The sequence below is a fragment of the Equus caballus genome, chromosome 2 (genome assembly GCF_041296265.1).
Source record: "Equus caballus isolate H_3958 breed thoroughbred chromosome 2, TB-T2T, whole genome shotgun sequence".
In the NCBI taxonomy this organism is placed as follows: Eukaryota; Metazoa; Chordata; class Mammalia; order Perissodactyla; family Equidae; genus Equus; species Equus caballus.
In genome coordinates, this window is record NC_091685.1 from 59,461,080 (window position 1) to 60,037,795 (window position 576,716).

General features: G+C 39.2%; 2 protein-coding genes and 4 long non-coding RNA genes across 8 annotated transcripts; 2 read left to right on the plus strand and 4 right to left on the minus strand.

Moving 5' to 3' along the window:
- Positions 1-510: 510 nt before the first annotated feature.
- On the minus strand, positions 511-32,594 carry LOC138921625 (uncharacterized). Of its 2 annotated transcripts, XR_011434363.1 has the most exons (6): positions 32,487-32,575; positions 28,129-28,182; positions 14,286-14,512; positions 13,190-13,329; positions 2,173-2,371; positions 511-1,672 (listed from the first exon to the last, which is right to left on the minus strand). It is a non-coding gene; the product is annotated as an uncharacterized lncRNA (long non-coding RNA). The 2 variants fall into 2 exon arrangements; XR_011434364.1 differs by lacking the exons at positions 13,190-13,329; positions 14,286-14,512; positions 28,129-28,182 and having other exon boundaries at positions 32,487-32,594.
- Positions 32,595-38,829: 6,235 nt separating this feature from the next.
- LOC111772498 (uncharacterized) lies at positions 38,830-75,228 on the plus strand. Of its 2 annotated transcripts, none has more exons than XR_002806388.2 (7): positions 38,830-38,939; positions 40,825-40,998; positions 57,805-57,929; positions 65,578-65,775; positions 65,900-66,052; positions 73,464-73,546; positions 74,862-75,228. It is a non-coding gene; the product is annotated as an uncharacterized lncRNA (long non-coding RNA). The 2 variants fall into 2 exon arrangements; XR_002806389.2 differs by having other exon boundaries at positions 74,867-75,228.
- Positions 75,229-77,617: 2,389 nt separating this feature from the next.
- On the minus strand, positions 77,618-437,824 carry LOC138921627 (uncharacterized). The gene is made up of 3 exons (XR_011434369.1): positions 437,690-437,824; positions 89,762-89,916; positions 77,618-80,722 (listed from the first exon to the last, which is right to left on the minus strand). It is a non-coding gene; the product is annotated as an uncharacterized lncRNA (long non-coding RNA).
- NEFM (neurofilament medium chain) lies at positions 432,421-443,618 on the plus strand. The gene is made up of 3 exons (XM_023636175.2): positions 432,421-439,705; positions 440,438-440,562; positions 441,769-443,618. Exons 1-3 carry the CDS (start codon positions 438,626-438,628, stop codon positions 443,123-443,125), a joined length of 2,562 nt encoding a protein of 853 aa, XP_023491943.1. The 5' UTR covers positions 432,421-438,625; the 3' UTR covers positions 443,126-443,618.
- Positions 443,619-468,365: 24,747 nt separating this feature from the next.
- NEFL (neurofilament light chain) lies at positions 468,366-475,314 on the minus strand. Its single transcript, XM_005607689.4, has 4 exons — positions 471,519-475,314; positions 470,361-470,485; positions 469,628-469,947; positions 468,366-469,022 (listed from the first exon to the last, which is right to left on the minus strand). Exons 1-4 carry the CDS (start codon positions 472,563-472,565, stop codon positions 468,796-468,798), a joined length of 1,719 nt encoding a protein of 572 aa, XP_005607746.1. The 5' UTR covers positions 472,566-475,314; the 3' UTR covers positions 468,366-468,795.
- Positions 475,315-519,303: 43,989 nt separating this feature from the next.
- Positions 519,304-529,195, minus strand: LOC138920046 (uncharacterized). The gene is made up of 4 exons (XR_011430672.1): positions 528,486-529,195; positions 526,843-526,949; positions 520,052-520,187; positions 519,304-519,809 (listed from the first exon to the last, which is right to left on the minus strand). It is a non-coding gene; the product is annotated as an uncharacterized lncRNA (long non-coding RNA).
- Between the last annotated feature and the right edge of the window lie 47,521 nt (positions 529,196-576,716).

Consider the following 576,716-nt stretch of genomic DNA (forward strand, 5'->3'; position numbering starts at 1 on the left):
GTTATGTAGGGAAGTGGCTGTCTCCTGGCCTTGACAGAATCCATTAACATCTTTCTCCAGGAAAAGCTGTAACTGTGAGCTGTATGTAATGGATATTGATTGCTAAGAAAAGATACATATAACTTTAAACCTCAGGGATCTCCAGGGACAAAAGATATAGAAAAGGGGGCCTTCAGGATCATAGGAGTCCTAGCTGGGAAGAAATTGTAGCAGAGCTATCTTAGAGAATCTTAGATAAGTTAATTCAAAAGCCACTGCTTCTTGTTCAAGGATACCAGCTATTTGCTACAAAGAAAACAATTGCAGCGTTTACTGAGTGGTGCTATTTGTCAGGTATTATTCTAAGCGCTTCACATGTATTGTTCCATTTAACTCAAAACAACCCTATGAGTTAATTACTATTATTATCCTCATTTCACAGTCTGAGAAAATCGAGGTCAAAAGTCAAATAATTTGCCAAAAGAGAGATGGTCGATTAAGTACCATATTCAAGATATTAACCCAGAAGTCTAACAACAAAGAGTATGCTTTTAATCACTATCATGCTACCGTTGTGAATATAATTTTGACAGGGAAAAAGCTAAGGCCTCCCCAAACTCAGACATGGGTAAGGAAAATTAACATATCTCACTCCCGTTATCATTTTCCACCCACCAAACTTCCCAGCCTTCACAGCCACAGTAATAGTGATGCGTGGTTTCACACAGCAAGGAAAGAAAAGGGAAGCCAGGCAGCAGTCACTTCCCAATTTAGCTGGACCCTGGTTGAAATGCCGTTGTCCACCGTAGAGCTGTATTTGGGGCTGCACCTGAGACTTGAACACTTTCTGCTGTTCTCCTGGCCACTCCCTAGGGGGCGCTTGTGGTCTTGGAGTCTTTTCTGGGTTTTACAACTACTTCGGGTTTTGAAAATGCTTTCTCGACAGAACAGCGCTCTGCCTGGGTGCTGTTTTAGTACGCTTTAGCATGCCTGGGAACACTGTCTGTTGCTGCCTCTACCAGCTGTGTACGGGGAAGGAAAACCAACAGAATGATTGACACTTGACAGCAGCCGGTGGGCCAGGGGATGGCAGGGGTCAATAAAGGGCAGAACCTTCTGAAGAAGCCTTCTTCCTTCCTTTAATAAAATGAAGAATGACCAGGTGAGTGGTTGCCTTTAACACGTGGGGAAAGAGGGAGGGTCCGTTCTGCACCGTTCAGACTCCAGGCACCTGCCAGACCTTCATACATTTATCATTTGACGCCCCCTGCAAAGCTCTGTGACAAGTATTGTTTTCCAGACAAGGAAAGTAAGGATAGGAGATCCCCAGACACACAGCTGTAAATGGCAAAACAGAAATCTGGACACAGGCCTCAGATCAAAGCTGCCATCTGAATCGTTACCTACTCCGGCTTTGAGGCTGACTTATCACGCACCAATGTGACAACGACATCACAGGGGACCACTGAATAATCCAGGAGTTTATTCTTGGGAAAGGCGACTTTGATCCAAAAAGCGGCTGGCCAGCAAAGAGCAGTGGGTGGGGCCTCCACTTCCTAACCTAGGTTTTGCCGTAAAGCAGCAGGTATCAATTTCATTTTCACGTCTTCTCCAGGTTCTTCAAAGTAATGATAGAGAGCAGAAACTGTTCGAAGGTCTATTGTCATTCCCACAGGACTGAAAAGAGAAATCACTGGAAAGGAAAATATAAATGACTTTAGACAAAGCTTCCAGCATTTAAAATCATTCTCACTCCATCTTTAAACTATTCTTTTCTCCCACATTATCAGCATCAGCCTCTTGATATAAAGGTTTATGTCAGTGAGTCAGGAATGGTGAAATTTTAAAAAATCCTAAAGTCCTGTCTCAGGGGCATGTGTCTTCAGGTCTGCCAGGGAAAGTAGCTGGAGATAATTGGATCTTCTCTGAAGTGTGTCTCATGCTGTCTCTGAAGAAGGACACAGTTTAAGATATCGTCACTTACTGCAGTCTTTAGGCTGGCTGAGGGAAGGAAGAAATAATGTCCTAAGTATCACACCGAGCAAATTTGATGCCTCAATATTGAGGCACTGCCAAGCAATTCAGAAGAAAAATAATCAATTCATTCCATCTTGTTAATGCCTCCTTAGTAGTTTAACAGATTTCTATGCTGAAAATATCACCAGCTGGACACTGTGCTGCTCAATATCTCACCTTCAGAAATGAATTATCAGGCAGAAGCCCAATCTAACGTCATCCTTCTCCCTGGGTTCACAGGATCTTCAAATGAGAGAACATTCACACTCAGAAAGAAGAATGATAAAATTTCAGCACCACACAGCTTCATTTCTTGCATCACAGAACAGCCAAAACTATAATCTTCTTCTCTAGGACCTCAGCCCAAGTGACTCTTCTAAAAGCAAACAAACAAAAAATAGAGACAGACACCAATAATACTTGTAGATTTCAGTGGGGGAAAATGGCATAAAGATAACAAAATAAATATCATTTGATACCATGTAGGTTCTACTTGTTTATTCATTTACTTCTTTAGTCAACAGGCACTCATTGCACACTTGCTGTATTTGAGGTATGGTTCTTGGTACATGAAGATAGACAACTGTATAAAGCTCTGCCTGAAGAAACCCAAGCCTCATGGGAAGTGGAGCAGGCTTCTCAATGGATCAATGTGATGAATGGCACACAGGATGAAGGCATAGATGTGATTGCTCTTGGGAAGGAAGAGGAGACGTATACTGTTTGGTGGAATAGAGAAGGCTTCAGGGAGGCAAGTTTTTATTACAGTCTTAACAAGTCTACAAAGGTTAGCCAAGCAGAGAATTAGCATTCCAGGGAGAATCTGCAAGTCTGCGAACACCAGAGTATGATGGGTCCATTCATAGTGGGTAGTTAGTGTAGCTGAATTAAAAGGTGTATAGCGAAGTATGGTGTGAAGGTAGTTTGAAGGTAGGCTGTATAGGATATTCTATGCTGTGTTTATGATAAAGGCAATCGGACTTCTTAGAGGGGTTTAAGTGAGGGTAACATGGTCAAACTTGTGTTTGAGGGGGAAAAAATGACAGTCATAATGATCGGTGAGTTAGAAAGAGAGTACTGGCCTGTCCAGGTTAGAAGATACCAAACTTCACAGAGCCCAGGGAAGGATGGAAACAGAGAGAAGAGGATGGCTTCGCAAAGGTTTTTTCTTACTGACTGAGAGAGCAGGGATGAGGAGAGGGAAAAGCTGATACTGGCTTCTCAGTTTTGGTTTTGTGCAGGTGAGGCTGCATGGGTTCCTTCAGCAGGAAAGAGAATGGGAGGAGGAGAACCAGGCTAGAGTGGAGGTGATAATGAGTTAAATTTGAAGTACCTTTTAACTGATTCTTGTGTAAATAAGTATAGTGAATTAATATGACAATAGGTGCAAGCTGGGGAAAATTACTCAGAGACGTTTTCCTACAAAAAAGATGACTTAAAAATATCTATTCAGTTTACTCAATTATTATACTAGAAGCTGGCTACCTCCAGCAGAACCCTGGGCCGGGAGCACGGGGTAGAATATAAGACAGGCTCAGCAAGCACTGGTTTAGATTTTTGCAAATGTGTTACTCTTTTTAGGTAATGCAAATAAAGCCTAATGAACTTAGGCAACTAGTGGAAAATAACTGAGATACCGTTAGTTCTGGGAATAGGACCCAATTCTCCTAGCTGCTCATGCAGTACATGGTCCCTGCCCATTCTCAGACTCACTGCTGGATCAGAGGAGACTATAAAGCTACTCCAGAAATTCGCCACCAAACTCCACAGATTCCATGACCCTCCCTGCTAAGCTCAGGGCACAACTGACTCTGAGCACTCAAGGGAGAAGAGGCATTCTGTTTGAGTGACACTTTTCTCCAATTCTATCCAACACAATCATCCTTGTCTCTCTGTCTTGGAACATTAAATCCAATGCAAACATGTAATATCTTTTATTTATTCTATGTCTCCCCTTAAATCTTTGAGCATATGGAATATAATTACAATAACCGTTGCAATATTCCAGTCTCCTCATTCAAATATCTGTGCCTGTTCTGGTTTGGTTTTGATTGAGTATCCTGCCCATTAAGAGTTATACTTTCCTTCTTCTTTATATGCTTGGTCATTGTTGATATGATACCACACATTGTGAATGCAACCCTTGCTGATACTGGGGGTTTCTTGTATTCCTATAAATATTCTTGAACTTTGTTCTGAAAAGCAGTTAGTTATTTGGAAGTAATCTGATCTTTTCAGGTCTTGATTTTAAGATTTGCTAGGCAAGATGAAAGCAGTGTTTAGTCTAGGGCTATTGATTTCTCCCTACTGAGAAATACCGAGTAATCAGCCAAATGTCCCATAAATTATGAGGTATCCAGTCCGGCTAGTGGGAGCAGGCACTATTCCCAGCCTTATGTGTGTTTCACGTGCTTTTCCCTCTGACTTGTGTTATGGGCTGAATCACGTCCCCACAAAGATCTTGTACTCTTAGCCTCCAGAACTGTGAAGAAATAAATTTCTGTTGCTTAAGCCATCCAGTCTGCAGCGTTTGTTAGTGCAGCCCTGGGAAACTAATACAGATTCTGGTACCAGGAAGTGGGATGCTGCTGTAACAAATACCTGAAAATGTGGAAGAGGCTTTGGAGCTGGACGCTGGGGAAAGGCTAGAAGAGTTTTGAGGTGCAGGTAGAAAAGGCAGAAATTGCCTTGAAGAGATGGTTAGTAGAAATATGGACATTAAAGATGATTTTGATGAAGGCTCAGAAAGAAAAAGAGGAGAGTTGTAGAGAAAGTTTCTATTGTCTTAGAGCTATACATATGTCATCACGAACAGAATGTTAGTAGAAATATGAATATTAAAGATGCTTCCTGTGAGGTTCTTAGAGGGAAATGAGGAACATGTTATTGGAAACTAGAGGAAAGATGATCCTTGTTACAAAGTGGGAAAGAACTTGGCTGAATTGTGGTCTAGTGTTTTATAAAAAGTAGAAATTGTAAGTGATGAAATTGGATATTTAGCTGAGGAGATTTCTAAGCAAAGTGTTGAAGGTGCACCCTGGTTTCTCCCTGCTGCTTATAGTAAAATGCGAGAAGAGAGAGAGAAATTAAAGAAGCAACTGATAAGCAAAAAGGAGCTAGAACTTAAAGATTTGGAAATTCTCAGCCTATCCATATTGCAATAAAATGAGAAGGCACGTTCTAGGGAGAACATCAGCCGCGTGGCTAGACAACAATTTGCTAAAGAGATTGTGGGTATGTGACTTATGGATCCAATCAGCCATCTCATCAGGAGCCAGGAATAGAGTTAGGGTTATACCAGCAAACATTCTCCCACCTTGGACTGAAGGGGACAGAGATGGGATGAAATGAAGGGGGCTGTTGGACTCTGGGATTCTACAGGTTGGGCCAGTAGAGCTACCTAGCTATGAACATGTGTTATCCTTCAGGATAAGAGAAGAAAGACCTTGAATTTGGTTCAGAAGTTAACAGGGCTGCTAGTGCCACCACGGGCCCAGAGTGCCCAGGCTGAGGGGTCGGGGTCACCAGCCAGGGTCAAAGGAGCTGGGCTACCACACTCAGACTGCTGGGTCTGAGAAACAGGGCTGCCAACTGGATGGGCCAGAGCATGGAGCCGAAAAGGATTATTGTTGAGCCTTAAAATCTTATGGAATTTTCTCTACTAGATTTCAGACTTAGGTGGAACCCATCACCCCTTTCTTCTTTCCAAGTTCTCCCTTTTAGAGTTGGAATACCTATCCTATGCTGTCCCACTATTGTATTTTGGAAGCAGTTAACTTGTCTGATTTCATAGATTCACAGCTAGAGAGGAATTTTGTGTCAGGATGAATCATACCTGACTCTCACCCATACCTGATTCAGATATTTAGATGAGATTTTGGACTTAGAGTAGATGCTGGAATGAGTTAAAATGTTTGGAGCTGTTTGGATGGGGTCAATGTATTTTGTATGTAAGAGGAACATGAATTTTGTGGGGCCAGAGGGTGGAGTGTTACGGGCTGAATTGTTTCCCAAAAAATTCATCTGTTGAAGTCCCAATCTATAGTACCTCAGAATTTGACTGTATTTGGAGATAAGGCCTCTAAAGAGATAATTAAGTAAAAGGAGGTCAATAGGGTGAGCCCTAATTCAATATGACTGGTGTCCTTAAAAGAATAGGAGATTAGGATACAGAGAGGCATAAAGAAAAGACACAGGGGGAGACTGCCACCTACAAACCAAGGAGAGAGGCCGCAGAAGAAACCAACCCTGCGGACACCTTGATCTTGGACTTCCACCTGCGGAACTGTGAAAAAATAAATTTCTGTTTTTCAAGCCACCCAGTTTGTGGTATTTGTTACAGCAGTCCTAGCAAACTAATACAATTTACTTTTTCCCTCTACCTTAGGTAGTTTCTTCGTATGTACGTGCTGGCGGTGCCCTATTAAATACGCTAGGGAAACTCTCTATCAGTCTGCAGAGTTCCATTTCTGTGATGCTCTCTCCTCCCTAGTAGATCTCTGGTGCAATAGTGCTGCCTGATTCTGCCTGGACCTTGGGTCTGTCTCCCCAACTCAGAGACTCCGCTGAGCTTTGCTGGGTTCCCCTCCTTTCTGCTGCAGCTTGGAAACTCAGGGCAGTGAGTTTGGGAAACCACATAGTTTATCTCCTTTGTTTCCACTTTCTTGGGATCACCATCTTTCATTGTTTGATGTCTTGTGTCTTGAAAACTCTTGTTTCATACATTTTATCTTTTATGTTTTAGTCGTTGTTCCAGGTGAGAGGTTAAATCAGGTCCCTGTTACTCCAGTTAATTCCTGGTTGGATACAAGCAAAGAATGAAGGTGAATTGCAACTTCTCTTTCTGGACTAGAAAGCTGGAAAAATATAACTGGTACAGAATACCAAAAGTTCTGGAAAACATTTTTTAACTTTTAAATTCACTGCTGCATTGATAAGAAAGCAAAGGAAATTCTCAGCATCCAGAAACAATGTGAAACATGAATCCAGAGACAGAAGCTGAATAAAAGCCACTTTAATCACAAGCTCCATTTTTATCTTACAGTAGGGTTCCAATGAATGACATACCATAGTTCAGAAAATTGCAAAGCAGAATTGGAATTAAGCCAGTAGGAGCAAGAATCAGTAGAAAAGTTAACAGGAGATTAAGATTTCTCAAATAGGATCAACGTTGGACTTAACAGATTCAAAACATTAAAATGAGTACACTGATATTTAAAGAGTTAAAAGCTGAACAGAAAAAAATGGAAATAAGAAACAAAAATAACTTGCAAAATATAAAATAATTAAAATTAAATAATTAAAATCAGAATAATTAAAATTAAAAATACAATGGATGTGTTGAGCAGTGTATTGGATATAACCAAAAAGAGAATTAGTGAGCTTTATCACAGTTCTAAAGAAATTATCCAGGATGTAGTATAGTGAGATATAGTTGGGGAAAAAAAAGAAAGAATAGTTTGAAGATATAGGAGAGAGTAAAAAGATTTAACTTATATCTAACGATAGCCCAAAAATACATGATAGAATAGAGGGATATCATTCATAAAATAATGGCTAAATATTTTCCAGTAGGAGGAAAAGGAAGAGATGGAAAATAAAAGAGAAAACATTTTCAAAACTAGAGCATGTGAATTTCCAGATATAAAGTACCTATCTTAAAAGTTACAGTGAAATTTCAAATCACCATGTTTAAAGAAAAGAACTCAAAACCTCCAGAGAGAGAAAATACAGGTTATAAAGAAAGGAGTAAGAATCAGGGATGGGATTATATTTCTCAATGCAGTATAGGAGGTTAGGAGAAAATGGACCGATGCATTCAAGTGTTGAGAAAAAATGATTTTCAAACTCGAAGTCTAAACTCAGCCAAACTTAACAGTCAAGTATGAAGGCAGAATAGATATTTTCGCTATGCAAGTTCTCAAAATGTTACCTGTTATTCAGCTTCAGGAAGTTAGTAGAAAATATGTTCCCAAATTTGAGAGAACAAAAGGATGAAGCAGACGAAAGATTTGGGAAGCAGGTGATTCAACACAGTAGAAAAGCAAAGGGAATTTCCCAGGTGCGGGTGAGAGGAAGGCCCAGGGTGACTGTTGTGCTGGGGAGTCCTGGGGAGAACCTGCTCAGACCGCAGCAAGAGGACAACAAGCTCCGGAAGAGACGTCTGCAAGAGGAAATAAACAAAAGGACCCGGCTAGCACAAGGTGTCTGCTGTTCTGAGAGGTGGTTTCGAGTTCTTCTGGAGCAGTGGTTCTCAACAAGGGTGATTTTGTTCCTCAGGAAACATTTCATAATGTCTGGAAGCATTTTTTGCTTTTTGCAACTGGATGAAGGTGCTACTGGCATCTAGTGGGATGAAGCCAGTGAGGCAGCTAAACACCCTATAATTCATAGGCCACCCTCCTGCCCTTCACCCATTCCAGCAGAGTTATCGCACCAAAATGTCAATAGTTTCAAGGTTGAATAACCCTGTCTTGGAGAACTTAAAACAAAAATTTTAAATGAGGCTATTTTAACTCCAAGGAAAAAATGTACAAAGAAAGAAATGTAATCACCTATACTAGGCTGTTAAATGTGAGCAATATTTAAAACAATTGTGCTCTGTTTTGGAAAAGTTAGGAAACAGAAGCAGTGAGGGAAAGGAGGTGAAAGAGTGATAAATTTTTATTTTTCTTAGTTGGAAGACAGTAGATAATGCCTAAAACTGACGAATGCACAAATGGAACTATAAGTAACTTGTCTAGAAATATGGAGGTAGCTGGTAGTAGAAATAACTGACAGTGTTGAATGGTTAGTGTTTAATGAATGAGAACCAGGAATAGAAAGCATGGGGCAGAGCCTCCTATTTTTCATTATGAATCTTCAAATAGTATTTCATATTTTAAACTATATGTATTTTTTATGAAAAAAATTTTTAAAGGAAGTAAGGCAGCTATCCATCATAAGACCCAGCAATCTAAGTAATAAATTAGAGTTATAGTTCATATAAATGAGCAAATAACTTAGACAACTTGGATGAAAATTTAATATCTTTATTTTCTGATTGAAACCAGGAGATGCAATTTTTCTGACCTTGACTATAATTTTTTTCCCGTTATTTCACGTTGGTTCCCCCTAGTGGAGAATTAAGGCAGGGCAGGCTCAGGAGAGTGTCCAGGGTTGATTCAGCAAGCACTATGACTGTCCCATCAGGGTCCCTACATGGTGCCAGAAAGATAATGTAAAATTGTGACTGAGAGACTAACTTGAGGCTGATCCAAAGAGGTATGTGCAAAGTGGGTCCTCGAAACTCGATGCTTCCTCTACTTCCTCCAAGAGCCCGCATATTGAAATCAACTGGAATTGGAAAGCAAGACAATTTGGGGAGAATTGGCTGAAATGAGTGGAACAGGAAGTGGTCTGCAATAATTCCAGAGATGGGAGCCCATGTCTGCCACTAGGCTTGTATGAATTCTCCATATACGTTGGCATGTGAGAGTTCATCCATTAAAGAGGCTGGGAATGGAAAAGAACGTCAGACTGTCACGTGAATGGAGGAGTCAAAAATTGAACAAATTCACATGCACACACACCCCAAACACACAAAGTACTAAATTGTGCTCTTATTTTGAAATTCAGTGCACAGCCTCTGTGAGCCACCCAAATAAATGAAATAGAGGAGATCACCAGTCTACAAGTGATCAAAACAAAACAAGTGATCCTGCTTTGCTGCAATGCTGAAACTTCATCTCTGGATGACAGCATCACTGCCAGGAAAGCTGACTGATTGATAAAGCATCCTGTTTTTGACTAAGAAGTCTGGCACTGAAGGCTTGTTTCTTCTGAGTAATGGGTTTCCTTACCTCTTTAAGGAGCACTGCTAATATAGAAGTGTTACAATCAAGTCTTCAATAATAACAAGAGGATTTTTTTAAGTGGCTTACTATTTTAATTAGATGTGGTGATTAGACTGTCTTGCATTACTTTAGTGGTACTTAGAAGATGACAGTGCAATTTTCCTCTTATCACTAAATATTTTTAGTAGTGAATTCAGAGGATGCAAACACGTGTAAGACAAGTCGAGATGGTTTTTAGAAGAGGACTAGCTATGTCACAAAGAAGATTTTAAAATGCACTAAGCTAATGATGTCAATACTTGTGTTCATGTGGTTAAAATCCTTCCCTTTCTCATGCCCAAATTTTCATCTATGCTTATGTTAAGTATATAATTTTTTCCCTTAGTTATAAGATGTACAAAGATTTTCCTTAAGGCAGTTGCATTTTGGCAAGACACTAAACATAGAAGAAACGCAGGTTTTGTTTCGGTTTAGTTAGTTTGTCTATAAAGCCAGTGATAGCCGAGGAAACGTCAGTATTTGCAATGGTAACCAGAATATGGTTGGAAAGGCCAGGACAGGGTCAGCAATACACTCTGCTGCTGCGTGGGTTTGAGTTGGCTTGGGAAGTGCGAATGTAACTGATAAGAAGCACAAAAGGTATTTGAAGTCCTCCTTGTTCTCAAGGCACTTATGTCAGCTTGGTAATAACGACTAATATGTGAAGAAAGAAATCCCATGTTAAGTGGCAAATACTAACTTCAAACAGACAAGGAGCACAGAGTCACTGCCTCACGTGTGAGCATATATGGGTTTGAACCTAAAGGACCTTGTGAAAGACTATCTTTCAGGCTCTGAACTTTGGTCATCGAGGGGAAGAGAAAATAAAGGAAGCAAGGGGATTATTAAATTCTTCCTTATAAATTTACATAATTTATTAGTTAAAATCAGTGGAGATTAATTATTGTAAATTAAAAAGAAATAATGTGTTTTTAAGATAGAAAAATGAGTGATGCCTGATTTGTAGTCTCCATGCTCAGCACAGCAAGTGGCTTGTCTGGGGCCCCAGAGCAGAGTCAGAACCAGAACAAATAATCTTCTTCCACAACAAGGGCGTCACATCCTCACCCTCCGCTCACACAGAAGGTGGGTCGCTAAGTGCATTTTCAGCCCCACTGCCCACCTCTCTCCTAAGTACAAAGCTCCTCAGAGGTCCCAATCCCCCGACGTGGCTCTGGAGAAGAAGCACTGAGGATGACGACACTTGGCCGTCGTTTACGTGAATGTGGCTTAGGTATGGAATATTTAGTATGAGAGGAAAATCCTAGTTTAAAAAAGAAAACTTGGGAGGGCACTAAGCGTACTAAGCAGGAAGGTTTTTACATCCAATTGGTGTGGAATTTTTGGCCTGTCTTCTTTCTCAGTTTTTCATCATTTAACTTTGAATGAGAATAGCCAGTTCCCCTGCTATAACATTGAACTACACAGCAACACTCATTTGTAGAACACGGTAGTAGCTCTGATTTAGACATATAGCATAGCGCTGACTCTCACTTTGGGTGATATTTCTCTTTAATTAAATTTACATAGAAAGTACCAAAATAATTCTCGCTAATTCCTGTTCATGACATCCTAACATCCTTCGTCTTTACCAGTGAGAATATAGACTAGATACAGAAAATGTAACAGTGTTTCTTCCCCAGATTTAGTGTATGAACATTCAGGAATTGAGATTCACAGAAGGCAGTTTATAACAACGCATTTACAGATACTCATTTGCACCTTTTTGTGTCACTGACTAGAAGGTTTATGTGGACAAAATAACCAGAACTAGCTAGTTGCTTTTCTCTCTCTCGTATCTATCTGTCCATCTATCTATCCATCCATGTATCTATCTATCTATCTATCTGGCAACTGACTTTATAAAAATCTAGCTTTCAAAGCCTGTTAAGCTGTCAGCAAATATGTAATTGGCACCTACTATGTGCACAGCCCTTAAAGACAGTATTAAATATTATATGAAAATGTAAAAAGAAAATAGTTCTTAGCCGTCTATTTAGATTGTGAAGACAAGATTTACCGATAAATAATACAAAAGTATTGTATGCCAGTCAAAACTGGGCGACAGGGCACAGAATATAAAATGTTATATAATCCAAACATTCCAGATGTCTCCATAATGTGAGTTCGAAATAGCAGCAGTAAATGAAGTCACCCTGCCTGCAGGCTCTACGTTAACACTGCCTGAGTTAGACTTCTGGGCTCTCACACGTTCTAGGGGAATATCCTTGGGCCATTCCAGGACCTCTTGTGCTCGCTCCCTCAGGAACTTCACTCGTAGATGTTACTGCCACCTCTAAATGTCCTCCCGTCACAGAGGGGCTTCTCAGATGAGTTCAACAAACCGCAGACTCGGCCTCATCACAGCTGTTGGTCCGCGCCGGCTCCTGCTTGCTCGTGTCCGCCGTCTCACCCCTTCTGCGTGCACTGTCCATGCCCCTTCTCCGGATCACTCGGACTTACAATAATAAGACTGCCTCCACTGGGGACTCTCCGTTTGCCCCCCAAATTCCCTGTCTACCCTTTCCCGCCCTTTTTTCTGCCGAAGGATGCAGACTATTATGGGCTGCAGCAGTGAAACGTTATTCCTCCGGCTTCCTTTTGGGTTGTCCAGTAGGAGACAAGAGGCAGGAAGTTAGAGAGAGAGAAGTGCGGCTGGGGTTTTTAGTCCTCTGATCCTTCCACACAGGGGTGTGGGTTGGAAGTCGCTGTGCTTCGCTCCCGAAGTACAGCCTCTCCTACAGCAATAATTCTCTCTCTCCCAGTAATAGTTACGCCCCTCTGCCACTTAGACTAAGGATGGTAGGGGCTAGCTGCTGTGGACAGTCTTGGGATGCTTTACCATTATTTGTGAATCTCCTAAAACCGTCCTCACACCTTTTTACAAAATTGCACATTCTCCTCCCGCTCCTCCTTTCGTTAACACTCATCAATCATCCCCATTTGAACGAGGCGTCTGTGATCTGGCTGGTCCCTGATGGCTATAACGTCAAAACTCTGCTGAGTTTCCTGCAGAGGTAAGGAGAATATCATCCTCTTTCCCCATTAGGTTTCACGTGCAATTTCCTGGGCCCTAAAGTAGATCTGCTTATTTCCACCTAAGTCAAATAGTTACACCAAATCACGTGAAACTCAGTTCCCTACAGTCTTAGGAAGCCGGCAGAAAAAAAAAAAAAAGTATTAAATCATTCTCTCCATCCTTCTCATTAGACCCTGCTCCTATTCACAACACCCCTTCCAGCCATAAAATATGGATACAAAGAGAAATAGCTAATAAGGACAAGAGGAGGGAAGGCTTAGCTTAGAGGGTGTTAACTTACCCAAGCAAAACATTCTCAGCTCCAGTCATAGAAGTATGCTTGGGGGGTCGGGGGAAGGTCAGGTGGAAGTGAGAAACTCGTAATTACAAAGGTTGGACTAATCAGGAAAGCTTTGATGGACAGGATGAGACCAACTTGACCTTGATAGAGAAAAGGAATTTAGGATATGTTAAGGAGCCTAGAGTGCATTTCAAGGAAAGGTAACATTTGTGCAAAGATAACCAGGGGAACAGTAATAGATTGTGGGCAGCTGGTGCTGGGGAGCAAGGAAAGATGGGATTGAATGGATAGATGAAGCCACTTGATGGAAGAGCTTGAAATCTAGGCAGGAATCTTAGATGGAGTCAGCAATATGAAGGAATTCACCGAAAGGAATTCTGTTATGGCAATTTTGGTTACTTTAGCAGGATTTTGGAGCTGTGTTGGTGCTATCCTCCGAACAACCATATTAGACTTTCTGGAAGATGTGGAAACCAATAGCAGCGAAGCCAGTTCTTCCATATTGGCCCATGTGGAAATCTTGAAATCTTTAGTTAAGGGAGTCTCACAGAGAGTTATAGCACTTTGCTTAATCTCTGCTCAGTAGAGGAGAGATGACAGATAAATAGGCCTTGGACTCAGTTCTGCACTTATAAACTGCAAAGCTGTCAAAGTGTCCAGAAACTCACCCAGAAGTAGCTGCCACACAGGAAAGTTCCCCTAATTTCCATTTCTTGAAAAATGAGTCAGTAATAATTCCTTAGGCCCATGTTAAATCTATTATCAAACAAACAAAGGCCATTTGGCATGGACTCCAATTAGATTACAGTCAAAAAGTATTCTATGCCGCTGTTTTGATGATCTAAATGGTCTGCATATGACTTTTTCTTTTTATCTCATAGAGAAAGATAAGAAATACAAAATTAGTGAAGGTAAAAAAAAACATGTTTTTGAATATTTAAGAAGGGCTACGCTCTCTGCTATGTTGTTTGCATTTCCTCATTTAATATCAATCTTATTAAGCCCAGGAGCGTTAAGTAGCTTGTTCAGGATCACACAGAAAAGGTTTTAAATTAGGACCCTCCATCTTCAACAATGCCTTTCATGTGCTACTCACCTAGTATAATTGAACAGAAATTGTTTCAACACACATACGCTCAAGCTGATGGATTTCAGTTTTCTTCCAAGAATTTTCAACAGATGTGCTCCCGAGCTCAGCTCATGATGGTTTACGGCCAGTCTTATCTCTCTGATGTAAATTAAGTCTCTAGTTAAAGGAGATCCACTTTCCTTTCCTGACACTTTCATTGGGTTTCCTTAATTTCTAGTTCCTTCATTCTGTGTCTTTGAAAGAAAATAAGATTTGACGTCATTTATTGATTTTTATTTTCATATATTTTAGCACCCCCTTCATGCAAAACATTTATAAGCACTAAAAGAAAATAAAACTACAATCCCTTAGTCAAGGAGTTTTTTAAAAGGTTAGGGAATGGACAATTGTGACAAGAAATACTACTGATCCTCCAAAATTGTATATATATTGAATATTTTATGTTGAAATTAACCTTGGAAAACATATAAACTTGAAGCAATTAATTATATGTGGTGGAGGATTTGAATGCCAGGTTAAGGAACCTGAAATTTATGTAGGCACTGGAGAGTCCTTTTATAGTTTTGAGCTGAAAAGTCATCTTAGTACCCCTTAAATCTGAGTAGTTTCCAAATACAGCTGTGAGATTACCAATAATTCTAATACATGTAGAATGAAAACATAGACTTTAGAACTGAAAGACACTTTTAGATCACTTTGTTCTACTCTCTCATTCATCGAGGAGAATGTTCAAGCCCAGAGAGGTAAAATTACATCCCTGGGTTTGGTAGGATCTGAATACGGCTTCTTTCTGAACTTAAATTTCTTGGTAGATTGCCATCGAACTGAACGTCTACTTATTTAACTCACAAATCAGTATTTCATAGCATCTTTGTGACCATCGATTCATTATTATGTTAACTGAGTAAACAATTGACTGCCCATGCTATGTTCTGCGCATAATGAGAAAAGAAACTCACAGCCCTGCCCTAGACGAACTGCGTTAATGTGGGGGAAGCTGCAATGCCAAGCAAGAACTTTGTTTACGCATTTGGATTTGCAGTATGTTAGGAGAGAAAAAAATTGTATTTCAGTGTCTTGATACCAAATAGGTTTATCAAAATGTGTGAATTTTACATAAAAACATTCCAAGTGAAATGCCTATTAAATACATATGACTTTGTTATAAAATCCTCAAGGTCTGGAGTAGCTCTATTAATGATGCCACATCTACAGGCAACATTCCTATTTGGAGCAAGGTTATTGAGCTTTACTCCTCAGTGATGAAACCCACTGCTTTGCCAACAGCCAGTGCTGCAAAGACTGCTTAAGCTAAATTCCCATTCAGGAAGTGATAGAGATAGGTTTCTTGCCTGCCCTAAAAGCTTATAGCTCTTCTTTAGCAGCTAGCCTATTTGCTGCAAAACATCTCTCTTTCATGAAGGAATTTCATTTCACAGATTCAAAGAGTGGCTCAAGGCTATAAAGGTCATCGAGCCATTCGTTCATTTTTCAGGTGAGGAAACTGACACCCACAGAGGCTAGGTGACTTGCTGGCTAGCAACCAGATGGAACTAGAGCCCTAAACACCTGGCGCTTCTCCAATATGGCTTCCACTGTACCATGTCGATACCTTCTACAAGGTAATTCCCCCATTACTAATGCACTTACAATGACCCATTATGGAGCAGTTTCAAGAAGAGTTCCATCTATTCATTCAACACTATTCTGGGTCCACACGGATTTTTATTCCAGGCAGAACAGCTAGGATGAAAAAGAATGATGCCAACAGGGTTTCCTCTTCCTTTGTGGTGACTTTACTGGGGTGCACCACTTGTTAGACTGTGCCTTACATTGCACACTGCCCACTCCAGTGGGTTAGCATTTAAAACTTTAGGAAACAGTAAGGTAGACATTTTGCTGGACACTTTGCCTATGTTATCTTATTCAGCCCTCACAGATCTCTGAGGGATGTGAGTGTGTATGTGTACATGTGTGTGTGATTATCTTTATTATGCAGATTAGAAAACTGAGGCTCTGAGAAATAATCTGTCAAGGTTACATGCACTAGTAAGTAGCAACGCTGAAAATAAACTCTGGTCTCTCTGAACTCAAATCCATGCTCTTTATGCTGCACCAGTTTACTCATTGAATGCATCACCTATGCCTCTAAATCAAGCAAAAGCAATATTTTCTTTCATGCAAGGAAATCATGTGTGTATAGTCTGGGTGTCGAATGAACAAAACTATACTTAAATTTATATAGCATTTTGCATTTCCCAAATGTTTTGCATCCTTTTTTATTGCTTGCATGATGAAGAAAATCTTTATGACTGATTTTTGCAAGTCATAGTGGTTTAAAAAAAAAAAGCCAAAAGTAGGGGCCCTGAGCAGTGATGACTCTGGCATTTTATGGCCTCAGAGGCAGAGAAGGATAATGACTTTTGAAGTTCCCTGGGTTTTGTCAATGTCCTAGGTTGATAAACCCATCAATTTCAAGTACAGAATTAGTATAGAATTACCAGGGCCATTGAGAACTATTCTTTAAAATACCAGGTCTCTCTGTTAAAAAGTAAAATGAAAAATATCACAAAGATAGATCTGGGAGCTGCAGAAACTCACGTTTGTGATTTGTGGAAGTCTCATCACCACCCTGAACTGAAATGTCAGTAACTCCAAGCAACCTAATGAACCATCAGCCTTAAGCCACCTAACATTACATAATGCAAGAAAAATCCACTGAGGTGGGGGAGCAGGAGATGGTGCCACCATTTACAACATTTCTATGCAGTGGCCAACACAGTGATTGCTTTCACATCCCTTTCCTCTGGCTATATTGATTGCACTGTGTGAATTTATACAAATGCAGCATAGATGTTAGTCTGGCTTATACTACAGTGACTTCTAATTACAATACCAATTCTCCAGAAACTCTAGCCTCAGCGTTCCCAGAACTGAGTACTTGAGAATGGTATATTTAAGCCAAATCGAGGTGCTGCAAGGTTGAACTGAGATGTGGGAGTTAGTCTCCTCAGCTACCTCCAGCTACAGAAATAGATAGACTGTTGAAGTCTATTTAGATCTTGAGCAGAAAGAAAAACAAGAAATGGAATAGTGATAAAGGAATTTTACGAAGGAATAAATTTTCATGTGGAACATTGAGGCTAAAATCTACTTGGCTACAACTAAAGTCTAAGCCGAGTGCTAGAAAAGTCTGAACTTTCTCCTAGTTGGGCTCTGATTTTTTTGAGTAATCGTAGATATAAAATCTGAACTTGGGCACCTCTTTCCACATCTGTAGTCTGGGGCATTTATCTCTCTACCACACTAACAACATGTATTACTCATATTTATCACATCCAGAGCACAGCAGTATCTAATTCATAGATGGTACTAAAGTTAAGTTTATCGAATATATTAGGATTTGGTCTTAGGCTTGGAAAGTCTGTGCTTGAATCTTATCTACACAACTTACACATGTAAACCTGGTCAAATTCTGTAACCTCTCTGTGCCTTACTTTCCTCAAATGTAAAATATAACAAAAGAACTCACCTCTAAGATTGTTGTCATGATTAAATGAGTTAATATATGGAAAGCAGTTAAGACAGCCTGCACATAGAAAGCATTAGTACATGTCAGCAAATACCGCTATGTTAAAAATAGCTTCCTTAAATCGATAATCCCCTATTTTATTCTCTTCCATAATATTCTATTAAAGATATTTATGAATATTGAAATGCCCAGCGAAGGAAAGGTGAAGGCAATGGTTAATAATCAAAGAGCAAGAATAAACGTCTTCCCTCAGGTTGCTCTCATGTCCTAGAGTACAAACTGGTACTTGAACTTCCGTGTGTGTGCATATGTGTATGTGTATATGGAAAATAGCAAGTTGATTTTAAATATTATTTTGCATCTGGAAATGTAAAAGGCTGGAAATAGCCGAGACAAACTTGAAGAACAAAATGGGAGAAGTTTTACTTCCAGATATTAAGAATTTTATAAAGCCACAGTAATTAAGACAGTGTTAGCAGACATCAAGATTTTTAATGAAGCTGAAATAATTAAGACAATTCTGTAAATATAGAGGGATAAGAACAAAAAGAGTAATATAAAGAAATGGAGAGGGGCTGGCTCCGTGGTGAGTGGTTAAGTTCACACCCTCCACTTTGGTGGCCCAAGGTTCACTGGCTCAGATTCTGGGCACAGACCTACACACAGCTTATCAATCTATGTTGTGGCAGCATCCCCTACAGAATAACTAGAATGACTTACAACTAGGATATACAACTATGTGCTGGGGCTTTGGGGAGAAAGGAGAAAAAGAGGAAGATTGGCAACAGATGTTAGCTCAGGGCCAATCTTCCTCAAGAAAAAATTTAAAAAAAGAAATGGAGGATTCAGAAGCAGATCCACGTATATATTGATGCATGTCAGAGCAATGGGGAAATGGTAGTCTTTCATTAAATGCTGCTGAGCCCTTTGATATCCTTCTGGGAAAAGGTGAATATTGACCCCATTTCATTCCGTATATAAAAATCAATTATAGGTGGATTGCAGACCAAATCTTGAAATAATAGAGAAGATAATGCACAAGACTCTCTATAATACTGAGGGACAGAAAGATGTCTTAAGTAAGACACACACACACATACACACGCCAAAAAAACCATTAATGATAAAGGAAAAGATGGATGAATGGAATAAAATTAGCACTTTTGGTTATCAAAATACACCACTTAATAGGTCAAAGCACAAGCCACAGAGCAGGAGAAGATACAAAACATAAAATTTAAGAGTGCTTGCATATATAAAGTTCTGCTACTTATCAATAAGCGTAAAACAGAAACTCAATAGAGTATTAGGCAAGAATGCTAAACAGGCATTCACAAATGAGGATAACCAAATTACTGAACGAGAACAAACACACGCAAAAGTGCCCGACTTTGTTAGTCATCAGAGAAATACAAACTGCAACCACAAGGAAATGCCGCTTAGCACTCCCAGAATGACTAATGTTAAAATGCTGAGAAAATAAAGTGTTGATGAAGAGGCAGAGCAGCCAGCACTCTCCTACACTGCTGGTGAGAAGATCCATTGGTGTCATCACTTTGGACAACCCTTTGGCAGTATGCAAAGATATATGAGTGTGTATGTGTGCATACATTTTAAGACCCAGAAATAACTCTCCCAAGTTTGCACCCAATAGAAATATATGCATATAGGCATCTAAAGATATGTACGAGCTTGTCAAAGCAGTATTATTTTTAATTTCAAGTCATTGAACAACAATGTGTAAATAAATTGTAGTAGATTCATACAATAGAATACTATACAGAAATGAAAAAATATGATTCACTGCTGCATGTAATATTATAGATGAATTTGTAGGCCTAATTTTGAGTAAAAGAAGTCAAACACAAAAGGTATATAATAGCTGGTTGTGTGCATGTAACGGGCAAAACCAAGTGGGAGTAGTGTTACCCACAGAGCACAGTGAGTGAGAGGGCACATGCGGGTGTCTTCCGGAACGCAGATAGTGTTCTACTGCAATAGCTCTGGGAAAAGACATTTTCACATTTAATATCTGTGAACTTTTCTGAATGTATATTTTGTTTTAATTAAACATTATTAAAACATAAAAATATGGTCCCTGCAAATAAGGCCCCCGCTAAATTTGGGGACTATAGATTTATAAATAATACATGATCTTTCTCTTGTCCATTTATTCATCTTCATTCTAGTAATATTTTCCTGTGGGAAGAGAATGCCAAAATCTATAGCTGTAGATTCTGCAGAATCTGTAGCCCTGACCTTGCTGCTCTCCTGTCAACCAGACTTGATGCAGTGCGATCACTTGGGCACTTCTTCACCTCATCCCACCTTACTCTTCTTTCTGCCTCTAAAATCACTTAACTCCATTCTCTCCTCCCCACCCTGACAGTTCTCATTCTCCTTGACACCCTCATGCCTTTCCCTGGACAATTGCAGCAGCCACTTAATTGGTCTTCATAAAGGCATTTTATACCTGTTATAGATGTATAACCTGTTCAAGACCATAAATATGATGATGCCATTCCTTTGCTCAAAAATGTTAATATTTCTCAATTCTCTACTAAATGAAGTCAAGGCCCCTGAACCTGGCCCTCATAACTGTTCCAAACCACCTCACTTATCACATCCGTTGCTGCTCTGCTTCTCAGATCCTGTGCTCTAACTAGATTGATTTTCTCCACATTTGCTGCGCACTATCTTACTGTGTTTTTTTTTTTTTGATTTGCTCATAATATTCCTTCTGCCAAGAATTTCTTTCCTCTCATCTTCAGAGATCGAAGTCAATGAGTCCTACAATGTCCAATTCAAAGAATTCAAATGCCACCTGTTTCATGAGTTTTTTTCCCTCATTCCTTCCTGATGCAACTTTTCCCACCTTTCAAAGACCATCACTTTATTTTTCTGTCTCTTGTGTGCATCTGTCAATTTTCACCTTACATCAAGGGCCTACTGTGCATAAAAATCCTAATCGTGTAATCAGAAAGCGTGAGTTTGAATCCCACCTTTCCACTCAAAGCTGTGTGATTTGGAGCAAGTTTTTAACTCAAACCTCAATGTCTTCTTTTCTCAAGGTATGGCAGATGCATGGGACTCTCCAGAACTCACCCCAGTATAAACCTTATCTAAAATAAAAGACTTCTAGTCTCTAGGGAGCCATGGGAGCCAAATAAAAGATTCCTTGCTGGAGATCTCTGAGGCTACTCCAAGTTTCGTAAACCTCTCCACGTTTTAAAAATATTTGTGTGAATAGGAGGGCTGCAACCTCCTAGAAGACAGAGTGTAATTGATTTACTCATATTTATTCCCTTAGCACAGGTACAGTGCCTTACACAGTATACTTGCTCAAAAAAGACTTGTTCTTTAAGTAAATCATACAAAAGAACAATATATTGACAGGGTGATATCTTAAATAGAGAGTTAGGTAAGTAAGGAATTTGATGACAACGGCCAAAGATGCTATAATCAATGGTAAAATCAGAATCTAAACCCAAGGGTCATGTCTGAGAGGCTAAAACTGTAATAACTTGATGGTTCATCCAATCAGAGATAAAATTGTGAAAGGAACTCTAGTGATCATCTAGTTCAAGCTCATCATCTCATCAGTGAGTTCCCCCAAGTGCTGAAATGATTTTCCCACTTAATATAGCGAGAAAGCTACAGCTAGCAGCAAGGTTTCCTCTCTTCTCTAGGGATCTCTTCAGCATGTCACATTGCTTACCTCCGGAAGCCCTGTTGCTAGGCAACGATGAGCTCTTTCAACTACTTAAGTTTTAAGTGCATTTTATAAAATTTCTCTGCTTGACAAACTTGAATGATGGTGGGGTTTACTAGCAAGAAAGAACAAGCCTGGAAACGACCAGTCTGTGAGCTTAGGGCAGTTAACCCAACCCACCTCTCCAACTGGAAAATGGGACTGCCCTGCCTGATAGGAATAATGAGCAGGATAATGGCATTACAGCATCAAGCACTCAGAGTCCACACATGCCCCGGGAATGTTGGTTGAAACACTCACACCTCTTCCAAGAGGAGTGAATATTAAACTCCGCATAGCTTTAAAATACAGATTTTACACAAAATTACGTTTTTTGATTATTTGCTTTAACAGAACTTTTACTTGGGAACGTCTGCATTTAATCTGATTTTGATAGCAACTTAAAGCAGTATAAAGGCCTTTCTCTCTCACTGATTTATCATCTTTCCCTGGAAAATGGCCCAAGGAGTCTTTCTGGCCCATTGCTAAACCCTAGTTCTCTTGGTTTCTTTGGCTGCTTGACCAAGGTAGCAAGTGAAACTGAAGCTGACTTCTATAACTGGATTCAGCATTGCTACTCGCATTTCTCTGCAATGCACCACAAAAGCAGAGCTAGTCCTATTCCTGGTAATGTTTTCGTTTCTGTATTTCTTAATGTATAATATATTTCAATTTTAGAACATGGACCACATATTAAAGAGGGTGCAGTCTGTTCTTTAAAGGCTTAAATATGATGAGCCTGCTGTCCTCACGACTCTTTTGCCCCATAAGTAAACCTTGGACACAGTTTAATTCACCAAAAATGTATAATTAGGGGGTGGGGGTGGGTTAAAGATCTTAATCCAACGCTGCCAATGATAATTCACCTGCTAAGTAAGGTGATACAAGAGCTATGAGTATTTTTATACTTAAAAATATTTGAAAATTGCCAAGTGCTATACACATTTTATTGAGTAAATTACATGTAATAAAACATGTTAGAATTACAACTTATAATGATTTACTTTTATGTATCATTTTTCATAATATAAAATATTTTATGGGGCCAGCCCCATGACACAACGGTTAAGTTCGCATTTTCCATTTCGGCGGCGGGGGTTCACCAGTTCAGATCCCGGGTGAGGACCTACACACCACTTGTCCAGCCGTGCTATGGCAGGCGTCCCACATATAAAGTAGAGGAAGATGGGCATGGATGTTAGCCCAGGTCCAGTCTTCCTCAGCAAAAAGAGGAAGATTGGCAGCGGATGTTAACGCAGGGCTAATCTTCCTCAAAAAAAAAATTTATTTTGATGTTCATAGTGACCCCGTGAGGTAGATATCCCTTCGTGGTAGATACTGGCTCCAATTTATACAACTTAAACAGCACTGAGACTCAGGGAAGTAACGTGACTTGCTCAAAAGCATTCTATGGATAAGCTGGAACCTTAACCCAAGACTTATATCTTCAAATCCACTACTTTACTATTACTGATTCTCTTTGTCAAATGCAGTAAATCATATTTACTAAGCTATTTATCACATCCTCTGCTTGGTAGAAAGAAATGATCATTCTAATTGTCTAATACTAATACTAAAAGTAGCTAATAATTTTGGAAGCAATGTTCTATCATTGTAAGCACACTGATTATCCCCTTTTTACTGATGAGAAAACTCAGGCAAAGACAAGTTAAGTAACCTGCCAAATATCCCACACTTAAGAGGAGAAAGCGAGGATTCAAATCTAGGCAAGTTGATGACTCTTAAACACCTCTGTGTTTGATATAACAAGTGTAAGGCAGTAACCTAGAAATAAGGTACACTGGTGACCATGCAAGGTTGATTTGGGGACCCATCCTGAAACCCTGAGTTCATTATCCCAGTATTAAGTCAATGCCAGCTTAAAGCAAATAACTGCTGGGTTTATGAAGGAAGAAGCATTGTGTTGAAACTATGCAGCTAAAGAACATTAGAGTCAAGAACTGGAGATCTGAGAGACACACCTGAAGTTGGTGAGAGAGCAATGAGATGGCTCTTCCACCAACTTGTTGACTGGGACACTTGCCTTCATTCCTGCTCTAAATTATTCCTATATCTTTTTTTCTCCAGTGACATAGTTTAAATACAACATGACAAGTAAGACAATCAAACTCCCAATTTGCCCAGGTCGTTTTGTTTTGCGTCTGTTGATCCAGAGTAATTATTAACAGTACCCTTGTTCACTCTCAAAAGGAACTTGTAGTTTCTGAGCTGTCAAAGTCTTTGATTTAGTGGAAAAATCTACATTTTTTAATAAAATTGATTTGAGTGTTGTTTCGAGTTCCTAGCTGTTTTAGACTGATTAAATTATGGACGTTATTTCTGTCTTTATATATTTAATTTGCAAAATAGGGATGTGTAAATCTTGCATATTTATCATGAGGATTAAGTGATGCCTTTCAGTGAAAGTTTTTTTCACTTTTAGTATCCCTTATTTAATACTGAACTGCATGCTGACAGTTATGTTGCTATATCTTATCCACATATGCTGCTTCTCTTCCAAATCAAAGAAGTCCCTCAGCAGTCATGATCAGATATAAATCATTGTACATCCCAAGCACTCAGCATGCTTCCTTGTAGTTACTTTTTGTGTAATAAATGCTTGTTGATAGTAGATTTGCCTATTAATTGATCTTACTGAAATATTTAAGCATCAATAAGACACAGCAGTATGATGGAATAAACGTTAATGCTGGAAAGTCATTCAGCCCAACCCCTTCATTTAGTAGAAGAGAAAACTGACACCCAAGAAGAACAAATTTTACTCTCTTGGGCATAAGTAAGCCAATTTTGATTGTAAAAATACTTCTTTCATCTTACTAAGGTATCCCTTAGCAAGCAACTATAAAATATATTTTACATATGTATGATGCACTGCAGTTAGAAGTATTTTCTCATGCATTATCTCTTTTTAGTCCTCAAATAAACACTCATTATCTTCATTTTGCACATGAGAAAATAGCACATACGTTATTACGGGATGTATAGTATAGCAGTGGACTTAGAATCAGGCTCTCTAAGTGATTGCAAGTTCCTAAAAGAAACATTGCATTTTATCTTAAGAAGGCACTGACATGGTTTAGGTACAGAAAAAGTCAGTTCTAAGACAAAGTTTACAATCAAATAAATTTACAGAGATCTTTGCAGCCTAGTAAGCTGATATGTACCAGATCTTGGGACTTTTCTAACATGGAGCTGAGAGGGAGAGTAAGACATAGTGGCTAGCCCAAGGCACAAGTCCCAATGCCGTGCCGGAAGTAACTGATCTTGCTACAGAGGCCAGCTGAAGGGATGACCAGGCAGTTCCAAGCACCGTGAAACAGCGAAACAGGCCTCAACTGTGAGTTTTGGAAGTGGTTAGTGCTGAGGAATAGAATCAGGCAGGGAGGTTAAAGTGTGGGAAAATCAAAGGAGGAGGAGCAGGATTCTTGACACTCAGGTAAACTATTGTCTTGATTTTAGGAAATTTCTTTGTTGAAAAAAATTCAAGAACAAGCCCCTAGAGGAGATAGGAGTTATATTTCTCCTATTAACACTCATTACATTTATAGTAATTTCTTTTTAAATATCTTATCATCTCAATATACCGCAAACTCTGTGAAGGTAGAAGAATCTCAGCCTTGTCCCTGTTCTATTCGGTACCCCGCTGGAACACTGTAATTGTTCAATAAATATTTGTTGCAAAAGTAAGTGAACTAACAAGCTACACAGAACAATAGGATCTTAACAATGAGAATAGACAGAATATACAGGGGGAGAAAACCCAATTCAGAAGGGAGATAATGATTCAGGAAGAGAAAGCTCTAACATGGCAATCAAATTGGGGTCCTGTGGGCAGGCTGAAATTCTGGCTGTGGTGTGCCCTCTCTTCCACATACAAGATCCAAGGTCTACCTGGCAGAAAAAGAGACTCCTTGGTACCTTTGAAATTCAGGCTGGGGCATATGACTTAACCCCAAGTCTAACCACAGAGGAGCGTCCACCATTGATAGGCCTTGTTCTTGTAAGGGCTGCCTCAGAGAACACAAGTCTGCTGTCAGTGGGTCAAGTGTTGGAGAGTCACAAAGGGTCTTTGTCCTTGCATTAGGTCATTTTAAATAGAAACTTCTGGTAGACTCTATAAAGTCTACATATTGCCTTTATTCTTTATTGTAATTTGATGGAAAGCCAGGTATTGATTTCTGAAATAAAAGCAAGAAATATTTGGAAAGATTTTGCTCATTCCGTTAACTTTATTAGGACTATAACAAATCAGCCATTTATTAAGACGAGACCATTTGTGTAGAAAAGATGGAATCTTGTATTAAATTTGTTTTTGTCCCATGCTCTGCCTCTCATTAGGCAAGTGCAGTTTATTTAACTATTACTTCTAAAAATTTTTCTGTTTCTAATCTATTATTTTGTTTACCTCTTTGTTTTCAATGTAAATAATTCCACTTAGAAAAGACTATTTGATTGTTTGCTTTGAGGTAAATTAAAGACCTCAGGAAATATCCAAATTATTCAATATGCATTTGGATCTGTTAACAACATTTTCTTCATTTCCCATTTGAATATCTTTTCTATAAACAGTATAAGGTAGCATTTAAGGATAATTCAGGCTCAGCTATGAGTCATGTTGGGATAAGTGCAGTATGAGGTGAAGCTGAGACATGGTCAGATGAAGATCAGTGAAACTAGCTCTAGGATATTAACTCTGCATCCTAGGGCTTAGGCAAGGGTCTGAAGTAGAGTATGTGCTCAGAAAATGAATGAAAAAGTGAATGAATTAACTTGCATGGGTGAATGAATGATCTTGAAGGATGTGTGTGCTAATTGGCTGCCCAGAAATCCAAAGCAATGTCCAAAGAGATGAAGACAAATAGGTTACTATTAGCAGCAATTACATAGAATCAGGTCAAACCTGTGGTTCGTGCCATGAGTCTCCATAGCTTGAGAGGAAAGCAAAGCTCATTCTTGAGGAAAAGCAAGTGCCAGCAACTATGTCCAGGTCCTACTAAAGTGAGCTACGGTTGTTAAGATTCTTAGCTCATCACAGAACTGAAGAGTAGAGCAGGAAGACAAGACACAGTCATTTGGAACAATGGATCCTGGATTCCTTTAATGCTGTTCCTATCCCTTAGGCGTATTCATCATTTTTTCCCCACATACAGAGATTTCTACTCCCCTCTCCAGCACCTAAATCCAACACTAACCCCCAACTTGCCAAAGACAAATGAGTGAGCAGGTATAATCCGTGGAAAACGTTGGATATTTCTGAAGCCACAGGGTGGGGAACAACAGTTTATGATATTCTTTGCTTTTTTTTTTTTTTTCAAGGACTGATATTTTTCTAGCACTCAAATAGAGATGTTATGATTCAGCAAAAAGAAAACTAAGGTTTCTTTTTTTATATTAAATTGTCTATTGATATTGTAATTTGTTTTGAATGGAAATAAGTGGCACTTTCTTCTTTAATCCAACCATATGTTATATGTATATCACACAGAATGTGTTTGGTATCAAGAGTTAGCTCTAACACTGCATTATGTAGGATTTATAAATACAAGGGTTAAAGTATTAGAAATTATCTTAAAGCTACTTGGAAACTGAACAGCCAATGAAACACTCTTTTGATGAGGTAATGCTATTTGCTTGAGCATCACTGGTTGTCTCAAATTCCTGTTTCCAGGAGTTAGAGGACGAGTTTCTCTGCAACCAGAAAGAACTGGATAGTCTCCAATTGCTTATATAAGATATTTTATGATCACTCAATAAAAGCTAGTCCCTCCTCAACTTGCCAATAGCCTCCTCTGAATTATTTCCCAGCAACACTCATACATAACTACACTGCGGGAATTTCTGTTGGTTCCAAAAGAAAACCTGCATAAGAGACTAAGAAATGCAGAGTTAAATGCTCAGTGATTATATTTGTGTGCTATGTTGTAAGGAATACTGCACTACAAGTTAAGACACCTTGTTCTTCATCTCAGCTCCGATACAATCACCTTTGCAACCTTGTGGTACTTGCTACCTCTAGAATTTAGTTTCTTCTTTTCTTTTTTTTGGACTTTGGATTTCAAAGCCGTCAATGATAATAACTGTGCCAATCCGACGTACTTCATAGAGTTTTTGCATGCAAGGACTTCTAATTAAAAACTATACATTCAAGAGTTCTGAAAGATGTAAATGTTACTTCAGTTTCCAGATTTGCCTATCATTTTAAGGAAAGACTACCTTGATGACGTCTTACTTTTGAGGCAATATTAGCACCCTTTATAAGCAAGCACAGAAAGCCTCTTGGCTAGAAGTGGTGCTTCCATATGTTGAAGAATCCCAGGAGCTGAGAAAGCAGCCTGTGCTTTAATCTTAGGGAGAAAGATGCAGGCTTTCTCTGGGTAGAGTTCTATTCAAGCCAAACTGCCTTGAGGCTTAATTATCTAATTAGAATATGGCTCTTATCTTTGTGAAATGTAGATAGGCTGTCTGTGACATTGGGAAAATTAACTTCCATCTTCCAACCACCTGGCTTCAAGGCAAGTAGCTCACTTGACATTGCAGTGTCTCACCTTCTAGGTGTGTGACCGCTGCAGAGGCACATCTGTGACATTGTCTCCTGCTACCTTGGCAAGAAAAAAAAAATGCAACTGATTCTTTTTCTAAGACACAGTGACAATTATAGATCTTTAAAACATTTAACAGCGAAACTTTTGACATCCTCACCGCACAATTTCTACCTTCCAAAATCACCACTCCTCCCATCTTAGTAAATGAAAATCTTATTCTTTATGTTGTTAAGACAAAACACCATGGAGTCGTCCTTGTTTCCTTTTTTCCTTTTCACCCAACTGTGAATCTACCAGCAAATCCTGCAGGCCTATCAAAAAGTATATCCACAATCCACCCTCTTTCATTGCTTTTTTTGCTACACACTGGTCAAAATTGCTGTCACCTTTCCCCTGGATTATTGCAATAACCTCCTAACCACTCTCCTTGCTTACGCCTTTGTTCTCACACAGACTATTGTTCACACAACAATCTGAGTGATTGCTTTTAAAAAGTCAGTCAGTTATGTCACTCCTCTCCTCCAAGGCCTCACTCAAAATAAAAGCCAGAGGTTTTACAATGATTTGGCTCCACCACCACCTGTCTCCCACCCCCTCTGCTCCTTCAATACATCCAGCTCTCCCACCTCAGCTATGCACTGGGTGTCTCCTCTGCCTGGGATGATTTTCCTCCAGCTAACTCCCGCTCTCACTCTCTCCCTTCCTCTCTCTCTCTCTTTAAGTGTGTGTGTCTCTCTGTTTCTCTAGATTTTTCCTCTGTTACTACCTTTTTAGAGGCCTTATCAGATCACTCCATATAAAATAATATCCTCTACACAAATCCCATCTCTTTTACATTGCTATATTTTTCTCCACATTTTTTACCACCATCTGGCAGACTTTATATTTTCTTGTTTATTGTCATTTTCTTGCACGACAAAATAAACTCCATGAGGGCAAGAACTTGGTCTGCATTTTCTTCTGTATTCTCAGCACATAGCAGTAGGTGCTGAAAAAATATTTAAGAAAGTACCCAGGAAAAGTAATATTTTAATATTTGAATTGAGGTAGGCACAAAATATTTTAATATTTAAAGAAACAAAGCATAATTGTGAAGTATTATGGTTGATCCTAGAAATATTGTAATTTATATGTTCCCAGAAGAGACTTCTGGCATTCGATCAGTGTTAGTATCATTGGAATAAGTGTACAGCTGCTTAAGGATATCATATTGATGGGGGAAGTAGCATAAAATGAATGCTTAGAATTACTTAAACATTGGGTGATATTCTTTCTTTAGCATTTTTATCTCATTTAGAGAATCTCAGTGGTCAATATCATTTAGATGCACGTGTTCTTTTGCATTCTTTATAAAACCAGTCCTTCGCTTGTTTAAACATGAACATGTATATGTGCTAACAAGGTATTAAAATTTGATCTACTACCCTGAATATAGACAGTCAAATTCTGACATATGAGTAAGTTACTCTCTGGATATGAGGTAACCATCATGTAGGTTCGGAAGAACATATTTAATTGATCTCAGTCATGTAGAAAAAACAGTGGTCTGGAAGGATCAGCATACATCTCAGAGATCCTCATTTATGTGCAGAGGGTGGCATCCTCATAAGAAACAACATGGCATGTGTTAACGAAAAATTTATTCTGGCACTTGTTAAAATAATAAGGAAGACATTATTCAGGACTATTGAAATAGGTGTCAAGGCTTTGGCAATAGGGGAGAGAGATTGGGCTCAATTCTGAATACAAAAAGACAGCTTGGAATTTATAGTCAATTAGCAGAGTGAAGGGGTTAATGTATGGAAAATTACTATGAAATTTCGTATGGAAATTACTATGAAAATTACTATAAAAGATAGGGAGATTCTTGCTAAACAGACTTAACAGGATTTCTTGCTGAAGACAGGCCAAGGGCTTATACACCAAAGATAGCAGATGAGGAATTTGATCAGATATCAAGGATGATCAATTATCAAGGATGGAGGGATTTTCACTAAAGTGATTTAACAGGATTCTTGCTAAACCTGAACTAGGGAGGCCAAAGACAGGGCCCAAGGATGAGGCCTAGTCAAAAAAAGGGCTCAGAGGAGGTTGACTAAAGTTTGGTCAAGGAGAGTCTTTGTCACATAAAAGGTCATCTCAAGAACCCATCTGAAGTCCCTCTTTTCAAATAACAAGAATTAAATAAGAATTATCCATTTGAATTCAACAACATGCATCCAGGGACCTTGCTCTAGGCACTGTGCTAACATGGAGGAAGTAAATTTGAATATGATTCAATCCTGACTTGGAAGCTTCCGCTCCAAGTGGGGGGAGCAAAGCATAAGTTAATAATTACAATGTAATATAGCAAATGCTTTAATAGAGGGATGAAGAAAGTGCTATGGAAACACAGGATTGGGGAAGTAATTGGTGCTTAACAGGGGAGAAAAGGAAGGCTTCTCAGAGGAAGATTCTTTTGGTTTGAGTCTTGAAAGAAAGGTAGGCATTTACCAGTAAGAAAAAAAAAAGATTGGAGAAGGTCTTTCAAGGCAAAAGCAACAAGACTTAAACAGGTACAGAAATATAAAATATCAAATGTGACAGTTCACTGAGAAATGTAGGAAGAGGCCAGACCCAGCATTGGGAGTCTGGAGGGGAATGGAAATAGCTAAGGCTGGAGGTCACGTGGAGCCAGACTGTGAAGGGCATTGTACTTGAATACTTCTTGTACTTGAGCTTCACCTTTGAAGAGGGGAGGAGAGTGAAAGTCAGACTTGTAGTTTAGAAAGATTTCTCTGACACAAGTTGAAGAGGATGGATTGGAACAGGAACAAATGAAATGCAAAGTAAACTCATTTGGTAGTTTCCAGAGCCTAGCAGAAAACATAATGAAGATCCCAAGGAGGGCTAATGGGACTGGAGAGGGAAGTATAGATTTTAAAGGAGACAAATTTCCCTTAGTAATCCAATGTTAATCATAAGGAAAAAGTAGATCTTAATAATGGCTCCCAGATTTGTGAAGATAGTTGTGGTATTAACAATAGAAGGAGCAAATAAGAAGTACCAGTTTGCTTGTGGGATTTAGTGAGATTGGCTTTGAATGTGTTGAATTTAAGGTGCTCGAGGGCCTTCAAACCTAGAGGTCCAGTATGCAGGTCTGTGTGATCTGTGTGTGGGTTTACAGCACAGGAGGAGGTGGAAGTTGAGACAGCAATTTGAAATCACTGTAGTAGAAATGGGACTCTGAAACACTGGAGAAGGAAAGAGTATACAGGAAGACCACCATGTGAGAAGGCAATTGAAAATGGAGCCCTGGTTACACTAATGCTTAAGAAAAAGCATTGCGAATCCAATAAAAAACATGTTTTATGTTACATAATCCCAACTGTTGTTAAAGAAGGTGTATTATGTTAATGAGAAAAGCCTTGTTTTGAGAGTACATTGATAGGTTTGGATAAGCAAATTTAGGATATGCAAATTTGCTGAATTACTCTGCTAATCAAAGAAGAAGAACTGAAGTTCTGTAGAAAAAAATAGGGGGAAAGAAAACAAAAAAGAAAGCTAGGTGCCTAACAAGATCAGATAAACCCCGCAGGCACATCAGGAGGGAAATGCTGGGAAGGGATTTGAAGTTTTGCGTTTAGCTTTAAGTGCTTGTCCCCAAATGAAAACTTCAGGAAGCCCACCGTTCATTGATCTCTTTATGCCAGTGGATTCACTGGCTTGAGGGATGAGGGTGGTGTCAGTTCTCAAAGAGCTACTCATTTCCACCTTTGCCTGCATGGTACAATGAAAAGACAATGTGTATAATACAAGAGTCCCTAAGAGACTAGGCCACAAGAACTGACCAAAAGAATTGTGTGGAGGGCTCCCTACTGCCCACAGTGATGGATAGTTCCAGTTGACCTTTGTATTATACAGTATAGACATACATAAATGATGCATACAAATAAAGCATATATAATGGATTTAGCTAGCTAGCTATGTGATCTTAGGTATGTTGCCAGTATTTAGCCATACATCAACTCACTTATATATGCCCCCATATTCATATATCAAATTCAAAATGAGCCTCACTGAGATTCTTAACGTAAACCATCATATTTGTCTATATATTTACCTTTCTATATTCACTACCATGCATATATACAAAATGTTGCTTCATTGTTCATACCCAAATAATACAGGAATAGTATATGTACTCTTTTTAAAGCTACATATCAATCTCTGATTTCAGAAAATGGCAATTTTCATTTTATGTGGGTTTTATGATTAGGCAAATCATGCAAAACAGATAATAGAAGGTTTAAAACATTTCCATGTTACAAAAAAGTAAATCAGAAAGGCCTTTCTATAAAAGTCAATACCGCAAAGCAGACCTTATGTGCATTCTGCAGGCAGCCTGGTGTCAAGTTTTCATGTTGCTCTATGAGTCCCAGAGGACGCCCTTACTCATGCTGCAGATACTGCAGAGATGTGGGTGTGGTTTCTGATACAGAAGCTGACTGTCTATGAATATTCATAGACACACTCTAGCTAAAACCCTCTAATGGTTTTCTTGGAACAGTTAAAATAGCAACAGTAAGTTGGAGCTAACCAGAAACAATTAGTTAAGGAATGATGCTAAGTTCTTTGAAAATGAAAGCACTGCATTCCAAAGCCTTCTTCAACACAGAGCAAGTCTCCTCTGAATCAGCCTGCTCTGAGTTACGGGGCGTGAGACTTGAAATGAATTGGTAAGAAACAATAAGCACAATTCAGATAGCTACAAAGCAATAGAATTACATTCTTTCCTAAGACAGTGCCTTTAATTGGGTATTTCTGGATCTCCAGGAAGAGGCCCAAAACTCAGATAGCCTCAAACTTACCTTACGTAGTTTTTATTTTGGCAAAATTGTGCATCTAAAGATATCATTTTTTGCCCTAATCATGAGCCGATCTTTGTACAAACTGTGAAAAATACAAAGCTATATAAAAAAAGCCAAATGCTTTTAATCTCCAAATCCAAAATTATAAACACTGTTAATGCAATAGACATTTATTTATCATAAATTCCTTTATGCAAATTGATCTACCTTTCCATCCATCTACTTATCTGTCTAATCTATCTATGCACACATATGCATAATATTTTTTAATACTTTTTTTAGAGCAGTTATAGATTCATAGAAAAATTGAAGAGAAAGTATAGAGACTTCCCATATATATTCCACTCCCACACATGCATAGTCTTCCCCATTATCCACATCCCATAACAGAGTGGTACATTTGTTAAAACTGATGAACCTACATTGACATCATAATCACCCAAAGTCTATAGTTACATAGGGGTTCACTCTTGGTGTTGTACATTCTATGGGTTTTGACAACTGTGTCCATCATTTTGGTGTCCTACAGAGTACTCTCACTGCCCTAAAAATCCTCTGTGCCTCACCTGTTTATCCTTCCCACGTCCCAACCCCTGGCAACCACTGATCTGTTTATAATGCCTTATTCATAATGTCATATAGTTGGAATCGCATTGTATGTAGACTTTTCAGATTGGCTTCTTTCACTTAGTAATATATATTTAAGCTTCCTCCTTGTCTTTTCATGCTTGATACCTCATTTCTTTTTATACTGAATAATGTTCCATTGTCTGGATGTACCCTTGTTCATTTACTTATTCACCTACTGAAGATCATCTTGGTTGCTTCCAAGTTTTTGGCAATTATGAATAAAGCTGCTATAAACATCTGTGTGCAGGTTTCATATGGACCTAAGTTTCAACTTCTTCAGGTAAATACCAAAAAGTGCGATTGTTGGATCCTATAAGAGTATGTATAGTTTTGTAAGAAACCACTAAACTGTTTTCCAAAGCATGTGTACCATTTTGCATTCCCACCAGCAATGAATGAGAGTCCCGTTTACTCTAGAACCTTGTCAGCATCTGGTGGTGTCAGTGTTCCAGATTTTGGCCATTCTAAGAGATGCATAATGGCATCACATTGTTGTTTTAATTTGCATTTCCCTAATGAGATGTGATCTGCAGCATCTTTCATATGCTTATTTTCCACCTCTACCTCTTCTTTTCTGAGGTGTCTGTTAAGATATTTGGCCCATTTTTAAACTGAGTTGTTTTGTTTTCTTATGGTTGAGTTTTAAGGGTTCTTTGTATATTTTAGATAACAGGCCTTTTTCATATGTGTCTTTTGCAAATATTTTCTCCTAGTCTGTGACTTGTCTTCTTAATCTCTTGACATTATTTATCCCAAAGCAGAAGTTTTTAATTTTAATAAATTCCAGCTTATTAATTATTTCTGTCACGGGTTGAGGCCTTGGTGCTGTATCTAAAAAGTCATCATCATACTCAAGGTCATCTAGGTTTTCTCCTGTGTTACCTTCTAGGAGCCTTGTAGATTTACATTTTACACTTAGATTTGTGATCCACTGTAAGTTAATTTTTTTTTTGCACTCTCATAACGATCTTTATTGCACGTATTTTTAAGTACTTCTCTAAATGCATTATAGAATGTCTATCACATCTATTCTCTGAAATAACACTTATTTTGAGTTAATTTTTATGAAGAGTGTAAGGTCTATGTCCAGATTCATTTTTCTGGAAATGAATGTCTAGTTGTTCCAGTACCTTTTGCTATCTTTGTTCCATTGTGTTGCCTATGCACGCTCCTTTGTCAAAGATCAGTTAACTATATTTATGTAGGTCTATTTCTGGGCTCTCTATTCTGTTCCATTGACCTACTTGTCTATTCTTTTACCAATATCACACTATCCTGATTACTTAGGTTTATAGTAAGACTTGAAGTTGGGTAGTGTCAGTTCTCCAACTTAGTCTTTCTCTTTCAATATTGTGTTGGCTATTCTGGCATAATAGTTTTAAATGTATATTTTATATATTTAAAAACATTAGTATCTTACTATATACTGTTGATAGCGCTTTTCATGTTATATCAAGATTATTTCACCAAATCCTTAGGAATGATCCCCAAATTCCACATTATGGATATACTATCATATATTTAAACAACTTTAATTGTTGGATATTAAGTAGTTTTCAATTTTGCTGTTATAAATAAGAATATAATAAATATTCTTGTACATATATCTTTGTAGACATCTTTGATGATTTCCTATGACTAAAGTTTTTTTTTAGAATTAGCAGGAGAACTTTCACAAAATTTTGGAAAATTTATCAGAATTTTTGCTCATAAATGAACACTTATTTCCCCATATACTTATCACTACTACTAATTATAGTGATCAGGATCATAGTCGTAATAACAAAAACCTTTAATCTGCATTCTTTGATTACTAAGGAAGCCAAATATCCTTTTATGAATATTTTCTCACTTCCTCTCTCCCTGCCTGACTCCTTCTCTCCCTCCTTTCCTTCTTTTTTCCCTTCCCTTCCCTTTCCCTTTTTTCTCTTCCTTCCTTCTTTTTATTTTTCTATATTTTGGTAATGGTCATATTATGTCCTTGGTCATGGCCTTTTAATAGTACTGCAGTCAGTTTTTATAGTATTTAGTTCAGAATTTGAGGATCTATATTCTTAAATAAGTCTCTCTCTATCATCATCAGGTATAGTTTTCAGGAATATGCAAAGTTTTATGTGAATTGGAAATCTTTTCATCTTTTTTTCTTCTAACATGACAAAATTTATTTGTGATTGACATTAGATCATCTTGGAAGTTCAAAGTAAAACTGGATCTTGAATTATCAGTTGGGATGACAACAAAAATTCAGATGTAATTTTTTGACAAAAAAATCCCATTTCTGCTATATCCATGGTCATCTTCTATTTTTTCTTAATCCAATTGAAATCACATTTTTCTGAGACAATTGTACATTTCTTCTTTCAAGATTTCAAGTGAAATAAAATTTATTCTCACAGAGTTCTACATATTAGATTATTTATTTAAAAATCCTTTTGTTTCATTAGTTATATGCTATTTTTCCCCCTAAATATTAGCCCTGAGCTAACATTTCTTGCCAATCTTCCTCTTCTTTTGCTTGAGGAAGATTAGCCCTGAGCTAACATCCATGCCAGTCTTCCTCCACTTGATATGTGAGTCACTGCCACAGCATGGCTGACGAGTGGTGTAGGTCCACGCCCAGGATCCAAACCCACAAACCTGGGGCACCGAAGCAGAGTGTGCCAAACTTAACCACTACACCATGGGGCTAACGCCCATATGCTCTTTTTTATTCATAACTTTGTGGAGTTTTTTCTCTATCTCTTTTGAAAACAGATTATAAAAGTTTACTCTAATTAGTCTTTCCAAAAGACCAATACTTCATTTCCAAGAGAGATGTCATTTATTTAATTTATAAATGGTCTTCGTCTTCTCATTTAAAGTGTTTGCTCTGGAATCCTTCATCTGTCACTTAATGTTGTGTGTACTTTGCCTTAGTATTTTATAAATTATTCTTGATCCAAAATATTCCTTCCATCATTTTACTAATAAAAATTCCATTTCACCTTATTTTAGAAGAGTGTGTATTGAACAACAGAGTTGCTCTTTGCTTTTGTTATCCAGTCTATAGGGATAATCAGAGTACTTATCTTGATTAAATGCTTCATCATAACTTATGTTTGGTCTTTTTTCTTCCATCATGTTTTATCTTTTTTCTATCTTTCACTCTTTGAGCTAAGGTTCCTTATTTTGTTTGGTTTTCTCTAATAATTTTTGGAAGTTATATCTATTTTTTCATTTCATGTGTGGTTAGCTCAAACTTTTCAACTACACTAGAAACTTATTTCTCTAATAATTAGTGTCAGTAGTGGAAAAATATTAACTGTTGTCTATGTAAAAGGAAGAAAAAATATATTTTTCCTATACTTCTTTGCTTTTGGTGCTATTTTCTTGGATTTTAGACCTACTGCATTTGTTACTTAGTTGCTTGCTTGGTATTCTCTTCTTTACTAGATTAGCGTTTCCAAAACTTACCTGATGATAGGAATCACATTGGGCTTTGGCTGCAAATTCAGATTCCTTGGTCCCATCCAAACCTACTGAATCATACTAGCTAAGACTGGGCCTGGGAATTAGTATTTTCAATGTGCACTTGAGGTGCACTTTTGAGTTATTTTTTTACGAAGATATGAGTTTGCTTTCAACTTTTTTATTCAATGGATCCTTTTTTCCACAAATTGCAATTTTGTTCAATTCAAGAGTCTTTTCTTTTCTTTTTTAGGAAGATTAGCCCTGAGCTAACATCTGCTGCCAATCCTCCTCTTTTTGCTGAGGAAGGCTAGCCCTGAGCTAACATCCATGCCCATCTTCCTCTACTTTATATGTGGAATGCCTACCACAGCATGGTTTGCCAAGTGGTGCCATGTCTGCACCCAGGATCTGAACCGGTGAACCCTGGGCCACTGAAGCAGAATGTGCAAACTTAACTGCTGTGCCACTGGGCCGGCCCCTCGAGTATTTCCTATGTTATCTATTTATCTATCGTTACTGCTACCTGTGGTTTTTTTTCATTCTTTGCTGTGAATGCTAATTATCTGTAGAATGCATCCTCAGTCTTTTGTGGAAATTAATAAAAGAAACCTCCACTAAATTGGAGTCTGGATGGCCTAGCATGCACAACTCAAATTGCAGTTCTTTGCTGATCCCAAATAAACCCATTTTTGCTGAAATAACCGGATGTCTATTTGTTAAGATCCCCAACGGGGATCCAGAGAAGACCCCTGATAACTTTAAGGCTGGTGAGCCAACATGGGCAGTACCCACAACAGAGTCCATTGAGCTCGCTGCTTTTCTTGCTGACCCTGGATTTTAGGGTAAGTCTTTCTCCTGGATCTGGGCTTCTGCTCTCTTTGCATTTGGAACATTTCCAGACTCTACTCGGGATCTATTTTGAGACTTTCTTCTTTTCTGGTTTAGGCCTTGTTTTGGCTGCAAGTACTCAGTTGGCACTTTGACCTGACTCTTTGAATCAGGCTATTCCATTGAAACTGGCTGCTCAGCTTTCAGTCAGATTCATCTGGAATCAGACTGTTTCACTGGTTCGTACTGTATCATTCAGCCGACAGCCTGATTCCTTTGGAACTGGGCTGTTCTATCAGAACGGTGCCTGTTTAGCCTCTGGCCTGACTCCTTCAGGATTAGGCTGCTCCCTTAGAATTATGTTGGTATTAAGCCTGCAGGCTGTTTGAGCTGTTCAAGATATTTCAGCTGCAAGCTGTTTAAGCTACTTAAGCTGTTTAGGTTATTTGAAAATTATTCTTTTACTCTAGAGAAGAACTTCTGAGAAATGGGATCCCAGTCATCTAAATGTTCTGAGGGAAACCCTACTTTCCAGATGGACCCTAGGAGGGCTCACTTTTAGGAACTCTGGGCCCCCTACATGTGCATTTTTAATTAAGTGGGCCAAACTGACCAAAAGGACTTTGGAGTCACGACGACCATTGTGAGGAACTTTTGATCTCCCCAAACTAGCTTCCCTTAAAACCAAATTAGAAGACCATGGCTCTAAAATTAAGCAAAACGAGTGGTATATTTATTTTAATTGGTACCCGTACCCTTCTAAATGTGCACAAAACTCTAAATTCACCTCATTAAAATTGCCTCAAGATATCATGTCTAAATTAATTAATACAACTAAAAAACAGAAAAGGGCTTCTGAAGCCTGGTGTTTCCCCGCTTCCTTCTTCTTTGCCTTATCCGCCATCTTGTTTGTCTTCCCAGACTCCTTTGTCTCAGGCTCCGCCCCCTCAGCCATCTTGCGCCCAGGCTCTGCCCCCACATCACTGTTCTCTTTTCCCCTCTGTGAAAACCTGCCTCTTTAAAATCAGACCCTCTGAGTGTTCGAATGTTAAAGCCGTAAGTACTATTTCTATGTTAACTGGAGCAAATAAACAGCTAAAAGGAAAAATTCAAATAGCAATTACCCTAGGCTTCTGATACAAGACAAGTATACCACAAAAGTCCTTTCTGTTTCTGAGGGAACTTGCTTTCTATTCCTGTTGTTTGTTGAAGCTTCTTGGTAAATCACCCATCCTGTTCAAAGAGGGAGAAACATGTGATTCTTGGTGTTTTGGAACAGCTGTTGGAAAACAGGGCCCCTTGTAATTAAAACATTTTAGGACAAAATAGGTTCCACCTGGCTTATGGGCCAGGATCTTGTGCCTTTCTGGAAAAATGGCTGAACTTTTAGATAATTTGGGATTTTAGTGGCCGTCTGGAGGACCTCTGTTTTGAATACGTCCACCTGAAGGGGCATCCTTAAAAGAGGGAATTTCAAACTTCTTGGCAGACAGTGGAATGCGATTTTTGATTGGTACACAGAAGCTTCTAAAAGACAAACTGACTCCAAAAACAGCTCCAAAAGCATCCTTATAGCATGCCAATAAAAACATCTTTAGTAGAAAAACTTGGGCCATCTGAGCAAATGACCTTAACTTAGTCTTTCTGCCAGAAACGGAATCTGGATACAATACTGAATCTTCTTGGTATTAAGAGTTAAGTTTTGCTTATGACCATGTAACTTTCTGTATTTGTCTTTCAAATCTTTTATTGTTACTTTGGTCAAGTAGATATAATGTTATCATTTGTAATTCTAGTTACTATCTAAAAAAGTATGTCACAAAAATAATCAAATTTCTTTGTCAATCGATTCTTTTACTCTGATGCTTTTACAAACGTTTTATCTTCAAAGCGATCTATGGAAAAAACTTTGACAGGTACTCTGGAATACATGCTTTTGATAACTTTAAGATTATAACACTGAACTGAATAAGAATTTCTAAACTCTAATGGAAAATTAATTGCTTTAATGTTTTGTTTTTCAAATGTAAAAGACCCCTTTTTCTCCTCTCCTTTAAGCTATCTATATTTTACAGCAATTTGGTAAAGCAACAAAGACCAAAGACTGAATTTATCTTTTACTCCCTACCTAATCTGTCCAGAATTTGGAAACTCTTAAGTATTACTTTCATGACAATATATGTATTCACATGAATTCGATCATAATCTGTTCTCCTTATAACAGGGTACAATTGGAAATATTGGCTAATATTACCAAAGCTTTGATTAAAATATCATATTTGAGAAAGATATACCTAGACTCAGATATGACCAGAAAACTTTAAGGAATTTCTTGGAAAATTGGCCTAGTACCTTGCTTACAAGCTTCCAGCAAAGCAATCTTAAAAGAAAAAAAAGAAGGGCCAGCCTGGTGGTGCAGCAATTAAGTTCTTGTGCTCCACTTCGGTGGCCTGGGGTTCACCAGTTCAGATTCCAGACGTGTACCTACACAGTGTTTATCACGCCATGCTGTGGCAGGCATTCCAAATATAAAATAGAGGAAGGTGGGCATAGAAGTTAGAGCCAATCTTCCTCAGCAAAAAAAGAGGAGGATTGGTGGCAGATGTTAGCTCAAAAAAGAAAGAGCTTACATGGTCAATCACTATTCTTGCTGCATTTATGTAAATAATCTGGCCAAATTTAGTAGAAGCAAATTAATTTACTATGATTATATTTAATAAAATTGGGGGTAATTGTGGAGAGAGAAATTATGTTTGCACCTTTGTAGAAAATAAATTCTAGCCCTATTAATTGTTTTTAAGGTTTTGTTATATACCTTCAAGCTGGACTGGATTCTAAATTCTTCCAGTTTCCTTAATGTCTGGCGATGACTCTCCAAACTAATGTTTCCCATTTTTAATGCCCTTGAAATCTCCTTGGGAGATTTCAAGGACTATACTAGGTCCTCGTCACTCCCCGGATGGCAGCCAAACTTCAGTGACTCAAGCCTTTGGTACACATCTCACAGCTAAAGAAGGCTCCACCTGACGTATGGTCCTGAACAAAGCTGGAGACATCCAAATCAAATTGACTAGGAAGAGAAGCAGCCACACCTGAGGCAGAAAGCTTTCCCAAGGTGACTGGACCAGGCCTGTATACCCTTTTCTCACTGTTGCTTTTTACTTTATTTTCTCCCTCTCTTTCTTGGTAGAACAATGCTCTCGTCTACATTCCCCAACCTCTTTTAAAAGGGGGAAACCTCTCTGATTGCTAGATTTGCCATCAGAAACCTCAGTATGTCCTAGACAGTAAAGACCCTATAGTTCACTTTATAAGCAATTTCAATGGGCTTCCAAATGCTGTCTGTTTAAATTGTTCCACAGGCCCTTGTTATAGAGTCAAGGTGCTAAGACCACCTAAACTTGTACCTTCTTTCAATTTAATCCAGCTGGGGAGGGAAAATAAGATCTTTTGAATAAGTGTATGAAAAATTCTGTGGGGCCACTTGTGTAACCCCGGCCATCTGTAAATTTCTTGACATATCCATATATTTAGGCAACCTCTCAGTATGTAACATAATATCTGAGCCTTTGTTAGATAATGTTAATGTCTCTGTGACAATGAATAAGTCCATAGATACCCCGACTTATGCAGAAGCCTCATGTACACCCCCTGGTTACACCTTCATATATGGAAGTTTTGGTAATGACCTTTATGCTTGGGCAACTCATTGCCTTGACAGCTGGAGAATACAAGGACAGTGTGTCTTTGCTGTATTCACTGTCCTACTCTCTCTACATAACCAAACAGAGGCCTCTTATTGGTCAGTCCCATTGAACTTCTATAAATGTTTTAAAATGAGAACTTCCAGGAGGTGTGCGTGTTTCTGGGTTTGCCTCCGTGGGAAGAGCTCTCGTCCCTTGGATTGGAGTGAGTACCAATGAACAAGTGATCAGGAATCTCTCCTTCACACCAGAAGAGTTGGCCAATTCCACAGCCAAAGAAATTTCAGCTTAAATGATCACTTAATGATCAAGGTAGTTTTGGATAACTGTATATAGCCCTTGATTATCTACTTGCTGAGCAAGGAGGTGTCTGCGCAGTGGCAAACACCTCCTGTTGAACATGGAACAATGCCTCTTGGGTAGTAGAAAGCCTTGGAGAAATAGAGTTTACATGGCAAGAGCCTGAGAGTTCCCTCTCCTAACTTTCCTTGCTACTCATATGTGACCTAAATGGTTTTCAAACACTATGCACTTTTCTTCCAATGTGGGACACAACAACCAGGAAAGGTCCTAACTGGCACTGAGGGACAAAACCATTATGCACAGAGAGCTGACTCTTGATCAGCAATGCTTTCAGAGAAAGATCTTGATCAAAAAGGGAAAATGTGGAAGTTAATAAAAGAAATCTCAAAATTGGAGTTGGGAAGGCCTTAGGGGGAGCTCTCACACGTCGTCAGTTACTCCAAACAGGAAGAGATGTACACATGCATCTCTGGAAGAAAATGCAGCTACTTTATTCCTGAAGGAAGGTTTCTCTCCCTGCCTGGCAAGAGTCCAGCCAATGAGAAGCCATCAGCACCCTGAACTTACTTTCCTCTAATGAACTTTTGTTTAGAACAGCCCCTCCCTACTCCTCCTTTTGCTCTATAGAAGCAAGCCCCACCCTTTGTCTCTCTGGATTTGCCTGTGGTTCAACATAGCATGCACATCCCAAATTGCAGTTCTTTGCTGATCCCAGATAAGCCCATTTTTTGCTGAAGAAATAACTAGCAATCTATTTGTTTAAAGTCAACACCTTGTATGAAAACTTTCACCTTTTAGCCATTTGAGGATTTTTACTTTTTTAATTAATTTTTTATTGAGGTAAAATTGGTTTATAACATTATATAAATTTCAGGTGTACATTATTATATTTTTATTTCTGTGTAGACTATATCCTGTTCACCACCCAAAATCTAATTGCCATCTGTCACCGTACACACATACCCCTTTACCCGTTTCACTCTTGCCCCTGCCTCCTTCCCCTCTGGTAACCACCAGTCTATTCACTGTCTCTATATGTTTGTTTGTCCTTGTTGTTTTTTGCTTTTCCACATATGAGTGAAATCATATGGTATTTGGCTTTCCCTGGCTGACTTATTTAGCTTACACTAATGCCCTTAAGGTCCATCCATGTTGCCACAAATAGCAAGATTTCTTTTTCTTTATGGCTGAGTAGTATTCCATTGTATGTATATATATATATATATATATATATATATATACCACATCTTCTTTGTCCACTCATCCATTGATGGGCAGTTAGGTTGTTTCCAAGCCTTAGCTATTGTGAATAATGCTGCAATGAACATTAGGGTGCATATATCTTTTCAAATTAGTGTTTTTGTATTCTTTGGATAAATACCTAGAAGCGGAATAGCTGGATCATAGGGTAATTCTATTATTAATGTTTGAGGAATCTCCATACTGTTTTCCACAGTGGCTCTGCCAGTTTACATTCCCACTAGCAATGTATGAGAGTTCCCTTTTCTCCATATCCTCTCCAACACTTGTTACTTCTTATCTTTTTATAGTAGTCATTCTGACAGACATGAGGTGATATCTCGTAGTTCTGATTTGCATTTCCCTAATAATTAGTGATGTTGAACATCTTTTCATGTGCCTGTTGGCCAATCTGTATATCTTCTTTGGAAAAATGTCTGTTCAGATTCTCCTGGGGTAGAGCTTAGTGATAGAGCATTTGACTGCAGATTCTCTGCCCATTTTTTAATTGGATTGTTTGGTTTTTTGTTGTTGAGTTGTATGAGTTCTTTACATATTTTTAATATTAACCCCTTATCAGATATATGACTTGCAAATATCTTCTCCCAATTGTTAGATTGCCTTTTCATTTTGTTGATGGATTTCCTCTGCTGTGCAGAAGGTTTTCAGTTTGATGTAGTCCTATTTGTTTATTTTTCTTTTGTTTCCCTTGCCTGAGAAGACATGATATTCAAGGATACATTTTAGGATTCTTTGTTCTATGTCTGTGAAAAATGTCATTGGTATTTTGATAGGGACTGCAGTGAATCTGTAGACTGCTTTATGAAGTATGAACATTTTAACTGAACGTTTTTACTTTTAATTGAAAAAGTTTTCATCCACCATGGTCCATATTAGTGATTTGGATTTCTGCCATTATAATTTGTTCTCCTGAATCTGATGCAGAGTTTAATTCTTAGTTAACTTCCTTTGTTCTTTGTGACATTTACAATTTTTTAAGAATTTTATGTCAATTTTACTAGAGATGTTTTTATTTTATTTTGCTTGATTTTATTTTATGTATGTCCTGTTTTCTATGCTCAATCATTCTCAAAAATATGTTCTTTCCTTAAGGGCACCTAATAATTGCAAAATCACTCAACTTTGGGCTTTTGTTTAGTTTTTGTTTTGTTTTGTTGGACTATTCCTGGATGATTAAAGCTCTGTCCAAATGGATTTGTCTACAGCAGGGTGAACGAAATCTCTTTGGGTCTTCACTCAGTTTACCTGGGGGCTACTTAACTCCTATTGTTTAATTTAGGGCCTCCTTGTGCAGTGTTTCTCAGACTTTAACATGCATACAAATCACTAGGGATCTTGTTAAATGGCAGATTATGAGTCAGTAGAGTGGGTGGAGCCTCAGATTCTGCTTTCTGATGAGATCTCATGAGGTCGTGAGGTCTGCTACTGCTCACCTAAGGCCCGCACTTTGAGTAGCAGGGTCTTAGTGATCTGCTTTTTAGTGCTTTGGACTTACAGATGTGAAATGGAATCAACTAATACAGTCTTCTGAAGATCCTTCATTAAGTCTAACTCTCGCTTCTCCAAATTGGGAGCATGTATGAGATAATGAAGTCTTTTCTGTGTTTTTGATGGGTGAAAAAAAAGCTTCTGCTATCCTGTTTCTTTCCACTTGTAGGCACTACACCAACAAAGTGGCCTTATGGTGGCCAGCTTTCAAACAAAGCTGATTTATGTTAGCTACTGAGAGCAAGTAGTGTGTTAAGCCTGTGACCTGCCTTTGCCACCAGTTTTTATTGCTCCAGATAAGGAACTGATGGTGAGATTCTCCTGTGGTCTCCTCTGCATATTCCCTGTGGTAGAATATTCTCAGGAGTGAATATTGCTTAACCTTGTGTTCCTTTGAATGCAGTGCCTTTGTGCTCTATGTTGCAGATTCTTTACCTTTTCTGGACTATGGATGACATCTATCTCTGATTAAAGCATTGACGATTAGTTTTCCTCATTGTATTTTGTTGATCATTCCGTTGAGGTCCTGTGGAGGGGAGTAGAAAAACTGAGGAGACAGCCACTAGAGAAACAGATACAACCCTTTGCTCTCTGCATCATCTCATGCAGAAGTCTTACAAATTCTACTGTTTTTATTTTCAACATGCAAAAAACCGTATTGATTTTATGATTATAAAATATTTCTTTATTATAATATTTTCAGACAATAAGTAAATGTACGATGACAAAAGGGACTAAAATTTCCCCTAATCTGACCACAAAGAAGTATCCACTAATAAAATTTTGATGTTTAGATAGCCAGAATTTTTTTCTAAACATACATGGTACAGCTTTTTCATTTAAAAGGAATATTACATATGTTGTTTAATAAACAATTTTTGTAGCTAATAAATATTTGTCAATTTTGTGCCAAGAAATATACCTTTATGGTATCATTTTAAATAACTGAATAATATTTCATGGATGTACTATAATTTAACTGATAGCCTATTATGGGTATTTGGTTTTTTATTTCCAATTTTGCGCTTTATAAACAATACTATGATGAACATCTTTGTACAAGTTATCATGATTTGATATATATTAACAAACTTCCTTCTAAAAATTTTACTAATTTGAAATCTTGACAGCAATGCTAACGTACTCTATTGACTGTTATCCTTTTCATCACTGATCATCTGAGAGACAAAAACCAAAGTTATTTGTTTTTAATTTATATTTTTGTCAATATGTTTTCATATAGTAATTTATTTATTTATGCATTTTTGGTGAGCAAGATTGGTCCTGAACTAACATCTGTTGCCAATATTCCTCCTTTTGCTTGAGAAAGATCGTCCATGAGCTAACATCCATTCCAATCTTCCTCTATTTTTTGTATGTGGGATACCGCCATAGCATGGCTGGATGACCGGTGTGTAGGTCCACACCTGGAATGCGAACTTGCAAACCCCAGGCCACTGAAGCAGAGCATGCAAACCTAACCACTATGCCACGTTGGCCAGCCCCTTCATATAGTAATTTTTTATTTGAGTTTTTTAACTTACCTACTCAAAACTTCTATGCTGTATTCACTCATTTAAAAAATAAAATGAAGCATCTAGTACATGTCAGACACAGTTCTACAACATAGTAACACATTTACTCTGCCATTGAAATACTTATTTTATTAGCTGTAAGAGATTTCATGTATCAAAGATATTGAATCTTTACCTATCATGTAATTTGAGAATAATTTTTCCAATTTGTTTGTCAGTTTTATTTTTAACTTTATCATGATTATTATTTGTTAAAATGGTGATTGTTTTTTCCGGTGTTCAAAATCATCATCATTGTTCTGTAGAGTTTTTCCCATAGTGCCACACTGAGAAATTATAATAGTCCCTTAAAATGTGCTCTTTTACTATTAGGTTCTTTAAATACATTTTTAATCAATTGTGAATTTATTTTGCTATAAGTTGGAAGTGAGGGAACCAACTTTATTTTGTTGAAATTCCTATCCATTTATCCACATATCATTTACTGATTAATCAATCCTTTGCTTTCTGACTTGGAAGGCAATCTCAAAATGTACAGGAGATGTTTATAATCATAATGTTTTATAAAATAAATTTTATAGTGTATATTTACATCTTTCAGAAATGAGAAAAACATGGTTAAGACTAGACATAAACAGTTATATCTTCCCTAATAACTCAGCTTGTTTAATGGCATCCATCCAATAATCTCAGCTCTCTAGAATGCACCCAAGAACCTGGTGGAGGAAAAGAAGTCTCTAAGCATCCACCTACCATAGGACAAAGAGCACACATTAAATTTCAGCTTCTGACTTAGAATCTAGATATTTCCAGCTTAGATTCTAGTCAAGTGGTCTTGATTATACAGTTCCTGATTCACTAAGATTAGAAAGTATGAAGAGCATTAAATCTAGAGGAAAGCCTAGAGAACAGTGAGAAATGGCGCTAAACCCTGACAATAATCAGAAGGAGAGACTCAGAGCAAAATACAGACATGAGAAATAAAGAACACAATAGTTGAAGGTCATTTAATATAGTGTCAAATAATTCTACTCACTTCAAAATGTTATAAAAATTGATTCTCATGCCATTAATGATAAGCCATGATTAAACAATAAATTTTTACATAATATTCAGTATAAAGTGTCAGAAAAATCAAATAGTCCACGTCTTAATTATTTCTATAAACTTACAAATAAACTGCATACGAATACGGGAGGTGGCCCGGTGGCACAGCAGTCAAGTTCACACATTCCAATTTGACAGCCCAGGGTTCACCAGTTCAGACCCTGGGTGCAGACCTACTCACTGCTTCTTAAGCCATTCTGTGGCAGGTGTCCCACATATAAAGTAGAGGAAGATGGTCATGGATATTAGCTAAGGTACAGTATTCCTCAGCAAAAAGAGGAGGATTGGCAGCAGATGTTAGCTCAGGGCTAATCTTCCTAAAAAAAAGAAAAAATTCACATGAATACTAAAGCATCGTGTTTTAGTATCCCAACATATGATTTGTGGAATCTTCAGTAAATGCTTGCTGAGTATTATGAGAATTATTGAAACTTACGTTTGAAAAGCCTACCAAGAAAGTCTGAGATACAGCTGGAGCAGTAGCTTGAATTCCAGTTTTCACATTTAACACTCTATACTTAAGAGTGGGAGCTGAATCCCAAAATGATTATACCTAAGAAACAGACCCAGTCCAGCTGTGGATTAACCTAGGGAAATTCCAAGAGGCTCTGAGAGTTCCCGCTTGGTGCTCAGGACTAGAAGTGAGAGTACAGCCTTGAGCAAAATATTTAGGTTTACACCTATTGCTTCCTATTTCTGTTGAAATGGGCAGGCTAATTAAACTTTCTGTACCTCAATTCTCTCACCTCTAAGATGGGGATAATAGTAGGTTGTTTGAATATTGGTTTAGTACATGAAAATAGCTTAGGACAGTAGGTAGCTGAGAACTCAACAAATGTTAGCTATTATTATTATTATCATGATTATATTGCTTTGTAGCTAAAAATCCGAGGAATCTATCACAATATTGAAGATGAAGATATTTAGCTCATTTAGGAAAGAAGAGTTCCTCAGTGACTAACAAAGAGAGTCTGGTCTTGTAGCACACTCACAATACATTAAAATAATATTCCTAAATAAATATCTAAAAATGTATAGAAAATTTTAAAAAGTAACCATCAACAATATTAAGATAAAGAGACATAAATCTTTATCCAACAAACCTCACCTCTTGGTCTTTCTTTTGAATATTCATGTTCAGGGTTTGTCCTTATTTACTCATATCATGGCTTCTTTCTTCTATAGAATTGTTCCCATCAGTTATATTGCCAGGAGTGAAATTACTGCTGTAAAAGATGTTAACACTTTTATGATTGTGCTACTATAATCATATTGTTTATAACAAATTACACACCACGATTCAGGGCCAGCAAAGCAGAATGTTAAGCTCTAGGGTCCTGGAATCATTTAATTTGGATTCATCGACCATCTCTGCCACCTACAAGCTCTGTGACATGGCACTTGTCACTCAAGTTCCTGGGCATTATTTGCCTTCTCTGTAGCATTCCAGGGATGAAAATACCAACATCATTTGGATGGTGGGAGGATTAAATGAGGAAATGGATTGAAGGTGATCAGAATCATCTCCAGTAGTAGATACTCCAAAAATATGTTATATTTTGGTTAATTTTTGTTCTGAATATGTACCATGTGCTTTGTGTCAAACTCTGTGCCAAGTGTAGGGATACAGGACTTAACAAACATTAAGATATGGTTAAGTGTAGGTGCGTAAGAATGAAAAAAGATATGTGTCAAATTGCTTATAGTTCTGTAAGGAGGCAGGTATATACAATGCTACAACGCAGGAGAGGCAGAAGAACCTAGTCCTGCCCAGTGGAGACTACAGAGGTGACAAATAAGTTGGGGAAGGGCATTCCCCTAAGCAGTGGAGTCAGTCATAGTTTGTGCAAAGGTGTGATGAGCATATTTAGGAGACAGTGAAAATTAAAGTCTGCAGTAGCTAGAAACTGGGCTTTGGGTAGAGATAAGAAGGGTCAGAGTGGGCCCTTGGGTACTGAGACTGACTACATTTCCTCACAATCTCTTCAGCGTTTCCTCAGTTGCTTTCTTAAAGGCAGACAGTGTGCAGGCATTTGGAGTCTGTCTTTAAGCTGTTGTTTCCCCTTAGACTGTGCAGTCTGTTCCTTCAGAAGCTAAAACAAATTACCCGTATTGGCAGATGGCTGAGACTACTGCAGTTAAGACTGTCTGGCATGCCTGCATTTCCAATGAGATGCTCCTGATTTATTTCATCTGCAGTAATTAAACTTGCCTTTCTTTGCAGCGATGACTTAAAAATGTCAGGCGCCCTGGGTCTCATTGAAGATATTTGTTATTGTCACTGTCCGGTTAACCAGGAACAATTTCAGGTACATCTCAACCCCTGCTGTGGCCATTTCAAATTTTCACTTTCAAACCCTAGGAAAGAGCCCCTCAGCGCCAATACTGAGGTGCAGCTCAGAGCCACTCCATTCATTAGAAGCAAAGACTGATAACTCTCATCTCTGTCTTTGTATCCGGACAGAATGATGACTCCATCCTAGGGGGTTCTTGTCAATTCTGTTCCCCAGAGCAGTAACAAGGTGCAGAACTACGTCAAGCTATGGAGAAAAGAACCATTTTGGAATATTGTATGCACCTAAAGGACACAAAATATAGACTTCAATTCAAAAAGATAAACTTAGACACACAAAAAAGAATACAATTGATGTCAAAATTTCACTTAAGAAATCCACAGACATTTGAACTGTGATTTCTATTCCCCCACCTTTGATAACATACTTCGTTATCTCATTGAAGAATCTGCGGGCACGTTAGGAGCGGTGCAGAAAAGACAAAGGAAGCCAAGTGAAAGACACATGCAGTGCAACTACTCTTGGCACAACGTTGCCAGAGCAGATCATCCTTCAGATAAAACTGAAAGGAGTTAGTCAAGTGTGTGAGGAATGTAAGGGAGCCTCCACAAAAACCCAAGAGGACAGGGTTCGGAATGTGACGCACCCCAGCTCTGTAGGGACAGAAGCTCCTGTGCTCAGGACCCTCCCAGACCTAGCCCTGTGTGTCTCTTTATCTGGCTGTTGCTTATAATATCTTTTGTAATAAACCAACAATCTAGTGAGTAAACTAGTTTCCTGAGTTCTGTGAGCCATTCTATCAAATTAATCAAACCCAAGGCAGGGGTCATAGATCTGATTTATAGCTAGTTGGTCAGAAGCACAGGTAATGACTTGGATTTGCGATGGCCTGTGAAGTGGGGGCAGTCTTGTGGGATGAGCCCTTACCCTGTGGAATCTGATGCTGTCTCCAGGTATATAGTGTCAGAATCAAGTTAAATTTGTGGGACACTTGGTCAGTGTCCACAGAGAATTGAGTTAATTTCTTGCTGTGTTAAAGAAAAAACACACATTGGAACCGGTGTTAGAATCATACTAGGTATATGACCTTTGGGGAGGTGGGTGTGGGAGAATGAAAGAGGGACTTTTGATGTGACAACAAGTAAGATTCAGTAAGACTGCAGGGAGAGCATATGGTGGAGGTGGTAGGAGATAAGAACAACAACAATAATACAGACAGCATCTTGGAGTAACAAGGGAGGCACTGAGCTAAGTCTGTTAAATGCTTTATCTTATGAGGTAGAAACTTCATTATGCCAGTTTCGAAAATGAGGGAACCGAGATGCAGAGATTATAAAGGATTAGACAGTCATTCAGCCCAGTAACTTGGCAAAGGCCAAATGATGAAGGGTCTTATATTCCAAGCCAGACTTTGAATTTTCCCCTGAAAACAATGAGGAGATGCGGAAGCATTTTAACTAAAAGAGTGGAATGATCAGATCTGCATTTTATAAAGATATACCTGGAGATGGGGGGGAGGAGGAAAGGAGGAACCATGAGCAGAGGAAAGCAAATTAGGACCAATTAGAAAGCTTTAGCTGATATCAGGGGGCAAATGATGAGGCAGAAGCTGGGCAGCTGGTGAGAAGGGAATAGATTTGAGAGATGTAAACAAACTACAGTGGACCATCATAGGCAACTCAAGAGTTAAAGCAATGAACTAAAGCAGATATTAAAGATGTTTTATTTTTCACTCCCCAAAGGATGATGGGAATCTGCACAATTATACAGGATTTATACCATGGTAAATATTTATTTGGCAGTCTGGAAAATCTGATTAGTGATTAATAAACAGAGTTATTTTAAACTCATGGGCCACAGTCATTAAGAAAAAGAAAATTGCCTCTCTTGTTGCATTATATTTTAATTCCAAGCTGCAAGAGTTATTTAGCAGCCTTTGTTACAAAGCTTATAAACAACAGTTTGAAGAATGGGACAACATAAATAGAGTACCATTCTGACACTGTATGAGTCAGCCTCTCCAAAATAGGACAAAGTTTCCACTGCCCCAGACCGACAGGCGCAGCTGCTAGGGAGGAAGGCCTCGTCTCTATCTTCACCTCTCAGCTTGTGCTTTTAAGTGAAGGAAAGGTTACAAACAGATTTCTATGGGGATTTCAGTTTTAAAAAACCACTTAGCAGCCCCAGGTACAATTCCCTCAATTTCTCTCTCATACGTCCGTGAAAACTGGTCAAGGACAATTTACACTAGTCATGACTTTCCCTCTAAAAGGATAATAAAAGCAGTAGTTACTTACAATCTTCCAGGGAAGGCAGGACAGGAGAAGCACCAGAACTCAAGCCCATTCATCTGGCTCCGAAGCGCCTTCCCGCAATACCCGAGCAAGTGTTAGGGTTCAGGGCATGAAACAAAATGATTCAGTATTTTGCAGAAAGGCCGCCTGGAAGTTAAGTCCCATTTTTTATTTTTTAAATAGTAATCTGTAGATAGATCTATTGCCTGAATTTTATGAATTTATGAATTTTCATAAATCTTGTTCAAAATAAGGCTTCATATTTGGAAGGCTGGATACTTTTTGAGAAATGCAAACTAAACCTTCTTAGAATGGGAAAAGTGATCAAGTTGATACAGATTACCTTGGCTCATTCCCTAAATCTAAAAAGAAGCAAAAAGCCATGAAGTTAGGATATATGCAAGGAGGCCATCACATAGAGTTTTCTGAGCAATTTATTATTTTTAAACATAACATATATACCAAAATGTGCACAGATTGTAAGTGTGTTAAGTCATTGTATTTTCACATTGTTCCCATCCATGTAACCAGTGACCAGTTCAGGAATCAGAACTCAGCCAGCAGTTCCAGTCACTCCTTTCTCCTTTCAGTGATATAATGCACTGACTGTTTCTGTATCCTCAAAATTTGTATGTTGAAGCCCTAATCCCTAATGTGACGGTATTTGGAGATGGGGCTTTTCAAAGGTGACTAGGGTTAGATGAGATCCCAGGGCGGCGTGGGGGTCCCTGATGGGATCAGTGCCCTTCTAAGAAGAGACGTCAGAGAGCTTGCTCTCTCCTCGTATGTGCACAGAGCAGAGGCCACTCGAGCACACAGTGAGATGGCCTCACGTACAAGCCAAGGGAAGAGGCCTCAGAGTGAAACCTACCTTGCTGACACCTTGATCTTAGACTTCCCACCCAGCCTCCAGAATAGAATAAATTTCTTTGTTTAAGCCACCCCAATTTATGGTATTATGTTATGGCAGCCCAGGCAGACTAAGACAACCGGTGACTGCTGTTCTGACTTCTAACAGCATAGATTACTGGTCGTTGGTTTTAGGTTTTATGTAAAGTGGAATTACAGTGTTTGCATTCTTCATGTTTGGCTTCTTTACCTTGATATACTGAGAAGTTCATCCATGTTTGCCAGAATAAGGAAATGCTTTTTCTATGTCCAGTTTGCTGAGACTTTGTTGTTATTGTTGTTTACCATGAATGGTGTTGAATTTTCTCAAATGTTTTACTGCATCTAGATAAAAGATAATGTGATTTCTCCACACGTACCATTTTCCTGCTATATAGAGAATTATTACATTGTTGACTTTCAAATGTTAGCTTACTTTTACATTCCTGGAGTGAGACTAGTTCATTCTTACTTATCTTTTATGTATATTTGGCTGGCCTCACTGTGCTAAACTTTTGTTAAGAATTTTTGTGGCTATGTCCATGAGAAAGACTGCTGTGCAATGTCGTCAGTTTTGGATTCAGGGTTATATTGGCCTCACAAAAAGAAAAGGGAAGTGTTCCCTTTGTTTCTACTCCTTGGAACAATTTTTTAAGATTGGTGTTTTTTCTTAAATATCTGGAAAAGTTCATTGGTAAAGTTATATGAGGATGTTTTGGGGTTTTTTTGTTGTTTTTGTGTTGTGGTGTAGAGAGTACTTAGCAAGAGATTCAATTTTTTTGGTAAATATTAGGCTAAAGACTTTTTTCCTATTACTTTCAGTTTGAGTAGTTTTTTCTTAAGGAATTTATCTATTTTCATCCAAATTATCAAATTTAGTGGCAAAAAGTTGTTCCTACAATCCTCTTATCACTTTAAATTGTGTAGGATCTGTAGTGATGTTCATTCTTTCTATTGGTAATTTCCTGCCCCTTCCTTCCTTCCTTCTTTTCTCCTTCCATCTTTCTTCTTTTCTTCCTTTTTTGTTGATCACTCTTTCTAGGTTTTTATCAATGTTAATTTTTTGAGTCAACTTTTGTCTTTGTTGCTTTTCACCATTGTACGCTTTTCTATTTTATTAGTATCTACTGCTAATTTTCCTTCTATTTTATTTAATTTAGTTCTGCTGGGTTTTTTCCTTTGTTACTAGCTTCTTTCTTTTCTAATATATGCATGTAAAACTAAAAATTTGCCTCTGAGCCCTACTTCAGTGGAATCCCACAAGTTGCTTTCTTTTAAATGTTGTATTTTTGCTATAATTCCCTTCAAAGTATTCTTTAATTTCAGTTGTACTTTCTTCTTTGATCCACAAATTACTTAGTAGCATGCTGTTTAATTGCCAAATGGCTGGAGATTTCAAGTTATCTTTTTATTATTTATTTCTAGCTTAATTCCACTGGGGATCAGACATCATACTCCGAATGATATTAATCCTTTGAGATTTGGTAAAGCTTCCTTCACAATCTAGCATATGATAATTTTAGTAAATGCTTTATGTGCACTTGAAAATAATGTGAATTCCCTTGTGATTGAGTGCAGTATTCTATGTAGGTCAGTAACAACAAGTTTATTGATTGTGTTGTTCAGATCTTCTCTATCCTTATCAAGTTTTATTTAATTGTCCTATAAGCTATAAAGAGAAGTTTGTTAAAGTCTATATCTAACACTTTGGATTTGTTTATTTCTCCTTTAAATTATGTTACTTTGGGGATTTTAAAAATATATTATGAAGACACATGATTGGAGGCATATGGATTTAAAATTTTGATATCATTCTCACAGATTTTCTCCTTTGCCATTATAAACTGTACCTCTTTATTTCCAGCAATATTTCTTTTGTGAAAGTCTGTTTTCTTTAATATTAGCAAATCTTCTGCTTTCTTTTATTTGCATGAAATGTGAGTTTTATTTTAATTCATTTATTTCCTTTATATTTAGTGTGTTTAAATGTATTTATTTAGTTTAGTTACTTATTTAGCTGTGCTTATATCAACGACTTTGCTGTTTGTTTTCTGTTTGTCCCAAATATTTTATTTTCTTTTTTTCTCATTTTTATACCTTATATTTTTCAAATGTGATTTTTATTTCATTTCACCCTGTTAATTTGCTAGTTCTTTTTGTTTTTATTACTTTTTTAGTGGTTACTCCATACATTATGGCAGTCATTCTTGGGTTAGTAAAAGATAGCATAAATATTATTTTTATCACTTCCTAGCCATGCTAGAGCTTATAAGACTTTAACTCCATTTATTCCTCATGCTTTTCATGTTATTTTTTCTCAGAAATTTTAGCTCTACATGTACTGTAAGATCCATCAGATGTTACAGATATCCTTTCCTGCAGTCGCTATGCCTTCACGTTTATCCACTATTTAGTTTTCCCAGCGCTCCTCATTCTTTCATGTGCTTCTGTGTTTTCACTGGAATTATTAATTCTTCCTGTACAACTCTCTTATATTTAAAAAAAATATTGGTCTGCTTGTGATGAATTCCCCCAGTTTTATTCTGAATATGTCTTTATTTTTACCTTTACATTTGAAGGATACATCTGCTGGGTATAGAATTCTAGGTTTGTGTTTCAGCACTTTGATGATACTGTTACATTCTCTGCTGGCTTCCATCGGCTCTGTAGAAAAGTGAGCTGTCAGTTGATCCTTTAAAGCTAACATACTCTTTTTCTCTAACTTCTTTTAAGATTTTCTCTTTCTCTTTGGTTTTCAATAATTTGACCATGATGTGCGTAGAAATTTTTTAATTTATATTTTTCAATCGTGCTTCCCCTGGGCTACCGAAGCCATGGGCTGGTGTTTTTCATCACTTCTGGAAAGTTTTCAGTTATTATCTCTTTAAACTGCTTGTTCTCCATTTTCTTTCCTCTCCCTCTTGAATGCCAATTACATATATGTTATACTATTTGAACATGACCTGTATGTCTCTTATACTCTGTTCTATTGGTTTTTAATCATTTTTCACTCTGTGCTTCATTTTGGATATTTTCTATTGACTATTCTTCCTATTCACTGTTCTGTCTTCTGGTATGTTCAATTTGTTATTAAAATTGCCGATTCGGAGATTGTGTTTTTCAGTTCAATAATGTCCATTGATTTCCTATGTGTATTCCAATTCAATGTTAAAATTCCACATTCTTTTTATTTTTCTTCATTTTTTTCTATTTTCTTGAACACCTTAATCAAATTTATTATAAAGAACTTGTTTGCTAACTCAAGTATCTGGACTCCTTGCTGGTTTGTTTCTAGTGTCTATTTTTTGTGTTAAGGTTTAGCCGTATATCCTATCTCTTCACATGCCTAGTAATTTTTTACTGAATGCCATAATTGGGGTAAAAACTTGTAGATGCTTCAAATTATTTTATCTTCCCCAAGAGAGGGTTCTGCCTTTCCTTTGATAAATAGTTAGATGGAGACTGATCACTTTAATCCAGTTACACACTGCTTTGGGCCAACACTGAGTTACAGTTTAGTGAAAACTCAATCAACTACTTTTGTACCTGTTTTCCTAGGGCATGGCCCTTCAGGGCTTTCAGTTGGGATCATTGTAAGTCTTTGTCTCCTCAGCAATGAAAAACTGCAGGAATTTCTGCTCTGATTTTCAGGGGTTTTCAGCTTAGCTCTTTAGCCTCCCATCCCACACAACACCAGCCCATGGCTTAAGTAACCCAGGGAAAGCATGATTGAAAAATATAAATTAAAAAATTTCTACGCACATCATGGTCAAATTATTGAAAACCAAAGAGAAAGAGAAAATCTTAAAAGAAGTTAGAGAAAAAGAGTATGTTAGCTTTAAAGGATCAACTGACAGCTCACTTTTCTACAGAGCCGATGGAAGCCAGCAGAGAATGTAGCAGTATCATCAAAGTGCTGAAACACAAACCTAGAATTCTATACCCAGCTGTGTTTAAAGTCCCTCAAGTTTCCAGTTTTATCGTTCCAGTTCTGAGTGAATGGCAAAAGCTCTGCTGGTTTCTCTGTGTACGGCAGTGGTCCTGCTTTGGAGGTCAAGCTTGGTTTTTTAGATTATAGCTATACCCAGATCTGCAAGTGCCTCCAGGGAAACGGAAGTCGGAGCTCTGCATCCCTGTCAGCTCACCATTCCTTAGGGTGTTTTCAGTTCTCCTTTCTTGCTTTCAGGTTCCCTGTCCTTAGTAAGTATTTGTTTTCCTTTTTTGGGGGGGCGGGATTAGCCCTGGGCTAACTACTGCCAATCTTCCTCTTTTTGCTGAGGAAGACTGGCCCTGAGCTAACATCCATGCCCATCTTCCTCTACTTTATACATGGGATGCCTACCACAGCATGGCATTTGCCAAGCAGTGCCATGTCCGCACCCGGGATCCGAACTGGCAAACCCCAGGCTGCCAAGAAGTGGAACGTATGAACTTAACTGCTGCACCACCGGGCCAGCCCCAGTATTTGTTTTCTAAGTAGTGGGAGGCTGTGGAAAATTCTACCCAGGTTTTCTGAAATTTGGGCTTAGTTCTTTAATCTCCTATCCTATGCAGATTTGCAGTTTATCAAGTATTGAAGGGAAAATTGGCCATCAGTTTGAGGACTTTCACATCTCTAAATCTGTCACTCAAATCCTTAACTTACTACCATCGCTGCTTATTCTACACCCCAGAAAAAGTTCCCAGCCTGGGCTGAGCCCAGACTCTCAGCCCATGCCCAGAAGCAGATAATTTCTACAGAGAGAGCTAAAAGGCTTGATTTCACCATCTAAAAGTTTTCCTCTCCCTGAAATTTTATTATATGTTCCTAATAGTTCTGTGGTTTCTGGCTCTTATTAAATCTTTTAAAAATTATATTCTGTCTGACTTTTCTAGTTGGGGTCAGTGGGAACATTGATCTGCAATGAAATTCTCCATCCTATTCCAAAGCAGAAATCCTGACTTGGCTTTTTATATAAATAAAATAAATGTCACTCTTTATTTTTTTGCTTCTCCATGGGAGCTACTTTCAGACCTTCTGAATACATTTCCAATGTCTTTCACCCAAGGCTTCTTGACACATAAATGAAGATGGACAAAATAATTTTATTTCAAAGGATAAGAAAATCTATACACCTTAACTTATTTCATCTTCTCCAAAAGTTGCTTGGTGTTTTTTAATCTGCAACCAAAGGTAAGTGAAACCATCAAAACTAGTTTTTCTATAAATGTTAGCTTTTAGACATGTTGGCTTTTAGGTATATATATATTTACGATTTCTGAATAGGCATTTCTTTACTCATAAATTTTAGAGAAGAGTGTTTTCTAATTACCCATCTAAGGGTTGGTAAAATCAAGCTATACACTCATGAGTTTTCTGTCCCTTGTCTCCCCTTCAGTGACATGGGTTGCAGATTAACTCTCTCTTGACCCACACCTCAACTCCAAACATCCCAACATGCCCCTCACCCTCAGTGTTGTTCATAAGGAGTTTGATACTTTTGTGTGTCATAATGTAATTTTAGTTGGGAAATATGTTTGTAGAGGGGGTTGAGACTTTTGAAATACGCAACCATTTGATATCAGCTTGGTGTAATGAGATCTAGAAGTTCTGATACCTCTCCTGCAGAGCAATAGAAATGGTAATGTTACCTTTGTGTAGCATTTTCTGCTTACAAAGTATCGTTACATAATCTCACATTTACATCTCAATAAGCATATAACAAAGTTGTTATTATCCTCATTGGAAAACTGAGAAAACTAAAAATCTGAGAGATTGATTTCCCCAAAGTAAAACAGCTAGAAATGTGCTGAACTGGGGCTCAAATCCAGGTCTTTCAATTACAGATTCCATTCTGTTTCCTTTTACTTCATTGTTTTAGTGAGGATAACTAGCATAGCAAGTATTGTGCTAGGAAAAGGGAAAACAAAATCATATAAAGTCCTGCCCTTATATCTACATAGTCCATGGGAAGACAGACACAGGCTATTACCCACAATTTTCAGGCGATGTAATAAATATCATACTATGCAGATGATGGCATGGGAACTTAGAGAGCTGTATTTAGATGAAAAAGAACAGATTAGTAAAGGCTTATCTGAGGAACAATGACGCTTGAGCTGAGTTTTCAAGTTGCAAAAATTGTGTGAAGAATAAAGGAAAAGTTGGATGAAGAATAAAGGAAGAAGCAATAGTAAATGGAAAGACACACAGGTGCAGATTACAATTGCTCTAATATTCTAAATATAATATTCCACTTGGGGAATGGTTCAGAAAGTAATGATTAACCTATAGGTTATTAAAGATTCTTAGAGCTAGAATTGTTCCCCAGAGTCTGCCTAGCCAATCTACTTGTTAGCAGCCACACGGCATCTTAATGGTACCAGCCAAGAGGGCATTAGTCCACAAAAGAAACCTTTACATCTTCTCTAACAGTATTTTCCATTCGCTAACAACACTTTTTTATTTCTGAATTATTTCGAGAAATAATCTTCAGAACTCATGTACTACCTGTTTCTGCCTTGGGTAAGATTATCCCTAAATCATCATAGTCAAGTGAAAGCACAAAGAATAACATATTAATGTTTCAATTTGTTAAATTTATCACATATTTTACCAACTATTCTTGAAAAGGTCACTGCAGCCGTTGAGGACATCGATTTTTCTCCATGTAGAGCAGGTCATCATAAACTCTCAGCGAAATTTTTGTTATGTTTAATGGACCAAAATTTACAAGATTCTATTTTATCTACTTGCAGATCATTCACTTTCATTTAGTGACAGTTTTCCAATCTGAAAAAAGTATATAAATAAAACAATGTGATTGTCAGTTCTATATTATTGATCCTACTATAAACTGAAATAGTTTGTCTGTCATAAAAATTTTTAATTCTTTATAAAAATGTGTGCTTTTCAAAGATGTCACAAATCTTATTTTATTCTCACATTTTATGATAGATCCTGAGCCACAAGCAGACACTGTGTCTGCCTGGCCCTTGGTCACAAGTGCTGAACCACAATTAAACTCAGTTTCTAATCCAGTGATTTTCCCATTATTCCACACTGTCAGACCACTGGTCTTCCTCTCTTCCTCTCTCTTTTTACCTCTTACTGACTATACCCCAAAAATCTTATTATACCTTGTAAATTCTACAGTGAACAGACTGGAGTTACCTTCCCTGGAGTTTATGCTGTTGATTAGAGTTCCTGAATTCCATAACCAAATGACAAATGACTTTGACTTTAGGGAGCTCTCTCTTTGTGTCAATTACTGAATATTCCCTTTCTGAATCCTAGATTCATTTTTTATCCCTGACACAGAAGTAGGACCTGACCTACTTTCTAAATTTATATTACATTGCACTTTACCCTCGCTTCTAACAACCCAATTTATTTCACTGCTTTGAAGAAAAAAAATGATGTGAACATATTTCTTGGTGAATTTTTAAGTTAAACTCTTATCAAGCCCATTGGTTCAAGATGAGACATGCACAACTACTGAAGAGATAGCAAGAGAAAAAAATAAAACATTTTAGTTTGTCACTTAACTAAAAGGTGAAGTGTATCAAAATAGACCTGGAGGTCAAGCTCATTAAAACCTTACTCCTTATAAGCAAGTTTGGGGAATAATGTTCTAGTAAATTATTTCCTTCTCCTGGTTAAGATATTACAAGATGGAAATTAGAATTAAAACAGTATAAGAAACTAGAGGCTCAATCTGGAAGGATTTAAGAACAAAGAAAAGGGAGAAAAATCTTATAAAAGCTATAATGCAATAAAATTTCCAGAGCTGAGGAAATGAGTTTTCAGATTTAAAAGGACCACTGAGTTACGATGCAATATGTGGAAATCCTGAAAGCTTCCAAGAGAAAGAAAATCACCTGGAGAATATCTGGGATTAGAATGTTTTCAGACCTAATCAACTCTTGTTTCACACAGAGGAATGACATAATCTTATTTATGATTTTGTAAAATGCCTCTGGAGACCGATAAAGATGGATGGAATGAAAGCAGGGAGGCTAGTTAGGAAGCTATCGCAGTCATCCAACCAACACGACGATGACAGTGAGGATGGAGAGTTCTCATAGATCCGAGACAGAACCAACAGGGGTGTGGAAATAAGGAATCTTAGGGGAGTGAGACATTTACCTGTTTCCAGAATCCTGTAGATATTCCCTGTGTAGCCTCAATGTGGCTGAAAGTGGTACCCAGATTGTATCTGCAGATAAGTTTAGTCGAGATTTAGAATTCCTTTCACAACATCAAGTAACCTTTACTTTTCTATCCCTAAATCACATACATGCTCTCTTTTAGGCCAGCATGTCTTTAAGCCAGGGTGGCTTTCCAGCCAGTTCCCTTTTCTCTCCCCACATTGCTCAACAAAACAAGAAAAGAGAAATTACAAAAGTTGGTCATCTAAAACATGGTTCACAGTCTCTCCTCATAGATAACCTAAGTTCTAAATGACATGGTAAGCTAACTAATGTAATAAGAGTAAATACATTAAGTGGTATACAGTGGTATGATAATATTCCTTAGGTGTTTGGAGGGAGGGCTTTGCTGTTAGTAGTCATTGAGGTGGGGATTTAGGCAGAACCTTGAAGTATGGGTGTTTGATGGGTGGAGAGTAGATGAGAGGCATTGCAGAGAGCATAGCATAAATAAAAAGGAAGGCATGATATTTGTGTTTGGTATATAGAAAGTAGAAGAGCCTGGTTGGAGAGGTGTTTAGTACCATCCAAAACAAATAAGAGCATTTTTTGTGTTGGAGTAGTGCCCTCCTTTGACAATTTGGGCATCCACCCACAGGATCTTAGTGCACTTACTCCTAGAGCTAGCCTTGGGTCTGATTACATTAACATGATCAACATAGAAACTATTTGACCCCAGTAATTTTTGAACACTCATTATATTTTATATTCTCATTTTATGGTAGGATGGGGTTGACCGACTCAGATCTCCCTTCGAGAGAACCTGATGAAAGTAGCATAGGTGATTGACAACCTCCAACTGCCACACTTTGAGATACACCTTTATGTTTGCAACAGGATCCAGTTTACCTAGGTTGCTCCTAGCCAATAACTGAGTATCTGAGCAAGTCAAGAGACTTGAATTGGGTTATTCTTACATGTTGGCACAGCCCAAACTTCGCAGAGCTGCACTGAAGTCTGAGGCTCTCCCCATCCAATCTATCCTTCCATCTTTCCTTACACAGGTAGCCAATCAGCACCACAGTTTGTAAGCTGTTCCTGCCTTCACAGGCATTTCCTGCAAATCTCCTCTATATCTACTTCCATCTTGGTGCCTGCTTCTGAGGGGACCAAACTGACACACCTAGACATGTCTCCTTAGGAATTAAGATCAATAATTATTCCTAGCAGAGGTGTGGAGGGTAAAAACCTTTCAAGGAACACTATTCTGAGACAGAAGAATCAATAATTCCTCTCAAGTTTAATTTTCTGTTCCAGGGTTGAAAGGGACTTTAGAGGTCACCTAAGTCAACCCTGCTTTATGATGTGTGACTACTGAAATAGTTTGGTTACCAAAAAATGGTCTCATTCTCCACGCCCTCCCTGTATCCATATCCTTTGCAGTGTAACTGCAGCTCCTCCAAGCAAGAGGTAAAGACTATTTATTCCCCCTCCCCTTGCATGTAGGCTGGCCTCATGACTTGCTTTGGCCCGAGTGAACATGAGGGAAGGGACATTGAGCCAGTTTCAAGCTTAGACCCCAGGAGAACTTGTACACTTCCACTTTTTCTCTTGGTCATCTGCCTCCACAAGAGAACAAGATTAAGACCACCTGCTGGAGGGTGAGAGACCACATGAAACAGAGCTGTGTCAGTCTAGCTGCCCAGGAAAGTTCTCAGAACAGTGAGAAAGCCCAGCTAAGATGAGCATAGCTGTCTAGCTGACCTACAGCTGACCGCAGACATGTGGGAGAGCCTCATGTGAGCCTAGACAAACTGCCAACCTGGCCTGCAGACTCATGAGCAGTAGTAAAAATTTTTTTAGGCCAATGAGTTTTGGAATGGTTTGTTATGCAGCATCATTGTGACAAAGATAACTGATACATGCATCTTCTAAGATCACCTTTTTAAGTGAGCAACCCAGCTTCTGCTTGTATTATACCAGGGACGTGGAGTTAAATAATTGATCAAAGTAGCTAAGGTTTAATTTTGTTCTTTTTCCAAAATTAAAAAACAATTTCAGATAATGTGGCTGTTTCAGTGGACCTCAATAACTTCTCAGTGACGGAGATACCTCTGTACTATATTTCCCCTCCTTCACCATTGTTTTCCAGTTTACTCCAATTCCACGACATTTCCAGTTAAGAAATTAAGGCTGATTTTTTCTTATTCCATTATATCCAGTTCACCTATATATTTAGTACAATTAGAGAATTTGGTCCATGAATTTGGAATATATTTTATTGTATATGTTTCTTAGTATTAAGGATGATTTTTGAGGGAGGGGATTTGTAATTAGTGAAGTTGGTTACTTTTATGGGATTCTATATTTCAATTTTAGAAGTGATTATATGTTGTATCTAAAGTTCTCTGTGGGGTTGTGTATCAGTTAGGAAAGTGTGCAGCTGCAGTCAACAGAAAACCTAATTATAGTGACTTCAACAAATGGGAACTTTTTTCCCTCTCATACAATGAAAAGTCTGCTGTCACTGGAACTAGCTCAGGATCTCAACAATATCAGTCTCAGGGTCTCTGGGATTCTCAAGAACCCAAGGTAAATATCCCAGCTCCAAGGATTTTATTAAGGCAGGAAGAAGAGGTAAAAAGAAAACACACAAAAACCCAAAGTTGTTTGTTCTTTTTCTTAAAAATAAGAAGCCCCCAGAAGATTTTGTTTTGTACAATTGCCTCGAATTGTACCACAGAGCCACCACTGCTGCAGACAAGATGGTAAATTGCAGTTAGTGTTTCCACATTGTGTGGAGGGAGAAGGGGGAGCAGTGGTTGGGAATGGGTATTGGGTTAGCCAACAACAGTGTCTGTTAGAGTATACACAGTAAAGCAAGAAGTAAAATTGGGGAAATAGGTAAGGCATGTTAATCAATACAGGATTTCTGTGTAGACACTCAACATGCACTTGGAAATTTTTGAAAAATGGTAAATATTCTGAGACTTTGCCAAGGCCCCCTAAAATTGCTTGAAGTGATAGTAGGGGTTATCTATATTGTGGATGAGCAACTTTAGCCTGAGAATATAGAGTCAGACCAGAGCTCCAGAGCATGTACACTGGGAATAGCCCATATGCGTTTCCATGTATTCAAACCCAACTTACACCCCCAACCGCTGCCCCAATTCGCCTAGTCATCCTCTTCTTCACTCCCCACATCTATCGATCCCCAAGTGCAAGCAACTCTACCTCCCAAATGTGACTGAAAACACTTTTCCTCTCCCATCTTACCGATCCCATTGTGGTGCAGGCCCTCACTACCCACCTACATTACTACAACAGGAGCCTTAGTCCTTTCTACTAGCATTTTTTGGGGGCATGGGGATCAATACACAATGATCCTGTTGGGTGATATTTCTAAATTCAAATTGAGTATTTTTTCACTAGCTTTCTTAAAAATCCTTTCTCTTGACGGTAAAATCAAGTATCCTTTTTCAAAACTTCAGAGGGCCTTCACTCTCTGGTCTTCCTGACCATCCTCTCCTGACTCCTTCACCTTCCCTAATGCACCCTTTGCCACCAAGTTGCTTCAGTTCCCTGTATACCACAGACATATCATGCACTTTCTCTCACATGTTCTTTCACTATGAATAGCTTTAGTGTCCATTATTCACAAGGCCTACTCCTTTCATGTCCTCTAACTTTCTTCTTAATGGTAACCTCATTTGTCATGTCTTCCCTTTCATGTGCCTCTCTTCGGAGCTTCTAGAGCAACTGTATTCTTATCACACTGGCTTACTATCTCACACTTACTTATCATTGTAATTGTTTGTTTATTCACGTGTATCTCTTTGGCCTTTTAAAATTCATGACCATCTAAGTTTTCGAGGCAATGGAATGAAATGCCAGTGTCACCTATGTGCTAGCGTTGCCCTGCCCTTTACTCTGACACAAAAGTCAGGAGCAGGCTAAGAGCTACAACCTGATTCAGGCTGTGAATCTAGACTATGTCTTTGTGTCTTTACCTGCTTCACTGTCAACATTTAATGTTGTTCCCGATATACTGTGGGTGCATTTATTGGATTGTTGAAAGGAGAAAGGGAGGTCAAGTTTTGGCAAATCTTCCCTTCTTTATGATAAATAGTGCAAACTCCACTCTCTGAAACTCAGCTCAAAATTTTTTGCCTTGGTTAAGCCTCAAAATATTAACTTCCAAGGCAACTCTTTACATCATAAAGGTATAGTAAATCATTTACCTGAATGTGGGTGCTGAATCTCTGTGGAAGATTTGACAGGCCCATGAGCAAGAAGGCAGGTGCTCATTAGGTCGTGAAGAACTAGATGCAACAGGAAATAACAGCTACTTGACTTGTTTCACTTCCACAGGTTTTCCCTGATCCCAGGCTTCTAAACTCTTTCAAATTATTCCCTGCACTTCTTTCTATAATAAGTGTAATCTTTACCTTCTTTAGATTATTTAAATACATAGAAAATCCTTTTGTCCTTAGTTGTGTAAAAGGAAACTTCAGCCTAATACATCCACATTATGAAAAATTCCAAATTAATGACCTTTTGGATTAATGACATTTTACTGAAGCAATATTCCTAATTATGACTCTGGCATTGCTGATGCAGACAGAGCAAACTGAAAAAAGTAATTTAGCTTTCTATCTTGATGCATTAAATTTTTTGAACTCTAAATATAGATTCTTAGGAACTCCTGAAGTTTGGAAGAAGCACCGTGAAAGCCAATTTTTCTCCCAGTAACTTCACGGAAAGAATCTGCAGGAACCCAACCTTGTTTCGAGGACCATCAGTATACCTTAAAGACCAAAGCAGCAACACTTAAGATTTACATATTGACCAAGCATTGGTGATCCAGGATGCTTTTGATAAAAGGAAATGTAAGTTAGTTTTCTTGCTGAATCAGATGAACAAAAAAAAAAATGTGTATTTGATACCTTTCCTATTTAATAGATTTTATATTTTATTTTAGGAAGGCAGGATAAATTGTGGTTTGTCTTTTAGGCAAAAAATACCATTTTATAAATAGTGGTGTTCATCATTCAAGCACTGAGATAACTTAAATCTCTGACAAGTTCCTTGGGCTCAATCCTGAGAAGCAATTCCTCTGGACATGCCTGGACTCTCCCACACAGAGCCTCTCTTCCTGTCTCTCAGGTGAGTTCCAAGCTGGGACCACAATCTTTTAATTTCAGGTACCCAATCTGAAGCAATTATCCCAGATTTCTTGGGGGTGAAAAATTAGTGCTTGATTCAAAGGCTGCAGAAATAGAAGATGTGATTCATTCAGGCACCACTGACAAATGTTATAGCCTTAGATAAATCACTTAACTCATTAGAGCCTCAAATCTCCATCTGTAAAATAAGAAGGTTGGAATAGAAAATATCACTTCATATTTGTATACACTCATCCCTCAGTATCTGTGGGGGTTGGTTCCAGGACCACTTGAGGACACTGAAATCCACAGATACTCAAGTGTCTTATGTAAAATGGCGTATTATTTGCACATAACCTACACACACCCTCTTATAGACTTTAAATCATCTCTAGATTATTTATAATACTAATACAATATAAAAACAATGTCAATAGTTATACTGTATTGTTTAGGGAATAATGGCAAGAAAAAAAAGTCTGTCCATGTTCAGTACAGACACAATCATTGTAGGCCTTTTCATCTGCAGTTGGTTGAATTCCCGGATAGGGAGAATCAACTGTACTATTAAGCAATTTGCAAATCACTTCAAGTGTTTTCTCACTTGGTCTATAACAAAACTTGATGTGAAAGGCTGGGCTTGGGTGAAATTAATATCCATATGTTAACAATGAGGGCTAACAGGGGAAACTAGTTTTCCACATTCACAGCAAGTAACTCACTGGTTTGAGCAAACAACGGCACTCAAGCATGAGTCTTTTGATTCTACTTCTTGCTCTTTTTTTTTGCAATAATAGGCTAGTTTACAAAGTTTTTTTCAGTCCCAACATTTTTTCAATTTTAATTCCTAATGCAGTATGGCTAAAGTCCAGTAATAATATTTTATGAGATTAAATTTATTGTATCTTATCAATTCCACCCAAGTGGTTGAGCTCCTATGCACTAAGCTCTGTGTTAGGTGCTCAGGAAGGCAAAGATGAATAAGACTTGCTTTATTTTACTTCATAACACCATTTTATACCATTACCAAATTATATGAATATATATTTTTATTCAGACCAAAGCTGCCAATCCTGGGTAATTTTATGCTCATTTTATAGAAAAAAAAAAAAAAAAGAAAGAAAGAAAAAGGCAGACTAAGGCAAAGAGCTAAAGAAAGACTCAGAGACAGATGTATTTTATTTTTTCTTTCTTTTTTTTTTTTGGAGGAAGATTAGCCCTGTGCTAACATCTGCCACCAATCCTCCTCTTTTTGCTGAGGAGGATTGGCTCTGAGTTAACATCCGTGCCCACCTTCCTCTATTTTATATGTGGGATGCCTGCCATAGCATGGCTTGATAAAGAGTGCATAGGTCCATGCCCGGGATCCAAACCAGTGAATCCTGGGCTGCTGAAGCAGAGAGTGCGAACTTAACTGCTATGCTGCTGGGCCAGCCCTGAGACAGAAGTATTTTAAAAAGAAGAGAAGAGGTTTTCTTGCAAGAAATGTAAAGAATATCAGATTTTTGCCCAAAGTAATAAATAAATAACCAAATAAATAAATTAACAAATATTTAAAGGAAAGAAAACACACACACACAATCGCTGAGGTTACCAAATTTGCTTTAGTTATTTTTTTTAAAGATTTTTATTTTTCCTTTTACTCCCCAAAGACCCCCTGTTACATAGTTGTGTATTTTTAGTTGTGGGTCCTTCTAGTTGTGCCACGTGGGACGCCGCCTCAGCATGGCCTAGATGAGTAGCGCCATGTCTGTACCCAGGATTTGAACCAGTGAAACCCTGGGCTGCCGAAGCAGAGAGTGCGAACTTAGCCACTCGGCCACAGGGCCAGCCCTTGCTTTAGTTTTTACATGGTAAAGAAATAGAAATTTTCATCATATTAACAAATTTATAGCTAATATAAGCATGGTCAAACTTCAGGATAAAATCATTTTTGTTAGAGAATCCAAGATTTTGGCAAATAATCTTTCAATTATTTGTTGTAGTTCAAAGTCATTAACTTATTTTTTTCAAGTTGGATTAAGTAATTTACTTCTAAAGAATCTTCTTCTGGACAGAAATAGCTTTGGAAATTCTCACTTACTTTGTTGGTTTAGTCTAAAAGTCACATCTATGGTAATGATATAAACTCTACTCATAAAAATATTTCCTGTAGTACCAATAGTCAAGACTATGTGGTGTATTCTTTACTGAATTTTATTAAAAATTTCCTCCTCAAAATTACATTTGGATCTTTAGCTCATATCAGTACCCTTTAGGTATTTGTAAGACAAAAGCAGAGACCAACTGTGAAATAGAAGACTAAATGGCTCTAATTTATTAAATAAATTTTAAATAAACCAGAGGAATAAGACACATTGTGAACAGAGGAAGAAATTTAAGGGTACAGTAGACTTCTCATAGGCAACAAAGCAAGGCAAAAAACAATGGGCCATTATCTTGAAAGTACTAAAAGAAAAAAACCCTGAGCCAGCCCTAATGGTCTAGTGGTTAAAGCTTGGCACTCTCACTGCTTCAGTGGCCCAGGATCATTTCCCGCTTGCAGAACCATACCACCCATTTGTCAGTTGCTGTGCTATGGTGGCAGCTCATATAGAAGAACTAGAAGGACGTACAACCATGCACTGGTGCTTTGAGGAGAAGAAAAAAATAAAACAGGAAGATTGGCAACAGATAATAGCTTAGGGCAAATCCTTCCCTTTCAAAAAAAAAAAAAAGAAAATAACCTGTCAACTTAGAATTCTATACCCAGAGAAAATATCTTTCATGAATGAAACTTAAAGATTTTTCAGACATACAAAAGCTAAAATAATATATCATCAGCAGAGGTACATTAAAATAAAAATGTAATGATGTTCTTCAAGCAGAAAGAAATTTGTATTGGATGGAAATAAAGATCTGCAAAAGGAACGTACAGCACTGGAAAAAGTAATTTCATGTACATAAAATTTCTTCTTATTCATTAAATCTCCTTAAAAATAATTGACTATTTAAGAATGCAGTCATACATTGCTTAAAACTGGGACACATTCTGAGAAATGCACCATTAGGCAATTTCATCATTGTGCAAATGTCATAGAGTGTACTCACTCAAACGTAGATGCTATAGCTTACTGCATACCTAGGCTGTATGGTACTAATCTTATGGGACCACTATTATATATGCAGTCTGTCATTGAACAAAATATCATTATGTGGCACATGACTGTAATAATGTTGTAGAATGGAGTATATGAGATGTGTAAAAGTAAAATGCCTGGAATAATAACACAAAGGCTGGAGAAAGAGAAATGTAAATATAATATTATACTGTTCTCATTTTTAAAGTAAAATGGCATAATACTATTTGAGTATAGACTTGATGAATTAAAGATGTAAATTTAACTGCAAAGCAATCACTAAAATAACATAAAAACTTATAGCTAATAAGCTAATTAAGGTGATAAAGTGGAATCATACAAAATATCAAATCAATGCAGAATCAGAAAAAAGTAAAAAAATGAACACAGAATAAACAAGATAAATAGAAAATAAATAGTAAGACAACAGATGTTAAGCTTTAATATGTCAATAATTACATTAAATATAAATGGTCTAAATTCCAATATTAGGTAGTGGCTGGCAGATAGGTTGAACAAAAAGTGAAAACTATGCTGCCTATAAGAAATGTACTTTAACTATAAAGACCCAAGAAGGTTAAAATTAAAAAAATTAAAAAGGAGTACCATGGAATATTAATTGAACAAAATTTAAGTTGTCACATTTATATCAGAAAAAGTAGATTTCAAAGAAAAGAATATTATCAGGTATAAAGAATGCCATTTCATTTTAATAAATCAGAAAATTTTTTAGGATGAATTAGTCTGAATATTTATACACCTAACAACAGAGCTTCAAGTAAAGAGCTACAAGGAGAAATAGAGAAATCCATTTGTAACCAGAGATTCCATTACTACTCTTTCAATAACAAGGAGATAGACTATAAATAAAGATATGGAAGATTGGAACAGCATTCTCAATCAACTTGATTTGGTTGACACTTTTGGCGCATTTTACTGAATAACATGAGAATACTCATTATTTTCAAGTGCATACAGAACATTTACCAAGATAGACCATATTCTGCACCTTAAAACAGCTCTAAATAAATTTTAAAAGGATTCAAATTGTAGAAAAGTATCTTCTCTGACCACAATAGGATAATAAAAATTATATCTACAAAATCTGCAAGTATGTGGAAACTACATAATAAGCTTCTGAATATCATATAGGTAAAAAAAAAAAATAGGGGGTGGCCAAGTGGTGTCGTGGTTAAGTTTGTGTGCTCTGCTTCAGTGGCCCAGGATTTGCAGGTTTGGATCCCAGGTGCAGACCTACACACCACTCATCAACCCATGCTGTGGCAGCATCCCACATACAAAAAATAGAGGAAGATTGGCAAAGATGTTGGTCAAGGGACAATCTTCCTCGTCAAAAAGAGGAATATTTGCAACAGATGTTAGCTCAAGGCCAATATTTCCAAGAAAAAAATAAAAAGAAGAAAAATATAACCTGAGTAGTCCAATGTCTATGAAAGAAATTGAATTTTTATTTAAAACTCTTGTCATATAGAACACTTCCATATAGCTTCACTGGTGATTTCTAACAAAAATTTCAGGAGTAAATAGTATAAATCCTGCCCAATCTATTCCAGACCATTGATGATGAAGAGATACTTTTAAAATCATTCTATGTATTATCCTTATATCAAAACTAGAAAAAGATACTATAAAAATAGATAACTAAAGACCAATAATATTCATAAATATTGATGCAAAACTTCTAAACAGAAATTTAGCAAATCAGATCCAACTACACACACACATACAAATATAAATACATAGTACATCATGATAATTGGTGTTAACCAAGAAATGCAAAATTAGTTTAATATTTGAAAACCAATCAATGCAATTCACCACATTAGCAGACTACAAAGAAAAACTTTATAGTTATCTCAACAAAAGCAGAAAAATCATTTGACACCATGCAACGTCAGTTCTTTTTTTTTTAAAGATTGGCCACAAGGTAGCATCTATTGCTAATCTTTTTGGTTTTTTTTTCTTCTTCTCCTTAAAGCCCCAAGTACATAGTTGTATATCCTAGTTGTCAGTCCTTCTAGTTTTGCTATGTGGGACACTGCCTCAGCATGGCTTGATGAGCGGTGCTAGGTCTGCACCCAGAATCCTAACCAGCAAAACCCTGGGCCACCAAAGCAGAGCATGCAAACTTAACCACTTGGCCACAAGGCTGGCCCTGAAACATCAATTCTTGATAAAACTACCAGTCAATTAAGAATAAAAGATAAGTCTCCTAACCTGATAAATGGGAACTATGAAACTCTATAGCTAACTTCCTTCTTAATTGTGGAAGCATGAATGCTTTCTCTTTAAGATCAGGAAAATAACAACAATATCCATTCTCACCACTTCTATTCAACATTGTACTGGAGATTTCACAGTGAAATAAACAAGAAAAAGAAATAAAGACATATATATTGGAAAGGAATAAGTAACACTATTTTATTCACAGAAAACATATTTTCAGTGTGGAAAATCCAATGGATTCTATAAAAAAGCAACCAGGACAAATAGGAAAGTTTAACAAGTTAGGTGGAATACAAGATCAATAAACTAACATGACATATTTCAATATGCTGGTAATCAATAATTAGAAATTAAAATTACAAACATATGCCATTTAAATAGGATAAAAGTAGGAAATACTTAAGAAATTTTATAGAAGTTGGCAAACTGATTCTAAGGTTTATATGCAAATGCAAAGCACCTAGAATTGCTAAAACCACTTTGGAAAAGAAGAAAGTTGACTGACTGACACTGCCTGATTTCAAGACAAATAGATCAGTGGAGAAAAATAAGGAGTCCAGAAATAAACTCACACAATATGGGAACAACCGGTTTTCAACGAAAGTACAAAGACAATTTAATAAGAAAGAAAAGACTTTTCAACAAATTGTGGTGGAAAAAAATTGGATATTCTTATGGAAAAACACAATCTTTGATCTATATCCCATACTATACAAAAATTACCTCAAAATATATCACAGCCATAAGTATAAAACCCAAATCTATAAAACTCTAGAACGAAACAGAGAAGAAAACCTTTTGGACCCAGAGATGAGCAAAGATTTCTTAGGTACTACACCAAAAGCATGATCTATAACAGGATGAATTGATAAATTAGATTTCATCAAAATTATAAACTTCTTGGGCTGGCCCAGTGGCATAGTGGTTAAGTTTGCATGCTCCTTATTGTCAGCCCAGAGTTCGCTGGTTCAGATCCCAGGAACAGACCCATGCACCGCTTTTCAAGCCATGCTGTGGCAGGCATCCCACATATAAAGTAGAGGAAGATGGGCATGGATGTTAGCTCAGGGCTAATCTTCCTCACACAAAAAAAATTATAAACTTCTGCTCTTTGAAAGACAATTTGTGAGAGTAAAAGGACACATCACAGATTTGGAGAAAATATTTGCAAATAATATACCTGATAAGGGACTTTTATCTAGATTACTTAAAGAACTATCAAATTCAATAATAAGGAATCAAACAATCCAATTAAAAGATGAGCAGAAGTTTGAACAAACACTTCATGGAAGACAACGTGGAGGAAGAGAAACTTTCACACGCAGCTGGTAGGAATATAAGATGGTATGTGGTAGGCAGAATAATGATTTCTTATGTCCACATCCACATGTTAGTTTACACGGCAAAAGGAATTAAGACTGCAGATGGAGTTAAGGTTGCTAATCAACTAACTTGAGAGGCGGAGATCATCTTGATTATCCAGGACAGGTTTCCTCCTGTGTTTTATTCTAGAGTTTTATAGATTTAGGTTTTACCCTTTGGGCTGTAATGTATCTTGACAATTTTGTATATGGTAAGAGATATGGATCAGAGATCGTTTTCTTCCATAAGGATAGGCAAATTTTCCACCACAATTTGTTGAAAAGACTTTTCCTTCTCCACTAAATTGCCTTGACACTTCTGTTGAAAACCAGTTGCCCCCTTAAGTGTGAGTCTATTTCTGCATTCATTCTTCTCACTGATCTACTTGTCTTAAAGTCAGACACCGTTAGTCAGTCAACCTTATTCTTTATTATGTCTTTTATTCTATTTACTCTCCATTAATTTGCTCTTAGTTTTCTAGATTAGGTGGGCCTAATCTAATCACATGAGTCCTTAGGAACTGAGAACCTTTCCTGGCTGTGGCAGAGAGAAATGTGGCAAGAGAATAAGAGGCAGGAAGACGCACAGTTGTCAGCTATGCAGATGGAAAAAGAATGCCATAAACTAAATAGTGCAGACAGCCTCCAGAAGCTGGAAAAAGCAATAAAATGAATTCTCTCCTAGAGCCTCCCAAAAGGAAAGCAGCCCTCTGACGCAGCGATCTTTAGCCCATGCAGACCTGCATCAGACTTCTGACCTTCCGAGCGGTAAGGAAATGCATTCATGTTGTTTTCAGCTGCTAAGCATGTGGCAATTTGTTCCAGCAGCAACAGAAAACTACCATATGGTACAACTGCTTTGGGAAACACTTTGATATTTTCTTAAAAAGTTACATATACCGACCATATGATTCTTCCCTTCCACACCTAGGTATTTACCCAAAATAAATTTAAGCTCATATCTATACAAAGACTTACACTATAGTGTTTACAGCAACTTTATTTGAAATGACAATAAAACTGGAAACAAAAAAAAGTGTACCAACAGATGAATAGATAAACAAATCTGGTGTACCCATACAACAGGATACTACTTAACAATTTAATAGAATAAACTATTGATCCATGTAACAAGATGGATGAATCTCAGAATAATTATACTAAGTGAAAAAAGAGTCAGAAAAAAATAATACATTCTATATGGTTTCATTTGGATAAATTCTAGGACATACAAACCAGTCTACAGTAACAGATCAGTGGTGGGCACGGGAGAAGTGGCATGGGTAGAGGCAGGTGAGGGAAAGCAAATAAGTATGAGGGAACTTTTGCAGGTGATGGATATGTTCACTAAATTGATTGTGGTGATGGTTTCACAGGTGTATAGGTATGTCAAAGTTTATCAAATTGTATACTTTAATCTGTGTCAGTTGTATCCCAATAGAGCTGTTAAAAGAAAATAAATGCAAAATATCATGGTTACCAGATTTATGCTAGTAAGTTCATAGTAGAAAAAAATGCCATTTTTCACACGTATTTATCCTATTTCCTAAAGGTCATGACTCAGCTTCAGATATCAACATAACAAAAATTCAGGATAAAATTGTTTTTGTTAGAAAGTCCAGGATTCCAGAAAATAATAAGGTTTTATTACCAGAATTACAGAATCAGACAGGATGATCCTGCTAATTTTGTTCTACCTTAGGGCACAGTATTTGTTTTGTTTGCTTGGCTGTGGAATAAGGAGTGCTTTTGACACAGGGCAATGTGCCAGTTTTGGCTTCTTGAGAGCTAAATAATTTGCCCAAAGTCATATATAGTCATAACAAAAGTTGAAAACTGAATCCTAGCCTGTCTGATTCCAAAGCCCTCTCCTCTACTTCCTGCTGCTTTGGATGTTTCCCGCCTGGTTTGCTTGTGACTCTAAAATTGAAGGACAAAGCTACCCCAAGTTATAACAGACTTTAAAGAAATAGAAGCTTTAGAAAGCATGATAAATTGCTTTATTCAAGTTGCTTTATATTCGCTTTCCACATTTTCTACCCTGTCTGTTCTCCTTGTGATAAATCTTTTTTTCTTTTCTAAGTCCAGGATATTTCTGAAGATGGTTCCAGAGAAACTACTGTCTCATGGATTTGGGAGTTTTATATTCCTGCTGCAAATTTCTAGAGCCCTCATGAGTTGAGCACACCGCTGCCGTTCTCTGACTATTCAGAGCTGCCCATCTCTCCCATCCCCTAGCTTTTCCTCAGTGTGCAGATGGACTCTTCTTGTTTCTATCCTTTCTCCATTTCCCACATAGAGGTTGGGGGCTCATTTTCAATTAATTCAAAGAGATTAAGATTCATTTTGTTAACTTGTGAAACTACAGAGATGCCGCTTTGTTGTCCACTAATACTAACGCATTAAAATGAAGCTCAAACGCAATATCATAGTAAAATACCTATCATTTATTGAGCATGTTCTATGTCTTTGTACTATAGCCTTGTTCCATATCCATGTGTTATCTGATATAATCTTCAAAAGTCTTTTAATAGATATTATTATCCTAATTTTACAGGAGAGGAAAATATGGTCCAGAGAAGTAATTTACAAAATTGTTTGCAAAGATGTTTGCCAAATGGCTCAGCTATTAAGTATCAGAATAAAAATTCAATCTCTTTAATGCCTGGCTCCAAAGCCAGGATCTCCTTATGCTGCATAACCTATGAACAAGGACATCAGCATAACCTGTCCTGCACCCAGACTCAGACGTTGATACTCACCCAATGGAAATATTATATCAGTCTCCTACTCAAAAGTTTCCAGTGGCATGTCTGGTTTTTATCCTTATATTACATCTAAATTATTTCATCTGTTTTTAAGGTCCTTTTGTATCTGGGCCAACCTTTGTTTCAATTACAAGAACGACCCAAAGAAGGGCTATCCTGTGTTACCAGTATCAACAGAGCTATTAGTGAACTAGCATTTTTAAACTCCCAGTCACTCTTTGCTAAAACCACAGCACTGTAGGGTTTGCACAGAAATTTGGGGCCGGAGCTAGGAGACTGACCGACCAAGAAAGACTTCATTCTGTGTTTTTTCTTCTTTCCTCTAATGACTAAGATTAGCCTCCACAGAAAATAGATTCACCCAGAACCTTCCTTTCCTTTGAATGAGAATCTTAAAATATCCTTTGAAGAGACTCCTATGCAAGGGGTGGAAGATGGCTATGTCCTATTCCATCTGCCACAGTACAAACCCACATCTCAGGTTAGACAGTGTCAGGACTTCAATAGATCTTGGTGATGCCTAACCTCCAGCAACTGCCCAACTTCATTCTACCTGTTTAAACTTCAAGTCCATGAACTTCTTGTTTCAGCTCTCACATGTAAAGAGCTCAGAGTTTTCAACACCATCCTTACAACCTAAAAAGCTAAACAATCTAAAAAACAATTACTTTCCTTGAACACATCAGAGAACTGAAGACATAGGGCAAACCACCAACCTCCAAATCTGGAAAGACTTGGGTATCCAGAGAGATACAGCAGTTGAGATTTGCTAACAGGAGGAGAAGAAAGTGGAGTCATTAACTGGCAGGAAAATTCACAGTTGATATATTGGTGGAAGTTGGGTGTGGAGGGACCAGCATGAAAATGAGAAACTCCTGGGCCTCAGTCTTGGCGCTGAGGGCATACTTCCTCTCCAGTAACCCAGAAGGTTTTCACAGTGAAGGTCTGAGAAAGAACTACAAAACAGCCAGAAAACAATTAAAAAAATATCAATAGTATGCCCTTACCTATCAAAAATTAGTTTAAATGTAAATGAATTAAGTTCACTTATCAAAGACATTGAGTGAGTGAATGGATAAAAAAACAACACCGACTTAGAATTCTATTCCAGTGAAATTATTCTTTAAAAGCAAAGGGCAAATAGACTTTATCAGACAAATAAAAGTGGACAGACTTTACAGTTAGAAGATCTGCCTACAAAGACTTCAGTGAGAAGAAAAATTATATAGGTCAGAAACTCAGATGCACATAAAGAAAGGAAAAGCATCAGAGAAAGAACAAGTTAAACTAAAAGTTCTAACTTTTTTATTCTTAACTGATCTAAAATATAACTCTATTCAAATCAATAATAGTAAAAAGTGTTGGCTGATGACAGCATATGGATAAATTAAATGAATAACAGCAATGCCAAAAAAGATGAGAAAGAGGAATTAGGAATAGTCTGTTATAGGGCACATGCATTGCAGATGAAGTGGTAGAGTGTTATTTGAAGGTGGATTTAAATTCATTTAAAAATAATTCAAACTTTAAGATAATCATTAATTTTTTAAAAGAGAGGAGATAAAATAAAATCATGTTAAATCCTGATTAAAACTAGAGAAGCCATCAGAGGCCGGCCTGGTGACACAGCAGTTAAATTCATGCGTTCTGCTTTGGCTGCCCAGGGTTTGCCTGTTCTGATCCTGGGTGCAGACATGGCACTGCTTGTCAAGCCATGCCGTGGCAGGCGTCCCATATATAAAGTAGAGGAAGATGGGCACCGATGTTAGCTCAGGGCCAGTCTTCCTTAGCAAAAAGAGGAGGATTGGCAGCAGATGTTAACCCAGGGCTAATCTTCCTCAAAAAAAAAAAAAAAATTAAACAGAAAAAAAAAACTAGAGAAGCCAAAAAAAAGGAAAAAATAATAAGCATGATGAATAGAAAACATTAGAAACATGGTGGAATTAATCTATGTCAATAATCACTTTAAATATAGTCAAAGTAAAATACACCATTTGAAAGATAATCAGAATGGATTTTTAAAAAAAGCTCAACTATGTTGTCTATAAGAAATCCATCTTAAATATAAAACTCCAGATAGGTTAAAAGTAAAGAAATGGAAAAGATACTTGATACTAACACTAATCAAAAGAAAGTTGGAGCAGCTATATTAATCTAATATATTAATTTAATTTATGTTGATTAATTTATTAAGACAAGGTATAGTTTAAAACAAGGAAAATTATTAGTGATAAAAAAAGACATTACATAATGGCTAAGGGGTCAGTTCTCCAATAAGACAATTCTTCAAGAATCCTGAAGTTGTATGACAGAGCACCAAAACACATGATTTAAACACTGAAAGGAGAAATAGATAAACCCATTATTATGGTTGGAGACTTCAACACCCTATTCCCATCAGTAATTAATAGATCAAGCAGGCAGAAAATCAGTAAGGCTGTCGTTGACCTAAACAGCACTATCAATCAACTTGATCTAACTGACATTTATTGAATACTCTACTCAATAACAACAGAATACACATTCTTCTCAAGCTCACATAGAACATTTACCAAGAGAGACCACATTTTGGGTCATAGAATACACTTTAACAAATGTGAAAGAATAGAAATCATACAAAGCATGTTTGCAGATAGCAGTGGATTTAAAACAGAAATCGGTAACAGAGGATAGCTGGAAAATCCTCAGACATTTAGAAATTAAACAACACCTTCTACATAACACATAGACCAAAAAGGGAGTCTCAAGATAAATTTTTAACTATTACCAACTAAATGAAACGAAAATACATGTTATCAAAATTTGTGGGATGCAGCAAAAGCAGTAATTAAGGGAAATTTATAGCACTAAATACATATATTCAAAAACTGAAAGATTTAAAATCAATAACCTAGCTTCCACCTCAGAAAACTAGATATTTAAAAACCAATTTAGGCATAAGAAAAGAGAGGAAAAGACATAATGAAATTAGAACAGAAATCAAGATAAGTTGTTTCAGCATTTGAAAATCAATCAATGTGATCTAACAGGTTAAAAAAGAGAAATCATATAATTACATCCATGGATGGAGAAAAAGTATTTGGCAAGATTTACATCCATTCATGATAAAAATTCTCAGCAAATTAGGAATATAAGGGGACTTCAAATTGATAAGGAACTTCTGCAAAAATTTACAGTTCACATTATATTAAATAGTGACTTACTGGAAGCTTTCCCTCTAACACTGAGAACACTAAAGGATGCCATTTCACCACTCCCATTCAGCATCATATTGACAGTCCTAATTAGTACAATAAGACGGAAAAGGAAATCAAAAGTATTTTGATGGAAAGAAAGAACGAAAATTGGTTTTATTCACAGATATAATTGTCTATGGAGAAAACTCCCAAAGAATGTACCAAAGAGAAACAACAAAAAAACTCCTAGAACTAATAAATTAATACAGCAAGTCACAATTACAAAGTCAATACATAAAAAGTCATGTGCATTTCTATATACCGTCAATGAACAACTGGAATTTGAATTCACAAAACAGCGCCATTTGCAATAGCATACAGACTCCAAAAAAAGTACTGAAGTACAAATCCAATAAAATATATATAGGATCTGTATGCAGAAAACTACAAAACGCTGATGATAGAAATCAAAGATATTCCATGGTCCTGGACTGGGAGACTCAATACTGTGAAATCCAATGTCCAGTTCAAGCCTCACCTCCTCCACAGATCAATCCTGCTCAACTCCCATTGAGGTCCAGCTATTCCATATTCCCACAGCAAAGAGAGATTATTTCTTAAAATTTAGCCTTGATTTATACACCCTCTTGCAACACTGAATTTCTTCTCGTGTTTCATATTACTCTATGAAACCCAAGCTTCTCGAGCATAGAGATGTCTCACATTCATCAGCAAAGATCTGAAACCAAATGTAGACATTTAATACATTTGTGTTGAGGTAATAATTTCAGAACTCAAAACCAAAAAAGTAGAAAATAAAAAATACTGTGAGGGGCCAGTTCCATGGCCTAGTGGTTAAGTTCAGTGCACTCTGCTTTGGCAGCCAGGGTTCGGTTCCTGAGCGTGGACCTACACCACTCATCTGCAGCTGTGCTGTGGCGGCCCACATACAAAATAGACGAAGATTGGCACAGATGTCAGCTCAGGGCAAATCTTCCTCAGAAAAAAAAAATTTTCTAATTTTAAAAACTACTGTAGGATATTTCCAGTATTCACAAGTGTAATAAATCATGCAATAAATACCTTTATACATAATCTTTACATTCATTACTCTTAATTTCCTTATGGAATCCTGAGTAGAGTGTAAATATATTTAAAAAGTCTTTCCTCTTTTATTTATTATTTATTATAAAATAGTCATTCAGAAAGATAGCAACTTCAGATTCATTGAGTATTATATCATTCTTTATCTTTTTCATTTTGATAGGCAAAAGTTCTGTTTTAATTCTTATTTATTTGATTGCTAGTAAAGCTGAATGTTTATTATTGCCTCTTTGTTGCTAATTATTAATTTTCTTTGCTCATTTATTGAGATATATCTTATTTTTAAATTATTGGTTAAAATTCTTCATGTATTAAAGATTTGAAAGTTCTGTTTCTTGCTTTTCTACTTTAGTTTACGTTTTATGTAACAGCTTCTATTGCAGATAAGAAAAGTGTGGAAATTTGTGTATTATATATCTAAATAATAAAATTGTTGTATAAAGGGTACTTGCTTCATTTCTCTCTCTTCTCCATAAAACAACTTGTGCCTGGTGCCTCTTCTGCTATTTCTGAGGAAAGTTTAACTTTTTTTCCTATTTCTTGGCTGTTTCTTCTTGTGTTCCTTTCGGTCCATTATATTTTTGTTGAATTTGATCATATCTTCAAGAGTTTCAAATATATTAGTATAGAATTAATACAGTAGTTTTCCTATTTTTTAAAAATTTACAGCATATTCTGATTATAACTTTTTCTTAAACTATTATGTTTTCTCATTGTTTTGATTATATTCGTCAAAGATTTTTCTGTTCAATAACTTTTTTTGCCCCAAATATTAGTGTAAAATAAAGATCAGAAGCCTACGCTCTGGACTGAGATGACTTTCATTCAGAATGTCGTTTTCATCACTTATTTGCTGTGTGATCTCACTTGACCTCCATTGGCCTCAGTTTCCTTATCTGTATAAAGAGATAAGATAATAGAGTAATTATGAGCATTATTGTGGTAAAGAGTTAACATATACTTAGGCACATAAAAAGGGCTCAATAAATGTTGGCAATTACAAGAACTATAAAGCGTATTTTTCAGTGGAAGCTTTTGGCTGAGATGTGTAAGGAGTACTGCTAATAGGGGAAAGGAGAAATTCTAAATTGGAAGGTTAGAAAGCTTGACAATTTTATAATTTTACCTGCTAACCTGGGCTGAAGTATTGACTACTGCAATGAAAAATGTTCTGACATTTCAGGATTTTTTTAGTTGAGAAAGACGCAGGACTATCTTGACAGTTTTAGCACTGTGGTCCCCAAGGCAAATGGATGCTTCTGCCGTAGAGGAATACCAATGTCAATTTCAATACCAACACCAATGTGTAATTGGGCAAATAAATCATCTCTTGACCTCTGGACCAAACATTAATGAAAGCTTTCAAGGAACCACGTATTCCTGATTGCTTAAGTGGATCTATCATAGCACTGAAGCATGAAAATAGTTTTTATAGTGATCCATATTCTTTTCATTCTCCAAATTGTTGCTTTCCCCTTCACGTTCAACATAAGTTTACCCAATTATCTCATCAATTTGTGCTTCTTATGTATCAGTGTGTGCCTGCTCTTAAAGAAAAAGGGGAAGATTTGCAAAAGTGATTGACGATCTATCAAATTTCTTAGCACCAGGTCAGGCATGGACCCAGAGCTTACATATTGCATGACTCCAGCACAACTCACATGCACTCTCTCTATAGTGCATGGAGTACAATGTACATGCCTGAAACCCTCCCCCAACAATGGCCCCTATCTTACCAATTCCATGACAGAAAAAAAAAATATGTAGTTCTCGTTCCATTCTGCAAAGGAAAAACTGAAACTAAAGATTTTTACAATCTATATCAGAAAATCAGTGAATCTTAGGCTTCCACTTTCAAAATTCTCTTGTTTGAATTCCTGGCTTTGAAAGTTCCATAATGCTTTAACGGTTAAGATATATGTCAATTTTGTAAAAGTTAAGCAGCATTCTGTATTATCCAACTTGACATCCTAGGAAAAATATTTTTATTTGACAAGTACTTTGTTGTTGTGAAAATTTTGGTAATTCTAGATTGGAATAATGTCCCTTCTTCTCTAGATGCTCTAATTCCAAGTCATTCTTCAGTCCCCAATTTCTCCATAAAGCCTCTCTGATCCTACCAGGCCAACTCTTTGAAAACTTATAGAACTTTTTTTTGTATCATTCATTGTCCTTTGAACCACAGAATGTTGTGATTTATCTGGCATTATTTAACTTTCCATATGCTACGTTAAACTCTCCCCTCTTTATGGAGACTCTACCACAGACTAAGATACTTGGCCAATTCTTGGTTAGAAAAGAATTTTTACAATGCAATTGCTCCCTTCAAGGAATGCATAGAATATCATAGACACACAGTATACTGACTAACAGACAGAAAAATAAAAATATACGCTGCATATACTGTAAGTGAGGAATGACAAGATACTGTAGAAATCCCGAAAATGAGCTGTGGCTTCTGCTTGAGGAAGGAGGGAGGAGAAGAGAAGGAGAATTCATAGAGTGGATGGCATTTCTGGAGTTGGATCTTAATAGACAAACTAAGACAGCATGATACATATTGAAAAGGAGGGAAGGACATGCCATGTAAGAACTAATTTGGCTCTATTTGTATTTCTAAGCACTAATAATTTCTAGTTTTATTTGTGCTTTTATATAAATATTTACTTTCTGGTAATTTCAAATTTATTTAGAGAGCTAATGACACTTTGGTAGTAATTTTATATAAGAAAGTTCCTAAGGAATTTTTGGCTTTCCAATATCACTCTAAAGCACCGTGACTCAAGACAAACACAGGTGAGCTATGAGACATAAATCAAATCTAAGAAGCCTGCAGCCTCTGAATATAATTTTGAAGTAAATAAAGATGTTATCATCCACATTGGTGGTTGGGAAAACTGAGGCACCTGGTTAGACATGATTATCCTCCCAACAAAATTCAATTCAAATATCTGTATCTATAATCACCTAATCATGGAAACGCTTTTATTACAGGACATTTCTCTGTTGAAGAAAATGTACTGGGTGACAGCAAGGGTATACACACCACCTACTTTCCTGCCTGCTGTGTTGTTCGCTTGCATAAGCTAGTCAAAGGGCCATGGCAGGATACAATTACCTTCACTTTTCAGCCATTAGATGGCAAAGCTCAACTTCACCACTTCCCAAAAAATCAGTTTTCATAAATTTAACACCAGGAAATGAAGAAGTTTAAAAAATGAAATTCACATAATGTCTGGAGCTGTCCTATCCATAGAATAGGAAGACATTTAAAGTCAATGGCATTCACTGGTAGCATTGATTTAAAGAAGAATCAGTTTCCAAGTGAACCATGGATTTATTCTCTCCAGACTTTCCTTCTGAAAATATGCAAAAGGGAAAAACAGTAGGATGCCAAAATTGATGATTTACACATTTTACATTAGCAATTATATATTTGGCATTAACTCTATCAGAAAAAACTACATTTAGGTTTGGTATAATGCCTTTGCTATTGATGGCCTATAAAATTACATTGAAAAATCAATGCATTAATGTATGTGGGTGACTGTCAGAGAAATGGAGAAGCCATAATCATTTACAATTGCTTTTACATTGTAAATTCTAAATCCATTGTTACAATGTCTATGGTTATAGAAAGATTTTTTTCTATCAGTCTTTGAGTAAGACTTCCCTAACTCAGACATCTTTTTTTTTAATAGATGGCTAAGAGAAAAGGCGCTAGATCTGGATCCATAAATCAGACATCTTTTTTTTTAATAGATGGCTAAGAGAAAAGTCATTAGATCTGGATCCATAAAAGAATTATTTTATTGATTTTTAGAAGTGCGTAGTCATTGGAGAAATCAGTAGTGTTCAAGATATGTAAATATCTTGGCTAAAAATTGTAGAAATGTTTCCTGGCCTTGAGTGAACAGAGTATAAAATTGTTTGAGCTTTTTACTATTCCTCCTATAAACGGAGTTTCATTCAGAAATATGCTGTGTTCAGAAGATTCTGTTTATCTAATGGGTAATGTAAGCTGATTGCATTCTGTCTCTAGAATATTGTTTTCCTGAGTGTCCCATCCATGCACAATAGCAATGAGTTTCCTATGACACAGAGATTACGGAACAGATTGCAAGATTATTTTGTGCTCTTTTCTAATCGGTCCTTGACTTGCAGGAGAATTTTACCTGAGGTTAACTTTCCTTGTAACTTAGTAAGGAGGATGCGATAGGGGACATCTATAGTCTTTACCCAACTCAACAAATGTCTCCCAAAAACATCATGCAGGACCACATTGACTTAGGTCAGTTGGCAATCTACCCCTGTTTCTGATCAGGCCACTTGAATTAGTCAGCTCAGGCTGCCATAGCAAAGAACACAAATTGAGTGACTTAAACAACAGAAATTTATTTTCTAACAAGATCAAGATGTTGGCAGGATCAGTTTCTTCTCAAGTTTCTGCATGGCTTGTAGATGCCTGTCTTCTCACTGTGTCTTCACAGGGTTTTCCCTCTGTATGTATCTGTGCCCAAATTTTCTCTTCTTATTAAGGACATCAGACATTTGGATTAGGACCCATGCTAATTTTAAACTCATTTTAACTTAATTATTTCTTTAAAGACCTTATCTCTAAATACAGCCAAATTCTGAGATAGTGAGGATGTAGGACTTCAGCATATGAATTTGGGGGGAGGATGCAACTCATTCCATAACATCACCCTTAGTTGAGTATGTAGGAAACAGTTTGTAGTTAAGAGGGACAAGGACTGTTCCTCTCTCTCTCTCTCCTTCCCCCTCTCTTTCTCCCCCTCTTTCTCCCCTCATCTTTCTGTCCTGTGCTTTCACTATCAGCAGGTTGGAACATTTTCTGTTTCCCTAAGTAACACATCAAAGTTGACAAGTTTTCTTTCCCTTCATCCATGCCAGCCACCTTGAAGAGAGGCAGTTTCTTGTTCACACTGTGTGCCTGGCATCCAAATAATGACTTTCTTTCCATCATGGTACCTTAGATGATTTTATACAGACTCTTGGGTTCAAGGTTTCCGCAGACAGTGCTCTTTTCATTCTCTATACCCTTTGCCTCCAGGAGGCATTCTCCAGGCCTCTCATTGATCCATTCCTTTGTCCAATGATTAGTCCCTTGATGGAGTATGGAAGTGGCCAGTGAGCACTGCTTTTAGCCTGGAAATCTACATCATACCAATTATCCTTGTCCCCTGGGTAAATTGGTAGTATAGATTTGTGTCCTCTTGCCAGCAGGTATTTCCTCAAGTTTCTTAAACTATGTTTTGGTGGCACCAGGGTGATTCTGCAGGTCCTGGGCCTCATAAAACAGCTGAGGAAAGAGATACCAGTCATGTTTTCTTGCATTCTTCCCAAATTTCATGTTGAGTTGTGTGTAGGCTGGGGAGATGAGCACAGGGATGCCTTTTCGCCAAATGAAGGTAAAGGAGGAAAAGTTAGTCACCAATGTTTAAAAAATAATTTCTGTCTTCTAAGACACTCTTTCTCCCTCCTAGCTTCAAATTGTGAAAATCTAGGAGGACAAATCAAGAATTCAAGCTTTAATATAAGGCAGCACCAAAGTATAGAGTAATCATGGAGGCTCAAAGAACACAAAAGCTTCACCAGAGACTTGATATGTGAATGTTTTCCAGTCAATCTGCCTCAGTTTTCCTTAGTTATAAAAATAATGAATATTTTGAACAAAACCTGCCAGTCATTGGTACTTTGGGTTGAGTTCCTAAGAGAAAAACACATGAAAAATGAGAATGTAAATATTTCCCATTATGCTCTCTTCTTGCGCATTGGCAACTCAGTCAACGCATATATTGAGAACCCAGGAAGAAGCAGTATCACACAATAGAGACACAAGGCAGCAAGACACAGGAAATGGATTCTAGACCTGTTCTTGATAACAACTGTCTATAATTTGGGGCAAGTCACTTAACCTTTAATGCCTCTGTTTCCACATCTATGAAATGATAGATTGGATGAAATCACCTTTTAAAGCAATGAGAAAAATGGGGTATTATCTAAAATAGAGGTAAGAGTGGGGGTAATGGAAGGCCTCTGGGTTCAAACTCACCTACCAAAAGTGCTTTTTTAAATGTAAACTAGGCCTCTGCATTGCAAAAGCAGCATAGTACTGTGGAAAGAAAACCCCCTCCACCATGTAGTCCTTGTAAATTGGGTACAAGTAACCTGGAAGTTGCAAGGTAATTTCTCTGTATTGGCTCTTCATTTCACACACCGATGAAAAACGTGTTTGTACAGAGGACGTTGAAAATAAGGCCAGCCATGATTTCACAGTTAGCACTGTCCAACGGTGCAAATAACCGTGTCATTTGTTAGTTAACCAACCTCAAAGTAATGGTCTTCACTACGCTCATCTCAACCTAGTAGAGGGTTATGGGTCTCAATAATAATGTTTTAAATGGAAGAGAATAAAATAGAAAATATTAGTGTATGTTGCAACAGAAATAATAGGTATTATTTTGCGAAACTGTTCTCAGTTTTATGATATGCATATATATTACATGTGCCTATACAGCAAGTATTTATATATGCAGATATATGTTTAAATATGCATATATAACATATTATGTTTGTATATGTTTATATCAGAATATTGGGTCATGTTGTAAAATTTATTTTTTTCTCAATCAAGGTGAAAAAAGGATGAGTGCCAGTGCTCTAGGGCATCTCAAGTCTCCCCCAGTCTCCCTCCCTGCTACCCCTGCGGGGCAAGAAGAACACTGACATTGTGAAGATTTCTGGATGAAAGAACTGGTAATAGGGAAGAAGCGTTTGTTACAGATTATTCTAACTTCCTTGAAGCACCACTTCTTGACTCTTGCATTTGTGCTCACTCCTGAAGGCTCTGTTAAAATCTTGTTATTTGGGCAAATTAAAATTTCTATCCTAGAAAGAGTGGCCATGGCCTCTTTTGCCTTCTTGGGGGGAAGGTACTATCCTCTGTCTCTTAGAGAATCAGGAATGGAGGATGGAGCAGGGGAACCTACTGAGACCAATTACTGACAATACTCATGGGCATAGGAGGGGGTGGGGCATGGAGCAGTGAAGGGTGGAATGGCTGGAGAATTAAGTTAGAGACAGAGAGAGAAGTTCCCTGTATGTCACGCTAAGAATTTTGGACACGATGTTATGGGAAATTGGGACAAAGGGGTGGGTGTCACAAGAGAAGCCGCAAGAAGTCTTAAGTCAGGAAATGCAGGGACATATTTGCATTCAAGGAAGTTCTCTGGAGGCAATGTAAAAACCCAGAGACAAGTGAGATGATTCCCTTAGCCCACGCAAGAGAACAAAAATAATGAAGGCGTGAACCAGGATACTAGTAGGGAGGATGGAGAAGAGGATGGGGTATTTTCAAGACCTTTTTAAGAGATAGAGGATTTGGCCCCATATTTACAATGTATATTCTCCACTTTCACGTTTTACCACATACTCAAATCACCTAATACTAAAATATTTTTCCAAAATTCTTTTTCCTTTCCGACTGGATTCAGCACTGGTAGGAGCATCATCTGGTCACTCAGAGGAAAAAAGAATTACAATCTTCTTGAGCCCACAGTGTCGTCTGCCCTTTTTCCTTTATTAGTTCCCCAGAAACTCACATCTATATTTTCCTCGTCCTTTCCAAGCAGCCCCCCCCTTTTGCTGAAGACGTCATTACTCAGTGGAGTCTACTGAAATAACTTTTCAACTGGTTTTCTTGCCTTTTCTCATTCTTCTCTCTCCCTTTTTATTCTCTATCTTCAAACTAATCTTTCTATGACTCTACTTTCTTTCTTTCTACACCTCCCTAGTTATAGACTTGCAATGGGTTCCAGTGACAGAGAGAATAAAGTTAAAATGCTTGCCATTCAAACACCATTACAATTGGTTCCCACCTGATCACTCATGCTTTATTTTCCCAACTTTAACAGACATACCACTTTTAATTCACTCAACAAGTAATTTGAACACCTGTGTCCCAAGCACTATTTAGGTTGTAGGTAGGAGTCATGGTAAAGAAACATGGTAAAAATAAATAAATTTGTTTCAAAGCATGGTAGAAAGCCATCAGAGGTTTGGGGTTTTTTGCAAATTATGTTTAATTATGTTCCTTAAACAGAGACTGACATGACCTGCTTCTGCTTTGAGTCTTTAAAGGGTCACTCTGGAGACTGCGTGGAGAATGGGTTATCAGGAAGCCAAATAGAAGCAGAGTGGCTATTATATTATTTGGGAGAAGTTATTGTGACTTGGACTAAGATGGGAACAGTGGAGATTGAGAGAAGTCAGTAGAATCTGGATATTTGAGGAATAGAACTTACAGGACGTGGCTGATGAATTACACACAGGAAAAATGGAAAGAATTAGTCAGTAAGGACTTTAGAGTCAGACATAATTGTCTGACCCTAAACAAACTGTTTAACTTTTCTGAGACTGAATTTCTCTATTAATAAGAATAATAGTATTTTCTTAGACCATATAGAATTGCCCATTTGACTGTTAGGAACCTACAAAAACCATATTTATAGGGTTCAATCTGATATTAAACTCACAGAATTATTGTAAGGAATAAATGGGATAAAATATACAAAGAAGCCAACTTAAGACTGTACTTAGGTGATGCTAATTTCCTTCTCCCCTTCGTTTTCCTTCCTTCCACTTCAGGATTCAAAAAACATCTTTTTATTGTAGTCTTCTTGGATTAACTAGTGCACATTGAACCCTTTACTGTCAGAACTCTCATTTAGAAACCAGATTGTTCTAGTCTAACAATCCTCTGTATCTGCCTTGTTTGCAAACGTGTCCAGACAGGCCAAAGGCTTTCACAATGTCACAGGGTAGGTTAATGACCAACTCAGGCCAAAGTATGGTTTTCTTAACTCTGAGTTTACCACACTGATACTACTTTGCTATATATTTATTAAGTTGCATATTTCATTTCTCCAAATATATTAGAAATTCTTTGAGAGTAAGGCAGTTATCCTATTGTTTGGAATACAACATTGTTGTGCATCTAGTGGATATTCGGTACATATTTTCTGATTTAAGTCAAACTAGATATCATATAGAATGTATACTAATGAAAGAGAAAAGAACACATGGAAAAGAACATAAAGTTTATTGTCAAATCCATGCAAATAAAAAGACTAAATTCTAGAACAGAAGTAAAGAAATTATCAGAATAAAATCGGGTTGACTAGGGAAAGCCTCCTAAAGAGAAAGGTCTTAGGGGGACTACTAATTGTAGTAGTTCTCTTGAGGTCTTAGGGCAGCGTGCTACTTATTAGAAGGACTCCTACAGCAGGGTAGGACAGAGTCAGAAGCAACTGTAAGTAGTCGTTCCAATTCGTAACAGACATCTGTTAGAGCAGATGAAATCTGAAATTACCTGTCCAATTACTTACCGCCAGACCTTAATCAGCAGCATGGAATGGAAGAGGTTTCATATTTTAGTTATGCTCCATTTGTCGGCATGCAACGGTAATTTTTATCAAAGCTGTCTATATTTTTACACACAACCAGTTCAACCAATTTGACCAAACTGACTAATCAAATCAGACAAAATACCCGTAAAACTGATTTGAATTAATGGGTCAATTTTACTTAAAAAGATATGCAACCTTAGTAGAAGCCATTAAGTAACTAGCATGCAAACAGCATGAATAACTTTTCCTTACAATTTCTAAGGAAGCCGAAGAGAAGGATCACAAATACGGGAGTAGATAACAACTGCTCTCGAATTTTACAGTTTCTGAAACATTTCACATTTCCGTATCTCACTTGAGATCCACTGCCCTTATGTAGCTATTATACTTTTCCATTTTGCAGATGAGGAAATTAAAATTCAGAGAAGTTAGGCAATTTTTTCCAAAATCACAGTTCCGATAAATTAGGAAGTCTATTGCACTTACAAATACCATTGCACTTACTTGGCTTGTGGTTTACACATGTTGCTGGATACTGGAATCACCTGGAATCTTGTTGAATTAGGCACCCATGATAACAACACGGAGCTCCCTGGGTTGATGTTGTGGCGGGTGGTATGAGTATTATACATTGAGAAACACCCTATATACCATTTTATCTATTAAAAAAAAGAATAGTGAATTAGAAGAAGTTGGATAAGTACCATGTTTAAGGTGTGCATCTTTTTAGTAAATGAACAAGGAATATTGCATTAGTTTGAGACAATTTCATTCACCACAGAGGCACTAACATGAACATTAGTCTACTTAGAGAAAAATGAAGGTTAGCAAAAATATGGAAGTAGATGTAAATCAGTCACATCACTATGAGCATGCCGTAATTCTTCCTGACTCACAAAAACAAGCAGCGAATATTTCATTACTTTAAAGATACTGAAAGTTCTATCCATCACATATGTGGAACAATTAACCAAGGCTAACACAATTCTAAATATCCTGATTTAGGGGAAAACCAAGGGATCATCAATAGGAAGCCAGCTTTCTGGACTATGGAACATTTTGTCATATTTAACTGGTTTTATGATAAATGGCAAAAGTCAACTGAAGTGGGTAAATAATCAGTCGTTTTACCAAAATCTGATTGTTGCCACATGTACATATGAAATAAATACAAGAAACATGGATTTTCAACACGTTTTTTGGGGGGGGTATTAAGCTGAATATTTTATTTTTTTAATTATTTTGTTGAAGTCATAGCAGGTTATAACATGTGTAAATTTCAAGTGTACATTATTATATTTCCGTTTCTGTATCGACCATACTGTATTCACCACCAACAGTCTAATTTTTATCTGTCACCATACATATGAGCCCCTTTACCCCTTTCACTCTCCCCCTACCGCCTTCCCCCTCTAGTAATCACCAATCTGTTCTCCTGATCTATGTGTTTATCTTCCATATACAAGTAAAGTCACACCGTATTTGTCTTTCTCTGTCTGACTTGTTTCACTTAGCACAATACCCTCAAGGTCCATCCATGTTGTCACAAATGGCATGAATTTGTCTTTTTTATGGCTGAGTAGTCCTGCATTGTGTATATATTTTCACACTTCTTCATCCATTCATCTGTTGATGGGCACTTGGTTTGTTTCCACGTCTTGGCAGCTGTGAACAATACTGTGATGAACATAGCGGTGCATATATCTTTTCGAATTATTGATTTCAAGTTCTTTGGATACCCAGTAGTGGAATAGCTGGGTCATATGGTATTTCTATTGTTAATTTTTTGAGAAATCTCCATACTGTTTTCCAGAGTGGCTGCACCAGTTTGCGTTCGCACCAGCAGTGTATTAGGGTTCTCTTTTCTTTTTTCTTTAAATTATTTATTTATTTATTTATTTATTTTCAGGTGTAAATCATAATATATTTCAAATTCTGTGTAGATTACATCATGTTCACCACCTTAAAACTAATTATAGTCCATCCCCTCACATGTGAGCCTAATCACCCCTTATGCCCTCACCCCTCCCCCCCTTCCCCTCGGGTAACCACCAATCCAATCTCCAATGCTATGTGTTTGTCGTTGTTTTTATCTTCTACTTATGAGTGAGATCATATAGAATTTGACTTTCTCCCTCTGACTTATTTCACTCAGCATAATACCGTCAAGGTCCATCCATGTTGTCACAAATGGCCGGATTTCATCATTTCTTATGGCTGAGTAGTAGTCCATCGTGTATAAATACCACATCTTCTTTATCCATTCGTCCCTTGATCGGCACCTAGGCTGCTTCCAAGTCTTGGCTATTGTGTATAATGCTGCAATGAACATAGGGGTGCAAGTATCTTTATGCCTTTGTGTTTTCAAATTCTTTGGATAAATATAGGGTTCTCTTTTCTCCATATCCTCCTTCAAGATGTTTAAAAAAATTTTAGGGCTGTCCAAGATTGGGATGACCAATTCTACCAGGTTGCCCAGGACTGAGTGGGATCCTGTGGTATAGGACTTTCAGTTTTAAAACCAGAAAGTCGTTGGCAAACCAGGATGAGTTGGTCACCCTATCTGAGATATTTCAAGGCACACTCTTAAAATTCTCAAATATTCAACCAGTTTAAAACTTTAAATGAGGATTTTCCTCATAATTCTTTTCTGGGCACTAGCAGTTGAAATGGAAGTATGTGGTATGAAAACAGCCTAATAACTATGGAAAGTAGTGGTTCCCAAATGAACAGGAATTAGATATTGAGTGATTCAATTGAATTTGATGGATATGTGAAGACTGTCCACTTAGTTCTGTGCTCTGTGCTCGAGGCTGCAGATTTAAAGAGGATCAAGGATCATCCCTGAACCGGAATAATTAACACTATGTAGCATGACTATAAGAAGAAACACATTTTTATAATAATTTCAAGCCACAGATGCACTCAGTGTGCATTGGGGAAAGTACAGAATTGTCCAAAATGAAGGTGGTTCTAACTCAGCAATAAATGTTGCTGGGCAGAGACGAAACATAAAGGTAGTCCCACATACAATGAAAACATGTCTAATGTTGAAATAAACATACAGAAGCATTTTTAATAAGACTGCTTGGTTAAGAGCATCCCTTTTTGATTAGAAACATGCTCCTAGGTAAACTTATCAACTGTCTTTGGGGTAGGTTTTTTGGGGGTTTTTTTGAGAAGTGGTTCTCCACTTATTATAAAATTGTTGACTATCTGATGTAACAAACAGAAAGAAGACATTAAAAAAGCAACAATAACACTACAGAACTACTTCACCTTTATTTTTACCACCTTGGCAATTTAGGAAGCTGCTGTTTCATAAATTCTAAGAAAAGACCATATTTGCAATTGAACAAATTCAATTTGGGATCATATTCTCTTTTCTTATTTAGGCACTGACTAGCTGACATTCATCTTTTTTAAAAAGTTTCGATTTTTTTTCCAACAAAAAAATAGTTATCAATGCCATGTTATAGTTAAGGCTTTTAAAATATGATGAAATGTAGTGAGAATAAATATTTTATAAATAGGAACTGGTATTACTCCTTGGGTTACATTTTTTTCTGTGATGACTTGTGTTTGAGGAAGAGTAAAATAGAATCAGGTTCTGGTTGAGGTTTCTGTACTAGACCACAACAAGATCTCTGCGGGGCTGGCCTGGCTACAAGGAGGCTCCAAGTGGACAAAAGACACTGTGAGCTTTATTGTCTCTCAGACAATAATTAGCATCAAAATTTCCAAAGAAGCTGGCAGAGCAAACTGTTGAGAATCCAGTTAACAAACCCCAGTCGCTTCGTCTAGAGATTCTCTGAGACATATTTCCCAAGAGAGGTATTTACATAGTATAACTTGAGATACTGAGTATGTTTTTCTAAAAGAAGCTTGGCTATAAACAAATTGAACAACCTAGAAGAAATGGATGAATTCCTAGACTCTTACAACCTCCCCAAAATGAATCAGGAAGAAATAGAGAATCTGAATAGACCAATCACAAGTAAAGAAATAGAAGCAAAAACCTTCCCAAAAATAAGAGTCCAGGACCAGATGGCTTCTCTGGAGAATTCTACCAAACATTCAAAGAAGATTTAATACCTATCCTTCTCAAACTATTCCAGAAAATTGAGGAAGATGGAGCACTCCCTAACACATTCTATGAAGCCAACATCACTCTGATCCCCAAACTGGACAAGGACAACACAAAGAAGGAAAACTACAGGCCAATATCACTGATGAATATAGATGCAAAAATCCTCAACAAAATTCTGGTAAACCGAATACAGCAATACATCAAAAAGATTATAAACCACGATCAAGTGGGATTTATACCAGGGACACAGGGATGGTTCAACATCTGCAAGTCAATCAACGTGATACACTACATTAACAAAATGAGAAACAAAAACCACATGATCATCTCAATAGATACAGAGAAAGCATTCCACAAGATCCAACATCCATTTATGATAAAAACCCTCAATAAAATGGGTATAGAAGGAAAGTACCTCAACATAATAAAGGCCATATATGACAAACACACAGCCAACATCATACTCAACGGACAAAAACTGAAAGCTATCCCTCTGAGAACAGGAACAAGACAAGGGTGCCCACTTTCACCACTCCTATTCAACATAGTACTGGAGGTGTTGGCCAGAGCAATTTGGCAGGAAAAAGAAATAAAAGGAATCCAAATAGGCAGTCAAGAAGTAAAACTCTCGCTGTTTGCAGACGACATGATCTTATATATAGAAAACCCCAAAGAATCCATAGGAAAACTATTAGAAACAATCAACAGCTACAGTAAAGTTGCAGGGTATAAAATCAACATACATAAATCAGTAGCATTTCTATATGCTAACAATGAACTAACAGAAAAAGAACTCAAGAACTCAATCCCATTCACAATCATAAAGGAAAAGCATAAAATACCTTGGGATAAATTTATCCAAGGAAGTGAAAGATCTATACAACGAAAACTACAAGACTTTCTTGAAAGAAATTGATGACGACATAAAGAGATGGAAAGACATTCCATGCACATGGATTGGAAGAATAAACATAGTCAACATGTCCATGCTACCTAAACCAATCTACAGATTCAATGCTATCCCAATCAGAATCCCAATGACATTCTTTACAGAAATTGAACAAAGAATCCTAAAATTCATATGGGGCAACAAAAGACCCCGAATTGCTAAAGCAATCCTGAGTAAGAAGAACAAAGCCAGAGGCATCACAATCCCTGACTTCAAAACATACTACAAAGCTACTGTAATCAAAACAGCATGGTACTGGTACAAAAACAGGTGCACAGATCAATGGAATAGAATTGAAAGCCCAGAAATAAAACCACACATCTATGGACAGCTAATCTTCGACAAAGGAGCTGAGGGCCTACAATGCAGAAAAGAAAGTCTCTTCAACAAATGGTGCTGGGAAAACTGGACAGCCACATATAAAAGAATGAAAATTGACCATTCTTTTTCACCATTCACTAAAATAAACTCAAAATGGATCAAAGACCTAAAGATTAGGCCTGAAACAATAAGTCTTCTAGAAGAGAATATAGGCAGTACACTCTTTGATATCAGTTTCAAAAAAATCTTTTTGGACACCATAACTCCTCAGACAAGGGAAACAATAGAAAGAATAAACAAATGGGACTTCATCAGACTAAAGAGCTTCTTCAAGGCAAGGGAAAACAGGATTGAAACAAAAAAACAGCCCACTAATTGGGAAAAAATATTTACAAGTTCCTTATCCAACAAAGGGTTAATCTCCATAATATATAAAGAACACACACAGCTCAACAATAAAACATCAAACAACCCGATCAAAAAATGGGCAGGGGACATGAACAGACATTTCTCCAAAGAAGATATAAGGATGGCCAATAGACACATGAAAAGATGCCCATCATCACTAATCATCAGGGAAATGCAAATCAAAACTACACTAAGATATCACCTTACACCCGTTAGAATGGCAAAAATATCCAAAACCAAGAGTGACAAATGTTGGAGAGGTTGTGGAGAAAAAGGAACCCTCATACACTGTTGGTGGGAGTGCAAACGGGTGCAGCCACTATGGAAAACAGTATGGAGATTTCTCAAAAGGTTAAAAATAGAAATACCTTATGACCCAGCCATCCTGCTACTGGGTATCTATCCTAAGAACCTGAAATCAGCAATCCCAAGAGTCCCATGCATCCCTATGTTCATTGCAGCATTATTTACAATAGCCAAGACATGGAACCAACCTAAGTGCCCAGCAACTGATGATTGGATAAAGAAGATATGGTATATATACACAATGGAATACTACTCAGCCATAAAAAGGACAAAATCGTCCCATTCACATCAACATGGATGGACCTTGAGGGTATTATGTTAACCGAAATAAGCCAGACAGAGAAAGACGAACTCTGTTTGTCCACTCATAGGTAGAAGTTAAAATATAGACAAGGAGAACTGATTGGTGGTTACCAGGGGGAAGGGGGGGTGGGGGGAGGGCACAAAGGGTGAAGTGGTGTACCCACAAGATGACTAACAATAATGTACAACTGAAATTTCTCAAGGTTGTAAACTATCATAATTTTAATAAAAAAAAAGAAGCTTGGCTGTAAAAGGGAGAAGAAAACAATATTTGGAGGATAAATTGGGATCAAAGAAGATTTGTTTATTCTCTTTTTTCTTTAAAGCTTGGATATACTTGAGCAGAAATGAGATCTAGAATAAGAGTAGACGTTGAAAACACACAAGACAGAGAGAAATGATTGAATTGATGTCCCTAAATAGGCTGAAGGAGAAGAACTCTGGAGTTCAGGAATGTTGTAAATAAGAAAAGAATGAGAAGGTAAGTAAGTATGCAGATAAATGGCATGAAGTTAGGACCCTTCCCATGCAATCATTTTTATATTTTATTCTAAAAATGAAGTGTGGCTACACAATAAACTAGTGCAAGAGGATTGAAGAGAGTGAAGAGCGCTTGAAATAGCTCCTGAGATAATTGGAGATAAAGGCAGACTAGGGAAACATGACTGATTGCTAAGCAATGAGGAAGCATTTGAAGTTGTAGACCATGATTTCCTAAAGGCACAGTTAGCATGTTTCAGTGCTGAACAATCACAAACCTATGGACACACAGACAACCTCTCAGTTTGAACCTTGTTAAACGAATACAACAGAAGAAGAACAAGACAAATGAGTTGGTGATTTTTGTACAAACATGTTTCAAGTGATGGGGCAAGAGTTCTAAGTTGAATAGAGTATAAGATAAAGACAGCAAGAGATTAATAGGGAAAAAATGGAGGGTCTAGGAACTATAGAAATAAATATTACAGAAAAAATATTTAGTAAGCATTATTAAGTAGGATAACTAGATGCTATAATATTTAAGCTCAATGTTGAATTTAAGATTTTAAGGTGAATCAGTCAGGGATATAATCAGGACACAATGACTAAGTGGAGTGGCTAATATGGAAGAAATTAAGAATCTACAATAATTAAGGAGTATTTGTGTAGAAGAATATAGGAATGAGAGTAAGAGTTTGGCACTTGTAATGAAGGTGTTACTGAGTAAGAGAAATTCAGGAAGTCAGATGAGCAAGAGTACAAATTAGAACAGCCAACTTGAATAAGGCTCAAGGGTCAGATTAGGGGGAGTAGATGAGGCTCTAATAAAGTTTAATTGGAACGAAGTTTAATTACAGAAGGTATAATGGTCAATTTGAGGAGAAAGGAGAGAAAGGTGCTTCAGCTAGGAAAGAGAACAAAGAGACAATATGTGGGATAAGAGTAAAAAACAGGATAGAAAAGTGGAGCATAGTGACCAAAAATTACTGAAACACTGGGTTTCCAAGGCTAGTATTCCTAAGAATCTTATTTGGATAGACTATTCTGTCAAGAAAAAGTTATCCTAAGGTTAAGATATTATTCATTAGGGCTTGACATCAGTTCTTATCTGCTTCTATGTCCATGCCTGTTTTACAGGGGCTGGAAGTCTAAACACTATTTCTCTGAGTTCCTTGGAGCTTGGGTTCTGAAGGAGAACTAGGTTCCAATAATGAGGTGCACTTCAGGAAGTTGGAAGGCAGAGGGGAGCCAGAGACCATAAACCTTCACCCATGGCAGGAGACAAACAATTTCCCATAGACATCAATGTTTGTAAGTGATGGATCACATATTCCATCACCTAATTACATTATACTGGCAGGGGCAGTAGCTGTAGTGGTAGCATCAACAGTTTTCTGATATCTTGGATCTAAACATTCAGTAATATCCCCTTATTTCTGCTTCTCCAACCCTTCAAATGATTTCGTAAGTATCCAATTCCCTGTATTAAATCCAAGCTGTTTGAAAAAGCTAAAGTGATTTCTATTTCCTATATCCACAGCTAATACAGAAGGCCAGCACGAACAGCCGTCTCCAAGGATCCTCATTATGTATTGAAAACTGAGCAGGTCTTCCTGAAGAAGATGGCTACACCTTCTTTGTAAAGAATCTACTTCAACCTTAATTGTGTTCAAAATGATCTTTTGGCCCAATGAAAGAAATCTGATAATTCCTAAGAATGTTATACAAGTTAGAAATAGCAGCACCTCCTGGTGCTTGAGAACATGAAGGCAGCAGAGAGGACCCAAAGCGTAGTGAGGAGTCAGATTTTTCTTTTTACAGAATCCTAGACCCAAGATAGGGAATTAAGTGGTTTCCAAGACTTTTATAGTGTTATTTTTCTTTTATTCAGTTCAATATTTTTAACTTTTTATTTTGAAAAAATTCCAGATTCATGAAGGGTTGCAAAGAAACGTACAGGGAAACCCTGTGCACCCTCCCCCAGACAAAATTAACTTCTAACACAACTATAGTATAATACCCCAAGCAGGACATTGGTATGATCCATTGACCTTATTCATACTTCGCTAGCTATACATGCATTCATTAGTGTATGTGTGTGTGCCTCTTTGCAACGTTATCATGTGTCCCTTCCTCACTTACACCAAAATCAAAATACTCCACTGTACCATCTTGTAACAAATGCAAGATTTGTTTGTGTACCCCTTTATAACCAGAACTCTCTCCTCCCCCATCCCTAGCCCCTGGCAACTCCCAATCTGTTCTCTTTCTTTATAATTGTATTATCTCACAAATGTTACATACATGGAATCATGTAGGATATGCCATTTTGAAAGTCTTTGCTTAACAAAAATGCAATCTTCCTGAAAACAAACTAACAATATTTTTCACATTTTGCAGTGGAGTATTGTGTAAAGAGGATGATTTTCGGAACAAGAGCTCCAGTTTCTAGACGTAAAAACATCTTGAATAGAAAATGTTTGTCATTTTTAGATAAGGTTTTATTTGAAAGTTCAGGAATGACTTTCAAGTAACTCAACAATTTCTGAAAACAAAAGACTATTGAAATAATTTTTAAAAGAAGGTAATTCCTGTGGGATGCTGCCTCATTTCCTACAGCAAATAACTGTACAGGTCCAATTATAGAGACTTATAAATATGCTATCTCATGTTTTCAATATTCACACTTACAGACCAATGAGTTTCTCCTCGTACTAATACAACCTTAACATTTATAAACCTTGACAGTACTTATTTTGGAAGACAATAGATGCCACCCACCTTGCATTAAAAAAATGGAGTAAACCCAACAGAATTCAGCAAACTTTTCTTCATGTGGGCAAAGTTGAAATTAAAATAGAAACCCTGAGGCGGACACCTGTAACATCCTCTGATTTGATTCGGAGGAAGAGTTCAGAGGAGTACTGCAGTGAATTCAGTTATCGGCAGGGGCATATAAAGGACAGAGGCTCATCTTTAAAACACTTTCTCGCCTGCTGGAGCCCTATATCTTGGGACTGATTGAAAAACTCCCTGGCTACTCCAAACCCAGGAACCTAGAGCCACCTCAGCAACTCAATGCACATTTTCAAATTGAGCGTTTTTCTCTCCAAACAAACAAATGAGCCCATGCTATAAGAAAGAACTTTTGCACCACTTTCAGCTACATAGGACAATTAGGATATACAGGTTAGACGATGAAATATTGTGAATCTTCAAGTGTTTTTATGGTATGTAATGAAAAGAAAAACTTCAGAAGTATTACATGAAATCTAGGATAAATATCCCAGACCAATGTAAGAAGTCCTTAGAACACTTTTCGGCGCTAGGGGTTTGTATTAGTTTTCTAAGGTTGTCAAAACAAAGGGCCACAAACTGAGTGGCTGAAATAGCAGAAATTTATTGTCTCACAGTTCTGGAGTCTAGAAGTGCAAGCTCAAGCTGCCCGCGTGGATTCTTTCTGAGGACCGTGAGGGAGAGATCTGTTCCAACCTCTGTCTCTGGCTTGTAGATGGCCACCTTCAGGTTCACAGGGTGTTCTCCCTGCATGTGTGCCTGGGCCCAAATCCCGCCTTGTATAAGGATGCCAATCATTTTGGATTAGGGGCCACTCTCTCCAGGATAACCTCATCTTAACTAATTATATCTAAAACAACCTTGTTTCAGATTAAATTCACATTCTGAGCTACTGGAGGTTAGGACTTGGACACGTGGATTTTGGAGGGGGAATACAATTCAACCCACATTCCACTTGGGTGAGTGAACCTCACATGCAAGAGAAAAGATGGGTAAACTTCTGGCATAGAGCATCCTGTAAGGAAAGTGATTGAGAATGAATAGTCTTTGTTTTGTGGAGTCTGGTGGACTGGGACGGTCTCAACTGTGGTTTCTCAGCACCGAAGACACCAAGAGTCCCCAAGGAGAACTCTCAGTAAGAGTAGGAGTTGTTACCTGGTTTAACCACTTAGGAAGTTACTGGAAAGAGGGCCTGTTCAGGTAAGTTATGAATCCACTTCAAACCTCTGTGTCCTATTGCAGAGGCATGGCAATGCCTCCATGTGTATATTCAAAGAGCAGAGGTCTTGGGGGACAAAAAGCAGAGTAACTGTAAGCATGCACAATACGGATGAAGTTGTTCTCGCTAAAACATAAGAGAGGGCTGCACAGGGAGCTGGATCAAAAAAATTAATGCAACAGTGGACACGAATTCCTTGAACAGTGCAACTGTGATCAAAACAATGGGATATGAAATTCAAGGCCTACTATTCACTTTGCACCCAGTGTTTCTAAGTAGAAAGTGGCCCCTTTGTCTATAGTCAATCTCCTACATTTCTAGGCAAATCAGAGGGAAAAATGATACAGCTGCAGAGAGTGGTGGCTGTCCTGGAACAGATCCTGGATACCACACCAATTCTGACAGGTCATGTGAATCATGTGAATATTTTCAAACGTGTATTTTTTACTTATATGGCAAAAGTGTGTGAAGAGATTTTATTATTGTTTCAAATATTTTTCTCTCTGTAAGAGGATTATACATCCTCACCATTTTGATATCAGGCTTGGCCATATGACTTGCTTTGGCCAATGAGAGATGAGAGGTAACATGTCACTTTCGAGTAGAAGCTTTGAGTTATCCTCTGGCTCTGCCATTTTTTCCTTGCCTTCTGCTACAGGATCAGAAATGTCCCAGATGGGAGCTGCTCTTTTAATCTGGCCCCAGAATGAAGACAGGACAGAGCTACACGAGAACCAAACCCTGATGAACAAGAATGTGAATGGGGAATACAATTTTGTGTTTAAAGCCAATAAGATTTTGGGGGCTGTGTGTTACACAGCTTAACTTACCCTGTCCCAAATGGGAAGCTTTACCAGTTATAATTCCTTTCCTCCTTTGATAAAGGGGACCTAGGGTTGCTACTAATTTTTTGGAAGATAGTCAGAATTTCAGTACTCATATTCTGAATATTAGGGCTTCTGGTTGCAAACGGCAGAAACACAAAGTGGTTTAAAATATTTTTTAAAGGAATTATTGGTTTACATTACTAAAAAGTCCAGAATTGGTTGTATTCTGGATGTCCACATATGTCTTCAGGACTTTGGAGTTTTCTTCCTAATTCTCAGTTCTGCTTTTTTCTTCACTGGCCCCTTTATCTGTTCTTTCCTCATACTAGCAAGATGGTTTACAGCACATCTTCTCAGCAAGGAAATTCTCTTTGACTCTGACTAGTCAGAATTCAAAACTCCCATTGAATATTAATTTTGATTTCTCTATTTTGTATGTTTTGCTCTTCTTCCAAGACCACAGGGAATTCACTGGTCCCCAACTGGTTAATCATTTGGCTAAAGTGGAGGCTACATTATGTAAGTAAATATGAATTAGGACCCAAACCTGAGTGTGGCACAGGCCAGAGGTTCTGATTTCTTGCAGGAGACTCTTTTTTCCCCAATGACAGCAATTAGATGGCAAACTTCTTTCCATTTCTGTGGGCCAAGGGGAGAAATTTCTCTAGTTCTCATTTAGTTTATGATAGGACAAAACTAGGTACTCCAAACTTTACACAGATGACTCAATATCAGCTCCCCACATTCACAGGGCCTGAAGCCTGGATATTACCTTCTCAGGGGATGTCAGAAGCTCCTGTGGCAGACATTCAAGTCCAGATCAAGTTCATGTACGCCCATGAATTCTTCATCCATAGTTCCCGATTACTGTTCTTAGAGTTCGTCCATCATAGCTGGCTTTGGGAATTTCTCTCTCTTTTTCAATGGCTGTGTATCAAAAGTTATTATATTTGGGGGCTGGCCCCATGGCCGAGTGGTTAAGTTCACGCGCTCCACTGCAGGCGGCCCAGTGTTTCGTTGGTTCGAATCCTGGGCGCGGACATGTCACTGCTCATCAAACCACGCTGAGGCAGCGTCCCACATGCCACAACTAGAAGGACCCACAATGAAGAATACACAACTATGTACCGGGGGGCTTTGGGGAGAAAAAGGAAAAATAAAATCCTTAAAAAAAAGTTATTATATTTTATCTAGTGATGATATATGCTTGATTCAGAAGAAAAGCTTTCACATTAGCTCAGTATGCCAGACTTTTAGTGGCTCATTTATTTGTTTGCACCCTCCAGTAATCTTTGGTCCATGTGAGATTAGATACTGTGCCTACTTTGTTCACTCTAGAACTCAGCACTGAGCTGAGCATATAGAAGGCACTCAATACATATTTCTCGAACGGTGAGAGGCAATAGAACATAGTAGTTAAAAAATTTACCTGAAACCAGGTTGGCTGAGTTCAAACCTTGCTCTGTCACTTACTAACACCAGCTGTGTGAACTTGAACGTAACTCTTAATCTCTCTGTACTCCAGTTTTCTCTTGGGTGCTGGAATAACAATGGCATACCTGCCTTACACGGTCAATGTTGGGATTAAATTAGTTAATACATATAAAGCACCTAGACCAATGCCTGGCATGCAATGAATGCTTAAGGATCACCAACTCTTATTATTTGTATTTTCCTTATCATTAATGAATTTTATTTAGGAGTAGGTGAGCCTTTTGCAAAAGATACATTGTGCAATCAGTTATCACCTCTGCCTATGTGTAGAGCTGGCCATGGGATAAAAATCTCCTTAAAGAATGTTGCTGAAAGAAATAGCTCAGAAGTCAGAGTGGTGTTTGTAAATCAAGTGTGATAAACTACAGTGGCTCGGCAAGTTATTGTTCCCTCACAGCTGTTTTTTCATCCCAGGGATCAAGAGCCAACTGGGGTGAGGTGAGTGGGGGCTAGAGCCAACAAAAGACGAAAACGAGTGTCCTAATGTCTTAGAAACACCTCAGAAAAATTCTAAGAGAAATCCATATTTCCTACCAAGTGTAGAATTCACTCTTAAGAAGCAATCTATTTGTATCAAAATCAAGAATTTTAAAATCTCTCTAGTGAACATATTGGCAGAATCATCTTTCTAGATTGAAAAAAAAAGACATACAACTATAAACCCTGATTTGGAAAAGGTGCTTCAATCCTAAGAACTGCCAAACATTTAAATTCAATAAATTCAATAATTGTCTACTTCCAGCTTAAAAATCTTCCTTCTCTTGTAATATATAAAAATCAAACTGGGGGGAGTCCTACTGCTGAATCTTGCTAATTTAGAAGTGCCATGTTGGAACCATATCTCAAAATAGAAAGAGACCAGGCATGGCACGGTTTACGTATCAAAGCAGCGCTGCTGGGCCTACTGCCAACTCCAGCAGTATAAAAGGTTTACCTTGCACGCAAATGTTTTGGTTCTTTTCAAAACTATTTTTGACTGATTTTAACATATTTAGGGAAATAACTGTTATCATCCTTCCTAGATTATGACAGGGCACTCAAAACTACCTATCCTCTCAGAGGAACCAAAGGCACGGGGGAACAGCAAGCTCTCTATTTCTTCTTTCAACAGGCAGGGAAATCACACAAAAGCAATAAAAATTTCTACAAAATTCATTAAGCTTGTGTCTTTTTTACTTTTAGAGAGTAAACGGCAAAATGAATTAACTTAAAACTATCATCATGGAGGATTTAAGGTTTCGTAAAAAGCATATGGGGGTGGCAAAATCAATGAATAAATTAATATACATAGTACAATCTTCTATTCAATTTAGACAGCTTCATTTAGGAAAATATTGACATAATAATTACTTTGCTTGCTGAATATGATCCTGTAGATAATATTCTTCTCTACAAGTCATTAGTGGAAAAAAATTATCCACATAATGATTGTTTGGAATATATTTAGTGGTTCATCCAATTTAAACATATTAACACACCTACAGATACTATCTTAAAAAGACAATATAATGGGGGGCCGCCCAGTGGCGCAGCAGTTAAGTTCACACATTCCACTTTGGTGGCCCGGGGTTTGCTGGTTCAGATCCCAGGTGCGGACTCGGCAACACTTGGCAAGCCATGCTGTGGCAGGCGTACCACATATAAAGTAGGGGACTATGGGCACAGATGTTAGCTCAGGGCCAGTCTTCCTCAGCAAAAAGAGGAGGATTGGCAGCAGATGTTAACTCAGGGCTGATCTTCCTCAAAAAAATAAAAGAAAGAAAGAAAGAAAGAAAAGAAAAAGATGATATAATGGACAGCACAGAGTTAGATTCGCTTGTCATTACTGACTTTGTTTTTTATTATTAACTACAGAGAATTTACTGGTATAATATTAAATCAAGGCACAAGTTACAAATATATCATAAAGAAATATCACTGAGCAAATATTTTGAATAATATTCAAAAGTTATGTTTTACTGTTAGAATTATACAACTTGAGAAACATAAAATTCTTAGAAATACATTCAAACATCTTGGCTTACAAATTACATTTAAATATGCCTAGGTGGTATGATAAAGCTTTTATATTTTACTGAAAATAGAATGGGTTGGTGAATAGCTTCAAGTGATGTTTTATATGCACATGTATGTAGTTGTATACATTTAGTCATTGGTTCTTGAATGCTTCTGCACAGACCTGCTACTGCTGAACTTAAGATTTCACCACTGTGTATCCTTTCGATATGTGCTCGCAAAAGTCCTTGCCTCAGCTGCCCACTAATGTGCAGGCAGCTTCCCATTGCTGGCTCCGCAGGGGGTGGGCTTCACAGCCAGCCTTGACCTTTGGCAGGAGTTAACAGGGTGCCACAGTAACATAAAAGCTTTCCTTTAATTTTAAACCAGTGAAGAAAGGATAACAACAAAGACAAAAATCCTTCAGTGCTTTTTTTTCTATGTTACACTATAAATTATGCCCTCTCACCCCACGCTTAATGAAGTAAGGCACCCTGGCATTACTTGCTGTTTCATAATCCCTTGGGCATAGACTTCCAAACACATGAGAGAGTAGAAGTGTACGATATGTTCAGATAAAAGCTAGGCGTTCGTGAACTGTGCCGTTAGAGTGAAGGATGTTCTCAGGGAAAGTGGCAAGAAATGTTGGCACAAGGCAGCAAAGACAAGTTGTAGTTAGATTGTAAGGAATACTGTTGCTAGGCTAAGGAGTTTGGACATTACAGTCTATGCAGTAGTCACGGATTGAAGGATTTTCAGCAGAAGAGTAGCTCGATCAGATTTGTATTTTATGTATTTATAAAGATCACTCTAATGGTAGGGTGATCTGTGGGTATATACACCTTTAGCAGACCTTTTGCAATAATCCAGGTGAGGGTTGATAACAGGCTGTGCTAACACAATGGCCATGGAAATATGGAAAAGAGAATGAAACAAGCAATATCAGGGAGGTAGAAGTAATGGGATTTGGTCATTGATTGATACTGGAAGAGAATGCACTATAAAGTCAGACAGACATGGGTGAAAATACAGGTGCTACTTATCATCTGTGACTGCTTGGACATGTCACAAACTCTGTGGCTCAGTTTCCTCATCGGTAAAATAGAGAAAATAACAATACATACCTCATAAGGTTGTTACAAAGACAAAATAAAATAAAGCATACAAAGCACACAGTGCAGTGCCAAGTACAAAGTTAAAAGTCCATAAATTTAGCTTCATATACGATGGTCAAAACCACAAGGGCCACTCTGAAATTTCTGACTGGGCATTCTATCAAGGATGCCATAGACAAGATTAACACATGGGGCATGATGAGAATCCATGATTCAATGGGTGGAAGAAAATATAAGTCCTATGACACAGATAAAACGTATTTTACAAAGCACAGTTTTTTATTGCCTTTAGTATCAAAGAGCTGCAGCAGAATCTCTGGTTGCTGACCTCATCCTGGGCAATCTGTCCTGCTTCCTTTGATTAATTGATCGTTGCACAATTCTGGGAGACAGCATTTGACTCTGCAGCTTTATAGGCAATCCTTTATTTCAATACTGACTGATCACTTTAGGCTCCATTTCCAGACTCAGGTCATGGCCTTGTCAGAGCTCTCCAGCTGCTCCACACCAGGAAGCACTTGGCTCTCCATTAAATGCATCATGTGAAGCCCTAGTAACCATGGTAATAATCCTCAGAAGACACAGCCCATCACCATCCTGACCTTTTGACCATCCATCGTGAAAACCACAATTCCTTCCTGTTTGAATGTTTTAAATTAGACACTCATATGGTCTGCTTTCAGTCAAAAGAAAATATCACGTGCCCATGCCGACAGCTGCGTAATATCAATCAAAGTAAGATCTAATGATAAAATGCTGTTCTAATGTAATCCGGAGCAAAATGCAATCGGTTCTTTATCCCTAAATGGCAGCCAACATTTTTCAATTATTGTATTATTCTCAGGTTTGGGATATCTGCTTACTATTTTAAAAAATTTTCTGCAAGAAGAAAATATTTTCAGTGTTTATGAGGAATATTTAGAAGTAAAGAAAACTTAAGACTGTTATAATTAAAATGAAACCTAACGGATCAAGTTCTTTGCCTAATTTTAAAGAGAAGGAAACTGAAGCACAAAAATAAGACAAATTAATTGTCCAAGACAGCAAGCCTTTGAGGAGCCATGATGAGACTTTCAATCTCTCTCTTAATTTCTCTACAGGCTTTATTCTGCTTCATTCTGCTCCTTGCTAGGTAATGGAGAAGTGGTAAAACTGATTATGCTATCATTTCACAACTAGGTATTTGATATTTTAAAGATCAACAACAACAAAATTGCTCCATCATAATGAGAAGTACAGTCTTTAAAGTCAGACAGACTTGAGGTCAAATCCAGCTTCTGCTACTCTCCCTGAGCCAGTTGACAATCTTTTCTAGTTTTCAGTTTCTTCATTTCCCAAGGGTGACAATAGTTACTTGCTTACAGGGCTGTGAGAATTAATTAAAGCCATTTATATAAAATGAGGTCATTAAGGCAAGTACACAATAAATGTTCATTTCTCTCTTTCTAAGATTCTATACTCAAACCACAGAAATAAACGAACGGCATATTTCTAAAGTTACTATGAATGAATAGAGATATGAGAATAGGTTTGCTTCATTTTTTCCCTTCAGAGAATAATTAGATGATTAAAAAGAATAAAAATGTCATCTCAGGAGTTCTAGCATACATACATATACATAAAGGAGCAAAAAGACAATTAAAATAGCGTTTTTAATTCACATAGTAAATATCATACATCATCCTTTGATCCTTTGAGCATACTTTGAGCATGAGATAATCAAAGTTCACTGAAAACCTTGACATGGAGGAAGTCGAGCCAATGATGGCTATGAATGGACAAGCCAGAGGGTGCACAGGAAAATTACTGAGGAGAATGAAAGTAGAAAGCAAATTTTTGTCCTTGGAAACAACTGTTTCATAAGAATCCAATAAGAGAGGGCTTATAAAGAACACACCTCTCATGTGCAGGGGAGAACAACATTTACAATTCTCACCTGCCAGTGAGGAACAAAAGACAAATATTAACAAGACCAAAAACCAAGATTAAGATATTTACTAATAATAGCTCAAGATGAAATTCCAATTATTATTCAATAGGACAGTTCAAGTTATATTTACAAGAAACTCTACTCAGGACTGTTTAAAACCAATATCTCTTTATAAATAGGATGTAATGAAAAGAAAAAAGTAAGACGACACCTGCTATCCCCTACTAACTGTCTCCAAATTTGGGAACCAATGAAGGCAGAGTACCATCACCATGCCATTCCTTCCCCACAACCTCCACTCTCCTGGTCACTCAAGAATCTTACCACTCTTATTAGAGATATGTTCCACAACAAGAAAGGAGACATATAGAAGAGTGAGCCAACAATATATTCTTTCATATGTCCACTGAGTTTCTACTGTGAGCAGTGGTGCATCAGTAAATATTTAACCATCAACTCTGAAAACAAGGTATGAATATTTGTACACAAATATCAGTTTTTAAATAAATTTAACAGATAGAAGGGTCTGTAGCAGCAATTTACAAATAATAATAAAATGTGTAATATTCTTTATTATAGATTCCATATTGCCAAGTCATTATCACAAGTATATTTCCTTGATTTTTGCTGTATTTCACATCCACAGTCAACCTATGGTTGCAATTAACAAATGGGTATTGTTCTAACACAAATGTTGATTGATGGCTTTGTTTGTGTTAACAAATAAGAGGCAAATGACACAAAGAAGACATATGTCAAAACTTCATTCAGTAGTCAATGACATTAGCAAGATTTTTGCTGAATCATAATAATTTCCAAACACTACAGGAATATTTCCTCAGGTTCCAGTCTTAGTGACAATGTAATGGCTAGAGATAATAAATTTATCATTTTCTGCACTATTAACGTTTTCTCCATCATTTTCAAAAGTCTAGACAATCAACAAAACAATAAATGGTAATGATCGCTGACTTCCATGGTGCAAATATTCCCACCACGACTGATTTTAAGGCATGTATGTATGTCACCGAATGCAGAGATGCATAGTAACACACCATTATATAGTATTTCAACCATACAGATACAATATTCAAAAGTCATCTCAAGACCAAAGAATATAGAAAAGTGTAGTGATTAAGAAGCAATGGGATGTGACTATTTATTACCTCTTCTTTTTACTATAAGTTATTTAGTTGTAAGTTTATATAATTTAACTTCTAACAATAGTTCTGTTTACCAACTGGCTCATAAAATTCCTGAAAATTTAATAACCTGCACTTGCAGACCAGAATGAGCTGGCTCTGGGACAGCACTGAATGTGCAAAACACTGTGTTCCATGTTGGCATGGTCGCTGTTTATATGAAACAAACATTTTTGTAGCAAAGACAAATAGTATAAGAATTACATTATTCATTATCTAGTTACACCACATTTATTCATTAATTTAATCAACAAATATTTATTGAATTTACTGTATACCCGACACTATGAACAGTACTAGGAAGAAGAAACAGAAGGTGCAATGGGGAGGAAGGCAAAGTGTTCATAAAGAAAGAGCATTTTCTCTGAAAGATGAGTAGGGAGTTACAGTGGAGAACATGTGATTTAGAGAGCTTCATAGGAAGGTGTTCTAGGCAAAAAAAAACCAACTTTACATAAGCTCTGAAACGAGAAAAAGAATGTTATGGGATTTAAAAGAAAGCTTCTAGTGCATGGGGGTGAAGAGGAGTATAGCATAAAATAACAGTAAGAAACTAAATCATGCAGAACATTATAGGAAGGGTATCCATACATCTGGGTTTGCCTCAGATTCTCCCCTTTTATTCTTATCACCCTAATTGTTGGGGTAATTATAAACACCACTTCCCTTTCACATCTAAATATGTGCTAATTTAGATGACAAAGTATAAAGCCACCTTAACTATAAACCATGTTATAGGCTCCAGCATGTATCATAAAAGCTTCAAGCAAGGAAAGACTAGAAGGATTTTAGCCATATCTGTGTGCATTAAAGAATAGCTACATCCTACAACTAGAAGGACCTGAAACTAGGATACACAACTGTGTACAGGGGGGGTTTGGGGAGATAAAGCAGGAAAAAAAAAAAAAAAAGAATAGCTACTAGAAAGTGCCAAGAAGCAAAATAGGAGAATCCAGTGAGAGGCGTGGTGGCATGAATAAGTGTGCTGGCAGGTATTTGAGATAATTTAATCTGAGAGATAATGAATAGGCAAGACTTGGTGATTCACTGAATATGGTGAGAGAAAGAAAAGCAGATCTCAAAAATATTCTTGAGTTCTGACTTATGCAGCTAATTAAATGGCTGTGTAATTCCCTGAAATGGGGAATATTAGAGGAATATCACTTCTGGGGGAAGAGAGGAGGAGGTCTGTTTGTATGTCAAATTTGAGATGATTACAAGACATACAAACGGATGTGTCCATAGGTGATTGTATATAGGACCTTAAATGTAGAGGAAATACCGGGGCTAGAAAGGAAAATTAGAAATAGTCATTTAGATGAGAAATGAAACCATGACAGTCACAAAATTTCCTCAGAAAAGGGTAGGAAAAATAAAAAAGAAGTCCTAGGGTGGAGTCTTGAGAAGTCTAGTTTATATGGTAAACTTCAGAATTAAGTAGATATAAATTAGCCTTATCTCTAGAAAAGGAGGATCTTGAAATCCAATAAGTGGATCCTCAGCCACGTGCCATCCATGAAGAAGATAAACACACACAGAAGACACAGCTAGGCAAAGGAATATTTCTTTATGATTTATCAGTGATTTATTCCTAAATCTCTGTTTGAAACCTCTTAAGCTTGATGACTTGAGCTAGGAAACCTTTGCTGGTGCAGACAGGCCTAAACAGACTTGCTTTCTATGGCCCATACGGCTCCTCCTTGGGAAGTGGGCTTCCCCTGAGTAGGAGCCAACCCCAGAGTGGGGGTGGAGGGAGAAAAGGGAAAGAAAGAGAGATAAAGCATGTTCTGTAGACAGACCATACGGAAAACATCCAAAATTGTAATTCTAATGAGTATATCATACTGAGGACTCACCTCATTTAATCTTCACATAAACCCCATAAGGTAGATATTCCCATTTTAAAGATGAAAATCTGATCCACAGGAGAGTAAATATACAGTTACCCAATGTTTAGGTAGCAGAGTCAAGATTTGATCCCAGGCTTGCCTGACTTGAAGGTCTGTATTTGCAATTACTGGTCCCGAAGAAAACTCTAACCCATGGCAAAATTCTCCTCTTGAGCAGTGTAGACAATTAAAAGAAGAAAAAAAACCTGAATGAGTCGGGGAGAATAAATACAAGTTCACCCAGAGGAGAGTGCAACTCACAGCACAGTGCTACAAGGGAAGACAGCGCGGGCAGAAGCGTTCATGCACTAGAGAATCAGTTAATCACACAGGGTGTGTTTCTCCGTGTTGTGCTGTCTGTGCTCCTCCAGGAGGACGCCTGTCCCCTACATGTGACACTGTGTCAGATGGTGTTTCACCAATGGGATAAACGTAGCTCATCCCCATAGACTGTCAACTTTATTTAAATATATCTGAGGGACAATTTAAAAAGTTAACATGGATATGATACATATTGCAATACCAAATTCACAGGAAAGAGAAAAATAGGGAATTTCAAAAAATTGTCTGTTTTTGGGGGGTCTGTTTGGTTTTCTGGATTAAGACTTCCAAGGTTAGTTATTGCCTCTTGTTTGCCACTAGCAACAAAAATTTGACAATAAAAATTTGAGAAAGTCTATGTCAAGAGAAAAAAAATACCATACGATACAGCATATACAATATAATCTCTGATTTCATAAAAATATAAATTTCTACATAACACATGTAGAAAGCTATAGATAAATTTTTTTAAAAACCAATGGCAGAAAAAAAAGACCCAATGCCAATACACCAAAATATTAACGGTAGTTGTCTTTTATTTTGTATGATTACAAGCGTTTATTTTCTTCTTTATGCTTGTCTACATTTACATAATTTTTCTTTATATGTATGTGGCATTTTTAAAATATTTTCTATTTTTGAATGAAGGAAATCTATAGGGACTCACTTCTATTATTAATCACCATAGAAAGATTGATTTCAAATTTAACAAAGTAATAGCATGGCTATATTAAATAATAAAAATTATTAACATGAGATTATCTGAGGCTTCTTGGATTATAAATAGTCTTACTCTGGAATAAATTATTTAACTTTCCTGAAATGGTTGAAGTTTGGGGAGTGGAAAATTATTATTCTGTTTTTTAATTGTGTGGATATACTAAATCCTGCAGCTGGAAACTAAATCTTCTCCCATGTGGCAAATATCTGAGAAATAATACTTGAGTCTCTCTATATCCAAATAGAGGGGCCAAATGTTCCATAGCTTTATTCATTATTCATTGTGCAAAGTCTTTTAACATGTGCTTTGCACCCCTTCTTTTGAGAAGCAACTTTAGTTTTATGTACAGGCCATACTCATAAGTAAACAAAAAAGAATATTTTAACAAGAGTTCTTTAGTGCATTATAGAAATGAGGGCTCTTTTAAGCCTCTGGTCTAAATCTTTGGTCCAGCCAGATTGTGGATTGTTTAACTTCTCCTCTGTGCATTGCATAATGCCTCCAGACATGAATGAGCTGGAGGTGTATGCAGTCCAGGAAGCGATCAGTGTTAGAGGTGGACTGCAATGCAGCCTTGTGAAATACCAGAATGACTTTTTCACAAAACCTCGCTCAGGTAGCCTAATGTTATATCTTTAAATATGAAAATTATATAAACCATCCTTATAAAATGTCTTAAAATATATTTTGAGTGTGGTAGAGATAAAACAATTTTAAGGCTGAGAATCAAGAGTCCAGGATCCTGAGCCCAATTCTATCACCTTACATGACTTTAAAGAAAGTCGTTTGACCTTTGGATATCTCATTCTCATCCTCAACAAAATGAGATTAATAACATTGCTTTTTGCTACCTCACAAGACTGCTGAAAGACTTAAACGACTAGAAACATACTTTGAAAAGGATAAAACTAGGGGAAAAGGGAGAATTCCCCCCTGCCCCTTTCCCTTAAGGTTCTTATGGCTGGTCAAATAATCGGAAAAGCAAGTTAGCAGGAGAAAACAAAGTTTAATAACATGTATACATGGGAGAAATCCAGGAAAAATAAGCAACTCACCACAATGGCCAAAGTTGCCCCCTTAAACACCATCTCAACTAAAGACAAAGGAGGATGTTGGGGGTAGTGATTTGGGACTTCGAAGGGGAGGAAGGCAATTCACATAGAGATGGAAAAGTAAATGTTTGTTAGACAACTGTTTACTGGACCACCTATAGGGAATGTGGCCCAAGAGACAGAATTTCGATAAGACGGGCTTGTTGGTGCCTTTCTTATCACACCTATTTTACATTATACTATAGTTATCTCATGTTGTTAGCTACCTCCTGGATCAGACCTTCTGTCTTAAATTCTTTTAGGCGATTTGGGGGAAGGCCAAATGTTCTTCCTGAGCCTTCTGAGCTTTTATTGTTTTCAGCTTGAAATAATTTGAATACCAGAGTGATGCATCTTGGGGCAGCCTGCCCTGAACCCCATTAAAAGAAAAATGTAAATAGAAGGTAATGTGAGTTTTAAACTTCAAAAGTCACTTATTTGTAGACCAATCTTTTTCATATTTGGGGAAAAAAACTGTTTTTAAAAATGTGATCTGACACATTACATCTCTTAGGAAGAATTAAAACAACAGAATAACTCTTTTATCTTGACAGTGGACACTGACATTTTTTGACTTTCAGACACAGCTGAGTCAAATGGGGTATGTCAACTCTATGATAAACTTCAAAGTAGAAGTTAAACACTTATTGCAATTTTTTCCTATATGAAAATAGGGCTGGACTGTGACTGCTCCCCGTCTATGTAGCCACCTGTCCCCAGACCCAGGGAGAATGACACCATTGTCAATTCCCCAGGGTAGAATTCCAAAACAAATAGACTGGGTTCTATTTGGTGCCATGAGATCAGCCAGTTTCATACTGAGACCTTACTCAGCATTTCTTCCCATGTCTGCTCCCCCCAAAAGTTGTAGATTCCTTGGGAGCAGAGAAAGTGTCTTATTCATTTTTTATCCCTCTTTGTTTTATAATATAAAGCTGTGCAAATTGTAGACATAAATGATAGCTTGTTGAATAAATACCATTTCTATGCCTGTAGCTGTATTGATAACCAGCATTTCTTGAGCGTGTGCTATGTGCTTGGTCTCCAGGCTAAATGAAAAGTCTCACTTAATCTCTAGGGGATGTTACAAGGAAAGTTTAGGACATGCTAAACCCTTAGGAAGTGTTAACTGTGATAAAGATAATGATTTTTCTTATTATTATTCTCTTTTAACAGATGAGAAAACAAAGTTGCAGAAGTGTGAAGTTGACCAAGGTCACATGGCCAGTAAACGGTGAAGCGAAGACTTGAACCCAGACCTATCTGAGGTCAGACCTTGTACTTGGCTATTTTACTCTACTGCTTCTCCATAGGAGACGTGGGTGCGATTACTGAAATGTTGCTCTGGACGAAAGTGTCGTCTTTGTCTATTATTACAAATTTACCTATCCTTCTCTATGGCTTGACAGACCTTTTAAAGAGTCTGTGAATAGTTTGGACTACTCATTGTGTGTCTCCTTAATCAGATCCAATTTCAGACTATTGACTTTTCATTCTGCACCTCTGACATACTGGGCTTCATAATAGTGTTTCAGGATCTCTCACCGCAAGCAGGCTGAATCTCTGTGTGAATAGCAATGGAATAGATATTCCATTGTTCAACTGTAGAGAGTCTCAGACTTTTCTGCTATTTTATGAAATATTTTTGTTTACTTTTATTCTTCACAAAAACAATATTATGCTTACCATAGAGAATTTAGTAATACAGAGAAGTAACAAAGAGAAAAAAAGAATCATCCATTTCACACTATTTACTGCTGTCTACAATTTAGTAGATATCCTTTTCTATATATGATATGCATGTGCATGTGTATAAATATTGTGTGTTAAGTGTATATACATAACCGGACACACAATGGCGTTATATCACACAAACCATACATATTAGGTGAATTCTGTTTTTTAACTTAATATATCTTAAGCCTCTTTCCATTACATAAAATATTCTTTTAAGTTATCATTTAAGTGGTTGCTTAATAATGCCTTGTATAAACATATGTGTTATTTAAGAAACTTTCTATTGTTAAATACTTTATTTTCAATTGTAAACAGCATGCTGCAAGTGTTACCATGCCAGGTTCGTTTTTGCCTGCTGTCCCGGAAAGCCAAATACCAAGACGATGAGATTACAGCAGAGACAGAGTTTAATCACAAGGCAGCCACGTGAGGAAATGAGAGCATGAGTCTCAAATCCACTTCCCCCAAAATAAGGACTCAGGGATATTTATGGGATGGGGGCAAGGTGGTCTGAAATGTGAGATAGGTGATTGGAGGTGAGGAGAGATAAGGTAATTGATAACCTGCGCAAGTGTGGTCGGACTCCACGCCTCTTCATAGGACACATGTTCACAAAATGGTGGTGTGAGCATGATCTGAGGGTGGAGTTTTTAGCTTCTTGACGTCAAAAGGTCGCTTACTGGACATTTGCGCAGGCCCAATTGATGAGTTGGTGGTCTAAACCAGCCTGGAATGGACAAAGGGCTTCTAATTCCTGAAAAAAACAGTTCAAACACCCATTACCATGGTGACCCAGGCTCCGGGGAGACGTTATCTACAGGAGCCTAGTGGGAGTCAAATAGCATATTGCCTAAACAGCACAGTTAACATTGGGTGGGTTAAACAGCTAAAAGCTATAATCAGTAATTGTAAAAAGGAAAAAAACCCTTTAGTTCTTAGCTACTTAATCATCAATGGCTAACCCTTTGCTGGTTTCCCAAGTCTTATCACTGTAGCTGAATACTTATCTACATCATTCATTATTTTCTTAAAATTACTTCTAGATTTTTGCTTTCTCCAAATTTATAGTTTGACACAGAGGGAAAAGACTTTGTTTTAATCTGTAGTTAAAAGAATATACAAAGGCCATATAGCTAACGCGCAGCATGACTGGGATTCTAGCCTCCACTAGGTCTGACCTAAAAGTCCCTACATTTTCCATAGTGCCATGTGGTCTTCTGTCACAGCACACTAGTCAAAAACCCATGTACAATCCACATGCACAAAATGCATAAGGGATTTTTTAAAAAGAGAAATAGGAATGCTTCTCCCAGGGATATTGTAATTTTGATAGTGTGGTCATATTTTGGAATCATCCTTGCATTTAAATTTTTAATTTGCAAAATGCTACAGGGAGCTTGACACACAGTCTCTAAGTTCCAGAGGTCTAACCATAAAGTATATTGGCCTTTCTAATGAGCTCAGCAATTTAAAGGGGAAGAAAAATGCGTTTATTGATTTGGCTCAGCTGTCTCGATTTGGGAGCTGTCCCAGTAATCTCATTACTACGGTATGTATGCTTTTATTCCCTCAGCATCAGAATTAAGTCTATATATAGAGCCAGCAGCTGCATTCTCAGCAAGACCTCAAGGTATCAAATGCACCCAGGAGCTCTCAACTACCCATTTTCATTAACACAAGGCACTGATGATAAATACCTTTTTCTTGACCTACACGTTATTTTCAGTCCATAGATTTTTTTGCTCCTTTATATATCTTTGTCTAAAATCATGCATAACTTCTATGATTTCGAGATTCAGGCCTTATACTCAGATTTTGGCAGAAATTTGAATATATTGAAGCAAAACTTTCTTTTTATCTGACTCTTGAAAACACCAGATTGGCCCTCAGAATATTTCATTAATCTAATACAAAGAGATATATTATATTAGATATTGTATTATATAATTAGATTAGATATATTGCATTAGATATATTACATTAGATTTCTAATATATTGTATTAGATATAAAACAAATCTATTTTATGTCTTAATTATGTTCCTTCCATCACAAAAATTAATTTAAAACTAACTAACTTTTTTTCTCACCAAGAGAACCTCTCTTCAATGCTATTTCTTTACATTTTCCTCTCTGCTGCAAGGAAAAATATGCTTATGTACAGAAATTCTGACTTGCTAGAGTCTCCAATTCACCCTCACTTGCCATATGCAATGCATAAATTTATAATGTGCTAAGCTTCAAGAACAGCTGATGACAAATTTCAGCTTTCCAACCTAGGTTTAATTCCACCTAGACGCTCTGTCCCCTTATATCAGCCCTGTGTGTTGTGAAATGCTTTTATGACTAGCCAAATATCTTCTGCTGCAAAGATTTTAAGGGCTCTTAGGGAAAATGAAAACCTGTATTAATAAGAACTTGAGAAGTGCTAATGAATTGTGTTGGTCTGAACGCCGCTTTTTCTCCCTTATCCTTGAAAGGTCATGGGCTTTCAGAACAGAGGTCTCCCCATGGCCAAATTCTATGACATCAAGTGAAATTTTGGGTTGCAAAGTTACCTTCTTAAATAGTAAGATTAGTCCTTGCATTATTATCATTTGCTTTCTAGTATCCCAAGCAGAAACTATGTTCAATTTATTTCTATTTGCTTGAGGCAAAATCTAACATATTTAATCTCTTGCTACTAAAAATTAGGCAATTTTAAAGGAGGAAGAAAGTACCTGTTTCAACAACCTCATTTTATAGAAAAAACAAAGGGAAGTTAATGCCACACAACCAGGTAATGACAAGCTTCGGCTAAAGTGCAGGTCTCCAATGTACCTTCTAAAATAACACACAGAGACACATGTGACCTTCTTTAATCTCTGAAGCATAAGCAGAAAACCTATTTGCCTGTTTGTATTGTCTTGGTGTCCTAGAAAAAAAGAGCACATTGAGAAGATCAAAATTAGTAGCCCAACAAAGAAATTGTTTTACTTATTTGATTAAAAATCTCTCACTACCTAATGTGCCAAGTCAAATCAAAACTGGGTACCTACCAATCCGAATAAAGATGAAATGAATCAGGCTGAGAATAGCAGGCTAATGAAGTAAATTATAACATAAAAGGAAAGATCCAAAATGATTCTAAACAATAGATCGTCACGAATTTGAGAGTTTAAAGCAAATGATGGAGATGGTGAACAGTTCAATAACTGATCTAAAAAGAAATTTTTAAAGAGTGATAGAGTGATTAGATGGCATCTTGAATAAAAACATCTAAGCCACTTTCTTTCTTAAAATATACTGAGGTGATCAGAGGAATATAAAACTGGGAGAAAATACATATCAGCACTGGAAACTGGAAAATAATGCATCCACATCCCACAAAACATAAAGTCACATTCTGCTAAGTATACAACAAATAGGGATACACTGAGTAGAAACAGAGCCAGAACCAACTGACAACCACTCTCCTCTGTAAAGCAATATAATTTCAAATGTATGCACAAAAGACATGCCAGCAGAACACTGTTGTTCATGCCAGCAGAATCCCAGTTTGCAAGGGCAGAGGTAAGATGCTGATATATGACAAAGCATTCTGAATCAACTGTGCTAGAAAACCCTAGAGAGAGTTTCGCTACAGCAAACTGAAAATGAAGCCTGTGTCCCAGCTCTATTATTTCCTCAGTATGTGACCTCAGGTTAGTTAATTACTCTTCCTGTGACTTTCATTTCCTCAAACGTAAAATAGTGATAATAATGGTATTTATCTCATAGGTTTGTGGAAAGGAGGAGATCAAACAACATGTACAAAGTTTAATCACGGTGATTAGCTTAAAATAAGCATTCAATATGTGACAGCCTCTATTACCAATATCATCATCATTATCATTAGCATCACCGTCATCACCATGATCTTCACCACCAGAAGAGGCAGGGACCTTCCCTTTTTACAGTAGTGCAAGGAAAAAAGCTGGACAAGCTCTCCCAAGTGGAGACAGGACAGAACAGAAAATCAGCTACAGAAAATTTGCTCCTGGTGGTAAGTTTATGAAACAAAGTGTCATGGCAACTAAGTTCCCTATACTATAACTGCACCTCAGCTCCCTCACCTTTTTTCTCAGAATGTTGAAATCAAAGAGCTGGTGATATAAATATGTATGAACCACTCCTTCAACTTAAGATCTGAAACAGGATTCCAAAATCACTCAAATAAGGAGTCTATTTCAGGACAAAAGACCAGACTAGATTTCATCCAATCTAAATATCAAAGAACAAAAACATAAAACTAATATGGAGCCTGTGGTAAGCTAGATGTCCCCCCCCCCATAAAAGATGCCCCCATCATAATTCTCAGAACTTTTGAGTATGTTGTTACCTTACATGGTAAAAGGGAACTTGCAGGTGTGATTAAATTAAGGATCATCGAATGAGAAGAGCATCCTGGATTATCCAGATGAGCTCAATGTAATCATAAGGGTCCTTTTAAGAGGGAGGCAAGACCATTAGTGTTAGGTCAGAGTAAGAGATGTGACAATGGAAGCAAGAGGTTGGAATGGAAATGTGTGGAAACAGTCCTAGCCATGGAAAGCAGGTGGCCTCTAGAAGGTAGAAAAGGCAGGGAAACGGATCTTTTCTCCCAGACCCTCCAAAAGGAACAAGCCCTGCCAACACCTTGTAAGACTAACTTTGAACTTCTGAACTCCAGGACTGTAAGATAATAAATTTGTGCTGTTCTATGCTACAAACTTTGTGGCAACTTATTACAACAGCAACAGGAAACTAAAACAAATCCTTTGAAATTATTCTTCAAGGAAAAAAATGGTTATCATGTAGCATCCTCAAAAAATATATGAGGAACATTCTCAAAAAAAAGGATTAATGAAAAATAAGATGCAAATAAAGAGAATCCTCTCTGTGGTGTAAGGAAAATTCAAGAATACCAGGACATCATGAAAAACATGCAGAAATGAATATTAAACTAAAAAAAAAAAATGGGGGAGAAGGAAAGGATCCAGTAGAATTAAGAAAAAAAAAGGTAATTGCTATGTCTGAATGTTTATGTGCCCTGCAAATTTACATATTGAAATCCTAACACCCAAAGGTGATGGTATTAGAAGGTAGGGCTTTGGCGAGTACTTAAGTCATGAGAGTGGAACGCTCATAAATGGAATTAGTGCTGATAAAAGAGGCTCCAAAGAGATCCTAGCCCCTTCAGCTGTGTAAGGATAAAATGAGAAGTCTGCAGCCCAGAAGAGGGCCCGCATCTGACCATGCTGGCACCCTGATCTTGGACTTCCAGCCCCTAGTACTGCGAGAAATAAATGTTTGCTGTTCATAAGCCAGCCAGTCTATGGTATTTTGTTATAGCAGACCAAATAGATGAAGAGAATAATTGACAATTGTAAAACAGAACTTAAAATGGCACTAGGAACAGTCAAGTGCAGAAGGGACGCTACAGAAAAGAGATCAGTTATACACAACATAAACATAAGCAATGCTCTCAGGATGCAAAATAAAAAGATAAATAGATGAAACTGAAAACGCTAAATGAGGAAAGGTAACAGAGATCTAAAACCATGCTATCCTTCCTAAAGAAAATGACATATCAAAGAAAAGTAACAGGAAAAAACACAGTAGGATAAAATGTCCTTGAACAAAATCTTGGTTGCTTTCAACTAAGATGATATGTTAAAGAATCTTAAACAAAATACTTTGGAAGATCACCATTATAATTAAGCAAAGCAACTTAGCATCACTAATTGAGTGACAGCATGAAATTATGTGCTTCTTGATGAGATGCAATAAAAAGAATATAATGCCATCTAAGAATAATTCTTACAAAAGATATTGCACCTGACTCTAATCAAGCCTTTGGACCTAACTTCCAGTTTACCTGGGAGTATAGGGGAAAGAAAAACCAAGATAAATAATACCACAATCAGATAGATGGAGAATGTAGCCACTCTACAATAGAACTGGTCTCATCACTTAAAAAGTAAATGTCATTAAATTAGGATGGAGAGAACTGTTCTAGAGTACACAGCCATAAAAAGCAACCTTAGTATATAAATGCTAATTGGATTTGGTTTGAAAAGTACAACTATAGAAGTTATTGTGGGACAATTGGAGAAATTTGAAGATGGATCAGGTATAAGATAACATTATGTAAATATTATTAATTTTTAAAGAGAGATAGTTGTATCACAAAAATGTACAAAAGAAGTCCTTTTTTAAAAAAAATATGCATGCAGATGCTCTAGGTGGTAAAGCCTGCAACTTCTTTGAAACGGTTCAGCATATATAGACATACACACACATATTTGCAAATAGGCATGGCAAATGTTAATGTAATTGTTTCTGAGAAGTGAATTTATGGATATCCATTGTACTATTCTTTAACTATCCTGTATACTTAGAAATGAGAGAAAAGCACTGGAAAAGGTAAATGTAAATAAATATCAAATTTACAAAAATAATAAAATAATGCCATTTGAGTTTAAAATATGTCTAATTAAAATGCATGACATTAGTAACACATGGGTAAACACAATTAAAGTGTTCTATGTATCTTAACACTATCAGTGAATTTTTAGAAGTAAAAGTTTGCATAGGATAATAATAAGCCATGAATCAAGTTGTCACCTTTAGGGTAGCCATTGAAAGAATAAACAAATCATTACATGTTAATAGAGGGAAAAAGAATATAAAAAAAAATTGGTTAACCCAAAAGAAGACAAGAAATTAGAAAAATAAAAGTAACAAGGAACAGAAGGGTAAAACAGGAAATAAAAAGTGGATGGAAGATCAAACCCAACTAAATGTACACTAAATGTAAATGGACTAAATACTTTAGGAGGAAGAGTAGGATTAACAGAATGGATCAAGCACAATAACTACAAAAGCAACACAAGCAATTATATTCTTATTAAAAGAGAACACTTCTTAACTTTAAAGGCAAAGAAAATTAAAAATAAATGGATATACATATATCCCTTTCTATTGTTTATATTACATACAACCTTATATAGAAAATTTATATATTTTTTGTTGACATATATGTGTGTAAATGAAAAGATAGTTACTGTACCTACACAAATATCAGACAATGTAGGCTTTAAGGAGAGAAGATTAATGCAAAGAAGGATATTTTGTAATAATAAAAGAATTAAACTACCAGAAGATATCACAATCTAAATTTCTACACACCAAATAACTTAACTTCAAAATACATAAAACAAAAAACAATTGAAATAAGTGGAAAAAGGAGATAAATCCACAGTAATAGTAGCACAACTCTCTTAATAATTGATAGAACAAACAGACAAAAACCCAGTAAGTAGTAAACATATTGAAGATACAAACAACAAAGTTAAAAACCTGACCTAATTGACATATATACAACACTACCAAATAATTAAAGAATTTATATTCTTTTAAAATGTTTACAGAACAGTTACTAAAATTTAATCAATTCTGGGCAATTAAAAAAGGTTAGCAAAGAATCACTTAAAAAAGTAAAGAGCAGTCATCATGGCACAACTGGCTAATGCACCAAGCAGCCAATGGTGGCAGCATCTTCAATTCTCCTACCACCACTCAGACAAAAAGGAGTTAGTTGTCCCTAGCTCCTCAAATCCAAGCTCACTTGGTTTATCAGTGAACTCTCTGCATACTCTTTGAAAGGAAGATGTTAGTTACATTGGATCTGGAAAGCGCAAAGACAGGAGAAAAGTATTATTGCTGGTGGCCTTTCATATCTATTCATACGTTAAAGTGAGAACTCCCTTCACTGCATATTCCTCTTACACCCTAGTAGACAAGGTTATGGCAGAAGATAAAAGCATAATCCACAAGCTTACTGTGCTATTACTGTGCTATTATTAATAACAATACTTCATTAAAAATTTAAAAATTCAGGACAAATAGGAAACCAGATGAGACATTAGGACAACAGTGGAAAACTGGAACTTTCCCAGAAAAACCAGGACATATAGTCACACTAATCTCGCCTCAATCTGAAAGACAGTGGGATTTATTTTCAGCTTGCTTTTTTACCAATATACAGGATGGGATGTGTTGATTGCCTAAATCCCTCTTCCCTCTTTTCAGTTTAACAGCTGGAGGGTAGGATGAGAGGCACAACTCTCAGCTGATTTCTTCTTCTGATTCTTGCTTCTAGTCTCATTATTTTAAGCTAGGGCAGTATATACATATAAAACTAAATTCCTAATACATATTAGTAGAGTGCATTAGTAATTTACTTTTAGGAACTGTATCTCCTAAGATGCTATCAGCCTTTATTGCCATCCTAAATGCAAGTTATTTTCTAGTAAGTTGTTTTCTAGGTTCCCCACATAAATATATTTATTTAAGAAGGAAGAGACAAAGATAATCTGGATGCTCAACAAAGTAGCATCTGTACTGCAGAGGGGCCATTTTCTGGCAGGAACAGACTCTGAGTGTTTGAGTGTGCACGAAATGGGGAGAGAAGTACAGAGGTAGGGAAGTATTTTTATAAATAGTTTTAACGCTCTTCCTTTTGTGTAAATATTTTTTTACCATGCTTCAGTTTGTTCCCAGTTAATTCCGTACAGATTCTTGTAGGTAATTTGTCAGTCTTAAGTTTATATTCTTGTGGGATTTCATATACTTTTACCTTCATAGGTGTTTTAGTGGAAAATTGGAGAAGACTCCCAGAGGCTTATAGCCAGATTCCACTTTAAATTAGAAGTCTCTGAATCAATGATTTATAATCAGGAGACATGAGCAATGTGCAGTAGAGCTGATTAGAACTCATTAAAATACAATTTCCTTAAATATGATGTTTCTGTTTTGCTCTGTTTCTCTCATTGTATTATCACAGGCCATCAGGTATACTAGGAAATAATTCTTGTTTCCAGAATGAAGATTGACATGATTTAACTATAATTCTCCAATACAGAGGTTTACAAACTATTTTGTCATGCACTTTAAGTTCCCCTTCAAGCTCCTCTTCAACCAAGAGAGAATACCTTACATTTCTCAGTATATTTAATTAATTGCAAAAAAAGGAGTTTTAAAATTGCTGATTTAATCAAACGCCCTGGGAAAATGCATAGTAGTTTAACTGTTGTTCCCAAATAAAAAACAGAGGTAGAGTTAGTTCAAGTTTTTTCTCTATTTGTCCATTTCTTCTGAGAATTTTCCTTCATCAACACGAGTCCTACCAAAATTGAACAGGCTCCATTTTACCCACATGGAATACACAGACTTATGCACATATTGACTCTGTTTAGTAAAACCTACACAAATTTAATAAAAATGGATACATTTTTGACACTTTCTGTACTAATAAATTCTATCTTATGAGTCCACCAATGTACAGAACTACTGAAATCTGCTTCTTCTGTGTTGTAAAAGTTGGATCACAAATTGTCCCTCTGGTACTGAATACATTACTGCAGACGCAGCATTCTCTGTGCTCATGTGCGCTAGAACACGTCAAAGTCCATTTGACAGGTGAGAAGTTAGCTGTTAGCTGTCTTTTCTCTTTTATTCACCCATTCAATTTTCTCAAAATATTTTTTAAGATACACTCAAATTATTTTAATAGGTCTTCAGAAGGGTAATGTTAGCTCCTTAATCTGACAGAAGGAGAGAAAATGCAAAAGAGTGACAATAGAGGGTCACATTTTACCCTTTCCCAAAAAGATGTGAAAAGAGACCCAATTGTAGAGACGGACCTAATTTTATTAATTAAACAAAAAAAATACATTTTGTAAGTGATATCATTGGAATCATCAGCAACCTAGTAAATTGTTCTTTCATATATTTTTGTCTGAAGTGGGGAAAAATTTTTGACATTTTTGTTTTTATACGAGTTCTGTAATTAGGCCCACATTTGTTGAGTATTTAATACATGTTAGCAATGTGTGCTGTAAATTGGCATATATGTTGTCTTATTTTGTCCTCATGATCTCTCTGTAAAGTAGGAACTTTACTTTTCCATTTAACAGAGGAAGAAATTTAGACCCAGAGAGCCTTCATTATGAAGGCTCTTGCAAAGGGTCAGTTAGCTGTTGAATTACAGAGCTAGAATCCATTCTTCCAAAGGAGGTCTGATGGTATTAATGTCAGAAACCCATAAATTCCAAAGCAGTTAAAAATAATGATGTCTACAGCTGTCGTCATACTTAATGGTGAGAAACTAGAATCTTTCCCACTAAGGTCAGGAGCAAGGCAAGGAGTCCTAGACGAGATGGACCAATTTCTTGAAAGACGCAAGCTGCCAAGACTCACACAAGAAGAAATAGACAACTTGAATATCCCTATATCTATTAAAGATATTGAGCCAATAATTAATAATCTTCCAAAACAGAAAGGACCAGTTCCGGGTCAGTTCACAGGTGAATTCTATCAAACACGAAGAAATTTTATCAATTCTCTGCAATCTCCTTCAGAGGATAAAAATAGAGGGAATACTTCCTAAATCACTCTATGAGGCCAGCATTACCCTCATACTAACACCAGACAAAGACATTACAAGAAAATAAATCTACAGACCAATAACTCTCATGAATATAGATGCAAAAATCCTCAACCAAACGTTGTTAAATCAAATCTAACAATGTATAAAAAGAATTATACACCACAACCAAGTAGGATTTATCCCAAGTATGCAAGGTTGGTTCAACATTGTAAAATCAATTCATGTACTCCATAACATCAAAAGCCTAAAAAATAAAATCACATAATCATATGAATAGATGCAGAAAAAGCATTTGACAGAGCTCACCAACCATTCGTGACAAAAACTCTCAGAAAACTAGGAGTAGAGAGGAACTTCCTCAATTTGATAAAGACTATCTACAAAAACCCTACAGCTAACATCATATTAATGGTGAGAAACTCAAAGCTTTCCCATTGAGACCAGGCACAAAGCAAGAATATCCCTTCTCATCATTCCTTTTCAACATTCTACTGGAAGTTCTAGCAAATTAAATAAGACAAGAAAAGGAAATAAAAGATATACAGATTAGTTAGAAAGAAATAAAACTGCCATTTTTTATATGAACTAATTGTCTATGTATAAAATCCAAAAGAATTGACAAAAAACTCCTGTAACTAATAAACAATTACAGCAAGGTTGCAGGATATAAGTTTAATGTCCAAAATGCAATCAATTCCCTATATGCAAGCAATGAACAAGCTTAATTTAAAATTAGAAACACAATGTCATTTATATTAGAAAAAAAATTAAATGCTGAGGTATAAAGCTAAGAGAATATGTATAAGATCTATATAAGGAAAACTCCAAAACTCTGATGAATGAAATCAAAGGAGAACTAAAAAACCAGAGAGATATTTTGTGTGCACAGATAGGAAGATTCAATATTGTCAAGATGTCAGTCTTCCCAATTTGATCTATAGATTCAATGCAATTCCAATAAAAATCCCAGAAAATTATTCTGTGGATTTTGACAAGCTGTTTCTAAAGTTTATATGGAGAGGTAAAAGACCCATAATAGCCAAAATAATATGAAGAAAAAGAAAAAGTTGGAGGACTGAAGCTATCTGACTTCAGACTTACTATAAAGCTACAGTATTCAAGACAGTATGGATTTGGTGAAAGAATACACAGATAGAACAATGGAACAGAATAGAGAGCCAAGAAATTAGACCCACACAAATATTCTCAAATGATCTTTGACAAAGGAGCAAAGATAATACAATAAAGCAATGATAATCTTTTCAACAAATCATGTTGAAACGACTGGACTTCCACATGCAAAAAAATTAATCTAGACACAGCCTTTACACCTTTAACAAAAATTAACTCAAAATAGATCATAGAGCTAAATGTAAATGTAAAACTATAAAACACCTAGAAGATAACACAAGAGAAAATCTAGATGACCTTGGGCATGGTGATGACGTTTTAGATAAAACATCAAAGGCACAACCCATGAAGGAGATAATTGATAAGCTGGGCTTCATTAAATTAAAAATATCTGCTCTGTGAAAGAGATGATGTCAAGAGAATGAGAAGATAAGCCACAGACTGGGAGATAATATTTGCAAAAGACGCATCAATGAAAGACTGTTATCTAAAATATATAAAGAACTCTTAAAACTTAGCAACAGGAAAACAAACAATTTAAAAATGGGCCAATGACCTTGACAACAGATATTTCACCAAAGAAGATATGCACACAAAAAATAAACATATGAAAAGATGCTCCAAATCATATGTCATCAGGGAAATGCAAACTGAAACAATGAGACACCACTGCATACCTATTAGCTGTTAGAATGGCCATTATCCAGAACACTGACAGCACCAAACGCTGACAAAGATGTGGAACAACAGGAGCTCTCGTTTATTGCTGCTGGGGATGCAAAATGGTACAGTCACTTTGAGAGACAGTTCAGCAGTTTCTTATAAAATTAAACATACTCTTACTACATAATCCAGCAATCACACTCCTCGATATCTATCCAAAGAAGTCGAAAACTTACGTTAATGCAAAAACCTGCACATGGATGTTTACAATAGCTTTACCTATAATTATCAAAATGTTGAAGGAAGCAAGATGTCCTACAGTTGGTGAACGGATAACCTGTGGTACATCCAGACCATGGAATACTACTGAGTTTTAAAAAGTTATAAAAAGAAATGACTTATCAAGCAAGAAAAGACATGGAGGAAATTTAAATACAAATTCCTAAGTGAACAAAGCCAATCCGAAAAGGCTACACGCTGTATGATTCCAACTATATGGCATTCCTGGAAAGAAAACTATGGAGACAATAAAAAGATCAGCGGTTGCCAGGGGTTTGGGGGTGGGGAGGGATGAATAGGTGCAGCACAGTATGGACTTGGGTGATTATGATGTGTCAGTATGGGGAACTCTATGCATGTGTGGATGGAGGAATACATGGGAAACCTCCGTATCTTCCTCTCAATTTTGCTGTCAACTTAAGATTGCTCTAAAAAAAAGTCTTAAAAAAGAAACCAAGCCATATCAAGCTAGATAGGATTAAAGCGTGATAGACAAGAGAGACATTTAAATGGACAAGCTGAAAATAATTCTTCCAAGATTAAATTTATAAAATGATAGGGTGAAACATGTTAAAGCCACCATTAAATATTTTTTAAAAGTGAGTTTTAAGTCCCCTATGACCACTACAGCTCCATGCTTAAGTCTAATAATATTTCTCCACCTGTAAACGTTATAATTATGGGCTTTATTGTACACTGATTTTTTTTCTACCTTATAATTCTATTCACATTGTTTTATTTTTTTCTGTCTTTAGCAATTTTCACAGATCCAACTAGAGGACTGGAACTCAAGAATCATAAATTTTGCCCTGGCTTCTTTTCTCCAGTGATCCTTTTGTTTTTAAACCTTTCTAATACTCTCTGTAAATATGCCTTTACAAAGATATATTCTCTGACTGGCATGAAACAGGATTTGGTAGACCGGTACTTTTAAAAAGAAACTCTCAGCTGGCAGACTCACATCCATTACTTGGAAGCTGTGTTCTCTTTGGTAGCTTTCTGTCTCCTGCTATAACATAATCCCTGCATGTTCTGCGATTAAGAATTTGGCAGCTGCCTGATTCACATCCATTTTCATGTGTCTTTTCTTCATTTAACTAGCCTACTATTTATCAGTGGCTAATCAAAGCAATACAGATAAATCAGTAAACAGATAGAACTTCTTGCCTTCCAGGAACTTACATTCCAGATGGGAAAACAGACAATAAAAGTTATAACTCAGTAAATTATATAGTAATGAGTGATAAAAAGAATTTTTAAAAAGCAAGAAAAGGTGGTGAAAGTTTAGGTAAAGTATCCAGGAGAGATCTAAATTAGATGACTTAAGTTCTGAAAGAAGGGAGGTATTTGATATTTGAGATAGATTTGAGCTGATCTAATTACATGTTAGCACCCACCTGATGACCAGCATCCACCAGCCAGTGGTTGAAACCAGAACAAGTACCCCAATGAGAATCAAACCCACAACCTTGGCCTCACTTATTTCCTGGGTTAATAGAGCTCACCTGCCTGTAATTCTTAAGGGACTGGCTCCACAGTCCCCTCATCAGCATGTTAAGGTTGTTTTAGTGAGTGGAGTAGGACCAATGAGTGTACATTTGATGAAGCACAAGAGTTTATTTTAGTATTATCTGTTTAACTGTTCATCAACTGCCCCCAACATATCCAACTCTCCCCTAAATGCTACAGCTGAAAGTGTAATGGCGCCAATAAACGTGAGTCAAGATCTTTGTTACTTCACTTTATATACATTATCTGATATAATCCTTACAATTACTCTCTGAGGTCAATATTATTTTCTTTTTACTAATGAGGACACTAAGGTTCAGACAGATTAAGAAACTTCCTTAAGTTAATGTAGCAAGAAAGTAGTCAAGCTAGAATTCATCCACAAATCTATCTTGACTCTAGAGCCTATGCTCTTAAGTGTCATGCTTTGTTCAATAAAGTTGATTGCATTAGACATGGAAGAAACCTTATAATTAATCCTGTCCATACCGAGACCCAGACAGATGGAGTTATTTTTCTAACAACTCACAGAAAGTCAGGGGCAGAGTGTGAACTAGAAATCAGATGTACTCATGCCCTTCCTGGCAATCTTTCTACTGCAATATGAAGAATGATTTATTGCTATAATATAAAGCTCCAGAAAGAATAAATACCTGTCCCCGGACCCATTATTCCTTGGTGGGAATGACCATGACCCTCTGGTGAACATTGTATTCTTTCTTTAAAATCAATGAGAGTTTACCTCCTTTGGAAAGCCATCCTTGACACTTCAAGATATTGTCACTCTCTCCTTCCTCTATGCATCTATTATTGCCTTATCATGTCATCTACATCATATCATAATTTATAAAATCACATGCCTTTATCTCCTTTAAGATTGAGCCTCTCAAGAGCAATCACTACATCTTTCATCTCAGTATCCTCACTGTATCAAAATAGGTTTATAGCAAGCAATAAACATTTCTGGAATTGAAATTTTTTCTATTTCCTTGAGAAAACTGTGATTAATACAGCCTTCTAGGGGCTGGCCCCGTGGCCGAGTGGTTAGGTTCGCGCGCTCCCTGCAGGCGGGCCAGTGTTTCGTTGGTTCGAATCCTGGGCGCGGACATGGCCCTGCTCGTCAGACCACGCTGAGGCAGCGTCCCTCATGCCACAACTGGAGGGACCCACAGCGAGGAGTATACAACTATGTACTGGGGGGCTTTGGGGAGAAAAAGGAAAAAGGTAAAATCTTTAAAAAAAAAAATACAGCCTTCTAAGTTTCATCCAAAAGAATCTAATAGAATCTTAAAATAGAATATTAAATAGACAACTGTATGTGTTCCTTTGAGCAATAAAAACCTAAATATAGAATTATTCTCAATGAAATGCAATTTTTCTTTAAATTATTCTTCATAGGAGCCACCAGTATTCCAAATTTCTTAGGAGACATGCTTTTGCAGTCTTACTCGCTAGCCCTAGTAGTGCACACACACATGGAAATGCGCTTCTAGGCAAAAGCGGCTCAAGTTCTCCTTCTCATTATTGTCCATTCAGGTTTCTTTTCCCCCTGGTACATTGTTAAGTACTGGAAAAAGAACAAGATCTATAGTCAGAAAACTTGAAGTTTCAATCTTTCATTTACTCTCAAAATGAATGTGTGTGCATCTCTCCAACATTTTGAGCCCAGGAAAACGGGGATAATATCTGCTTAGTCTAATTCATGGCCAAGTCATGTAAATCAACTGAGTAATGCTTGTAAAAGTACTTAGTCAACTATTAAGTACTGGGTTAGTCCTGGTTATTATTTGCTCAGATTTTGCTTATTTGCATGGCAACCACAATTCTAATATTAGCATCTGTCTTTTTTGCTACTCCAAAAGACAACAAAAATGCAAATATAAGGGAAATCTCATTTCATCTCAAACTTTAGGGGAAATTCCCAAATTACTTACCTTTTGATAGAATTTTGTCCAAATTAATGATACGGAGAGAAATCATCCACCATGGACAGACATTGGATGAAACAGTAAGCCTTATAATGGTTAAGTTATGAGTAAAAGTACTTGAGCTGCTAGGGTCTTCCTCCAAGGTCCCAGGTCTGTGTCTGTGTTTTGTTATTTTGGTGACTGCTATTGAAGTTTACTGTTTTCTGATACGGGTGTTTGGGGTGGTTAGTTTGGACGCAGTTAATGAGCATGGATGGGGAAGTATTCCTTGATGTCAGCACAAAAAAACTATGGAGACAAGCAGCATTACTAGTGTCTCCCTGTTCATCTCTTTCCTACCCATAACGCAATCAGCATAAAGATTCTTCAATAGATACCTCACAAAGGCTAGCAAGGACAGAGCAAGTGACTCTACACCACTGTTCCTTTTAGAAAGACTGTCTTCAGATCAACAAGGCACTGTTTCTACAAGCAGTCACAAGCACAGTAAATGTCACCATATCGTATCAAAGACTTCCTTGAAATTAAATTAAATGAGATGTAGTCTTTATGCATTTTAGCTACTAATATTGAAATAGAGATGATTTGGATATTTACTTTAGATTTTTTCTAAGGCATTTAAAGCACAGAGCTTTTAAAAAATTATTCAATTTTCCAAATTGCACACCACATTTGTGAAATCACTCCTAATTATGAAGATTGAATTTTAGGCCTCCCATTAGAATACAGAAAAAGCAAATGGATAAATCAGGACAGCAGATAAGAGTTTCATATGCCACTGTGGTTTAAAAAGATAGATATTGCACTTTTTTCTGAATGTCAAGAGAATGGGAATTGCATAGAAAATTCTCCATCTTCAATTCCCCAACCATGGACTTGGGACCATATCGATAAAGTTCATCTTTATTATGACATCTTAATGTACCTTACCCATATTCAGATGACCAAGGGTGACCAGAAAATTAACTCCATATTTCCATGTCACACTTACCCCCACTTTCTCCTCCTCACCCCATGGTTGTGCACTGTCTGTCTTTCCCCAAGTCTCAAACAAGCTTTTGTTTTTGTCTTTATGGAGAAAAGGGTATCGAGAATAGGATCCATCCTACATAAGAAGTTAATGTGAAAGTCAGTATTTCTTTAACCACTGATTAGCGATGGGATCTTATAAAATGTCAAAGGGTATTTGTTCAATGAAAACAAGAATAACTGCAAAGAATTGTCCAATTTAGTAAAAGTGTGTACACATATACTATTGTAATTTTAATTTTTTATTTAATAAAAGGCCTTACTGCTAGAGGGGACAATATTCTTATGAACACCAATGTTTGGAAGTATTTGAAACGCCATGATGAATCACTGTGGCAGCAAGATAAAGAGGAGGAAGTTACCTAGAGAAAAAAGGTGAGAAGGAAGAAGACCAAGGTTTACTTTCATATTTGAGGCCCCTTGAGGGATATAAACAAGAATAGACCTTCTGCTCAGGCAAGAAGGCCAATGTCTTTTAAAAAGACTGAACTATGCACCTGTCACTCCCAGAAACCCAGTGACAGAGTTCCGTAGTCAATTTAATCATATTACAATTAAACACATAGATAGATAGATAATAGATGATCAGTAGATAGGTAGATAGATAGACAGATAGATATAGAGATAGAGATATATAAATGAAGTAAAAACAGCTCTCAATTATGAAGCACCATATAGTTTGTTAGCTCCATTTTAGGTCAAAGACTATGAATGACTTTGCACAGTGGATAATAAAGTGTATTTCCTGGTGGGGTGAATTTTGTGAAATTGTTATGGGTACTGATGGTTGCATGCCTCTCCTTTCATCTTTCTATCTCCAAGGACAGTCAACTTTGTTAAGGAGGACTAGTAAAAATGGAACTTTATGTTTAGTATTATCAGCTAACATTTTCAGAGAGCCTCCTAGGACACGCCATCATGAGCTGTGTTTCATTGTATCTTCACAGGATCCTTGTGAGGTAGGACTTATCCCTTTTCTCTGCCTTATGAGTGAGGAAGGCAAATAATTCACTGAAAAGAAAGTGTTAGAACTGTAGTTTGAACCAAAATCTAACTACTAAACCTTAGGCATCTTTTTAGCAGCACATACTGACCATTTTTTATTCATTTAACTGGGATTTATTAAATTAAGTGTTGCAGAGAAAGTGATATAATCCTAGTTAACTGCATGGACTTTAAAGCCAGAAATCAAGGCTACAATTCCAACTTTTCCATTTACAACCTGTTTAGCCTTGGGGAAGTTACTTATTTTCTCTAAACATTAATTGCATCATCTATAAAATGAGGATTAAAAATATGCCTATTTCAGAAGATTATTTTGATAATTAAAGAAGATATTGCACAAAAAGTACTTAGCTCAGTGCCTAGGTCATAGTAATATTCAGGAAATGGTAGCTGCTCTAATTGTGATAAATATGGCAAGGCCTCTGCCCTCAAGGACTATAGATTTAAGGAGGGAGGATTAGATATGCACCAAGTGACTGTAATAAATAATTGAAAATGACATTGTGAGAGTGGAGAGAAAAGAGTGATAAATTCAGTTTAGTGAGATCATGGACATCATCATGGAGGAGGACACATTTTATTAGGGCCTTAAGGAATTGGCTTATGTAGATTCAGTGACAGGGCATCCCAAGGAGACGCATGAACAAAGCTGAAGGCAGGAAAACACAAACTTGACTGATAAAGAAAGAGAACTGAGATGGCCTCAAACGTATGCTCCATATAGGAGTGCAGTGGGAGACAAGACTAGGAAAATATATTAAAGACCTGAATGTACAGCTAAGGAATCTCTTCTTTATTCAGAATATAATATAGAACCTTTGAAGATTTTTAAGACAGGAGTCACAGGAATGTGATAGAACCATTAAGTAAGATGTAAATGTAAAATGTAGGAAAAATTGAAAAGGAAAAATACAATAATCAGGTAGGCCAACTAAAGAGAATGTATGGAAATCAAAATGAGCAATAATGATGCTTGAGCAAGGTGGTGGGAGGGTGATGCAGACAAAGGACTACCTCTGAGGGTGATAGATACATAAAGTGGACTGGAGTTGGCAAATTGATTGAGCAAAAGGGACAAGGGAGAGGAAAGAAAAAATGACTGAAATTTCAAGTCTGAGGTGAAAAGACAGCAGAGGCATTAAAAAAGAGAGAGAGAGAGAAGAAAGAGGACCAGTTTTGCAGAGCAGATGAAAAGTCCTCTTGTGGACATGCTGCATTGGAAACCAGATAGCTACATAGAAGGGCTGAGAGAGCAGTCAGAACTGTGACTGCAGCTCAAGAGAGACTTAAAATCACGGTGGTAGCTGATCTGAATCTCCACAAGGCTAGGAAGCGAAGTATCCTTTGCTAAATGGAATTGCCGAGGGAGAGAGAGAGAAGCAGCAGGAACAAATGTTACATACAGGGAGGGGAAAAGAATCACAGAAAAGACAAGAAACAAACTAGAATGCTGAAGCATCACAAAGCCAAATAAGAAGAATTTATAAGTAAAAAATGAAAGTCATCAGTGCAAAATGGCACAGTGCAGTCAATGATAAAAATTATTAAAAGACCAATATTAATATTGGAAAACAAGAATTCATTGGCACACACAGTTTGGAAAATACATTGACAGTTTCTCATAATGTTAAACACAGAGACACCATATGAACCAGCAATTCTACCCCTAGGTATCTGAAACAACCCAAATAGACAGCAATTGATGAATGGATAGACAAAATGTGGTATATATCCATACATGAAATATTATTTAGCAATAAAAAGGAATATATACTAATGCATGCTACAATGTGGATAAACCTTGAAAACATTATGTTAAATAAAAGAAGCCAGCCATGAAAGATTATATATTGTATGATTCCATTTATATGAAATGTCCAGAATAGGTAAATCTATAGAGACAAAAAGTATATTAGCATTTGCCTAAGGATGGGGGGACTGAGCAGAATGGGGATGGGCTGCGAATGGGTTTGAGGCATCTTTTTAGATGATGAAATATGCTAAGATTATATCGTTGTGATGACAACAGCTACATAGATACACTAAAACTGCTGAATTTTATAGTTAAATTGGCTGAATTTTATAGTGTATAAATCAAATCTCAATAAATCTTTTAAAAGGAAGGACTTGTTGGTAATGATTGAAGAGCTATTTTTGCAAAGTTGTAAGATTCAAAGGAATAAAAGCATCCAACATGAACCACATTTAAGAATTTGTCAGTGAGGCATGGCCATGAGGTAAATCGAATGAAACTTTAAATATGACTCCAACTAAAACCTTGCCTAGTGTCTCTGTAAATGAAAATCTGGCAATCCATTAATATTTTGCCTGGAGGAGAAAGTGAAAGAAAGGTGGGAGTGTGACTCCAAAAGCTGATATCTATTTTCAACTTACTTAAATTACTTGGACATAACAACACATAGATCTTTGACAGAAGTCTAAGATTTGGATATTAGAACTCAAATATTTTCATTAATCACTGTGAACATCTTGCATGCCATCACCACATCCAGTCACAACATGCAGAATGATCCAGTGGTCCCTTCATCAGACATTAACTGGTCTGTAGTATACAGTGAAGCCACTGAGAGAACAGCCTGCATGATGGTTGCCCCGACTCACCTGGCCGTCTTACTGTGGTGATAACACCAAGGGCATCAACTGGAGGTTATATCACTCGTGTGTGGGATCTTGAGATGTTACCAGGTGTGGTACAACTGGTCGGCACCCTGGGGCATTTGGTTGGGTCTGGTGCTATAGGCACTTAGAGTATTTCCAGAGTCATCACAAGTCAGGAATAATTATGCCAAGCAACAGAAGTCCTACATAGCAGCAAAATATCTCAGAGAAATAGCATAGAACCTACTGGAGAAATAATTTCTGTTTCAAATACCATGTCTTTAGTTCTTAAAATTTGGACGAGTGAATAAAGGGAGTAGATGATAAGTATTCTTATGCATAAATAAGCACATCAGATAATGCATTCTTGTTAAATTCCCTGACTTTAAACCACTTTGACTTACCAAAAAAAGAAAAAGTGATTTAGGCTATTGTTTGCTTCAAAACTGATTAGTGACCCAAACCGATTAATGGTTACAGAAAACCCCACCCTCAGCAGCTTTTCTAAGATGAATTGATGCTCTGAAATTATAGGACATATGCCTCAACACTTCAGAAAGCCTCCCTTCAATCACCCTCAGCCCTCTGCAGGGAAAATAAAACAAATTTTTTGATGGTTAGTAAATAGTTAAACACCATTCTATTTCCAATCCTCTGAGCTGTCTCATTAACATAATGCAATTGAGACACTGCAGCTTCAGGGCCTACATTCCCTACAATTCTAAGATTAAAGTGCTGAGCAGAGCCCTTCAGAACAAAATACATAGGCCAGGCACAGGCTGCAATTTATCAGTTCAAGGCATTGATGATTAATTCAATTTAATGGAATTTTGAGTACCTACTATGTGCCAGACACAAGGCTCATTGTTCTAAAAGATGCAGAGAAATGTCAAACTAGTTCCTCTATTCAAGAAAGTATTAACATAGTGGAGTGGGTTAGATTAAAAAGATAAATAAATTTAATTTTGGGTAATATGAATACTAAAAGAGCACTGAAAGAAAATATATTATAAAATTTTAGAGTAAGAACCCTGTTTGAAAAATCAGGAAAACTTTCAATCAGAAAGTTATCTTCGACATAAGAATAGAATAATAATACCTTTAAGTACTTGTGTGACAAGCATATCACATCTATTTTCTCAGTTAATCCTAGAAATAGCACTCTGAGGTGAGTATGTATGTCTTCATTTTAAAGATGAGAAAACCAAAGTTCCAAGAGATTAATGAATTTCTCCAATTCATGCATAGTCAATAAACAGCAGAACCTGGGTTCAAATCCAAATCTGCCTAATTCCAAAGGTTAACCAGGTCAGTATAATGGCTTTAAAAACAGAGAAGGTTTGTATAAGCAGAACGGGTATTGAAGTTCCTCAGATGTAGAGGATAAAATGGAAAGATGTATGCACAGAAGACCATAGGATTTTGATGGCTTGTCAGTAACACAATTGCATACAAACACAGCAGGAAAGATTAGAGTGCTCAAGAGGGAAAGAGAGCTTCCAATGTCATTTTGTACCTTTGTGGCAAACATTGCAAATCCGCTGGAGACTTCAAAAAGGGAGTGAAATAACCAGAGCTCTAATTATAGAAGATTGCCCAGACAACAGTCTATAGAAGAGATTACATCTCAAACGATAACAATGAACATCCGTGAAGAACACACACCCCCAAACTGAAATCCTTAGTGGTAATTAGAAGCAGATTGCTTATTAGAAACACTGACTATGGGTAACAAGAGGGGAAGTTTGGAAGGTATTTGATACGAAATAATTATTTAGGGTGACCACTAAAAGAATGTTGAGCATTGCATTGAGTGAAACTCTGAGAGATAAGAAGGCATTAAGAAATATTTATAAAATTCTGCTGGACTCACTCTGTTTTGTGGCAATTACCCATACTGGGTTCATGAGAACCAAGTGTTTCTCTGTCCACACAAATATATTTTTCACTCCAAGTGTTGCTTCTTTGTAGAAGGACACAAACATTTTTCTTTCTATAGCTCCATGGACACCTTATACATTCCTCCCAGATTTTAGACCTGTTAATTTTTTTTTTCCTCATTCACTTTCAGATCATTATTCATAATCCATTATTTATTGAACGCCTTCCAAACTAGGCACTCTGCTGGGCCCTGGGGACCAAAAGAAAAATAACAATGGTTACACAGCATGCCAAGTGATGTACACGTGTAAACAAAGTGTGGCAATATGCTGTATTATGGATATATAATTGAAGCATACAAAAACCACTACAAATATTCATCAGGATCTCACTATAACCATTTCAAGTATTTATAACAGAGAAAATTTAATGTAAGTGGTTGGATACTCAGAAGAGTCAGGATCTGGGAAGCTAAAGAGTGAACAACGAGATAACCTGGAGATTATCCACAACAGGCTGCCTCTAACAGTCAGGGATTGGAAAAACAAAGAGAGGAAGTAGTTGTAATGGGTTGAATGGTAGCCCCTAAAACAATATGGCAACATCCTAACACCTCAATCCAGTAAACATTACTTTATTTAGAAAAAGAGTCTTTGCAAATATAATTAAGGATCTTGAGATGAGATTATCCTGGATTACTCGAGTGTACCATAAATCCAATACAATTGTTATTAAAAGAGACAGAAGAGTAGAAGATGCAGATAGAGAAGAGAAGAAGGCCATGTAAGGACAGAGGTAGAGATAAGAGTGATGATTCCACAAGCCAAGGAGCACCTGGAACCACCAGAAGCTGGAAAAGGCAAGGAAGCACTCTCTCCGGGAGCCGTTGGAGAAAGTACGTCCCTTCTGACGCCTTAATTTCAGACTTCTGGCCATCGAAACTGAGAGAGCATAAATTTTTGTTATTTCAAGTCACAAAGTTTGTGGTAATTTGTTATAGCAGCCCCAGAAAACTAATACAGTGATGTTACCAGAGCTGGAGTTCCCCACATGGAGCTGAAACCAAGGCAAGCATGTCCAGAGGGAGTTGGAATTTCAGAGGGGACATAGCCACTGCTAGAAAAGCCACTTGATGCAGAGAGGAAGTGGAAGACCCCGGCTTCTGACCTCTCACCCCCATCTCCTGCCAGCGTCTCTTTGGATAACACCAGCCACAAGTCAGCTGACATCAGAGTCTGGGGAATGCAGCCTGCAAAGCCCAGTCCTCCAATATACAGAGCAGAATGCGGAAGGACGAAGACTGTGTTGAGGGCCACAGGTTCAGAGACAGCACACTGTGGGAGCACACTGGATACGTTAAACTTGGTATATCAGGACGCTTCACAGAGAAGGTGACAGTTAAGCTTAATTGAGATGAATGAATAGAAATTCATCAGGCAGTGGAGGAAAGGCATTCAATGGGAGGGAAAACCATGTACAAAGTCAAATCCAGAATCTATGCAGTCTTCCTTTCCTCCACTTTTGTCCTTCTGGTCTCCGATGTGGAAAACAAACATGGACTGGGCCTAATCACTAGGATAGGCACCAGGTAATTGGTCTGGATTCTAATCTGGGGACTTAGATTTAGGACAGAGAGGGAGCAGGAAATCCCACTGGGGCCTCCAAGCTTAAGTCACACTGGCAAATCAGTTTTAACAGAAAGAGCTGGATTAAGCTCTTTGTTAAGGCTGTGTTAGGTCATAGCCAATCCCTAATAGAGTATTATGAATCCTATTTGGTTTTTCACTTTGTGTGTAAGATATATCTTATACCTTGTGTGTAAAGAACCCCAGTAGAGGTGAGGTGAGGAGTAAGAGTTTCAATCCTCTACAATATTCCCCAAAAGAGAGGTTAATTTTTAGCTCATTTGATTCATTCATATGTAAGTGTTCCACTGTGCAGGATTGAAGTATGATTCTGAAATTCCAAATAAATATCTGCACATGAGATAGAGGGTCTAAAGTCATCAGATAGTAATTTAAAACCTGAGGTTAGATGAGATCCTCTAGGATCTAGCAGACAAGGACTGAGGACAGTGCTCTAGGGACCCTCCCAGGGAGAGGTATACTGCCATTGCTCTTGGGACATTCTACCACCAGGCATCAGACACCTGCCGCCCTGTGGGCTCTCTCACCCTACCTTAGACCTGAGCCAAAGTTAAAAATAGAAGCTTAATTTTAAAATATTAGATAATCCTTTACTATAATACCTACCCGACCAGTTATTGCAATGGATTAGTCAGAAAACGACACTGCAAAGCCATCACAGCTTGGAAACCTTTTTTTAATCTACCAATTCTACCTGGATTTCAGCAAGAGAGATGAAGGGAAAAGGTGCTATTATCTCATTTGATTTATACCTCCTGCAAATATAATTCAACCTTTAAAGCCTCCACTTTTTTATCTCTTGCTTATTTTATCCTTTAAATCCTTGCTCAAACAAAACTGTAGTGATATTTCTTATTTTAGCTCCCTTCTTAAGTAAACTTGAAAGGCTGAAGAAGATCTTACAGTAAAGTTTCTTTTCTTGGGGTCTTGGTAAAAGAGGATGAAAATGCTGGCTTGCCAGCTAAACAGCATTGGATGGTTACAAATGAATGCAGCCCTTCTCAGGGGACAAGGCTGTATCCAGGCAGCGGCTGGCAGCACTACAGCGTTGCACATAAATGAGTGATGCACTGCAGATAAAATGCAAATCACCCTGTCTTCTGGGCAGCAAGCCCGTTCTAGGAAGAAACCTTGTTCTTTACTGGAAGCACATTATCCTCCTTGTCCACAGTCCCCAAATGCCTGTCATTTCTTTAAGAAAATATCAAATAAAGGACTGGCCTCAGTGAAGGAGCCATCATCCTAGAGAGGGGGACTTTGACCTTTCAAACCAGTTATCAGATTCCATTTTCTGAAGACAGAATGGGCTCCAAGGATTTAGATGTGATGGGAAGTTTGGTTCCTCTACTGATTCATTTCAAAAGGCATTTAAAAAATATTTCAAATAAATCTGACTGAGAACATTTACGTCTATTTTGTGGCATTTGGAATGTGGATTGTAGCTTTAAAATCTGGCAGTCTGCAATAACTAAGATCTTAAAGACAGGAAGGATTTCAGAGAGCATTTAGTCTAATGGAATAATCTATCTCAAGCAGGAAGTTTCCTTTGCAACATTACAGCAGGAAATTTCCTTTGCAATAGTCCTGGAAAATTCTGTTTTAACTGTCTGGGGACAGGAAGCCCATCAACTATCAAGAGAGCTCATCTCTTTGATTGAAAGTTCTGATTAACAGAAAGTTCCTCCTGATAGAAAACTGAAATGTACATCACCTATCTTCCCCCACTCTGCCACTCTATTGAATTCTACTTTCTCTCCTACCTGAGAGCTTTTTATATCTTCCAAGAATTCTTCTGATTTTACAGAAGCACAGCATCCATACTTACACACGTATTGTGAAGGATGTGCCACGTTGTAAACTTGAGCAGTACGGTGCCTGCCCTTCAATATTGCTCTTGTTCAATAAATGTTAGTGTCTCTTTAACAACCGTCTCTGAAATTTGAGTTGAACTTGACAGTTTGAGGGGACTCTTATATACTCTCTTAATTAAGTATCTCCACAAAGTTAGGAGGGTGTCATGATCTACACTTCTCAGTTGAGGATGTTTATTCATTCAACAAATATCTATCACATGCCAAATATGTGCCATGCACTGTTCTAGGTATTCAAATTGACACTGAGAGAATAAGACATCTGCTCGAGATCATGAAGCCTCAAGGGGGAAATTCAGGACCTCACATGTGATCTTCTCATATCAAATCCCATAGTCTTTCTGCCACATCACTTATTCTCTCTCTCCAGAGACAGATGAAGACAGGGCTCCCTGGTTCTGGCCAGTGTGGGGTTTAGTAAGAGACAAATGACTCCACCTGTTGGTACGAAGCATCTAGTCAGCTCTCTATGGCCCACTCTGAAATAGGAATTTGCAGTCAACAATCACCACATATGTGAGGGAAAATTCACTATAAATGACAGAAACCAAAACAAACTAATGAAAAAAGCAACAGGAAAGACCCAGAGATAGCACAGGGAGAAGAAACTTTTAAAATCATATTAATAGCTTCAAACAGATGAAAGATATTACATTCATGAAGCAAAACAAAAAAGACTATTAAGAGAACAGCCAAAAAGAGATGTTAAGAATTAAAAATGAAAAAAAAAAAAAGTGAGCTTGAATAGGTCTCCTAGGAAGTAGAACCAAAATATAAAGAGTTGAAAATGGAGAGAAAAGATAAGAAAATTAGGCGACCTTTCCCGAAGGTCCCGCACACACATATAGGAGTCACAGAAAAAGAGGACAGGGAAAGAGAAGGTAAGAAATCATCCATGAGAGAACTTGAGAAAATCTCTCAGAATTGTAGGATGTGAGTTTCCATTGGAAGAGCCCACTTCATGCTCAGCACAGTGGATGAAAATAGACCTACACTAGCACCCCAGGAAAATTCCAGAGCAGCAGAGATTAAGAACAGATTCTAAAACTTCCAAAGAGAAAATTGGTTTCTTGCAAAGGATCAACAATCAGATGGCATCAGGTTACCCGACAGCAACACTGGAAGTCAGAAGACCATGGAACAATGCCTTCAAAAAGAAATTCATTCCAGTGTAGAATTTTATTCAGCCAATATTCAATCAAGTATGAGAGTAGAAAAAAGACATTCTCAGATATTCATATCATGAAACAAAAATTTTGAAAAGTTACAAGACCTGGAAAGTAGGGTGGCCAACATGGAAACTGTTTGCAGCAGTCAAAAAGAGGAACTGGTCCGCATTGGAGCACGTCAAAAAATTCTAGGATATTTATTTTTTTAAATGATGATATTGAAAAATAGCCAGTGAGTCTGAGAATATTGACAGATTTACACCAGTGAGAGAGAGTTCAGGTATAAATTAATGATAAGCATATAAAAACTAATCAAATGGGAAAAGGACAATTGTTAACTCCAGGGAGAACAAAAAAAGTTGATGAGAAAGAAAAAGCAACTACAGTATACACACAGGACTCAGCTGTAAAGTGTGTTTATAATGTGAAGATAAAATGCTTATTTCATCCAGTGGTTCCTAAAGTGTGGTCCCTAAGTCTGTCAGACAGCATCATCAACATCACCTGGAAACTTGTTTGAATTGCAGATTCTCTGGATCCTTCCACACTGAGTCAGAAGGGACCTAGACATCTGTATTTAAACAAGCTGTCAAGGTAATTCTGACGCGCACTAAAATTTAGGAATCATTGGTCTAACCAAAATCACAATATCTCTATTAGAGAGGGTGACAGACTGTTTGCATGTGTGTGATGAGGATGAACAGAGGAGAAACTCAGTAACTCATGCTTAAATCCGGCATTGATAAAATCAGGAACCGCAATCTAAGCATGATATTTAGAGAGACGGAGGCAGAGATGGATGGGAGAGCAGAGGATGCTGTTGTAAGTTTTATCTACGAGTCTTGTAAGACAACTGGGCGCTAAACTATGGTCATATTTCAACTGATAAAAGTAAAAACTAATTATAAAAAGAGCAGTGACCTGCTCAGTCTGACTGATCTGCTGTGCTCAGGCCACTGAAATCAGGACATTTTATGCATCAGAGCACCTGATCCATAAAAGAGACCTTGTGTAAAGATATTAAAGATGTTTAAATTATTTTCATACATATTACTTTAAAATCACTCATATGTCAGAAACCATGAACCTTATTTGCAAAATATTCAATTAAAAATTGGTATCACTTTGCTATTCTATAAGTGAAGTTTTTAATTGAACACCAATCTCAGGAAAAGCATGGCACCATGCCTTTTGTCATTCAGCATGGTAAAATGTGGCAAATTCTGTATCTGTGAGATTAAATGAAATTAAAGAAATGTTATAGGGGTGTGTGTGTGTGTGTGTGTGTGTGTGTGTGTGTAATCTTATTTGATCCTCACAGCCGTCTTTGAAAAGTGGTTATCTCCATTTTAGAAATGAGAAAATCCTGGCATCAAGAAGTTATTGAAATTGTTTAGCATCACACAGCTGGTGGATGTGCCTTCCACGACCGCCTGTTAAACTAGATTTCAATTGTAATTATTTGTATTTCAACTAGTCAGATTGTGCAGCATCTGCAGACAATTACAAAAGGCAGAGGACTCAATCTTTCTGCTCTGAGGGAAGGAGCTCAGCAAATTAAAATGAGCAAGCAGCCCTGTAGTATTCTATGTAATCTTTAACTAACAAAATAATATATTATTCACCAAAATGTCTCAGGCAGTTTACTAGCCAGCAGAGATATCTTCTTTTTCTAAAACGATCAGGTCCAACCCTAGACATATGGACTGAATGAGGAAAAACCTGATTCTTTAACCTTATCTGCTTAAAATTCTGCTTCAGGTTCCTCCTGGCAGCGTGAACTCAGGTCTCCCTGGCTCAGGATGCAAGCCCTCCAGGGCCCGCCTTGTTTCCTGTTTCCTGTCCTCTTTAGCATACAGGCTTGACTCAGTGATGCGACGCGGCCAGGATCAGCCCTGGTTGTAAGAGCCCGCTGACCAGGGCAGCCAGGGAGGTGGTGTAGATGGCTGACTGCCCGAGTTTTCTTTCCTTTATAAACAAATGTCGCTTGAATCCTTTACGTCCTCCTCACACTCAGTCCTCATCCTGGACCTCAACGCAAATGTCATGTTTTCCCCAAGACAAGCAGCCCAGGCCCTGAGTTTGAGACGTTCTTACATCCCCAGCACACAGCGCCCTCGCCTCTGCTCTGCGCCCCACGGCCCCCGTGGCTGCTTCCACTCCAGTTATTTCCATCTGAGTGCTGTGCTTTCTTTTGTCCAGGACACTCCACCCTCAAGCTGACTTATTTCAACCACACGTCCACCCTGAAACCTTTACACTCGGGAATCGGGGGCAGACACACCTAATTTCACAGATGAGCAGGCCTCAGAAATGAGCTAAGCAACGATTCAAAACGATTACTAATGATGATGTAACGATTTCAGAGTAAGACTGAGGATGTGTTGAGGCTGGCTCAAAATAAGGATGTTTTGTCTCTACAGTCCGGGTTTAGTTTGATTTTTTCTATTGATGTGAGAGAGAAATTACAGAATCCCAAAAGACCAACTTGCTAAAACGGTTCACTATCCTTTTATTCCTTCATAAAAGTAGTGTCAAACATTATCTAACTCATTTCCAGCTCTTCTCCCATCTTCTGCATGAAAGGAAAATCCAGGCATTTCCTCAGCCCAGACCCCATAACTGGCTCAGATCACTGGGTGACGGGGCAGAGAGCAGCCTTGCTGACCTGACCTGGCATCCATTCCAGCAGGGCATACATCACACACTGAGCATGGGGGTCAAGTATTCTAACCCCTTCTATTACTTCTCTCATCAAAGAAACATGTCTTCTCAATAGGACAAGTTTTTATTTATTTATTTTTTTTTAAAGATTTTATTTTTTCCTTTTTCTCCCCAAAGCCCCCCGGTACATAGTTGTATATTCTTCATTGTGGGTCCTTCTAGTTGTGGCATGTGAGACGCTGCCTCAGCGTGGTCTGATGAGCAGTGCCATGTCCGCGCCCAGGATTCGAACCAACGAAACACTGGGCCGCCTGCAGCGGAGCGCGCGAACTTAACCACTCAGCCACGGGGCCAGCCCCTTTTATTCTTTACTAAACATTTTGTATTGTGAAATGTAAAATATACAGAAAAATGCATAAAATATAAATGTGTAGTTTAATAAATTGTTGTTAAGTAAATATCCCTAAAATCACCTCCAAGGACAAAAAAAGAGCATTCTTGCATCCCAAAAGCACTCAACACACTTTTTTTAATCAAAACTCTCCCCTGCATCCTGGAATAACCCTGACCTGACCGTTATGGTAATCATCTCCTTGCTTTTTGTTATAGTTTAAAATTTATATACAAACCTCCTAATAATGTAGTTTAGTTTTGCCTATTTTTGACCTTTATATAAGTGGAATTATACAGTATCTATTTTTGGTCTGGCTTCTTTTGCTCATTATTATGTTTTTGAGATTCCTCCACATACTTGTCTAGTGAATATATAACAGACATTCATTCATTTTCATTGGTGTATAGTGTTTCCTTATATAAAATATGAAAATATATCCATTCCTACTAATGAACATGGGTTTTTTTCCTAATTTGGGTCACTATGAATAACATTGCTGAGAATATTTCTATGTGTATTCCAGTTCACTCTAAAAGTCATTAATAGACGTCAAAAAATGAGCAAGTCTGAAGTCAAAGCCAAAAGAGACTTTTAAAAGGGAATTTTCAGATTTTGTACTTTTCTTCTCTTGTTGAAAATGTGCAGTCAATCCTGAAGAGAAATGTGTAGATCCTTATTGCCTTACAAGTCTGTTTGTCCCACCTGCTTTCTGTGAGCTGGAAAAACCTTTTCATTACAAAGTCAGAGAAATTTGGGGTCCTAAAATCTTTTTTCCAAGGGAATCTCAAAACATCTGGGTGCTAGAACTGCTGAGCCACTATGCTTGCCAGTGATGAGACCTAGAGAAAGTGACTTGACTTCGCTAAACTTCAGTTTTCCTTTACGTCAAATTCAAAAGGGAATAGATTATTATTATGCGTAAATTATACTATGCACAAAGCATTTTGCCGTCCCTGTAGCTATCTTATTAAAGCACTTCAAAAACTTTATGATATAGATATTATTATCCACATTTTCTACTTTAAATTTCTATCTCCCAGAGTTGTATTAGTGAATAAATGAAATAATATATGCAAAGTGCTTAGGACAGAGTTGAAATTCCCACGTGTTCATCATAACCGATCTTGCCTCATCACAGTCCATGCGTGTGTTTTTATGTGTCCAGACACTAAATGCATTTTATTCATATCGGGCCAAATCAGTACACCGGAGTTTGTCATCATATTTACTTATATATGAACCCTTTATTTTGATTTGTTTCAGTCTCATGTAAGTGTAGGAACAAGAAGACAACAGGGAGCACAATTAATATAGGATCTAAACTGAGTTTTCACCCAAACTTAGTAACTTTCTTTAAAATATCTTCAGTCTCCTGATTAAAACATAGTGAAAAACTGGAATCCAGATTTTAAAAGTAGCTCTTATTTAAATAAATCTCATGTCCCTGGAAAGTACTGTTTAAAGCTAAGTAGCACACTGGATCTCCATTAGGTTACTAAGAAAAATAAAGGAAGATGTGAAGATTTTGGTGGCTACATTTAAGATCTATCTTCTCTCCATAATTCAAGTTTGGGGCTTTAGCACATTCTTTCACTGTGACAAGAAAGTAAAGCCGAGTTTGCAACCCTAGTTTATAAGGCTTGTCTTGCCACAGATTACGGAGGGAGGTGCTGAGTCTCTTTGAATCCACCTCTTAGAGCAGGACGAGGCTGTCACTGAAAAGGAATGAAATAATTGCAGAGCAGCTTTTGTTCCCTCCCCCATCCCTGCTGGTTCCCAGCTGCCCCTCTGCTTCAGTCTTTTGATAGCCAGCAAGATAATGCATCTTGCTAACAAGATGAAGACACTTTGGGTATCATGGCTGCGAAGTTAGAGGAAAAAGAAGTGTATGAGAGCCATTGTGCATGGAAAATACTTATTGAGCACAAACTGGGTGTAATGCCGTGTGTAAATCAATATTAGCAAGCATGGTTTAACGGTCAAATCATGGAGTTATTGTGTAGACTTTACCTTTACCACTCAGCATTATAGATGACGCATAATTATTGTTTTAAGAAAGAAATTAAGAACATCTATCCTTCAGGTGCCCATCTACCCTCAGTTACTGCAGTTTCTTAAATTTGGTTTACAGTGCTTTTTTTTTTTTTTTTTTTTTTTGCAGTGCAAATTTAGTATCTTGGAGCCAATCCCTTGGGCAGTTATGTCAGAATCTTTAACTCATGTCTGTCTGAAAGACTGATTCCGGAGGGTTCTCTAACATCATGTGATGGGAGGTGAGCGCCTGTATTAGAGACGGGAGCCAAGAGGAGCAGAGGGATAGTGTTCCAGAATCTGAGTAAAAAGAGCATGTCAGGAGAATCAAGCCCCAAACTGCAGCCATTTGCACCTGGCTGCGTACCAAGCCAGTCCTCTAATCATCAATGCAGCTCCCTTTCCAAACCCTGAAATTAAGTACAATACAGTATAATCCCTGGCAAAGGACTTGTCCGCGGCAGCAGTGAGTATAACGTAATGGGGCTGAGTGGACAGTATGGCTGATGTAATCTGTCTCATTGCCTTCTGGCTGCATGGTGATGAAGTCATCCACAGTACTGTTAAGATTGGCTAATGAATTTTACTAAATTCTCGACAATTCATTAATAAAATTGCAAGTATGTGAGTTTCAAGGGAAGTTAACTATGACACCAATGAAATTTGTTTTCTAAACTGAAGTTTCAAAATAATATTCATAACAGCAAGCTAGCTTCAGTTTATCAACATATAGTGTATGTTTTTTGAAACTCCTTGTAGACTCAGAACTCAAATATACCTTCTTCAAGCAAGAAAGACAACAAACAAGGGAAAACAACCCAGGAAACTAGCTGAGCAATTTTAGGAAAATCCGGTCTTCTGTATAGTCAGACCCCAAGCAATTTCAATACTGCAGCTATGAGTCCAGAGACCAAAATATATCACTGCCTTCTAAGGAGCAAGACTTTCCTGAGTTTTAGCCTGAGGCTAAGCAACAACCTCCATAGCAATAGCTGCAATTACTTAAGTACTAGCTTTTTGCCAAGCATTAGATCAGAGGATTCACATGCCTAACAGCTAAGCTTCTCCACAACTTTGCAAGGTAAGTATTGCTATGTCCATTGTATGTCCTCCCAGCTGAAGTCCAGAGAGGTTAAATTACTTATTGAGATCACACAGCTGATAAGTGACAGAATAGTATTGAAAATCAAATTCTGCCTCATTCCAAATCCTATTTTACTTACATTCATTATGCTACTTCAACTTCTCTTACTCTGGAGCACAATTCACTCATTTAGCCCTTCATTCAGAAATTACTCAATGCCTAATATGTATCAGACACTGTTCTAGATGCTAGGATTACAGCAGTGAATGAAACAATGTCTCCACTCACATGGTTCTCACATTCTAGTAATCAGTCTATAAAGAAATATAAAATAGGATACGGGATGAAACTCATGGAATACAACTTTAAACCAGGTAGTCAGGAAAGGCCTCTCCCAAAATATAACATTTATCTGAGTATAGGTAAGGAGAGGGAGCAAAAACGGTAAATATCTGGGGAAGAACTTTCCATGCAAAGGAGAAAGGAAGCACAAACGTCCTGAGGGAGCACTATGCTTCCTAGAGGGAAGGAATGGCAAAGCCAGAACTGCTGGAGTTGAGAAGGCAGGGAAAGAGTGGTAGAAAATGAGAACAGAAGGAGCCCCAGGGGCCAACCTTTTAGGCTCTTATTTACTATGGTGAGGACTGTGGATTTTATTTTAAGTACAATGAGAAGCCATTGCAGAGTTGAAAGTACAGGAATGGAATGATCTTATTTCCCTTTAAAAAGGATTACTTTGGCTGCTGCTAAGGAATAAGCTTGAGGGGTATAGATTAAGAATGAAACCAAGGAGGGGATTTAGGTGGCTGTCTTAGCAGTGAGTCATGATGATGGCAAACTGGATATCAGATATAAGAGAAAGAAATGGCAGGAAAGACCCCAAGGTTTATGGCCTTAGCAACTGGATGGAATGAGGTGGCACTGCTGATACCAAAAGGTGGGAGCAAAAGTAGATTTGATGGGGGGAGGTGTGGAACCAAGAGCTCAGGTTTGAACAGGTTAAACAATAGAAGCCCTCTAGACTTTTATCTGCATATGACAAAAAGTTGAATATAGGAATATGGAGACCAAGGTGACATCAGGGATAGACTTAGCTGTTTTAATGGGACATTTCAGATTATCTCTTTTTATAATCACTTGCTATGAACCATCTCAAATTAATTCAACATATTTCTCTTACTCATTGTTAGATTTATCATTATTAATAATAATTGATACCACATATTAAGTACATGTTATAATTCAGACATACGCATTTAAAATGCATTATCTCCTTCGATTCTTACTACACATCTTAGAAGAAGGTTATATTATTATCTACTTCTAATAAACATGAAAACTGAGGCACAAGGAAAGTTAAAGTACTTTATATATTATTCTCCAGCTAATAAGTGACAGAACCTAGATTAAAATCTAGGACAAAAATAGACTGCCAAATGACATCAACAAAATGGCAGAGCAGGCAGCTCCAAACACTCATCCTTCCACAGAAACTTCAAAAAAAGAGCACACAGTGTAAGAATCATTTTTTCAGAAAACTGGAAAAATAGTCAAAGATTTACAAAACCCAAGTAAACACTGAATGAAGAAAAGGGAAACTTTAAAATGCTCCTGTCATTCAAGGAAATCTCTGTCAAAACACTAGCTGAACCCAAGCAAAAAGAACAGAGACTTTAATGACCACAGATGACAAGTAATACAGTCTTTGCCAAAATACTTTGTAAAAGTCACTAAACAAACAACTGCAGCCTTCAATAATCAAGAAGAGCAAAATCACAGGAAAAGGGAAGTCTGATTTTCAGAGTTATCATACTATAATATTCAAATGTCAAACTTTCAACAACAACAAAATCATAAACCAAACAAAGAAACAGGAAAGTATGGCTCTCTGAAGGAAAAATATTAATTGACAACCATCCCTGGGGAAACCCAGACATTGGGCTTATTAGGCAAAGATTTTAAATAGATTATCTCAAATAGGCAAAAATTGCTGAAAGAAATCACAGACAAATAAGTAAAGAAAAATATGAAAATGATGCATAAACAAAGTGAGAATGTAAATACAAAGATAGAAATATATATATATATATACACATATACATATCCCAAAGCAGAAAAGCATAATAGCTGAAATGAAAGATCCACTACAGGGGTTCAACAGTGGATTGGAGTAGGCAGAAGAAAGAATTAACAAATTTGAAGATGTTCTCCAGCCTGAGGAGCAGAAAGAAAAGAGAATGAAGAAAAGTGAACAAAGCCTAAGGAAACTTTGGAACACCATCAAGTGGAGCAGTATATGCATTTTTGGAGCTCCAGAAGGAGAATAACATGAGCCAATTATATCCAGTCCATAAGAGATTCACTTTAGATCCAAAGACATAGGTAAGCGAAGACTGAAAGAATGAAAAAAATTATTCCATGCAAATACTAACCAAAAGAGAACTGAGGTGGCTATAGTAATAACAAACAAAGTAGGCTTTGAGTAAAACACTATTGAAGACACACAAAAAAGGACATGATATAAAGATAAAAGTGTCAGTTAATCAAGAAGATATAGCAATTATAAACAAATATGCACCAAACAATAGAGCCCTCAAATGTATGAAGCAAACAGTGACAAATGAAAGGAGAAATAGACGGTTCTGCAATAGTAGTTGGATATTTCAAGATTCTACATTAAAAAAAGTAAAAGGGGAGACATTACTACTGATTTTAAGAAATAAAAATAATTATAAGAGAATACTATGAAAAATTGTACACCAACAAATTAGATAGCCTTAATAAAATGGACAAATTCCTAGAAACACACAAATTACCAAAATTGACTCAAGAAGAAATAGAAATTTGAACAGACCCATAAAAAAATAAAGAAATCGAATCAGTAATCAAAAACCTCTCAAGAAAGAAATATCCAAAACCAGATGGCCTAACAGGTAAATTCTAACAAACACGTAAGGAAGAACAAATACCAATCCTTCTCAAACACTTCCAAAATTTTGAAGAGAAGGGGACACTTTCTAACCCATTCTAGGGGGCCATAATTACCCTGATATCAAAGCAAGATAAAGACATCACTAGAAAAGAAAACTACAGACCAACATCACTTATGAATATAAACGCAAAAATTTTCAACAAAATATTACAAAGTTGAACTCTACAGCATATTAAAAGGATTATATCATGACCAAGCAGCTTTTCTCCCAGGAACGTAAGGGTGATTCAGTGTAAGAAAGTCAATCAATATAATATAGTACATTATTGGAACGAAGGGAAAAAACACATGATCTTCTCAACTGATGCAGATAAACATTTGACAAGATCCAACACATTTTTATGATCGAAAAAAACACAGAAAACTAGAAATATAAGGAATTCCTCAACAAGATAAATGGCATTTGTGAAAAACTCACTGCTACCATCATACTCAATGGTGAGAGACTAAAATTTCCCCCTTAAGATCAGTAAAAAGACAAAGATGCCCACTTTTGTCACTCCTATTCAGCATTGTACTGGAAGTTTGAGCAAGAACAATTAGGCTAGAAAAAGAAATAAAATGCATCCAATATGGAAAGAAAGAAGTAAAGGTATCTTTATTCACAGATGACATAATCCTATTATAGAAAATCTTTCTACAAGAAAACTACTAAAGCTAATAAACAAGTTCAGCAAAGTCATGGGGCACAGGAGTAACATACAAAAATTAGTTGTGCTTCTATACATCACCAATGAACAATTAGAAAAATAAAGTAAGAAAGCAATCCCAATTGCAGTAGCATCCAAAAGAATAAAATATCTAGCAATAAATTTAACTGAGGAGATGAAAGCCATGTACGCTGAACACTGCAAAACATTACTGAATGAAATTAAAGAAGGTTTAAATAAATGGAAATACATTCTGTGTTTGTGAATTGGAAGGCTTAACATTGTTAAGTTGTCAATAATACCCCAGGTGATCTACAGATTCAAAGCAAGTTCTATCAAAATTCTTATGGCCTTTTTTCGCAAAATTAGAAAAGTCAATCCTTGTATTTATATAGAATTATAAGGGGCCCTGAAAAGACAAAACAATCTTGAAAAACTAGAAGAAAGTTCTGATTTCAAAACTTACTATGAGGCTATAGTAATTAAAACAATGTGGTGCTGGCATAAGGATAGACATACAGACCAATAGAATAAAATTGAGAATTCAGAAATAAACTCATACATCTATTATCAATTGATTTTCAATAATGGTGCCAAAGCCATTCAATGGGGAAAAAACTTTCTTCGCCAAATGGTGCTGGTACAACTGGATATCCACATGAAAAAGAATGAATTTGGACCCTTACCTCACACTACATACAAAAATTAACTCAGAGTGGACAAATGACCTAAATGTAAGAGCTAAAGCCATAAAACTTAGAGAAAAACATAGGGTAAATCTTCATACCCTTGGATTTGGCAATGGATTTTTAAGTATGACACCAAAAGCACAGGAACAAAAGAGAAGATAGACATACTAGACTTCATCAGAATTTAAAACTTTTCCACATCAAAGGACTTTTTCAAGAAAGTGAAATAACCTATAGAATAGGAAAAAAATGTTTTCACATTGTATAGCTGATAAGGTGTCATATCTAGAATATATAGAGATTCTTACAACTCCATAAGGAAAAGAAAAACAATTCAATTTTAAAAATGGACAAAGGACTTGAACAGACATTTCTCCAAATGGCCAACAAGCACATGAAAAGATGCTCAACATAAATAGTCATTAGAGAATTGCAAGTCCAAACTACTACGAGGTACCACTTTACATCCACTAGGATGTTTATAATCAAGTAAATAGAAAGTAACAAGTGGTGACAAGAATGTGGAGAAATTGAAACCCTTATACATTGCTAGTGAGAATGCAAAATGGTTCAGCCACTGTGGAAAACAGTTTGGTAGTTCCTCAAAAAGTTAAACATAGAATTATCATATGACCCTACAATTCTATTCCTAGATATATACCCAAAATAATTGAAAATATGTACTCAAACAAGTACATGTACACATATATTCATAGCAGCGCTATTCACTAGATAAGTGCATAGAGAAAGAATACAGACTGGTCCTTGACAGGCATTGCGAGGAAGGAGGAATGGGGAGAAACTGATTAATGTGTAAGAAGTGAAGGACTGGTTTGGTTAGAGGTGGTGGTTTCATGATGAATGTACTAAATGTCACTGAATTGTTCACTTTAAAATTGTTAACTTCATGTTATTTGAATTTCACCTCAATAAATTACTAACACAGAAATTTTAAAAAATCTAAGAGCAGACTCCAGAGCACAAACTCTTCTTTTGGGTGAGAAAGATTGGACCTGAGCCAACATCTGTTGCCAATCTTCCTCTTTTTGCTTGAGGAAGATTATCACTGAGCTAACATCTATGCCCACCTTCCTCTCTTTTGTATGTGGGAATTGCCACAGTATAGCTTGATGACTGGTTTGTAGGTCTGCACCCGGGTTCTGAACCCACGAACCCCGGGCCACCAAAGCAGAGCACACAAACTTAAACATTACACCATCAGGCTGGCCCCCAGGGTCACACTCTTAATAATTTTATAGTGATTGCCTGGCAAGTTATAGGCTTGATTTTCCAAGACCAGGTCTCAGCATGCTTTGGTTTTCTTGTTGCTGTCCTCAGATAGTACCTGCATGCTGGCTTCCTAATTAAGGAAGGAAGTCTTCTGATATGCACGGAACATTTTAAATATTAGAAGACTAATGAAGTAAGATATTCAACTGAAGTAAATTAGTATTGATGATAAGAGTTAAATACCTCTCTCATAACTGAAGCCTAGAGTTTCAAATTTAATCAATGAGATTGAGGATTAGCAATATAATTAAATTTACTCAATGAACATTCACCACCCTGTCAATAATTTTTTTGGTCCTTGCTTTCCACCAATTCTTCTCTCTCTTCTGCTTTAAAGCTGTCACTCTAGAGATTGTGCTTACCTTTCCAAACCAAAGTGAAAGAAAGAGGGTCTATCTGTAGAAAATACCTTGCTGTCTAGTTTAAAAATGGAACCTAGTTCACTTGTATCTAACACCATGCCTGCATCAAAGTGGACTGATCCAGGGCAGCTATAAAGAGAAGTGAAGGCTCTGGCATGGACATCCACCCTTGTAGAAATTATAAGATAGTCTTCTGTTGGATAGGCTTCTCAATTTAGACTCACCAAATTCATAGAACCATAGGACCATCATAGTTTGTCTGATTTTCACAAAGCTCTATTCACCAGCTGATTCAACAAATATTTATTGAGAACCTATGGTATGTCAGACACTTCTGGATAACAGCAATAAGGAGAGGCTTTGCCCTCAGAAAGAGCGTATAAAGTAGTAATGATTGCAAAATGTAATAAATGCTGTTAAAAATATTTACTTAAGATGCTATCACAACAGAAAAGAGAGCGCCATAAATTCTGCCTTGGTGGAATGCCATAAAAATCTTTACCAAAACATCGATATTTATTTGAACACAAAACGATGTGTGGATATGTGAAATTAAATTATTAATTTAATAAATTATTAAATGTAATGATAACTAATTATTATTTGCATATATTATATGTATATATAATATATATATATAATCTTTCCTATCATCGGACTCTTTGCAGAGATAAAATCTAAACAGAGACAGAGTGAGTGAAAGATCTTTGTAAATTGTAAAGTTGCCTTCCAGAAAAAGTTAAATAACATTCTGATTTTTCTAATGCCTGACTGAAACAAACTCAACACGTTAAAATTTTCAGAGGAGACACTTATATTTTTCTCCACATGGAGAAGCTCCATTTCAGACTCTTTAATGACAGCTAAGCCAGCTCTCTCATTGTCCCAAGCATGGCTGGCATGAAGGCCTTGGAAATAGCCCTCCCAAGTAGAGATCACACTCTATCATACACATCTAAGATAGAAAAATGAGTCTCTGAAGGAAATTGTCTCTAGATGTCTCTCTAGTGCTCTCTGGTGCTCTCTACACCGCCACCACCACCTCCAGCTTGCATGAGCTTGCATCCTACCCTCACCACTCCATGCCTCCACTACCACTTCCTATCTCTCTCTCTCATTCTCTCCCTCTCCTTTCTCTCTCTCTCTCTCTCTTTCTCTCTCTCTCTCTCTCACACACACGCACACGCACACACACAAAATACACATGCACACAAACAATCTCCTTCTAGTCTTCCTCCCTCATTTACAGGTCATCCCTTTAGGAGAAAAAAATGACCTGACAAAAAAGTAGCAAAAAAGAAAAAAGCCCCTCCCCTTAAGATCCTGCCTATGGATTAAAAGTCATATTTATTCCTCCAGTTTCCATGAAGCCTTTCTTGATTGCTCCAATCTAAGTTGACCTCTCCCATCCTTGAACCCAGGTAGCAGTTACAGTCCATACTCTGCATTTCCACAGAGTGGGACTTCCTCCTCAATAACACTCACATCTATGTTCTTCTGTTTGCTATTGTTCTAACTCTTGAGTGATTTTCATCTGTAAAGTCTTCAACTATAAAATCTCTACCTTGCAGAATACTGTCAAAATTAAAGACAACAAAGTGTTTTTAAAATAAGTATCACATCCATCACACTGAAGGTGCTAAATAAATAGCTCCTCTTCCCTCCCTCTCTTTTGTAAATCTAGTGACCAGAACAGCTCTTGGGTAAAATAGTAAGTGTGTCAATAAATAGCAAAAAGAGGTATTGATTGATTCTACTCACTTCATATGCTGATCTTTTCTATTCCCTTTGGCATTATAGAATTTTTCAAAGCTATGGTGAAAGAACCCAATGCTCTTTATGCTCCTCCCCTCAATTAATTTCCTCTCAACTATTGTCTCGCCTAATTATATAGGGCCTCTTTAGGCCCATCTCCAGTTATTAGATGAGCCAAAGGCTTGTTTGTTTGTGGATTTCGTTTAAATTTTGACTTTAAGAGCTAATTGCTAATGATGTCATTAAAGTAAACAGTTCAGGAAAGCTGCCAATGTGTGTACTATGAATTCATCACTGGTGAAAGCTCTTATTCTGCCAAGCATGCACAGAATGTATAAAATATTCAGAATGGAAGGCGAGTTGCTCACGTAGCAGAAAATATCCCAGCAGATTTGCAGCTAGGCACAGAACAGCAGGCGAATACTTGAGCCCAGAAAACTCTATCGCACAGGCCTAGTATTTCTATTTATGGTAAAAGAGAAGAAGCAGCTCTTGGCTGGGCTTAAAGCATGACCCGAAATCTGGGTACTATGAGAAGCTCGGGGAGCGGATGCGAGTATCTTGCTCACTAACGGGGAAGAGCATAGCCACCACCCTGCAGTCCCTGCATCCCATAAACCTGAGGACTCTGTCCCCAGAGGGAGGGAAGTCAGTTACCCCATCCCACCCCAATCTCAGCCACCACCAGAGCCAGCCATTCTAAGGGTCTCCATGTCCCAAGGACAAGCCATATAGATCACAAGCTTTCCACGACAGAACATTCAGCTAGTGAGTTCCCCCTCTCCAAGTCCTCGTTCCTTGTGACCATTCTCTCCAGAAATGCAGAGCTGGCTACTGAGAGACTCGTGCTTTCAAACACGAAGAGCTATTGTAAAGGTTATGTGTGAGTGGGTGGGGAGGTGTTGGAAACCCACTACTTAGAAGCAACAAACGGAGCTAAACCTCCTGTGAGCTGTGAGTTCTGCAGGACTGGAAAAGCCTCCTTCCCTCAACCTTACAATTCCTTCCTGCCTGAAATTCCTAAAAGTGAAGAACTGAATTTTTTCTTTAATTAGAAATAAAAATCAGAATTGTAGATGCACCTGGGATAGGTGATCCAGTGACTTACATTTGCACCAGAAAGAAATTGCAAGGCCCCTCCCCCGAGACTGTGCACCTCTTCCTACAATCCATAAGTTAATGACACACGTTGATTCCTTGTCTACTAGTCTAATCAGGCTCATTCATTATAACAGGACATAGCTTAGAGCTGCAACAGAAAATGCACAAAGACATAGGCAAATACAGCTTCTAGAAACAACCTTTCCTATTTGTGTTGTAATTTCCACTCTTTTGAGTCTCTAAATTATAAGATGCACAAGATAACAAACAAACAGAAGTGATTTTGAAGATTCTCGTTCAAGGTAAAAAAGGAGCCCACATATTTAACCCTCTCTGCCTCTCAAATCCCATTAATATGATAAAAGGAATGTAGAAAGATATTGAAATCTATACTTGTGTCTAAGAGTAGGGAACAGTGCCATTCATGTGTGCAGAGTTTCAAGGACTTCTGCAGGAAACATTGCTGGCAAGACTAAGGAGAGGGGTCACCTGACCAGCACCTGGCTCACTGCATGAGGGAAAATCCTGCCTGTGAGAGAGTCAGGGAGCCTGAGCAGACCCCGCTAGCCACTAAAGCTGGGCCAGGGCACCGTCAGTGCAGATTAAATCATGACCCAACCACTGTCTCTGAAAAAGCACGTCAGTGCTGACGCCCAGAAAGAACAATGGGCTGTGCTACCCCTCTCAGCTTTCCTCAGGCATGGCCTTGGGCCAAGTATGGGGGTGGGAGGCAGTGAAAGAATCAACCAAGTGACTCTTGGCTGGCAGTGAGAAAATTCAGCCAAATTGCAGGTGAAGAAGAAATAAGGATCAAAATCCATCACTGTCCTATGCACCAGCAATAACCACTTAGAATAGACAATGAAAGGAAAAAAGACCCTGTTTACAATAACAATGCGAATTCTAGCAAATTCAAGATTTAAAGGTAGAAAACTCAGTCTTAAAATTAAAAAATTGTTTATTAAATATTTAATAGCTTTATTATTAAAAAGTCTATTGGAAGAAAATAGAAGTGTTTATCTATGTAATATCTTTTATATAACATTAGTTCCTCCAAAATACGACCCAAAAGTGATATCTTGAAGGAAAACAGCACTCAATTTGAAAACACTTTTTTTTTAAGATTGGCAGCTGAGCTAACATCTGTTGCCAATCTTCTTTTTTTTTTCCCCTTCTTCCTCTTCCCAAAGCCCCCCAGGACATAGGTGTATATTCTAATCGTGAGAGCCTCTAGTTGTGCTATGTGGGATGCCACCCCAGCATGGCCTGACGAGCAGTGTGGTGTCTGCACCCAGGATCCGAACCAGTGAAACTCCTGGCCGCCAAAGCAGAGTGTGCCAACTTAACCACTCAGCCACGGGGTTGGCCCAAAAACAAATACATTTAATACTAAAATATTAAATAAATAAAATGTTCATAAAGAAAGAAATTTAAAAAGTTAAAATTAAAATATTGGGGGATATATTGAAATCTATATGATAAATCTCATATATAAAGAATGCTTGTACATTAAAATGATAAAAATAAAGTTTTTGAAACCTTTGACAAAACACTAATGACCCTCAAATACGTGAATAAGAGGTTTAAACATACCATAAGCAAATAATACTAAAACCATGAAACACAATTTTTTAAAATACCAAACAGACTGCATAAAAATTATAACATCAATGGTAAGAGTCAGAAAAAGGGGCAATGTCATGCCTATGAGAATATATATTGGCATAATTTTACTTTAGCATTCTTTGAATATATGTATATATATAAAATCTTTAAGTGGGCATACCTTTTTTATAGTCCCATGACTAGGGAACGATTCTAATAAAATAAGTACAAATATATCCAAAGTGTAGCCAAGGGATGCCAATTGCAATAGTGTTAAAAATTGCAAAAGACCACACACACAAAAAATGCTAACTGTGAGGTGATGGATGTGTTAATTAACCTGATTATGATAATCATTTTGCAATATATATTCATATCGAATCATCATGTTGTACACACCTTAAACTTACACAACATTATATGTCAAATATCTTTCAATAAAGCTGGAAAAAAATTGAATTTAACAACAAGCAAAACTGCAACAGAATTAGAAATAATCCAAATGTTGAAACTCAGGGACTGATAAAAATCACATAGTTAGATGTAGTCATTAAAAAGTATATGATATTTGACACCAAAAGCAAAGGTAACAAAAGTAAAAATAAGCACGTGGGACTACATCAAACCTAAAAAGCTTCTGCACAGCAAAGGAAACCATGAACAAAATGAAAAGACAACCTACTGAATGGGAGAAAATAATTGCAAGTCAGATATCTGATAAGGAGTTAATATCCAAATTAGCTAAAGAACTCATACAACTCAATAGGAAACAGCAAACAAAATATTTGATTGAAAAAAGGTTAGAGGGGGCCAGCCCTGTGGCCTACTGGTTAAGTTCAGCACACTCGACTTCACTGGCCTGGGTTCGGCTCCCGGGCGCAGACTTACACCATTGGTCAGCAGCCGTGCTGTGGCAGTGACCCACATACAAAATAGCAGGAGATTAGCACAGATGTTGGCTCAGGGCAAATCTTCAAGCAAAAAAAAAAGAAAAAGAAGAAGATTGCCAATAGAAGTTAACTCAGGGTGAATATTCCTCAACAAGGACAACAAAAATGGGCAGATCTGAATAGACTTTTTTCCAAAGAAGACATACAGATGGCCAATAGGTACATGAAAAAGTGCTCAACGTCACTAATTATCAGGGAAATACAAATCAAAACCACAGTTAGATATCACCTTATATCTGTTAGAATGGCTATTATCAAACAGATAAGAAATAACGTGTTGGGGAGGATGTGGAACAAAGGGCACCTGTGTGCACTGTTGGTAGGTGTGTAAATTGGTGCAGCCACTATGGAAAATAGTATGGAAGCTCCTGAAAAAATAAAAAATAGAACTACCACATGATCCAGCAATTCCACTTCTGGTTACTTATTTGAAGGAAATTAAAATACTAACTCAAAAAGATACATGCACCCCCATGTTTATTGCCGTGTTATGTAAAATAGCCAAAATATGGAAAAAAACTAAGAGTCCACTGATGGATGAATGGATAAAGAAAATGTGGTGTATGTATTTGGCCATAAAAAAAGGGAAATCTTGCCATTTGCAACAACATGGATGGAACTAGAGGCATTATCCTAAGTGAAATGTCAGACAGAGACAAGTACCGTATGATCTTACTTACATGTGGAATTTAAAACAAACAAATAGACAAAATGAGCTAAGAGATACAGAGAGCAGATTGGTGGTTGGCAGAGGCAGGGGGTGGGGAGTAGGGGGAACAGGTGAAGGTGGGGAAAAGGTACAAACTTTCAGTTATAAAATAAATAAGCCATGAGGATGAATGCACAGCATGGCGACTATGGTTAATAACACTGTATTGCGTATTTGAAAGCTGTTAAGAGAGTAAATCTTAAAAGTTCTCATCAAAAGAAAAAAATTGTAACTATGTATAGTAATGGATGTTAACTAGACTTATTGTGGTGACAATTTACAAATATATACAAATATTGAAACATCATGTTGTACACCTGAAACTAATATAATGTTATATGTCAATAATATCTCAATAAAAAAGTACTTCTAGGAAGTATATTTTATGATAAAAATGCATATTTAAAAGTTACATGTACAATGTGATTTAATTCAGTTAATGTGCATTTAAAAATCACTCATTTATGGCCTTATAGAACTTGCATGTTAGTGGAAATCTATATATCTAATGACATATTTATTTATAAGACTAGCAATCAAAATGGTAATCGTGATTATCTCAAACTGATTGAATCTGAGTTTCTTATTTTTCTATAATAAATCTGTAAAAATAAAAAAGGTATTTTAAATGACACAAGAAATAATAATAACATGGTCAAATTACTAGTTACTACATAGATTTTTAAATACTAGTGTTTGAATCCAAACATTTGCTTTGAAATAAGCTTCCTTGTATAGTCGTTTCTCAAAAATTTTAAATTTTTTTAAAACTAAAATAATTTTAATTATTAAAATAACAGAACCTGGATCTCTTGGTGTTTTTAAAAATAAATTTTGCTAACATCATTTATAATTTTTTTTAATTTTTGGTGAAGAATATTGACCCTGAGCTAACATGTGCAACCAATCTTCCTCTTTTTGCTTGAGGAAGAGGGGCCCTGAGCTAACATCTGTGCTAATCTTTCTCTATTTTGTATGTGGGACACTGCCACAGTATGGCTTGATGAGCAGTGCGCAGGTCTGTGTCCAGGATCTGAATCCACGAACCCTGGGCTGCCAAAGCACAGCACACGAAGGTGACCACTACAACACCAGGCCCGCCCCTAACATCATCTATAATTTTAAAAAGCGGTTGATAAAAAATAATTGTGGAGAACACAAATTCAAAATTTATTTCACTTTCCTCCAGACACAAATCGTCCTTGTGATTTTAGGTTGCTCAGCTCAACTTTTTAGTATAAATTATACCTTACTAAATTAACCCTAATTACTACAAAAGCATTTATTCAGCATTCCCATTGTGTTTTCAAGAGTAATTGTAAAGTCAAATATACATATTTCATCAAGAAGTTCCCTATTTGGGCAAAGTCAGAAAGTACCATATACAATCGCTGAATTGTTACAAAGAATGCCATTGAAATTAAAACAACTGAGGCCATGTGTTTTACCAAAAAAACTTAAGTATGAGTTATATAAAGCACAAAGTATGTTTCTGAATTATGGGACAAAGTTCTGGCATGGGCACTTTTTTCTACCAACCCGGTTAGTATTATTATTATAGTCTTGCCCTAGACAATCTTTTAAATTAGTGAGGACAGTTGGTATCTTTTCAGGTGTTCACTTAAGTCAAAAACCATGCTTTTAACAAGAGGTCTAAAAAACCCATGAAAAATTCATTAATTTTTATTTCCTGGTTTTCTTATGCTGGTACTTCAACAATTCATATAATAAATCTTATTTGTTCAATATGACTGCACAATATTCCTGGCACAATCTACTTGAACTGAGTAATATTTTTTTTTTTACTATAGGTATAATTTTTTCTTTTGCTTCATTACATGTAAATCAACAAGCTCATTTTAAATTCTCCATCTTAAATATAATTTCTTTCATTATTGTTATCATTTTAGATGTTCAGTCATTCTAGTATAAAATTTCACAATCATATCTACTAAATCTAAAAATTTTCCACTGATATATTTTTTGTAAAAACTGTGCTCTTTGCACCATGAAAACCATCATGATTAAACACATCAAATTATTCTTATAAAACATATTCATACCGAAGTTAAATTGATGTTTGTTGAATATTGTCAATTATTAATGGTTATTCAGGCTTTTATTAGTTCTAGTAATTGCATAAGTGCTTTACTATGTGCATGTGAAATCGGCTCTCTCTCATTGTTTCCAATTTTAAATACTTAAGGACACAGCGTTTTTGCAGATATTCATTTCTATTTTCATATTCACATTCCTGGGGTTTGTTTAGCTCTACTGTAACATCTGTTGTTTCTATCATGATCCCAACATAGAATCATTCTAATGATTGAAGGATTAGATAAGAAAAGATTTTATTCCAGTGTACAAAATATGAGTATTTTTATCAAAGAATGTAAAATAAAATAAATGTGGAAATATAAAATTAAAATTATTTCCATGTTTCTAAAAGTCATTTTTCTAAAATATCCAGAATTATCTATTTAAATTACACAGAAAAAATACAAACTATAATAATGTATATAAATATCTTAAATCAAAACAGTTAAATAAAATATTCTTAAAATTTACTTTTTCAAATTTAGTTAAATCTTGTTAAATATATTTATAAAAATAAAACTATTTGCAAAACTAATTCAGTGTTCATCTACTTGCCATGTTAAAGAATCAACATCATGCTTCAAGCATTTCATGTCTGCACCAACATGTACACAAATTTCAGAGCAATATAAAATTTTCAATGTTGCAAAATATTGCTTAGCCTCCATGTGCAAGTGTTGCATGCTGCACCAACTTATACCTCCAGATTTATGGAACAGACCCAAAGAGGAGCAAGAAAATGAACGATCAGCAGTAGCAGGAAATGGAATTTTGTTATTAAATCTTCTATTGCACACATGCTATCTGAAAAGATGGTTTGACAAGTTGATTGGTCTTTTCTCCTCCCTAAGCCCTGCACTTCACAAGCCCTCCCTGCACACTCAAACAGCGTTCACTTCTGCTGTCAGCAGCAGTAGGACCTACAAATCCTAACAGTGTTCAGACACTAAAGTTTTGTTCTGGATTTTCTAAGGCCTGAATGGTGTTAGTCTTGGGAGTGGATGTTTAGAAGCACAGGGTGTGCTGTGGCAGCGCCAACACTGGATTCCGAATGATAAAGGAGACCAGGTATGGTGCCACTTAAGGATTTATTGTCCATTTATGATATGGGGGCTCCTAAAGGACATGGCCCAGTGCAGGGTTGCTTCTTGCCCGGGTTTATGGGGAGTACTTCCCGTGGTAAGTGAGCAGGAAGCTGAGACACTATCATTTGCCCTTAGCAGATAAAGAAACTGAGCCATAGAAAGATGAAGCATTGTGCCCACGATCACAGATCTAACAAGGGACAGATCTGAGATGTGAATCTAGGCAGTCTTGTTCCAGATCTATGCTCTTAAGTGTTTATACTACCTACAAAAGTATCTGTTCATACTCCAGGCCAATAAAAAGCCAATGCGCTTCCATAGCAGGGCGCTTCCATCACAGTGCGCTTCCATCGCGGTGCCTTCCGTCACAGTGCGCTTCCACCACAGTGTGCTTCCATCCTTTGGAGGTACTTGTTGCACCAACTCTTTACTCTGAAAATTAGTAATTAAAGGGGAAGAGCTATGCACTTAACTTGTTTTTCCCAACAGGAACTGTATTTCACAGTAACCAAATAGCCCTAATCAATGAAGGAAAGTGAATACAAAACAAAATAAATCAAACGAAAGTGCCCTTCCTTATAATCAAATGTTTGTAAATACCTAGTCAAAAGGAGAGACTGTTGCCTAAAACTCAAAGATACTTATTTTTTTCTTTTCTCTTCCTTTTCTTCCTCTTTCTTTTTTTTAAGTTCATTTTTGCCATTCCAAAATATCTCTTTTGCAGATGCTGCATGATATAATAGCAGAGAAATCACTCTAGAGGGAGTCAGTTACTCATTTTCCTCAAGACAAAAAGTACACATGTTGCAAAAAGAAATTAATTTGTGCTAATATCTTAAAACCCTGCCAAAATGTTTCTTACTATCTCCATTAACATTTAAGATCTGGTCCATAATTCAGAGTAATATATTCTAGCTGCATTAATATAAATTTGGTATTGATAGATTCATTGAAATTCTATGAGATTTTTAAAAGATTGCTTCTATATTAATTTGCTAAGGAAAAGCAAGGTACTAAAGTATTACTAGATTAAGCAACATCTGCTACACACAAAGAATGTTCAAAAGGAGAAGAATTCATAGGGGTAGAATTTTTTTCTATAACTTTGGTCAGGTTTTCTGATATTAAAATATTACTGCTCTAATTCCAAGAAAATTCCCATGAGTCAGAAATTGGCAAATTATTATCACAGGGAAAGACTGGTGTCATCCCAACATCAGCATCACTGTCTCTGCATTCCTGGTCCACTGACATAGCATTCTCTCAGTTATGGAAGCTTCTGTCTTATGTGCACTAGTATTCATAGCTTATCTAACTCATTTCTTATGTTTAATAAACTCATGTTAATGACTAAAAATTGTAGAAGAATATTCTTTTGCTGTTGTGTTTGCAATTTAGCCTGGAATTCCTAAATTCACTCAAAGCCATAAGTTTCAAAGAGTGAAATTTCAGACATTGTGGCAAGTTAAAACTGGAAGGCTGAGAAGGGAAGAGTGGCAGGAGCCTTCAGCTTCCTTCAGATCACTCCTCACAGGGCCCTGTCCCACCCACATGTAAGGCAAGCCCGTTCTGCATAGGTATAGAGGACCAAGGAAATCACAAGTTTTATAAACACACTTGCCTCCATACCTCCACTTTTCTTTGAATACTGCGTACATAGCATCATCAATTGTCTGGAAACCTATGGAGTTCTTGAAGATAATGTTACGTAAATAAAGTCAATTGAATTTTTATTTTAAAGGTACTTTCATGGACACCAAGATATTTAAAACAAACACATCATTTATTTAAGGTTTCAAATAGCAATTGCATTCCCTTCTCATGAAGAATGACATCTATTGCCACTAAATAACATTCATAGAATTACAGAATGTTGCACTTGGAAGATTCCTTAAGAGTTGATCGAGTTTACCACATTTTCTCAAATTCTCTCCCAACTTCCACTTTTATTTTTCTGATGAGGAAACTGAGGGTAAAAAGTTGAAAGAAATAATAGAATCCTGATAATTCTGTTCTACCACCAGAAAATGAAAGTGAGAAAAAAAAGTAGACTTGCTGAGGAGAAGAGTTGGGAATGACTTGCTTCAGACGCCTTTCTTAGCATCACAGACTAACCAAAGGACTCAGGAGACCAACCAAGGAAATTAAGGGAGTGATAGGTCAAAACGGAGCATACCAAGCTCAAGCGTTAAAGGTTCCCAGAGGATCAGAGAGAAGTAAGCTATAGGAGCAGGAGAGGATATAGAGCAGAGATTAGGTGATGGCACAGAGGGAGCCCAATATCTGTCACCTGTGTCCCTGTTCCATGCTTCCCGATTCAAACCTTCTGTCTGGGGAGTTCTGGTGACAGAAGAAGATGTTCTCTCAATAAAACTAGAGAAACAGTCAAGCACCTTAGTCAAGGGCTCTAGGATACACCCCAGCTGGAAAGCAGTGTCTCTAGACCACAGCAGGGCTTAAAGAAAGGTTCCCAAACTTGCGTGGTCTCAGGAATTATCAGGTATCCTATTTAAAATACAGATTTCCAGGCCTGTCTCTTGGAGATTCTGATTCAGTAGATTGGAGAGGTGCCAACAGAATCTTGGATTCTAATGATCGGACAGGTTTGCGAATCATGGTGTAATGAAGAGTATGGGCTTTGCCATCCTAGAGGCCTACTTCATGTGCACCTTGAGCAGGGATTTTACCTTTCTGAAACATATCCAAAAAATAGAGATGATAGTGATAGAAGTGAATGTTAAACTGGATCCTCTAAGTAGTTATTAGTTGCGTGCATAGGTATGACCTGCACTCAATAGTTATTAGCATCTCTTTCTTATTTGTGAGTTTCCCAAGCAGTACTTCTAGATTTAAGGTTCAGAGTGCCACAGAAAATTTCCAATTACTTAGACAGAGGACTAGACTGATTCAAAAAGTACAATGTATAAAATGTCTACTGGATGATAAATAAAAATTATCAAGATAAGAGCCCAGATGTCAGCCTGTGTTTGCTGAGCACACCTACGAAAGATGGACAAGAGGTGACCCTAAAAGATGGGTGTATATGCTGAAACATGATGAGCCTATCTTTGCCTCTGGGCTGTGATCTATGTACTCCGTATCTACTTCTGCCTCATTTAATCCTTGACTTTTCTGACTCCACTTGGTGTGACATCCACCATACAGAATTTCTTTTCGGTTGACTTTGGTTTGGTGTTTGGGAGTAATACATTTATTACGCTCTGCTTCTTCCTTGATCCAGGATTCTCTCCAATATGCCCACTTTCTACCACCATCCACAGCTCTCCAGCTTTTCAATTCCAGGCTTTCATCCTAAAAAAAAAAAAAAACCTTCTTTTGAGGGCAATATCAAAGTAACAGATACTAAGAATGGATTGAGCTTTAAAATGGAGGCTACAACATCCATTCATGATAAAACTCTTTAACTAATTACGTATAGAAGGAATGTATCTCAACATAATATAGGCCATATATGATAAGCCCACAGCTAATCTCATACTCAATGGTGAAAGGTTGAAAGCTTTTCCTCTAAGATCAGGAACAAGACAAGGGTGCCTACTCTCACCATTCCTATTCACTATAGTACTAGCAGTCCTTGCCAGTGCAATCAGGCAAGAAAAATAAATAAATAAAAGGCATCAAATTGGAAAGGAAGAAGTAAAATTTTCTCTGTTTTCAGATGATGATTTTATACAGAGAAAATCATAAAGGATCCACAAAAAAAAACTATTAGATCTAACCAAAAAATTTGGGAAAGTTGCAGCATACAAAATTAATATACAAAAATCAGTAGTGTTTCTATACGCTAACAATGAATCACCTGAAAAAGAAATAAAGGAAACAATCCCATTTATAATAGCATCAAAAACAACAAAATATTTAGGAATAACTTAACCGAGGAGGTGAAAGATCTCTACTCTGAAAACTACAAGGCATTGAAGAAATAAATCAAAGAAGACACAAACAAATGGAAAGGCATCCCATGTCATGGATTGGAAGAATTAATATTGTTAAAATGTCCACACTACCAAAAGCCATCTATAGATTTAATGCAATCTCTATCAAGATTCCAATAGCATTTTTTACAGAAGTAGAAACAACAATCCTAAAATTTATGTGGAACCACAAAAGACCCCAAATAGCCAAAGAAATCCTGAGAAAGAAGAACAAAGTGAGAGGCATCACACTTCATGATTTCAAACTATACTATAAAGCCACAGTCATCAAAATAGTATGACACTGGCATAAAAATAGACAAATAGATCAATGGAACAGAATCAAAAGGTCGGAAATAAAGCCAAGCATATACAGTCAACTAAGATTTAACAAGGAAACCAAGAATATTCAATGAAGATAAGATAGTCTCTTCAATAAATGGTGCAGGGAAAATTGGAAATTCACATGTAAAAGAATGAAACTAGATCCCTATCATATTACCACTCACAAAAATTAACTCAAAATGGATTAAAGACTTACATGTAATACATGAAACCATGAAACTCCTAGGCAAAAACACAGGAAAAAGCTCCTTGACGTGGGTCTTGGCAATGATTTTTTGGATATGACACCTAAAGCACAAGCAACAAAATCAAAAATGACCAAGTGGGACTACGTCAAACTAAAAGTCTTCTACATGGCCAAAGAAATGATCAACAAAGTGAAAAGACAACCTACAAAATGGGAAAAAATATTTGCATATCACATATCTCATAAAGGGCAAATATTCAAAATATATAAGGAATCATACAACTCAGCAGAAAAAAAAAAAACCAATTAAAAATGGGCAAAACACCTGAATAGACATTTGTCAAAAGAAGACATACCAAAGGGCAACAAGTACATGAAAAGATGCTCAACATCACTGTCATTAGGAAAATGCAAATCAAAACCATAATGAGATATTACTTCAAGGCTGTGAGAATGGCTGTCATCAAAAATGCAAGCGATATAACAAATGCTGGCATGGATGTGGAGAAATGGGAACACTTGTGAACTATTGGTGGGATTGTAAACTGGTACAGCCACTATGGAAAACAGTATGGAGGATCCTCAAAAAATTAAAAATAGAAATACCATATGATCAGGTAATTCCACTTCTGGAAATATCTCCAAAGGAAACGAAAACACTAACTCAAAAAGATATCTGTATGTTCACAGCAGCATTATTTACAGTAGCCAAGAAATGGAAACAACCTAAATGTCTATCAATGGAAGAATGGATAAAGAAGATGTGGCATATATATATACACAATGGATTATTATTCAGCCATAAAAAATGAGGAAATCCTGCCATTTGTGACAATACAGATAGATGTTGAGGGCATTGTGCTAAGTGAAATAAGTCAGACAGAGGAAAAACATACTGTATGATCTCACTTATATGTGGAACCAAAGAAAACCAAACAAACTCAGAAAAAGAGATCAGATTTGCGTTTACCAGAGATGGGAGGTAGGGGGAGGAGGAATTGGAGGAAGGTGGTCAAAAGGTAAAAACTTCCAGTTACAAGATAAATCAGTACTAGGGATGTATTGGACAGCATGATGACTATAGTCAACACTGCTGTATGGTATATACGAAAGTTGTTAAGAGAGTAAAGGTAGAGCTCTCATCACAAGGAAAAATTTCTTTCTTTTTTTGCCTTCTCTTTTTATTGTATCTATTTATTGTATTTTTATTGTGAGATGATGGATGCTAACTAAACTTATTGCAGTAATAATTTCACAACATAGGTAAATCAAACCATTATGCTGTATGCCTTAAACTTATACAGTGATGTATGTCAATTATATTTCAATAAATCTGGGAAAAAATAAAAATAAACATGATGGCTACATGTGTTGTGAGCTTTCAGCTTCTTCCTCTCAAAAGATATTACATGGGATTCCTCTGGGTACAAAATGATAACTCCAATATAAAATGAGAATTTCTATGAGAGCTAACAAAACATGTACTTACATTTTCACTAAATATAAGTGCATAATATGGGATCTTTTTCCTTGGTCATGTTCTGAAGAAAGCCGGGGGTACGGGGCGGGGGCGGGGGGGGGGGGAGGAATAGGAAAATGAGGGGAAAGAAGAAATCAAAAGGGCACAGAACAAGGAGGGTAGATGAAAGGTTTGAAGACAAAGTCTGCCTCCCAATCTTGTCTTATAGAGCAAACATGGGCTCTTAAGGATCTCTGGGAATTTAGGGATTTATTTTTAGTAAATACCTAGAGGTAAGTATCAAATGAGATTAACAGAGATAGGATATTAGATGTCTGTAGAATATGTCTCCGGGAATGTATCTCCATGGAAGTGACCTCCTGTAAGGAGAGCCTGGAGGATCAATCACGGAGATATTCCAATGCCTTGGGATTGGGCTGCACAGATTTCCAGGATCACTCCCTTCTGCTGTTGCCCAGGGACTGAGAAATGAACGCAACGGAAAACAAGGTGAATCATTGTAGTACAGGCGTGTGTTTCTTAACGACGGGGATACATTCTGAGAAATGTGGCATCAGGTGATTTCATCATTGTGCAAACATCACAGAGTACACTTACACAAACCTAGATGGGATAGCCTCCTACAAACCTAGACTATATGATACTAATCTTATGGAACCACCATCATTTATTCCGTCCATCATTAACCGAAACAGCGTTATGTGCCGCATGACTGTATTTCTATCCACATTTATGTATAAATAGGCGACCATCCCCTTCATTGAGATCAGGGAGGATATGAGCAACTCTGCTCAATTTCATTCTATAGTTACCACGTCTTAGAAAATATTCCTCTTTGAAGCATTTGTTTCTAAAAATCTTTCTCAAATGTAATGGTCTATTTTCTTCAGTTAGCAAATAAAATATAACAAACCCTGATAAAAATCTAAAAGGCAAAGAAGGCCCACATACCCTTTGAAAAGTTAAAAACAAGACTGTCTGATAGGTGAAACTTCCCAAAGAAAATAACAAAAGCTTTTGAGAGAGGTTTTCTCCAGAGGGCTCTAAGTTACAATTTCTTGTATCCTGGTGATTTTCTAGTCATCTACTTTCTCTCCTGTGTCTCTATCTTTTTTCCAATTAGTATTTTCTACTCCCTGTAGGGTTAATATTTAACTTGCTGTTTAACTTGGAGCTGACAATAGTCATAGCCACATTTAGACTGAAAAGAAAAGTATTAGGAAGGAAGCAGAGAAGAGAAGCGAAGGAAGGTATCAAAATATATCAAGTATCTGGTGTGTTTCAGGGATTGCTTAGTGGTTTCTGGGTACTTTCACACATTTTATACTCACAGCCACCTTGTCATATGGGTATTATGGTCTCCATTTGGCAGTTGAGAAAACTGAGACTCAGAGAGACTATAAAGTATCCAAAAAACAGTGAGGGCAAGTGCTGAGATGTGACTTCTAAATCCAAATCCAACTTCTTCCATTTCATCAGATGTGGCTGACTTCTCAAGAAACCACCCCCATCCCCATCTTCCTTTCCAGTAGAACCTCAGTTTTGTCTATGGAATCACTCCTTAGGGAAAATGATCCTATCCCAGCTCAAACATTACTTTAGATGAATCTATGCCAGTTAGGCAAATTCCAGTTCCCTTGCCAATGTTGGTTTTTATGGGCATGTATGTAATCCAATTCTAGCCAATGAGATATTTGAAAAAGTTTGCTAAGAGGTTTCTAGAAAAAAGTCCCATGTTCTTAAAAGGTGAACAAAGATAATATTATTGTTTGATCATATATTGCCATGATGCCCAGAACAGTGGCAACTATATTTTGACCATGAGTCTCAACTCTAAGAACAAAGCTGACACATGAAGGAGGACAAACAGAAGGTGAAAAGAACCTGGGTCCTTAATGATGTCGTTGAGCTACTGAATTGACCAGCCATAAAGCTGCCCTATTCTGTGACTCTTGTAATATTGGATAATAAATGCTCCTTATTTTTGAAAACATTTAAAGCTGGGTTATTTGTTATTTGAAAATTAAAGCATCCTAACTGACATAAGCTGCACTGTGGGAGATACAACAGATGAAGTGCCAATCCAACATGGGGACAGAAAACATCATGTCAGTTTATGGATAATTAAAATTGTATGGAAATGAAGAAGTCATCTATAGAAGTATGTGTATACACACACAATGCTACCGTAGCATCTGAATGACTTTCTAGAGCAAAATATACTTGTTATTACATCATCTCTCTCCTTAAGTCTCAAAGTCTTACAAGGCTTCATTACATTGGCTGCACATTGGGATCACAGGAAAGCTTTAAAAATACCAAGGCCTGGGCCAGCCCCAGAGATTCTGATTTAACTGGTCCTGGATACAACTTGGGCACTGAGAGTTTTGAAAGTTCCCAAGGTGGTTCTAACACACAGGCAAGGTTGAGGATCATTGTTCTATAAAATTCAGCAGAAAAGAAGCAAATGACATTGTTTCAAAATGCTTGGTTTCCCCGGGAGATAACCCAGGCTCAGGTGAATCACACTGTACAGATCTGTATTCCCTTTCCCCACGAATATTTCCGTTTTTCAAGGAGGAGAGAGGAGGGTAGAAGCAGGCTGGAGCCGCAAAAGCAGACTTTTGTCAGAACCGCAGAAGACCAGGGAGTCTTGGAGTTCTGAGAAATGAACTTCTAGGTGGGATATGAGGAGGAGCACTAGCTTAACAGCCAGAACACCTAGGTTCAATTGCTGGTTTCATCAGTTACTTGGCATCTCGGGAAATCGCCAGCTGATTGTGGGCAGCTGTGTCCTCATGGGTAGGACAGGGGTAATAATTCCTCTACTTTCCTCTTGGATGTTATGAGAACCGAATTAAACAGTGCATGTGAGCAAAGCATCACACAGTAAAGGGCAAAGCATCATCCAGGTGTGAAGTGGTGTGCTTTGTAAACGAACAAAAACAATTTTAGTAATTTCCAGATTATCACCCACTGGTTATTCTAGGCTTGACTCACTTTACAATAGCTCAGCTTTTCTCAGTCTTCTCCACTCGTTAGAATCCCTTGGGGAGCTTTTAGGAGTCCCCAGTGCCCAGGCCATACCCTGAGATGTTCTGATTTAAACTGTCTGGGATATGGGCCAGCCGTCAGTACTTTCATTTAAAACTCTGCCATTGTTTCTAACAGGCAATGAACAATCTCCAAACCCAAATGCATCTAAATAGAAGTGTTCTGCTAAGATTTGTTTTCCTTCCTTAGTGTTCAATGAGCCCTCAGCCCTGACCTGCCTGCTGGAGAGGAGTGAGTCAGAGGCTGAGGGCAGCTGCGATCCCCAACGTCCTGCAGAGAACGGCTCAGGGAGGCAGCCCTGTACTCCTTGCTCCCTCTGACTTCAGCTCCTGAGGCAGGAGGCAGCCCTCTCCTCTGAGTGATCATCTCTGATCAACAGTCCTAGAGTCAGCTTGCTGTTTATTCTGGCGCAGCCACAGTTGCCTCTGGCTCAGTTTATTCTTTTCACAGGCTAGGCTGAGGCAGCCCACACCTGGGCCCAACATGATGGATAAATCTGGTTACCAGCTGCAGGTCGTTTAGAGGCCACGCAGCAGCAGGAGAGGGAGGGCGGAAGAGAAAAGAAATCTTTATTTCCCTATGCCCTGCAGTCTTATATACAATTATATCTGATTCCTTAAGAAACCATCCCAGGCTCATCATAAATTCATAGAATTGGAGGAGTAAACAACCTTAAGGACATGCAGGCCAGTTCCTACCAACACAAGCATCTCCTCCAGAAGGCACCTGCAGGGCCTCCCAGCTCCTTGGGCACCACTTCTTCACTTGGCCTTCAGATAGATGGACAGGTCCTGAAAGGACTAGTAACCCAGGAAAGTTTGGGATTGTAGTGTGCTTATTCAGGGAAGATGCATCCTAGAGGACACTGTGGATGGAGAGGGAAGACGCAGACCCTTAACCCCTGCGATCCTGAGAGAGGACTTCCTTAAGTTACAAATTCCTGTGGACCAGCTATTCTTGTTGATACTCAGACACCCTCTCTCTGCCTCCTCAATAGACTTATCAATAGTTTTCTTTTTATTGTTATTATTAATATTCAAATCATTATCTCCCTCACTAGACTATGAAGTGCTAGAAGGTAGACGACATATTTGATTCATGTTAGAATCTCCAAAGAGGCTATTACAGTCATTGGCTCTCAGTAAAAATGTGTGAATTGGTGGACGGTGAATGAATAAATACAGGAGTAAATTAATGGAACGCATCAAATTGTTTTCTCATGCCACTGTGAAAGTGAGAGTTACTTGTAAGACTGAAGTGTTACCTGAGTAGTAGAGGAGTAGGAAGACAGAGGATTTGAATGAGTAAATGAGTTTCAGGAAGTTGTGGCAGCTGTCTTTGGATGAGCAGTCTCGCTGACTCCTGCTCTGACCACATCGTGCCATTTCCTCAACCAACCGATTCGCTGCTCCTTTGCTTAGGCTTCTGAAGAGAATGGATTTTACTCGACACTGGGCTTCTCTCACAGGCATAGACAAGTTTCCTGTTGATGTCCACTGGGATCCAATGCAGGTTCCTAATCGCTCTTCTACTGCAGCCAATATGTTAGCTTCACCCTCAGGGGAGAGCCTTTTTTTGATTATGTTTTGTTTTCTTGCTGTTTTATCTTCCCCCTTTTCACTTGCAGCATCATTTGGCTAGAGTTGACAAGTTCACTTTGAGATGTGGCAATGTTAAGACTGAGTCTGGGAGCAGCTGCTCTGATCTCCAGTGTCACTGCACAGAGGCTGGGAAACTGGTTCCCTGGGGAAAGGGAGAAGTGCATGGAGACACGCTCTCATCCAGAGTTTTCGACTTGGTGGGATTTCCCAGGTAAAGAGCACAGTAAAGCTCCACGCCCAACAGTGGCCTTTCCATATTTCCTATCACTAATTCTTTTTGCAGAGGAAAAAAGTTGTGCCCAGTTTTATTGTAGGGCCACTTTATTTGAAGGGATTGCTTGTTTCGTTGAGTTGCCAAAACAGCAGTGTTTACATCTTAAGGAAGTCTGGTACCACCCTTATTTTTATTTTTTTTAAAGATTGGCACCTGAACTAACAACTGTTGCCAATCTTCTCTTTTTTTTTTTTTTCTGCTTTTTCTCCCCAAATCCTCCCAGTACATAGTTGTATATTTTAGATGTGGGTCCTTCTAGTTGTGGCATGTGGGACGCTGCCTCAGCATGGCCTGATGAGCGGTGCCATGTCCGCCCTCAGAATCCGAACCGGTGAAACACTGGGCAGAGCGCAGGAACTTAACCACTGGGCTATGAGGCCGGCCCCCACCCTTAGTTTTTCCACTCACATTTGTCTAATCAGGAAGCAGATTCTAGTTGTCCTTAGACTAAGATATTTCCCCATGTGTACTTTGTTTCCACTCACCCCCGGTCACAACTTTAGTAGAAACAGGGCGTTTAAAGGAACAAGGCAGAACGATGCAGTTCCAAGGAGAAACACTGATGCAATTCAGAATTAACTAACTACGCTTCAGGCTATTTCTATCTACATATTTCATTTAGTTCTTAAAGAAGTTCTGAGGTAGATATCAGCATATCCAATTGAGAAATGAAAATGCTGAAGCTCAATATGATATCATATTACACATCTATTTTTTTAATAGAGCAAACAAAACAAAATCGTATATGTGGTAAAATCAAAGATATGTATAATGAGAAGCAAACAGGACAATTGTGGTGATTTCTGCTTGATAGTATGTGAATCCTGGTAGATTTATTCTATTCTTTTTTTGGTGAGGTAGCTTGGCCCTGAGCTAATACCTGTTGCCAGGCTTCCTCTTTTTGCTTGAGGAAGATTGTCCCTGAGCTAACATCTGTGCCAATCTTTCTTTATTTTGTATATGGGATGCCACCACAGCATGGCTTGATGAACAGTGCACTGGTCTGCACCCGAGATCCAAACTCTCGAACCTGGGGCCACCAAAGTGGAGCCCTTAGCACAACCAGAGGCACTTACAACCCAAAATATACCAGTAAGTACGGGGGGGGTGGGGGGGCGGGGAGCTTAAAAAAAGAAAAAAAGTGGGAACTTAACCACTATACCACTGGGTATAGTGCCCCATAGATTTATTCTTTTCATTTTCTGCCACCACTTAAATATCTGCCGTGGTCATGTATTAATTTTAAAATTAGTAAACAATATATATTTTAAAGAGAATTAAAAAAAAACTCAGAGGCTACAATTGCTCATGGGTGCACTGTTATTAAGCTTCTAGCCAGGATCTTAGTTTTCCTAATGAAAACTCTCTGCTCTATTCCACCAGGCCTCTGCACATGAGGCGCACTATGAAGGGCACAGACATAGGAAAACACTCCCTGTGGACGTGGCCTGCCTTGAGACTTCTCCACTTTGAGCTCTAGGACCTTGAAGCAGATCTGAGAGAACAAAAGAAAACAAATAGGGAGTAAGAAGTGAGAGAGAAAGCAGTGTATGCATGGGCAGGGTCCAGTGGGAGAGGGCGTTTGGACTCATGGGGGAAATGGACTAAAGCTGTGGCTGTAGTCTCAGAGAGCTGTGTCCCCTTTCACCTTCCTGGAATTTCCTCACATTCTCACCACTAGATTCAGCAGGATCATCATTGTCAGAATTCCAAATCTAAATGATCTTACCTTTCGTCCAGGGTCATTGAGTCACAATGTTGGAATGCATCATTCCAAGTGTAAATTCACTTTCAAAGTATATTATGGAATTAATTCTGAGCTCAGAGATGAGCGTTGTGCTGAAGAGCATTTGAGAGGCACTAACGTCATGTCGGTGGCTCCTGGTCCATTATGGCTGGACATGCCTGACTTTGGTACAGTGTCTGGTTTTCCAAAATTCACTCAACTACATTACCTGGTTTTGTCAGCCTTCCAAAATAAAATTTTGTCAGATGAGGAAATAGAGACCTTGAGAGTCCGGGGGATGTTTTGACTTAATTCAGATCACTCTGCTGTCCAAAAGGATTCAAGATGGCTTAAAATAAAGACACTTTAACAATGTTGCTAGTCAAATAGAAATTTTGAAGTCACAGCCACAAAAAAGAGAAGGAAGAAGATAACTCACCCAGCCAAGCTGATATGCTTGCTGTGAAATACAAATATTACCCTGAGTTTCTCTGCAGCCAGGACAAAAATGTCACCATAGGAAATTAGCTCTTTCTTGGACTGGAGAGCAGTGGGGGGGTGGGGAGAAAAATGCCACTTCCTTAGAGAAGCAGAGCTCTTTTAACCTTGTAGTAAATCTTAAATGGAATTCTTTAAAGAAAACATTGAAAATTGGCAATGATCTTGACAACAGATTTTTATAACAGATTTTACAGTAAATACACAAAAATGAATTTCATATGGTTTTCAGCTACAAATTATTTTTAAGGTTCAAATTATTTTAAAGCTATGGGGACTTATATTTTCTTTACATGGGCTATATAATTAAAGTCTCGAAAAACTCTATGAAGTATTTCTTATCACATTTTCCAAATTAAGAAACGGAGGCTTAAAGTCGTTAAATAGCTCTCCCGACATCACACAGCCAATAGTTGACAGAGTCAGGCTTGAACCCAGCCTGGAAAACTTAAATTCTGAGGATAGGACACTGAAATACAGTTACATAAAGGTAATTTGGCAAACTCTGCAAAATGTAGCCTTCCAATGGTTTGACTTAAGCCAACAATAAAACTTAGATCCGAGGATTGAATGGACGGTATGTCACAAATTGTTTTCTTTAAGAATTATTTCTCTTCATTGGACTTTCGGTAAAATTTAAATAGCCAACAGTTAAAGGTTGTATGCTAGCAAAGTCTGCTGTTTGAGATACCCTAAAAGATTTACCTAAGGTCATAGAGGGGAATTGTGGCCCAGCCAGGTTGAAATCCAGCCCCCTAACTGTTACTAGGTCTCAGATCCGTCTGCATAATCACATCAGTCTCTCCCCATCTCTAGTCACAGTCCTTGAGGTCAAGGGATGTGTACTAGATATTTATATAGACATATCTTAATCTGACATAAAAGAGTCCTCATGGGCCTGGTGCTTCACAGGACACTGAGATGGCTGAAGCCAGAAAGAGGCAACAGCCAAACAGATTATGTAACAACCCCCCCGGACAGTGTGCTGTCCCAGAAGTGAACTGAGGACATTCTCCACAGAAGGGAAGATTCTCAGGCAGATAAATTTCCATAGCCTCAATGTTCTCTATTTTGTTTTCCACACAATGCTTTACACCCCTTAAAACCTTCCATTTAGTCTCAGCAGCATCCGTGAGGTACTAACACTTAATGAACTCAGCTATGACTCATTCCAATAGCTCCCAGAGTAAAAGCTTGGCTGGAAGATGTTAGATGCCTTCCGCAAAGGTAATATTTTCTGAAAAATGAAGAATGTAGGAACATAGTGAACTGAGTTGCACTAACTTGCCATAGGTGGGTACTTGCATAACACCAATACGTGCAGTTCAGTGTAGCAAAGTAGCCTATTATAGGGATTAAAAGTGCACGCTTTGGGTTGGAGCTGGATAACTCTGATGCAAATGCCCACCCTGCCAGTGATGGGGTTTGTAAAGTTGGCATGTATTTCTCCTTTCTGGAGTTCAGTTTTCTCATCTATACAACAGAGATGATAATATCTACATTGTTGAGTTTTTCCGAGTATTCAGTTTACTATTACATATAAAGCCATTAGTAAGTATCTGACAAAGTAAGTGTCTAAAAAATGTTAAGTATAATGATTATAATGTGCAAGGAACTAAGAGCTGAAAGAGTGCAAGATTTATATATAACTTAATTCTCATTCTCAAGGAACGAATTTAAATAAAAGTCAAATGAAAGAGCAATTAGTTCTTAATGGGGCTTTATCAGTTAGTTTTTGCTGTGTAACGAATCATCCCCAGAGTTGAGTAACTTAAAAGAGTAACAATTTTTCAGCACAAATTTTACATAAATTGGCAATGTAAGTTGCACTCAGCTGGGCAGCTCTTTTGGTCTGGGATGAGCTTGACAGATTTCAGCTAGGCTTGCTCACATTTTACAGTCAGCCCCAGGTGGGTTCCCTGGGGCTAGCTAGTTCACCATTGTCTCTCCTGGGACAGTCAGATCTACTGGGACCTTTCCCCCTTTGGTCTCTCATCTTCCAGCACGAAAGCTCAGGTTTGTTCATATAGCAGCAACAGGGTTTCAGGAGCAGCAGAAGAAACCTCAAGGCACAAGAAACTTTCAAGTTGCTGCTTGCATTGTTTGCTACTGTTCCACTGGCCAAAGCAAGCCATAGGCAGTATGGGACAGGACTCTCCAAGCATTTGGACACTGGGAGGTGTTAGCAAGTGGAGTGTTTACTGCAATCCACACACTACAGTGAGGAGCAGAAAATATTTCATGGAGGAAGCAGCACTGAGCTCTAGTTAGGGATTAGCAAAATTTTAAGAAACAAAAATAAGGGGAGTGGTATTCTATGCAAAAATAATGTCACAAACTATGATAGATTGTGATGAACAAGTATAGTGGGAGGTGCACTAATTGAAAATTTTTGAGAAGAAGGAGGAAAGATGTGAGTTCTAATGGTTGCCTCTAGCTCCAAGCTCCTCTTTCAGACAAATAATTTTGGTTTATGGCGTCTCCCCACCCCACATTATCCCTGTTCCACATTCTAGACATAGTACTTAGCCCCTTCCTAGATTTACAGAAAAGTCTCTTTGACAAAAGGCAGAATAGACTTTAATGAAGAATTATGAAGCAGAGGTGGGGGTCTGTCTTGCAGAAATGCAAATAACTTTCATTTGAAAATGAGACACCATTCTCTGAAATATCCTTTAGCTCTTTCACCATGGGAGATATGTCACTGACAAAAATCACCCCATATAGCATCCCAACATCATGGCTCCTCATTCCTGTCTCCCTTCCCACTCTTCCCTCCCCCTAAATGCATCTCAACATGGTTTTCTCCAGGCTCTCCTTCCATAGGCAGCTCTGTCCCTACATTTTCTTGGATAAAAACCATCAGGATTCTCAACACAAATTAACTTCAATTTAGTAGGGTACGCTCTTCTGAGATAGCAGTTGTGTGTTTTTCCTCCTGTTATTAGATCTACTTTTTATTTCATAATTAATATTCTCTTCCTATCAAAAGAAAACTAGCAGTGGTACCAGAGCTACAGAGTCAAAAGAAAAAAAACCACTTACTATAACTGGATCTAACAGTGATGGACAATGAAGAGTATCACTTCCTGATACTTCCCCCTTAGGTATCTACAGTTCCAGTTCTACCATTTCATAAATCAATTCAGAACTTTTTCTTGCGATCTAGTAAGGAATTTAAAAGAGTCTATTGATAACGTATCACGTGTCCTGGGTCAGCTAGAGTTGAATCTAGTCCCTTGGGAACCCATGTGAGTATTCAACGTCAGGTTGCCTGTTAAACTCATATAGCAGAAAGAAAGTCCTTCTAGCTGACCCTTGACCCCAAATCCCAGATGGTAGGACCAGTTGTCTCACTTTATCCTGCACCCCACACACTTCAAATCCATTTGTAATAACCTCCCTGAGTAATGATTAAGACTGTAATCTGAAGACCACGCTCAGACTCAAATTGACTGCAAATCTTGAAATTTGTGTTCAGATTTGGTTAAAAAAACACATAGGAGTTTTAAGCTACAGGAAGCTCAATGTGTGGTATGTGTATGATGTAGTCAACAAAATAAATCAGGATTAAAATGTCACAAGCATGAGTGCCCTACAACAAATTTATATTGCCTGTGGATAGGGCTGATTTTGATTTTTCAAACTACATTATCTCCCCCTAAATATTACTGATACAGTATTTAAGGAGCCACGCATACCAACCCGCACTCCAGTTGTGGGGCGAAAAATGAGACTCAACCATGCACAAGTAGATGGAAAGTGGGAACAAGGGAAATAAGTAAGGAGGAAAATTTCCAGATGCTGCCTGTTGATTGACACTATAGGTGGACATACCTCACCTTATTCTGTGATGGATAAGAAGATATCAAGCAAAACAAATGAAACTTGGAAAAACATAGTACAGAATAATCAGAAGAAAAATGAATTGATATGACTTAGGAAAAAATCAAAATGTCAAAAATGATCTATTATTGATCACTGGAAGAAAAAAAGGGAGACTAAAAAAACTAAAAGGAGAAACAAAAATGAGCTGACATCAGCAAAAATGGCAGAGTAAGGAACTTCGAAAGTCCACCCCTCCATAAGCAATGAAAAATTGGCAAAAACTATCAAAATAAACTTTTTCTAATCTCTAGAAACTAACTAAAAGCTCAAAGCAACCCAAAGCATGCTTCTTCAAAGACGACAACAAAAAACAGCTAAATCTTGGTAAGAACAGTGAGTTTTGTGGCTTTCTAATTTATTCTAATCCCATCCCTCACTCTCCAGCTCAGCAGTAACACTGAAAATAACAGCTCACATTGCTGGTACCTGTAACAAAGGGAGCAGAATGAACCTCATTTGCAAAGATTTGTATTTATGTTTTACCTGTCTGGTGGCACCCTGGAAGACCAGATCAAAAGGCTGGTCTTTATCTTTCCTAACTTGGAACTCACTCAATGCTAAAGCCACTACCTGAAGTGTGTTTGTAGAAAACATTTACAGGCAAACATTTTCATCACTGCTGAAGCAGGCAATGGATAGTACTTGGCAGGGAAACAGACTAACCAAAAGACTGAAGGAAAGGATGGGTGCTTTGGGAAATAAGGGCTTTGAAAAGTCCAATGTATTTCTGGGAATCTTGAAGGCAATGTGCATTCCTGGAGCTGTGTGTGCTTAAGGAAGACCTAGGAAGGCCCTAATCATATACATCTGGCTGACCTTGAGTCTCTGTGCAAGTAGTAAGGCTAAGGCGGAGTTGTAAAATGCCTGGCCACGTGTTGAACACATGTCCAACACACACACAGAGCCTCTGCAAAATTTGGCAATGTTTGGTTCTGGGTTTTAAAGGAAATCCTCTCCAATCATTAGGTGATCACTAAGCCGGTGGAACAGAAACTTCAGTGGCAACACACAACAAAGAATACAAACTTTACAAAATCACTTCAGAAGTCACAAAACAAAAAAACAACTACTACTACAAGCAGCAATAACAGACCCTTGGGGATTTCCAGAGTTGTCCCACTACAATATTCAAAATACCCAGTTTGCAACAGGAAAATTATGAGACATGCAAAGAAACAAAAAGTATGGCCCATACACAAGAAAAAAAAGCAAACAATCGAGTGAAACTGTCCCTGAGAGATCCCACGTTGGAGTTAATAGACAAAGATTTTAAGTCAGATATTTTAAACATATCCAAAGAGCTAAAGGAAACTATGTCTGACGAACTAAAGAAAAGCATGAGAATAATTTCTCACCAAATAGAGAATATCAATAAAGAAATTATTAAATGAAACCAAAGAGTAATTCTGCAGATGAAAAGTACAATAACTTAAGTGAAAGCCCTACTAGAGAGGATGAACTGCACATTTCGGCAGACAGAAGAAAGAATCAGTAAAATTTAAGATAGATCAGTTCAGTCTGAGAAACAGAAAGAAAAAATTAATGAAGAAAATGAACAAGCCAAGAAACTTACAGGATACTATCAAGCGTACCGGAATACATAAAATGGGAGTCTCAGATGAGAGGAGAGATAGAAAGGAATCAAAGAATATTTGAAGAAATTTTAGTCAAAAACAATGGTCAAAAACTTCCAAACTTTGGTGAGAAAACATTAATCTATACATGCAAAATGCTCAAAGAAGTCCAAGTGGGAAAAATCCAAAGAGATCCACATTGAGACACATCATATTCAAAGTGTCAAAAGGCAAAGACAAAGAGAGACTCATGAAAGAAAGGACTAATCATATGCAAGGGATCTTTAATAAGCTAACAACTGATTTTTCTTAAGATACAATGGAGGCCAGAAGGCAGTCAACCAAGAATATTATATCCAGAAAAACTGTCCTTCAAAAATGAAGAAGAAATTAAGACATTGCAGAATTTATAAAAACAGAGAGTTTGTTGTTAGCAAACCTGCTTTATAGTAAATGCTAAAGGAAGTCCTTCAGAGTGAAATAAAAGAAAAGTAGACAGTAACTTGAATCTACACAGAGCAAAGAATACCAAAAGGTATATACATAGACGAATTTTTTGAAAACAGTATTAATGCATCTTTTGTTTATAACTCCTTTTTTCATATCTGATTTAAATGGCAACTGTATAAGCAATAATTATAAATCTTTGCATAAATCAAAAATTATAAATGACAAAAACTGCACAAAGGAATGGGGAAGGATCAGAACTATAAGAGCAAAGGTTTTGTATAGCACTGAAACTGAATTGGTATTATTCTGAACTAAATTGTTATAAATTAAGATGCTAATTGCAATGCCCTAGGCAACCACTAAAAAAAATAATGTATATATAGTGAAAGAAACACAAACTAATATAGTGCACTAGAAAATATCTATTTAACACAAAAGAAGGCAGTAATGGAGGAATTGAGGAAGAAAAGCGATATGACACATAGAAAACAAATACCAAGAAGTAAGTCCACCCTTATCAGTAATTATATTAAATGAAAATGGGTTAAACTCTCGAATTAAAAAGCATCGATTGACAGAATGGATATAGAACCATGATCCAACTATATACTTGCTACAAGAGACTCACTTTAGATTCAAAGATACAAATGAGTTAATGTAAAAGGATGCAAAAAGATATCCCATGCAAGCAGTAACCAAAACAAAACAGAAAAACAACTTTAAAACAAAAAATTTTATGAGACACAAAGAAGGGCATTATATAAGAACAAAAAGTTCAAACCATTGAAAATATATGATAACTATAAATATATATACACCTAACAACAGAGCTCTAAAATACGTGAATCAAATATGATCAAATGAGGGGATAAAGACAGTTCAGCAATAATATTTGGAGACTTCAATACCCCACTTTTAACAATGGACAGAACAACAAAACAGAAGATCAAGGAAATAAAAGACTGAACAACACAATAGCCTGACTAAATCTAGTAGACATCTATTGAACATTCTACCCAATGACAGCAAAACACACATTCTTCTCAAGCGCACATGGAACATTCTCCATGAAACACACAGTTATTTAGGCCACAAAACACATCTCAATAAATTTTAAAAGATTGAAATCGTATAAAGTATATTCTCTGACCATAATGAATGAAATTAAAAATCAATAACCTAGGGAAATTTGGAAATTTCACAAACTTGATGAATTTAAACAACACCCTCCTAAATAAACAATGAGTCAAAAAAGATATCACAACAGAATTAGAAAATACTTGAGATGAACAAAAGCCAAAACACAGCTACAAAAATTTATGGGACTCAGTAAAAGCAGGGCTCACAGGCAATAACTAATAACATTTTTTACACTAAAAAATAATGAAGGCTTCAAATAAATAACCTAAACTTCCACTGTAGAAAAAGAAGAGCAAACTAAACTCAAAACAAGAAAAAGATAGGAATTAATAAAGATTAGAGAGCAGATAAACAAAATAGAGAATTTAAAAAAAAATAGAGAAAATCAACAAAACCAAAAGTTGGTTCTTTGGAAAGATCAACAAAATTGAAAAAGCTTTAGTTACACTGGCCAAGATAAAAAGAAAGAACACTCAAATTACTAAAATTAGGAATAAAAGTGGAGACTCGCCAATTTATCTTACATAAATAGGATTATAAGAGAATACTATAAACAATTGAATGCCAACAAATTAGATAACCCTAATGAAATGGACAAATTCTTAGAATTACACAAACTACCAAAACAGACTCAAGAAGACGTAGATAATATGAATAAACCTATAATAAGTAAATAGATCTAATCACTAATTGAAAACTTCTAACAAAGGAAAGCTCTGGAACAGATGAATTTTATCAAGCTTTTGAAGAAGAATTAACATCAATGTTTCTCAAATTCCTCCCAAAAATAGAAGAGAAGGGAACACTTCCTAACTCATTCTATAACACATCCTAACTCAGTCCTATATTACCCTGACCTCAAAACCAGACAAAGAATCACAAACTACAGATCAATATCCGTTGTGAATACAGATGCGAAAACTTCAAGAAAATGCTAGTAAATAGGATGCAGCCTCATACTAAAATGATTGTACGCCAAGACCAAATGGAATTTATCCCAGAAATAAAACATTGGCTCAGCATATGAAAGTCAATCAAAATAATACACCATGTTAATCAACTTAAGGGGAAAAAACACGTAATATCTCAATAGGAGCTGAAAAAGCATTTGACAAAATCTAACATGCTTTCACGATAAAAAAAATCAATAAACTAGGAATAGAAGGGAACTTTCTCAGTTTAATAAAGGGCATCTATAAAAAAACCCACAGCTAACATCATACTCGATGGTGAAAGAGTAAAAGTTTATCCCCTAATATATGGAACAAAAAAAGAATGCCTGCTTTCCCCACTTCTATTCAACATTTTACTGAAAGTACTAACCAGGGCAATTAAACTAGAAAAGGCAATTAAAAAAATCCAGATTGAGAAAGAAGAAATAAAACTATATTTGCAGATGACATGATCTTATATGTAAAAAATCCTAAAGAATTCAAACAAAAAAACAATAAGGCTAAGTTGAACAAGTTCAGGAAAGTTTCAGGATACAAGATCAACACACACAAATCAATTGTATTTCTATACACTATTAATGCACAATTGAAAAATGAAATTAAGAAAAGAGTTCTGTTTACAATAGCTTAAAAGAATAAACTATTTAGGAATAAATTTAGCCAAGGAGGTGCAAGTTTTCTACACTGAAAACATTGTTGAAACAAATTAAAGAAAGCCTAAATAAATGGAAAGATATCCCATGTACACAGAGTGGAAGGCAATATTATTAAGATGGCAAAATTTCCCACATTGATCCACAGATTCAGTGCAATCCCTATTAAAATTCCTACTGCCTTTTTTACAGAAAAGCTGATCCTAAAATTCATACGGAAATTCAAAGATCCCAAAATAGCCAAAACCATCTTGAAAAAGAAAAATAAAGTTGGAGGACTCACAGTTTCTGATTTCCAAACTTACCACAAAGCTACTGGCATAAGGGTGGACACATAGATCAATGGAATAGAATTGAGAGTCCAGAAATAAACCCATACATAAATACAATCAATTGATTTCAACCAAGTTGCCAAGGCCATTCAATGGGAAAAGAATAACCTCTTCAACAAATGGTGCTGGGGTCACTGGATAGTCACATGAAAAGAATGAATTTGGACTCCTAGCTCAGACAACATACAAAAATTAACTCCAAATGCATCAAAGACCTAAATATAAGAACTAAAACTATAAAACTCTTAGAAGGAAACCTAGCCGTAAATCTTTGTGACCGTGGATTAGGCAATGGTTTCACTATCAAGAAAGTGAGAAGACAATCCACAAAGTGGGAGAAATATTTGCAAATTATATGTGATAAGAGCCTAGTATTCAGAATATATTAAGAACTTTTACAACTCGACTACAGAAAGATGAACAACCCAACTTAAAAATGAGCAAAGGATCTGAATAGGCATTTCTTGAAAGAAAAGATATGTGGCCAATAGGAACTAAAAAGACACTCAATATCGTTAGTAACTAGAAAAAAAATCAAAACCACAACGAGATACCACTTCACACCCACTGGGATGGCTATAAACAATAAGAAGTGTTGACAAGGATGTAGAGAAACTGGAATCTTCACATATTGTTGGTAGGACTGTAAAATGGTGCGGCCACTATGGAAAAGTTTGACAGTCCCTCAAAAAGTTGCATAGAGTTACCATGTGACCCAGCAATTCTACTCCTAGGTATATACCCAAGAGGAATGAAAGCATACATTCATACAAAAACTTGTGCAGGAATGTTCGTAGTAGCATTATCCATTATTCATATTTGGCAAAGACCAGAAACAACACACATGTCTGTAAACTGTCAATGGATAAACGAAATGTGGTATATCCATACAAAGGAATTTTATCTCAATAAAAAAATGAAAACAAGAAATTATGTCCCTGTTGACCTCATGTTGCTTATATTGTCCCTTCTTTCTGCCTACACCACCATAGCCCTGCCTTGTTTGTGTCCAGCCGGATTACTTACGGGACTGAAATATACAGCTCTCTGACAGAGATCACGAGAGGTTCCTCATCCCCACCACCTCACTAGGATTATACGTCTGCTGTCATGTTTTCAGTTTCCTTTCAGGCTTCCCTCATTTCATTTATTGTTCTTTCCAGCTCATCATCCTTCTGTTTGTTTTTGTCTTTACAGCTTTTTCCCTACTTAAAATTTTATCCTCCTTTTGCAGAGTTTTTATCTCTTCCATTGAGATACCAAGGAATTTCCTAAAATTTTCTTCTGCGAGTTTCTGTAACTCGTGTTCAAAGATATCATTTAATATTGTCTGGCACAAAGTATGTGCTAAACATTGGTCAGTAAAATAATATTTTTACAAATTCTTTATTTTTATAATTGTTACAGAAATTAAAAGAGATATAACCCAAGTTTAGAGGTTCCTCAGGAATGACTCAATTATTTGCTGCCATGGAGATTCACTCATGCTCGTTTCCTGCCTTGGTCAATTCCTGAGTCCTGGAGGCAGGTAGAGTTCTGAAACTTCCAAGCTCAGAAAGTTGACCACATCGGGACACCAGAATTTTATCTTACATCAAGTTTACAGGAACTGAAACATAAACCTGAATGCTAATGTATTAACTTACGGTAAGAAACATTATTACAAAAAATTGGATGAGGATAGTAATAGCTAATCTCTAGACACATTATTTAGCACACCCTGAACTAAGAGCCTTACATATATTATGCCATTTAATCCTCACGACAATTCTATGATTATTTAAGTTTAGGAAGATTAAGTAATTTACTCTTCCAAGAGAAAATAAGGGGAAATTTTATTAGAAAATGGTGGTCCTTGAAGAGCTACTAAGCTGCCTCAGTGTCACCCGTATGACTAAAAATACCCAAACTGAACATACCCAGAAAGGAAAAGTGACCTTTATATATAGCCCTTTTTTCTGGGAAATATACATATTCTCTCATTTCAAGAAAAATATCCCAAGGATATGGTGATTATAATCATTTTTATTGAAATTATTCAATTTTCAATATGCCACCAATATTTCTGTGACAAAAATGGTAATCATCCTGGAAATTACTAGAGAAGACCAGATTTAATCTACCTCTATAGGTCTTGACATTCTGAGCTGACAAGGCCAATCTCCTTAATCATGATCCTTCCTACAGCCCTTCTAATGGTAACAGATTCATTACCGACACAATGGCAAGTCAAGGTGACAATAGCAATCTCTCATCTCACTAAGGTAGCTTGCCTTTTTGAAAAACGCTAAAATATTCAAAACTATATAAAAATCGTCTCCTGGAACCCAAAAAGTCTTCCTCTCTGATCTAAGTAAAAGAAAAAAGAAGGAAATAATCCTGCTCCTAAATGCTCCTCGAAAGGCCCAACATAATAGAATGTGAAGCTAGTGAGGTCCTCAGAGCTGTGTCTCTTTGGATAATGGCCTAAACAGATGACCTCTGGGGACTCAGGAGTCCCACAGATACATACATTCATGCTTATGACATTCCTACAAAAATCTGAATATTGAAAATGTGAAAGTTGACTCCCATCATAGTTTTTTCCAGCTTTATTGAGATATACGTAGTTAGTATACAAAAATTGCACATAATTAATGTATATAATCTGGTGAGTTTGGACATATATATGCACTCAGTGTTACCATCACCACAATCCAGATAATAAACATATTCATCACCTCCAAAAATTTCCTTGTGTCTCTCCTTTTTTATTTTTTGTGTTAAGAACACAACATGAGATGTACCCTACTAACAAATTTTTAAATACACAATACCTTGTTTTTAACCATAGGCCCTATGCATGGAAAACTGTATGGAGTTTCAAAAAATTAAAAATAGAACTACCATACAATCCAGCAACACCATTTCTGAGTATATATCCAGACGAATTGAAATCACCATCTTGAAGAAATATCTGCACCCTCACGTTCTTGGCAGCATTATTCACAATAGCCAAGACATGCCAGAAACCTAAATGTCCATTGACAGATGAATGGATAAAGAAAACGTGGTACACACATACAATGAAATATTATTCAGACCTTAAAAAGAAGGAAATCTTGCCATTTGCCACAAGATGGATAGACATGGAGGATACAATGCTAGGTGAAAGGTCAGTCACAGAAGGACAAACACTGCATGGTTCCTCTCATATGGGGCATCTAAAATAGACAAAGCTATAGAAGTAGACAACAGAATAGTGGTTACCAGAGGATAGGGTGAGGGGGAAATGGGGAGTTGTTGCCCAATGGGTGTAAAGATAGAGTTATATAAGATGAGTGAGTTTACCGGATCTGCTATACGACATACTCACATGACACTTTCATGATAAAATCTTCAATACCAGCTTTTACATGTCAATTGACTTCTAGAACGATGACTTAACATTGCATTATTTCCAAGTGCTTTGTTACAGTATCAGGCAGATAATGGCTATATTTATAAAACAAGCTTGAAATAAAACTGGAACTGATTGGGATGCCTGGAAGGGCCTAGCACCTCTATTATATCATATAACCTTTTTTCCATCTGAGTCACGTTTTTAAATCTTACAGCGTTGAGACTTAACTCCTTGTAATTTAAGCTGATCAGGTAGAATTCACTAGGCATAGAAGCATGCATTAATCTATTCTAAATTTTTATTTTGTAAAAACTCTGAGACATTCAGCAATCAATAAAAGTAGAATCAATTATCTTTTTATCTCCTTGCACGTTCAGGAAATGAATCAGCAAGCACCACAGTGAGAGCCCGTGCTGCTTTTTTATGAGTCAACTATGCAAGCAGTAAAACGTCCGAGAGAGTTGTGGGGATTTAAGCTGCCAAACTCTCATTTGAAATGTAGCAAACATATTACAGCAATTAGTATTTGTGTCATATCTCACCATTCCCAGGCATTTTCACATGCAATAGCATATTTAAATCATCACAGAACACCTGAGACAGGTAATTTTGTCTTGAAGAATTCAAGACACAGAAAGATGAAGTGGCTTCATAAAAGACACACAAAGACCTCAGGCAGATTCCTGGTTTCATGCCCAAAGCTATTCCCCATTTTACTGTTTCATGGCCGAATCCATAAAGCTACTATCGAATTTTATCTCCTCCTAATGAAATATGTTCTCACAAATGGTTATCATAAATGCAGGCTCCTTGCAAACATTATCTTTCTTGATGGTTTTTAGTTCTTAGTCGTGCAACTTTGGGTATTCATATTTGGCTGGATATAATTAATTTCCCCAACAAATTATGAAAAGCTATACTTTATAAATGTTGTTGGGCATTTTAAAATCATAAACTTTAGGCAAAGATAACCAAGATTAATTAATTCTCTGAAATATCAATGATCACAAATGCATAAAACCAAATCTCAGTTACTTAGATCATCATGGTATATTTTTTTAATTCTAAAATTATTTCTTCTTTTCTCTGAGCACACATCAGATTACATCATCCTAATCAGGGAATACAAAAAAATGTGACTATTGGCTTAAAAAATATATATAATTAGGATAAAAGACGTAATCTACAAGTCATATGTATAGACAGCTTTTGCTACTCTCTTCCATCATAAAATACAGAGAAAGTAGTTTACAATTGTTAACCCCTAGCATTGCAAACAAATGAACAAACAGAAAAAGCTACTAGCTAGAAATCAATATTTATTTATAGTTTTTTTTATCTTTAATCTGAGGGCGTAAAGTCAAACTAGTGAGCTCAAAAGCTACTCAGACGAGGTTTCCTCTCCAGTCGGTGTGACAATGTTATTCATTTGAAATACATTTGCATTCAATTCTTTTGGTTAATTTTTTTAATTTTATGGTTCTTTTGAATGTGTACAACATTATTATGGCTGCGAGAAGTCAAAACTTTCTAAAACAAAGGTACACTTAGAAAAGTGTCACCCCCTGCTCTCCCTTCCACCCCATTCCCATCCTCACCTGTAAACGGCCAATCTCATCATTTTTTTTATCCTTCCTATGACTTTTTGTAAAATAAACAGATACATGTGTAATTTTATATTTTCCTTTTTTTCTTAACCAAAAGTTGGTGTTTTATAGATCCTTTTCTGCATTTTGTTTCCTGAAAATCACTCTAAATCCAGTCATAGAGATCTTCATTATTCTTGTATAGCAGCTGCAGAGTACGGTAAAGTCCCCCTTATCTGAGCAGTTTACCTCCCAAGACCCCCACTGGATGCCTGAAACTGCAGATAGTACTGAACCCTATATATACTATGTTTTTTCCTGTACGTATGGACCTGTGATAAAGATTAATTTATAAATCAGGCACAGTAAGAGATTAACAATAACTAATAATAAAATAGAACAATTATAACAACATACTGCAATAAAAGTTACGTGAATGTGGTCTCTCTTTCAGTCCAAACCTATTCCTGAATCTGTGTAACCATCCCTCTCTTGCAGTAGATGCTTGGTCTCACTAGTTTCAGGGGATCCTTTGCTACAGTCTTCATATGGGCTCTATGCTTTCTGGCACAACACGTTGCCATCAGTCAGAGCGTGTTTTCTGGTCGTGTCTTCCACCCACAAATTCAATACCCTTTAAATCTTAAATAAGCACTTACCATGGCAGTAACCTTTGCAGTTTGAGATGTGACAGCAAAACTAACACAAATTTCTTTCTCCATCTTCATAGAAATTTCACGGATAGAAGATTGGTTCTAACTGTATATCTTAGCAACCTCAGCACCTGGTGTTTTTTTCTTATGAAGTTGAGAACTTTCGCCTTTTCATTTAAAGGAAACACTCTATGGCTTCTCTTTGGCATATCCAAGTTGCCGACATCACTACTCTTGCGCTTTGGGGCCATTATTTTAAGTAAAATAGGGGTTACTTGAGCATAAGAACTGCGTGCAATACCACGACAGTCAATCTGACAACTGAGAGAGCTACTAAGTGACTAACAGGTGGGTATCATATATAGTGTGGATACCCTGGACAGAGGGATGATTAATGCCCCTGCGTGGGATGGAGCAGGGATGCTGCAAGATTTCATCAAGCTACCCAGAAAAGCTCACAATTTAAAACTTATGAATTGTTTATTTCTGGAACTTTTCATTTAATATTTTTGGACTGTGGTTGACTGCAGGTCACTAACCACGGAAAGTGAAATCGCAGGTAAGGGAGGACTACTGAAGTCTATTGTATAGACAAACTATAGCTTATTCAACTACTCTTCTCTGTATGGCCATTGAAAATGTCCCAATATAAAAATGCTGCAATAAACACCTTCTTGCAAATGTATTTTTACATTGTTGGAGATATAGCTTTAGGATAAACTCCAAGAAATAATATTGCTTGGTCAAAAGGTAAACGCGTATGTAATTTTCTTAAATATTGCCAAATTCCCTTCCATAGGGTTGTACCACTTTGCATTCCCTTCAGCAGTGTAGGAGAGTGCCTAGTTTCCCATATTCTCACAAACAGTGTTTATTAAGTTATTATTTTACATTTCTGGAGATCAGAAGTCCAAAATTGACTTTCACTGGGCTAACATCAAGATGTAAGGGGTGCTGTGCTCCTTCTGGAGGCTCTGGAGGAGAATGCGTGTCTTTGCCTTTTCCACTTCCTGGAGATCTCCTGAATTCCTTGAATCATGCAGGGCCCTCTTCCTTCATCTTCCATGCCAGCACCATCTCATCTCTCTTTCCCTTCTTCTGCCCTCATCTCTCTCTCTGTATAAGTAACTGCGGTTTATTTTTCTCAGAGGTTATTTGAAGTTCACGGTATTCTGTCTCTCCTACCAATGGAAGCTGAAATCATGAGTCATATGTGGTTTCATTATGCTCCTTGTCGAATTTTATGCTTTGGAGGGATTATGTACAGAGAGGTTTGGATTCAGCTGGCTGCAGAGTTGCAGGTTTTATGATAGTTAATGTATGATTTAGGATATTTCTAAAGCCTTTCTGAGGGCTTTGATATTACCACAAATGTATTTTGCAGATGAAAATATCACACATTACCTTTGATCACCAGAGATGTCAGTGAAGAATAAAGTTCAGAAGTATTTTGAAAAATGGAAGGGAAAAGTACTGTTGCAGCCAGGTGGCAAGAACTAGTACCTACGACATGCTACAGGCTAATAAACAAACACCCCACTAGAAGACAAAGCCCCTCGTTAATTATGTTTGTCATTTAGCACCTACTCCCTACAAGCCAGCTTTTATCTGCAGCTGCAATAATCAATAGTGCTTTGTTGCTGGCAAGCATTACTCTTTTATAGCTAGTAAAGAGGAACATACAGCTCTAAAATCTCTCAATATCTATGTTTGAATGTCTCCCTACCGACGCTCTACTCTCCTTATTTGCAAACACTGGTCTTATTCTCTCTGATCACTTTGCAGATGCTTTCTCCTTTCTGGAAAGGGGGTTTCATCATTTCATCTCTTAAGATGAGAAATGGCCAGTGGGCCAAATTTCATTAACCAAAAGGACACACTTTATAAAAGAGTTAAAGAAATTTTAAGCAAGTTGGTTTTTGTAATTTTTTATGAACTGTATTTTTCTAAAGCAATGTGTTAAAATCGAATGACATAAGAGTACACCATAAAAAGGAGGCCTCCATCCAACTTTAAACCCGTACTCTTCAGTTCTCTACTCAAATACAACTCCCTTTATTTTCTTATTTATTCTTTGAAAGTTCATTCTACTGCAAAGACATCTGCACACATTTCCCTCTGTAATACACAAATGGGAGCAAATTACCCTACCAAGTCTTCATCTTTTTTCTTTTACTTAACTATGTACCTTGTGATCTTCCCTTATCAATATACAAATTTGTATCATATATTTTCACAGCTGCATGGTATTACTCTGTATGAATAATCTATGCTTTATTCAAACACTTCCATGTTAATAGATTTATGTAATTAAATTTTTAATCTGAATTCCTATTGTTATGCACATTTATTTAGCACATTTACTTACTGCAAGCCAAGTGTTTTCTTTTCAAGAAGTAATGATAAAGACTTAGAACATAAAATGGGGTCTGGTTAGCAAATAAATAATGGAAACGTAGGGGCAGTTTCTCACATGCAAAGGGCTTAGAAGTTAGCACTCCCATCCTTACAACAAGAAAAGAAGCTGAACAAACAGCAAATCATTGGGTCCACAAGAAACTTGAGGTCATAGGGAAACTGCTACCAGAGACAGGCAAAGAGAACTACAGCAGAGTTTGGTTTACCCTCAGCAGAAGTCACTAGAGCCATAAACTTGTGGGAATACCTAAATGGTAATTTGGCACATTGCTGGTGGCTCGCATGAGAGTTAGAAACTCCGGGGCACTGCAGTATTAGGGGGGCCTCCACACTTCCATGGATTTTACCTCCAGGAGCCTACCAGATTCTCCCAGGTAAGAGCCAAGAAAAATCCCCTTGGCATTTGTGGAATGAGTCCTCTCCGCCACACCTTAATGTGATATTAACAGGACCCCAATATAATAACAGTACATAACAGCTGGAAAAGCTGCAAAACACAGACTCTATTTAAAGAGTCTGCAGGATATACAAAGACAATAGAGGAAACAGAGAGACAAAAAGACAGTAGAGAAACTTGGACTCTCTGGCACCTATTGTTACAGCAAACTTTAAACACAGCTTAACTCCTAGGCAGATGAACACAAAACCTCAGACTAGAGGAAAGTTTATCTCAGCTTCTATAACCCAATGTCTGCCTTCCAAGAAAAAAGTATAAGGTGCTAAAGAAATCGAATCAACAACTAACAAATTTTCAAAAAGAAAAACATTGCCTGAGATGGTTTCACTGGTGAATTCTACCAAACATTTAAGGAAGAAATTATACCAATTCTTCACAAAATAAAAACAGAGGGAATACTGCCTAACTCATTTTATGCATTATGCTAATATGAAAACCAGACAAAACATTAAAAAAAGGGAAAACTATAGGTCAATATCTCTCATGAACATAGATGCAAACATCCTCAAGAAAATAACAGCAAACTGAATCCAACAATGTATAAAAAGAATTATATCCCATGACCAAGTGAGACTTATTCCAAGTATGCAAGACTAGATCAACATTTAAAAATCAATCAATGTAATCAACAAGCTAAAAAGCAAAAATCATATGATCATATCAATTGATGTAGAACAAGCGTTTGACAAAATCCAGCACCCACTCATGATAAAAACTCTCAGGAAACTAGGAATCAGAGGGAATTTCTTCAACCTGATGAAGAACATCTACCAAAAAACCTACATCTAATATCGTACCTAATGGTGAGGGACTGGACACATATCCCCCTAATATTAGCAAAAGGCAAGAATTTCTTCTCTCATCACTCCTATTCAACATCATACTAAAGTGCTAGCTAGTGAAATAAAAGAAAAGGAATACAGATTGGGAAAGAAGAAATAAAACTGTCTTTGTTCACAGCTGACATGACTGTCTATGTAGAAAATCCCATAGAATCATATATATGGCAGATGCTATTGGTGTCCCCTTCTTCGACGACCTCTAAATTCACCTGCAATGGCAGTTGACAGTTCCTGATGAGGATAGCTCGACTCCCCCTCCTGAAAGCTGTTTTCTGGTGCTATGAAAGCTTACACAGCCCTTGCTCCTGGGCAGTGCAAAAATGCCACAAATTTAATGCATCCCAGTGCATCCTCCAACCAACAAGGGACACAAAACAGTGGATAAACACCCAGCTTCCTCAACCCATGGTGGAACAATTTTCAGGCACGTTCTACAGAATTCCTCAGAGGGATTAGTTACCCATTGTCCATGGTGCTACCCCACATATTAGTGACCATTGAGTGAGTTTTTGCCCTTCCTTGTCTTATTTTCTGTACTCTATGACTTTTGTTTTCCGAAATTTTAAACCAAATATACTGGATCATGTGGTAAGCGTATGTTAAACATTATAAGAAACTGCCAAATTGTTTCCCATTGTGATTGTACAACTTTATATCCTCACCAGGTTTGTCTAAGAACCCCACTTGCTCTACATACTTCCCAATAAGACTTGTTATTGTCAGTCTTTTAAATTTTAGTCATTATGATAGATGTGTAGGGTTTCCCTTCTGGTATGGTAGAGTAAGCACCTAACAGTCTGACCGTCCCAGAGATAACTATAAACTCAGGACAGAACACGGACACACAAAAGTGTTACAAGAGGACTCTAGAGAGTGAACAAAAGTGGGAAAGTCTGGAAGGAGTTCAGTCTAGGAAAAAGGGAACAGCATAAGTTGAGTCTCTCAGTTTTTTCCAACTTTCCACAGTCAGAGCATGGCCTAAAACTTGGATAGGAAGTTCACCATATTTCTAACCTGAAGAAACAAGACATGAAACCTGGGGCAACTGTAACCACCAGAATGCAGGGAGAGTAGTGGAGGGGAGAGAACCTGAGAGAGGAATGACCAGATTATTGTATGAACTTTTCCAAGTCTCTGATAGACCCCTGAACCATGCAAATGTGAGGAAGTCGGAAGGGAGCTTGCAGCTAATATCTAAAACTGAACAGAGCTTTGAACAACCTCCCACCATAGGTGATAATGAACTTGCAGTCTGAGTCTAACCAAGTTAACTGCCGACTACACTAAAATATCAACCCTCTTCAGAGGAATATAACAGTATCCAGAGTCTCCACAGTTTCATATTCTTAATGTCCAGGATAAAATCCAAGGAAACTTGACTTAAGTGGACCCAGGAAACTATAACCCATTTTTAAGTGAAAAACAAAGAAACCAACATCAAGAAACCTAGGTGTCAGATTAGTCAGACTAGGCCTTTAAAGCAACCTCTATAATTTTGTTCAATGAAAATACACTTGTAAGGAATGAAAAAACTATACCAACTCTCAGGAGAGAAATATAAAATATACAAAAGAATTAGGTGTAATTTTCCATAACTAAAAAGTAAAATATATGAAATAAATAAAAATTTCAATTGCATAAGCTTAAGAGCAGAATGAAAATGACAAGGGAAAGAGACAGCGAATTTGAAGATCAATCAATAGAAATCATTCAACCTGAAAGAAAGAGAATAAATTGAAATAAAAATAACCTCAGAGACCTGTGAGACATTATTAAAAGGTCTATTACATATAAAATGGGGTTTCTATAAGAAGAAAAGAGAGAGGATGGAATAGTAATAAGCTTGGTAAAATGCATCAATTTATAGATTTGGGGTTAGCACCTTGCAAACTGAATAAAAACCAAAAAAACAAAAAATTGCCTAAGCACATCATAGTCAAAGTGCTGAAAAACAAAGACATAATGAATTCTTAAAAACAGTCAGAGAAGGGCCAGCCTGCCGGTGCAGCAGTTAAGTTCACACATTCTGCTTCGGCGGCTTGCGGTTCGCCGGTTCAGATCCCAGGTACAGACCTACACACCACTTGGCAAGCCATGCTGTGGCAGGTGTCCCACATATAAAGTAGAGGAAGATGGGCATAGATGTTAGCTCAGGGCCAGTCTTCCTCAGCAAAAAAGAGGAGGATTGGTGGTAGCTGTCAGCTCAGGGCTAGTCTTCTGCAAAAAAAAAAAAAAAGAAAAAACAGAGAAAGGGAAATATTACATCCACGAGAATATAAATTCAAAAGGCCATCGACTTCTCATCAGAAACTAAATGGGTGTGTAGTGTTATTTCAGTACAGATTTAATTTGCATTTCTTACTGACTAATGGTATTGAACATATAATTACTTATAGCATCTTCAAAAAAGTAACTATTTTACTTCTTTTTTTCCAATCTTTTTGCTGTTTATTCATTTATTTACTTTGCCTAGGTGAACTAGCTAGGACCTCCAGTAATATGTTGAAAGAAGTGGTGAGAGTGAGCCTTTATTCTGATATGAAGCCCGAGGAATTCAGTCTGCTATAATCTTTGCCTGTCTCTCTGTATGTATATATTTTTCCACTAGCTGCTTTTAAGACTTTTTTCTATTTCTCATTTTCAGCAATTTGATTATAATGTGATGAAGTATGAATTTATGTGTGTGTTTACTTGTTCTGCTTGGGGTTCATGGAGCTTCATAGTTCTTTAGGCTTATAGATTTATTTTTCAGATTTGAAAAATTTCAGGCCATAATTTATTCGAATTTTTTGGGCCCCCCCCCCATTTCTCCTCTCCTTCTTGAATTCCGATTGTATATATAATGGGCTGGTTGATGTTATCCCATGAGTCACCAAAGCTCTGTTCATTTCTTTCAGTCTTTTTGGGTGTGTATGTGTGTGCTTCATTTAACATAGACTCCATTGCAATGTCTTCAAATCTTGTCTTGAATGGTGTCTAATATAATACATACTATAATGTATAATCATTAATTATATAATAATACAACATAGTCTATACTCATTTACAGTAAAATCTTCGTAGCAAATTGTACTTCATAAGAATTTATAAGAACTATTTCAATGTGTTTTATATCTTCTGTTTCTTTCCTTACTGTGATTATGGTTTTCTTTAGATCTTTACACGTACAGAACATATTGATGACAGCTGTTTTAATGTCCTTGTCTGCTAATTTCATTATCTCTATCAATTCTTGGTCTGTTTCTATGGACTTATGCTCCTCCTGGTTATGAGTCGTATTTTCCCTCTTCATATGACTAGAAAAATCTTGATTGGATATTGAATGTAATGAATTCTGTATTATTAACTCCTGGATTTTACTGTATTCCTCAAAGGACAATTGGGCTTTGCCTGTAAAGTAGTTAGGTTATTTACAGATTAGGTTCATCCCTTCAAGGTTTATTTTTAAACTCCTTTAGGGTGGGTCTGGAGTACTTCTTCCTGATGTCAATTTAGCTCCATTTTAATGTGTCATCATTCTGTGATCTCTGCTCAATGCTCAGTGTACTTAATGAGGCCTCCCCACTTCGGCTGGAAGAATTTGAGTGTTTCTTCTGTGAAAATTCTGGGAGTTGTTCACCTTACGGCTTTCCAGCAATTGCTCTTTCTTCAGAAGTTGAGTTCTTGTCTAGCTTCTTGGGGTTTTACTCTATACATGTGCAGAATCTTAACCAAACACCCATGAAGACCCTTATCCACTTTTCTGGAGTTCCTTCTAAGTATTTCTCCCTCATCTTGGGTCCTTTCCCCAGAAATTCCAGCCACTTTGGCATCCCTGAACTTTGAACTCTGTGCTTTCTACTCAATGAGATTGCTATATTCTGTGGGGGGTTCATTGCCTTGAACCATAGTCCAGAAATTTCTTCAAAATTCTTTTTACATACTTTTACTTTGTGATGATACAGCTTACCTCATTTATTTCCCTCATTTCCCTTTTCTCAGAGATCATAATCTTGTGCTGTCTGTTGTCCCATGTCTCAAAACAGTTGTTTTTATAGTAACTCCAGTGTACAGATTGTGTACAGCAGGAGATCAATTTTGTAATAGTTTTGGTCTCTTAAAGACTACAAAGTCACTTTTACTGCTTTTGGTTACATTAGTCTATCTCTTGTTTTTATTAGATCTGATTATGTCTATCTTTAATATATTGAAATGACACAATATTTCTATTCCTCTCAAAGTATTTCAGAAAGATTAAAGACATTGAAATTATAATCATGGCAGATTTTAAAAGGGATACTTTCCCTATATGAATAATAGTAACTTCAAAAATCACGGCCTGACACTTTACACTACCTTAATGTCTATTTTATCTGAACTTATTAGATTCTTAGGCATTCCAGGTAATTTACTTCTTTTTCCATATCCACACATTAGGATTTAAAGCCTAACGTCTATAAGAAGCTTTGCATTTTCTACTTTCTCTATGATCATCCCTCGTCTACACTGCACTCCCACACAGCGGTGCAATCTAGTGGTTTTTAAATATCCTGAGAGTTATTAGCTTCTCCCACCAACTACTTGATTATAGAAATCCATCCACTAAGAATACTGATCTCAGAAATCATTTGGTTTATCTTTTGATGTGGAGAGTTATTTTTGCTGTTTTTCTCCAATATACCAGGAACTGAAGATTCAATTGTAAGCAAAAACAGGGTCCTCATTTTTGTGGAAATTACAATTTAATGCAAAAAAAGCCATAATTATCACACAAGTAAATGTATATTTGGAAATGTTACAATTGTCATAAAGAGAAGAAAAAGTGTGCTAAGAGACAATATAAGAGGGGAAACCCAGTACAGTTTGGGGAACTCAGGGAAATCTCAGTGAAATAACTACTGACATGAAATCTAAAGCCTGAGTAGGAATGACCTAGACACAGGTAGTAGAAGGGAGGTGGAGGAAGAGAGTTGTTCAGGTAAGGGAACATGTGTCAAGGGCCTATGGCTAGAAGGAGCAGGGAACATTCAAACAGTATAAGGAAGGCCAGTAGGGTGACCCCAGACTGTGAGCTTCTCTTGGTGAGATAAGCAGAAACCTGGCAGTTTTTGTTAAGGATGTTAGTCCTTCCCCTAAAAGAACAAGAAAATTATTTCAGAGTTTTAAGCAGGGGGTAATTTGATTAATCTAAGTTATTAAAAGGTTACCATGATTTCAGTATGAGGAAAAGATTTTTAAAAAGTAAGAATGATGGAAAGAACAGGTTAGAATGTTACCGCAGTAGCCTAGACAAGAAATAATGATAACATGAATTTGAGAATTAACAGTGAAAAGAGAAAGCAGTGGATGGATTCAAAAGATGTCAGGAGGGGCCAGCAAGGTGGTGCAGTGGTTAAGTGTGCACATTCTGCTTCAGCGGCCCAGGTTTGCCAGTTCGCATCCCAGGTGCGGACGTGGCACCGCTTAGCATGCCATGCTGTGGTAGGTGTCCCACATATAAAGTAAAGGAAGACGGGCATGGATGTTAGCTCAGGGCCAGTCTTCCTCAGCAAAAAGAGGAGGATTGGCAGCAGTTAGCTCAGGGCTAATCTTCCTTAAAAAAAAAAAAAAGATGTCAGGAGATAAAATCAATAGGGTGTGAGTTATTATTAGATATGAGGATAAAAAAGGAGCAAAGAAGAGACGATGACATCATCTGGGATTAACCAGGTGATGATGTCATCTACTAAGAAAGGAAAAGAAAAACAGGGTTATGATGTCCAGGGAGAAGAATGAGTGAAGATTATAAGTCCAGTTTGGATGTGCTGAGTTGGGGTGCCCTTAATGCATTGAATTGCAGATGCTGGTTAGAGAGCTGGGTATACTGAGATGGAGCTCAGAGAAGAGGTCAACAAAATGTTAATTATGCATGAATTTGCCCACTGACACAATAGAGAGTATGTGGGGCTCACCGCAATGAGCCACCAGATGCTCCACTAGTGAACTATTCTTTGTGCCTGCTGCTGGGAGCTCCATTGGCTGAGAGTCTTTAGCTCTCAGCTACTTCAGGAATTGCTTTATCAGCAAAGATCACCTCACCCAAGGTGAAGCCTATTTCCAAGTTGGCCTTAAACCAATGATTCGTATATGAAGGAATATAAAGGCCAGGGCATCATGGCCCAACCCAGAAAAACTGACAAGCCATTCTAGCTTCAGAGCTCCCCTACTGTTGGCTGAGGTTGTGGTGGAGCCTTTGTGACAGCTCAAATTCCCCTCAACCCAACGCTGCATCCTTCTCCTCCCTTCTACAGGTGTTGACCCCAAGAACGCTCCTTAACAAATACACTCTATGCTAAAACTGGGGAAACCAACCTTAGCCAGAGCGGAAATGGAAAGAGTTCTAGGACTGAGCCTTAATAAGTTCCAAATTTTAGGCCCAGGTAAGGGAAAAAGAACCATAAAGAAGAGAGAGACAATATGACCAGGGAATAGAAGCAGAAGTAAGCAAGAGCGGATGTCCCAGATGCAAATAAGAAGTTAAAGGACCAATTAAAACATGAACTGTAAAGTAATAATACTTACTTGGATTAGAGATATTGATGAGAGTCTTTTCAGAGTAGTGTGGAAAGTCAACTGCAGTGGACTGAGGAGGGAATGGGATGTGCAGAAAAGGAGACAACGGTGAATCTAGACACTTCCACTGAGAAGCATATCTGTGAGTGCAAGGAGTGAAGTAAGACTAGTGGTGAGCGGCAGAGCTCAGGAAACTCATTTCGGTTCTCAAGAGGAAACAGATTTCTGCTTAGTTATTCATAGAGAGGAATACGTTGAAAAGAAGTTAAATTTTTAGAAGTGGTATAGAGAGGGCAATGTAATACGTTGTTATATTTGGAAAGCTTAAAAGATCAAGAAAAATCAATTGAAACAAAGAAGGTAAATATGACAATGGGGCTGGTGGCAGATTTCAATGGAGTGAGGAATGGCAAGAGACCGAGTCAGGACTCTCCAAAGTCAGTGTGTTTTTCAAATGTATATACTAATCATCGGGAGCTTGTTTAAAATGGAGTGTCTAGGATCATTCCCAAAGACTTGGATCCAGTAGTAACGCAGTGGAGACCGGGAATCTGTATTCATAAGGCTCTCAAATGATTCTGGCACAAATGGTCACGGATCACGTGAGGAGCACACTTCGGCACTGGAGGCTCAAGCCCTGAGCACCCAGCGGCTCTCTGACGAAGGAGAAAGAGAAAATGCATGTGTGGAGCTAGGAAATCAAAGCGTCCCAGCCCAGGGTCCCCCTTGGGTAGGGAGTAAGGTTTTCTTAGGAAAATATCCCCCAAGAAAGTAGAAGGCAAAGCCCAGAGGCCTTGAGGAGTAGAAATGGAATAAAATGAAGAGACGAAGAAATAGGTACAGTGACATGCCAGAGAAGTAAACAAGAAAGGGAGGGGGTGTGCGGGGAGAGACAGGGTGACTTCAAGAGGTTAGCACTTCAGGGAAGTGGTGGCCACTGAAAGACTAAGAATGATGGTAGAGAAATCTTGAAGGTCTGAGTTGTTAGTGGATTCTAAGTCCTTTGTTGTGAAAATGCCCTCTGACTCTCCAGAGCTTCTCTGAAACCTGACCTGTTTACAAGCGATGTCATAGTGATTAAAGGAACGAGGAGCTGAGGCGAAGTGTGATCTCCTCTCATGGGTTTCTCCACCGAGCTTCCTGACGTCCAGGGGTCCAGACCATGATTTTCATTAGTAGACAGTGGTCCACAGTACAAGGAAATGCAGTCAAGCAGCCGTTACTCCATGGAACCAACTCAGGCGTCATCGAAAGACAACTTTCCTTTTCCCACTGTTGGAAAACTGATAACTCGATTACATAATTATTCCTCTACACAACAAACATGCACTATAAATCATGTAAATAAGGTATATACTTATATAATGGATTATAAAAGAGAGCAAAAGCATCCATGGTCACTGTCCTCATGGACCTTGCAGTATAGTAAGGAAGTAAAAAGTAGACTGATAATCCTACAAATATAATTATGACTTTTTGAGGTCCTAAGGAGAGGAGATACATGTCATTGTTAGAGTCGTTAATAAGGGAAGATGATCCAATGTGGGAGATGAGATGAATTTTCTAGATAATTAAACTGAGTGTTGAAGGATGAGTAATGAGTACTAGTTAAATGGGGTTAATAATACCTTATCACACTGTCATTAGGAGGATTAACTGAAGCGCTGTATGAAAAGCCTCAGGCCACGGCATATTTCCCTGATTCTAAGATGGTATGAATAAAAAGGCACATTGATTTAACAACAGCTTTGTGAGGGATAAAGAAACATGACCACTTACATGCATACATTTAGTGTAAGATGCTGCTTCGCTCTGAAATGTTCGAAGATTAACCCCCTGAGGACAGAGGCAGAGTATTCTTTAAATTCCAAGCCTAACACAGTGACTATCACGTAGTAGATACTCAACAAACATTTGTGAAATGAATGAATATCTACCCCTCTTCCGGCTCTTTCATCCTTCTTTTCTCTCAGATGCTGTTATCCCATTTCTCTTGTCAGACACACTGATATTTTAAAGATTTATGTATTCCTCCTTTAAAGAATATTTTTCTTTTGAAAGATGCTGTGGGAAAGGTAATGATCACACTTAAGAAATGAATGCATGGGGCTGGCCCGGTGGCACAGCGGTTAAGTGCGCATGTTCTGCTTCTCAGCGGCCCGGGGTTCGCCAGTTCGGATCCCGGGTGCGGACGTGGCACCACTTGGCACACCATGCTGTGGTAGGCATCCCACATATAAAGTAGAGGAAGATGGCATGGATGTTAGCTCAGGGCCAGGCTTCCTCAGCAAAAAGAGGAGGACTGGCAGTACTTAGCTCAGGGTTTATCTTCCTCAAAAAAAAAAAAAAAAAAAGAAAGAAATGAATGTGTAATGATGGAATTTTAAGCATTTCTACTAAAACTGTTTTGAGATGAGGGCCTTCCCAGAGATCTTTGAATCAGAACATGTAAAAAGAAACTTATTTTAAGGCATGATAATTAGAATTTTTTTTAAAAAAATTCATTTAATTAACACAATCATAGTTCATTTTTTAATCTAGTCACTGTCCAATGCAGGTAGACAGGGTACTGCTCTGTTCCACACAGTCATTCAGGGATCTCTTTCCATCTTTCGTGGCTCTGCCCTCTTACGGGTTTTTGTAGCTTCTCTACAGGATGCAGGATGTAGAATGACAGTGTGGAATCTATAATGGAGAGATTTGAGGGACAGACTGGGAAGAGACAGACATCAAGTCTACTCACATTCCATAAGCCAGAACTTGGTTCCATGGCCATATCTAACTACATGTTCATACCAGGACTGCCTTGGAACCAAGACCTAATTTCTGTCCATAAACAAAGCAGAGCTAACTGGCCCACATGAGAATGGATTCTGCAACAGGGTTGTGGGGACAAACTCTAAGGTGGGTCCCATGGCCCCCACCCCATGGTGTTCGCCCATTTGTATAATCCCATCTCCTTGAGTGCAGACAAGACTTGGAGCTGATCAATAAAATAGGACAAAGGTGACAGAATGTCACCCTCACGATCGTGTTACAGTATATAAGAGTCTGTCTTACTAGTAGATTCACTCTCTTTCTCCCTTTCTGGCTTTGAAGAAGAAAGCAGCCTTGTTATGAGAGGGCCTACGGAGAAGACCAAGTGGCAAGGAACTGCTGGTGGCCCCAGGGGCTAAGAGAAGCCTCTGCCTGCCAGCCAGCAAGAAATTGAGGCCCTAAGTCTTCCAGCTACAAAGAAGTGAATTCTGCCAACATGGTTGAGCTGAGAAGCAGATGCTTCCCCGGTTGAGCCTTCAGAGAAAAACACAGTTCAGCTGACACTGTGATCGCAGCTTCATGAGACTGAGCTGAGGACCAAGCTAAGCCGAGCTCACAGAGACTGTGAGATCATAAATGTGTGCTGCTTTAACCTGCTGAGTCTGTGGTCATTTGTTATGTACCAATAGAATATTAATATAGGAATCTCATTTGCTCCCCTGAGTTATGCAGCTACAACATGGGCTGGTAATCCTAATTCTTAAAACCTGACTGTTGATGATGGATTTGAAAATGGACAGCACGCACATCAGCCTGAGTGTCAGTTCTTATTTCCCAATCCTCCAGAAAGGGGCCTCCCTGGATCCACTATGCTAATCATCTTCCCACACTGACAGTGTTTTCTTCTTGCCAGATTTAGTAGATAAACTCTTAGCTTTCTTATCTATGCAGGTACTGAAACACCGCCATACATTGACTTCATGCCTAATTGGATCTTAAATTTATAAACATCATTCCAAACTTGACACAGATGGATCATAGAAAAAGAAGATGGTAAAATAAACAGAAGTAAGCACAACAATTCTAATTCAAATTCCTAAGGAGCAGCACAGCATGGGCCTTGTGGCTGCCAACCCCATAGACCCTGGGCTGCTGGGCTGAGGAGCACTTGGCTCCAATCCCCTCTCCTTGGCCAGAATATCAGGTCCTTGGAGAATAAAGAAATGCTCAGAAGCAGCTCAGAGTAGAGCTTTGAACTGCTGGACTCTTCGGCAGCCCGGAACAACTGACAGATGGAGCAGTTACAGAACCAGGTGGGGAGGCTGAGCTGCAGTCTAGCTGCCCGCCCATCGGCCCATCCTTCTGCTTCTCCGGGTTGGTCCACAGGAACCCAGGCAGCAGCAGGAAATTGACAGGAGGGGAAGTACCCTAGCAATAGCTTCTAAGGCGGCCCACAAAGTGCAGCCAGCATTTGGGAATATGAGCCAACTGTCCCCCTTGCTTTGCAAAAAAAAAATATCACGTACGTCCCCATAATGGAAGAGGAGCTGCCCTGGACTGTGGGGGAGGAGCTGGCCATATGTTGGCTTTATCCTATAGGCAGGATTAAATAAACTTCCCACAGAGGCCCATCAAATCCACATTTCAACCAAATAAAAGGAACCAATACACCTATAACACACCTCTGCTTAGAAAACAAAGAATTTTTGAAGCTAGTCAACACCGTCTCATCTACCTCTATCAACACCATTCCCAGCCTTCATTTGTTTCTCTTCTGCCACTTCTTACCCACCAAAGCGTGAATCCACCTTTCTATTTTTTTCTATACTTTAAACCTCATCCTTTCGTTTTCTCCTCTAGTCACATCTTCAACTTTCAGCAAGTGGAAATCCACACACACGCACCCACACATACCTGCCATTTGAAAATATCTATTCCCAGAATGGAAGGGCAAAATGGAAAGAGTAGAAACACATATTAAAAGTTTAATTTGAGAAAAAAATACCTGCCAATGAAGACAAACTGGGTCTAAAGAACTAAAAATGGTTTCCAGAAAAAAAACCACCCTCATCTGCAAATCAAATCAGCAAATGTTTATTGAGCAACCACTGTATTCGAGACACTGAGCTTGACGTTAAAGAATATATAAATGTGTTAGAACTACAATTTCTCTCCTTAAAAATTTATCATTTGTTTCTGGAACTAAGAAATTAGAATGACACCATAGTATACATTTTAGAGTGGTTTACAATTTATAAACCACTTTCACATTTATAATCTTGATTAATCCTTAGATAAAGCTTGCCTTTTTTTTTTTTCTTTGCTGAGGAAGATTAGCCCTGAGCTAAAATGTGTACCAATCTTCCTCCACTTTATATGTGGGTCGCCACTACAATGTGGCTGATGAGTGGCGTAGGTGTGCGCCCAGGATCCAGGTCTGTGAACCAAGGCTGCGGAAGCAGGGCTCGCCAAACTTAACCACTATGCCATGGCCGGGCCCAAAGCTTGCCTTTTAAATAGATTAATCTTTGTCTTATTAAAAGTGACAAGAAAAAAGTGTGTCTCAGAGATGTGATCTGCTGAAGTTCACCCAGCAAATAAGCGTTTGAGCCGAATCAAACACAGTTCTAACTCCAAATTCAATGCCCTCTTCATTTTATACATCTGCCTCTAAATGAAACGAACTGTAAGTATTGAAGAAGTCCGTGGATGGGAGAGACCACACAGAGGCACTTAAACAAGTCTGGGATAGGGGAATGGGATTCGAGCCCAGCCCTGAGCGTTAGTAGTCCGGGAAGCAGGAAGAGGGAGCTCTGCTTGGAGAAATGTTGAGAGCAAAGGCTTGGAAGCATGAATGAGAATAATATATTTAAGGCCCTGTGAGTATGTTACTGAATGTCACCTCATTTCACACTTATAATTATTTTCCATGTCTATAAAATGAGAAAACATCTTTTCCCTGGGCACATGCCCTATAGGAATATTTTTTCTTCTTTGAGGCGGGGGAGGGGTGTTAGGCAGTAGCCCCTATTTGTGCAGGCAGCAGTGTATGTGGGCTTGCTCCACATTGCCTGAGTTCAGATCTCAGTTCCATCACTAACTAGCTGTGTAGCCTTGCAGGAATTGCCCCCGTTTCCTTATCTATCAAATGGAGATTCTAAGACTACCTAATTCAAACGATTTTTGTGAGCATTAAATGAGTTATCTCCTCGGAAGCACTCATTGAGCAAGTGCTCGATAAATACTGAGTTTGAATCCACCAGAGCATCCTATATTTTCCTGTAACAATGATCGTCAGTCAAACAGTCCAACCCAGAACTATCAAAGCAAAAGACTGAGAACACGCCCCAGGGCCTGCCTCTGGCCAGTTAGACTATTGTTCTAACGACAGCAGAGGCTGAACACCCCCAGCTGTTGTGGATTAGTTACTTAAGAGCCAAATGGATTCTGCACAAGCCAAATTTCATAGATCTAACTAGAAAGCATATCTTTGTGGACCCAAGAGTGTGGAAGATTCATATATGTTGTGTGTGTGTGTTTTTCACAGAAGTCATAAAAACTAATTGAAAATCTTTCTTCAGCAACTGAAGTAGTGTTTTGCTCTTTATTTCGCCTAAACATTTACTATCAATTTTTAAAGAACTAGGTTCTAAACATTTTACTTTTTTGTATTTTGAATACTTCTAATTCATATGTGATTCAACGTTCTATTTTGTCTTGCTTTGGTTTTTGTGGTTTGTCTTCTGAATGTATGAGCAGATGCAGTCCTTGACTTTCATAGATGTTCTCTATTTTTCATGGTTTCTACAAACTGTAACGGTAATAGTGAATATCTTCAAGAATTAAGTAGCACCTCAGATCATTGAAAATTACATTAGATATAAGAGAGCTTCGTAGCCTTTGACACATTCTGCATATTCTAAACACTGAGCTAAAAATCGAGTGATCAGCAGAGAGAAAGAGGAAAGAGGGGATGGGGCATAGATGCAATGAGCATATTCTCTCAACTAAAAATAAAAATAATGAATCTTCCTTATTTGTTAATAAACAAATCAACCTTAGTTTTTTGAAAAGAAAATAATTATCTTTAAAAGTACATTTTTTAAAGATACATATTAGTTCAGTCAATCTTTGAAGCCATGTTTGCTCAGATGAGACATATGACTGACACGGGAAAGGAGGTGCCGGGCTGGGGAGTATAATGCGCAGGATGCCTGCTCTGCACCTGGTACTTTACAGACATGCTCTCAGTTAACAGCCCCACCCACCTGGGACAGAGATCATATTAGTTCTAGTTGTCAGATAATCTTACTGTGGCTCATAAGAAAAGTGATTTCTCCAAAACCCCCATCGAACAGGAAGCAGTATGAAGATTCAAGCCCAAGTGTTACTGAAGATAAAGCCTGTCCATTCCCCCTGTTGCCCGCTGCCTCCCAAGACAAAGGAACATGATAAGCATTCCTGGGAGGGGGCGCACGCTATATGCTCCATGCTCTCAATCTAGTCCTTGCCCACCGCCTACTCTGGCCCTTAAGGCCTCATTCCCAAACACAGCTGACTTTCCCTGTTATTGCCACTATTAAGAGTTACTTCTATCACTACATATGAGGTTAAAGAAAATAGGGAGTATTCTGGAAAATCCTCTACTTAATGATGAGCTCCTGAATAAAGTTCAGATGGTAAAAGGATTTAACATGTATATATGAGCATGTAAACTTGTAGATACAAATCTGAGATCTGTGCAGTTATTTTTTCCCTACTTAATTGAAGGAAAATCTTGAAAGTCACTACTACAAATACAGAAGACACTTATTTTCTTAATCACAGAGCAGTGACACTTATAGGCAATTAAAACTGAAAAACACAAAACCTTACTGAACTCTATAAAAAACATTCATTAGCCAAAGTTTCTATAATTTACTTCCTTCTACTCAATCTGATGGGCAATATTACATTTGCAGACTTTCTGAAACAGAAGAAGAATGCAGGATGGTTGATAATTAGATTTTTTTCACAATTACTTATTTCAGGTAAATTTTAATGCCAACAAAGTAAATAAATCAGTACTTTATTGAAAGAAAAAAACACAAGTGGTTAACAACTGAAAAATTTTAAGGCAAATTTAAACAATGAAGTGTTGTTGTCATTGAGAATGCTGGTAAGATCAAATAGAGCAGTATATGAAAAGTATATGTGATAGAAAGCAGACAGTGTAAAAAACATGTTGATTGATATCAACGTTCCACTCTTCTCGGTGGTATTTTGACATTCAATAATTCTCCAATTCAATGAAGTGAGCCCCCTTTTCAGTGTTTGAAAAAATCTTAGCAGAGTCTGAATTTATATTTGTTTTTGAAAACTCCCTAGACTTTTCTACAATACAAATCTAACAGCAAAGGAGAGTAAGCACTTCTCCCTGGGTGGGAAACAAAAAGAAAAGAGTTAGCCACAAGTTTAAAATGTTCTAAAGCCTCACGGTTTATCTTAAAATTTGTGCCAAATTTTCTTTTTATTGTATATTTATACTTGTTCTAAGATTTTAAAAAGGTCTTATACTTCCCAGTTAAATTCTCTTATGTCATATACACACTCACACTCAGGCACACACACACAAAGTCCAAACATAATTGACAGTCTGGAGGGAAATGACCTATTGACTTTGTGGTTTTAGATACTCCCTGGCCTTCTACTACAGAGTCACAAGGTTAAGAACTGAGATCTTAGCTAATCCTGGGCTGAGATCAAATCCTTCCCCTTCCACCATGCGTCCATTGGCTTAGCGGAACTAATGTGCTTAGCAGAGGATGAAGGATGGTGTCTTGCCTGAAGTTTTGGAAATGTCATCCAGTTCTGACCCCATTCCAGCTTGAGAGAAGGAAAGTCTCAATGCCTACCCAACTCTTGGGCAGTGTGCTATGTTATCTTTGCTAGCCCCAACAGATGCTTGACCACCCCTGACTCTGTGTCCAGGCTGGGTATGAATTCTGGGAGTATGGGAGCAGCACCACAAACTGGGGTTAGTCTTTAACAACATTGCCATGAGAAAGGCTACCTTCTGCTTTAATTCTACAAAATCAGGAGGACAATATCAAGTGTTCATCAGGATCTGCCGAAATAGGAACCTTCATACACTGATGGTGGGAAGGTGTAACAATAGAGACTCTTTAGGAAACAGTCTTGCATTTCCTCAAAATGTTAATCATAGAGCGACCATACGACCCGGCAATTCCGCGCCTAAATATATACCCATTAGAGAAAAAAGCGTATGTCCACACGGAAACCTGGACGTGGATGTTCACAGCAGCATTGTTCATAATAGTCAAAAGGGGCAATAGCCCAAATTATCCATCAAGTGACGAATGAATAAATAAAATGTGATATAACCGTGCAGTGGCATAATACTCAGCAATAAAAAGAAATGCAGTAGTGATACATGCCACCACATGGAGGAATCTTAAAAACATCAGGCTAAGTAAAAGATGCTAAGCATAGCCACCTACTGTGTGATTATACGAAATGTCCGAAACAGACAAACGCATAGAGACAGGCGAGTGGTTGTGAGGGGCAAGAGGAAAGGGAATAGGAAGTGACTGCCATTGGATATGGATTTTTTTCTCAGGGGGATAAAAATGTTCCAAAATTGAGTAGTGGGTGATGGTTGCATAACTATGACTATATAAAAAGTCACTGAATTGTACACTTAAATGGGTGAATTTCATGGGATGTGAATTATAACTCAATAAAGCTGTCATTTTATAATAAACACACGATATCAAGAAAAGGATTTATAATTTTATGGAATAATATTTTGGAATATATTATATGGAATATAGTAATATGGAATATATTGTAACTAAAACCTTAACTCATCAAAAGGCACCATTACAAGAGTAAAAAGCAAGCCACAGAATAGAAGACACTGACAAAACATATAAACTGAAAAGTGACTCATATCCAGAATATATAAGGAATTCTCAGAAATTACAAAAGAAAGGAGGAAAAGGCAACCCAGTAGAAACCTTGGAAAGACTGAAACAGATACGTCATAGAAGACAGCAACTGCGCAATAAACATAATAAAAGCATAATAATGCTTAGCTTCATTAGTCATCGGGAAAGTCAAAATTAAATCCTCAAAGTTTTTCTACTACACACACCCACCAGAATAGCTAAATAAAAAAGACAGAAACATCAAGAGTTTGGTAGGACTCAGAGTAACAAGAATTCTGATACACAGCTGAAGGAACACAAAAATTGTTGAAATCTTCTAGGAAAGCTGTAATCGTCTGCTGAAAGTGAGCATACACACGCACCGTGACAGAGCAATGCCTCTCTCAGGTATGTGCACAACAGAAATTGTACTAGTGTGCGTCCAAGAAGAAGTGTAAGGATTTTAATAACGACACTGTTCATAACAGCCCCAAACTGGAAATAACCCAAAAATCTACCATAAAATGTATAAACAAATTGTGGAACACTCATTTAACGGAACGTAAATGAATGAACCACAACTAAACACAGCAAGCTGGATAATCTCACAAACATAATGTTGAACAAAGAAGCCCATCACCCTGAAGAACACGGTCTATGATTCTACCTGAGGTTCAAAATCAGACAAAACTTAATAGTAACAGAAAACAGGAGAGTGGTTACCTTTCTAGTAATGAGTTGTAACTAGGAGGAGATGCAAGGAGGGCTCCTCAGGTGCTGGGAGGGGCTACTTATTTCTCAAGGTATGTGTTTACTTTGTGAAAATTAATTGGGCTGTATACTCCTGATCTCTGTGCTGTAACATATGGATGTTACACTTTAATAAGACGTTTGCCTTAGGGGCCGGCTACCATGGCGCAGCAGTTAAGTTCACACGTTCTGCTTCAATGGCCTGGGGTTCACCAGTTCAGATCCTGGGCACAGACCCACACACCACTTGGGAAGCCATGCTGTGGCAGGTGTCCATGTATAAAGCAGAGGAAGATGGGCACGGATGTTAGCTCAGGGCCAGGCTTCCTCAGCAAAAAGAGGAGGATTGGCAGCAGATGTTAGCTCAGGACTAATCTTCCTAAAAAAAAAGAAGTTTTCCTTAAAAATTCACACATCAGTAATCAAGTTTGTCATGTATCTCACTTAGAAAGGTATCTGAGATTTTGTCAACACATTTCTAAAGACAGAAATTATTTAGGTCACATTCTCTGAATATTATAATCTAATCTAAACTAATTAATCTGAACTAATATTAAAAATTTTCTAAAACTTAAATCCACCTAAAAATTGAAATTTGCTATTGTGAAATAACTCTTAGATGAAAGTGGAAATTAAATCAGCTTTCACAGAAAATGTAGGAAATGGCATAGAACATTGACATACCAAAACCCATAGAGACGTAACCAAAACTGTACAAATGGTGGGGCCGGCCCCATGGTGTAGTGGTCAGCTTCCACACACTCCACTTATGCACCCAGGTTAGTGGGTTCAGATCCCAGGCACAGTCCTACACCACTCATCAGCCATGTTGTAGCAGCAACCCACATATAAATTGAAGGAAGACTGGCACAGATGTTAGCTCAGGGCTAATCTTCCTCAGGAAAAGAAAAAATTGTTTGCACAGTAAAATTAATGATTTTAACTTATTTCATAATTGTAAAAGGAAAAACAAAGATTAAAAACCAAGCTTTCAGGGCCAGCCCCATGGCATAGTGGTTAAGTTTGTATGCGCCACTTCAGGGCCCAGGGTTCACTGGTTCATAGCCCAGGTGCAGACCCATACACTGCTCATCAAGCCATGCTGTGGTGGCATCCCACATACAAAATAGAGGAAGATTGCACAGATGCTACCTTAGGGACAATCTTCCTCACCAAAGACAAGAAAAAAAACAAAATCAAAGATCTATAAAAAGAATAGTGAAGAAAGCCTAAGGCAGGGCTGCCCATGGCTGAGTGGTTAAGTTTTTGAGGTCCACTTTGGCAGCCCATGGTTTCGCCGGTTCAGATCCTGGGCACAGACCTAGCACCTCTCATCAAGCTATGCTGAGGCAACGTCCCTTATGCCACAACTAGAAGGACCCACAACTGAAATATAGAACTAGTACTGCCTGCCATCTGCTTGGAGTATCATCTTCATCACTTCAATTGAGCCTACATTTTTCTTTAGAGCCAAGTTGTGTTTTCTGGAGGCAGCATATTGCTGGGTCTTGTTTTCTAATCCATCCAGCTACTCTGTGTCTTTTGATTGGAGAATTCAATCTATTTACATTTAGAGTGATTATTGATCTATGAGGGCTTAATACTGACATTTTATCTCTTGTTTTCCAGTTGTTTATATGTCCATTGTTTCTCTTCCTTTGCATTTCTGACTGCCATTTCTTTTTGGTGATTTTCTGTGGTGGTTTTCTCAGTTTTCTCTTTTTTTATGAATTGTGGCTCTGTTCTGATTACTTGGTTAGTGGTTACCATGAGATTTTTATAAAAGATCTCATAGATGAGACAGTCCATTTCTGATAGTGTCTTATCTCCATTAGCCAAAGTAGGTTCCATCCCTTTCCTCTTTGCCTTCTGAGTTATTGTTGTCACAAAGTATTCTGTTTTGTGTTATGAATCTGTGACTAAGTTGAAGTGTTTATAATTACTTTTGATTCTTTCCTTCCCTTTATCTTTTAAGTTATAATTAAGTTTTTGCTACCCTGTTCTGAAAGAGAGCTGCAGTTTTCTGATTTTTTCTGTCTATTTATCTCCTTGCTCAAAGCTTTGTCGACCTTTGTCTTTTTGTTTCAGATATGAGGGCATCCTCAATCATTTCTTGCAGGGAGGTCCAGTGGCAATGGACTCTCTCAACTTTTGTTTATCTGGGAAAGCTTTTATTTCTCCATCGTATCTGAAGGATAGTTTTGCTGGATAGAGTACTCTTGGTTGAAGTTTTTTGTCTTTCAGTATTTTGAAAATATCATTCCATTCTCTCCAAGCCTGTAAGTTTTCCGCCAAGAAATCTGCTGAAAGCCCAATAAGAGTTCCTTTGTAGGTTATTTTCTTCTGCCTTGTCGTCCATAATATTTTTACTTTGTCATTTACTTTTGCCAGTTTTACTATTATATGCCTTAGAGAAGGTCTTTTAACATTGATGTAACTAGGAGTTCTATTGACTTCATGTATTTGTAAGTCTGGTTTCTTTCCCAGGTTTGGGAAGTTCTCAGCTATTATTACTTTGAACAAGCTCTCTACTTCTTTCTCCTTCACTTTTCCCTCTGGAATATCCATAATCCTTATGTTGCTTTTCTTAATTGAGTCAGATATTTCTTGAAGAATTCCTTCATTTTCTTAAAATCTTAGTTCTCTCTCCTCCTCCACCTGAAGCATTTCTATATTTCTATCCTCTAAATGATTAATTCTTTCCTCCATAACAACAGCTCTATTTTTTAAAGATTCTAAATTATTTTTTATCTCATTAATTGTGTTCTTCATATCCAGAATTTCTGCTTCGTTTTTTTTTTTCATGGTTTCCATCTCTTTGGTGAAGTACTCCTTCTTCTCATTAATTTTATTCCTGAGCTCATTTAACTTTCTTCCTGAGTTTTCTTGTAACTTGTTGAGTGTCTTTATGACAGCTATTTTGATTTCTCTGTCATCTGGATTGTAAATGTCTGTGACTTCAGGGTTGGATTCTAGAGACTTGTCATTTTCCTTCCACTCTGAATTGCTGCTGTAGTTTCTGATTGCGTTTGATGAACTAATCCTTTGCAGCCCCATTTGTGGTAGTATCAAGTGTCAGATTCCACCTGCTACTACTGAGAGGAAGCAGGGGTTGCATTTCTGATCCACTCTCATCTGCTTAAAGTTGTGGGGGCACAGTGGATGCCCCCACTGGCCAGCCCCAAATGGGGTCTCAGGGCTGCTGCTGTCTCTTCTTACAGTTGCACTGAGGTGCATTCCCACTTGTGAGGCCACAGCAGTACTATGGGCACTCCTGCCAGCCGAGAAAGCACTCACACACGAGTAGATCTGCCACTGCCTCTTCTTGTAGTGACACCAGCCACTGTGCTTGGTGGGTGTCTCTTCTTCACAGGATTCAAGCCTGGGCCACCCCTCAGGACTGCAGCAGCACAGTGGGCTTTCCCACCAGCTGGGAAAGTGTTCATGCACATGCACTGGGCTGCCAGGGAAGGGTCAGGGAGTGCTCACACATCTCCACTACTTCCCAGAGGCCCAGTCCACTGTCAGATGTATAGCTGCATGGGTCTCTCAAGCATCCTGTGGTGCGGTGTGAGTATCCTCCATTGGTCAATGAATGTCCATTTAGTTGTAGTTCAAAGGGGGAGAGATAAAGGGAACAGCTCACTCCACCATTTTGCTGACATCACTCTATATTGTATTTCTTATAATACTCTCAATAGCCAATGATAAAAATGTATGTCAAAAAAGGAGCAAGTTGTCTTCAAACTAGAAGTCTAAAGCATTACTTGTAACACAATTTTAATTTTTTATATTGAATTTTTATTTTCCACTAGTAAATTACTAGGAATAAAAAAAAATAAACGTTCTTTTTCAAGGCCAAAAATGTTTCTCTAGTAAATAAAACAGGTCACATTTTCAAAATTCCATATTTTTTCTTTTGTATAGATCGCACCTCTCACACATACTATTAAGGGTTTTCTCACTGTCTATGAGAATTAAAGTACAGTTGTCAATTCTAGAAGCTTTTTCCTTAAATTGACTGCCATCTTTTGTTTAATTTTTATCTCTGTGGAAAATAACTTCGTTTCATTCCCTACTTGCAAAAGGAACTTTTCCACCTGAAACCTGTTGGAAATATTAAATAGGTTATATTTCCACCAAAGAAAAGCTTATTACTTATTCACATAGTATTTTCCTCTTGTGTCAAATTGAAGAGTGGCATTAATTGAATGCTCACAAGCATCTTTAAGGCTAAAGAAGGATTAAACTAAAGGCTGAACTTTAGACAGGCTTATGTACGCTGTAATGCACTTCCTGGGACTTAACCCTTTTCACCCATCTGTAAAGGGTATGAGAGGACAGCATTTCTGTCATGAAATAGGGCTAATCAACTTAGTTGAGTTTGTATTTAAGGCATGCTGAATTAATTAAGACGATGTCTGAAACAGTTGTCAGATGTGGTTTTCAACCTGAAGTCAGAGAAGCATCTGCAGCTAAAAGACAGAAAGTCTTTGGATGGTTCTTCCATGAGCAATGTCAAAACCAAGAAGTCTTCACAGAGGATGTATATATACAAATCTACACATTGATTAGTTCAAACTGAAGATAGTTACTCTTAGTAAAAAACAAAAGGATAATTTTATCTTAAGAGGAATACAGTTCTATATGGGGTCTAATGAAAGACGGAAAAGGAAATAATCAAATGCCATCAACAGAAAAAAAAAAGAATTCTGTGACACAGGTTATTTCCCTTTTTGATTTTTTTAGCCAGGGCCTTTAAGCCACATTCAGTGTCCAATCAAATGTTAATACTCTGGCCAATGTACCTATTTTTTTAGAAAATCAGTATCATGCAGTGGCTAAAAATGAGCTCTTGTAATCACACTGTCTGCTCTCAAATCAGAGCTCTGCCACTTACCAGCTATATGACTTTTGAAAATTTATATAGCTGCTCTTTATTACAAAACAGGAGTTGCAGTAACCTACCTTATGGGCTTTTGTGAAGATTCAATACAAAAAGCCCTGTAAAACATTTATTCCCAACACCTGGTACATTATACTCAATATTTTTAATATATTTTATTTTAATAACCTCATTTTATATTTGTCTTTTATTATAAGCTACTTCTAATTTTTAAAATGTTGCATATTAACAACTGACATTCATTGAATATTACTGGACACTAAACACTAGACACTGTTCAAACTCTTTTGTCATCTTGACCACTTCACTACACTGAATCTCCACTAATAAGAAGTTACTTAGTCATGAAAAATAATTTTGTTGGCTGTTAAATTTGGCTCAAATTTCCCTGCAAAAAAAAGGACTCAAAAAGTGAAATCATGTAGTCCGTGTAATTCTCAACATCTGATAGATGGAAGTAATAAAATCTGCCATCTCATAAGTTTGTGGTAAACAACAAAAGACATTATGTACGTAAAAGTGCTTTGGGAATATTATTATTTTCTGCTTGCATATGAACAATAATATTAAAAAGTATGAGTACCAAAGTAATCTTTCTAAGTAAGTAGAGACAACCTAAGTAAACAAAGCTAGAAAAATGAAGTGTTAATGGATTGGATGAGTTTAGCCAAATAAGAAATAAAAAGTTAGGATAGGATATTCCTCAGTCATTGGAAAGACCACCAACACTCCAAAGCAAAATTACAGGAGAATCACTTTCTATTTGACCCACTTTCTATGAACCTGAGACCGAGACACCAATGTTGGTAGATTGCAAATTCTATGTTTGGTGAGAGCGTGAGACTTCCTTGCTCTTGGTTGTATATGCCAGGGACCATTGATGTAATATCTTGAGGCCAAATCACTTCTGCAACAAGTATAACTGCACGGAATTTATATTCATTATTTTTTAGGAGATCATACAAATTGTTTAGCATTCTATCCTTTCTTAATTTTAACAACTTGATGACTCTGGCAGATACATCAGGCACTGATTAATGGCAATGCCTAAGATCTCATTCCAGCAAGCAGCCAGAGAGTAAAAATAGTAATCAGATTTAATCAAGACAGCATTGCATATACCTCATCAATGATTTTATTGATTAAACTCTTATAATAACAATAGCTTACTATGTGCCAGGCACCACTTCTAGATGCTTCATATATGTTCACTACTAACTTTGACAATCATAATCCTATGAAGTAGTTACCATTTTTATCTTTCATTTTATGGTTCAGGAAACCATGGCACAGAGAGATTAAACAACTTTTCCAAATCACACTCCTGTAAGGAGTGGAGCTGAGATTTGAAGCCAGGCAAACTGAATCCAATGTCCACACTCTCCACAACCACTCTCTACTGCCTCATGTGTATTAGGGTATGAGATGCAAAAAGAAAACCAAAACAAACATGAAAATTTAACTTCAAAGTTGCTTCATCAGTCTTCCCAAATTTTGTATCTGATTCCTATGTCCTCTTCATTTATCCACGCGACTAGTTCCTTCTTATGTTTTAAATGCTGCTTTAGTATCAGGTAGAAATAATCACTCTTTCTGCTGTGCTCCCACATAACTTGTACATCACTTTAATTACAGCACTTTCCACAATGGATCATAATTTTGGTTTGCCTCTTTCTCTCCCTACTAAACATAAGCTTCTTTCTTGTAGAAATTATGACTTTCTACTCCTGATGCCGAGTATAGATGAAGGGAGGGGAAAGAAAGGAAGGGAGGGAGGGAAGAAGGAAGGAGAGAGGAAAGAAGGAAGAGAGGAAGAGAGAGAGAGAGGAGGAAGGAAGAAGGAAAGGAGAGGTAGACTCGTTCTTCCTTTTTCCACATTAAAATGGGTTGTTCTTTAACATGCAGAGTATTCAGGAGCCCCCTCCATTTAGATGACTTAGATTGTGAAGAGGCTGATAGAGTGCTGTGAATGTGTCAGCAGTGCAGGAAAATATCTTTTAAACTAAAAAAATGAGAGCTGGAAGGAAGAGGAAGAAGAGAATAAAATAAGGGAAGAAGTAAAGGAAATGAGGATATTTTGAAACTGCTTAGACACAGAAGAGAAAGCCAGCTCCCTCTCTCCTTCCACTCATGTCCGAAAGAGATCCTGAGCTGATTAAACTAGGAACTGGTTCACTTCCAAAAGACTGCATCACTCTCTTTATTAACTTTCATCCTATCTGCAGATTGAGGCATGCAAACACTTCACTTGTTCAAATACCTCATGTTTGGGAGACAGGCTTCAGTTCCAATTAACTTCACCCTTTTGCTGACTACAGCTATGATCCCTCTGCCCTTCACCTGTCTTGCTCTTTCTTTCCCATTTGCAACTTTCACTGCATGATCAACAAAATCATGCAATGTAGCCTTAAATTTCCATTTTCTCTGGAGTCAGAATCATCATCTGTTCTCCAAACAAAAATTCTGGTGACCTCTGTTTCTAAAGATCTTAACCAGTGGCGGGGGGAATTCTTTATCTTCGTCAGCTGCACCACCCTGTAGCTGCCCCACCCAGGATGGTATTTGTGCATCTTTTTAACTTGTTCCTGGTTTCCCTTGTAGCTGTTATTTAAGCAACAGTGTCTACTTTGAGAGTTTTTTCAACTGGGCCAAAAGTTTGTTTAACTTTCCTATAAATGTCATGTCAGTGCCTGAGATGGATTGGTTTGGAGGCATGCAAAGCCATTACCGGGCTGACCCAAGAGACTCCAGTTCCTAGCAAAGAGCCTGTGTCATGGAGCTGGCAATGCGTAGCTTCAGCGTATTTGTAAATAATGAAATTAGGAAAGCTATTTAGGACTGCAGTATCCATTAATCTAATAGTGTTTTTTAAAACCAATCCTCTGGTCTCCCTGGAATAGACAAGCCATATGTACTAATTCAGGATAATTTATTACAGGCTTAAGAAAAAAGCGGGGAGAGGAAGAATATGTTCTCCCTTGTGACATCCCTTGTTTTTATTTTCCTGGTCCATTTTTACTACATGTTTTCCACGTATGATTTTATATTTGTCCTGGTTTAGATGCCTCATAAACTTGACTTTGAAATAAAGTCCAAAGTTTCCCCTTTTTCCACACTTCCCATTAAAATGATGGGTTTAAAAACATGGGTTTTAGATTTAGGCAGCCTGAATTCAAAGGCTGGATGTACCACTAAGTTTCTCAGTGAACTCAATCAAATAACTTAACTTCTCTAAGTCTTGGTTTTCTCATCTGTAAAATGCAGATAGTGTTTACTTTTACAGGTTGTGTGACAACTAAATTAAACAATGAATATGTACAAAATCTCTGGTGTTGGGCACATATGCAACATTCTATAAATGAAAGCTGCTAATAAAGAGCACATGGTTTTCAAGGAATTTTTTTAAACTGTCTCTGTTTTCTCTCTGATTACTGCTTTCACATCTCTGAGGGTCGTTAGAGAGGGGAGAGAAAGGTAGTGGGGTACCAAACATCAGAACATTTTGCTGTTTTCGTGTGCCCAGCCTACAATAATTTATCCCTTCTGGACTGCCCAGGGTGGTTCTCTCCCACAGCTGGTCAACTGAGCTGCACACAAGGAGCCTGGGCTGGGGCAGGGGGAAACTGGTGAGCTGAGGAGCAAGTTAGGCTTTTTCAGGGAGGCTTGTCAATTTCAGGTTGTTACAGAACATTCACCCAAGCTGGGTTAGGGCCATATGCTGGGCCCCAAACACTTTTTTTTGTCCAACTTCATTTTTTGCCCTAATATGAAGTTACCTTAAATGCACGATAATCTTAGTTCTCTAAATTCATTTTCAGCATATTTGGAGCTCTAGAGTTTTCATTAAAATAGTGATAAAAGTTCCCCCCTCCTCCAATACCTATTGCATGTATTTCTTACAACATCAGAAAGTTTCTTTCCTTTAGAACATACTTAACACAGACAGTTGAGGTTGACCCCACCTGGTCTGGCATGCCCTGGGCGGTAAGGTGTTAGGTGTCTGACAAGGGAAGCCTCTAGAAGGATTGTGTCAGTGCCTCTACCTGACTGCAGTCCACTCAGAATTGTGGTTATTTGTGTATCGAATCCTCCGCTGGATAGAAAGTGCCTTGGAAGCAAAGTTTATTTCTAATTTATTTGACTATTCTTCATAGTCTCTTCACAACACCATTTATACAACAAGTACAATGACTGTTTGTGAATGAATTGCAATGACTCAGAACCTGCAAATGATGTCAGCCTGACCAAACTTACCCGCCCGTGTAACTGAGAGGGCACCTTCTGCTTTCCTTAGGGGAAATTGCAGAACTATGAGGTTGCGCTTGTTTCCCCACCTGACTCCTTGACCTCTGCTAAGAGCAAAGGAAAAATTTGATTTGACCTCTCCACTAAGCATTCTAGCACCCAGTGTAGTTGGCTGTATTAATCATGAGCTTTGGGGTCAGACAGGCCAAATTACAAAGGGAGCTCTGTGTGAACTTAGACTAGTGACATAATGATCGATCCTTGGCTTTCTCATCTCGAAAATGAGAATAGCAGTTGTGACTTCAGCACAAATTGATAGTAAGTATTAAATATGCAAAACACATGGACATGAGGGACTCAGTAAATGTGAGTTCACTTCCCTTTAACTTTTTTAGGGATTGGTCCAATAAGTATGGGAAAAAAATATTTGAATTCTTTATCAATCAGAGAATTGCAAAACAAAACAACTCTTTAGGTTTATTATATAATAGCAAATGTTGGCAAGGAGCATTTAGAAAGGAATCTTCTAGACTGCAAGGGAGAGTTTAAACTGGAGCAGCCAATTGGGAAAGCAGTCTGTCCATCCTTGTGAAATTGAGTATGCGTATGTATATGTGAACAGTCAGACATCCCAACCTTGGGTCTATATCCCAGAGACATTCTCATATAAGTTCATGAAGAAACTAAACTGAGGAGAATTATTGCAGTGTTGGTTATCATAGTGGGGAGTTCAAGATGAGCAGACTGCCCATCACTAAATAAAATGCCATGGATGCATCCTGTGGAATTCTGTGCAACTGTAAAGATACAAACTAGATGTATATACAGCAAATATAGCTTATTGTAAGAAAAAGAAACTGACAGTGTTCTTTACGTAAATTGAAGTCACATGAAAAACAACATTAAATATTTTATAAATGTGCATACAAATTCAAGCCCACATATCAAAGACCTTGGAGCATGTGGCAATGGGGAGGAAATGGGAGCAGAGAATTAATGGTAGAGGATAGGAAAGTCTAAAAGGTCCATTATACAGCCCAGTGATAATGACAGTATACCATAAACTGAGGGAAATGACGAATTCCACCCTCTGCTCCTGAAGCCCAAAAAACAAAAATGGAAAAAAATAAGGATAAAAAAAGTGTGCTAATGTGTGTGTGCACATGTGCATACATACATGCACTGATAGATGCATGGAATTTTTTCTGGAAATATACAGAGCTATCTCAATTCTGATTACTTTTGGAGAGAGGATTGGGGCTTAAGCAGGAGAGGGGCAAAGGAGACTTTTCATTTTATACTTTCTGCCTTATGTGTGTATGACATCTATTTGAATAAAGGGTTTCTTTGAAGAAATAACTTCTTCTCTCCACTCCTCCAATATCATCTTCATTTGTTTTCCACGTTGGTATCAGAATCTTTCTAAAATGCTCATGTGATCCTACTAAGTTTCCACTTAAGAGCCTTCCAGTGGCTCTCATTTTCTACAAAAAAAGTCCAAACTCCTGACACAGAACAGAAGGCCCTTTGCAATCAGGTTGATATTTTCTCAACTTCAGCCAGTCTAAGCCTATAAACCCTTTACTTTTGGAAAATTACACTACTCAACTCTTTCCACACTGCCAGGTACGATTACATTCTAAATTTTGGCTCATGCTGTGCTCTCTACACAAAAGGTTATCCCCTGATTTTATGGTCAAATGAATTCCTACATATCCATGAAGGCCCACATCATATTTTTTCTTTTTTGGACTTCTCTCTGGCTCCCTGATTTCCTGACCAGGCATTATTACCTGCTCTCACATCTATTTTCCTGTCACATTTTATACAAGCTTCAACTGAAGTCCAGTCAACTCAGTAACCTGGGGGTATTTGTTGCCGTGTCTGTCTCCCAGCCTGGAATGTGTGGTTGTTTTTCTTGTAAATGTTGAAATGTCAGTATGTCACATAATGTCTGGTGCATACACAGTGGGTGCCATAACTGTTGAATTAAATTAGAAATTGTCTTCTCAGGCTATGCCTTTAAATGAACTGTTAATTCACTGGTCTGAGCCAAGAATAGAAAATAAACAAAGGTTATACCCTAAATTTAAATGTCAAAAGGGTTTAATGAACCTTACAGTTCAGGAAAAAAAAGTGTCCACTCACTTTTCCCTGTTCCTCTCCTCTAAGTACAACTGAAAATCCTGGAAATAATCTAACAGACCATCATAGAAGGACTCTGAATGGTGGAGAGGAAGGCAGACTGGGTGGGGAACTCGGGCCTTGAGAAATGGCATTATAGTGAGTTCCCCAGATTTTTTCTTATCTGCGATTTATCCCAGGCTGGCTGCTGAAGAGGCTTGCAACTCAGAACCTCCAAGAGGCATAAACCAAAAAAAAAAAAAACAAGAAAAATATTTTCTCACTAGCCAAAGGATGAGGAAGAGGGCAAATCAATGAGTTAGAAATCTTTTTGAAAATAATATTCCTATGCTAGCCAAATACCATGAACTACCTGTGTTCCTTGCTGTAAAGCCAACAGAGAGTGTGGTGTCCCATCTCCTATCACCACATGGTGACACCAGGTAGGCCAGGGAAAGTATCTTCCTTCCCTGCTGGTGACGCCAGTAGAGACCGTGCAGAGAATTTGATAGTCTGATATCCCACTACCCACCCAGCAGCAGCAGGTGACCCAGAGCTGCACCCCCTATTCTTCTAGCTTATTAGTGGAGATGGACTGGGAAGTGTGGACTCCCAGCCTTGTCCAGGAGTGTCAGGCACCCATCACCCTCCAAACTAGAGAGTAGGGCTAGGATCTAGAAAAGTGGAGAAAGGGATTCCTAAAACCTGCCTAGGAAGGTCTGACCAAGTCAAACACGAAACTGACCAGAACTGACACACCACAAAGTTTGAGAATTGAACAATAGCATGGAATCCTGCTCAGATTTTCAGAATAGCCTTGGAATGGAAGTGCCTGACATTAAGCTTGTGACTGCCAAAACATCTGTTTCAAAAGACATCCCTCTTAAATAAACACATTGACAGCTACTAGCAAAACAAACAGATAAGAAATTAGGCCACTCCACCCATGAAGTTCCCTCTTCCAGAAAGCCCTGGGTAACCTAGATAACTAACCACTTGAGTGGTCCTGCTTCTCCTTTCTCATGCCCCAATTCCTGCTTTTATGTTTTAAATTAGCAAATAAAGAGTGAATCTGTGAAACCCTGGACACCTCACCTTCAACCCTAGTAAAGGCAGAGCTCCAGTACACTCAGTTTGAAAACTAAAGTGTTTCAAAGGCTCTAAAAACTAAAGTGTTATTGGTATTACAGCCCACAAAGCAGGCCAGGATGTGTCTTCTAAACCTAAACAGGATGCTTTCTGCCAAACTAAAAGATATAAATATCAAGAACCAGGAAAATCACAACTTGGATGAGAAAAGACAATTAACAGACACCAACATTGAGATAACTGAAATGTTGAAACCAACTGCAAGGATTTTTTTTTTTTTTTTTTTTTTTTTTTAAGATTTTTTTTATTTTTTCCTTTTTCTCCCCAAAGCCCCCCGGTACATAGTTGTGTATTCTTCGTTGTGGGTTCTTCTAGTTGTGGCATGTGGGACGCTGCCTCAGCGTGGTCTGATGAGCAGTGCCATGTCCGCACCCAGGATTCGAACCAACGAAACACTGGGCCGCCTGCAGCGGAGCGCACGAACTTAACCACTCGGCCACGGGGCCAGCCCCCCAACTGCAAGGATTTTAAAGTTCCCATTATGAAACTACTTCAACAATAAATTACAGATTCTTATGAAACCAGTGAAAAAGGAGAAAATCTCAAGAAAAAAATAGAAGTTATAAAAAGGAACCAAACAGAAATTAGACATCTGAAAAATACTGAAATAGTTTTTCTTAACATCACTAGATGGAGTCAAAAGTAGGATGGAAATGACAGAGAAAAGATTCATTGAACTTCAGGGCAAATCAATAGAATTTACCCAACTGGAACAACAGAGAGAAGGTCGGTGAAAAAAAGTGAATGGAGCATCAGAGCTTTGTGGGATAATAACAAAAGATTTAACATTTATATCATCAGAGTCCCAGAATGACAGGGGCAAAAGTGTGGAGCTGAAAAATATTTACAGAAATAATAGCTGAAAATTTCCCAAATTTGTGAAAAACCTAAACCTACAAATTGAAGAAATTGAGCAAACCCCAAATGGTATTCGCTCAAAGAAATTCATGCCAAGATACATCATAATCAAACTTCTAATAATTTAAGACAAAGAAAAAATTTTGAAAGCAACTAGAAAGAAAGGACACACATAGGGGACACTTATTTGAATGACAAAGGATTTCTCATCTGAAAACATGATGCCAATAAAAGTGGAACAACATTTTTCAAACGCTGAAAGAAAAGAACAGCTAACTTTGAATTCTATATCCAACAAAACCTTCAGCAGTACAGGGGAAATAAGATACTCTCAGACAAAAGATAGCTGAGAATTTGTTGTCAGCAGGCAAAGAAGAAAGGCTACAGGAAGGAAGTATAGCAGAAGAGACAGAAAGTTGAAAATGAAAAATAATGGAGTGGGTCAAAATAGGGGTACATAAAATAAGCTATCCTTCTCCTCATGAGTTGTTAAAACTATCTTTGACAGCTGAAAAAAACATAATAACCATCCAATGTGGCACTCAGTTATACAGAGGAAATACAGAAGACAGTGTATTTCTTATGTATTTTAAAAATAGAGAGGGTAAAGGTCCCTAAATGAATGAATGAATTCTACACTTGGCTCAAAGTGGTAAAACGTCATTACCTGGAGACAGTGATAAATTACATACGTGTATTGTAATATCTAGAGTAATCACTAAGAAAATTATACAAAGAGATGTATTCAAAAACATGGTAAATAAATCAAAGTAGATTTTTTAAAAAATGTTTAAGAAACCCAAAGGAGGACAAGAAAAGATCAGAGAAATGAGAAAAAGAGGGAACAAACAAAAAACAAATAATAAAATGGCTGACTCGAACCCTAACATATCAACAATTACTTTAACTATAAGTGGTTTAAACATACCAGTTAACAGTCACAGATTGTCAGAGTGGATAAACAAGCGTGACCCAAACATATGCCGTGTACAAGAAACGCAATTCAAACGTGACATAGCAGGTTGGGAGTAAAAGGATGGGACAAGATATAACATGCAAGCATTAAAAGCAGAAGAGTCCATATTAATAACAGATAAAGTGGCCTTTAGAGCAAAGAAAATTACTAGAGACAGAGGGTTATTACATAATAATAAAGGGGTCAATTTCCTTAGCAATCCTAAATGTGTATACACCAAGCAACAAAGCATCAACATACATGAAGCAAACACTGATAAAACTGAAAGGAAAATACTTTGAGGTTGGCTCCTGACTGTTAAGTGATGATCAACTCCTAGAAGGAGGAAAGGAAACCTACAATAATCCCTCACAAGCTTCTCCTTGACACGCAGTCTTCTGTATTAACTGCAAAAATGCACCACAGGGATCTGCCATTTTCCTGCATCAGATAAAAAAGAGTGGTTCCCCGAAATTGGGAGAAGTCTCTTTGTAATGATGGAGAAAATAACCTCTTATGCCAGATCCTAGTATTTTGTAAAGAATTACACTATATTAATATTTAAATAGATGGTTGATCAATGTTGGTTGGTAACTCAAGAGCACTGCCACTTTAAGGAAAAGAAAAAGACATGACCATAGGAGAAATGTTATACACACTTCATTTTTAGTGAGCTGTCAAGCATCTGGGCACTTAGTCCTTTGCCTCAGCCCATGCCCAGATCTTATCTGGCTGCCACTAGGAGCTAGCTATTGAGAAATTATATTCTTCTTGGCCAGTCTCTCTTGGTTTGGCTTTAGACAATAACTTTACTTAATTTATTAGTTGCAGTTTCTACCACTCATATAATCAACACAAACTTCTACTTCTGGCTAAGATGTGATAACAAGGACCAGAATTATCCTGCCACTCAAAACAACCAAAAACATTTTAAGAAGACAAAATCTTTGAAACAACAATTTCAAGACACTATACATCAGACAGCAGAGGATGGTGATCTCTGAGAGATGGGAAACAAATGAGATGAGCCCTATGATTGCCCCAGCTTACTGCCTTGAGAGTCTCCAGGCCACAGTGCAGGAGACAGGGAATCTAGGCAGAATCTCACAGACTCCCTGAGCTGAGGTGTCACACTAAGAGTCTGGGGAGAGCAGGGCAGCTAGAGTTCTCAGGACAGAGCATCAAAGAGGAGACACTACACAGAAAGAACCCCAGAGATCTGCAGAGTCCTACTGGATTATTCATCACTCCAGGGCAAGCATGTGAGGAAGTTACCCAAGGTGGGAGAAAGAATTATTTGAAAGATTAGAGAAAGCAATACCCAGTGGTCATACAGGTCTGGGTATAGTTTCTGTTCTCACCAGACAGACTGGAAAACCCAATCATTCATGGGGCCTTGGGCAGAGTGCCAGAATCATTTTATCTCAGTAATGGGGAATGGTGCTGCTCTGATCCCACCTCAGAAATCTTAAAAGCAAGAATCCCAAGGTTTAAACTGTTTCCAAGTAACCTAACTGCATGCCAAAACAAATGTAAAGAATATTCAGAGTGATACAAAAATATCCAGCACCCAACAAGGGGAAATCTACAGTGTCAGCATCCAAAGACCACCAGTCATGCAAGGAAACAGAAAGTATGACCCATGATGAGATGGCCGAGAATATGACTTCTCCCATCTCACCACATACGCCTCCCTCATAATCATGGCAATTGGCATTTATTGCTATTCAAACTAAATAATTACATTGTAATTTATGAGTTATGAATTCAATTTTGGTTTGGGTTGGTTTTTTATGATTTATGACCTCCTGTTTAGAGTAACAAGATAACAAGATCCCAATAATTCCTCAAGGTCAGTGGTTGCTGTCAATGCAACCTCTACTTCAGCATTTTAAAAATAAATGCAAACACATTTTCCTCCTGATAGATTGAAGGTCAAAGTCTTATTGTTGTCAAATCCTAATCAGAAGATCTCAGCTCTGAGAAGGGAAAATGATGATGTGCTTGAGAGGTTCTGAGACAGCAGCTTGTTGTATTTGAAGAACTCGTGGAGGTAAGCACAAATTGAACAATGGGAGCAGTTGAAATTTGCCTGTGATTATGCTTACCTTGCCCAGCTGTTGAGAATGGCCAAGTGGAAAATCAAAGCTGACTCTGAATTCTGAAGATTGATAATGTCGGTAATCAGATTACCTCCTGCACAAATTGGTTTTTGCTGAAACTAGTTCTCAAGAATATGCAGAAAGGAAATCCCAGGTACTATGCTGGCTCAAAAGTCCTTCGTGACCAGTTAATTTACCTCTTTGATTATGACATAAGATGTCAATTTTTCAATCTTATTCTCTGCATGACCTTGAGCAAGTCATGAAATACCTTTGGGCTTGTGTGAATAGATGCAAAGATGGAATGGAATCTATTTTCCATTAATCTGTCTCAGAGAGAATTAAATAAGATTGTGTGCTCAGAGCTTTCCTTTGCCAGAAAGGCCTTTGACAGATATATAATGCATTATTGTTTTTGGAACCAACCCCAGCCTGCTGCCTTGTAAACAGAGGAGCTCAATCAATACCCTTGGTTGATAAATTGGTTCAGCAAGTGATGTCCATGTGAGAAATCTACAATTGGAAATAGCCCTAATAAAACAGATTCAGCGGAACCAACACTAAGTGTACAAATGTAAATGCCTTCATTCTTCTGAATCAAGTGAGGGACAATGAAGGGACAAAGTAAGGTACAAAGATACAATATATCTAAAATCCAAGTAGTCCCTGCAAAATACGTGAATCCAGTGACATAAAATGCCCAAAGAAACTATCTTTGAGAACTTATGAAGTTCAAAATTCTGCTCATTGGGAAGAATCTAGAACTCCATAAAAGATAGCAGATCCGGGGAACACCTCTGTTAGCTAGCTCTCCCAAACTCGTAGGAATTTCTACCCTCTTGGCATAGGATAGTTTGTTCTAGTAGCTCTGTTTTGTCGAGAAAAACATGATGCAGAATCTTACTAGACTCAAAGTCGGGGAAATTGTTCCAACAAGACACAGTCCTTTTCTCTCTAATGAGTCATAGTTCATTAAGCCCTACACATTAAGGAAGCTAAAGATTTGATCATTTGAAATTTAAAAGTTTGAGAGAGACTTTTAGAAAATTATTGCCTAGGTTGTATTGTTACCCTCACTGGAGTTAGACAAAACTTATTTTGTCACACTGTTATCATGGCTACATTGCACTATTTTAAAAATGGACTACCTGCACACCAAAACCCCCGTGCTCGCCCTCAGCACACCTCTCTGCCATCCTGTATCCCCCTGTCACAATGTTTATGATTGCCTATTGGTATTATTCCTTGGGACATTTTGGAGGTACACATTAATATTTCTCATAATCTAAATTGCATGATTTAGGAGGAATTACATATTGGGAGCTAAAGCAGCAGAAAATCATTTTATTTGATTAACTAAGAATCGTTCTTTATCACTTAACAGATAGGTGCTTGGAAACAATGAGAAGACCCAACTGGAGCGACAGTGGAAAATTATTATGAAGGCTTTGAGCACCTTATCTGAAAAGGACGGGTATTCTAAAATGACATAGGAAAAAAATGAAAGAGTAGAAGCAAATAGACAAATTTCACTTGACTTTTAATCTTTACTAGGACTTAAATGCATTTAATTTGTGTAAATCTAATATGATTTAGAGCACAAGGAACCAGAGAATCACAGGCTGTCTCAACTAGAGTGGATATTTGGAAAAGATTCTGTATCAGAATCTGAGATATATTAGATGAGAAGCCCCTTAGCTAGGAGGGAAGTGTGATTTGACGGTAAAATGTGCTTGCCAGAACCACACAAACATTCTCAGGCTGTCCTCCAAGCCAGAGTAGGCAACGGCTGCAGAAATCCAGAGGACTATTTGAAGGGGGAAGAGATGCTCCTTGCCGAAAACTACTGGAAGCATAAAAGAAGGGGTAGATCCAGAGGCTGACTTTGTAGTGTAGGAGAAAAAGAATGGCGTGATGCCATTCAAGTGGGGAGAAAACTCTCAGACAGCCTGACTTTGATAAATGATTTTAACTGTGATTCAAAAACAACAGGAATGCATTAAGTGAGTGCTGGCAGCATCTAGGGACAAGCAACACCACGCTTGCATTAATCAATCCATCCCCAGTCCCACTGCAGATGTGATTCACAAGATTCATAAGCATCACAGGAAAGCAGTCTAATGCTGTGTAAAGGGCATTCTACTAGAAGTCAGGAGAACCAGGGACTACCTGCAAACATTATTGAGTACCTGCTATTTGCCACACACTATGCTAAGCACATTACCAGCAGTTATTCGTTCAATCCTCCCAGAACCCTCGTGATAGGCAGTGTTGGAGCCAGCTTGTACCAGTTGAGGAAAGCATCTCTTTGCCGTTTGCATCAATTCCCACATCCCCGTTCAGTGATGTCACACTGGTAGCTTGAAATTAGCCCTGGTAGGACTATTTATTTAAGGGCAATCAGCAAGCACAACAATTCTGTATGTTTTTCCCCTTCCAGAGAACTGGGTTGTTAAACATTCACCAGCACACTACTAGTGATAAGTACCATTATTACTCCTTCTTCATGAATAAAGACATGGGCACAGGGATGTTAGGAAACTTCTCCAAAGCCATACCACTGGGTAGTATTGGAGCCTAAACTTAATCTCAAGTCTATTTGGTTCCCAAACTCTTGCCTGTAACCCATATGTGTTCAGAAGATCCCTGGTCCAGTGCCACATCTGATGACTTGGAACCCATCTCCAAATTTTAACTCCAGCCTCTTGCTCAGTGAATTAGATGATTTAAATGGAAAGATCAGTGGTTTTATCCAGTTCCTCCAGCCTACTTGTGTGGCGATCAGTCAAATTAATTCACTCTCCATCATTTAAAACCTTTTGAGAGGGAGAGAGACTCAGTGTTGTTGGTCTCAGTTAAAATTTCTCCAGCATACTATGCATGGTGTGATGTTCACAGTGTCTTCTCTTCTTGGTCAGTATCCTTCTTTTCACCATCCTGTACATGCACCTTTGTGATACTGTGATTTATAAGAAGAAATATATATGTGGGCTTCATTCCCACTCCTGGCACAGAGCTCCTAAAACCTTTGGAACCTCCTAAATGTAGGGAATGATCAAGGTGTCTTTTGTTACATTAATAAGGTGACTTTTGGAAATTCCTAGGTAACCTAAAGATAATGGTTGGTTGTCAAGGGAACAGACCATGTGATTTTTTTGTTGTTAGTGCCCTGGAGCTGACTCCTAGTGACCCTGTTTACAGCAGAGCTGAACTCTGCCTGGTCTTTTTGCACCATCCTCTCATCATCTGCTACTATATCAGACAGTGCCCAACTTCTAACAGCCAATTTTTTGGGAAGTGGGTGGCCAGATCCTGGTCTGTCTTTAGTCTGGAAGCTGTATTACCAAACGAGGTCCATTTTGCCTGCCACACAGTATGCCAATCACCAAGATGAGGAGTTTCGCAGTAGAGAAAGTGTTTATTTGTGAGGCAGCTAAGTGAGGAGATGGGAGACCAAGTCTCAAATCCACCTCCCTGAAAACAGGGATTAGGAATATTTATGGGATAAAGGGGCAGGGTGGTCTGAAGTGTGGGGATAGATGATTGGAGGTAGGGAGAATTGAGGCAATTGATGTTCTACATAAGCATAGTCAAGCTTCATGGCACTTCATAGGATGCATGTTCATAAAATAGTAGCATTAGCTTGATCTGAGGGTGGAGTTTTTGACCCCCCGACATCAAAGGATCACCTATCGGACACTCAAGCAGGCCCATTTGATGGGTCGGAGGTCTCAACTGGCCTGAACTGGACGAGGAGTCAACTCACAGTTTCTGAAAAACAACTTAAGCACCCATTACCATGGTGACCCAAGAGTCAGAGATGTCATCTATAAGGAACCTATTGGGAGTCGATAATATAATGCTTATCTACATAACTTTTAAGAATAATTATTAATGGCTATCTAGCCACCAGTTTCAGCTGCTCCATTGAAACCTGTCCACTAGGGGTTACCCTGGTGGTATTGGAAATACCAGTGGCACAGCTTTCAGCAACACACAGCTGCCACAGTATGATAACTGACCGACAGGTATTTCCCTGACTGGGAAACAAACCCAGGCTGCCACACTGAGAACACCGAAACTTAACCACTAGACCACCAGGGCTAGCTAGACCACCAGGACCACCATGTGATTAGAGGGTTGGAATTTTCAGTCCCACCCCTTGACTTCTGGAAAAGGGAGAGGGGCTAGAGATTGAGCTTAATCACCAATGACCAATGATTTAATCAATTGTGTTTGTTTAATAAAGCCTCCATAAAACCCCAAAAGTACAAGCTTCAGAGAGGTCCCAGGTTGGTGAGCACATGGAGGTGCTGGGAAAGTGACGAGTGACACACTCAGAGAGAGCGTGGAAGCTCCACATCCTTTCTCCAAACCTTGTCTTATGCATCTCTTCCATCTGGCTGTTCCTAAGTTATATCCTTTTATAATAAACTACCAATCTAGTAAGTAAAATGTTTCTCTGAGTTCTGTGAGGAACTTTGGCAAATTAATTGAACCCAAGGATGGTGTCATGGGAACCTCCAATCTATAGCTGATAGTTCAGAAACAAAGGTAACAATCTGGGCTTGCAGTTGAAGTCAGGAATAGGGGGCAGTCTTGTAGGACTGAGCCCTTAACCTGGGGGATCTGATGCTATCTTGAGGTAGATAGTGTCAGAATTGAGTTAACTGCTTTGTGGTGCAGAAAAAGCACATACATTGGAATTGCTGTCAGAATCGGAATCTTTCATCTTTCAGGGCTGGCTCATCTTCTTCTTTGTGAGTCAATATGTATTTTGACTGGGACAGAAGACAGATGTAAGGTAATTTGAGACCTTAGGATATTTTGAGGGACAGGTGTAACCCAAGAAGAAGACCTTAATGGGAGCCATATAATAGTAAAAAGATATAGGATGTTATGGTTTGTATAAGATATTAGTACAGTGCCTTAGTTCAGAGTGGGAGTTTACAAAATGTCTGTGGAATGATTAAATGGTTGAAAGAAAAAACCTAGTGATGGCTAGCCATTAAAAGTCATTCTTTAGATGAAATATTGTAAGGCTAGATATTCTCCAGCTAAGGAAACCACATTTTGCATTCTAAAGCTTTAATCTTATTATAATGGAAAACTTAATGGCCATGAAGGAAAGAAGTGGTATCCTGGAATAACTACCATCTTAATGGAATGCTTGATCTTTCTGTTCCTCCTACCATACTGTGGAGTTTTCCCTAGTTAAGGGGATCTCTACTGAGGACCTAAATGGTGTGACAACAGCTTAACAAAGTCTGCAATACTTCATGAACAAGAAAAGAATACACATATAAACATTTAGAGCCACCATCAGCTATATGCAGTCATTCATAAATGTTCGCCCTTTTCTTATGCATTTGCATATGACACAATCAAATGTCACCATTCCATGCTTCAGTGCTTGGAGCTCAATCCCATGCCTAAGCAAATGAAAGAAGTCTTCAATTCTCAGAAGCTTCACTCTTTTACTGATGTTTTATCCTCTTCCTCCTTTTGCATGAATGTTCTACTTCCCCTGGTCTAACCCAATTTTCTTCTCTATTTTGTCTTGTTAGAACACCATGAGTCCTTGTTTTCCCAGAATGCACCTTTACTCACAAAGTTAACTCAAGTATCTTTACTTTTGACATCATCAGTCCTCTTTTTCTCATTATGCAAGCAATGTATGTTCTTGATAGAAATTTTCAAAACCATGGAGAAGAAAACCAAATAAAATTTAAAAATTATCTGTATCCTCATTACTACAAAAGATTTTCACTATTAATGTTCTACAATATTCTATATTGATGCTACATTGTTGTTTTTTTCCCTAACTCAGTTTGCCTTTAGGTCTAAGATTTGGACCAGTGGTTCTCAACCAGGAGTGATTTTTGCTCTGCTGCTTCCCCCTTCCCCAAACTCAAGGGATATTTGACAATGTCTGGAGATATTTTTGATTCCCACAACTTGGAGAGGGGTGTTACTAGAATCTAATGAGTAGAGACCAAGGATGCTTCTAAACATTCTACAATGCACAGGATAGCCCTCCACAATAAAGAGTTATCTAGCTCAAAATATCAGTAGTGCTAAAATTGAGAAACCTTGGTCTGGACAATGCCTAAAATATTCTAGGGTTTCCCATACCTAATGTATTCTGGTTCCTCTGATGCTCTCAGTCAGTTTTCTAGTTTATTCCTTGTTTGTCTTCCTCTTGTAGCCCAACAAACTATCATTCGTGCATAGAATTGTCAGGCAATTATTGAACACACACTAGTAAATGAAGAACTTGCTTCTTTTCTGTCTCTGCTACAGTCCCGTGTCTCTCTCCAGCTGTGCTTAGAAACTATGTTTTTTCATTTTCCCTCCTTTAGTTGGTTCTCTCCCTGACAACCTTCCTCCCTGCCTCTCTCTTTCTCTTTTACACAAACACACACACTCATTTTTGTACCCAAATGCTTTGAATGGATCTTTTCCATATTTGATTATGGACTTGGTTATTTATTCTTCACATTCTTTGAAGGATTTGATCTTCAAGATGAATTAACAAAACATGGTGCTATCCCTAGAGAAGAAGAGCTTCTCTGTGAAGACTAAGGGGACTAGAGATGCTCCAGAATTGCTGTGGGCACCAGGGATGATGAAGGAGAAGAAGAAGGCACTGAGATTGTCTGCCAGGAAAGTCAAGAGAAGGCTCCTCAGCTCACATAGATCCAGACATGTAGGATGGATCAGAGGGCCATGACAAAAATTACAGATACCTCAATGTCAAAAGGACTTCCCCTTCTCAAATGCGTGAAAGGGACAGGGTCAATAACATCCTGTGATCTCCAAAAACCTGAGCCATTGTGGGACTTTCAGAGACATTGTGCACATTGTAGAATTTACCTTTGGTACAGGCTGTTTCCTGTTAATGAAAAATCCTTCTTGCTTCTTGAATATAAAATGCTTAAAGGAGTGCTGAGTGCTGAGTAGATCTCTGAGTTATGTTGGGTGGATGTTTGAACCAAGAAAACCCCTTCTGTCCTATTCCTCCATTCCTATTACATCCTAGGTATCAAAGGGGTAACTCTTCACCAAGAATTAGATCTTCAATAATAATTTATGAATAAATTGTTAAAACTTGATAGTAATTATCACTAATATTTATAGGATTTTATAGACTGCAAAGCATTTTCACATACTTTATGTTGCTTGCTCCTCACAATCTTGTTAACAATGCAGAGTGCTTGATTTTACACTAGAATTGCCATTCCTCTCACTGCCACTTAGTATTTGGTTTTAGGCAAGCCACTTAGCCTCTTTGGTTTTTCATCTGTCAAATTAGGACAAGTACGCCCTTTTTACCTGGTTCTAGTGAGATTGAAATAAGAAAATGTGTTAGAAATTTCTTGTCAATGATAGAGCATGTTGCAAATACAAGCAATTATTTTGCAGATGGGGAAACAAGCTTGAAAAGATCAGTGACATGTACAACACAAGAGTGAACTCTAAGGTAAACTATGGATTTGGGGTGATTATTGTGTTGTTATGTGTCAAGGTAGGCTCATCAATTGTAACAAATGCACCACTCTGGCCAGCTATGTTGATAAAGGGAGAGGCTGTACACGTGTGAGTACAGGAAGTATATGGGAACTCTCTATACCTTCCTCTTAATTTTGCTGTGAATCTAAAACTGCTTAAAAAAAAAAAAAAAGATTAGTGACTTTTTTAACGTTATACATCTAGTAAGTTCTAAACCCAGGTCTCTGACGTCAGCAGATTCTGACATTAGCATATTCTGATCCCACATTCAGTACTCATTCCACTCATTCTTCTCTTTGCTCACAGTGATCTCAACTCTTATGAACTCCATAATTTACATTCTGCTTAGATTGTAACACACTGCAAGAGTTCCCTGATACAGTGGTGGTCACAAAATCTGTAGGTCCTAAATAAATACTCTGCCTGCTTGAGTGATTACCTGAAACTTAATAGTGAAATAGAACACAAACTTCTACCAGTTTTATAAAGCAATTCCATACTGAGAGGAAGGACTGTATGATAGATATGAAATAGAATTCTAAAATTAGATAATCCCACGTTTAAAACCAGGCTTGGCCATTTATTACTTGTGTGACCTTGAATAAGTTACCAAACTGTGAAAATTTAGTTCCTTACCTGTAAAATGAGATGATGATATTTCATAAAATTACTGACAGAACTGAAAACATATTGTAGAAAAATAACTGTACTCTAGGCCTTGCATATTTTATGCACTCAACAAATGTTCACTTTTCTACTATTTTATGCTAAATTCCTGAACCAATGTCTTTTTTTCTGTGTTATTGAGCTAATTTTATTTCAAGGCAGACAACTTGGGATTATGAAATAAACATCTACTCCTTATACTGAGGACAAAGATTTGCTTAGAAGGCGAGAAGAAGAAGTAAGAGTGGGAAGAAACTCCCCCCTTACATTTGTGGCTCAAAGGGATTTTTTTTGTAAGAAATACAAAATAAAAATTTTTTTATAAAGCATGAAAAAGTCAATTTTCTCCTGCAAGATCCATAAGTGAATAAACAGAATTCCTTCTACCTGTCCTGTTCACTACAGAAATAGAGGATCAGTTACAGCAGGCCCTAATTAAAAACACACTGGCCTCTAAGACAGAAAAGATTTGTCTTGTTCAAAAACCAAGAGACAAATGAAAGTACTTAACTTAGGAATAATTAATGGGGATCATTTAGTTGGCCAGAAGATTTTTGGAAGGAAGATTAGGAGTCTTATTTTTAACTACTAGGGGTAAAAAATAGAAACCGAAAAAATCACACACCTGACTGATCTTAAGTAATTGAAAAGACCCTCTGTTTAATTCCCTTTTGTCACTTATGCCCAAGTGCCTCCACCTCCAAGCCTTCAGGGCAAGGGCAATTTTCTGTTAGAATCCATCTGGGGAAAAAATGCTTTGTTGTTGAATTGTGTCTTGCCTGTCACAGCGTGGGGGCTTGTTTTCATGCCAGGACTCAGCAAACACCAGAAAACACAGTGTATTTTGGAAGAGTTGATACCCCAAGTTATCAAGCTATAAGCTCTTTCCTCTACCAATCTTTGTGCATCATTGAAATAAAGTCAGCCGATGACTCAAAGTAAACTTTTTCAAAGACTCTTTTTCTCATTACTGTCCCTGCTGGGGAGCTCTATTCCTCAGCAACCTGACCTTCTTGTTCAAAGCTTCCAATCAATTCCCTAGCTAAGTGCTGTCTCTCTGGAATTGAGAACACTGTTGGAATCTCAAAGACTGACATTTCTGAACACCTGGGTGAGAAACGCCTAGTGAGATAAGACAGAGAAATAATAGAGTGGGCTCATCAATGTAGTGCAAACCTTTGACATTCACGAGATGGACACAGAATGATTCAAAAGGAATAATAGCTTACTACGTTTGGCCAAGGTTCTTCGTGCCAACCCAATATATTCCTCTTAATGTGATGTGCCCAAATAGGGTGAATCTCTTTCAGTCTCCAAAGATTGTACACTCTTCTGCCTTCATAACCAGAGATAGGCAATCCTCAGTTGTGGTTGCAATTTTTCCTTCTCAAGAGATAAAATCTTCAATGACAAACTAAATTCTTTTGGAGTTTCTCTAAAGTTTATTTCACCAAAGGCCTGAAGGTTGCATGTCTACCTCAAGGACAAAAAAATAGGTCAGGCCTCCAGAAATCCCAATTGCGTGACTATCAAAGGAACCTCCTTGCAAAAACAGTGATGAGAAATTCAAGCCAGACAAACACAAGTGTCAGAAGCAATTCTCTCCTGGCCATGTAGCATGTGGAGTGCTTTATTTCAGAGAAAAGGAAAGCAAGCTTCCACCAACACAAGATAAGAAACCGGGAAAACTGACCATGCAGCAGGAATATTTCCTTCCTGAAGGGAACAGCAGTATACATACTATATATATATATATATATATATATATATATATATATATATATATATACACATATAAAGAGAGAAAGGAAAAGGAGCAATTAATGCAAGCAAAATTCAATGAGCAAAATGGAGTCCAATTAAAAAGAACGCAGAGCAAGGCCGTGGCTACACTTTGAGGCAGCGGCCCTTCTCAGCAGGTAAGACAAGCTTATTTAAAATGGAATAAAAGAAGTTGTGGAAATAACCTAAGTGTCCATTGGTGAAAGAATGGATAAAGAAAATGTGACATATATATACACACAATGGAATATTACCAACATTAAAAAAAGAAGAAAATCCTGTCATTTGCGACAACATGGATGAACCTGGAGGATATTATGCTAAGTGAAATAAGCCAGACACAGAAAGACAAATACTTCATGACATCAGTTATATGTGAAATCTAAAAAAGTCAAACTTTAGAAACAGAGAGTAGAATGATGGTTGCCAGGGGCTGGATGCGATGGAAATGGGGAGATGTTGGTCAAAAGCCACAAACTTTCACTTATGCGAGATGAACAATTTCTGAGGATCTAACGTACAGCATGCTGACCACAGTTAATAACACTGTATTGTAGACTTGAAATTTGCTACGAGAGTAAATATCGTTGTTCTCACTATACACACAAAAAAATGGTAACTATGTGAAGCGATGAATATAGTCATTAGTTTGTGCTAATCATTTCACAATGTATATGTATATCAAAACATCACATTGTATACCTTAAATATATACAATTTTTAATTGTCGAGTATATCTCAATAAAGCTGGAAAAACAATTCGAATTTAAAAAATAAAACCCTTTTAAAAGGCGGGACAAGGAAGCTTATGAAGCAGGATCCAGGCCCCATTAAAGGACCAGTAAACATCAAATAAGAAGGTCACAGCTCTTAGTCAACTCTCAGGGATTCAAAATGAGGCTGCGCTTCCCAAAGGGAACCATGGGGGAGCCAGGCACCAGGGGCTTGAGTTAAGGAACATTCAAGCAAACTAGCCTACACGTGGTGAGAGTAGATTCAGTCAGCTAAGTTTCAGCCTTCCTACGGGCACCAAATTCCAAATTTATTATCAAGTCCATGACACTGGAAATGCCGGGAACTGCGACTGGAAGAATGAAGGGAACACGGCTATCCAGGCTCATTCTAGGTAACGTTTGCTAGAGACCAGTTTCCAATTGCCCCACCAAGCCTGGTTCTCATTGAGCCTGGCTCTGGTTGGCCTGAATTAGCAGCAGCAGAATGCCTTGCATCAATCCTTCTCCTCCTTCTTTCCCTGGGAACCCATCACCATTGTATCATTTGGTGGAGTGTTTTTTTGTTATTTTTCACAATTTAGCTGAAGTTTTCCAGGTAAGACGACAACTAGAGAATCATTTATAACACAAAATACGCTATCTACCTCTCAAAATTGTTGTGAAGATTAAATGTGATGATTCATGGGTGGTTTAGAGCTACGGTGTCTAACAATACTATGTATTCATTATAGTTGTTATAATAACAATCATAATGATAACAATTATTATGAAGAACATGCATCTTTCTCCCTTTCAGCTGATAATTAAAATTCACAAAGGAATATAAAAATACGGAGAATCCAACATCAGCAATGGAGAAATAGATAAAAGTATAATCCAGTAGACAGATATTTCTGCTAGTTGTGCTATAAACAACTAACTCACAAAGTTCATTATGCAGAAAGTGGTACAATGCCTCAGACAGTAATTAGCAAAGATATTACAAACTGTTGTGAATGCCCACTTATTTGAAGGAAAAAAAAAACAAAGGCAAATGAAGACTATGAGAAAAATGGGGAGCTTCCTAATTAATGCCACTTCCACCACTGCTGAACAACAGCACACAAAAGTGATTATTCTGGGCGATCTAAGGAGAAGTCAGCAGGTGGTGAGGCTTTTGATACAGTAGCTCCTAGAAGGAATCCATTCACAGCTACACTACAGCCAGTGATTCTCAAGCCCAGTTGCATGGTAGAACCGTCTAGGATCCTTAAGAATATTGATGCCTGAGTCCTGTTACCCAGAGATTCTGATTTAATTGGTGCGACCAAGTTTGAGAACCATTGACCTGAATTGTAGGCCAAGACAAATTAAAACCTAGAAGCAGGAGGTTGGCTCCTAACTCAACAGCTTCATCATCGCAGAAAAGAAACTACAGTTCATCCAGGATCCTGGCTCCCTCTCCGTTCCCCCGGGCAGCAGGACCACTGGATCAGTGAATGCAGCCCTCCATGGATCAGCCTGGGAGGGGTTTCCAAGAACATGGCCAGGCACCAATCCAAGAACACTGCATCTGGTGGGCAATCAGGCTGTGGGAGAGCTCTCGTGAAAGACAGGTGAACAGGGCAAAGCTGGCAGGGCTCATGGAAAAATATGCATCATAAGTCAAGTGGGAGAATAATACACTCAAGAGGATAAGAAGTAAGTATTTTTGAAAAGAAAAAAGGACATTTTCAACAATATTTTGGGCTGCTAATAAAATTTCAAGAAAATGAGAAATCTGTAATGACGAACAGGAGATAAGAAGCAGAATGAGGTGACAAAAGGGAACTTTTAAAAATTCACTGTATGAAAATGGATAGCATCATTGCTCTGTTTCTCTGCTGTGCTTAAGTATTTGTTTATTAAAGCAAATGTATTAAAATTGACAGGGTTGCACGGAAAAGGTTGTGATCCAAGAGTTATAGCACTCAAAATGATTGATCGAATGTGGAAGCTACAGAAGACATTCTCGGAAATGCAAAACATCAGAAAATATACCACCTGAGGAGCTTTGGGAAAAAAAGCTTTGAAAGGCCTCCAAAACATAGTCCTGCCAGTCCAAAGAGACTCATAATAAGTGGTAACTATAAAATGTGTAAAATTCTAGGCTGTAGCACCATAAATGAGGAAATGGGAGAGGAACAGCTGGCCGGAAATGAAATTGTGCCGTTGTTTTCATATCACATGAGGAAGAACCTGGATACTGTTTGTGTTATTAAGTATGAAAGGAATAGATACATTAAAAATGGGTACCTACTTTCTAAGTTACTAAAAGAACATCGTATAAAACATTGTATCTTTAATGGAATAGTTGGAATCATAAAAAAGTACTAGAAATAGTGACAGAAATAAAATTAAACATATTAATTATGTTATCCTCTTCAATCTCACCGAAACAAAGTCTCTCAGGTGGGATTACAAATATATACATGCTTGTATATGAGAGAAACATCTAAAATAGAGTGACACAGATTTTAAGAGTAAAAGAATGGGTAAGGATATTCCAAGCAGTTAGGAAGAAAATGGAAGCAGGGGTGGAATATTAAGTCAAAGTAGGATTCAAACCCAAAAAGTATTAAAAGGCATAAAGAGTGCAATTATGTTTTTGATATAATCCAAAATGAGACTATATATCAATCGTGGACATTTATACACCAAGTAGCACAGAATCAAATCAAAGCAAAAATTATTAGAAACACATGGAAACAGAGAGGAAACTAAAATAATAGTGGGAGACTTTAACAGAACTTCTAATCAAGTAGGTGCGTGCACATGTGTGTGTGTGTGTGTGTGTGCGTAAAGAGAGAGAGAATAAAAAGGATCTAAATAATATAAGGTTCATTTCCTTTGCCTCTAAACAAAGAACAATATTTAACAATTTTGAGTGACAACACCAGCAACAAAGGGTCAAGATTAACAACACACAGTTAGGAACAGTGGTGGTGACAGGGTAATTGAAGAGGAATACTAGCCCTAGATAAGGTATCTGATATGTTTGTAGTCTAATGAGATCAATGCCACTGAGATGTCTTGGCCTTTCGATTTTCTCTCCAGGTTGGTGGGTACCATGTTTATTTATATCACCACTCTGTTAGCAAAGCTAAAGGACTCTATTTCCTCTCCCTTCTCCCCACTCTTCAGTGTCAGTGTGGCCTTGGAAAATAAGGTCTGAAACTACAATGAAATTCTGTTCACAGCAAACTACTGTACTATTTGTTATGACATTGTTCACTTTTTTCAGTGAGTTTCCAATGAAAACCCTTCTATTACTTTTTTGGAAATATTCATTTCCCTCTATTGATCACCACGTAATTGACTCAAGGATATGCAAGCATTGTCCTATAGCAACAGCATTCAAATTTTGATTAAAAATTTTAAAAATAAAATTTCAGTGACTAGACTTTGTACTAATTGTTTATTTATAACAGACATAATGTTAATAACTGCTTTTACTAATTCTTGGTAATGTTTTAAATTTCAATTTAAGTTTAAATTAAAATAAATTTTAAATAGAAATATATTTTCTTAATAAACAAATTCTTAATGACAACACAAAACTAAGACAATGATACTATTATATAATTTTTTTCAATGAATTCTTGCACAATAAACTATTTAATGTCCTCATCTTCTGTCCCATTTCATCTGATCAACAACACTATGAGACAAATAAGACGGATATAACCCTACTTTCCAGGAAATAGAACAAAGTCCCCTGGAAGCAAATATTTCCTGTAACAGTTAATATCTTGCAGAATCTGGTCTCACTGGCATGAGTTGCACATTTTGTTGGAGTTGGGCAAGTGGCAAGAAAAATAGAAAAGGTGAGGAAACTAAGATTTTTTTAATGCCTGCTCTATGTGAGACACCATTAGTTGGAACAAATAAAGGTACAGTCAACACTGTTATTTAGTGCAGCCAGAGAATGTGGGCTTTAGTTACTCAAACATTCTGATTATAAAAATATCTAAATATTTATCAATTGGCAATCAAGAAGAGTGCAGCCACTGTAAGACAAGTACCGTTTGAACAAAGGGATGGGTTACAAAAATGAAGAATAAAACACCATAATAAAATACTTGCCTACAGAATGATGATTCTGTCGGCAATATACACCATCATCCTAAAAATCTTGATTCCTTATTCCTGATATGAACACCACTTTCGGGTTTAGTTTTACCCCTGGATAAATCATCCAATTCCATTAATGTCCAATCCACCCTATCTGGCTTAACATTTTCATATATCACAGACTTTTTCTATTCAATCCTACTCTATGTTGAATTTTTCTTCTGGTAAATCCACTTGTTTGAGCAGGCTTTGTATGATAGACTGTGTTGTCCGGTATGGCAGCCAGTGGCCTTCCTGAGCTAGTGAGCACTTGAAATGTGGCTAGTCTAAAAGAAGATGTACTGTAAGCGTAAAATATACACTGGATTATGAAGACTCAGTACAAATAAATAACATAAATTATCTCATTAATAACTTTTTATGTAGATCAGATGTTGAGATATTTTTGTATTATTGGGTTAAATATGTTAGTAAATAATTTTTTTTTTTTTGCTTTTTTAAGGTAGCTACTAGAAAATTCTCAATTACATATATGGCTTACATTGCATTTCTACTAGATAGCACTATGATAGATAGTCTTGACTCTTCTTGTAAACGTAACACCACTAAGATAAATTGTAAGCCATATTAGGAATAAACAGCTTTCAAAGAATTAAAGTGTATCAAAATATGTCTAATCCAAAGCATCTACCAAAATAAAATCTGTTTTTGTGATAATTTTGAAGGCACATTAAAATTTTGTCATGGCTCAGCATAATTGCAACATATAATAGTTTATACTAGTAGTGGAAGGGAGTCAGCAGACATGTGAACTCCATGACACATGGAGTACCCTACTCCGAGTTTTTGGTGGCAAGTAACTTGGCTAGTTTCTGGATAATTTGAGCTGGATAGCAAAGGCTATGAGATAGCTTACAAAATCACTACAAGACCTGGATACACAGATTCAAGACTAAATCTCAAAGAACATTATTCCAAAACCAAAAAATGGATACCTTTGCTAGCAAAATGGAAGCTAACTATCAAGCCTGTTACATTACTCATTTCTGAATCAAATTCCCTGAAAGAATGTCTGCTGGGTGGGGTCTAAGTCCATGTCAGTGTCTGAGCGGCCAAGGAGCTGGGAATTTGAGTTTTGAATTGTATGTTGGAGAGTTGCTGTTCAGAGCATGGGAATTTTTGGAAGGGTATTCAAAAGATAATGATCAGCCACAAATATGAAAATCAGCTACTACGTGGAACAAACTTCTTTTCTGGAAGACAAATCTCTTTTGGATATTTGTCATTTTCTCTATAATACAGAACGAACAAAAAATGTTGTCAGTGGGAAAGTAAACTAGTACAACCTCCAGTCCGATACAAAAAACCCACATTTTCAATGGCTCATTTATATGAAGTTCAGGAAAAGGCAGAGCTAATTAATACGGTAAGAGATATCAGGAGGGTGATTGTATATGTCAGGGGAGGATTGACTGGATAGGATAATAAAGGGACTTTCTGGGGTGATGGAATAGTTCTATATTCTGACTGAGGTGATGGTTAGGTTACATCAGTGTATACATTTCTCAAAACTCACCAAATTGTATATTTATGGCCTGTTCATTAGAATGTATGCAAATTTTACTTCAATGAAAAAATGCTTAAATACATAATGAACAGCTTTATAAGTTTTAGCTTAGTTTTCCAGTCCATATAATTCTAGACACAGAGCCTTCCTTAATATACTAACTCCTATGTCCCATGCCTCTGCAGGCCCCCTAAATTTCTAGTACTAGGCAGTAAATGAGATAATCAATAAGTCATGGGAGAAGGAGGTGAATAGAACTTAATAATAAAATAATAAAATACTTAGGAAAAAATTTAGCCAAAACTGTGAAAGATCTATACACTAAAAACAGTAAGATGAAAGAAATTAAAGGCACACATATGAAGAGATAGCCCATGTTCATGGATCAGAGGAATTAATATTGCTAAAATGTCCATACTGCCCAAAGTCATCTATAGATTGAATGCAATCCCTATCAAAATTCCAGTGATATTTTTCACATAAATAGAAAAAATCCTAAAATTCATGTGGAACAACAAAAGATCCCAAAGAGCCAAAAGAATCTTGAGAAAGAACAAAGCTAGAGGCATCACACTTTCTTCTTTCAAACTACACTACAAAGCTATAGTAATCAAAACAGTATGATATTGGCATAAAAGTAGACACATAGACCAGTGGAACAGACCCTGGGGCCCAGAAATGAACCAACACATATACACTCAACTAATACTTGACAAGGGAGGCAAGAATACTCAATGGGAAAAAGATCATTTCTTTAATAAATGGTATTGGGAAAACTGGATAGTCACACAGAAAAGAATGAAACTAGGCTCCTCTCTTACACCACTCAAAAAAATTAACTTGAAATGAATTAAAGACTTCAACATAAGATCTGAAACTGTAAACCTCCTAGAAAAAAACATAGCAAAATACCTCCTTGACAGTGATCTTGGCAATGACTTTTTGGATATGACACCAAAAGCACAAGCAACAAAAGTGAAAACAAACACATGGGACTACATCAAACTAAAAAGCTCTTCACAGCTAAAGAAACAATCAACAAAATGAAAAGGCAACCAACAGAATGAAAGAAAATATTTGCAAATAATATATCTTATAAGGAATTAATATCCAAAATATATAAGGAACACATACAACTCAGTAGCAAAAGAACAAATAGTCCAATTTTAAAAGGGGCAAAGGACTTGAATAGATGTTTTTCCAAAGAAGACATGCAAAAAACCAACAGATACATGAAAAGGTGATCAACATCACTAATCACCAGGGAAGTGCAAATCAAAACCACAGTGAGAAATCACCTCACACCTGTTAGAATGGCTATTATCAAACAGACAAGAAATAACAAGCGTTGCTGAGGATATGGAGAAAACAGAACACTTGTACACTGTTGGTGGGAATGTAAATTGGCACAGCCACTATGGGAAATAATATAAAGTTTCCTCAAAAAATTAAAAATAGAACTACCATATGATCCAGCAATCCCACTTCTGGGTATTTATCCAAAGGAAACAAAAACACTAACTCAAAAAGACATATGCATCCCATGCTTATTGCAGCATTACTTACAATAGCCAAGACATGAAAGCAACCTAAGAGTCCATCAGTGGATGGATGGATAAAGAACTTGTAGCATATACATGCAATGGAAGATTATCCAGCCATAAATAAAGGAAATCTTGCTATTTGTGACAACATTGATGGACCTTGAGCTATTAGGCTAAATGAAATGTCAGACAGAGAAAGAAAAACAACCATACAATGTCACTTATATGGAGACTCTAAAAAAACCAAACTCATAGAAACAGAGAGTAGAGTGGTAGTTTCCAGGGGCCTGGGGTGGGAGAAATGGGAAGATGTTGGTCAAAGAGTACAAACTTTCACTTATATAAATTCTGGGGATTTAATGTACCATACGGTGACTATCGTTAACAATATTATATTGTACACTTGAAAGTTTCTAAAAGAGTAAATCTTTAACGTTCTTACCACAAAAAAGTGGTAATTAGGTGAAGTGACAGATTTGCTAACCCTATTGTGTTAATCATTTCACAATATGTAAGTAAATGAAATCATCATATTATACATCTTAAACTTACACAATGCTATACGTCAATTGTATCTCAACAAAGCTGAAAAAAAGAATGAATGAATGGAGACTCATACATACATGGGCAGCTGTAACAACAGCACCATAACCAAGTCAGAGCCATGAGAATTCTTCTAAATATGTTTACATCCAACCCTCCACGTACATTCTCATGCCATCTGTCTGCCTGGAGTATTTTCTAACTACTCCCTTTGTCGATCCAAATCCTCCAAGAAACAGTCACTTGTGGTTCCAAAATCAAGGAACGAAATATCTAGGAAGTAATTAAAAAAACTCAAGCTCAGCGGCAAGCTCTTCAGCATCCTATGTGCATTTTTTTTTAATAAAACTTTTTAATTTGTTGGTGAGGTGGGAGTGGAACCACAGTATTTTCTGTGGTGTTTGTCTGAAGTAGAGCAGTTGTTATTGAAGAATGCTCTGTCTTGCTAAGCCGCCTCTCTTCTGGTCCTTTGGGTCGAGAACAGGCTTTGGTTGGGCCTTTTTTTGTCTGCATCTGTTGACTTTTCTGGCTTTCTAGTTTCTTCAGCTCCAAGTTTGGGATATATGAGTCAGGAAGGGAACCCAGGCAACTAACCATCATTTCATTCCTTGGGTTGTGAGATCCATCACCTGTCTGCCCTTGTCTCTACACCCTTCCAGGTCTTCTTAAGTTTGTTTTCTATTTAATGTCCAGGATTTTTAGTTGTACTTAGTAGGAGCATTAGGAAAAAGTACTACCCATCTTCCTGACAGCAAAAGTCTCCCTATGTGCATTTTATCACATCTTTTATCACTTTATCACTCTAAATTGCGATTACTTATCAACATCTCCCATATTAAATAATTAATATCATAATACTGTCATGGGACAAATCACCTCACAACTCGGTGATTGAAAACTATATGGCTTTGTTTGCTCATGAGTCTATAAGTTGGTGATTTAAAATGGACGGTTCTTCTGAGATCAGCTGGGCTCATTCACATACCTCACAGGTGACCAGCTGTCAGCGAGGAGGGCTTGGCGCTGTTCACATGTTTTTCATATGCCTCTAGGAGGCTCACCCTGACATATTCTCACACTTGAAGGAAAAGGTGCAACAATGGAAGCAAAAGGGTGCAAATTCTTTTTCAAGCCTTAGGTGCCACATATGTGCTAAAATATCATTGGTCAAAGCAAGTCACATGGTCAAACTCAGAATCAAGGTGCACAGAAATAGACTATCTATTCAATAAGAGGAGCTCAAAATCTCATGACAAACCATACATATACAGATAGGATGAAGAACTGGGGCCAATCATACAATCAGTCTACCACTCTCTCGTCAAAGGATAAGCTCCTTGAAAGCAAAGAGAGATATTCTGTCTCATTCATCCTTATATCCCTACCATCTAAAGTGCTAAAGGCTCAGAGTAAGTGTTCAATAAATGTTAGTATGAAGGAAAGAAGGAAGGAATAGCAGAATTTCAATATACTTGCCAACTATTTGGAGATAGGAAGGCAGACTTCCTGAGTCTCCAGAGTTTGTCTGTAAGTTTGGGTCTTTGGTGTCTAGAAGATGCTAATAATATGCTTCCATCAGAGCCTTTTCCACTTAGCAAATTCTGGCAACAACTTTTTTCAGGTATCTTAACTACCCACTGCAACTTTCCTTGCCTTGTATCCAACTCACTAGCTGAAAGATCTTGTCTGTACCCACAGTGAGCATTAGAGATGTTCAAAAATTTCAAAGCACTCATCATTCATCCCAAACTAACAGGACCTATCTCATTGTATATTAATCTGGTTGCTGGCCTAGAACAGAATAGAGTCTTACTACACTCACTGAGACTTGTCTACTCTGAATTACAGATGGGCCTTGTATCTCCAGGTATCCAATACTTTCTTCTCCCAATCTGGTCTCTTCCACATTGCTCACAGCATACAGAGCATCACTACCTTACAATGACTCTAATACCTCTGGTGGAATCCTCTTTTCAAAGCTCAGCAGAAGCACATACACTTAGGCAATCCCTAGAGATATCCACATGAATCTTTAACTGGAACGATGCAATCTACATAAACCAGCTTTCATGAAATAGACTTATAGATTGAATCCTAAAATTACAGCACTTATTTCTTTTAAGATTGTGTAGACTGAAAATACAATTTCCTCTAAGATGATTGTAAATATTCCCAATGATTGATATATAATATCATTATAAGGGAAACTATGGTATTTCATGATGCTGTCCTATTTTTGAAATCAATGTCACCTGCACCCCTACAAAATATCTCTCAATGCCTATGAAAAAATAATTTGCAATCAATTTTGAAACCTCTAATTTCCTTTCCAAAAATAATGGTATTTGTTAAAAAAAAAATACATAGCAGATTGCGTCAGAGGCAATTTGAAGAAGTTACATCTTGGTTTAAAAAAAATATTCAATTGCTACAAAGAGAAGTGGTCTTGTGTTTATATTTCAAGAAATATTTAGAGTAAAAAAAACTTCACCCCATTGGAAAGAAAATGTGGTGGCTTTCATAATACACAAGGAAAGTGATATGTTTTCTGCCTTCACTCCTATAAAGGGAATAAAATAAATATTAGAAAATGGAGAGAACACAGAAAGATATTCCCTTGTCTTCTCTTTCCAGTTTTATGTCTCTAATCTTAACTATTTCTAGTCCTCTACCCATCTGTTTTACATAATAAGAGTAACTAAAAAAAAATTAACTAAGGGCAAAACTTGAAGTGGTTACAAGGATCCAGTTAGGGAATTCATAATTACTATGAAATAAAAAAATCTATTATACAGCAATGACCTGCAGGGATTTTCATTCATTGACTTATCAATAAATATTTAATGAATAGCTATTATAAGTAAGGCATTCTAGATATAGTGAGAGAACACAAGAATAAATCAGGGTATAAGGAGTTTAGAGTTACCAGAGAAGATGAAACTAGATTGATGATAGACTAGAAAGATAGATAAATAGATAGATAGGAACAGAAAGAGAAAGAGAGACAGAAAGAGGACATATAACAGAAAAGGAAAGAGAAGAAAATGGAAAGTACAAGCTATGGGAGCTCAAGGGAGAAATTTCCAATGGCCACCAGAAGGAAGCTGTGGTTTAGGATCCAGAAGAGATTTAAAAACACAGAGTTTAGGGCCAGCCCTGGTGGCCTAGTGGTTAAGTTCGGCATGCTCCCCTTCAGAGGCCTAGGTTCGATTCCCAGGCATGGACTTACACCAATGGTCTGTTAGCAGCCATGCTGTGGCTGACAGAGGCTCACATTAAAAAATAAAAGAGGAGGACTGGCAACGAATGTTAGCTCAGGGAGGATCTTCCTCAGCAAAAAAAAAAAGACAGTTTAGACATGACGTGATGAGAACTGCTCTTTTAAAAGAGGCTAGATGGAGCTAGAAGGAGCAGAAAAAGAGCAAGAAAATTTGCAAAGCAGGGAAGTGTGGAAATATCTAGGGAAAAGGAAATGGTTCCATTTGGTAGGAGCCCAGAATAGGAGGGAACTGCAAGAACAAGATTAGCAACGTAATTCAAGGAAACTTGCATTCCAGAAATGGAAAATTACACACACAACAACAGTATTAGAAACAAATCTTAGATTAAACAGACATTTTATTTCTCCTGCCTATTAAATTTGTAGTGTAACTAATTCTAAACTTTCTACATAAAATAATTAAGATTGTGAAAACAATCACCAAACAAATACTAGGACATTTTTGAAAATAAGAATATATTCTGCTATATAAATTCTCCAGAGCAACAGAAGATTTTCCTCTAGATATTTAGATGATAAATTGAAATAATTTTCTAATCCCACCAAAAAAACACATATCCCAGGCCAGAGCAAATAACAAAGGCTGAATAGAAAAATAAACACATATGCAATAAAAAGAAGAGAGAAATTAATATTGGTCTGGAAACCAAGAAGCTATCTGAAGAATTTCTGGTTTATGCTGTATTTCACCCTGTTTTGAAAATTGGAAGAAATAATACTGTAGCATCCAAAGCTGTGCAGATATATTTTTAATACAGCTTCATTTGTTTTGCCACCAAAGCCAGAGCAAAGAAACAATAAACTGTTCGGTACAATCCTATTCTCTGGAAGGGTGTGTAAATGGAGCTATAAAAAATACCCTGAAAGCTGATACTTGGCAGCCATTCAAGATCCCTCCATTTCTGAAATTAAATGGCATGGCCTCTCCAAGAACGGGAGATAAGGGTACAATGGAAAGGCTGCTGCATTATTCTTGCAACAATAAGCCAGATGGTTTTAAAAGTCAAATGTTCCAGACGTAAGTCACTGCTATAATGAATTACTTTGGGATCTGCAAAATGGAACCTGAGCTGTCCACACTACTGGGATATGTTCCACTGCACCATCAATCTGAGAGTAAAATACTTACCAGCTCCTTCAACGTTTTACCTTAAAGAAAAATCATGATGGCAAAGGCCCTAACTAGCATGTTTAGAAAAAGCATAATGTAATCCTCAGCATGCACAGGGAGTACAGAATCCCAAATCATGCGTAAGAAAACCTTTCCATTCAAGGAGGTGGGACCTTTAGACCAATAACAGGTGTATACAAAATTAATTCTTCCAAATAAAGTGAAAGTTATGGAAGCAGCACAGTTTTAATGAAGCACAGATTCTAGGACTAAAGTAGATTTAGTGCAGATACGGGGCCTATGAAATCCAGGCAATCCCGAACATCTCATTAAAAGATTCTGATCCTTCCCACTACCATAGCCGTTACCCCGATGCCTCATTCGATGCTCCCATAACTCTAGTGTAGGAGATCCTGAGCTGCCAAAGTTCCTATGGCCCCTTGGGAAACAAAGAGCAATGGCCTTTCCTGTAATATTTTTAGAACTCTGCCAAAGTTGAAAATGGCAAGGGGCTAAGAGATACGGTTCTTAACATTTATGTATTAGTCAGGTTCTCCAGAGGAAAAGAGCCAATAAGACATATAGACGTATAAGAGGAGATTTATTATGGGAATGGCTCATGCGATTATGAAGGCTGAGGTATACTGCGATATGCTATCTGCAAGTTGGAGAACCAGGAAAGCTGATGGTACAATTCAGTCCCAGTCCGAAGGCCTGAGGACCAGGGGAGCTGGTGGTATAACTGCCAGTCCGAGGCTGAAGGCCTGAGAACCCTCCTCCCTCTAGCAAGAGGTAGGGAGCTCCCACTCCAAGACCAGCTCCAGGCCTCTCCACCTGAGAGCCAGGATCAAGAAGAAAAAGTGGAAGAAACTCCTTGCCTCTTCCAATCCATGGCCTACCTTATATCTCGTGCCGCTTTTAGGATAATTGCCACTGGGAATGTCCAGTTCCTTCAGGGAAAAACCCATCACCATCTACAATAGTAGGGTCATGCCCTCATGGCTTTAGAAATCAATCACAAAATAGTAAGACTTGAGAGCATGTTTCTAGGTAGGAATTATTGGCTTATTGCATCTCATTTATGATCAATTATTTATACTCCATTAACTACATTTTAGTCAGATATCTCCCTGAAGGCATGTGAGCTGGCTTTCATATCAGCCATTAGTTTAACAAAGGTCCATCAAGTATCTGTTAGGAAAGAGACCCTCCCTGACATGCTGAGGAATGGGGGTGGAGAACTCCATGAGAAGTGTCCCTGCCCTCAAAACACGCATAATTTCATAGGAAAATAAGACCTGTGCACGGAAAGACGCAGGAAAATAAGGGAGAACATAGTGGGAAGTAAAGGAAAGCATGGGCAAACGGTAACCTTGCAAAGAGGGATAATCGGTCCCCGAAGACGTCACACAAAGCCTTCTAAAGTTAACAGCACCTAGAAAGTCCTTAGGGCTCATCTCTGGTTTTGGATAGATCTGAAAGAAACAAGAAAGCCCGAATTTTTTCTTTTCTTTTTCTCCTTGAAGTTCAAGAAGGGATAGATAACAGGAGGAGGTGTAGGAGAGAAGCTCTGAAAAACCTTCATAAAAAGGCCTTGGACAACTCTCTGTGAACCAGTTGATGCCTCTTCCTTGGCCAAATTTGACTTGAATATGTGGGGGGCATGCAGATTAACTACCCAGTAGAGTTTATGGAAATAGCAGAGTAAAAATTATCTTTTCATTTGCTGTTAGAGTAAATTCCGTCTGATCATCATTGAAGGAGAACAGAGAATTCCTTCAGGACATTTCTCCAGGTCTCCCTTCCATCCTGTTCTCTCCTCTATTCTTTAAATTAACACTAAATAAACATATTTTGAGAGTAATAGGAGACTTTACGAAATCATTCCACTTCAAATGTTTGAACATCTATGATAGAAATGGTTAGTTTTCCATTCCTTGACCTGATTGACCTTGACATATCAAAGTATAGGATAAACACAAGAACTGAAAAGCCTCAGGACTGTAAGGATGATTCTTCCTATCTCCTCCACGGAGCCATCATGCTAAAAGGGATCCTTAGTGATTTGATCTTTCCATGTATGACATACTAACAGCGCTTGGGCATTGTTGTACAAAGGAGCCCTGGACTACAGCTGCGCCCTGTATTTGCTTTACTATTTGCTTGTACAATATCATGCCTCCACAGCTACAATGGAAGCTTCTCGAGGGCTCAATAACTTGCATTTTGTGTTTTCCTCAATATATGGAATGGCACTGAGCAAAATTATGATAAACATTTACTGTGCATATTTTATTGACTTATTAGCTAAAATGTGTACTGACAAGTTGTGGGATTTTTTTAATCAAAATAAGATTTTGGAAGTTTACTTATATTATCCTTTTAAATGTATTTTATCTTAATGGGTGTGATTTTTTTTAGCTCATCACATCATTTGCCTATATTGTTTAGCGACATTACCATTCTTCATCATCTGCTTGTCCCTCTCTTCCTAAATACTTAATGCTTTATGAACTAAAACAACTTTATTTTGGAGAAAAAACATCTTCAGAGTCTATCTGTTTCTGCCCAAATCTTAGTCTCAAAGAACTTAGTCTTTTAGAATACTGCCTTAGTCCATTTGAGCTGCTTTTGAAAAATACCATGGACTGGGTAGCTTAAAACAACAGAAATTTATTTCTCACAGTTCTGGAGGCTTGGGAAGTCCAAGATCAAAATGTCAGCAGATTCTGTGTCTTGGGAGAGCCTGTCTTCTGGTTCATAAATAGTGCCTTCTCTCTCACTGTGTCCTTGGGTGGTGGAAGGGACAAGGGAGCTCTCTAAGACCTCCTTTATAAGGGCACTAATGCCACTCATAAGCACTCTGTCCTCAGGATCTAATCACCTCCTGAAGACCCTCATCTCCTAATACAATCACCTTGAGGAAGAGAATTTCAACATATGAATTTTGAGGGGGGTGGGGGACGTAAACATTCAGGCCATAGCAAATATGAGTAACCACTACCGCTCTTAATTTGCTCATTAGCCTCTTACATAGCATTCTTTCAAAGAGTGCAAACTATAAGCCAACTAATTAATTCTACAAGACTGAGAAAATTAGCGTAAGAATAAGCCTCATTGATAAGCTGTAAGTTTGGGAGTTATCACTTGAATCCTCTGTGTCCATCAAAACATCCTTCTTTCCTTCCAACTTTCTAGCAGCACGAGGAATAAGGGGAAATAATATACAAAGAAAAATCAGAAGCTTGAAGAACTTAACATTTCAAACTATTAGTTTGTTTTCTATTAGTACCCGTAGTGTCCCAACCAGAGAATATAAGGGTAGCCAGCTAACTGGGTGATAGAAATATCAGGAAACAGAAGAAGGTTCAAACCAGTTGGCCAGAATTCCATGGAAACAGAAAAGTTGTCAAGAGCAAGAGCAATGACTGACTCTATCATTGTTCCTATCTGGAAACTTCACAAGACAGAAATGCCTGTTATACTGGAAGGAACCTGGAGAATGGAAGGTTGGTGGAGATATGGAGATGCCATTAGAAAGAGGAAAAAGCCCATAAGAATCCCCTTAGGTCAATTTCTCACTCTAGTTGAAAGCATCAAGAGTAGGCTGAGCATGGGGCGTATACACCTAAGATTACTAAGATCCACCTTGCTCCTCCTTGACTCATTGTGGCAAAGAATTGAAGCCTACCTTCCAAAGACCACTAAAGCACTGACCTTAGATTTTTGTCTATTGATATGGCAGCTCAATGACCTTGCCTACTTTGGAAATACAAAGAAATAGTCATCTTGGGTAGCCATGTATAAGTCAGAATTCAGGATATTTGGATCTTATACATGGCCCTAATTCTGAAAATTAGTAAGATGATGAGTTACTGTATTTCAGTTTGCCCATACAAAACTCGAGGAACGTATTGACACTCTCATCTTTATGCAAGAAGCTGACTCCTTGCATATGAAGACTCATTAGAGCAGAGATTTGATGCACTTTGACTTCAAGAAAAATGATGCCCCATGTGGAAAAGAGTCTCAAATACTCAGCAGAACATCTCTGCTTAGGCCTCTGTCACCAAATTCTAAAGATTCCAGGCCCTATAAAATGAGCCATTAAAAGGAATATGTACCCAAAAAAGGCCATTCTGGGTAAACTTATTTCTATTCATCTCCATGACTTTAAGAGCAATCTGTCAAACACAATTTAACTTCCTGAGGAAACTTCCCAAAAAACCTTTGTTCCCCAAAGCTGTAATATCTTAATTTTACCTTGGCCTCCACTTGCCAAAACCATAAATTGTAGAATATCTCCATTAAAACTAATGCCAAAGTACAAGTCTCTCCTCTGGCCATCATCTGGGAGATGGCTCCTATTCAAGCTCTTATTAGCTATGTGGAAAGAGGAGAATATTTTATGAGGGTCTGGGCAATTAAAAGTCAAAAGAGAAATCATTTCTGAAAGTCCCTGAGCTGATAGTTTTGGCCCTAGCTCTGCTGCGTTGGAAAGCTGAGTGTCCCTGTTCCTACAGTGACAGAACCATCAGCACCAGCGGGCCTGGGAGCAGCTCATCTGCTGATGAAGTCAGCATGAACTAACGTGAAGCCTCAAGGCTGAGACCAACAAAACCTGTTGAGTTTTTTCAGCAAGACGGAGTTAGAGTTTGAGCTTGTCACCTCACATCCTAGGTAGATGATCCCAGGAATGTTTCTTTGAACATGGCCTTGAGATATCATGAAAAACATACAATCACACTGTGGAGAGGGGCCGCAGAGCCCAAATCCAACCCCCTTGTGCTTGAACCTCTGCTAAAACGTGCTGAAAAAGAATGGTCTTGAAGCTTATGCCTGAAGGCCTCCACACCTCCTCACCCCCTCAAAAGCTTAAATACATATTTGTTTGTTTTGGTTTGGTCATGAAGGAGCTTTGTAGGAAGCAAGATACTAGACAGTATGTAGATTTTAGGATTAGGCGAACTGGGGTTTGATTCCTAACCTTAGAATAATTATTTATCTTCACGTTTAACCATTATGACCTTTTATCTTAGAAGTTTGATAATAATTTTAAGTGCCTGAGAGCATTCAGGAAAACACTATTTCTCTCGAATTTGCTCTAACAAAATGCAGGATGGCTTTGCGGGACGAGAACATCTGTACGTGTCCAACAACTAATTTACATAAATCTAGGGTTTTTGAAGTTTGCCCCAGGACATCAAAGATGCTGGCCATGGCCTATTGGAAATATCAAAGTACGAGACAAGACCATTGCACAAGAAGAGGTCAGAAACTTCTCAGGACTACTGCAGATTTTTTCAGGAACAAACTCATTTCTGACAGGTTTCTTCTGTGTCACCCACTGCCACCCGTGCATACAAATACAAATGATCACATATTTTTTGTGGTGGTGAAAGAATCAGAAGGCAACTTGAAAAGATATTGTGGGGTTTGGAGCTTATGAAATCTTTGAGAAGACTTGTCTCAATGTCAGCTGTGGCCTGGTAATTACCTGATTCTCAGATGGGCCTATAAAATCTGCCCTGCGATCCTCCTGGCAAATGCCCTCTGTCTTCATTACGTTAACCCAGCCATGGGTTGGTTCTCTTAACCATGTCTCCACCTCTTAGGGATGTTATGAGGATTTTAATGAGAAAATGTATATAAAAGTAATTACCACTGCTTCAATCATATTAGGTGGTCAATGATTGGTTATTTCTTTTCTTCCAGATGTTGAACTCTAAAGATTATTGTTGAGCAAATTTTAAATTACAATGGCTCTTTATAGTTTGTTATAGATGCAGGTATGTTAAATCTATGCTATTTTGAGTTTATGGACAATTTGACATTTCTACTTATTTCATCATCATAAGAAGCAACAGATATACTCATCATATCCCTAAATCTTACATCATCCCCAAAGTTCACAGCTCAGGAATGGGTTTAGTCTCAACAGTGAGCATCTGGTAGGTTTATATGGTAGAAGGCCTTCAACTGCAAGGAACAGAATATCAAACTCAAAATAGCCTAACACAAGGAAAATTAATGCATATAATAAGAAGTCCTTGGAAAGAATGGTTCCATAATTTTAGAGAGTTGCTGAGCTGATAGTTTTATTATTTCAGCAACTTCATCAAGGGCCCATGTTCTTTCCATCATTCTGTTTAGACGTCCTCAGCATCTCTGCTTTATCCCTAGACTAGCTGCCCTCAGGGCCGCTGGATGGCCTGCACAGTTTGAGGAGTCACATTTAGGAACAAAAACATCTTTTGCTCATACATTTTTAAGGCAAGGAACCCCTCTCAAAAGTTGCCAGCAGACACATCTCTTATCTCTTTGGCCAGGACTGAATCTCGTGAATATCCCTAATCCAATTATCTCCTAGAGACATGGAATTACCATGATAATTTAGATGAATGAGAATGTACCTCATAGTTGGAGATAAAGTCACCTCCCCCAAGCTGCAGCTGCGTGGAGGAAGCAGCTGCACAAACAAACCTGGAGATCTGTAGACTGGAGGAAAGGGGAACAAATAGTGAGCACACAACCAGCAGTGTCCCCTACGCTAGTTCAGAAAAAAGAAGTGTTTTTACTTTTTAAATTTTTGACCAAATGGATTCATTCATATCATCTAAAAAATCAAATCAAGTGGAGAGATTAAAATGAAAAACAAAATTCCTTTGCCCCATGCTTTCCCATCTCTGGTTTTTCTTACAGGGGTAACACTATTTAACCTTTAAAACTATTTGTAAAATTATGTTTCTGACGACTACCTTCAGCCTTTAAATGATAGGTTTTCTTATTATATTTCTTGATTCATTAATTTGAGATATCTGTTGACTTCCTATTCTGACATGAGATTTAATTCGCTTATATCATACCAGGCTTTCTCTTCCCATTCCTGCCAAGATGAGTCTTTCTCACTGTTTTTACTTTTAATTACTGTTGTAACTTTAAATAAACATTCACCATTGTATTTCTTTTTGTAGCGACTATAGATAACATCTCTTGCCCTTTAAACTGTCAAGGTCAATAACACTTGATTCTTTTCTGAGGCTGTAACTGTCTTCTGTGCTTTAGGCTATAGTTTGATTACGAAAGCAGAACATCAGTTAATGACGTTTTGCTTGCTAGTCTTCTGTAGGTGCTGTTCACTGCAGGGCCAAGTAGTTGGTTATGACTGGTTTTGCTTTTTTGTATAGCTTTTTAGATTTTTTTTAAATTTTAAATTGTCTTATTTTCCCATGTTGCTTGCCTTTATTACATTCTTAAGTAGTTCTTTTTACTCAGGATAATATCAAGTCTACGACATGTCATTTTTTTTGCCAGATGTTTGCCTCGTAGAGCCTCTGTTCTGACTTTGTCTGGACAGCCATTCTCCAGGCCTGTTGCAAAGCTGCCATCCTGGGACTCCTGCCCTTCTCACTGCCCTGGATCGCCTTTCCTGGGATTCCATGTCTTCCACATACTTAGATACTCTCCCCATTTTGCTAAAGTAAATCCTCAAGTAATGTCCTAAGGAAGTTTGTCTGGGAAGTAAGCTCCCTTAGTTTTTGTAAATGGCTTTATTCTTCACTCATCCAGATTGAGAGTTTGACTTGGTACAAAAAAAATCTTTGAAAATAATTATCCCTTAAAACTTTGAAAGTGCTTCTCCATTTCCTTTTAGTATCCAGTAGGCAGATGTGAAATTAATATTAGGCTGATTCTCATTCTTTAGTATGCAGCCCAGTAGCACTCTCTGAAAACTTCTAGAATCTTTCCTTTAGTCTGGCACTCTAAAATGTCACGGGGATAGTCTAGGTGTAGGCCTTTGTAATTCATAGTGCTCCACACTCCCCACAAGGCCCTTGCAAGCTGAAGACATTTATACTTGAGCTGTTGAAATTTATCTTTTGTGTTCATTCTATAATTTTCTTTTATCTATTTTCTCTGTATCTCCTGTTAGTCAACTGTTCACTCTGTCTCTCATCTTTTCATTTATCTTTTCTCTCTACCTGTCTTTTTTTTCTGTAGCTAGTAAAATTTCCTATAACTTATATTCCAACTGCATAATTATATATTTTTAATAATGTTTTTAATTCCAAAAAACTAATTCTTATTCTCTAATTTGATAATTTTTCAAGGCTCATTTTCTTAGATGTCTCTGAAAGCACCGAATTATTTTACAGATCACTTCTACACCTCAGTTGAACTAAATAGAGAAATTAAAAAGTAATTTAACAAAAAATAATTAACAGGCAGTAAATTACACTCAAATGGTACAACCAAGTTCTACCACACTCCAGAGGAAGCAAAGATCACTTCCAGCTTCAGTTTTCTAAAGGCTTTTCTCCAAGAGATAAAATTTCAGCTGGACCTCAAAGACAGTGGGGATTTCAACAAGCAGGAAGAAGCAGGGAGTCAACAAAATATGTCCATAGAAAGATGAGAAAACCCAAAGCAGTTTAAAAGGCATCAAGAGATGGATGTGACCTGAATGTGAGCTTCATGAGTAGGAGAGTGGGGAAGAAGGGTAGGAAAGTGCCACAGAGTACTCTAAGTTCCAGGCTTATCTCGAATGGTCATGAGCTTTGATGACAGACTGACTTGAGTCTGGTTTCTAGGCCTACAAAATTAAGCTACATGACCTTGGGCAATTGCTTAACCCCTAAAATCCTCCCTTCCACATTTATAAAATGGGGATAATAGACCTGAATCACTGGTCTGTGAATCCTGACTGCAGATGAAGTGAAGTGATACTTGTAAAACCCCTGAAAGCACAGTACTACTGCATGCTGGCCCCTCCTTCCTGTGACACTTCCTATTAGGTATTCATTTTAATAAGGAATGGGTTGGTGCACATGCTTTCTGATCAAAGTTGGGATCTGACATTACCAGCTAAGAGAAATAGCTAAGACCAGTCACCCACTTTTGGTAGATGAATTTTTAAAATAGGTTAAAAATTCCGTATTAACTAAAAAGGTTTATTCAGCTCAAAGAACATCTTGGCCAACTTCCCGTCTCTCTCTCAAAAGAGGTGAGCAAAGAGCATGAAATTCCATTCCCATTTAATACTCAAATATTAAAAATAAGAAGTATATAATGTAGTAGAAATAATTTGCACAGAAACATTGGAATAGCTGCTAACTAATTAGCTGCATACTTTCTAGATTTCAATTTTTTCATCAGTAGAAGAAAATGAATAAATTTGTTCTACCAAGGTGTCATGAATGTTATGAAAACTAAAATATGGTAATGTAAGTGAAAATGCCTTCAAAAGTTACATGTGCTATATTAAAAACCCACCTGATGCATTGAGTCATAATCTGTGGAGTTAAACATTCACTCAGAGCCATTCTACATATTGGTGTTATACGTAGCCCTCTTTGTACTCTACTTCCAACAATTCATATAGACGTGCTGCCTATAATCTTTTCTTGCATTTCAAAGTAGCTCCAGGCATACGTCTTTGCAATAGGCACTGAATCTCTTTCACATAGTTTCTTTCTGATTAATATTGTTTGCCACTATCAATAGACTGTAGCATAGTATTTGCAGGCTTATAAGCCAGTGAGATCACATGGAAAGCTAGCTGATATAATGAGCAATTCACAGGCTTTAGAATTACGCAGAATGATTATTTTTCTTTTTTTTATGAGGAAGATTCACCCTGAGCTAACATCCATTGCCAATCTTCCTTTTTTTGCCTGAGGAGGATTGTGACTGAGCTAACATCTGTACCAATCTTCCTCTATTTTATGTGGGATGCTACGACAGCATGGCCTGGTGAGTGGTGCTAGGAATCTGAACCCGTGAACCCCAGGCCACTGAAGCAGAGTGTGTGAACTCAACCACTACTCCACTGGCGGCCCCAGGCAGAATGACTTTTCATCTCTGATTTGGAAGCACTTATCAGCTATGTGTCATTGAGTGATTAAACCTCTCTGAACATTTCTGTGTACAGTAGTCCCCCCTTATCCACAGGGAATACATTCCAAGACCCATAGTGGATGCCTGAAACCATGGATCATCCTGAACCCTATATATACTGTATTTTTTCCTATACATACATACCTATGATAAAGTTTAATTTATAAGCTAAGCACAATAAGAGATTAGTAAAAATAGTAATAAAATAGAACAATTATAACAATCTACTGTAATAAAAGTTACCGTAGATGCTAGCAACCTCAGCATATGATTATTTTTCTTTCCTTATTGAGTCTAGAACTTTCACCTTTTCACTTAAAGGAAGCATTTTACAACCTCTCTTTGGCAGCCGAATTGCCAGCGTAACAACTCTTGCTCTTTGGGGTCATTATTAAGTAAAATAAGGGTTACTTGAACACAAGCACTTCAATACCACACAATGGATCTGATAACTGAGACTACTAAGTGACTAACAGGCAGGTAGTGTACACAGCGTGGATACGCTGGACAAAGGGGTGAGTCACATCCCCAGTCGTCAGGACAGAGCCAGACAGCATGAGATTTGATCACGCTACTCAGAACAGTGTGCTATTTAAAATTTATGAGTTTATTTCTGGAATTTTCCATTTAATATTTTTGGACTGTGATTGACCACGGGTAACTAAAAGCATGGAAAGTGAAACCACACATAAGGGGGGAAATTTGTAAAATGGGAAAATATGTTTCTTACAAGCTGTAAAATCTAGCACCTAATGAGTGCTAAACGTTCTATTCCTTCTCTCTTCCTGAGCGTATAAACTGAGAATTCAGTTCTACTTTACATATACTGTTATCAATGATAATTTATAAGTCCTGTGCTGCTGCAAATAATGCTACCCACTAATGTGTGAGGATGCTGATGAACAAGGAAGAAGGAAGAGCACGTTCCTAAAGCAACTCGGAATCGGACTTGGTTGCCCCGGATCTTAGTCCTGTACGTTTTTATATGCTCTTAGCAGTATGTATGCTTTCTGGTATCCAATCCAAAGTCAGCTGGATATAAAACTCAGAACCCAAGCCTGCTGCTAACGTTATCATATCACTTTTTATTTTTATCTCACTAACCACGCCTAAGTTGGATGAAGTAAATGCATTTGAAGTCTAAGTAGGTGTCTATGCTGAATTTTGCACTGAATTTATAAATAGATTAAGCATGAATTTCAATAAGGTTCCATGTACTTTTGCCCTTTCTTCACTGTTTTAGAATTAAGGTTATCTCCTGAATAATGAGGTAATGTCAGGAGAAAACACTTTGCCTTTTACATGATTAAGGTAAAATATCTGGCTCATCATCACAAAAATGATATCATTTTGTCAAATATAAAAAGTGGAAATGGCTTATACAATAAAGTACCATCTAGTGTCTTTGCCAATAACACTAGTTAGATTTCTCCACCAACCAAGTTTTAACCAAATTTTACCTTACCATCATTATTAAAATGATGTTTTGCCATTATATTTATATATAAAATAATAGTTTGCAATATGTTATATAGCAAATAATCCGTCATTTATACATTATGTATACACATAATGAGTACTATTTTCAGCTACAGTAAAGATATCATAAATTTAACCAGCCTATGGAGTCTCACTTCACTTTAATGACCAAGTCATGGTGGTCTAAGCCCCCAGCCTGTTTCACGCAGTGTCGGACCAATTTCATCCTTTCAAAACTGGTTTTTGTTTAAGTTTGTAAGTGGAAATCCTTTTCTCTTATTTAAAATGAAAATGAACCACTGAAGGTCACTGTAATATTTTAGAAGAACTGGAGAGTTTACCACTGGGGACCACTGAAATGTTCCTTAAACCAGTTTCATTGTCCAGAGTCTGGCTCTGAGCTGACGCTCCGCTCTTCAGCAGGCAACTCTGGTTGCACCAGACAACCTTTTGCTCAGACATCACTACATTTCCCAAGGTTGTAGCTATCAAATTGTAAACAAAACCATGTGTAATTTCACCATACATTCAACGCTATGCTGAGCCCATTCTAGACCAGGTCCTTTTCTGAAGTCTTTCTACTGCGAGCTCTTCATCAAACCTTCCAAGTCCTTCCCACGCTCTTATCCACCCCGGCTCTACATCACCTGAAAAGAAGGGCACTAAAATCACCACAACCTCAGCGCCACAAGAGCAGGAAATTATATGCAGGTTTGGAGACACAAAACTAAATTTAGGATAAAATATCCCAGCTATAAATGTAACCTATGAAAATGCGGATCAATTAAAAAGAACACCCGTTTTGCATTACTTTATAGAATACTCATTTTTTCAGGCTGAATCATCAATGTCTGGAGCATTTCACTGGATTCAGGTCTTCTGCAAGAATAAGAGGTGGGAACTTGCTTTTTATTTGCCTAAGTAAAAGGATTCTTTCAAGGGTTGGTTTTGTTCCTCAGATCAGAGGGTCAATCTTCTCCAAAGTTTCCATCTTAGAAGAAATCGCCTAAATATCTTAACTATTTAGGAGGTGGTGGTGGTTGTTGTTTAGATACACATTCCGTCTTCACAACCTGCTGAGTGCCAGTCACAGTGTGCTAAGAATAAATCTGCCCTGATGATTGAAAATGGAGAAACTGAGACCCACAAATGTTAAGTGATTTGTCCTGCCTAATATAATACATTATAGATGGAAATAGAAAGATTATAACTTTATAAAAACTATAGCTTTTACTCCTTTTTTCAAATCCAGTAAGTCTCTGTTTAGTGAGTGAACACATAACCCCTTAAGAATGGTTGACAAAGAAATTGTCAGAAGCAGAATTTTACCTGCTTTATCCCTGTCTTGTAAATCCTCCTCTTTCCTTTTCTGTTTGAAGCTCTCTTGCTTATGCTTCACATATCTTCTCCTCTGTAAAACCTCCACTGAGTACCTCACACCAGCTGTGTGAAGTTTGTGCCTATTCCAGTGACAGTATTTATATTATCGTGCATTACGTGTGAACTCACTGAAGACAGAGGTCTTACATTATTCACTTTTATATTTCCATTGTTTATCACAGTGCCTAATACAATGTTAGCCACCTTGTAGAATGGTAAAGAAGAAATAACAAATGAATAAATATGTGGTGAGAGAATCTTCACGATGACAGAGAAATTGGCTACGTTAATGTCCTTCAAAATATTATGTTCAATATCCTAGAATCACACACACATTTCCATGCCAATGAAGAACATGGGTTGATTCCTCGTTTTCCCCCAAACAATAGCAAAAGTTGAGAAGACTTATCACGAACAGTTATTTAAAAGTTTAAAACAGTAAAATTCACAGCACTTGGTGATTTTGAACAAGGGATAAATAACGTAGGGTAGATTAAGAAGAAATAGCCTTCCAAGCTGTTGCTTATTTTTTCCTGAGAACTTGATTTTAATTCTAGTTCCCTCGAATGGGTTAGAATTGACCTAGAATGTATCCCTTCACTCAGTTTGGTCCTGGGTCCTAGAACCTTATCATGATATCCTTCTACTTTTCCCAAACTGTGGACCCACCTCTAGTTGTCCTTTCTCACTGTGAGATGTATAATATAACTCTCTGAAGCAAGTGAAGTCATACTCATAGTTAGAATATCTGATCACTTTCCTAGCATAAAAAAGAAACGTCAGGAGGGTCTTAGGACCAGCCACCGCAATTAACACCAAAACATCTTCCCCCACAGGTTTGTGAAAAAGACTGAAAATTTCTCTTGAAAGATATATTCTACGGATTTTAAAAAAACATCCATGGTATTATTTGTTAAAATGTAAATAGTCCTGAGACAAGGAACACATTTAGTCGTTGCCAATCATTAACATTGTTAGAGGTTCTCTCTTCCTCCCTCAATTTATGGTTCATTGTCAGCACAGAAGGAGCTGGATTTGGTAAACACTAGTCACCCAGTCTTAGCCTAGGGAGAAGAAAAGAGAGTGATGAGGGAGAGAAGTCCCTGTGCACACAGCAATAGGGGTGATCTTCCTTGGGATAAAATTTGCCCATCAGTAGATGCTTAGAATGAATGCTGGGAGTACCTCTTTTTAAAATTCCTGCACTGTTGTTTACAGACACATAAGTACTAATGTTCCTGTCTTCCAGTTCATCCATCACACATTCTCCTCTCACTTATAAAAATTATTTTAAGTAATATATTACATAGATGTTAAGTTTTGTGTATATACTTCTTTTTTTTGCTAAGGAAGATTACCCCTGAGCTAACATCTGCTGCCAATCTTCCTCTTTTTGTATGTGAGCCACCACCATAGCATAGGCACTGACAGACAAGTGGTGTAGGTCCGCATCTAGGAACCAAACACAGGCTGCCCAAGTAGAGTGTGATGAACTTTTAACCACTAGGCCACCAGTGCTGGCCCTACATGCAATTTTAATGATTTTTTAAATCAGCTATACCATTATGCACTTTCACTAGTAATGCATGAGGGGACCTGTTGTTCCCCATCTTCGCCAACACTTGTTAGTGTCTGTATTTTTAATTTTACATTCTAATGAATGTGCAGTGGTATCTGATTGTGGTTTTAATATACATTTCCCTGATGACTAATGATTTAGACCTTCTTTTCATGTGCTTATTAGTCATTCATATATATTCTTTGGTGAAGAGTCTGTTGTTATTTAGCACTGCATTATTGAGTCATAAGAGTTCTTTATGTATTTCAAATGCAAGTACTTTGTTGGATATATACATTTTGACTATTTCCTCCTAGATTTTGGTTTACCCTTTTATTTTCTTAATTATGTCTTGGGAACTTTAATAAAATACAGTTTATCAAACTTTCTTTATATCATTAATTACTTTTTTGTCTTATATAAGAAATTTTTGCTCTTTTGTCATAAATTAGAGATGTGAGTAAATTCTTTGACATTCCTCTGATCAACAGGCTGAACCTGTATTACCCTCCTCTTGAATCTGTGCTGGCTCTGAGCCGCTTGACCAAGTAAGTAAGGACAGAGGCTCATTCTTTTCCTATACAGATATTAAATTGTTCCATTACCATTTTTGAAAAACCTGTCCATTCCTTCCCACCTATCCCAATTAAATTAAGTTGGTGCTATTGTTGAAAACCAATTGATTGAGAGTGTGTGTGTGTATCTATTTATAGACTCCCTATTTGATTCCATTGATGTGTATGTCTGTGCTTATGCTGATGCCACACTGTCAATTATTGTAATTTTATAGTATGCATAAATGTAAGAAATTATGTCCCATTTTTCAAAATTTTGAAGATTTTTTAGATTTTTACATTTTAATATAAATTGTAGAAAGAGCTTTTGCCTTTCCATAAATAAGCCTGCTGAGATTTTAATTGAGATTGCATTTAAAATTATAGATCAATTTTGGAAGAATGGATATCTTAACAATATTAAGTCTTCCCATTCACGAATAGGATATATAATTCCATATATTGAGGTCAGAAATATTTAATTTCACTCAGAAATACATAGTTCAGCATAACAGTCTTGAATACTTTTCATTCAACTTATTCCTAATTATTTCATACTTTATGCTATTTTAAATAGATTCCAATTGTTTACTACTAATGTATGGGAAAACAATTGATATTTGTGTACTGATCTTGCATTATGCAAACTTATTAAATTCACTTATTAGATCTTTATAATTGTTTTTAGATATCTTACAATTTTCAATGTCAAAAAAATGTCATCTATAGAGACCCAAGTTGACTTGCTCTTTTACAATTTATGTGCCTTTAATTTCTCCTTCTTGCCTTATTCCAACGGCAAAGACCTCTAGCACAACTTTAAATAAAAATCGTGATAAAATAGTGAAAGATATCCTGCCTTGTTGCAGATCTTAAGAGAAAGCATCAAATTTTTCACCATTAAGTATGGTGTCAGCTGAGGGGTTTTCATGGATGCCCTGTTACAGATTGTGGAATATTTTATCTATTTCTAGCTTTCTAAGCATTTTAATCATGAACAGGTATTGAATATTGTCAAATGCTTTATCTGCATCTATTGATGTGTTATGTTTTCTCTCAATTATTCTGTTAGTATGGTGAATTACACTAGCTCGTTTTGGGATGTTAAGCCAAACACATTCCTACAATGAAATCCACTTTGTCATAGTATGCCACGCTTTTTATATATTTCTGGATTCAATTTGCTAATAGTTTGTACATTTTTGATCACTGTTCATAAGAGATATTAATGTGTATTTTTTCAATTACTTTATTTGATTTTGATATCAGATTATTGCTAGCCTCATAAAATTAGTTGAGTAGTTTTCTTCCTCCTTTTGTTTTTGAAATAGTGTATGTAAGATTTGCATTATTTCTTCTGTAAAATATTGCTAGTCTTCACCAGTGAGGTCATCTGGTCTGAAGAACTCTTTATGGGAAGACTTATAATTACAAATTCAGTTTCTTTGATTTAAAAAGGATTACCACACATTTTTAGAAAGGAATTGATACACTGATTCTAAAACGTACTGGAAAAGCAAAGGATATAGGATAGCCAAAATAATTTTGAAAAAGAAGAGCAAAGTTGAAAGACTTGATCTTATTTCAAGATGTGCTATAGAGCCACAGTGTGGTCTTAGTGTAAGAGTAGACAATTCATTCGCAATGGAAGTGATATCACCCCCAAGGGGGTGGAAATTGGTTCTTGGAGGAAAAAATTCTTCTTTTCATGTAAAAAGCACATAGATACATACATAACAGTATGCACATAAATATATACATAATAAACAGTATACACATAAATATATTTCAGATATTAGAAGTCCAGGAGGGAGAGGGGCAATTAGGAGTAAAAATGTCTAGAAATGCTCCTCAAGGGTATGATAATAAAAGAGGTTGAGAGACATTGAAATAGACAATTAGATAAATAGAACAGAAAAGAAAGTCCTGAAACAGACTCACAGCAGTCAACTGAGTTTTAGTCAAGCTACCAATGAGGAAAGTCTTTTTAATAAACAGTGATGTAACAACGGGATATTCATGAGTATTCATAAGAAAAAAAAAAACAAACCTCAACTTCTATCTTACTCCACTCGAAAATACATTCACAATGGCTCATGCTTCAAAATATAAAACCTAGAAACCCAAAACTTCTCTAAGAAAACACTATAGAATATCTACCCAAACTTGGGAAAATAAAAACAAATATTCTTGTAGAGCACAAAACTACTAACCAACAAAAGAATATTAATAAATTAAACACCATCTCCTGGGTCCGGCCCGGTGGCTCAGTGGTTAAGTTCACATGTTCTGCTTCGGTGGCCCAGGGTTCGCCAGTTCGTATCCTGGGTGTGGACCTGGCACCACTTGGCAAGCCATGCTGTGGTAGGCGTCCCACATATAAACTAGAGAAAGATGGGCATGGATGTTAGCTCAGGGCCAGTCTTCCCCAGCAAAAAGAGGAGGATTGGCAGCAGATGTTAGCTCAGGGCTAATCTTCCTCAAAAATAAATAAATTTAAAATATATATATATATCTTCTTTAAACACTCTCTCCTGAAAAGACACTGTTAAGAAAATGAATAAAGAAGCCACAGACTGGGAAAAATGTCTGCAACATACATTTAAAAAAGTGTTAATTATGGTAATTTGCCTCCTTCAAAGAATTTTTCCAATTTCATCTAAATTTCAGATTCATTGGTGTGAAGTAATTCATAATATTCCCTTATTTCTATTTCAATTCCATAGTATATCTAATGATGTTCTCTCACTCATTCCTGGCAATGATAATTTGTATTTTCTCTTCCTTTCTTGATTAGTCTAGCTTGAGGTTTATCAATAAAAATGATATTTTCAAAGAAATGTTGCTTTCATTTATTTTCTTTATTGTTTATTCACTTTCTGTTTCATTGATTTCTGCCCTTATCTTTATTATTTCCTTCCTTCCACTTATTTTGGATTAATTTTGCTCTTCCTTTCTGGGTTCTTAAGATAGAACCTTAGATCATTGTTTTATGACCTTTCCTCTTTTATAATATAAGTTTTTAACTTTCCTCTTAGCATTTTTTAAAAAATTAAATAGACTTTACTTTTTACAACATATTTAGGTTTACAAAAATATGAGCAGAAGATATAAAGTTACAATAGCCCTTCACTTCCCCCCCATTTTCTCCCACTATTAACATCTTCCATTAATGTGGTACATTTGTTAAAACTGATGAGCCAATATTGATATATTATTAGTCATTAAAGTCCATAGTTTACATTAGGGCTCACTCTTATTGTTGTACATTCAATGGGTTTTGACAAATGTGCAATGACATGTATCCACTATCAGAGTATCATAGAGAATAGTTTCCCTGCCCTACAAATCCCCCGTGTTCCACTATTCATCCCTCCCTTCCGTCCTCACTTTCCAAGCCCCTGGTAACCACTGACCTTTTTACTATCTCTATAGTTTTGCCTTTTCCAGAATGACAAATAGTTGTAATGATGTAGTAAGTAGCCTTTTCATATTGGCTTCTTTCACTTGGGAAATTGCATTTACGTTTGTTCCACGTCCTCTGGTGTCTTGATAACATTTCTTTTTATCACTGAATAATATTCCCTTATGTACCAGAGTTTGTTTATCCATTCACCTACTGAAGGATGTGTTGAGTGCTTCCGAGTTTTGGTTATTATGAATAAGCTGCTATAAACATTCATGTACAGGTCTTTGAGTGGACATGAGTTTTTAAATTCCTTTGAATAGATACCAGGGAGCACAATTGCTGGATCATATGGTAGCAGTATGTTTAATTCTCTAAGTACCTACCAAACTGTCTTTCAAAGTGGCTGTACCATCTTGCATTCCCACTGCCGAATGAATGAAAGTTCCTGTTGCTCCACATCCTCACAGCATTTAGTGTTGTCAGTGTTCTGGAGTTTAGCCATTCTAATAGGCATGCAGTGGCATCTCATTGTTTTAATTTGAAATTTCCTAATGACATATTATTATTTGCCATCTAATACCACCTTTGGTAAGATGTCTATTCAAGTCTTTTTGCCCACTTTTTAAAATTGGGTTGGTTTCTTACTGCTGAATTTTAAGAGTTTCTTTTTGTTTATTTTGTATACCAATTTTTTATCAAATATATGTTTTGCAAATATTTTTTTCCCAGTCTGCAGCTTGTCTCATTCTCTTGACATTATCTTTCCCAGAGCAGATGGTTTTAACTTTAATGAAGTCCAACTTACCAATTTTGTTCTTTCGTGGATCACTCTTTTGGTGTTGTATCTAAAAAGGCATCTCCTAACCCAAGATCATCTACAATTTTTTCTGTTACCTTCTAGGAGCTTTTTAGTTTTATGTTTTTACAATTAGAGCAAGGATCCACTTAATTTTTGGGAAAGGTATAAGATCTGTGCCTAGAAACATTTTTTTTTTACATGTGGATTTCCAGTTGTTCCAGCAGCTCTTAGCACTTTTTAAGTGTTTCCCACAAATTTGATGTATGTTTTCATTGTAATTCAGTACAAAATATTTTGTAATATTTTGACCTGTGGGTTATTCTAAAGTTATTTAATTTCCAAATATTTGGAGTTTTTCCAGATATAATTTCATTAATGAATCCCAACTTAATTCTTTTGTAATGAGAGAACATGCTTTATAGGATATCACCTTTTAAAAATTTGTTGACACGTGTTTTATGGGCCACCATATGTTTCATCTTTGTGAATGCTTTAGGTGCACTTGCAAAGGAAATGTACTTTTCTATTGTTGAGTTTAGTATTCTATAAATGTCAATTAGGTTGTGTCTATATAATGGTCAAGTCTCCCTTGGATATGAATTTTCTACCCACTCATTATATCAACTGCTTAAGAGGAGAGGTGAAATCTCCAACTGTAATTGTGGGTTTGTCTATTCTGCTTTCAGCAGTATCAGATTTTGTTTCATTTCTCTGAAGCTCTTATCAGTAACATACACTTTTAGGATCTTTATGTCTTATTGATTGTGATCTTTCTATGCAACAATATTCCTTGTTCTGAAGTCTACATTGTCTGGATTAATATATCCACTCCAACTCTCTTTATATTGCTGTTTGCATGACATATCTTTCCCTAGGCTTTTATTTTTCACTTATTTGTAGAATTATAAACAGGGTTTCTTACAGACAGCCTATTGTTGAGTTTTGCTTTTTTTACTTGGTCTGATAAACTCTGCCTTTTAATTTGCATGTTTAGACCATTTATATTTAATGTAGCTATTTGTGTGGTTGGACTTAAGTCCACCAACTTGCAATTTGTTTTCTATTCATCTCATTTGTTCTTTTTATTTCTTTCCCCACCTCCATTTGGATTAAATTAGTATTTTATTTTTAGTATTCTTTTTTATCTCCTTTACTCGTTTATTATCTATACCACTTTGCTTCTTTTTTAGTGGTTGCTCTAGAGTCTACAACAAGCATCATTAATTTCTCATTGCCTATCTTCAAGTCAATTTACACTGCTTTATATATAAAGTAAAAACATTACAACAAAATACTTTCATTTCCCCTCTCGTCTTTCGTATTATTGCTGTCATACATTTTACTTCTATTTAAGTTAAAATTCTAAAAATGCATTGCTATTATTGTTATTTTAAGCTGTCAATTATATTTTTTAAGTTAAACAATAAAAATATATTTACAATTAATAATATGATCAGCATTTGCATTGGTTGTCATTCTTTTGTGGCGATCTGAGTTGCCACCTGGTTTCACATTCTACCATCCTGAAGAACTTCTTGGAACATTTTTTTGGTGCCAATTTTCTCAACCTTTTGTCTGAAAAAAATGTTTTTATTTTACCTTCATTTTTGAAGGATATTTTCACTTAGTATACAGCTTTAAGTTGACAGTTTTTCTTTTAGCACTTTAAACATAAAGTTCCATTATCTTTGGATTTGCATTTTTTCTGAAAAGAAATTTTTATTGCCCTTATCATTATTACCCAGAATGTAATGTAAAAAAAGTTTCCCTGCCTCCTTCTCAGATTTTTGCTTCATAGCTGGTTTCCACAGTTTGATTATGATGTGCCTTTGCATGGTCTTCTTTGTGTCTATCCTGCTTAGGAGACAGTAAGAGTGACAAACCTGTAGTTTTTCATAACACTTGGGAAAATGTCATCCACTAATTCTTCAAATATTTTCCCTGATTCCTGACCAATTCTTCTCCAAGACTATCATAACATGATTGATGTACAATTTGATATCGTTTCATAGTTCAATGAGTCTCTTTTAATTTTTTCAGCCTTTTATCGTCTCTATGTTTCAGTTTGAGTAATTTTATTGCACTGCCTTCAAATGCTCTGATTTTTTTTCTTTTTCAGTGCCTAATCTGCTGTAAGCCAATCTTGTGAAGTTTTAATTTCAGATGTTGCATTTTTCAAGTCTATAAATATTTTTATACCCTTCTTTTCTCTCCTTATTATGTTTATGTTTTTCTTTAAATCCTTGAACGTTTTTATATTAGCTATTTTAAAGCCCCTTGTCTGCTATTCTCATTTCTAAAATTTCTAAGTCTATTTTGATTGCCTAATTTTTCTCCTGGTTATTGGCCACAATTCTTGCATATCTGGTATCTTTTATTTAGATGCTGGAATTTGTAAATGTTACTTAATTGAGCATCTAGACTTTGGTGTCTCCATTTAAAAAATGTCACTTTTTGTTTGGTCAGGCAGTTAAGGTGCATGTGGGCCTGCTTGACCCATTGAGATTTTTTTTAAGGTTTTTTAGGGTATGCCTAGAATAGCCTTTACAATGAGTTTAACTCCACTACTAAGGCGTGATCCTTCTGAGCCGGCCACAGAATACCTTGAGTGTTCCCTGAAGTATCTCCATTATGGCTCATCAGAACTTGAGCGTACTCTCCCACTTCATGAGGTCATAGAATCTCAGCCTACCTATGCACACCTTAGTGTTCAGCCAAAGTCTCAATAGGATCCTTATACAGATTTCTGGAGATCTTTCTTTGCATAACTCTTACCTCCCCAGTATTCTTTCCCACATATTCTAACTGCCTCAGGCTCCCCAAACTCTAATCTCTGTCTTCTCAACACTGGAATATTACCTTCCTCTACTTGAGTTCTCTTTCCCCACACCACAGTTAGACAGTATTCCTAAGCAGAAAGTCAGGGTGATCTTCGTGTTCAACTTGTTTTTCACTCTTCTATCAAGGGTCTCAGTCTTGTGCTGCACGCTGTCCAATGTCTAAACAGTTCACATATATGCTCAGTTTTCTAGTTTATGACAGGAGGGAAAGACTGATGCAATTATTCCATCATGCTGGAAACTGATTTTTGTGATTTTTAAAAATATCCTTTAATCATTATTTTTTTTAAATTTGCATACAAAGAAGAAATGTGACTCATCTGTAATCTTACTACTTTGATATATCCACTGTCATTATCACATATAGTCTTTTATCTATAAATATGTATAATTTTTACACTATTAAACTTAGACTGTACATACTGTATCTATCTTTTTTCACTAAATTCCACATTTTCTCATGATATTATTCTTCATATCCATGGTTTTTAATCCCTTTATCTTATAACATCATACAAACGTAAGTTCCAGGACATGTGTAATTTGTGGATATTTTTGACCTCAACTATTTTATCGCAAGGTCTCTCCTCTTTCCTCACTTTTATTCTCCTCAAGGAAGATTCAGAAATGAGAAAAAGAAAGTTAATGTCTCTTAGGAGAGTATACTGCTCAAGTCAAAAATACAAATTAAGGCTATATTTTTCTAGCAATGAAGTTTCAAAGGGATAAAATTCAATTGTGAATATTCAACTCTTCAACTGAAAGGGACCATTGCTATTTTCACTCTCTTCTTTGTTTGAAGCCATCTTGGTCCAGGTAGAGCTTCTTCTGAAATGGTAGAAGATCCAGTCTCTCAAGGCAACTAAGTCTCTGTTTTTTCCAAGTAGAATTCATGCCTGGAAAATTTACACAAGACTCTAAATATCTGAAGGAGGTAGCCTCAGTAGATAGTAAGTCTAGAGGCTGTTATTGGGAAGAAAACATTAACTCTCTTTTTTGCTGTCTTGCAGGCTCATTTCATCTGGTGTAGTAAGTATGGCTGTTTGACTCCCTGAAGTGGTGAGGTCTGAAAATACCCGGAGGAAAAGACCGAGAATACTACTTTGCCCTTCTAGGTCATTCAATCTGGCCTGATAAACTACAAGGTTTCTCTATAGTCCCAGACCATCTGAAGCTCAGAGTCAGAGCATTAGCTGAAGTGTAACTTTGCCTTGTCTTGCCATTTTTCTTTTCCTATATGTGGAAATATATTTCTTTCTGGTGTTCTTGGGAAGAAGATGTGATAGAGCCAAGCAGAATTTATTCATTCCTGCATTCCTTATTTTAATAGCAAAGTAATAGCCACACACACACCCCCAGCCTGATCTTAACTTCTTATAGACACTAGTTTTCAAACTTTTATGATTTTAAATTACAATTAACGTATTTATATTGTCTTTGTATGCAACTTTAATTTTTGTGAGAATTGATTCCTGGAAGTTGAACTGCAATGTTAAAAAATATAAACTGAGCATTGCTTACAGTTTTAACGAAAACATCAAATTATCCTACAAGAAAGTTGTACAGATGTATATTCTTATCACTACAAAATGGATCTTTTTTCATATCCTTATCAATATTGTTCAGCATCTTAAAAAAAGCAAAAAAGATGCTTTGCCAAATTCACAGTAAAAAATTATCATATTTTGTTTGTTCTATAGTTTTAATTATTTTTTACACTTACTAGGCATTTGTTCTTTCTGTTGTGAATTGCCAGTTCATGTTTATTGTCTATTTTTTGTATTAGAGTTTTTATCTTCTGTGTCTTCTTCTTAATGATTGTCTGTTTTTCATAATAGTTCCGTTCTTTCTTCCTATTGATTCAGGGTTGGTCGTTTGCCTCTACTTTTACTTATGGAGTAATATCTTTCTTATGCATTAAAGTTTTTCCATCAGCCTATTTTCCAATTATAATTGACTATCAAATCTATTTATGGTTCCATTTCTAACACCTGACTGTTAAATGTCACAAGATCTTAACGCCTAGTGGCAAAGTTAACGTATGATCTAGATATAGTGGTCCTTCAAATCACCTTCTCTCTCCTTTCTTCTTGCAATTTGACACCATCTAACTCAAAATCAAGTTCCCACTTGTATGCAAAGCTCAAGGCCTTGGTAGCCAGATAGGGAGCCTGGCGAACAGAAACATATTAACTTTCCACATCCTGCTTTTGTTTTTTCTTTTCTGTCTATCAAAGTCTACATCCTGTTTTCCCTCTCTAGGTCTGTCAAAGGTAAACCCCCATTGTGGTTCCAGGCATTTCCAGCAAATACCCTGAGGGTGTTTGTCTCTGAGACTACAGATCTTCCTGACTTACAGTGGGGTTACCTCCCAATAAACCCATCATAAGTTGAAACTATCATAAGTTGAAAATGCTTTTAATAGATCTAACCTACTGAACATCATAGCTTAGCCTAGCCTACCTTAAACATGCTCAGAACACTTGCATTAGCCTACGGTTGGGCAAAATCATGTAACACAAAGCCTATTTTATAAGCAAGTGTTTATATCTCATGTAATGTATTGAATTCTGTACTGAGAGTGACAAACAGAATGGTTGTGTGGGGACAGAATGGTTGGATGAGTTGTTTACCCTCGCTATCATGTGTCTGACTGGGGCAGACGCTGTCCAGCATCACGAGAGAGGATCTACTGCATATCACTAGCCTAGGAAAAGATCAAAATTTGAAATACAATTACTACTGAATGCCTATCACTTTCACACCACCATAAAATCAAAAAATTGTAAGTTGAACCATATTAAGTCAGAGACAGCCTGTAATTAATTGAGTGCTTGGCTCAGAAGGATTGAAATGCACATCAAAGGGACTGCCCCGTGGCCAAGTGGTTAAGTTCCTGTGCTCCAAATCGGTGGTCTGGAGTTGGATCCTGGGCTCAGATCTACACACCTCTTATCCAGCCATGCTGTGGTGGCATCCCACATAGAGGAACTGGAACGGCTTGCAACCAGGATATACAACTATGTACTGTGGCTGTAGGAGAAAAAAGGAAAAAAAAGAAAAGGGAAGATTGGCATCAGATGTTGGCTCAGGGCCAATCTTAAAAGAAAAAAAAAGAAAAAAAGAAATGCACATCAACATCCCGATGTGGTAAAGGAGAGAGAAATCTAGGAGTGTGCAGACATAGCAAAGACACCCCAGTCCAGGCCTCCAGGCAGCTGCATAAAGTTTGAAGGCTCTGAGTTTTCCTGCAACTAGGAGTGAAGAATGGCAGGGCACCTGAAGAAGGAGCTTGAGTGCTGAAGATGCCTAGGGCTTCTTTCAGTTTTCTCTAGGCTCTTTATTTTTGTTTCATTTCATTTTGCAAACACAAATGGTAACATCTAACATGCCAAGGTCTCTAAAATGTTATCTTTTAAAATTAGCCTACATAACAACAGGATATTTCCTTTATAGACTGATACCCTAGGAACATACCGTCAAACTTAGGGCCTGATACAATATACAATATTAAACTTATACGACATGTAATATTATGCTAATACTTTTGAGCACATTCGAGCCATCTTCCTCTGAGTATGGAGATAATATCGATCCAAGACATAAGAGTGACAAAGAGATGAACATCAGGAGGGAGAGTAATGAACAAGTACAAGAAGAGATTCACAATAAAAAGGCTTCCAGCCAATGGTAATTTCTCTTTCGTTCAATATCACTAAGCCATTGTCACTGCTACATTTGTAAATGTTTATGTAACTGAATTGACATAAATAATTCAAAGCAGTATTATCTTTGATGTACACACAGATGGATTTTCCTCTGAAGGCACCTTGGATGGTATTTGGGGCATTACTGTCTTAATTAGAGAATGTTTTGAAGCGGTGTTTCTTGTGGGGTGTTTTTTGTTCTTTGTTTTTTTTAAGCAGAATTCTCTAAGGTTCCCTTTATGAGGTGCTGGAAAAGGCTCTCTCAGAGCCAAAATCATTTTAGAGGTAATTCCAGTGCAGAAAGTAAAGATGGATATCCTTATATTTCCAATGGAAAATAAAGCAGGTTCCCCAGAAAGGAAAGTAAACTCAGTCTTTGTGGGGGTGGGAGGGAGGGCAATGACAGGAATCTGTGAAGTGGGAGGAGGAGAGAAGAAGGGAGAGCTGAGACAGTGAAAGAGACAAGGCCATGCTGAGGAAGAGCAAAGCAGGAGGGACATTTAGCCCACACTGTCAAAGAGGAGTCAGCTTCTTCCAAGGCTGCTCCTTTGGAGATTCACTCTCCCATTTATTCTGCAATGACCTTGGAGCTTCTAGACAGAAGAACCCTGCTCGGACTGGTGCTGCAGTCTGTGAGGACCAGGTTTGCCCTGGCCTCAGAATGTGAGGGAACAATTAAATCCATCTGTAGTACATCTGCCCTCAGAATATGAAATAGTATCTCTGCACGTGTCGTCAAATATCCTCCTTAGCCCCTGATCAAAGTCTTGTAAGAACCCAAGAGAGGACAGCCTCTTGGCCTGATTTACCCACGATCCACCCTGAAGGGAAGTGGAGATCCATGACCTCCCCAGTCCCTCCCAGCACTGGGATCCAGTGAAAATGCATCTGCTCATTTCCTCCTCCCAAGTGAATTGCTATGGGCGGCATGCTGCCATTTAATGAAACCGTCTGCAACCCTAAACTTCCCCAGGGAGGCAGCGGAGGAGCAGGAAGCTGGGAAGCAAAGGACGCAGAGTAAAATCGCCTTCAGAGGCGGGAGCGGGTGGGGCGTCTCCCTGGGATTTCAACTCCAGAGCGACCAGTTCCATTGACATTTGCTTGTCTTCTTTATTCTGTACTGTTCCTTTTTAGCTTTTCTCTTCTTATGCAGGAGAGTATGCTATGTGGTTTGAGCTGAGCCATCAATAACCAATCCATAACAACCCCCAACACCCATTAGAATTCTTAAAAGGAAGACGATACAAGAGCAAGCTGGTCTTTAATCACCTTTCTTCTTCCCTCATGAAAAGCTCAAGTTACTAAACAGCTGCAGAGAACTTCTTCCACAAATAACAAATAAACTCGAAGTTCACAGGAATGGACTTTTTCCCAGTGGGCCTATCCGTTCACCTGGCCTTGTGAAGGGCAATGGGCCCAGGCCACCCATTTGGGGGCAACAAATGCACCTTGTCTCTGAGAGCAGAAAATCCCTGCAGAGAGGGCCAAGTGGTTTTTTCAAACCCTATGTCTCTGTGGGCCAGGCTGCTCTAGTTACAAGCTGCTTAATTCCCGCATCAGGTCTCTGCTTTCAGGAAAAAGAAAAAGAAAAAGAAAATCTCGGTACTGTAAATCTAAAAGCTTGTAAAAACTCATCTTGGGATTTGTCTCAGGCAAGGCCCACAGGAACTTCTATCAGGTTGCAGGGGGGCAGACAGTTGGGCACTTAGGAAAAAATCCAACTCGACCTCCTTGTTTCCTGCCAGCAGCAATTCTCAGAATTTTGGATTTCAACCCTCTTGAGGAGGAAATGCCTCCTTTTGGCAAAAGGAACACCACTGAGCACCCCGCGTCTGCATCTACACACAACATCAGGACCATCACCTCCATGACCTGGATAACTCAGCTGAGTGACTTGCAGGCTGATGCTGCTTTTAACGAGAAAAAGAACTTTCTGTATATTTTTTAAAAATTAAACAAGCTATATGAATTATATAGCTTGAATCATTTTTCACTCCTCCCCTAAGAAAGTATGGATATGATTATATTTTAAATATTACTTCCCTAATCGAATAATCAATTTCCTCCACAAGCTCTTCATCAAACCCCAGGAGAAGGAAATCTGAATTGCTGCTGCATTTATGATCAGTCTCGATCACGTGGTGTGTTGCATGGTTGCCTTACAGCTATTTATGGACACAAGACCGTTCCGGTGGTGCCTGAATAACCACTCAGGAGACAGGAAAAAAGACACCAAGCCCCAGAGCCCTCATTTGTCTTGGTCACACTAATGCTAGGTGACTGGATCTGTTCACCCCATCTCTGACAACCTGAAGGATTGAGGGACATAACAGAGAAGCTTAATTCAAGCTTGTCAAGATCTGGGCAGCCGAATTCAAATCTTATCTAAAAGCATCAGAGGTTGAAATGGCATTTACCTTAATCAGGGCTAAAGGTTAATGTACAGACATGGTTAGCTCTATAAGAAAGGACTTTTTCTCTTCTTTCTGGCTATTTGCTATGAAAATAATTCATCTTCAGAAGCCAAGAGGAGATAAATAAAAAGCAAATGTCAGTCTGCTTCCAAAGCATCCATTTTCTGTGCCCAACTGCATGCTGGTGCCCTTCCTGCAGTGTCCTTGGCGGGAGATCACCTGAGAGCTCTCCAAGAGGAGACAGTGCTGACTCAGAGCTCTGCAGTCCTGGCCTCCACTACAGCCTCTCTCTTCCCTCATGTACGCTCCACCCCTATTTGTTTCATCGGATGATGTGAGGCTACCCAGAGCCAACCCAAGGGTGGGAGCCTATCCCATCTTCTCTCTTTTGCAATCCCAAAGGAGTTAAAAATATACATATAAGCTTCTAAAAGGCAAAAGGCAGAGGGAATATCAAGCTACTCCGGTGGATGATTCTCCAGCCCAGAGCAGCCTCAGCCCTTCCTCTGAGTTAGGCACAATGAGGAGGCAATTAGTCCCAGCATCTCTGTGCAAAGGAAAAAATTGCAGGTGTCAACTTTGAGGAAGTATTGGGGTAAAAGGGTTGAATGGCTGGTCTGCAGTACAAACCCCCAGCAGGGAATTTTTTTCTGCTTTCCTGCAGGGGATTTACATCAGAGCCAGCAAGCACAAGGAAAGGGATGAGATGATGAGACAAGGTGTACCAGCTGGTCATTGGTGGGGCGAGGAAACAGTCCCAGCAGAGCTGTGCAATAAGTCAGCAATCTTCCCTGCATCCAGGCAGCAGCACCAGCACCAGCACCGGTGAAATCGAGCTGTGATTACTTAGCTTACTGTTTCATTGTCCCACATCCCTTAAGCAAGTTTTCTTTTTTTAATTACTATGATGACGCGAATCACCATAGAACTCAGGCAAGCACTATCTTTTTGTAGAAGAAGAGACAAAGACGCAGAAGACAAATCATGGTGTTCGGGGGACAGGAGGTCAGTGTTCTAAACGTAGCTCTGCCACCAGCTTTCCACAAAATCAAAGGGAACCACATCACCTCTCTGGGTCTTAATTCTGAGGCAGACATTAGTGCTTGCCACGAGCTGCATCTTTCTCTCCACATACTTCTTGCTGGCAGAACCCCAATTTTGGTTGGCTAGTCAGCCTCCCCTGAGCTAAGGAAGATGATTACTTCCCAGCCCCAGGGGATGAATATCGATTGTGGTACTTTCATTACCCTCCCTGTGATTAGTATAAACATGGATATGTTAAGTAATCTGGCAAATGAGATCTAAGACTGCAGCAGGCCCATGAAGACATTTTCCTCGCTTGTTAAAAGGAACACAGATGGGGACTTGCCCTTCCCTGTATTTGGATCTTCTCTATGAGGACATAATAAATGTTTGGAGCTGTTGCAGAAGTACTGTGACCATGGGGAGAAATGCCATCCATATAGCAGGGAAATGGAAAGCACCTGGGTGTCTGAGCACATAGTTATGCCATGGAACTAACCCTGGAAAGGTAAAATAATTAACCCCTTATTATTAAGCCACTCTCAGTCATGTAGTCTGTAACATGCAGCTAAAATAATCCTCTGAATCCATCAACTTGCTTCCCTCCTTTCAATCACCTCTGCCTTCTCCTGCCCTGACCATCCAGGCAGCAGGGATGAAGCAAGGGAAGGAGGCAATGTGTCAGTCAATGTGCCTACTCTGTTCTTTTTCTGTGCTGGGAAAGAGATGCAAGAAAAAGCCATATAATGCTAAAAGCCTTGCAAAATAAGGCAAAATTGAATAGATGATATATTATGTGAAAAAAGTTGTCAGAAATACAAGAGTTCATTGAAAGGAAATTAGAGTGCCAATCAGGATCAACATGAGACTTTATGAGTTACATTGGAATGGAAGGTCCAGCTTGGGAGTATGTGGGGGAGATAAGCAGCCATCATCAGCACCTCTGACCCACCAGGGGACCAGCCTGAGAACAAGGAGGATGGTGTTGTGGCAAGAAAGGCTTCCAGGGATAATCAGTGCCTGGTCCTACTCAAAGGTATGTTACCACCCACAGAAGACAAAGCTGACTAGGGCTTTCTCAGAAGGACAGGTTTGGAAAGCAGCCTGCAGCAAAGTGTCTGGCTTCTAATCTTACATTCTTTACCCTGGTTGAAATAAGGGCAGTTGATATGGGTTTGGAAGTTGTTTGTGGAACCAGTCTAGGTCTCAGGGGCTCAAAATGACTCCTCAAGCACTTACTTTCTCAACAGCAATCTCCGTCACCCTACTGAGAACCAATGTTCCAGACCAGACACATCTGTGGCCCCCTTAAAAGTTTTTCTAAGTGTAAACTCAGGACTGTATTAGTTTTCAATCACTCCATGACAAATTCCCACAAGCTTAGCAACATAGAACAACATAACAGTATTATCTAACAGTTTCTCTGAGTCAAGAGTCTGGCTATGGCTTAGCTAGACCCTCACCTCCAGGTCTCATAGAGCTGCAAGACGCTGGCCAAGGGAGTTCTTATCTCGAGGCTCAAGTAGGGAAGCAGCCACCGTCCTGCTCACGTGGGTGTTTGGAGCACACAGTTCCCACAGCTGTGGGGTTCATGGCATCTCACTTCTTCAAAGCTAGCCGGAGGAGAGAGAGTCTGCTAGCAAGCCAAAGACTTATATAAAGTAACTTAATCAGGGATCCCCTTTGCCATATTCTATTGGTTAGAAGTAAGTCACAGGTCACACCCACACACAAAAAGAGGGGCTTATGCAAAAGCGTGAACACCAGGAGGCAGAGATCGTGGGGGCCACCACAGAGTTTATCCATCACAGGGATTCAACCTGATAATGCCAAGGAGTTAAAATGGTTGTGTTTTCAAATCCTCCTAGAGTATAGATTGCCCTAATCCTTCCCTCCATCCCCAACTTTCATTAGCCTAGGCAGTCGGGTACAGGAGGTGCGAAGGAGTGTTGATACTATGAGGTTGAGCAGAGTCAGGAACTAAGTGTGAACATGGATTTTAATAGACCAAAGAGTGAAGTTTAAATAGCTCAAAAAAATTGCTTAAACAAAGTATTAAAAGGGGAGCTATAGCCCTTTGATACCAGCATGAGATAGGTTTGCTAACTAGTTAATAGATAAATAGGAGATCATGGGTGTAAGAGGCCTGGTTTGAGGTCTAGAGGTCTCCTTCAAGTGGAAAGTTTCTGCTGAAAATTTTAAAAGAATATAGAGCTATTTTATTAAGAAATGTGAAAATCAGCAGTCAAGTGCTAATCAGTAATTTACCAGATTATTATGCTTAATTAGTTTCATCTGACAGATAAAACCTGTCCTAAAGATCAGATCTTAATAGACATGAGATCTTGACAAGCAAGAAAGACATGAAGACTAAGTATCAGGAGTGGGTGTTGGCATCTCCACCACAGCACTAGATATTGAGGTGGTGGCGGGGGGCGGGGAGGGGGGACTGCTTGGTAATAGATCACTTCCAAAGGCCAAGCCACACAAGACAGCATTGAAGAGGAGACCAAGGATCCAAGAAAATGGAGCAATTACAGGTTTTTCTAAATCAGTAGTTCTGGAGACAGAAATTTCTTTTCCAATTTCTTCCCCTTATTGGAGAATCTCTCCAAAAAAAGAAAATGGGTAAAACTGGATCCTTTCCTAGGTCATGGCTGTCCTTTAGGAGGAATTCAAACACCACGCTCACCTTTCACTCCAACTTTGAGAAGAAGAGATGCAAAGATCTTTTCCTTTAGGCCAAATTTGGACATTTTTAGAGTTACAGCAAAGAGGTTTAAAACCATGATTTGTGCCATAATTGCTTTGTATTCTTAGCTCTTTGGATTTTCTTCTCTCTCCATGCACCCATCTGGCTGGAATGTTCTGTGAAACCACGGCCTACCCTGCTTGGATGGGGTTTCCTACCAAGCAGAGGCCTAACAGTGGGACGCTTCTATTGGCTCTAGCCTAGACTGTAATAAGAAAACAAATTGTTTGGTAGAATTTTACTTGAGCTTAGATTTCTTTCCCTGTTGTCACCATAAAGTGAGACAAAACAAGCTGTGGATCTGGAGGAAATGACCAATGGATCTCCCCAGCCTCCCTCTGGTAAGAGCCTTATACCAGAGATCCAAAAGAAGTCTTTGTAGTTCACAAGTGTTTCGGTCCAACCTGTCAGCCATAGGGAATTTTAGGTGCAAATTTAGCAGTGTCCATTTTCTCTCTGTCTATTCTCCTTATAAAACTGACATGGTAGCAGAAGCTGAATCAACAACCAAAGACAGAAGATACACCCTATCAAGGATGTAAGCACTGTTTTTCCAAGTATTCCTGACTCTTCTCTCGGGCACAGAATGGAATAGCATTCCTTCACCTCTAAGGTCAGGAATGGTCAGGTGGCTGAATTTGAAATGTGAGAGTCACTTCTGTTAGAAGCTGTAAGAGCCAGTGCGTGATTTGTTGTGCTTTTTCCCTCTGGGATGTGTCTGGCATTATTCAAAAAGGTGGCTGCTCTGTCATCCTGGATCCCTGAGTGACTACAATGAACAGAGCCCTGCAGGTCTACAATAGGCATGGAGCATTAGCAAGAAACAAGCCTTCATTGCTTTAGGACACTGAACTTTCTTTTTGTTTGTCTACTTTTGTTTTCACAACAAGACCTAGCTTATCCTGGCAGCTATAGACCCCACTGCCTCTGGTCTCATAAGACTACACAGACAGCGGCAAAGACTTCGTAAGAGTTTTGATCCAGGTCTTGAATTTTCTGTTGGAAATGTGGAATGCTCTAAGTGTCAGCCCATGAAAAATAGGCTGTTGGGCAGTTTGTTGAGCACTGCAGGCTTCTTTGAGCGATAACCAAGATGACTAGGAGGAAAAATTCATCCCTATTTATAGACTGCTTGCTGGAAAATTCCCCCAGGTTTTTATTTTTGAGCTGATATGTGGAAAATGCCTGTTTAGGAAAAAAAAAAAAAAAGAGGAAGAGGAATAAATAGAAAGAGAGGGAGCTTTGGCAGATAGAGGCAAACTCTCATAGGTTATGTACTATGTGCTAGGTATAGGGCAAAGCTTTGCCGATAACATGGACTAGTAAACGAGAAAACCTATTATGAAATTTATATTAAGAAGCCGCCTAATCATGTCATATTTACTTCCCTGAGGCAGTAAAATATAAGCATTTTTGGAGTATCAAATAAATAAGGACATAACAAAATAATACAAAGTATTAGTGACGTCATTCATGCTGCCATTAAATTAGAAATAGGGCGAGAAAGATCTGAAAGAAAAAAGGCCATTCATAAAAAGAGCTGTGAAAAGTAATTGAGATGATAATGCTTGCATGGAAATCTTACTCAAGAGACTTTTAAGTCAAAAGTAAGCAATGACAAGATAAATTTTCTTTTTCTGAGTGGGAATGAGGGCTAGTAAAGGAAATTAAAAATAAAGGAAAATGATATCTTAGTTTTATACGTGTCCAATTCATTTCTGACACACAAAAAAATAAAATAAATTACTGTAAGGAAATTAAATAATATATTCTACCAAGTAACTCAAATAGTAGCCAGGCCCACAAGGAGGCCATATGAAAATGCTGGAACTCTATTGCCATTAGGAAGATAGGAAGAAGTCACCATGCTAGTTGGAGATAGAGAGCTTTGAAACAAGAGAGATAGAGCAGGAAATAGAGATTCTGGCTCCACATAAAATGAAGTCCTTTCATGATCCAAGTGTATGATCACAGAAGTTCCAGGTGATAAAGCTAAAAATCCTCTCAGTGTTCAAAATGCAAGACTGATTCCCTTGGGAATCAGGATAAAATAAGGTATTCAGCTACAAAGTTGACAGAAGGAGGCCCCTCCTAACATGGACCTTCTCTTTATTCTAGATGAACAGAATATGTTGAAAAAGGTTAAGAGAAACACTCAGGAAGCCTAAGTTTCCAGATGCTTCTCCAATATCCCAACTAGATAACCTCCTGGTGTGATTAGGTTCTGCAAGAATCATTTTATACCCAGACCCGTTGGAGGTACTGATATATAAAAGTGGCCCCAAAAAAGAGGCCAGGACAAAAACAACATTGTCAGCAGTCCAGGAGAAAATGTAGCACTGTGGTTAAGAGCATAAATGTCAGCATCAGATAGCCCTAAATCCTGTCCTGGTTCTGACATCTGCTCGCTGCATGACTTCGTGCAAGAGCGTCTCATACTCTCACTTTTCCCGTCTATGAAATGGAGATAATAATAGAATTTGCCTCATAGGGATGACTCTGAAGATTAATCGATAGAATGCTTGTAAAATGTTTAGTTCCTGGCATTCAGTACAAAATCAATATATGTTTGCTATTGTTAGCATTTAAAGTTTTCCCTTTGGGCCTGAGAAATGCCCCAATCTCTTTCCAATATTAGGTCAACAACCCAGTGCAACTGGAGCATTTAACCTGACTGCCTTGTTGACATTCAGCCCAGAAGGTGGAATCCTACTTAGAATGTCTATAGGTTGTTCCAGGACTGATCCAAGCAATGAGTGGCAATTAGGAATTATAAGAGGTAACATCATTAGGACACATAGAATGAAATAGCTCCCTTAGGACAAACTGGAAGTTGCAAAGATTTTGAGCAGCTCCTCAAACCTAGACTGAAGTCAAAGGTCACTCAAAGTTGGTCTAATACTATGGAACACTTATTCTGTAGTTTGGGACCCTGCCTTTCCTTTTGATTGACCTCCTTGAAAAGAAGAAATCAACATCATACCTTTTGATTATCCCAGATTATGAACAAAGGGTTTATATGCCCACAGATAGCTGAGATACAGGCAAGAGGCTATCAGAGCCTTGGAGAGAGAATCAGAAGTGCTCTGTTACTTTCTCGGAACAGAAAGTCGTCACATGAGCCCACATCTGGTAACAGCACAGAAGTGCTTGATAGCACTCGTGCCTTGGGGAAGATCAAGTCTTTGCTCACAGCACACGAGGCTTTTGAAGCGGTTAAGAACTATGAGGAATTTTAATCTCAAATGTTAGCGCTCGACACTGAATCTACAATAGTTTAATTTCCTGATGAACCGTCTTAGCATATTTAAGAATGTGATAGGCAATGATGTTTTCAGGACACTCTGAGTTAAAAATTAAGAAAAATGGAGAATTCTGGCCAAATATAATGCTCCCCAGGAGGGAAAGAACGTAAAAAGTGGAGTGGCATTGACCACAATAAAGCAATGTCTTTGCCTTGGGTGCCATGAGAAGTAAATACGGTAAGCCATATCTTAGAAGGCTAATTATTTATTTTTGTTTCTCTTGGAATTAAGTCATCCTTTACCTCGTTATATTCTGGAAAGTCATTTATAACTGATACAATTAACTTCATTAACTTTGGATGACAATATGACATACATCTCTTTCAGTTTTCCAATTCACGGCTCTAACCATGACGTGGCTTCATTAATCCAAAGTTCAATGTCGAAGACTTGTCCAGAATGGTCCAAAGGAGATTTATGTTGAACGTGTAAGTTGTTGAGAAGAATAATTTTTACTGTCCTGAAATTATGACTAAGGCGAAGAGCCAAGGAAAAAATATGCTAATGAAGACCGCGCCTTTTTTTTTTTTTTTTTTTTTTTTGAGGAACATTAGCCCTGAGCTAACATCTGCTGCCAATCCTCCTCTTTTTGCTGAGGAAGACTGGCCCTGAGCTAACATCCGTGCCCGTCTTCCTCTACTTTATATGTGGGACGCCTGCCACAGCATGGCTTGCCAAGTGGTGCCATGTCCGCACCCGGGATCCTAACGGGCAAACCCCGGGCCACCGAAGAGGAATACGCGCGCTTAGCCTCTGCGCCACCGGGCCGGCCCCTGAGGACCTCACATTTTAAGGTCAAGACCTACCAGCAACTGGACCTAGCCACTTCCTAACAAGGTTTATTGAGAGGCACCAAGACAGAAAGAGCTTCTCACCACTAGCCAAGATAAGAAGACAACATAGGGGAGGGGAGTAGGTTGTCAGCCTTTTGGGGGAGAACATCGCCACTTAAGAGAAGCTATTCCCTTCTCTCTCCATGAGAAGCCAAGGAAGGGAATGTCCTAGAAAATTATTTGAGAAGAGTAGGACTTCTAAAAGAATGGTGACTTGAATTTTCTTTCTTCTCTAAATATTGAATTATCCAGCAACTCTTTCAATACGCCCCTGCACTGCTTAAACAGCTGAAAAGGGAATTGGAGAGAAATGGTATGGATGGGAGAGGGGACTGCAGTGAGGCAGCTTACAAACCTACTGTTTCATGTGAAAAGAACACTAGGGTTTCCTTGGGGTTGAGTGGACACCCAGGAAAGTAACTGGGCTTGAACCCTTTTGCTGGTATTTCACTGGGTAAGGAGACTCCCCCTGCAAGTGCCTGTTTTTGTGGTGATGGGTGGGCTTAGGGGTGGTGGGTATAAGAGGTTGAGCCAGAACCTAATCTCTCACGTCATACAATTGTGTAGAGACCCCAGTGGGCTCTCTGAAGAGCCCTCATATACGCCCCATGAGAGAGCCAGCATCTGAATCCCAGCTCTACTGAAGGTAGGATAGTCTGATAATGTCAGACAGAAAATCAAGCACAACCAGGAAAGAAGAGACCTGAGAATCCCCTCTTCATGATATACTGAGCCCAAATGAGCTACGCCAGATACCTGCATTTGCATGGTTTTCTGGCCAGAGCAGCCATGGATAACACTTGTGCTGTGCTTCCGTTTGTGGGGCTAGGTCACTGATGTTACCTCAGCCATCACCTCAGGTCTAGGAGCTCTGAATACAGTTCCAACTTGTAGATATGGATTGAACCTATTAGGTATCTAGCTTCCCCAGTAACTGCTTACAGAAGCCAGTTGATGCCACCTTGTAGGGTGGGAGAGTTAATATCTCATAGGACATGAATTGATCAATGGAATACAGGGGCTGAGAGGTAACTAGCTGACATATTCTTCCTGCAACATATTGTAAGTATATATGTTTAATATTCCTCATAGTATTCCCCAAAGAAAACTGCAGCCGTTAGTCAGGAAAAGTGTACACTGAAAAAAGTGGAATACCCAGACCTTTTGAAGACTCTAGTATAAGTCCACGCTGCCACATAACAGGGGCCCCAAAATGCCATCATGAGCATTTGGTTATATGCATGAGTGGTATAAAGTTGAGTTTTGTCCTAAGTGTGTCTCATGGTGGCTTCACTGGGTTCATGGTCCCACCTGTGATTTTTTTTCCCCAGTCTCCTAGTGAATAATTGGAATAGATATAGTTAGCTGTTGGAACATTTTAAATTGATTCCCTGATATGAGAAGGAGCGTTATTATGATGCAAAGGACCAAGCTCATGAAGCTCGTGAAAATTCCAGCCAAGAGAATAAATCAGAAGCAATACTGTAGCCCAGGAGGACTTGCCTAAATTAGTGGCACATTCAAAGACTTGAAGGATGTAGTGGTGGCAGTCCCAACATATACACACTTAATTCACACAACCTAACCTCCGCAATGACCAGCTGGATTGTGGCAAATGGTGTGGACTAAGGTAAACCTCAGCAGGAGGAAGATCCAATTGCATCTGCCAAACTGATTCATCACAGTCTCTGACACTTGGTGTGGAGATTTGATCTGGCAGTCTTCCTTCTCCATTCCCCTCAATAGCAGTTTGCTTTCTATTGCAAGCACAACAATATACATTTTCTGTCTTGTCTCAGGGCTATGCTAACTCTCCTGTTATCTGTAATCATTTTGAAAAACATAATGTCACCCATTATATTGATGACATCATTTTAATTGGACCTATGAGCAGGAATTGGCAAGTACACTAACCATCCTAATGAGATATATGTGTGTCAGAGGGCAGAAGATGAACTCCACAAATATTCGGGGGCATGACACATTGGTGAAGTTTTTAAGTTCCAGTAGTACCTTTTTGGATTTGGGACATGGTATATATCACCTTAGGAATATTTTTCTAACACATTCATTGAGTGACATGGAAGTTTGCAAGCTTTGAGTAGGGCCTAGCAAAGGGAGGCTCTGCAGAATGTCCTGTAAATCAGGCAATATAAGCAGATCCAGTGGTGCTAGGGGAATCCGTGATGAGTAAGAATATTCTGTGGAGTATCTAGCAAGTTCCAGTTGAAGAGTTGCAGCACAGATCCCTAGTATTCTGGAGAAAAGGTATGCCGTCTGAAACTCTTCATTTGCACGACAGTTCTTGGCATGCTACTGGTCCCAGGAGAGGGCATACCTGTAACCATGAGGTGCAAAGCGATTGGGTTACAGGAGCTGCCTATTATGGGCATTATTAGATCTACCAAGTCATAAGTTAAGGGACATATAGCAACTATCCATTATAGCACAGAGTAGTATTTCTGGATTGGGCCTGAGCAGATTCAGAAGACAAAAACAAATAATATGAACAAGTGACCTAGACTCCCATGTCACCTACCAATGTTTTACTAATGACTATCCCTCGACTCATACCTTTGGCCTCCTGGGGTTTCCTAAGACCAAATGATGAAGAAGAAAAGAACTTGGCCTAGTCCATAAGATGGGTCCATGAACTGTGTTGGTGCCTGCAGGAAGTGGACTGCTGCTACGTTTCAGCCTCACTCAAGGGTGACCCCAAATAATATTAGTGAAGGGAAATCATCCCAGTGGTCAGAGCTGAAATCAGTATATTTAGTATTTCATGTCATACAGGAGAATAGATGTTCTGAGTTATAGGTACACACGAACCTTGTGGGAAATGGGAGGGAGTGGCAAATGGCTTGTCTAGTTGTTCTGGGTTTTGAAAGGCACCATTTCTTAAGGAAACCAGCCAGCCATCCAATCATTGATAAATTATATTGGACCCCTTTATCTTTGATTTGTCAATGGTTTGTCATTACCATATTCAATAGTTATCCAGATATGAGTCTGCCTTCCCTGAACACAGTACTTATGCCAGCACCATTATCAGTAATTTTTGAGAATGCCACATCTATCACATGACATATCACACAGAATTGCCTCAGACCAAGGAAACTATTTTATAGCAAAGAAAGTGTGACAATGGGCACGTAACCATGGGATTCACTGGTCTGATCACATACTTGATATCGCAGAAGCAGTGGCCTGATAAAAGAGTGGGATGGCCTATTAAAAGCTCAGCTAAGGTGTCTATTCAGGAACAATGCCTTACAGGGCTGGAAACAGGACACATCAACCAGGTTGCAGTATATGTACTACACCAACAGCCAATATATTGGATTGTGTTCCCGATGTCCAGAATAAACAAGTCCAAGAAACAAACGGTGGAAATAAGATTGGTCCCTGTCCCCGTAATTCCAAATAACCTACCTTTGGAGTTCATGCTTCTCTCCTTGCATCCTTAAGCTTTTGTCAGAGGATACAATAAAGGATCTATTGAGCTGGAAGATGCAATTAACACATGGCCACTTTGGGCTCCCCATGCCAGCAGACCATGGAGCAAAGAAAGAAGCTACTGTGGTTCTTAGGCTAATCAATCCTGCTTACCATAAGCAGCTAGGACTGCTGCTACACAATAAGGACAGGGGGGTCACTGGGACATCTTTAGTGCTTCTGTGCCTATTATGGAGGGACATGCCTCAACAGTGGAAAGATAAGTAAGGGGTCAGATTCTTCGGGAATGCAATTCATGTCATCCCACCAAGCCAGCAACTCAGACTACTCAAATTATTATCCAAAAATAAGGGAAATGTATAATGGGTGGTGGAGGAAGGAAATGATGATATCAATTAAAACCCCAGAACCAACTGAGATTGCAGTTTGGTTTACTGATCCTCTTTAAGACTTTTCAAGACTTTGATACTTGCTATCACCTTGAGGCATTGAATCTTTCCTTTCAAGGAGGAATTGAGGGCATCCTGTACTGAGGTAACACCTGGAAACCATAATAGAGTGTGTATCTAAGAGGCACTGGGGAGGAACTGTACCCAACGTATTTTATGCCTCACTTGGGATCCACGTTCCTGCCTTGCTTCCTGGCCAGAATAAACCTAACAACCGCCCATGCAGTGCTGGTCGTCATGGAGCTAGTTCACTGCTGCCACCACCACTACTCCCAGATGGATCTAGGAGCCCTGCGTGGAGTTTCAGTGAGTGAAAAGAGATCGCTGTGCCAGACTGAACTCACAGGGGCTCTGACCTCCTCTGCAGTCACCTAGAGGAGTCAATTGAAACAACCTGGAGTGTGGGGAAGTTGATGTCTATGGAGCAGGTTTGGACCAATGAGAGATGGGCATGGAAGGGAGCTGGCAGAGAAACTGTTCTCTTAGTCCTCCCATATGAACAATCCTGAAATACAATAGTTCATATGACCTTTCTTGAAAACAAGCAATCAGCTACAGGTGTCATAAAGCTGCAGCCAGTTCAATAATGCATCTTCTCACATTTGCTCTCCTTTCTTCTCTGTGTCATTCATCCTTTTCCCTCACTTTTGCTTCCCTGTATCAGACCTCCCAATAAAGTGTTGGTACATAAGCTTCGGCCCTCTTTTCTAGGAAACCTGGACCAAGACAAGAGCAAGCAAGTGATTTCTAACTCCTTCCTCCTTCTCTGTGCTCTCCAACTGGAGGAGCTGATGCAGAAAGAGGAGTGCGTGTAGAGAAGACGCCACGCCTCAGCATCCTGAAGTCAACAGAGTTAGAGACAGGCTTAGCCTGCCTGGGTGAGTTGGGCAGGAATAGGAAGAATTGAGCTTTGAATCAAGTTTGTGGTTGCATTTTCACATGAACAGTACTGAGTCATAAACACTGAATTGAAACGGTTCTAATAATTGAATATGTCTGAAAAAATTTAGAGTCTGGCTAGATGGTATTAAAGAACCTACTACACAGTGGGAAAGGGGATTCCACATAGCACAATGGAGTTCAGTGATTGGGAAAAAAATATAATGTTTACATATAATCAAACTGGATGCTTTGACTAAGGATCACTTCCCCAGGGAGGCACTCACTGATTCATCGGTCTAAATCAATTAGCTGTATGCACTACTATGGCAGTGTCCTTGTACATCCATGATAGCTGCATTACTATATTATTATTCATCTCTAAGGTTATAGTTATTGTTCACTGTTCAACAAATATATAATGAGCACCTCCTATGTGATAGACAATATTCTAGGCACTGATATTCTATTGCTGAATGGAAGTAACATAGTCTCTACTCTTATAGAACATACAGCACAATGAAAGAGATAAATATTAATGAAATAATCGTACTAACATTTACATACTCATAAAATTCTCCAGAAAAGGAGGGAAAATGTAGGTGCATATAGTGGAGGAGTGTGAATAAAAGTAGAGAATCAACGACACCTCTTAGGGAGGCTGAGATCTTAAGCTGAGAATTGAAGGATAAGTGGGAGTTAACTAGAAGTTGGGACAAAAATACTTTCCAAACAAAGGGAATAATATGTGCAAATATCCTATCTTGGAAGCAGGATCAAGTAGATATTTAGTAGATAAGAACGACAGGAGTTGGAGATAACTAATATAGAGGGAGAGGAAGACAGAGTGTGTGGCTTTTGCACTTGCACAGAGATAATGCCTTCTCTGGGCCGGAAGACACTGAAGTAAAACAATTTAGGGAGAAAAATCATGAGTTTGATTCAGATATATTGAAGCTTACAAAGTTTTTCCCTTCAGGTTGAAAATTAGATGCAAATCCATTCATATATTTTAAAACAACTTCATTTATATAATTAATGTGTTTAATTCTGTGCTAAACATAGCATGAAAGAAATTAAGCACAGTTGGAAACTCAAATGGAATGTACTTAATGCCATCTTCTCTGAAAATTCAATTATTTGGGACTTAACCTTTTAATGTCACAAATTCACTCTCGTGTTCTCTCTCTGTCTTCAAGAAATATTTTTGGGCACCTGCTATGCACCTAGTATTGTCCTAGGTGGTGAAAATATAGTGGTAACAGAATCTGTCTTCAAAGAGTTTGTAGTTTTAGAAAGAAAATTTTAAAATAGACAATTACAATATAGTGTTACAAGCACTTCAAATGGGCAAGAAGAGAGTTCTATGGGAGCACAAAATAAGGACCCATAATCCAGCCTTGGAAAGCAGGATCAAGAATGCTTATCGAGAAGTAGCAACATCTAAGCTAAAATCAGAAGGATAGGGAAGAATTAGTGCCATCAAGTGAGAGGCATGGAAAAGGAGAGGTATCCAAACAGAGGGAACTCAGGAGAGAGAGACAGCAAGAGAAGAGAGAGATCATGAATGATGCAAGAAAGTGCAGCTACTTTAACATGACTGAAGAGCAGAGTTGGATAAGAAGCAAGAGCTAAGGCTATGATAGTCCATCTTAAGGTGTTTGGACTTTTTCCTGAGAATCCTTAGAAATAATGAAAAGTTTGAAAGTTGTGATTGCTGACAATATGATCAGATTTACATTTTAGAAAAATTACTCTGGTATCTGCATCAGAGGAAAGCAAAATTGGAAGCAGAGATCAAATGGGATGCTGTTGAAAGATCCAGGTAAGAGAGAAAGTTGGCACGTGCAAATAAAGAGAAGCAGATGGTTTAAGAACAATTTGGAAGATAGAATCAACTGCACTTTTTGATTCATTAGATAGATGGAGAGATAAGGGGGAAAGGTTTTCCAGATAAAAACAGGGGCTCTGGCTTGGGGACTGAATGGGTAGTAGGATCAGCTTCTTGGGAAAAGTCTATGATTTGGGACATGTTGTGTTTTGGATGCCTGAGGAACATTACACAGAGATGTTTAGTTAGCAGTTAGAATTTGTGAGTCTGAAGATCAAGAGGAAAATATAGGGCAAGAGAAAAATTTGGGAACCATCAGCTATAGATAATAATTGGGAGGGGGAGGGGAATGGATGGATCAGGGAGGGTGTGTGGAACATATGCAGGGTGAGAAGAAAAGCAGGCTAGGTTGAAACCCTGGAAAAGCAGGCAACTGAGAGATAGCCAAAGAGTGATGCCTGAAAAGGATATTTAGAAAAAGCGGAGACATTGGACATGCAGGAAAGGACTGAGTCACAAATGTCAAAGAAAGAGACTGTTGAAAAGGAGGGATTGTTAGAGTTAATGTCATCTTTGAAAATTCAATTATTCAGGACTTAACCTTTTAATGTCACAAACTCTCTCTCTTTTCCTCTATCCCTCTCTTCCAGAAATATTTTCTGAGCACCTATTACACACCCAGCATTGTTCTAGGTGGTACAAATATAGTGGCAACAGAGTCTGTCTTCAGGGTTCATAGCTTTGGAAAGAAAATTTTTAAATGGGCAATTATAATATAGTGTTATAAGTGCTTCAAGGGAGGGAAGTAGAGAGTTCTCTGGGAGCACATAATAATGACCCATAGTCTAGCCTTGGAGGGCTGATCAAGAATGCTTATCAGGATGGAGTAATATCTAAGCAAAGGATAGATCAATGAAGGCGAGACCTGAAAAGTGTATATAGGTCTTAGCAACAGGGAGGTATCAGTGACTCTCGCTCGTACAGTGTTCTGACTGAATGAGTGAAATGACATATTGTGGGATTTCCGATATCTGCATAATACCTGATTATTTTTTATTGAGGTAACATTGGTTTATAACAGTGTATAAATTTCATGTGTACATCGCTATATTTCAGCTTCTGTACAGAATACACTGTGTTCACCACCAAAAGCCTGGTTGCCATCCATCACTGTACACATGTGCCCCTTTGCCCTTTTCGTCCTCCCCACACCCTCCTTACCCCCTGATAACCACCAATCTGTTCTCTGTGTCTATGTGTCTGTTTGTTTATCTTCCACATACAAGTGAAATCATGTGTTATTTGTCTTTCTCTGTCTGACTTACTTTGCATAACATAATACCCTCAAGGTCCTTCCATGTTGTTGCAAATGGCAAGATTTAATCTTTTTCTACAGCTGAGTAGTATTTCAATGTGTATGTTTGTCTACCGCATCTTCCTTATCTATCCATCTGTCAATGGGCACTTAGATTGTTGGCTGTTGTGAATAATGCTGCAATGAACATAGGGGTGTATATATCTTTTCAAATTAGCATTTTTGTGTTCTTTGGGTAAATATTCAGAAGTGGAATAGCTGGATCATATGGTAGTTCTATTTTTAATCTTTTGAGGAATCTCCATACTGTTTTCCATAGTGGCTGCATCAGTCTACCTTCCTACGAGCAGTGTACGAGGGTAACAAAAGAAAAAAAATAAACAAATGGGACTACATCAAACTAAAAATCTTCTGCACAACAAAGGAAACCATAAACAAAAAAAAAAGACAACCTACCAAGGGGCTAATATTCAAACTACATAAAGAACTCATACAACTCAATGACAAAAAAAAAAAAACAACCTGATTAAAAAAGGGGCAGAGGATCTAAACAGACGTTTTTCCAAAGAAGACATGCAGATGGCCAACAGGCACGTGAAAAGATGTTCAACATCACTAATCACTAGGGAAATGCAAATCAAAACCACAATGAGATATCATCTCTTTCCCTTCAGAATGGCTATTACTAAAAAGACAAGAAATACATGTTGGAGAGGATGTGGGGAAAAGGGAACCCTCACACAACACCTGATTTTAGAGGAGGTGAGGAGGTCAGGCATTCAAAGCCGTGGATCAAATAAAGAACCACTTCTGCTACTTTACAAGGAGCATGGCCCTGATCCTACTGGCCTGCATACTTCACAAATAGCGATGTTTCTAAAAACTCACGTTTTCTAAGGAGACGTTTTTATTTTTTGTCCACCTCAGCAGTGACTTTATAATCTTCATCATTCCCAGAGACTCTGCTAATCCCCTTCTCTGAAACATGTGTCATTCCTACATAAAAGACTCAAATCCCCAAGATAACCTTTTTGAGGAAAAATCATTCCTGTTTCCTGGGAGGATCCCTTCAGAAAGCACGGCTTAAGTGCTTTTCCTGTTCTTCTGTGGTATTGATTGTTTTGCAGGCAGAACGGGAGACTTTATTTATCTGCTCTCCATCAAGATCAGGCCACAAAGATTAAAATGTTTGCTAAGCTTCCAGAAATAATGCTAATGGTTTGCATTCATCAGGGACACTCCCTAGAGAGTGTAATGACAAGAAAAACGGGGGTCAACACTTCAACATAGCGGCAATGTATTTCCCTACCTTTTCAAGATCTCCTGAGTCATTAGGTCCTTATGCCACTCTTTGCAGCAGCATATATGATGGAAAATTAATAATGCAAAATAAAACCTCAGATTGGCCCAAGTCTCATTATCCAACCTGAGGAAATACAAAGGAAACTGACTCGTAAGTGGCCCTCCAGTCTTACATCCCTGTGATCCATTCATCACAATGTTACCAGAGTTGATTTTATCAAACACAACTGATCTTGCCTTGCTTCAAATCTTTTAATGGCTCTTTAACCTACAGGATAGGGCCGTAGCTCCTCATTGGGGTAATAACAATAACACAACAATAAACAATAACAATAACTAAATGATACATGCCAAGGTTGTTGTGAGCCTGTTAAATATACTACCTCCCTAAACATTTTAAAGAACCTATGATATAAGGTTTATTAGTAACCCCATTATTGGCAAGAAAACTAAAGTATGCAGGAGTTAAGTAATGTCTTCCAAGGTGGAAAGGTATAAGGTGGTAAAGGCAGGACTTGAAACCTGGAGGTGGCTTACAGTCTAGGGCTCTGAACCACTATAGACACTCCCATCACAAGCTCCATCTCTCCAGCGTTTTCTCCCATCATTCTAGTTGCTATGACTCAACTATACAACATTATAACACTACTACTTTTCCCCTAAAAAGTGAGAGTAAAGAAAAAAACAACAGCAATAAATATCATCCTACACTTCCATGCCTCTATGCCTTTCATATGCTATCTTTTCTTACACTAAGGGAAATTCTTCCTTCCTCCCTATGTTCATGAAGTAACCCTAAGTATCCCTCAAGCCTCAAGTTCTCTGATGGCCTTTTTGTTCAACTTCCCACCATCCAGCACCCACCCAGAGTTCTCTCATGTACCCTTATGACAAACTGCTTTGCAATGTAAGGACATATATCAATCTCATTTGACAGGCAGAGCAACCGAGGCTAAAAAAAGTTAACTACTTACCTAAAAGTAGGAAACATGTGGTTGAGTCAAAATTCTATCTCTGGATTTCTAAACCCAAGACCAGAACCTCTTTATCGTTATATTTTGTATAAGCATCCTATCAAAGTCTGAGACAGGTGCATTAAAATCTCCAGCTTCTCTTGTCTGCCATTTGATTTCTTTACATATTTCTACACAGAAAAGATTTACTTTATATATAGTCTGATGACATGTTATCTGAAACACAAAACTTCAAGACTATTTTGACATATTTGTGTAATCGTATTAAAAAAATCCTCTATGTCCCTTTCTTTGAAAATTCTGATATTGATACGGCAACCACTGCAGTTTTTATTACCTTGGGTTTATTTGTCTTTTTACAACTTTTTGTTTTTCACCCCTCTGAGTCAATAAATTTTGGCTATGTCTTATAAATAATATTTTTGAGCCAATCTAAGAATTTATGTGTTATCTTTCTTTCTTTCCACATGTGTCATATATATTTTTGTTAGCATAAAAGAAATATATGTTTATTATAGAAAACTTAGAAAGTATAAAAAGGTATAAATAAATTCATATATTCATAATTCATTATATTCATATAATGTCACCACCAAGATATAATCAGTATATATATTCAACTTTTTCTATACATTTTTTGTTTAATTAAAAATTAACATTTAATATGCATTTATGGTATCTAGGTACTCTGTGAAGGGTTCTATATGAGTTAAATCATTTATAATTCACAGTAGTCATACGAGGCAGATATGATTAATATTTCCATGTTAAAATGAGAAAATAGAAGCAAAGAGAGATTAAGAAATTTCTCTGAAGTAGGCCTTCAATATAAAGCCAAAGCGATCTGATTCCACGGGCCACACGGCCCTTATGCTATAATCGCTCTCCCGACAGACAATTAGAGACAAATTAAGTAGGTAGGTGGGTAGGTAGGTGTGATTTGGGAGTCAGGGGTTAGGATTCCATACACAAAACTGCCTATTGTTTTGTAATGTGCTTTTTCACTTAAAATATATGATAATATCCCTTATTAAATATTCTTCCAAACCATGACTGCATAGTACTGTATTGTACAAACATACCATAATTTATTAATCAATTTACTGTAGTTCAACATATAAAGAAAGTCATTTTCTTTCTTTCTTTCTCTTCTAAGTATAACGGGCTGTTCAAACAAAGGAGACTCGTAGCTTGGTGCGACCAGGTCAAATAATGGTTTCATCAGGGTATGGCTTAGGCAGGCTGATATTCCAAACATTACTGCTGCTTTTGTTTCATTGTTTTGTGTTAGTCTTCTACAATTTAATCACAAGTTATTTTTTCAAGTCCAGCGTCTTTATTTGCTTATTTGTTTGCTTGCTTTGTTTTTGTTTTTTTTAGTTGATGGATCTCTGTTTGAGTGCTCTCACCTGAGAAGCTCATCCAGCCTGGAATCACTGTCCCACTCCCTCCTCCCCCATCCTCCCATTCCCCGGCTTCCATCCCTCAATCCTATGGCTGGCTGTTTGTCTTAAGGATACACACCCCCTGATTCAATAGGCAAGCTCCACGATGAAGCTAGCTAAAAGGCTGGCAGAGGCAGTCACCTCCCAACACAGGTTGAAGACTGACCACATTGGTCTCAACCATCTCTCCATCTATGAGGAATCTACCACTTCCAAAAAGGCTACTCCATCAGGAGAGGTCCCACTCACTCCAAGAACTTCTATTTTCACTCTGTTGTTGATGTTGTTATCTTTTTCACTTTATGTCTACTTCAAGTTATCTATTCACAAAAGAAAAACTCCATCAACATTTTGTGAGCATTAGCTCACCCAATTTCTTTCCTCTCCCCCAATCACAATTCCCATCCCTTTACTTCATTCTTTCGCTTTTCCCTATTTTCCAAACTGTGCCCCTTCCCCATATATTTACACAGACATTTTTTAAAAAATAATATCTAGAATTATTGGACTTTTCTTTAATATAAGCATCTACTCCTCATCTTTGAATGAGGCTAGGTCTAGCCTGTTCTGACATTTATCTCAAAGGAGAGTAGGTAGTTTCTCTCTGGCTCTCCATCTTATTCCTCCAACTTGTATTAGAATTCTCCCATGTCTTTGTCTGGAGGTCAGATGATGTCAGCTTACTCAAATTTTTCTGATCATGACCTAGCAGTATGAGAAAGACAGAGAGGGAACTGATACTGAAGATAGTCCCTGCAGGTAACTTTTGTGTCTGCATGGCTTCCTCTCCATGTTTACTGAAAATATTATACCAGGGAAGTTTTCTGTGTCTGCTTTCTCTTCAATGGAGCCTCCATCTCAGGTACACTCTGTGAGTTGACTGGCATTACTGCCCATCCATCAGGAGAGAGCACTGTTGTGTCCCAGAATGATTCCTACAGCATGGGGATGAGCCCTGGAATATTCTGGAAGAAACTGGGTCAAGAGAAATCTTACCAGTTCTGTTTAGTTTAGCAGCATCACCTAGGACCTCCAAGTGTAGCCATCTCTGGATGCAAAAATTGTTTCACGTGGAGAAATCTCTCTCCCTCTCTCTCTCCCTTTCTACGTCCTTCTCTCCTTTTCCTTCTCCCACACCCTACCCACAATTTCATGCCTTAAGTCTAGTTTAACTTCTTGTGACTTCTCAGCATTTTCCATGGAGGAAGACTGTGAGTTAAGCCTCTGACTTCTTTCATACTTGTTCCATCTACTTGAGAACCAGCACAGACTCTTTGCCTTTTGTGGTAATACATGTCACCCCTTCTTTGTTTACATCACTGATCTTGGTTTTCTTCTATTTTTACAATTCTTTGTTCATTTCAGCCACTTCTGCTGGGAGGGAGGGAGTAGGAGCTGAGTATTTATGCTCCTGCTGCCATCCTGCCCAGAACTCCGGCAGCATGTGCTCCTTTTGATTAATATAATCAATGCCATATTGAGTAAATCCGACTTGACCATTCTGCTGACAGAGACACTCTCGTTTTCCTAACCGTGGTGAAGAAGTTGCTATTTTAAAAGACGACACTACTGACATGTATTATTATTTAATAAGCATATTTGAATTTAATTTAATTGCCCACAACATCACCTCCTCAGAGAGACAGAAACCAAGATCCTCTGAGACAGAATGTTAGTCCAAAGACAATGAAGATTTGATTGGAATAGACCATAGAAGTAGTCCTGAAACTATTTTCCCACCGCCTGGGGAGTAGAAATTTGTCTGTCTCCTTTGAGAGGCTTTGTTCAGACCCACCCACCATGATCACCAAATACCCTTCAGTGGAAACTTGCCCCTTTTCACCAGTCCCATAAATTAGGAAATGTAATTGCCTCTAAGTCCTATTCATCTTCCTGCCGTTCACTCATCCTGACTTTTTACCCTGGGAGAAGCACCTCTTGGAACCAGATGATTATCTCTAAAAACAGAAGGAGATGGTGATCTTTGCCTGATAACAATCCCAAAATGTCAGCACAAACTTCAGAGGTTATTGAGTCCAACTCTCCATCTTACAGATGTTAAAAACGAAGGTGCAAGAGTAAGCGATGTGCAGCTACAAAGCCAGTCAGTGGAAAACAGTGCCCGGAATTCACTGTTTATGACTTACCACTCAGTGCTCTTCTTTCCACGCCATCATTTTAAATTTTTGCAAAGCACACCACACTCACACACATACTCAAAAACAAAAACAAAAGAAATCCCTTCCTCTTGTCAGGAACTGAATGGAGCGTTTACAATGAATGGTGGTTGGGATAAAAAGATTAAAAGGATCCCGGATCTCTCACATACCCAGGAGAATTTTTGTTTCCATCTACAAGAACCCCTACACATTCCTTCTATAATGTAGAGAGAATTAGTAAGATCTTCATATCTTCTTCCTCTCTGGTAAGATATTAAGAAACCTGAGAAGAAGGGTAAGATATTTCATCACTAAATGAGCTGAGGAAAGATCCTGCTAGGCAACAAAGTCTTGGTGGCTTTGAGCACAGAGCATAGAAGGAGCACAAGTCCAGCAGCTTTAGCTTGGGGCTAGGAAGGTTCTCAATGAAAACTTTGTAGCAGGCACTGGGCTCTCTGCCTGGCGGGCTCTGTGCATTTAGAAAACTGAGGAGTCGTCACCTTTTTCCTTACCAGTAAGACAAACCATGCAACCGCTGCCAGGTACAAACATCCGTATAGACTCCCATCTTTATCTGATCCTGCTGGTGTGTTTTCTTGCCGCTGCCACCCTGACCACCACTGAGCATTTTTCTCTTCTATTAGTTCCTAAATCCACTAATTTAACCATGTAACTTTTGTACTTGATCATAACCTTACACCTCTAACACAGTGCTTCTCACACACTGAATGTGCATATGGATCACCTGGTGATCTTGCTGACATGTGGATTCAGATTCAGTGGTCGTGGGGTGGGGTGAGATTCTGCATTTCCATCAAGCTCCCAGATTATTCCAGTGTTGCTGGTCTACGAACCACATTATGAATAGCAAGTCATAGTTTACGTGTCTTAATCTTTTGTCTAACTGGTTTTCATTTTTTTATTCTAAATTCATTTTCTATCCATTATTTTAAAAATTCTCATGCTAATCTTTGGTTCAGAGCTACTTGACATTTAGAAAGCGGGACAGTGTGGAGGGAACCATCTTCTAGAGCAGCACTCCTCAAACTATGTGTGGTGAAGGACTATTTTTCCCCAATCTGTCACAGACGGAAATTTGGTAAAAACAATAAAAACAACTCATTAGAAAAATAAAATAGTAGACATACAAAATGCAAGCCAAAATTTTTGTTATTATATTCAATGAACATAATATTGCCTTGTCAAGTGCTATAAAAGTTTCTAAATGCTTATTCTCGATTTTTGTGGTCATCTCCTTGCATATAGGGAATGAACAGTTCAAGGACCACACTTTAAGAAGCACTGATCTAGATGATAGTGAATCGTTTCTTTCAAATCTCTGTAAATTATAGGTTAATGGAAGTTTTTAAAGAGAATATAAACTGACAACTCCCAATTAGCCTTAATATCACCCTGAACTCCAGAATATATATAAATGTATACAGTCAATTCTCATTATTCATGGTAGTTGTATTCTATAAAGCCACCACAAGCACTGAATTAGTGAATACTGAACCATCGTTCCTAGGGGAAATACAGAGCTAAGTTCCTGTAAGCCTCTGGTCACAGCATTTTAATCAACTGATCAGTACAAAACCTTGTTTTACGTGTGTTTATGATTCCTTATTTAACACATATTGTTGGTTCATTAACATTGAACTCATGACCAACAGTACCGTCACTCACGTCTGAACAAGTTTATCTAACACATGTATTTTCTCCATAAGGCACATCACAGCCTTCTTGTGCTTAGGAACACTAGACAGCTCTTCAGCCGTACACTTGAGAGCCATTTTCAAACAGTAAAATCACCAACCGAAAACACACACATGCAAAAACTGTAGCACTAAATAAACCACAAAAAGGCATTTGTTTACGGTTTGAGAACTGAAACAAGAAGGGAGAGTGTTGCCTTGTTCAAACTCTACCAGGAATGTGCACATTGGGCACCTCAAATTTTGCACTGTTCCATGCATGGCTACAGATGACCATGAAAATAAATGCACTGGGAGTATTAATTTTGGATTTAAAAATAAATTTTAATGAGTAGGCAAATTCAAAAGTACAGAATCCATGAATAATCAAGATTGATTCGTGTGTGTGTGTGCGTTTATGTGTATTATAACTGCTTATTCAATATGTCCCTTTGGATGTTTTAAAGGACTCTCAACTTGACCACGTCCAAAACAAAGTTCTAGTTGTCCTCCACCGCATCTATTTCTCCCGTAGTTTCCCCCATCTTAGTAAATGACAAGTTACTTTTGTCATGACCAAACACCATACAGTTTGTTTTTCTCTCCAAAGTCTGACCACTTCTGACATATGCATCAGGTCCAAGCACCACTATTTCTTGCCTCTTTTGTCGTGATGGGCTTCCCTATAATCTATTCTCAGTTAAGCAGACAGAATGAAGTTTTGAAAATGCATTGCATTACATATTTACAAAAAGAAGTTTTTTTCACATTTTAACATTTCTGGAATCAGGATGAGAATTACAATAGACAAAAAGAAAGCTTTGTGCCATCATTTAAATGACTACTTTTCTTTTTGAATGTTACATAAAATAACGATGGGCCTTAAATTGAAGGTCATGGATGCAGTGAAATACAGTGGGATAAATTATGTCACTTCTCTGCTTGAAACCCTCCAGGGGCTCCCACTTCATTCAGTAAAGTCATGACCGAGAATTTCACTTGGGACCCTACTGGATCCTCCCCGTCTCCCGCTTCTCTGACCTCATTTCCTAACCACTTGCCCACTTGCCCACTCAACTCCCTCCACACTGGCCTTCTTGCTGTTCCTCAAACAAGGCAAGTTTGCTCCTGCTTTGGGGCCTTAGCCCTTGCTCTTCCCACCACGTGTGTGACTTGCAGTTGTTCTCACAGCTTTGTCTTTCCTCAGGTGCCCCCATCTCAGCAAGGTCTTCCCTTACCACCTTGTCCAAAAAGGCAACACTCTCTGATGCTCTTCTCTTTATTTTTCAAGATAGACTTCACTCTAACTGACATAATATCACATTTATTGCTTTCCTTCTCCAACTATAATACAAGCTTTCGAAATTTGAGCTGTGACTTCTAGAGGATTAAGAAAAGGTAGACCTCAAAGACTTAAAACTATACTATTGACTAAGTTTGCAAGCTGTGTGCCTCCCCCGCCCCTCCCATGCTCCTGGGAACCTAGTCTTCAGGAAATGTAGTAAAAGTTAGTGTGTGAAATAAAGAACTGCACCTAAGCCTGCAGAAAGACAGCGCTCTTGGGAATTCCATTTTGACAATGTTCACTTTTCTACACTGGGCTTTCTGTTGCTTGTGTAACAGAACAAAACTCATTAACCTTGGTTATTCACAGCTTTTCTTCACTTTCCACACCGAATAAGATTTCCACAGCGGCCTGTTTTTCATAGTCCTTAGCTTGATGTTTAGAGCCCTGAACAATTTGACTACAAGCTTTCTTTCTGTTCCTCCATTCGGCAGCCTTCTTTAAAGCCATGTGCCCCTCAAACTGGTTCAGTCACTCACCCTTCACCCTTTCCTCCATCTACACTTTTATTGACAATGGCACATCCACAAATAAAGTCCTTCCCCTTACCCCCTTACCCATGCCAAGTTCATCTGTACCCTATCTCTGTAAACATCGCCTCGGACCTTTCCTGCTTAAAGTCAGAGCCATTATGCATCTGAGCCTTGAAAGAAATTATTGCCTGAGAAATTCAGTGACTATTATGTATTGTGACATTGCTTTTATTGTTGTTGTGAATTATTCAAACACTTACTGTTACTTAACTTGCTACATGTTTTCCCTTTTTTCTAACGTCTCAGCACTTAGACAAGCCTTAATGATAGTAGGTTCTCACCAAATGTGCCATGATGTGAAGGCCAGGATAATTGTTTAAAAGATAAGTTGATTGATCAGAATGCTAAACAGAATTAGCATCACATAAATAAATTTTATACTGCCTGATTTTTTACTACTTATTTTGTCTGATGTCTTTAAATTGTTAACTGGAAAAGAGGTTCAAATAAGAGAATTTGATGTCAAGCTTAGACTTCCTCAAAAAATCAACCAGGATAGATGGCATTTGTTCTCAAATTCATACTGTGATTATCAGCTCTTTGCCACTTTGGCATGAAATAGGAAAACAAAGAAATCCCTGCTATGTTATAAAAGATTAAAGGCTTTTTTTGGAGACTAGCTGGCACAGTTGATTTCAGAAATCAAAAACCAAAGAAGTTAAAGTAGATGCCCCTCAAAATATAAAAGATATATTTTTATATTTGCAGTTTCTCAGTACTTATGAAAGAGAATAGTGTCCCTTGGGAATCACTGTGAGTTAACCAAACATAAGTCATATAAGACTAATTGTGTTGCCTATTTATTGGACCTCCAAACTGTAAACCCAGAAAAATTCAATAGGTATAGTAGAAAATGAATTTTTTAAAGCATTAACATATTTCTTTATGATATCTTTGTGGAAAAAATGGAAACATATGCAATACATTGAAGTTTTATCATATGCATAATTAACTTATTGAAACTCAACACTAAGCAAAACAGAAAAGTAAATTTAATAGTGACAGGTGGAGAAGAATACCAATTATCAGAGAGTATACGGCATCCATCCTCATGGTCTCATCATTTACCATATATTTGGCATACATAGTACTGTATGGGATTTTATATACAAAAAAGTGGTACTTTTACATTATTTAAGAACTATTCTAGAATAATTTTGACCATATGTGATTTCTGTACTAACATTACATGAGTGTAAATTGTACTGTAGTTAACAGGTTTGTGTGTTTCTACTAGGAGACAATTTTCTTTACATTTCTCCATGTTGTGAGACTTTTGAGCAATGGCATTTATAGCCAATTTAATAATGATTGTATAAGAAAATATTCCAGGACAGTAAAGCCTCCGTCCTCTCCCTAGTACAGATTTGTTTATATTTCAGGGTAATCAAGGTAATGTCTCTGGAGCGGGTGATGGGCACAGTTGTCAGAAGTCCCTTATAAGATTGGGAGTTTCCTGAACTGAGTTTTCCTCAGGTGCGATACATATCCACTGTGTATAGCTTTTCCAGTTTGGTCCACTCTACAGTGGGAGGCAGGGAGAACGGATGTGAACATAAAGCTCATGCTGCCTGCTGTGTCATGGGTAATAGACCATATAAATCCATTAGGACTCATTGTCTCCTTAACAATCAAATCTCTGGAAATATGGCAAGAATACCTAGCAACTGCCTGCTACTTAGGGACTGCTTCACTACTTGAGAATTTGTAGTTGAACCAAGTACAAAATACTTTATTAATATATCACAGTTAACCAAAGTGCTAGTTTTCATTACTCTGCAGCTGTTTAATAACATTTTAGCAACTACTAGAATTAATATAAAGAAGAAATATTAAAGAGTTTGAGAGTAACAAGACCTGGAAAGGAGAATTAACATTATAGATAATACAATCAAAAAGAACTCAACAGGCCAGAAGAATGATGTAAAATTAACAAGATGAAAATTCATAGAAATATATTTAAAGTCTTAAAATTTAGTTTAAAACATAGCTGTCCAAGGGGCCAGCTTGGTGTCATAGTGTTTAAGTTCACACACTCTGCTACAGTTGTGGCCCAGGGTTAGTGGGTTCAGATCCCAAGTGTGGACATACACACCACTCATCAAGCTATGCTGTGGTGACATCCCACATATAAAATAGGGGAGGATTGGCATGGATGTTAGCTCAGGAACAATCTTCCTCAAGAGAAAAGAGGAAGATTGGCAACAGATGTTGGCACAGGGCCAAACTTCCACACCAAAAACAAAACAAAACAGAACAATCCCATAGCTGCCTAAGAACAGAATAAAAGAAGCTCATATTAGCAATTCATGTGAAGAAAAAAGAAGAGAAAAGTGAAAAATACCCAGGGGACTTACATTTCCAAACATAAGAGAGTAAAATAATCAAGAATTTCCCTCCTGCCAGAAACAATTAGAAAACTGGACAAAACATAGAAAATGACTACTTTCAGACATTGAATAGGCAGTACAGGACTGTGATCCAAAGAAACACAGAAAAACATTTTCTGGCTAAAGTAATGCTTAATGTGGGGCTAAGAGAGGAAAAACAGAGTCCTACAATCTTGCTTAAGATGAGAAATTGGAGTTTGGTGAGGCAGAGGCATATATAGTTGCAAAGGAGAAAGCCTGAAATGAGGGAGTTACATGGAGAAAGAGCTCCAGAAATATGCATATAAGTCCCCTTGAATCTTTGCTTGAAGATCATCCTATGCATGTATAAGATAAAATCCAACAAGGATGGAGCAGAACAACTTTCAAGGAAAGAACTACTACTGGGAAGCTCTAAGACCAACATTTCCAAAGGTCACACAGCACTAACAATGACTTGAGTTCACTCTAGCTGGGATGTAGAGATCTTGTCAAATATACGGGCTATTCAGTAGAGACCCCTAAAGGCTCAACCTGAAAATTAGCTCTCCAATAATGGCTGCTCTAGATCTATTCTAAAAAAGAGGTTAAAAATAAATTTGAAAAGGTTCAAACTAATGCACATGTAATATAACTGCCTATAACAAAATAAAAGGTCAGTGTTCTTTAAAGGTGCACCAAAAAATCCAGCAGTTAACAATGTAAAGTGTACAGCAGCCAATCAAAAATTCTATCCATACAGGAAACAGGTAAAGTGTTCCACTGTCAACAGAAAGAGACCCAGAAATAACATGGATGATGGAATAGGTAGAAGAAGACCTTAAAACAGTAATTATAAATAAATTCCATATACTCAAGGATGTAAAGAAAAACATTAACATTATAAGAAAAAGATGGAAAATGTAGAAAATAACCAAATCAAATTTATATCAATGAAAAATACAAGCTCTAAAATGAAAATACACTGGAATGGATTAACAACCAATTAGACACTATATAAGAAAAGATCAAAGAACTTGAAGACAGAGCAACGGAAACTATCCAAATGGAAGCACAATCAGGAAAAAGACAAAAAATAAAGCCTTGGTGATCTGTGTGTCAATATCAAGTGCTTCCTGTAGGTGGAATTAAAGTTGTAGAAAAGGAGAGAACATAAAAATATTTAAAGAAACAATGGCCAAAAATTTCTTCCAAATTTGATGAAATTGTAAACCTACAGGTCCAAGAAACTCAACACACACTAAACAAAATAAACTCTAAAAATCACATCAGTGAACATCATAATGAAATTGCTAAAAGTCAGTGGTAAAAAGAAAATCTTAAGAGAAGTTAGAGGAAATAAACAGCATGTTATGTACCCAAAAAAATTACAAATAAGAATAACATCAGATATCTTGTCAAAAACTATGTAAACGAGAAGGTAATGAATTATTATCTTTAAAGTACTAAAAAGAGAAACGTTAACCCAGAAAACTGTAAAATGTTGATAAAATTAACTGCCAGCAAATCTACAATACAAGAGATGTTAAACAGAATCCTTCAGGCATAAGGAAAATAACATTAGATGGAAATTTCATCTACACGAAGAAATTAAGAGTGCTGGAAATGGTACATATGCGGACAAATATAAAATTTTTTCCTGATTAATAATTTTATTCAAAACCTGATTAAAGCAAAATAATAACTGTATTGTAGGTTTATACCAAGTTGAAGCAAAATGTATGGCAAACAAGTCACAACATCTTGGCCTGGGGAATTGGAAGGAAGGTGGTAACCTTCCTACACTTACATGACGTGATGTGATATTATTTGAAGGCAGGCTAATAAGTTTAAAATGTATCTAATAGGCCATACAGCAATTATTGAAATCATAACAAAAGAAAGAAGGATATAAAATAAGCCATGATGATAAAATAGTATTTAAAAGTATGCAATTAATCCAAAAGAAGATAGGAAAATAGGCCAAAAATAAACCAAAAAAAGTCACAACTAGAAAAATAGCAAATGATATATTTAATCACAACAAATTTATACTTACATTATGTATAAATGGTCTAAATACTATCATTAAAAAGCAGAGATTATCATACTGAATAAAAATAAAAACAAGGTCCAAATATGCACTATCTTCAAAATAAAGAAAAAGTGAAAAGTCAAACGTGGAAGACTGGGAAAATGTATACTATGCAAATACTAATTAACAAAAAACTGGAACAGATATATGAAAATCAGAAAGAGTAGACTTGAAAAAACAAGAATTATTAGTAGGAATAAAGGGGGCCATTTTTATTTATAAAGAGCCAATTTATCAAGAGGAGATGACAATCCTAATTTCATTTGTATCTGATAACAGAGCTTTAAAATACATGAAACAGAAGCTGATAGAATTAAAAGGGGAAATAGATAATCGCATAATTATGTTTGAAGATTTCAACATTGCTCTCTCAGTAATTATAGAATAAGAATACAGAAAAATAAGTATACAGTGTATAAAATAAGTATGCAACAAGATATAGGAGATTGAACAACAATATTGACACACTTGGTCTAATTGACAATAGAGAAACTCTCAACACATTTTAAAACACTGCAATCAAGTGCTTTAATTAAAGTCTCATTAAGATACGGAATTATGATATACAAAACAAAAAAGTATTTAGAAAATCACCAGATATTTGAAAATTAAGAAATACACTTCTATCTAGAGACCTGCTATGAATATTGTACCTATAATTAACAATACTATATAGGGCACTTAAAACTTTGTTAAGAAGGTAAATTTAATGTTAGTTCTTCTGCCCTCAATAGCAAAAAGAAAGAAAGAAAGAAAAAAGAATATACTTCTAAATAACTCTGAACCAAAAGAGAAATAATAACAAAAATTAGAAAATATAAAACTTAGAAGACTCCTGCTACTGGCCAATTACAGTAATGGAGATGATATTGACCCACCTACCCTAGACAACTAGAAAATTGGAAAATACATATGAAATTATGGTTTAAAAGGATTGGAAAATAGTCACGGCAGGACTGCGACCCCTGAGAGAACGGGAGAAAACACAAGGTGAGCCTTATGATCGTACCAGCTTGAAAGCTGAAGAGAATTTCCAGGCTTTAGCACACAGAGGGAGAACCCAAACAGCCCAGGATTCTCACCAAGCTCAGGAGACAGTTTGGAGCTTGAGCAGGCCAAGGCATCTAGAAACTGTGAGGCAGAGTACCACAGAGGAGCAAGCTGCATGGAGAGAGCGAGCTCTGCAAACCTGCAGGGGGCTCTCCTCAGGCCTTGTCTGTGTGCTGATCTGCACGTGCGTGAGAGGAAACAGCATGACACTGTTGAAACAGCCACCAGAACGAGCAAGCAGAACAGTTCCAGGAGTTCACGCAGGGCGGGGGGACGGTTTGATTTTCCAAAAGCCGGAGTGGAAAGACTGTGTAATGCATAGGATGTCAGGTAGAAGCCTCAGAGTATCGCTTTATCAGGGGTGCTAAATTATCCCTACACTAAAGGCTGCTCTAAACCTGCCCTAACAAAGCTTAAAAGCAGGCCTCAAAAGGTTCAAACTGTTTCCAAGGAGTTTAACTGGGCTGCAGAGGAAAATCAAACACTCTTAAAAGAAACGGTAAAATCTAGCAAGTGATAAAGCAAAATTCACAATGTTCAATAATCAATCAAAAATTCTCAGATATGAAAAAAATAGAAAAATAGAACCCATAACTAGAGAAAATAAAGCTATGGACAATTCCCAAAAATGAAACAGATGATGGAACAAAAGAAAAGCATAGTAAAATAGCCACTATACTATTAAAATCTCAGTAATATTTGTTTGTAGACATAGACAAGATTATTGTAAAATTTATATGGAAAAACGAAGGAACTAGAATGGCTAAAATAATCTTGAAAAAGAAGAATAAAGTGGGAATAATCATTCTACCCAAATTTAAGTCTTACTACATGGCTACATAATCAAGACTGTGTGATCTTTGTAGAGACATAGAGAAAATAAAATAGAATAGAGAATTCAGGCATACACCCACACAAGTACAACCAACTGATTTTGCTAAAGGGGCAAAAAGCAATCCAATAGAGGAAGAATAGTGTTTTCAACAAATTGTGCTAGAGTCATTGAACATACACAGACAAAAATAATGAACATCAATCTAAATTTCAAACTTCATACAAAAATTAACTGAAAGGGGCCGGCCCAGTGGCGCAGCGGTTAAGTCTGCACGTTCTGCTTCTTGGTGGCCCGGGGTTCGCCAGTTCAGATCCTGGGTCGGGACATGGCAGCACTTGTCAAGCCATGCTGTGGCAGGCGTCCCACATATAAAGTAGAGGAAGATGGGCATGTATGTGAGCTCAGGGCCAGTCTTCCTCAGCAAAAAGAGGAGGATTGGCAGCAGATGTTAGCTCAGGGCTAATCTTCCTCAAAAAAAAAATTAACTGAAAATGAATTTAAATGTAAAACATCAAACTATAGAACATTTAGAGGAAAACATAGCAGAAAATCTTTGGGACCTACGGCTTGGTAAAGTGTTCTTAGACATAACACTAAAAGCACAATCCATAAAAGAAAAAATGATCAATAAAACAGACTTCATCCAAATTAACTTTATCTGTGACAAAAACCCTGTTAAGGTAGTGAAAAGAAGGCCCGCCCAGTGGCTCAGTGGTTAGGTGAGCACATTCCACTTCAGCGGCCTGGGGTTTGCTGGTTTGAATCCCGGGTGTGGACATGGCACTGCTTGGCACACCATGCTGTTGTAGGTGTCCCACACATAAAGTAGAGGAAGATGGGCACGGATGTTAGCTCACAGCCAGTCTTCCTCAAAAAACAAAAAAATTAATAATAATAATAACAAAAAAAATAAAATACAAAAACTCCAGCTCTCAAAAAAAGAGTGAAAAGACAAGTTACAGATTTGGAGACAACATTTACAAACCACATTCTGATAATGGATCCATATCTAAATATATTTTTAAAATTCTCAAAACTCAACAGGAAAAAAACAATCAATCCAATTAGAAAATGGGAGAAAGACATAGACATTTCACTGAGGAGAATACACAGAATGGAAAATAAGCACAAGAATAGGTTCAGTATCATTAGCCATTAAGGAAACATAAATTAAGACCACAGAGAGATAGCAGAAAAAAATACATATATTCTCATACATTTCTGTGTTAACAAAAAACGGTAGAGCTACTCTGGAAAACAATTTGAAAGTTTCTTTTAAAAAACTAAACATACACTTACCATGTGATCTGGGAAAATTTACTTTTACACAAAAACTTGTATCCAAATTTTATACCGGCTTTATTTGTATAGCCAAAAACTGGAAACAACCAAAATGCTTTTCAATAGGTGAATAGTTAAACTGTGGTACATCCATCCTATGATATACTGCTCAGCAACAAAAAGGAGTGGACTATTCGTGTATATAACAATTCAGATGGGTCTCGGGCATTTTGCTGAATCAAAAAAAGGCTAATCAAAAATCACACACTGTATGATTCTATTTATATAACAGTCTCAAAATGACGAAATTACAGAACAGATTGGTGGTTGCTGTGGCTTAGGGAAAGCAGGAGGATGGGAATCAAGGTGACTGTAAAGGGAATCTTTCTAGGTCTTGATTGTGGTGGTGGTTACACAGACGTATACACATAATGAAATAGCGCGCACATTGTACCAACGTCAATTTCCTAGTCTTGATATTGTACTAGAGTAACATAAGATGTAATCATTGGAGGAAATTGGGCAAAGAGTACAAAAGACCTCTTGCCACTATTTGTGCAACTAACTATGAATCTATAATTATCTCAAAACAACATGTAGGGGTGTGTTTGTGTACAATTTCATATGTTCAACATAATGCACATAAAATTAAATTCAATGTAATGATCTGGTAAAAAATGTGTATTTTATTTTAAAAATTAATTAATTCCTTGTTTAGTACAAGATGAGTGATCAGGTAAATGAAACTCAAGTTTAAAGGAGGTCAATTCTATCAAAGTTTCTCTCTCACATATAAATAAATTTGGTTAAAAAGAAATAGTAAAAATTTCCTGCATATATTCAAAAGAATAAAAGAAAACATACCTGTAATGAAGAAATAAAAATAAGATATTTTTTAAAGACCCAAAATGAGCTTGTAGAGATTATAGAGAGAGAAAATATATGTATATTCCATATATGTAGAGAATATATATGCTGAATGAGATTAATCACAGATTAGGCATAAAGAGTAGTGAATTTGAAGACAAAGCAATACAAAATATCCAAAACGGAGCACAGAAAGGATTTAAAAACAGAACATCACTATGTTGTGTGACAATATTAAGCAGTCTAACAATTGAAATGAGAGTCACAAAAGGACATGGGGGCTACAAAGTATTTGAAGCTAAGGGCCCAAAAGTTTTCAAATTTCATGAAAACTATAAATCCACAGATCTAACAATCTTCAATAAGCCACTAAGCAAAATAAAGCTAAAGGTAAACATGCAAGACTACCTGATCAACAAATTTCTGAAAATCAGTGATAAAGAGAAAATCTTTAAAGTAAAAGAATGACACACGTACAGAAGAATAAACATAAAACTGACAGTTAACTTCTCATTAAAAACTATTGGAAACAACAAAAGCAAAAATCAACAAATGGGAATACATCAAACTTAAAGGCTCTGCACGGCAAAAGAAACAATAAACGAAATGAAAGCCAACCTACAGAATGGGAGGAAATCATTGCAAACCATATATTGGATAAGGAGTCAATACCCAAAATATATAAAGAACTTATGCAACTCAATAACAAAAAAACAAAACAATCTGATTTAAAAATGGGCAGAGCAACTAAATAGACATTTTTTCATAGAAGATATCCAAATGTCCAACAGGTATATGAAAAGATATTCAACATCACTAATAATCAGGGAAATGCCAATCAAAACCACGAGATATTACTTCACACATGTTAGAATGACCACCATCAAGAAGACAAAAGATAAGTCTTGTTGAGGATGTGGAGAAAAGAGAACCCTTGTACACTATTGGTGGGAATGTAAACTGGTTCAGCCACTATGGAAAATAGTATGGAGGTTTCTTTAAAAATTAAAAATAAATATACCATATGATCCAGCAATTCCACTTCTGGGTATATACCCAAAGGAAATGAAATCAGTATCTTGAAGAGATATCTGCATTCCTATATTCATTGCAGCGTTATTCACAATGGCCAAGATATGGAAACAACCCAAGTGCCCATCAAAGTATGAATGGATAAAGGAATGTGGTATGTATATACAGGCCTACCTTGGAGATATTGCAGGATCAGATCCAGACCACTGCAATAAAGCAAATATCACAGTGAAGCAAGTCACACAAATTTTTTGTTTTCCCAGTGCATATAAAAGTTATGTTTACACTATACTGTCATCTATTAAGTTTGAAACAGCATTATGTCTAAAACAAATGCACATACCTTAATTAAAACATATTTTATTGGAGCTGGCCCTGTGTCATAGTGTTTAAGTTCAGCACATTCTGCTTTGGCAGCCCAGATTCTCAGGTGTGAATCCCAGGCACAGACCTACACTACTCATCAGCCATGCTATGGAGGCAATCCACATATAAAGTAGAGGAAAACTGGCACATATGTTAGCTTAGGGCTAATCTTCCTCAAGAAAAAAAACAAAGAATATTGGCAGCAGAGGTTAGCTCAGGCCTAATCTTTCCTGGCAAAAAAAAAAAAAAACTTTATTGCTAAAACATCTTAGCCATGGGGCCAGCCAGTGGCATGGTGGTTAAGTTTGTATGCTCCACTTCAGTGGCTCAGGTTCACAGGTTCAGATCCCGGATTGGGACCTACACACCACTCATCAAGCCATGCTGTGGTGATGTCCCACACACAAAATAGAGGAAGATTAGTGCAGATATTAGTTCAGGGACAATCTTCCTCAACCCAAGGAATAAGATTGGCAACAGATGTTAGCTCAGGGTGAATCTTCTGCACCAAAAAAGAAAAATACTAGCCATCCTCTGAGCCTTCAGCAGGTCATAATCTTTTTGCTGGTGGAAAGTCTTGTAAAAACTCGATATCTGCAAGCACAATAAAGCGAAGTGCAATAAAACAAGGTATGCCTGTACAGTCGTGCAGCTTACAACAACATTTCCATCAATGACAACCACATTTACAATGGTGGTCCCATAAAAACAGTACCATACAGCCTGGGTGTGTGGTAGGCTACACCATCTAGGTTTGTGTACGTACACTCTATGATGTTTGTACAATGATGAAATTGCCTGACACATTTCTCAAAACATATTCCCGTCATTAAGCAATGAATGACCATACAATGGAATACTATTCAGCCATGAGAAAGAAGGACTTCCCCCCATTTACAACAACATGGATGGATCTTAAAGACATTACGCTCAGTAAGATAAGTCAGACAGAGAAAGACAAATACTGTATGACATCACTTTTATATGTGGAATCTAAAAAAACCAAACTCATAAAAACTGAGAGTAAAATGGTGGTCACCAGGGGATGACAGGAAGGGATAAGAAAGATGTTGTTCAAGGGCACAAACTTGCAACAGGTAAGAAACAACTCCTGGAGATCTAAACGCACAGTATAGTGGATATTGACAACAATATTGTAATATAATCATCAAACTTGCTATGAGACCAGATCTTAATTATTCCAAAAACTGAAAAGAAATGATAATTATGTAACATGATAGAGGTGCTAATTATTGCTGCAATAGCAATCATATGAGAATATATAAATGCATGAAATCAACATGCTGTATACGTTAAATTTACACAATGTTATGTGTCAAATATATTTCAATTAAAAATTATTAAGACAGAAGACAATAGAACGGCATGCTTAAAATGCTATAAGGAAAAAAAACTATTAGAATTAATTCCCTACAAATATATCTTTCAAAACATGAAAGGGATGATTCAACGTAAAAAAATCAATCAATGTAACACACCGCGTTAACAGAATAAAGGGGGAAAAAGCCCACATGATCATCTCAGTTGATGCAGGAAAAGTATTTGACAAAATTTAACACCTTTTTACAATAAAAACATTTGAAAGCTAGGAAAAGAAGGAAACTACTTCAACATGATAAAAGCCACATGTGAAAAACTTACAGATAACATCATATTCAATGGTGAAAGACTGAAAGCTTTTCCTTTAAGATCAGAAACAAGACGACATCGTTTCTTGAAAGATACCTGCTTTCACCATCTATTCAACATAGTATGGAAGGCCAAGCCACAACAAATAGGCAAGAAAAGTAACTAAAAAGCATCTGAATTGGAAAGGAGGAAAAAAATTTCCTCTGTTCACAGATGACATGATCTTTTAAGTAGAAAACCCCAAAGATTTCACAATAAAACTATTAGAACTAATAAACGAATTCAGTGAAGTTTCAAGATACAAAATTAACATGCAAAAATCAGTGGCATTTCTATACATTAACAAGGATCAATCCAAAAATGAAATTAACAAAACAATCCCATTTATAATAGCAGCAAAAAATAAAATTCCTAGAAAAACAATCAACCAAAAAGACAAAAGATTTGTACACTAAAATCTATAAAACATTGTTGAGAGAAATTAAAGACAACATATATAAGAGGAAAAACATCTCATCTTCATAGATTGGAAGACTTCATCGTTAACATATCAATAATATCTAAACAGATGTTTAGATTTAATGCAGTCCCCATCAAAATCCCCACAGTTATTTTGCAAAAATAGAAAAATCCATACTAAAATTCATATTTCTTAGCCTCAGTTTATATAGATTTCTTACTCTTTAATGTTTTTGTGAACTGGGATAAATTTTTAATGCACATAAGCTTAGGCATTTTTGTAAAAAGTTCTGTGATTTGTTTCTTGACCCATATGTAAATATTTAGAGTCTCATTTCTTCTAAACTTATTCGAAGCTGAGTTGTGGGTTTGGGGGTATTGTTTGTCTCTTTCTTCATTTTGGTTGAGGGTGGAGGGAGAGAAGGGATTTTTCACTCTGATAATCCAGATGGAGATATTTTGTGGTTTAAAGCAAATGTCCCATCGAAAGCAATTCAGATATCAACAAAACTGTTTGAGGTTGAAACAAAAAAAAATTCATACTGGAACCTCCAAAATTCATATGGAATCTCAAGGGACTTTGAATAGCCAAAACGATGTTGAGACAGAGTTGGAGAACTCACACTTCCTGATTTCAACATGTATTACAACCCTGTGATAATCAAAACAGTGTGGTATGGGGACAAAGGTGATACTGGCTCAGTGCAAGGTTGACATAAGGGAAGCCATATCGTAGAAAAGAAACCATATTGTAACTTTGAGTGACATCTGATTAGCTGACCTAGCTGGATATTCACCCCCTAGGAGATACACGTGCTCTGTAGGTTTTATGGCCCCTCCCAGCTGTGATAAGTTGATAACTATTGTTTTGAGTTTCTTAGGAATGTGACGACCCCCAGGGAGAGTCTATGCTGATAGCCATCATCAACGACAACTGAAAGATCGTGGTATAGGGCATTGCTCCAGTTTCTCATGCATATCCAGTAAAACAAAAGATTATCAGGAACTAAGCCCAGATGTCTGCCTCACCCGGAGACCAGATGCCTGCCCCACAGGGAGACCAGCCCCCTATATAACTGGTCTGTAGTCTTTGTTCTGTAAGATAGTTCTTTTGGACGTTAGCCATCTGCCCCTTTGCTAGTAAGATTTAATAAAACCCTTTCTCTCCTACCACCTTGCCTCTTAACTATTCATATGTCTCGCAACAGGCAGACAATCCTCCCCTTTGGCAGTAAAAAGAGAAGACATACAGACCAACAGAATAGAATAGAAAGCCCAGAAATAAACCCACACATATATAATCAAATGATTTTGGACAAAGGTGCCAAGACCATTCAGTGAAAAAAGGATAGTCTGATCAACAAATGATGTTGGGAAAATTGGATGTCCACATGCAAAAGAATAAGGTTGGAGTCTTACTTTATTTCACATGCAAAACTTAACTCAGGGGTCGGCCTGGTGGCACAGCAGTTAAGTTCGCATGTTCCGCTTCAGCGGCCCGGGGTGCGCCAGTTTGGATCCCGGGTGCAGACATGGCGCCACTTGGCAAGCCATGCTGTGGTAGGTGTCCCATATATAAAAAATAGAGGAAGATGGGCATGGATGTTAGCTTAGGGCCAGTCTTCCTCAGCAAAAAGAGGAGGATTCACAGCAGTTAGCTCAGGGCTAATCTTCCTCAAAAAAAAAAAAATTAACTCAAATGGATCAAAGATTTAAACATAAGAGCTAAAACTATAAAACATTTAGAAAACATAAGGAAAAAATATTCTTTAGATTTGGCAAAAATACTCTGGTTTCTCTTTAGATTGTATAAATCTTTCACCTTTTGTAATTTATTCCTTTTAGAGTGGGAATGTCTATCCCATGTCTGTCCCATCGTTGTATTTTGTAGGTGTATAACCTGCTGTCTTGTTTCACAGGTTCACAGCTGGAAAGGAATTTTGCCTCAGGATGCAGCATGCCTCAAGTCTCACCTATACCTGATTTAGATGAGATTTAGATGAGATTTTGAACTTAGAGTTGCTGCAGGAATGTGTTAAGTCTTTGGGGTCTGTTGGGATGGAGTGAATGTATTCTGCATGCAAGAAGAACATGAATTTTGGGAAGCCAGAGGCTAGAGTAGTCTGGGCTGAATTTATGCCCCGCCCAAAATTTACATGCTTAAGTCCTAACTCCCAATCCCTCAGAACACGATTAATTTTGGAGCTGGGGTCTTTAAAGAAGTAATTAAGTTGAAATGAGATCATAAGGGCGGGGCCTAATCCAATACGACTGGAGTCCTTGTAAGAAGAGGACATTTGACCACAGACAGGCACAGAGGGAGGAGAGGACCATCTGCAAGCCAAGGAGGGAAGCCTCAGGAAAACCATCCCTGCCAGCACCTGGATCTCAGATTCCAGCCCCCAGAACTATGAGAAAATAAATGTCTGTTGTTTAAGTCCCCCAGTCTGTGGTACTTTGTTATGGCGGCCCTAGAAACTAGTATACCATATGATCTAGCAAATTTACCCATGTTCATAGCAGCATTATTCACAATAGCCAAAAGGTGAAAGCAACTCAAGTGTCCATTGATGGATGAATGGATAAATAAAATGTAGTATATACATAAAATGAAATATCATTCAGCCTTAAAAAGGAAGGAAATGGGAGGCCCAGTGGCATAGTGGTTAACTTCGCACGCTCCACTTCAGTGGCCTGGGGTTCGCGGGTTCAGATCCCAGGTGTGGACCTACACACTGCTCATCAAGCCCTGCTGTGGTGGCATCCCACATGCAAAATGGACGAAGATTGGCACAGTTGTTGTCTCAGGGACAATCTTCTTCAAGCAAAAAGAGGGAGATTGGCAATGGTTGTTAGCTCAGGGAAAATATTCCTCACCAAAAAAAAGGAAGAAAAAAAGGAAGGAAATTTTGACACGTGCTACAACACAGATGAATATTAAAGACATTATCCTAAGTGAAATAAGCCAGTCACAAAAAGACAAATATTGCATCATTCTACTTACCTGAGGTTCCTGGAATTGTCGAATTCATAAAGACAGAAAGCAGAATGGTGGTTGCCAGGACTGGGAAAGGGGAGAATAAGGGTACAGAGTTGCAGCTGTGGAAGAGGAAAAGATCCTGGAAATGGCTAGTGATGAAGAGTGCACATCAACATGGATGTATTAATGCCACAGAACTGTGCGTTAAAAATGGTTAAATTGGTAACTTTTATTTTATGTATATTTTACCACAATAAAAAAGTCAAGGAGAAATAAACACTTTTTCAGACAACTGAAACATGAGAAAATTCATCAGTGGCCTACTTATACTAAAAGAAATATTAAAGAAAGATGGAAAATGTAAAGTAGTAAATAGCACTGAAAAGAATAAATATGTGAATAAGTATAAAAGACATTTTTATCATTTTTAATCTCTGTAAAAGATATTTGACTGTTTAAAGTAAAAAATAATGGCAATGTGTTGTGGAGTTTATAGAATATGCAGAAGTAAAAAGTCTGAAAATAGCTCAAAGAACAGGAGGGAAGAATTGGGTGTATTCTGCTGTACATTTTTTACACCATATGTGAAGTGATATAGTATAACTTAAAAGTAAACCTTAACTTTCAAAAGATACTAAAATTAAATGCTAAAAAATAAAACAAGGTATAGACAATAAAAGAATCATTTTTTTAAAATTCAGTCCAAAAGAAGGAGAGGGAAGGAACAAAGAGCAAATGGGAGAAGCAGACAAGAAATAGCAAGATGATTGTCATTTGCAACAACATGGATGGACCTTGAGGGTATTATGCGAAATGAAATAAGTCAGACAGAGAAAGACAAATACCATGTGATTGCACTTACATGTGGAATCTAAAAAACAAAACATATGAACAAACATAAAACTGAAACAAACTCATAGATACAGAGAACAAACTAGTGGTTGCCAGAGGGGAAATGGGTGAGGGGATGGGTCAAATAGGTGAAGAAGATCAAGAGATAAAAAAGTCCAGCTATAAAATAAATAAGTCACTGGGAGGTAACTTACAGCATAAGGAATATAGTCAATAATATTGTAATAATGTAATAATGTTGTATGGTAACTAGACTTAGTGTGGTTATCAATTTGCAATGTTATAAAATATCGAATCACTATGTTGTACACCTGAAACTAATATGGTATTGTATGCCAATTGTACTGCAATAAAAAAAATAGCAAGATGGTAGATTTAAACTAAAGCATTTTGATAACTATATTAAACACACCTTATTTCAGCTCAGGTTTCCCAAGAAACAGATGCCACAATGGGATTAAATGTGCAAGAGACTTGTTGGGGAACTTGTGAAGTTGCTTGTGAAGGAGCAGGGGACGACAACTGGGGCAGGCTGGGAAAGCCTTTAGATCACAATATAGATCTGACATTTGTGAAAGGAGAGAAAGAAGAAAGGAGAATTGAGTAGAACAAGCCTCAGACCGTTGCACAGTTCTGAGAATGTCATAGCAGGCTAATGGAAGCTCATGAGCAAAGGTTTCTCATCAGAGGCAGGAACATCCCCACTCTGATAACCTCATCATAATGGGCACAGCACAGGGGAAGCATGGTTTCAGTGTGGACGCCATGCTCTATCTGAAGGTATAACTGGAGGTGTTTCTCTAACTATGCTTCCCACAGAAGATTTGCTTGCAGATAGATTGAGCAGCAAATCTCCTTGGCCACCATAGTCCATCTTTGCTCTCCACCCATCATGTCTGTAGACATTTTCCATGGTTCCATTGACCTCTTTTCCTTAGGGAAAACTTAATAAGATAAACTATAGCCCCCACTACTGCAGTTGGTCTTAAGGCCACAGTTGGTACTGATCATCTCCCTTCTCTGTCATGCACTGTAAATTTCCCTACCCTCAGCTAATGCCTCTGCAGGTCTTGGTGTCTTACTTAGTACTGTACACCAAACCTTCATTTCTGAAGGATCTGAGTCCATGGTCATCATACTGTTCTCAGGGGTTGCTGCACATGTTCAGTCATAGTTATAATTTGGAAGGGAGCACTAAGAGGCATCCAAGTGGATCACCTGGGTACTACAAATAGGGGTTCCTCTCTACCCCCATTGTGTAAAGCAGATCTGCCTCGTCCTACTTTCATGGTCAATTACTCCTGCCAATACGATGACTCTTCTTCTCCCTTGCTGGTCCCTATATAAAGGACGTTAAAATGCCCTGGCAGCGTGCATAGTAGATAGTCCAAGAAGAACTTATGTCCCCTAGTAATAGTGTATGCTCTTTGGGGACCAGAATCTTTAACTTTGCAGAGCCCAGAGTTGCAGGGATGGGAAGCATAAACTCTCCCAAAAGGACATTAGATTCCACTCAATTTTTCTGTAAACTTACAACCGTTCAAAAAAATAAAAGTATGTTAATTTTAACAAAGAGAAGATAGGTTATGCCACTCCTCTGCTCTAAACACTACAGTTGCTCCCCATTTCATTCAGGGTCCAAGCCAAAGATTTCTGTAAGGACTCCAAGGCCTCCCTCCATTATCCCTATGATTTCATCTATTACTAACTGCCCTCTCACTATTTCACTCCCAGCAGGCTTCTGGCGAGAGGACCTTTGCACTGGACCTTTCCCATTACCTGGAATGCTCTTCCCTTGGGTATCCCCATCGCTAATTCCCTCATCTCCTTCAAGTCGTTGCTTCAAATCATACATATAACATATAACCCACAAAAAGACAAATAGCCCAATTGAAAGAAAATGGGCACAGGATTTGAATAAACTCTTCACAGAACAGGAAATTCAAATGGTTACTATAAAAGAAAACATGACCAACTCATTAGCAAGCAATGAAGTGAAAATTAGGACCACAATAGAAAACCATTACATATCCATCAGGTTGGCAAAAATTATAGTATCTGACAGTCTCAAGTGTTGGTGAGAAAGTGGAACAATAAGAACTCTCTCGGGAGTGAAAATTGATACAAATACTTTGGAAATAGTTTAGCATTTCTAGTAAAGTTGAAGGTGTGCGTGCCCTATGATGTAGCATTCTACCTCCTAAGCATACGCTCTGGAGCAACTCTAGTACACAGCCAGGAGTTAGGAGCAGGAGCGTTCATGGCAGCATTGTTCAAAGTAGTCCCAAAGTGGAAATGATTCAATGTGCATTGAGACAGAATCAATACAAAAATTGTTAACTATTAATATAATTTCATAATGTACACTCATAAAAATATACAAACTATATATACATCCATTAAGATGGATGAATCTTACAAATATATTATCGAGGGAAAGAAGTAGTCCAAAAAGAAAAACATTGTATAATTCACTTGCGTAAACTTCAAAAACCAACCAAATCAAACTAAAGTCCTTAGAGGGAAGACTCTAGCAGAGATAAGTCCATAGAGACAAGCAAGGACAGACGGCTCTTTTCTTTGGTTGATGTTATGCCTGGTGGGGAAAGATTCTATTCTGACTGTGGAGAGGCATGTGGCAAATTTCTGCTTGGTCTGAGTGGTTCGCGATGTTGCTTTGTAACTGTTTTTTAAACTGTACATATGTTTTACGCACTCTCCTGTACGTAAAAGATATTTCACAAGAAGAAAAACAAACAAATTCCAAAAAGACAAATTGATGATAGATCTAAATCCACAAGCATTAATATGAATGAAAGGAAGATGCAGTCACAAAATTTAAAAAATACCTTGTTTATTTTTTCCTTCACATCTTTCATGGCTTTGGCTTGCACTGAATGCTAATTATCTACTGTTTGTGTTGCTGCCTCTGCATTTTAATAGCTGTTCACTGATCTAGTTTGACCTTCTGCTTAGCAATCTTAAGTAGTCAGCAGGAAGCATTAAATTGCATCAAGACGTAATGCATTATGCAATATTGTAAGAAATAGGTTAAGATGATGCTAGGGCTTGCAAAGCAGCACAATGTAAATGAGACCCTTTGGATACAAGACATGCCTTTAATTGGAGGAGAAATGTCACACAATTGAGTGCACTGGTCTTAGGGGAAAAAAGGCTAAGAACATCTTGCTTCATCCTAGTCCCAGGATTCTGAATTGAAATCCCTTCAATAATTTTCTTACTTTTGTATTTCAGTTCTGAGCAGGGCTGTCACACAATTTGGCAAATTACTTTCAGAAAGACTGTTGCCAAAGTTATTTCCTAATCATGTACGGTAGGATTTTTTGAAAAATAAACTAAGGCAGAGCCAAGATTTGAAAGCAAGTCTCTCTAATTTCAGAAACTTTATCAACTGCCATGTCACATGGTCTCCCTAAAAGGCTCTCAATGATTTTCAGAACCGTTTATTCAATCTCCTTTTGAGGCCATATCCAAGCTTCGTAAATCTGGTCTGGTATGTAACTGTGACGACAGAAGTTGTATGAAATCTTCCCTCGCTAATCAACTCGAAAATAAAATAGAAATGGTTTCAACAATACAGTCAATTTTCTGTTGAGATATTTCTGCAGGTGCAAGTCAAGCAATAAAATATAATGTGATATCATGGAAAGCCCTCCAGATCAGAGTCCAAAGACTTTATAGATTGTGTAAACTTGGGCAAGTCAAGCAATCTTTCTATACATAATTTGTCTAATCTGAAAGATATAATAATATCTTTCAAATCGATCTCACATTGGATGGACTAAATGAGATGGAAGAAATGGAAACGGTTTATAAATTTTAAACCATCCTCCAAATATTTTACTAGTATTACAAAAGCCGAATGGAGAAGATACTCAAAATATCTGCTCTTTAAAGTCCTCAGACATTGTATGCACCTAGTGACAACTCTCTTCCCAGTTACATGCAGTGTCTCACCTCACGAGGTTTAATTGTGTCAGTCCCTTACTCTCCATCTGTAAAATATGTGACTCTACAGAAATCCACTTTATAGGGATGTGACTAGGAAAAGGGATAGAAAGGCAGAATGACACAGAGGACTGGACTAACTTTGGGTTCTTGTCTTCCCCTGTGTGACCTTGAATGTGTAAAACAGATGATCGTTCATGTCCTTTCTGTTCTAAAGCTTAATATAAAGAGTGCATTGAGATAGGAGTCCTGCTGACCATCCAGCCATACAACATATGTTTTGAAGTTTTCTGTAATAACAGTGAGAGCCTGGCTACAACCCAACTCTCACCAGGTCCTCCGGTTTGGGCTCCTTTTCAAGACGAACCCACCAGCATCAGCAGTTGAAGACTACAGCCACAAAAGAAAGTCCTTCCGCATGCAAAGTAAACTGGACCATATGGGGTCTGAGTCCATGACCTTGGCCTCGTTAGCTGTGCTCTAACTAGGTGAGGAAATAGACCCAGATGGTAATGAGATATAGAACACTTTGCAGAAGTCACTCTGTTCTTACATAGATCAGAGACGACTTCCAAAAACTGAATCCTTTGATGACATGTGCTGTTTCACCCCTAGGTACTTAGTCCATGGTTCTACAGAAGTGAAAGTAGGGAGACAGATGGTCAAGCTGGAGGGAAGGAAAAAGAGAACAAACATAAAGGGAGGAAGAAACTGTTAGGATTCTGGCCAATGCCCAGAAATGTGAAATATAATAGAAAGCTTATAAACCTCAAAGCATGAGAAGCTTAAGCACAGATATTGGTTGTTGCAGTACAAAGCTTAGCCATCAAAATGAAATATGTCCCCTTCAAAAGAGCACACTATCATCAGAACAAAATATAGGACACAATTGGATTGGTAAATATTCATGAAATGTCTCCAACCAAGAAATATGCTTTGATGTGAAAGGAAACAATACTGAACCTATGAACACTTAAGAAGAATTCCAAAGTCAGAGGAATCGGGGCAAGGCCTCCGGCTGGCTGGGGATATTTCCAGCAGCGGGGACAGAGCTCCTTCCAACCCTTGTTACTAAGGAAACTTCGGAGCCAGTCTATAAATAGCTCCGTGCCATTAGCCCCATCAGAAATGAGGTTCTTCAGCAACACTGCAGCTCTGCGTAGCTGCTGAAGGAAATTTAATTCTTTCCTATTTTTTTGCAGAAAGCGAAAAAAGAAAAATAAACACCACAGAAAAGAAAATGAAAGAAGGAGTTGATAGATGTATAGCTCAAGACTGCAACGCTTCTTTTTCACAGGAGCGCGCCTACAGCTCCCGCAGCTATGAAAATAAGGCACACGCTGCTCCCAGGGCTCACCTAGGCAGGAGTTCAGTTGTGATACTTTCAGCATTGGCATCTAATGCCTGCTTTTCATGGGTCCATGGAGAAGGGATTAATATGGGAATCTAGTATCTTTCCTTTCGTTGAATAAACTCTAATTCTCTTGCAAAGTTTCTTTCATCCAAAACATTCACATAATAGAATTTTTTTGTAATTTGTCAGTATTCCTATTTTAACAAATTGTAAACTTTCTCTCCTACACCTCACCATTTTTGTCTCCTTTCCCCTATTACTTGTTTCTGTTTTCTTTTGGACTTATTCCCATCAAATAAGTAAGTAATTTGAGAACATTTGTGTATTTCAACAGATGTAAACATCAGTTTGGGAAAAAATGGCTGTAATACAACTTACTGGACATCATTCTAGCAGGTAGTTTTTATCAAAATTGCTGCATTTAGAACCTTCAAGACTAATCTTTGGCAAATACTCGGATTCAGGGAAGCTGATTTCAATATCTGCCCCCTTATCCCCTCTGCCTCTGGAAGTCTCCTACCCGGAAGGTCTGTAACCAAGTCTTGAAACCCACAGGATCAGTTCACCTAAGCCTGTTTAGGGTATCTTGCTCTCTCCTTTCCTCTTTCTCTCCCAAAGTAAATTTCAACTGTTTCCCCAAACTAATCTGTAAATTCAACACAAGCAAGGCCCTTGGGATTGATAAGCAAATTATAAAATTTGTCTGGAGGAGCAAATATGCAAGAATAGCCAACAGAATTTTAAAGACAAAATAATAAGGGAGGGACTTGCCCTACAAATTGTCAAAACATGGTACAAAACTACATTAGTTAAAACAGTACACGAGCGTAGATGAGCAAATCAACGGGACAGAGAAGAAATCCAGATATATGACTGTATATTACATATATAGAGATGTGTATAAATTTAAAATATGAAAAGGTAACATTTTAAATCAGTAGGAAAAGTTAGTGGACAATTGGCTATCTATCTATCAAAATAATAACATTAGAATCCCTACCACGCAGTGTATACAAAATTAAACTCAAATTAAATGATTAAATGATCAAATGCAAAAATAGAAATTAAGAAAATACTATAATAAAATATAGGAGAGTAACTTTGTAAATTTCAAGTGGGATAGAAGAAAAGACTAAGAAAGCCATAAACCCAGAAGCTCCAAAGGAAAACATTAATATATTTGACTAACTAAACTTTCAAGTCATCAATATAGTGAAAGATGCTATAAATCAAGAATAAAAAATAGCCTGAGAGAAAATAGTACAAGATATATAACAAACAAAATGTTAGAATTTATTATATAAATCTTAAAAATCAATAACAAAAAGGCAAATAATCTAGTAGGAAAAATAGACAAAGACTCTAAACCAATAATTTATAGAAGAAAATACAATGACTAATAAGCATATGAAAAGATATTCTGTCTCACTAGAGGTCAGAGAAATGCAAGCTAAAATAAAATGAGAATTTGCTTTTAGCTACCAGAATGATGAAAATTGAAGATGGATAATATCTAGAATTACTGAGATTATGAAGAAAGGGATTTCTCATACACTCCATGTATCCTGGTTAAACTCATCTCTCTGCTTACTCTCTGGCTGCTCATATGCAGCTGGAAAAATCTGGAGAAAAACACACAATCACCCTGAAGGTCTAACTTCAAACTCATAATCACAGATCTCTTACAGGCACACAACATTGTCCAACAATCTTACCACCCTCTCCTAGCACGTTCACTCTCCCATCTTCCAAAAGTATTATTCGCTTTGTGTTCCTCTTTTCTTAAAACTTTGATCTTTCTAAGTGTCCCTTACAGCCACTTCCTTTACAGGTAATCTCGTCTGACATTTCATAAAGAAAAAATAAGCAAGTAGACAGTAATTTCTCATTTTCCCACCACTAAATCAACCAATTTATTTGCATCTATTTCTGTACCATCTTCTTTGCCTTTTGTTACTATGGATAAAGTGTCCCTTGTCCAGTCTGAGGCCAATCTTACATTTGTTCTCTGGATCCCACCTCTTGTGTTTTTTTCAAAGGACTTCAATCATATATTTCTCATCGTGGATTTCTCCCCCTATTGGATCAATTTTATCATTTACAAACTTAATCTAACATTATCCATCTTAACACACATGCACACACACACAGACACTACCATAAACCTATGTCCTCCTCCAGTTAGCACTTCATTTCTTTGTTCCCTTTCCAGCAAAAATTCCACTCCTATGAGTTATCTATTATGCCTTTCTTTACTTCCTCACATCACATTATCTTCTCTACTCTGAGGCACTGGGCTTCCATCACCACCACTTCACCGAAACTATGAAAATTAAAGTAACCACTGAACTCCATGCTGCCAATGACTTTTCCGTCTTCATCTTGTTTGACTTCTCAGCAGCATTCAACAGAGTTGCCTATTAAAACAGTTCCTACTCTTGGATTCTGTCACCCCAAAACTGTTAGAGTTCACTGACCACTGCTGGTTTCTCCTTCTTTGCCTGACATCAACATATTAAATGATTCAAGACTCTGCTCTATGTATCCCACTCTTCTGTCTATATGCTCTTCTTAAAATATCTCTTCTATTTCTGTGTTATTAAATACCATCTAAATGCTGGTGACTTCCCAGTTTGCATCTTCATTCATGACAGTTACTGAACTCTAACTTTGTATGTCTAAGATCCTTCTTTCACTTGCATATGGGAGCATAATAGTCATTACAAAATTAACATAGCCAAAGTAGAATTCTTAATATACCATGCCATATCCAAGGCTATCTTTTATCTTTCCTATTCCAGTAAATGGCACCACTAACCAATCAGTTTCTCAAGCCCAGATTCTAGTAGTTATTCTTTATTTACCCTATTTCATCATATCACAGATTAAATTAATCAGCAAGGCTTGTCACCTTCATCTCTAAAACATGTTCCTAATCCATTTAATTTTTTCACTTCACCGCTAATACCCTTGTCAAGCCACTCTCCTTTCTTAGACGGATTATGATGAATTATTAGTCTCTTCTCTTGTCCATTTGAAATCCATTCTACACAGTGCAGTCAGGTGTCTTTCTAAAACATAAATCAGATCCTTTCTCTCTTTCTCTCTCTCTCTCTCCTTTCCAATCTGCAAATCTTTTATTTCATTCTTTTTTCTTTTGCAACAGCTAGGACTTCCAGCATCATGGTGAAAAGGAGTTACAAGAGGGGATAGCCTTGTCTTGATCCTGATCTAAGAGGGAAAATGTCTAGTCTCTCTTTCAGCATTAAGTATTTCTAAGCAAGAAAGTATCCAGTCTCTCTCCCCACCAGTTTTGATTTTCATTCTTTTAGATCTTCTTAATCAAATTGAAGAAGTTTCCCTCTACTCCTAGTTTGATGAGAGTTTTTATCATCAATGAGTGGTGGAAATTTTGAAATGCTTTATTTTGCGTCATTGATCTTTATTTGCATCATTATCATATTATTTTTCTTCTTCAGCTTTTTAATAAGGTACATTACATTGATTGCTTTTCAAATGTTGGGCTAGCCTTGCATACTTGGAATAAATCCCACTTGGTCAGGGTATGTAATTCTTTTCATGCATTTTGGTTTCAATGTGCTAATAGTTTGATAAAAATTTTTGCATCTATATTCATGAGAGATATTGGTTTGTAGTTTTCCATTGATGTCTTAATGGAATGTCTTAACCTGATTTGGGTATTGACCAAGATAACGCTGTTCTTTTAGGTGTTCCCGTCGCTTCTATTTTCTGGAGGGATTGTAGAGAACTGCTATTGTTTCTTCCTTTAATCTACGGTGGAAATCATCAGTGAAACCATCTGGGCCAAATGCTTTCTTTGTTGAAATATGAATAATTGATTCAGTTCTTTAATAAACATAAGGCTAATGTATAGTATGGCAACTATAGTTATTAATGCTGTATTGTATATTTAAAGTGGCTAAGAGAGTAATCTTAGTTCTCATCACAAGAAAAAAATTTATAACTATGTGTGGTGATGGATATTAACTAGACATTGTAATGATCATTTTGCAATATATACAAATGTTGGATCTTTATGTTGTACATCTGAAACTAACATAATGTTCTATGTCAACTATATCTCAATTTAAATAAATAAACATAAGGCTACTCAGGTTATAAATAAAACTCCTCGTTTGAGTTTTTCAAAGAATTAGTCCACGTTATCTAAGTTATCAAATTTGTGGGCACAGACTTGTGTAATATTTCTTTATTATCCACTTCACGTCCATGGAATCAGTAGCAATGGCCTATATTTCATTTTCCCTATCGGTAATTTGTGTCTTCTCTCTTTTGTTTTTTTTCTTCATTAGCTAGATATAAGTTTATCAATTTTTTGATCTTTATTAAAAACCAGCTTTGATACAGTAGATTTTTGTTAGCATTTTCTTGTTTGCAATTTCATTAGTTTCTACTCTAATTTTTATTTTATTTTTTCTTTTGCTTACTGTGGATATCTTTCTCTAGTTTCCCAAGGTGAAAGATTAGGTCACTGAATTTAGATCTGCCTTCTTTTCTAATATATGCATTTGGTATAATTATTGTAAATTTCTCTCTAAGCATTGCTTTAGCTACATCCTACAAATTTTGATAAGTTGTATTTTTATTTTGCTTTACTAAACTATTTTTAAGTTTATTTTGAAATTTCTTTGGCCCATGGTTATATAAAAATGCGTTGTTTAATTTCCCAGTATTTTGGGAAATTAACGGTATCTTTCTGTTACTGACTTCTAGTTTATTTCCATTGTAGTCTGATGGCCTACTTTGCATGATTTCTATTCTTTTAAATTTGCTATGTTTTAAGGCCAAGAATATGGTCTATCTTGGTGAATCGTCTGTATGAGTTTGAGAACAATGAATATCCTTCCATTATTTTGTAGAGTATTCTAGAAGTGTCAATTAGGTCAATTTTACTGATAGTGCTGTTGAGATTATCTATCTCCTTATTCATTTTCATCCTACTTAATCTATCAATCAGTAACAGAAAAATGCTGAATTCAACAACAAAAATAGTGAATGTGTCTATTTCTCCTTTCATTTCAATCAGTTTGGGCCTCATGTATTTTGACACTGTGATATTAGTTACATAAACACTTAGGATTGGTATGTCTTCTTGGAAAACTGACTCCTTTATCATTATATAATGCCTCTCTACTCCCCTGATAATCTTCCCTGTCCTGAAGTCTACTTCCTCTGAAATTAACGTAGCTACTGCAGCTTTCATTAGCATGCTACATCTTTTTCCACTCTCTTTACTTCAAACTCAGTCTTTATATTTAAAGTGAGTTTCTTGTCAACAACATATAATTGGGTCTTTTTTATCCATTCTATCTCTGTATTTTAATTGGTGTCTTTAGACTATTCACATTTAAAATGACTATTGATATAGCTGGATTAATATCTACCATGTTTGTAACTTTGTTCTATTTATTGCATTTGTTCTTTGCTTCTTTTTCTCTGATCTTTTTTTGACTTCTGTGGTTTTAATTAAGCATTTTATATGATTCCATTTCTTCTCTTAGCATGTCACATATTTCTCTTTTTAGCTTTTTCTAGTGATGCTCTAGAGTTACTAACATAAATTTTTAACTAATCTAAGTCCATGTTTAAATAACATTGCACCACCTCTCATGTAAGTGCACATGTAGGAAGTAATCCAGATTCCTCCTTCCTGTCCCTGGTGAAAATGTCATTCATTTTACTTATCAGTATGATATATTCACCCAATACATTGTTACTCATTTATTTAAACAAACAATTATCTTTTAGATCAATGGAAAATACAAAAAATCAAATATTTTATTCTTCACTTGTGTTGAGTCTACTGAGGAGCCAATCAAAAACTTCCTTCGGTTGTGTTATAGTATTTTTGACCTAACATTTTCTTTTGGTTTTTTTTTAGAGTTTCCATCTGTCTGTTTACATTACCTATTTGTTATTATGTATTGCCTACTTTTACCACTAGAATCTTTAACATATTAATCACTGTTATTTTAAATTTCCTTTCCAATAATTACAACATCTTTATGACTTGAGTATAGTTCCCATGACTCCTTTGTCTCTTGAGACTGGTTTTTTGTTTTTTTCAGTTTTTTGCCTTTGGCATGTATTGTAATTTTCTGTTGAAAGCCAAACTTGATGTATTAGATAATAGGAACTAAGGTAAATAAGACTTTGGTGTGAGGATTTATGTTAAATTGGCTAGGACAATGGCTGTATTTAATGTTTTCCATAACCAGAAGGATCAAGTTTCTCTAATATCCTTATTTTTGTCTCCCTGTTGACTTTGGCCTTCCCTAAGTACTTCTCCTCAAGGAAAATCTATGTCTTGTGGCTCTTTTCACTGTAATTCACTGTAATATTGGAGTTATGTTAGCGTGATGATAAGGTGTGGGACAAGAGAAACATTCTATAATCTTATGATTAAATCTCGGTTTCTTAGGCCTATGTCTCCAGTCTGTGGCCTTTACAAGTAAGTCTCCAATAGTACAGCTTTTATTCCTTCCTGTTCCCCATTCCTTTCCCAGACCACAAGATTTTCTATCTACTTTAAAGCTCTGATCCTTCTTGATTATGTGTTTTTTCCCCCTTAGCTGAGACAAGAATGCCAGAGGGGCTAGAGTGGCAGGAATGCGCTGCCCCAGCTCAGAGAAGGCTCTAGCAAAGCCTCTTCCTCTGGAGAGTAGGCATTTGTTATCAAGAAGATTACTCTTTCCTTCCACTAGCCACAGTTTTGAGGGATCTTTCTCAGATCTTCAGGAGGACAACCTGGTGGGGTTCATGGAGGTGAAGCCTATGAAAGTACAGGAGATCCTCTAAGAATGTTGCCCCCAGTAGTGCCTCTCTCTCATGTTAGTTCACACTCAGCTTCTAGCAATTCATCAAAATAACCACGTAAGTGTCCTACCAGTTTACGGTTGCAGGAGTTTCTGCAGGCAAAAGAGGTGAAGAGAGCAGGGGCCCAGGGGTACTGGAAACAAATATGGCAAACTTCGAATGAAGACTCCTACCATGAGTCATGAAATACTGACAACAGGTCTCAGACCTGATGGATCTGTCTACTAAAACACTGAAAGGAAGAGATGTTGTTATTTGAAATTTTTGTTTGATATAAGTGAAAATTCACAGAAATATTGCAAGAAAGGGTACAAGGCGTACTCATACACAATTTTCTAAATTTATCAATGGTTTACATTTAGGTTGATTCATATATATGTATATACGAATATTATTTTTTCTGAACCATTTGAGAGGAAGTTGAAGACATAGTGATCCTTTACCTCATACTTAAGTATGTATCTCCCAGGAAAAAATATTATCTTACATAACCACATTACAAATTTCAAACTCAGGAGATTTAATATTAATATATTATAAAATACCATTCTGTAGTCCATAGTCCATAATCAAACTTTGCCAATTGCCCCAGTGACAGCATCTAGCTATTTTAGGATTAAACATTGCATTTAGTTATCATGTCTCTTTAATCGCTTTTGGAAGGAAAGGGCTTGAAGTGCATTGCAGTAGTGGCAGGCTTGGGAACTTATTATTTCTGTGGAAGACAAGAGTGACTTGGAATACAGAAGTACTCCCCAGAAGCTTAAAGGTGAAGAAAAAGAGATAATAATAGCTGAAATTATTGACAATCATCAGAATCACTCAAAATGAGAAAACATACCGATTCATAACAGTTATCACTGATTAGAGAAACTGCACGTTGCTATACCAATAGAAGAAGGTGCTTTTGATATAAAAAACCTAGAACACAATGAAACCCCTAAGTCCTGCCTGCATACACCTGTTAAGGCTGATTCTTAAAAATGAAGAAAAAAATGATATAAAAGTACTTACAAAGCCACTACGTAAGAAAATTTTAAGTGAGAATAAAAATATTACAGCTAATGTAAAGTGTCCTCCTAAAAATTAACCGTGAGCAGAGGAAACCCGTAATAAACACTACAACCAAAACACCTTTCAAAAAACATTTGCAAATTAAAAAAAATTCCTTGAGTAAAATATTTAAAATCTCAGAATTGAAATGAATGAGAGAAAGGGTAGAATGAAAAGTGATCATCCAAATAATGAAATGAAGAAAAATTCAAAATCATCATGAAAAATAAAATCAAAGTACAAGGCACCCAATGTTGCGCCCGGAAAAATGGGTTTATTATGGTTGACAGCAAAGTATGTACTAGAAACTATTAGACTTTAAAGATAGATAAAAAATATAGTCTGAGCCCTTAGGTAAAAGACTAAGCTACTTACGAAAGAAATAATATTAGCTTGTTATCGGACAACTTGATAACACCATACAAATCAAGACTAGAGTGCAAAAGCATTTCTAAATGTCAAAGGAAAAAAGTGTGAGGTGGCTTTAAATATAGTTAAATAGTCCTTTAACTATCAAAGTAAAAAGACATACCAAAAAGAATCCCACACTTGACAGGTTTAAGAACTCAGAGAAGATTGTGTTTATAAACTTTCCCAGGGAATCTGCTAGATGACAAGTTTTATTCAACCGAGAGTTTGACTGAGGATATTTTGGCAAAACCACTAATAGCGCATTTTTAATGTGTATAACCGGAAATCTAAGATTGAAACAAAGATGAGGACAAGTGAAAGAAGAGCACTTAACCCTCCTATGTTCCAGCAAAGTGGAAATAATGCAGCTAAACAACGGGAGGACCAGAAAGTGAAGAGTGAAAGCAGCCCATTTATTATTCCTACATTACCAATGGGAATATGCATATATCATCAAAGCTGAAAAGCCAAATAACAGAGGTCCAAGTAAGAAAAAAGGGGTTGATGTCATCATAAGGAAAAGCAAGGAGTAGAACAAACTCAAAGGCTTCCAACATTCAGAAAGAAATCAAAAATAAAAACAAAAAGCAAGGAAATAGACCAGATAGAAGAAAAAATACAGTAAAATGGCATAATGTTGCATGTTAGAAGAAGAGACAATAATAATTTGCTTGTGTTTGCAAAAAGAAGCACAGAAAGGATAAACCAGAAATAAAGAGGAAAAGTTATCTCTAGATGTGAATGAGAATGTCTTGAAGGGGATAGATGTGGGAGTAAGACATTCTAAGTACACGTTTCTATACATTTGTGAATTAATATATTTGTGAATGAAACCTATAAATATTTTATCTACTCAACAAATTAAATCAAGGGGCTGGCCTGGTGGCGCAGCAGTTAAATGCGCACGTTCCATTTCAGTGGCCTGGGATTCGCCAGTTTGGATCCCAGGTGCGGACATGGCACCGCTTGGCAACCCACGCTGTGGCAGGCACCCCACACATAAAGTGGAGGAAGATGGGCACGGATGTTAGCTCAGGGCCAGTCTTCCTCAGCAAAAAGAGGAGGATTGGCAGCAGATGTTAGCTCAGGGCTAATCTTCCTCAAAAAAAAAAAAAGAAAAGAATTTTTAAACACAATATGCTATATAATTTTTAGGGGAAATATCATTACGGCAAAAAAACTCTAAGGAAATCTTGAATTTTATTTGATAGAGTTGGTTTTGATAGTGTATTAGCAGTATGTCAATCCTGAAATTATTTTTGGTGTATATCAGATAAAACAGGTAAGTAAACATATCGGTGTTTTAGGGAACCAAGGTTCCACTGTGATTGGAGAGATACAAAACTATGGAATGAAAATTTTATTTCCAACACACAAAGTAATTGATATTGAACTAACCCTCTCACAATTGAAAAAAAATCATAAAAATGAATAACATACTGAGGCACTTTTTTCAAGCATTGGAAAGTAAGTAATAAAGGACTATTATTCCCGAAAGAAAGGAAACTCATGAAGTAAGCGTCAGAATCTCACTGGCTCTGCCTAGGAACAATTTCTCAACCGAGCCAAAGTGATCTGGAGTCCAAGCAGAGCATGGCAGTCCCACTGGGCAGAGGTCAGAATTCAGGGAAGCTAAGGTGGTCGGGATCTGCAGGGCAAGGCACTAGAAGGGAGGGAGCTGTGTGATGGGACCTGGGAAGTCTGTGTTTGGGGTGCCCATAAATCCTTGGCTGACAGCACAGCTGCTCATGCACAGTGAGCTTATACAAGAGATTTGTCATGAGTGGCTTCTTCATGGTTTTAAACAGAACACAGACAAAGATGAAGCACTTCTGGCAGAATGGAGAGATCTTGTAAACAGTACTTTAAACACCCCAGGATTTCAGCTGAGAGGCCAGAGAGAGCATGCCTAGAATAAGGCCAATCTAGACCTGCCTTTACAAAATGAAAAATCGAGTGCTGACATAGCCATCGAACGACAAATTCTAGAGGGCCTTGGAAAACACCTTGGACATATAATAGATCTGCCCTAATAAAGTGTAAAACCAAGCTTACACAATTTCACGGTGATAAAATCAACAAGTTTCAGAAGAAAATAACAGAATCCAGGTCTCTATAAGGTAACATCAATGATACTCAATTAAAAATTATTAGATATATGAAAATAATTTTAAAATAAACTTTTTAAAAAACAGGAAAATGTAATCCAAGTCAAGGAAAATGCAGTCTAATCTCATGATAGCCCAGATGTTGAATTTATCAGAGAAATATTTTATTTTATTTTACTTTTTTTTTTGAGGAAGATTAGCCCTGAGCTAACTACTGCCAAGCCTCCTCTTTTTGCTGAGGAAGACTGGCCCTGAGCTAACACCCATGCCCATCTTCCTCTACTTTATACATGGGACACCTACCACAGCATGGCTTTTGCCAAGCGGTGCCATGTCCACACCCAGGATCCAAACCAGCGAACCTCAGGCGGCTGAGAAGCAGAACGTGCGAGCTTAACCACTGTACCACCAGGCCAGCCCCTATCAGAGAAATATTTTAAAGCAGGTATTTGAAATAGGCCAACCTTTTTGGAAGCCCATTAGCATTACATTATAAAACTGAATATGTGCAAATTATATGATCCAGCAATTCCACTCCCACCTGTAAACCCAATGCTTGTTCACTAGCAAGAGGAGACAATCAACACTTTTATTGTAGCAGTTATAACAGCAAAACTAGAAAACCACACAAACTTTTGTATGCATCAAAAATTTTTAAATGTTGCAAATTAAAATGAAATGTGCGTAGGGATAATATTTTAAACACTTTACCTAAAGAAGAGTAAAGGCAACAATCAACCCACACCTACACTTATAAGCTATCGCTATGGCACCGGAAGAGGGTCCCATGCCCACAGCTGGACCAGACACAATACTTTCATTGTGTCTGTGGGAAGTAGAGGTGGGTATGCCCCAGAATAGAGACTGCATATCATCTGTGGACATGTAAATGCTGTCTATAGTAAAAGTAAGCTATGAGCATCATTAGCCAAGAAATTTACAAATTAATGCAATGAAAAATAATTTATACAAAAGCAATGTTTAATGATTTATCGGTCTTTTCATATTTACACCTGGGCTGTATAACTTTGCCTAAACATAAGCATTATCTTTGCTAAATCTTCCTTTCCAGGGAAAAGTCTTATGACACTGTGAAATGTCTCAGTAATAGAATAATTTGTTAAAGGAAATGCAGGTTCTGTTATCTGTACTATACCAAGAAATAAGCTAACACAGTGTTACCTGCCAGAGTCTTCAGGAGATTTACATTTATCTTATTTTCAAAGTTATCACATTCTAAGATCCAAATGTCCAGTTTTCAACAAAAAATCAAAAGGCATGCAAAGAAGCAGCAAAGAATGGGCCATTCAAAACTGAATAAATAAATAAACAAATGGAAATTATGCCTGAGAAAAAACAGATGGCAGTCTTCCTAGACAAAGACTTCGTAACAACTGTCTTAAAGATGTTCAAATTGCTAAAGGGAGACATGAACAAAGACAGGAAAATGATGTGTGAACAAAATGAGAACATGAATAAAGAGACAGAAATGATAAAAAAAACTGTTAACCAAGAATCCTATATCCTGATAACTGACTTTCAAAAATGAGGGGGAAATTAAGGCAGTCCCAGATAAACAAAAGCTAAAAATTTTTTTACGATTAGACCTGCCCTGCAAGAAATGCTACAGGGAGTCCTTCCAGTTTAAATAAAGGATGCCAGACAATAACTCAAAGCTGTATGAAGAAATAAAGGCCTCCAGTAAAGGTAAATGCATGAGCAACTATAAAAACTAGTATCATTGTAATTTTGCTCTGTAACTTCACTTTTGATTTTCTAAACAAATGATTTTAAAAAGCAAATGCATAAAAAACTATCACGAATCTATTTTATTGGGCATGCAATGTATAAAGATAAAATCTGTGACATCAATAACAGAAGGGGGAATGGAGCTATAAAAGAGCAGAATTTTTGTATGCTATTGAAGATAAGTTGGTATAAATTCAGATTACATTATTATAACTTTAGGATGTTGTATTAGCCTGCACAGGCTGCCATAATAAAATATCACAGACTGGATGGTTAAATAATGTTAATTTCTCAAGTTCTGGAGACTAGAAGTCCAAGATGAAGGCGCCATCAGGGTTGGTTTCTGGTGGGACCTGTCTTCCTGGCTTGTAGACGGCCACTTTCTCACTGCGTCTTCACATGGCCTCTTTGTGCATGCATATGGTGAGAACAATCTACGGTGCCTCTTTCTCTTCTTATAAGGATATCAGTTCTATCAGATTAGGGCTCCACCTTAATGACCTTATTTAACCTTAATTACCTTCCTAAAGGCCCTATCTCCAAATACAGTTACATTGGGTATTAGGCCTTCAACACGCAAATTTGAGGGGGACATAATTCAGTCCATAACAAATGTTAAATGTAATCCCCATGGTAACCACAGAGAAGATATGTCTGGAATACACACAGAAGAAAATGAGAAGGGAATCAAAAAAAAAAATCAGCTAAATGCAAAAGAAGACAGTAATGGAGAAAATGAGGGACAAAAAATGTTGCAAGGCATATAGACAATAAATAGCAAAATAGCAGAAGTGAGTCCCTCCTTACCACTAATTACATAAATTTAAATAGAGTAAACTTTCCAATCAAAACACAGAGATTGGCAGAATGAAATTTTTTAAATGATCCAACTATACGCTGTCTATGAGAAACTCACTTTAGATCTAAAGACACAAGTAGATTGAAAGTGAAAGGATGAAAAAAGATATTCCACGGAAATAGTACACAAAAGAATTTATGGGTGGCTGTACTAATATCAGACAAAATAAACTTTACATACAAAAAGTTTATAAAAGATAAAGAAGGACATCATATATTAATAAAAGGTGGAATACAGAAAGAAGATATGAAAATTATAAACATTTATTCACCTAAAAACAGATCCTCTTAATATATGAAGAAAAAATTGACAAAATTTAAGGGAGAAATAGACAATTCTCCCACTTTCAATAATGGATAGATTAACCAGATAGAAGATAAATATAGGAACATAAGATAAGGAAAAGGAAGACCTGAACATCACAATAAACCAACTAGACCTAACAGAAATACACAGAAGTCTCCACCAAACAACAGCAGAATACACATCCTTCTCAAGAGTACACAGGACATCCTCCAGGATAGACCTTCTGGTGGGCCACAAAACAAGTCACAATAGATTGTAAAAGATAGATGCCATACAAGGTATCTTCTCCAACCACAATGGGATGAAGTTAGAAATAATAACAGAAGGGAAAAATAAAATTTTACAAAAGTGCAGAAATTAACAACCAATGGATCAAGGAAAAAATCACAAGAGAAATTAGAAAACACTTGGAGAATAATAAAAACAAAAATACAACATACCAACACTTATGGGATGCAGCGAAAGTAATGCTTGAAGGGAAATTCATAGCTGTAAATGACTACACTATTAACAAAAAGATCTCAAATCAATAATCTAACTTTACACCTTAAGGAACTAGAAAAACAAAAGTAAACTAAACACTAAGCTAGCAGAAGGAAGGAAATAATACAGATTAAAGGAGAGAGAAACAAAATAGAGAATTGAAAAACAATAAGGAATAAAATCAAAAGTTATTTCTTTCAAAAAGTCAACAAAATTGGTAAACCATTAGCTAGACACACAAATAAAGAAAGAGAGAAGATGAAAATAACACCCTACTTTACAGAGATAAAAACGATTTTAAGAAACTACTACGAACAATTGTATGACAACAAATTAGATAGCGTAAAGGAAATGGACAAATTCCTTGAAACATGCAAACTACTTAAACTAACGTGAGAAGAAATAGAAAATCTCAACAAACCTGTAGGACTTAAAGGCACTGAATCAGTAATTGAAAATCTCCCCGCAAAAAAGTCCTGAACCAGGGGCCCACCCCATGCCCAAGTGGTTAAGCTCCCCTGTTCCGCTACGGCAGCCCAGAGTTTCACTCGTTTGAATTCTGGGCGCGAACATGGCACCACTCACCAGGCCATGCTGAGGCAGGCGTCCCACATGCCACAACTAGAAAGACCCACAACTAAAAATACGCAACTGCGTACCGGGGGGCTTTTGGAGAAAAAGGAAAAGTAAAGTCTTTAAAAAAAAGTCCTGAACCAGATGGCTTCACCAGTGAATTCCGCCAAACATTTAACCAACTCTAATCCTTCTCAGACTCTTCAAAAAATTAAGAAAGGAACACTTCCTAATGCCATAGAAAAATATGAAGCCAGCATTACTCTGCTGCCAAAGCCAAATAAAGACATTACAAGAAAAGAAAATTACAGACCAATATCCCCTGAGAACATTGATGCAAAAATCCTCAGCAAAATATTAGCAAATCATATCCATCAACATATTAAAAGGATTATTCCACATGACTAAGTGGGATTTTTCCCAAGAATTCGAGAGTAGTTCAACATAAGAAAATCACTCAACATAAATATATCACATTAATAGAATGAAGGGGAAAAGTCACATGAGTATGCCAATTGATGCAAAAAAGGCGTTTGTCAAAATCCAACTCCCTCTCATGATAACTCTCAGAAAACTAGGAATAGAGTGAAAATTCTCAACATGATAAAGAGTGTTTATAAAAAACCCACAGCTAACATCATACTCCACGGTGAAAAACTGAAAACTCTCCTCCTCAGATCAGGAACAAGACAATGATTCCCATTTTCAGTGCTGCTATTCAACATTGTACTGGAAGTTCTAGCCAGAGCTGTTAGACAAGAAAAAGAAATAAAAGGCATCCAAATTAGAAAGGAATAGGTAAATATATCTCTATTCATGGATGACATGATTCTATATGCAGAAAAATCCCAAAGAATTCTCCTAGAGTTAATAATATAATTCAGAAAACTTGTAGGGTACAAGATCAACAGATAAAAATCACTTGTTTCTCTATACCAGCAATGAACATCCAAAAGGGAAATTAAGAAAGCAGATCCATTTAAAATAGCATCAAAAAGAAATACTTAGGAGTAAATCTAACCAAGAAGGTAAAAGACTTGTACACTGAAAACTACAAAGCGTCGCTGAAAGAAATTAAAGACTTAACTAAACAAATGGAAAGGCATTCTGTGTTCATGGATAGGAAAACTTGATATTGTTAAATTGTCAGTACTAACCAAAGTAATCTACAGATTCAAGGGAGTTCCTATCAAAATTCCAACAGCCTTTGTAAGCAATCCTCAAAATCATATGGAATTGCAAGCGATCATGAATCACCAAAACAATCTTGAAAAAGAAGAATTAAGTTGGAGGACTGACACTTCCAGACTTTAAAACTAACTACAAAGCCACAGTAATTAAAACAGTATGGTACATGTATAAGGACAGATATATTAGTGGAGTAGAATAGAAAGTCCAGAAATAAAACTGAGCATACATGATCAATTGATTTTCAACAAGAGTGCCAAGACCATTCAATGGAGAAAGAATAGTCTTTTCAACAAATTCTTCTGGAACAACTGGATACCCACATGCAAAAACATGAAATTGGACTCTTATCTTACACCATGCACAAAAACTTACTCAAAATGGATCAAAAATCTAAATATGAGAGTTAAAATTACAAAATTCTTAGAAGAAATCTTTGGGGGGAATCTTCATGATGTTGGATTTGGCAATGGTTTCCTAGATATGACACCAAAAGCATAGGCAACAAAAGAAAAAATAGATCAATTGGATTTCATCAAAATTAAAAACACTTTTCATCAACGAACATCAATAAAGCAAAAAGACAACCTACTGAAAGGGTGAAAATATTTGCATATCGTATATCTGATAAGAGATTAATATCCAGAGGAAATAAAGAACTCCTAAAACTCAACAACAAAAAACAACATCTCAATTAAAAGTAGACAAAAATTTGAATAGATATGTCTTCAAAGAAGGTGTACGAATTGCCAGTAAGCAAATGAAATGATGTTCCACATCATTGGTCATTAGGGAAAGGCAAATCAAAGCTATGAGATACCCCTTCAGAGCCATTAGGATAGCTATCATCAAAAAAAAACAAAAAAACAACAAGTATGGGTTTAGATAATGTTGAGGATTATACAACATTATGAATGCATGGAATTGTACACCTACAAATGGTTAAAATGATACATATTATGTTAGGTATATTTTACCACAATAGTAAAATTGATTAGAAAGGAAGACACACAGCAGGTTAATGATAATGGTTGCAACCTATTGAAGAAGATGAGAAATTCTGCCAGACGCCATGCTCTTAAAAACCAACGGCAAAGTATTTTACACCAGGACTTCAAAGAAATTCTGGGGTCATCTGGGTTATAGCTCTATTTTTTAGACTGTCACAAATGTAATTGGCTCAATTTGTCTCTACCCAATATTTATAATCTTGGTCCAAGGCAGCCTCATGACGCAAGTCTGACTCCTAGGCTATTTGAGAGATAACAAGAGCAGTGGCCAAAGTAATAAAACTTAAAGGATGTCAATATGTAATATAACAAGGCAATTTTAAACTTGAAGAACTGGCTGTGGCAATCATATTTAGTCTGAACATTTTGCCAGTGATAAGACTGAGGCACAAACAAATTTTCATTATTCATTTAAGGTCAAATAGTTATTTCTATCAGTCCCATCTTTCCTAACTTCTTCTAATTCAGACGCTCCTCTACTTTGCCACACTGATGTAATTTTCGTTTATACACACTGAACACATACAACAGTTTTGAGAGTTAAGCACTGTATGGCCACTTGACAACATAAAATACATAACTTGAAAATGCTGAATGACACTTAAATTAAAATGAATTAAAATTAAACTCCCCTGAATTTCAAAGAACCCAACTCATCCATGAAAGTTACTGGGATGAGAGCAAAGGCTGTTACAGCTATAAGCACTCTATTTCAGGAATTCATCTGACCACTTTCCAGTGATCCCTGACTCCTGCTGCTCCTTGCTCCCAGCTTTCCTGATTAATCAATCCCCTCCCCATTTTGGCTCTAATGGTTACTTACTTAGCCTCTGTGATGGGCAACCAAATATTGGCTTTTACTGCAGCATACCCTTCCCCACTCCACCCACATCCCACAACATGGTTTCGTTATTTGTTTTATATATCCATAGCCCCACACATAAGAGGCAACACATGTTTGGGATACCCAGGACTGATCATCCCTCTTCTAGGGCTTGTCAGAGGTTGCTGAAAATGTCAGAAAAGACGCTAAAGTTCACCTAATTCAAATATATAAACAATGTCCAAATTTACTCTATAATTTCAATAATTAGATAATAGTCCAGCCCTGCCTACCCACTTGCATCTTGTAACTAGACTAGCTATTAAAGAATATTTTCTTATGTTTAAATAAACTGTGTCTCCTTCTGACTTCTATTCCATTGGTTTTTAGTTGTGCCCCTTGGAGTAAAACAGAATTTACCTCTTCCATCTTCCACATGGTATCTTCAAATATTTTTTAAGTTTTTACAAGTCCCCCTCTAAATCTGCTCTTCCCCATTCTGAGATAAGGGGCAATCTAAATTCTTTCAGAAATTTTAAAATGGCTTTTTTGAATCCCTAATGCCCCGTCACTCTCTCAAAACATCATCCAGTTCTTCCATGCCCCTCTTCAAGCGTGATAAGCAGAACCAGAAACAGCCCTCCCCAAGAAGCGCATGCCGCTCATACTGAGAGGGACAGGAGTAAGGTTGCCTGTGTCTCAAATACAGCATCTCAGTCCCATTTCCCCATTCTCCATCTGCATCATTCTGCCTCCAGCATCTTGCTCCATTTACATCCTCCTCTTTTTCCAGAGCCTGCAACACCTTCACTCTCCTAAGTGGTTGCAACTCACCCTACTTGAGAAGAGCTTCTCTTCCTTTCCTGGAACTCCCATGTTCTAGTTTCTGCTCCTTATCTTTTTCTTTGTTGAAGGAAGAGAGTAACTTCAATTCTTCTAGTAAACCTAAGTTGAAAAGCCTTCTCAAGCCTTCTGAGTGCAGTGACTAACTTGCAGTTTACCCATATACAGCTGATAATTGTCTACCACAAGAGGACAAGTATATCATAGCTCCTGAAGGCCACTGAAAGTTCCATTGTCTTTTGATTACTAGCTACACTTTAGGGTTTTTCCAAAACTAGAACCTGCCTGACATGCCCATCCTGACCCTCGTCCACACCTGTCAATCTTGGTTGTATCTTAGAATTACCTGTGGAATTTCTTAAAACAAAAGACAGTCCCTCTCCCAAGGATTCTGATTCAACGTCTTTATTGTTATTGCTGTTGTTGATGTTGGTGTTGTTTTTGAGCTCACAGCTGATTTTTTATCTAAAGCTGGATTTGAGAACGATGCTCAAGGCTCTGATGTCTTGCCCAACCATCTATTAGTCGCATACTATGGGCAAGTTGCTCAAAGAATGTGAGTTTCAGTTTCTCACCTCTGAAATGGAATATAAATAACACTTCTATAGGTTCTTAATATGATGTATGTAAAACATTTAGCACCATATTTGACATAAAATTAATATTTAATTCATGAAAGTCACCTCTCAGCAAATCCTACCATGCAGATAAATGCCTACCTACCCTATCTGGTCTACCTTAAGCACTTCTCCTGCTCAAAGACAGAGTTAAAGGCTCCCAAATCTAGGTACTAGTAGCACCTCATACTCACTCAATTATTATACTTTTCATATAATTGGATTATAAAGACCTGGCAAAGAAATATTCCTCTGAGGATTTTAAGTCAAGCCAGCATTCCTAAAATTTTTAACCCTGACAAATATTTTTAATAACTACTCAAACTTATTTCTCTCTGATTTTTACCAAGAACCCTTAGTAGATTATGTAAAATGATCAACAAAAAATCATTCCCTAAAATATTCTTCCCTTCAGGGACCAAACCGATAGCTGGATGGATGAAGTTCTACTGAAACATAACCTATAAGCTATTTGAAATTATAATTTCTTCTAGGTGATTTTTCTTTTTGTTTCTTTACCAAAAAGACACAAAGAAGAGGGAAAAAAAAAGACTTCTATATTCTAATTGCAAATCCATCACATAAATTATTGGCAGATTCACTTTTGTTGGATGAGCTAATGTAATTTTCAAAACTCCCAACTGAGCTAATGTGATTACACTCAGTTCCCATTAACCAGGGGTCATCCTGGGCCTAGCCCCTGCCCCTGACCTACCACAAGCTGGGGTCGATAATGGAAGAAGGGGTGGCAGCTGCTCAATAATGAAAGCATCTGAATCATCAGATTGTACACGGAAAGGCAAAGCTGTGTTGACACTGCTCTCTCATCATTTCCAGACTGTCCAAAGGAATGCATATAAACATCCCAAAGACAGCAAACCTGTAGTACTAGAGCTAGAAAAACCATAAACTTCAACTCCCCTTTGTACGTGTGAGAAAGTTGGGGCCACAAGACAGGTGAGACCACCTACTTCAGGTGTAGACTGTGGCAAGACCTCTTCCATACTCCCTGCCATTTCAGATGACTTTGTAGCAAAAATGCAGCTGGGCTCAGGAAGGCGGGGGAGGGGGGGGTCATTTGAAAGTGCGCTGTCTGTGAAATATGCTACAAACTTAAAGACGTGTTTCTTCTATCCTACTCCCACCCAAAAAAAGTAAAGAGAATTATAAGCAACTTCGAATTAAGATTTATTTGCAATGATTTTCAAGTGATTAATATGTTTACTTTTTTCTGAAGTACTTACTATGCACTGTGAAATATTGTTGCTTCTTGTGTCACTCAAGAACAGAAAAGTATTCTATGCTACGGAAGTATATTTGCTCCTAAACCAACTTGGGCTATCCGAGTCCCCCTTACCTGGTTCCAAGCTTCCGTGAGTAGAGGAGCTTTGTGTAAAGACGATCTTTACAAAAATGGTTTGCATTAACAGTTTAAACACGCAAAACACTTACCCCCAAGGATATTTTAAATACCTCACTCTGCATACATACCCTATTCATGTCCATTGCTTAGCACTCAGTACACCGAAATAACTTCTCTCACACCTCCCGGCCTCTCTCCCCCTGCCCCTACTCCTCCTTCTCTTCTCTCTCCCTACGTTTCTCCCTCTCCTCATCTGCCCCATGTGTCTTTGTGTGTGTGTTTTTCTATTCTTAGACTAGTGAATATATACCTACCCATAAATCAATCTTATACCTAATTCATGGTGGGCATTACTACAGAAATAAACACAAAATAAATTTAACTGTTAAAACTTGGATGTTGAAAATTGAGTAAAAGTTAATCAAAGACCTATATATTCTTGATGAATTTGTATCCACAAAAATTGACCAAAGAGTATTGGATTTAGAGGAAATGGTTACTACCAATGAAAACCCCCACTGGCAGAAAGCCAGAATGAATAACATTTGATTGAGCAATCAAATATGTCTTAAAACTTAAAATGAAAAGAACTGATCTTGATAAAATTAATTTGATGAAATATAAATGAGAATGGGAAAACTGGAAATGGTGTAACTCCTGTTTTTAAAAAAATCAGCCACAAAATTAAATTGATTGAATACAGTTTACTACAGTCTTAAAAATTTATGTGGCATAATGGTGACCAAAATGTTTGCATTAAAATGGCTAAGTCAAAATGTTCTGTACCCCATGAGTGAATGCAATGACAATAAAGTCTAAGACTTGTCTAATACTAACTCCAAGCTTCTATTACGATAGATAATATTTTTATTTTCAATAAAAATACGTTTTAAAATACTATAAGCATGCTGTCCTCCAGAAACAAGTGCCTACCACCAAATGGAAGATATCAATCAGGACTGAGGTATGCAGGTGGGTCCACAGACTGCAGTATGTCATTTAGCCTTACGAATCTTATACGGGCTTTATAAAGTGAAACATAATTATTCCCCTAAATTGGGGTTGATTTATAAAGTAAGTAGGCTAGTGTCTCAGCATTCTACCTGGCTTTTTGCTGAATTATTGGTCAAAGCAATAACAAAGCTGGAAAAACCTGCATCTATAAGGAGATATAAGGGGACGAGTTTACTGCTACTCCCTTCAGCTGCGGCTGCTATGGAAAACAGCTCAGGCAGATTGACAGTTTATTCATATGGTGAGTGTGTGCATGTATGTGAATGTATGTGTGTATGTGTTTATATTTAAAGACAGGAGAATAGAGAGAGAATATTATGTGTATATACATAAATATACATACACACATATAAGCATTATATATACACACATATATATAAAATGCATAATATATATTACTGACATACACATAGTTCTGTATAAACGTACACACTTTGCCCTGGAAGTCAGCTAGCCATAGGTGATTCTGAGAGAGTGGACTTTCCAGACAGAGATAACAGCAATGTTCCAAGTTCCTTAGGTGAAAAGGCAATCAGCACAGTCAGTGGAGGAAGCTCCAGGTGGTACTGAGTGTCTGGAACATGGGAGACAAAGCTGGTGCTGTCTACATACCTAACTGATCATAATAAGTCTCAAAGAATAACTTGCTGATTATTTTTCCTTCTATTGTTATAAGCTCAAAGCCGAAAATAAAAGCAGCTACTTTATCCTAGGTAAAAATACAATATCGAAAATTTCCTACTCAATTATGCAAAGGATCCAATAGCAATAAAGTGAAAAATAACAGATGGGAAAACATGTGTATGAAGATGAATGGCTTAAGCTGGGGGAGGAAACAACCACCCAGGCAACACTGTCAAGGTCAAGAACTTTGTTTCCAGCTGCCCTTAATCTCTGCCTTTGTTAGGTTTCCTTTTCCTTTGCTTCCCAGCTCCACCTCAGTGCTCTCAGCCTGTTTCCAGGGTCATCTTTGTGTTTCATTTCCAGTTTTACAACTTGAAAGTCGATATTTCATGCTGAAGTATTTAGGAGAGAGGGTACTAATGGCTGCAATTTGCTTTAAAATGCGTCTAAAAAATAAGGTAGATTAACGGTTGGATAAAGAGATGGATAGCTGGATAGATCCGTGACAAAGCCAGTATAGTAAATGTTAACAGTAGCATCTATTGTGGGAGGAAGTGGGAGGAAGAGTGTACATACTTTGCTATGTGTGTGAAACTTTTCCTAATAAAATACTGAAAAAAACTGGGCATATTGGCCCAACTTGGGCCAGCGAGAGCCTCCTCAATTTTGTTCCTGAGTCCTTTCAACATGAATCTAGCGACTTCATTAGCTTGTTTGCTGTTTGTTATGACAAGATGTTCCAGGCTCCTCTTGTTTCTTTCCTGTATCCACCTAGAAACAGACAATTCAGCGGAAACGGCATTTCAATACAACAATCTCGGAGGTAGGGATACTTTGTTGACCGGACCAGACATTGTTTTATGTGCCTTTTCAAAGAACAGAGCAAAGATAGAGATAGGTGGAAAGAAAGAGAGAAAGAGTGAGACAGAGAGATTTTTTCAAGATAAGATGCCCTACGAATTCATACTGATATTTCCTTTTGAAATTAATATTAGAGGGATTTTCCTTACCCTGTCCTATATTACTTCTGTGTTTTCTTTCTTCCATACTGAGAATCTTGGTCCTCAAGGCAGACAACATGATAAAATTAGAATATCCCACAATTCCTCTTTGTTCTATCCCACATTATGCAAACAACAATCTCAGAAAGATGATACTAATATAACCAATTATGATTACTTTAACCAATTAAAAATCTGTGCTTACGCTTTCCCCATTCTTCCCCCACTTTTCTAAAGTTATAATTTATCGACATTATCAGAGTATTTGGCCATTACATACTATACTTTCTCTCTTTTAACCCTTATTTAGTATTATTGCTAAGGGTAACTATATGTATTATGCTCATCGTTAGTCCTAATGTTGACATCTCCCTATTCATTTTTGTCCAGAACCTTCTCCAGTAGATTCCTCAGGAAAAGCTCATGGAAACAATGTTTCTTTAATTCTTGCATGTTAATGACAGTTTGTGTCCTTTATAATTGAAAGTCAAATTTCCCTCAAATCCTTGGCTCATATTTTCTTTCCTTGAATATCTGAAATATATTACTCCATATCCTTCTGGCATAAAGGATTACTGTTGAAAAATGTGATGATAATCTAAATTTCCCTCTTAAATATCACATGTTCTTCTACTTAGATGTCCAAAGGATTTTTTGTTTCTCTTTAAAGTTCAGCAATTTTACTAGAGTAAGTCTTGTGTTGGTCACTTTGGATCTATATTTTCAGGTACGTGGTATGTTCTTTCCATTTGCGTATCAATAAGAAGAAGAAATACAATGGATCGAAGACAATAAAATTACATTTAAAACCAAGAGTTTATAATGGTATAAAAAAATCAATTGGAAAAAAATAATCAGTGGGTCTCCTTTGCAGGAAGACAAGAACCAATTTATTAGCTTAAAAACTGGTAAAGGGAAAGAATCAAGCATTGATCCTGCCTTTTCTGTATGAACACTGGGTAACCAGATAGTAGATAAGAGAAAGATCTATCCTAAAAATATTTTCAGCTAATAAATGAAAACAAAAAGATTGAAGTAGAACATCACCATTTTGCACGACAGCAGTCTTATTTTAGATCCCAAATCTTATGTTGCCCTTGAGGGTGACTGCATATAATTTAATAAATCTGTAGTCGTAAGTTATCTTAAATGATTTGTTATTGATGTGACATAGGTAGGGCAGGACAGCTGTGGATAAAAGAATATCTTGGCTTACTTCGTCAAGGCTGTGCTGTCCAAAATACCTTGCAATCTTTTTGAAGCCTTGTTTAGAGGACAAGTGAATCTACAGGTGGTCATCAACACTACAGGCAACACCAGAGTGTGTCAAACAGACATCCTAAATACGGATTTCCTGGCCTGGTGGTGATGGGGACAGACAAGAGATGACTAAAGTGACATAAACATAAATGTTAACAACATCCACTATGGATGATAAGAGCTAGAATTTCCTGAGAGTTTACTATGTGCAACACTGGACTAAGCTCATTTGATTCTCGCAACAAACCTTTGAGGCACATACTGTTATTTTCCCAGTTTATAAACACCTTGTACATTTCTCCTGGGTTGTAGCCTATCCCTGAACCAGTCACACCTTTAGGAGGATGAGATTTCACTGATTGACTTACGCTGAGACTTACAGGAGTTTGAAAACTTCTCCATTGTCATATTCGTAACAAACTCTGCAATAAAGAAAATAGGCACCAGTTCGGGAAATAAGGGATGTCGGATTTAGGGGGAGCTCCCGTCCACGTGCAACAAAATTTGCAGATGTTGCCAAGGGGTAATTCACAGTCCCCCCTCCTGAGAAACATTTGCAGTGTCCAGAAAGCAGTGAAAAGGGGGAAAAATAAGATCCCTTTCCATACCCCCTGGATTGGAGGGCGATGGGGAGAAGCTTCATAATTTGCCTCATAAACTTGCAGAATCAACTGCATCCAGGATCAACGGTAAGCACTAGTAGAGCGGTTTCAACACCCTGGAGGAGAAGAATATTTCCAAGAGAGAGTCCCCTGCTGGGACTGCCCATAGCCCAGGTCTTTCTGCAAAACCCACACACTACAGAAGATGAGTCACAGCTTTTCGACATAGGATACCATAGAAGAATATTAACTATTTCTATTAGACTAGTGCTGGAAGCCAAAGAGATGTCACTAAGACTAGAACAATATTGGAAGAGAAGAGACCTTTTCTCACTGGAATAAACAGAAATAGCGATGAATAAACAGAATAACAATGAAGCCTGAAAAATAAAAGGAGCAGCAAAAGGGAAAGATAAACACAGCACACAAGGCGGAGAAAGGAAATATTTTTTAAACTTATTTATTCTAGTAAACATCAGTTTTATACTCTCAATGAAAGTAAAGAATAACCAAACATAAAGCAAAAGATAAAAGACAATGTGAAAAACTAACAGACTGGGGCCAGCCCCGTGGCCCAGTGGTTAAGGTCACGCGCTCGACTTCAATGGCCCAGGGTTTTGCTGGTTCAGATCCTGGGCACAGACATGGCACCACCACTCATCAGGCCATGCTGAGGCGGCGTCCCACATGCCACAACTAGAAGGACCCACAACTGAAAATATACAACTATGTACCGGGCAGCTTTGGGGAGAAAAAGGAAAAATAAAATCTTATTAAAAAAACTAAGAAACTGAAATGAAAATTGAGAAGTCATTGTAAGGAAAGAATACAGGGAACTATAATAAGATTTAAGGTGGCACTGGCAGCAATAAAAACAGGATCTATATTCCTTTGTAGACTACAAACTTCCTGCTATGCTCTGAGTGTTTGTGTCCCCCTCAAAATTTATATTCTGAAATCCTGACCCCCAAGGTGATGGTATGAGGAGGTGGGATCTTTGGGAAGTGAGTAAGTCACGAAGGCCTCAACGATTGGGATTAGTGCCCTTATAAAAGAGCCCCCAGGGAGCTAGCTCGTCCTGTCTGCCATGTGCGGTCACAGAAAAAGATGACCATCTTGGAAGCAGGTTCTCATCAGATGCCAAAATCTGCTGGTACCTGGAACTTGGAATTCTCAGCCTTCAGAGCTGTGAGAAATAAATTTCTGTTGTTTATAAGCCACCCAGTTTGTGGTATTTTGTTACAGCAGCCCTAAATGGACTAAAACACAGACTTGAGAAATTCTCCCAAAATGTAGAGAAAAATATAAGTTACGAAAGCAATCAGAAAGAAGAATATAGATTATGTAGAAGAGCTCATAATTTAAGACACGGACAGTGTTTTAGTGAGATCAGAATCAACACCCTTAAAGCAGTAATCAACTGCATGAAAGATATCTTCCTATGCTGATGACCTAACCCTGCAAGCTCACAGGACAGGCCATTGAGAAAAGAATGCTCATCAGAGAAGCTAATATTTAAATTTATGCCAGTGGTTTTTTTTAACTTCAGGGATGAACAAATAATGGTACAAGCATCCAGGCAGCAACAAAGAAAAGAATAGAGCACTGGACTCCCAAATCTCTTTAGCAACTCTAATTGACAAAGAACAAATGCTAATGTCTTTAGAGCAAGAATTCTAAAGGCAGCATCTTTATCACTGACATGGGGAAGCAAGAGAAAGGCACTCAGCTATACAAGTACTCAGAAAATAACCTCTACATAGAATATTTCTGAAAAAAAGAACTATTCTCAAAGTAGTAGAAAAAAGCCAACATAAATAACTAAAAACCAGGAAGTATATATACTATTATAAGGACTGGCAGTAAGCATTGAAAATGGTAAGATGTAGAATAAATCCAAAAATCTCATATAAATGTGTTCCATTGTGCATATCATAAACACTATTTGAAGACAATATTTAACCTTGTGTTAAATAGTTTTAAAGAAAACCATTTTAAAGTAACATTAATAAACTAGTCAAAATTTCCAAATTTTTCTGATGTAAAAAAAAGTGGGAAAAGAAAAAGTGGAATTAGTAAAAGTTTACTAACTGACTTTTGTGATAAAAGAAGGAATTACATTGATATTGCTACAGAAGTATAGTTTACATTATATTTTTCTTTAAAAAGGTAACTACAAAAAAGATAAAGCCACATAAGAAAGGGCTCTTTGAAATTTAAAGTATTGCACCTAAAATAGAAAATTCAGTACAAAGATTGGAAAATAAGGTCAAGGAAATCCTCCAAAACATAAAGTGAACACACAAAGAGATGTAAAATATGAGAGAAAAGTTAAAAGACACAGACAGGCCAAAATCCACTAAGGCAACATATATCTAAAAAGAGGAAACAGAGAATGGAATGGAATAAAATTTTCTAGTACTGAAAAAAGACATAGGATTTAAGGAAGATTGAAAAAAAGACCTTACGAAACTTCAGAACTGCAAAGATGACAAATTATCTTAAAGCTCCAGAAAAAAAAGGAAGAGTTCACCTGCAAAGAAAGCCAGATCCACGTAAGTGTAAGTCCTGAGTCCCGGAAGACAATGGGCGGTGCTCAGAGGGTACTGAAGGAAATCACTTTGAATTTAATGTATTCTATACGCCACACAAGTGACAAGATTAAATAGGAAAGTCACTTCAAATATGAAGCAAACTAAAACGTAGTGTGATTTCAGAATGTGAGGGAATAGTCCATTTTCACCATGACTCCAGGAATCTCCCCCTTCCGTTAAGACAGAGGTCATGTGAAGGACATACAGTTCTAGCACACGACTTGATAAAGCCTTGAATAGATTTAAATATGCAACATGTAATCTATAAATAAATATTCAATACTTAATTTAAATAGTCAAATATAATCTATAATCTAATTCAGTGTGTGTTGGCCTTAAATTTTGTTAAAAGATAAACTGAGGCATTTAAAAAATTTTAAGTTTGCTTGAGCAAAACTTGATTTGAATTGCGCAGCAAAAACTGGATGTGGTTATGGTGTTCACCACACAGGAGCTGGAGGAGAGACTGTTGTTGAGAAGTGGTGGAAGCAAAGCAAGGAAATTATGTAACTGGCTATAGCTTAAGCGGTTGCCTTATTTGGGAAAGGCTGCTTGGCTGTTTGACTGGTTGTCCTTAGGTTTTGACTTCTTAACCTTGAGGCATTTCAGGCTTAGGTTTTGGTTTGCTTACATAGGTTACTAAGGTATTAAAGCCACTTCAGTCTAATGGCCTCCCCTGTTTAATTAATTTAACAGCTTTTATTTTATTTATTTATTTTTTTTTTTGAGGAAGATTAACCCTGAGCTAACATCTGCCACCAATCCTCTTTTTGCTGAGGAAGACTGGCCCTGAGCTAACATCCGTGCTCATCTTCCTCTACTTGTATGTGGGACGCCTGCCACAGCATGGCTTGACAAGCAGTGCATAGGTCCACACCCAGGATCTGAACCAGTGAACCCTGGGCCATGGAAGCAGAACGTGCAAACTTTAACTGCTGCGCCACCAGGCTGGCCCCTAATTAATTTAACAACTTTTAGAACCAAAATGCAGACAAAATATAGAGGAAGTATTTGGGGCTTATTATGGACTGAATTGTTTCCCACCCCTTATTTCATGTATTGAAGCCCTAAGCCCCAGGACCTCAGAATGTGACGGTGTTTGGAGATAGGGCCTTTACAGAGGCAATTAAGGTAAAATGAGGCCATTAGGGAACGTCCTTAACTGATGGATGTCCTTACAAGAAGAGGAAATCTGGACAGAAGAAAGAGACACCAGTACATACACACGACAGGCCGTGTGAGGACCCAGTGAGAGGACTGCTATCTGCAAGCCAAGGAGAGAGGCCACAGAGAAACCAACCCTGCCGACACTTTGATCTTGGACTTGTAGCCAGAACTGTGAGACAATAAACGTATGTTGTTTAAGCACCCCAGTCCGTGGTATTTCGTATGACAGTCCTAACAAACTAACGCCAAGCTTAAAATAGAGGGATATACATTGAACTTACTATAATAAAGAGATGAAACAGATGGAAGGAGAGATGGAGGGTTGACAGTCACTCTAATCCTCTCAGTAGGAAATCAAAGGACACTATCTAAATTTTATAGAACAAGAAATAAAGCTTTAAGTATATTATTTAAGATTACAAAGGAAATCAAGAGAATGATCAAAATAACAACATAATTATCAAAATGTGGGGAGTAGAGGACAAAAAGGAGATGAGAGACACTGTAAGCAGGCTAAATCTTTATTTTTCTGAGCCAAAGTCAATAATCATTGAACATTCAGCAAATATTTATTGAACATCTATGTTGCATCAAGCTCTGTTCTATACTCATTAGATCTATCAGAGAACCACAGCCTGCTTGCCTTCATGGAGCCTCCGTGACAGAGCAGACAGAAGACAGTCAACAGTAGGCTCTTGAAGAAGGAATGGAGTCTGATTCACGGAGCCCTGGAGACAGGAGAGGGTCGCCTCACAGGAGCAGTGAACTGGGTCAAAGCACTCGGCCAGCGTTTGATGATCCTGCCGAGAGCTCAGGTTCTTGAAGTCGGCCTATAGGGTACAGAGCAGACAGGGGCAGGGTGAAGAGAGCATCTGGAGGGACACACAGAAGACATCCATACAACACAATAAGTACATTGTGTAAATTGTCTGAAGATGACATATGCTCTGAGGGAAAGGCGAATGTGGTAGGAGGAATCAGAAACAACAGGGTGTAGGAAGGGGCCTGCAATTTGAAATAGAGGGGCTCAGATACGTCTCATTGAGATCTTATGCAAGCAAATACTTGGAAAAGGTGAGGGGCGTGAGCTTTGTGGATATCTAGTGCAAAAGCATTCCAAGGAGCCAGTGCAGATGTCCCATGATGAGAGCACACCGGAGAACAGAACACGGAGCCTAAAAACGATCATTCGACTTTAGCATATCAGAGAGGGAAGTGTAGGATAAGATTTCATCCATTCAACAGATATTTACAGAGCAGCAATGAAGTGCCCACTATTCTTCTAGGTCGAGGGTCCAAGATAATAATAAGAAACCAAGTACAAGTTCTCTGGAAGCTTACATGCTGAGCGGATAGATGTCAAATAGCCAAGACTTGACGTTTGGACAGGGGAGTGTTATAGATAAAGATGTTGGTGGAGGACTTACGAAATGAGTTGGCAAGGGACAAAAACTCAACTCAAAGTTATGTACGCCAAAAAAGAATTCATTGGTTCATGGAAATTAATAGTTTTTGTGTCCTCCTATACAATCATTAAATAACACTACATGAGTAATTCTTTAGGATTCAGATATTTATGGCTAAGTTATAAATTTAAAATTATGTAGTTATAAATGTCTCAAAATTCTATTGTTCAAGATCAGGAATTACACCATCTTTACCTTCTCCAGCTTACGGTTACTCCCTAATTTGATCTAAGGACAGATGGATTTGTGTTAAAGACTCCCACTGCTCTGGTGCCGTTCTATTTCACCTTGTTTCTGCTTTATGTATTTTGGTGGTGTTATTCGACTTGCAATATTTCAGGAGTTTTAGCTTTCATCAAACAGAACAGAAAGACACATAATAAAAATAGTTTCTTCCTTTATTCTTCCTCGCTAGCAGTTCTGCCTCCTAAAGACAAACATGTTTAACTATTTCTTTCTGTTTTGTTTTGTGTTTGGTTTCTTAACCCAGCCTTCTTTCTAATTGGCAAAAGCCTCGGGCTCGCCCTCCCTCCAAATCTCTGTTATCCCTCTGGCGGGAATCTTCGACCTCAGATCTTCCCTTGGCTGCCTAATCATGGTTTCAGTGTCAGATCATTTCTTCAAAGATGTCTTCTCAGAGCGCTCACTCTGCAACAGCCCCTGCCCGCCTCCTGCCCTCTCTCGTTTTACCTCGGTTTGTTTTCCTTAGAACGCACCAGGATGTAAAGTCGCCTTGTTTATCTCTTGGTAAACAACCCATGATGGCTATGGAGAAGGAAAGTCCTCGGGACCTGAGACGTGGCCCTGACACTAACAGTAGATCAGTCTCATGGTTTCCCCAAGAGTTATCAACTCCTAAGACTATATATTGTACGTTTCTAAGACTAGAACATGGAGAAGTTTATGAGATGGATTTCCAAAGAGTTGGAGAACTGAGAGAAACTGTTCATTGACAATGAAAGAAAGGACAGAATTGCATGTGGAGAAGAGAAGTGTATGGGAAAGATTTGAAAGCCAAGTTGCTACTGATAAGGACATGGGGACAATATAAGGAACTGGGATCAGAATGAGGGCAAGGACACTGAAACTGGAAGTGAAAACCGTGAAGACAGGCTTTTTACAAGAGTGAGCCTAGCTCAAAGAGAAAATGAGGAGGTCAGTGATTTCTTCAAAGCGTTGCACATGTGTATTCACATTTTTGTGAACAGCATTGGAAAGCAGAAAGAATGATAAAATATATATTTTGCCCAAGAGCCAAAGCCCTCATCGGCCTGCCATTCACATGACACAAAATCCTCAGACTTAGGAAGTGTTCAAATTTCATGTAACCTATTCAGTTATAAGATTAATAATTAACGGGAAAGATATTATCTGAATGCACATTTTAAAATGTAACAGATGCTTTAAAAGGGTATTATTTCCTGCACCAAAGATAAAGTCTGACAAAAATTCCTGTCTTAATTGTCACCTTAAAAGTGTAAGGACAGCTGTGCGCACTAGTAAATGGAGTCATCAGTAAAAACAGTTTGCAGTGAGAGCAGAATTCAACAGAGACCAAAAACAAAAAGAAATACAGGAGTGGGATGAGGCACATTTGACATTAATTTATGGCGATGTAACAGAGAATTCTTTTGCAATAACATGAAAAAATAACATTTTTCTTAGAATATAGGTAATTTATGTTCATTATAGGAAAAACAAATGAGAAAAAGAAGGAAATTAGAGTCACAAATAAGCACATGAGATAGCAACTACGCCTATTAACATTTTGATAATTCTCCTCCCACGCACATTTCTGTGGGTGTATGTACCCCAAAGTGCCTTACTATACTTGACTTTTATAGCCTGATTTTCCACATTGTTAAAGATCATGACCATTTTCTGCATTAATTATTCTTCTAAAACATATTTCGTGACTATGGTATTAGATTAAATAGATGTAGCGTGCTTTATTTAAACGGTCTCTATTCTTAAATATTTATAGCGAGTTAACTACTTTTGCTGTTATGTACATTGCTATGAACATGCTCACAGTTCAGTCTGAGGATGTCATTAAGCCAACCTCTCTCAAGCCATATCATGTGGCGGTCTAATGCCCTGAAGTATTCAGTCCAAAAACGGTTCTATTGTCAGATACGTTTAGACAAGAACTTTTTTTTATAGTCTCTTCAAGTTTACAATGCACGTTAGCACATTCAAAATTCTAAGAAATTCTCTTGCTTAAAAGCTTTATTTAAGCCAGCATTTTTCCAAATTGTTTAAATCACAGAAAATCCTTCATATTCATGTTCATACATTAATATGCCTTAAAGATGTATTTCTTAGAATTCTGTTTTCGTTTTTTTAAAGATTGGCACCTGAGCTAACATCTGTTGCCAATCTTCTTTTTTCTTCTTCTCATCCTTCTCCTCCTCCCCAAAGCCCCGCAGTACATAGTTGTATATCCTAGCTGTAGGTCCTTCTGGTTGTGCTATGTGGACGCCGCCTCAGCATGGCCTGACGAGCAGTGCTAGCTCCACGCCCAGGATCCAAACCAGCGAAACCCGGGAAACAGAGTGCGAGAACTTAACCATTCAGCCACAGGGTGGCCCCTCTTGGAATTCTTAAAGTGACATTGCTGGTCAAAGTATAGAACCATTTTAAGGCTCATGATGTCTATTATTAAAGAGTCGTCTAAACAGGGTCTGAAGTGTCAAAGACTGCCTCTTTCTCCAAACTAAAAACAGCAATGAGGACTGTCATTTGTTTGCCTTGGTTATTTGAAAGGTGGCAAATTATAATGTTTTAATTAGCATTTCCTATTTATTAATGAGCTTGACTTTTGTTCCACATTTATTGAAGGTTGTTGACGAAAATAATCCATAACCAATCTATAAATGAAAATTTGCGTGAGTTTATTCTGAGCTTAAATCTTAGGATTATAACCCGGGAGAGTCTTTCCACAAAGGAACAGAGCACTCCAAAGAAGTGGGGGTGCACAGGATGGTTATATACCCTCAAAGAGGGTGTTTCACATATGATTGAAATGTCCCTCCCACAATAGTCACAAGATTGCCCTGTCGGCACAGCACTTGATGGACACAGCAGGTAGTGGGTCTGCTATCTTGGTGGGCGTAGCAGGAGGCAAGTCTATTGTCTCAAGCTGGGCGGTCACAGATGAGCGCAGAAATCAGTTTCTAGCCTAAGGAAAGATATTTAATCCTTAAGGAGACGCCAACATTGGGAGGGAGAGGGAAGTTGCACCTTTATCTCAAGGGCCTTTTGCTCTTGCCAGATGGAATCTCTAAAGCAGATATACAATGCATGCTCAACAGCCTTAGTCAGGCCCTTTTGGAAAGACAAGGTCAGGCCGAATTAGGTTTACACCAAATGGCTGCCTCATATATTCCAATATATCCTATTACTTGCCATTTTTATTTGTCAAGGTGTATATTATTTCTGTTGTGCAAATTGATTATTCATGACCCTTGCCTATCTTTCTATTATGGTGATCATCTTTTGCCTGATTTGCTATAAAGCCTTTGCATATAAGTAATATTGACACTTTTCTTGTTTTATGTATTTCAAATATTGTCTCAGATTATTATTTTTCCATTATGCTTATCGTGTTTTATAATTTGTTATTTCTTTTTTATACAGACAAAACCAGCAAAAATTTTCATGTATGTTTTCTGCTTTACTGTCTTAGTAGAAGGCTTTTCCCACTGAAAATCATATAAACTACTAAACTAATAAAGATTTCAGCAAGGAAACCAGGTACAAGAGCAATATACCACAATCAATATATTTCCTATAAAAAGATCCTATTTACCATAAAAGAAGAAACACTATAAAGTTTCTAGGAATGAATTTTATAAGAAATACACAAGACCTTTATGGAAAATACTATAAAACTTTATTGAAGGGCATAAAAAGAGTCTAGAATAAATGGAGAGATATTATATGCTATTGGATAGGAAGACTCAATATTGTAAAAACATCAAACTTTCCAAATTAATCTATAAAGTTAATTCAATTCTAATAAAAGTCTCAAAAAGATTTTTTAATTCTAAAATTAATATGGAAAATTAAATGTGCAAGAACAGCCATCATTATGAAAAAGAAGAACAAGGAAGGATAATTTGCCCCACCAAATATTAAGATGAATTACAATATTATGGTAGTTAACACATAGGACTAGACAAACAGATCTTTGAAAGAGAATAAAGAGTCCAGAAACAAGTGATATGTATATGGAACATTAGTATATTATAAAAGTGACATTCAAGTTACCAGGGAAGAATTAACTGTTAACTAAGTAGTATTGGTACAAGCGATTACTTAAAAAAATTGTTAGGTTCCCAACTCACGTCATTCACACAAAACAAATAAACTGAAAGAATTAGAGAAAAATATAGAATATGTCTTTTCCTACTAAAATAGGAAAGGTCATCTTAAACAAGGGATAACAAACAGAATTCATAAATTAAAATTGCCAAATTTGGAGACTGGCCTGATGGTATAGTGGTTGAGTTTGTGTGCCCTGCTTCAGTGGCCTGGGGTTCACAGGTTCAGATCGCAGGTGTGGGCCTACACAAGTCTCATCAGCCATGTGGTGGAGGCACCCCACATACAAAATAGAGGAAGATTGTCACAGATGTTAGCTCAGGGCTAATCTTCCTCAAGCAAAAAGAGGAAGATTGGCAACAGATGCTAGCTCAGGGCCAATTTTCCTCACCAAAAAAAAACATATATATATATATATTGCTAAATTTAGCCACATCAAAATTCAAATATCACTGGCAAAAGATTCCATAAGAAAGACGTAAAACACACGAAGTATTTGCAGCAAATGTTACAAAGAAAAGAACAACCAGTGTGACTAATATTATAGACTAGCTCACAGAACTCCACCACAGTCCCTTGGAATGTGCCTTACTGCACTTTAGAGACAGGAAAGCCAAGATCACATTTTCTAGTCTCCTGTACAGTTTGGGTTTGATCTGCAACCTAGCTACCACCAAACATTTACATGTTTACGAGATTTGGAAGAAAAAAGTGAGGCAGAGGTAGGACTGTTTCTTCTGGAAATCTCAGTTGTGGGAGTACTTAGTTTCCCTGGGGTGGTGGTAGCAGAGGTCCCAGTGTCAAGGCCCTAGACTCAAGTAGAGAGCTAGGGTGAGGTGCACCATCCACTTTGCTAGATGGACTGCAGTTAAGATGGGATGATCCAGGAGTCAACCCTTCTGGAGATAGCTTCCTCCTTTTCCTGGAGCCAGCATAGGGATAATGGCTTCCTAAATCCCCAGCTTTCTAACCATTCTTGTATCCTGAACATGGAAGAGGCAACAACTCGCTTAGGTAGCCATTTTTCCAGTGTTGTTCTAGGAATCATTTCTGGAAGCCCTCTGTAAAGGCTGCTCTTCCTCACCCTCCCACAACCTTAAGAGTACCTAGTGCATTAAGTGCCTTTATAATTAAAATAGTTATAGCTGTTTTTGTTGTCTGCAACAAAACTAACCTTAAAAAGAATTTGATACCAGAAAAGATGATAGCCAATGGAATAACAAGGACAGGAATCTGGAATTATCTCCCACCCTTCTCGGGTTGAAGTCTTTGAAGGTTGGATTACAAAGAGTGGCCTAAAAGTAACTTCAGTGATAACCCAAGGTCCCCTGGATTATGGTGCTTGTTGATGTCATGACTTAGACAGACCAAATGTGAGTTGCCATAGCACAGTGAAACAGTTGGTAAGCATATTAGGATGGTAGGGATGGGCCGGCTATTCCTAACTGCACTGAGTAGTTTAAGTAAAATGATAGATTTGGGGGTTTAATGTCCCTCTCAAGACACAATAAGAAAACCAGGCACTTTCTATGATTTCCTTAAAATAAACACTTGCAGCTGCATACAGCTAAAAGCAAACAAAGTACAATTTTGCAGTTGCTGAGTAATAAGATAAGTGGACTTGGCAGCCTCTTTTATGTGATAATTAAGGCTGGATTGGGAAAGAGAGATATTGAGATTTGGAAGGGTGACACTGAGAGGTGGTACCCCAAGCCCAAAGCCCCTCTGCCACCTTCCTTGGCAGCAGAAGTAGCCACTGCTCCTGTCTCATGAGGCTGGCCCTGGCTTGCTTAGAGACCACAAAATAACTTCACCTAGAAGACTTGCCATTTAAGGAGATGATAATTTTTATCATGTCCCACCTCTACCATCTCCATTACTTTTACCTCTGTAATTAAAACTAATCTTCTCCTTCCCTAGGGTTCCAATTACAAAGTCAAACTAGGGAGAAGAAGGCTGATACCCTAAAATGATTATAAAATTCTGAAAATTTATATTGAAAAACAATTCAAGGATTTCATATGGGGATGGATTCTCGATGTTCTAGCTCAGAGATGGAGAAACACAATTTCACCTCAGGAATTTATCATCATAGATGCACTTATCAGAGACTCTAGATTCAATGTTTGGACTTGAGTAGCCAAGAGTAGTCCTAATTGTTTAATTACATTCAGTTGGTTGACTGTAACTTGGAATCAATAGTGGCCCACATTCAACAAATGTGAAATGCCACAAATTATCTCAACATTTAGGAAAATAGGGATGTTGTCGTGGATTTATCATCTATGACTAGCTTACTATCCACTCAAAATGTTCCCCAGGATGGCCCAGGAAACATTCTTTTACCAAGACATTAAAAAACTATCTTGGCAAAGGAAAGGTCAATTCCAGGGCCAGGAGTGAAGATGGGAGCTTCTGCCATTGAAATAGGAATCCCTAATCTCAGTGGAGAAAATGGGATCGCAGAGAAGCAGAAGCTAAGTAGAAGCATTTAATCATGGAGGCAAGATGGGAACCATTGTTAATAACAGAAGAACTAAATAAATTGGTAATAAAAAAATTAACTCACAGGAATCTTTAGCGATGGCTAATTGATCTAAGGGCCCTTAGAACTAAAATAGGTAGTCGTTCTTCAAGGTCTTATTTTATAAATTAAACCAAAAGAACCTTAGGTCAGTTGATCAGAGGCCTATCCTGGATCACAGTAGGGAGTCACAGCCAAAGCCCAATTCTTAAACCTGAGTTAGTTCACAAACCAGAGCATCCTGGATGAAAAGGTATCCTATACCCTTGAAGAAGAGACTTGAAATCTTAAATTAATTACATATTTTAAATCTTCCTCTTAGCCTTCCCCAGAGACATGAACTCAATTGCCCCAGAAACTGCTCTGGGAAAGAGAAACATACAGACCTTGAAGAAATTAACAAACAAAGGTTCTGAGGTATCACTAATCCCTGGGAACCCGAAAGACCGCTGTGATCCACCAGTCATAGTGGGGGCTTTTAGGAATCAGGTGCTAAATGGAGCTTTGACCCTACTCCATCTCATAATGGAATCATTTGAAATTTGGACCCATCTTATTTTTATTTCTCAATGTATTAAGTGCACAGTTGGAATAGATACATTCAAAAATGGTTCAACCAAGCCATAAAAGCAAACATGGCCAGCAACAGTCAATAATGAGGTGGAAAGTGTTTATATAAGATTAATCTTAATCAGGTCCCGAATTTGTATGAAAAGGAGGCTCACACTTTCAGTGTGCTAACTCTTGCCATACTTTTGTTATTCTTCTGAACCCACACCCACAGCCTATTGAGGAGTTTCCTATGACCAGTTGACTGATGAGAAAAAAGATTCAAGCTTTGTTTATAGTTTATGTGATATGTGGTATCAGCCGGAAATAGACTGCTATGGCACCACAGGTAGAGAGACAGTAAAGAAAAGAAAACCTACCACCGGGAAGAACTTCAAGTAGAAGCTATTATGATCTATTTTGCCTGGAAGAACGGAAAACGTCTTGAGATGAGAATCTATACAAATTCACAGGCAGTGTACTTGAAAGGAAAACAATTTGACAACTAGTGATGAGGAGGTCTGGAGAGGAGGCATAGATGGACTTATTGAAATGGGCACAGAGTATGAAGATATTTGTGTCCATGTGAATGCTCCATAGAGAGCCTCTAATGCTAAGAAGGCTCTCAGCAATCAGTTGGACAGGTTGGCATGTCTTGTGGATGTTAGCTATCTTCTTGTCCTTACCTTCAGTGCTTATGAAAAAAGAGATGGTGGTAGCAGGAATGAAGGTCACATATGAAACCAATCACATGCACTTCTCTCCAAGACAAGCCATTCCAAATTACACTCTATCAAGGATAAAAATTTTAGAGTATTTTTAAAAATCACATAGCAAATTATTTTCAAAGGATGCTTTTCCTCTTTTTTGATGCTATTTGCATCCACTTACTTCAAATGTTTTTAATTGGAATTAAAGTTGTTGGGATCTTTTTCTTCATTTTCTCTCTCAAATAGGGGAAAATCTAGATTTATAGCTGACAACAGAGACATTATGTGAATTGGTCTTGTTTTCATTGTCCCGTAATTCACCTTTTATTCAGAACTTTCACCAAATCATCCCTGGAGAGTAAGTGGATGTGCTTCGCCCCAAGGCAAGTTTCTGGTTTCTAGTGGGCTTTACTAGGTGCACCTTTGATAAACTGAGGTAGCATCATCCATAGCCATTGTCTGAGAGTCTGCGGTCAGAACCTAGGAATAACATAATAATTGCTCTTCTGTCTGGTGGACGCCCCAAGGCTGAACCACGGGACAGACAATGGAGACGAGGGTGGGAAGTACCCCTGCATTCGCTCAGATTCTCTCTGTCTCATGATGGTGATCCCAAGTATTTTTTCTAATCCAGTTCCAGCAGCCTTGTATTTTGCGAAGTTATTCTACTACATTTATTTTGAGCACTGTTTGTTTTCATTGCCAGCCATGCCTTTATAAATACTTTGGGTTGAAAAACTAGAAAGATCTGTTGTAGAAACAGCTAAATAGACAATAACTTACGAAAAAAAAAGGTTTATTGCCCAATTTAATAGAGTGCCCAATAAGCCATAGATTTTAAGAATTTTCATTTCCATTGTCTTTTTTTTTTTTTTTCTTAACTGCAGCAACTGCCATTTGGAAGATTTATAAACAGTTTCTGCCATTTAGGATTAAGCTTGTAGTTAGTCCTTGAGACATATTCCCCTGTAAGAAGATGCAACCAGCATGAGGATGTGATTTTTTCAAGAAGATATGAGAGAAATGTTAACCCATTGTTTCAGGGAAGATTTCCCAAAACAGCAAAATAGTGAAAATTTCATATTGGTACATAAATTTCTCTCTTTAATGAAATAAATTGATCGTGTTAGCAGTTTCCCGGTTGATTTATACATTTTTTGGTATGATCTTGTCTGTAAACCTGATTTAGACTGCCTTAGACGTGAAAATTTTGTTTTGTTCTTAAAAGATACATGTGTATCCTTGTCAACGTCATTAGTAACAGGAGCCTGGAGCTAAAACTGAGTCACAACACGAGGGTCATGCAGGACTCTTTCTCTCTCTCAAGCCAGAAAAAAAGAACATGCTAAGTTGCTGGCTGGACAAAAAGTAAACTGTGCTACCTACCTAGACCTCCTTGAGGGGTGGGGTAAGCCAAGCTATTGTGATAATCAGACTGCATCCTATGAGATGGGGTGGAAGTACTCTCAGAGAGGGAATTGATGCTTACTTTGCCAATAAGTGAGGAGGTTGGATCAAAATGGCTTTTATTTATTCATCCAGCAAGTATTTATTGAGTGCCTACTTTACGACAGGCCCTAGTGAGGTGCTGGACCACAGAAGTGAACAAAACAGGAAAATTACTGCTCTTTTAGAGGTATTGTTCTAGCAGAGGAGATCCAAAAGATGAAAATAATAATTGTATAATATGACAGGAGGTGATAGTGCCTTGAAGAAAAAGAAAGCTGAGTAAGAGGGGTAGAGAATGATGGGTGTGAGAGGAATGGGGTGCTGTATTTTAGGGGGTACTAAGGATGGTCCTCTCTGATAAAGCGACCTTTGAGGAGGGACCTGTCAGAATTGTGGAGGACTCGGGCAGCTATGGGGGAAGAGCTCTCCACACAGACAGGAGGCAGCACGTGCTCAGTTGAGCGCTGCAAAGGAGCATTGCTGGGCGTTTTGGTGAACCAGCGACAAGGACAGTAAGCCTGGAACAGAATGAACAGGAGAAGACAGGTAGAAAATGAGACCAGAAAGGTAGCTGAGGGAGATCATGAAGGACAAAATAGGCTGTCCACAGGACTTGAGATTTTACTGTACAGGAAATAGAAAACCTCTGGATGGCTTTGAGCAGAAGACCCAATTGAACACATATACCTAATTCCCTCCACATCCCAAATTCTTAGAGATAAGATAAAATGTATACTTACAAAAATAAGAAAACTATAACACCAGGAAACAAGGAAGAGTGCCATTAGTGAAGCAGAAATTCTGTAAAATTCTAGAAAGATAGAAATCAGACATAGGACCATATCAGCAAAGAAAACTACTGCCACAAACACATGCCAGAGGAAAGTACGGAGATGGGAACAATTGGAGGTGGATGCTCTACCCGCAGAGAGTTAGCAAGCAGGATGTCCCCTACCTGGTTCTGGGCTTGTGCTGAGCAGCTGGCAGCAAATGTGTTGATTTGCTCACCAAAACAGCAGCTAAAATGTGATTGGAAAACCTGGGCAGTGCCCCACCTTAACAGCATATGATGGAAACACAAACCCTTGTATTAGAAAAGCAAGCTATGGGGCCGGCCCAGTGGCACAGCAGTTAAGTGTGCACGTTCCAATTTGGTGGCCCAGGGTTCGCGGGTTTGGATCCCAGGTGCAGACGTGGCACCGCTTGGCAAGCCATGCTGTGGTAAGCGTCCCACATATAAAGTAGAGGAAGATGTGCATGGATGTTAGCTCAGGGCCAGCCTTCCTCAGCTAAAAGAGGAGGATTGGCAGCAGTTAGCTCAGGGCTTATCTTCCTCAAAAAAATAAAATAAGATAAAAAGAAAAGAAAAGCAAGCTACTAATACACTCCACCAGAAGAATCTCTCACCCTTCCCTAACAGTCACTGTAACTAGCAACTTACAATCAAAACTACTTCCTTAAATGGGCAAACAGGTGTCCCAAACACAAAGATGAACAGACATCAAGAAACACCACCATCTTGAGTAAAACCAACCCTGTGAAATAGTGTCAACTGCTTCAACAGCCTGAAGAACCGGATTGAGTAAAAGTTAATAGAGCAGATAAAGTAATATTTTAATAAGCGTGACTGATAACTTCATATTTGGAAGGAAAGCAAACCTATGGGGAAAAAACCTAGAAGAATTTAGAAGATGATTTTCAAACTTAAAAACATGTATAGATGGAAAAAAGAGAAAGAGAGGAGAAAATGTACAGATGGGCTGAATTACATAAAGAGCACAAGTGAAGAATGAATTGGTGAGTTGGATGGTTGAGCTAAGGAATATTCCCAGAGAGAACAAAAACAGCTAAAATAGATTACGTATGAAGAAAAAGTTAAATGATATAGAAGAGAGATGATGTCCCAGCATCCATCTAAATGGAATTCCAAAGAGAAGAATAGAGATGTTGGAGGAGAAGAAATAATTAAATATCTGTTAGAAGAAAATTTCTCAGAGCTAAAGACAAGAATCTTTATTTCAAAAATGTCAGACAATGAATAAAAAAGTATCCTTGCCTCATTATTAAACAGTAATGAAATTTCTAAGCCCAAAAGCTAAAGAGAAAAACCAAAGAAAGGAAAGCAAACAGACAAATTAGCCACTAAGAAGAAAGAAACAGGGGCTGGCGCAGCAGTTAAGTTCGCATGCTGTACTTTGGCGGCCTGGGGTTCACCGGTTCAGGTCCCAAGTGCGGACATGGCACCGCTTGGCAAGCCATGCTGTGGCAGGCGTCCCACATATAAAGTAGAGGAAGATGTGCATGGATGTTAGCTCAGGGCCAGTCTTCCTCAGCAAAAAGAGGAGGATTGGCAGCAGATGTTAGCTCAGAGCTAATCGTTCTCAAATAAAAAAAAAAGAGAGAGAGAGAGAAAGAAGAAAGTAACAGACTATCATGAGGCCCTGCTTGGTAACACTGAATGCCAGAAGACACTGGAGGAATTGTCTTATTACTTAAGGACAATTATATGAGGCTAGAATCTTAGACTCAAACTAGCATTCAAGTGGGAAGGAAAAATAAGGACAATTTCAGATTTCCATGGACTTTAGAAAAGTGACCATTCATAGACCATTCCTAAGGAATTACTTAGGATGTATTCCAGGGAAAACAAAAACAGAAAGAAAAAAAGTCATTGAAAAAAGAGAATAATTTGGACTTAAGAAAAAAATGGTAGCAAATAAACAAATGAAACCTATAGTTAAGTCTAAATAATTATTATATGCAGTGAAAGCATAAGTAATAATATGAACAAAAAATAGCCCTGAGAATAGGTTAATCTTATATAAATAAATCAGACGAGCCTGGAGAAGAAGCAGAGCAGGACTTCAAAGAATGGAAACGTTGGGAGCACTCCCACGTATGGAGATAAGTGTATCCCTTCCAAGTGAAAGCAGGCCTGGAACTACACAGGGGGCCGACCTGCTAAGGAGCTTAGACCTCAGATGTGCACCTGTGGCCTTCGTGTCCACTTATAGTACCTCTGCAGCATATTTCTATTGCCCCGAGCCTTCAGCAAAGGCTTGCTAAAAGTCAGAGTCATGATCTCTCTTATCCTGAGGGCAATTAAGAATTGCATCATGCCCTCTTCACAGCCAAGGGAGAGCGAGAGTGAGAGAGTGAGAGAGCAAGAATGTGAGAGGGACAGACAGAAAGAGAGACAGAGAGAGAAAGAGACAGGGAAGCAGAAGATCAGCCATATTTTGAGCCTCGGAAGCAGCACGTTGGCAAGTTGAGGGGACTAGAAAGAGATGTTTGAGGAGTTTGTTCCAGGGCACACACTGACTTGCAGCAATAACCGGTGCAGGGAGGGGCTAATTAGCAGCAAGTTGGTGGGGGTCATGCTGGAAAAAACGGCACAAAAAGGAAGTCTAACCTACTTTGTGGCCACAGAGTGGTAATGTAGGGGACTTATGGGTTACAGTAAGAAATTTTAGCCTAGTCCCAGCTTAATTATTCAGGAAGCCACAAATGCCACTGAGATCGTAGGATGCTCTCAGAAGAGTGAACCTACCATTTCTGCGCTCTGTGGCTCAATTAGGGACCCCATTACGTCAGGTGAAAGCAGCTTCTCATCGATATGAGGCCGTCAGTGAGACCTCAAGCATCCCTATTTTCTTGAACCACATAAATCTGATTACACACAGACAACATGGGTTACGCCAGACTCTCTGCTTCCCCCTGAAGAAAGGACAGGTTGAAATTCTGCTCAAATAATAATTAGAGGACAAAAGGCTAAAAACTGAAGAAAAGAAGAATCACTGGGCTCTTAAAAATCATCATCTAACCACCTGTTCTTCAGTTGCAGAAATTGAAAATTTTTTCAGAGAATTATAGGGTTCTTTAATTAAAAATTAAAGAGAATTTAATTCTTTAAAAATTAAAGAAATTCAATTCTTTAATTAAAAATTTAAAAGAATTAAAATGCTTTTCCTAAATATTGACAGCTTAAAAAGTAAGAGGCAATAAATAGCAATTATAATTTTTAGATTACACTATTATTAGACATTAAAAAAAGGATATGTAATCCTATGTCACCAAGTAAACAAAAATCAATAGCTTCTCCGATCTGCTCTCTCTTTTGGAGTAACTATTATTTTTTATGATTTTGTTTCATCTCCTTTATTGGATTTTTTAGCCATAAGATTTTGTATAATTATTTAGTGATTGCTCTAAGGATGGCCCTTAACTTGAACACGCCTGATGTATGATGTTATAATGTTTAAACCGTGAATTCTCATTCCCGTCTTTGCACTATTATTGCCATATGTTTTACTTCTCCGTGTGTTAGAAACCCCACAATACATTGTTAGTATTTGTTTGCTCTAAACAGTCAAGTATCTTTCAAATAAATTAAGAAATAAACGAATTCATTCATATTTGTCCACATATTCACCATTTGGTTGCTCTTCTTTTCCTCACGTACGTCTAAAGAGCCTCTGGTGTACTCTTCTTTCATCCTGAAGAGCTTCTCTTAACATTTCCTGTAGTGTAAGCCTGTGGTGACAAATTCTCTCAGCTTTGTTTATCTGAAAAGCAAATTTTTATTTTACCTTCATTTTTTGAAAAAATCTTTGATGAATATAGAATTTAAGGTTGACAGTTTTCATTCCTCTTTCAAGCACTTTAAAAATGTCCTTCCATGGCTTTTGAGCTGCATTATTTCTGATGAGAAGTCAATGGTGATTTTTACCATTGTCCCCCTGTAAGGAAAAGGGCTAAGATTTTTTCTTTTTCCTTGGCTTTCAGATATTTTACTATAACGTACCTTTTTTGTGTGTTTATGCTGCTTAAGGTGGATATTTTTCATTAAATTTGGAAGCTTTTAAGTCATTGTTTTGGGGGGGGTTTGGTTTTTGGTTTTTTTAATTTTATTTATTTATTTTAATTGCAGTAACATTGGGTTATAACCTTATCTAGCTTTCGGATGTACATCATAATATATTTTGAATTCTGTGTAGATTACATCACGTTCACCACCCAAAAACTAATTATAGTCCATCCCGTCACATGTGAGCCTAATCACCTCTTTTGCCCTCCCCCCTTCCCCTATGGTAACCACCAATCCAATCTCCAATGCTATGTGTTTATTTGTCGTTGTTTTTGTCTTCTACTTATGAGTGAGATCATATGGTATTTGACTTTCTCCCTCTGACTTATTTCACTCAGCATAGTACCCTCAAGGTCCATCCATGTTGTCACAAATGGCCGGATTTCATCATTTCTTATGGCTGAGTAGTATTCCATTGTGAATAAATATCACATCTTCTTTATCCATTCATCCCTTGATGGGCACCTAGGTTGCTTCCAAGTCTTGGCTATTGTGTATAATGCTGCAGTGAACATAGGGGTGCAAGTATCTTTATGCCTTTGCATTTTCAAGTTCTTTGGATAAATACCCAGCAGTGGGATAGCTGGATCATATGGTAGATCTATTCTTAATTTTCTGAGGATACTCCATACTGCTTTCCATAGTGGCTACACCAGTTTGAACTCCCACCAGCAGTGTACAAGGATTCCCTTCTCTGCCCATCCTCTCCAACATTTGTTGTTTCCTGTCTTGTTAATTATAGCCATTCTGACCGGAGTAAGGTGATACCTCATTGTAGTTTTGATTTGCATTTCCATGATAGCTAATGATGTTGAGCATCTTTTCATATGCCTGTTGGCCATCCATATATCTTCTTTGGAGAAATTTCTGTTCAGATCCTTTGCCCATTTTTTAATTGGGTTGTTGGGTTTTTTGTTGTTGAGCTGTATGAGTTCTTTGTATATTTTGGATATTAACCCCTTATCTGATATATGGTTTGCAAATATCTTTTCTCCCAATTGTTAGGTTGTCTTTTCGTTTTGTTGATGGTTTCCTTTGCTGTGCAGAAACTTTTTAGTTTGATGTAGTCCCATTTGTTCATTTTTTCTTTTGCTTCCCTTGCCCGGTCAGACATGGTACTTGAAAATATGCCGCTAAGACCGATGTCAAAGAGCGTGCTGCCTATGTTTTCTTCTAGAAATTTCATGGTTTCTGGTCTTACATTCAAGTCTTTAATCCATTTTGAGTTGATTTTTGTGCATGGTGTAAGATAATGATCTACTTTCATTCTTTTGCATGTGGCTGTCCAGTTTTCCCAACTCCATTTATTGAAAAGACTCTCCTTTCTCCATCATATACTCTTGGCTCCCTTGTCAAATATTAGCTGTCCATAAATGAGGGGGTTTACGTCTGGGCTCACGATTTTTTTCCATTGATCTGTGCGTCTGTTTTTGTGCCAGTACCATGCTGTTTTGGTTACTATGGTGTTGTAGTATATTTTGGAATCAGGGAGTGTGATACCTCCAGCTTTGTTCTGTTTTCTCAGGAATCCTTTGGCTATTCGGGGTCTTTTGTTGTTCCACATAAATTTTAGGATTCTTTATTCTATTTCTGTGAAAAATGTTGTTGGAACTTTGATAAGGATTGCATTGAATCTATAGATTGCTTTAGGAAGTAGGGACATTTTAACGATGTTAATTCTTCCAATCCAAGAGCATGGAATATCTTTCCATTACTTTGTGTCTTCTTCGATTTCTTTCAACAATGTTTTGTAGTTTTCGGTGTACAGATCTTTTACCTCTTTGGTTAAGTTTATTCCTAGGTATTTTATTCTTTTTGTTGCAATTGTAAATGGGATTGTATTCTTAATTTCTCTTTCTGCTACTTCGTTGTTAGTGTATAGAAATGCAACTGATTTTTGTACATTGATTTTGTATCCCACGACTTGACTGTATTCCTTTATGGTTTCTAAAAGTTTTTTAGTGGATTCTTTAGGGTTTTCTAGATATAAAATCATATTGTCTGCAAAGAGTGACAGTTTCACTTCTTTTCCAATGTGGATCCCTTTTATTTCTTTTTCTTGCCTGATTGCTCTGGCCAGGACTTCCAATACTAAGTTAAATAAGCATGGTGACAGTGGGCATCCTTGTCTGGTTCCTGTTCTTAAAGGGATAGCTTTCAGTTTTTCCCAGTTGAGAATGATATTTGCTGTGGGTTTGTCATATATTACCTTTATTATGTTGAGGTATTTCCCTTCTATACCCATTTTATTTAGACTTTTTTTTTTATCATAAATGGATGCTGTATCTTGTCAAATGCTTTCTCTGCATCTATTGAGATGATCATGTGATTTTTATTCTTCATTTTGTTAATGTGGTGTATCATGTTCATAGATTTGCAGATGTTGAACCATCCCTGCATCCCTGGAATGAAACCCATTTGATCATGATGTACAATCTTTTTAATGTATTGTTGTATTCGATTTGCTAGTATTTTGTTGAGGATTTTTGCATCGATGTTCATCAGTGATATTGGCCTGTAATTTTCTTTTTTTGTGTTGTCCTTGTCTGGTTTCAGTATCAGGATAATGTTGGCTTCATAGAATGAGTTAGGAAGCCTCCCCTCCTCTTCAATTTTTTGGAAGAGTTTGAGAAGGATAGGTATTAAGTCTTCTTTGAATGTTTGGTAGAATTCACCAGGGAAGCCAGCTGGTCCTGGACGTTTATTTTGGGGGGAGATTTTTGATTGCTGTTTCAATCTCCTTACTGGTGATCGGTCTACTCAAATTTTCTATTTCTTGGTCCAGTTTTGGAAGGTTGTATGTTTCTAAGAATTTATCCATTTCTTCTAGATTATCCAATTTGTTGACGTATAGCTTTTCATAGCATTCTCTTATTATCTTTTGTATTTCTGAGATATCTGTTGTAATCTCTCCTCTTCCATTTCTGATTTTATTTATTTGAGCTTCTCTCTTTTTTCTTGGTGAGTCTAGCTAAGGGCTTGTCAATTTTGTTTATCTTTTCAAAGAACCAGCTCTTGGTTTCATTAGTTTTTTCTATTGTTTTTTTAGTCTCTATATTGTTTATTTCTGCTCTGATTTTTATTATTTCCTTCCTTCTGCTGATTTGGGGCTTTGTTTGTTCTTCTTTTTCCAGTACCTTATTTGTGCTTTTAGATTGTCTATTTGGGATTTTTCTTGTTTGTTGAGGTAGGCTTGAAGTGCTATAAACTTCCCTCTTAGAACTGCTTTTGCTGTATCCCACAGATTTTGGCATGTTGTGTTTTCATTTTCATTTGTCTCCAGGAATTTTTTGATTTCTCCTTTGATTTCTTCATTGACCCAATTGTTGTTCATTATCATTTTGTTTAATCTCCACATTTTTGTGGCTTTTCTGGTTTTCTTCCTGTAGTTGATTTCTAGTTTCATACCTTTGTGGTCAGAAAAGATGCATGGCATTATTTCGATCTTCTTAAATTTATTGAGACTTGTTTTGTGGCCTAATATGTGATCAATCCTGGAGAATGTTCCATGTGCACTTGAAAAGAATGTGTATTCTGTGGGGTTTGGATGGAATGTTCTGTATATATCTACTAAGTCCATCTGGTCTAATGTGTCCTTTAAGGCCAGTGTTTCCTTATTGATCTTCTGTTTGGATGATCTATCCACTGGTGTAAGTGGAGTGTTAAAATCCCCTACTATTATTGTGTTACTGTCTATTTCTCCTTTTATGTCTGTTAATAATTGCTTTATATATTTACGTGCTCCTAAGTTGGGTGCATAGATATTTACAAGAGTTATATTTTCTTATTGGATTGTTCCCTTTATCATTATGTAGTGCCCATGTTTGTCTCTTGTTACAGTTTTTGCTTTAAAGTCTATTTTGTCTGATATAAGTATTGCTACTCCTGCTTTCTTTTCTTTGCCATTTGCATGGAATATCTTTTTCCATCCTTTCACTTTCAGTTTGTGAGTGTCTTTAGGTCTGAAGTGTCTCTTATATGCAGCATATACTTGGGTCCTGTTTTTTTATCCAATTGGCCACCCTATGGCGTTTGATTGGAGCATTTAGTCCATTGACGTTTAAAGTAGCTATTGATAAATATGTATTTATTGCCATTTTGTTACTTTTTTTTCCCTGGGTGTTTTAGTAGCTCTTCTCTGTTCCTGTCTTTTTCTCTTGCTCTCTTCCCTTGTGGTTTGATTGCTATCTTCAGTAATATGTTTGATTTCTTTTGTCTTACTTTTTTTCTTACTTATTATAGGTTTCTGATTTGTGATTACACTGAGGATCCTATGTAATATTCTATGTATATAACAGTCTATATTGACTTGATAGACTCTTTAGCTTGACCTCTTTGTCAAAGCTCTACTTTTTCACTCCCCTCCTCCCACATTATACATTTTTCAAATCATATATAGTCTCTTGTTTAGTGTGTGTCTATCCATTACCCTCTTATCATTGAAATAGGTGATTTTAGTACATTTGTCTTTTAACCTTCCTGTTATCTTCACCGGTAGTTGATCTGCTACCTTCACTATATTTTTACTTTACAAGTGATTTTATTGCCTGGGTTTTTTTGTTGTTTTGTTTTTTGATAATTTTTTTCTCTCTCTGTTTGTGGTCATTGCTTTCCCACTTAAATAAGTCCTTTCAGCATTTCTTGTAGAACTGGTTTCTTGGTAATAAACTGCTTTAATTTTTGCTCCTCTGGGAAGCTCTTTATCTCTCCTTCCATTCTGAATGACAACCTTGATGGATAGAGTATTCTTGGCTGTAGGGTTTTTCCTTTTAGCACGTTAAATATGTCGTGCCATTCCCTTCTCGCCTGTAGGGTCTTGGCTGAGATGTTCGCTGATAGCCTGATGAGCTTCCCTTTATATGTCACTTGTGGCCTTTCTCTTGCTGCTTGTAGGATTCCCTCTTTATCTTTAATTTTGGACATTTTAATTATAATATGTCTTGGTGTGGGCCTCTTTGGGCTTATCTTGTTTGGAGTTCCCTGTGCTTCCTGAACTTGGATGTCTGTTTCCTTCCTCAGGTAGGAAAATTTTCATCTATTATTTCTTCAAATAAATTTTCTGGTCCTTTGTCTCTCTCTTCTCCTGGGACACCTATAATCCGAATGTTAGCATGCTTGATATTGTCCCAGAGTTCCCTTAGACTGTTCTCATTCTGTCTAATTCTTTTTTCTTTTCTCTGTTCTGCTTGGGTGATTTCCTCTAGTCTTTCGTCTAGCTTGCTGATCCATTCTTCTGCATCCTCTACTCTGCTATTGAGTCCCTCTATGAATTTTTCATTTCCAGTATTGTATTCTTCATTTCTGATTGGTTTTGTTTAATATCTTCCAGTTCTTTGCTGATGTGCTCACTGTGTTCATCCAGTCTTCTCCCAATATCTGTGAGCATCCTCAGGATATTTTGTTTGAACTCTTTGTCGAGTAGGTCACTTGTTTCTGTTTCATTTACTTCCTTTTTCTGGAGTTTTGTCCTGTTTCCTTGCTTGGAAAGTATTCCTTTGTTTCCTCATTATGCCTTTTTCTCTGTGCTTATTTCTATGTATTAGGTAAGTTGGCTATGTCTCCTGATCTTAGAGAAGTGGCCTTACGTATGAGATGCCTTTAGAGGCCCAACAGTGTGCTTCCCTCTCATCACCAGTACAGAAGATCCAGGAGCAACCCCTTTGTGGGCTACTTGTGTCCTTCTGCTGTGGCAGGGTTGCTCCCTCTGCAGGTACCCAGGGAGTCTAGTCTTTCCTTCCCTGGCCAGCTGTTTGTAAATCTGGTTTGGGGAGCCTCAGCACATTGGCTACAAAGTCTCTCAGCACACTCTTATTGTAGTTTTCCTCTTAATTGGATTGGTACCCAGTGTAATTGGTTGCTAGGATCAGGGGCTTACAGTTGTGATAGGCCTCAGGCCTATGAGACTGTTGTCAGTTCTCTTAGGAGTGCAGCTGAGTTGGGCTGGCCCTAGGCAGGGGAGCACTCAATTGCTTCAGGCTTTGGAAGGTGGGGCTGATCCTTTTTATGGCTGTTTGTGAAGCACAAGTCTTCTCCCGCTAATAAGCCTCACCCCGCCCCCGACACAGGACAGCACGCGCGCACACACACACACACACACGTCAACACAGTCCTGGTCCATGCAAACTTCTCAAATCCCTGGAGTGTAGCCGGATGCCACACTGCAGAGGTCCCCACCTCTCCACCAATGCCCCCCACAGTTCACCTGGTCCTCACACAGACCCTGCTCCACCCTTGCCTGCCTGTAGAGGATCAAGACACCCAGTCAATGCAGGCTGAAAAGTAGCCTGAGGGCTTGCTGTTGGTGGGCCAGTCCCTAGGGCAAGTTGCCTGCCCTGGCTGAACTGGATTAAATCTGTGCTCTAGTGGGTGTGGCAGACCCCTGGGTTAACAGGCCCAGGGATGAACCTCAATGGCACCCACCGGGGTTTGTGTCAGCACACCTGGACCAGGTCAGAACAATGGCCCCCACCAATGTCTCAGTCTCCGGAGGGGTCCCTCCTCTCACCAAGATGTCCCAGGGCCACCAGGTGAGTCTTGTTTCACCAAAGGACTGTCAGTCTTCTCTCTGGTGATTTTAGTTTCCTGTGTGAGTTTGTGCATGGGCCCTTTAAGACCTGGGTCTTTTTGGCTTTTGGCTGATAGCTTTTCCGGGGGTATCCTCGCTGCAGTTAATAGCCAGCAAAGCCAGACAGTAAGAGCCCCATCTCAGTTGGGCTGAGTCTGACAGATGCTTATAGCAGTATCGGCTCCTGCTCAGGACCTCACTCCTCCAGGGAGGGCTGCGTACCTTAGGGTGGCTCCCGCCTGGCCAGCTGAGAAGCTCCACTACTCCCAAAGGTGGCTTTTTTCCTCTCCAGCAGGAATTTCTGCCTCTTCTGCCTTAGTCAGGACTGTCCCTTGTTGTGGAGGTTCTTTTTACCCAGTTTTCAGTTTTCAATCAGGGGTAATTTTTCCAAAAATAGCTGTAACCTGGTTGTGTTCATGGGAGGAGATGAGTTCAGAGTCTGCTTACACCGCCATCTTGACGAGAGCCTCCTTTAAGTCATTATTTTCTAAGTTTTTGTCTGAATAATCTATCTTCTCTCCTTCTGAGACAAAATTTTGCATGTGTTATTCCGCTTGATGTTGTCTCACTTGATGTTGGTTCAGTTCACTTTAATTTTTAGTATTTTCTCTCTGTACTTCAGATTCTATTATCTATCCTCAAGATCACTGAAATTTTCTTCTGCAGGCTAATCTTCTGACAAGCCCATCAGAAAAATTGTCATTTCAGACATTGTATTTTTTTCAATCCTAAAATCTCTATTTGGTTCTTTTTTATAGTTTTCTTTCTACTGAGATTCCCCACCTCTTCTCTCATTATGTGAATGTTTTCCCATAAATACTTGGACATAATTATAATAGCCGTTTAGAAGTCTCTGTCTAGTAATTCCAATATCGTCGTCTCTGGGTCTGTTTCTATTGACTTACTTTTCTTGATTGTAGGTCACATATTCCCACTTCTTAAAGCACAGATGGAACAAATTGAAAACTTGTAGCAAGATAGTAGACTTAAACCTAACCATATCAATAATTACTTTAAAAATAAGCAGAATAGAAGCACCACTTCAACTTAGAAAGTAGGGAACTGAACAGAATGTCATTCCCTAACAATATAAAGGTCACACAATCTTCAAAATCATATCATTTATTGATCCCATCAGAGAACTGAAATTTGAATGCACCTTTGAATTTCAAATGGTTAGAAGGCCTTTTAAGAAACACCAAAACACAATTGTTTCACCTTTTGTGGAGTACAAAAAGAAGAGGCAGCTACTGCAAAGAAAGTGAGAAGAAAGCTAAAAGTTTAACAAGTACTTGAAGGCCAAATGCAGACTAGCACAGTAGTTATAACTCCTAGGAGCCCCAGATACAAAGGGAGTCATGTTCACTGGCCTGCTCTTTTCCATGGGCTTCTGCAGGGTGCTCACAGGAAAAACAACAGCAGAGTGAGACCACATAAAGCCCCTTATGCACAAACCCAAAACCTCATCCATTTTCTGGATCCATCTCTCATGCAAAAAACCTAAGCCACTATAAGAGCAATAGGAAAGTTTCTCAGAAATAGGACCAGGAAAGATTCCTTGCTTCTGGGGAAAGAGTAGAAGAAAAGCTATCTGCTACTGGGGAATGGATAGGAAACCCTCTTTCCCCAGTCCCAGGCAAAGGTACATCCATCTCCAAGGAAGGGCTGGAAGCAAAAGCCTTCTCCCTTTCGATGGGGGTCATAAAACCCCTGCATCCAAACAGGCCCAAGATCTTACCCTGATACAAAATTAAGGGGTGTTATAATGGGTAAAAGGCAAAAAAAAAAAAAAAAAGTGTGTTTCTTCTCAAGACTGCCACTGCAACATACAAAATGAGAAAGGAGAGGAGGACAGAAATTGGGACAAAGTTCCTAAAGTTCAGGCACACGGGGCCTGTCTAAGAGGATATAGCAGAAGAACAAGGAATGTCCCCTTTCCCTACAATGAAGCTCACATGGAGTAGCAAGTAACTCCAGCCTACTGCAGAGTGAGAGACAACAGCTTGCAGAGAGAGACTCTCCACAACATAGGCACTCTGGACCCTAAAATGTGGGGGTAGAATGGAAAGACTGAGGAAAGCTCTCTGTCATTTTAAGGCCCACACTAAACACAAGGCAGCCCACGATTTGGAGGAATTTCATATCTTAATCCATTGAAGCTGTCATGGTAACAACAAAACCCAAATGAAGGTCAGCTACAGACTCAAGTGACTCAACCACCCAAACTAATGGGCCGACAAAAGAATAGGTATGCCTATTTGGGGTGTACTATTCACCTCAGTCTCTGCTGTCCTTTGATACTCGATATCCAGCACTCAATCAAAAATTATAGGACACATCAAAAAAAGCATATTTATATGACCCATTGTTAAGAGATAAAAAATGTCAACAGATGCAAGCAAATATTAGAATTATCACACAGAATCTTTAAAATAACAATGAATAATGTGCTAAAGTATATAGAAAAATAGGTGGAAATATTCATGAATAAATGGGGAACTACAAAAAAGTTGAAAACTATTTTTTAAAAGAGTAAAATGGAAATGCTAAAAGTTCATCAAAATTATAAAAAATCTGCAGCTAACATCATACTTAATAGTTAAAAACTAAATATTTCTACCTAAAATCAGGAAAAGTGCAAGGATATTTGCTCTTACAGTTGTATTCAATGTTATACTCAAGATCCTAGCTGGTGCATTAAGAGAAGAAAAAGATATATAAGCCATTCGTTGTTAATGCCATCAAGTCGATTCTGACTCCTAGTGACCCTGTGGACAGCAGAGTGAAACCCTGCCTGGTCTTTTTGCACCATCCTCTCCTCTTCCAGCACTGTATCAAACAATGCTTCGCTGCTATTTACAGGTTTTTCATGGCCAGGTGGGTGGCCAGGTCCTTCTTCCTAGTCTGTCTTAGTCCGGAAGCTCCACTGTAACCTGTCCACCATGGATGACCCTGCAAGTATTCGAAATACCAGTGACATAGCTTTCAGCATCACAGCAACACACAGCCACCACACTATGACAACCAACAGACAGGTGCTGTGGTTCCCTGACCAGGAAACAAACCCAGCCGCAGAGTGAGAGTGCCAAATTTCTACCACTAGACCACCAGGGCTGGCTATCTAAGCCAGACAGGTTGGAAAACAAGAAGCGAAACTGGTTTTATTTGCAGACAACATAATTGTGTACGTAGGAAACCATAGGGATGTACAAAATATCTGCTAGAGTTTGTAAGTGAATTTAGTGAGATCATAAAGTCAAGGCTAACATACACAAAAAATCAATTTATTTATAAAACAAGCAAGGAACAATTGGAGAAAGAAATTTCAAAATAATATCATTTGAAGTAGTATTAAAAAACATAAAGTACTTGGACATAAATGTAATAAAAGATACTTAAAACTTCTACACCAAAAACTACATTGCTTTGCTGAGAGAAATTTAAAAGATAGAAGCAAATGGAGAGCTGTGTCTTGTTTAAGGTGTGGAATATTCAATATTGTTAAGATGTCAGTTCTGTCCAGATTTATCTGTAGATTTAACACATTCCCAATAAAAATTCCAGTAGTCTTTTTATAGAAATTGACAAGTTGATTCTAAAATTTATATGGAAAAGCAAAGGTGCTAGAATAGCTAAAGCAATCTTGGAACTGGTTATGTTGGAAGATTTACATTCTCGTATCTAAATATTTATCATAAAGCCACAATAATCACAATAGTGTGGTATCAGCAGAATGCTGACAAATAGATCGAGGGAATAGAAAAGATAGTATAGAAACGTACCCACACTTATAAAGGCGTCAAAACAATTCATTGGGAAAACAAAAGTTTGTTCAGCAAACAGTACTGAAACAACTAGCTATCTACATGATTGAACCTCAGCCCCTACCTAACACCATACACAAGAGTTAATTTTGGATGGATCACAGACCAATGAAAAAGCAAAGCTATAAAGCTTCTATAAGAAAACGAGGGAGAATACCTTCATGACCTTGGGGTAAGCAAAGATTTCTTAGGACATGGAAAGCGCTCATGGTAAAAACATATTTATATATTCAATTTCATCAAAAAACAATAAGAGAATGAATAGGTAAACCACCAACTGAGACATGTCTATCGATACATATATCTGATAAAGGAATTTTATTCAGAATATATTAAAAAATCTTTATACTTAGTAAAAAGACAACCCAACTTTTTAAGTGGACAAAAAACTTGAGCAGACCCTTTCAAAAGAAAGGTATGAAAATGGCAAATAAGCACATGAAAAAGTGCTCAACATCATTAGTCACAAAAAAAAAATCAAATAAAACCATGATGAAATACCACTACAAACTCACTAGAATGGCAAAAATTTAAAAGACTAACCAGAGTTGGTCTGGATGTTGTTAAACGCTGGATGTTCATGAACCAGTGGCAATTGGTTAAATGTTGATAGAGATGTGGAACAACCTGAACTCTCATACTTACATTGCTATTAGGAATGTAAAATGGTACTTTGCAAAACTGTTAGGCAGTTTCTTATAAGACTGAACATATACCTATCCTGTGACTCAGTAATTCCAGTCCTGTATATTTACCCGAAGAACATAAACACAAATGTTCAAAAAATATCTGTATAAGAATACTAATGACAGCTTCATATAAAGCAGCCCAGAACTAGACATAACCAAAATGTCCATCCGTAGGATAAAAAGAAAGAAACTGTGATATATGTATACAATGAAAGAGTATCAAGCAAAAAGAATGAACAGAGTACAAATACTAGCAACAAGATGCTTAAATCTCAAAGAAAAAAAGGATTCAAAAAACAGACACAAAACAGTGGTGTGTTATTCCACTTAAATAAAATTCTAGGACTAGAAAGACTAATCTATGGTAAAAGAAACACAGAACATTGGTAGCCTGTGGGTTTGGAGGGTAGCATGGATTTTTGGTAAGGAGAATGAGGGAAATTTCTGGAATGAGGGAATGTGGGTAAACCATGTGAATGCCTTTGTTTAAATACATCAACCTATTTACTTAAGGTCTGTACTTTTCACTGTAAGTAAATTTTGCCTTAATAAAATAAACCAAAAAAAGTTAAAATAATATGTTTTCTCTTTTTATTCACATCGTTGATTATTCTAAATCATGTGTCGACTCATTTTTTGTCAAATTTGGACATGACCGTCTTGTACAGCTTTTTGCTTTTTCATGCATTTCTCTTTGCCTTTTCTTTCTCTTGCAGACAGAAAAGATATATACCCTCATTGTATCTTTAAGATTGCCTGCATTCTTCAAAATACAAATTATAACAGCACTCACTTTAGTGAATGCATTCATCACAGGACTTTCTGTTCTAAATTCCTTCTATTGTGTTTTGGACCTGCTGCCCAGCCATCAATGTACGATTTCTTTTTATCTCACTACTGGATTAGGCCTCTTTCTTAGACATCATGGCTTCACTTTTTTGATATTTCTTTTTCATTTTTCTGGAATATAATCTCAAGCAATACTTTAGAAATTCTGTAGGAGTTAAACCTTTTAAATCGTTGCATTCTGAAAAACATTTCTATTTTGCTCTTATACTGGATTGATAATTTAGAAATGTATAGAATTCTACCAAAATTATTTTCCTTTAAATCATAAAGATTTTTCCTTAATTTTGACAACCAGTAAAATCTGATTTTCATTCCCATGTAGATAAACTGTTTTTCCTTTTTTTTAAAAGAGATTTCAGATTTTTAACCTTGGCGATTAGAAATTCCACTAGGATCGGTCTACATGTAGGTTGAATTCCAAATTTGAGATTACAGCAAACGCATTTAGAAACCAAAAACTACCAGCCACAGAATCCATCAGACTTTAAGCATCAGAACATAAAGCATTTAATTCAGTAAAATGTATTTGTCTATTTGAACAAAGAGTATTGAAAATCTATCACATTCCAGGAACTGCTTGAGGATCTCGGGATACAAGAGTGAAATAAAAAGTTAAAACTCCCTGCCCTCCCCGCCCCCGAGTTTATATGCTAGTACAGACAGACAATAAATAATAAACACCATTTTACAATGAGTAAATACATAAAATATATAAAATAAGTAAATTTAGAGTATATTAGAAGTCAATAAATGCTATGAAGAATATTGGGGAGAATACGGGACATTGGGAACGTGAAGGATCTGCATGGATGGAAATTGTAAATACGGAGGTTAGCATTACCTCATGGAAAAGGTAATATTTGAGCAAAGACTTGAAGAAGGTAAGGATAGACCTAAGGGAAGTGCATTGCAGGCAGAATGAAGAACTATTGCAAATATCCTAAAACAGCAAAGTACCTGGTATGTTTGAGAAACAGCACAGAAGTCAGAAAGGCTGGAAGAGAGTGAGTAAGAGAGAAAATAATAGGAGATAACACACCTGGAATGTGCGAGAGCAAATCATGTCAGGCCCCTTACAGGACGCTTGGTTCTGCCTGAAACATCCGTAAGACATATGGCCCATGTCACATGTCTGCTAATCACAGAGCTCTTTTTAAGCCTTGAAAAGTTTTTGGAATAAGAGTGATATGATCTGCATTATGTTTTTAAAGAGCCAATCTGATTGATCAATTAATGATAGATACATATATTACACACACACTTCTATCTTTTTCATAAAAAGATATTTCCGATTATTTGTTTCCTTCTCTTTCAGAGTAACGTTCCCCATTTAATATAAATAAAAAGATTTCCGTGATTTACTCAACAAATATTTAATGATTCTAAGTGTGTGGCACTGTTCATGGTGCTGAAGATCCTGGGGAAACAAGTGAAAAGGTTGCCTCTCTTATGGAGAAAATCAAGAAGTAATAAGCCAGTAAATAAACAATAATGTGATTATAATAAATGTCGTGGGAGGAAATGGAAGAGACAGGTGAGGTAGAAAGTGACTTGGTGAGGTAGAAACTCTACTTTAGAGGGAGTGATTGAGGGAAGCCACTCTGAAGAAAAAGCAGTTAAGCTAAGACTTAAGAAGCTGTCCATATAATGGTCAAAGAAAGAGCGGAGGGAGCCACTTGTGCCAAGATCTTAAAGTAAGAAAAGTAAACTTACTCTGGTCAAATATCTCAAAGGTCACAATGTGCTAGATCATATTTGTTCCCGGGAAAATGGAGACTTAGATAGGGGCCAGATCACGTGGTGGCTTCAGCTAGGATGATAGTAACAGAGATGGTGTGGTAGCTTGAGTGCAGAACAGGACTGGGAGAAACCGAGAAAGGGAAGTCTAAGGCCTTTATACTGACTTAGTCACCCACGCCTGTTGTTCCATGTCTGCTGGAGAGAAGATAGCTTTCAAGCCTGTGGAATCTTTAAGCATTTATTTGGTAAATATCTTCGTCTAAGGCATAGTTTGAATTCCATATAGTTGCTTTCATGAGCGCTTAAAGCTCCCTAGAAAAACCCCAGACATAGCAGAATTTTTAAATAAAGCAGCTTCTTTTTTTTGCCTCTGAAACTGGGACACCATGCCCTAGGCTTGTTTGCCAGGTCAGTGGCATCAAAAGTAAAGAGGTGAAAGTGAGTTCATCCTAATGAAAGGAGCCCAGGATAAAAGCAGACTGCAGCAGAGGCTCAATTCATCCAACATCACTGAGGAACAAGCGATGGTGTGTAAACGATGTTTCCAGCTGCCACTGACCTACCCAACCAAAACTTCTCAAAGAAAGTACCTCCTATTTAGGGTAGACTTGTTTAACCATTTTGTTACACAGAGCATGGATTTTAGAGTCAAACTGGTGTGAATGTGAATGCTAGCTGTTCACTATGTATCCATGAGTGAGGCACTCGGCTTCTCCAAACCTCCATTTCCTCACTTACAGGGAAAATAACGTACCTACCTCACGTGTTTGTTGTGAGAATTAAATGAGCTCATTTGTAAAGAATCTGTACATAAAATATCAATAAGGCTCTGTCAAGTTGTAGACGTAATATAAATCACAAGGGTAGGATATAATGCGATTGAGAAATCTTTCTTTAACAGCTGGTATGCCAAAGAAAATCACAGAAAAGCCCCCTACGACTTTCTTGTTTGGAAAATCCACACCCTAATAAGAATAAAGATTGTCTCATTTATTCAAAGCATGGGGGTTGTTGCTGACTCTTTATTAATGGTTTCAAGGAATAAATACACCACTTCTCAGAGAGAAGAGATGCTGGATTTGGGATATTTCCCATGATGAAGATCTCCAACTCTTTTCTTCTCCCTTTTTTTTTTTAAGATTGGCACCTGAGCTAACAACTGTTGCCAGTCTTCTTTTTTTTCCTTTTCTGCTTTTTCTCCCCAAATCCCCCCAGCACGTAGCTGTATATTATTAGTTGTTGGTCCTTCTAGTTGTGGCATGTGGGATGCCGCCTCAACATGGCCTGACGAGCGGTGCCATGTCCGCACCCGGGACCTGAACTGGCAAAACCCCAAGCCGCCAAAGCAGAGTGCACGAACTTAACAACTGGGCCATGGGGCCAAGCCCTCCTTTCTTCTATTTTAATACTTCATACAGTTGAAAAACAATAAAAAGTAATCAAATACTGACATGATCAATGAAACAGAATAAATGATCAGAGAAGCAGCAGAGGTCAGGGAGGTGGGGAGAGTAATAATAGATATATGCTGAGTACAACACATAAGCCATATGCTATGCTGGGTGATTTTAATCCTTCCCTCCATCCTCAAGGAGGATGTTGTTCCTTGTCTGGCAGATGAAGAAATTGTTGCACAGAGGAGTTAGGTAATCGCGGTCACACAGCTGTGAGGAAGCAGAGCCAGGATTTGGATCCAAGTCTGTCTGACTCAAAAGGCCAGGTGCGTTTCACCACATCAGAAGAAAAGAAACAGCCATCCCAGGCAGTTTCGTAGAAGTACAACTGGAAGCCTCAAGAATGGGTGTGATTTAAAAAAGAAGGTGAATGTTAGCTAACTATTTTGTACAATCTTCTTTTTCACTTGGTTACCTGGCCCTTCTATTGTATGTAGTGTGGTCTAGCTAGCATCATCACCCTCTGCCTTCCCCATGATCTCTGCTGCTTAGAGTCACTGAGCAGCTCTGGCCCTGTCCCCACCATGGGGGAGACTCTGAGCACCCGCTCCCTGGAGCATCACCTTCTCTTTCCCTGCACACTCAGTCTTGTCGAGGCCTATCTTCTTGACATTCCTACTCCAAATCCTTTCCTTCTTGGCCGTTCTAATGTCACCACTCAATTCCGATTTACAAACCTATAGCCAGAACAGGGAAGCATGTTTTCATGACATGCAGAAAGGATGGCGGCTTTCCAAAGGAAGCTCTCAGAGAAAAAGCAATGCGAAAGCCCCGGGAAAGCAAAGGATGTTTTCCCTTTGTCAAAAATCCTGAAACATTGATTAACGACATGCTGGGAGCTGCAGTCACCTTGTGACCTCTGAAATACCATAACGTGTTTCATTTAAACTGTGTAGAAACCTTGTTTCTCTCCATGAAAATCCTGAGACGTATTACTACCAACTTTCTCCCTGATAAAAGTTAGAATCATTTTCCAGAAAACCATACCTTTTGTTACTATCACTTGCTCATTTTAAAATTACCAAGGCTCATCTAGAGGAAATTTAATTGGTGCAAGGCCAGCTGGGTGCCTCATTAGACTCATCCATCACAGCTGCATCCAACTAATGCGCTCAGTCACAGCATCATGTTAAAGGAGAAAAAAGAAAGAAAACAAGAACGTAGTGCCTTTTATAAGTTCTACAGATAATTCAATTCAAAACAATGTTATTCTGTTTTATAGGACATATTGAAAACAATAACACCACCTTCTCTCCTAATAAGATCTTGTATTTGAATCATTGCTTTTAATCTTCCAAAGTTCTCTCATGCTCATTACACGATTTTCTGTTCAAAACCACAGAATAGAGGGAAAGTAATACTGCCTCTCTTTTATAGATTAGAAAGGCAAGGCAAGGGGACAGTATGTGATGCCCCTAAGTCCGCAGGGCTGGTTAGTGACAGAGCTAGGCTAGATAATTTAATGTGGCTTCTGAAATTATTTTCTCTCAGACTACTTATTATTCCCATCATTTTCTTCTATTTCTATGAAAGGAACCATTCTGCATTCATTCAACAAATATTTGTTGAGCACCTATTATTTGACGGGTGCAGATCTAGGAGGCAGAAATACATTGGTGAAAAGAGATCATTTCTCTAATCACATGAAGCATACTTTGTAGTGGGGAAAGAAAGACAAAACAAAGTAAATTTTAAAACCAGAAAAAGATCAGATAGTCCTAAGTGGTCTGCCACTGGTGATGTGTTGGCAAGTGACCGGGGACCATTTAGGTGGAGGTGTACCACCATCCTCACAGTTCTGGGTTTGTAACCTCCAGCCCTTCCTCCCATGTAGCTCGCATCCTACCTATTGTCATGTCACACCCTGTCAGTTCCTTTAATAACTCTTGAACGTCTTTCACATGCTTCTCCTCTCCTCCCGTCCCACCATCACTCCCTTCACTCAGACCCTCAGCCTCCACCAGGTGACTCACCGGACCTTGCCCAGCTGGTCCCACTGCCTCTAGCCTCTCCCCTTCCCATACGCCTTTCCCAATCCTACCAAAATGATTTTGCAAAACCCATGAAAAAAACTTTATTCCAGAATTCAAGATTCTATCCAATCAGATCCAATCTTCTCTCCTAAATTTATTTTAAGTGAATAAAACTACTCACTCTTGCGCTTTTCTATTTTTACACTATCATTCATTCCACACCCTCCATTTAAGCTCCCCTCCTTCTCCTAGCCGGTTTATAACGCCTGCCTCTTTTCCAGGGGACACCGGCTTCATTAGCGAATGAGTAAAATAGACGCTGGTGCCTCCCTGTTCTGCTTTTGGCATTCAATTAGACTTTTGCCAGTTAGCATTGCTTTGTCTGTTATATTGCACTCTGCTTCCCTGGGCAAATACGATTTTCCCCTACTCCTCCATTGGCGTATAGGCTCCTCTGGTTCTGTAAGCTTCCTTATCAGCCTCAGTTTGTCAGCTCTAGACCTCTGCTCTTCTGCCTTCCTGTCCCCCAAAGTGAAAACAGTTTACCCCAATACGATCTGCCAGCCGATGGCACTGCCCTCTAGGAGTAAGCCCAGCTCTGAATTCGGACCTTTTCTGAAAACGCTTTGGGATTCCCATAAAACTCAAACAGAGCTCTAGATTCATGTCCTTTCAGAGTCTCCTATGGTAATTTTTCCTTTTAAGGCTCAGCAAAAATGCTTTAAAGACCGCACGAATGAAAGGAGCAGGGAGTGTGATGCATAGTGTCTACAGGAAATCAATGGCTACTAAAAATATCCCACATGAAATACCCTGAATGAAGCATTTCTGGTCTCAGCGGAAGACTTTGGGGAGCTTATGGGGCTTCGGCTGTGAAGTCTCATGGGGTCGGTTCCCAAATTGGAAAGGTACTTTTCTTTCAGGCAATGACATTGCTTAAATTGTGTACTGCAGCTAGTGTTTCAACGTTTTCTCAGACAGGTATATGCTAAGATCTACATAATGCTGTGTTCACAGAAACGTTGATGAAGGAAAACCCCAGAGGAAACCCTTAATGCCAAAATGGTTGCAAAAATGCCAGCACATACTTCAGTGGTTCCAAGTGGCTACTGAATGTAACCAGATGTTGAGAACTCACATGAAGAAAAAGAGTGGAAACTTCTATCACAAACACATATAGGTTTAGGGAGAGTTTACAGTGTCAGGTTGATTCCTCTCCTAATGCTGTCCCTGGTTTTCAGAGTAGGCAAAAGGAGCTGTTGACTGGTGTGACCTCAGAGTCACCAGGCCCTCATTCCTACCTCCACAATCCTTCTGTTTCCCTAATTAACTCTTTCTTTAAGTCTCCACAGTGGCTATTTCAAAACTTGTCTACTCTTGTTAAATTATCTATCCACTTCACTCTCAGCACCCATTTTCCACTTCACTGGGAAAATAGGAGCCTTTAGGCAGGAATGCTCTCAACTGCATGCCTTCCAACTGTAGTTAGTTACCACCAACCGTTTCCACCCTTTCCTTATTCTTGTTTCAGTGCAGGACTTGCCCCGTCTCCTGACTGAAGCTCACCCCTCCACCTGTACTCCAGACCTCATCCCCTCCTTTGGAGACTGTGCTTCATCAAGTATCTCTAAATCTCTCCTTCTGTTGGCTTCTTCCTATCAACATGGGAAAAACATGCTCAGTTTTCACATATTAGAGGTAAAAACAAACCACTCTTCAGCCCCTCTTTGCAATCAAATTGTTTGAAAGAGCTATCTACACTCACTCTCATTTTCACCTTCCATTCATTCCTCATCTCTCTGAAATCTGGCTTCTCCCTACTAACCTATTGAAATTGCTGATGCTAAGTATTGCCCTGGGTCTGACCCTCTTTTCGTTCTGTACATTTTCTTCCAGTGAACTCAAGCAATCTCATTGCTTTGATTACCCATTTGCTGATGACACACAAGTCCCTTGAGTCTCTAATGCAGACCTCCCTTGTGAGCTCCAGACATGTACATCCATCTACTTCCTGGACATGGATGTACCACTTGGTTATGCCACTACCACATGTAAAAACCTGAACTCAGCATCTCCTCTCACTCCTGCCCCAATTTCCCATCAAGCTGGCTATTTTGCCACTTCTTTCATTAAATGGCATCACATCCACACTTACTGCCAAAGCAAGAACACTGAGGATCATCTTTGCCTTCTTTCTTCCTCCCTTACTAACTCCACCACCATCTGCCACCACCAGGTCTTATTGATTCAGCTCCTTAGTTTACGTGGAATCTATCCAAGTAACACAGTATAATACCCAAAGCAGGATCCATAATCAAACACATTAATGTTTATGCAAGAAAATGTAAGAATATACTCAATAAATGGAATATACAAAGATCAACAAAGCAGACCTGCATAATGAGACACGCTAAGGGCTGTTTTTCAGTCTGAAGGCAAATGATAACAGATGGAAATATGGATCGCCACAAAAAAATAAAGAGCATCAAAAGTGTAACATATGATCAAATGGAAGAAATGATTTTCCTGTTCATTTCTTTAAAATATATATGACTCTTTAAAGATATCATCCTGTTGGTTTTATGTCATCTTAATATCATCAATTTATATCCTTTAAAAAATATTTTTAGTCATCATGCTGTACATTACATCCTCTTGTCTTGTATCATCTTAATATCATCATTTGACATCACTTTAATATTATCTCATTGGCTTTATAATACACATAGATTTAATACATATGACAACAACAGCATAAAGGACATGGTGAAAAGGATAAATGGACCTTACAGTACAAGGTCTCTATACTTTACCTGATTTGGTACAATATTAATTCTAAGTAGACTGTGAAAAACTAAGAATTGTGTTTGAATAATCCCCAGAGCTACCACTCAAAATGAGAAGAATGTACAAAGGAAAATAGTTTCAAAGTCGATGCATAGTTTCAAATTACATTCTTATCATTAATAACAAGAATAACAAATACTTATTGGGTGCTTTCTATTTGCCATTATCTTATTCAGTCTTCAGAAAAATCCTGTGAAGCCAACACTATTATTTTTGTCATTTTACAAATGAGTAAAATAAGGCTCTGAGAAATGAAGCAATTTTTCCAAATTTATAACAGGAGTAGTCCCAGAGCTTCAGACTACAGTACATGCTTTTTATAAAATAAATAAAAATATTTACGATTATTTTTCAAATAATGGCAATAGCTAGACATGCGAAAATATTAAACATAAGGTTACAAAAGTCTCCCTTCTACCAAATTCTAGTCCTATTCCCTAAAAGTAGTCCCGTCAATGGTTTCTTATATTGTTCCAGAGAAAGAAAAAGTTATGCAAATACCAAGACATAGATGATTTTTTTAACAAGAAAACACGCGTTCTCTCATATAGATCATTTTTCCACCTAGCAGCTCTTGAAGTCTTGTGCATATATTTCGCTACCTCGTTCTTTTTAGTGGCTGCATCCCTTTCCATTGTATGGATATAACAAAATAGATTAAACAAGTCCACTACTGGTGGAAAATTAGGTTGTTCTCAGTTTTTCTTGGTGTTATACAATACAGCAATTCACATCCTTGCTGTACATTTTCAAATATATATATACAATAAATTCGTAACAGCGGAATTTCTGTTGATTTGAAATGGAGTTCTGGCCCCATGGGTTTCCTCTAGGGAGGGACAGTGGACAAATGGGAAACAATAGCTAGGCAAGCAATTTACATCCCACCCCACTGAGCTTTGCTGATGAGCTGTTCTGAAGCATGTGGCTTAGCTTTCTACTTCTTCTCTTCATCGAAAATAGAAAATAGCAGACTGAGTCCACTTACCCAACCAGCTGGTGGATAAAGCCCCTGGGCCTGTGCTGAGCCACCAGGCCCTGTGCTCTGACCTCTTTAGTTCACGAAGTAGAGCCAAAATGCCAGGCTTTAAGGTCCAAGAACCTCATCCCCACCACAAATACATGATGTTGCCCTGAAAATTCTGTAAGATATTGAAGTACTACCATTTTAGTTGGCATTTTTCTCCACTTCATCACTGATAAGCAAGCAGCAGGGCATACTAAAATTTCCAATGCATTGGTGGCAATGCCCAGCAGAATGGCAGTGTCCACAGGGAGATAGTGGAAGGAATAGCTGCTCCTAGCAAAAGACCTTGTGTCTAGAAGGAAATAAGAAAAGCAGAAGCCGTGTCCCATGAGGTACTGGAATGTACTGCAGTGTCTGACGAGGCTAACAGTAACGTGTGGCCTAATAAGAGACCATGTTCCCTGGCAAGAGACTGTTGTGCCATGGGGGACCACGAGAACAACACTGGGCAAGGGCACGCCCCAGAGGTAACGACAGTGGAGAGAATTGACACCCATGCCCAGCAGAAGTCACAGGGAAGTCCTCCAGAACTGTTCGGACACCTTCAGGGGACACCAATTATTTGGGAGAATGCGGGCTTTCCAAGGCTGTACTGCACAAGCAGTTGGGAGGAAAGGCCCTTGAGATCTGCCTCAAACCTGTTCATGTGACCCAGTTAATAGGATTCCAATGCGAGAAAGTTTCCTATTTAAATATGCTTAACCCAACATTTCACAACTGATCACAGAACCTTTGGTTTTCAAAATACCTATTAACATCCTGTGGGAAAATGTTCTAAGACTTACCAGTTTGGGAAACTGCTGTGGTATTTGACTTTCAACTATGACATTTCCAGCTTGCATCACTTATATTTGCACGCTAGGGCTCCAACATGATCACTTGCTCAGATTATTGAGAGACATCACACACGTGGATAAGCCCCATCCCTGCCTCGTTCATGGGTGTTCCTAAATGACACTTCAGCTATGACACATACGTTAGGGCATCTTTTTTTCCAGAAGGCACTTCAGGGCCTCATGCTGGCTTGTAACTAGGAGACGCACAGCAGACACGCTACAAACCCAGACAAACTTCAGTTCTAGTGTAGACCCTTTTTAGGAGCAAACTGGGCATCCTGCTATCCTGATAATGGAAACCGGGCAGTTGATTGTGATTCTCTTTTTCCTATGGGTTCCAGGGAGTCCAAACCCAAATTTATAGCCCAAATAGGGCACCTATGCTGTCTTTCATGGTTCAGAGTTATGGGTTTTTTTAATGTGATCGTGGATTTCTATTTTTATTTATACTTTCCAGATATTACTTCTTATTTTTTTGCATAGTCTTTCACCGTTTTGTGGCATGTTTTCTCATTGCAACTCTGCAGTAGACCACATGGCCAGGGATCCACAGGACTAGAGGCTTTCTTTCAGTCTATTCATTGCATTCATTCTATTCATGCATCTCTTTAGTCCATAAAATAGATTCAATCTCTTCTCACCTTTTAAGGACTCTGTTTAAGTTATTAAAACTGATTGTTACAAATAGCTACTTCTATATGATATATTCTTCACTCTTTTCTCTAACCCAGAAAAGTAATTACATCATGCAGTTTGTGAATCACATTTGTGCACATGAATGGAGAATGAGAAAAAAAATAACAGCTTTGCCAACTTAGCAGTGTATGTATGCAAAGAATTTCACAAATTACAGTGATTATTCTGAACATCTGATTCCAAAGGGAATCACATCCAAGTAATAGAAATAATTGAAGACAAAAATCCAAGAGCAAATCTTGTTGATTCCAGCATATATACTGAATCTGTCTTAACTCCATCTACATTGCCACCACCCTTGTCCCAACAACCCTGAACACTTGCCTGGACTATGCAATAGCCTCAAAATTGGACCCCTTTCTCTCTTGCGTGTTCTTACAATCTGTTCTCCAGAGAAAATACGGAGTGCATCCTCCAACATAAATTACATCACATCACTCCCCTGCTTGAAACTCCCCAGTGGCTTCCTGCTGCTCTTAGATTAAAATCCAGACTCGTGTCATCAGCTAAAATGCCCCTCAAGAACGTGATCCTGCCTGCTGCTCTAACCAAACCTCATAGTATCCTCTCTGTCTCTCACTCTGTTTGATGTGTTCATCAAGCATAAGAATGACTGCGTGCATTTGTCAAAACCTGTAGAAATGTACGCTAAAAGGGGGAAATTTTCCTGCAAGTAAATTTTACTTCAATTCTAAAAATTAAAATGTTCCTATGAATACCAATAAACAATTGGAATTTTCAATTTTTCAAAGATATTTAAAATAACAACAAAAATTAAAGGCTCCTGCTGGTTGCACCACCCCCCTCCCATATTGATTTTTTTTCTTTTCTTCCTCAGGAAGAGAACTCTGATTTTGCTCAAGGTGACAATATGCCTAGCCGAAAAACTCCATTTTCCAGCCTCCCTTGGATCTAGAGATTGTCAATTACATGTGAGCAAACACTGCTGGGCAGGAGCTCCTAGAAATGCCTTTTTGTCCTTGTGCACTGCCTCCTCCTGCTGCGCGGATCAGACTCTAGCTGAAGCTCCAGAAACCATTTTGGGGTGCACCACGAAAGAAAAGAGCACAGAATTGCAAAGGCCTTAACTTTGACATTTCACGTCATTACAACATGAGAAACTACCTACCTCTGAGCTCCTTTCATTCTTTTATTATAAGAGGTTGAGCCCTAATATGTGTGAGACACTGGAGCAGGGTCTCTTCAGGCAGCTAGGAAATTCCCAACTAATATAGACATCCAAGAACAAATCTAACGAAATAGCGAACCTGTATCTCTGAACTGTGAACTTCACACGTGCTTCTCAGCCCCTCACCTCTTAGGGGCAAAGCATGGCTAGAGCAGGCTGGAGTTAGGTATTTCCCTCCTCCCACAGGGAAGGCCAGCGGGGGTTGGTGTTGGTATTTCCCTCCCCCACCCCGTTCAGTTAGGCTCTGATAATACTTCAACAGGATTAGACTCTGGTTAAATAGTTTCTCCTGAGAACAGACCTTAAAGAACAGAATACTCTAGCATATTTCAAAATGATTCTTTTTCCCCTCCTTGCTGCTGGATTTTTCTCTGATATTTACTGTGAGAACTTGGCAGATCCCCAGGAGATAAAATTCACAAAAGTGTAGGGATCCCCCTGAATGACAGGGTCCCCCTGGAATTTTTAGCTCTCAGACTTGTCCACTCTGAGCCTCCAGCAATTTGTCAATCATAGTTCAGACTTCCTAACCTGGCACCGATTCCCACAATGCTTGTGGGTTTCCTCTCAGGTATGTTGTGATTCTCTGTATTTGCCCATGAATCTCTCCAATTTGGGGGGCAGCAGTTGGCCCTGTGACCTCTCTTCTTTCATGGATCTCAGAAGAGTTGTTGATTTTTCAGTTTGTTCAGCTTTTTACATGTTATGATGGAGTGGTGACTTCCAAGTTCTTACATACTGGATTGTAACTATCTAAAAAACATCTGTGAAATATTTATGGGGAAAATTATGGGTTTCATAAATACAATAAGACTCAAACAAGTGGAGAGATATTCCAAGATTATGAATGAAAAGATGATAGTATGACAATTGAAATCTATAAATTCAATGTAATTCCAATCAAAACCCCAATAAGATTTTTGGTGGAACTTAACAGGACACTTAAATTCATACGAAAAAGCAATGAGCCAAGAAGAGCAGAGACAATATTGAAGAATTATGTTGATGGCACTTGACTAATTAGACATCAGATCCTAACAAAAAGCTATAGTAATTAATAGAGACAAATATATCAACAAATTAGAATAAAGAGTCTAGAAGCAGAATTTTTCTAGCATAGTGGTGACATTATATGATGTGGGGACAAGTGTCTATCCACGTAGAAAAGATACAATGAGATTCCCTTCCTCACACCATACACAGAAACAGATTACAGATTCATTAGAGATCTAAATGTGAAGAAGAAAACTTTAAAACTTCTTTAGGAAAGTATCTTTATGTTCTCTGAATAAGGAATAATTTCTTAGCAATGTCACAAACGCATGACTATAAAGGGAAAGTTTGATTAAAATGGCCACATTAAAACTAGAATGCAAGGCACAATTGTGAGCACCATAAGCAAACTGCAAAGGCAAGCCACAAACTGGGTGAAAAATTATTTAGAGCAGTATGACCTCATGGATATTTTTTAACTTAATGAATGATAATCCGTTATTATAACTATTTAATTTATGGCTCAAATTGCTCCAGATTTTGCCACGAGAACCCTTTTTGTCTTTTGGCTTTTATGTCTTTCAATATGCCCCATCATTTTTGGAGACCTCGTTGCTCTCATTGGAGAATGGTATCTAGAAACTTACATCTGAGCGTTACATGTATGAGTACTATTTTTAACATGAAAACATAGAAGCAATTTAACCATCCTTCAGCTGAATACAAAACAACATATAAAAGATACAAACTGAATCTTCTAGCACCAACCTAGGTTAATCTCACACTATAAAGTTGAGGAAAAAAACTAGTTGCAGAGTGATATGTACAGTATATTATCACTCATTCACATATTTAAGACCCACAAGACAATAGTGTATTTTGTTTATGAGCACATACACATGTAGTGACAGAGACAAAACAGCTTCTGATATCCAGGAGCTGGCCTGGCACTCACAGCTAGGTCATGGTGTTCTCTTATCGAATGCAAGCAATTTCACAGAGCATCGACATCAGACAAAGCCACTCTGTGACCATGGAAGATTAAAACAAAATAAGATTACTCCATAATTATATCTGAACACTAACTAAAGAAGGAACATTGTTCAAACCACAGAAAAGATCAAATATCCCCCAATCATGGCTAATATGATTGCTATGGCCTCTTAACCAGTTCCAATTTTAGTGTTGTTCTAGGCTTCCCTGCTTCTAGATGAGCTTTACTAAGATATCTAATCATAGAATTACCCCCACTTCCTGAAGCAACCAACCCAGAGCAAAGCCTGTTTCACTAAACCCTCCCCAGAGTCACCACACCCAAACCTAAATCCTATACTAAGTTCTTCCTATCACCATCCTACTGAGACACCCCTCGGTTCTCCGTGGTGTGCATTCAACTGCAGATGTGTTTCCAGTGGTCTGTGGAAGGAGGACAGAGAGAGTAGTAAAAGTATTTTTAAAATGAATAGAAATGATGCACCCAAATGTTAGGATAGTACTTTTATCTAAAGAGGGAGAAAAGGAGGAAGGTCTGAATCAGAAACAAGGGACTCTTATGTGTATTTCTATGTTTCATTTCTTTTAAAAGAAAGAAATCTAAAAAGTATATGACGAAATATATGGATCTGTTTATACTTATGGTAGGAACATAGTAACTATTTTATTAGTTTCTCTGTTTCTTTTTTTATTTAGATTGTGGTGAAATATGCATAACCTAAATTTACCATCTTAATCATTTTTAAGTGTACAGTTCAGTGGCAGGAAGTACATGCACACTTTTGGCTACCATCTACCCACAGAACTCTTCATCTTCCAAAACTGAAACCCTTACCTATGAAACAACAATGTCCCATTCCCTCCTACCCCAGCCCCTGGCAACCACCAGTCTACTTTCTGTATCTGTGAATTTGACTAATCTAAGTATCTCATCAAAGTGGAATCATACAGTATTTGTCCTCTCTATTTCTTGATATGATTGAAGTATATCATTATTTCAATAAAGATTTCTGTGAAATAGAGTGAAAACAAAGGTCTCCCCAAATCACACCCTAGAAGAAACCAATTTTAAGGGTTTTTTTAAAAAAAATTTTAAGAGTTTTAATTTAATACATGCCCTTCCAGACTACACATAGAGGGATATGATGGAAGAGGTGCTCCTATTGTCTTTTGCATCTTATCTTTGCACTAATGTTATGACTATCTGTGTGGGTGTGTCTGGCCCACTAGAAGACCCTGTCCTTGATTACGGGGATGGTGCCTTATTTCCCTTTCACTTCCAATGTCAAGTAACACTTCGCTTCCAATGACAGTAACTGTTACATAATAGATGCTTAATAAATGTATATTGAGTAAATGAGTGAACTAACTATTCTCTTAAGACTGCTTTATGTGCTTTGAGACCATTGACTTCAAATTAATGACTTGAAAAACTCTCTTTGAAATATATGATTTGTTCCAAATCATCAGTTTCAAGTCATCCTGTTTATCTTTCTTTGTTGCCTTTACAATAACCTCAGCTATTCTCAAAGCTTCAGTGGCACAGGGAAATTCCTCTTCCCTGCAAAGACAAGCATTCATGCGACTGATCTCTCTTCCCCACAGCCTTATCTCGCCGCATCAACCATTTGAAACTTTAAGTAATTTTCAGGCAGCTGTAATTGAAGAGAGATTATGGCTGTTGAAGTTGTGCCAGTTACCACATTGCCACAGCCGTAACTCAGGCAAAGCACAGACAAGAACAACTTTATGGGAAAAAGGCTAATCATTCACTAACTATTTTAAGGCAATTACTTCCTCCATTCTTCCAAGTCTGCCACTGCTCAGGATGCCAAGTAAAATGAATTTCTCATAATGGAGCACAAACTCAAACCTAGGGGAAAATGTTAAATAAATAAAAGAAAACAAAACAAAACAAAGAAATTAAATTATCTTTAACTAATAAATGTATCAGTAAAAATGAGCCCACTTCTAGTTCAGGTCTGAGATCCAGTAATGCAGACCCCCGAAGGATCATATACTTTGGACGGAGAAGACCTGAGCCCATGTCCCTGTTTTGATGTATGACCACAGACCATTCTTGTAACTTTGTGAACACTCGGCTTCCTCAAGTGGGAGTAATATTATCTACCTTAAAAGGTTGTTACAGGATTAAATGAGAAAAGGTAATGTCAATATTTTTCATATACTGTACCTTCTCTACAAATAAGATTACAGTTTTATTATAAGGATTTATCAACAAAATATCTGAAGGCCAGGAAATGGGAATATCACAGGGTAAAAGTTGAACTCAGATTTCTATATATTTAGGAACATTGATTTCTTTTGTGACAAAGCACTTTCACCTCAGTATTCTTCAGTCAGAAGGAGAAAATGGTGATATTTTAGACCGTGTTTCTATAAATTACAAAATGCCCCCAAACCACCTCCTTGAGCTAACAAGTCTACATTCAGAATTTCAGCTGGGCTCTCAACACTGTTCTACAATCCTCCTACCACATTTCCTTAGTCAACTCATTTTCTCACTCTCCATAGTGATTGTATTAAACTTTTTGCATTCTCTTTAATCAGACCACAACCCCCAAAGCTCTCAATCTCCGGAGATAACCTCACTTCCAACCTCACAGAGAAATGGGAAGCCATCAGAGAGGAGCTCTCAACTTCCCACTACCTGCAACATACAAACATACAGCTGTTCCTCTCTCCTTCTCAGTTCCTATTACAGCCAGCTTCCTTCTTCCTGGTTAAGGTCAAATCCTCTGTCTACATTCTGTAGCCCATTTCCTCAAGAACAATATCCTATCAATTATCTCCTCTCTCGTCTAGGTCTTCTAACTTATTGTCTCTGCTTGGTTCCCCTAGTCATTCAAACATGCCCAATTCTATTTAGGAAAATCCCCAACTTTGTTTCTCTCTTTTCATTACAGCTCTATCTCTTCTCTCCTTTTCTCAGCCACATTTCTGAAAAGAATTGTCTACACTCACTATCTGTATTTCTTCATTTCTCACTCATTCCACAACCCACTGAAACCTTGCCTCTGCTCTCAACAGCCCACCTAACTACTGAGCTAAGGTGGCCAATGACCCCTAGTAGATATTCTCTGGATGTCAGCTCACCTAGCCTCTCAGGAGCACATTATGGAGTTAACCCCTTTGTTCTCTGGTCTTTAGAGATATGTCCTGCTCCTGAGTATCCTCATACATTTCCGAACAGCCTTTTAGTTTTTCCTTCCATGACTCACATTTAAAAGTTGGAGTTTGTTAAGACTCAGTCCTGGGCTGCTTCTCTTCTCCATTCTTTCTCTACACAAAATCTCTACCCTTGCATACTCACCATCTAAATATTGACCAAGTAGGAATGCGCACCTCTAGATCACACCTGTGCATCTGACTTGTCGTCTCCACTTGGTTATCTGCTGCAGGTTGGAGTCTGCAGAGGCACACTGAGATAGAGTTTGCGGTGTAAGATGTTTTCTAGAGATCAAACCCCTGTGAAGGGAAGAACAAGGAGGGAGGACTATTCCAAGGAACAAGTTGAACTGCATTCAGGTTACCCTCGGTCACCTCAGCAGGGGGCTCTGGAAGGAGTAGCCTGCCCATCAGAATGCCCCACTTCATTCATTCACCCAACATGGGCTGCTCCGGCAAGGGCGTGACCTCTAGTGAGGCAGCTCTCCCCGCTCAGGCAGACCCTGAAGCTGCTGGCAGCTGGTGGCTATCTACTGACCACCCTCTCCCCAGCTGGAGAACATGTCTTTCTTTGAAGGGGAATCTTGGTGGACATTTCCTCATCTACAACAATATCTCGCAGACATTTTGACCTTGAAACAAAAATTGGTCTCCTCCCGCCATACCTGTCCCTTTTCCAGTGTGCTGCCTTCTGGAAACAGCACCCCATCCATGCAGCTGCACACGCCAGAAGCCCAGTGGGGATCCTTACACTGCCTTCACCTCATCTGCGCCCCTACCCTAGACCCAGCCCTGTCTCTCCTCAACTACTGAAACAAGCTTCTAAGTGGCATCCCCACATCCTTCTTAGCTCCCTCCAGCCCTTTCTTTATGCTCAGGCAGAGAGAGTGAACTTTTTAAAACATGAATCTACATTACCTCTTAGCTTGGCTTCTCATTGCTTTTAGGATAAAGATCAAAAGTCCTTGAATGAAGTCACAAGGACCTGCATGTTCTGGTCCCTACCTCCCACCGGTCAAGGGACTATCTTCATAGGACATCATTCAGGCCCTAGAAATATGCAGTGTTCCTTCCCGCCTCAGGCCCCTTGCATATGCTGTTTTCTGTTCCTCAAATGGTCTACCCTCTTCCGCACTCAGCCCAGCTGACACCTCCTACCCTTCAGATCTCAGCTTTAATGTCATTTTCTCAGAGAAGCTTCTCTGATTCTCCAGACTCTCTGTGAAACAATATCATATCACTGTAATCATGAGCACGATTGCAGTGGTAACTAAACAGCTAATAGCGTAGTCGATCCTCTTTATTTCTGAATTCTGTACTCACTAAAATTTATTTTTAAGCTAAACATCCACACTCAAAGAGCTTTCATGGTCATTCCTGGACATGCGCAGAGTGGAGAAAAGTTTGTCTCCCTACACGCACTTTCTCACCTGGAGTCAAAGAAGGCAGTGTTTAGTCTTCTTGCTTCATCTCTTATATTGTAAACGTGTCCTTTTCATGGTCTGTTTACTGCCAGATTTTTCACATTTTTGTTCTTTTCATTGATTTTGCCATTTAAAATGGGCCCCAAGTGCAGTGCTAAAGTGCTGTCTAACATTCCTAAGTACACGAAGGCTGGGATGTCCTTAGAGAGAACACAGAGGTGTTAGACAGGATTCACTGAGGCCTGAGTGCTGGTGCTGTTGGCCTTGAGTTCAGTGTTAATGAATCAACAGTATACATTAAAGAAGGTGTTTGTAAACAAACACACAGAAAACTAGGTTATGGATTGATTTTTGACAAAAATGCTGTGACGAGCAGCTGGCAGGAAGCTAACCCTGTATTTCCTCTAGGAGCAATGGTTTGGTACTCGTTCATTCAGTGTGCACAGTGATTTATTGAACAGAACTACCATGAAAAACGAGAATCTACGCAACTGGCTTTTTCTTCTCTCTCTCTCTGCAGAATGTCAACTCCAAAAGGGTGTGAACACTCTGTCCTAATTATAGCTGTATTCTCACTACAGGGCCTTGTACATAGCAGCAACTTGATAAATATTTGTTGATTTGAATGAATGAAAGTAAATAGTATCTTCCAGTAGCAAGGATACGTTATTTTATGACACTTTACAGTAAACCAGACCATGGACCTCTTTGTGACACACAAACTTCACTCGATAAATATTTCTTGCTCTCTTAGAAAATGCTGATTGCTATCATCTGAATGTTTACATCTCCTGAAAATTCATCAGTTGAAAACCTAATGGCCAAGGTGATGGTATTAGGAGATGGAGCCTTGGGAGGTGATTAGGAATTAGTGCTAACCGTGGGATTAGTGGTCTTATAAAAGAGACCCCACAGAGCTCTCCAGCCTCTTCCACCATATGTGGATACAATGAGAAGTCGCTGCCCGGAAGAGGACCCTGACCCAAGCATGCCAGCCTCCTGATCTCAGACTTCCAGCCTCAAGCATGTTGAGAAATAAACGTCTGTTGTTCGTAAGCCCCCTCATCTATGGCATTTTGTTACAGCAGCCAAACAGACTGAGACACTAATGTGTGAATCGAGAAAGAAATATATTGACGTCGAAAGGGTCTAAACCAGGAAAGGGGGGCCTGCATTACAGTCCCACTCTGTGACTACTAACCACCTGGGCAGGAGCCCTCAAATGAGTCTTTGTGTCTTCATCTACAAAATAAAATAGACTCTGAGTCCCCCGCCAGCCTTGAGATTTAAGCTTCACATTATCTTGGTACATCAATTCAGCCCATTTTTCCATTCTGCTACTAGAAGGTGCTTCTCATCTAGTATGTGACCCCAAAAGAGCAGGGACTTTTGAGGTTTTGCTGTGCTGCATCACCAGCATGTAGAAAGTGTCCAGTGCACTGTATCCATTTATAGAATGTATGAATGAATCTGTCTCCTGAGAATCTGGACTTCTAGCTCACCATATTAAACTCAATCCCTTTTACATTTGCAGACACTTTAAGAGCAGCTTGAAAGGTGTGTCTCTATATTCAAATACCAGTTAGCTACATTGTCATTAATAGGAAACTACAGAACAAGGTTTTTCATTACTTAGCTTTTTTCTAAAGGTATAAGACTACATGTTGTCTAATTTGGCCAACACATAAGGGAAAATGCAAAGGTAATTTAACAAGTTATCATCCAGAAATAATAAGTATTAACATTTTAACATATGTTCATATTCTCTTTTCTAGCTTTTTTGGTTTTATTTTCCAATCCATCAGGAATCCGTTTTTGTATTTGCTCAACAAATTCTTTCAAATAGTTAACCAACAACGTTTGTTGAATAATGAAATACACAAATATGAGTTAAACATTCAACATGTACCCAAGTTAATTCGTCACATCCTTCTACCTCTCCAAACACACTCCTCCCCATCCCCATCCTTCCACTGACCCAAGTCAGAACTCTAGAAGGCATCCTCACGTTTCCCAATGCTTTTATTACCACCAATGGGTCTCCAAGGTCCTCTACGAGATCTCCTTAGCAAGCAAAAACCCCAACTGCGGCCCTTCTGTGTCTCTAAACCTGTCTTCCACACTCTCCTGCCTTTCTCTCCACTACCAACTTGGGCCAGATTGAACTACTCTGGTTCCCCGATCGTGCCATGCCCTCCCTGGGCCCCGGCCTCTGCACCTGCTGCTGGCTCATTTCAGAATGCCCTTCCCTATCCCTTCACCTACTTACCTCCTGCTTGCCCCCCAGGCCCCAGCTTAGCTATCATTTCCACCAAGAAAACGTCCTTACCTATCGAGGCTGGGTTAAGAGTCCGTCTTCTTTGCCTTGTTATGACTCTATTATACCACTAATATGATTCCTATTTTCTCAGTTCACACTTAGTGCCATGTCAGACATAAGGAAGTTGCTCAAAAATGTTCACTGGAATGAGTGACTTTCTTTGCTCCACTGATCTGTAATTCTACCTTTACTTAATATGCTGTGCACTGAGATCTATTTCCTGATTCTATTTTGTTTAAGCTATGTCAGCTTATCCTGCACCAGGATCACGTTACTTTAATGTATTATGGTTTTATGATACATTTTAATATCTAATAAGGCACATCCTCCCACACGTCACTCCCATTTTCTCATCTGTTTATCTGTTGGATGATCTTGAGAACTGCATGTTAGATTTTTTTTAACTCTTTATAAACTTCCTTTGGGGTTTTAATGGCATTGCATTAGACCTAGGAGGAAAATTACATCATCTGCAAGTAATACTTTCATCTCTTCCTCTGAAAATTTTATAATTCTCATTTCTGTTACTTGGCTTACTGCACTGGCCAGAACTTCAGGAAATAATAAATATAGTGGTGATCGCAGATATCTCTGGGAATGTCTCTTACTACCTAGATTTTATTAATATTATAGGGTAAAAAAATAAGAAAGACTACTTTAGTACAGTACTATATTAAATAACAAAACTATTTACAGGGAAAAAAACAACAGGAGACTAATCTATCTAAATGGTTTTTTTATCCTAAGGGCTTTGATATTCCCTCAGAAACAGAACATAATAACCTAATGTCCCAAAGTAAATTATCTAAGAGCTGCTCAGCTTCTCATCCTTCTCCAGATTTATCTTTCTTTCCACCATTGACCTGTAGGAAAATTCTGTATGACTCTGATAAGAATGGTCAATATATGGGACGGAGAGGATTTGTGTTGCAGTTTTGCTTTATTTTGTTTTGTTTCCAAGACTGCAGCTTGAAGTTCAATTTGTCCACAGTCCTTCTGGAAAGTTGGAGGCCAATCTTCAATCTTTGCTTTTTTCTTTTTTTTTTGCAGGGAAAGATTTGCCCTGAGCTAACATCTATTACCAATCTTCCTCGTTTGTTTTCTTTCTTTTTTTCTTCCCCAAAGCCCCAGTGCATGGTTGTATATCCTAGCTGTAGGTCCTTCTGGATCTTCTGTGTGAGCCACCACCACAGCATGGCAACTGACAGACGGGTGGGGTGGTTCCATGACCAGGAAAGAAACCTGGGCCACCAAAGCAGTGAGTGCTAAACTTTAACCATGAGACCATCAGGGCTGGCTCAATTTTTGATTTTTAATAACATACAAAGTCAGACTATCATTTGTTGAGCTCTTGGTAAGTGCAAGAGCCATGCTAAATGTTTGCACACATTGTCTCATTTAATATTTTATCAATCAGTGTTCTCCAGAGAACAGAAGTGATAGGATATATCGGATATACGTGTGTATGGAAGATATATATGTGTGTGTGTATAGGATATATATGTGTGTATGTACCCCCCTATGTATAAAATACATCTCCTCATTCATATCCAAAATACACACACACATATGCATATAATAAAGAGATTGATTTTAAGAAATTGTCTTGAGCCAGCCCTGACGGCTTAGTGGTTAAAGTTTAGTGTGCTCTACTTCAGCAGCCCAAGTTCAGTTCCTGGGCATGGAACCACACCACGTGTCTGTCAGTAGCCATGCTGTGGCTCATGTAGAAGAACTGGAAGGACCTACAACTAGAATATACAACTATGTACTGGGGCTTTGGGGAGGAAAAACAAAAAACAAAACATGAAGAGGAAGATTGACAACAGATGTTAGCTCAGGATGAATCTTTCCTAGCAAAAAAAAAGAGCAAAATCTCTGGATAAACATTTAAAAAACAATCAAAGCAATTTAAAAAAAAAAAAGAAGAAGAAGAAATTGGCTTACATGATTGCAGTGAATGGCAAGTCCAAAGTTTGTAGGGCTACTCACTAGGCTGGAAACTCAGGCAGGATTTCTACATTACAGTCTTGAGGCAGAGTTCCTTGTTTAAACTATCTCATTTCTCTCATATTTTACTACAAGCAGCAAGAACAAACCAGACCACATCTTCCACATTTTGTCTGCAAATCTCCTCAGCTAAATATCCAAATTTGTCACTGACAAGTTCTACTTTTCACCCAAGAATAGAACATAATTCAGGTAAGTTCTCTCCACCTTATAACAAGGATCACAGTTCCTCTACCGTCCAATAACGTGTTCCTCATTTTCATCTCAGATCTCATCAGAAGCACTTCAATGTTCATATTTCTAGCAACATCTGTTCATAATGATGTATACACATACATTCTCTAAAATAATAGAAGCTTTCTCCACAGCTTTCCTCTCTTCTTTCCGAGTCCACACTAGAATTTCCTTTATGTCCATATTTATATCAAAAATTCCTTCAAGGCAATCTAGATATTTACTATCAAATGCCTCAGAATTCTTCCAGCCTATACCCATTACCCGATTCCAAAGCCACTTTCACTTTTTGTGTGTATGTGAGGAAGATAGGCCCTGAACTAACATCCATCACCAATCTTCCTCTTTTCGCTTGAGAAAGACTGTCGCTGAGCTAACATTTGTGCCCATCTTCCTCTATCTCGTATGTGGGATGCCACCACAGCATGGCTTGATGAGTACTGTATACGTCCATACCCAGGATCCAAACCTGCGAGCTCCGGGCCACCAAAGCAAAGTGCACACACTTAACCACTATGCCACCGGGCCAGCCCCCACTTTCACATATGTAAGTATTGGTTACAGCAACATCACACTTCCCGGGACCAAAATCTGCATTCATTTCCTCAGGCTGCCTAACAATGTACCTCAAACTGTGTGACTTCGAACAACAAAAATTTATTCTCTCACAATTCCAGAGGCTAAAAGTCCAAAATTAAGGTGTTGGCAGGGCCATGCTCCCTCTGAAACTTTTCAAGGAGAATCCTTCCTTGCCCCTTCCAGCCTCTGATGGCCCCAGGCATTCCCTGGTTTGTGGCAGCATCACTCCAGTCTCTGCCTCCACTTCGCATGGCCGTCTTCTCTCTGTGTCTTCACATGGTGTTCTCCTTGTGTCTGTACATGTGCCCAAATGTCCCTCTTCTTATAAAGATATCAGCCATAATTATATTAGGGCCCACCCTAATGACCTCATCTTAACTTGATTAAATCTTCAAAGGATGTTTTCAAATAAGGTCACATTCATAGGTACTGGGGGTTAAGACGTCAACATATCTTTTTTGAGGGGACACAATTCAACCCATAACAGTTTTGATTCCATCATCAACTTTTGACATAGTATCCTTACTCTCATTTTCAAATGTAGACACTCAGTCTTAAAGAGGCTAAGGAACTTGCACAAAGTCATGCTGTGTGTAAATCATGGAGCTGTGATTCACACCCAGGTTGACTGACTCTAAACCCAGGTTTTACCTTATCACCAAAGAGATTGCTAATACTATGCCTAAAAACATAATCAGAAATACCAGACAATGCTTCTTGATTGAACCTGACACAACTGACCATTCCCTCCTTCCTGAAACAGTCCCCCTAGGCTTTCATGGCAACTCTCCCTCCTGATAGTTCTTATGGCTGCCTCCCTCTCCTGCTTTCCTTGGCTCCAACTCTTCTGTTTGAGCCCTTGTGCAGTAGTGCCCCAGGAATGGGTCCTCTTCTCTATAAGCAATCAATCCCTGGTGCTCTCAGTCCCTGACTTTAAATAACATTGTGATGCCAGTGCCTGGCTCTGACCTCTCCACTAAACCCCACACTTGTATTTCCAGTTGTCAGCTTGAGATCTTCGTTTACATGGCTAATAAGTTTCTCAAATTCAATATGGCAGTACCACTTAAGGTTCTTATTGAAAACAAGCAAAATCTTATGAAGATAATTTAGGCAGATATGGTATTTGAAAGCTGGCAAAATTCCTAGAGAACAAGAGAACCAGATGTGAGGGCTAACACCCAGGGACAACCCCCACATCACACTGCTCAGGACCACCTGCTTACCCGTAAGCCCAGGCACCTGAGCTTAGAGAAGAAGAAGTGAAAATACACATTAGCAAGTTGAGGAAGAAATAAGTCTTTATTACAGTACTCCCTCTATATTAACTAACGTGGTAGTTAGATGCAAGTATTTCCCTAAATTGCATGCTCATCTTCTTCCAGCAGCACTTAATGACTACAGCTGACACATTAAAAGGCAAGTCAACCAACTTGCATATATTTCTATATTTTTCCATAGTCAGCACATTTGAGAATCTGAATGTCTCTTCTCAGGAAGCTGGGGGATGGGTTGATGAAGGAACTTAGAAACCCTAAGAACTCTGCCTCAGAACAATCACCCCTGAATTTCTTACAGAATTGACGTGCAAAATAGCTGCCTGTGAGTTCTCGCTTCTGGATTTTTTATATTTCCTTGGTCTTGGTGCAGTTTTAATTTGCCACTAACCATAATTCTCACTCACTGTCCAGCTCCCTGCCCTGCATGATTTCCCATCCCCACGTGCTCTGGGAATGCAAACTGGAGTAAATAACAGTCTGAGTAAAGAAGCAGGCCTTCAGTGTCGTATCGTGTGTCTGGCAGGAAAGGACATGCCCAGAACTGTGAGTACGCCCCTATTTCCTATTTCAGAGGTGTTCTGTATCATGAATGTGGGACCTGTGCTCAGGATAAGGCACACTCTGTGGGCAGCTGGTGGGGTCTGCTTGGAGAGGGAGGTCAACACTGGAGACAGGGGCCAGTCCCCAGAGAGGTGGCTCTAGGCAAACCGGTAAACAAATCACGAACTTCCACCTGCCATTCTGTATAACTTGCATGTAATAGAGATCACAAATTTAATAAAGAAAGAGGGAGAGTAACATATTTAAAAAATACAAGAACAGAGGAGAAATATTCTTTTCATGTTGCAAGTTACATCCCCTTTTTTCTACCAAAAAAAGCACTAATTGAGATTTGCCATGCCTCCACTGGGAGACCAGTGGCCGTTTTCCTTAGTCATTATATATATTATCATCGACTTCTTTACTGCCCCTGCATTCCAGCTCATGGCAGGTTAGCTCTCCGGTGGAGTCTGGAAATTCAGCCCAGAGCGCAAGCGTCACCTCCCCCTCATTTTGAGTAAGAAGCGCAGCACTGAGAGTTGGAGAAACAATAGAGGTTAGTAGCAGGGAACTCCTCCATCACAGCTAAAATCCTCTCCCCAGAGGTAAAGTTATTAAAGTCTGATGTACTTGACAATTTAAGAAAAAAAAAAGTGATGCTGTTTCTTGAGGCAGGAACAAATCACCACCTCCCACGGTAATGATAGGCTTTTCCCTAGGAGCTGAGAAAGACAGTCAGGGAGAGAAACTCATCAGCAGAGTGGGCGAGAAAAAAATGACTCAGGTATTATATTTTCTGAATTTCGTCAAGAAATGCATCACTCTGCAGATGGATCTGACTTAGCCATGTTGTGGAAAGCCAAACACGGTTTTGGCCCCTCATGTTTCTGGCTCTCATTTATGGAGGACCTGCTGTGTAACAGGTGTGGTCTACATATTAGCTCTAATCCTCACTCACTTCCTTCATATGATATATATTTTCCAGTGTTATTGATAAGTAACCCGCGCTCTGAGAAACTAAGTAATTCTCTTAAGATCATATGATTAGTTAGTGCTCTTCCCACGAAACTAGCTACCCACCTACTGAGACCTATGCTAAAAGGTGGATTAGGTAAGCTAGAACTCAAATCCAAAGAAGCCCAGGACCTCCTCACTAACCTCATTCTCTGCAGGGAGCCGAGGACCTGGAAGACAGGAAAGTTTTACCTTTTACAAGAGATGGACTGTGCAGGAATAGCCTACGGGATAAGAACATGTTAAACAGCGTAGTCCCAGAATGCTATAGCCAGGAATAGTATTTGAGAATAATCACAGAGAATAGAGCCTAAGAATGTCTATACAAATGGGCAGCTATTTATCCAGACCCCATCTAGAAGGCACTTCCTGGAAAAAATAGGCACGGAATCTTCCCATAGCTTCAGTAGTTGACTGTCAACAGGGGAGGCCCACGGTGCTGACAATACATAGATGCCTTTCTGGCTTGTGGTAAGTAACTGGGGGCAGACGTTTCACAGAACATATTGGAAGAAGGAAGCCTCTTTCAAAAGGGAGTGGATACAGACACTATATAAACATCGAACTCCAAGCTATTTCAGACCAGACACTCAGTACTCACTGTAACCATCCCGAGCTCAGAGCAGCAGTAACACAAGAGAATAGGAGCAAGAGGAGGAGTCAACAACACAGACAACAAAGGAGGAGAAGTGTGGTCCAATGAGGCCCTAAATCAGACCGGATTAAGCGTATTCACTAATTAGTTAAAGGTAACTTCTGCTTCTCATATATCCATTTATGTTGTTTGTTATATATTTACTTACATTAAAGGTGACAGCAGAATTAATGGGATATGGCAACTTTTTATACTATGTGAGCGTTTATTCTCAATGAACAACTTCTACCATCTTTAATTGGGGAGTGAGGGACCTCAAGTCAGACAGTTGACTTAACCACTGGTCCTTGCTGTCTTACTGTATTTTATTTTTCTCTTTCATCCCCACCCCTGCTCTCATGGTCTTCCCTCCCTCCTATAGGCACCCACTTTAGTGAATTTGATACATTTTCTTAAATATGTATGTATTGTAAAAAGGTAGTTCTGTCTTTGTATGTATATGTTTAATGTAAAGACGGTATATATCTTGTTCTGCTATTTATGTTTTCTTTTTTGTTTTGTTTTTTTTTTTTACTAAGCACTGTGTGTTTAAGATCTTTGTATGTGGCCATATATATCACTATTTCACTGCCTCTGAGTGCTGCATCATATTCCACAGAATGCATCCTCCTTGACTTGCAATGAAGATTTTTCTAACAAGCAAGATTTTTCTACAGGCAAACTGCGTTCTGCACAGTGTACACTCAGTGAATGAAAGTGTCCCCATTCTGAAATGCATGTAGTGAAGTGTTTAGGAAGACTCATAATAAAGATGTTTCTAAGAAGGTCTGGCAAGTTGTGTTCAACATAGGATTCTTTTAGTGAATGAAAGTTATAAACATACTATGATGCATGTAGTGAGGTGTTTCAGAAGACTTTTAATAAGATGGTTTGTGTGTGTGTGTGTGTGTGTGTGTGTGTGTGTGAGAGAGAGAGAGAGAGACAGAGAGAGAGAGAAAGGTAGATTGGCCCTGAGCTAACATCTGCTTCCAATCTTCCTCTTTTTGCTTCAGGAAGATTGTCACTAAGCTAACACCTGTACTAATCTTCCTCTATTTTTATGTGGGACACTGCCACAGCATGGCTTGGTGAGCGGTGTGTAGGTCAGCACCCAGGATTCAAACCCACAAACCCTGAACTGCCAAAGCGGAGCACATGAACTTAACCACTATGTCACCAGGCCAGCCCTTATAAAGATGTTTTTAACAAGCTCTTGCAAGTTGTGCTCAGCACGGTGTTCCTTCAGTAAATGAAAGTGATACCCATTCTGTAATGCATGTAGTGAAACATTGAAAAAGACTTACAATGAAGAGCTTTCTAAGAGGCTACTTGCAAACTGTGTTCAGCACAGCATTCTTTCAATGAATGGAAGTGATATCCAGTCTGTAATGCATAAAAAAAAAAATGCATCCTCCTCTTTCCACTTAGCCATCCCACTAGTGATGGATAATCAGATTACCCGACTTCCGCAAACATTCTCGTACTGGTGCCCTCCGAACCTGTGAGTTTTTCTGGAGCAAATGCCCGGGAGTGGGATTTTGGATCTTCAGGGGTATGCCTACTTAAGTTCAGAGGGTCCTGCCACAGCACCTTCTAAATGGCTGTATCAGTTTCCATTCCCACTACAATCCTACACTCTCATCAACACTTCGTATTGTGCAATTTGTCCATTTTTGCCTAACTTATATACGTTGAGTAGTATCTCATCATTTCAATTTGCAGTGACCTGATTACTAATGAGGTTGACCATTTCTTCTTATGCTTGTTAGCTGATTCAGATTTGTTCTTCTTTGACTTGCCTGGGCTTCTTTGAATGACCTGTTTTTCTAGAAGATTCTGACTTTTTCTCACTGATTTGTCTGAGTTCCTTTATATTCTAGATATTAACACTTTTTCAATTTTAAACATCGTGAACACCCTTTCCCAGTCTGTCACCTGTCTGTTAACTTATTCTATGGTGTCTCCTGTCATCTTTCTACAGTTCTGAATTTAAAAAAAAAAAAAAAAAAAACACTTTGAAATATCATTACATTTTAGAGCAAGGTGAATCCTGACAATTGTAGTAAGGGTTTGGTGTCCACAGTGAGCAGACTAGATAACTAGTTTAGAGTGTGGTCCTAACTAAATATATTCCTTTCCGGCTGCCATATTTTAGAAGCATTTGGGGACTTCACTTAATTCACTTAATTTATTTTATGGCTGACGCTTGCCTGCCTCCATTTCCCTAAGATGAACTATCCTGAAACCAGAGATAAGTTAAGCCCATAGTTGATTGGCCACCTCATCTGTAAAATTTCTCACTGTCTCATCCAGAAGTGCTAACGCAACAGGGCAGACCCTGGCTCAGGTGGCTCACACTTCTTTTACATATCTTTTATCTTTCATGATGATCACATATTGGAAACCATTGTGCCTACTCTTATTTATCAGTGGAATATGCTTCTTCGCTCAAAAGGTCTTGTTTTGTCAACCTCTGTATGGATGGATGTGTCATAGACTCTTGGCCTCCTAAAATTAAGTTGGCTGCAAAACTCCCACGCATTTCCTCCATCCAACAAAGTCCCCTTACGATATGGGTGGACCGCAGCCCTATGTCTGCATGACACAACATACATACTTTTCCCACCGTATCATGCTACCTTCTCCCATCAAGGCTGACTCGACTCATTCCAGAGAAATGAAATAGCCCCACATCATAGGAACTGCCTTTTGGACCAGCCAATTGTACTTTGAGCAAAAGTATTAGTTATACTAAACCACACAAAACTATTCTTAAAATACCTACAACCATCAATCATCCGCTTAGTAAGGTAACATGCGATGGCTCCACCTGGCCTCTGCATGTTCTGTCATCTTCTACTTCTTTCATCACAGAATGGTGGACTTCGATTTTAAGCTCCATGGTGGAGGCTTAAAGCACTTATGAAACAGTGTATACACCAGCATTCCCCAGACCTTTTACCCTGAGGAAGAAGAAAGCCCTAGGAGCTGGCCTGGCACTCACAGCTAGGCCTCGGTGTTCTCCTGTTAGACATAAACAGTTTCTCAGAACACCAACATCAGACAAGCCCATTCTGGGACAGCGACGGGTAAAGACAAAAACAAGAGCACTCCATAGTCGTGTCTGAAGACAGACAATACGTGAACATTATCCAACCCACAAAATTTTAAACATCCCAACTTGGTCAACTACAGGCATGCTCCTAGTGGCCTTTTGCTGGAGGACATTGCCAATTCCATTAAACTTGCGAAATAACAGATAACACAGTGAAAAAAGCATAGACTTCAGAATTCTGACTCTACTACTTATTAGCTTTATTACCTTGAAAATATTATTTAATTTCACCAAATCTCATATCTTTTCATCCATAAATTAGGATAACTGAGATTACACAAAATGTCTGTCAGAATATACCTCAGAGGGTTTTTATGATCAGGGTTTCCATGGGCAGTCAAGTAGCTTGTGCAGTGCACAACTGCAGAGAACACCATTCACATGGATGGGGAATTGTTCACATAGCAGTCCCAGCTGTAAAATAATGTGTGTCAAGTGCTTGGCGCCATGCAGCTCACATTTTAAAGGCCCAATAAATGATAGCTCTAATCGCTAAACACGCTTAAGTTTGTAACAGAGTGAGCATTGTCCTGGGTATCAGTGTTGCCCTTCTAATTGAGCAAGTGGCTGCCTACATGATGTGATTAAATCAGTAAAGTCAATCCAAAAAAGCTGCCAAGAACACCATCTCCCCTAGATCACGCCTAGTGGACTCTGAAATGCCTAGAATCCCACCAACCCAGACCCTATGGGATAAAAGCCAATGCATTCTCCTTGGAGAGAGCCAGCCACAGGAGTAACAGCAAGGGGGCACCATCTCCGGTTTATAAACCTTTCCCATTTCTGATTTATTTCTTTTGGTCCTCACCATACCTGTTGAGATAAGTATTTAGGGAATATTCTTAAGACACCTATTTTACAGATGGTAAAAATATGTTCAGAGAGGTATAACGACTCATCCAAAAACATACATCAACTACCTGGCAGGAGAAAGATACTAACCTAGATCTTCTGACCCCAAATTCAGTGTTCATTCCAACAACACACACTACCTCCCAATACTAAGAAAATCCAGTTGCAGGTGCCAAGCACCTGAGATGTTGTGGGAAAGCTGGGAGAGGGCCCTTGCTAACGGCAAGGCCTATTGTATTCATCCTGTGTCCTCGGAACAAATGAAGAGGACACTGACACACCAAAGAGGTCACTTTGAGTGTTAGTCTAACATCTGTAACATGGACTAGGTAAGTTGTCTCCCAGCCCTGACACGTGAAGATTTGATGATGCTGTAATGAACAAAACCATGCAAGTTGTATGCTTCCTACCATCACTGATAGAAGCTCCTTTGCTGACATACTTCTTGGATTTCCCAATTATTGGTAAATTTCCTCCAGATTCTATTTCCAAGGGAGGGGGAGAAGAGGGTCAACATAGACAAGGTACTGCCAGAGAAGGTCCAGCACCAAGGACCTGACAGACTTATCTCATTTAATTCTCACAACAACCCTGGGAGGTCAAGGCATATCCCCCATTTAACAGGTAAGGAATTGAGGCTCAGAGACCGTAGGTTACTTAGTCAGCTCTCCAGGTAAGTGGAGGCATCAGAATTTTAACACCAGGCTGTTACTCTTACCTCCAGGTGTTTTCCATTTACCATGCTGCCTGCCAAGTATGCAGAGAAAGTCTAAATATGCTAAGCTGGTCTGGTCTGGAAGGAAGCACAAAAAGATGATGATGTCTCTGTTCTGTTGCATCTTCTTCTAAATGTCTGTTCCAGGGTCATTTTCACTTTCCAGGAGCCTTCAGTGCCACCATTAAAATAATGGCTAGAGATGTGAATTGACAGCAGGCCAGTAGGAAAGGCAATGAGAGACTCTGAGCCGGACCACCCAGCTAAGCTGCTTCTGGATTCCTAACCCTCAGAAATTATGTGAGATAATAAACATTTGTTGTTTTAAGCTGCTAAATTTGGAGCAATTTGTCCTACAGCAATGGATAACTAATACAGGGGGCCTATGGAACATAAGTGATTTGCCCAATGTCACCCTCAGATTAGCAACAAAGTATGGACTAAATGTCAGACCCCTTCACTCCCGGGGAGAGGCTCTTTTTACTTCCCCCAGTTGTCTCAATGCCCTTTCCCCACCCTCCAGAAAACATTTCCACTCATTTGATGTACAAGATCTTCTCTGAGCTGAGGGAAAAGAAGGCTAATGCTGCATAGTATGGTCTAGGTTAAGGGAGAAATGAGATGGGGAGGAGAAAGTGTTTTAAAAAAATGAGAGACATCTTGCTTTACGTTCCTCTCTGACTTGCATTCTCTGAAGTCGAGTCCATTTCTCAAGAGAAAGAACAGATGGAGCATCATTAGAATAATATATTCAAAGACGGAGAAAAGAGGAACCCATGTCTGCAGGTTGTGGGACAAAGGCTGGCCACTAATGAATTTAATTATTCAAAGCAACTTACGACTTGATGGAAGAGCAGCATCCTTAGAAAACCCATCCTCTGATTATATCTCAGTCTCCAGATCCTTGAAATATCGTGTGTCCTTATTGCAGACCCATCAGTCAAGCCTCTATTAGACCTGGAGCTATCCACATTAGGTACAGGTTTAATCTGTCACGGTCTTAAAAAGAATCATTCTATTAGATATTCCATTTGTAAATCATATGATGGAATTTATTTGCAATAGCCAAAGGCAGTTAGATGCAACTAAGATCATATAAAAAGCCTTTGTACGATATCTATTACCAGGAGCTTTTCTTTCTTGTATGCACATTGAGAAATGCAAGCAAATATCTGTCTCTACAAAATGCAGCATTACCATGTGTCCATTTTTTAGAGGAGATGGGTAACTGGGAGTATTTGGACAATATAAATTCGCATCTGTAAAATGTCTGCCTAGAAATTATTGATTTTGCCTTCCCTGAATAGCCTATTAAAGGGGGACATTTTTCTGATGCTTTCCAGGGGCCTGCAGGAAATCATTATTGGTGAGGACTGTTGTTTTATGGGTCTTTGGAATGGCAGCCCTAAATATGAACATGAAATGTGAAAAGGAAGGATGTGATGTGCAGACTCCTGCCTGAGAGCTGGCTTTTATTCATTGCCTGTCCTCTAGTTTATTTCTCCAGGTAATTAGCCCAGGGTGTCATGCTGGGAACTATTCTTTGAATGGCTCCTCCTCCTGCAGGAAATTTTGACAGAGTCAAATGCTGGATTTAATTCCTCTTCATCCGGGCTCCACTCCCATCCTACCCTCTCCACCTCTCCCCACAAGCCTACTTTCTCCTGTCACCAGCTTCTCCCCAGGCTCCCGCTTGCAGGTGTGTAGGCAAAAGCGTGACACATGCTGGGCCTGGGCTGCAGCATGAAAGCTGTCAGGGGGAGACCCATAGCCCAGACCAGAAGAGTCAGGAAAACCTCAGCTGCAGACTTCTCTGCATGGGATAAAGCACTGTGTTCAAAGGTGTAGCATAATCAGAAACAGTTCAGGCACGCTCAGCATACCCTCAGCCATTACAAGGGATTCCCCTGGGACCTTTCCAAACCTTCAAATGTGAAGCACAGTCCTCCTCATGAGAGCCTTGTTGACGAAGCAGAGGAGGATAAAAGCAGCCACACTCTACTGAGCACTTGCTGTGAACGCTCGCTCCCTCAGTCCTTACAACAACTCTGGGAGGTCGGCACTCTTACCCCCAGTTTACCAAAGATGGGTATAATTTGCCCTCAGTCATACGCTTATGAGAGCTGGGCTTCAACTCCAAGTGCAATGGATTCCAAAGCCCGTGCTCTGAGCTGCAGACTGCCTCTGAGGGTCATACTTGATCTGATTTTCTCTTGCTCACAACCAAGTTCGTTTAAGCCTTGAGACCTGCAGGTGAGTTTGAGAGTTGTCTGTTAGTGAGCCCTCTCAGTAAACTTGAGGCACAGCCAGAGGGAACATATTTCACTCAATAATTAATTACATGGCATCTACTCTGTGTCAGGAACTGCGCTGTGGAATGTGCAATGGAATAAAGACCAAGGACACTAGGGCAGTGGGGAGATGGACAATGAACCAATTGTCACAAAAATAAAGGCATAATGCAAATTGGGATAAGGCTTTGGAGGACAAGTATTGAACAGCATGAGGGACTACAATAGGGATGTAATTGACATGAGGGAGCAGAGAGGCCTCTCTGAGGACTGAAGGATGAGCAAGAGTTAGAACTTAACCAGGAAGGGTAGGAGGAAGGGAACAGTGTGCATGAAGGCCCTGAGGATGGCAGGAGATAAAGGCATTTGAAGAACTGAAGGAAGGCCCATGTGGCTGATGCATAATAAGCCGGCAGGAGAATGGCAGTCAGTGCGACTAGGGAAAGAGCAGGGTTCGTCACTTGGGGTCTTATGGGATTCTTGTTATCCTCCTAGGTGAAATAGGAAGCCATTGAAAAGTCCTGGCTCAGGAAAGGCATTGTTAACCTGCGCATTGTTAAAAGCTCAGTGGGACTGCTATAAGGAGTAGGGCAAGAGCTGAGGGCCATTAAGAGGCTATTGCAGCGGTATACAAGAGACCTAGAGATGGGGGTTTGGACCGGGGATAGTGTGGAAATGGAGAGGTCTACACCTAGTTTGTAGGTTCCATGGAAGGAAGGAAAGTGTGTTAGTTTCCTAGGGCAGGCATAACAAATTACCACAGAGCTAGCAGCTTCAAACAACAGCAGAAATTTATTCCTTCACAGTTCTGGAGGCCAGAAGTACAAAATCAAGGTGTTGGCAGGGTTATGCTCCCCTCAAAGGTTCTCGGGAAGGATCTTTCCTCTTCTGAGCTTCTGATGGCTCCCCGCGACCCTTGGCATCCCTCAGTTTGTAGATGCATCTCTGTCTCCATCCTCATGTGACCTTCTTCCCTATGTGTCTCCTCTGTGTCTCTGTGTCCAAGTCTCTCTCCTTTCCCTTAGAAAGACGCCAGTCACTGGATTTAGGGCTAATCCTTTATGACCTCATCTTAACTTGGTTACATCAGTAAGGACACTATTTCCAAAAAAGGGCACATTTACAGGTACTGAGGGTTAGGATCTGAACGTCTCTTTTGGGGGACACAATTCAGCCAATGCAGGGAGTAAAGATGTCAAGTATAACTTCCGAGTTTCTATCAGGAGCAGCTTAGTCAGTGGAGCTGCTCAACTTACTAAAGAGAGAAGGAAAGAGAAGCCGGTTTGGGTCCAGTCTGGGGCATGTGACACATGGAATACTGATGAGTACAGGTGTCAAACTGACAGCTGATATTAAGGTATTAAGCAGAGAAGAAGAGTCTGGGCTAGAGACAAATATTTCAATTCAAGGGAGTCAATGAGATTGTCAAAGAGAGAATATAATAATGCAATATTATCAGCAAAAAATATTTTCAACAAATTTTAGTACCATCAGGAAACATGCTTGTTGAGTAAAAGAAGAAATGTACATTATTATATACACTGTATGTGGCAAATTATGTTTTTTATATAAAATACATGTGAAGATAAATATGCAAACAAGTTCATTTATATGTGTGTGTGTGTGTGTGTGTGTGTATATATATATAAAAGAAGAAAGGAAATTGACGAATACTGACAGTGGCTGTCTGATGGCCACATTTTTTTTCCCTCAGGCTTTGCACAGTTTTTCAAATTTTCTACAACTGAGTACGTAGGGATTTTTAATAAAATTTTTTTTAAAAAAATAAGCTGTATTCAGAAATTTAATGTTGCTGGAATAGGGTGTGCAAAAAGAGAAGACCAAAGAAAAATTAAACTAAATGGTGGTTACTGAGTCTGGTCTAATTTGCCAAACAAAGCAATGTAGTTTTCATCCTATATGCAGCAGGGAATTCTAAAGGCCTGGAAAAATGGAAGTGGAATGATCATACTATGGAATTTAGTTAGCTGTTTTTTATGTCCTCATTATAGAGAAAAAAATAGACCCACAGGAAATTACATATCCACTGTTAACATTTTTTAGTATTTCCTCCCAATACGCTTTTCTGTACCTATTTTGCACAGATTAGATCAAATTTTAAACAGCTTCCTGTTTTAACTTTGCCATAATATGATAAATCTTTCACAGTGAATTTGAAAATCCCTGAAAGCATAATTTTATTGACTCACTGGCTAGACCATGGAGAGAACATTGTTTACTTACCTATTCCTCTATGTTCGAATATGTTTATTTTCATTTTTAATAAATTCTCAATAATGCTGCAATAAACATCTTTGCCTGTATATTTCTATCAGAACACTCATCAAGCAGAAGCATTCGCAGGCGCAGCCCTACATGGCCCTACATGTCAAGACAAAGCTGGAGGCCGCCTTGCCCTTTCTACCCGGGAGCAGGCTCTCCTGGCTCTTGGTGTGCAATAAGGGCATCTGCCCAGTAGAGGGAACTCTGCGTCTTTAAGTCAGTCTCCTTGGCGCTGAGCTAAAACAGCAAACTGGCCAAAATAGCCCTAGAAATGTTTTCATAGCTAGGCATTGCACTTCAGTCCTCCTGCCTCACATTCCAGGCTCCTGGCTCCCCTGTGACTGGCACCGTTCTGCCAACCTAGTCACTAGCCCTTCTGACTCTAGCCAGCTGACCTCAACCTTGACTGCATCTGCAGATGCCAAGACGCTCTCTGAGCCAGCCGCAAGCTCTCAAGTGCCCTGTGCTCGTTCTCTCCGGCAGACACCTGAGCTTTCTGGAACCACAAGTTAACATTCATCTATTTTGCTCACCATTTCATCTTCACTGTCTAGGCAGGCGCCTGGCACATACCTGATATGTAATAAACATCACTGTGTGAGTGATTGAAGCAGATCATACGCCGGAAAGGCTTTGGTAACCAGAGTGACTTGACAGGAACAATAACCTCTCTTGAGTGCCTGAAGTCGAGTTTCCAACAGGATTCTCAGCTGCTCATTCTGCCCCTGACAAAAGGCAGCTTTCCTCTCTGCAGCCTCCTTTCCTCAGCTCTTATGATGGACAACCTACCTGCTTTGAGCACTGGGGCAGTGTGAACAGAGGAGTCAGTCAGCTTGTTGATTAACCGCTGAGGGTACATCATGTTCCCATAACCTGAGAAGTATTTTTGTAATGCAGAAGGCACACAGTGAACAAAATCATCTACAAATCTTTTTTTTAATCCTCCTCTCTGTCTCACTCTTCTCCCCACTGCCTCTACCACATCCTAACAAACAAAGATCTCTCTGACGCACACAGCGGGTGAGGAAGGAGCACACACACCCTCCTGCACCCCTGGCATACTGAGAGCCATTGCTATAGACCAGAGGTTCCACACCCTGGATGCGCATCAAAGTCACCAGGGGAGATTTTTTCAAAATTATGTTGATGCCCAGGCCAAACCTCAAACAAATTCAATCAAAATCTCTCAGAATGAGGCTTGTGGCTGAGGGATTTTATTGTGCAGCCAAGACTGAGATCCACTGTGGCAGACACGTGGAGAAACCAGAGTGAAGGGTCCCCTACCTCCTGTCCACATTCCCTCCAACCTAACGTGGAGTAAAGTGAGATCATAGATACTGCCATGCCTGAGGGCCCAGAAGGCACTGTGAGAACAGCACTGGCCCCTGCTAGGAGAGAGTGGTCTCGGATGCATGACAGGATAAGTCACTGAAGCTCCCTGAGGCTCAGTCTCTTTATGAGCCAGGAGCACTTAACATGGCAGAGCTGGTAAACGGACAGAAGGAAATAAGAAAAGAATTATGTGTAAATTGTAAATGATTATGCAATTGGAAAGGATTGTTATGGGGAAATACCAGATAAATATTTTTAAATAATTTTAAGAGTAACTTTTAAATTAGTTTAGTCCTGAAATTGACTCAATATTTGTCACAGCATCTGTCAGAAGATTCCTATTTTTTAGTGTCTCAAGCCTATTGCCAGGCTCCCAATGTCCTCCCTAATCCCTTTCTTACTACCCGCTGTATTCCCAACTCTGTGACAACAGCCACTGACAATGTCACTGAGAAGGCAGAGTACATCCCACCACTGCTTCATTCAGTTATTTTACATCATCACAAACTCCCCTTATTTTCCTTTAATAACATTTTCTGTTAATAAGGTCCTAAAACTAACTGAAGCTCTTTATTCTAGTAACAGACTTTTAACGGCCCAAAGTAAAGAATCTTTCCTGGTGCCATTTCAGGCATCACCAACAAGCCAGTGAGAGAGCTGTTTCTGAATAAGGATCTGCTCTTGACCTCACAAACCATGCTGTTTGGAGACAGCAGACCACATGCAGAGCCGCCGGCTTAAGAAATCCTGATAGCATAGACTTACCACTGAGCCCACAGGCTGTCTTTGTCTTAAGCAAGTCAACTAGTTTAATTTTGAGATGTGCAATTAACCTAGAAACTAATGATACCAGCACTGCAAATGCTTACATATGTCATACAGGTTTTTATTTCTACATTGTAACTGTTTATAGGCAACTTTTTTGACCCTGAATTTCTTTAGTGTCAGATCATAAAATTATGCAAACTATGGAAGGGTAATGAAAAGACAGAAGACAGCTGACTGTAGTCTGAAATATGAGTGGTAAAGAGACAGCTTAGCATGAATGAAATGAGTCAAGTTGCTGATGATAGCAAAGGGGAGCTCCCTCCTCACATCTATGGTGTAATCCTACAGTAAAGTAAGTAACCTCTCATCTCAACCCCCAAAACTCTCACTCATGCTCTATCTACAAGGAAGAAAGAACCCATGAATGGTTAGAGAATTATCTAAATTGGGCTGGGACGAGCAGAGAAGGTTGAGAGGTGCTTGTTATCAACTATGTTTAGGGTTTGGTCTCCTCATAGTTTGGAGATACTGGTTTTTGTTTGTTTGTTTAATTGGAGGAATGTATTCAGCCAGAGTCATTCAACTTTCCGACGTTGTAATTAAATTGAAGAAAGTAAATCCATTTGGAAAACAGAAAAACACTATCCTTGAAAGCTAATTAAGTCTACTATTAAAATTGAGACATAATGTAGGCATATAAATAAGATCCAACTCAATTTCAAAAATAATCAGCAATAAAATAAAAAATTTCGGTGCTACTGAATAAATTGGCAAGATTTAAATGCAAGTGGTCCTATTTTCCAGTAAGACCCATTTTAGTTAGAGCCATGGTGCAGACATAGTCTGTGTCAAGGGCGTCTCCCTCCTCCGATTAGAATGGAGCCGCTAGAGATCTAGAGACGTCTTACTCACCTTTACACTCTTTACAGCTCCTAGTACACTCGTTCTCTATATAGGCTGCACATTTGAATTTCCTGGAGGATTTTTTAAAATAAAATAAAAACTGGGGCTGTGCCTACAGCCAACGCTGCCTGAAGGACCCAGATGTAGATATTTTTTAAAAGTTTCTCACCTGGCTCTGAGTTTCTAAGAACAAATATTCAGCCATTTCCTCAGCTGACTTTAAGGTAAACAGAGTGCGTGCGGTGGAAGAACGGTGGCTGCGAGGCAGGAAATCTGAATTCTAGTTTGGGCTCAAACACTAACAGGCGAAGTGACTTTTGGAGGCCAGAACTTTGCTGTGCCCCATTTCCTTATCTCTGAAATTATGGGGTTGGACTAAATAATATTTATTAAGATTGCTTCCAGCTCTCAATCTTCATTATTCTATTCAATAAATCAGCCTTTTTACAAATTCAGATTTGTCTTTCCTTAATGAGTCTGACTTTGAACTCCCCAGAGCTGAGACCCGACTTTACTCCAGCCCACATCTGCAGCTCCTACCACAGTACCTGGTGCAGAGCTGATCCAATACACATTTGATGGCTGGAGGGGTTACTATGTATCTGGTATTTATAGCAAAAAAATAAAACAGAAAACCTGGCTCTTCCCCTTGTCTACAAATGAGCAGACTTGTACGTAGTAGGTGAAGGTACTTAGTAGACGGATGTAATTCCATACACTCAACATCTCCTTTCTTTCACCTACCATCTACATGCAGGTCCTCTTCCGCCACATGCTAAACTTTGCGCTCCCCACACTGCAACTCAGAAGACAGACAGAAGTGCTGTATAAAGTAAACAAAACCCCATCTCTGGAATCGGAAGACAGGTATTTGGATGCCTGAATAAGTGTTTTCTAGGTGAGTAACCTTGAACAAGTCATTTGGCTTTTCCATTTTCTCATGTATAAACTGAGATCAGATGACCATGAATTTATTTTTTTTCCTAGTGCCAAGAACCTATAATTTGGGGAATAAGCAAAGCAAAGCTAACCACAGCTTTCTTATCGTCCAAAATTTTAACATCCAGTGGCTAACATTCTATGGAGATCAGAGACATAAATAGAAGCCATGCTAACATCAAGAGGAGTGTGGGGTTTTTTGCCCAACAAACAACAAACTCAGCAAATGTGAAAGAATGTCAAGAAGTCAATTACTCAGGCTCTCTTTTGCAGGAGGAGACAAGAACTTGGCAGCTCATTCGCTGTCCTGGTTGACATTGATGCTGTGGGGTGTGCTGCCTTATACAGAGTGTGCTGGTCCCAAATCTGCCTTGATGCTGAGGAAGTTTTTATTAACTGACAGATGCCTGTAGTGAGGTCCAGGAAGAAATTTTGTCTATAGTAAGACAGGACTAGACCACAGGTTTGGTATGAGAAAAAATGGGAAGTGAAGCATCAAATATGGCACTCTGATTTCAAGCAAAGGTAATTGTGGAAATAATGGTGACATTGACAAATAAAAGTGATAATAACAGATAGCAATAAATACTTAGTTTCAGATATTTGAGTGTTATTGGCCAGCAGACCATCCTAGAGGAGACTTAAGCAGTTGAAGGTCAAGATTAAGTACTGCAAGTTCATCCGTGTCTCTATAAAGATGTAAAAACTCTTTTACAACTTAGTATCTCTAATTCACAGTCTTAAGCCAATAAAAGTAGGTTTTGAACTATTAAAGTGGGTTCCAGAATGTAAGCCAAGCTGTGTCCTCTATAAATCCAGATATACCCAAGTATATGTATATGTTTCTCCTACTTTGGTGCGCCAACTCTCTAACCCCTAGATCGACCAGAAAAGGAGAAGTCCAGATGCATAAGGCTTGTAGTATTCGGGGTTCACTCAAATCAAGTCATTGTTGGGCTTGTTGGGCTCCGGAAATTTCCACATGATCTCCCAGCCTAGTGACCTTGAGGCAAATGGCATAATCCTAGGACAAGGGAAGCAGCGGACAAAAGGCTGTTATCAGAATGAAACTGAGGATAGAAAGCAGTGTGGGTTTGTGGCCAAATTGCACTTGAACTCATCACCCTAGCAGGCACACGGTGGTTCTACCCACCCAGATCAGCACACTGTAGAAGTGAAAGGAAAAATGAGCTCATCGAGAGAGAAAAGGACGTTTTCTGATAAATGAACAAGTGTAGGTAGCAATTCACAAACCAGGTGAAATCCCCATACACTTCTTCCCAGCCCACCCTCATGTCCACCTCTCCCCAGTCACACCCACTCCCACATTTGATGACATCATTTGACCCAGACAGAAGGACTTAGAAAGGGGCCAACGTTCCAACCATATAGGAAGGCACCAGGAAAATAGCATCTCTATTTTATTTCTGCTGTACTAATTCTATAGTACTATCCAGACTGGTGTGACCTGAGGAATCAGCATGAAAAACTGTCTGTTCTGAAAAGAACATGTGTTCCAATTCCAGCTCTTTGGTTTACCAGCTGCAATGAACTTCTTGGAACCTCAGTTTTCTAATCTATAAAATGAGAACGATGCAAACCCTATAGTGTCATTTAGAGGATTAAAACTAATGTACATAATGTACATAGTGCAAGTGACCTTCCTATACGATTGCTCCCGGCTACAGAGTGCTCCACCGGCCATTACTCCGATGTCTGTCTCCACAGTGGTTTCTCCAGAACACAGGCCTGGTCTTATTTGTTTCTGATTTTCCAAAGAAGACCACGGTGTCTGGCACCTTGTGAGTGGAAATGGGATAACAGTTGCTTTGAGCTGTAGGAGGGTTCTATATTTAGCTGCTTTTACATTCTGAGGCAAGCCTCATCGATCATCTGACAATTTTCAGATCTATGCTGGACTATCTCTAGTTCTGCACCCTGAGGCCTGTGGGAAAGGCCCCCAGCTCCTAGCCTAACACTTTAATCATCGTAGGACCCGAATGAATGATAACTGACTAGTTGAACAAATGAATGTGTGAATGAATGAATGAACACATCTCTGTGAGGCAGTTTATGAAGATGAAATCATTTAAGATAAAAATCATTTAAGAAATTATTTGAGTAACAATGTGGCTCAAATTACCAATAACCATGGATTGAGAGGATGATTTTTCTTTATTCCAGTGACCTAATCAGTACCAGGTAAAGAAAGAGTCTAGGGCACTAGAAGAATTGAGGACATTTTTAATTATGAGAACTACTGGTTATCTCAGAACATGGTGAACAATTACAAACAGTGGAACAGGAGGAACAGCACACTAAAGGAAATGATTCCCTTATGAAAGAATTATTATGATAAACTGCGTGGAAAAGAATGGGATAAATAACAAATAACTCATCGTGTTTCTGGACCTTTCATTAGATTCCAGGGAGAAAGGCATCAGTATTTCTGGACTTCTCTACACCGCGATTTTTAATGAGGTATTTAGCATGACCCCAAGAGATTCTCTTGCATTTTTAGTAGCCTTTTATTCATCCACTTAAGAAAATGCTTCATTTTAACTCAGATGTGGACTCTCCTCTTGGTAGGGTTTTTTTAGAGAAAGCTAATTTCCATCTACCTAAGATCATTTTGTTGCACTTATGCCCAGATTCAATTAATCTCTCAAAGAACTTTTCAAGTTCAGCCTCTACCATTTAGTTCCATCAATGGGATCACTACAAATCAGTGGCTAATGAAAAAGGAGAGCCCAGGAATGAATTCCAATCCCCGCTCACTAACACTTCAAAATACTGTTTAATTATTCCCTACCTCACTCTTCCAAGTTGGGGTTAAAATACTTTTACATATGTGGCTCACAAAATCATTGTCACTGACAATGAGTCTGAGGGCTTCCAAATCTCTTTGGAAATATAAAATGTGATATAAATGCTTAATTTAAAAAATGACATGTGACACAGTTGCTATTTTTACTACCTGTCTAACAAGAACCCACACACTTTTTTTTAAATAACTGAGTTAGAAGCCAAGAAGGAGCCCAAGTTAAGATAGTGAACACTGCACTTTGATTTCAGAGATAATGCATGCTTGGACCCATCACAAGTGTCCTTGCCACCCAGGAATGGAGCAGATTCCTTGGAAAAAACACTAGCTTGGAAGGCCTCCCCTCTTAGACCTCCTCTGAAAACAGAGCTTCCAGCTCCCAGCACCTGTCCCCAACAAGTATCATCAAGTCACCACAGGGCTTTTCCTCCCCTTCTCCTCCTCCGTGCAAATCCACTTAAAGGAGATACAATGCATGACTTTAACTGAAGCTCAGCAGCAAGAAAGATGGAAGGGGCAATCGATGAAATTGATGAGGGCCTGTAGTGCCCCGCATGTGGTATATACAGCACCTCAAGGTAAGGATTTTCCTTTGGGATCCAAAAGGTCAAAACTGACTGTTTTCTACATACTGAATAGAGGAGATCAGTGGGGAAAAAAATCTCATTTTTTTCTCCCTTCACTTTCCAGTTTACCACCTGATCACCAAACATTAATTGGCCATTGACTATGTATATAAAATGCTGAAATGCATAACCATCCCTGTCATTGTTCCCAGCTAAAATGTATACAGGTGATGTGGCTGTATGTCGTCTTCATAAATATGGGAGATAAGCAGAAATATGGAGGGGAGCCAGGAGTTCTGCCAGTTGCCATTAGGACAAACCAGACACCTGATATGGCCACAATTCCTGGCTCTTGCCAACTCAGTTTAGATTTTCCTTGACCTATACTCTTGGCTTTAGGAAGGAGTTCCCAAGTGAACAACCAAAACATTAAGAAGACAAAAATCTACATTTAAGCAAACCTAACCAAATTTCCAACCAAAGGGCAAGGAAAAGACAAAGGTCAAAACACTATTTCCTTTGAGTCTAGGCAATCATAACCCTGAATCTCTCTTTTATTTCTTTTAATTCAATTTGTCTATTTACAAAGCACTTACTGTTACTTGCTATTGTTCTATGCGCTGGCAGGAGGTGGGGGAGGGAACGAGGAGGGTAAAGCTGGATTAATGAGAAGTCTTTGCCTTTAATGAGCTGAAAGCCCTACTGGAAGAATAAGATTTATTCGATATGAAACAATAGGAGCCAGGATAATCACTAAATCCTGTGATGCCAACTGCAGTGCTGGGAGAACCTAAAGAAGAGGAGAGAGGAGGCAGTAAAGTTTTCACGAGGAGAAAGAAATGGAGTCGTGGTCCAGCAGACAGGATTTGAGTAGGAGCTGAGTCATGGATGAAACGTTCCGGAAGAACAGAAAGCCGTAACATGAGAATTCTAAGCATGGCCCACCCAATTCATTAAAATCTCACTTTTGGAACCCTCATGTGGTGGACAGCACTTTGCATTGACATTTCCAATCCTAGGTCCGCCACTATGAGCCCTTTGAACTTGGCTAAACTGCAAAGCATCTTCGAGGCTCTATTTTCTTACATGGGATAGTGGTATCTACCCTGTGGATCTACTGAGATAATAAAACATGACGTGTACAGAGCTGGCTCATAGAAGAAAATCCAAATAACATTTATTTACATTCACCTTGGAGCACAGTAACAGTCATGTCTGTAGCAGAGGTTGTTATTTATCCACCAAAATTTATTCTCTCCTTCTTCTACCGAGGTGTAGCCGGGCCTGTGGCTACCTAGCCAGAGACTGCACTGGCCGGCAACCCTGGCAGCTGCTTGATCCGTGTGACTTTCTTCCTGTCAGTGGCCCATAAGAAGTGACATGTGGGGCTGGCCCCATGGCCGAGTGGTTAAGTTTGCGCGCTCCGCTGCAGGCGGCCCAGTGTTTCGTTGGTTCGAATCCTGGGCGCGGACATGGCACTGCTCATCAAACCACGCTGAGGCAGCGTCCCACATACCACAACTAGAAGGACCCACAACGAAGAATATACAACTATGTACCAGAGGGGCTTTGGGGAGAAAAAGGAAAAAATAAAATCTAAAAAAAAAAAAAAAAAAAAAGAAGTGACATGTGCCTCTTCCAGGCCTGGGCTTGAAACGAGCCTATCACTTTTCCTGGCCCTGTGAGTTAGAACGTGGATTTGCCTGAAACTCATTTCCAACCATGCACATGAGGACATTGCTTTGGCAAAGAAACAATTTGCAAAGAACCTAGAACCCCCCCAAAATGACTATGTGGAGCAGAGCAGGCCACCTACCCTCCAGGATCAGTACAGAAAAGAGGAATAAACTTCTTCATTCTTTTAGTCACTCTCATATTGCGTCTCTTATTACATCAGCTTAGCCTTTTCACCTAACTGACGCGAGATCTCATTTATCCTTTGAAAAAGCAGTCTCTTTTAGGTAGACTAGATATTATCCCCATTTGACAGATGAGCAAACTAAAGCCATGGGAAGTCCAAGGTCACCTGACCGGTTATTGCTATCCTGTCACTGATTCCCAGAGTCTTAGTCTTTGCATGTGACAACTTTGTCACTTCTTATTTTGAGGTTGTGAACAGAAGAATCATTTAGATTTAGATGTTGATGAAAGTTTGACAGGGTTGAATATTACATTTCAAATATAGAATCATGGATCTAGATTTTAAATTAAGCTCCACATTGCAAGCGGTTTTCATAATTATTGCTGTTATACATTTGTTGCCACTGTAAAATTTCAAGGAGCAGTGGAAGATGTAATTGCAGCACAGAGTTCTGGGATCCAGGGCAGAAATGTTTGGCATTGGGGGTAATTTACACCCATAATGTAATTAAATAGGAGGCAATCTGCATTTAGATATGCACATTACAGTATTTTTTTCTGATTATAAAAATTAAAAAAAAAAAAGCTCTGGCAAGCACAGGAGGTTTTTGAGTGTTCTGACAATTAATATTTTAGATAAATGACATTGAGAAAGAGGACTTTCTAATCCTTTTCTGGAGCCTTAGCAGTTTGCCAAGAAAATAATAAGCTGTCTGTGAAATATTTTAATATGAAGCACACTGTGATAAATAACTGTTTTTACCCCCACATTATTTTTGCTCAAATGTATTTATAAGTTTTCTCTGATTCTCACCTATTGATAGCATCTGCCTATAAATAAAAGATTTTGAGAGGCATAAACCTAAACACATAAAAAGGATAAGAATCCAAGTGTTATATTAGCAAGGAAATTAGGATTTAGGGTTATTGAAAAAGATTCATTGATTATATCCAATATTGTATTACAGTGAAAAGAGCACCAGACTTGAGACGGAACCCTTTTACACCTGAAAGACCTCAGCCAGGGATCCCAGTTCTCTGTGTCTCAGTCTCTTATTTTAAAAAAAAGAAACGTATAATATCATCTCACTTGGCTGATGTGAATATTAAGTAAGATGTTTAGGAAATGTGCTCAATATACAACAGGAGCTCAAAATACTTGCTAAGTTGTTAAAGCCTAAATATGGAGAAAGGGCTAATCTAATGGTAGCTACCATTTATTGAATACTAGGACCACTCTAAGAGAGGATACTAACGTCACCCCTCCCATACTACAGATGAAGAAGCTGATGACTGGAACGAACTGGTGGCTGTGTCTAAATTCACACGGCTAGGAATTGGTGATAGTAAGATTTGAACTCAGGGATCCAGATTCGCTAGGCTTTGTAGGTAAGTACCAGGCTAGACTACCTCATCCCATAAAGAGGCTTCCTCTCCTGTATCTAAACCGATGCAACTTCTGATTAGTGCTTTGCCAGATACATCATTGGTGGCTCTGAGATAAAAGATTTGATCTGTATTCAAGGCAGAATGCACATTCATAAAGCTAAAAGTTCATTATAAGTCAACAGGTAGCTCCTAAAACTGGTAACAAGAGAGGGAATGGAAACCAAAAATAAAACAAAGTGGAAGCAGTCTGCCCTCTATCATCCATCACTTGTTACCCCCCAACCAGGCAACTTTCTCTTTCTCGTTGTGTTTGTATGCAAGAAACTTTCACGGGGGGAAAGGAGAGGGGTGTCCTGTTGAATACATTCACATACTTGGTCATTTGGGAAAAACATGTGTGTTATCTAGACGTTGAACTATTTGCCTGAAATCAAGCACTCAACAACATTCTGACTGAAGAGGTTTGTGATCATCTTCGTTCTTTTTTACTGCCTAACCTGGTGAGCTAAAGCACATCAATTTCCTTCTCTTACCCAGGGCAAATCCTTGTCTCTCCGACAAGTCTTTGCGCTCTTCCTGGAGAGGTTATGTGCCATACTCGTCTCAAACCTTTCCTAGTACACGGGGAGCGCTACCTCATGCCCGCGCTGCACCAGGCATTCTGGAGGTAAGGTTAGTCACTGTCATAATGATGGTAGCAGCAACTGTCATTTACTGAGAACTGTCAAAGGCACCAAGCGCTTTACATACACTATTTCATGTGATCCTCAAAATCACGTTACAAAGTAGGTACCGTTATTATTGCTGTTTTACAAATGAGGAAAATGAGACTTGGCGTGGGCTGTTTGTCCTATAGAGCGGGAGTAGGGCCTTCCCTACCAGACAAGGAAATTCAACCACCTTCTCCACTTGGTTGCCTCGCAAACACCCCGGATTCAGCATGTACAGTGTAGTCCAGCTTCCCCTAACCCCTAAATGTGCTTCCCCTCCCGTGCTTTATGTTGTGGGGGTTGTGTTAGACTGGCCCCTCAGCAGAAACGGCCACATCTTGCTCCTCGCACCTGTGACTGTTACTTTGCACAGCAAAAGAGACCTTGCAGATGTGATGAACTTAAGGATCCTGTTATGGACTGAGTTTTGTCCCTCCAAAATTCCTATATTAAAGCCCTAGCCCCCAGTACCTCAGAATATGACTGCATTTGGAGATGGGGGCTTTAAATTTGTAATTAAGTTAAAATGGAGTTGTTAGGGTGGGCCCTAACCCAATATGACTGGTGTCCTTATAGGAGGAGAAGATGAGGACACTGAAGAGAGACATCAGACACCAGACATGTGCACACACAGAGGGAAGACCATGTGAGGACACCCAGAGAGGGTGGCATCTACACACCAAGGAGAGAGACTCCAAAGAAACCAAGCCTGCCAACACCTTGATCTCAGACTCCTAAGCTCTAGGACCACAAGAAAATAAATGTCTGCTGTTTAAGCTACCCAGTCTGCGGTCTTTGTTTTGACAGCCCAGGCAAATTAACACAGGTCCTAAAATGGAGAGATTATCTTGGAAGGTGGGGGGCAGGTCGGGGAGGGTGGCAATGTAATCACAAAGTCTTGTAAGAAGACCTCAGGAGGGTGAGAATATGAGGAGAAGGAAATGTGAGATGGAGCAGAGGCCAGAGAGGAGAGAAGGTGTGCGTTGCTGGCTTTGAAAACAGAGGAAGGGGCCGTGTGCCAAGCAGTGCAGACAGCCTCTAGAAGGTGGAAAAGGCAAGGAAATAGCTTTCCTCATATCTATCCCAGAAGGAACATGGCCTGGTCAACCTCTTGATTTTAGTCCAATGAGACTGATTTTAGACTTCTGACCTTCAGAACTGTAAGACTATAAATTTGTATTCTTTTCAGCCACCAAGTTTGTGGCAATTTGTCATAGCAGCCATTGGGAACAAATACAGGGGATTACATCAACATCCACCTGTTTCTCCAAATCCCGTCCTTTCTATTGAAGTCCCTGCCTTTCCTCATCCACCTTTCTGAATTTACACCTTCCTCTAAGCTCATCGCCTAATCTTCAAACTAATTTCCCTGCTTCCAATCCCTTTCGCCCTCCAAATATTCTGCTCCCTTCACTCTATATGATTTTTCTAAAATGTTCTTTAAATGCTTCGCTGCTCCTAATAGCTGTAAGATGGATTCAAAGGGCCTGTCTTGACATAGGAAACATTTCATGGTCTCTCCTCTGCTTCCACCTCCAGCCTGGGCTACGTGTCCCCTATCTTGTCAACCTTGGATATGCCCTCTTTCTATCCCGGGCTACATGTTTCCCTCTCTCCAGCCTAGACTGTGTGTCCTTCTTTCTCCAGCCTGTGCTGTATGACTCCATATTCTCCATCCTGGGCTACATACTCTCCTCTCCAGCTGGGCTACATGCACCCCTCATCCTAGTCACCCGTCATCCTTTGAGGACACTCTGCTTGCCCTCACCTTGATGACTTTTGTTGCTTTTCCCCCTTCCAGACCTAGGCACTTCCTACCATACCTCAAAACTCTTCTAAGGCATCACCTCCTCCAGAAAGCTCTCCCTGGGGCTCTTCTACCCTTATCACCAGTTGGTTGAGTTGCTCACCCTCCACGTTCCTGTGACACTTTGTTTATCTCTAGCATTGCTAGAGACAGCAGCCCCGTGTTCCCCCATGGTAACTTTACCTTCCTGAATCATCCTGTGTTCATCCAAGCTAGGATTCTGTCTTTCATGTAATTCCTCAGTGTTCACCACAGTGCCTGATATTGAAGAGACTAGTGTTGAAAGAAAGTTTTAGGGAAAAAGGTAGAACTTCATTTACTCATTCATGCAACAAATATTGACTGGGCACTCACTATCTAGAAAACACTGTGGGCCACACAAATGTGTCTAAGACTTGGTATCTGCCACTTAGAATTTTAAGTTTAACCAGAGTGTTGAGATGTTATTTTAATGGCCAGCAGGTTGTAGTACCCAAGTAGACCACAAACACTGAGCTTCAGAACTGAGAGGAATGATTTGTACCTCCAAAACACAGACAGGATTTGGAGAAGCGGAAGTTTCCTAGGATCAGGTCATGCGAGTACAAACGAGACTGGCAACTCAGAAGCAGGAGGTTCTCATTAATGTGATGTGGAATCTTCAATAAACACCTCATGACATGAACATGCCCCTTGTTCAAGAAGGCACAGAAGTGCCACTCTTATGAGCTTCCAAGGAGGCATCAAATGTCCAAGGTCTATTGAACATGGCAGAAGAAAAGGACCATGTAGACTAACAGAAGGCAGGAGAAAACACAGCAAATTGTATTAAATGAGTCACGGTGCCTAAGAAAGAACTTTGATCATTAGGCATTCAGTTCCTAATAATTTTATGTAATCCAAATCCCGATTGCTACTGTGACTAATACAGGATACATGTTATTTCTTTTCAAGGTCAAGTTTTGTTCAGGAAAAATGAGAAACAATTCTCTTCCTTGACCCTAGGTGACAAAGCAGAAGCCAAAGCAGATTTATACAAATGAAAATAAGGGTGAGTCAGAGCACTACATCCCATAAATAACAAAAATGGATTAAGGCTGACTTGTCTCCAGGCAACCTGTATAAATACAGTCACATAACCCTGATTTTAGTATATAAAATAGATGATCAAGAGATTCACTTAAAATTATTCATGGCTGTCTCTTTACTGTTTTAATAGATTTTAAAAGCTGCTTCCTTGCCAGTGGTCTCATTGTAAACCTTCCCTGATGAAGACTGCAGGCCAAACTATTTCTTATGCCAAGATTCAAATGGCTATTACTGGATCTCTCAAAAGTAGATTTAGTTTAAAAAGTTTGACATCTACAAAAAAAATTGTGAATACATACTGATTAAAAGATTTTTTTAATTTAAGTGTATGTAAACATATAGCTATATCAGTAAATGAATTATATGACAACAAATTAATGTGTAGTACAGATTAAAATCTCCTAAAAACTAAACCAAAAGTGCATGTAAAAATGAATGATAGATACTAGATAAAATAATAGATAAATGATTAGGGATGTTATCTACAAATCACGGACCAGAATGAATGAGTTAGATGTCCTTCAAACTACAGAGAAAATTAATTTAGAATAAAAAAATAACAAAGACAAGTAATTCAAAGTTTTCACTTTTAACATCTTTAATAAAGTTACAAACCAAGAAATAATGTTCACCTGAGGAAATATTAAAATGTTTTATTTTTATATAAATAGAAAAAAGGCAGCAGAAGAATGCATAGATTATGTCCTGGATGTTTTTAACATGACCTAACAGTTAAACAATTAGCTTTTAAATGAGGTTTTGAAGATGGACTGCACAGCCTTCCAGGTGGCATTACATGGGGTGAGGGTCTTCCTCCCTCCAGAGTCCGATATTCCTAGATTCATATCTCAACTCCACCATTTCCTAGCTGTGTGTGGTACTTAACCTCTCTGTGCTTGCATATGCAATTGCTTTATCTACAAAATGGGGATAATAATAGTGTCACCTCAAAGGGTAGTTGTGATAGTTAAATGAGATAATCCAGTAAATTCTTGACACCCATTAAGCAGTTAACAAATACCAGTTATTGTTATTGATATTACTAATATCTGCCTACTTTTATTTTATTTTTTCTTTCTGATGGAGACTGGATTTGATGCCCCAGTAAAGGAATTTTTTTTATGTTAGCGCTAGTATTAGAAGATCTGAGTTCTGCTCATGGCTCCACGACTTACCAGACGTGTGGCCTTAGACAAATCTCTGAACGAGTTTCACCAACTGTAAAATGGGAACAATAATTTGTGTTCTACCCCTAGTGTCTACCCCTATTGGTCATGCTAGATGAGACAACATAGTTTTGTTTTGTTTTGCTTCTTTTATATAAAGCGTTATTCACATGTAAAGTCTGATGATGGTGATGATGATGATGATGATGATGGCTTTGGGATTCAGGGTACCATTTAAGTGTAAAGGAACACAGTATTAATTACACTAGGCCAGATTACAGGTCACCACTTCTGACTGTCACATCACCGCCTTCAACGTCACAATGACACTCCTCTCAATAAACAAGCAGAGAGAGAGGCAAACAGAAAGAAAGACAGAGAGACAGAAATTAATGCTCAGACACAGTTAGACTTTTCCTGATCCATTATCATTATTATCATATTTTAATTGTTATTTTTATTTTATCATTCTTGATCTAAAGGGCCCTGAAAAAATTTTTTAAAGAGGAAAATGAAAGTCAAATATTTGGCTAGAACCCAGGTCTCCTGGCATACAGTACCGATTTCCTTCCTCTAACATAGCAAATTACATATTCAGATATATTTATTTTACAAAGCAGGGCAGAGAATTACATAAACAGAAAGATTTCATTTATATTTACATCACAGAGAAAAAGCTAGAAGAAAATGCTTAAATTATTGTTTAGCTGCATTTCATAAATTTCTACACTAAGTACATGCTAATTTTAATGAAAAACGTGAGCAAAATGTCTAAAATATATGATGTTCTTGGCAACCTAAGTGAAAAGAGATAGCCATGCTAACGAGCCCATTTTACGAGGATTATGAAAGAATACCATTTTTGAGAATCACTGAGATTGTCAAGAAAGAACCCAGTCGTGGGGCAGTGAGAGTTTAAATTAGGTGGTGCTTCTTTCTGACTCTGTTTTATGTTTCTGAGTTTAGCTCTCTTCAGAAATTTGGTCCAAAGATAATAGATCATTGATCTGCTCTAATTTTACAAAGCTCATTTTAACTAAGAGTTTCTAATAAAAGAATTATGTTTCTTCTTAAGTCAGACTTTGGTAAGCTTGGGATAAAATATGCTATAAATATTACATGGCTGCACTGGTGCAAAGTTATGTGCAATGCAGTGTTTTAAAAATTCAAGTGCATATCATCAAGTTCTGCCACTTAACAGATAAAGCCAATGTGTCCAATTAAAAACATGCTGAAAATGAATACAGCAGTACTGTTTTATTATGCATCTACTGAACTTTATTTTTAGAAACACTTTTAGCAAGGCTATCTTAAATACTTTTTGAAAATTCTAAGTCCTCCTCCTCTGGCTTTCACAGAACTGGTTCCAGTGGTGGGGTGACGGCATTACACAGCAAAAACTCAGCAAGCTATGTTAAAGCCGAAGCTAAATCTTTCCCTCATTAAACATGAACATTTCAGATACAGAACTGATTAAGTTTATATTTAGAACAATGTAAGGATATGAAACGTTTTTAATTTTTTAAATACTTCAATTAACTTTTCATAAAAAGTCATTGGCAGAAATATAAGGCAATATTCAATGAACAGAAATATTTGGCAAGGGAAATAAACGCCATTTCAGAGCTTAGTGTTAGAAAAAGGACACTGTGGTTCAGGTGGACTTGTTTTGATTAAAGACAACAGGGACACGTACGTCCCAATTTTCCTGACAAGAAACAGCCTTTCTCCCCGAAGATATTTTTTTTGCTTTCAAGATCCGAAATCAAAAAGACCAAAAGTCAAAGCTGCTTTCAAAGTTTGACTTCCCAAGGCTCATGTAGAAATAAGTATTACAGTTTTCATTTTCTTTATGTTCCCAGTCCAGGGCACTAGTCCCTAGCTTTCTACAACAATAACCTCTTAAATAATTAGCAAAGGACAATTTATAAATAATCATTCATCATGAGTTCTAGAATCAGATCCCAAGCAAAAGGATCAGGTTCAAGTCATGACAGCACGTTGGGAGAAAGGACAGATCATCTAATCTTAGACAGATTCAGCCTACCAACTTGACAGCAGTGTCTTCCATCCGGAGCATCTTGCTTGCTGCCTGGTTCCCACATCCCATCCTCCTTACATCTTTGTGCATCAAAAAAGTGTTTTTTAAAATGTAAGGAAATATGGAAAGAAGAAAGAAAATGCCCAACTCCTTATCTTTCTAACCTTATTTTTTGACCCAGTGAATAAACCTCTTCTGCAAAGGATATTTTCTCCATTATCACTAGATAAGACCTCGAAATCGCTATCTCAGCTACAAAGTTAACCTTGCACTTTACCCACCGAAGGAACACATGCATGCTCTGTATTCCCCTATGAAGTGATTCAAAACACACTGCAGCTTATGGTACAACAATCCAGAGAGAATTTCATTAAAAATATCTTACATCTAAATGCTATGTGTAACTTCCCTATTTGGAATAAACTATAAAAGTATCATAGCCAAACTCAACAGTGTTGTAAATTCAGATAAATCCTCATGCTTATTTTCTCTCTTGTTAACATTTTCAGAAGATTCCGTAGCCGTCGTGTCATTAGGGTAAAAAATGCAAAACCTTACATTTCTTTCTATGAAAAATATTAGTGTGGTAAATGTTCTCCAAAAGTATGAGACAAAGAGAGAGAAATGAATGCCATAGCTCTTATTTTAAAAGTTTTTATACTAAATTCCCTGACAAGCATAACCTTCAAGTCACCTTCAGAAAGAGCGATTAAAGTGAAAATTCTAATATAAAATAAAACATTCTGCTAAATGTGGAACCAGATCAATCATTTTCAAGTCATAGGAACCTTTTCTCCTTAATAAGACAAGTGTTGTAATTCTCTGGGTTATCCTGCTGTAGCCACACCGAACAATACTTCATGTGACATTGAAGTTACAGATTTAAGCTACAGGCACTAATTAGATTTGGCCTGAGTAATTGGCCGTTATTTTGTTTGTACGCAATGCTTTCCTCCTTCTGTAACCAGCTGGAAGCTTAACAATTTCTGAGCTAGTTTAGATACGAGGCAAAACAGGTTAATTATGAAGTTAGACATGTGTTTCCTCGAAAATGTCTCTCTGCAGAGTCATCTCATTTTCAAAGCCCTGAAGAAAACTAACAGCGGCAGCCTGCCCATTAACCATTCGCTCTCATTGCAGAAAGTGTTTTCAATGTTGTATGCAGGGTGAAACTGCCAAGAGCTTTTATATCTTTTAACAAAAGCAGGAAGCAATAAGTAACTAAGGCATAATTACTACATAATTCGCATTCCGTCCTAGCAGAGGACGTCTTGCCGAGTCCAGTCTGGAGACTGGCAGGACTTTACAGAAGGGCAGAGAATTTTCTTTCTCTTTTCTTTCATTTATCCATCCGAAACCAGCAAATCCTGTTTTTACAGTATTCCCAAGTCAGTCCCCTCACTCTATCACCTGTCTCTCCCAGCAGCTGGAGACAGGGGCTCTCCTTGCCTGAGAGACAACCCATCACTCAGCAAACTAGAACATCCTCCCCCAACACAGCCTGCAATGCTGCAGTTGCACAGTAACGAACCAAAAGTAACTCCCTAACTTAACCCCTTCTATTTTAAAACACAAATGGGCCAAGAGACCTTATAAAAATGAAAATCTCTAGAAACCCAGGCCTTTTCTGATTACTTACTGACTGATATGACCTTGTCATTTAGTCAGACAAGGACTAGAGAAAGCATGCTGTGAAAATATGTAAGTTTAGGGTCTCTACTTTTCACAAGCAGTGGTTTCTTCTCAGCATAGCAAGCATTTCACGTGCATTCACTGTGCCTGTGGCCCCAGCAAACATGGTCATTAGTCCTGCTTTCTGCTCTTCACTTTGTCACGCAGTATTCTGAACTTTTTTACCCTGAATTTCCCCCAACGCACTATGCAAAAAAGAGGGACATTTTAACAGCTAGCAGTGCACCAGACAGCAAGAAGTCTGTGTAGATTCCTTGTTTAAGTAAACATGTTTAAAGATATGGAAAATCTATTCCAAATCAATCATTAAAATCCAAATGGGGAAATACATTTTAAATGGAGGAAAAAATAGCTGGTTTTATTCAAGGTTGTAGTGAATCTGGTTGGCAACTTTTAAATTAATTTTAAATTAATTTACATGCTTTTCAATCATCGCAGCTGCATACAGGGAGTACTGAACAGAAAGATGACAAGGCAACTGTTTGTGTTCAAACTTATCATAAACTATTTTTCCCTGGACTTTTCATCTTAGCAGATTTCAAATTCCCCTTTTCAAGGAATATTTGACCTTCAAATTTCAGGTCCTGTATGTCTTGATTTCCTGCACCCATCATATGTTAGAAAACTCAAACTAAGCTACAAGTATATTATTTGTTACCTAACTTCAATGAATTTTAGTTGTTTTCAAAATCTGCAATCTGTCCATTGTGCCAACCCCGCATTGCAGAGAAATCTTAGCGTGCGATTCCCGCTTGGCTCCTGCAAAGAGAGTCACTACAAACAGGCTTTAACTGCATTTACTCAGAGACAAGAGGGGGAAGGAAACCCCCGCCAACCTGACAGGCAATGCTGGGTGAGAAGCCCGGGGGCAGCTGACGCTCCCGGCTCGCCGGCCTGGGCGCTGTCCTTGGTGCTGCCGGCGCCATAGCAAGCACAAGCGCCTTACCTTCTGCCCCTGCGGAAGCTGCGGACGTCCCCCAAACGTTAAGTAGAATGTAGCGCCATATCCCACTTTTAATACAAATAACTACCCCGGCCCATCCTCTTTGTACCCTTCCCGAAGCCTTCAGGCCGACCGTTGCTCAAAGTCTTTTTGGTTTTTTCTTCTAGGCCCAACTCCTCTGCGCTCAACTCGGGCTGCTTTAAGACAAGGAGTGGGGGAAGGGGAGGGAGGCAAGGGGAGATGAGGATGAGGATGGGGGAAGGGAGGAATATAGGGGGAGGGGAGCAGGGAGAAGAAAAGGCCGGGAGAAAAAGGTCGGGAGGAAGCGGCTCAGAGAGAAGGGCAGAGTGAGTGGGACTAAAGTCTTAAATAGGGAGGGTGAAGAGATGCCAAAAAGAGGAGGAAGTGATTACTCACAGAAGATGGGTAAAGAAAAAAGTAATGGAGAAAGAGCAAAAGAAGAGAAAGCCATGAGGACAAGAGCGCAGAGGGCTAAAAAAAAAAAAAGAAAAAAAAAAAAGGACAAGAGGGCCAGGGGGTCGGGAGAGCTACTAAACAAAGAAAGGGCGTTGGGTGAATACTCGCACCGAAGGTGTAAATGCAATCGGAAGATGAAGAGAAATGGAGAGAGGGGACTTGAGGGGCGACAAGTGGTCTGGGACCGAAAGGAGAGCTGGGGGAGGGGCCGGGGCCAGGGCTGCAAAGTCCGGGGTCCGATGCAGCGTGGGCCCACGTGGAGCGGGCGCTGAATCACTGTAGGCTGTCTTTACCCCCCACCCCCCACCCCATCCTCCCGGCCCGGTGCCCGCAATCCCCGCCTCCTCGGCCGCCGCCTCCACGGGGCGGGGCCCTGGCCCGGGACCAGCCGCCGCGGCTATAAATGGGCTGCGGAGAGGCCAGCAGAACGCTGTGACAGCCACACGCCTCAAAGCCGCCAAGATGAGCTACACGTTGGACTCGCTGGGCAACCCGTCCGCCTACCGGCGGGTAACCGAAACCCGCTCGAGCTTCAGCCGCGTTAGTGGCACCCCGTCCAGCGGCTTCCGCTCTCAGTCGTGGTCCCGCGGCTCACCCAGCACCGTGTCCTCCTCCTACAAGCGCAGCGCGCTTGGCCCGCGCCTCGCCTACAGTTCGGCCATGCTCAGCTCCGCTGAGAGCAGCCTCGACTTCAGCCAGTCCTCGTCCCTGCTCAACGGCGGCTCCGGGCCAGGCGGTGACTACAAGCTCTCCCGCTCCAACGAAAAGGAGCAGCTGCAGGGGCTGAACGACCGCTTCGCGGGCTACATCGAGAAGGTGCACTACCTGGAGCAGCAGAACAAGGAGATCGAGGCGGAGATCCAGGCGCTGCGGCAGAAGCAGGCCTCGCACGCCCAGCTGGGCGACGCGTACGACCAGGAGATCCGCGAGCTGCGCGCCACACTCGAGCTGGTGAATCACGAGAAGGCTCAGGTACAGCTAGACTCGGACCACCTGGAGGAAGACATCCACCGGCTCAAGGAGCGCTTTGAGGAAGAGGCACGGCTGCGCGACGACACCGAGGCGGCCATCCGCGCGCTGCGCAAAGACATCGAGGAAGCGTCGCTGGTCAAGGTGGAGCTGGACAAGAAGGTGCAGTCGCTGCAGGATGAGGTGGCCTTCCTGCGGAGCAATCACGAGGAGGAGGTGGCCGACCTGCTGGCCCAGATCCAGGCGTCACACATCACAGTGGAGCGCAAAGACTACCTGAAGACAGACATCTCGACGGCGCTGAAGGAGATCCGCTCGCAGCTCGAGTGCCACTCCGACCAGAATATGCACCAGGCCGAAGAGTGGTTTAAGTGCCGCTATGCCAAGCTCACCGAAGCGGCCGAGCAAAACAAGGAGGCCATCCGCTCCGCCAAGGAAGAGATCGCCGAGTACCGGCGCCAGCTGCAGTCCAAGAGCATCGAGCTCGAGTCAGTGCGCGGCACTAAGGAGTCCCTGGAGCGGCAGCTCAGCGACATCGAGGAGCGCCACAACCACGACCTCAGCAGCTACCAGGTAAGAACCGCGGCTGCGCGGCCAGCCTGCGCCAGCGCCAGCGCCGCGCGCCCCCGACGCTCAGGCACGCGTCCCGGCGCGCTCTCCGCCGCGCTCCCTGGCGGCCGCTGGTCAGTGCGCGCGCGCGCGCGACGCAGCCCCGAGTCAGACGAGCAAAGCTGCCTCACTCCTCCCCATCCTTTCCACACCCCTCCCCCACCCACCATGCCGAGCTCCTGAGAGCCCTGACCTTTTTCAAAATGTGCTTCTTTTCCTCGGTAGTTCTGTTTTGCACGCTTGTACATTTAAAGTAGGAGGTATACATGCGCGTAGTTGATAAAGCAGCAACTTTAGGATAGCTTGTGCAGAAGGTCATGTATTCTCAAACTTTTCCGGCAGTGATGGAAAGAATTCTCAAAATTGGCCCTGACCCACAAGGTTCAGATGGGAAGAGTCGGGTCAGCCGTGGGATTTCCCAGCGCATGTTTGTTTCCTGCTGAGACGTGTTTTACATCCACTGATCTCAGTGCGCGATGTGCCCCGGAAGTGTCTTACTGTCTTCTTGATCCTGATTATTTGTTTATTTGAGAATTCCTTAGTTGTTTTTTTTTAAGAGGAGAGGGGCTGGGTATCCTCGAGGTTTGCAGAGCTGGAGGGAGTCTGGGGAGGGGAGGAAGAGGGAGAGGGTAGCAAGTGGTTTGCGGAAAAAAGCTGCTGTTTGGAAGGGTGAGCCTGTGACTGTGTCTGTTTCAGGACACCATCCAGCAGTTGGAAAATGAGCTTCGGGGCACAAAGTGGGAAATGGCTCGTCACTTGCGAGAATACCAGGATCTCCTCAACGTCAAGATGGCTCTGGACATCGAGATCGCTGCGTACAGGTTCGGTGCTCGCTGCAGATGTGGCCGAAAAGCTAGCTGCGCTGCAGAACGTTCACTGCTTTTAAGTTAAAGCAGACAGGTTGCAGGAATCTTAAATCAGTGCCTGATTTTCTTTCCTAATTAAAAAGAAATTGTTCTAGAGAATTGTAAATGTGGTTTTACCGCTTTTCATACAGCTTTCAAAGTAAACAGTTGCAATGAAGTTTTGAGGGAGAGCATCGATTAATTTCGGTGCTTATGCTTAAATTTATTTTAGTAAAAAAGGTTTTCCACATGTTTGGATGAAAAACGGAATATTAGTTTTTAATATTTCATCTAGTGGTTTCAGCTTTCCAACTTTATAATGTCAAGGACAAACTCCAGGAGATTCAATTTCTCTGTTTCTCCCTTACAGCTTTCTATTGCCATCATCTGGCTGAGAAGAGATACAGATGCATACATGTGTATTCTATGCTATTTAGACTTATGTCTATGGATCTAGATATACACAGCCAGAGAGAGAGAGAAGAAAAGAGCTTATAGGTCTACTGACTGATATCACCTTGCTGTTGATTAAGTTCATAGGAGAAAATCCTTGGCTAAACAGTTTTTCTAACTACCAATAAGGTCATTATATATAATATTACAAGAATAAATTGCCCTCAGAGCTGTCTCTCCTTTCAGGAAAGCTGAATAATTATATTAAATCGACATTTTATGATTAAAATTGCAGCCCAATTTATAGCTTGATACACTCACATTAGCACCTAGCTATGATATAGCCTAAATTCTGATATATGCTAAATAGTTTTATAAATTTTTTGAAAATTATATTTGCTAAAAGAAATTTAGTATATATCCTGAAAGTCCAAATGCTCAAGAAGGTCACTGAGGGTTTTTAGCTGCTAGGGACCTTTTCAGCATATTCATCTTGCACCAAATGGACTGCTGCAGAGCTGAGATTTGGTGGCTGGGTGTGGCTGGTGGACATTGGGTGTGGTGAGTTACTGCAGGTGGCTGACTGGTGGTCCATGAGAATCTGTCTCTGTCACTGAATATGACACAATATATCACTGAAATGATAACACGTATTCCACTGGCTTGACGGAATCTTTTATTTCTGTGACTCTATTTAGTCAAAGGTATCTACTGCACTACCCATAATGTAACGAAGCTCAGAAGGCCCAATGAGATTTTAATTATGTCTTGTCTTATTTCTCTCCTTAGGAAACTTCTGGAGGGTGAAGAGACCAGATTTAGCACATTTGCAGGAAGCATCACTGGCCCGCTGTATACACACCGACAGCCCTCAGTCACAATATCCAGTAAGATTCAGAAAACCAAGGTAGAGGCTCCCAAGCTAAAGGTCCAGCACAAATTCGTCGAGGAGATCATAGAAGAAACCAAAGTGGAAGATGAAAAATCAGAAATGGAAGAAGCCCTGACAGCCATTGCAGAGGAAATGGCAGTTTCCGTGAAAGAAGAGAAGGGAGAAGAGGCAGAAGAAAAGGAAGAGGAACAAGAAGCAGAAGAAGTTGTAGCTGCCAAAAAGTCTCCCGAGAAAGCTGCTGCGCCTGAACTTAAAGGAGAGGAAGAGGGAGAAAAGGAGGAAGAAGAAGGCCAAGAGGAAGAGGAGGAGGAAGAAGAGGAGGGCGCCAAATCAGACCAAGCGGAAGAAGGAGGATCTGAGAAGGAAGGCTCCAGCGAGAAAGAGGAAGGCGAGCAGGAAGAAGGAGAAACGGAGGCTGAAGTTGAAGTCGAGGAAGCTGAAGCTAAGGATGAAAAGAAAACTGAGGAAAAGGTTGAAGAAGTGGCTCCCAAGGAGGAGCTCGTGGCAGAAGCCAAAGTGGAAAAGCCAGAGAAAGCCAAGTCCCCAGTGCCCAAATCGCCCGTGGAAGAGGCGAAACCAAAAGCAGAAGCTGGAGCCGGGAAAGGTGAACAGAAAGAGGAAGTGGTGGAAGAAAAGAAAGAAGAAGCAAAGGAAGCTCCCAAGGAAGAGAAGGTAGAGAAAAAGGAGGAGAAGCCCAAAGAAGTGCCAGAAAAGAAGAAGGCGGAATCCCCAGTCAAGGAGGAAGTCGTGGAGGAGGTGGTCACCAAATCCGCAAAGGTGAGCTTGGAGAAAGAGGCCAAAGAGGAGGAAAAGCCACAGCAGCAGGAGAAGGAGAAGGAGAAGGAGAAAGTGGAAGAGGGAGGGCGTGAGGAGGAAGCCTTAAAGGAATCCAAGAAGGAAGACATAGCCATAAATGGGGAGGTGGAAGGAAAGGAAGAAGAGCAGGAGACTAAGGAAAAAGGCAGTGGGGGAGAAGAGGAGAAAGGGGTTGTCACCAACGGGCTAGACGTGAGCCCAGTGGATGAAAAGAAGGGGGGTGATAGAAGCGAGGAAAAAGTGGTGGTGACCAAAAAGATAGAAAAAATCACCAGTGAGGGGGTAGATGGTGCTACCAAATACATCACTAAATCTGTAACCGTCACTCAAAAGGTCGAAGAGCATGAAGAGACCTTTGAGGAGAAACTAGTGTCTACTAAAAAGGTAGAGAAGGTCACTTCACACGCCATAGTAAAGGAAGTCACCCAGGGTGACTAATATTTGAGTCCATTGCAAAAGGTTAAGCCATATGACAATTTCAAAATGCATGTGATTGACAGCTTCAAAACAGAACGGGTTCTCCCATGGGGGCTCCAGACATTGTATTTTACTTTGTGCAATATGAGGGGACTGCATGCAAACTCGGAGTGCTCCCTCCTCAGGCTTTGGGGCATTCAAATGCATGATATTGTGTGTACTGGGGGAATTGGCCAATTTCCTAAGCTGTTGGAAGGGGGGCACTCGGGGGGATGTCTTGAAATGTATTATGCAAAGAACCAACTGAGCCAAAAATAATAAATGAAACACAGAACTCTCGTAGCCTTAAGAAAGAAAGCTATATATGAATAATTATGTTTACCTCACTGGTGCATTTAAAATGGACTTTCGTTCATGGGAGAACCTCGTTGACATGCACAGTTTGCAGCCTTTCGTTGATTGATGTTAAATGTCACAGCAGTACTTGCTCAATAAAGGTCATATTGGAAACATAGTCGATTGTTTGGTGTTATGTCATTTCAAAGTGAAAGCGCCACTATCTCACCCTTTCTTTCCCTTGAATAGATTCTTTGGGGGATTATAAGCGACCTGCAAGTCTTCTCACTATTTCCGAGAGTGATTCCTGGGAAACATACTTGCCAAAAAGATTTTCAGGTGTCAAAAGCTTTACTAAGCCCAACATTCATCCCAAAATTTTAAAATTATATTTTTAGAATAAAAGCATCAAATGAAAAGGTAACATTGGTGAGATAGAAGTCTTCGATTTCTAGGTGTTTCAATCCCACACCAGGACTCAGAGAACCTCAAGGTGAGAGGGACAATAAAGGAGGCATAACTTGCTCCTTGGAGTTGGGACTCAAAGGACCTCATGGATTATAACAATGTGTCCAGAAGAAGCAGGACTGAAATCACCAACAGTGATAACAAGAAACATCTGGACTCAGATGCACGGTTCTCGTTTACACACACACACACACTCCCTCACTCACTCACTTACCTACAGCACTGATTCTTGATTTGGTTGACAGAGACTTAGACTTTCAGTGTTTTACTCATTGGGGAAAATAAAGTCAAAAATAAATAAAATACTTCACATAGAAAAAGAAAAACAGGATTCTCTGATATAAGCAATAAGTGTTTTTAAATTCTTTAAATACAGGCCAGATTTTGACCAAGGATATAATACAAATCCCTTTCAAAATGTATCTGCTCTAGATCTTTAAGGCCATTAATAATTATTCACATATTATTTGTTCCAAGTCCACATATTTTTATCAATAGGATCATCCCAATAATAAAATCCTGGATGCTCTTTTTGGTGGCTTTTCAAAATATTCCTATTTTAATTTCTAAATGTAACCAGGAAACTCGTTGCTAATGTTAAGATTTGTAATGATGTTTTTCCAACCTTTAGCCATTTGCCAGTCCTCACCATTTTTGCTATATCTGCATATTGTTTGTACAATTATTTATTTACATTTTTCTTTAAGACAACTCATGTTTTATGTTAAAACATTAATTTTTCCGGAAGCGATAATATCCTTGACACCTAAGGTGAAACAGGATTTTTAATTAGTAAAAACTTTAGTTTTGCAGAATTAAAAAATAAGAAGAGTATATTGGAAGGATACAGGATAATTCTTGGGATAGAAGGATCAGCCCAAGAGGCAGGCGCTGGGGAAGAGCAGCTGGGACGCCTAGGATCCTCCTGCAGTCACAGCGCTAACTGAACTCAAAACTGTGTCTCACTTCATTGGAAGTTCAGAAACAGCACGTGCTTGCCTCTCACCTTGGTCAGCAAAGGAAGGTGCCCTTTGACTGACCCACCAAGTCAGTCCCACCAGGGTTGACAATAATGATGCAGCAGCATTTCCTCAAAGAAAAGTCTGGGAGCTCTTATCCAAAGTGCAAATAGAGGGTAGATCTATATGATGTGCTAGTCGAATTTTTAAAATACTTACTAAATATATAGCCATTATTATAAAAATAGTCATCTGTCTACACTTAAAATCATCTCATTTACCAGTGCTTGCCCCCGAGTCTATCACAGCTTAGAAACCCCTTTTTGTAGCATATACTGTTGAAAATGCCCCAAGGCCAGCACCAGAGACCTGTACCTTCAGCTCCTAACTTTGTTTTCAACCATCTCATTTTCTTTCCTGAGAAGGAATGAATTTAATATTTCCGCAAATTCCGAAAGACCACCATTTTGCCCTTTTTAAAAATAATAGAACGAGGGCCAGCCTGGGGGCATAGTGGTTAAGTTCACGCACCCCACTTCGGCCGCCCAGGGTTCACAGGTTCAGATCCCAGGCATGCCTAGCACGGCTCATCAAGCCTCGCTGTGCAGCGTCCCACATAAAATAGAGGAAGAGAGGCACAAATGTTAGCTCAGTGACAATCTTCCTAAAGCAAAAAGAGGGAGATCAGCAACAGATGTTAGCTCAGGGCCAGTCTTCCTCACCAAAAAAAATGAATTACTAAAACAACATACCTTTGATAAGTCATGCAGACATTTCTAAATGTATCAAATTGCTTGGCTGATTCCTTAACACAACAAATATTTATTATGGAGTAGGGCCTGGGAATATAATGATCTTCTTCTCTGGAATTCACTAATTCTGTTGTCCAGGCCAATTGTAACACTACTATTTAAAGAGAAAGCAATTTGAAATTCATGTTTCCAAATATGCTCAGTGACAGGGAGAGACTATATTTAAAGCTAAGCGTAAACCTCCAAGAGTTTTCAGTGACTACAACCAGTCCCTGGCTACAATGACATTAAGCCATTAAAAAACAGAATTTCTTCTTTTCCAGTAGATTTCCTTAGAGATTCTATTCTGTTTTAAATATTGTAAGAAGTACCAAAGCTAATTAGTTCTCAATTTTCAAACATAAGGAAACTGAGGCACAGAAATTTTTTAAAAACTTTCTCTGGGTCACATAGATGGCAGATAACAGAGCTGGGATTTAGCGCAGTATTCCAACTCCAGAGCACACACTCTTAACCCGTTGCGCCACACTGCCCCTCAACTCCATCCACCGTGGCTGTCTAAATTTATAAGAAAGTTCTGCTGTGTTCCCTTCTTTCTTTCTTTCTAGATTGAATGAAAGAATATAAACCAATACTATGCATCTCTCATTTAATATGCTTATAAATCACTTCACGTTTTAAACAAACGATGCAATAGCGTTGGCTGCATCAGGAGAAGTATAAAACATCAGATAAAAAATAAGTGCCGATTCTTTCTACCACAACAGCTTTCAGCTCACAAAAATGTGGCAAACACTTTTCTCATGGTAACTTTAATATTCAATGGAAAAGGAAAGTGTTATTTCTAGCACACTGCCTTCTATTGCCAGTCAGTGAAGAGACAGTACTAAAACATTGAGATATTCATTTCCACAACAAATAGATTGGTTGTTCCAGTTTGGAGCAAGTTATTTTTTTCCTGGTGGTTTATGTAATTCACCCACAGGGAAACAGGAGCTATTTTTAAGTGAATTATTTTATTGAGTCTACACAAAAGTCATCCACTTCCGGAGCTCCTGCATCCTTTGGCTTGGGCAGAAGCAGTGGATTTGAGTTCAAGTCCCAGGTCTATAGATATAAAACTGTGTTTCTTGGGTCCATTATATTATCCCTCTAAGCCTCTGTTATGGACTAAATGTTTGTGTTCCTCAAATTCATATGTTAAATCATAATGCCCGATGTGATGGTATTTGGAGGTGGGGCCTTTAGCAGGTTCTCAGATTGTGAAGGTGGGGCCCTCATAAACGAGATTAGTGTCCTTATAAAAGAGACCCCCCAGAGAGCTCCCTTGATGCCCCCGCCATGCAAAAACCTTGAGAAGACAGACATCTATGCACCAGAAAGTGGGCTCTCACCAGACACTGAATTACGGTGCCTTGATCTTGGACTTCCAGCCTCCAAAACTGTGAGACATAAATTTCTGTTGTTTATAGGCCACTTAGTATTTTGTTACAGCAGCCCAAACTGACTAAGGCAGCATCCACTTCCTTATCTGTAAAATGGGGGTGCTAACATCCTCTTCAAAAGACTGCTGAGGTCACTAAATGAGATGACATTTGTGGAAGTGACCAGCACTGTTAACAGGCACATAGTACCTGATCAAAACCGTTTGTTGAATGTATTGAATTTTAAATTGGATCAAAGCTATAGGTACAGAATTTATTTAATTTGAAGATAAGAAATTAATTGGAACATTAATTTTCTTATACATGATTTCAATACAGATTGTAATTACAGTGAGTTTACCAGACTAAGTATACAATGTAAATATATATGTACTCATATGCAAATATATTTCTTCATCAGTGGACACCGATAATACATTGTATACGACATTGTAATATATTCATTACCCATAGAGAATTTAGGTGGAAAATAATTGAATTTTTCACTGCAATAAACTATACAAACTACTTAGACACCCAATGATCCATCTACATAATCCTGGGGCTTAAAAATTTCTTGATGTAAATTATTTAAAACAATATTGAGAATAAGAGAGAAAAAGTGTGTGGTAGGCCGATGAAGACAACTTTAAATCTCCAAATCCATATTTATTGCTCTCAACACCATACTGTAAGGCTTTTCGAGTTCCCTTCAATTTCTTATTTGAGGTAATTTGAAGTTATCTTGTCCTCTCTTCAATAAGTTATTAATTTCAGGTAATGGTCCTTAAATCATTGCTGCAGGTCTACCTAGCATTCTTGTCTTAGAAGAGAGCATAGCTGAAAAAAAATTAACAGTTGACTAGATCAAAAGCCATTTTTTCGGTAATATTTAAGGGAAAGATAATCATTCTAAAGACCAAAGCAGGAAGTTTGACCACGTATACAGGCCCCCATGCCTATAGTCTGTTTTGGGTGTGTGTACGGGGAGGTGGGGGAGGAAGAGGGGAAAAGAGCACAGAATCATGGGTCCACGAACTTGAGTGACAATATTGTCTCCAGAGGCAGACACAGGAGATCCCTGATTCTGCATCAAGATCATAGGTTCACAAGTCAGAGGCCAGCTGCAAATATCATAGGCTCCATCTTTTGGCACTCTCACATTCATAGAGAGTAGGCCACGACAGCTAAAAGAGATGCCATTGAAATTAGCCTCCTTGTCTAATTGGTTCTCATCTCTTAAAGGAACCTTGGTGAGCACAGTAAAATTACCAGTTCACATTATGACTTCTGCATATCCTTAATTTTAATTGTCCATTATCTCCTCCAGAAAATGACAGATTGGTTGAAAACAGAGAGTAGTATACAGCACAAAGTGCTTTCTGTGCCTTTGGACTTGGGAAGCTCGGACCTCAGTACAGTCACCAAATCCCTACACCTCCCCTTTCAACTTGGAAAACTCGAGGCTGGTTGGAATCCTGAGATAATACTTTTAAATTTTCCTCAATTTAAATGTTAAAAATTTACTCACAGCCAGCAAGAATAATTCAGCTAAGGGGAACTTTGCACTTGAAACAGCATGTGCTAATATTGGGAAGAATAAAAAGTTAAAAGTTATTAACTTATATCCATGAAAATATTTAATATGTGAATATCTCAAAGAAAAAGAGGAAGCTATCCATCCTCTTCTCCAGATTTCTTTCCAGTCAAGGCTGCCTAGTTGTTTCTGAACTGGACTTCTGAGCAGCCTAAATAAAATTAAAAATGTAAGCATAACAATGAATAACGTCTGAGAAATAGTAGGTGCCTCGTAAACGGTAAATCTCCTTGCCTTTATTATTATTAGTTTAAAAAGTATTAATTAATATAGTGGCATATATTAAATTACTATGTGTATAAGAGATACACACAAAAATTGAATCTACAGCAAACCTTCAAGCAGAAGAGCTAGCTATGTTTACACTAAACTTGACTTAATATTTGCTATTTGGAATCACAGAATCCTACAGGTTGCTTAGCTTCTGATACTGAGCTGATATTGAACTCCCCTTTTTCATGCCTGAAAAGTAGCTGCCTAAATTGAGTATCTACAGTGACAGGAAAGTGACTGTTGTGAGGCGTCCATCAGTCAGCTTTAACTGTTTACAAAGCCTTCTTTCCCCCGTTCCAGTATCCGACCCCCTGTAACTCTTATCCACTGGTGTAAGTTCTGAGGAGTCATAAAAATCCCTACTCCCTTTTCCCCAGAATGGACCCTCAGAGCAGCGCACGCCATGCCCAAATCCAAACACTCATCACAACCATAACAACTGTGAGCTTACTACATACCAGGCCCTTCACCTTAATAAATCAGTGAGCTCTTATAACAAACATCTGTGCAGGAATTATTTTCATTGCAATGTTTTGCAGAAGTTTGGGCATAAGGATTAGAACTTGGGCCTTTCTCTTATCAGACCCTTAACCTTTTCCACTACATATTTTTACAGAAAAAAGAGCAAATATATAGCCTGTATTCATTCTTCTCTGGAATGAGCCATCTACCTGTTGGGCCCAGCCTGCCTTCAGCAGTCCCCGTTATCCATCTTTCAGTTCATGGAGGAATTAATTGACTTTCTGGGAGTCTTACCTTAAAACTCATTGCTGTAGAAGTGGCAGAAACATCACATTCAAGTTCCCCTGGGTTAGACTCTAGGTTCCATTATCTTGTGCCTGAATATGCAACTTTATTTTGCAGGATCCCCTTTACCAAATAAAATGTATTAAGATTCTAACTGTTGCATGAGATCCTCCAAGTCTCTATTTTTCCATTTCTCAGACTCTTAAGAAGGCAATGAGCAAATAAATGAATGTTTTTTCTATTAGTTAGTCACTTATAATACATAACTGGTTCTGCTGAGTACAACAACATGTAACTGCCTATCATCTTTGACCAACAATTTGTTGCTCAGTGATAGCAGCAAGGAAAGTATTTTGATTGAGTTAAAGTCATTAAGTATCAAGTGAAGTTATTTCTATGCATCAGCATTTACACAGGTTTGAGCAGTTCTAATAAAGCATGCCTTGAATGGAACATGTTAGAAATTTGCACAAATTTGTACATGTCACTTCCACATCCCACTCCCTGCAATCGTTACTATCAGAGCTTGAGATGAAATTTCCTTTGCTGGGAATTATTGCCCAGCCTAATAATCATCATGCCCCTGTGAATGTTGTTATCCATGTCTACCCACTGAGTTCATTCCCTTGGCATATTAGAACGAACATTATAAATAGAAGCAAATCATGTGTCCATAACATTTAGAGAGCTGATGCTGATCTCCATTCTCCATCAGCCACCCATGAAACCGCCACCAATGTTTCTAAAGTTATCACTCTCTCATTGGCAATCAGCAAAGTGCTTTGCCTCATATTCTTTGTGAGGGATTTGCTTACAGTTCTCAGGAAGACACATGGATCTCAGGATCTTCCTGAAGAGATGCAAAATACAAAACCCAGGAAGGAAAAGTGAAAAAGATCTTCTCAAGTATCCTCCTCCTCCTTGAATTTGGTGGAAAGAAGTGACTCAATGAAGAGAGAAGAAAAATTTGTCAAAGAATGAGAATAGTTAAAAACATTAAAGACTTGTATCTTGCCCACATTAACATTCTATAATTCCATGTGTTACAAGAAAAGAAAAAATATATATAATTCAGTGCCAAGCTAACACTTCCTTCGGTTCCAGATGTGGCATGTTATTGCATGATACGCTTCATGATCTTGACAAGGAATACCAACATCCATACTGCACTGGTACAGCATCTCTGTCCCTCTTGCTGCTGCATTAGAACAGGCCCAGTAAGCGGAGTGCTTGTTCTCCACAAATGCCCCCAACCTCCATTTGTGATTGCAAAGACTATATCCAAAATGTGACATTGAAAATCACTGAAAACTTGAAACTTCTTCCATTTCCATCCCTTTGAGTGGCATTGGTCAGACAGAGCCTTGGTCTCATATCATTTACTTGGTTCTTCCCCCAAACCTCTGCAGACAACCACAAGAATCCAGGAAGTATAAGATAGCTTTTAAGAACACAGATTTTGGTGTCTGATCAGATGTTGGTTTGAATCTCAGCTCCAAACTTCTTAACTAGTTAGTAAGTCAGGGTCCAGTCAGGAGAAGAAGAAAACAAAAACATTTTAGGAGTTTTAAACAGAATAGATTTAATACAGAGAAATGGCAGTACAAAGTTAAGGAAAAGTTGAGAAGCCAAAAGGAGACAGATTAGTCAGCTCGGGCTGCCATTACAAAATCTCATAGACTGGGTGGCCTGAACAACAGAAATTTATTTTCTCACAGTTCTGGAGGCTGGAAGTCCAAGATGAGGATGTCAGCATGGTCAGGTTCTGGTGAGAGCTCTCTTCCTGGCTTGCAGACAGCCACTTTCTCACTAGGTCCTTACGTGGCGGAAAGAGAGAGCTAACTCTTTTGTGTCTCTTCTCACAAGGGCACTAATTCTATAAGATCAGGGTCCCACACTTATGACTTCATTTAACTTTAATCACTTCCATAAAGGCCCTATCTCCAAATACAGTCACATTGAGGGGTTAGGGTTTCAACATATGAATTTAAGGATGACACAACTCAGTCCATAGCAGGGAACAATGAGGCGACCTAGAAATTAGCAACAGAGGGAAGCCATTACTACCTCTGAGATTGGAGTGTCACAGGAAGTAGATGTTGTTACCAGCACCCAGAAGCCAGCGCCATCTGGTAGGAGAGAGAAACACATCAGCAGGAGCCACCTAATAAGAACTGAGACTATGGAGGGAGGAGCTGTCCAATGGAAGCTGGAGTCAACAAGGAGATACAGCTACTGCCAGACAAGCTGCCTGAAGCAGGGCCAGGATGGCAGAGAGAAATTCTCCGACTCTCCCATCCTCCACTCTTTCACAAGTATCTCCTATTGGCCAATACTACCTGTAAGGTAGTCAGGCAAGGGAGCCTGGGATATGTAGTTCCTTGTCATACACAGTGGAGCAGGGACAAGCTGAGACGTGGAGCAGAGAACAAACTAACAGATGACCGGCACACTCACTGTGTGACCTTGGGCAATTCACTCTACTTTTCTGAACACCAGTTTTCTCATCTGCAAAATGGGGCCAATAAAAGAGTTATTTTGAGGATTAAAAGATTCTTGTGAAGCATTTAGGGCAGTGTAAATTCTCCACCCTACGATAAGAGCTCAATAATGCTGCTTATCATTAGTCAGGGGATGTACGTTTACTTTAGCTCTTCTGTTACCAATGACTCTGAGCAATCAGGAAGCCGTGATCAACAGAACTAGTCTCAGAATCAATAAACCAGAAAAATCCAAATGTTGGTTTGAACCACGCAATCCCTAAAATGAAACCTCTAGGAAGGCTACAATAACTGTAGAGTATCCATCCCACTTCCTTTCTGCTCTCTACTTCTTTTCTCCTTCTTACATACTTCCATTTGAGACTCCTGTCTTCCTCTTCCCCTCTTGTCCAAAAGTTCCAAGATTGTGTACATGTGTGCCTGTGTATGATACTCAGCATCATTAATCATTGACTCAATGGACTGATAATCAATGGATCATTACTCTATTCAGATTTTTCCCCACTTCCAGCCTCAGATGAAGGGAATGCATAGGCTCTCTATAAAGATAATCTCCTTTATGGAATGGCTCACATTACGCAGGATGAGGAATGAGGGTCTTAGTAGACGTCCTTTGGTGGTGAATAACAAATAATGGACAATAGGCGCCTCTCCATATGCCCCCTCAGCATGAACTGCTTGCCAAGAGGAAGGTCATATCACTCTGCCAAGGTCACATCCCTCCCTATAAGGAGGGGTAGTACAGCAAAGATGGCAAATGAAATGGATCTCAACTACTCTATATCACACTCTCTGGAAAAACTGCACATCTCAGACCAAAAGAGGCCCAAGGCAGACTGCCACCAGCAAAGCAGAGGCCCCCAGGGGCAGGCATGGGCTATTCCTCACATGAATCAAGGTGACAGCATCTGATCAGCTTTGGACCTGGAACAATGGTAGTAATTGGATACAAATGCAGAAAGTAATCAGGACACAGCTGAGTCATCAGGGCAGAAGGGCCAGAGTGAGATTCAAAATCCAGTTTATCTGTACTTGCAGGAATCATTTCAGGACTAATGTGCCAGAAAAACCAGAATCTTGTTGGAAGCAATAGTGATCCCTTATTCCAAGCCCCTTTCCTGTACAGTTGGACATGATCACATCCAGTGTAGTCACCCAAGAGACAAATGAGGCCTGACTGAATGTGCCTCGGAAAAGACAGACAGTCAGAAGATCCTTTGGTGTGGAAGAACCACACCAAAGACAGCCGGGCACGAGTCTCTATGGCAACGGTAGCATCCGTCTCCATGGCAATGCCAATAATTAAAACACCTAAAACTCATATAATTAATTCTCTACAGTTTAGAAAGGAGCTTCAGATACATCTTCCTGCTTAGGCCTCACAATGTATAGGACAGATATTGTGATTTCTTTTTTCAATTGGCAGAAACAGAAGCTCAGAGAAGTGATTTGTCTAAGTGAGAGGGAAGTTGTGTATTACTACCACATTTTTCAAAAGGAAAGATATTTTAATTTTTAAATTCTAAGTGTAACAAATATTCATTGTAGAATATTGGTATTGCAGAATATTCACCCATATTCCCACCATCTTAGATAGTTATTATATTTCAGCATATTTTCAACTTTTTTCTATGCACAAATTTGGTATGGCTATGACCATTCTGAGAATATCCTTTAGTAACCCACTTTTTCAGTAACAATATATTATAAATGTTTTCTCATCTTATTTCAAATTCTTCCTCGTGACTAGGTATGACATGAACACTTTTTTTTCATGTCCCACTATACTTCTGCAAGCAGTTCCCTCCTTCCAAGGTCACCGTAATCCATTTATTCCAGTTGATTCAATAGCTTCAAAACCATAATACTACAGCCCAAAACCATTCAGATTTTGAAAATAAACATATTTGGTTGACAATAATAATCTTTATTGAGATTATTATTATTATTACACTTGGCCCATTCTTGAAGACCAAGTTACCAATGCATAATCAAAAGATGTTTATTGAGCACCCAGTTTACGCAAGAGACATATCAGCTCTCGGAGTGAGTGAGCTGATATTTGATTCATCCCACTTAAATCTGAGTCAGCATAAGCAATCTGTGATGAGGCTGTTTTTGATTTAAAAATTGGCATCAGGCAAAATAGATATCAACGGCAAACGTTACAATGTAGGAGACATAGGTTTGAGAAAAAAATTCAAAATAGAAGCAATCCAAAAGACCAACAGAGGATCAGGAGAGGAGGGAATCTTACCAGAACTAAAGAAAGTCAGAAGGAAAAGAACTGATATCGTGGTTTGGTGAAAAAAGCATGACCTAACTAAAAGTCAAAAGGTACACTCATCTCTTGGGTGGCCTTGGGTACATCCCTTCACAGATTATCACAATCCTGAGGCTGGAAGGGACATTATTATCATCATAATTATATTTGCCATACATTTATTAAGTGTCAGGAACCAGGCTAAATGCTTTACACAGATTATCTTGTTTAATTTCATTGTTAGAACCACCCTATGAAATAGAAAGTAGAAATCCCTCCTAACAGATAAGAAAACTGAGGTGAGGAGAAGTTAACTATCCAATGTCACAGAACCAGTAAGTGTCAGAGAAAAGAATCAAACCAGTTCTCTCTGACACGTACTTTCAACCCTACACTGTGATGCTTTCCTTGAAGGACATCTAGTTTAGCCCAACCCCTGTGATCCTCACGTCCATTTTAAAACAATCTGCTAACACCAAAAAACCTCCAGTGATGGAGTCTGCTGTCGACCAACACAGCCCCTTCCATCTTTGAACAGCTCCCAATTCATTAATTCGTTCATTCATTCAACAAGTACTTGTAAGCACAAATATTTTATGGGACAGGCATAGCTCCAGGCCCAGGATATACAGCCTTGAACAAACGAAGTCCCTGCCTTCATGGAGTTTATATTTCTGTAGGAGGAAGAAGGGAAAAAGCAAAAAGAAAATATAAAGGATTCAGAGGGTGACGGTTGCTTTGGAGAAAAAATAAAGTAGTGTAAGAGGTTAGGAATTGCTGAATGTGGACAAAGGAGTTGTTATTTCATACAGGGTAGTCAAAGAAGGCCTCACAAATAAACATAAGAGATATCTAGGAGATATATCCGAGAGAATCCACTCCAGGCAGAAAGAACCGCACACGCAAAGGCTCTAAGGCAAAACCTTGTTTGACATGTTTATGAAATAACAAGAAGGCAGGGTGGTGGGAACAGAATGAGCAAGAGGGAAGCAGGGATCAGAGAGAGGTGGCCCTGATCAAGACGCCCTTATAGGCCACAGTAACTGCAAGGCTTTGGAGGGTTTTGAGCAAAGGAGCAACAGAAGTATATTTTGAAAAAAAATCACTCGGCTGCTATGTTGAGTCTAGATTGCGGGACAGGAGGAGTTGAGGACAAAAGGAGCAGTTAGGAAGCTACTGCAATAATATAGGCAAGAGATTTTGGTGCCCAGAATTAAAATGGCAGCATTGGCAATGGTGAGAAGGGCTAGGCCCCTGGCTATATTTTGAATGTGAAGTCCATGACATCTGCTGATGCAGAATCGTAGACAGTAGGAGAAAAGAGAAATTGAAGGTGACTCCAGAGTGTGCGGCCTGGGAAACCGGAAGGATGGAGTTTCCATCTGTTGATATGGTAATGACTGGGGAAGACTTTAGAAGAGGACAGGTCTAAGAAAGAGATGGGGAAGTAGGACGCTGGCCTTGCCATGGGAAGTTGACTGACCACGAGACATTAAAGCGGAGATGGCATCTCAGGGGAAAGCAATTGCCATAAGGCCCGTGCTCTTCTTCTACTTGCAAAATGTGTAGGATGCATATCGTCCTAGCTCTCAGTGTTGTGAGAAAAGGTGAAAGTGCTCTCAAAAGTAAAACGCACTATCAAATTTTTATAATCATTGAAATTAAAATCTCAACCATGAAGAATGAAAGGAAGGCACAGATGGGGAATTTGTCCCCATATGGATAGTAGGATGGGGACAGAGGAGAAAACAGGCCTGATCACATAGATGTAAAATAAATGTGTTGGCTTTAACAGTGTCACGTGGCCTTGGAGATGATGACACGCATGGGCCTCTTACAATCTCCACATGATTATTTAAGTCTTTCAAAGCAATTTTCTTATTCTGATGCTTCACAATCAAGTAATTCCTGGCCAGAAAGATCTGCTTTTATTTCTCAGGAATTATGATCAGTAATCTAATTGCTCTAAAAGGAAATGGCCAGGGCCGGCCTGGTGGCACAGCAGTTAAGTGCGCATGTTCCACTTCGGCAGCCCACGGTTTGCCGGTTCAGATCCCAGGTGGGGACATGGCACCACTCGGCAAGCCATGCTATGCTAGGTGTCCCACATATAAAGTAGAGGAAGATGGGCATGGATGTTAGCTCAGGGCCAGTCCTCCAAAGAAAAAAGAGGAGGATTGGCAGCAGTCAGCTCAGGGCTAATCTTCCTCAAAAGAAAAAAAGGAAATGGCTGGCTTCACGTAATGTTCCTTTAGCCCCACGCTGCAACTCCACATCCCACATGTGTGTCTCGAGAGAAGGGGACTCTTTGAGCAGACAGTGCTCCAGACTCCATGTCACTGGAGTGACAGCCCAGCCTTACGAGACGACAGCAGTGCGTGGCTATCACCACATTGCTCTCCACGCTGGAATGTGGGCTTCCCTGGGGGAAGAGCACAAAGTGAATTCTCAGTGTGTGAGGTCTGATTTACTCAACTAGTTCACTGAATTGAAAACTAGGCAGGTACATTCAGCTTGCTTATTTCAAAGGCAAGTATCTTAAGAAGAAAAAAATTTCAAGTTGTTTCTGGAGCTGTGCGTTTTTTTTTATGTGAACAATTTACTGTTGATCACTTGGAGCTTGCCTGATTTATATACTTACTTCCAAGGCAATAGGTGGCCCCTGATAGAACTATTTCATGTATTAGCTATTAGATTATCACTAATAAAGCTGAAATCCCCAGAAAGAGGGGAAGAAAAGGAGAGAAAGTTCAACATTAAACGGTACTGATCTGTCCATTGTCATGCCAGTGTTGCCGAAACCTAACAAGACTGTTTTCACTAACCTACACGGTCCACTAAAACCTGAGCCATCAAAAAAAGAGCAGGAATAATAACAACATGACTTCTCAGGAGGCGGCACTGCATAGAGCAGGGGAAATACAACGGAATCTTAGAATCTAGTTCCAGCTCTGCTATCATCACTTCTATCAGGTTGGACAAGTCAATTTACCCCTCTGAATCTCAGTTTCCTTGTATGTAAAATAAATGATTTCTTAGGTGACGTCCCACTTTGGAATTCTATCAATCATCCTATGATGTTTTGCACTCATGGAGATCTTTCTCATAAGGGTTTACAGTATTTAAGGGAAGAATTTCAAAACACCAGCAAGATTTGTATCTCAAGCCCTGAACCTCAGACACATATATCCAAATGCCACACAGCATGACAAAACCTACCCTCGATGATACCCCTTCCCCAAAACCTGTTACATCTTCAATCTTCCTCCATTTGATTCAATGAAAACTTCATTCTCCCAGTTTCTCAGATTAAAAACATCGGAGTCATCTTTAACTCTACTCATTCTCCCACATCCAGTCTTGCAGCAAATTCCATCAGCTCTACCTTCAAAACATATGCAGAATTCTACCCCAGCCCACCACCCCCAGCACAATCACCCAAGAACAAACCACCATCATTAGTCACCTGCCTTATGTCAATAACCTCCACTCTTTCCCCCTTCAGTTATCTTCAACACAACAGCCAGAGTGATTCTTTTAAAACAAAAGTCACACCATGTCACTGCTCTGCCAGAAACCCTCCAAAGGCTCCCCATGACTTTATACCTTCCTTACAGTAAGACCCAAAGTCCTCACCAAGTCCCAAGGCCCCATCTCACCTACCCACTACCTCTCTGACCCTGTCTCCCACCACCTTCCACCTTGACAACTTTGTCCTGGCCACACTGGCCTCTTTAGTCTTTTTATTTTTTCCCTAAAGATTGGCCCTGAGCTAACATCTGTCAACAATCTTTTTTTTCCCTTCTTCTGCTCCCCAAAGCCCCCGAGTACGTAGTTGTATATTCTAGTTGTAGGTCCTTCTAGTTGTGCTATGTGGGACGCCCCCTCACCATGGCCTGATGAGCAGTGCCGTGTCCACACCCAGGATCCAAACCAGTGAAACCCCCGACCGGAAGCAGAGCACTTAACCACTCTGCCATGGGGCCGGCCCTCTGGGCCTCTCCATTCTTATTCCATCACACGGAGTGTGCTCCCAACTCAGGGCCCCTGGTCTAAACATTACCCATTATAAGAATGGCTTTCCCCCTCTCTTGTTTCAGATCTCTGCCCCAAAGCCACCTTGACAGAGAACTCTTTCCTGACCAACCAAGATAAAATTGCACCCTCCTGTCAAACTTTACCCCACTTATCCTACTTCATTTTTCATTATAACCCAAATCACCTGACATAGCATACACTTTTTTAAAAATCATGTGTCTCTATGAGAAAAGGACATTTTTACTGTAAATGCTGCATCCCCAGGGAACTAACTACAGTATCTGGCCCATAATAGATACGTAGTATCTGTTGAATAAATGAATGAATGAATGACATAAACTTCCTTGGAACCCTTACCAGCAGATATGGTGACCCACAATGAGCCCCTTATCCTGGCATCCAGCTCCACGACCAAGACTGAGACTGGCCCAGCTTGTGGGCTCTGAGGCCTTGAGCCCCCTTGGGCACCTTGGCTTCTTCCCCGTTGGACCTCCCATGCCCCAGGGCTGGCAACTCTGCCTGGCCCCAGACCAGGCTAATGCTCTCCCTGGGGCAGATATGGGGTCCAGAGAATTCCTAGCGCATGTTTTCTAATCACCAACATCCCACGCTGGGGAGAGGGCGAGAGACTATTATACTGATAATTTTCACTTGGGTTCCCCCATATGAGTTTACATCTCTCCCCCACAGTGGCTGGGCAGCCTCAACCAGTCAGGGGAAGGAAAGCCCCAGAGCTTCAGAAAGGGAGGTGCCAAGTGGCCTTACCTCAGCAGGCCTCCTAGTGAAAGTGCTGGCCCTCAGGAGTCTACACGAGCTCCTCTACCTAAACCCTGGCTGGGACATTGAGTGGATGCTCAGTATTCTACGACAGGAGATGAACTCTCTCGCCCTTGCCCAGTCCTTGGCTTGTAACATGCAAAGAAAGAAAGCAAGATAAGCCTCTTCCGGCCTCCCTTTTGTTATGAAAAGTGGCCAACCACCTTCTCTGCCTCCCCTCTCCACACCCAAGCCTGGGAGTGAGCTGCAGATCTGAACTGGTTCTTTACTAGGGCTGCTCACACTTAACATGCACCTGAGACACCTGTGGATCCGTTAAAATGCAGATTCTAGTTCAGTAGGCCTGGGGTGGGGCCAAGACAGCATTTCTAACAGGCGTCCTAGCGATGCAAACGCGGCTGCCATGCTCCTCTAAGGAATGGGAAGGAGGCCACTCCAGGCCCGCCAGGCGCTGCGCCGCTCTCTCCCGCTTCCGCCCCCGCGGCAGCATCGCCGCAGCCTCAGAGTCTGGCTTCGTCACATTAAAATCGGATTCCAGGGCGGCTAGAGCTCCAGGCCGGGCCTCAGTGGGGAGGGGCTCCGCCTGGAAAGACTGCGGATGCCTCTGCCTCCTGTTGGGGCCTGGGCTCCGGAAGCCAGCCCCGCCCTGGCTAAGCAGGCTCTCGGCGCGCCGAGAAGGACCGGGACAGAAGTTTCCAAAGAGGACCCTTTGTCCCCCCACCCTCTCCGCGGTGGAGGCCGACGCCGCGCCGCGCCCGCCAGGGCACGCAATGGGCCAGCGCCGCTGCGCACCTTTCTGCGGTCCTCCGGGCGCGGCGACCTGGAGAAAGATCTAGCAAAATGAGGATTCCGGGCGCCGCCCCCCTTCCCTTCTCCGCTCCATCTCTGAATGACGGGGCTTCCTGGTGGAAATGTGTGTCACCTGATCTGCTCTAAAGTATTTTAAGTCTGGGAACTTGACCGTTTGCGGGGATGGGATGGGATGGGATGGGATGGGATGGGATGGGGGTAGGGGGTCTTCAGAGCTAAAGACTTTGCAGCCGGCACGCAGCTTTGCACGGAGCACTCTCGGCGGGGGAGGCGAGCTGCACGCAGCGCGCGCTTCTCTTCCAGAAAGTATCCTTGGGCTCTCGTATTTGCTGAGAGGATAGAAGCAGCTTTTTAAGGCCTCCCCTATCCACTCAACCCCTCCGTGCTTTCTGTCTCACCTCGTAGGATGGAAAGAAAAAAGAAAACAGCTGTGACTAGCGGCGACGGGAGGGTGGGTGGCGCCGAGGCAGAACTGAATGTGCAGAAACCCCAGGGGCGGCTCACAGTGGACTCCCTGCTGTAAAACAAAAAGCAAAGCAAAGAAAAAGTGGTATCAGGCCTTTTAGAATGTTTTGATTTTTCAAAGCCTTTCATCTCAGCTCCCTAGGTTCTCACAGGTTACGAAGGTTTGTTGGTTAAATTATAGAAAAGATGTTAGAATGATCTGTATTTCCAAAGTAATCCTAGAACACCGTCAAAGGCGCTCAGTCCTGTCTGGAAACAGCCCAGCTCTGCAGAGAGGGGCCGGGGCGGCGGCTGTCAGGAGCCCCTGCAGGGAAGAAGCGAGGCCCGGATGCCGCGGCCTTTTTTCTCGCCTCCCTTCCTCCCCCAACACCGCGAGGGCGGGGGTAGGAGAGAAGAACCACGCGGGGCGAGTCTGGCTGCGGGAGGATTGCGGGGGGCGTCCTGGGAGGAGAGGAAGACGCCTCAATCTTACAGACGGACCTTCATCTCCTCGGAAATATGCTCTCCCAGTGGGTGAAAGGAAGCACTTTTCCACTCATTTTGCTAAAATTACCCCTGAGTGTGAGCAAACTGTTGTTTTACGAGTGGGTAGCGGGGAGGTGCGCGGCTGCCGAGGCTCCGGGCTGCTGCGGCCTGAACAGCAAGATGCCTGTCTCACCCCCTCAGCATAGCAAGCTGAGGACAGGGTCTCTAAATTACACCCTTCCCCACAAAAAAGTACGCCCAGCTGATGGCTTTGCCTGAGGAGGGGCATTTGTTTAAGGGCTCTGTCTCCCAGCCCCTCAGGAAAAGTGCCGGAAGCTGTAGAAGCTGAGTCAGCGTCCACTGCTAACGTCTGGAGACTTCGCAAGTCACACTGCCCGTTTCTGAGTCCTACTGTTCAGGTGGGACCGGCAGGAATTGGGGGCAGGCGCAAGCGCACAGAGGGGAAGCAGAGAACAAGCCGAGGCTCTGGCCCCTTCACCTTCCCCAGGTGCTCCTACTGAGTCACTAAAGTGGTCCCTTGGAGACGCGGCTCACGCTCCGCTCCCTCCCGCACGCGCCTTCTCGCAGCAGGTGCACATTATCAGGGCTCTTAGTCCTCAGAACCCAGAACGTTGCGTCTGTCCCTGGGGAATGCCGTGCATTTTATTCTCAGCTCAGAATCGCCCTGTGACTTCACATGTCTGGCACCAATTTTTCTGTCAAACTGTGTGAATGCTTTGTGGCTTACAGTTGAGATTTTCTCTCACACACTTTCTCCTGCGTGTGTGCCTACATGAGGGAAGAGAACAAAGGAAGGCGGAGGTCTCCTCCATTGGGGGGGCGGGGGGGCTAACCTCTGTAGTAGAGGTGGGGTTTTCCAGTGAGTAAATGATTAGAAACAAACTAAGTCAGAATGAGCAGACCATTCCTTCCTCTCCAACCAGAAGTAATTAGGTAAAACGCGGGTAGAGTTTTAATATCAGGTTTCTGTCTTTACTAGCAGGCTAGATGTAGAGTAAGAAGGGAATGTTAGTTTTGCTGCATCAAAGCATCCTGCTAGTTGTTTTTTTTTTAATGGTCATATCAGGAAATGGCTCATACTCCATATGAGATTATAAGGATGTGGTGTTGTTATGGATTGAAAGAATACATTTAGCTAAGAGCAAAGGGATTAATGGCCATCAATACACAAATGAAAATGTCTTTAATAGCTACAAGAAACCTGAGCCTCACCTACAGCATCTCAGCTTTTTTTTAATAAAGTCACTTCATATTTAAGACTACTTATAATCAACATAACTTTTGTTTATTAGAAGTGCCCCATTTAAAACCATGTGTATCCTATATTAGAATCTAAGTTATTTGAAAAAAAAAGTCTAAGGTTCAACTGAAATGGATTTGACCACCTCTCAAAACAATAAACACTTTTTTCTGTCACAACTTACATGAGTCGTGTATTAGCTGCCACCCTATTTATCCCAATTAACTAAAGTAATACATATTTCATTTCAAATGCATTAATGTAGGAAAGCTAAGGCCTTGAAGTATAGCCATCAAGCTTTATAGAAAAAAATATAGGGATACCTATCAGGAGCTATCCAAGTGTACATAAGACCCTTTGAACACATAATTCCAGTAGGGGAATTACTAAAGAAATACTTTAATAGAAGGACAAATGTGATATCCAGTGATGAAGATATTCATTGCCAAGCTGTCTTAAAAGATATTTTTAAATTGGGACACCTAATCAAATAAAAATGAGTACACTGATGAGAACAACAAGAAAAAATATTTGAAGCTGGAATTGTTTTAGAATCTCTTGAATGGATGATTGTTGTTCATAAAAGAAATAATCACATGCCCACTATCTTATGGTAGCCTCCAGTGATCTTTCCCTCTTAGTGTTTACGTCCTCCCACATTGAATCAGAGAGTCTCTGTGACCACTAGAATACAGCGGTAGTGATGGTATGTCGTTTGAGGCCAGACCGTAAAAGACATTGCAACTACCGCGTTGGTTTCCTGGAAGCCTTGCTCTGGGGGAGACCAGCGGCCAAGTTGTAAGGATCCTCAAGCAGCTCCATAGAAAGGCCCACATGGAGAGGAAGGTGCCAGCCCCATGGGTAAGTCACCTTGAAGTAGATTCTGCAGGCCGAGTTCCGCCTTCAGATAACAGTAACTTCAGCCAGCATCTGACTGCAACCCCATTAGAGACCCAAAGCCAGAACATCCCAACTAAGCCTTTCCCAGCCCTCTGATCTGCAGAAACTAAGAAATAATGAGTGATTGGGGTTAAGTTACTAAGCTTTGGAGTGATTTGTTATGTGGCAATAGAAACTAGTACATTCTACATATTAATTTGATGAAATATTATGTAGTTATCAAAAATAAGATACTGTTTACAACTTTCTCTCTCTGTGCATTCATTCTGTCAGTAAAAGAAACTTCACACCACATCATGCCATCTCTCCTGCTACTGACTGCCCTTTTCTAAGTTACCATACCCTTATCTGGGCCAAAACAGTCTTTTAGTTACTCTCTACTTTGCTTCTTGCTTCCCTAAAGCCCATTCACTACACAGCAGCCAGAGCGGTCTTTATAAAATGGAAATCCCATCATGTCACCATCCCCTGCTTAACCCCTTCAAAAGTTTCTAATTGTACAAGAAATAAAATCTAAACCCCTTGATCTACAAGCCCCTGCATAACCTGGCCTTTGCCTGTCTCTCTCAGCCCTGTTTCCTACTTGCTGTCTCATTCTTAATATTCACCAATGAGCTTACGACGTTTTTCTGGATCCAAAGAAGCCAGGCTATTTCACTTGCTATAAACTCCACCTGGAACACTCTTTCCCCACATCATTGCACGTCTGGCTTGGATCCAATGTCACTTACCTATTAACTTCCTTATTTGTTCATTGTCTGTTTACACACACACACACACACACACCCCACTGTAATCCCTGAAAACGGGGATATTGTCTGCCTTCTTCCCTGTGCCTATATTCCTTGTGCTTAGAACAGAGCCTGGTACAAAGTGCATGATTAATATGTGTGGAATGAATGGACAAGCTACGTCAAAATATAAGTGAATAGAAGCAGGGGCTAAAGAAGAACATATAAATGGAAGTAACGGTGACCGAATGGAGGAAATGTGATATTTTTTCTTTGTTAAGTTTGTTTTTAATATTGCTTTCTTTTAAAACCCTCCATATACAAATAATTATCTGTGTTGAAATAGGCTACCGACAGTTACTTTCTGGGGCTGCTGAATTTCTTTCTTCTCATGATGCTTTACCTTTGGCTTTCTAGCTCTCACGTACAACTCTTCAGTGGGAATTTTCTAGAGGACCTTAAACTGAAAGTGGCCCCAGCTGCATAGCTTGTGTAATTCACTGCTATGTGAATTTCCCCCGAAGAGGAAAACATCCTGCATTTGCCTTTGGAAACCCCTTTCAATTATGAATCATGACTGGACCAATTTTCATCTCTCACAGTCTGTCCCCAAGGGAGAAAGAAGAAATTCTCCATTCCATCCTGGCCATGTTTATGCAAAGTTCTCACAAATAATAACTTTTGACATTCTAGAAATACTTAAGATCTCCGTCGAATTCAAAGAACTTTGTTGGGTGTTGTGGAAGGAAACAAAGATATTTACTTATTCGGTCAAACTTTCTCCTCTTCCCAAAATAATTTGAAAGAGCTTACAACAACAAGACGTGGAAATGGGAGAGGAGGATGAAGAAAAGGAAGAGCAGAAGGAGGAAAAGGAGAAGAAACAATTGAGGACCAGTCAAATGTGAACAAAACTACAAAATTGTCACCAGATACAAGAATAACACCATGAAAACCAGCATCCTGAAAGTTGGTGATCCTTGAAGACAAACTTCAAATTCCTTTCTATTTATACAACCTAGTTCCTGCCTTCCAACAGCTTAAAATTAAGCAGAAGAATTAAGATATGGACATAAATAATCAAAGGAATTAAAGAAAAGCTTGAGCATCCTAAGTAACTACAATGGAACATTATGAATGTAAATGTGCCCCTTGAATGGTACAAGGACTGCATTGTAAGAATTCCAATAATTGTGTGAAAACTCCCAAGCCACTGTCACAACACGTGCCTGTGAAAATATGCTCTGATTCCACGAGGACACCTCCCAAGCCGGACTGCAAAGGAGAGGAATGTGATGGAGCGGTCAAGAGCATGGACTTTAGAGCTGAACTGCAAGGTCTCAACCCCAGTGTTGCCACAAACTAGCTGTGTGACCTTGGTCGAGTCACCTAACCTTAGTTCTTCATCTGTAAAATGGGGATGATAATCCTACTGGACATAACATTGTTGTAAGAAAGCAGTTGATGAGCTAATACAGACAATGCACTTAGCTCAGTGCCTGGGACACAGCAACTCTTCCGACAGCACTAGAATCTCCATGTGGGAAAAAAAGGAATCAAATTAATTATTTACCAATTTAATGCTAGAAATGAGACTTTACACTAAGTTTAGCAATTCCCTCTAAATGATGGATTTTAGTGTGAACATACAGCCATATGTATGTTTTCCAATCACCCATTTAGCCTGAGTTTATGAAAGTTTTTAAGGAAATTTTGAATCCTGAATCTAGACAGCATCTGAGACATCAACCGCTGACCCTTATGTAGCTAAGAAGATTGAGGCCAGCGTGGGGATGGGGGTAGGGGTGGGGAAGGCCTGCACTTTTTAACAAACTAGAATCCAGAATAGACACTCAATTCTTGGCTCTCTGCTGTTTCCACAGGTGTTGACTAGACTGGGACTGATTATTGAATACTCTTGGCTTTTTAGTCATCCCTGAGGCATTTTGATCTATCGAGAAGTCATTAATTCAATCAATATTTATAGTAGACTGTGGCAGGAGCTATGCTAGATGCTGGAGATAAAATGGTGAGCAAGAGGTCTGCTTTCCTTGCTTCTGACGATCACACTATAGTGGAAAATGCGGACATTTTCAAACGATCATAGAAATAGATGCCAATTACACATGTGTACAAGTCTACGTGGTCTTATGAACCCATTTAATAGAGTAATTTGGCCTAGTCAGGGAAGTCTTCCCCAAGGGAATGACAACTGAGCCTAAATCTGGGCAAGGTTGAGGAAAGGAAAGAAAAGACGAGCACTCTAGACAGAGAAATCAGCAAAATGTTGTGGCAGGTGGGAGAAGAAAGGTCCAGGTTGGCTGGAGCGCTGGAAACGAGGGGCAGGGAAATATACATAGGGTGAGGTTGGAGAGGTAGTTCAGGGTCAGGTCTATGCATATCCTGAAGATCACCTTAAAGATTTGGGGTTTTGTGGGTTTTTTTTTTTTTTTTGAGGATGATTAGCCCTGAGCTACCATCTGCTGCCAATCTTCCTCTTTTTTCTGAGGAAGACTAGCCCTGAGCTAACATCCATGCCCATCTTCCTCTACTTTATATGTGGGACGCCTACCACAGCATGGCTTGCCAAGTGGTGCCATGTCCGCACTCGGGATCCAAACCACGAAATCCTGGGCTGCTGAAGCAGAACATGTGCACTTAACCACTGCACCACCGGGCTGGCCCCCAAAGATTTTGGTTTTTATATTAAAAGAAATGGGAATCTACTGGAGGGTTTTAATCAAGGGGACAGCATGATCAAAATTTCCTTTTCAAAACAGTAGATGCCTGTAGTGTGCTGACTGAAAGAGGACAAGAGTAGACACTGGAAGAGTCCTTAGCATGGTGGTAGTGTAAATGGAGAAATGTGGATGGATTCAAGGTATGCAGGCAGGAAAACCAATAGGACTTGGTGATAGATTAGACTAGGGGTTGCAGAGAGGAAGTGGGAGGTATGATCACGCCCGGTCTCTGGTTTACAGAATTAGATGAGTGGGGAGTGGTGTCGTTAACTGGGAGAGGAAAGACTGAAAGAGAACCGGACTGCTGGGGGGAGAAGCGGGAGGGGTACTGACCAGGTTACCAAATTTGAGGAAATTTTTTCAAAGACTTCAAATCCATTTGGTTTAGGTTTTTCAGTGTTTTATTATGGCACACAGAATAGAGTATGGTACAGTGTTCTTACTTCAAGTAATTCTCAAACGCACAGCTGTTCCCATTTGGCTAAAGTAGCTTTTTTACATGTAATTTGCATCTGAGATTTACCATGTGCATCATCCATATTTAATGAACATAAATGTGAAAAGCTTGGTTTCTTAGGCAACACCTAGTCTTTACAGTAGCAGATGTACTGAGAATCTTCATAGTTCAAATCCATAGCATCATGGTAGATAAAGAAATATTTTACCTACTTGCTTGGTGACATATATTTAACTAGAATAGGCAATGTGAAGAGATCAGATAACTTTAAACGAGATCACTTTGCTTTCAGGTTAAATTCATGACTTTTAAAAGTTGTCTAAAGAACAAATATTGAATGAAATTAGTTGACAAAGCAATTGGGTAAGAACAGAAGCAGAACAGCAGATAATCAATAATTTCATCCACATTCCACAACAAGTGCAAGTGCAAGAGCTTTCATAACTTCACAGTGGGTGGGGAGGATGGACAGGTATGTATTTGATGCAATGTCCAACCAGTTAGAGCTATCACTGAAATCCACATATTTCCCAATAAAGACATGCAGAGCAATGGCAACGTAACAAACAGGTATATAATCTCCCCCCTTTAGTGACTCATAACAATTTCATTATCTGTATCCACAGATTTTAAGAGGTCTAAGATGGGTGGCATTACTTGAGGTAACAGAATTAAGCTAACAACACACTGAATCATGAGCTCAGGATTGCAGGCAACATGTTTGCAATAGCAAATACCCTTCAATGTTCTTACTCTCTCCATCCCAAATTACACATTGATAAAAAAATTACTCCTTCTGATTATATCGTTTGCTTGGGTTTTAACTTCTGCCCGTAATATTTAGACTATATTTTTTAAATGTAGTTCTAGTGATGGATGAGTGAGATTCATAATCTATCAATATTGCATTCATTGTTATATACTAGGGTTAAAGTTACCTGTTTACCATAAAGGGTATATTTATCACATAATTTCAGAATTACCTCCAACAAAGCCATTCCCAACATTATATAGAAGATTTTATTGGGCAAAGTTTATTGCTATTTATAAGAGAAAAAGAGCGTCAGAGACTCTATTCACTCAAATGTATTATCAGTAACATTTCTGAGGGCAGAGATTTCATGAATGGTCATGACCTAACTGCATCCCTCCAATTACCAATTAAGAGAGAAAAAGGCATTGTAATGGTTGAAATTTTGACTTACAAGAATTGGAGTTCAATAGTCCACTTGTATATGACTTATATTGGTGCCATCTTTAAGATATTTTAATTAAGTCAACAACCACAGCAAGAAATGTCATTCAGTGTAACTTTATTTACTATTTATTGCACATAATTCGAGGTCTTTAATTTCTAACCACCAAAGGTTCAAAGGACTATTTTTTCCATGAAGTTTAACATTAACATTAGTGAATTCATTTATTCATGTTGGTGTTTTTTTATTGTAAACATCTGAATTATTCACATTGCCATAGATCCTGAACTCAGAAGCGTGGACCATGCACAGGCTGGCAGCAAGCCAGGAAGCCACTCTGCAAGCAAACGATACTCTGCATAAGGAGAAAAGTCATAGCACAACATTGAATGTCCAACCTGAGTCACCTCAGAATTATACATGTATTGACTTCTTAATTCATATAGTATCTGGAACTCAACTGGTTGGGTGGTGATGGGATTGACCTGATTTCAGGAGAATATTCCTGGAATAATTAAGGAAAGGGGGGCTCAATCTTTCTTCTTGGCTGCTTGCTCCTCCCCGGCACCTTCATCTTTTTTCTCCTCCTCCTCAGCTTCTTTGGTTTCTTCTCCTTCTTCAACTTTAGCTTCTTCTACTTTAGCTCCTTCTTCTACTTTAGCTTCTTCAACTTTTGCTGCTTCTTCTACTTTAGCTCCTTCTTCACCCTCACCTCCTGCTTCTTCCTCCTTGGCCTCCTCAGATTCTTCCTTGGCAGCTTTAACATAAAAAGAAAATTTACAAACTCCAAATCCAGGGGAAGTCCAGTCAAAACATTTCTGCTAAGGTTTTGTGGGAAAACGCAAATGTCAGAATGCTTCCCCCAAACCTCGCAGCTCCACGCCCCCAAAGCACATGCCACCAACAATGCGGGCCAGGCATAATTCCCCACTGAACACATGCTTAAACAGAATGAGAGTACTTCTAGGGACCAGAAGCTCTGCTCCTTTCCGGGACCATCAGTTTCTCTTTTATTATGTGTCTGGTACTTACTTTTGTTCTTTAGGACACCAACGCGCTGTGTTAAATGAATATATGTTACAACGCTTCATAGGAATAAAAAGACAGCAGTAGGGGAATATTTTTAAATGTTATTTTCAAAAAACTACCAACCTAAGCAGAGATGTGTGCCTCTGGGAAGACGGCTAATGTGAGAAATCAGATGCTCACCAGGGGCTTGTTGAATAAATAGATAACTGTATTATTTAACATTCTAAACTCATATATGAATAAAACTTCCTTGGCATAAATCTTATCCATCTCCTAACAAACACCCACGCTCAGCTTGCACTTGAAGTTGTAAGGACTTGTTTCTCATCATACCTTCTTCCTCTTCAGCTGCCTCCTCTTCCTCAGCCTCTTCCTTCTCCTTCTCCTCCTCTTCAGCTTCTCCTTCAGAGGGGGGCTCGTCCTTGGCTTCCTCGGCTTTCGCAGCCTCAATGGTCTCCTCCACCTCGATCTGCTCCTCCTGGACGTGGCTGGTGTAGTAGGTTGGGAAGGAGCGGGCGGACATCAAGTAGGAGCTGGTCTGTAAACCGCCGTAGGCAGATCGGCCAAAGACCTGGGAGGTCTGGGTGTAGCCGCTGGTTATGCTTCCCACGCTGGTGAAACTGAGTCGGGTCTCTTCACCTTCCAAGAGTTTCCTGGGGAGGCAGAGGGAGGTAGGGTTAACTAACACTGAACCCAGGACGTGTGTTGAATGACTCACTCTGAGCCCATCTTCCCCCAATGCCACCTTGAGAGGCAGGCGAGCAGGGCTGGGAATTGTCAAACCTTAATGGCTGGGAATGTTGTGACTAAGACCAGAAAAAATAAAAAACCACTTAAGATAGTCCTGTCCCTTAGATTTAAAATGTAATGGGAAGCTAAGAACAGGACTCGTTATTACAGGGTTAAATTCTTATATATATATATATGTCTATATACCTTCTTGGAAACAGCCAGAAAGCACTTAATTATTTCAAAGGACTATTCTTGAACGTTTCTGATTCACCATAAATGAAATCTGCTTTTCTTCCTAAGGCTGGATGGCTGCTCCCTTCGCCCCTGGTTTTACCTGTATGCTGCAATCTCGATGTCCAAGGCCATCTTCACGTTAAGGAGGTCTTGGTATTCCTTCAGGTATCGCGCCATCTCACTCTTCGTGGTTCTCAATTCATTTTCTAATTTGTTGATTGTGTCCTGTTGGAAGACAAAAAAAGAAAAGAAAAGAAATCCAAGCATAAATCCCCACTGCTCTCATTTTACAGAAGTACAGCTGCAAAGGCCTAGGTTTAATTCAAATCAAAGTGCACACCTTCAATAAAATCTCCCCTAAAACAACTGCCCTTTCTCTTTTGTAACCTTTCCTTCCTTCCTAAAAAAAAAAAAATCCAGCTTCATGAAGCATGAGATGAAAAAAAAAATAATCCAAAAAGCTGAAGAAAAATTCTCTTTTATCTTCTTTAATTAATACTGTCTAATGATCATCATAAAATGCCTGCAAGAAACTAAATTGATTTTCTTTATTTGTTTCTCATTCATTGGTTAACTTTACCCTGGTCACATGCAAGAAATTACTCCATTATTGGAGAAGGAAATAGCTGGATTTTTTAAAAATTTACTTTATCTAAAATATTTTCTGTGTATCTATATTATTTTCTCTCCTCAGAATAGGAAGATACTTGAAAAATTTTTTTTTTACTGTGAACATCATTACCTACAATTTTGACTGTATCCCTGTCTCCTGCTAAGGGAAGGGAGTGGTTGGTAAAGCTAGTCAGAAAGCATGCTGGTCACAGTTATCCTTCAGAACTAATTCGATCTCTTCACTGTATTTATTAACCAGATGGTCCAATCCGTGCTGCAAAGCAACTTGATACTGCAGGCCCTTAGAGAGGCAGGCCGGAGGCCACGCCCAGCTCCCACCCCTCCCCCCACCCCACCCAACACCCTGTAGGGCTGGGCAGCTTTACTGCGGAACAGAGTTAACTGCACCAACCACGCCTTCGCAGACTGCAGTCTCGCCCCCACCCCGCCCTTCAAGTGCCTCGCCCCTCCTGTACAGTCCCCAAAGAGCCAAGTCCTACCCCTAATCGCTGCTTGCCGATGCCTCATCTCTGGTCTCCACTTTCTGGGCGCGTCCTCACCTCTACTCCCCCACCTCCACCCTACTCCAAAGACTCCATTCTGCAGCCCCCTCCCCGCCCCCACTGTGTTTTGGATGGTGCCCTACCTGCATAGCACTAATGTCGGCGTTCTGCTTGTCCTCCAGCTCCTGCAGCTGCTTCTCCAGCGCTTCGTTCATGCCCCGGCACGCTTCGATCTCCAGGGTCTTGGCCTTGAGCAGGCGGCGGCTCTCGGACACCTCGTCCTTGGCGGCGCGCACCGCGTCGGTGTTCTTGGCGGCGCTCTCGGTCAGCACGGTGAAGCGGCTCTTGAACCACTCTTCGGCGTTCTGCATGTTCTTGGCGGCCAGCTTCTCGTACTGGGCGCGGATGTCCTTGAGCGCGGCGGAGAGGTCGGGCTTGGAGGACACGTCCATCTCCACGGAGATCTGCGCGTACTGGATCTGCGCCTGCAGCTCGGCGATCTCCTCTTCGTGCACTTTCTTCAGAAAGGCGATTTCGTCCATCAGGCTGTCGATGCGCTTTTCGAGCTCGGCGCGGGCGAGAGCCGCCTCGTCGGCTCCTTTGCGGGCTTCCATCAGCCGGCCCTCGGCGTCCTCGCGGCTCAGCACCTCCTCTTCATAGCGCGCCTGCAGGTTGCGCAGGGTCTCCTCCAGCCCTTCGCGCTCGCCCTGGAGCGCCTGCTTCTCGTTGGTGGCGTCTTCCGCCGCCAGGCGCAGGTCGCGGATCTCCTGCTCGTACAGCGCCCGGAAGCGGGAGGGCTCGGAGTGCTTCTGGCGCAGCACCAGCAGCTCAGCTTCCAGGACCTTGTTCTGCTGCTCCAGCTCGTGCACGCGCTCGATGAAGCTGGCGAAGCGGTCGTTGAGGTCCTGCAGCTGCGCCTTCTCCTGGGTGCGGATAGACTTGAGGTCGTTGCTGATGGCGGCCACCTGGCTCAGGTCGAGGTTCTCGAGACTGGGCATCAAGGAGCCAGAGCTGGAAGAGTAACTGCGGCGCACGGACAGCGAGGAGGAGACGGGCGCCGAGTAGCTGGAGTAAGCGGAGCGCGCGGTGCTGTAGCCGCTGCGCACGCTGGAGATGTGCACCCGGGGAGTCTCCATGTAGCGCCGCTTGTAGGAGGTCGAGTAGTACGGCTCGTAGCTGAAGGAACTCATGGTGGCGGTCGGTGCCCCCCTGGCTGGCGGCGGAGATGGGGGCCTATAGAGAAGGAAGAACGGGGAAGAGAAGGAGAGGGGAGGATGGATGGCTGTGTGCGGCTCGGCGCGGTCCTGCCACCCCTATTTATACTCGGGGAGAATTCTGACGCAGCCTGCGATCGATCACGGCGCGCCGGGCCAGTGGGGGCAGGCGCTGCTGCAGCCAAGGGGAGGATTCTGCGCAAAAGGGAAGGCGGGGGCGAGCGAGCGGCGGCTGGGTGCTGCGGCTATCGTCCTTTCCACTCTTCTCTGAGGCCTTCTGTTTTCTCTGAGACCCGGTACCCCCTTACTCAATTGCTTTCCCTACCCACCAACCTATCCTACTTAATCCTTGACCCCGTATCCCTCAGATTCTAATGTGTCCCCAATAACGAGTTCTCACGCCCTACTGACACCTTCGTTTTCCATTTCCCGGTAGCTCCGGGGCACCCTCCTCCCTAACTCGCCCCCTCCCCACCAGGGGCCTCCTTAATCATCCCCCTTGGTGTTTTTGGTGACAGTGCAGGGCGTTTAGGACACTTAAGATACAAATGATAGTCCAAGGTTGCATGTATGCCGCATACATGGAGCAAACTTTATTTCTTTGTAACTGTTTCTGGCACTTTCTTTAATTCATCTTTTCTTCTGGTTCTTTTTCTTTAATGCACTGCTTCTACACAGACGCGCACACACACACGTGAAACTGCGGCACTGTAGGTGTTGATTTTGGCATTTCTAAACCCTTGGAGCAGTTAACATCAGCCTTTTAGTGTTCCTAGATTTTCTCATTTCTTTCTGGGGAACGAAGCCTCGAAGGCTTTTAGCGAGTCGGAGCGTGTAGGTGGAGGAGAGCTGAGAAGGAGTTTGAAACTAACGGGGGAGAAAACCGACTTGCAGAGGCGGCGGCGAGCTCTGCAGCCCGGCGCTTCAGACTGTTACACGCCGCCTGTATCTTTCTCATCAAGCTACATTCCTGCTTGATGCCAGCAGCTCCATCACACTAAAAGCCCATTTCCCTCCTTTTACACCTGTGAATCACCAACCTGGTGATTTCGACAAGCCGTGCAGGTGGCTGATTTTCAGAGGAAAGCGGCAGCTGCCAGCCCGGAGCAGAGCACCGAGTGTGGTCTCCCGGGAGGAGAACTCAGACCTGAGACCTCGTTCTGGAGCGGACAGAAAATAGCCGCATGGTTCTTCCTCCCGACTCACTCGGATGAATAGACAACAGACACAGTCAGGAACCCATGGATTTCCTTTAGGAAACACCCAGATACCTGAAACTGTGCACGCCGTAATGCACGCTGATGCGGCCCTGTGGTTTGCAGAGCGTTTTTGCATACTTTGTGTCAGGGAGTCGCTCCGGTTTCATGGAGGGGTTGCAGCGATTTCCATAGGACACCTAAGATTTTTCTAAGGAAGCATTTAATTTTTGCTGTATTTGTATAAGAGTAGCATTTGACGTGCAACTTACTGATTTTTTTTTAGACGCAAACTAAGGAGAAGTATGGTAGCAGTTTTCAAATAGAGCAGCTGGATTCGCTTTCCCGGTGATGCTGAGAAGGTGCAGTACTGGGAGCGAGAACCACAATTGCTCAGGGAGGCACTGCACCCCTCTCCCGACAGGCGGGTGGGGTGAGGCTTAACCTCTGATCGCCTTGGCAACTCTAAAAGCCAGTGATTCTGACACCTGGCTCTTCAGGGTAGATGGAAAGACAGCAGCAGAGAACTTTCATGGGGTTTCTGAACAATCTCTATTGTCTCAAATAATGCAACTTTAAAAACGTTAACAGTGATAGTTTAATTGATAGGTCCATGCCTGCTCAACCATTCTAGGATTTCAAGCCTAAGCCATGAGGCTGTCCTAAATTTTGCTTGGCCCCGGCGGACATGATCGGGCACTCATTCTGACGAGTCTTCATAGCCCACATATCCTCCCGTCTTCTCGCTCATCAGTGGTTCAACCGAGCGAAAGGCTTCTCTGGGAAGGGAGGGGAGAGGGGACCTAGATAAGCCATATTTTTGTCTGCTCCCAATTACCCATATGTGGATGAAAAGTGGCAGAATGGATTTTTTTTTTTAACCTGCTCCATATAAAACATTGTTTCACACTCCGTGTGTGTGAGTCTGCCTATACCCCACTCTTAGGTATTCATGAATTCATTTCCTTTGTGCCAGCTCCCTTCCCTCAGAGTTCCAGGTCACCCTCAGGGATCTCAAGTCCATCAGCATTTTTTGCCATTCCTGGCTGAAGCCTTTGACTGCGGAGGAGGCTGCCCACAAAGAAGGAGACGCTGATGGATACTGCAGGGGCAATGCAATGCTGCGGAGAGAAGAAACCCGTGAGGCACCTGCTGCCATCCTTTGGTTAGCTGAGAAGGGAGGCACACAGGAGTGGTAAAGGGTAGGAACGAGAGGGCGGGGCCCCTGCCTTTGCTGAACCTGGTGAACAGGGAGCGGGGAGAGGGGCAGACCACCATATTAATGAATGTAGATCTCTGGTCTTTTTACTTCTCCACTACAGCCTTGCTTAGAGGGCTCCTGAACCCAGCCTGGGGCTGAAGGTTGGTCCCCCTACCTTCAGCCTTCCTCTGCTGGATGCCTGCCTCTTCTTAAAATATTTTGCCCAGTCATCCTTCTTTTTAAGCCCTCTTCCAGCATTTTGCTCTTAATGCCCATGTGGCATTTGCTCCGTGTGTCAAAATAAAGGTAAAATGAGCAACTTTAGAAACTGTTTTAAAAAAGAATCTTGACTTTCTCTTCCCCTTACCGTGAAGGTTTCTGCATGAGTGTGTTTGCAACGGTGTCGTTATTTCTTTGGGAGAGGCTTTTGGATCTCGTTACACACTTGGGCATTTATTCCCTTTTCAGCACCTCCTCCGCCAGCATGAAACTGGTTGAATGCTGTCACCAAAACACACACCTAAGAAATAACAATTACTTACAAAACAAACACAGTAGTATGTAGATAAAACTCACTAATAAAATTCCTGCCATTCTGGTTATCCCTAATATGTCTGTAATCCTCTGAAGGACTGTTTGAGGTAATTTAGTTAAAAAGTAAAATACATTGACATTACGACAGAGCTCATAAAATGCAACTCTTAAAACCCAATGAGAAGATTTTACTCCTTCTCCAATAGACTCAGAAAGGTTCAGATGGATAGGACCTGGTGACTTCTCATTTCATTATTCTAAAACTCCTTGGCACAGCAGGAAGGTCTGTATTGGCTTTGTTTTGAAAAGCTTGGCTTTAGGCTGGAATTCTGACAGAGCAGGCCTCGTGAAAAGCATCAGTCCGGGGACCAGGAGAGCAAAGGTCTGCCACCAGTGAGCTGTGGGAATAGTCCTGGTCCAGAACAACAGAGGAGTCTCTGTTCACCTCACCACCAGTACACACATCAGAGTCAGCAAACTAGGATCACTTTGTCGGTGCAAGGGGGGGGGGGGGTGGGAATGAAGGAAATAAACACGTGCAGGATTCCCTACCATATAAGAGGCATCTGATACCTATTAGTTAATAATTACAAAATCCCCCGGGATGGTTATTGTTATTCATGGCAAACAGCCGAAACCCAGAGAGACTAAGTAATTTTTGCCAGCTCACACAGCCCCTTCAGACCTCTGCTCTATGTGCTTCCAGCCTGAGTAGTACTCCACTCATTACACACACTACCCCTGCCAGCATTGCTGCTTCCATATGTCTCTGTGAGTGTGGTAATCGCACACCGCAGTCTGCAGAGTGTAGCGTGCATGCAGTGAACCTCACGTTTTGCAGACACCCTTATGAACTGATCTCCACCATGAGGAAACTGTCAATGAGCATGTTTCATTTGGACAGCTAGTGGTGGCAGTGAACTGTATGGTTGTTGCAGGTTTCTGAAATGTCCCAATGTAAAATAAAGTGGAGGCTACCAGTGGAGCATGACACATAACTGATGATGTCACTTTTTAGACACTGCTCCAAACCTCAGTTTACAAAACACTTTTTATGGGATTAATGAACTAAAATGCAAATTAGCTATTCTGAACTCTTTAAAATGACCCCATCATGACTTTCACCTTTTTTCTAATTAAAATACCTTCATTTTCTACCCCTGTAAATAGATTTTCTTTGAAAAAGTGACCTTAAAAATTGCTACAAAGAATAAAAAGAAAATGCTGGCACTTAACATCTCATTCTTGGAGCTTATAATGTTTTCTACAAATCTTTAAGTTTTTAAACAGAAACATGAGTAAAATCATGAAAAAAAATGTATAGTTTGTGGAAACCACAAATATATTTCCTCTTTCTTGTAACCAGTTTATTTCCTTATATATTATGCTCACCCTAGGAGTCATCATACATGAATCTCCTCATTTCTTGGGAAATATGTTTGAAGAAAAACTTTCCCCGTTGTAACATAAAGGCTGCCTAATTTTACAGCATCACATTGTGAAGTAATGCATCCTAAAGCATGCTATGCGGCTACATAAAATTTAGATTGTAGCACGAATGAGAATTTCATTTGAATAGATTAAAGACGATAGGCACGTTTGTATTCAGAACACGTGCAGTATTCGAAATGACAGGAACTTGCTGCTGTCCAAGCAGAAATGATGGCAATAGGTTCCAACCCTTCAGTGCTGGCTCCACAGAACTAGCCTAGGTAATGTATTTTCTCCCCAGAGGCCTGCTCCACGGTGCTTGGCCCTTAATCACAGTCACCAGACACAGAGGTAAGAGGGTATGCTGGGGACATTAAAGGGCTCAATTTGCAGTCATTTCCAGCAGATCACAGCCATATCGGTCAGAACCAACAGCTCTAGCCCTGTTTGTTGAGTTGTGCTTTCCCGACTGCAAGGAAATACATGCTGCTTCTGCACTTTGCGTACCAACTAGCCACAAAAACATTCCACGCGCCACCTGGATTTCTTTGCTGACCTTTACAGTGGTCTAATAAATCAATCGGAGGAATGTGAGATTTACTGTTTGCAAAGACAGAGGATAAATGTTTCCGTCTGCAAGAGACAAAGTCCCAGGCTGGCTCTTTCCCAGCCACGCTGGAGCCAGGCCAGGGGAACAGTTCACTTTCTCGCCAGTGCTTCACTGCTGCATGAATGCAGCAAAGGCGGCAACGGAATTGCAAATGGGCGGATCCCTGGCTTCCTACAGTAAAACAAGCAGGCTTCTGACACAAGGATATATAACGTTGGTGTTTGGTAAGTTGAACATGTAAGAAACTGTTTGGGTTAAAAAGCAAAACTTGATTATGTCTAAATGGCTTATTGATTGATTAAATAACTCATATGTTCATTCATCCACTGAGTCACCAAATGTCAGTGGAACACTTCGAATGTGCACAATTCTGTACAAATGCCACGGGGAGTGGTGAGGGAGTTATAGCACAGTCCCTGTCCCCAAAGGGCTTGAAAAATACCTGAGCACAATAAAAAGACCAGCTACTGATTCACACCACAGCGTGGATGAATCTCAAAACCATGTACTGATACTGAGTGACAGAAGTCTCAGATGAAGGACGCATACTGTATAAATTCATTTGTATGAAATTCTAAAACAGGCGAACTAATCTGTGATGGGAAAGAAATCAGAACAGTGCTTGTCTCAGGGAGTGTGAGGTGAGGCATGACGGCGGGGAGGCACGAGGGAGCTTTCCATGCTGCTGGTCTTGTTCCGGGTCTTGAAAAGTTTGGATTGTGCAGGCGTATGTGTTTGTCAAAACTCAGAATGTAAACAGGATTTGTGCATTTCACTGAATGTAAGTTTTACATCAAGAGAAAAAACTATGAACCAAAATATATAAATGTATAACAAATCACTTTAAAAATAGCTAAGCAGACAAAATACACACACATGAAATGTCAAAGAACTATGCAGAAGTTAAATAATAAAAGGCAAAATCCTAGGAGATGCCACAAGAAAGAGAAGAATGGTACAAGCAATAATTGCTATGACTTTAGAACAGGGAGAGGTGGAATGAAGGCAGTGAACTGCTTTGTGCAGGTATCGCGTTTAAGCCTCACAGCAGCTCTGTGAAGTGGACGCTCTTGTCATTGTTCGAAAAATGAGTAGATATCGTATTTCTATTAGTCCATCCCAACGCTGCATTAAAATTTTTTAGCAATCTTGCATTGCGACCTCATATTGAATTTGTATTGGCTTAAAAAAAACTTCAAAAATAAGGCTATTAATTTATACAGTGACTCTTTTAAAAACATAAAAATATAACTTTCATTTATTTTCTTTAAATCTAATCTTAAATATAAATACTTTTGGTCCATTGTTCAAATCTGCTGCAATAGTTTTAAAATCTTCCAATTCTATGTTAAGTTCAATAAGAGCGAATTTCCCAGTTTTTAAAAAATTAACATCATTAGAAATGTGTTTTATATGTTATGCTTCATAGACTCTTGGGATTGGGAAGTAATTTAAATGTTTTCCACTCAAGGCCTCCCGTCTTCATCGTCAACGGCTCTTAACCTTTGCTTTGATTAAGACCCCTTTTTTGCAAAGTGGCTTGCCCCTCCTCGCTCTCCCTCCACACCATAGCTATGGGAATTACTTCTGAACAGAACAGAAATTCCTAGGGAGGCAGAGGCATTCACACCCAAAAATGAATTTTGGTTTTTCCCTTTCTCTTTCTCACTACAGTCAAATTTCTTTTCCATGTGATTCTTTTGGCATCCTCGCATAACAGAGATGATAGTGGTGATATTTACGTGGACAACTGAGGTTTCCCAAGCATTTCCACCTTCTGTCGCTGGATCCCAGCAGCAGTCCTGGGAGCAGAGACAGATTTGCTGGTGTTACCATCCTCACTTTCTTGACAAGGATGCCGAGAGGTCTGCAGAAGGGGTTCATCCCAGACCACAGCTCCTGTAACAATGGAGCCAGGGCTGGAACCTGGAGTTCCTGTCATCGCTTTCACTGGGAGTTTTTCCTCTAAAGTTTACAGTTTCATATGTAGCAGGCCTGTCCTCTTTCGGCTCCCTTTTTGGTGCCATTCCAGAAAGATAGGGAAGGTGTGGTCACATCTCACTTTCAGATTGGATTTCGATGAATAACCACTCAAACTAGGGAATCATCTCTTAGCTTCCATCACTGTTAAAATGCCAATATCAGTGGAAGAGGTAAGAGTTAAACTGACAGTAGTCCTTCATACCTAAGGTTGAATGTGAGGTTGGTAATAGCTTTTGGGAAAAAAAAAGAGAGAGAGAGAGAGAAAGCTTGAAGACCTTGAGCAGTGAGCATAGAGTATGAAGGGAAAAAGGTGGGATGAGAGGATGGTCAGGCAATAAGCCGGAATGGTGGCAGATTGGAAGCAACATATGTCCTGTGCACTTGGAGTTTGCTTTTGCCGAAAGCAAAGCCCTCCACTCCCTTGGCATGATTTGACTGGGATATAATCGATATTGGTTACAACTAATTAATCCTGGGATGGCCAGGATGTATTTAAATCAGAGAAGAACCCCAAGGCTTTATTTTGGGGTGTCTTCTCCCTCCTGAACTTCGGCCAAAGAAATTCTGGGCATTGACAGGCATTAGCACTTCAGGAAGGTGCCAACCAACTGGAAAAAGGCCAACCAGACTTGGAAATAGAAAGAAGAGATGCAAAATGGCAGAATAACCCAAATACCAGATAACTGAATCTGAGGAGGACTGATAGGAAGTGAAACCATACTCCTATAATGTAATAGGAGAAGGGAAAGGAAAATTTACATTTATGAAGCATAATTGTGTGCAATAATATTAGTAAGAGCTTTGTGTCAGGCACTGTGCTAAGTCATTTGCTTGGATAATTTCACTTAATCATCACAAAATCCCAATGAGTTGGTATTAAAATCATCCTCATTTTAAAGATGTAGAAACTAAGGTTTAGACTAGAGCCTGAATCGTATGCCTAAAGAACTCAGCTATATTATATCATTGAATCCTCGCAGAACCCTAATGAGATATTATTTTCATTCTAAAGGAAGAAAATGAGGTTCAGAGAGTTTAAGAATATCGGTCAAGGTCACACAGCTGAGTCAAGCTCTGTCTGAATTCTGACGCTTCCTGCTATGACCAGAGTGCAAGAATGTTCTTGAGAAGTGCTATGCAAATAAGATCTCTCACTCTTTTTTTCCTACTAAGTTTAAATTTTTATACTGATGCCAGAAAATGCTGCAATAATCAGAGTGGAGGATACACACAGCACATACAAGTAGAGTAATCCATATAATGGTCATTTAGGCAGAGCACCACAGACACAAACCGAATAAGTCAACACTCTGCGTTATTAGCAGGCTCCGAAAACAGTCATCCGTCACTGCAATAATTTATAAGGACCAAATTGCATTTGAGCATCTCTCTCCTGATACAGGCTCGGTGCCTTATTGCTAACTAGCAATTCTTTTTATTATTACATTATCTAGAGGAGAAAAAAGCACACCAAAAAAGATGGCCCGCACCTTTCAGTATCACTTTATCCTACAAATTTAATAAACTGCTCTACCAAATCACATTAGAACGACAGATGTGCTTTTGAACAGGCCTGGGAGATTTCAATTTGCAGAGTGCTTTCTTTTTCTTATGCCAAAAAAGTTTTTGCCCATTACACTGATTAATACTTACTTTAGAAGTTATCCAAATTAAAATTTCCTTCCAAGTTAGTTCCCAAATTTAGAAAGATTACTTAAGTAAGGCACATAGCTCTGCCCTAACACTTCAGTGTACAGATGGGTGGAAGGCTCGGCTCCACATAAAATTCAGAGCTGTCCAAAGGTGGAAGAGGCTGCTCCAGGCACAGAGCAATAGCAGTTCAGAAGGGAATCATTCCACCTCTGAGCTGGCCTTGACCCTGGATGGCCCCTCAATCCTCTGCCAACCTGAGATTCTCTGATTCAGAAGCATTGTAAAGGTAAAAAGCACTAACTAAGCCGGGCCAAGGAGCCAAATCTGAAACCTGAGATTTGCTATGTTGGTTCAGATATGAGCCAAAGACAGTACGAGCAAAAGCCAGCAGAATGAGATTTTTGAGGGAAGAAAGAGAGTTACTAATTGAAGTTTTCAGGGAATATGTATGTGCTTATTTGTATTAAACTCGTCTTTCCTGCAGAATAGAGCTAATAATAAACAGCTGAACAAAGGTCAATATTTTACTAGGTGAATTGGTTCCCATTCACCTGACAAAATAGAATTTATTTTCTCTCTTCTAATCTTTTCTTTTCATGGGTTGTTATGAAAGAAAGGAGAAAAAAGCAGATGCTTCTCTTACTCTCGTTTCAAAATTAAGTGTTGAAACAGAGCAGGTATTGTGTCCATTTACAGCTCTCCCCTAGGACCCAAACCCGAGCATGAAGAATAGAATCAATCTCCCAATATCTCTCTATCTGAAGACTTTGGTTCTTTATTCCTCTCCTAAAATTATGTATTGCTGGTTTCCCTTTGAGAAAAGGAACTTAAGAATTTGAACTCAGTGTCCAGGGAATGGTAGCAGACTGTGACCTCTGGAGTAGAGAGAAGACATGCCAACAGTCTCTAGGTATCACTATGGTAAGCATCCTCGATGGTGAACACAGCCTGCTGTCACTTCGAAAAAGAAAAAACAGTTCATCTAAGTCAGCTAAATGCAGCAAGTATCATCTTTTCCACATAACTAAATTTTCTGGATGTGATGTTCTCTAGATACTGTTGAAAGTCTATATGGTTTTGGAAAACGACGTTAAAGAGTGGGAAAAGTCCTGGAACTGAGAGGGAGGTGCCTGATCCTACATCTAGCTCTGCCATGAACAGAGCATAGCTGTCTTCAGACTGAGCCGCGTGTTCGCCTGGAGGACTCAGAGGACTTTCCAAGGGGTTCACGGGCGTAGATGGTGCTAAGGGAATCTGTTTCCAGATCCTCAATTGCCTGTGTAGTCTTTTGTAAAGTCTATCTGCTTGCAAACTTGTGTTAATTCTGCTTTGCCACCTTCATTAGAAATTGAATGAGCTTAATTTGCAGGAACAAGGTTTTGATGAAAATGCGTTTAAATCAGATAGGGATATAAGATAATTTTATTTTTAACGTTGGATTGATAAAGATGTATTGAAATTAAAATTATTTCTATTCCAACCCTTTCTAATGAGTTAAATAAGGTGCCTCTAAGTGAAAAATAAACAGATATAATTTATAGTCATTTGATAAGATTTGGTGAAGACTCTTTTGGTATACTTCCCAGAAACAGAGTGAATAATTGCTTTCACCATCCAGAGATAAACCCTTATGCAAGATAGATGCTTTATAATTCGTTGCTCTTAACAAAATTAAAGGAGTACTTAATCAATTAAGTAGCTGATAGATCATTAAAATATTTTTTATAATAGGTCAATATGTGCTTTTTGGCTTAAAATTTGGAAAGATTTCAAAAATTGAGTGACGTTAAAACAACATAAAACAACGTAAAAACTTCTATTACTATATACTTATGTATACTTGTGTATACATTTATACTTATTTAGCTTAAACAAGATTTCTCAGCAATTTTATATTATATATATGTGTGTGTGTTTTGAAAAGAAGGAATATAATTATTATTCATTCTAGCAATCAGTACTATTCATTCATGAATGCATATATGAATTAAGAGATGCATTGCAAATAAAAGTTCATTCTTTAATGATTACTTACTACAATTTATGAGATAGCCATGTTTTGAGCAATTGTGTACACTCTAATAGTACTTGTATTCATAATTCGATCCAGAAAACTTTGTAATACTTAGATGCTTATGGTTACATGAAATAAAATATTTAATTTATAATTCTTACACCTATTTTTATTGCAGAGAAGAATGACAGAATTATAATACAAAATTTACAAGCATAAGATATATTATATTAGGGATAAAATAATGTGGGAAAGAGTCATGGAAATAAGAGTTCAAGGAGAAAAAGGAGCTGTCAAATTGGTGAAGGAGAAAGAGCTTGTTTATGCATTTTTTAAATGAATGATGATGGGCAGCATGTTGGTGTGTATTTAGATTCCTTTTTATGTATTTAAAAGAGTAACTTAATTTTATTTTTAAATGTCTGTGTTTAAAATACACTGGAAATTACATCTTTTGCCACTAATAATTATTTAAACTTATGATGAAAGATTTTAGGTATCAATTTTAGATTAAAAGAAGGGTTACATAAGATTTCAAAATTCTTCTAGTGTGTGAGCAAAAAATGTTTGAAGAATACACACTTGGGCAAAAGATTTGAATAGACATTTCTCCAAAGAAGATCTATGAGTGGCTGATAAGCACATGAAAAGATGCTCAGCATCATTAATCATTAGCAAAATGCAAATCAAAACCACAATGAGATATCAGTTCACACCCACTAGAATGAATATAATTTAAAAAGTAGGCAATGGCAAGTGTTGGCAAGGATGTGAAGAAATTGGAAGCTTCAAACATTGCTGGTGGGAATGTTAAATAGTGCGGCTACCTTGGAAAAGTTTGGTGGTTTCTCAACATGTTAACCAAAGTTTGCATATGATCCAGCAACTCTACTCCTAGGCAGCTACCCAAAAGAATTGAAAACATATACCCACACAGAGACTGGCACATGAATATTCATAGCAGCGTATTCATAAAGGCCAAAACAACCCAAGTGTTCATCAGCTGGAAGGATAAATAAAATGTGACTATCAGATGGATAAATAAAATGTAATTTAGTGATGGAATATATTATTTGGCATTAAAAAGGAATGATGTGCTGATACATGCTACAAAAAAAATATGGATGAACCTTGAAACATTATGCTAACTGAAAGAAGCCAGTCATAAAAAAATATTGTATGATCTGTTTATATGAAATGTCCAGAATAGGCAAATCTATGGATACAGGACACAGATTAGTGGCTGTCCAGGGCTGCGTGAAGGCGAGGGAAGGGGAGTGACCGCTGATGGGTATGAGGTTTCTTTTCAGGGGCGATGAAAATGTTCTAAAATTAGATTATGGTGATAGTTGCAGAACTCTATAAATATACTCAAAACCATTGGATTGGACACTTTAAATGGGTGAATTTTATTGTATATAACTTATATCTCAAAGCTGTTAAAAGGCGCCACAGATGCAATACATACATGCTTATTGGTTAAAAAGAATAAATGAATGTTCTTTTGTTGCTTTAACTCCACTTGCGTGGAGGCAGAAGGAACTGATCAACCTCTCTGAGAGAGGGAGGGAGATGTCCCCGTCTCTCGGCACTGACAAAGCAGCCAGGACAGCCAAGCCACCCTGCACGGAGCTGGAGCTCAGCCCAGGGCAGGGTGGAGGGCTGTGCAGAGGCCTACACACAGTCGGCTTAGCCCCAGTGCTTCACGTTCTAAGGCCAGGGCCATGGATTTTATTGGATTTTGGATTTTACTGCAAAATCAGTTCTCTGTTTGTGGCCAGAGCTGAAAGTAGCCAGTGAAGCTGAAGAGCATTCCCTTTTACATGAAGGAATTTATACAACTTCTTTCTGTTTCCTTTTCTCAATAGGCTTGGTTGAACTTTCTACCAGATTATCAGTGCTGGGAAGGGGAGCTACCCATTACTATGCATCTAGAAAGATGGGAGAAGAAATAGACACGTGATTAATTCTCCGTCTTTCTAGCTTCAAAGATGGCTTCTTTACGTCTCAACTGAAAAGAAAGAACTTAATTCATAATTTCCAATTTAAGTTTAGAATGTGTTAAACATTCTTTTTCCAAATATATGCCTTCATATTTGAATAGCATAATAGAATAGAACAAGGCGTGAGAAGATTGCATGTTGGAGTGCTGTCGTACCAATACCCCTTTAAAACGCTGAGCCTCTATTCCAGGTACAGTTTCATTGCTTGAAACTTTTTGGTTGAGTTAGAGTCAGTTTATAAGCCACACAAAGCAACCAGTTAGCTTTACTTCATGGTCATGTCATGCTTTTCTTACAGTGTTACCCAGCTTTATCTTTAACTTTGTTTTCTAGTTTGGGTTCTCAGTGACTTTTGACCAATTCCAAAAAAAGTAAAAATGGCCACCAATGATACTTTTTAAAATAATGGGATTTACCACATGTTCTAAGGACATTTTCCAAAGGAAAATTTCCACCAAAATTTGGAATATTTCTGCTCCCTGGAGAGATATTTACCCCCACATCTGTAAACCATTTATTTTTGCCCCTACTTTTTGACTCACCAATTTGGGACTGCTATTGTAAATGAGGCTGTGTGTGTTTATCAGCACCATCCTCTCACAAGATATTAAAATGCTAAGATTGCTGACTTTTATGTTATGTCTATATTAACCCAAAATAGTCTTCTCTGCTTTGTCTCTGTTGATTTCAAAAGTCAAAAACCAATCTGTGGCATTTATTTTCTAACTATATAAATATTGTTCATTGCAGAAGATCTATGCTATGATTATATTTCCCTTTTTAAACATCCCCTTTGTTTTCTTTGGAGTTTCTAACTTCTTTACCCTGTTTTTTTTCTGTCTTGGCCTTTATGGTATCCTTGGTTTGTCCAGACTGCTGATCATGCTCCCCGAGACAAGGAGTCTTTAGTCTCAGAGCCCTGAGCACTGCACCCTCCTGTTCAATCAGAACTGATCGCCCTGCAGGGCAATAGCACCTGCATCCTGGGATTTCCTTTATTTTAGTCCTGGTTTGCACTCATTCCTGGGTCACTTATTTCCTCTCTCTACTCAGCACTCATCCTCCAGTAAGAATCATGAGGAGGTGAAGTTCCTGGATCCCTGTGTGTCGAAAAGTGCCTTTGCTTGCCCTCCGTCTGCATTGATAATCTGCCTGGGTATGTAGATTTCAGAAAACAATGCCTCTTCCAACACTTCTATTAATTTATTTGTATTTTCACTATTTGACTTGTATTTACATATTGATTTGTATTTCTAAGAGTTCTTTCTTATTTTCTTTTATCATAGCATCTGATTCTTGTTTTACAAGAATAATGTAATCTCTAATTTCTTTACATATAGTAATGAGGTTTAAAAAGAAGTTGACGTCTGTCTACTGAATTACCAGTTTCCTCCAGGGTCAAATTTTCCGTTTCCTCGGCTTTCTTTTCTCTATAACAGAGTTTCTTCAAAACAATCCATGATTGTTTATTCATATTTAAGCCTAATAAAATGGAAGGGCTCCCTGGGAGCCCTGTGGATCTGGTGGGGGTGGGCGGGTTTGCCGAGTGATTTTTGTGTGAGAGGATAAGATTTGGCACCGCTACCACCAAATGGTAGAAAGTGGAAGACCTTCTCCCCAGGCACCACTAGCCACACTTCCATGGTTCTCCCTACATAGTTTGGTGCGTTTCTTCAGAAACACTTGCCATTTTCCCCTAGTGTTTATGTAGTAGGATGAGGCTGGGGGAGGGGAAGTGGTCCAGATGCCTGAATGCCTGCAGTCCTGCTAGAGGCTGGTAACAGGGAGTTAGGGAAAGAGAATGGGGGATCAAATGTGCCACAAGAGCACCCACCAACCCCAGGGCTCTGTACCCTTCACACTCCTGCCCTCTGTTTCATCTGCAGTCTCTGCACTGGAGCCGCTCCAGGGATCTTTCTAGGCAGGTCAGCAGCCTCCTCACCGTGGTGTCCTCCATGCAAATTGTGGGCTTTGCGTTTCTCCACTTCACCTCATGGGTCTAAACCCTTTCATCTGCAACTGACTTCCAAAATCTGTCCACGTCTCTTGTTTCGTAATCTGCATGTAAACTGTTGTAAGACTAGATATTTTTTCATTTTTTAATTATCATTTTACTGATGTCTCAGCAGAGAGGATGAATATGTTCAGTTCAACGTCTTAAACCAAATAGTTTTACTACTTCTATTTCTATTATTCCATCTCATATGTAGAGAAAAAAAGTCTTACACACAAAGCATTTAAATCAGCTCTATCCACATTTCCTCCAGCCCCATCCGAAGACGAGTGTCAGATGAGGGGATAGTCAACAGCAGCAGGCTGTTGTCTTTGGGTGGTGAACATGACGTAATCTACACAGAAATCGAAATATAATGATGTACACCTGAAATTTATGTGATGTGATAAACCAATGTTACCTCAATAAAAAAAAAAGCAGTAGACATCAGGGCCTAAAGATGTGTGTGTGTGTATTTCAGGGTCCCAGTTTGTATCTATATTTTGAAGTCAAAAAATGAATAACAGATTTTTATTGAAAAACTTCTAGGCAGGTACTACCAGCTAAAAATCCTTTTTTTTTACAGCTTGCAGAAAAGTATAAAGACCATTATAATAAACGCCATATAGCTCTTGCTCATCTGTCAAATCTTAATATTTTGTCAGATTTACTTAGGATCTTAAAACAAAAAGGCATGGTACAAAGTCCCCCGCCTAGTTTTCCTGAATTCCCTTCCTCGTTCTCCTCATCTTTCTTTCCAGAGGTAACCAGCAGACTGAGCTTAGTAGTACTCATTCCCTTCAATGTTGTTGAAATTCGTCTATAAATAATATGGATGTATCTATAGTAATATAGACATATCTGTCACTAATAAATACAACCATATGTTCTTTTCCTTTATTCTGTAAGTGTGATGAATTACATTAATAGGTTTTCTAATGTTAAATCATCTTTACACTCCTATAATCAGATAGATAGATGACAGATAGGTAGGTAGACAGATAGATATAGACAGACAGACAAACATAGATATAGATATATCTGTTCTTCAGTTTGTTTATATCTACTGACCATTTTTGCATATATATTCATAAAGTGAGATTAACCTCTACTTTCTCCCATATTCCTTGCCTGATCTTGACCAATCTCATTAACCGAGTTTGGTAGAGATCCCTCATGTTTTATTTTTTGAAAAGATTTATATAATATTAAACTGTTTCTCAGATGTTTATTGAACTTGCCTGCAAAATCATCCAGATACGGTGTTTTATTTTGTATACATTTTAACAACTGAAAAAATCAATATCTCTATGGTTATAGGATCATTAAGATTCTCTATTTCTTCTTGAGTAAATATTAGGATCCTCTATTTTTACAGACAATTGTACGTTGCAAGTTTTCAATTTTATTAGCATAAAATTATTGGTTTTGGTAATATTCCATTATTCTTTTCATGTCTTTGTTTTATCTCTAGTTATGTCCCATTTTCATTATTTGTATTGTTCATGTGTTCTCTTTTAAAAAATTTTCAATTGCGGTAAAAATACATAACATGAAATTTACCATCTTAACCAGTTTTAAGCGCACAGTTCAGTTGTGTTAAGTATATTCATATTGTTGTACAACAGATCTCTAGAACATTTTTGTCTTCTGAAAGTGAAACTCCACATCCCTTAAATAATAACCGCTGTCTCCCCTCCCTCTGTCCCCTGGCAGCCACCATTCTACTTTCTCTTTCTATTAGTCTGACAGCTTTAGAAACCTCATGCACATTCCACGTATATGTGGAATAATACTTTTTCTGATCGGCTTATTTCACTTAGCATAACATCCTCTAGTTTCATCCGTGTTGTAGCATACGGCAGGATCTTCTTGCTTTTTATAAGGTTATAATATTCCATTGTATGGATATATTACGTTTTGTTTATCTGCCCGTAGATGGACGCTTGGGTTGCTTCCACATTGTAGCTATTATGAACGATGCTGCTTTGAGTGAGTGAGTGGGCAAATACCTCTTTGGGCCCCCGCTTCAATTCCTCTGAGTATAATCCCAGAAGTGAGATTGTTGGATCATATGGTAATTCTATTTTTTAAAATTTTTTGAGGAACTTCCATATCATCTTCCATTGCAGCTGCACTATTTTATATTCCTGCCAACAGTGCACGTGTTCCAACTTCTCCACATTCTCATCAAAGCTTGTTGTTTTCTGTTTTATTCATAGTGACCATCCTAATAAGTGTGAAGTGATATCTCCTTGTGGTTTCAATTTGCGTTTCTCGAAGGATTAGTGATGTTGGGTACCTTTTCATATGCTCGTCGGGCATGTCTTCTCTTTTTTTTCTGGATTAATTCTATCAAAGGCTTATTTATAATATCAGTATTTTCAATGGACAGGATTTCCACTTTGTGATCCTTTCTATTTTTTCTTGGGTCTTCCATTTCATTAATTTCTGTTTATTATTATTTCATTCCCTCTAATTTGAGAAATTTTTCTTTGATTCTTTTCTACGTTCCTGAAGTGAATATTTTGCTTATTAATTTTCCATCTCTCGTCTTTTCTAATATAAGAAATTACGAATATAAATTTCCTCTTAAGTACTCCTTTAGCTGCATTATTCAAAGTGAGTTTTGTAGAATTTTCATTGTCATTCAGTTCAAATGCATTCTAAGTGCCATTGTGATTTATTCTTTGACCCCAAGATTAGTTAGAAGCATATCTTTAAATCTTTGAACATATAGGTTTTTTCATTTACCTTTTGGTCAGTGATTTCTAACTTACTTATATTGTGGTCAGAGAATGTGGTCTGTATGATTTTTTATTGATTGTATGATTTGTTAAGAATTGCTTTACCACCTGGTATTTGGTCAATGTTAGAAATGTTGCGTGGGTATTTGGAAAGATTGTGTATCCTCTTTTTGGTAACTATAGCATTGTGTGTATATCCATTAGATCAAGTTTGCTAACTGGATTTTCCAGTCAAATCTGTAACAAAGAGACAAGTGTTAAAGATTGGGATTCTCAGCTTTTTATAGATTTCCAACTTTTGCTTATGTATATTTCAACTATGTTAATAAGTGCATGCAGATGTAAAACTGTTACATCTTTCTGGTAAATAGTTAATTTTTTATTATGCATCTATAATCTTAACTCCTTGGTAAACACTTGTAAACAGCAGGTAGCTGGATTTTGTTCTTTTTATCCCGTCTGACAGTCTTTGGCTTTTAATTGGTAAGTTGAGTCTATTCACATATATTATAATTCCTAATATACTAGGGTTTATTTCTACCATCTTATTTTATGCTTTCTGTTTACCCTGCTTTTTCTATGCTTTTTTTTTCTCTTTTCCCACCTTCATTTGGATTGCTCACGTTTTCTTTATTTCCTTTTTCTCTCTCTTCCATTTTGAAAATTTTAAACATTGTATTTCTGCCATTTGGTGCTAAGATCTAACAGAAAGTTAGAGTCACTCAAGTGTGACCTTAGTCACTGCAGGGTACCCAGTGTTGCCCATCAATGCCCCCTTTCCACCCGCCCACACAGACAGCCACCAGTGGCTTTGTGCTCCCAGTTGCATCATTTCCTCAATGAAAATTCTCGTGTGGCTAGTTGTCATGTGGGGTAAGGACCCTGGATTTTAAGTCCAAAGACTTAAAATCACATCCTAGGCCCACAACTTACAAACTGGAGAGTCTTGAGCAAATACCTCTTCTGTTTTAATTTTCTGATCTGTACAGAAAGTCCAGTATGCCTATAGATATGTTGGTAGGGTCAAATAAGATAATGTATATAAAATATTACATTACTTGGGTAATAATAGGTAGACATTTAATATTTGACAGTTTCTCTGTTGGTTTGTTTTATTTTCCAAGTCTTGATCTTGAATCCCAAAAGACTCATTAAGTGTAAATGACTTTATGTTTTGATTCCTTTGTAGGTAAATGTACGTTGTTGTTTATTTTGTGTACTACCTATCATTTTATTTTCGTTTTGGTTATAAGAAATCAGTGCTGGCTTCCAAGCTGTAAACTTGACTATCATCTTCTAAAGCAACTGAGGTTATGATTAATGGATAGTCTTTTCTTCCAAAGTGGACTGCCAGATTTCCCCAGCTTCCCCTCAAAGTGCTAAGTTGTCCTGGAGCTTTGTTGTGGTTGTGTGCTGTCAAGTCAGTTCCCACTCCTGGTGACCCTGTGAGTGAGTGATGTCCACATGTCCTGTCCTCAACAGCCCTATTCAGCTTCTGTAGACTCAGGCCTATGGCTTCCTTTATGGAGTCTATACGGATGTAATTACTCAAGCATTATCCTGATGGACTAAACATTCAGGCCAACCAAGAAGCAAGGGACAGAACCATTTTACAGTTTTTTTTTTTCTTTTAGTTGAACTTGGTTGCTGAAAGAAAACGGGAAAAATTTCAAAAGGCAGGCTCATTAGATGAACTAAGGGAGAATAATTTAATTCAGATAACTTACAAACCAATTAGCTCATTGCAAACCCCATGCTGGTAAGTCAGAAGATATTAACTTGGCAAACCTGCAAGACTCAGCAGGATTTTGGAATCAGAGGCCCAGATTCTGTTAAACCCACAGTAGATCATCCAAGTAACTTACATACAGACTCTGAATGAAGATCCAAGTACAGCTGTCAGAAGACGACACAGAAACCTTGACTTGAATCTGTTGAATTATTTTTTATACAGTTCTTTATTTGTTTACACATATGCTATTTATTAAGAACTAGTCAGATTAGTTCAATCTTTTTAAGAAGAAGTTTTCCATATCTTAAAAAGTAACTTTAACATTATTTCTAAAGGGCAAAACAACTTTTCAGTTATCAAAACGACAAGACCAACATCTAGTGGTGAAGTTAGGATACTGCAGGATGAATTCAGACCTAGAATTGTTAGCACTGTATCCGCGCTTTCCAGAGAGAGGTATTTGCTTTCAAAAACCAGGATTCTGAGAGAGTCCCCCAAAAAGACTAAATTGTTAGTGATAGAATTCCAGGTATTTGAATATTAAATAGAGTAGATTTGGTCGGAAAAGATAAGAGTAGTTTTTTAGTGCTGCTTAATTTATGTGATAAAAGCAAGTGATCTAGCTTATTTCTAAGAGCTCTCCTGGGTGAAATTTGCTATACCAAATTTTGGAGGAATTTTGTATCTCATGTAGAAGACATGGTTTGAATATCATAATTTTTACTGATGCTGTTAACATGCAGTAGAATTATTACTGCTTTAAATAAGTGTCTGTTGTAAAAGTTAGCTTCCAGTCGGGTGATTAATTACTTTATATATTATTTTTACAACCAGGCTGCCTTGGTAAATAAATCTGTTTCTTCTGAATCCATAAAACTCATTAGGAGCACTTACGCAGCATACTCCTTATGATCTCAGGATCATTATTATTCTGATGCGTGAAATTGTTCCACAGGTGCCGGGAAGGGTACCCATGAGACAATAACTCAGGCCATCCAGGGGGCCCCAGTCATGCCAGCATGCCCTCAGTGGCCCCTGCCCGCCTTCTCACTCTTCTTTCACCTTGGATTTTCAGAATCCTTCTCTTTGCTTGGCTACCGGAGGCTCCATTCTCTTTAGGCCATAAATACAAACAAAAACTGTCAGAGCTAGACTGCACATGATCCCAAGCCCGCTTAAGTAGCAGTGAGATGTTACACATCTCTTCTTGGCTTACAAAACACAAGTGCAGACCTCATCCTCCAGCTGACCAGCTCTAGCTGGTTTCCTTTGAAGAAAGCATCACTTCAACCAGATGTCTCTCTCTGTCCATCCATCCCAGGAACAGACTAAGTATATTCAGTGGGATTCTGGGGTCTAGTCCTAATGTGACCTCTGACCTGAGCAGGTTGTTGAGACTGGCTCACCTCCATTGCCCTGTCTCAAATTGCCCTTCTCAACCTCACAGGATGAAAATGTGATGCTCCTTAGTCAATGGTGCTGGGTAACATTGAAGGGTTGCTATTTAAGGAGACCACTTCAGCCTTCATCACATGTGCTTTGCTCAGCCCATACATTAAGAAGAAATGGCGGGGTGGGGTGGGTGGGATGAATGTAAACGAGTGGTTCTTTTCATCAGGTTATGGCTTGGTATCTCTTGCTTCAATTACTCAAGGGCAGAGGCTGTGACTTAGCCATCATGTGGCTTTTCATCACTTCTCTAATAATTTTCTGTAATTGTATCTTGCTGTTAAAATTAGCACCAGAATTCAGGACAGTCCAACGGAAGAAGCAATGGGGAAATTATGAACCTGGCTCCATAACTGGGTACAAACCATTTATGAGAGAATGGGCGCCCCTGGTCCTCTGATCATTGAAGCAAAATACTTATCCAAAGCTCTCTGTGCCTCAGTTTACCCTCAACCTCAGACCACCCACCCGCTGTTGCCAAAGGACAGACACCTGGAGCGCAGATCTGATGTTGTCATCAGCCCCTGTTCAGCACAGTCCTTGGCCTTTCATTGCCTGTTCTCACCCCTTTCCATGAGTGGCCCCAAACTTCCCTCACCTCAGCCAGATGGCTGTGTGCTCCGACTTTCTCTGTTCAGTGCCATCACCAACCCTGTTTCTCTCCCTGCATTGCCTTTTTCCCATCCTTCAAGAATGAATTCAAATGTATGCTCCTTTCTCTCTTCGGACGTGCAGTAACTCGGCTCCCACAGCCTTCCATTGTGCTTAGAATAATTTCCCTACTCATCTCATTTTCCCTTTTTATAGCTATTTGCTTGGGGGTTAGACAGTTTATCTTTTTCACTTCTGAATTCCCCACCAAGCCTGGTACTTACTAGCAATGTTGAATCAATGAGAAAAACATCTTTTAAAAAGTGCAGAGGTCCAGTGACTTTAATTTTTGGAGCCTCTTGCAGGGCATTTTTCCACTTTGAATCCTTGGCTGCAGTATGCAAACAAAATAACAGTGCTTCGTCCTGGTTGTTGGGGAACGTGTGATGTCTCATTTTCCGTATCCTTGACAAATGTTCCCACCCACCATCCCTTCTCAAGTTACAATGCAGCAACAAGAGCTGAACTTGAGATATATCGGAGAAGCAGTCTGTGGCTGGCATAAATTAAATCGTGGGGGTGGTGAAAGACGCTGCAGTGCAGAAAGACAGCACCTCCGTGCCCGTGGACTCAGCAGGAGACTGATGGAAGAGAGCGAGGAAGGCAGTGGAGATGATATAGACAGTTCTCTTCTTTCTTTCTCCACAGCAAAGTGCCCCATAATGCAGGGTTGGGAGACAGAACCCACACCCACTCACAGGCTTGTCTTGCTCCATTGGATTTGCTGTTTGGGGATTACGATGCATTCTGAGGGATTTGGCATCTGTATTGTAGTGAGGGACCACAACTTCATCCTCATCATAATGTCTACCATGTATTGAGCTCTCACTACGCTCCTGGTACAGGGCTGTCCTGCGAAATAGGTACTGTGGCTACTAGCATTTAAGGACTAGGAAATGGATGTTTCAGACAGAAAAATAACTTGGCCAGGTCACAGCAGGTGAGTAGGAGGTAGATTTTGAAATCAGGTCTGGCTACTTCCAAAGCCCGAGACTTTCATCTGTGTGCTCTTTTCCTTTCCTGAAGGAGTACCAGAAAGAGTCAGGCACCCGCAGTGAAGCCCAAGCTCTGTCACTATTTTGCTGTTGACCTTGGAAAGCTCATTTCATTCTGCCATCAGCTATAAAATGTGGTTTTCTGCCTTGCCTATCTCATGGGAAACTCAATTGAGATCACGGTATGGAAAAGTTAATAAAAGAATAGAGGAACTCTATTAAATTATTCCTTTATTTACAAAATGTTTATTAGGTGCTATATAAGGCATTTGAAATGAAGACTTTAAGGTCCCAGTCCCTGTCCTTGAAGAGTTTCCAGTTAAAGAAGGAGAAAGACAAAGTGACAATAACCAGTACGGTGACTGCCGCCCTAGAGCCAGCACACGTGCGATGGGGTCATAAATAAGGGGCAGCTTCTTCAGCGTGAGGGGGTCAAAGGACATGGCAGGGAAGGCGTCTCCCCGCCACAACACTCAGGGCCAGCATTCACCCAGTGCTTAGTAGCTGTGTGCTACTAATGATGGCAAAGAGTCACATGACTTGTTTAATCCCAGCAGCTGCCATTTGTTGAAGGATCTCCTCTTGTCCCCATTTAACAGATGGGAAAATGGATGCTACTGAGGTTAGGGTGCTTGCTCAAGGTCACAGAGGCAGGACTCTGAGTGAGGCGCGTCTGATATCATAGTCAGCAAGCTTGGCCACCACACTACTGCAGCTCTGCCTTTCTCCAGAAGCCAGGAACAGCCTGAGTCTTGACAAAAGCAAATCCAATGGTCAGGCCAATAAGGAAAGGTATCTTGGGTAGAAGGAACTGCATGTGCGAAAGCATGGAGATAAAAGGAGGGAGAGTTTGAGGCTCAGGTTGGCAGGAGCATGGGATGCATTTGGCATTGAGAGAAGAAACCAGGGTGGGGAGTGGAGAGGAAGCAGATGGCTGACTGTGAAAGCCCGCATCTGTTACTCCTTACAGCTATGACCTTTGGCCTTTCTGACGGCCCGCTTAGAGTATCTCAGGTTCCCAAAAAGAAACGAGATTAATGAGACGGTTCTAGTACTGTTGGTAGATGTCAACAGACTTCGCTCAAAAAAGGGTGATGGGATCCCTGAGAGAAGAGAATTACAGGACTCCTGGTATATTTCTCTCCTCAAGTGCCTTAAAACATTAAAGCTGTCACTTGAGCTAATTATGGTGTGAAAGATCAACTGGAGCCAAACGTGCAATTTGCAAAAATTACAGGTATGGTAATAAAATAAAATATTGGATTACTGGAGCATTCGTTTTGGGAACAGAACCTTTGACAGGTTTTCCTGTTAATGCACTTTTCCACTCAGCCAAGCTGGGAGATGCCAGGGTCCCAAGCCTCTGCCTGGGCTTTTTGTGGCCCACAGTGCAGCATATTGATAAGAGAGAAGCCTGCACGTTGGAGGCCGCCAGGCTGCCTCACAGTCGGCCTCTTCCACTTACAGTTGCTGTGACCTGGCCCAGGTCACTTAACTGCCATAAGTCTGTGTTTCCAGGTCCATAGCTGGAGCTGGCTGCACTGCCTCCCTCGGAGCATGGCTGGAGAGCCAGGAGTGCACAGAGTGCCCAGCACCCCACCTATCACGTTGTCAGGGCTCAGTTAATGACAAACGTGATGCTAAAGAAACCAGGAGGCCTCAGTACAGTGTGGCTCCCAAACCCCACAGAATGCATCATGACCATGAAATATCAGCGCCACGGAGAAGGAGTCCAAAAAATGGTCCCCTCCACAAACCTGCATCTCAAGGTGCTTCTCTGTGGAAAAGGCAAGACAGCATTATTGTCACTCCCCTCACACCCAGCTTAATCTGTCTACTGTGTGCTGAGTTCAGTAGCTCAAAGACGTGCAGTCAGTCTGCACTGCAGCTACATTCCATTGCACCAATAATTCGATTTTTGCTAGTCATGGACGAGGTTCCTCCACTGTATCTCAAGTTCAGCTCTTACTGCTATCCTTCTAAGCCAACAGTGGTGGAGGGTGAGGGTAGGTGGGGGGCAGGAATCACTCCTCAGGGACGTGTGAGAATGCCAACAAAGTAAAATTATGGAGCATTCTGGAGGGTTTTTTTTGTTTTTTTAAATATACGTGCAGTCAAAGGCTTAAATTAAACATATACCTTACAAATGACTCCAGAAATGAGTCAGTGGATCTCTGCACTTTCCGTTCAACATTCACTCAGCGCCCATCAGCATCAACCATGTGCTTGGCTCTCTGAAAAATTAATATGATACTGACTTAGTTGGTTTGGCTGTCATAACAGAATACCACAGACTGAGCGGCTTAAACAGGAATCATTGATTTCACAGTTCATTTCACAGCTCTGGAGGCTGGGGAGTCCAAGACCTAGGTGCCGGCAGGCTTGATGTCTGGTGAGAGCCCGCTTCCTGGTGTGCAGATGACTATCTTCTTGCTGCGCCCTCACATGACAGAGAGAGAGGTGTTCTATAGTGTCTCTTCTTATAAGAGCCCTAATCCCATTCACAGGGGCTCCACTCTGGTGACCTAATTACCTCCTAAAGGCCACCTCCAAATATCACTCTGGGGGTTAGGGCTTCAACATAAGAATTAGGCGAGGACACAAATATTCAGTCCGCAGCATATATCCTCATCACCCACCGGCATCTTTATCTATAGAGGAATTACGGCACGTAAATAAATTGTCCTAAGTCAAAATAGAAAACAGTGAAGGCTGTAGGGACATAGAACCAACAAGTTAAAGGACTGCACAGGATTGACGAAGATTATTCCTCGTTGGGGAATCTGAAAGGGTATCCTGAAAGAACCAGCATTTGTGTTTGGCCTTGAGGGAGGAAGGAGGGCTGTGCAGGAAAAGGAAACACTGCTTGGAGGCACAGAGCTGGAAACTTCAGGAGCACGGTTCAGGTTGGTCGAGCCACACTCAAGGCTTGGAGCAGCTCATGGGAGCTTAACAAAGAGCCAACGACTACTTCTGAGTGGGAGTCCAAGCTGGGCTCCAGAAAGAGTTCTTTCACACCAATGGAAGGGATGGATTGGGATTGGTGGAAGGGGAGACTGAGGCAGAGAGACCACTGGGAGAGCGCTCTGCCTCAAAAACTGGAGGACCGTGGGTGCCCAGGTTTTCCAAAGTGGTCCATGGGGGCTGGCCCAGTGGCATAGTAGTTAAGTTTCGTGTTCTGCTTCAGCAACCCAGGGTTCACAGGTTCCAATCCTGGGTGCAGACCTACACATCACTCATCAAGCCATGCTGAGGCGGCGTCCCACATACAAAATAGAGGAAGATTGACACAGATGTTAGCTCAGGGACAATCTTCCTCACAAAAAAATAAAAGGGTTCGTACTCATTTATGGAATTGGGTTTCTGCCTTCTCCCATCAGTTCTTGTGATGTGTCATCTAGAATTGTTGTCTTAATAAGAATACCAACATCCAAATAATGAAATACAGTGGGAGGAGGAATTGTGAGCCCCTGTGAGGACTCTCCAAGGTCACAGCCATCTGCCTTTGGGTGATTTAAGAAAACAAATCTCAACCAGTTAAATGACGTATAACAAGATGAAAGGGGCTATTTGTTTAAAATGTCCCCTATTTCATTCTTGAAGAACAGGCTTGATATATTGGTACCTCTTGAAGACCAAGATGATATTACTAAGCACCTTTAAAGTAACTTAGCATCACCCTTTCCAGGCATTTGAAACACGTCATATTCTGACTACAGAGGGAACGGCAGCTTGTAAAATAACATGGAACATCTACTGTGTTCAGAATAATGTGGGAATTTCTTGGAAATTATTTTAACCTGACATTTTTTCTCTTAAGTCTCTCTTTTTGTTAATTTGGGAAAATATACATAACATGAAATTGACCATTTTAACCATTTCTAAGTGTCCAGTTCCGTGGCATTAAGTCCATTCACATTATAGTGCAACCATCACCACCATCATCTCCAGAACTTCTTCATCTTCCCAAATTGAAACTCTGAACCCGTGAAACAATAATTCCCCACCACCTCACCAATCCCCTGGTAACTACTGTTCTACTTTCTGTTTCTGTGAATTTGCCTATTCTGGGTATGTCATATAAGTGGAATCATACAATATCTGTCCTTTTGTGTGTGGCTTACTTCACTCAGCATAATGTCCTGAAGCTTCATCCATGTTGTAGCATATATCAAAATTTCCTTCCTTTTTAAGGTTGAATAATCTTCCACTGTGTGTATTTACCACATTTTTTTATACATTCATCTGTTGACAGACTTTTGGGTTGTTTCCACTTTTTGGCTATTGTGAATAGTGCTGCTAGAAACACTGGTGTACAGATTCCCGCTTGAGTCCCTGCTTTCAGTTCTTTCGGGTAGATCCCTAGACGCAGAAGTGGTGGATTGTATGGTAATTCTGTATTTAACTTTTTGAGGAAACACTGTACTATTTTGCACAGCAGGTGCCCCATTACTTTCCCACCAACAGTGCACAGGCTTCCAATTTCCCCACTTCCTTACTGACACTTGTGATTTTATGGTCTTTTTTTTAGTAATAACCATCTTAATGGGTATGAAGTGGAAACCTAATTTTAAAGCGGAGTGGAACTGCCTATTCTTCATGAAGAAGTGACCGGTCTGGGAAATAGACCCACTCATAAATGCTTTCTAAACTCCATTTCCCCTCCCACTTGGCCCCTCAAGACACGTTTGGTTATAGCCTTACAAATGCCGTGGAGCCGTTTGCTACAAGGTGTGGCATGTGGGTGAGAAAGGTTCTGCCTTCTTTCATCTTCTGATGTGGTAGTTGGGATCGACAGTGTCAGGGAGGGACAGGCCGGAAGAGAAGTGCACAGGGGCTGGGTGCCACTCACTAGCTGTGCACCCGTGGGGAAGCCCCTGCTGCTCTCTGCTCCTCCAGAGACCACATCAGAGTATGAGGGAGACAGCCCCACTGATGTACAAGAATCTCCACTGGGAGGAGTCAACTCTTCCAACATCTTCCCCCACTTTCTAGGGAAATGTGCATTTTAAAAGAGAACTCTGAAGACCAGCAATTCTTAAAAATATTAGGATTTCTTTCTCAATACAAAATTAACACACTTTACAGTAATTTTAGGAACTATAAAAAACTGAAATGACACATAATCCTACCACCTAGAGATAATCACTATTAACATTTAGCATACATCCCTCCAGTCTTTACTCCAAGCAAGCACTTCTAAAACAGTAGTTTTATTCTTTTTATTTTTTTATTTTATTTTATTTTATTTTTAAGATTTTATTGTTCCTTTTTCTCCCCAAAGCCCCCCGGTACATAGTTGTATATTTTTAGTTGTGGGTCCTGCTAGTTGTGGCATGGGGATGCCACCTCAGTGTGGCCTGATGAGCAGTGCCATGTCCATGCCCAGGATCTGAACCGGCAAAACTCTGAGCCTCCAAAGCGGGAGCTCGCGAACTTAACCACCCGGCCATGGGGCTGGCCCCTATTCTTTTTATTTTGTAGTCTCCTTTTTATCACTTATATAGCATGAACTTCTTTCCATGTCATTAAGTATTCTTTTATACATCATATTCAATGGTTATATATTTCATTATAAAGATATGCATATATATTCATATATTATAATTTATTTCATCATTATCTTATTGTTGGAAAAATAGATTAGTCCAAAATGACAAATTCAAACATTACTCTCTCCAAACACAATGCCCTCTCACTTCAGCTCACTTGCTATACAATTATTACAATTCTATAACCTCACCTACACCATGAATCCGTTGACTCCAACATTTCCTCTCTCCCATCAATTGTCTCCCCTGTCTTGACTGTCTACTTTATTCAGCATAGATTCCACAACCTATCACACTCAACTCTGCCCTCCTCTCCCTCTGCTGCATGAATGTGGTGAAACTCCAGCCCTGGATAAACCTAAATATCTGAAAATTGCATCATCTTACTTTAATCTTCAAACTTTCCACCCATACTGTCACCTTTTTTCTGGAATACACTTCCCCCTTCCTTTGAGACTCAATTCCAGTGTTCCAATGCCTGCTGCTTTCCCGATCGTTGAGCTCCCAGAATCCTCTCTCCTCTGGGCTTTCATGACACACCACTCTCTTGGTTTTCTTTGTGCCTCTCAGGCAGTCACACTCTCTTTTCTCACAACACCTGCTCCCTAGATCTCATCCACTCCATGCCTTAAAATATCATCTATGTGTAATAAATCCAAAATTTGTATCCCCCATCCACATTCTCTTCTAGCACAAGCTCATTTTACATCTGTAATTAGATTCCCCAAAATTTACATCTTTTAAGTTTAAGTCTTGATCCCCTCACCCCAAACCTCTTCCCCCTCCTGTTCTCCTCCACCTCGGTGAGTGACATACCAGCCCTTGTTGCTATGCCGGAAACCTGGGAGGCAGCTCCATTATTACGTTTGGCATCATTCCCCCACTCCCCACCTGAGCAGTTCTCAGCTTAAATTCCACTGCCTCGCAGAGAATTTCTATGGCCACTCAGTCAACGGTAAGTTCCCCTTCACCCCTATTATTTTGTGTTATAGCATCCTGTTTCCTGCATGAAGTTACTGAAATTTGTAATTATATACACCCTCCACTTCCTTTTGTTAATGTTGTTCTCTCTGCATGAATAGACACTTCAGGAGAGTAGAGATCACGTTAATTTGTTCACCACTGACGCATGTTCCCTGACTTACTGTCTGGATACAGCAGATGCTCAAGAAATATTTGATACATGATGGGTCTGAAAAAGTATTACTGTTTAAGGATTCACAGACTTCCTGTCCTGCTTGGCCAAAACATAATATTCAAGTGCTGCTTGCTTAGCTTTCTTCTTTGCTCTTGATCTGTGAGGATTAAAAAAAAAAAAAGCAAAGTCAGAGAGTAAAAAGTTATACTCCTCAGGCGGCTGTGCATGGTGGGCTAGGAAAGAGGATTTAGAGACCAGGATAAAGAGGCAGGAGAGTAATAGGCTCCTAAGAACTCAGGGTACCAGAGAAGGGCAGCGGACAAGCTCTGTCAATAGTTATTTACATGGATTGTGTGCACTTTGACTTCCCCTGTTTGTAAGAGACAAAATAAACATTACTGCTCTTGTTTGGACCATATTCACGCTTTTACTTCAAAAAAAAATCAAACCAAACCTGATAAGCAATAAAGGAATTATCTCACCCAATAGTAATCACACAGATGGTACAATCTCCAGAAATGGTTTATTTAGAATTTATTTGCTTTTTGTTGGTGATTTTAGCAGCTCAACAATGTCTTAAAGATACCAAAATTGCTCCATCTCTCTGCTCTGCCATCCTTTAGGGCCACTCTCACCCTTTGCTGGTAGTAGGATGGCAGAAACAATAACCTCCTTAGAAAATAATAGGACTGTCTCTAACTGCAGCTGTCTTTTAGGGAGGGAGCAAATTGTCTCAGTTGTCCCCCAGCAGACTTCCCTTCATGTCTCATTTGCCAAGACTGGGTGACCTGCCTGTTACAGCGTAGGGGTTAAGAGCATAATGCCTTGGATCGAATGCTGATTCTATCACTTACTAGCATGAGACCTTGAGCAAGTTACTTAAGAAATCTGTCCCTTAGTTTCTCCATCTGTAAAATGGGGATAGGAATAGTATCTACCTTACAAGGTTGTTATAACAATAATTCTGAATTAACATACATTGCAGGAGTTGATATTTAGTGTTCAGTATGTGCAAACTATGTGTACTGTTCCTGTCAATTATTATAATTGTTATTATTATAGCTGAATCAATGTCTTGCAAAGGGAAAGAGACCTTTACCAAAATCAGGTCCACTCTTTGGAGTTCCATTAATAAGAGAGAAAGGAGGACCGGAGGCGAAGTAGTGTACTAGACTATTTACTCTAGTCCACTATGGACTGTGCTTTTTAAAACTATGTTGCCGCACTTGGACTAGTAAAGTTATAATTTTATAAGCATTACAGGTGAATGAATAAGTAAATTAATACTTATGAAGGAATGAGCATCTTCATAGTTAATCTTTACATGCTTCCACAATTAATTCACTTAAAATACGCTTATGGAGATGGAATTTTTAAAGAATGAAAGGTATGGAAATTTTTCAGACTTTCGTTGTCCATTGCCAAACTGCTTTCCAGGACAGTAGGACCAATTTGCACTATCAGAATTAGTGATAAAATGTCAATTACATCATATCCTTAACAAGCTTCTATCTTGTTCTTAATTTTCACCAATTCCATTTTAAACTGTATTTTGATTATTCATGATTGTATATATGTTTATTTACTAGCAACATCTTTCTTTTTAACAAATTGTCTGCTCTTGACTGCAGCAGATGCTGCTACCTGACTACTCAGCATTCTCCTTGTTTACTAACAGCTCTAATTCTGCTGGAGGTGGTACCCAGCTGAAATGGGTAGGCAGCTCCCATTTAGCACCCAGCTAAAAATGACATTACAAAGCTTTTTTTGTAAATATGGATGCTTATTTGGCAAAGTTTGACAAAAGATGTATACTTGGAATTTGTAGGATGAAGCCTCTGGGAAAGCTCCTTCAAGCGGGGAGGAAGCTCAGCTGAAATATACTCCTTTGTCTTTGTCCTCTTCCGGCTGGGAGTGCGGACACAGTGCTAGACACGCAGCAGCCATCTTGTTACCACGAGGCAAAGGCCAAAGGAATTGCAGAAAACTCAGGTCTGATATGTTTAGATGCTGAAACAGTATCAGCAGCCACCTAAGATCAGATTTCTCATTACAAAAGAAAATAAACCCTTATCTTGTTTGTCACTGTTATTTGGACTTCCGCTACATGTGGCAGAATTTAATCCCCAACTAATCTAATGTCCTTTGTCATTTTCTATTTAGGGTTTTGTCTTATTGATGTGTTAGAGTTCTTTACACATTTTCTTTTCAAAAATATACTTAGCCACATTTTGTCCATAATATGTGTTGCAAATCTTTGTTCAATTTGTTGCTGTTTTTTATGAGTAAATTCTTTTATTTTTTCCAGTTTTATTGAGATATAGTTGAAATATAACATTATATAAGTTTAAAGAGTACAACATAATGATTCTATATATGAATATATTGAGAAATGATCACCACAATAAGTTTAGTTAACATCCACCTCACGTAGTTATAAATTATTTTCTTGTGATAAGAACTTTTAAGATTTACTCTCTTAACAACTTTAAAATATACAATACAGTATTATTAACCATAGTTACCCTGCTGTACATTACATCCCCAGAATTTATTTATCTTATAACTGGAAGCTTGTACCTTTTGACCAACTTCACCCATTTTGCCCACCCCTCACCCCCCACCACCCCACCCTGATAACCACCAATGTGTTCTCTGTTGTTTGCCTTTCAGCTTTACTTAAGACGGGTTTTTACTATAAAACTGTATTCAAACTCATCATTCTCCTCCTCCTTTCAGTCTTTGTTTTAAAACCTGGAAAGTCTTTCTGAATCCCAATGGCCCATAAATGTTCACCTGCATTTTCTTCTAGAATTTTTTTGTTTCATCCATCTAATCTTTAAAATATAATATATCTGAAATGTTTTTTGGTGTATGAAGGAACATATGATTAGCCAGTTATCCCAACATCATTAATTAAATGATCCATTCTTTTCCTGAACTTATCCAAACTGCTACATTTTTATCCTATGTCAAAATAATATACAAACTAGAATCTATATTTGTATGTTTATTCTCTTTCATCCAATAGAGTATCTAGTATGGTAAGTTCCCATCATTATTTTCCTTTTCCTTTTCCTGAATGTTTTTAGTCATTCTCAAGTGTTTATTCTTTCAGATGAACTTTAGAGACATTTTGTCAACTTATAAACGTTTTGGTTGGTATATGATAATATTGTGCTACATTTATAGTTTATTCCTGGTAAAATAAACATATTTAAATGTTAATATCACCATCGAGGAGCACTCGATCTGTGTGGCACAATGAAAGGGCAAGACAGACCTGAGCATTTGGCCCTTCTGAGCTTCAGTTTCCTCGTCCTCCCAGATCCTGTCATTAGGTTGAACATCTGTGCTAGTTTTGGAAGTGGTATATTTTCACCTTTTGAGTGAATGAATATTTTTAGTAAAAAGGTGGGAAAAGTTGTACCGGGGGGGCTGGCTGAATGCTATTTTAAGGAGGAAGTGCCAGAAAGAAAGCTTTTAAGACCAAAAGGAAAGAGAGAACTCTTGAGGGGTTGATACTAACAGGGTTACGAGTCAAAATGAGAGCAGAAACCAAGGCCCTGGGCATCTGAGATCAAGGCCACCCAGGAGCGTGGCACAGGGAATCCAGTGCTAGACAAGCTTTCTAACATTAAGAGGATCTTCTAGGAGCGGAGGGACGTAGATTTGGATAATCAGAAACGCACTGGGAACGCAGAGCCTTACTGGATTCCATTAGTTAACAAAGTGACAAGAAAGAACAGGGTCCATCTTTTCAACTGGGGGCGGAGAAGTGCTGCCTGGGTGCCAGTGCCCAGGAGTGGGGGAAGAGTGCAAGGAGGTGCAGAGACACTCCAGACAATCTTCCAGACCAGGTCCTAAGAGACTTGCTCCTGGTCTTAAGGGCTTCTGACATCCAAGAGCGCTCACACCATGAGTGCCCGGGAACAATCTGGGCTAAGGGACGGGGGCATTTTAATTTAAACCAAGTTACTCTTCTGGGGCTGCAAACCACATTAATGGATGGTAGAGGGCTACTTCTGGGGCTTCTGCTTTTGCATCAAACACGGAAGTGGAGACGATACTTTTCAGCAGAGGGGTCTACTATTTTCAGAGTAAATACCAAAGATACTTCTGAGAGAAACAGAAAACCTCTGTGTTATTTTTAGACTCAGTAAATTATGTATCTTCTGGTGGATTTATGTTATGCAGGCTCTTGCTTACATGTAACAAGTCTTACAGAGGGACTGGAATCAGCATACTAGGGTCCTCTAATTCCCTAAGTATCAGTCTCCCCGCTGTGAACCACAGAGGCCCTGACAGCCGCAATAAAACTCCAAGGACTGCATTCTCAGTCAATTCTTTTTGGTAATATGCTAGGAGCCAGGTCATCACATTGCAATCCCTCTGCACGCAGTGGAAATGTCTCATAATGCATTCTGTGAGATCAGAGGAAGGGCCTCAAAAAGACACACATTTTTTTTAACCAATTCTTTTTTCTGGTTATAAAAATTATATATGCCTATTGTAGAAGATATGGAAATGTATATAGAAGAAAATAAATACTATGGTTTTAATATCCACTCAGAAAAATCACAGTTAATTTTGGCAGGTTTTCTTTAAATGCGTGTACATTTTAATCAACTCGAGACATTTACATAGCTGAGTCTGTATCTCTCTATTATCTATCTATCTATCTGTGTGTGGTATTTTCACTTAGCTTCATATCGAAAGTATTAAAAAGGAGTTTATTAGAACTTGAACTCTAGAAAGAGCCGATGGCACTGAACTGGATTACATAGGCTCTGCCACGGATACTTGGGTAATGCAGTACTAAACTAACTTCACCGCTACTACCACTGGAAAGTAATAAACCCAGACACATGACCAGCACGCCAAGAAAGTGGCCCCCAGAAACAATGATAGATCATCACTGTCTCAGTATATCTGGAAATATCTTCTGAGCCTAAAAATAATGGGCCACATTAGCTAATGCAGAACAGTTATTTGGCTAAATTAAACTTCAGCTACTATCAAGAGACTCATTTCAAAATGGGATTTTTTTTAAGTCATAATAATAGTACTTTATTAATTATTTATAAAGTAATTATATCTGGGCCCCTGCTGTTTCCATCCATCCAAAGGATACTGAAACTGAGACTTAAGGAAGAAGAAGGAAATAGATATTATACTCCCATTTTTCCATCAAAGCTAGTATTCTTCCAGGCTAAGAGTGGTTCTCAGTAAATTGTATTACCCGAGATTTTTATATCTTTATATAGCTGTATTTTGTAAAGGTTGTGTTCCGTCACAGGTGCTTTGCCACAGTTTCTGACATTCCATGATGTCACAAGCCTTTCTTTAAATCCACAGTCAATGCGGCAAAGTATACACAGAGCAAATGGGGTTGAAGCCAAAAAAACCACAACAAATCTGATCACAGGACGATATTAGTTAAGACTTCAGTGACCACAGACAGTCAGTTAGTTGTGTGTGCTGTAGCTGAAATTACCATTTACTGTCCCTCAGCAGAGACTCGGGACAAAGGAAAGACATAACCTCCAGACAAGCCAGCTGAGTGAAGACATCATCAGCCCTCATGACTGGAAAGCCCAATATTAAAAATCTGGAATACACAAATACCCCACTGAGGCACAAAAAACAGGCGGCCGGCGCTCTGACACAGAAAGCAGGCCCCAGCGTCAGAAGCTGGTTTCAGTGTCACACACACACACACACACACACACCTAATAATAACTAAGTGTATGATCATGATGACCCTTCCAGACTCTTTTACAATTACAGTGGGTGAGGGGTGGGGGTGAGTGAGGAGGTGGATGGGCGGTGGCTTAAGAGTCATACATGTCTAGTGTATAAAATTCAAAACGTGCATAAGTAAAAATCTTACTGCCTAAAGAAAATCACTGTTAATATCTCAGCCTATTCCCTTCCAGACTTTCCAATGCATCTGTACATGTTTATATGAAATTTTACCTAAATTGGGGTCATGCTCTATGTAATATTGTACCCTGCTTTTTAAAATTGAATATATTTTTTAAAGCATATTTTCAAGTCATTAAATATTCCACAACCCATTTGAGGACTTTTTAATATTTGTTCACATGTGTAAATCATAATGTGTTTAATTTATCTCATCTTGTTGGGCATGCAAATAGATTCCAGATTTCTTATTTATATTAATAATATGGCAATAAATGTCACCATACATACATTTTTGTCCCATATCGTACTATTTCCTCAGGATATGTCCTTAGACCTTATTTTGTCCAGTGTATGTGAACAATTTTTGTCACCCTCCATCCTGCAGAGTATGAAAACCGCCAGTTCTCCAAATCCACGCTCGTATTGGACATAATCATTATTTAAATCTGTTATTTGATAGGCACAGGGCACATTGTTGCTGCTTTAACCTGTAGTTGTCTAATTATGAGAGTGCTACACAATTGTTTGTTGTTTTGTTTTGTTTTAATTTGTTGGCCATTGTTTTTCTGGAAACCATGCATTTATATCCTTTCCCTTCTCTTTTGGACGGCTTATACCTTATCAATTCCTAATCAAATGTTTCTCTTATATTTGTGGCAAATAACTAACTTATAAGTGGACAAGTATTTTCCCTTTGAAATTCATTTCATTGCTTTTGCACGCAGGAAGTCTTGCCTCACACTGAGATAACATACATCTCTGTGATTACCTATTAAAAGAAATACACACACGTACACACGCTGCCTGAATCCAATCCTTTTGTATTTATTCCTGCTTTGCTCTCTAACATCCAGCGGTTATTGTTTTCAAACGAGCAAAGACTCAGTCTCCCCACCCTGAAGAAAGCCCGATAACCGTCTTCCTTCCCCTTACGTCTGAGGCTGAGAGCCGTCTGCACGCGTGTGCGCACGCGCACACACCTAGATTGAGCCCCGCCGGGAACTGCGTGCAGCTAGCAGCCGAGTTCATTCTGTTAAAGCATCTAGGGCCGACTTAATACCACATAGCATTGTGCCATCTGTGGTGTCCTGTGCTTGGCTGAGATATGATACAAGGAGAGCTCATTTTCACTCTTTTGAGAACTAAGAGATTCAGGGAAACTCAATTATTCTAAACTCAGAAGTCTTCCAAAAGAACCCTAAAGAATTAGTACCAGATTTAAATCCCAAGAAAACTATGCCTAAATTCTCTGTCTTAACCAAATACACTGTGTGATTTTAGATAAGGACCACACCTCTTTAAGCTGTGATTTCCTCATTTATAAAGTCCAGACAATGAACTCTGCTTTACGTGACTGTGATGATGGCTAGACGAGAGAATATTCCTAGCACAGGGCCTCAGTAAATAGGCGCCCAATAAATGTGTGCTGAATTTCAATTTAAGGGTGGGTGAATAAATGCGATGGCAGCTATAACACTTTAAATTCCAGCCTGGCAAGACGAAGCCCCTTTGTTCCTTCTCCACGCCTAAGGTCCTTCCCTCGAGTGTAATTTACTGCAGTAGCTAGCGCAAGAACTGGTGACGCTGGGATAACAGTTTGCCAAATGACTTAGAAACTTCTGAAGAACAAAATTCTTAGACAAATAAAAACCACACAAAATCAGTTTATAAATAGGGAGCCTGGTCTCCAAACTCCTAGATTTGTGTTCACTTGTCACAGAAAAATAATAATGGTTCAGATCTGTCCAGGGCTAACCATGTATTGGACGGTGCTAAGCATGCAGGATATTTTCTCATCCCCCCGCCAGCCTGAGGGGGTCAGCACTGTTAGGGACACTGTATTACAGATGAGAAGACGAGTCTCACCCAAATTCAAATTACTACGTGATCGAGTGGGGATTCTATGCGGGTCTGACACCAGTATCCAGGCTCCCAGGAGCTACACAGATACAGCCGCGCATCCTGAAGAACGGCGTGAGCTGTGATAACATCCTCAGACGAGCCCGCACCGCCGTAACTCGCCCAGCAGTCCATGCGCTGATCCTCGGCAGGATTATTTCCAAGGTGTTCCAGAAGGAACTTCTGCCTCCCAAATACCTTCTCTGGCTCCTCTTATCATTCAGAATATTTTATATTCTGGAAGCCAAAACTTTTCATTTCAAACTCAGATATATCTTAAAACGTCACTGCCCCGGTCGAGTTTCTATTTTGATGTATGTTCCCATAAAGGTGTAAGTGACTGAGAGCAGATTCTTCCCTGAGAACAGGGTTGGCTAGGTGATAGGAAGAGAGTGTGAGGGAAGAAAGGGCAGGAGAAGGGCAGACTGGAGGAGCCAGGGAACTCCAAAAACGAAAAATCTGAAGATTCCACAAGCTTGCTTTGAACTGCCCTGAATAGGATATATCATTTTTTAGAACACATTAGAACTGAATTGGCAATTTGCTGTATTAGAATTAAGAGGGAAGAGAAAATGTATTTCTATCTTGCTTGAATGGCTTTTATTTTTCATCTTAATTAAGGGAATACCCAAACTCTTTAATTAAACTCCTTAATTAAAATATTTGTTTCTTAAAAGTGACATTTTGACTACAATGGAAATATATAGAAAAAAGGATTTTATTTTGTAATACTCCCTCTTTTTTGTGCTGCTCCTGATGCTGCACAATCTTCATGTCTTAATATTCTTTCTAGAAACTGTCATGATTGAGTATGTTGAGACCCTGGTTCTGTGTTTGAGAATACAAAAGCATCAGATGGCCTTTATACCTAACCACTTTTCTAACCAAAACTAAATCTGAACAACCTTAATGCCCATATTATACATAAAATTTGGTTTATCTGTTTCCTTTCTCCTTCCATAATACAAACTACGAATTACAAAGCACAGAATTATGGTAAAATTTAAGACATTGTTCAGAGACAAATGTATTCCTTTAGCCAGAGGCGTGGTGTTACAAGAGCCAAGGGGACTGCAGGAGCGATGACTATGGGATAAATATCTGTGAATTATTGGTGTACTGTCTTTATGCGTATTATTTAAAAAGAAAGAGCAGTAAGAGGTGGCCAGGGCGCCTGTATTTCTTGAATTATGTGCACGCCCCTCCTAGTCCCTCTTTGATTCTGTAAAGCCTCGTGGCTGACAGGAGCACAGCACTATTGCCCATAAAACTCCGATTCATCATAACAATACAAAAGTACCCAAAGGACTAGGTAAATTGCTGAGAAAAAATGCAACATGAAAATTTAGAACTTGAAGCCCAAACGCCATTTTCCTCATAAGCCACTGCAGCTGCCCTGCACAGCTCCCACTTTCCAAATGCAGACCTGACTGCATTTATTCAGCTGCGCCTCCCAGTTTAGCTCACCTCCTCAAAGCCGACAAGTGACTGCCTGCAGCCGGCTCATTTATGGAGAAAGCTTTTAGATGGATTAAAATGTCAGACACTTGGACAGTTTTCCTAAGCGCACAGCTCCCTGCTGCACAATGACGCCCCACTCCCCCACTCCACTCCTCAACAGCAAGAAGGGAGACAAAGCAGCTGAAGGATCAGAAACCATACATCTTGGTGTGTCTAAAGCAGTCGTCTGAGCGGTACACAGACTGGACCGAGGACTGCTATGTATCTGTCTTCCAGCCAGACTGTGCATTAGGCAGGACGCTGTTTGCCATATCCTCTTGCCTTCCTGCCAGCCCCAACTGCCTGCTTGTGCTGACTGGATACCCAGAAGACACCACAGCAGCAATTTTTTCTCCACCCACTTCTCCATGCAACTCTTTCCTTCCTTTGAGACACTTCCCCATGATGAACTTACTAACCTCTTATATCAAAAGAACTTATATTAGTTTAGTATTAAAAGTATTAAAAGATATCAAGGCATTAGTGCATCAATCCTCCCAAAGGCGTGTGTGTGTGTGTGTGTGTGAGAGAGAGAGAGAGAGAGAGAGAGAGAGAGAGAGAGAGAGAGCTAAAAGAGCATCTGGGCCATAAGTGGAAAAGAAAGGACTGAATAGTAGAAAAGACACTGCACAGAGAATCGAGGGTCTTGAGTTCTCACGTTAGCAACTCCTTAGCTTCCCTGGGTCTCAGTTTCCTATTCGGGAAAGACGATTGCACCAATTCTCCAAGCGTATTTTAGGCTAATGGGAGGAGGGTTAGAGGCTCAGAGTCCTTTCTGCCTTTCTTTGTTTCTACTGTGTCACTGGGAAATGACTTCCATGCCTGCCTGTGACACCAGTGCCTGGTCTCTCCCGAACTGTATACACTTGGTGGGGTGGGTCAGATTCGCAACCTGATTGTGCTGTCCTCAAATGGCATGTCTTTTGATCAGAACTGCAGCGGGAGAAAGCAGACACTAGCGTGCCTCAGGTTGTGCCAGGGAGAATCCACAAAGAGATGTGAAGTTGGTCTGGCCATTAACAGGTTACAGCCCAAGTTCATCTTTTCTGCCAGAGACATTATCTCATCGGTAGGTCTTGCCAGAGGCCGAAGTTATGTTTCATTAAGAGTCTCCCAGGCACTGAGATTCTGCTTTGTCACTGACACCCATTTAGTTTACAGTTCTGCTATGTCATTAGGCAACCTTTTCAGAGAGACATAGGAAAGAAGAGGCTACGATTAACCAATGCAAGGCAGACAGGAATGAAAAGACTCACAGAGCTACAGAACGTTCACGTTAGTGACAAAAAAGGAAAGATCTAAACTTCTATGTTAAAAAGGGGCCTGCAGTTATGGTTGCAAAGGGAATGCCTGGTGCATGTAAGAAAGAAGGAATGAATCACTCTGTCTCAGCTGGGCCTGGGATGTAGGAGGCAATACAACGCATTAGAAGACAAGGGAGGTGGGGCAGGTCATAAGGTCTGGGACCCCACCCTAAGAGAAATGAACACCAAGTCAGAGGAGTCGGTGGGAACGTGGATTTGGATAGGAAAAGATGTTACAGACGTTTTCTATAAGTTCTTGGCTGCACCAAGGCCGGGCACTGGAGATAAATGTTTAATCGGGTTGGACTGGAAAGTGGCATAATTTAGAAGGAAGGAAGTAGCCCTTGTTTACACATAATATTTTCTATTAACTGGGCTGTCTGACAATGAGACTTCCAGCCTGACAATCAGTGAGAGACAAAGAGAGAGAGCTACACGTCTCGAGGACCCCTCTTTGGAAAAGCTTTTCGGGTTCCCTCTTCCCTGAGCCAGTGTAGCTGTGCAAAGAACGTCCTGCGCTGTGCACGGCTGCCTTTCTAAAAGACCGAGCGCCTCCCTTTTGGAAGGAGGCGCCGCCGCAATCGCGGCCACCGGCCCGGGGTCAGGACTTCGCCCGCTCCAACAGCGCCTCTGCTGGTGAGACGCAGCGAGCGCGGAAGCGGGGAAAGCCCGGGCCCGGCCCCGACAGGCCCCCTAGGGCGTCGCCTCCAGTTTGTGCAGAGTTGGGGTCACCATAATTGCGGTATATAATGCAAAATATGTGTCGGAAATCTTTGTTTTACATTCCCCCGCCCTTCCCCCTCGCAGTGGTGGGAGGCCTGCGCTGGCACCCAAGCCTCCTACCCCGGTCCGGGCTCCGGGGAAGCTGTCCCTCCAGCCTTCTCCCGGACAGAAGTTCAATCCCGCTGCAACTTTTCTGGAAAAAAGAGCTGAGACCAGGCGGGTAGGAGGGAGACCGAGTCACAGGGCACCGCAGAGGGGAGAAGGGCAATCCCGCGTACTGGAAGAGCCACTGTACTTTCTGCCCCCTAGTGACTCGGGGATGGGGACTGCTGTAGGGTAGGGCAAGCCAGCGGCGGGGGGGAATGCCTGGACCTGCACAGATGCAGGAGCGCGGCGAGGATGACCCGGGAAGCTGCCCCCGGAGCCGGTGGTGTTTCGAGCCAGAAAGAGAAGGAAGGTTCTTTGGTCAAAGGAGACATCGAGGTTGGGGGTGACATCCCAAAACGCCAAGCGCCGGGGCGCTCGGGCTCAGGGCGGTGCCTGTCCTCCCTCCCGCTTTCCCTGCCGCAGGAGGATGCTGAGTCATTCCGTCCTCTCCGCAGCACCGGCGCCCCCTCCTCCTCCCTCTTGGAGACGGAAGCAGCCCCAGCTAGCGGCCAGGGCCCCGCCTCTGCGCCATAGGCCAGCTAGGGGGCTGTGCAGGAACCCCCTGAAATGCGCCCCACTTGATGTATATTTGTGCACGGACTCGTTTTTCTGGGGAAGAATAGCGAAGTTTCATCCGTTCTAAAGGCGTTCTGGACTCAAGGGGGCTCCGACCTGCTGCTCTGGAGCAGTCCCTTTTGTTTCACAGCTGGGGAGATGGCACGCAGAGCGGCAAGGGGCTTCCCAAGGCTGGGGTCTCCCGTAGCCTTACACTTCGCTTGCTGCTCTAGGTTTTGCATTTTAACGTCGAGATGGTCCCTGAGTTTCTGCCGCTCTCCCCACCTAATTACTCGCCTCTATGGTTTGCCGGAAGCATCTTCTCTGTCCATTTTTAAAGTTATTTCTGCGATTTCCCTATAGAGAATCCCTCTGCCCATTCCCAGCTCCTCTCTTTTCTCCCTTTCAAGGCACCCCGCCCTTTCAGCAAGCCCGGTCTAGCGCTTGGTTACTGCCGCAGGCACCGGCAACACCCTGGGAGATGTGCTGTTTTGTGCATAAACGCTGCAGTAACCAGCCCGGAATTCCGCTGGCCTCCTGGCCTGCACCCACTTCCCCAACACACACACGCGCGCGCGCACGCAAACACCCCCTACCCCCTTCTTGAACCTCTTAGTGGTTTGGCGTTTAAGGAACTTTGTGTGTAGTTTCTACTCTTCCAGTTGGCAGCTTCCCAAGGCAAAACAGCAGAACGATGGCTGCGGGTGGGAAGAAGCAGCCGGTCCTAAAGGATCTTGTATTGCATCTGTTGCAGTCCCTCGTTATTAAGGAGGCTGCCGCTCGGGCGCCAGGCCTGAGGACCAGGTGACCCTGTTCCTTCTGAGCGGGGCATGGGTAAAGACTCTCTCCTTGGGTGTCCACAGGCGACGTGTGCAGTTCTCACTGGATCCTGAACTGCCCAGCCCTTCCAGATAGACCTGATCCTTTTAAATCACGGCGCAGGGCCCAGAGGGGAGAGCGTGAGCTGCTGGTCGGAAGGGGGCGCTTGGGGGCGGTGGGGGTGCGGAGCCTGCAGCCCCGCATTTCCAGGCTTTCGGCCCTGTTTCGCAGCTTTTGCGCTTCCATGGAACTGGGCCGGTCTCAGGCTCCGGAGCCTTCGCGCCAGTGTTTGCTGGTCGGTTGACCAGGGCTCGAGATTAATCAGCCGTCGTCGCAGCTCTTGGGAATAATATCCACAGTCTAGCTGTTGAAAGCTCTTCTCTCCGTTCCCAGAATCAATTTATTTTTCTGCTCTTATCAAACTCTCACAGTTGACTAGATTTCCCCCTGGGTTTTTGGCAATCTCCCCGACAGGCCGTCGTGCTTACTTCGGCCCTGTGGAGAGGAGGCTATTCTTCCAGCTGCGTGCGCTTGGCAGCCTGACCTCTGTTCTTGAGAGACTGGGCGGCCTTATTCCATAATACTTGAAGCTTTTAGTTGAGAGCGGCATCACTCCGAGGCCCCTGCCAGCCCCGGGCAGATGGAATTAGAGTCAGACCCCGCATCTTCAGGGCGCGGCTGAGCACCGTCATCTCTCTGGTAAGGCGCAAGGACCACCTCGCTTCTGCTCACACGCTTGCAGTCCTCACAGCCCTGGCACGAGAGGAATGACCTCCCTCAGCGTCGTGGAGAGCGCCATGCCCTCAACGCAAACCTGTTCCACAGCCTCTTCCATTGTCTAGGAAGAGAATTAGTGGCACGGAGGCCAAAAGGTCACGACTGTTAGGAATTATTTCTATTTCCAGGAATTTCAGGATTATGGAATGAATTTTTTTAGGATAGAGGCAGTTGGAAATGAGTACAGCATAATGGTTGCAAGCACAGGCTGAAATCCTGCTGTCTGGGTAAATACTCAACCTCCCCAAACTTACTGTTTTAATCTGAAGATGAGCCATGACAATCCTACACACCTCACAGGTTCTCAGAGGGGACTAGATTAGATGTGTTCGCAATGCTTAGCGCAGGGGCAGACAGAAGGTGCTGAATCCCTGTTAGTTCTTACAAAGATTAAGAATAAAGAGGGTGAGCGAAAATTTGGCTTCCTAACCTAACACTCCTCCTATTGCCATTCTTAGCTGCCCCTCTCCGATGCAGACAGGCTGATTTCAGTCTAGGGAAAATCAGGCCATGTACTATTTCCCCTTCCTGAACATTCAGATACAAGTAAAATCAGTTCAAACCCAGGACAGATTTAAAAGAACAAGTCACAAAATGCGCAGCCCTATGAATTGTGCATCTAAGAAGGGGTAGCCCGTTCTGCTCTTTGGTGAGGTCGTCTTGTGTCTGGAATCGAGTTCCGAAGTCATCTAGCTGGCTTCCAGACGTCACCTCAGCCTGCTGTGAGCTGGCACAATTTATTTAATCGCTCAAAGCCTCCCGTTTTTCATTTATTCAAAATGGGGATAGTCATACCATCTCTTCAAGGTTGCAGTGAGAATTAAATGATATTATACATATGAACGTGCTTACAGGGCTGACCCATCACTGTCTCTCAGTAAATAAAGGTTTACTTGCCCTCTTTTCCTTTGTCGTGAAGAGAATTGACTGGGTTATCCATTGATTATTTTGTACGTGAGCCCACAGTCAATTACTCTTCTTCCATACACGGAAACATGCACTCATATTAACGTTAACACAATTTTCTGTTGTAAAGTATAATTATAAAACCGCATAACCATGACCGGGAGTGGACGTTGTCCTGAATCATCCTAGGGAACAAAAGGTGGCAGGTGGAGCGAGATCCCAGAGTCTGCAAGGGCTTAGCAGGCGCTCCGTTCAGGGGGTGTTAGCTGGTTCAGTTTGCAAATGGGCTGGGAACTACAGATGTCCCTGAGAGAGAAAATAGAAACTTACGAGCAGATCCCTAAGACAACCTGGCCTCTTTTTGAAGAAGAAAAGATACATTAAGCTGCTAGTTGGAGAAGAAATGAGAAATTGAACTACAGATTCTGAAAGATATCGTCTGCCAAGGGGGGCTGAGGCTTTAAAAAGAACTGGACAGATTTATACTTCTAGCCGTGATGGAGTAACTGGTACCAGACTAGTCCTCCCGCTGTAAACAACTATAAAACTGAGTGAAAAGATTTGAGGCAACTCTTTGCAGACAGTGGACAACAGGCAGCCCAAGACTGTTATCCCTGAGAGAGAAAAAGTTAGAGGTAAACCCCGCAACCATCCAGCTCTCTCCCAGGAGACAATTTTTAACTCCAGCATTGAAGTGCAAGCAGAGCTTGGAAGTTGAGATGCAGAGACAGAGTGCAGCACAGCTGAAACAGCTGGAATCTGCACAGTAGGGCAGCGGCAAGGAAGAAGCTACGCAGAGAAGGCTTCCCAGTAGTCTCTGTCGGGGTCCCCCAGGAGATCATGCCTGAGAAGAGGGCTGTGAATGAACAGGAGGAGACCACCTGCGACTCAGCAGATAGCAGCTCCTATGGGGTTGAAAACGAACAGATACTAGCGATGCTAGAGGAAGAGCGATGCCAAAGACTTTGGAGTTCTGAGCCCAAAGTCAAGAGGTCTCAGGAACACTTTCTTAACAACCCTGGAATCCAGCTAAGGCACCAGAAAGGCCCTGCCTTAGGAGTAAGGACTACACTCTAGAGCAGGGTGCAGAAGACGTTTTCTGTAAAGGGCAGTATAGTAAATATTTCTGCCTGTGCAGGCTGGATGGTCTCTATTGCAGCTGCTCAATTCCGCCACCGTAGCACAAAATCGGCCATGGACAATATGTAAATGAACAGCATGGCTGTGTGCCAATAAAAGATTTTTAAAAACAGGGGGTAGGCAGGATTGGCTTAAGGACAAACACGTGTTCTAGAGTAAGGCCTAGTCCACACGTGCATTAATAAAGCCTAAAACTAAGCCCTGACAAAATCCCAGGGCATGAGAATTTGAGCCCCATCAAGGCAGAGGAGCTCAAGAAAGACCTTGAGCTTTCCACAGATCCTACAACAAAGTAGCAGACTCAGCTTACACAAGTTCAAGACCATCAGCCAGTAACTGAACTGGCGGCTAAAACAAGAATTAATACTCTTCAGAGGAAGATAACAGAACTCAGAATCTGTGCAACATACTGTTCAAAATATCCGGCATTCAGTAAAAAAAAATCACTAGACAAACAAAGAAGCAGGAAACTATGATCCATAGCCGAGAAAACTAGCAGTCAATTGTAACGAACCTGAGGTGGCTCAGAAATGGGACTGAGCAGACTAAGGTTTTAAGTCAGCTGTGATAAATACGTTCCAAGAACCGAATGAAAATATGTGCAAAGAATGAAAGGAAAAACATGATCTAATGAATGAAGAGATAAGAAATCTCCACAAAGAAATGAAAATTGTAAAAACAAGGAACTAAATCAAAATTGTAGAACTGAAAAGCGCAACAGTGAAATGAAAAATTCACTGATGGGCTTAATCGCTTATTGGAGATGGCAAGAAAAGAGAGTCAGTAAACTTGAAAGTGGATTAACTGAAAGTATTCATTCTGAAGAAATAAGAGAAAAAAGACTGAAGAAAACTGAACAGAAACTCGAGGACCTGTGGGACATACGTACATACGAGGACAGTCTAACATACATGTAATTGGAGCTTCAGAAAGGAAAGAGAGCAAGAATGAGCAGAAAAAGTAGTTTGAAAAAAATGACAAATCTTGTCAAAATTGATGAAAAACATTATAGATACAAGAAGCTTGACAAATCCTAAAAGGAATAAATATTTTTAAAAACCATGCACAGGCAGGTCACAGTAAAATTGCTAAAAATCAAAGATGAACAGAAAGTCTTGAAGCAGACAGAGAAGACCCATTACATACATACAAGGGTAAGGATGACCTGATTTCTCATCAGAATCGGAGGCCAGAAGACAATAGAAAGACATCTTTCCAATATTGAGAGACAAAAAATCAAGTTATAATTCTATATCCATTGAAAAGTCCTTGAAAAAAGGGGGTGAAATAAAGCTGTGTTCTGACAAATGCGAGCTGAGAGCATTTGTTGCCAGCAGACCTGCATTATAAGGAGTTATAAAGAACTGAGGGCCGAGGGCAAAGGCTACTACAGGGAAGATCTTTAAGAAGGAACAAAGACTTCGGAAATGGTAAATAAATAAATATAAAAGGGAGCCCAGGTCGAGACACTCACAGAAGCCTCCTTAAAGATAATTGCTGTCTGTCCCTAGCACCTGGCTGGTGACAGCGCAGCAGGTGGCACACGACTTTTTCTTAAGTGCCTCCTATGTGCTAGGTAGCAGGCTAGACACTCTCTATCAACAATCTGATTTAATTTGTGCGTCAACACTCTGGGGTAGAAATTGCCATCCTTTGCAGATGTGGTCCACAGTTGAGTGATTTGGAAACTGGTCTCTAATGTTAAGGGGAAATGTTGCATTTATCAGAAATGAGTCCTTGGGTCCCAGTCTCAGTCTGCTTCAGATCTACTTAAGACTAAGCAACTTCAGCATGACCCCATGGCTTCTAGAATCATCTGGATATCATCCAGCAAAGGATTTGGGATCCATGGTGGCTTACTCATTTATTGAGCACTTACTATGTGCTAACATTGTGGTATACATGAATTCACTGTAATATAGACTTTGTATATGCAATTTCATTTTAATCCCCCCACAAACATATGAAGTAGGTGTCATTATGCCCATTTACAGAGGAGGGAACTGAAGTTTTGAGAAGTTAACTAGCTCCCTCATCATCATACTGCTGGTAATATTAAAATCTATGTTGGTCTGATACCAAAGGGGATAACCACTAAATTATAAAATCATCCTGGGAAAAAATAAATGAAAAGTTTTTAGATTTCTGAAACGTATTTTTATTTCTTTTGCTATTTATTCCCAACACACATTGTGTTTTAATATTAGCAATAAAAGTGTACTGAGGATGGATGATAAGGCGAGTAACTGAGGATCTCATTTTACTTTAGATCCATAATTCTTCAGAAGGCTTCAGGGAGATGACCCTGTAAATATGTGGTAGCAGCTCTAACTTTGAAGGAAATTTAGGTTAAATCACACTGGGGACAGTGTGAAGAGGCAGAGAAGAGGGATTACCCTGAAATTGCCCCAATTAAGAAGAGTCTACAGGGGCTTAAGCTGGGAGGGTTTCCGCGGCTCATCCTCTGGTCATTTGCAACACCGGCTGTTTGAAACATGCGTTGGGCCCTGGTAGTGGTACTGCAGTTAGCAACGCACACTTTCCACGATGTATCTCTTACTATCGTTGGCTTGGAAAGAGTCGGCTTCCCTCTGCTGAGTATCCCCAGCACGCTTCAGGTCACCCCTGGTGTGGAAGTCTCTGTCCAGAGGGAAGGGGGAAACACGTATCAGCTGCTGCTTTCTGATTTTAAGGGGAAATGTTGCATTTATCAGAAATGTATCATGGGGGAAAAGTGCATGCTGGGGCCAAAGCATGGCAGAGTCCCTCTTTCCCACCCGGTGCTCTGGGGATAAAACATTGAAGAACACAACATACCTGTTCTCAAGGAACATATAATCATTCAGGAAGGCAAGACACATGTGAATGAAAAATCAACTCACCTTCTAAGACGACATTAAAGAGAAGCACCGGTGGTAAGAGCTATAGGTGTTCAGATGGGGGAAACCATGGAAGCCTTTATGGAGGAGGTGAGGTTGAGCACGAGTGGATAATGAGTGGAGAGGATCACATTCAGAGCTGAGAGACAGAGAGATGGGTAGGTTTCACCAGTAGACTTCAGGAGATTTGTGAACCATTTGAACTTACATACAAACTTCCATGTATTTGTGCATTTTTCTGGAAAGAGGGACTATAGATCACATGAGGTTTTCAAAGAGGGGTTTACCAACCAACCAAGTCCGAACCAGTACTGTAAGAGCTAGAGAATTAGCAACAGATTTATCATAGGTCTTATAGCAAACTACAATTTGACTTGGGTTCGTTTTTTTTTAATACCCATAAGTAATTCAGATGCTGATAATTTAAACACTATGGGGAAGATGCCGAGGTCAGCGATGGGGGAGACACTGGGGACAGAAAGGTGTTTTGGCACTTCTCGTACACTGGGTAGATGGCTGCCTTTTTGTGAGCCAGCTGTGCTCATAAATTCTGGAACCAGGGCACTTGGGTCTCCAGTAGGGAGCCATGTCTCCTGATTTGGAAAACATCAGCCGTGGTGGTTTCCTGCTGTGTGTACACGAGCGATCTTTGACCTCTGTGTGGGAATGTAAAGGTTTTCTCCTCGCCCCCTCCTTTCACTCGGCTCTTCCTGGCGGACTGCAGTGGTCCGCAGCTCCTGGCCCTTCTAAAAAGCTTATTGAATATTGCAACCCTCCTCTCCCTGCCCACAGCAACCCCATCTCACACCCCAGTTCCAAATTTCTCCTGATTGCGGGAGCACGTGGTAGACTGCATCTACGTGAGAGCTTTCCAGAATATTAGCTATCATCTGAAACCAGAAAACCTTTCTCTTTAAATTTAGATCACAGCAGAGAGAAACTGATTTGCAGATTTCTTTACCAAACTTTGCGCGTTATTTTGAGCTGGGAACTGATTGATTAGAATTGACTTTTGTAGTGAAAACGCAGCTGGAGTATTCAACATTGTTCCAATTTCCTGGTTACACTCAGGAATGAATCATGACGCCAGAGTTCAGCAACTCATCACTTGAGAAAGACTAAACTTCAATTCTGTGAAATTTTCATTTCACTGGGAATTTTATAGAAGAGTTCTCTCTGTTCTAATTTAGACACCAACACAGGCAACCTGGGCTTTGCACGGATATCAAATTCTCTTCAATAAAATCACACCAAGCAAGTCTGTTTTGATTTTCAGGGTTGGGTTTTTCCCCTCCTTTGCCTCTCTCTGAGAGAAGTATCTTCAGACAGGAAGCCTGGAGCTAGTCGTAAATTCTCCCTAACACTGCAGGAACATATTTCCCTAGGAAACAGCGAAGACAGCAATAAGAGCCTCTTGGTCGAGGTGCAAAGCAGAGACATCCTGAATGGTTTGGAGTTTAATCTTCCGCCCTGATACAATCCCAGAAATACTGTGCTCCTGGGGTTTTGGTTATTGCCTGCTACTGTTTAATGCCAGGACAAAAGGAATCCTTTGATGACAAGCAAGGGCAGCACAGTTTGTTCCTGCTACTTTTAAGTTTCTTTCATTTTTAAATGAAAGAATGAGAACTCAAAATGTATCTGGTACAAAATGGAAGCTGTTTACTGCCTCGGGCTGTGTGGCAAGGCCTGCAGCATTAAGATGGCCTGCGTAAAAGGAGCTCCCTGCTTCTCATGCAGTTGACAGAATGACAAAGCGAGCCTGCCTGGGACATTTGATTAGTTCTCCCATGGGAAAGCGACATAACGTTATTCCTAATAGCTGAGTTATGGGTCTGTTATAACTCATTTGTTACTAGGAAAAAAAATGATGCCAAGAGAATAAAGAATGGACAACCTGCCGGAAAAGGAATATATCTTGATCCGAGCTCGAGCCCACTTGTGAAGCAGCAAAGCTTTAGCTTTCTCCCTCCAGCCAGTGTTCTCCTTGCTCTTGCGAAATTTCGTTGGCTCCACTCTTGCCAAAAGCTTGCTCTTTTCCCTAAACTTTCCTACCTGTGTCTAGGTCTCACTCTATCAGTGGGGAAAGAGATTGAGTCTCTTCCCTTTTGGATGAAACCCAAACTCTGAGAAGGGTAGAAAATTCCCAAAATACACCAATAGCAAATTGGCTTAATTTTCAAGTTGTCGTGACCTCAAAAGAAAAACAAAATGGGGAAGGAGTTATGCCGTTTGTAGAGGAGCCAATGAAGGAATTGGTTTGGATCAGTTGGAAGAACTTTTAGAGTCCCCTGGCGTCAAATGACCCAGCCAGTTGACCAAGTGTCAGGATAACGCCACTCCTCTAGGTGTTGATGAAAACACTGACTAGGTCTCAGGGTTCCTACACTTGGAAAGGACCTTGGAGCACCGTGGAGACCGTTCCTATGCTTTCCAGATGCTCTCCATTTATGCATTCCCAGGCAGCTAAGAACCCCTCCAGCTTTGTGAAGCATTGCTGAAAGAGAGGCTCTGCAGAAATCTTATCTCCCCAACTAAAGTGTAAGTGCCTCACGGGAAGAAACCATACATTGGACGTTTTTTTATATCAACAATGTGTAGTAAAGTTCCGTGCACAGTACGGATGTTTAATGCACACTTAATGACTAATTGAACATATTCCTCGGCTCTTCCTGCTGGCGCCAATCCTCCGTTTGCCCTCAAGCTTGAGCGGCAATTGGGAGATGGAAGGTGGTCCAGACTGCCCACCTCCCGCTCACTTTGCATCAGGCCGTGGTAAAGCTGCGGCATCAGAAATCTTTATCTTTATGCCTCCAGCCTCCTTTTCTTCAGTATCGCCTCTTAACATCAACTAAATGATGCATGCAGGAGCACATACTGAATAGAGAGCAAGAGCTTAGCAGCAGCCGGATTTAGCTAGGCTTCAGCTGAAAAGGCCTTCTTCCTCTCAGATCCCTTAGTCACGCGAGGATGTGAGTAACTAATATTAAGAGTTCCCCCAAGTGAGTGTATGTGCATTTTTAATACACAGATGAAACAATAATGGTGACATTTTAAGTCACACAACAGTTTGGAGCAAGACTCTCCTGTTCTTCCTTGTACTATACCGGCCTAAAAGTGTGCTTTTGCACATGCGTTTCCCCCGAGTCTCAGACATAAACTGAAATTCATGATTTTTTATTCCAAGGCCAATATTTCAGTGTCACTTACTCCACTGAAGCTTTTTAAACCTCACGCACAATTCCCAGCTCCCTCAGTAGGGATGAAGTCTTTGGCTCCAACTTTGGAGTCACCCGGGCTCTCCCCAGGGGGTGCAGAGAAGGCGCAGAAGCATTGCCAGCTCTTGTGGGAGGCAGCCCCTCTTCCTTCGGTGTAAATGGTTTGTTGGTAACGTGACCAACCACGGCAGGTAGCCCTGTGAGGCAGTGTGCAGCCAGCCAACAAGGCTTCCTGAGGCCTGAGGGCACAGTTCAGGATCTCAGGCCCAGATGTGACTGCCCCCTCCTCCGTCCTCCACGCGCTGACTTCTACAGCCCAGGACCACAGAGCTGCTGCTCTCAGCCCAGGGACGCATTCCACAGAGCACCACAGGGACGTCTGCACCGCAGGCTGGAGACAGGCAAACGCTAGCTGTTCTGTTCAGAGATTCTCAATGAGGGAAAGGGGCCAATTCATCAGACACTCTCAGGTTATGCTCGGAGAAAGAAATTTTATGTGCTTCCCAAAAGACTAATTACTATATTACGAGTAAAGCAATGTATACCTAGTACATATGGCTGGAAGAATCCTTCAGATATCAAGGTCTGGGACATAGGAATTAAAAGAATTTTCTCCTAGAGCAGAAGAGGAGTAAGGGGTGTGGAAAGCGATGCTCTCCAAGGTCCACTGTGGCTGGCGCTGGAGGACTGAGACCTGCGTTTTCCACTGGTCTCATGGAGCTCTGGCAAACACTGATGAAGAAGGGAGCAGGGGCTGTCCTAACTCAGGGGCCAGGAGATTCAGCTTCCTGGAGAGACAGCTGTACCACCGACAGACCCTTCTCTAAACGGGTGAAAAAGAAAAAGTCAGTGTGGCCTGGTAGAGAGTCCAAGGGCAAGTAACATGAAAATACAAACAAAATTCCCTCTGCGTCCTTGAGCATGTCGCTTCATCTCTCTGGGCCTCAATTTCTGTATCTGCAAGAGGAGTGTCTCTAAGATCCATGCCACATCTATAAACTTATAAATCCACACTTGTGGACTTTTGATTCATGAAAGTATGGTGAGATATTCTAGAAGCATATGTGCTATAGAGATGGGAAAGCTCTTAAGCTGTAAATCATGAAAGTTACTAAGTATAAATAACCATAGACAGCCATTGTATTAGTGCACTAGGGCTGCCAGAACAAAGGACCACAAACTAAGTGGCTTTCACAAGAGAAATGTATTGTCTTATAGTTCTGGAGGCTAAAAGTTTGAGATCAAGGTGTCAGTGGAGTCGGTTCCTTCTGAGGGATGTGAGGATAGTCTGTTCCATGCCTCTCCCTTAGTTTCTGGTGATTTGCTGGCGATCTTTGGCGTTCTTTGGCCTATAGAAGCGTCACTCCAATCTCTGCCTTCATCTTCACATGGCATTCTCCTTCCCTGTGTGTCAGTGTCCAAATTTGTCCAAATTTCCCCTTTTTATAAGGACATCATTCATATCGGTTCAAGGCCCCCCTACTCCAGTATGACCTCATCTTAACTAATTACATCTGCCACGACCCTCTTTCCAAACAAGGTCACATTCTGAGGTACTGGGAATCAGGAATTCAACATATGAGTTGTGCGGGGTAGGGGGGCAGGGTGCACAATTTAACGCATGACAGCCACGTACCGTGGAGCGTAAGCACGTGGACTTTGAAGCCAAGCTGCCAAGGGGTCCAATCTGTCTCCATCACTTGAGCATATGGCACAGGACACATCACTGAGTTTCCCTGAGCCTTAGTGCCCTCTTCTATAAAATAAGATGAAATGAGAAAAAAACGTGCCAGCAAATTAAGATAAGCACATCATGGTGCTATTAACTTGTCGGTGTACAGTAATTGGTAGTTATTATTACCATATTCAACACAAACTGTGTGGACAAGTAGTCTAGATAGTTGAGAACCAAAGAGCTTCAGGGCCTTAGCAAGCTTCAAAGTTCCACATGCTCTCCTTCCCCTGGCTGTCTCTGACCTCATTTCTCACATCCATCTCATCACTCTCTCCACTCCAGCTACATGGGCTGCCTTGCAGCTCCTCAAACAGTCCTACTCACCTCGCTCCACCTCAAGGCCTTTGCATTTACTGTTCCTTCTGGCTGGAATTTTCTTCTCTTGGGTGTCAACATGACTGGCTCTCCCATTGCCTTCATGTCGGATCAGTGATTTTCTCCCTGATCACTCTTTAAAAATAACATGCCTCCCCTACCTCTATGCTCCCCACACCCCTTTCCCTGCTTTATTTTTCTCCTTGGAACTTATCACAACCTACTATACTGTTATGAGTTGAATTATGCACCCCCCTAGATTCACATGGTGAGGCCCTAACCCCCAGTACCTCCGAATGTGACCTTATTTGGAAATAGAGTTGTTGCAGATGTAATTAATTAGGATGAGGTCATACTGGAGAAGGGTGAGACCCTAATCCAATATGATTGGTGTCCTTATGAAAAGGGCACATTTGGAGACAGACATGCACACAGGGGAATGCATATGAAGATGAGGGTAGAGATAGGGTGATGCTCTTACAGGCCAAGGAACGTCAAAGATTGACAGCAAACCACCAGAGGCTGGAGAGAAGCATGCAACAGACCCTTCCCTCAGCCCTCAGAAGAAACTAACCTGACTCACACCTTGGTCTCAGACTCCCAGCCTCCGGAACTGTGAGACGACAAGTTTCTGTTGTTCAAGCCATCCAGCTTGTGGTACTTTGTTACGGCAGCCGGAGCAAATTAATGGACAGACTATATATTTTCTTGTTTGTCGTCTTTCTCTCCTGACTAGACTGTCAAACCCCTGAGGCGAGGGTCTCCAAGAAAATAAGAATATAAGACAGCTGAGTTTCTAAAGTTAGTATCCCACACCTGTAAGGTTACACCTGTCTGGGCTCAAGAAATAGCTTGGGACAAGAGAGAGCAAACAGAATTTCTCTAGAGGGTAGAGTCAAAATCAGCTATTGAAAAATAAATCTGCCTTAGGCTAATATAACAGGTTGGAGAAATGTAGCTCAATGGGCAGGAATAGGAAAGTTTGGGCCTTTCTAAGGCTCGAGTCTTGGAAAGGCTGATTTTCAAGGAGAGAGCAAAGGAGCTGACTGCAGCTCCAAGCACAAAACCAAGCTGAGAGAAGAGAAGCTGCACGGAGAGGGAAGGCCAAGGAGCAGGTTCCGGGGGACTGAGGGCGTTCCTTTGATAGTGCCAGGCATGCATGCCCTCGGGCAGGGGCAGGGGCAGGGGCAGTGCTCCTCCACCTCGGTGCCACTGCATTTTAGGCAGGACAAATTGTTTAGCATCCCTGCCCCCACCCTCTCAATGCTAGCAGTGCCCCTCAGACATTGTGACAACCGAAAATATCCCCTCTCCTCCCTTCCCCACCAATACACATGTCCAAATGCTGCCTCCTGCTGAGAACCACTGGGCTAAGGTGAGAGATGTTCAGTGTCCCAGACGCTCACCGTCAGGTTGGGAAACAGGAGAAAGAAAAGCAAGGCAGGACTCATCCGAGAAAGGAATGTGGTGCAGTCAGCTGCTCAGATGCGGGTATAGGGACAGAAATGAGAGTGGAAGTCATTTACCTCCAGTGGGGTCCAAGGTCAGGGCACCCAGATGCTGGGTCCGGAACACGGAGCTAGAGCTGCTTAACTACACTGTGCTTTAGGTCAGGTCCAGATTCTTCCAGAAACTGAGGGTGAGAGAGAACCTGTTAAGTGGTGAGCAGGTGGGGAAAGAAAAAGGCACAGAAGGGGACCACAGCAGGCAGGGAGAGGATTTAAGAGACAGTTACATCCCCCTTTGCATTTCTCTTGCTTGCAGCCAAGAACAAAGAGAAAGAGATTGTCTTGTTCCTATACCCCACAGGGCCAACCACTCCCCTCCTTCCTCCCTTCACCTCCTTCCTTTCCTTCCTCCTCCCTTTCCCCCTTCACCCTGTTCTTTTATTCGTCCAGAAGCCATCGGGTCATTATGAACTGGGGCAAACAAATCACAAAAGGGTGAGGGGCTGGTGGGAGGTGGACAGCCCACCCGCTCTGCCAGGGCTGGAGGAGGCTGGCTAGCAGATGGTGCCTGCAGGCGTGTTTGGTGAATTTCTGCTGCAGCAGGCACTACTAGGTCCTTCTCCCCATGGTCTCCCAGAGTCATTATCCAGACACTGGGGGACAAACCAAAACATGGACCCTGAAGCAGTGCCGCAGCGTGTGAAACCCCAGAAACAGCTGCTGGGATGATGCCACCAAGAACTTGACCAAAAGGGGATGCTGGACCTCAGACTGAAACCAAGGTCACTAGAGCAGAGGCCGACTTTGCTGTCCTCACACCCTGTCCCATGGACCCGAGGCTTGAGGGGAAAGGTAGACAAATACTTCCTCATAAGGAAAAGAGAAAGCACAGGGCAACTTCTGGGTTACCTTTCAAGCTCTTCCAGAGATCTTTTCTAATTAACAGGCTCTTCAAGGGCAACAGGAAAATGAAAGGCACTTCCTGCAGTAAAGGCAGGGCGCCCACACACGCATCACACACGACTGCTCCTCACTGTTAGTTTCCACTGAGTCTTCCTCATGGGCACTGAGCTACTGTGGGGCAGACGCCAGTGAGTACCCCACCCCCTGTCTTTTCATTCAAAACCACCTAGTGAGGGAGGAAAACAACATAAAATTCTCCCATTGCTCCTTCGGGCAATGACTGTGCATTTATATCAGTGCGTAATGACGGGGACAAGGGACCTTTAATAATTCCTGTTCCCTCTTCAAAAGATCTTAAAAAGTGGATATGCGGTTACTAGAATTTGGGTGAAAATTCCAGATTAAAAGCCTAATCGCGTTTCTGAGAAGAGGAGAATTATGCATTAATAGCCAGATAGCCCATCCTCTGAGGGAGCAATTAGTTAAAGGCAAACCTTCATACAACGACTGACTGGTCTGTTTCTACCCTGGAGAGGAGTGTAACAGCGCTCAGGGCCGGACCACCTCCCAGTCCATCATCCATTTGGGTTTGCAAATTGATTAAAGAAGAATTTAGAGGACGCGCCAAAGATTCTTTTCCTGGACTATTCAGGAGGTGCAGCCTGGCCCTGCAGGGTTTTTTTTCTTTTCATTGATCATAAAGATTCAACATTGCTTCACAGAAAACTCTTAAAACTTGAGTTTCTAAGCAAAAAAAAAAAAAAGCCCCCAAAGCCTTGGTTGTCGCTGAGTTTTCTCTTCCCATCCCCCCTCCTTACTGTGTGTCCCTTTTCTTCGGTGGGCTGGCGGCGGCGGCAGCGGTGGGGGGGACAGCTGGGGAGCGTGTGAAAATAGCAGGCGGCGGCAGTGCAGTTCACTGAGGCTCTGCAAACAGGCATCAGACTGGCGTTTGGTCTGGGCTGCCGGACCCGCCGGCCCTCCGCCGTCCCACCGTTCGGCGAGGGCTTTAGTAGAAAATCACTTTCAATACCAGTGTTCTGTGATTCTACAGGCCTCGAGCTTTCTCTCCCATTTATGCTGCTAGTAGGGGTTTTTCACTCCCCACACCAAAAAGACTGTTTCTGACTGACTTTCTGTGAATAGGAGAAACAGGATGGGGTTTATTCTCGGCTAGGAACCACAGCGGAGTTGGCGTGTCTGGGCCGCCAGCCTGGAGGCTGCGCCCCACGGCCGGGATCGGGCGGCCCCGAGGCAGTCACACCAGGCTCAGGGCTGGCTGCGAGGCGCACCGGCCAGCAAACAAGCCTTTCGCCCTGCGGGAGCTGCCGCCTCCCCAGTTGTATGAACGGCCTCGTTGTCAGGGTAATTTACTCAACAAGGAACGCGATAAACCAGGCATTTTCTAATCGCTGAGTGTTAGAGCTGGTGGAAATCTTGTAAACCGAGTCCGATTTACTCCTTTTGCTGCTGAGAAAACAGAAGTCCAGAGCGCGGGTGTGACTGACTTGCTCCAGATCCTGCTTCTGGCTAATGGCAGAGCCTGGGCGGAGCCGAGGTGGCCTGATTCTGACCTCTCTATTATGCTGTGATGCCTGCAGATTAAATGCACTCTGTGCTCGGGAGCAAGGCCGGAGCGTGAAAAGACAGAAGGATGGAGGAGAAAGAACGTGCCAGAACTGCCAAGGCAACCGTCTGCACATCTGCCCGGGGCCTTTCCAGTGCATTGCGGTCGGCTCGCTGTAGATACAAGAGCTGTGGAAGAATTTCGGAGGTGCACAGGCCTGGTGTCACAGCCATGCTAAGCTCTGTCTTTTTACCTGCTCTGTGACTTTGGCCAATTCCTTTTTTGGAGTCTCAATTTCCGTGTGTCTAGAATTCCTCACAAGACAGCATTATTGAAAAGATTAAATAAAATTATTTGTGTAAAAAATACCTGACACAAATGATAAATACTGATTCCCTTCCTCCTTCTTTCTTTGTAACTCTTTGCCTCTATTTTTTTTTTTTATGTTTTGAAAGAAAGGGGTGATATCATGCTAGTTATGTATTTTTTTTACTGAAAAAAATCACAAAGTCGCAAATTCTTGGAAAAGTCGCAAGAATTGCATGTGCATGTATCCTGTGTCTGATTTGGGCTTCCTTCAAACCATTCCTAACCTTTAGGGTAGACTTTCTATGCCAAAATGGAGCACGGCTCTCTATTAAATTAATAGGATGCTTGTGTGAAAATGGCTCTTTACCGCTATCATGAAGTGTTTCTCAAGACCCCACATGGAGTACTGAGTGATGTCTCTCACAAGACAGTACCATCAATATCAACGATGTAGTCATTAGCATAAAGAAACATTCGTTGAAACCCTAACTGCAAGTGGATATAAACAGAGAACCACACAGATAAAGATTAGACCCTTTCACCCAAAATATCCCAGGCAAGTGTGGTCCCTGGCCTCTGCGATCAGCCCGTGCTATTACTGAGAAATCTCAGCATAGGCCTTTGGAAGCCTTTCAGAGCATCTCCATGGCGCAGGGAGCACTCATTTTAAAGTGCATTGTATGAATATGAGTATCCTTCCCATTATTGCTATTTCATGGACTGGAACTGTAATGACACCTATTATATAGTGACACACCTACAATTGTTTTCATAGAATAAAATGGTTCGTTAGCCAAAGGTAGAATGTCCAGTATTCCTTGATGTTTCAGGGCCTTGCTATAGGGAAGTAGACGAGACTGTCTTATTAAGAGGATCAAGGATTAAGCATGGAGGAGGCAGCCCCATATGCCAGCACTGTTCTAAGCGCAGAGAGGAATACAGAGCAAGCACAGAGACTAGTCTACTCACCCCTAAAGATTCTGGTGAATTTTATTGTGGAAAAGTAACAATTCCTCATTAAAAAATGCTGCTGCTTCTTATAAGGCCATAAATCCTGTCAGATTAGGTCCCCATCCTTATGACTTCATTTAGCCTTAACTACCTCCTAAAAGCCCTGTCTCCATATCCAGTCACAGTGGGGCTTGGGACATCAACGTATTAATTTGGGGGAACACAATTCAGTCCGTAGGAGATGACAAGGAGGAGTGAAGGATGGCTGCTAGGTTTCTGGCCTGGATACCTAGGTGGATAGAGAACACAAGAAGAGGAGCAATGACTGCTTTCAATGGGAACAGCAAGAAGTTCAGTCCAGGACACACTGGGTATGAGCCATCGGTGCGGCATCCCGGTGGAGATGTCCACAGGCAGCTGGAGGAATGTGTCTGGCCCCTAACACCCAGATCTGGGCGGGAGACACAAACCTGAGCACCATCAGTGAACACATCAGGTCAAATCCGGAAAACTCAGGGGACGTGATTAGATGACACAAAATAGTGGCTCTAGGACAGAACCCTGGAGAAGACTGGCATTTAAGGATTTCTAGGTGTCAGATTCCTGTGAGGCTGCGGTGGGCAACATTCAGGGTGGAAGTGTGGTGGGGAGACTGGGGCAGAGGGTATTTTTGGACTAACTGATTGATTTTGCATTTGGGACTCTTGTAAAGTCCAACTCATCCAGTAAGCCCTCAGCGTCTTTCAAGTCTTGGGTGCTTTCTCCTCATCCATGCAAAGACTCTACATCTGTGGCTAACTTGTTCTCACCTCCACGAGACCAGGCATCCACCCCCAAGGATGGAAGCACCCCTAACTCTCTACTCACTGATAAAGGAGTGGATTTTCTCTGCATATTGGTTCATCAAGGCTTCCTTGCATCCACTGCTCTTCACTACTTCCGTAAAAAACATGATTTTTCTTTCGTCTGTTTTTTTTTCTTTCTTGTAGTTATTTAGAGAGTGAAAGTCTTTCACATCCTTCTTCATCCTAACTGGAAGCAAACCTCCCTTTGATCTTTACTCAGATAAAATTATCAGTATGTCGTGTAAGATACTGGAGACAATCCACATTTATTACGATGAGACTTCCAACAGATATCCAGATACAAAAGGTCTTTTTCCCTCACCTCGCCAGCCCGCAGTAATAATGTGTCTTGTCCTGTTTTATGATCTGTACCCTGAGGCATTACCCATTTCCTGCCTACATGTATTGCTGAAATGCATAACTGAAGCAAGAAGTCTGTGGGCAGGAACTGAGTCTGAGAAACTGTAGGCTGAGAGAGTGACAGCTGAACTCCACTGGCACGTCAGTCTTCTACCAGGAATGGCTGGTGTGACATGGACAGGGCAGAATGCCGTGGATGACGCAGTTCATGCAGAGTAACCCAGAAAGCGGATCTAAACCAGGTCCAGAAGATACATTACCACAACTATGCTTTGAAAGTGCTTTCCCACTAATTTAGCACGGAAGGATGGGTAAGGACAGCAGAATCAGAGTATAATGAACACTCTTACATATTTTTGGTAATTTCCTTTAACTCTGTATGTGTATGTTGAATAGATTATTTATACCTCATGGCATATTGTAGATTATCTTTCTGGTCTATATAGTATTAGATTTTTTTTAAAATCTTTATATTATTTTTAAGAAAGAACCAATCAGGTAGACAGAAATGACACTGGGATTGTTATCCTGACACCTGGTTGAAGTGTGTAGCTCTAAATAGGAATTATTCTCAGTTGGTGCAGCCAGATAATAATAGCTACAGAATAATCATCCATTTAACCTCATGCCAGGTACTGTACTGATTGCTTTAATATAGTATCTTGAATGCTCATATAATGTTGCCAGATTGGTAGGTTTTATCATCATTTTACATTTGAAGAAACTGGCTCAGAGAGGTTAAATAATTCATATGTGTGATAAATATTTATGGAACATTCACTATTTGCAGAAACTGGGCTGGGTGCTGGAGCTACATTTGATGAATAAGACAAGCTCATAATCTAAGGGGATTTTTAACATCTTTTTCTTCCCCTTTTGAGTTTTGTACATGAGAAATTACAGCAAAGAAGAACAAAGATCAAAATGTCAGCAATATTATCGATAAGTCCTATTGGATCTTCCGCCACCTGGTCACTGGTCCTGCTGGACAAGTGCGGGCCTTCCTCCCTTCCTTCAGGGATCTGCCCTGACCCAGGGCACAGAGCAGTCCATGATGCTGTTCCTGCCAGCAAACCAGCAACAGAAAAGAGAGGTTCACAAAGGACTAAGCCACACATGCCCGGTTCTTCCTCCCAAACTCTCCCAGCTGACAAGTCACTCTCTGAGAAAGGAAAGAGAAAGAGGCATGAGGATTACTCCACAGAAGTACCTCCACGTGAAAACACGGTGCCAGAGGAAGGATATTGACCCCCAGCAAAATGTAGTGTGGAGGACAGACATTAAACAAAACAATTACCTGTGTACTTAATATATTCTGATTTTGATTTGCTCTGTGAACCAGAAGCAGAAGATACCGTAAGAGTGTATAATAGGGGGACTTCCCAAGACTTTCTAAGGAAGTAATATGAATGAATAGGAAGTATCTAGGCAAAAAGGGGGAGAGGGCTCCACGCAGAAAGGAATCACACGTGCTAAGGGCCTGAGGCCAGAAATAATGTGTAGTGTTTAGGGAACCAAAAAAACCAGTGGCTGGAGCACAGGGAAAGAGGGAAGTTGTTAGAAGAGGCTTGCTACGGTCTGAACGTTTGTGTTCCCTCAAAAGTCACATGTTGAAATCCTAATCCCCAAAGCTGACTGTATTAGAGAGTGAGGCCTTTGCAAGTTGCTTAGATCATGAGGGTGGAGCTCTTATGAGTAGAATTTGAGTTCTTATAAAAGAGGCATTGGGGAGCTTCCAGGCCCCTTCCACACAGAAGGAAGGTGCCAGCTACAAGGCAGGAGGAAGGCCCTCCTCCAGCCATGCTCACACCTTGATCTTGGACTTCCCAGCCTCCAGCACTAGAAGCAAGAAATTTCTGTCATATGTAAGCTACCTAGTCTGGGCATTTTGTTATAGCAGCCCAAATGGACTAAGACAAGTCTGCAGAGACAGCAGAAGCCCTGCTATCATATAGGGCTTTGCGGAGTGTGAAGGATTTTATAGTAAGAGCCATGGAAAGTCATTAAAATGTTATAGGCAGAGGATTGACATCAGAATGCCCAAGAATACGGAACCTCCACCAGCATAGTAATGATTAACTGGTACCAGAGTAGAATTCTCAAAGAGCTTCCTAATTTCTTTGCAACCAGGTACTGATTCTCTCCCCTCGTACTGTCTAATTCATTCTCAGCAAACTCACAAGTGAGCTGAGAATTTTGAGGGTATTTTTAGTTTCATGATTAAGTGGTATCCAGGGTGGCTCATAGGCTGTTCTGGAGCTTTCATGGCTTCATTTTCATTTAATAGGCTGGGCTTCAACTAGCTGTTTCATTTATTCATGTCTTCCTTTTTAAACTTTAATTTAGCAAAGCATACTACATGCCAAAGCTTATTACGCTTTTCAGTCTGTGATTTTGCTGGTCTGCCTTTGCCGATAACAGGTTCCAATCCATCAACATCACTGTGCATCTGAGACCTCTGGGCCTGAGACTGTCACTGTAGCTGCTTCCCTGAGTTCCCTGACTTCACATGAGAACACTTCCTTCCAGCAATGTGCTCTCCTTCGGGAAATTGTACTTGTGCATATTTAATGCCTCTTTTCAAAATGATCTAATTCCAAAATGTGGGCAGTATCTGAGGGATCCTTCCTAACCTGGATAAACCAATCAGTTAACCATCTAGTATTTGTTGAACATCTGGATGTTGTGGGAAATTAGGGGGGAATGGTATTCCTTGTAAGCTTGCCTTAATCCTGCTTACATTCTAGCTGCAGGAGAAACACACGCATGCATTAAAGGATAACTGGTAACACAAGCCAGTAGATGATACTCGCCAAATAAATGATAGCAATCCCAAATCCTGTAAGAGTGCAGAGGAGGGAGAAATCCTAGTAAATCCTTCATTGAGTAAATGGACCTGGAGGGATGAGGAGCATTCAATGGGCAGAGAAGTGGCTAAAGCGTTCCAGAGGGAAAGAAATTCCTAATAAGAGGAAATGGTATACGAGGAGGGCTCAGAGAAACTGAGGTTTGGATGAGGGTGTGGTTATTTGGAGAATAAGCAGGATTTAAATGATAAGGGGTCTTGGGGTCAGATTACAAACGACGGTCCATGTCAGAATGTGATTAATTACCAAATCATACCTTTAATCGTAATGTTCTTATGAGTGGAAGAGGCCTTAGAGATGATGTCAAATCTCACTTTTTAAAATGAGAAAATTAAATTCCAAGATGGTGTTTTATGTAAGTTTTTATCTAACTATATTTTATATTTCATCTACTTCTAAAAAGTTTTTGAGGTGTTTGCAGTTTGCCCAACTCATTACTTTGGGTATCGTTCAACCAAGCAGCAAGACGGTTTCAAAATAAGCTCAGCACATCATGAAGTGCTGAATATGGTTGTCACGAACACCAATTATTTAGTTGGCCTAAAGTTTCAGTAAGCTTTGTCAATCATCCATCTTTAAGCAAGTTGCAAAAAGAGCTCTTCTATTGTAATATACTCTAGTGATTCTGACCCGTGAAAAGCCACAGTGCTGTGCAAGCACCTGAGATCTGGAGTGACTAGAAGCTTTTTACATGGGTTGGTCTAGGTGAAACCACCCACCAACCATTTCATCCCTTGCCATGTGAGCACTAGCCTTCCTACTGGGCTCAGTTCCTTTTCTAGCTACTCTTTGAAGGCTTACTCATTCGTCCTTCCTGTTGAGTCATTCTCTCCTCTGATTTTCTGCAGAATTTGCTGTCTGTAGCAGCCTTGCTGCACTCATTAAATGCTCTTTGTTTTTATTTTTTGTGTGCTTTACTGAAGAAGAATTTACATACAGTAAAATTCACAAATCTCGAACATATAACTTGATGAATTTTGACAAATGTATAATCATTATTTTGATCAACATGAAGAACATGCGCATCACCCCAGTAAGCACTCTCCCGTCCCTTCCCAGTCTAACCCTTCCCCAACTCCGAGGCAACCACTGTTCGGATTCCAATCACCATAGATTTATTCTGACTATTCTTAAATCCATATAAACCTACTTATGTATTGGAATGGAATCATACCGTACATGCACTCTTTTGTGTTTGGCTTCTCTCACTCAACACGTTTTCGAGATTCATCCATGTTGTTGTGTGTATCAATAGTTTGTTCTTTTTTATTGCTACATAGTATTCCATGGTAGAAATATGCCACAATTTGTTTATTTCCCTACTGATGGACATTTGGGTATTGCCAGTTTTCAATTTGAATATTTTTGTACAAGTCATTTTGTGGACATACACACTATATCACTTGAAAAAACATTTTGGTGCAGGATTGCTGGGTCCTAGGTGTATATGTATAGACACATATGTGACTTTATTAGAAACTATCAAAGAGCTTTCCAAAGTGGCTCCACCAATATGTACTCCCAGTGGGAAAATGTAAGTATTGCAATTGCTCATTATCTTCACCAGCTTTTCTACTGTTGGCCTCTTAAATGCTAACCCTTCTGAAAGTGCTAGAGGTACACCGTTATGGTTTTCATTTACTTTTACCTGATGTTTAAAGATGAACACCTATTCACATAGTTATTAAGCCTTAAGATGTCATTTGTTTAACATTTCTTCAAGTCTTTTGCCCATTTTTCTATTGGATTATCTTTTGATTTGTAGGCATTCTTTATATCTTCTTAATAAAAGTCCTTCGTCAAATATATGTATTTCAATATTTCCTCCCAGTTGGTGGTTTGCCATTTGATTTTCATGACATTGTCTTTTGATCAGCAGAAGTTTTCCTAGTTTGATGAAGTCCAGTTCATCATGTTTTTTCTTCTATGGTTAGTGCTTGTTGTGTTCTCGTAATCTTTGCTACCAAAGATCATAAAGTTATTCTTCTAAGTTCTCTTCTAAGAACTTTATCATTTTAACTTTTACTTCTAGGTCTAGGATGCACGTTAAACTAATATTTATGTGTGGGATGTAGGTATGGATCAAGATAATTCATATGATTATGCTGTTCCAGTGCCACTTATTGAAAATATCTTTATTTCCCCATTAAATTTCTTATGCCTTTGACAAAATTTAGCTGATGGTAGTAAGCTTTGAAATATGATAAACAAGTCCTCCAATTGCGTTCTTCTTCTTCAAGATTGTCCTGGATATTCTCTGTCCTTTCATTTCAATATGTATCTTGGAATCAGCTCATCAACTTCTGTAAGAACAGAAGTCTGCTGGGATTTTACTTGGAATAGCATGCATCTATAAATCAATTTGATAAGAGCTGACATCTTAATGATTTCAGTCTTCCACTCAATGATTATGATATATCTCTCCATTTATTACATCTTCTTTAATATCTCTCAACAATGTTTTGTAGTTTTCAGTATAGGGGTCTTGCATATCTTTTGTTAAATTTATTCTCAGATCCTAGAGGAGTTTATTGATGCTCTTGTAAATATTGTTTTTTAAATTTCGTTTTTTAATTTTTTGTTGCTAGTATGTAGAAATAACAATGGATTTTTAGATATTGATGTGTATCCTTCAGCTTCACTAAATTTACTCGTTAGTTCAAGCAGTTTGTAGATTCCCGAAGTTTCCTAACATACAGTCGCGTCAGGTCTGCACCAAGATAGTTTTACATCTTCCTTTTCACCTACTGACCCTTAAATTTCTTTTGGGGGACTTTGCCACTGGCCAGGTCTTCCAGTACAATGCTGAATAGAAGTAGTGACAGCGGACATCATTTCTTTTTTCCAGATCTTAGAGAGAAAGCTTCAATATTTCACCATTAAGATGTTAACTGGAGGGTTTTCATAGATATTCCTTATCAGATTGAGGAAGCTTCCTTCTAACCGCTGGTTGGTAAGAATTTTAACCATAGACAGCTGTTGAACTTATCAAATGCTTTTTCTGCATATATTAAGATGATCATATATCTTTCCCTTTATTCTATTAATGTGGCAAATTATATTAATTGATTTACAAATGTGAAACCAATTTTTATTCCTGAGACAAACCTCATCTGACCATTATGTATTATCTTTTTTAATATTGTTGATGGACATGATTTGCTTATAATGATTGATAACTTTCCATCTATATCCATGAAGGATGTTGGTTGATAATTTTCTTATAATGTCTTTGCCAGGTTTTGATATCAAGATCATGCTGGCCTCTTAAAACATATTGAGAAATATTTCTTCTTCTTCTATCCTCTGAAATGATTTGTGTAAAATTTGCAGTATTTCATAATTAAATTTTTTAAAATAGTTTATCATTAATGATATTTACTATAAAGATAGTACATTTACATTTACAGTAAATTCAGTAAAGCCTACAGTTTCTCTATGAAGTTTTTAATTATGTTTTTTCTTTAACAGATATAGAACTATTTACATTTTCTATTTCTCCTTGAGGTTCAGTTAAGTTTTGCATTAAAAGGAAAGGAGGTTAGAACTTAGCTCTGTTTTACAACATTCAAAACCATGATCTTGTTCATTCTCACTTCACAGCGTCCTCCTTCCAAAGGGCCAACTTCCTACCCCGGAGATCAGTGGAGCCCATGGAGTAGTCGCCAGTTGCCTCAGCATTTCCATGGAAGCACTGCAAGTGAGTTTCATTAGTCTCAGGCCTCAACGATGTGTTGTAGCCACATGGAATGGCATCCTAACATCAATCATGACTCATAACCAGTGTGGATCAAATCACATTATAAAAACCCTCATTATCTAAGCCATACTCCTGGGATTTTTTTATGTTTTCGATAAGATTGTTGAGGGCTTAGTATAGCTCTCCTTTCAATTTACAGAGCCTTGGAGCCACTGCTCCTACTTGCGTTAGAGAAGTGCTCTCTCACCTACCACATGGGACTGCTGATTTATCCCAGTCGTGGGCACTTTCTGGAACTGGGGAATCCCAGACCCATTATCCTACATCATTCACTCAGGTGCTATCTATACAAAATGCATTATTTATTATTATCTCCATCACTGCGTTTTAAATATTTGGAAAGCATCTAGCGTACATGAAATATAGCCTAAACCAATAGAAGTGTGTCTCGTAGCTCCTAGTCCTTGGCTGGGTGGGTTGCAAGGAATGTTTGTTTTTATTTATTTAGCTTTCCGAGTTCTGCTTTCTTTATGAGGTAGCCTTGACATTTCTGTTTCTGTGGGGAATAATTTACTGAAGAGGACATTGGAAGGAGACATGAAGAGTAGATTCATAGGGTTTTTACAGAGCAATTTTGAAGAAAAAAGGCCATGCAGAACCTTGGAACAATATTCTAATTTGTGGAGAATGAAAATAGGTCTGACACGCACAAAAGTGGCTGATGTGATCAGGGAAGAACATTCTGTTATGTTTAGGTGTGTTACGATGCAATGTTCTCATGAGCAGAGCTAAGGCCATAGACCCAGGGTACCAGGAGTTTGAGAACTGTGTGTGTGCAAGCATGGAGGATGTTCTCTGAGAAGCTACCATGAGAAAGGAAGATGTTGCTGTCTATTGTATCTTGAGACCAAGCTTCTCTGCATTTTGGGGTGAGAGGAGAGGTGAGGCAAGAGCTAATAATCCTCACCTCATCAGAGCAGCAGTCAACAATGGACCATGAGACTGGCTGTCATGGGACTGCTCCCCTGGGGAAGCCAGTGATCAGCCCACTTATTTCTGCCCTGCTTGCTCTTTAGATTCTTGACGTCTGACTGAACTTCTAGCAAAAGGTCTTGACTTCATCACAGGACCCCTTTCCTATTTTCTGCTCTTTTCAGTTAAGCTCTTCTGGGAGCCTCTCTCCATTTTCGTCCAAGTCTTACACCAACTCCCATATTAGCTTGCACCTTTCTACTGTTGGCTTCAGCCTCCCAATGCTACATCATCCCAAGAATCTTCTTTTCTATATACCACCCCACCTTGAGTCAGCATCAATAGTAGTATCCACAGATGTCTGAGCCTTGTTTCAGCCCCAGATAGAATCACTTAGAGTCATAAGAAGGCCCCATACTGGGGTGGGAGTGGAAATGGAAAGCATATAGGCTGAGATGGTGACCAGAAAAGCCAAAAAGCATAGTCAACAACTGGGCAGATATGTTAGGGTAGCGAGATCCTAGAAGTCTACAGTCAGCATCATCAAGAACATGGGATTTTGAGTGTAAATTAGGGAATCAGCAAACTTTTTCTGTTTGGGCCCAATTGTAAATATTATAGAGTTTGTGGGCCATGTGGTCTCCATCACAGCTGCTCACCTCTGCCATGGTAGAGTGAAAGCAGCATGGATAATGCATAATCAAATGACTGTGGCTGTGTCCCACTAAAACTTTATTTACAAATACAGATGTTGGGTGAGATATGGTATAAATTCATATCTAGCTCTGCCACCTGTTAGTTATGTGACCTTGACTGAGATAACCTCTTTATACCTTAATTTCCTCATCTGTAGAACAGGATAACAATACCTACTGCTCATATTTGTTTAAGGGATTAAAATATATGTAAAACACTTTGTACAATGCTTTGGCACATAGTAAGCAATATATAAATGATAGCTGTCACTATTATGATTATTATCATTTTATCATTATCGTTATCACTATCAGATCAAGAAGAGGCTGTTTGTACCAATTTCTGTAATTACCTGAGCTTTTGTTACCTTTTACTCCAGCCACCCTGTAACCTACCCTTTCTGGTTAGCCCCGGTCTCTGACAGATAATGTCTTGGTCAAAATCAGCCAGAAATGTGTTATCCTGGGACAGTACTAGGAAGCCTGTCTAGGCCATGGGACACGATCAAGTGGCTATAAAGACTCTGACATTAGCATCACAATTTGGTGCCTCTGATCATCAGTGACACACTTGCTGACTTTCTACCTCCTGGGATCTGGAATCTTCAACCTATGCTAATTGCCCACTCTTTCCTGCTAGAAATGGCCTTTCTGAACACAATTTTTTGACTTCCTAGACTTATAATGCCATCATATAATCCTGTCTCAGCCTTTGAAGCTTGGGTCCTTGAAGTGGGTTGTGCATTCCTAGATTTTTTAGTTCCTGAGATGGCCTAGACGAGGGCAGGCATTTAATAATAGTCTGGATCCACCAGTCTGAAGGTGGCATCCATTCTGCTTTAGGTGAGCTTACACACTCACCTAGTTACAACTTTGTTCTTAACCTCACTGCTGTTTGGCTCACTGTCACCTGGGTTTTGGCCTGTTTCTCTACCCAGACTCTAATTTCTCACTTAGATGAAGGGCTGCTGCCTTGAACCCAAGGAGCTTGTCTGCAGCCCTCTCCAGCTGCAGAAGGCTGGATTAGGCACCCCTCCTGCTAGTCGCTAACTCAAGTGTTGGTGTGAAGAGACCAACCTCCTGACCCCATCCAGTAGGAGTAAAGATGGAGCTGGAGATTATTTATTCTGTGTGACATTTCTTTTTCAGCTCTTCTTCATGAGGAGACAATGAAGGAAAGATAGCCCACCAAGCTTTCTTAGCTGATGAAGATGCTATAAATGGAGTCCAAAACTTCCCCTTTAATTAGTGCCATCATTTTAAACTAGTGGTTACAGAAGGAAACTGCTACAAGCGCTGAGAACCTAGCTCTTTGATACCAAGGAGGGTTCCCAGGTCATGAAATGTTTCTGTTGCAGGGACATTGTCTAGGAAATCCAGCTGGCTTCTCTTAAAGATCTTCATGGAAAGTGGGCTTAGTCTGCCATCCCAGGATCAGGTCCCAAGTTCTATATGCTTGCAAATTTGATGTTTAGTACACCAGAGGCTCTAGAGCTCCAGGGTTCTGGATAGTGATAATCAAAATCACAAGAAATGTGTATGTAAAAACTAGATTGTTAGTGGATTCATTTGCATTAAAACATATAATTCTCAAAACCCAGGCAAGTGACAGGGGTATTTTTTCCCTGGTAACAAATCTACATGGAAAGCAAAATTATAATCAGAAGAAAGGGGGTGATCCATGGGATGACTCCCAGGTAATAACACTGAGATGGCCTGATGGAAACAAAAGCTCCCTCTACAGACTGGGTACTCTTGTTATCCTTTCACTTTCATGGCTAGAGACATACCACCCATGTTTTCTCCTCAGACTCTGTCTTCTTTATGTTCCTGTTACTGTCACTGCAACAGTACCCCATGCAACTTGTCTTTGGCACATCCATTCAGTCAATCATTAACAGTTGTTCATGGTGATGTTGTTGGTAGTATGTGTGTGGGGGGGTGATGTTATCATTATTGTTAATTGAATGCCAGACACAGTTCCTGACATGAAGGAGCTCAGAGTGCACGGGAGAGAAAGACATTCAATGACCATACTACGCCCTGACAATACTATGGAAATATACAAAGATGTATATTTCCAAGAAAACAGACTTTGGAGAAATATTATCCAGTGAAATGTGAGGGGGAAAAAAACCTTAATCTAACGCTTTCTCTACTTTTTCCTTCTCTCCCCAGAGATAATCACTATTAACAATTACTATACCTCCTTTCAGTTCCCTTTCAATATAGCTACATCTGTATAAATAATACATTTGTATTTTTGTTTGTTTTCCTAACCGTCTATTTTCTAGGGTGCTTTTTTCTTCTCCACTGACCAATATGCTTTGAAGAACTTTCACGTAAGTACATGTGGTTATAGTCAGGGGTGAGATTGAAACTACTTAACAATCCATATGGCATGGTTCAACCAGAACCAATCTGGGTCCAGTGTGCAGGAGCAGGTCTTTGTAAACATGGAAGAAACTAACTTCCTTCCAGATGAGGCAGTATAATGTGTTAGGTAAATCTGCAAACTTAGAGTCATAAAATCCTTTAAGTTTTTCTTTGAAAGATCAAAATAATCTTTTGTAACTTTCCACTTGAGTCCTTATTATGGATGCCATATCTTTCCAATTCTCTCTGAAAATATGAATAACAATTACACTAAAATACTCTTCTTTCTCTTCTATGAATTCTATTTCTGTAGGTATCAGACCTTCTTCTTTTTCTCTCTGAGCCGAAAGCTCCCCAAACTGCTCCTACCTCTGCAACGGTCCTCCTCCAACATTTTGTACTGTTACTTTCCACATTTTTGCTTTCTGTAACTCTGATTCTATCTCTTCCCATATTTTAAGAATTCTTCAAAATTTCTGGCCCATTGATTATGCTATTTATGCTTTCCTGTGGAGGTAGGGATGGACAGACAGAAGGATAACATGCATACATCTTTTCAATAATTTCATGAGATCTTGGAGCAGGAAGGGTGGCACATATGCTCAGTACGTTACATTGATTTAATCTTTATTTCATCGGGCAAGTCTGTTTAAAAGTCCTTTCTTCCAACATATACCCTATAAATTCAAGTTATCTTAGAATTATTTTATATAAGTTGAGGCCCAGCCTAGGATCAAATACCTCGGTGACTGACGATAGCCTTGATTTAACGACACAGCAAGAAATTTTAAAATGCTCATTCTATATTAGGCTAAGTTTACTCTTTGGAAAGAAACTTGAGAAACTCTGGCTATTCTTTTTGATTCTTTTTAAGAAAAACTCATGTTTCTATTTTCGTTCACTAATAGAGCCTAAGGTGTCCATAAACTAAAGCACCTGTTAATGCCAACTGGCAAAATGCTCTGATTCCGTTCTTACTTTATTCATTCATCATATATTTACTGGCCACCTGCTTTGTAGCTCTATAAAATGATCTGGGGCAGTGGCAGTGAATAAAATAGACACAACCCTTGCCTGGAACAGTTGGAGTGGTGCAAACCTCTTACCATTTCTATCTGCTGCCTGAGGATTTACAATGTGATAGGTTCAGTCTGCACATCTCAGTCTACAGAGTGAAGGCAGCATATCTTTAGTTGATTGCGCACTTTTCATAATGGTCAGTACAAAGTGCTTGCATTGGAGATAGTCTGTGTTTTACTCATCTTAGCACCAACTGGAGTATCCAGAATAGCACTGAGCACACGGTAGATATTCAGGCAATACGTATCCCAAGAATGAGCTTTCTGATTAGTCTAACAAGCTACAAATTCATTTCCATAACCTTGCATAAGTTCACTTATTAACTTTTGTGTGAAGCATTACATATCTGAACCTGATCTCTTCTTTCAAAGAGTTCACAGTCTAGGGTCTGGCCCGGTGGCACCGTGGTTAAGTTCGCACGTTCTGCTTCGGCAACCTGGGGTTCACTAGTTCAGATCCCGGGTGCAGACATGGCACTGCTTGGCAAGCCATGCTGTGGCAGTCACCCTACATATAAACTAGAGGAAGATGGGCATGGATGTTAGCTCAGGGCCAGTCTGCCTCAGCAAAAAAAAAAGAGAGAGAGAGAGAGAAGAATTGGCAGCAGATATTAGCTCAGGGCTAATCTTCCTCAAAAAAAAAAAACAGTTCACAGTCTAGTAGGGAGACAGATGTATACATGCTTATATTAGTTTGCTTGGGATGTCAGAACAAATACCACAGACTGGGTGGCTTAACTGAAATTTATTTTCTCACAGTTCTGGAGGTTAGAAGTCCAAGATCAAGGTGCTGGCAGGGTTGGTTTCCTCTGAGGCCTCTTCTTGGGCTCTTCTGCCTTTTGGCCTCTTGCTTCTTCACATGGTTGTCCCTCTGTGCGTGTGTGCCCCTGGTGCCTGTCTGTCTGTCCAAATTTCCTCTTCTTATAAGGACACCAGTCATATTGGAGTAAGACCCACCCTAACAGACTCATTTTAACTTAATCGCCTCTTCAAAGGCCCTGTCTCCAAATGCAGTCACATTTTGAAGTGTACTAGGGGTTAGAGCTTCAATGTATAGCTTTGGCGGGGAGACAGTGCAGCCCATAACAGTACTTATATTACAATATGACTGGCTAAATAATAAGGTGAGAAGTTTTAGCAAAGTGTGGGTCTAACAATGAAAGACTGAGTTTTAGAAGCATTCAAACGCTAGCATTCAAAGCTCTTCAAGGCAGAGTAAGAACAGCTGTGTTACTACATTTTTTGCTTGATCCCTAAGACCCACTTTGTACTAAGTAGAACTCAGGTTAGAGGTACCACTTGTTCTGGTTTCTGAAATATTATTTTTCCCTTAATTTAAAGAGAAAATGATCTGATTTTTAATGTCATTTCTAGGAAGACAGTCAGAATTTAATTTGCCTTTTCTTTGAGATTTATATTGTTTCTTTGATATTTCAATGCAAGAATCATTTTGCAGTGGTTGCCTCTGTTATTAACATTCAGATACTAAAGTTTTCTTCGCCATAATTGCACCTGAAAGTGACTGAAGATGTATTTTGATCTCAACAGTTTATTTATGGGAGTCTATTCCAGGAATCGCTTGAAGGTGGAAGGGAATAAAATATTAGGTGGCCCTCATCATTCAAACTGGAGCGCAGAAAACTGAGCACACTATTAAACTAAATCAATAGACAGAATCAATCAATCTTTGATTTATTCACCCAACAAATTATTCAAATAAGTATTTGTTAAGTTAAGGAATAGTAAATCAATGAAGTATTTATTGAACACCTATTATTTGCCAAGACTACACTGAGCTCCATGGGGAATGCAAAAACTGGATGAAAAGATTCCTCCAATAAGAAATTTACAATTAAATTGAGAGAGAAAATTGCCAAACATGAGATAGAGAACAATTAAATGATTAATTACATAGTAGAATAATAAATTAGGTGAGAATAATCAGTATGGATTTTATAGAAGAAGCTGTATGCACACAGGATCGTAGATGATGACTATATTTGACTAGATGGATAATAGTGGGAAGGACATTCTAGGCGAGGGCAATGATATGACACAACGTGGAAGTGGAACTGAGCATGGTAGGGCAGCGAGACCATTTGACTAAGTCAGATGAGGCAAGCTGAGGAAGAGTGGTAAATAACAATGGAAATGTTGGCAGATGGCCTTAAATATCGGACTGAGAAGATCTGACATGAAGTAACAAAGAAATAATATATACAGATCTCCTGAACCTTTCTTTCCAGGGAAGTGATATGATGAAACATGGGTCCAGGTAAGAAAAGAGAAAAAGAGGCAAGAGTCTGGTAGGACAGCATAAGGAAGTTACAGCAATCTGGGCAAATGGTAAGGAGGTCTGAGGACTAGGGTGGGAATGGAGGGGAGACAAGATATTTTGAAAGAAAAATAGGATTTTGTCATATGAAGTTTTAGAACATTAAATGTGAGTAACTTGCAAAATGGTGATACCACTGCCAGAGTAGGGATGAAGAGACTGGATCTGTGTGGGGAAGAAGGCAGTGAGTGTAGTCTGAGTACATTGGGGTGCAACTGAATATTCCAAGTGGAATAACCCATAGGCTCTTGGAGATAAAGAACTGGGGTTTGGGTAAGAAAACTGATCTGGAGATATAAACATTTCAAGTAGGACCTTCTGCAGGTAGATATTCAATGTTACTTTATGACAGAATAGAATGTAGATATACATTCGAAACACAACTTATGTATTTTACTATCAATGGAGTAGTAATGTCAACTAAAGTTAAGAAAATGGTATGAGCTCTCTCAGTCAAAGAAAGAAGAGCAAAAAGTCAGTTCAGGAGACTGAGGGACAGAGAGAATAGTAGTAGGAGAATCAAAAGAATGAACTGTAATGAGAACTGAGGGAGGATAGAGTTTCACGGAGACAGGGAGTGGCTAGAGGTGTGGGAGGGATGTGGGAAAAGAGAATGAATCAATACCATCAAATTCAGAAGAGAGCCCAAGATAATGAAGAGCTAAGAATGTATCATTTGACTTATAAAGCACTGCCAGTGTCCTTCAAAAGAGTCGCTTCACTAGAGTAAATGGAACGCAGGAGGGTGAAGTCAGCATCATAGTAAAGTGAGTGGTTCCCTTTTTCTCTCTCCTTTAATTTACAACCAATAGGACATCCATTGACCAACAAAGGACTCTGCACAGCACACCAGAACACCTGCAATCTCTGTATCTATACATCTGAAGATGGGCGGACTGGACCTCCTGGAAGCAGTGGAACCAGGGGAGCAGCAGCGGCAGTTCCTGAGACCAAAGGTTCCAAGATCTGTGGCTGCACTTGTGAACAGAGGCCCCAGGAACTGAGGTAATGCCCACACATGGAGGCCCCAGGAATTCATGCAGCCCATGCTCCCAGAGGCAGCAGGAATCACTGTGGGCTCATGAACAGAGACTCTAGGAACCATGAGACACCTGTGACCCAGCCCCTTCCCCCTCCCCCAGTGGCAGTGCCTCTGACACCGGCCCTTCCAGCAGTGGGAGCAGCATCCAAGATGCAGATAGCCCTGGCAGCAGCAATGGGTGCCCCTGACCTGAGGTTTTGAAAAGCACCCTGGTAACCAGAGACCAGAGGCTACAGGAGCAGCAACAGCACTTGCAGCTCAGCCCCTACCCCTCCCATAGCAGTGGTGGTTGGCACCCAAGACCTGAGGCTTCAGGAAACACAACAATGCCAGTGATCCAGCCCCCAGTGACAGCGCCCCTGACACTGGCCCTACCAGCAGCAAAGAATGTACACAAGACCCCAGGCCCCTGGCAGTGGCAGTGACACCTGTGAACACAGTGCACCTGACAACAGCACTGCCAGGACCCCCAGGACCCAGGAGCAGGAGGGCAGTGGTGCATGTAGCAGTAGCACTCAAGCCCGTAGAGAGCCCATGAAGAGCTACTGGGGGACCATGAGACAGGTGACACCAGAAGCAGCAGAGCTGCTTGTAGCCTGGTGACCCTGGTGGTAACAACCACGACTGCAGCAACATAATAAGCAGTAAGGCACTGGCAACCTCAGAGGCACAAGGAGGACACCAATGACACCTCTTGCAGAGGCGGTGGAGGGTGGAAAATGCAGACTCTCAAATACAACCAGAAGCAGCTCAGAATCAAGTAACTAAAGCCTTACCCAAATAAGAAAGGTATTTACTACACCTTGTGCCAGCGGAGGAACAACTCATCAATACCATGAAGAACTATGGTAAAATGTTAGCTCAGAAAGAAAATGACAACTCTCCAGAAACCAAACTTGAAGTCACAGAAGGTTATGATCTAACTGACAGAGAATTCAAAATAGCGCTCATGAAGAAACTCAGTGAGTTACAAGAAAACTCAGAAAGACAGTTCAATGAAGAAAGGCGTAAAATTAATGAACAGAAGGAATCCTTCATCAAAGAGATTGAAACTCTAAAAAAAATTCAGAAATTCTGAAGCTGAAAAACACCATTAGCGAGATGAAAAATAAATTAGAAAACATTGGAAAGAGTAGACCATATGGAATAGAGAATTAGTGAGCTTGAAGACAGAAATCTAGAAATGATTCAGGTAGAAAAGGAGAAAGAACTAAGATTTTTTTTTAAATGGAGAAATTCTACAAGAAATATCTGACTCAATTAGGAAAAGCAATGTAAGAATAATGGGAACCTCAGAAGGAGCAGAGAGCTTATTTAGAGAAATAATAGCTGAGAGTTTCCCAAACCTGGGGAAGGAACTGGATATACATGTACATTAAGCTAAACATCACATAATTATCTCAACACAAAAAGACCTTCTTCAAGGCACATTGTATTAAAACTATCAAAAGTCAATGACAGGAGGGAGATCTCATCAAAATGGCAGCATAGGCAGACTTTGAACTCACCTCCTCCCATGAACACAACCAGGTTACAACTATTCTTAGAAAAATTACCCTGCAGAGAAAACTGAAAACTGGATAAAAAGAACCCCCACAACAAGGGACAGTTCTGACTGAGGTGGAAGAGGCAGAATTTCCTTCTGAAGAGAAAAAAACCACCTTCGTGAGTCATGGAGATTCACAACTGGCCAGGCAGGAGCCACCCTAAGGTACACGGCCTTCCCTGGATGACTGGGGACCTGAGCGGGGGCCTGTTACTGCTATAAGCATCCTTCAGACTCAGCACAACTGAGATGAGTGTCCTACTATCTGGCTTCACTGGTTAACTGCAATGGGGAATACCTCCAGAAAAGCTATCAGATGAAAGCAAAAAAAAACAGCTCTTAAAGGGCCCACACGCAAATTCACCCATCATAGAGAGCAACCTAAATTCACCATAAAGAAGGCTGTACCGTCTTTTGGTGAAAAGAGATTCACTTGGTAGGCTCTGGGTGCATCTCAGTAAGAGGTGCGACCTCTCTGGAGACTGAGACATTGATGGTGGCCATTGTTGTGACCTAGAACAAGCATACTGACACAGATGCTGGCAGATGCCATTGAAGTTCTTCCCCTGGCCTGTTAGCCCTGTGGTCTGTCACACCCACTAGAGTGCAGATTTAATCCAGTTCAGCTGGGGCAGGCAGCCCACCCTAGGGACAGGGACCAGCCCCACTCAACCACAAGCCCTCAGGCTACTTGTCAGCCTACATATACCAGGTGACTTGATCCTGTGAAGGCAGGAGTGTGTCTGCCTCTGTGGGGCAGGGCCTGTGTGAGGACCAGCTGAACTGCAGGGGGCATTGGTGGACAGGTGGGGGCCTCTGCAGTGGGGCATCAGGGTATGCTCCAGGGAGTCAGGAAGCATGCATGGACCAGGGCTGTTTTGATGGCATGTGTGGACCTGTGGGGAGCGGGGCTTATTAGTGGCACAAGACCTGTGCTTCACAAACAAACACAGAGTATCAGACCCACCATCCAAAGCCTGAAATAACTGGGTGCTCCCATGCCTAGGACCAGCCCCACTCAGCAGCAATCTTAAGAGAGCTGACAAAGCCCTGCAGGCCTGAAACCTACAGCAACTGTAAGCCCCTGAGCCTAGCAACCAGCTACATTGGGTACCTACCCAATTAACAGGAAAACTGCAGCAAGAGTGTGCTATCAGACCTTGTAGCCAATGGTGCTGGGAATCCCCAAACAAAATTTACCAACCACCAGCTAGGGAGGGAAAGACTAGACTTCCTGGGTACCTGCAGTAAGAACAGCCCTACTACAGTGGAAGGACACAAGTAGCCCACACAGGAGTCACTCTTGGATTATTTGGACTGGTGACAAGGGGAAAGCACACTGCTGGGCCTCAGAAGTCATCTCTCACATAAAGCCATTTCTCCAAGGCCAGGAGACATAGCTGACTCACCTAATACATAGATATAAGCACAGAGAAAGAGGCATAGTGAGGAGGCAAAGAAATATGTTCCAAGTGAGGGAAGAGGACAAAACCCCAGAAAAAGTGCTAAATGAAACAGAAATAAGCAATCTACCTGACAAAGAGTTCAAACAAAAACTCACAAGGATGCTCACTGATATTAGGAGAAAACTGGATGAACACAGTGAGAATGTCAACAAAGAAGTGGAAAATATAAAAAAGAATCAATCAAAATACAATACTAGAAATGAAAAATTCGCTAGAGGTACTCAATAGCAGAGTAGATTATACAGAAGAACGGATCAATGAGCTGGACGAAAGACTAGAGGAAGTCACGCAAGCTGAACTGATAAAAGAAAAAGAATTAAAAAGAGTGAGAACAGTCTAAGGAAACTCTGGGACAATATCAAGTACACTAACATTCATATTATAGGTGTGCCAGAAGGAGAAGAGAGAGGCAAAGGGACAGAGAATCTATTTGAAGAAATAATAGCTGAAAACTTTCCTAACCTATGGAAGGAAACAGACATCCAAGTACAGGAAGCACAGAGAGCACCAAACAAAATAAACCCAAAGAGGCCCACACCAAGGCACATTATAATTTAAATGTCCAAAATTAAAGATGAAGAGAGAATCCTAAAAGCGGCAAGAGAAAGGCAGCAAGTCACATACAAAGGAAACCCCATAAGGCTATTGGCAGGCTTCTCAGCTGAAAACTTACATGCTAGAAGAGAGTGGCATGACATATTTATCATGCTGAAAGGAAAAACGCACAGCCAAGAATACTCTATCCAGCAAGGTTATCATTCAGAATAGAAGGAGAAATAAAGAGCTTCTCTGACAAGCAAAAATTAAAGGAGTTTATCACAAAGAAACCAGTTCTACAAGAAATGCTGAAGGAACTTATTTAAGTGGGAAAGAGAAGACCACAAAAAGGGATAAGAAAATTATATTAAAAAAAGGCAACAAAATCACTGGTAAAGGCAAAAATATAGTAAAGGTGTCAGATCAGCCACCTATGAAGATAATATGAAGGTTAAAAGACGAAAGTAATAAAATGACCTATTTTAATGATAAGAGGGTAATGGACAGACATACACAAAATAAGAGATTAGATATGATTCCAAAAATCTAAAATGTGGGAGGAGAGGAGTGAAAAGGTAGAGCTTTTAGAAAGAGGTCAGGGGCTGGCTTGGTAGCGCAGCAGTTAAGTGCGCTCATGCTGCTTCAGCGGCGCAGGGTTCGCCGGTTTGGATCCCGGGTAGGGACATGGCACTGTTTGGCAAGCCATGCAGTGGTAGGTGTCCCAGATATAAAGTGGAGGAAGATGGACATGGATGTTACCTCAGGGCCAGTCTTCCTCAGCAAAAAAGAGGAGGATTGGCAGCAGATGTTAGCTCAGGGCTAATTTTCCTCAAAAAGAAAAAGAAAGAAAGATGTCAAGCTAAATAGACTATCAACTCAATATGGATTGCCATACACATAGAATATATAGGAATCTCAGGGTAATCACAAACCAGGAACCTATAATAAATAAACAAGTAAGTAAGAGGAAAGAAATCAAACACATTACTAAAGGAAGCCATCAAACCACAAGATAAGAGAGAAAGAGAAGAAGAAAGGGACAGAGAAGAACTATCAAAACACCGAGGGAAAAAAAAGCAACAAATTGGCAATAAAAAAATATTTATCAATAGCTACTTAAAAGTCAACGGACTAAATGTCCCTTCCAATCAAAAGGCATAGGATGTCCGATTGGATAAAAAAATAAGCCCCATATATATGCTACATACAAGAGACACATTTCAGACCTAAAGACACTCACAAACTGAAAGTGAAAGGACAGAAAAAGATATTCCATGCAAATGGCAAAGAAAAGAAAGTGGAGGTAGCAATGCTTATATCAGACAAAATAAACTTTAAAAGAAAAACTGTAACAAGAGACAAAGAAGAGCACTACATAATGTTAAAGGGAACAATCCAACAAGAGGACATATCACTTGGAAATATCTATGCACTCAACATAGGAGCACCTAAATATATAAAGCAATTTTTTTTTCATTTTCCTTTATTTGAGGAAGATTAGCGCTGAGCTAACATCTGCAGCCAATACTCCTCTTTTTTGCTGAGGAAGACTGGCCCTGAGCTAACATCCATGCCCATCTTCCTCCACTTTATATGTGGGACACCTACCACTGCAGGGCTTGCCAAGCAGTGCCATGTCCACACCCAGGATCTGAACAAGCGAACCCCAGCCCACCGAAGTGGAATGTGCCCACTTAACCACTGTGCCACCAGACCAGCCCCTAAAGCAGTTATTAACAGATATAAAAGGAGAAATAGACAATAACACAGTAATAGTAGGGGACTTTAACACTCCACTTACACCAAGGGATAGATCATCCAAACAGAAGATCAATAAGGAAAAATTCACCTTAAATGACACATTAGACTAGATGGACTTAGTAGTTATATATAGAACATTCCATCCAAAAACCACAGAATACACATACTTTTCAAATGCACATGGAACATTCTCCAGGATTAATCACATATTAGGCCACAACCCAAGTCTCAATAAATTTAAGGTCAAAATAATACCAAGTATCTTTTCTGACCACAAAGGTATGAAACTAGCAATCAACTATAGGAAGAAAATCAGAAAGCCCATAAAAATCTGGAGATTAAACAAAATGCTACTGAACAACGATTTGGTCAATGAAGAAATCAAAGGAGAAATCAAAAATTACCTGGAGGCAAATGAAAATGAAAATACAACACACCAAAATCTATAGGGTAAAGCAAAAGCAGTTCTAAGAGGGAAGTTTATAGCAATTCAGGCCTACTTCAACAAACAAGAAAACTCCCAAGTAAACAATCTAACAGTGCGCCTAAAGGAACTGGAAAAAGAAGAACAAACAAAGCCACAAATCAGCAGAAGGAAGAAAATAATAAAAATCAGAGCAGAAATAAACGAAATAGACACAAAAACAATAGAAAAAATTAATGAAACCAAAAGCTGGTTCTTTGAAAAGATAAACAAAATTGACAAACCCTTAGCTAGACTCACCAAGAAAAAAGAGAGAAGGCTCAAAAATAAAATCAGAAATGAAAGAGGATAAATTACAATGGACACCTCAGAAATACAAAAGATTATAAGAGAACACTATGAAAAGCTATACACCAACAAATTGGATAATCTAGAAGAAATGGATAAATTCTTAGAATCATACAACCTTCCAAAACTGGATCAAGAAGAAGTAGAGAATTTGAATAGACCAATCACCAGTAAAGAGATCAAAACATTCCTCAAAAATAAAAGTCCAGGACCAGATGGCTTCCCTGGTGAATTCTACCAAACATTCAAAGAAGACTTAGTAGCTATCCTTCTCAAACTGTTCCAAAAAACTGAAGAGGAAGGGAGGCTTCCTAACTCATTCTACCAAGTCAACAGTATCCTGATACCAAAGCCAGACAAGAACAACACAAAAAAAGAAAATTACCGGCCAATATCACTGATGAACATCAATGCAAAAATCCACAACAAAATACTAGCAAATCGAATACAATGATACATTTAAAAGACCATAATCATGATCAAGTGGGTTTTATTCCAGGGATGCAGGGATGGTTCAACATCTACAAATCAATCAATGTGATACACAACATTAACAAAATGAGGAATAAAAATCACAAGATCATCTCAAGAGATGCAGAAAAAGCACTTGATAAGATAGAGCCTCCATTTATGATAAAAACTCTAAATAAAATGGATATAGAAGGAAAATATCTCAACATAATAAAAGGTCATATATGACACCAGCTAATATCATTCTCAATGGAGGAAAACTGAATGCTATCCCTCTAAGAACAGGAACCAGACAAGGATGCCCACTGTCACCACTCTTATTTAACACAGTATTGGAAGTCCTAGCCAGAGCAATCAGGCAAGAAAAAGAAATAAAAGGGATCCATATTGGAAAAGAAAAAGTGAAACTGTCACTATTTACAGCTGACATGATTTTATATATAGAAAATCCTAAAGAATCCACTAAAAACCTTTTAGAAATAATAAATGAATACAGTCAAGCTGCAGGATAAAAAATCAACATACAAAAGTCAGTTCCATTTCTATACACTAACAATGAAGTAGCAGAAAAAGAAATTAAGAATACAATCTCATTTACAACTGCAACAAGAAGAATAAAATACCTAGGAATAAACTTAACCAAAGAGGTGAAAGATCTGTACACCAAAAACTATAAATCATTGTTGAAAGAAATTGAAGAAGACACAAAGAAATGGAAAGATATTCCGTGCTCTTGGGTTGGAAGAATTAACATCGTTAAAATGTCGATACTTCCTAAAGGAATCTATAGATTCAATGCAATCCCTATCAAATTTCCAACAACATTTTTCACATAAATAGAACAAAGAGTCCCAAAATTCATATGGAAAAACAAAAGACCGCGAATAGCTAAAGGAATCCTGAGGAAAAAGAACAAAGCTGGAGGTATCACAGTCACTGATTTCAAAATATACTACAAAGGCATAGTAACCAAAACAGCATGGTACTGGCACAAAAACAGACACACAGATCAATGGAACAGAATCAAGAGCCCAGAAATAAACTGACACATCTATGGACAGCTAATTTTTGACAAGGGAGCCAAGAGTATTCAATGGAGAAAGGAAAGTCTCTTCAATAAATGGTGTTGGGAAAACTGGACAGCCACATGCAAAAGAATGAAAGTAGGCCATTATCTTACACAATGCACAAAAATCAACTTAAAATGGATTAAAGACTTGAATGTAAGACCAGAAACCATGAAATTTCTAGAAGAAAACATAGGCAGTACGCACTTAGACATCAGTCATAGCAGCATATTTTCAAGTCTGACTGGGCAAGGGAAAAAAAAGAAAAAATAAACAAGTGGGACTACATCAAACTAAAAGTCTTCTGTACAGCAAAGGAAACTATCAACAAAATGAAAAGACAACCTAACAACTGGGAGAAGATATTTTCAAACCATATATCAGATAAGGGGTTAATATCCAAGATATACAAAGAACTCATACATCTCAACAACAAAAAAACCAACAACCTAATTAAAAAACAGGCAAAAGATCTGAACAGAAATTTCTCCAAAGAAGACACATGGATGGCCAACATACATATGAAAAGATGTTCATCATCGTTAACTATCAGGGAAATGCAAATCAAAACTACAATGAGATATCACCTAACTTCCATCAGAATGGTTATAATTATCAAGACAGGAAACAATTGTTGGAGAGGATGTTGAGAGAAGGGAACCCTCGTGCACTGCTTGTGGGAGTGCAAACTGGTGCAGCCACTATGGAAAGCAGTACAGAGTTTCCTCAGAAAATTAAGAATAGATCTACCATATGATTCAGCTATTCCACTGCTGGGTATTTATCCAAAGAACTTGAAAACACAAATGCATAAAGATACATGCACCCCTATGTTCATCAAAGCATTATTCACAATAGCCAAGACTTGCAGGCAACCTAGATGCCCATCAAGGGATGAATGGATAAAGAAGATGTGGTATATATACACAATGGAATACTATTCAGCCATAAGAAATGATGAAATCTAGTCATTTGTGACAACATGGATGGACCTTGAGGTTATTATGCTAAGTGAAATAAGTCAGAGGGAAAAAGTCAAAAACCATGTGATCACAATGACAAACAAACACATAGCAATGGAGATTGGATTGGTGCTTACCAGAAGGGAAGGAGGGAGGGAGGAGGGCGAGAGGAGATATTAGGCACACGTGTGTGGTGGTGGATTATAATTAGTCTTTGGGTGGTGAACATGATGTAATCTACACAGAATTCAAAATATATAAGATGTACACCTGAAAGTAATATAATGTTATAATCCAATGTTAGTGCTATAAAAAAATTTTTTTTAATTTTTTTAAAAAGTCAATGACAGAAGTGAAAGGAGAGTGACTTCAGCAACATGATGGAGTGAGCTGTTCCCTTTATCTCTCCTCCTTCAAACTATAACTAAATGGACATATGTTGATCAACAGAGGATACCTGAACAGCACAACAGGACACCTGAGAGACCCATGCAGCTATACATCTGAAGGTGGATGGACTCCCCCTGGGGAGATGGTGGAGATAAATGAGCAATCTCTGGCTCCCTGGCAGCCCTGTGCACACATGTGACTGCTGCTCTGGCTGGAGTGCCATTGCACCGCTGTGGCCCTGAGGGTGGGAGCACATTGGCGTGACTGTGGGAACAGGTGACAACAGCTCTGATATCATGCATGATTGCTTTCCTATCTGGTGGGAGCCACAGTGCTGCCATGGTCCCCAGGGAGTGGCCCAGTCTCAGACCCAGTGGGGAGGCCCCGCCCATCAAGCACAACAGCTGGTGCAACCCAGGAGGAGATGGCAGTGGAACTGCATGCCCAGATGAATGAGTTCCCAGATGCCGTAAACACCCATACTACTGCTGCAGCTCTGAAATGGGGAGCATGTCTTGGTGGACTGTGGGAGCAGGTGGCAGCAGCCCTTATCCCCCACATGATCACTTTCCCATCCAGTGGGAGACCCCACAGGGCCACTGAGGTCCCAAGGAGTGGCCCAAGCTCAGACAGTCACAGCTGAAAGGAATATCAGTGGGCTCAGAATACATAGCTCCTGCCCCCCACCCAGTGGTGGCAAGTGGATTCTGTGATCACATACTATCACTATGCAAAGACAAAATCCATCCCATCAAATACTATGAAGAGGTATATTAATACTCCAGACCAGAAAGAAAAAGACAAACACCCACAAAACAATCTATCCTGAAGGCACAGAAATTGACAATCTAAATGACAGAGAATTCAAAACAGCTGTCATTTAAAAAACCTCAATGAGTTACAAGAGAACTCAGAAAGACAGTTCAATGAAATCACAAATAAAATCAATGAAGGGCAGGAATTCTTCACAAAAGTAATTGAAACTATAAAGAAAATTGGAACTCTCTATCAAAAGAGATTCGCAAACAATTATAACATTAAAGAGAAAGGGAAGGAAAACATCGAGAATAAATATAATCATTTCATTCTAACCACAAACTCACAACACAAAATGGAAAAGATGTGACAACAATTTCTAGAGGAAAGGGATGGAACTGGCTTAGTCTAAGGAAATAAAAGTCCATCAGAAAATGGACTATCTCATCTATGAGATCTTTTATACAAACCTTACAGTAAACACTAAACAAAAAATCAGAACAGAGACATAAATGATAAACAAAGAAAACCATCATAGAGAGCCACCAAACTGAATTGGCAGTCTGAAGTACATGGAGAAACGTGAGAAATACAGAACAATAGGGAAAAAAAGTGATAAAATGGTAGCATTAAGCCTTCATATATCAATAATCACTCCATATGTAAATAGATTGACTTCTCCAAAAAAAGACACAGAGTGGCTGGATGGATTAAAACACAAGACCCACAAACATGCTGCCTCCAGGAAACACATCTCAGCTCTAAAGACAAACACAGGCTTAGAGTGAAGGGATAAAAGATGATACTCCAAGCTAATGGCAAATAAAAGAAAGAAAGTGTTACCATACTTATGTCAGACAAAGTAGACTTCAAGACAAAAAAGGCAATGAGAGACAAAGAAGGGCAGGGTATAATGATAAAAAGAGACACTCCATCAAGATGATAACATTTACAGATGTACATGCACTAATACTGGAGCACCAAAGTACATAAAGCAACTATTAATTGACCTAAAAGGAGATATTAAAAGCAATACATCAACAAACTGAGGAATAAAAACCACATGATCATCTCAATAGATGCAGAGAAGGCATTTGACAAGATCCAACAGCCATTTATGATAAAAACTCTGAACAAAATGGGCATAGAAGGAAACTACCGCAACATAATAAAGGCCATATATGACAAACCGATAGCCAACATCATACTCAATGGGCAAAAACTGAACCCCATCCCCCTGAAAACAGGAATGAGACAAGGATGCCCTCTATCACCACTCTTATTTAATATAGTACTGGAGGTCCTGGCCAGAGCAATCAGGCAAGAAAAAGGAATAAAAGGAATCCAAATAGGGAGGGGGGCTGGCCCCGTGGCCGAGTGGTTACGTTCGCGCGCTCCGCTGCAGGCGGCCCAGTGTTTCGTTGGTTCGAATCCTGGGCGCGGACATGGCACTGCTCGTCAGACCATGCTGGGGCAGCGTCCCACATGCCACAGCTGGAGGAACCCACAACGAAGAATACACAACTATGTACCGGGGGGCTTTGGGGAGAAAAAGGAAAAAATAAAATCTTTAAAAAAAAAAATAGGGAGGGAAGAAGTTAAACTCTCGCTGTTTGCAGATGACATGATCTTATATATAGAAAACCCCAAAGAATCCATTGGAAAACTGTTAGAAGTAATCAACAACTACAGCAAAGTTGCAGGGTATAAAATCAATTTGCATAAATCAGTAGCATTTCTTTCTCCAGTAATGAACCAACAGAAAAGGAACTCAAGAATACAATACCATTCACAATCGCAACAAAAAGAATAAAATACCTTGGCGTAAATTTAACTAAGGAAGTGAAGGACCTATATAATGAAAATTACAAGGCCTTTCTGAGAGAATTGGATGACGACATAAGGAGATGGAAAGACATTCCATGTACACGGATTGGAAGAATAAACATAGTTAAAATGTCTGTTCTACCTAAAGCAATCTACAGATTCAACGCCATCCCAATCAGAATCCCAATAACATTCTTTACAGAATTAGAACAAAGAATCCTAAAATTCATATGGGGCAACAAAAGACCCCGAATTTCTAAAGCAATCCTGAGAAAAGAGAACAAAATGGGAGGCATCACAATCCCTGACTTCAAAATATACTACAAAGCTACAGTAATCAAAACAGCATGGTACTGGTACAAAAACAGGTGCACAGATCAATGGAACAGAATTGAAAGCCCAGAAACAAAACCACACATCTATGGAAGCTTATCTTTGACAAAGGAGCTGAGGGCATACAATGGAGAAAAGAAAGTCTTTTCAACAAATGGTGCTGGGAAAACTGGAAAGCCACATGTAAAAGAATGAAAATTGACCATTCTTTTTCACCATTCACCAAAATAAATTCAAAATGGATTAAAGACCTAAAGGTGAGACCTGAAACCATAAGGCTTCTGGAAGAAAACGTAGGCAGTACACTCTTTGACATCAGTATTAAAAGGATCTTTTTGGACACCATGCCTTCTCAGAGAAGGGAAACAATAGAAAGAATAAACAAATGGGACTTCATCAGACTAAAGAGCTTCTTCAAGGCAAATGAAAACAGGATTGAAACTAAAAAACAACCCACTAACTGGGAAAAAATATTTGCAAGTCATATATCTGACAAAGGCTTAATAGCCTTAATATATAAAGAACTCTTGCAACTCAACCACAAAATATCAAACAACCCAATCAAAAAATGGGCTGGAGACATGAACAGACATTTCTCCAAATAAGATATACTGATGGCCAATAGGCACATGAAAAGATGCTCATCATCGCTGATCATCAGGGAAATGCAAATCAAAACTACACTAAGATATCACCTTACACCGATAGAATGACAAAATATCTAAAACTAATAGCAACAAATGTTGGAGAGGTTGCGGAGAAAAAGGAACCCTCATACACTGCTGGTGGGAATGCAAACTGGTGTGGCCACTATGGAAAACAGTATGGAGATTCCTCAAAAAACTAAAAATAGAACTACCATATGATCCAGCCATCCCACTACTGGGTATTTATCCAAAGAGCTTGAAGTCAGTAATCCCAAAAGTCCTATGCACCCCAATGTTTATTTCAGCACTGTTTACAATAGCCAAGACGTGGAAGCAACCTAAGTGCCCAGCAAATGACGAATGGATAAAGAAGATGTGGTGCATATATACAATGGAATACTACTCAGCTACAAAACAGAACAAAATCATTCCATTTGCAATAACATGGATGGACCTTGAGAGAATTATGTTAAGTGAAATAAGCCAGCGAGAGAAAGATAATCTGTGTATGACTCCACTCATATGAGGAATTTAAAACTATGGACCAACAACAGTTTAGTGGATACCAGGGGAAAGGTGCAGTGGGGGGTGGGCACAAAGGGTGAAGTGGTGCGCCTACAACATGACTGACAAACATTAATGTACAATTGAAATTTCACAAGATTGTAACCTATCAATAACTCAATTAAAAAAAAAAGCAATACAACAATAGCAGGGGACCTTAACACCTCATTTACATCAATGGATAGATCATTCAGACAGAAAGTCAACAAGGGAATAGTGGAATTAAACAAAAAACTAGACCAGATGGACTTAATAGATATATATAGAACACACTATCCAAAAAGAGCAGAATACACGTTCTTCTCAAGTGCACATGGAACATTCTCAAAGATAGACCATATGTTGGGAAACAGGGCAAGACTCAAGAAATTTAAGAAGATTGAAATCATATGAAGCATCTTTTCTGACCATAATGCTATGAAGCTAGAAATCAACTACAAGAAAAAAGCTGGGAAAGTGAGAGACATGTGGAGACTAAACAACATGTTGCTGAACAACCAATGGATCATTGAATAAATTAAAAGAGAAATCAAAAAATATCTGGAGATGAATGAAAATGAAAATACACCACACCAACTCATATGGGATGCAGCAAACGTGGTCCAAAGAGGGAAATTCATAGCAATACAGGCCCACCTTAACAGACAAGAAAAATCTCAAATAAGCAATCTTAAACTACACCTAACAGAATTAGAAAAAAAGAAGAAATAAAGCCCAAAGTCAGCAGAAGGAGAGAAATAATAAAAATTAGAGCAGAAATAAATGAAGTTGAAACCAAAAAAAAACAGTAGAAAGGATGAATGAAACTAAGAGCTGGTTCTTTGAGAAGAGGAACAAAATTGACAAACCCTTAGCCAGATTCACTAAGAAAAAAAGAGAGAAGTCTCAAATAAATAAAATTAAAGGTGAAAGAGGAGAAATTACAATGGATACTACAGAAATACCAAGGAGTATAAGAGAAAACTGTGAAAAACTATATGCCAACAAATTGGACAATCTAGAAAAAATGGATGAATTCTTAGACTCACACAACCTCACAAAACTGAACCAAGAATAAATAGAGAATCTGAATAGACTAGTCACAAGTAAAGAGATTGGAACAGTAATCAAAAACCTCCCAAAAAATAAAACTCCAGGGGCAGATGGCTTCTCTGGAGAATTCTACCAAATATTCAAAGAAGACTTAGTACCTATCCTTCTCAAACTATCCCAAAAAATTGAAGAAGATGGAACACTTCCTAACACATTTTATGAGGCCAACATCACCTTGATCCCAAAGCCAGACAAGAACAACACAAAGAAGGAATATTGCTAATGAACATAGATGCAAAAAATCCTCAACAAAATATTGGCAAACCAAATACAGCAATACATTCAAAGGAGCATACACCATGATTAAGTGGGATTTATACCCAGGATGCAGGGAGGGTTCAACATCTGCAAATTAATCATTGTGATACACCATATTAACAAAATGAGGAATAAAAACCACATGATCATCACAAAAGATGCAGAGAAAGCATTTGACAAGATCCAACATCCATTTATGATAAAAACTCTCAATAAAATGGGTTTAGAAGGAAAGTACCTCAACATAATAAAGGCCAAATATGACAAACCCACAGCCAACATCATGCTCAATGGGCAAAAACTGAGTGCCATCCCTGTGAGAACAGCAACAACACAAGGGTGACCACTTTCACCCCTCTTATTCAATATCGTACTGGAGGTTTCGGCAAGAGCAATTAGGCAAGAAAAAGAAAGAAGAGATATCCAAATTGGCAAGGAAGAAGTAAAACTCTTGCTGTTTGGAGATCACATGACTTTATATATAGAAACCCCTGAAGAATCCATCAGAAAACTATTAGAAATAATCAACAGCTACAGCAAAGTTGCAGAGTACAAAATCAAAGTACAAATATCAGTTGTATTTCTAAACTCTAATAATGACCTAACAGAAAGAGAATTCAAGAATACAATCCCATTTACAATTACAAAAAAAAGAATAAAATATCCAGGAATAAATTTAACCAAGGAAGTGAAAGACGTATAACTGAAAACTATATGACCTTATTGAAAGAAATCGAAGAAGACACAAAGAAATGGAAAGATATTCCATGCTCATGGATTCAAAGAATAAGTATAGTTAAAATGTCCGTATTACTTAACGCAATCTACAGATTCAATGCAATCCCAATGAGAATCTCAGTAACATTCTTCACGGAAATAGAACAAAGAATCCTAAAATTCGTATGGGGCAATAAAAGACGCTGAATAGCTAAAGCAATACTGAGCAAAAGAACAAAGCTGGAGGCATCACAATCCCTGACTTCAAAATATACTACAAAGCTACAGTAATCAAAACAGCATAGTACTGGTACAAAAACAGACACACAGATCAATGGAACAGAATTGAAAGCCCAGAAATAAAAACACCTATCTACGGACAGCTATTCTTTGACAAAGGAGCCAAGAACCTACAATGGAAAAGGAAAGTCTCTTCAATAAATGGTGTTGGGGAAACTGGACAGCTACATGCAAAAGAATGAAAGTAGAGTATTATCTTTCACCATACACAAAAATTAACTCAAAATGGATTAAAGACTTGAAGGTAAGATGTGAAACCATAAAACTCCTGGAAGAAAATATAGGCAATATCTTCTTTGACATCGGTCTTAGAAGGATCTTTTCAAATATCATGTCTACTTGGGCAAGGGAAACAAAAGAAAAAATAAACAAATGGAAAACTGTAGTGGGTGTCCTTAGTCTTATGCCTCTGTGATAGGTAGTGGATTCTGGCAAGTGGAAGCTGAGGAGTTGGGGTCTGGGACACTTCAGCTTCTTAATATCCTCTGGACATCAGCTTCCCTGTAATAAACTTCAAGGCCCCATAATGAGGCCACCTGGGCTCTAACTCAATTTGTGTTGAGTAAGCTGAGGGGCAATCAATGCTCTAAACTCAACACTAGCTTCATGCATATGTGAAGTTCAGGGATACAAACATTGAAGAAACCAATATTTACATATAAATGTAGCTAAAGAAACAGAAAATAGGATGGGTGCTTTTGGTTTTGCCCCATACATGTTCGATTTAATGTAGGGGACCCATATCAGGGCTGGCACCAGCCAGTGATGGATGGCAACCAGACTTTTGGTGAACACAATGTGGTCTATACAGAAGTTGAAATATAATGATGTACACCTGAAATGTTATAAACCAGTGTGACCTCAAGATAAATAAATAAGAAATGGAACCCAGAGGCCAAGGGTTAAAGGTTAAGAATGAGACAGGGAGAGAGAAATGCATGGCCTTTCTCAAAAGCCTTGACAATTAAGTAGGTTGAGAATGGGAGCTCAGAGGCCCAACTTATTGGGGGCTTTGTGCAGAGTGGAATGCACAAATGGCTATTGCCTGTGCAAGGAGCGATGTGCAAAGAGAAAGGGGACATTTCCACCTGGGACTGGTAGATGTGGTCATAATCTAAGTTGGTAATACCAAGAGTCTGAACATGAGAGATTCAGTCTCTGGAGGAAGACAAGTGAAGCCAATAATCTGAACCACGAAAACTGAACAAATACTGCTTAACTATTTACAAAGTAAATTGAGGACTCCAAGAAATCAGTGTAGTTGTCTCTATGAAACAAGTTCAATAGAAGGACAAGCAGTTAGAACAATTAGCAAATCACAATAACAATACGATTCAGTGCTTATCCAGTGCAATCGATTGTTTGTTTTCTGTGCTGCCCCTACCCTTGATTAAAGCACCTGCTGACACCCCTGAGTGGTTTGAAAGCTGACACTTGAAATCAACCCATGCAGTTGCACTGAAATTATTAAATTAAGGTTAACAAATTAGCTTCATCTCATGTGCCAACTCTGGTAAATTGGCTGTGGCTGCTAAGCATGCCGGGCTAAGAAAAAATCTGAGGCTTGTCAGGAAAGGGCACCTTTTGATTAGTGGGGGCCTGGAATTGGCCACCCCAAGATATATCTCTTTGGCATGAGGATTATTTGGGGCTGGTTACTTTTAATAAACTGCAGACAGGAAAGCAACTGAGAAGTAGAATTTACTTACCCTTTGTTAAGAGACATTTACATTGTAAAGGAAACCTCCATCTGTAAAGTTGTCTCCTTCTCTGTACCAGGAAGAAGGGGGGATGACCTTATCTCTAGAAACTCTCAATCAACGCCAAAGGCAAGGACTTAAATCTGCATTTGTTTACTGTACTTGTGTGGTAATCTCCCATGATGGACTCCCCCTCCAGCCCCAACATCCTCCTTTGTCGTTAGCTGAAGATGATATTTAAGGTGGTGGCTTCAGCCATTTTGGTGAGTTGCTCAGCTTGCCTGAGCCTCTCCCATGTATACATGTTATACAGCTTTGTTTAATTTTCTCCTACTATTCTGTCTCAGGTGAATTTAATTCGTTCTCTGGCCAGACGAACCCAGAGCAGGTAGAGGAACTGTCTTCCTCCCCTACATTAGCAACTTCTGACCTGGGCATTACAGGGGGATGTGGCAGCATTGATGCTTCCTATCTTCTATCTTCCTACTAAATGATTATCTATCATAAAAGAAGATTCATGAAAACCACAACACTTTAAAATGTGCTCTTTATCCTTTCTTCACATTAAGTTTAGTTGAGGCAAAGCCTGTGTTACAAATGTAAAACAGTCTCATGATAGAGAACAGTAAATAAATGAGAAAGAGTCTAGAAGTGAAATCGGGAGAGGTAGAGAGAGAGATAGAGGAAACAGAGAAAGAGGGACAAACAGACAGATAAACAGAAAGGGGCAGAAATAGACAGGGGAACAGAGGAAGAGGAGTCTCTGTTCTCTTCCCACGTTTTTCTCCCCTAGTCTTCTCTTATTTTCCCCTTTTCTGCTCTCAGTCTGGATTTGGCAGCCTGGGGTCCACAAGGCATGTGCTAGACTATCTTCCAGTGCTCCATCAGAACTCTCTAAGTCTCAGATGACATCGGAGTCGCAGGATAACTGCATTAAGAAGAATTCCTCCAGCCGGTGACTAAAATCTGCTTGAATCTTAAATGTCTGAAACTTGTACCTTTTGCAGATAACAGATAAGCCAGCAATTTAACTGCATGTGTGGTCGCTAATGTTGCTCTGGGCTTTTTATTCAAAACGAATCCAGAATCTCCATTTAAATTCAGTCTTGGTCCTTGAAAATGTCTGTGCTCCACACATCCGACTAGAAGCACTATGAAATATTTATTTCACCTTCAAGGCTAGGACTTTGCAGCAAATGGACTCATTTTGACCATACTGAAAGCATACAGCAGTCATCAGTGGCCTTTTTAGTTTAATTCAGTATCACAAAAGGAATTCAGGCCAGGAATGCAACAAATTCAAAACCACTTGTCTTGGTATCTTAACGTAAATTATTTATGCTTTCTTATCCTGGAGACAATGAGAAAGAGAACAGGATGAATCAGCAATTTTCTTTGTAAAGATGTGCAGAGAATAAAAAGCATGAGCAGAGAAGGAGTGAACAGAAAGGTATATATTCTTTACTACAGTACTTAATTTAAAACCACATGTTGGCCTACCCACTTCTGGTCTTTGCTTTTAAAATGGCCAGTCCACAGTCCAGGAAGAGGTGCCCTAATTAGCTGGCAGCTTAACTCTTTTGTTGCTGCAAGAAATGCAGCGATGCCCTGAGTGGCCTCAGAATAGGGCGTTCCCCATGCAGGGCTCCTTCCCAGCTAGAGCCGCCTGCATTTCACGGGTGGCTTTGCCTCATATGCAAATCATTGCCATCTCTGGGATCTAGTCCCCTTGTCTGTATGTCATCCACCAGGAGACATCACAAGGAGAGTAAAAGAACACAAGGAGACTAAAAGTGTCCAGCAGGTTTCAGGAGAAATGAAGTATTTATCACGGGTGACTTGGGTCTGGTTTATTTGCATATAAGAACCTTATCCTGGGGCTGTAATAAAAAAGTTTTCTGAGATCCTGAAGCTGGATTCACTTAGGGTCTTCTTAGGGATGACCAGGGTACCCTGAGGAATATCCCCAGCTAGAGGCAGGGCAAGGGTCCACCCAGCCTAATAGGAGTCCAGGGACTTACGTCCCCTCCAGGAGAGAGAGAACAAGTGATAATAGCTTCCAAAGAGAAGCTCCTCTCATGCTATTTAAAGCATCTTCTTCAAGGAGACTGGTCTTTATCCCCTGTAGAGGTGATTATGAGCACGGAGCCCCCTTCTGGCTGGAGCAGGAGCTCTGTGAATGAGTGAGAGCCCTGAGAGCAGCCGCGGGCGTGCCAATAGACTTGCCTCAGCCCGCTATGCCCTCCAAGATAGCAGACCCACTACCTGCTGTGTCCACCAAGCGCTGTGCCCACAGGGCAATCTTGTGACTATTGTGGGAGGGACATTTCAATCACATGTGAAACATCCTGTTTGGGGGTATATAACCACTCTGTGTACCACACTTCTTCGGTGCCCTTTCTTCCTTCGGGAAGAAAGGCCCTGGGCCATGGTCCTCATAAAGCTTTGTTTAATTTTCTCTTGCTATTCTGTCTCATGTGAATTTAATTCGTTCTCCAGCCAGACGAACCCACATTGGGTAGAGGAAATGTCTTTCTCCCCTACACCCTCAAGGTCCATCCATTTGTCACAGATGGCAAGATTTCCTTCTTTTTTATGGATGAATCATATTTGAGATGTCTTGATTTTAATGTGATTTATTGGGGTTTTTTTTGAGTTCTCAAAATACCTTCATTATCAAAATCTTGGATACAGAATAGCACAATAAACAGTTAAAACTCCCTTCCGCCTAGTGACAAGCCCTCCTTCAGTGTAAATCCTTGTTCCTGTGTGTGTCTGCACTGAGTGTCATGGTCCACGTGCCAGCTGAGTCTTGAGGCCAGAGAGACCAGGTGACACATGCTTTCATTCTCAGGGAAGAAGATGGAGCCCTGCGCTGAGAGCCGGGAGACCGGGACACGGGGGACAGTGCTCTGTGATGGTAGGTCAGTCATTCAGCCAGCCCAGCCTCTGTCCCCTCCTCTCCACAGTTCTAGTGGGTGGACTCTCTCTGAGGTCCCTGCCAGCTCTTGGAGTTTTAGATCCCTAAACTCAAGGTTGGTCCGTTTAAAGGTCACATTGTCCAGATAAAGTGGGGCTTGCAGCTCAGTATCGTCACATGACGTACTTAGAACACACAGGCGTTGTGGATAAAAACATGACTGAGACTATGCTTCACTTCACAGCTTCTCTTAGACTTAAGAATCCTCTGTAAATAGCAACCTGGGGAAAAGAAACGAACCACTTTCCTGTACAGGTGAGTTAACTTCTAAGGCAGGGATCCTCTGAATTGCATTCTGAACAAAAGCCACTGTCACAGAGCCGTCTCTCCCTGCTTCTCCCTGACAGCCTCGCCCACTACAGGGTTTTGCTGCAGGCCGTCAGCGTTCAGTGTCAGATCTCCTGCAGGCTGGGTCCCACACAGCTGTAGCCACTGTGAAATTTCAATTTGTTTAGAGGAATTGACTCTGGCTTGAAGAAGGTGATGGATCCCAGGGGCTATGAGCTAATAGCACGTATCACCGAATGTCTTGTTCGTAGCAAATAGTAAGTAGTCAAAACAAGGATGAATGCTCAGGACACATTTCTTTTCGCTCTTTGCTTCAAATGACTAAAAGGCTACAAGTTCTTAAGACGTGGGAGTCTGGCCTAGGCCTTCCTCTGGCCTTTTGCTTTGGCTTCCTACAAGCTTAAGCTTTATGATCAATAAACTCTTTTATATTCAGTACTTAGAAAGCAGAATTGATAAAAGAGCCTTTCATGTTAACAAGCCTGGCTCTAAAGGCATGAAGTCAAGTGAACCCAGGTAATTTGATGAGTATCAATGAATCAGCCTAAAAAACGCAGCAGTCTCTCAAATTTCTTGGGAACCTCACCACTCAGATGTGCTGCCTGTGGTTTATTCATCTGCTCCAGGAACGCGGCAGAAAAGCCCTTCAGATTGTTTACCACCAACACATGCAGATGGTCCCCTCCGCGCTCAGCAGCATCTGAGACCCTAGGAGGGGACTCTAATTTTCAGCCAACATGCCATTCTTGACAATTAATTCCACCAAATGTTGTTGGTTTTTTTCTTAGGTCTAATGGGATTTACTGTCTTTTACAAACATCATTTTTAAGGAGGATGGGCCTCTTTTAAAATAAGCAGCTGCTTTTTAGCACTGTCTAGTCAATTCTGACTCCTAGCGACCCTGTGGACAGCAGAGTGGAACCCTGTCTGGTCCTTTTGCATCATTCTCCCACCCTCCGGTGCTATATCAGACAATGCTCTGCTGCTATTCATAGGGTTTTCATGGCCAATTTTTTGGAAGTGGGCAGCCAGGTCCTTTTGCCTAGTCTGTCCAGTCTGGAAGCTCTGCTGAAACCCGTCCACCGTGGGTGACTCTGCTGGTATTTGAAATACTGGTGGCATAGCTTTCAGCATCACAGCAACACACAGCCACCACAGTAAGACAACCGACAGACAGGTGATGTGGTTCCCTGACCCAGAAACAAACTGGGACCGTGGTGGTGAGAGCACTGAATCTGGTGAGACCACCAGCGTTGGCTTGAGCAGCTATAGGTCTAATTTATTACACTGGTATTAGTTTTATCATCTCTCTAACAATTTTCGAAAAGATACCCAGATGCTTTCTTGGAGCCTTTTGAATATGTATGATTTAAAGATTAATTATGTTAATCTAGGCCAACTGGTCATCTCCCCACATTTGATTAACAGTTATGTGGGCCTAAGAGGAGATTAGTTATTAGATTATTTCTTTTTAAAGGAGGAAGAAAAGGAGACAGAGCCTGATGGATTTGTAGGGCTCTCTAGAGACGACATGCTATGACTTGAAAGCATTTAAAGGCTATAAAGTTAGGGAGCCTTCTGTAAAAACCCATCAAGTTGTCTTCTTACCCAGGCAGTTACAAGCCTTTTTGTTCTGAATGTGGTAAATTGCAGGCCCTAATGGGATGAACCAATGCCTGTCTTGCACTAGCCAGTTAAATTTCAAACATAGATCACCATCTGCTCCCAATGCCTCTGATCCAGAGATGAGTTTCTTTACTGTGGAGCTAATATTTTTCTTTCATATTTCTGACCATCTTAAGTGAAGGTAATTAAACTTCTGAAGTAACAGGGTGCCATTCTCAGGCCATCAATATCTCCAGGAAGAATCAGGCTAATGGCCTTGAACAAATCAATTAAGCCCATCATTCTGAAGTACAGCATTCCCCACCTTGTTTGTAAAGTTCTCCTCCAGGAAACTTCATCTGCAGGCAGAACTGACTGCCCTCTGGGGTTGAGTCACATGGCTTCATCAATGGCCCTGTAGACATTCCACGAAGACTAATGGCTAGGGACTTCCGTGATGCCTAATGGCTTGCAGCAGAGGACTCACATCCATCTTGCTGCTTGTGGGCAGTGCCTTAGTGCCTGCTTCTGGATGGCAGATGAAAGTTAGCTGAACACTCAAACTCATGAAAAGTGTGTTCATGACAGAATACGCACAGGAGGCAGCAGGAGGAATTCCTGGCATGTTTTGGATAATGAGGTAACTCTGTATTGCCTAGAAGCCTTGAGTATAAAGCGTTTAGGGGGACTGTCCTAGCAATATAGTCCTTTATTGGAGTAGAGAATCTTAATAAGCCTAAGACAAGGAGATAGGGTGGGACGTGGGGTTGGGGCAGAGGCAAGAGGCCAGCAGCTTGGAAACCCAGTTGGTTGGGCTTTAGGTCAACCAGTGAATCAAGGACTACTGGCAGAATCAAGGACTAGAACTCATATTTTTTTCAATAGATTTTACTTTTTAGAGCAGTTGTAGTTTCACAGCAAAATTGAGAAGGTACAGAGATTTCTCATATACCACCTGCCCCGACATATGCATACCATCCATCACCAGAGTGGGATATTTGCTATAATTGATGAAGCTACATTGATGCAGCTTTACCACCCAAAGTCCATAGTTTACTGTAGGGTTCACTCTTGGTTGTTTACATTCTATGAGAATTGACAAATGTATGATGACATACATCCACCATTATAATAACATACAGAATATGTTTACTGCCTTAAAAATCCTCTGTGCTCTGCCTATTCATCCCTTCCTCCCCCAACCCCCGGCAACCACCGATCTTTTTACTGTTTCCATTGTTTTCTCTCTTCCAGAATGTCATATAGTTGGAATCATACAGTATGTAGCCTTTTCAGATCGGCTTCTTTCACTTAGCAACATGCATTTAAGGTTCTTCCATGCCTTTTCATGACTCAATAGCTCATTTTTTTAGTACTGAATAATATTCCACTGTCTGGATGTACCACAGTTCATTTATCCACTCACGGACTGAAGGACATCTTGGTTGCTTCCAAGTTTGGGCAATTATGAATAAAGCTGCTATAAACATTGGTGTGCAGGTTTTTGTGTGGCGATAGATTTTCAATTCCTTTGAGAACTTGCATTTTTTGACTCCCAATTGATTTCTCTTTCCATGATGTCTTGGATTTCCTCTTACATCACTTCCCCATGGAATCCTATGACTTACAATTTCTCTCCCTTCTGGGTCTGTGACATCTTAGAATCAATAGATGTCAAGGGTTAGAAGAAAACTTTTGATCATCCTTTAGATCCTTTATTTTACAGAACTGAAAACCAGCCCAGAGAGGTTAAAAAGTTTACCTGAAGAGACATAGCTGGAAGCTGGGCCTCTGACTCCAGCGCCAATGCTACTCCCCCATACAGCACTGCGTCCCATCCTTTATGAACGGGGTTGCAGGTCTCCTTTCCTAGGGGTTTTTAGATGAACTAAAGTAACCTGTAGGGATGGTGTAAATGTGATCCCATATGAAGCCAAGGGGAAGGGCCAAATCTAGAGGATCTCTCCTGACAGAGGCAACTTTTGTGGCTACCTCTTTCCTGAATGCTATTGTAGTATCTCATTTTATTCTTATGGAGGTAGACAGAACTAAGACTTTAGTTCTATTTTATGAATGAGGAACCCAAGTCACAGAAAGTGACACAGCAGAGCCAGGGCCAGACTTTTCTGCCCCCTGGTTCAACGAGTGGCCAACGCCTGCTCCCTCCTAAAGGGGAAGGGTGAACCCTGCTCCCTGTACTTCCATAAGCTGAAGCATGTCTCTGTTCATTCGCTGGACGGGGACATTTTCCATGGAGGAATCACAGCTCTGTATGTCCCCCACCTTCCCCCTTTTGCCGGCTAACTGCATAAACACATTGTGTCTGTTGATATCTGAGAACCTAACCATGATATTGAAATATTTGTTTATAGATCTTCTCTTAATTAGACTATCAGGTCCATAAGGGTAAAGCCTCAAAACAATCTATCAGTAAATATATGCTGAATGGCATATATATATAATCTAGAAGCTACTTTTTTTTAAAAGTGTTGACTGCCAGAGAATTGGAACAAAAATTTGATTCTTTTACAACTTTGTGCCTGCCCACTTTGGTGCTTCTGCATGGGTTATTACGGCTGTCTCATCTGGGATGTCTAACCTATTTAATGAATGATTTGACTGTACTTGGTCCAGAGGCTCTTCATCGTAGGAAGCAGTTTTATAGATCATATGATAAATGGGGAGAAGTCGCTAAAAGCAGCAGTAGTTTCCTTGAAGAAAAGGTTTAGTGTGGATACTGAGTAAAAATAATATCATCTTGCTGAGTGTCCCAAAGCTGTTGGGTTGCAAAAATAAAAAGTATCTGAGATTGTTATCTTGCTGAAATGCTATTCCTAGTCACCTCCAATAGCAGGATCTTAATTAGGATGAATGATAAGTGGTAGAAGTGGAGAGAGCACCGCCTATGACGGGGCAATAAAGCAGGGAGAGTGATAAGACAGGGAGAAAAGGAAAAGATGATGGAGTTATAATGATTCCTTGAATGAGTCAGCTGTTTGCTGGAACATTCTCACTGACATTGTTGCAGTATGATCGTGTATTTCCAATAGCCCTGAATTTCAGTCCAGAGGAACTCAGTACAGATGCACCATTAGGTTTCAGTATCGTGTGTGTGTGTGTACGTGTGTGTGTGTACACACATGTGTCAGAGGTATCGGGAGAATCATAATAGCAAATCAATGAGTTTTATGGTATTAAAAATTCAATCCACAGAAATGACTCATTTCTTCCCAAAGAACCTTCTCTTTATGATTGGTAGGTAGTCGCTTCCTGTCAGCTAAAGCATACATTTCCCCAGGATCGGAGAAGATAAAGAGGTTTTCTCAGAGGAAGGACGCAACCATAGTTCTTTCATGATCATATGCAGAGAGAGACAGAAAGATCTCAGCCTTGCGAAAGGTGGTAAAGGGAAGAACACAGTCTTAGAGCACGGACGTAGTCAGAGACGTTGTTAGTCCACACTCTGCTGCTAGCCCACGATGTGACCTTGGGCACTAAAAGATCTTTAATATCCATCCCTTCTAGATACGTTAGCTTAGAGCTATAATGCATTTCCTCTCAGAATATCGATCTGCAATTCTCTAATAGAATCTCTTCTCTTATAGTCAGCTATATCATTCATTCATCATTTGCTCATTGACCCAACTAATATTTATTGAACACCTGTTACACGCTGGGCTCTGTAATGTTACCATGTTGTAATCTCCCTGAAGGCAGGTTCACGTTCGTATTTTCTACCGTCCAGTCCATTGTCATTGGGTGCTCAGTAATTATTTGTTGCTTTGAGTTGAATGGTGTCCTTCAGTCAAAGCCAAAGTTTAGACACGCTGTTCTAGTGCTATGATACTTCACTGTGTTAGAAATAGCACAATTCTTGGAGCCAGATGGGCCAGAGTTCAAATCCGAACTCAGTCACTGCCCAGAGAACTTGGACAGTTACTTAACTTCAAGATGCCTCAGTTTTCCTCACCGTAAAATGGGAATGATAATTCCTATCTCACAGGGTGGTGGTTAAGCTTAAATAAGAACATCCATGGAAAACAGTCCTCGAAGTGTCTGAAACATAGGAGGCTTTTCTTAAAGGTGGTGATTATTTTTTCCTAAATTCATCTAGGTTTCTAGGGTTCTACTTTATAATTACTGTGTTTACCTTGCAACTTTCCTCTGAACTAATACTGCTCTGGCGCTCTGAAGGGTCAGCCCAATTCTTGGAAGCTAATTCAGTGGGAAAACATGCCTCCGAAGTTTCGTTGGTCAGGTGATGTGAAAATGCATCCTGGTGCAACGGAGGTGCGCCAACCTGGGCATCAGATGACCGGATTGAAGGCCAGATCGGCCACCGCTAGCAAGTTACTAGTAGCAAGTTACTTAAACCTCTCTGAACCTCAGATTTATTGTCTGTAAATGCTGGGATAAAAACCAACTTCCACCATTCATTATTCACTTTTCATTCAACAGATATTTATTGAGTCATTCTGTGTGGCAGGCATTTGGAATGCAGACAAGCCTAAGATGGTTACTGTCCTTTTTTTTAGGAAGATTAGCCCTGAGCTAACATCTGCTGCCAATCCTCCTCTTTTTGCTGAGGAAGACAGGCCCTGAGCTAACATCTGTGCCCATCTTCCTCCACTTTATATGTGGGACGCCTGCCACAGCACGGCTTGCCAAGCGGTGCCATGTCTGCACCCAGGATCTGAACCGTCGAACCCCGGGCCGCTGAAGCGGAACGTGCGCACTTAACCGCTGCACCACCGGGCTGGCCTTGTTACTGTCCCTTTTGAGTTTATCACCTGGGGATATTGTAAGGACCAAATCAAACCGGATGTTACACGGTGTACACCTGGCATGTACTCTGTGTCTGATAAACACCCACTGAGTGCAATCTGCTGAATGGAGGGGACTTTCAGGGCAACCCGTCCCCCATTCTCCCCTGCCACTTTGATTCCAGAATATGTGCAGAATGTGCCTTCTATCGGGCCTCAGCAGGAATAGCACAGGACAAGGACTCCCTCAGCTTTCTGTCTATTCTAATGAATCTCTTTGATTTCAAGTCACTCAAGTTATCTTGTAATTCACATGGTGGAAAAATGCCGTGGAAACGCAGGACAGCCATATAGCTTAGTTAAGTAAGGTGAGGAATTGTAGCAAATCTGGGCTGCAGGACAAACACCAGCTGCACACCTGGGCCTTAGAATCTTCCCTCCCAGGCCGGGCCACTGGGCCGGGTGCATTTCCAGGCAGAGAGGAGAGGAGCACAGACCAAGAGAGGGCCTGGGGTCCAGACATTGCTCGTGAGGAGCCAGATGTGGCAGAACACTGGAACATTGACCTGGCGGGGATGGGGGGAGGAAGCTGGGAGGGAGGGCTGGGTACAGTGCCGAGTACAGTGTCGATTTCTTTAAACATAATGACCACATTAGTTGCCCAGATTGGTTGGTATCGTGTAGGCACCCTTGGAAATTTCCCACTTTCTTAATGAAAAGCAAATCCTGATCCTCCAAGATTGCAAATGCAGAGAACTCCAGGTGGAGCACAGGTGGGGCCTAGACCCCAGGGCTGGATCCCCGGCACCTGAGCGTTATTTGCCCTTTGGGGCTTTGTCACTAATTGCCAATCTTGGAAAATTGGTGCAGACTTCATGGACTCCATATACACCTAACACTTCCAAGAAACTCAATAAATACTTATTTGCTTAATCAATTAAATCTGAGGAATAAAGCAGAGTATCTTTGTGTGAGCCTGAAAATCTCTGGCAATTCTGGGTTTTCTTGACCTTAGGGAACACTGTAAATTGGTACCTCAGCTTTCCGATTCAACTGACCATATTCATCACCTTCATTTGACACAAAATCCTGTATCTCTGAAGAGACAGGACAACATTTCAATTGCTCTGCCAGCATCAATCTGTCTTCTTTGAGTGCTTTGAGCCAGAAATAAGAATTAGTGGAGCATGTTTAAATTCAGAGGAAACAGAATTTGAAGGTTATTCATATTTCATATCATAGAAGTAATTTCAAACTCTATGATTGGTCCACCATTGGACGTGTTAAGTGGTAAATAAGTATTTATTTTTAAATTTTTTCTGAGGAAAAAATCAGTCCACACACTAATAACATCCTTAAGTTTTGCCTCACTTTTCCTCTGCACAGCTTCTTACAGCATCTCATTTCCCCCCATGAAATCTTTTTATTAGAAACATTTTTCCAGAGTGGCATATGAGTGCGCTTTAAATTTCTTTAAAATGTTTAAACTTCCATTTTCATGATACTATTATTCAAACACGTTTTAAATTTATTCCTTATCTGCCCTTTCTTTCCTTCGAATATCCAATTCCAGTGGGTGACCCCATCAGAGTCTCTAATTCGTTCCCACGTTTATCTTCAGGTCATCCGCTCATGGGTGCTCCAGGGAGAAAGGCCGTCTTCCCGGCCAGCTTCCAAGTTGTTTGTGTTTGATTAGAAATACCTTTGAACCCACTTTCTTTCCAAGATTCGACAGTGGAAACGTTTGCCTCTCTCAGCTCAAGGTGGACAGAGTTCCTGATACCCTCTCCTGATCCTCAAAATAGTGACAGACGCTTACACGATTCGACTTAATCGTATTCCAACTTTACGATGGTGCGAAAGCGATACGCATTTGGTAAAAAGTGCGCCTGGAATTTTGAGTTTTGCTCTTTGCCAGGCCTGGGAATATGCCGTATGATCCTCTCTCGGGGTGCTGGGCAGGCGCAGAGCCACAGCTCCCAGTCAGCCCCACGATCAAGACGGTGAACAACCAATACACTGACAGCCATCCTGTCCCCACACAGCCATTCTGTTTGTCACTCTCAGTACAGGATTCAATAAGTTACATGAGATATTCAGCACTTTATTATAACACAGGCTTCGGGTTAGATGATTCTGCCCAACCGTAGGCTAATGTGAGTGTTCTGAGCACACGTCAGGTAGGCAAGGCTAAGCCTATATATAAGCCTATATATAGGTCTATTGAATGCATTTTGCACTTAACAATAGTTTCAGCTTGTGATGGGTTTATGGGGATGTAACTCCACTGTAAATGAAGGAAGATCTGCATAAGCTTTTTTTTTATTGAGTCCCTCCCTCACTTGCAATAGCATCTTCTAACAGAAAAGTCAACTCTTACATAACATAAAAATAATACCAGGTCGGATGTATTTTAGGACTCACATATCTTGTGTCTAGACTGCTATAATAATTTCCTAACCAATTGAGGTTCTTCTCCTCTTTAATCGATCCTGCACTCCAGTGCCAGATGAATCATCTAAAAGCATTTTTATTATGTCACCCTCTTGGCTTAAGGACATTTATCAGTAAAGAATAAAAATCCTCACTTTGACATTCAGAGTTGCCTGTGACCTAGTGACAACACAGAATCTTGCCTCCACCTCAGCCAGCCTTTCTACAGCCCTTGCCTTTTCCCGCCTCACTCACCCTTTACCCCCCTCTGTTGGTTCCAATCCTTCTGTCTCCAAGGCTTCCGTGTTCCGCCATCTTGCTCGTGAGCCTTCACAGCTAATTCTATCCAAACTTTGTCTCTTTAATCTCTTATTCTCCGAGTCCCCCCACACACACACATAACACACACATATTTTCTGTAGTATATACTTCGTACACTTACGTATATTCAATTTATTAATAGAAACATAATATGGTACATACAGCTCACTCTTTGCCTCCCAGGTGGAAATTTCATCACCCCCACAAGGCTATGAGCTATCTGAAGGCAAGAGCCAGGCCACCATCCAGCACAGGGCTGGGCAGGAAGTTGGCTCTCAACAGGTACTTCTAATATGTTCTCCCTGACTATGCTTTTTGTGAATCAAATTTCTTCCTTTATTCTGCACTTACAACACTGATTTTGCTCCTCTGTAATACACGCTCCCTGTTCTCTGAGC

Coding starts and splice junctions, on each gene's coding strand:
- NEFM (XM_023636175.2), top strand. CDS start 438,626: ATGAGCTACACGTTGGACTCGCTGGGCAACCCGTCCGCCTACCGGCGG. Junction 439,706..440,437: donor ACGACCTCAGCAGCTACCAG/GTAAGAACCGCG, acceptor TGTCTGTTTCAG/GACACCATCCAGCAGTTGGA. Junction 440,563..441,768: donor ATCGAGATCGCTGCGTACAG/GTTCGGTGCTCG, acceptor TTCTCTCCTTAG/GAAACTTCTGGAGGGTGAAG.
- NEFL (XM_005607689.4), bottom strand. CDS start 472,565: ATGAGTTCCTTCAGCTACGAGCCGTACTACTCGACCTCCTACAAGCGG. Junction 470,486..471,518: donor CCGACATTAGTGCTATGCAG/GTAGGGCACCAT, acceptor GTCTTCCAACAG/GACACAATCAACAAATTAGA. Junction 469,023..469,627: donor GGCAGCTGAAGAGGAAGAAG/GTATGATGAGAA, acceptor TTTATGTTAAAG/CTGCCAAGGAAGAATCTGAG.